Source organism: Ranitomeya imitator, chromosome 6, assembly GCF_032444005.1.
Source record: "Ranitomeya imitator isolate aRanImi1 chromosome 6, aRanImi1.pri, whole genome shotgun sequence".
In the NCBI taxonomy this organism is placed as follows: domain Eukaryota; kingdom Metazoa; phylum Chordata; class Amphibia; order Anura; family Dendrobatidae; genus Ranitomeya; species Ranitomeya imitator.
In genome coordinates, this window is record NC_091287.1 from 385,058,558 (window position 1) to 385,635,273 (window position 576,716).

At 44.3% G+C, this 576,716-nt stretch overlaps 2 protein-coding genes across 4 annotated transcripts in view; one reads left to right on the forward strand and one right to left on the reverse strand.

Moving 5' to 3' along the window:
* LAMA1 (laminin subunit alpha 1) overlaps positions 1-57,857 on the forward strand; it is a 219,718-nt gene extending 161,861 nt beyond the window's left edge. The window contains exons 40-63 of the mRNA XM_069731077.1: positions 149-287; positions 4,072-4,174; positions 5,763-5,879; positions 8,669-8,851; positions 9,945-10,099; positions 12,779-12,922; positions 21,042-21,175; positions 22,485-22,635; positions 23,739-23,863; positions 27,173-27,323; positions 29,431-29,575; positions 31,106-31,247; positions 31,570-31,684; positions 34,003-34,173; positions 37,170-37,321; positions 39,111-39,299; positions 39,384-39,573; positions 41,446-41,561; positions 44,286-44,475; positions 46,703-46,861; positions 48,704-48,857; positions 49,457-49,590; positions 52,009-52,231; positions 57,205-57,857. Coding sequence (XP_069587178.1) covers positions 149-287; positions 4,072-4,174; positions 5,763-5,879; positions 8,669-8,851; positions 9,945-10,099; positions 12,779-12,922; positions 21,042-21,175; positions 22,485-22,635; positions 23,739-23,863; positions 27,173-27,323; positions 29,431-29,575; positions 31,106-31,247; positions 31,570-31,684; positions 34,003-34,173; positions 37,170-37,321; positions 39,111-39,299; positions 39,384-39,573; positions 41,446-41,561; positions 44,286-44,475; positions 46,703-46,861; positions 48,704-48,857; positions 49,457-49,590; positions 52,009-52,231; positions 57,205-57,365 — 3,643 coding nt within the window. The 3' untranslated portion in view covers positions 57,366-57,857. The remainder of the gene's footprint in view (positions 1-148; positions 288-4,071; positions 4,175-5,762; positions 5,880-8,668; positions 8,852-9,944; positions 10,100-12,778; positions 12,923-21,041; positions 21,176-22,484; positions 22,636-23,738; positions 23,864-27,172; positions 27,324-29,430; positions 29,576-31,105; positions 31,248-31,569; positions 31,685-34,002; positions 34,174-37,169; positions 37,322-39,110; positions 39,300-39,383; positions 39,574-41,445; positions 41,562-44,285; positions 44,476-46,702; positions 46,862-48,703; positions 48,858-49,456; positions 49,591-52,008; positions 52,232-57,204) is intronic.
* A 33,007-nt stretch (positions 57,858-90,864) lies between these two features.
* On the reverse strand, positions 90,865-394,364 carry ARHGAP28 (Rho GTPase activating protein 28). Of its 3 annotated transcripts, none has more exons than XM_069731078.1 (15): positions 394,067-394,364; positions 188,206-188,402; positions 186,600-186,817; positions 179,877-179,964; positions 179,583-179,725; positions 161,922-162,087; positions 161,754-161,845; positions 161,273-161,350; positions 159,544-159,706; positions 155,621-155,703; positions 151,299-151,496; positions 149,021-149,164; positions 145,365-145,492; positions 141,111-141,169; positions 90,865-91,828 (listed from the first exon to the last, which is right to left on the reverse strand). In XM_069731078.1, exons 1-15 carry the CDS (start codon positions 394,195-394,197, stop codon positions 91,737-91,739), a joined length of 1,980 nt encoding a protein of 659 aa, XP_069587179.1. In that variant the 5' UTR covers positions 394,198-394,364; the 3' UTR covers positions 90,865-91,736. The 3 variants fall into 3 exon arrangements, with proteins under 3 accessions (XP_069587179.1, XP_069587180.1, XP_069587181.1); XM_069731079.1 differs by lacking the exon at positions 394,067-394,364 and adding an exon at positions 274,535-274,667; XM_069731080.1 differs by lacking the exon at positions 394,067-394,364 and adding an exon at positions 274,492-274,624 and having other exon boundaries at positions 91,599-91,828.
* Positions 394,365-576,716: the final 182,352 nt, after the last annotated feature.

Consider the following 576,716-nt stretch of genomic DNA (forward strand, 5'->3'; position numbering starts at 1 on the left):
AAATGTCAGTCTACTACATTGTGGTTTTCTGTGTGTAATTAATCATTTTATATATTTCTTTATTCTGTTACACTTTGATTCTTCATGTGTCAATGGTTTCTACTGTAGATCATAATTCTCCTGTTTATACCAAATTCCCGTGTTCTAGCTCTCTTTCAGATGTGAGAAATAATTCGTTAAATGCCACAAATGCTGTGCAGGCTCATTCAGGTATCAAAAGTAGGATTGAAGAGGCTGAGGCAGTGGTGGAGCAGGCCAACTTTACAGCATACGAGGCTCTGTCCATGGTAAGTACCACGTCTGGATTAGGCTTTGTTCACACCGGCGATTTTCAGTTTCTGTTCTCTACTCTCATGGTAACACAAGCCCCACTGCCAAGTAAATAAAACACACGTGACTACCAGATTAAGTTTGGAATAAAATGGCTGTGGCGTTTATTTTTGAGTTACTCAAATCAAAATTTTATTTAATCATAACCAATAAACCATTTAAAATTTCCATAAACTGAAGTAAATCACCACTAAACGTCCAAATCCACCCGGAAACCGGGCCATTTTTCCACAAAATAAACGACACGAGAAAGTGAAACAGAAAGGGAGGCAGGGCACTCCAAAACAGCAGATTTTATAGACAAATTTCCTCCTGCTCTTTTCCTGTCACCACCCAAAATTATCAAAAAAGAGCGGGAAGCCAGTCCAGGAAAAAAACAGTTAGAACCTGCTCGTGCATAGCACAGCTTACTCAAAATTTATTAACCCTTTCAAGTACCTGCAAATACATACAAAATACCATACACATTAATTACAATATGGGGCTGTGTTATCATGCGACCCCCCCTTATGTTCCACTAAGGGGAGGGCGTTCATTCTAAAAACAGAGAATTTTATCCGGTACATAAGGGATGCACACGGCACTAGAATAGCCCATTGGGATCCTTCTGGTCTCCATTATGGGGTCTAATATTTAATTGGAAAATGGAGCATTTTATGCGCAATTTTCCAGTAAAATGATGGACACCATAATGGAAACCATATCATAAACCAGACAAACAAACTTTACAGTTGGATCCTTCAGGTTTCCGCTTGCATCTGTTATGTTCAGGATCCGTCCTCTACATGAATTTTGTTTCATAGAAAGGAACAGACAAATAGAACTCAAAAAAATGCCCATGTGAACCGAGGGAACAAGTAAGGACACAAATGCAGCAAATGATTTAAAATCTTTACACTGTTCACACTTGTTAGTTTTTTCTCCCAGGCAACAGTCACCTTTTGAAGGTTAAAATAACATAACAAACTGCTGTGCGGTCAATTAAGAGAAAACATAAGATTATAGAGCAGACAAGCCTACAACCTGCAGTAACCACCGATCGACCAAACCGCTGCATGACCAGCTCTACCCTCACCTACTGTATTCTCACCCATCCCTTGTAGATTGTGAGCCTTCGCGGGCAGGGTCCTCATTCCTCCTGTACCAGTTATGACTTGTATTGTTTAAGATTATTGTACTTGTTTTTATTATGTATACCCCTCCTCACATCCTCACATGTAAAGCGCCATGGAATAAATGGCGCTATAACAATAAATAATAATAATAATAATAATAGAGCATGGTGGATCATAACGGATGTCTCATGGCTCCTGTGAAAAGAGAAATCACAATGCTAGAATGAACAATGCCATAAAGCCAAACCCTCTAAGTATGGTATACTATCGAGCACTCTTTTGAAAAGAAGGCACCCTATTTAGGAACCCCTCTTTTAGGTAGCCTTTTTAGAGCTGAATCAATTATGACGGACCACAGTGAAAGCCACCGACTTCCATAGAAAACAAGACACTTACATTTCTATGGACTCTTTGTAATGCTTTGTCTTTGGTTCATGGTGAAAATTAGGGAGTTCCTAGCAATTGGACCATGACACCTGCAGAAGAAACACCCGTTATCATAGCTGAAATTATACATTTTGTTTCTATTAACATACTTCACTTACCCAGAAAAAAAATCCAAAGGAATATCCGAATACTGAATATCAGACTGACATTGAGAAAAAAATGCAATTATGTTTAAATTCTTCTCTAAATTCTTCTCCTTCTCATATACAGCACCATGGAATTAATGGTGCTATATAAATAAATAATAATAATAATAATTAAATACAGAGACATTTATGATGTACAAATACATCCCAAAATAAAATGATGGACTTTTTTTTTCCACTGCCAAACAATTGACAGTACTTTTTCCACTGTCTGGTTCATATGACATAACTAAAAAAAAAATGTTTCTGTCACGTCTATTTTCTTTCATCTTAAAATGTTTGGAGACCAGAACGATGACTTCGTATCATGTTACAAAATGCAGGAAATGTCCATTTTCCTCTTGACAGTCGTCCCTATTCTATAGTTATATTTAGAAGTAATTAAACCTGCATTTTAGATAAGTGTTTGTATCCATTTTCTCCTTTCAGTTCTAGCCAGCGGGAAGGTAATTCATCTTTTGTAAGGAGAACAACAACCTGAATATGCCGCACTGTTTTTGTTCTTCATTTTCCATGAAAAGAACATTTTTCTAAGCATTTCACACATTATGGAGCAATTGTTTATTCTTCCTTCATGGGGATAATCCTCAAAAAAGACGTGTGAACGCCATTTTATGGTTGAAATAGCTTAGTGTCACCACAAATCGTTTGATCCCGTAAATATCTAGATGCGTTAGCAAATTCTAATTGCATGTTGTTTTCCTATAAATCCTCTGGACTGGAATTATACTAATCATTCAGCTGGTGTTATATCTTATTTGTGTTTTAATAAAATATGTATTTGGTCATTGCAAATAATGCCACTGTATGCCTATATAAGAGATGTGTATTTAGTGCAAAAAAGCGGGATAGGAAATCGTCAGGATAAAATGGGGACAACTTTACAAAAGAGTTAGTGAACATGTATTATGTATTAATGGATTATGTGTCAATAAGACAGCACCCATCTATATGCTCCTTTACTACAAGTGAACATCACAAAGGGTCAAATGACTGTTACTCTATTTATTAGTCACTGTTCCCTCTGTGTTTCTGTAGTGCGTTCCAGGGTCTCATCTAAATCCCTCTAAAACAGGATGGGATTCAGACGTACCCCATAATGTGATATAGACTGTATGGCCGGAGTCACACTAGCGTATGGCATCTGATGCGAAAGCACCGGAAGCAATATGCTAATAACCCAACGGCTCCTGTTCGGCTACGGGTGTGAGCCGAGTGTCATGCTCCTATCCTCTCGCACAGAGTGGATCAGAGCACAGCTGCAAAGAAGGCAAAGAAATTGATTTCTCCATCTCTGCCTGCGTCGGCATACATCGCACCACACTCAGATGATATCCAAGTGATGTGCATTATGTCACTTGTACCCATAGATTTATATATAGCGAGACAAGACTTGGCCGAATCTCTCTGCCAATCGCAGCATGCCGATTTGGCATGAGAAAATAATGACAGATGTGAGCTGCCCCATAGAGTAACACTGGGCCAAGTGCTATGCAATGTTTTTTACCGTATTATATGGTAATTGACTCCGGCCTAACGATAAAAATTTGTTCAAATGATCTCTATTTGTGTTTTTTTTATAACATGCCCATTTGTCATACAGGCAGAAAAACATAACCTGAACAAGGGAGTTAGACTAAAATAGGCCAAAGTAAAGTAACTCTTGCTCTGTGCATGAGAAGAATGGTCAGGTTATAACACCATATGGGAAATAGGATCTGTCACTGGTCCTCTCTCTTTTATACAAATTATAAAAAAAATTGGTTTAAATTTTATTTTGGAAAAATTTGAAAAAAAGACTGATAAACCACAAGCAGTAAAATAACATCCCTCTGCAAATTAGAAATATTTCTGCACTTGAGAGCTAGTATATCATTTCTCTCTTAAAGTTTGAAGAAAACTAGGATAACTGGGAATGTGTAATATGAAGATGATTACTATTGGAATGTTCTTTAAAGAATCAAGGTATTTTTTGTGTTTTTCCTATGCAGTACTAAGTTTTGACAAAAAAAAATTTTGTTACTTTCCAAAAGGTATCTGGACCTGTGGGATCAATAAGTTCTGCATCCAGAATTGCCCTAAATTTCAGCTCCAAACTTCTGGATGAATCAAAAAATTTAAGTAGAAACACACAAGGTAATTTGTTTTCTATTATTGCGTTCTTGCTGGTGCCTGTACATCTAGACCAATGTTTCCCAAACCCTGTCCTCACGGCCCCCAACACATCATGTTTTCTGGATTTCTATAGTATTGCACTATAAACTGTACTAATTCTTATCAGCTGGAATTGTAAATGTTTTGTGCATTGGATTCATTTTATATAGTGATAGTAGGAGCATATAAGTAGTAGACTTGTATGCATGTTGTCAGCAGTACCCCACATACTTTACCACTGTCTCTTTTAACTGTCCAGTGCTAATTTGTCACAAAAGACTCATTAACAGTGGTTAATAAACGCTCTTGACCTAACACCCCCGGTGGCTTCTTTAAGTATGTCATCAACCAGCCTAGGTAAGAGCAGGCCCACTTTTGCTACCTGATTGCATCTTTGACATTGTTCTATGTAGACAAGGAATGTGTTGGCAAATATCTGCCACTTATATGAGGTCCAAACCATTTTAATAATGATTGTTAGTCCCCATCTAGTTTGCACTGACGCCTTCTAAAAGACCTATCAAATAGCGCTGTACTTTCAACAAACTTTTCAAGAATCTATTTAATATAAGGCGAATATAAGAAACTTTGTGATATATCTTATTCGAGAAATCAGTTTCCCTCCCCATTTATCAATCACTTCTCCCCCTTGCTTCATGAGCTTGTTACCCACTTTGAAAAAAAACTGCTGAAATCCATCCTCAGACATGACTGACTGCTGGTTCACTCACTGTGGAATCATGTGACACAGTCCATTATACTCTATTGAGAGTGGAGAAGGAAGGATGAAGGAGGAGCAGGGAGAGGAAACAAGCAGAGACAACCATAGAAAGATAATGTTGAAATTTCTAATGAGTCTTTTACCTCACTCCGAGCTTATGTTGCTGTCAGTTGTCTCTGTGAGCTAAAAATGAGCAGGATTACCTCTGTGTACTATGGGAAATATAACAGCAGCTAGTCTCTTCCCTTCAGCTCCCTGTGGATTGCAAATTAGAGCTTTAGCAAGCAGAGGGAAAAAAATGGTGAAAATGCAGGATATAAGTCATATCTAGTGTCATTCCTCACCTTTGCATACTGGACTACTTATTCTGAAAAAAGTTAATTGATTAAAAGCAAAGCCACAAAAAGAGGAATTAAAACCCCCCCTTAAAATTCAAGAATTGACACAGACAAAACAAATGGCAATAGTATTTACCTGCCCAGATCTCAAAACGAATGCAGCAAACCCATATAATAAAAATGGCGGCAACACAAGTGCAAAATACTGATGAGAACCGCTCACAACTTACCAATTCATGGAGGGGGTGATATTGCTTGTCAGCACTATGGCATGGGGAGAAATCTGCTCATGTAAAAGAACTCTAATTGAAAACACTGTATTTTCTCTTGATTCAATTTTCTAAAGTCTACTTGTGTTATGGTTCCATTTATTGCTGTGGGTTATAAAGATTTTAAATCCCAATGATAATTTAGGTATTGAGTCATTTTCTTTTTTGTGTAGTCTTTTTCAATCTTTTTATAGGCAGAATTCTAAAGGCTGGCATCATATGTGTTTTTTTTTTCATTCCAGGCCTTGTGTTTCACTTGAAAGGTTTAAAGACAAAAGTGGATAATATACAAAAGCGTACGCATGCATTTACCGGACAGATAAACGAGCAGCTGCGAGCTCTGAGAACCCTACCGAATGGTGAGAAACATATCATTCATCCTTTTACTTGTAGCGCTGTGATAAAATAGTAATAGAAAGGCAAGTCTCCACGGACTGCAGACAGAGCAGAGAACATAGCCTCATTTATATCATGAAATGGACTTTTATCCTGGAGAGCCGTGCAGATATTCAGGTTCACCGTTTCCTTTCTGAAAGCCTTATGTAAAAGTGTAGAAAATGACTAATATATTCAAATAATAATAGTGTACACACCTACCAAAGTAAACAGAGCTTTGTCTAGTTTGGTGAAGATAGGCAAGTAGGAGAGCGTGCACTCTCCATCATTTTTATAACAATACTCTAATTTTTTTTTGCCTATCTGAATTTCACTTCCAGTTTGCCTGGAAGTTATTTTATTGAAAACAGTAGGTATAATAAAAAATGTAGTGATTATCATTGTGTACATTAAAAGAAAAAGAATTGTTTTGGGAAGATCACTTGTTCCAAATGTTTTTCAGCCTTTAGTGATAATTGCTTCAGTCATAGTGGTTGATTCACTCTAATTTGAAAGAAAAATGCATACATTAAATATTTTAAGAAATATCTGCAATGCTCAGCTATCTCAGGTACTCCTGTTAACATGGCCAATGCTCGATTCAGAATGGACACTTTTTAGAGCTCATATATCTGGATCAGTGGGGGTCCCACGTTTGGGACCCTAAGAGAACGGCAAGTTATGAATAGATGAAAACTTGATAAGATGGGTGAATCTGTAACTTAAAAGTGTATTTGAGGCCTAAACGTATTATAGAAAAAGATCAATAGGAAAAAAAAGAAAAAATAAGGTCTGCACACCTTTGTATTAAATTAATGTAGAGGTGCACAAATAATCTCCTGTATGTGGTCAATATAAACATATATGGAGCGCCCCAAGGGCTAGGGGTTACTCGGAGCCGAGTCCTTCGGTTCTCAGCGGGGATGTCACGGTAGCTGACCCGGTCCGTGGCCCTCGGGAGGTCTGTTGATGGTATTGGGGAAAGGTCTTTAAAGGGATAGTGTTCGTGACGCCACCTGTGGTATTCGGTCAGGGTGACCGACGCTGCTTAGGGGTCTGCTGGGGTGATGTTATTGCAGCTAGATGGTATACCTTCCCACAGGTGAAGTATGTCCCCAGGGCTTCCCAGTGTGTAGATGGTGAATGGTGGATGATGTGAGGCACAGTGAATAATGAGGACACAAGGTTGCAGTCTCTTTACCTTTACTGAAGGCTTCAGCATCTACAGTCCAGGGTAGGGACCACAGGGCAGGCAGAGTCCGGCCGGTCTGAAGGCAAATCTAGAGTCCCCTTATCCAGGTGGTATTCAATAGCCTTCCTCTAGCACCTGGGCGTTGTAGTACCTCCCTGCTGAGCAACTCGGTAAGGTCCTCACAACTATTGTAGATGTTAAGTCTCTTCTCTCTGTCCCCCTTACGGATAGGATAGGACAAACCCGTATGACTGATGGTCTGAGGCTTTTTACAGGGACCCTAGAGACGCCCCGGCCCCCACAAGTTGCCACCCTGACTCCTGGGTAAATAGTCGGGCAGCCGACGTGGAATCAACTGTCCTGCCAGTCTCTGAAGTAAAGCATAGAATCCTTACTTCCTCGGTGCTCTGGCTACCGGTAGTGCACTTCATAAGGAGGCAGCCTGCTTCTAGCTGGTCTCCCTCTGATGTTCCTCTCCTTTTGCTATGACTTTGTTGCTCACTCACTGCAAGACAATTCCTTTCGTGTCCTTTCTTAGGATGCTGCCGCATGGGATGCAGGCGCAGCTCCATGTACCTTCTCCTTCCACAGGCCACAGTCTGGAGCTGGCTGGAACCCACTCCAACCAGCCTCTGCCAAACTGGGGTGAAGGCCAGACAGCTTCTGCCTCACTTCCTAACCAACCCACCAGTTTTACCTAAGTGTGAGGAGTGCCCTAGTAGATAGAAGCATGGCTCCCCCTGGCGGACTGGAATGTGAAGTGTGTTATGTGGTTGTGATACCTGGACAGAAGATCTCCTTCATTGCATTCAGACGTAGCATCACTCCCCCTGGTGGAAGAATAACATTACTGCAACGACCAGGACTCTGGGGCGCTGCATATACATACAATGTGATTAATGAGTACATGAACTCAGCTACTGCTGTAAACGAGCCTAAAAATATAATAGGAATGATATTATAGTAGGCTCTTGTAATTGTAGAATGGATTCTAGTGCAATGAAATAAAATACCTACTGGAAATAAATTCAGTACATACGTCTAGGACTGGTGAATGAGCAGGAGGTCAGAGGACCATTCTGACGATCCCCTTTGAAAAGCATTGAGACCTTTATCTTCCAGCTGGAGGTCTATTTGACTACTTAGCACTGGCATTTGTAGGAGTGTAGTAATGACAACGCTATGACATTTATTACCCTTCTAACATCCGGAGATATATAAAAAAAGCATAATATATACATTTACACAGTGTTATTTTTTAATACAGATAGATGTGATTACTATGTTCAAGAAATGTAATGGAGCTGAAAAAATGCTTACATACTCAAAAAGGAGACAATTATCAAATCTCATGCTTTGCACTGAGGAAGGGAAATATCCAGAAACATGTGTCTGCAGATTGAGATTCTGGTTTGACATTTATCCTAAGTCATATGGCAAGGATCATTAAAGGGACAATATTGACATTTAAGATCGCTACTCCCAATAGGTGGCACTAGAGTTCAAGTCCTCTTCCTCTCTGAAGAGGCAATTTGCATATTTGACCATTTTAAAGACACTTTTTATTCTTGTACTTGTCAGATACAAGCTCTAAACTGCAGGATGCTAAGGAGCTAGCTCTTTCTGCCAATGCCTCTGCAGCGAGCACCTTGAGCCATATAACGAACTTCAGCCAGAAGCTGACAAATGCAAGTTCAATATTGTCAAGGGTTAATGACACATTGCAGAAAACAAAGGAACTTCTCATCCATTCGTCTAAAACAGGTATGGAGTTTACTATGTTACACAAATATTGGTATTGTCAATATCTAATATAATTTAGTAGTAATTGAGTATTATTTTGTATTATTTATTTAGTATTGAGCACCAAATCTTGGCACATTTTTCTCTTCTAAAGGCTATGTGCAAACACATAAGTAGATTCTGTTTTGTTATTTATAGGAGTCTGGTCACATTAGGGTCATGGCTTTTCTTTATTACAGACACCAGATCTGTACAGTGATCGCTTAAAGGTACCGTCACACATAACGATATCATTAACGATATCGTTGCTTTTTGTGACGTAGCAACTATATCGTTAAGGAAATCGTTATGTGTGACAGCGACCAATGATCAGGCCCCTGCTGAGAGATCGTTGGTCACTGAGGAAAGTCCAGAACTTTATTTCGTCGCTGGATATCCCGCTGACATCGCTGGATCGGCGTGTGTGACGCCGATCCAGCGATGTCTTCACTGGTAACCAGGGTAAACATCGGGTTACTAAGCGCAGGGCCGCGCTTAGTAACCCGATGTTTACCCTGGTTACCAGCGTAAACGTTAAAAAAACAAACACTACATACTTACCTTCAGCTGTCTGTCCCCGGCGCTCTGCTTCTCTGCACTCCTCCTGCATCCTGTGTCAGCGCCGGCCAGCAGGAAAGCACAGCGGTGACGTCACCGCTCTGCTTTCCGGCTGACCGGCGCTGACAGTGCAGAGGAAAGCAGAGCGCCGGAGGACAGACAGCTGAAGGTAAGTATGTAGTGTTTGTTTTTTTAACGTTTACGCTGGTAACCAGGGTAAACATCGGGTTAGTAAGCGCGGCCCTGCGCTTAGTAACCCGATGTTTACCCTGGTTACCGGGGACCTCGGGATCGTTGGTCGCTGGAGAGCTGTCTGTGTGACAGCTCTCCAGCGGCCAAACAGCGATGCTGCAGCGATCGACATCGTTGTCGGTATCGCTGCAGTGTCGCTTAGTGTGACGGTACCCTAACACCATTGACCTAAATTAGAGCCCATGTAAGTATCTATCCCTCAGCATTGATGGACAATGCAATCATTTGCTGTGTTGTGTAATTTTGTGTTTTTTTTATTGTATAGCTGTAACAGCTGAGAGCAGGATAAAGGAAGTGGAGAAACAAGCTAACATTTTACTGGATAGATTAAAACCTTTCAAATTGCTTGAAGAAAATCTGAGCCGGAATCTGTCAGAAATAAAAGAGCTGATCAATCAGGCAAGGAAACAAGCTGCATCGGTAAGTGAGATCCAGGCCATTACTTTACTATTAACCCAGCTATTGTTCTGCATTTACAGTAATTGTGAGATGGAACTGGATACACATTGTACATGGTAGAAAAACCCTGGCTGTATTATAGCATTTACCATAATTCAGCCAAGGATAGATTGCTTTATCTCAATGCAAAATATTAAATACAAATCACATTGTGAAATCGACTTATTAATTTATCTTCCAATGAGGAGGATGCATACAATTCAACCTGTTAAGTGCCTCATTTGGTACTTAACCCCTTACCGGCATCGGACGTACTATACCGTCCGATGCCGGCTCCCCTGCTTTGATGCAGGGCTCCGCGGTGAGCCCGCACCAAAGCCGGGACATGTCAGCTGTTTTGAACAGCTGACATGTGCCCGTAATAGGCGCGGGCAGAATCGCGATCTGCCCGCACCTATTAACTAGTTAAATGCCGCTGTCAAACGCAGACAGCGGCATTTAACTACCGCTTCCGGCCGGGCGGCCGGAAATGACGTCATCGCCGACCCCCGTCACATGTCCGGGGGTCGGCGATGCGTCTCCATTGTAGCCATAGAGGTCCTTGAGACCTCTATGGTTACTGATTGCCCGTCGCTGTGAGCGCCACCCTGTGGTCGGCGCTCACAGCACACGTGCAATTCTGCTACATAGCAGCGATCAGCAGATCGCTGCTATGTAGCAGAGCCGATCGTGCTGTGCCTGCTTCTAGCCTCCCATGGAGGCTATTGAAGCATGGCAAAAGTTAAAAAAAAAAGTTTAAAAAATGTGAAAAAAATAAAAAAAACATAAAAGTTTAAATCACCCCCCTTTCGCCCCAATCAAAATAAATCAATAAAAAAAATATCAAATCTACGCATATTTGGTATCGCTGCGCTCAGAATTGCCCGATCTATCAAATAAAAAAAAGTATTAACCTGATCGCTAAACAGCGTAGCGGGAAAAAAACTCGAAACGCCAGAATTACGTTTTTTTGGTCGCCGCGACATTGCATTAAAATGCAATAACGGGCGATCAAAAGAACGTATCTGCACCGAAATGCTATCATTAAAAACGTCATCTCGGCACACAAAAAATAAGCCCTCAACCGACCCCAGATCACGAAAAATGGAGACGCTACGAGTATCGGAAAATGGCGCAATTTTTTTTTTTTTTTTTTTTAGCAAAGTTTGGAATTTTTTTTCACCACTTAGATAAAAAATAACCTAGTCATGTTTGGTGTCTATGAACTCGTAATGACCTGGAGAATCATAATGGCAGGTCATTTTTAGCATTTAGTGAACCTAGCAAAAAAGCCAAACAAAAAACCAATGTGGGATTGCACTTTTTTTGCAATTTCACCGCACTTGGAATTTTTTTCCCGTTTTCTAGTACACGACATGCTAAAACCAATGATGTCGTTCAAAAGTACAACTCGTCCCGCAAAAAATAAGCCCTCACATGGCCAAATTGACGGAAAAATAAAAAAGTTATGGCTCTGGGAAGGAGGGGAGCGAAAAACGAACACGGAAAAACGAAAAATCCCCTGGTCATGAAGGGGTTAAAGAGTGATCATCATTTTCATTTTTATTTAATAAATTAATAGTACACCTGAAAATAAGCAGCTTTTCAGTATATCTAATCTCCTACTGGATTGATCTTTTACTCTCAATTCACGGATAAAATCTTTAACCCTTTTCTGGCATCAGACGTAATAATCCGTCCATGTGACCGGTGCCTAATTGACCAGTGACAGATTATTACATCTAGGCAATTGGACGGGCACACAGGCTGTGCACGTGCGATTGCCACCGGGTGTCAGCTGATTCAGACAGCTGACACTCGGGACTAACTTCCAGGAGCGGTCACACACCACTCCCGGCACCTTAACCAACTAAATGCTGCTATCAAATGCAATTGCAGCATTTCAGGAGCCGGCTGAGGGATGATAGCCCCTCTGCGTTTGGATCCGAGACCGCGCGGCATGATGCGGGGTCCCAATCGTTCCCAACAGTCATCCCCCAGAATAATATGTACCCCACAGTGTGATAGGTGACCAGTGTAATGTTTCCCTCAGCCAGCCTCTAGTACAATATATACCTCATAGTGTGATAGATAAGAAAAATAAAGGAAAACTTGTACTCACCTAATCGAGGCTCTCTGTACACTGAAGCCTTTGTCTCCTCTTCTATGATGTGCAGCAGTGGGCTCTGGATGGCGCAATAATGTCCCCTGCATGTGCCATCCCCTTCTATGCGCAGGCCGGAAGTGACCTGCGGTCTGATGGAGTCACCGGTGTATTTGATTACAGATGCTTTGCTCCTGTACTGAGTGGTGCTCACAGTAATTGCATTCATGTGTGATAGACGCTAACACAATGGAGTGCACGAAGGGAGTGACAGCCGGGGCGCAGACAAAGAGGGGTGAGCAGTGTCAGTGACTGACACTGCTCCCTTATGTGCCTGCACCCCAGCCGTCACTGGCAAGCATTCAGCAGTGTCAGATGGTATTTTTCCCCCAAAATGCTCCTCCTTTGGGGAGGCAGGAGGTAGCGCCCTCGTCCCAGCCCTGATAAACGTTATACATAACATTTGTACATATTGTATGCTACTATCCATCTGTAGAATTTGATAGATCGCATGTGTTTATCAGCTGCTAACTTTGATTTATGGTTATGTTTTATAGATAAAAGTTGCTGTTTCTGCAGACAGAGATTGTGTCCGCTCCTACCACCCCGAAATCCGCTCTGCAAATTTCAATACTCTTACACTAAATGTCAAAACTAATGAACCTGACAATCTTCTCTTTTACTTGGGCAGTAACACTAAGGTGAGTCTACAACTAAAATGTAATAAATATGTTTTATGGCACCGTATCAACAATGGATGAATGCATAATACTCCAAGGCCTCCTGGTTTACTGGGTTATGCCATTAAGCAGATTTTTTATATGAAATATTGTTTTACATGTTGTATCCCACCAAATCGTTATGCTTTTAAATTTGAGTCTTTTTGTCATATTTGCATATTTTTTAGATTGTTGTATGTGCTTGAATATATAAAGAACATATGTATCTGTATTGGTGTATATATATATATATATATATATATATATATATATATATTGTGAGGCAGTGACCGGTGTCATATGCGAGGGTCGCTATGTATCCCCCAGGATGTGCTTAGAAGCATATTAGATCCGCTGGAGTGCCCTGTGCTCACAGCAGGTTGCCTGTGAGACACAGGGAAGAATAAAAGTGAGTGTGAACTGGGTCAAATTATTTGTCCCAGAAATTATTCAGGAAAACCTGGTATGGGCTTTTATTTTGAAACGGACTGCAGGAAGGTAGTGGGGCCGGTCTGTTTCCTCCAGCCCAGATCTTATAGTGGCCCATGGCCATAGAATCTGGAGGATAGAAAAAAAAAACCTGCAAGAGAGTTTGGGTGTGTCAGTCTGGTCTGGGAGTCAGACCTAGCAGGAGGCTTATGAGGAGCTCCTTCCGTGTGGAGCAACACGGGTCAGGCAGAGCCTAAAAGCCTGACACCCCAGCGTACACAGTGGTGTAATACGTCCACGGCAACGGATTGTGGACTGTCTTTACTTTTCCCGGCTGCATACTGAAGGACTTGTTGCTTATGTTTTTGGTTTGTGAGTATGCTACAAAATAAACAAGACTTTATTTGAACTTTATATGGGTCACTGCCTATTCACTGCACAGCAAGGACATCGCTGCATCACATATGGTTGGAGAATGCGGAGCAGTGTGAATTAAGGCATACCCCAACGCCATTTGCATGGCTGTTATTAAGCCTGCTACATTGCAACTCAGGCCTACAGACAAAATGGAGGAGATCCTGAGGCAGCTGGTCCTCACACAGCAACAACAGCAACAAACTAATAACCTGTTCCTGCAGCAAATTACAGCCCTGCGTGAGGCACCTCCAGCACCGACCCCGGAACGTCGCGATGCCCGAGACAAGGTCCGCTCTGCTTTGAGGAAATTGAGTCCGGAAGATGACGTGGAAGCTTTCCTCACCGTCTATGAGCGCACGGCAGAGCGGGAGAATCTGCCAGCAGCACAGTGGGCTGAAGTTGTGGCTCCGTTCTGGAGGGGTGATGCGCTAAAGGCCTACTTTGACCTCAGTCGGGAGGATGCCCAGGACTATTCCAAGATAAAAGGTGAGATCCTTGCCCGACTGGGGGTTAATACTTATGTGAGAGCTCAACGGGTGTTTTCTTGGACTTTTGTGGAAGCCCAGCCTGCCCGGTCTCAGATTTTTGACTTATTGCAGCTTGTGAAACGGTGGCTCCAACCTGAGACTTTAACCACAAGTCAGATAGTGGAGAGGGTGGTGGTCGACCGACTGGTGAGGGCTCTGCCAGCAGCCATACAGCGTTGGGTGGGTCAAGGAGACCCAGGTACCCTAGACCAGGTTGTAGGTCTGATAGAGCGATATAAGGCCACCCAGGACTTTATACGGGACACTGCTCCACTTCGGCTGTCACGTAAGGCTCCGCCAGCTCAGGAGTCTGAGAAAAGTCCACGACCCTCCACTGGGACAAAACCAGACCGAGTCCGTGCTGAGGGGTTGTCTCGGAAAGAGAGTGACCACAGACCTGTGTCCCCTAAACTGGCTCCAAGGTTACCTCGTGCCACAGTCATTACGTGTTGGCGGTGCCAAGAACCTGGGCATGTGGTTGCTAATTGCTTCCTAACAACGGAACCCATGGACTGCGGGTATACCCGCCGCGTGTCTATGTATGCCCAGCCAGTCTGCATTGCCACTACAGACCCTGCCAGTACCGAACCTCAGCTGCGCAGAGTGCTCGTTAACGGGTACCAGACAGATGCTCTCTTGGACTCGGGGAGCTTGGTGACCCTGGTACACGGGTCCCTGGTTGCTGGGGACAGTCCTAATGGACGAAAGGTGGGGGTAGTGTGCATACATGGGGACCTCCGAGAGTACCCGACTGCGGAGGTCACGTTCTCCACTCCATGTGGAGAGATAAAACATGTGGTGGGAGTGGTAAAGACTCTTCCATATGGGACTGTGATGGGTGGAGACTTGCCGTTGTTCTGGTCCCTCTGGGAAACCAGAGTTAACCCTCTCAGGGTAAAAAGCATTCCGTGTGCAGAACCCGAAGATCCAGAGTCAGGGACACCTGCCATAGGGGTCGCCACGATAGGGACAGTGTGTAATCCCGATAGGTTTCCCCTAGAGGTGTTGGCAGGAGAAGTGGAAGAGAATCCACCAATTCCTGAGCTGGAGGTGTCACCTGGTAAGTTTGGGACTGCCCAGCTCCAGGATCCCACTCTGACCCGGGCAAGGGAAAGAGTAATCGAGGTGAATGGGGTGGCACAACAACCTGGTGCAGAAAAGGAGTTTCACCGGATGATGGTTAACCAGGAGTTACTGTACAGGGTTGATAAAATCCGGGATGAGGTGGTGGAACAACTGGTAGTGCCCCAACCCTATCGTCGGGCGGTGCTCGACATGGCTCACACTCACATGTTGGGGGGGCACTTGGGGGCCAAAAAGACGTTAGAGCGCATATTACAGAGGTTTTTTTGGCCTGGTGTCCACGCTGAGGTTACAAAGTACTGTGACACATGTCCTGAGTGTCAACTAACCTCACCCACCACGAACTACCGGAGTCCATTAGTGCCTCTGCCCATCATAGAAGTACCGTTTGAGTGGATAGCGATGGATCTGGTGGGACCGATAATAAAATCCGCCCGGGGCCACCAGCACATATTAGTAGTCGCAGTGGTTAGCACAGCAGCCTTGCAGCGCTGCAAACTCTTTGCAGATGTTGTCCAAGGTGGGATTAGAACCCAGGACGGGTTCTAATCCCACCTTGGACAACATCTGCAAAGAGTTTGTATGTTCTCTCCGTGTTTGCGTGGGTTTCCTCCGGGCACTCCGGTTTCCTCCCACATTCCAAAGACATACTGATAGGGAATTTAGATTGTGAGCCCCATCGGGGACAGCGATGATAATGTGTGCAAACTGTAAAGCGCTGCGTAATATGTTAGCGCTATATAAAAATAAAGATTATTATTATTAGTAGTCGTAGACTACACTACCCGGTATCCAGAGGTGATACCGCTCCGGCACACTTTGGCTAAACTAATAGCCCGTGAACTGTTTGCCATGTTTTGTCGCCTTGGGCTTCCCAAGGAGATCCTTACAGATCAGGGTACCCCTTTTATGTCTAAAGTGACGAGGGAGCTATGTAAATTGCTCCAAATTAAACAGTTGCGTATGTCAGTGTACCATCCACAAACCGACGGGTTGGTCGAGAGGTTTAACAAGACCCTCAAGGCCATGCTTAAAAAGGTGGTCGCCAAGGATGGGAAGAATTGGGATATGTTATTGCCATATTTAATGTTCGCCATACGCGAGGTACCGCATGCGTCCACGGGATTCTCCCCATTTGAGCTATTGTATGGCAGGCACCCGAGGGGACTGCTGGATGTAGCCAAAGAGACGTGGGAACAGGAGCCCACTCCACATAAGAGTGCATTGAATATGTGGCAAGTATGCAGGATCGGATTGCTGATGTGCAACCCATAGTAAAAGAGCATCTGTTGGATGCCCAGGCCGCTCAGAGCCGTACCTATAATAAAAGGGCCACGGTCAGGTCCTTTAAAGAAGGAGACCGGGTGTTGGTACTAGTACCCACCCCAGAGAGTAAACTCATGGCCAAGTGGCAAGGGCCTACTGAAAATGTAGGCCCCTTAAAAAATAGTGAGGAAAGAATGGTTGTAGATGACGAGGAAAAAGCTAACATATTAAACACCTTCTTCTCCATGGTATTCACGGTGGAAAATGAAATGCTAGGTGAAATCCCAAGAAACAATGAAAACCCTATATTAAGGGTCACCAATCTAACCCAAGAAGAGGTGCGAAACCGGCTAAATAAGATTAAAATAGATAAATCTCCGGGTCCGGATGGCATACACCCACGAGTACTAAGAGAACTAAGTAATGTAATAGATAAACCATTATTTCTTATTTTTAGTGACTCTATAGCGACAGGGTCTGTTCCGCAGGACTGGCGCATAGCAAATGTGGTGCCAATATTCAAAAAGGGCTCTAAAAGTGAACCTGGAAATTATAGGCCAGTAAGTCTAACCTCTATTGTTGGTAAAATATTTGAAGGGTTTCTGAGGGATGTTATTCTGGATTATCTCAATGAGAATAACTGTTTAACTCCATATCAGCATGGGTTTATGAGAAATCGCTCCTGTCAAACCAATCTAATCAGTTTTTATGAAGAGGTAAGCTATAGGCTGGACCACGGTGAGTCATTGGACGTGGTATATCTCGATTTTTCCAAAGCGTTTGATACCGTGCCGCACAAGAGGTTGGTACACAAAATGAGAATGCTTGGTCTTGGGGAAAATGTGTGTAAATGGGTTAGTAACTGGCTTAGTGATAGAAAGCAGAGAGTGGTTATAAATGGTATAGTCTCTAACTGGGTCGCTGTGACCAGTGGGGTACCGCAGGGGTCAGTATTGGGACCTGTTCTCTTCAACATATTCATTAATGATCTGGTAGAAGGTTTACACAGTAAAATATCGATATTTGTAGATGATACAAAACTATGTAAAGCAGTTAATACAAGAGAAGATAGTATTCTGCTACAGATGGATCTGGATAAGTTGGAAACTTGGGCTGAAAGGTGGCAGATGAGGTTTAACAATGATAAATGTAAGGTTATACACATGGGAAGAGGGAATCAATATCACCATTACACACTGAATGGGAAACCACTGGGTAAATCTGACAGGGAGAAGGACTTGGGGATCCTAGTTAATGATAAACTTACCTGGAGCAGCCAGTGCCAGGCAGCAGCTGCCAAGGCAAACAGGATCATGGGGTGCATTAAAAGAGGTCTGGATACACATGATGAGAGCATTATACTGCCTCTGTACAAATCCCTAGTTAGACCGCACATGGAGTACTGTGTCCAGTTTTGGGCACCGGTGCTCAGGAAAGATATAATGGAACTAGAGAGAGTACAAAGGAGGGCAACAAAATTAATAAAGGGGATGGGAGAACTACAATACCCAGATAGATTAGCGAAATTAGGATTATTTAGTCTAGAAAAAAGACGACTGAGGGGCGATCTAATAACCATGTATAAGTATATAAGGGGACAATACAAATATCTAGCTGAGGATCTGTTTATACCAAGGAAGGTGACGGGCACAAGGGGGCATTCTTTGCGTCTGGAGGAGAGAAGGTTTTTCCACCAACATAGAAGAGGATTCTTTACTGTTAGGGCAGTGAGAATCTGGAATTGCTTGCCTGAGGAGGTGGTGATGGCGAACTCAGTCGAGGGGTTCAAGAGAGGCCTGGATGTCTTCCTGGAGCAGAACAATATTGTATCATACAATTATTAGGTTCTGTAGAAGGACGTAGATCTGGGTATTTATTATAATGGAATATAGGCTGAACTGGATGGACAAATGTCTTTTTTCGGCCTTACTAACTATGTTACTATGTTACTATGTATGTTATGAGATACGGGGGAAGGTGGGGGAAGTGAATTACAAAGTGTACCAACCCGGGAAAAGAAAACCCGAGCAGTTGTATCATGTCAACTTGCTAAAGGCTTGGAAGGACCGAGAATGTTTGGTCACAGAAGAAACTACGGTCATACAATCGGAGGTTCCTCTGGCACTCACCAAGGACACAGCCGGCTGTGAGGTAAAAGTCAATGATGCCCTCACAAAACAGCAGCGGCGGGAGGCTCGAGCTTTGGTACAGCAGAATATGGATGTGTTCTCAGAGCTGCCGGGTGAACCTCGGTGACTCAGCATGATATTGTCACTGAGCCCCAGGTAAAGGTGCGGATGAAACCGTACCGAGTGCCAGAGGCCCGAAGGCAAGCCATCGCGGCCGAGGTAAAGCAAATGCTTCAGTTGGGAGTCATTGAGGAGTCCCGAAGTGAGTGGGCTAGCCCCATTGTTCTAATACCGAAACCAGATGGGTCATTACACTTCTGTAATGACTTTAGGAAATTAAATGAAGTGTCAAAATTTGACCTCTATCCCATGCCACGGGTGGACGAGCTAATTGAGAGACTGGGGAAGGCCCAGTACTTCACCACGCTGGATCTCACAAAAGGTTACTGGCAGGTTCCCTTAACAGAGTCAGCGAAGGAAAAGACTGCTTTTATAACCCCAGAGGGTCTCTTTCAATATGTTGTCTTACCTTTTGGGTTACATGGAGCTCCGGCCACATTTCAGAGGCTGATGGACATTGTGTTAGCGCCACATAGAGACTATGCGTCAGCCTATTTGGATGACATAGTCATCTTTAGTACCGACTGGGATACCCATCTGTCCCAGGTACAAGCAGTGCTGGAGTCTCTTAGAGCCGCAGGGTTAACAGCAAACCCAAAGAAATGCAAAATAGGTCTCACGGAAGCCCGGTACTTAGGATATGTGATCGGCCGGGGGGTTATCAAACCTCAAGTGAACAAAATTGAGGCCATTCAAAACTGGCCCAAGCCCTTAAATTCCAAACAATTGAGGGCATTCCTTGGCATCATTGGGTATTACCGTCGATTTATACCCAATTTTGCTGGTAAATCGGCTTCCCTAACAGACCTGTTAAAAGGGAAGAAAACGGTGATGGTCAAGTGGAATCCTCAAGCAGAGGAAGCGTTCCAGTCTCTGAAGTCGTCATTGTGTGGACAGCCGGTCCTCATCAGCCCCGACTTCAAGAAAACCTTTATTGTGCAAACCGATGCCTCAGAGGTAGGCTTAGAAGCGGTGTTGTCGCAAGAGGTGAACGGGGATGAGCATCCAGTCACCTATTTAAGCAGGAAACTGACCCCGGCAGAGAAAAATTATAGCATAGTGGAGAAGGAGTGCTTAGCGATCAAATGGGCCTTGGAGTCCCTACGCTACTATTTGCTCGGGCGTCAGTTTCGGTTGGTAACGGACCATTCACCCCTCGTCTGGATGAGAAATGCAAAGGAAAGGAATGCCCGAGTCACCAGATGGTTCTTGTCCCTACAAAATTTCAGGTTCTCTGTGGAACATCGGGCTGGGAAATCACAGGGAAATGCGGATGCCCTGTTACGGGCACCATGTATGCTGACAAGTGTTCAACCCCACAAGTGTGAACAGAGGGGGGGGGGGGTATGTGAGGCAGTGACCGGTGTCATATGCGAGGGTCGCTATGTATCGCCCAGGATGTGCTTAGAAGCATATTAGATCCGCTGGAGTGCCCTGTGCTCACAGCAGGTTGCCTGTGAGACACAGGGAAGAATAAAAGTGAGTGTGAACTGGGTCAAGTTATTTGTCCCAGAAATTATTCAGGAAAACCCGGTATGGGCTTTTATTTTGAAACGGACTGCAGGAAGGTAGTGGGGCCGGTCCGTTTCCTGCAGCCCAGATCTTATAGTGACCCATGGCCATAGAATCTGGAGGAAAGAAAAAAAAACCCTGCAAGAGAGTTTGGGTGTGTCAGTCTGGTCTGGGAGTCAGACTTGCAGGAGGCTTATGAGGAGCTCCTTCCGTGTGGAGCAACACGGGTCAGGCAGAGCCTAAAAGCCTGACACCCCAGCGTACACAGTGGTGTAATACGTCCACGGCAACGGATTGTGGACTGTCTTTACTTTTCCCGGATGCATACTGAAGGACTTGTTGCTTATGTTTTTGGTTTGTGAGTATGCTACAAAATAAACAAGACTTTATTTGAACTTTATATGGGTCACTGCCTATTCACTGCACAGCAAGGACATCGCTGCATCACAATATATATATATATATATATATATATATACATATAAGCTTGCTGTGGATTTAACATGCTTGTTAATTTTGACTGAGATTATCAATAATGTTTGTGTAAGCAGTTTCTTACTGGAATCTCCACAATGTGCATGTATACATTCATTATAATCGTTTTTTATTGCTGGATAGGCCGATTTCATGGCAGTTGAAATGAGGAAAGGTAAAGTTTCCTTCTTGTGGGACTTGGGCTCTGGGGCAACAAGAATTGAAGACCCTGATATCCAAATAGACAACAGCAAATGGCATAAAATTCATGCAACAAGGTACAAGTAATTTTTTTTTTGTTTATAAAAAATACTTGTAAATACATATATAAATTTATATACCATATATGTGTGTGTATAGTCCAAAAATAGCAGCACTTCTCAATTAAAGAGGTTGTCCGGTCAAAACCGATGAGTCTGCAGTCACTCTTTATGACTGCAGATTTATGAGTTTAAGACTGAGGAACAGAGGGTATGTATGAGTTATACATTCCTCTAGCCAGTGGGCGAGGCCTTGCTTCCATACACTTGTATTGAGCAGAGGCCGCAGCCCGACTAGTGACGGCCAGTGGCCATGGCCAACCAGAGGACATGGCCTTGCTCCATACAAGTGTTTAGAGAGCAAGGCCGCACCCACTGGCTGGGGGTATGTATAGCTCATATATACCCTCCGTTCTCCGGTCTGACACTGTCAAATCCCCGCAGTGCACAGTGCGTCCGCTGGGGGAATTCATAAGTCTGCAGTTACGCAGAGTAGTTTTGGTTTTGACAGGAGAACTTCTTTAAAGTGAAAAAAAATGAAATACCTTCATCAATGCATAGTCAAGTTCTATTTGAATATGCACTATTAAAGGCATTTCATTATGAAACTTTAACCCTTTCCGATCCAACGTCCAACATTGCGATATTCATGATCCGCCCCTATATCAGAAGATGTCAAACATATTATTATTGTTATTATTTGTTTTGATTAGCACTGAGTTTGGCCAGTAGATTGCAGGTGCACGTTGTCCTCTTTATGTTTATTGGCAGATCATGTTTTTTGAAAAACTGGAAAAAAAATCACATTGAATAGAGTTAATGGAGGAGTGCGGCCGTCTTTTAACTAAGTCTATTGTGAAGAATGTTGAGGTTGGATTAGATTTGTACCCCACAATTACATTGCTGTTGATTTTTCAGTACCCTATTAAGGCAATTCTGAATTACTAGTGGGTTCTTGCTTGGGATCTTCGTCAGTTAACCAGAGCGACGAGCGGTTATAATTAGGTTCCATCACTCTGAAGGACTTTGTGCACAGATGAGTTTGATGAGTCCAATGAGTTTGATGAGGGCCATGTGATATTCTATTTCTTCTATGATGGTGCAGGAGGGAAACTGAGCACTTAATGATCGCTTCTCCTCAAGATCCTAGCAGTAGGAAACTTTATGATTACTCCACTTTCAGAGGGCCTCTTCATTAGAAATGGATTTGTGAAACTGAATACTGCTTTAGTGTTCTCTCCTTATATATTTTTAAGAATTCATATATAAACCAACAAATTTTTATACCAAGAAATTCACTTATCAATACCACCATTCCTTTATACAGGTTTGGTAGATCAGGAACACTGAGTGTAGAAGAAGTCCTCTCGTCTCAGAAGACGTCAACTAAAACGCTGTCATCTCCAGGAACATCATCCATTCTCCATGTAGATAATTCTACTCAAGTGTTCGTTGGAGGCATTGGAAGCGGGTTTCAGGTATCTTTAACTCCTTAATGCAGCCAGCACTATGAGAATTATAGACAGAGTCTACAATCTGGTCTTCAGTAACAAAACATTGCCTGAAGAGATGCAGCAGCATCTGGATACCTTTACCATACTGATAAAGAATGGATTGCTTGTACTCACAAATTGAGGTTTTCCGTTACTTATTCACTACTGTTTAAGGGGTTGTCCGTCATACACTTGTATGGAGCGAGGCCATGCCCAAATAGACCATGCCCAATGTCTTTTACCATTGTAAAAGTAAAAAAAAACAAACAGTACATACTTACATTCCGGTGTCTGTCCCGCGCCGTCAGCTTCCCTGCACTGTGACAGCGCAGGCCAGCCGTAAAGCAGTGACGTCACCGCTGTGCTCTGCTTTGCGGCCGGCCGGCGCTGACAGTGCAAGGAAGCTGATGCCGGGGGACAGACACTGGAATGTAAGTATGTACTGTTTGTTTTTTTTAACATTTACAATGGTAACCAGGGTAAACATCGGGTTACTAAGCGCGGCCCTGCGCTTAGTAACCCGATGTTTACCCTGGTTACCAGTGAAGACATCGCTGGATCGACGTCACACACGCCGATTCAGCGATGTCAGCGGGTGATCAGTGACCAAAAAAAAGGTCCTGATCATTCCCAGCGACCAACGATCTCCCAGCAGGGGCCTGATCATTGGTCGCTGTCACGCATAACGATTTCGTTAACGATATCGTTGCTACGTCACAAAAAGCAACAATATCGTTAACAAAATCGTTATGTGTGAAGGTACCTTTAGATTCGGCATCTTTCATCAGTGCATTACTCAAAGCTATGTAAGATTAGCGCTGTCTAGATTTAGTCTGATCTGAAATCATTCTAAAGAGCAGCGGATGTTGGGAGGAGGTAGAGGAGCTGATTCTTTACCACAGCCGTTGTCCATGGACTCGGCTATAAGTAGAGAAATCATTAATCTATATCATGAAAACATTGGCATGTCTCAGCTGTTGCCTCCTTGTCACCCTCTGCTGTTTCATAGCTACATATTATCAATATACTAACATCCGTTATTACTTATAATATTATTGTTATTATATTATTGGTTGTTTCTCTTGTAGAAGTCAACAACAGTCCAAACATCAGACTTTAAGGGCTGCATGGGCGAAGCATTCCTGAATGGGAAATCTATTGGTTTATGGAACTACGTACAGAGAGAGGGCAAGTGTGCCGGATGCTATGGAAGGTAGTTACCAGATGTGACAAGAAGTAATGTGTGCATTAATTGAATGGTGAATTACACTTATCCATTTACGTAGAATAATTGCTGGCACATAAGAAGGCATCATCTGTCGGGAAGAGTTGACGCCCCACGTATATTAGATGGGCAGCTAGTCCTGATTCTCAGGTTCAACCAACATTTATCTATTGTGTATAGAGACCAGTATTATATATATATATCTTAGAGTCAAAATCTAAAAAAGAACAAATTATTATTGAAAACTTTAGTTTCATGAAAAGACATAAGATTAGATATGATAACATCTCATCTTACAGCCTTAAACTCTGTAGGAGACCACATCCAGTATCTACTTTATTAAAATTAGGAAAAATATTTCCACTAAAGCATATGAAATGTAAAATAGAAAGTCTCCAGGAAATGTCTGTCCCTGCTGCGCTGCCATTGCCTAATGTTCTCTAATGTGCTCCAGATGGTCGCAGACACAAATGCCTTTTTTCTTGAAGTTTAGCTTTTTTTCAGAATTGCTGGACCTCCTCAGGCAAAAGCTTAAGGAAAGCTGGTTTACAATGGCTGTAAGAAGGTCCATTATATCTCTTATTACTGCTGGAAAAACGGGAAAACAATATGTATGAGCCTTAAAAGTGACTCTCCATCCTTTTATAATCATACTCTTTTTAGGTCCACAATATTATGCTCATTAGTTTCCCAATCGCTTGGCACTGTAGCCATTTTTTATTTCTTTGCAGTTTTTTTTTCATGTTTCCCTTAAAGTGGACCTTTCACCAGCTTGAACTTGTTAAACTGGCCTCATCATGGATTAATGACTGAAGAGCCGTGTTAAACATAATTTTTATTTTGTAATTTCTCCTCTATGTTGCAGAGATATTATCTTGTAAAGTTTTCATGTTCTAGTTCAACTAGATATTACCAGATATTTGTCTTTTGGATAGAGATGAGCGAACACAAACTTAAAAGTTCAGTGTTCGTACCGGACCGTTACTGTTTCGGTACGAACACAAAATTCTCATGGGAGTCCGTTACAATGTTCAGCGTTCCTGGGGAAGTTCGTTGCAGAGAGAGAAAGAGAGAGAATTTTCCAGCTCAAAATTATTGGTCCCCATTGTTTTCAATGGGGTTCGGTTACAGTTCTGGTACCCAAACCAAAGTTTGGAATAAAGACGTCAACTTCTTCTTCTGCATGAGTTTGACCAATAATAAGCAGACAGTGTCATGCAGGGGAAGAAAGAACATGTCCTCCTCTCCTCTTTGATCTCTGCCTCTACTGTGTAAAGATACACCAGAGCTTAGTTACTTATTACAAATACTTCCAGATCTCATCTTACAGTGCTGTCAGCTCTCACCCTTCCCCCACACTGACTGCCAAGTGATAAGATCTGTTCATAATGATACATCACTCAACTGTTCTGTAGCTGCAGAGATCAGAGAGGAGAGGAGGACGTATTATTTCTTCCCCTGCTTTCTTATGATTGGTCAACCTCATACAGGGGAAGAAAGACACACACTCAGAGCCAAGTCTCTGGTAATGCCCAGTTGAACTATAAGATAAATTAGAAAGTAAACTTTACAAGCTAATATCTTCAACAGAGAGGACATTTAAAAAAAAATACTAAATAACATGTTTTACTCAGTTCTGCTTCCACTATTGTGTGATGTAGCCAGTTTATCATGCTCAAACTTGTGAAAGATCCCCTTTCAAAAATTGTTTTATAGAATTCACTCAGTACAAATGATGCTGACTTTTTTTAATAGATCAGTACAATGACACCAAATTTTTTTTTTTATGTTTTAGTACTAAAATACTAAATAAAAAGAACATTTTGAATATGTTTTCTGTCAGTGAATCTGTTTGAGGGTGAACAATAACTTTAACCGTTATTTTTAAAAAGTAGCGCATGTAATGATGGCCAAGCTCTAATCAGTTGTTATGGCATTTAGTTGTTTGACACTTGATGAATCCAAGGTTACCTTCATTCATAGGGTCTCATCCGAGAGAATCAGGCCGATTATGCTAATTACATTTGTTTGCTCAGAGTGTGATCACAGAATGATCCGATTTTGTTGGATGGAGAAAAGGTGGGGAAAAAAATTCTGCCTCTTCTCCATTCTATAAGTCCATAAAAATCAGGCTGTACTCAGATGTCATACAAATGCAGTCCGATGTTTTCTATGGTCTTGTTGACTTGCTTGGCTGAGCATGATCTGATAAGTGGACCAACTTGGGAATGTTGTGACTTTTTAATCAGACCATCCAGGAAAAAGATAGAACATATGCACTACCCCATAGAATAACATTGGTCTGAGCGCGATCCGATGTTTTGTCCGAAAATACGGTCACGTGCATGAGCCCTTAAATTGTACAATTAAATTTGCCATCTACTCCAGAACCTAATAGAATTTAAATCTACAATTCTCCGTTAATATCACACAAGATGGTGGAAAACAGGGACTTAAGTCCCAAGAACAAAAGCAATAATAGACGAGGACTTGTGAATTGACTTATAACAGTCTATAAGACTGTACCGTCCTAATCCATTTCATAAAAGAAAACATCTACGGTAATTCTGTTTGCCTTTCAAGGATTCAGTAACCTTGAAAACTTCCCAAATATTTTTAGTTCACACTTTCATGAGCCAGCCGTAATAAAACAAGAAGCATAGGATTCCTGATAAATTATACCCGTAATCTGGCTTCCAATGTAGAAGAAACTGATGCCAACTCGCAAGTCTCCTACTCTCGATAATCCTACTATTATCTACCTGGGCCATTATGTTCTGATGCTCTGCCAGAATTCTGTATATTTTTAGCAGAAATTCAAGGACGTCTTCTGCAATTAGCAGATTGGACCAGCAGAGGACGCTGTATCACAACATACTGGCCTAAGAATATAAATGGTAAGCCGGCACAGCGTGTAATCACCACTCCACACAACGTAGCTCATTTTCATGGCATATTATAAAAAATAGAGATTTTTAGCCTGCAACGTTTAAAATAATTTCACATTGACTCATCACAGCTGTGCATATATATCTAAATGTATGATGACGATGAGTAACCATGAATGGCTACTTAGCGCGTTTAACCATGTTTTTCAATATTAATACTCCTTTGCAATATAGATAATAAAAGCAATAAATGCATATACTATATATACGTTATTTATTGTGTTTTTTATATATATTTGAAAATGAGTATCCGTTACTGACAGTGCCAATTATTTCTGCCCTTATACTTATACAAAGGTTTATATTTCTTTGATTAAGCTTTGATTAAGGGCCTTATTTTTTTTTCTAGCCCCCAGGATGAAGATACTTCATTTTATTTTGATGGCAGTGGGTATTCCATTGTGGAAAAGACCCTACGATCTACTACGACTCAGATATTTATCCACTTCCGCACGTTTTCACCCAATGGGCTTCTACTTTACCTTGCCTCTAATGGAACAGTAAGTCTCATTAAAAGTCAGATCATAGTATTATTATTGTGCAGCTTTAAAATGTCTTTTTTAGCAGATGATGGTTTAGATAAGTACTTATGTAGTGAGGTTGGATTTGTCATTGATTTGGATTTGATTGTCTCCCAGTTCGGCAACTTAAAGGGCCACTGATTATACATCCTGTATCTGTTTAAACTAAGTATTATAAAAGAAGCTTCACTTTTGGGGGATCTCTTTTTGGCTGCAACTTCATATACCGTAGATTTGCCATAAATGCCTAATAGATATCACCTCTAGGGCCCTCATCTATCAGAAGAACAGGGATCTGCCAACTCTGTTATGATCAGGTGGCCTTGGAGCAGCATGAAATGACCTTCGCTGGAGCAGTGGTAACTTTACTGACGGCAAACCCTGATCCTATCACCGCAACTAGAAGTAGCCGTGGGGTGTGCCTAACCAGACCTAGACACCTCAACACAGCCTAAAGACTAAATATCCCTAAAGATGGAAATAGGAAAACTCTCTTGCCTCAGAGTAGACCCCCAAAGGATAGGTAGCCCCCCACAAATAATGACTGTGAGTAGGAGAGGAAAAGACACACGCAGACAGAAAACAGGGATAAGCAAAGGAGGCCACTTCTACCTAGATAGGAAAGGATAGTACAGGATACTATGCGGTCAGCATAAAACACTACAAAATATCCACAGCAGAAAAATACAAAAACTCCACCACCTAACGAAAGATGTGGAGAGTATATCTGCGACTCCAGCGAGTACAACTAGACTGAGAAAAACATCAGGCACAGTCTAGCAGGAACAAAATAGAAACTAGATCAGCACAGGAAATAAACACACAGCATTGTGTCTAAAAAATGAAGCAAACACTTATCTTTGCTGAATTGGCAGCAAGCAGGAGAGGCCAGGCAGAGGACCAACACTTCCAAAGGAACATTGACTACTGGCAAGGACTAATGAGTCCTGCACAGCTAAATACCCCAGTCAGAATTGCAATTAGCAGAAACACCTGTCCAAGACTGCTGCTCAGGAGTAACTGCATTACCATCAACAACCACCGGAGGGAGCCCAAGAGCAGAATTCACAACACAACTCCCTCTCACCGATTCAGAACTCCTGATTCTCCCCTCTTGTCATCAAAGGAGATGTGGCCATGCAGTCATGTACCTGCCTCTGGTGAAGTCTATGGGAGTTGCTAAAAGAGACAATTAGGGGACACTTGTCTCTGTAACTTCCATAGATTTCAGTGGAGAAACAGGTGAGGCTGTAAATGAAAAAATGATCATTGAGTATTATCAACCATGCATAAAACAGATATAAATTCACCATAAGAGCGAGATCAAAAATGCAAATAAAAACATAGTAAAGACAAAAAGCAAAATAAATAACTCCGAAAGCAAACGGCAGCACTAAGAGCAGACGTGTTGCAGCGCTTGGACTTTTTCTAACAAAGTCTTCAGTAATTGGTAATGTAAACATGGCTGTAACATTTGGTCCACATTTGTAGTTAATTTTATCCAGAGGCTAGTGTGGATTGTAATATAAGCCCCGGCATTCCACGGAGACCCCATCAGAGAAATCAGAGCTGACAAGTGAAATCCCCCAGGAACGTCACACCAGGCAGCTGCTGACTAAAAAGAAGGTGGTCAGGAATAAACCAAGGCAGGGTCAAGTCACTCCGGCTCAATTTACATGTCCCAGGACTCCTTACAATGTGGCAGACAATTCTACATGCAAATTGCAGACACACGTCAGAGATCCGAGCTGAGCGGTGAGAAGGAACTATGATCCATCATTGTGATCGCGGGAATGTACCAGTGCAATCGCACCATATAAATCGCTCATACAGTTAACGTTTGGTGGCGCACACTTTACTAGCAATTACGCTTTACAATCACAGACAGACTTATGATCATATAAAGATCGAGACATCTTGTGTCATACATGTATGTATAGGAGACGAAGAAGCATAATGTTGTCCATTAGTTGTACCTGTCTGATACAATGTTTGCAGTGTTTTCACCCCCCAGGCTGAACATGTCACTTGTTCATTAGATTGATAGGACTGTGCTCCTGAATGTGTTTTCTATTTCCTTCTTCAGACAGATTTTCTATCTCTGGAAATCGTGGATGGAAAGCTGCGACTTTCGGTAGAGTTGGGTTCAGGTCCTCTGGTACTGACCACGGATGGACGTTATAATGATGGCGCTTGGTATAAAGTTGCTTTCCAGCGGAATAAGAAGCAAGGTATAATGATTATCCTTATAGAGATATGTGACCACATGATTTCATTCTGGTAGGGTAGGTTCACACAACTGATTTCTCCACATCTGAGAAAAATGGTCCAATTATAGTGATCAGGGTGTGATCAGGGTGTGATCAGGGGGTGCTCAGGGTGTGATCAGATTGTGATCAGGGTGTAATCAATTTTTCTTTGATGTGATGAGAAAAAAAGTTACTCTACCTTCTCCATTCTGTCAATCTGTGAAAACTGAATCACACTCAGTTGTCATCCAAGTGCAGTTTGATTTTCTTCACAAACCCATTGACTTGCATTGCCAATTTTGATCTGACTTTTGGATCAACATTGGACATCTCTGATTTTTTAAGAAGATGACTGAGTCCAAGGAAAAAATCAGATGTTCACAGCCCCATAAACTACCATGGGCATGAGCGCTATCCTTGAAAACCACAGATAGCAGTTATCCAAGAAATTTGGTTGCATGCACGATCTCACACAGTGTGTAATGACATAATCATTATGGGTAGAGTTGGATTGTGGTTACTAAACTGTGAAATGGTGCTATTATTAAATACTTTAATAGTTTACTAAGGTATACACTGCATTCTACAAAATCATGTCTGTACATTTTATTTCTGCCGTTCTGGCACCAACAGCTGACGTTACTGCTTAGTCTATGAACAGTCAGGCATTTCCCCTGCGGCTGCTAGAGGAGAAATGTAGTATGAATGTGGAATGTGTCAACTGAAAATTACTTCTTGTTTAAATCAGATTTTTGTGTTAAATGTACAACTTTTTTTTATTTTTGGCAATGTCTATTTTCCAAATCACAATCTGCATTAAAAATTAAAAATAGAAATCATGCCGTTTACACACTTTCCACTACGGTAATTTTAGACTATAACTTGCAATTGTTCCAATAAATGCACATGTGCATTAACATCAATGAACCTATCTTTTGTATTGAAGCATCTAATCAGTGTGTGCATACGTTATTGTGAAGAGAGGGAGAACCAATGTGAAAATTGCTAAATTATTCATTTTGGTATTTAATAAAGATAAAAGAAAACATTGCCGAATGAAAAAAAAATGTGTAACACAATAATCTCATTTAAACAATAGGTCATATTCTGATGACACTTGTCCTTCAAACACTCCCCACATAGAGATATATGCTGGCTTGGCTGTTTCCTTTCCGAAGTGGGTAGTATGCCAATGCAAGGCTCTTCACGTGGTGGCTTATCTCTCGTGTCAACCAATTATCGGGCACATTGAAGTCATTCCTCCGCCATTTGTCATCAGGGAACATATACGATGGTCAGCTGGTCCCTCCAAAACCATTGGGTTCAACAGAGATATTCAACAGTTCAAGTCCACTAGAGATGCACGAAACCACTTTACATTCTGACTATAGGGGGTCCTGATCGGTGGACCCTTCATTATAAAGTCCATATGTACTCTACAGCTGTTGCCCTCGTGAGACAACCATTATAATTAATGAAGGACACTAATTATATATGATTATTTCTGAAAAGGTATTTTGGCTGTTATGGATTCCTACAATTCTACCCAGAAGGAGACAAAGCAAGGAGAAGCCCCTGGCACCGCGTCTGACCTTAACAGATCAGATAAAGATCCAATATATATCGGTGGCCTCCCTAGGTCCAGAGTTATCAGGTATGTTTCATTATGAGAGATGAGAGGCGTTAGTGAATCCTGCATTGAGCAGGGGGTTGGACACGATGACCCTGGAGGTCCCTTCAACTCTGACAATCTCTGATTCTTTGAGTCTACGATTTCTATGTATTTCTATATTAATCCTGAAAACAAAAAGAAGGAATAGCCTATGTAGTCCTCTCCAGCCATGACCTTGGTTGGTCGTAGAAATAAGACTTTTGTAGTGCTATTCAGTGTGAGATCATGCAATGATACGTATAGATTGTTTTATCTGTGTATCTACATTAGACAATATGCAATACTTTTTAATTTTCATGCCTAGACGTCCGCTAAGCAGTAGATCCTATGTTGGTTGCGTAAGGAATTTGGAGATTTCACGCTCAAACTTTGACTTGCTGAGAAATGCATATGGTGTGAGAAAAGGCTGCAAATTAGAGGTGAGAGGCGCTTTGGTTAATTTACCAGTATCGTTTTTATTTAGTTAGACATTTCAGCTTTTAATGAGGCTGTTTAGTAAAGACATTCTGTGCATGAAATTATTCACATCTAGATTAAAATGTTTTGCTACATGCTGTAGGAATATTTCCAGAAAATGTGTGCAGATGACGTGAACCCTAATTAAAATGAATCTATTCCCTTAAACACTCATTTTTAGGATTGGTGGGGGGGGGTCAACTGTCAAACCACCAGAGACTATATATTTATCACCCGTGTCTTTGACGCGAGAGCTACATAACGACTTTAGCTGCGACACCTGTAAGAGAATGGTGTCGCATTGCGACCCTAAGGGTACTGCAACCTTGACAAGCAAGTTGCAAAAACTGTCAGATTTTGTATGACTTTCTTGTTGCTGTCACAGTAGCTTTGAGATCGCAATGCGATGCCATTCACTTATATTGGTGATGTAGCAGCGACACGTAGCGACAGCAACACAATAGTTTACAAGTGATTTCACTTTCTGAACTTGCTCTCATTGAGAGGTACTTTAATACATAACTATGCACAATTGACCAGAATTTTAAGGAAAAGGCATCAAAAAGGTGTTGGATACAGCGTGAACAAAATATATTATGTTTTATATACTTTGTATCTTTTATGCCAGTTTTTAAAGGTAATCTGTCTGGAGGTTTTTGCTATGTACTGTAATCTCGGAGCAGCATGATGTAGGGGCAAAAAATCTGATTTCAGCAATGTGTCACTTACAGGGCTGTGCGTTATTATTTCATTGAAACATTTCTTTTCAGCAGGAGATTATAAGAGGACAAGGATGAGCGAGTGTGCTTGTTACTCGAGTTTTCCGAGCATGCTCAAGTGTTCTCCGAGTATCTGAGACGTGCTCGTAGATTATGTTTGTTTCCCCGCAACTGCATGAATTGTGGCTGTTAGGCTACTTTCACACTTGTGTCGGTACGGGTTCGTCGCACGTTGTGAAAATTATGTACAACGTGGGCAGCGGACGCAGTTTTTCGACGCATCCGCTGCCCATTCTAAAATCTGGGGAGGAGGGGGCGGAGTTCCAGCCGTGCATGCGCGGTAGAAAATGGCGGACGCCACATTTTTTCATGCCGACGGTCTGCCAAAGCACGACAGATCCAGTGCACGACGGACGCGACGTTTGGCCATACGTCGCGATCCATTGGCAATACAAGTCTATGGGAAAAAAACACATCCTGCAGGCACATTTGCAGGATCCGTTTTTTCCCCAGAATAACGGATTGCAACGTATGTCACACGACGCAAGTGTGAAAGAAGCCTTAGACAACCCTTACACAGTATTATGTCCTCACACAGCCCACTTACACAGTATTATGTCCCCACACAGCCCACTTACACAGTATTATGTCCCCACACAGCCCACTTACACAGTATTATGTCACCACACAGCCCACTTACACAGTATTATGTCCCCACACAGCCCACTTACACAGTATTATGTCCCCACACAGCCCACTTACACAGTATTATGTCACCACACAGCCCACTTACACAGTATTATGTCCCCACACAGCCCACTTACACAGTATTATGTCCCCACACAGCCCACTTACACAGTATTATGTCACCACACAGCCCACTTACACAGTATTATGTCCCCACACAGCCCACTTACACAGTTTTATGGCTCCACACAGCCCACCATTTAGAATGATATCCTCACACAGCTCCCTTACACAGTATTATGTCCCCACACAGCCCCTTATACAGTTATGTCCTCACACAGCCCACTTCCACAGTATTATGTCCCCACACAGCCCACTTACACAGTATTATGTCCCCACACAGCCCACTTACATAGTATTATATCCCCACACAGCCCACTTATACAGTATTATGTCCCCACACAGCCCACTTACACAGTATTATGTCCCCAAACAGCCCACTTACACAGCATTAAGAGAAAATTCTCCAGCGTAGATCTTCATTAAAATATCAATTTATTGGAGACATATTTTAAAACCAAAATTAGGTTATGTGCAACATGAAAATGGGGTCCCTGGTGGTCCAAACCGATGCGTTTCGACCATTCAAGTCTTATTCATGGTACCAAAATATTATTATTATTCCAGCCACAACGTGAAATCATCTCAAATATCAAGCATGTTGCTCCAAGTGTGTGTCATTTTATTTATTAAAATGGCAATATTGCTAATTTTTGAAAATTGGTTAATAATACAGTGCATGGAGTTCGCATTAAAAGTGAATTAAAAGTGATTGAGTTCTGTTGATGCTTCAGCAGTTTCTTTTTTCTTTCCAGCCTACTCGTAGCCTAACAGTTCTCAATGATGGCTATGTAGAGATGGTACCTGTCTCCCTGCCACCAGAATCTGAGGTCATGGTGTCATTTTCCACATTCAATGAGACAGGAATTATCATGGCTGGTTTTGGCAAGCAAGTAGAAAAAAGAATGCGCAGACAAGCCCAACTGGTGAGTAATACATTTTACTCTAAAGGTCAATGTAATGCTTAAATCAAGTTTCCACTGTAAAAATTATGTATAAAAAGAGAATCGAAGAGAATAAGAGAATAGATTATGCAACATGATGTATAAATTATTTTAAATTGCATCCATATATGTTACCTTGAAATAAATACAAATAGGTTGAAGGGGCACTTGGCTCTCGGCACTCGACACTCAGCTATTGACTATCGGCACTTGGACACTCGACACTCAGCACTAGACACTCAGCTATTGGCTATCGGCACTTGGCACTCGACACTCAGCACTAGACACTCAGCTATTGGCTATCGGCACTTGGCACTCGACACTCAGCACTAGACACTCAGCTATTGGCTATCGGCACTTGGCACTCGACACTCAGCACTCGGCTATTGGCATTGGCTATCGGCACTTGGCACTCGGCTATCGGCACTCGGCGCTCAACTTCTTTTAAAGTAAACTCAGTTTTTGACTACTACTGGCAATATAGTCAGCAAATATAAAATACAATATATTGATCATACATTTCATTTCCAATTTTGCTGTCTTTGCAAATCTTTTACCGAGTGTCCTCATGGTGCAATGCATAATAAATCTGTTGATACTGTACTTTAAAATGCAAAGATGTAAAATGTTGGTTTAGCATATAGCAAATTGGGCAAAGGAGCGATGTGACAAACGTTATTTACTGCAGACTTAGCCACATATTTACAGGAAATTTTGCCATGGACGTAGAAATGCAGTTTCTACAGAATATATTCTTTACATTGCAAATCCGCCACATTTTGAAAATGTAATACAGCAAATAATAGACTTTTTGTTTTTCTGCTACATACCGTAAATGTGTGAAAGGGGTTTTGAAATCTCCATTAGCACACATTAGACTTTGTTACACAGCTTTATTATATATTATTACACTTTGTTAACATGTAATGTAGACAAATCACATGTGTAATCTGCTTGAAAAACACAGCAAAAAATGCAGCATTTTTGTTGTTTATTTTTTGCTGCATTTTTTACTACCAAAAGTGAAGGTTTAGGCTACTCCAAAAAAAAAGAAAAGTGCAAAAAATGCCAGGCTGAACATTCCCTTAGGCTATGTTCACATGTTGCATTTTTGCAGTTTTTTTATGCAAATTAGAAGCTACTTTTTAGGGTATGTTTCCACAGCACATGTCCGCTCCGTCCAAAGCGCTGTCTGCTTTTGAACGCAAGTGATTCCGCGTGTGTTCACTGAACCATGCAAAATCACCGCATCCAATACATTGGATGGGAAATTTATCTTGCGGAGATGGAGGGTCTCCGCAGGAGATAAATTGACATGCTGCAGTCTTGAAAGACGCGCCTCATATCCGTCTCCGCAGGGAAGCCGCGGGCGCCGCTGCACGCATAGTGGAGATGGAATTTCTTGAAATCTCCTCCACTATGCTGTAACATCTGGCCACTGTGGGTTTGACGCTGCGGATGAACGCAGCGTCAAACCCGCAGCGTTTACTGACCATGGAAACATACCCTAAGGCTACCAGCAACAACTATGAGATTTTAGAAATCTTGTGCATACGATTGTTTTTTTTCGTGACTGAATTGGAAATCTGCAGCAGTTTTGAAAACTACAGCATGTTACTTCTTTCAGCGTTTTTGCAGCATTTTTTCACCATCGAAAGCAATGAGAGTGCAAAACCGCAACTGTGCATTTTTGCTGTTTTTGGTAAATAGAACTAACTTTATTAAACATGTACTGTAGACAAATGACACATATTATCTGCACCAAAAAAAAATACAGCAAAAATGCACCAAAACCTACTTTTTGTAAGCAGCTTCTCTATTGCCAAGAGAGCAAGTTTTGCCTGCAGGGAAAAAAACGCATCAAAAACGCAATGTCTGAACATAGCCTTGTTGCAAATTACATATGGTCTGCTCCATGTATAGACATGCAGTATGGAGCACTATGCCTCCACCGGTCTCTTAAACATTAATTGGAGCAGTAATGCACATGTGTGACCGATGCTCTGTTCATATGGGGATCATGAGGACTTTATTTCATGGCTTGGACCCCCCAGTGATCATACAGTTATCATCTATCCTGTGGACAGGTAATAGATGTTGTTCATGGACTTACCCATTTAATGCGGTCAGGTAAGTGCACCATCGAACGGGAGACGGGACACACCAACGATACCATTAAAGGGATCACTTATATGGGGTTGGATTCCTACCCAAAAGAAGGGAATACATCACTGCATGTTCCGCATGGGAAGCATGCTCCTAATATGAGTGTGATTTCACAGGAAAGCAGTGTTGTGTGAGAATTGCCGCTGTTTGACAAAGCCTCAGGCAGTTTGTGAAATTAGATTTTCAGACTTCAATAACCCAAGGCAGTGCCTAGAGCCCAATCACTCTGTATAATAAGGTCACAAAGCCATGAGCTTATTCTTTATTCAGGGTATCTATGGCGTATGTTTTGTGCTGCAAAAATCTTGAAATAGTAATTTCTACATGAATATTTTATAAAAATAAATAAATAAAAGGAATTACTTCTTTTCTTACTTCACCTGTATTATAAGAGCTTTACTTTCAGGCAGAGCTAGAAATACAAGATGAATATTATTCTACCTCATTTCAGATGTGGAATGGCTAATTTGTGTAATGGGTCTTAGCTATGTAGAATACATTTTCCAAAGGTGCTTTAGAATTTACTGGCGTCATAATGAAGTGAATATTGATTCCTTCTGTCGCCATTTGCATTTTACATATCATTAGGACTGTTAGGATGGTTCACTTTTGCAATAATTACTTTCTTTGAATATTGTTATAGGGGTTGCACCTGAAATATCTCAAAAATTCTGGTTACTTTGAAAAATAGTAAATTAATCACTGTCTTTTCAAATACCTTCCGCATATCCAATGCGCATTGCCAGGAATGATATGGTCACTGTTGCTAAGATGCCTTGTTAAGAGGTAATTATTGCTTTGTTTTTCTTTAGCCATTCTTTGCTATAATGCTGGTCAATGGACATATTGAATTGCATATCAATCCTATGGATGGAGCAAGCACAAGGAAGTTGGTGGTCAAATCAATAACTGGAACATACAGTGACGGTCAAGAACATTCCCTTATTCTTCATCGTAACAAGAGGTACAGTATGTGATCTAATAACTAAATCAACCCTTCTATCCTCAGCTTTTCTTACTGGTTTCAGGTCTCTGGACATGCCTGTCCTCTATTTTTTCCTACTTTACAAAGGACAAAACTTTTACACTAGATTAGGAACCAGACCCTTTTTACTTATTTACCATTTCCTGGGATCATTTACCCATGTCAACCATACATTTACCATAGGAAGAAGGGTCCATGAGGACTGGGCACCGGCACCAGCACCAGTGGGAAAATGTTAAAACCTAACTTTTACTATTCAATTACAATTTTTCACCATGTCTTTAATTGTACAGTAAAAATTATGTTTTAACATTTTTCCATTGATGCTGGAGTCAAGTCATCATGGACCCTTCTTCCTTTTCTGACCTGGATGTTTACCCACACTCCCTGAACCACACCATGATCTACCAAGGTCTACCTGTGTGAAAAGTGGTTTTCACACTGAATTGTCCTCTCTGGAAGGTGAGCGGATTACCTCTTTCCTTCCCTATATATTAATCATGCCTTGTAGCAAATCACTTTTAGGCTGCTGTCACACTAGCAGTATTTGGTCAGTATTTTACATCAGTATCTGTAAGCCAAAACCTGGAGTGGGTGATAAATGCAGAAGTGGTGCATATGTTTCTATTATACTTTTCCTCTTTTTGTTCCACTCCTGGTTTTGGCTACAAATACTGATATAAAATACTGTCCAAATACTGCTAGTGTGACGGCAGCCTTAAAATAGTTAATTCTGTAACATAGTTCCATAGCTCATTAGCTTTCCTACACGTCATACCACTTCTGCTCCCACTCCCATTTGTATCAGACCATACTACTCCACTTTTAGGCTTCTTTCACACTTCCGTCTTTCGGGGTGCATCATAATGCAGTGAAGTGACGTATCGTCGGATGTTGTGAAAATATTGGAAAACGTGTGCAACGCATCCAGTGTTATGACGGATGCGTCGAAGGAGTTCCTGCCTGCATTTTCAGGTATAAAAAAATCCTTCCGGGTATGCTCAGAATGAAAAAACGGGATACGTCGCTGGATTCCTGTGTTTGACGGTCAGCGATGGATCCTGCGTCCATAGGCTTCCATTGTAGCCAACGACAGACAGCGCAGGACCCGTCGTTGACCGATTTTCCGACGTGCAGAAAAAACGTTCCTCTGAACATTTTTTCCACACGACGGACCGCTATTTTCCGACGGATCCAGTGCACGATGGATGAAACGGATGACCATCCGTCACTAATACAAGTCTATGGGAAAAAAACAGGATTCTGCAGAAAAATTTGCAGGATCCTGTTTTTTCAAAACTCGACGGATTTCGACGGGAGGAAAAAGATGGAAGTGTGAAAGAAGCCTTATGTGCAATGCTTCTCTTACTCTAGCTCACCTATGTGCACAACCATGCCGACTCCAGCTGTCCTATGTGTCTGATCAGCTATTTTGGGTCACCCATGTGCCAGACCATTCCTACTCCAACTTCCTTTTTCTGCCAGACCATTCCTCCTCCAGCTCTTCAGTAAGCAAAACCAATCTTATTCCAGCTCTCCTATGTGTAAGACTAATTCTATGCAGCTCCCGTTTATGCCAAACCCTTGCTATGCCATCTCTCCTATACGAAGACCACTAATAGTCCATTTCCCCTATATACCACACCACTCTTTCTCTTGCTTTTTTTATAAACATTTTAATGCTGCATAACTATAACTACTTTTCTAGCTATTCTATGTATCATACTACTGCTTCTTTAGCGAAATTAAAATTATTTGTGTTTTACAGGATGGTGAGTGTACAGGTTGATGAAGGAAAGCCAGTTGAAGCCAGGCTAAATGGTCCATCTGTTGAATCAGTTCACATAAAAACATCCAACTTTTTCATTGGTGGAGTGCCTGCAAAAATGGCCGCAACGATGCTCAAAACAAGCCAGTCATTCTACGGATGTATCCAGAATTTAATTTTAAATATGGAGTAAGTTTTATAGGAAATGAAATGCCATTGGACATTGTATTAGGATGTATGAATTATGACTGTTTCCTATTTAATATTAATTAGGCAAATGGATTTCACCACTGTTGTAAAGTATGAAAATGTTCAGATGGACAGCTGTATGTTGAGAGAGAAGCCTATACCCATCATCAACAATGATGAGCAAGACCTGCCACCAACTCCAGTACCATCTGGACCTGTAACAGAAATAAAACCGCAGATAACAACTTCTGTACAGAGGTCACATGTCACAAAGGTAATCCATAGACTAGATCAAGTAGACTGCTTTTATATCAAGGGGATAATGAAAGATACTTTGTATTGGAATCAATAAAATAATAAAAAATAATTGTCTTTAAGGCAAAAGCTTCTCCTACGCCACTCACATGACTCTGTTTGTCTTTGAGCAGCTCTGCACCCAACCGCCAGTGCAATCCAGAATGAGGAAAATCCAAAGCACCAGAATTATTCCCCGCACACAAATCAAACAAGCATATTAGGCTACTTTCACACTTCGCAATGCGTCGGGCCGACGTACCAACGGACGTTGTGAAAATAACTGCACGACGTCGGCAGCGGATGCAGTTTTTCAACGCATCCGCTGCCCATTCTGCAATCCGCTGAGGGGCGGAGTTTCGCCCACGCATGTGCGGTCAAAAATGGCGGACGTGACGCACAAACAAACGTTACATGGAACTTTTTTGGTGCAGACGGTCCGCCAAAACACGACGCATCCGTCGCACGACGGATGCGACGTGTGGCCATGCGTCGCTAATGCAAGTCTATGGAGAAAAAACGCATCCTGCAGGCAACTTTGCAGGATGCGTTTTTTCTCCAAAACGACGCATTGCGACGTAGGCCAAACAACGGAAGTGTAAAAGTAGCCTAAAGTGACATTTTGGCCACAGGCATCCTTTGTAAAGACTGATTTTCACGTATTGGCTTGTGACTGTTTGTGGCCAACTTGTTGCTTTATGTACTGCTTTGATGTTTCTGATCGTCTGGTGGGAATAACTTTAGTGCCTTAAATTTTCCTCATTCTACACCCAACACTTTGCCAGAATGAAAACCAGAATTGCTATAAACAGCACTAAAGCCATTCTTCTCCTGCAGATTCTACCATCCATATCCCACACCCCCTCTTGTTACATGCCCCTATCTCTTCTTTTTTTTCTCCATTTCCATTCCTCATGCATAAAATAAGTTAATGCATTAATAAGTGTCTTATGACACTTCTGAGTTGAACTGTAGATTGTTAGTCCTCGTGGGCAGGGTCTTCTCTCCTCCTGTACCAGTCGTGACTTGTATTGTCTAAGATTACTGTACTTTTTTTTAATTATGTATACCCCTTCTCACATGTAAAGCGCCATGGAATAAATGGTGCTATAATAATAATAACAACTATTGTGATAATTCATTTTTAATGGTTGTGAAAGCAATTTACAGAAAGAGAGCTACTTTTCTTATCTGGGCTTATATAAGCCGAAAACGTGATGTTTGCATTGCACGCATATACCATATAATATGTAATTACTGAAAATATAGTACAACTTCTTACAGCAATTCAGCTAATTACTTAGATGTGTATTATGTAAATTGGTTCAAATTAATAAAGGAGTTGTCTAGGACTATTTTTTGTTTGTACTGTGGGCCTAAAAACCAACAGGTAGGTAGCTGCTAACAGAGGTCGATGCCACTGCTTCACATCGACAAAGCAGCTCTTCTTTTGGGCTCCTCAGTTGATAGAGCGTGACTGCCAACATCATGCTGATTGACAGCTGGCTCCCCGCAGTTAAGCTGAAGCCTCTACTCAGTTGACCTGACATCAGAGATCTGTGATCAGTCTGTGCAGGCTGAGATTGGCGCTGGGAACAACAGGCAGGTAGTTAGCAACTACCTACCTGTTAGTTTTCAGGCCCATAGTAAAAAATAAATAGTTCTTGATAACCCCTTTAAGATTACAACTGAAAAGTTAAGGTTAAAATGCAACAATAGTAATTCTGAGTCCGGATCGCCGTCATGTTGTTGGAAGCCATACTTTCTTATCCTGAAGATACGGCAGAATGTTTTCTAGTATTAAAATATCAAGGTTAATATTACTAATGCATTGTCTTTTGTGTTAATATAGCCATTACCATGTGCACAGGATATATTACCAGCTTATGTACCAGATGCCCACCAGTTTGGTCTTACTAGAGGAAGCCATATCATTTTGCCATTTGACCAATCTACCATCAGAAGACGGTAAGCACAAATCAATATGCCTTATTGTTTCACTATAAAAGGATGTATGTGCCAAGTATGCAGCCAATATTCATTCTAGTGGGTCAGTATACAGGAGGTGAAACTCAGTTAAGGTCCCTCATGGGTGGTGTTAGAGGCCAAGTCTGTTTTTACCAAACAGAAGCTCAATCTCCTACAGGGCATAATAATGGTGAGGCTTTAAATGCTAGGCCCAAGTATCTTATAATGATAGTCTGTGGTGTGACCCTTATTTTTTATTTTCCTTAAACTAAATCTATATACCTGGGCAGAGGTGTAGCTAGGGTTTTGGTTCGAGGAGGCCAAGCTTCTGAGTGGGCCCCTAGCCAGGAAAACCTCATTACAACTATGGTGGTGCACCCTAATAGTGGATGTAAGTGACCCTCAGCAGACTCGGCTGTTACTAAAAAATATCTCTGTACAAAGATCAACACTGATATTACTGCCATATGGTGACCATATAGTAGTAGATAGAACAAATAGGTGATTGCAGCACTGTTGTTGATGGTGACTTAAAGATGATGTTCTTTCTGAAAGAATCATTCACTTTTCCTGTCTTTTCCATCTGCCCAGACCGACATGACAACTTTTTCCAGCCAGGATTAAAACAAAGACACATTTGACTTCTCACATTTCCAGAACAGCCCCATCTATTTCCAACCTGCACAAAAAGCCTCATCCTACTGATACCCCAATGCTGAGCTGCTGCTGCTGCCGTATGTGTCCCTATTACTGCACCTACTTTATGGTCCTGTGGGTCCTCTAGATGGTAAAACAAACCTCTAGAATATATTAATGCCCTGTGAAAGTGCCCTAGAAGACAGTGCCCACATTTTGCCCCCTAGAAAGTAAGAATGTTCTCTGTGTGCCCCTTTGACAGTCATAATAACCTGAGTTCCCATATAGCATATAAGTGCCTGCCCAGTTAACATTGAATAATGCTCCTCTCTACACAGTATGATGCTTTCTTATGCACAGTATAATGTCCCCCACTGTATAATAACCCACACACAGTATACCCCTTAGTAGCCCTCAAATTGTTTGATGGCTCCAACACTGTATGATGACCCCTACACCATACAAAGACCTCACATTAGCTCCCACACTGTATGATGTCCCCCTCACTGTAATCCCCACACTGTATGATGGCTGCCTCACTGTTTGATAGCCCCCTAAATAGCCTTCATATAGTATAATGCACCCTATAGTATAATGTACTCATCATAGCCCTCTATATAGTATAATGCACTCCCTATAGGCTTCTATACTGTGTACTGCACTTCTCATAGGCCTCAACATATTATAATGCACTCCCCATGGTGCTTCAAATAGTATAATGCACTTCCTATAGTCCTTCATATAGTATAATACACTCCCCAAAGGCCTCTATATAGTACAATGCACTCCACAAAAGCCTCTATATAGTATTATGCACTCCCCATAGTAATCCATATAGTATAATGCACTCTCCATAGGCCTTTATATAGTATAATGCCCCCATAGTCCTCCATATAGTATAATGCACTCATAGGCCTATATATAGTATAATACACTCCCCATAGGCCTTCATATAGCATAATGCATTCCCCATAGGCCTCTATATAGCATAATGAACTCCCCATATGTCTCTATATATAGTATAATGCATATCCCATAGTCTTCTATATAGTATAATGCACTCCTCATAGGCTTATGTATAGTATAATAGTATAATGCACTCCACATAGACATATATATGGTATAATGCACAACCCATAGGCCTCTATGAAGTATGATGCTCTCCACATATGCCTATATATAGTATAATGCACTCCCCTTAGACCTTTTATAGTATAATGCACTCCCCATAGGCCTCTATAGTATTTTTCACTCCACCTAGGCCTCTATAGTATAATGCACTCTCCGTAGGCCTTTATGTAGTATAATACACTCCCCATAGGTCTTTATATAGTATAATGCACTTCCAATAGGTCTCAATATAGTATAATGTACTTCCCATATGCCTCCATACAGTATAATGTAATCCCCATAAAAAGGAAAATAATACAATATTCAGCTCTCCTCCTCATTCCACTGCTTCTCCGAGCACCCGCATATCTCAGCACATCAGGCGCCATGTAATGGCCAGCCGATACAGTTGAACTTGCGATGACAGGCCCCATAGCGTCCAGGTGGCAGTGCAGAGAGATCGAGTCTCCCTGCTCTGCCGCAGAGTTTAACTGTACGGATGCACTGCGCACGCTGATACAGTTAACAGTAACGTAGCTCCGGGTGGGCCCATCAGAGTGCAGGGCCCTGGGCAACTGCCCCTTCTGCCCTCCCAGTAGCTACACTACTGTACCTGGGTTTAAGGAATCTTTGAGGGTTCATTATGAGCAGTTATTATTTATTATTACTTCTTATGCTTTACTTAAATAGCGCTATCATAGTCCGCAGCGCTTAACATACATTATCATCACTGTCCCCATTGGGGCTCACAATTTCTTATCAGTATGTCTTTAGAATGTGGGAAGAAACCGGAGAACACGGAGGAAACCCACTCAAACACGGGGAGAACATACAAATTCCTTGCAGATGTTGTCCTTGGTGGGATTTGAACCCAGAACCCCAGCGCTCTAAGGCTGCAGTGCTAACCACTGAGCCATCATTACACTATTATCTCACATAAGACTTCAGTACTCATGATGTATGTTACTTTCTTTACAGACTGTCTGTTCAGTTGTCTCTGAGGACATTCGCCACCAGTGGCCTCATATACTACATGGCTCACCAAAATCAGGTTGACTATGCTGCTCTTCAGCTTTATGAAGGAAAACTTAATTTTGTGTTCGACATGGGAAAAGGACGGACAGAGACTACCCATTCTGCTGTTATCAATGATGGAAAATGGCACACAGTATGTAAAAAAATGATTTTGTTTTAATATGCGAGATGAACATTGATGGATTTTATGTAATAATTTGCACTAATTCATTTCAATATTTAGATTATTCCAATTCTACAGCTGGTATTCCCATTAAGCTTTTGCTATTACATTTTATGAGTAATTTTTACTGCATTAAGTGGTGGCGCATATATTTACTTACTTTCATTGCTAGGTTTGTAGATCAATACATTATCACCCTCATGCGTGAAACCACTGTGTTTAAAGGGAAATAAAAAGGAAATGCAAGCGTTAGGCCTTAACAATATTAAAACATGAATTAAATAATGAATATATACAGTCACAAGGTAAATCATGTTTCCTTCTTGGGCTTACAGCTTCATTTTGAAGGAGAATTGCATTTCTCTTCCGTGACTAAATATCAGGAGAGTGTGTGCACTCAAGCAGCATCGGCGTATAGACTATCCATAGAGCTGTATTTTTGTTTGAGATGCTGGTGCAGAAATGGTGCCACATATAACATATATCATATGAAATAAGTTTTGTACACCTCACCAATTCACCAAAGTAAATATATTTCTAAAGGTGCAATTTAACTGAAATTCTCACCAGATATAGGTAATAACTCATCCAATCCACACAAGCAAAGAATTCAAACCATAGCTGTCCAGTTATTAAGTTAAGTGTAATAATGAGAAATGACACAAGGAAAAAGTATTGAACATGCTTACTGAACTTTAATTAATACTTCATACAAAAGCCTTGGTTGGTGATAACAGTTTCAAGATGCCTTCTGTATGGAGAAACTAGTCGCATGGATTGCTCACTTGTGATTTTGGCCCATTCTTCCCCAGAAACACTCATCAAATCCTGAAGGTTCCATGGGCTCTTTCTATGAACTCTGAGCTTTTAGTTCCTTACATACATTTGCTGTTCGATTCGGGTCAGGGGATTGGCTGGGCCTTCTAGTAGCTTTCTTTCTCTGAAACCAATTAAGGGCTTCCTTGGCTATGTATTTGGAATCCTGCTGAAGTGTCCCTTCAGTGATATGAAGTTTGCCACTGCTGTATGCTGAAAATCAGCCTCACACCATGATGTTTCCATCTACAAACTTCACTGATGGTAGGGTGCTTTGGGGGTTATGTGCAGTGCTTTTTGGTCTTCAAACATGGTATATATTATGACATCAAAAGAGTTCAATTTTGGTCTCATCTGACAAGATCATATTCTTTCAGTGTTTCACAGGCTTGTCTAAATGTTGTTAAACAAACTTTAAACATGCTTGAACATGCTTTTTGTTCAGCAATGGAGACTTGCATGGTGAGTGTGCATATAGGACATGGAGATTGAGTACATTACTTATTGTTTTCTTTGAAAAAATTATAGCTGCTGATTCCACGTCTTTCTGTAGCTCTCAACAGCTGATTTTTGCCTCTTGGATAACTATTCTTTTCACTCCTCTGTCTGAAATCTTGTGGTTAGCTCCTGGTTGTGGTCAGTTTATGGTGACATTATTTTCTTTCCTCTTCCAGATTATGGTTCCAACAGTGCTCACTGGAATCTTCATTAGTTTAGAAATTCTTCTGTTACCAATGTCATCAGTATATTTTGCAACAATAAGGTTGTGAAGATCTTGAGACAGCTCACTGGTTTTACCCATCATGAGATGTTTCTCGTGAGACACCTTTTAATAGGCCATCAGTTAAACCAGCTGATATTATTTTTCACTAAGTGACAGGATTGCTTTCTAATTACTGATGGATTTCAGCTGGTGTCATGACTTTCAATTATTTTTTGCACCTCTCTTTCTTCATTTCTTCAATACTTTTTGCATGTGGCATTTCTCATTATACATAACTTAATTTATAGACTTCTGTTGTTTGATTTCTTTGCCTGTGTGGATTGAATGGGTTGTTACTGACATCTGGCGAAAATTTCATGTCCATAGCACCTTTAAAAATATATTTACTTAGAAAATTGGTGACGTTTTCAATACTTTTTTCACCAGCTGTATTTTTATTACCATGAGGTATACTGAGTCATTTACATTAAACCAAATCAGCATGCAAGCATTAAAACTAAGCCACCAATCAACCATATGTTGTGCATATAACATCTGAACGAACATAATTGCAGTAAATGGTCTATATACTGTAGTGATTTTTTCATATTTTTGATTATATAGTATGTAAAATGCCAGGTTTCTCCAAGATATTGAAACTTGATATAACTTTCACAGATATCAACTGAATACATTAAAAGAAAAAGTATCATTACTATTGATGGTCAAGAATCTACTTCAGTCGGCGCTCCAGGAGAGAGTAACACTCTGGATGTGGAAGGCAAACTGTACCTGGGTGGTCTGCCGCCAAGCTACATAGCTAAGAATATTGGAAATGTAAGGAAGGCTTTTTCTTAGTAATAATGAGTATTTATGACCAGTTATAATAGAAGGGGGCCTCATGTTTCACCAGTGATAATTTCAAAGTCTTCAATGAAATCTGCAGTTCCTCTGTAGCTAATAGCATTTGCCTGGGGCTTCCAAGAGCAAGACCTCCCTTTCAAATAACTCTTCTTATACTGTTTCTTGCCCCTCATTACTTGTGACCTGTATGCATATATAACCCATTTTTAATTATGACTGCATTAGAATTATTTAAAGGGGTTATTATTCCTTTTTCCTTTAGCATAGTCGGAAAGTTTACTTACGAGCAGAATCGACTGAGAACACATTTACTTTGGCATAAAAAGACATGGCTCAATTCATCATTCATTTCTAACGTGGTTTTTAGCTTGAACACCTTTCGATTAGTGACTCTCTGATTTGCCTCAAATTCAAACGATTTGCACCTTTTTTCAAGTTCTCTCTTGTGGTGTGGTTAGAGTTTAGTTTTTTTCATCAATCCGGCTTATCAGATGTCTTAGACACATCCATGAAATGTGACTTTAGAAAAAAGTCTCCAAATTTGGCACAACTCTAGTCTAGTCCCCTTGAACTGGTTTAAGATATGGTACACCAGTTATTTTAGCACATGTATTATGGCATTTTGTGAAATGTGTAAGTTTTCAAGCTAAAAATTCACAAAATCAGTTAAAGACAAAAAGACAATTTTGGCCTACATGCAAAGTTCATGAAATGCATGCGCACTTGGCTAAATGTAGATAGAAAACCAGAGAAAAAGTCAGCTTACTCTGGAAACATGGACTGCATGACCAGTGTTAGATGCTGCATAAGTCAATAAAAGATAATTGCCAGCATCCAACATAAGCTAAAACATAAATTCTTCATTCGTTCTTCTCGAAAAAGTAATAGAAAAAGTGTACAGAAGGGACAAATAGCCATATAGGCTTGAAATGCACAATTGGAAGGTTTCTCTTTGAAATCTCAATTTGATATAGCATGTTACTTTTTTGAAATGAACAAATAAATCTATTATTATCTTATTTTCAGCCAGGTCCCTGACTGCATACACACAAAAACTCCTCGCCGGAGGTGCCAGCATTCTAGGGGCTTATTTCAGCCGGGTCCCTGACCACACACACGACCACACTGGTGCTGAGCTCGTACATATTTGATACTAGCGCATGGCCGTGCGGTCATGAAAACCTTTTATAGCTGCAGCAACTTCAGGGCCTTCCTAGAAGGACCAATGGAAGGCTGCCACAGAACTTGATCAGGTACAGGGCCTTCCTAGAGGACCAATGGAAGTTGCTGCAGTACCTGAGCATGTGACCCTAGACCTCCACTGAGAGATCTTACCCTGGGCATGCTCAGTGTGTGCAAAGCAGGACTTAGTCCCAGAAAAGCCTGCTCGTCGCAGACCAGTGCAGGGTACAATACCAGAGCCTGGAGAGGCAGCAGTAACTCTTTGCACAGTATCAGATTCATTGAGACGCTGGGACCGATGTCTCCGCTGAGCAGGCTCCACCGCAGCCGATGCAGAATGGGAGACTGCACGAGACATGGCTCGAGATTCCCCCTGTGCAGCGGCGGGAACTCGACTCCTAACAAATAATATAGAATATACTGGAGCAGGAGCAAAAGACGACAGCATTTACATCGAGCAAGCAATTATGTATTTGTGGCAAGTCCTCTTTCAGGAGGAATTTGTGAAGACATCCCCCTTTCCCTTATACACTAACTTACAAATGGCAGCCATGACAAGACTTTATTGCACCAGCTTCAGTTGTTATGAGCTGAATAATGTAATTATGCCTCAAGCTGATTTTTTTTTGTTAGGTGACACATAGTATCCCAGCATGCATCAGCAGTGTCACCATTAATAGCAAACAGCTGGATAAGGACGGGGCCATCTCCATACATGCAGTCAATAAATGTTATGCCTCTGCGCAGGAGGGAACCTACTTTGATGGATCCGGATTTGCTGCTTTAGGTAAATATTATTTATTATTTATAGTAAAGTTTAGATATGTGACATTGTCGTGTGTACAAGACGTCTAAGTATAATGGATGAGTAAACGATGAAGGATAATTGACTCTTCATGATATTTCACTCCTCACTAACAAATATAACCACAGACATTCAGTGCTAGGGATTTACTTATTTTGTTAGAGTTGTCTAAGAGATTCTTCTATATTCCCTCATTATATTTTGGAGGGGTTGAAAGGAAAAATAAACTTTGCCTGTCCATGACCCACTGAATTTTAGAAACTAAGTATCATCCCTTGAGTTTGAAATATTTGCTAATCCTGGCATGGTAAAATGTAGAAATGGAGCAGAATTCATCATTGAATGAAACTTTTTTTGACCTTTACTTGTACAGTATGTCTGTCGAAGTGTAATACCGTATATATATTTGTATAAAACTCCTCTTTATATAAAAAACCCTCCTCTGTCTCTGTATGTGTATGTATATATATAACTCCTCTATTTGTATATGTATATATATAGACTCCGTCATGTAGGAGTAAATGTAAAGTTAGTATAATAATTAATGAGATAAATGTGTTTCCCTTTTCTTACTTTTGTAGTAAAGGAGGGTTACAAAGTGCGATCAGATGTGAACATATCACTAGAATTCCGTACCAGTGCAATGAATGGAGTTCTATTAGGAATCAGTAGTGCTAAGGTTGATGCCATTGGCCTGGAAATTGTAAACGGCAGGGTGAGTTTACATCTTTGCTGTAAAGTGTTCCACTTATGTGTAGAATGAGAGCAGGAAGATGAAAAGATGAGCAGGATTTAGGAGGAGACTGATTGGAAGAATAGGTTGCTTTACTTTGTTCTGACTGAAAAACAATTACAAGCCTTTCATGTTCAAAACTTGCTGGTGAAAGTGGTCATATATATGTAAGAACATCTCTGTTCTGACTTTTTCCATATAGTTAAATATCAAATTCTCTCGTCACAACAGATAGGATCATTCTTTCTATTATAGACTTTGAATATATCGCTAGATATGCTATATGATAATGATCCGAATCTTCACAATCATGTCCATGTGTGTCCTTGGTCCGTAACCATTGTTTTAATTTGCATAAATTAACAGTTCACATGAAAAATAGCAATCGTTGTAATATATCTTATCCGAGAGATGTTCTTCTTTCTCTTCCGGGACTGATCTCAACATTCTCAATGTAAGGGCAAAACCTGTTGTAAGAGCGCAGCTGGACAGATCCTGGGTGAGAAGAATGTGTCACCGAGGTGGTTAGCCTCGGTGATGTGAGTTCCAGTAATGATAGGTTGCTGCAAAGGTTTTTTAATGAGACCAGATTTTTGGGTCTGAGTATTAGGAGCGGCCAGAGGAGATGGATGGGACCAGCCACTCACATATTTCTACTCCAGGATTTGAAGGGTTTACTTAACACTAAAACTACCGCAGGTTTCATAATACCTATAACTACCATTAGGGGTCATTTTGACCCCCATTCCAAAGTACTGACTCTGAAGTAAAAATAACTTTTTTTGTTGCCAACAAATTAAAGAACATTTATTTTAACTTAGTAGGAACAGTGTTAAGATCAAGTACAGCACGCATTTTCCTTTTACATGGTCATAGCATGAAGCTGAAGAATGATCTCCCGTTTGCTAATTTTACTCCCAGTTGCTGTTTTATAGAGTATAGTTGCGTTTATAGCTGCTAAATCAAGTACATTACAAAACACCTGAACAGGCCATCAGTCGGCTTCCAGATTTTGTGGTGTACTTTCGAGCCATCTGGTCTACTGTGTCCACCCCAACCTTTGTTTTATTGTAAAATTGTACCGTTTCCGTTTTTTTTCTTGTCGTTTCCAACTGCTACATCTGGGTGAAGTCTACTGAGCAAAATGACATTCTTATTTGGCTTACCTTGGTAAACTGTAAGAGTGATGTCACCATTCTTCATCAGAGTAGTCTCATATGTATTTGTTATTAGGAGACTTGCCTACTACTACTTTTATGTATGGGGTCAAATTGACCCATTCAGTACTTATAGGTATGAACTGTAAAAATACGGGCCCCTGAAAAAGTTTAAATTCATTTTTGTGTCCTAAAATATACACTACCATGAATAAATAAAAGACACAAAAACTCAGAACTCATTTGTTAAAATTTTAGAAATTATAGGAAAAAGAAATAGCAAAAGGGTCAAAATGACCCCTCCGGTAGTTCTAGTGTTAAAGCAGCTGAGCTGCCTCTGTTGTGTACGTGTGTGGAGTTGGGGCTGGTGTGTATCCAGCAAATGAGAGCCCACTAAGCTTGAAGTAAGACCAGAACTGCTGTCTGTTAAAGACTCTGTGATTGTTTTGCCATCAGTGTGGAAAATCACTTTGTTTCTTCTGCTATTTTCGATTATGCCTGAGAAATACTATTTATTTCTTTAAAAAAAATGAAAATAATATAATAATAATAATCAATAAACTTTGCCTGTTTGACAAAGAAAAACTCAGGCCTATCTGGACTCTCAGCGGCTACCAAACCTACTCTTGGTTCAGTGAAAGCGGAATGTTACATAGCTGAGATAGAAAATGGCATTTATTGTTGAGTAGGTTCATTAAAGAAGTGAGGAAGGAGAAGCTCTGCCTCTAGGACCTCCTTTCTCTTCATACCTCCCTTCTACATAGAATCATGTAAATACCAACTGTCATCTCCTATCTCAGTAATGTAACAAGCTGTCTTCTCTGAATACAGATTTTACCCTTGCATTGAGAATTTTGAAAATGAAAGATTAGTCCTGGAGGAGAAAGAAGCAGATAAGATATATTATAATTTTTCGTATTTTTCTGCTTGCTAATAATAATTTCTGAAATGAAAATGATGATTGCTGTTTAAAGAGAACACTGAATGCCTTTCACTTGTTCCAAATCCAAATTTTCTTTTTGACAATTATCACACCCATGTGTCATCTATCCAGTGGGGACAAAGTGTCAGTGTTCTCACAATGAAAAGGACCTACAGATGTCAAAATAGTATAATATAAAGATGTTAGAAAAGTATCAACGTACAAAGTCACTAATTCAGTTGTATTGCTTGGTAAAATTATTCCATGATGGAGCGGTAGAGAGCAGTTGATTTCATTCTCAGTGTGTTTCGTGTGCGACAGGTTTTATTCCATGTAAACAATGGAGCTGCCAGAATAACAGCAGTTTACAAACGAGAAGACTCTGGCTCATTATGTGATGGAAAATGGCACCAAATTCAGGCCAATAAGGTTAAGCACAAAATCATCCTTACAGTTGATGGACACACAGTGCAGGTCGAGAGTCCTCATGTGCAGTCAACCTCTGCAGACACAAACAATCCCGTATATGTTGGAGGTTACCCAGGTAAGATATTTACCGAATGGATTTAACATTCACACAGCAGCAAGAGTTCATATCTGTTCACAGATAGCAGCTTATCTTCTGTTCTCTTAAGTTATATGATCTCAGAGTGTTATCATTGTGTGCACCCTTCTTGTTATGCTTACATGCACAGATCAGATCTGGAATATTCTGCAATCACAAGTGAGGGACATGACTTACTAATGACACATCTTTTTAGGGCATTGAGTCCCATCAGCCGCTATAGAGTTGAGTAGCCCATGACACTTACAGGTCCTTCTCAAAAAATTAGCATATAGTGTTAAATTTCATTATTTACCATAATGTAATGATTACAATTAAACTTTCATATATTATAGATTCATTATCCACCAACTGAAATTTGTCAGGTCTTTTATTGTTTTAATACTGATGATTTTGGCATACAACTCCTGATAACCCAAAAAACCTGTCTCAATAAATTAGCATATTTCACCCATCCAATCAAATAAAAGTGTTTTTTAATAACAAACAAAAAAACCATCAAATAATAATGTTCAGTTATGCACTCAATACTTGTTCGGGAATCCTTTGGCAGAAATGACTGCTTCAATGCGGCGTGGCATGGAGGCAATCAGCCTGTGACACTGCTGAGATGTTATGGAGGCCCAGGATGCTTCAATAGCGGCCTTAAGCTCATCCAGAGTGTTGGGTCTTGCGTCTCTCAACTTTCTCTTCACAATATCCCACAGATTCTCTATGGGGTTCAGGTCAGGAGAGTTGGCAGGCCAATTGAGCACAGTAATACCATGGTCAGTAAACCATTTACCAGTGGTTTTGGCACTGTGAGCAGGTGCCAGGTCGTGCTGAAAAATGAAATCTTCATCTCCATAAAGCATTTCAGCCGATGGAAACATGAAGTGCTCCAAAATCTCCTGATAGCTAGCTGCATTGACCCTGCCCTTGATGAAACACAGTGGACCAACACCAGCAGCTGACATGGCACCCCACACCATCACTGACTGTGGGTACTTGACACTGGACTTCAGGCATTTTGGCATTTCCTTCTCCCCAGTCTTCCTCCAGACTCTGGCACCTTGATTTCCGAATGACATGCAAAATTTGCTTTCATCAGAAAAAAGTACTTGGGACCACTTAGCAACAGTCCAGTGCTGCTTCTCTGTAGCTCAAAAGTGGCTTTACCTGGGGAATGCGGCACCTGTAGCCCATTTCCTGCACACGCCTGTGCACGGTGGCTCTGGATGTTTCCACACCAGACTCAGTCCACTGCTTCCTCAGGTTCCCCAAGGTCTGGAATCGGTCCTTCTCCACAATCTTCCTCAGGGTCCGGTCTCCTCTTCTCGTTGTACAGCGTTTTCTGCCACATTGTTTCCTTCCAACAGACTTACCATTGAGGTGACTTGATACAGCACTCTGGGAACAGCCTATTTGTTGAGAAATTTCTTTCTGGGTCTTACCCTCTTGCTTGAGGGTGTCAATGATGGCCTTCTTGACATCTGTCAGGTCGCTAGTCTTACCCATGATGGGGGTTTTGAGTAATGAACCAGGCAGGGAGTTTATAAAAGCCTCAGGTATCTTTTGCATGTGTTTAGAGTTAATTAGTTGATTCAGAAGATTAGGGTAATAGGTCGTTTAGAGAACCTTTTCTTGATATGCTAATTTATTGAGACAGGTTTTTTGGGTTATCAGGAGTTGTATGCCAAAATCATCAGTATTAAAACAATAAAAGACCTGACAAATTTAAGTTGGTGGATAATGAATCTATAATATATGAAAGTTTAATTGTAATCATTACATTATGGTAAATAATGAAATTTAACACTATATGCTAATTTTTTGAGAAGGACCTGTATTTAAATGTCATTGTTGTTCAATTAAGTTCACTCTGCTGGTCGATGAAAATTAAGAAAAGTTCACGTTGTGACTTTTTTTGCAACTCTAGACTATGCATTCATACTTCATGTACATGTAAGCTATTGTTGGAATATATAAACAAGGTAGAGTAGAGCATAAGGCTAACTTTTAGAGATTATCAAATCTTTTGAAATTCAAATTTGCCAGCTTTGATGAATGTTTTCTGAAAAATGGAATTTGCCAACAAATTGCAATACTGCAAAACCTCCAATTGCCTGGAAAAGATGTGTATGATTGTGCTGTCTCGTAGGAATGTATTAAAACCCTTTCAAGCTGTTTTACACAAACAGAGTCTTGGTAATGTTTAAGTGACCTCAATGGGTAAATGGATACTAATAGGAAGTAAAAAGTATATAAGAAAGAGCCAACTCGCCCATCTTAGAAGTTGAACGCACGGAGAACGGCAGTGCCACAGGAAACATGCAGGGAAGTAGAAAAAGTCCAGCATCCAGAACGTCTTAAAAATAATGTTTAATTAGTACAAATTAAAAATTTCCAAAAGATATCATGAGAGACAAAGAAAGTGCCCACCACTAGGAAACGGGGGTGCTACAGGAAAACTATGATTATGGAGTTCTTGCTGAAGCACGTTTTCTTGTAGCACCTCCCTTTTCTAGTGGTGGACACCTTTTTTGTCTCTCATGACATCCTCTTGACATTTTTAATTTGCACCAATTAAGCACTATTTTAAAACGTTCTGGGTGCTGGATTTTTTCTGCCTTCCTAATAATAGGAAGTAACCAACAGCTTGGCAATATCACACTGTAGAAGCTGCACAGTACAGAATATGATCGGACAGGCAAGGAGTTGTCCAGCACTGGCATCCCTGGCAGCAGCAGTAGAGTATAGCTGCAGAACCCAATGTTAGCTGCAGCAGCCCAGCAGCCATACAGTATAGAATTTGGGAGAACAGGGAAGGAGATATTTGATTGTTTATGGCGGTACTATAAACCCCAACAACAGCAGTTCAAACTTGGGCGTTTTTGCTACGTTTTTTATGCTAATTTTCAGGTGTGTTTTACAGTATCAGCTATGTCTATGATATTTCAGAAATCTCATGCACACAGCTTGTTTTTTTGTCATCAGTATTTTGTGCTTTGCATGTTTTTTGGACATAGAGCATGTCACTTTTTTCAGCATTTTTTCAGCATTTTTCATCCATTGAATTGAATGAAGAAAAAGCATGAAAACATTCACCAGAAACGCCGCAAAAAACATGGAAAAACCTGAGTTTTTGTTGCAGCTTCTTTCCTGCCAAGCACTCAGTTTTTGCTGAAGAAAAAAAATACAGCAAATACCGTATGTGAACTTATCCTTTAGCTATTGAATACATTGGACAGGCACGAAATCTGTGGATTTCTATTGGCAGAGATATAATACAGAATATGAAAGGACAGACAATGGGGTGTCTGGCTGTGTAGGGCCAGCACTGGCAGCAGCAGAAGTAGCACAGTATAGATATAACATGATGGAATGTATGGGATGAATGACTGTTTGAGGGCCTAAGTGCCACAACGAAACACAATGAATAGGCAGGCAGATGCTATGGCCAATCTAATAATTGGCATCAGTTGTAGGTGAATGAAAATGGGTACTTTTTCATTCTTGAATAATTTTGACAAATGTAAGGTTTTCCACACTTGTGGAACACAGTCTGGTCTACTTTGGGGTCACAAAGCCTCCTGCTGTCCAGAATACCCTCTTTGACAGTTTACTAGAGGACGGACAAGACAGTACATATGGCCAACTGAGACTGTTCTTGCCACTGGTCCAATTCGCTGATACAGATGTCCATAGATTGGGGCTTAAGGTATCTTCTGGAGATAAAACAGTGTCCAGGTTTGACTGAGCCTGTCTGTTCAGGCAGTGCATAACTCTTTGCTGATGTACATCAAATTGGCACAGCAGCTGATAATACTTTTGGACCGCTGGTATAGGAGATGAACTGCTGGCTGCACAGGTAGTGGAGGAAGGTATCTTGGTCAAATGTGCATCTGTTCTGTAAAAGCTTTACTAAACAGGGAACACAGCTTTTCCTCATAGTGCTTCAATTTTGACTGCCTTTCAGAAGACAAAAAAAAAAATCCCTCATTTTAATTTTAAAGCTGCGGTCTTAAAATGGCTATCCAATAGTCATCTCTTTTCTTAAAATTAACGATACACCTGATTGACCAAAGTTACATGATGCAGCTTCATGCTCGATTCCTTGTGACCTTGACCTCGAGGGTCCCCAACAGCCCCAGAGCATTGATGAACATGTAACAATTGCTGTTTTTTCTCCATCCCTTGTTGCATCCTTGTGAGCGTTTTTCCAATATAATTATAAGGGGATGACATCAGTGATGCCACAGTTCTCTCTACTGACATATTTAGCAGCTTCTTCAAAGGCCTTCAGTAGGTGACATGCATTGATTATCAGCTGCTGTTTCATCATTAGCTGCATATTCCAAAGTAACTCAAGCTCCAGTTTGCTCGCTGCAAAATTGCAATATAAGACAATGACTGACTGAAGCACTAATAAATGCAGCACTGAATTCCATCATGCCACATGAAAATTGTTTAAATGTCCAATCACATGACCATGGCCACCACCTTCTTCAAGTGGTTATATTTGTTGACGAAATTGCACAATTAATTTCAAGACGTTCGTCATGAGGGAGAGTGAGTTACTTTACCCATATGTTGTTCAACCACAAAGTTCCAAGCATTATCGCTTACATTAATGACCAGATGAAGTTGATGGGAAGCTATCCAGCATGAGATTTGCTGCTTTATGGAGAGAAGCAACTGATGACAGTTGTAATACACCTTGGTTTTATCTGTTTTAGCTCATCATATTTGATGTTTTGAGTTCAGGTTGTATCCCATTTGTTTTTGACTTGATATGATAGTTCCGTTCTCAGTAAATGTACAATGTTAGTTTTTACACAATAGCATCATTGCCCTATTGTATTAATCAATGGGGCAGGAAAGATCATATATAAGAGGGCATGGTGGTGCCTTGGTCATGGTCTGGAGCATAGATGCCATTGACAATTCATTATTTCTTTTCTCACTTGCAGCTGATGTGAAGCAGAACTGTCTAACCAGCCAGACTTCATTCCGTGGTTGCATAAAGAACATGAAACTGGTGAAGGGCACACTGACTGAGGCCAACGATTTCAGCAAATCATTTGAAATGCGAGGCGTATTCCCTCATTCATGCCCAGGAACAGAATTATAGAAAAGATGTATTGTTGACTTTAGACCACTGATATACACACAGGGCATATTAATCAAGCGAGCGATGTTATCTGATGTGAAATCATGTGATATTGTGCTATATGTCAGGCTAAGAGACTGGTAACTGAGACAAAGGGTTGTGCTTGACTGAGAAGCCCCATAAAGTACTGGCAGATCATTATGTGATGGCATCTCACAAGCAGATACTGAAATTGGTGCTATGAAGACATTCCAAGACCTCTACATCATATTTCCAACTCAGGAACAATGTTTTAGACAATTCTCCAATTCTTGCTTAACTAAAATTTGTGTGCAACACAAATACCTCCAGTAGCATATTAATAGGATTAATGAATGTTTTATTACTGTGTCTGTTCATATCTTTACTGCTGGATGATGATGAATTTTGCTGTTATTTCAGTGTTGATCATTATAAAACATTGCAAATCTGTCTTTTATATTTCAATAATAAGTGGCTGATTTGTATTCCTCACGTTGTGTTTTGTTTTATAGTTGGATAGCACTGATGTAGGAAATTCTCAATTAGGGCCTAAAACTACATTTATTTGTATGGCAACATTCACACATCTGTATGATACATCCGAGTTCTGACTGATTTTTTTCTCTTACTACACTCGGACCCATAGAGTAGAATGAATTTATTCACACATCCGTTATAATTAGTGATGAGCGAGTGTACACGTTGCTCAGGTTTCCCCAGCACACTAGGGTGATTTCCGAGTATTTATGACTGCTCGGAGATTTAGTTTTCCTTGCCGCAGATGCATGATTTATGGCTGCTAGACAGCTTGAATACATGTGGGGATTTCCTAGCAACCAGGTAACCCCCACATCTTCTCAGGCTGGCTAGCAGCCGTAAATCATGCATCTGTATCCACAAAAACAAAATCTTTAATCTCTGAGCACTCATAAATACTCGGAGACCATCCAGCGTGCTCGGGAAAACCCGAGCAACGAGTATACTCGCTCATCACTAGTTATAATCACAGATCGTAGTAATGATATCAGATATGATGGGCTGATTCCCATTGTCGCCTCAAGTTTAGGAAGACTAGAAGAGAAAGACCCATATTAAAACCATTTAGTGAATTAATATGACTATTTTTGTGCCAGAACACCAGTTGCTGAAATATATCTGTGCTGGCAGATCAATATTATCACAGGGACACTGCATCTTGTGCCAACAAAGCCCATTGTCTGCCTTCTAACCTGTAGTACAAAAAATGCTAAACACTTATAAAGTTAGATTGTGAAGCATAACTGGCAACTGCTGGATGGCCACTACTTTCCTCTGTGGTCAGAGCATATGGGTGCTGCACTCCTGGTTCTAGTCTTAGTGGCCATGCTTACAAAAAGAGAAGTTACACTTAATACAAATATATACTTGTTCATTGGCAATGTTATTCCCTGTGATGGTAATATTTGAACAACACCACATATGGGGGCACCAAAAAATGTTGGTCGGTTCACTACGATTTGTGTGTATACCAGTGTGCATGCTGATAAGGTACTCTCTCCACTTCCTCCCAGCATAGTCTTCACCATGTACACATGGTTCCTAGCGATGACTATGCAGAGAGGAAGTGGGAAGAGCATCTTATCGGCGTTCACACCAGAGGACACAATGACTCTCCGGCAGCTACGCAGAAGATCCTTGAATACAGGGCCCATAGAAAGGTTGAGGTATGTATTTTTGAGGGAGTGCAGGGTGCAGGCACAGGATTCCGGAGCCATAACTGACATGCATGGGAGGTGGGTAGAATTATAATGAGGACAGGAGGCAGGGATTTCTTCAAGGCACCACACTTCCCGGAGCCTGGAAGAAATTATTAGCATAAGGAAAGAATATAACATTTCTTCACAACAAGACTATTAATATGAGGCATACAGGTAGGACTAGTATAACATTTCTATTACCTGTATGCCCATATTAGTAAGACATATTCCTCCCAGGGGGATGACAGATTCCCTTTAATGATATGCCTTAGATGAAGATTAAGGGAAATGTAAGCACTCATTAAAGAGATCCAACTATGTATGTGAAGTTAGTTTCAATGCTCAAGCAAACTGTCTTTATTGCCTGATTTGCATCTATCACATCATATTTAGCCAACCAACACCTTTTTCTGTACTGATGAGTAGCAAAAACCTCAACACAGTGATGTCTACAGATGGGTCTATGATTTGTCTGGCATGAACTACTTTTCATGCTTCAATGGAGAACCAAACTTATATTCAGCACTATTATTAGTAGTATACTAGAACACCTTAAATGGGTATTCTTAATAATTGAAAATAGAGCAGTTGTCTATCATGTGCACTACTGCTCCATTCATTTTTAATGCGACCACTGGAGATAGCTGAGCACTGCTCTCAACTGATCTTCGACCCGCCCATAAGAATGACTAGAGTGGCAATGCACATGATCAACCACTGCTCCATTCACTCTGAGCCCTAGTTCTAGGGATAAGTTGAGGTCCCAGCAGTCGAACCCCAAGCAATCTGGAATTTATCCCCTACCCAATAGATAAGGAAAAATCTTCCAAACTTGAGAATACCACTTAAAATATCCTTACACTCTACTGTATTCTAGAAACAGAAAATCATACAAATATTGCATTCCATTTCAGAAATTTTGTAGTTTCTCATTTTCACAATGCAGATGCTTCACATAACGAGATGACTGCATTCATATTTGGAATTGGCAATCACATATACAGCGCTGATATATTTCCTCAATAGTATATATTGAGACAAAAATAATGTCAATTATTTATGAAGACTTATCATGCAGACCCAATAGATTTTATCCACCTATTCTCTGACACTAGAAAAAACACCACAGAAAAACAGGCAAAGGTGCTTACCTGTCTAGGCCTCAAATCAAATGCACTCTCATGGTGCAGTGGGCCCAAGTAAAGATGGCGACTACACAGGTGTGATAATATCAGATAAGACAGCCAGCCTACAATCAGGGAATGGCTGCTTGGCACACCAGTGCAAATAAGTAATCTGCAGCAGTGTTCACACAGAGTATGCACAGCAACTGGATCCTAGCCTATTAGTAACGCCATGTGGCGGGCTGACCAGCTGACCAATCTTGCCTTGCGCAGGCGTGTACTATGGAGGACAGAGAATGTACTTCAATCCAATATTGCAGCCAGCATGCAGCCAGTGGGTAAGGAAAGGGTGAATCAAACACCCAAAAACCCCGCCTCCATGGCTGAAAATTGTTCCCTCCAAATTCAAGTGACAGAGTCCCTTTAATGCAGGAAGACTTCCAAGATCTCAGAACTGAGCAGATTAACTTCTCCACTTCTAAAAGAAACCTGCACAGTTTAGTATGAAGGTGAAATGCTGAAGAGAACGACAGATGGATCCACAAACAAGTGCAAAATGCCCTCCAAAATTTGGAACTGAACTGCACCCCCCACTCAGAAGCAATATTGGTACGGATCCAATGTGATTTTATAATTTCACTGATGAAAATTTGCACCAAGTTCTTGGCATTAGGCAAGGCGGCTAGTGCAAAGAAATGTGACATTTTACTGAGTCTGTCCACCAACACCAAAATTACGGTATTACCTGCCGACACGTGTAGATCGGTGATAAAATCAACCAATAAATACCTCAAGGTCTACTGGAAATCGCCAATGATTGGAGAGACCCAGACAGACGAGTATGATAGGTTTTAGAATGCGCACAGACACTACATACTTCTGGACATCCTGATCTATCTGCTGACCACCAAAAACACTGAGCAAGAAGATCTGTGGTGGCTTTATTACCAGGATGTCCGGTCAAGACCAAATCATGATGTTCATTAAGAACTCTCAGATGGAGATTTACAGGTACAAACAGTTTACCTAACAGACAGGCAGCATGGGCCCTGAGCTTCAACAACTTCTTTCTTAAGAGCGGAGCATGTGGACGCAATAACCACCCCTTTTTCCAGTATAGGAACCAATTTACAATTATCTCCACCCGATCTTGTTGCTCAGGCTGGTTCAATCTGAATTGTATTTATTGGTTTCCCAAACTCAGCTCAATTATAAAAATAGTACAGTAATAGCTAAACCATTACTGTCTAATGTTCCATAAAAGCATAAAAAATCACCATATAATCAGACCAAGGATTTTGATAGACTTCTATGTTTTTAACGGAAAAGTCTGCAGTCGGCGCTGAGTTGCGCACATAGTACGGCTACACTGTGTATTGTGCTGAGATCTTGCACGTCCTTTGCATCACTGTAGCCTCATTGTCTTGATAGTGCTTAGCATAGTAAAAATAGAAGCTATAATCATCACATATTAAGTGCTAATTAGTAAAAAACCAATACAAAGTACATTACATTATGTACATAAGAGCTGAACAAGGCAGAATCACTGCTGAGCAAAAATATATATTAATCCAACAATAAAATGCTAGAAATTCAAAACACTTTCCTATCTATGACCTACAAAGATAAATCACATCTTCTGAGCATTTTCCTTGGCTCTAGAGAGGTGATTATGATACAGACAGTATGGCTTCCTATCTTTTCAAAGAAAGATAGCTTCTCTCCAGTAACTTAAGCTTCTCTTCTATGATCTGTAGTATTGAAAGCGAAAACGAAAGTTCATTAAAATTGGGACATCAAAGGCTTTTCAGTGATATCACGAAGCACAGATTACATGGATTTCAGTAAAAAAAATCCTTAGATCACTAATGGTAACATGGCCTAAGGCTAAATCCAAGTACAGGCCTTAATGCCACTAGTGGTAGTATTGGATCAGTCATTTTCAAGATGTAAATAAGATAAAGTAAACTGATGGTTGAACCTTCGATAGATTTCATTTTCTTAACACATTCATCTTGTACCATTTACAGATAGGATTTTACTTGACTCTTCTCCTTGCAACTCAAAGAGCATTTGTCAAAAGATTTCACAATGCAATTGGATTATGATTAAAGAGATCTCTTAAACCTGAGAAGACTGTTGTTTTTATTTTGGAAATCTATGTCTGAGTGGCTGTGCCTTTTTAGAAAGGTTTAAAGTCTGCGAAGAAAGCTGAAGTATTGCAATATACCAGCAATCAAAGTAATAAAAGTCAAATTTCTGTAGAGAGACTAAGTAAAAAAGTAAAACACAACAATGCAATTTAAAAATATTTTTTTTTAAATCACATAATACAAAAAAATGAAGAAAATAGGTATATTTATGTAAAAACAAAAATAAACAAACAAAAAAGTAAACATATTTGGTATTGCCGCGTCTGGAGCGACCTGCTCTATAAAACTGTCACCCTAGTAAACCCCTTCGGTAAACACCGTAAAAAAATAAATAAACTATGCTTTTTCACCATACCGTCGAAGTAAAGGTGGAATAAAGCACAATCAAAAAGTCAAACGTAAATAAAAATGAAAATACGATCATGTGCAGCAAAAAAAACAAGCTGTCATATAGCTCCATCAACATAAAACAAAAAAAAAAAGCTATAGCTCTCAGAATATAGCAATGCAAAAACAAATCTTTTTGTATACAAAATGTTTTACTGTGTAAAAGCAGTAAAACAAAAAAAAATATATAAATGTGTTATCACTGTAATCATTCTGACCCCAAAAATAAAAAAATGCCTTATCACTTTTACCATATGGTGAACGGCATTAAAAATAAAACTATTCCTGAATTTCTGGTGTTTGATCATTCTGCCTCTCAATAATCTGAATAGAAGGCGATCAAAAAATGTTGCTTGAAAATGGTACCAATAAAAACATAAAAAAATTATAGCTCTCAAGATATGGCGATGCAAAAACTTGATAGCAGCCAAACATAAAAAAGTATATAAATCGGATATTGCTGTAATAGCACCGACCCGAAGAATTAAGTCGTCTAATCACTTATGCCACACGAGAAACAGTGTAAAAAATACATAAAACCAATTTTTGATCTGCTGTTAATTTGTTAATTTTCCCTCCCAAAGATCACAGTAGGACTTAGCTGACATTTATCCTGTGTTCTACGCTAACACTGGGGTTTCCTAGTAAATCTCTGATAGACATGATTCAGATGGAACCACCAGCGGAAGATTCTCTATAATGATGCAAATGGAGACCTTGTAAACTCTGCCTGGTCTATGATCTGGCTGTGTCCCTATTTTTAAGTGTGCATAAAAGTACGATCAGCAACATTTATCTGCACCTCTGAAAATGACAACACTGAACAGAGGCCAAATGGAGTACAGAGTAACTCTGCTGCCTCATTATAGTGAATTAATCTCTCAAGGGATTAATCTGAATCACGTCATTCAGAGATTTAGATGGAAACTCCAATGTAAATGCTCAACATAGAGCACAGGATAAATGTGATCCAAAATGTTATGTAAAATATTCCAAACAAAAGTTTCAACTCGTATCACAGAAAAATCAAGTTTTCACTCAGGTCCATAATATTCCAGTTGAAATATAGTGGTCTTTCAATTTACTGGTAGCACAAAGTCACTGCAAAAAGTACTCTGGCAAAAGAAATCCACTGAATTTTGCGCTCCCAAATCTAAAAGCCCCCTTCCCTTCTGAGTCCCACAATGTACCTAAACCACATTTAGCATCCACATGTTTGGCATTCTGTAGCAATGAGAGCCCGCATAATTTACAGGGTTCATGTCTCTAGAAGCTTGAGCTGGGCACAGTAGCGTAGCTACTGGGGGGGCAGAGGGGGCCATTGCCCCGGGCCCAGTCACCTGAAGGGGCCCACTGGGAGATCCACTGCCGAGTGTGAGGTGTCAGGGAGAGAGCAGCACAGTGCGGGCTGCAGATCCTCCCTCCTGCAGAGTGCGATGTGGTCTCCCCAGAGGAGTCTCTTCCTGGCTGGCAGCTGCAGATGCAGTTACTTATGTTTGGTTTGGCTGAGGCACGCGGGGTCCTAGTGCCCTCCTGCATCAGTGCATCTATCTGGACACTTCCTGGTTCTCCTCACTGCCTGAAAACTTCATCAGTAAGTGGGGATGGAGTTTGTTAGAGTAATTCGATTTAGGCATATCATGGTCACTGTGGGGGTGATTGTGAGAGGATTGTGGTATTGTAGGGGCAGATGTGGGAGAGGAGGACAGGGCACTGTGGGGTAAATGTGAAACGATGGGGGTTATTGTTGGTGTGCAGGCGGACAGGGCACTGTGGGGTAAATGTGAAACGATGGGGGTTATTGTAGGTGTGCAGGGGGACAGGGCACTGTGGGGTAAATGTCAAACGATGGGGGTTATTGTTGGTGTGCAGGGGGACAGGGCACTGTGGGGTAAATGTGAAATGATGGGGGTTATTGTTGGTGTGTAGGGGGACAGGGCACTGTGGGGTAAATGTGAAACGATGGGGGTTATTGTAGGTGTGCAGGGGGACAGGGCACTGTGGGGTAAATGTGAAACGATGGGGGTTATTGTAGGTGTGCAGGGGGACAGGGCACTGTGGGGTAAATGTGAAACGATGGGGGTTATTGTTGGTGTGCAGGGGGACAGGGCACTGTGGGGTAAATGTGAAACGATGGGGGTTATTGTAGGTGTGCAGGGGGACAGGGCACTGTGGGGTAAATGTGAAACGATGGGGGTTATTGTAGGTGTGCAGGGGGACAGGGCACTGTGGGGTAAATGTGAAACGATGGGGGTTATTGTAGGTGTGCAGGGGGACAGGGCACTGTGGGGTAAATGTGAAACGATGGGGGTTATTGTGGGTGTGCAGGGGGACAGGGCACTGTGGGGTAAATGTGAACCGATGGGGGTTATTGTGGGTGTGCAGGGGGACAGGGCACTGTGGGGTAAATGTGAAACGATCATGGGGGTTATTGTGGGTGTGCAGGGGGACAGGACACTGTGGGGTAAATGTGAAACGATGGGGGTTATTGTGGGTGTGCAGGGGGACAGGGCACTGTGGGGTAAATGTGAAACGATGTGGGTTATTGTGGGTGTGCAGGGGGACGGCACTGTGGGGTAAATGTGAAACGATCATGGGGGTTATTGTGGGTGTGCAGGGGGACAGGACACTGTGGGGTAAATGTGAAACGATGGGGGTTATTGTGGGTGTGCAGGGGGACAGGGCACTGTGGGGTAAATATGAAACGATGGGGGTTATTGTGGGTGTGCAGGGGGACGGCACTGTGAGGTAAATGTGAAACGATGGGGGTTATTGTCGGTGTGCAGGGGACAGGGCACTGTGGGGTAAATGTGAAACGATCATGGGGGTTATTGTGGGTGTGCAGGGGGACAGGGCACTGTGGGGTAAAAGTGAGAGGATGGTGGTATTGTGGGAGGGAGACAGGGCACTGTGGGGGTAAATGAGAGAGGATGGTGGTATTCTGGGAGGGAGACAGGGCACTGTGGGGGTAAATGAGAGAGGATGGTGGTATTCTGGGAGGGAGACAGGGCACTGTGGGGGTGAAAGGGAGAGTTTGAGGGTATTATGAGGGCTGACGTGGGTGAGGGGGCACTGGGGAGCTGATTATTATTATACTGTTTAATGTTATGAGATATTCACTCCATCATATTTGAGGGTATGTGTCCTCGAGGTGTATTGGCAGCGCTTTGGACACAGCAGATACCCCGCTCTGCCTAAAGCGCTGCCCCCTGTTGTACGCACGGTGATTCCGCATATATTCATTGAACACAGGTGGAATCACCACATCCTATTCATAGACTGTTTTATTTATCTTGTGGAGACGGAGCATCTCCACAAGATCAATAGACATGCTGCTGTCTAGAAAAACGCGCCACATGTCCGGTTACGCAGGTCTGCCACCTGCGTCTATGTACGCATAGTGGAGATGGGATTTCATAAAATCCTCTCCACTATGCTGTAACATCTGGAAGCTGCAATTTCGATGCTGCGGATGTACACAGCGTCCAATCCCCAGCAAAAACCCAAGCAATACGCCCCTTGGAAACATACCCTAATAGTTGCTGTCTTGGGTGCTGGAGATGGGAGGGTCTTATTATTGCGAGCTGGGTCTTTTATAAGTATTAGTAAAACAAACATAGCAAAGAAGGTTAACTATAACAAGGATAAGTATTAACATAAGGGCGCAGACAGACACTGTATAACTCATGCGACGAGCGCATTGCAATCCTCGGACTGGCCCTGACACCTCTCCTGACATAAGCGTGACAGCGTGATAGATTACTATGCAACTGTCAGCCTCAGGTCAGGAGAGCCGACGGTCAGTCCGAGGATTGCAATGCGATCCTCACATGAGAAATACGTCCGTCTGTCTGCCCCCTAACAAGTATAACAATACAGTAATCACGGGCTGCATTCTATGTTATAAGAATAAATTGTTTATAATTAAATTATTAAAGGGAACCTGTCACCCCCCCCCCCAGGGCCTATTAAGGTAATACAGCCAGCCCCCTTCAGCACTAAAGGTACCGTCACACTAAGCGACGCTGCAGCGATACCGACAACGATCCGGATCGCTGCAGCGTCGCTGTTTGGTCGCTGGAGAGCTGTCACACAGACAGCTCTCCAGCGACCAACGATGCCGGTAACCAGGGTAAACATCGGGTTACTAAGCGCAGGGCCGCGCTTAGTAACCCGATGTTTACCCTGGTTACCATCGTTAAAGTAAAAAAAACAACCACTACATACTTACCTACCGTTGTCTGTCCCCGGCGCTGTGCTTCTCTGCTCTGGCTGTGAGCGCCGGTCAGCCGGAAAGCAGAGCGGTGACGTCACCGCTCTGCTTTCCGGCCGCTGTGCTCACATCCAGTACAGGAGGAGTGCAGAGAAGCAGAGCGCCGGGGACAGATAGCGGTAGGTAAGTATGTAGTGGTTGGTTTTTTACTTTAACGATGGTAACCAGGGTAAACATCGGGTTACTAAGCGCGGCCCTGCGCTTAGTAACCCGATGTTTACCCTGGTTACCAGCGAAGACATCGCTGAATCGGCGTCACACACGCCGATTCAGCGATGTCAGCGGGAGATCCAGCGACGAAACAAAAGTTCTGGACTTTCTTCCCCGACCAGCGACATCACAGCAGGGGCCTGATCGCTGCTGCGTGTTACACTGGACGATATCGCTAGCCAAGGCGCTGCAACGTCACGGATCGCTAGCGATATCGTCTAGTGTGACGGTACCTTTAGGCTGCATTCTGTGAAGGTGGCTCTTATGTTTTTGTTCCCTAATAACGCTGAAATATTCACTTTTATAAATTGCGTGCCATACCTGTATTGAGTCTGGGGGATATGTCTTTTGTCCCCGGACACAACCGCCTCCCAGCCGTCCATCATCCCACCGGGCGCCGATGCCTGGGCTCTCATTTTTCGGGCATGTGCCGTGTGCGCTGCCCTGGAACTCCCATCAGCTGATGTACTGATATCGCGCCTGCGTGTAGCGGAGGCCCGAGATCCCGCCTCGCAGTGTGTTATGATTTATTCACACTGCGGGGCTGGGAATCTGGTGCTATGCGCAGGTGCGATCTACTTACATCACTTGATATAAGTTCCAGGGCAGCGCGCACGGTGCATGACCGAGAAATAATTGCAGAGCGCCGGTGATGGCACAAGACAGAAAGGAGGCGGTGCTCGGTGGGATGATGAATGGCTGCGAGGCGGCTGAGTCAGGGGGAGAAAACGTACCCCCCGGACTCAATACAGGTATGGCGCACAATTTATAGAAGTGAGTATTTCAGCTTTATTATAAGGGATAAACATAAGAGCCACCTTCACAGAATGCAGCCTTAGTGCTGAAGAAGGTGGCTCTTTTACCTTAATAGGCCCTGGGGGGTGACAGGTTCCCTTTAAGTTATTAAAGGCTTGGGATAATTGTCTGCAGTCACTCTACAGACTGCCAAACCATGATGGGGTGCACCTGCCGTCATGAGACCCCAAGACCACTGGTGTAATCAGGCGCTCATGCCAAGACCCCTGGTGTGATCAGGCGGTCATGCGACCACATTTGCTATTTGCACATGTTCACTAGACAAGTTTGACTTCTCTCAATAGAAGAAAATCGTCACATGACCTCCTGCTCTCATCAGCGATGCTGGGGCCATTATTACTGGACATAGGGGGGCTCCTAAATATTAAGTAGGCACTTACGAAGCATTGAAGCCTAACTACTGGGTGGCAGGTAGTGCTGTACCGGCTGTCAGTCTGTCCCAGGGCATCAGTTACAGTCGCCACTCTCTATACACAGAGCGGTGACTGAAAAATGTTGAAGTAATAGTATACACAGATGGGAAAAGTGAATGGCTCCACCGGAAAGAACGTCCTCTGTAAGTCACCATCTATAACTGTACTGTGATCTCTCTATGTCATGCAGGACTGGTCTCTACCACTATATGTCACCATATGGCGGTAATATCAGAGCTGGTTATTGTATAGAGATTTATTTTCAATAACAGTGCGGTCATCTCCTGAGGTTCCCCTATTCCCGCCTTAGTTACAATCATGGTTATCTGGTTAAGGGCCACAGGTGGACACAGACAGAAAAGGGTCCATGTGCAAGAACAATATATGGGCCCTTTGCAGCCCAAGAACTTCTAAAAATACAAAATTGCACCTTATTTAGAGGTAGAAAAGGGCCCCCTTAACTCTTGGGCCCATGTGCTGCTGCATAGTTTGCACTAATGATATGTCCGCCTGTTAGGGGCCCACTCACATGTTTCGCCCCCCCTGAGCTGAACCCCTAGCTACGCCTCTGGCTGGGCACAATGTACTGGGCACTGCTAAGTACTGAGCACTACAATGTACTGTCACTGCAAAGGCAGATTTGTAGTTTTCACTTAGCAATATCCATTTGTTTCTGGAAAACACCAATGGAGCCAAAATCATCAGTACTCCTGTAGATAAATTCTGAGAGCAAAGTAATTCTAAAATTGGGTAAATTGATTAGTAGTGTTGAGCATTCCGATACCGCAAGTATCGGGTATCGGCCGATATTTGCGGTATCGGAATTCCGATACCGAGATCCGATATTTTTGTGATATCGGGTATCGGTATCGAATCAATAGGGATGTGGAAAATAAAGAATTAAAATAAAAAATATTGATATGCTCACCTCTCCGGCGGCCCCTGGACTTCACGCTGCTATCCGGGAGGCTTCTTTGTTTAAAAAGCGCGCCTTTCGGACCGGTGAATGACGTCCCAGCTTCTGATTGGTCGCGTGCCGCCCATGTGACCGGCACGCGACCAATCAGAGGCCGCGACGTCATTCGCAGGTCCTCAATTCCTAGAATTAGCAGTTTTGTGAATGAGAATGACGTCGCAGCTTCTGATTGGCCGCGTGCCGCCCATGTGACCGGCCGAAAGGCGCGCTTTTTAAACAAAGAAGCCTCCCGGTTAGCAGTGTGAAGTCCAGGGGCCGCCGGAGAGGTGAGCATATCAATATTTTTTATTTTAATTCTTTATTTTACACATCCCTATGGATCCCAGGGCCTGAAGGAGAGTTTCCTCTCCTTCAGACCCTGGGAACCATGAGAATACCTTCCGATACTTGATGTCCCATTGACTTGTATTGGTATCGGATATCGGTATCGGATATCGGTATCGGTGATATCCGATATTTTTCGGGTATCGGCCGATACTATCCGATACCGATACTTTCAAGTATCGGACGGTATCGCTCAACACTATTGATCGGTAATTCTGCTCTTTTGACACTTACAGACTCTGTATATGGAGTCCGCAAACTAATCTAGGAAAATGTGCTTCAAGAGTGAAATAGCGCTACGTTCCTCACGTGACTCGCCGTGTGACTAAACAGTACTGTACAGCCACATATGGGGTATTGCCATGTTCAGCAGAAATTGTGTGACAGATTTTGGTGCCATTTTACCAATTTCCCTGTGTGAAATGTAAAATCTGGGGCAAAAGCAACATTTTTGTGGCAAAAATGTAATTATTTTTACTGCATTTCCCAATGGTATAAAATTCTGTGACACGCCCATGGTGTCCAGTGGCGTATCTGGGGGGGCAGCCGGGGCATGTGCCCCGGGCGCAGCCGGCAGGGGGGCACAGTCGGGCCACCTAATTCGGCGGTCCGCAATGTCTCCCCCCGGCGGCTGCATTCTGCCGCCCCCCCGGATTGAGAGTCGGCTGTTCTCTGTGCTGACTGTCAAGCTGACAGTCGGCACAGAGAAGCTGCAGCGCGCCGGCTCCCAACATGTGCGGACATGCCACATGTGCAGCCTGTGCGGCTGCACCGGGGTCTGGCGGAGATGGAGGGGGGCCCCTGCAGTGTGGCTGCGGTGGGCAGGGAGAAATCCCTGCAGCTCTGCTGCCTACAAGAGAAAATAGCAGCGGAGCTGCATCGATGTCTTCCTGCCTGCGCTTCCTCTCACACAGGCAGCGCCACTGGATGACATCATCAGCAACCGGCTGTGTCAGAAGAAGGCGATGAGATGCTGTGGCAGAGCGTGTGGAGAGGTGAGAGGTTGTGTGTGTGTGTGTGTGTGTATATATAGAGGTGCTGTGTATGTTGTGTGTGTCTGTATAGCGAGGTGAGAGGTGCTGTGTGTGTATATATAGAGGTGAGAGGTGCTGTATGTGTGTGTATATATAGAGGTGAGAGGTTCAGTGTGTGTAGAGGTGCTGTATGTGTGTTGTGCGTGTGTGTATATAGGTGAGAGGTGCTGTGTGTGTGTTGTGTGTGTATAGAGGTGAGAGGTGCTGTGTGTTGTGTGTGTGTATAGGTGAGAGGTGCTGTGTGTGTTGTGTGTGTGTGTATAGAGGTGAGGGGTGCTGTGTGTGTGTGTTGTGCGTGTGTGTATATAGGTGAGAGGTGATGTGTGTGTGTGTGTGCATGCGTAGCGCTGTGTGTGAATTTGCAGAGAGGCAAATGGTTTTGTGTGTGTACGGGGAGGAGAGGCGAGGGCAATGATGGGGCTGACGGGAGGGCAATAATTGGGATGGAGGGGAGGAGGAAATGATGGATGTGGTGGAATGGGCAATAATGTGTCAATGATGGAGGTGGAATGGGCAATGATGGGGGTGGGGAGAGGAAATGATGGAGGTGGTGGAATGGGCAATGGTGGTGGGAGGAGAATGCAATGATGGTGGGGGAGGAGGAAATCATGGAGGTGGTGGAAAGGGCAATAATGAGGGGGGAAGAAATAATGGCGGTGGTAGAGTGGACAAGGATGGTGGTGGTGGAAAGCACACTGATGATATTGGAGGGGAGAAAATGATGGAGGTGGTGGAATGGGCAAGTATGGTGATGGTGGCGAAAAGGACAATGATGATGGTGTTGGAAAGGGCAATGATGGGGATGGTGGGGGAAGAGAAAATGATTGATGTGGAAAAGGCAAAGGAGGAATTGATGGAGGTGGTGGAATGGGCAATGATGGGAGTGCTGGGGAAGGAGGAAATGATGGAGGTTGTGGAATGGGAAATTATGGGGTGGTGGGGGAGAAAGCAATGATAGTGGTGGTGGAGAAGGCAATGATGGAGGTGGTGAAGAGAGCAATGATGGGGTGGGGTAGATGAAAATAATGGGCATATATGAGGAAACAGCACAGGAGAATGGGGGGCATGTATGAGGATATAGTATGGGGGAATTGGGGGCATGTATGGGGAAACAGTACTGGGGAATAGGGGGCATGTATGAGGAAACTACTGGGGAATGGGAGGCATATCTGAGGAAACAGTATGGGGGAATGGGGGGCATATCTGAGGAAACAGTATGGGGGAAGGGTGCAGACAGTATGAGGAGCGAATGGGGGAATGTATGTGGACACAGTATGAGTAGTAGTGATGTAAAAAATGTATGTGGAAAGAGTATGGGGAGTGAGGGTTGTTGTGAATTCTGTTTTCGGGCTCCCTCCTGTGGTCATGAATGGTACTTCGGCTGGTTCTGTCCATGGACTTTCTCTGATGCCTGTGGGTGTTTCTGAGTTTCCTTCTACAGGTGACGAGGCTAATTCGTTAGTGGGCTGCTCTATTTAACTCCACTTGGATCCTTGTCTGATGCCAGCTGTCAATGTTGTAGCATTGGTCTAGTTCGCTCCTGGATCTTCCTGGTTACCTGTTTCCTCCAGCAGAAGCTAAGTTTTGCTTTGCTTTTTTCTTGTTTGCTATTTTTTCTGTCCAGCATGCTTATGTGAATTTTGCCTTGCTTGCTGGAAGCTCTGGGACTCAGAGGGGCGCCTCCGCTCCGTTAGTCGGTGTGGAAGGTATTTTTCCCTGCACTCTCTGTGTGGCTTTTGTAGGGTCTTTTGCTGACTGCAAAGTGACCTTTCCTATCTTCTGTCTGTTTAGTAAGTCGGGCCTCTCTTTGCTAAATCTATTTCATCTCTGTGTTTGTGATTTCATCTTACTCACAGTCAATATATGTGGGGGGCTGCCTTTTCCTTTGGGGAATTTTCTCCTCTGAGGCAAGATAGGCTTATTTTTCCTATCTCTAGGGCTAGCTAGTTCTGAGGCTGTGACGAGGCGCCTAGGTCATGATAGGAGCGCTCCACGGCTATTTCTAGTGTGCGTGATAGGATTAGGGATTGCGGTCAGCAGAGGTTCCACTTCCCAGAGCTTGTCCTGTATTAATGTGCTATCAGGTCTTTTCTGGTGCTCTAACTACCAGGTCCACTATTTGTCCTAACCACCAGATCATAACAGTACAGCTGGCCAAAAGAATTGATGCATCTCAATAGAGGGATAAGTGAAGCTCTGAGACCATTTTTTTTTTCTTTGCAGCGTGTTCTGTCTCACTTTTCCCCTTTACCTCTGGGTGGTTCAGAACACAGGTGTGGACATGGACATTCAAGGTCTGTCCTCTTGGATGGATAATTTCACTACAAGGGTACAAAACATCCAAGATTTTGTGGTTCAGAATCCGATGTCAGAGCCTAAGATTCCAATTCCTGATTTATTTTTTGGTGATAGATCTAAGTTTTTGAATTTAAAAAATAATTGTAAATTGTTTCTAGCTTTGAAACCTCGCTCCTCAGGTGATCCTGCTCAACAAGTAAGGATCATTATTTCTTTGTTACGTAGTGACCCTCAAGACTGGGCATTTTCCCTTGCGCCAGGAGATCCGGCATTGCGTGATGTGGATGCGTTTTTCCTGGCGCTCGGATTGCTTTATGACGAACCTAATTCAGTGGATCAGGCAGAGAAAATCTTGCTGGCTCTGTGTCAGGGTCAGGATGAAGCAGAGATATATTGTCAGAAGTTTAGAAAGTGGTCTGTGCTCACTCAGTGGAATGAATGTGCCCTGGCAGCAATCTTCAGAAAGGGTCTCTCTGAAGCCCTTAAAGATGTCATGGTGGGATTTCCTATGCCTGCTGGTCCGAATGAGTCTATGTCTTTGGCTATTCAGATCGATCGGCGCTTGCGTGAGCGTAAAACTGTGCACCATTTGGCGGTACGATCTGAGCATGGGCCTGAGCCTATGCAGTGCGATAGGACTTTGACCAGAGCTGAACGGCAGGAACACAGACGTCGGAATGGGCTGTGTTTTTACTGTGGTGATTCCAATCATGCTATGTCCGATTGTCCTAAGCGCACTAAGCGGTTCGCTAGGTCTGCCACCATTGGTATGGTACAGTCAAAATTTCTATTGTCCGTTACTCTGATTTGTTCTTTGTCTTCCTACTCTGTTATGGCATTTGTGGATTCAGGCGCTGCCCTGAATTTGATGGACTTGGAGTATGCTAGGCGCTGTGGTTTTTTCTTGGAGCCCTTGCAGCATCCTATTCCATTGAGAGGAATTGATGCTACGCCTTTGGCCAAGAATAAGCCTCAGTACTGGACCCAATTGACCATGTGCATGGCTCCTGCACAACAGGAGGATATCCGTTTTTTGGTGTTACATAATCTGCATGATGTGGTCGTTTTAGGGTTACCATGGCTACAGGTTCATAATCCAGTATTGGACTGGAAATCTATGTCTGTGTCCAGTTGGGGTTGCCAGGGGGTACATGGTGATGTTCCATTTTTGTCAATTTCGTCTTCTACTCCTTCTGAGGTTCCGGAGTTTTTGTCGGATTATCAGGATGTATTTGATGAGCCCAAAGCCAGTGCCCTACCTCCTCATAGGGATTGCGATTGTGCAATTAATTTGATTCCTGGTAGTAAGTTTCCTAAGGGCCGATTGTTCAATTTATCTGTGCCAGAGCACGCCGCTATGCGGAGTTATATAAAGGAATCCTTGGAGAAAGGCCATATTCGCCCATCGTCATCACCGTTGGGAGCAGGGTTCTTTTTTGTGGCCAAGAAGGATGGTTCTTTGAGACCTTGTATTGATTACCGCCTTCTTAATAAAATTACTGTCAAATTTCAGTATCCTTTGCCGTTGCTGTCTGACTTGTTTGCTCGTATTAAAGGGGCTAGTTGGTTTACCAAGATAGACCTTCGAGGGGCGTATAATGTTGTGCGTATTAAACGGGGCGATGAATGGAAAACAGCATTTAATACGCCCGAGGGCCATTTTGAGTACCTGGTGATGCCATTCGGGCTTTCCAATGCTCCATCAGTATTTCAGTCCTTTATGCATGACATCTTCCGAGAGTACCTGGATAAATTCCTGATTGTGTATTTGGATGATATTTTGGTCTTTTCGGATGATTGGGAGTCTCATGTGAAGCAGGTCAGAATGGTGTTCCAGGTCCTTCATGCTAATTCCTTGTTTATGAAGGGGTCAAAGTGTCTCTTTGGAGTTCAGAAGGTTTCATTTTTGGGGTTCATTTTTTCCCCTTCTACTGTCGAGATGGACCCTGTTAAAGTCCAGGCCATTCATGATTGGACTCAGCCGACATCTGTGAAGAGCCTGCAAAAGTTCCTGGGCTTTGCTAATTTTTATCGTCGCTTCATCGCTAATTTTTCTAGTGTTGCTAAACCATTGACTGATTTGACTAAGAAGGGTGCTGATGTGGTCAATTGGTCTTCTGCGGCCGTGGATGCTTTTCAGGAATTGAAGTGTCATTTTTCTTCTGCCCCTGTGTTGTGCCAGCCAGATGTTTCGCTTCTGTTTCAGGTTGAGGTTGATGCCTCTGAGATTGGAGCAGGGGCTGTTTTGTCGCAAAGAAGTTCTGATGGCTCGGGAATAAAGTCATGTGCTTTCTTTTCTAGAAAGTTTTCGCCTGCTGAGCGCAATTATGATGTTGGTAATCGAGAATTGTTGGCCATGAAGTGGGCATTCGAGGAGTGGCGTCATTGGCTGGAAGGAGCCAAGCATCGCGTGGTGGTCTTGACAGATCACAAAAATTTGACTTATCTTGAGTCTGCCAAACGGTGGAATCCGAGACAGGCTCGATGGGCGTTATTTTTCTCCCGTTTTGATTTTGTGGTTTCGTAACTTCCGAGCTCTAAGAATGTGAAGGCTGATGCCCTGTCAAGGAGTTTTGTGCCTGACTCTCCGGGTGTTTCTGAGCCGGCAGGTATTCTCAAAGAGGGGATAATTTTGTCTGCCATCTCCCCTGATTTGCGGCGGGTGCTGCAAAAATTTCAGGCTGATAGACCTGACCGTTGCCCAGCAGAGAAACTGTTTGTCCCTGATAAATGGACTAGCAGAGTTATCTCTGAGCTTCATTGTTCGGTGTTGGCTGGGCATCCTGGAATCTTTGGTACCAGAGATTTGGTGGCTAGATCCTTTTGGTGGCCTTCTTTGTCACGGGATGTGCGTTCTTTTGTGCAGTCCTGTGGGACTTGTGCTCGGGCTAAGCCCTGCTGTTCTCGTGCTAGTGGGTTGCTTTTGCCCTTGCCGGTCCCAAAGAGGCCCTGGACGCATATTTCTATGGATTTTATTTCGGATCTCCCCGTCTCTCAAAAGATGTCGGTCATTTGGGTGGTTTGTGATCGCTTTTCTAAGATGGTCCATTTGGTACCCTTGTCTAAATTGCCTTCCTCCTCTGATTTGGTGCCATTGTTTTTCCAGCATGTGGTTCGTTTACATGGCATTCTGGAGAACATCGTTTCGGACAGAGGTTCTCAGTTTGTTTCGAGGTTGATCCTTTTGTGCTAGGATGGGCATTGATCTGTCTTTTTCCTCGGCTTTCCATCCTCAGACAAATGGCCAAACCGAACGAACTAATCAGACGTTGGAAACATATCTGAGATGCTTTGTTTCTGCTGATCAGGATGATTGGGTGTCCTTTTTGCCGTTGGCTGAGTTTGCCCTTAATAATCGGGCCAGCTCGGCTACTTTGGTTTCGCCGTTTTTCTGCAATTCTGGTTTCCATCCTCGTTTCTCTTCAGGGCAGGTTGAGTCTTCAGACTGTCCTGGTGTAGATACTGTGGTGAATAGGTTGCAGCAGATTTGGACTCATGTGGTGGACAATTTGACATTGTCCCAGGAGAAGGCTCAACGTTTCGCTAACCGCCGGCGCTGTGTGGGTCCCCGACTTCGTGTTGGGGATTTAGTTTGGTTGTCGTCTCGTTATGTTCCTATGAAGGTTTCCTCTCCTAAGTTTAAGCCTCGTTTCATTGGTCCGTATAAAATTTCTGAGGTTATCAATCTTGTGTCATTTCATTTGGTCCTTCCCGATTCTTTTGCCATCCATAATGTGTTCCATAGGTCGTTGTTGCGGAGATATGTGGCGCCTGTGGTTCCATCCGTTGACCCTCCTGCTCCGGTGTTGGTTGGGGGGAGTTGGAGTATGTGGTGGAGAAGATTTTCGATTCTCGTATTTCGAGACGGAAACTCCAGTACTTGATCAAGTGGAAGGGTTATGCTCAGGAGGATAATTCCTGGGTTTTTGCCTCTCATGTTCATGCGGCCGATCTGGTTCGTGCCTTTCATTTGGCTCATCCTGGTCGGCCTGGGGGTTGTCGTCAGGGTTCGGTGACCCCTCCTCAAGGGGGGGTACTGTTGTGAAATCTGTTTTCGGGCTCCCTCCTGTGGTCATGAATGGTACTTCGGCTGGTTCTGTCCATGGACTTTCTCTGATGCCTGTGGGTGTTTCTGAGTTTCCTTCTACAGGTGACAAGGCTAATTCGTTAGTGGGCTGCTCTATTTAACTCCACTTGGATCCTTGTCCGATGCCAGCTGTCAATGTTGTAGCATTGGTCTAGTTCGCTCCTGGATCTTCCTGGTTACCTGTTTCCTCCAGCAGAAGCTAAGTTTTGCTTTGCTTTTTTCTTGTTTGCTACTTTTTCTGTCCAGCATGCTTATGTGAATTTTGCCTTGCTTGCTGGAAGCTCTGGGACTCAGAGGGGCGCCTCCGCTCCGTTAGTCGGTGCAGAAGGTATTTTTCCCTGCACTCTCTGTGTGGCTTTTGTAGGGTCTTTTGCTGACTGCAAAGTGACCTTTCCTATCTTCTGTCTGTTTAGTAAGTCGGGCCTCTCTTTGCTAAATCTATTTCATCTCTGTGTTTGTGATTTCATCTTACTCACAGTCAATATATGTGGGGGGCTGCCTTTTCCTTTGGGGAATTTTCTCTGAGGCAAGATAGGCTTATTTTTCCTATCTCTAGGGCTAGCTAGTTCTGAGGCTGTGACGAGGCGCCAAGGTCATGATAGGAGCGCTCCACGGCTATTTCTAGTGTGCGTGATAGGATTAGGGATTGCGGTCAGCAGAGGTTCCACTTCCCAGAGCTTGTCCTGTATTAATGTGCTTTCAGGTCTTTTCTGGTGCTCTAACTACCAGGTCCACGATTTGTCCTAACCACCAGATTATAACAGAGGATGATGGGATGTGTGCAAAAACAGTATGGGGAGTCAGGTGAGCAGGCAGTGTAGAAATTGAGGGTAAATATATGAGGAGACAGTATGGTGAACAGGGGGATGTGAGAGGAGACAGTATGAGGAGGGAGGGGAATAGTGTGAGGAGACAGTATAGGGGGAGAAAAGTGATTGGGGAAAGAATAGAAACTGAGTAGTGGGGGTGTAGCATAGAGGGACAGTGTAAGGGCACAGCCAAAAGGGGACAGTATACCAAGGAGGGAGAGTGTGATGAGAGTACAGTATACAGTGCCTACAAGTAGTATTCAACCCCCTGCAGATTTAGCAGGTTTAATAAGATGCAAATAAGTTAGAGCCTTCAAACTTCAAACAAGAGCAGGATTTATTAACAGATGCATAAATCTTACAAACCAAAAAGTTTTGTTGCTCAGTTAAATTTTTATAAATTTTAAACATAAAAGTGTGGGTCAATTATTATTCAACCCCTAGGTTTAATATTTTGTGGAATAACCTTTGTTTGCAATTACAGCTAATAATCATCTTTTATAAGACCTGATCAGGCCGGCACAGGTCTCTGGAGTTATCTTGGCCCACTCCTCCATGCAGATCTTCTCCAAGTTATCTAGGTTCTTTGGGTGTCTCATGTGGACTTTAATCTTGAGCTCCTTCCACAGTTTTCAATTGGGTTAAGGTCAGGAGACTGACTAGGCCACTGCAACACCTTGATTTTTTGCCTCTTGAACCAGGCCTTGGTTTTCTTGGCTGTGTGCTTTGGGTCGTTGTCTTGTTGGAAGATGAAATGACGACCCATCTTAAGATCCTTGATGAAGGAGCGGAGGTTCTTGGCCAAAGTCTCCAGGTAGGCCGTGCTATCCATCTTCCCATGGATGCGGACCAGATGGCCAGGCCCCTTGGCTGAGAAACAGCCCCACAGCATGATGCTGCCACCACCATGCTTGACTGTAGGGATGGTATTCTTGGGGTCGTATGCAGTGCCATCCAGTCTCCAAACGTCACGTGTGTGGTTGGCACCAAAGATCTCAATCTTGGTCTCATCAGACCAGAGAACCTTGAACCAGTCAGTCTCAGAGTCCTCCAAGTGATCATAAGCAAACTGTAGACGAGCCTTGACATGACGCTTTGAAAGTAATGGTAGCTTACGGGCTCGTCTGGAACGGAGACCATTGCGGTGGAGTACGTTACTTATGGTATTGACTGAAACCAATGTCCCCACTGCCATGAGATCTTCCCGGAGCTCCTTCCTTGTTGTCCTTGGGTTAGCCTTGACTCTTCGGACAAGCCTGGCCTCGGCACGGGAGGAAACTTTCAAAGGCTGTCCAGGCCGTGGAAGGCTAACAGTAGTTCCATAAGCCTTCCACTTCCGGATGATGCTCCCAACAGTGGAGACAGGTAGGCCCAACTCCTTGGAAAGGGTTTTGTACCCCTTGCCAGCCTTGTGACCCTCCACGATCTTGTCTCTGATGGCCTTGGAATGCTCCTTTGTCTTTCCCATGTTGACCATGTATGAGTGCTGTTCACAAGTTTGGGGAGGGTCTTAAATAGTCAGAAAAGGCTGGAAAAAGAGATAATTAATCCAAACATGTGAAGCTCATTGTTCTTTGTGCCTGAACTACTTCTTAATACTTTAGGGGAACCAAACAGAATTCTGGTGGGTTGAGGGGTTGAATAATAAATGACCCTCTGAAAAGACTTTTCACAATTAAAAAAACAAACAAACAAAGAAATAACATTCTTTTTTGCTGCAGTGCATTTCACACTTCCAGGCTGATCTACAGTCCAAATGTCACAATGCCAAGTTAATTCCAAATGTGTAAACCTGCTAAATCTGCAGGGGGTTGAATACTACTTGTAGGCACTGTACATACTGAGCTCTATAGGGGGACACAGTATGAGAGGACAGTGTGAAGAGGGTGCTGATATGGAAAGGAGAGATCAGTGTGAAGAGCATGTACCATAAGAGGGACAGTGTGGGGGTCATATTTTGAGCAGACAATATAGTGAGGGGCAATTTTTTATTCAGGAGCATTATAATGACACTTATATCTTTAAGGGTATCGTGTGGAGATTTTCTGCAAATGAGCGGAGAAGATGAAGGTCTGCAGAGACGGCTGTGGATGAGAAAACTCATCATGGGGTCTGGACAAGATGAAGAAAAGGAGAACGGCTCCAGAGACGACATCATCTATAAGGTACCTGGATGTAAATGTTATTTGTGATACTAACTAATTCTCATGTTTTTATTTATGTTAGGAGCATTAAAGGGGATGTCCAAATTTGTAATGAGTCTGCAGTCATTCTTTGTGACTGCAGACTTTTGACTTCTCACAGTGCGCACTACACACTGTCAGGAATCTGTCATGCTGGCGATTTACATACATGTGGTCATGTGCTGACTAGACATGTGTGGCCTCACTCAATGAAAATGAACTGAGCGAGGCCGGGCACATCTAGTCGGAGTGTGGTGAAGTATACAAATCACATGCTTGTGCTGATATGACTGTCCACCGGCAAGGGAGAATCCTAAAAGTGTGCAGTGCATTAGTTGTGAGAATTCAGAAGCCGGCGGTGTCAGGATTCAGCTCTGCAGGTTCCAGTAGTTGTCACATGGACACGTCACTCATATGTAATTTTCATACTTATGGTCCTGTGACAACGAGCTTCTCTTCTGCTTCTCTCAGTTTTTCACTGAACATTGAGAGCATTAGGGAGAGCGGCTCGTCGGTACATGACTAAGTGTGCAAATCGCATATGTTCTTGGGAAGGGTGGGGCGCCAAAATGAATTCTTGCCCCGGGTGCCAGAAACCCTAGATACGCCTCTGATGGTGTCAATATGATCACTGCATAAGATGAATTCAGTGAGAGGTGTAGTTTATAAAATGGGGTCACTTATGGGGGGTTCTACTGTTCTGGTATCTCAGAAGATTTTCCAGTGGGTGATGGTACCTTCAAGCCATAACAGAAAAATCTGCACTATAATATGGTGCCTCTTCCTTTCTGAGCTTTCCGTTGTGCATGAAAAGTATTTACCGATTACATATAGGGTAGTGGTGCACTCAGGAGAAATTGCACAACATACTGTCATCCATTTTTTCCTATTAGCCCTTATAAAAATTAAAATATTGAGGCTATAACAACATTTTAGTGATGATAATGTAATTATTCTTTCTTCAGATTGATTAATTGGGGGTGTAGTTTGTGAAACGGGGTCACTTATGGAGGGGTTCCGCTGTTCTGACACTTCAGGGGTGCACCCTCAAACCATTCCAGCAAAATCTGAACCCCTATATGGTGCTATTTCCCTTCTGAGCGTTCCACTGTGCCTCAAGAGTAGATTTCGACCACATATAGCCTACAACCTGCAGTAACCACCAATCGACCAAACCGCTGCATGACCAGCTCTATCCTCACCTACTGTATTCTCACCCATCCCTTGTAGATTGTGAGCCTTCGCGGACAGGGTCCTCTCTCCTCATGTACCAGTTATGACTTCTATTGTTTAAGATTATTGTACTTGTTTTTATTATGTATACCCTTCCCCACATGTAAAGTGCCATGGAATAAATGGCGCTATAACAATTAATAATAATAATAATAATAATAATAATAATAATAATAACATATGGCATATTAACATGCTGAAGAGAAATTATGTAACAAATTTTAAGAAATTCATTTTCTCCTATTATCCCCTTTGAAAAATAAAAACTTGTGTCCGAAGCAACATTTTAGTGGAAATAATGGTAATTTTTCATTTACTCAGCTCAATGTTATACAATTCTGTGAATCAAGAGTTAGAAATGGTCACTACACCCCTAGATGACATCCTCATAAGGTGTAGTTTCCAAAAAGGGGGCATTTTTTAGAGGTTTCTGCTGTTTTAGCATGTCAGGAGCTCTTCAAATGTGATATGGCATCCACAATCTTTTCCAACAAAAATTGCTGTGAGTCCTGCCTTGTGCCCAAACAGTAATTTTCCACTGCATATGAGGATTTTGCATACTCGGATAAATTGAATAACAAATCGTATGGTCCATTTTCTTCTGTTAGCCTGTGAAAATGAACAATTTATTGCTGAAGAAACATTATTGGAAAAAAATATATATTTTTTTCTTTTTCATGTCTCAACATTATAAAATTCTATGAAGCACCTATGCATGACGTCTGCTGTCTATTCCAGCCACGTTTGCACTCCAAAGCCATATGCTGCTCCTTTCCTTCCAAGCACTGCCGTGCACCTAAACAGTAGTTTTCCACCAGATATTGGGTATCGGCGTACTCAAGAGAAATTGCACAACTTTTCGGGTCCATCTTCTCTTGTTGCCCTTGTGAAAATAAAAAAAATGGGGGCTAAAGTAACATTTTTGTGGGAAAAATGTGATTTTTTATTTTTCATATTGCTAAACCTTATAAAAGTTTGTGAAGCATCTGCGGGTTCAAAGTGCTGAACGTTTTCAATATCATATGGGGTAATTGCGTACTCAGGTGAAATTGCACAATAAATTGTATGGTCCATTGTATCCTGTTACCCTTGTGAAAATGCAAAATTTGGGGCTAAAGCAACATTTTTGTGGGAAAAAGCAAAAATTTAATTTTTTGGTTCCACATTGCGCTAATTCCTGTGAAGCACCTGAAGGGTTAAAAATTTTCTCGAATGTGGTTTTAAACACTTTGAGGGGTGCAATTTGTAAGGCTACGTGCACACATTGTGGAAAGTCTTGCAGATTTTTCCGGACTGATTTTGGTAAATCCGCAGGAAATCCACACTGCGGATTTAGTGCGGAATTACCACGGATTTACCACGTTTTTTGCATTTTTTGTGCGGATTTCACCTGCGGTTTTACACCTGCGGATTCCTATTATGGAACAGGTGTAAACCACTATGGAATCCGCACAAAGAATTGACACGCTGCGGAATAAACAACGCAGCGTTTCCGCTGTTTTTTTTCCGCAGCATGTGCACTGCGGATTTTGTTTTCCATAGGTTTACATGGTAATGTAAACGCATGGAAAACTGCTGCAAATCTGCAGTGGCCAATCCGCTGCGGATCTGAGGCAAAATCCGCAGCGTGTGCACATACCCTTAAATGGTTTCACTTTTAGGTATTTTTTGTCATATATGCCCCTCAAGGTCACTTCAAACATGATGTGGTCCCTAAATGTTGCAAAAATGAGAAATTGCTGATAAACTTTTAATCCTTCTAACTTCCTAACAAAAAAAATGTTTAAAAAAAGATGCTGATGTAAAGTAGACATTTATTTATTAACTATGTTGTGTGATATAACTATCTGGTTTAAGGGCAAAAAATAATGAAAAGTTTGAAATTTGCAAAATCTTCAAATTTTTTGCCAAAATTCAGATATTTTCACAAATAACAGCAAAAAAAAATTGACCAAAATTACCGCTAACATAAAGTACAATGTGTCTCAAAAAAACAATGTAAGAATAACTGGGATTTGTTGAAGCGTTCCAGAGTTATTACCACATAAAGTGACACTGGTCAGAATTGTAAAATTTGGCCTGTCAGGAAGGTGAAAACAGGCCCGGGTATGCTTTACACATAAGAGCAAAGTCAGTCTAACACACTGATTTCTGCTAGGCTGTTACATGTTTATGGATAGATAAGAATTAGGCATATTGAATTATATTTTGCCCTATCCATTGTTTTCAGTGGGGATAAAGGTACCGTTACACTAAACGATTTACCAATGATCACGACCAGCGATACGACCTGGCCGTGATCGTTGGTAAGTCATTGTGTGGTCGCTGAGAGCTGTCACACAGACAGCTCTCCAGCGACCAACGATGCCGAAGTCCCCGGGAAACCAGGGTAAACATATTACCCGATATTTACCCTGGTTACCATTGTAAATGTAAAAAAAAAACACTACATACTCACATTCCGGTGTCTGTCACGTCCCTCGCCGTCAGCTTCCCGCACTGACTGTGAGCGCTGGCCGTAAAGCAGAGCGGTGACGTCACCGCTGTGCTCTGCTTTACGGCCGGCCGGCGCTGACACATTCAGTGCAGGAAGCTGACGCCGGGGAACGTGACAGACAACGGAATGTGAGTATGTAGTGTTTTTTTTTTAACTTTTACAATGGTAACCAGGGTAAATATCGGGTTACTAAGCGCGGCCCTGCGCTTAGTAACCCAATATTTACCCTTGTTACCAGTGAACACATCGCTGGATCGGCGTCACACACGCCGATTCAGCGATGACTGCGGGTGATCAGCGACCAAAAAAAAGGTCCTGATCATTCCCAGCGACCAACGATCTCCCAGCAGGGGCCTGATCGTTGGTCGCTGTCACACATAACGATTTTGTTAACAATATCGTTGCTACGTCACAAAAAGCAACGATATCGTTAAAGAAATCGTTATGTGTGACGGTACCTTAAGCCACCACCAGATATGTCTGATAATGACACACTTCCCTCTCCCCACTAAGAATATATGGACTTTTAGGAGATTTAGGCAACCTGAGCCTGCATATATATGATGGTGTCAGGAAGAATAGCTGTCAGGTGAACAAGCACTTGACAGAATTTTATTGAAGACGTAAAAGCACCTTTCCCTTTGGCCTTGAGTCTATTTTTGTCCCTGTACAGTAGGAAACATATTGTGCTTTATAATCCAAGCGTTGAGGAAATTGATTTGCAGGCCCCTGGTCCAGGAGCCATGACTACAGTACTGTAAACCCCTACCACTTGCCGGCATCATGAGCACCTTGAATGATTACCAGGCACCTGCAACGCCATAACTATGTCATGATGTACATTGGGACCTTGTGGGCCTACTGATCACTAAAGGTGCCCAATATACCTACAGGTAGACGGCAGTTTACAGTGCTATGATCCGACTATAATGGTGTACTGACGTGGCCGCTGTACGAAGATCCTGTGAATTAACTCTAGTGTGATTTATAGTCCTTATCTCCAGACATATGGAAATAATTTGTGGAAAAGAATCTCCCTAGTCCACCCAAACTACTCTCTATATTACAGCTATTATCTTTAACTTTGCAAATACCAATAGACATAGAAAACTTGAAAAACATTAGTGGTGAATTTTCCCTCAGTTCTCTGTAATAAATAGATTTTGGTAAAATTGAAAAGGCTATTTTATTTACAGGGCACCAAAAGTAAAAGCGGATCAGCCTGTAACTTCATTTTCCACTTTGATTTTGAGCATCATTCCAACTCCAGACCTCCTCGGGATATTAGTTGTGATTGACGTTGATCATTTTTAGGTTTTATTGTTCTTAACACATTCCACTATGTAATGAATAAAGATTTACAACTGGAATATTTCATTCAGTGATATCTAGGATGTGGGATATTAGTGTTCCCTTTCTTTTTTGAGCAGTATATACACAGTATATATATATATATATATATATATATATATATATATATATATATATATATATATATATATATACCGTATATATATATATACACTAGCTATTGAACCCGTTCTACGCCCGGGTGGCGAGCATTTATATTGGTATATGGTCTCCATCCTGTCATGTGCTGCTCCATCCTGCGTCCCCATCCTGTCATGTGCTGCTCCATCCTGCCTCCCCATCCTGTCATGTGCTGCTCCATCCTGCGTCCCCATCCTGTCATGAGCTGCTCCATCCTGCGTCCCCATTCTGTCATGAGCTGCTCCATCCTGCGCCTCCATCCTGCGCCCCCATTCTGACATGTGCTGCTCCCATCCTGCGCCTCCATTCTGACATGTGCTGCTCCCATCCTCCGCCTCCATTCTGACATGTGCTGCACCCATCCTGCGCCCCCATCCTGTCATGTGCTGCTTCCATCCTGCGCCCCCGTTCTGACATGTGCTGCTCCCATCCTGTGCCTCCATTCTGACATGTGCTGCACCCATCCTCCGCCTCCATTCTGACATGTGCTGCACCCATCCTGCGCCCCCATCCTGTCATGTGCTGCTTCCATCCTGCGCCCCCGTTCTGTCATGTGCTGCTCCCATCCTGCGCCCTCATTCTGTCATGTGCTGCTGCCATCCTGCACCCCCGTTCTGTCATGTGTTGCCCTATTCTGTCATGTGCTGCTCCCATCCTGCGCCCCTGTTCTGTCATGTGCTGCTGCCATCCTGCACCCCGTTCTGTCATGTGTTGCCCTAATCTGTCATGTGCTGCTCCCATCCTGTGCCCCCATTCTGTAATTTGCTGCTCCCATCCATATGCCCCATACGCTGCTCCATAAAGGTTTATGGCCCCCATAAGATGCTCCATAGTATAAGCCCCGTACACTGCTCCATAAAGGTTTATGGCCCCCATAAGATGCTCCATAGTATATGCACCGTACACTGCTCCATAAAGGTTTATGGCCCCCATAAGATGCTCCATAGTATATGCACCGTACACTGCTCCATAAAGGTTTATGGCCTCCATAAGATGCTCCATAGTATATGCCCCCGTACACTGCTCCATAAAGGTTTATGGCCCCCATAACATGCTCCATAGTATTATATGCCCCCGTACACTGCTCCATAAAGGTTTATGGGCCCCATAAGATGCTCCATGGTATTATATGCCCTCGTACACTGCTCCATTATGGTTGATGGCCCCATAAGATGCTCCATGGTATTATATGCCCCCGTACACTGCTCCATTATGGTTGATGGCCCCATAAGATGCTCCATGGTATTATATGCCCCCGTACACTGCTCCATTATGGTTGATGGCCCCCATAAGATGCTCCATGGTATTATATGCCCCCGTACACTGCTCCATTATGGTTTATGGCCCCATAAGATGCTCCATGGTATTATATGCCCCCGTACACTGCTCCATTATGGTTGATGGCCCCATAAGATGCTCCATGGTATTATATGCCCCCGTACACTGCTCCATTATGGTTGATGGCCCCATAAGATGCTCCATGGTATTATATGCCCCCGTACACTGCTCCATTATGGTTGATGGCCCCATAAGATGCTCCATGGTATTATATGCCCCCGTACACTGCTCCATTATGATTGATGGCCCCATAAAATGCTCCATGGTATTATATGCCCCCGTACACTGCTTCATTATGGTTGATGGCCCCATAAGATGCTCCATGGTATTATATGCTCCATTATGGTTGATGACCCCATAAGATGCTCCATGGTATTATATGCCCCCGTACACTGCTCTATTATGGTTGATGGCCCCATAAGATGCTCCATGGTATTATATGCCCCCGTACACTGCTCCATTATGGTTGATGGCCCCATAAGATGCTCTATGGTATTATATGCCCCCGTACACTGCTCCATTATGGTTGATGGCCCCATAAGATGCTCCATGGTATTATATGCCCCCGTACACTGCTCCATTATGGTTGATGGCCCCCATAAGATGCTCCATGGTATTATATGCCCCCGTACACTGCTCCATTATGGTTGATGGCCCCATAAGATGCTCCATGGTATTATATGCCCCCGTACACTGCTCCATTATGGTTGATGGCCCCCATAAGATGCTCCATGGTATTATATGCCCCCGTACACTGCTTCATTATGGTTGATGGCCCCATAAGATGCTCCATGGTATTATATGCCCCCGTACACTGCTCCATTATGGTTGATGGCCCCATAAGATGCTCCATGGTATTATATGACCCAGTACACTGCTCTATTATGGTTGATGGCCCCATAAGATGCTCCATGGTATTATATGCCCCCGTACACTGCTCCATTATGGTTGATGGCCCCCATAAGATGCTCCATGGTATTATATGCCCCCGTACACTGCTCCATTATGGTTGATGGCCCCATAAGATGCTCCATGGTATTATATGCCCCCGTACACTGCTCCATTATGGTTGATGGCCCCATAAGATCCTCTATGGTATTATATGCCCCCGTACACTGCTCCATTATGGTTGATGGCCCCATAAGATGCTCCATGGTATTATATGCCCCCGTACACTGCTCCATTATGGTTGATGACCCCATAAGATGCTCTATGGTATTATATGCCCCCGTACACTGCTCCATTATGGTTGATGGCCCCATAAGATGCTCCATGGTATTATATGCCCCCGTACACTGCTCCATTATGGTTGATAGCCCCATAAGATGCTCCATGGTATTATATGCCCCCGTACACTGCTCCATTATGGTTGATGGCCCCATAAGATGCTCCATGGTATTATATGCCCCCGTACACTGCTCCATTATGGTTGATGGCCCCCATAAGATGCTCCATGGTATTATATGCCCCCGTACACTGCTCCATTATGGTTGATGGCCCCATAAGATGCTCCATGGTATTATATGCCCCCGTACACTGCTCCATTACGGTTGATGGCCCCCATAAGATGCTCCGTGGTATTATATGCCCCCGTACACTGCTCCATTATGGTTGATGGCCCCATAAGATGCTCCATGGTATTATATGCCCCCGTACACTGCTGCATTATGGTTGATGGCCCCATAAGATGCTCCATGGTATTATATGCCCCGTATGCTGCTGCGATATATAAAAAAAAATACCATACTCACCTATCATCGCTGGACGCCGAGTGCTGGGGAACCTGAGCAGGCGGGGACACCGGAGCGCTGTGGGGGTCAGGTGCCGGAGTCGCCGTTAGCTCAGGCCCCCGACACTTGCTATATTCACCTGGCCCTGATCCAGCGCTGCGTCCACTCCGTCTTCAGTCAGAGGGTGGCGCGCATTAAGCGCGTCATCGTGCCCTCTGAACTGTGAACGTCACAGGCAGAGGACCCGGGAGACGGAGCCGCACGCAGCGCTGGAACGGGGGACAGGTGAATATACTTACCCTCCTGGCGCATCCCTGCCTCTCCGGTGGAGATCGTGGTGTGCGTTCAGTGCTTACGCATACCGCGATCTCCTGGGAGCGTCACTCTGTGGGGTCCAGACTGCGCCGGCGCTTGTGCTTGCGCAGTCTATAAAGGCTTCGGACAGAGTGACGCTCCCAGCATTATATTATAGATAGATATCTTTTTTCCAGGGACTATACTTTAAAATCTACATCTACCCCTGGATATGCGAAGCTGTTGGTAAACATACCTATGCCAAAGTCTTCACTTATGTAGGATTCGAGTGAGAGAAAAATTAGAATTAGTTTTTTTTGCTATTTGTTCACAAAAAGTGGATATGCTGTTGATTTTCTGTGCTGGGTTTACAGGTGGAAAATCCTCAGTGTATGACAGTATTAGCTATGTGGATGAGATTTCACTATATACTACCAAATATCTAGTTTTTAAAAAAAAAGAAAAAAATAATATAATAACTATATGTTTGTGTTTACTTATTTTAAATAGATACCGACTAACAAAGTCAGTATTTATCTAAAAATCTTTGTTTTATGTGCCTCATTTTCAAAAGAAGTGTCCCACCGTCTTGTGGCTTCTCACTGATCCCTCTACACCACGCATGCTTCTAATGTGCAAGCGCAGGCGAAGAGACCGGAAGTGCTCTGCTCCTGGGTTTATAGTGCTACTTTATTAGAAGATTTCTTCCCCGCTGTTCTGTAGCGTCACTATTTATCATTGTCACACTGGTCTGAGTTCTAATTATTAGCCTTTTCCTTAATGATTTTTTAATTATTTATATTTAGAATTTGGTTTCTTTTTTTACCTATAACATATTAAAATAAAAAAAGAGAGGGACAATCTTTCACAAAAGATACTCTCTAAAAACTCATGGTAGAAGCACGGAAACTAAGCTACAGTATGGGTTTTAAATCTACATATAACTTATGCAGCTTTTGTAGAAAATCTTCAGCCGAGTGCAGATCACTTCCCATGTGGATGAACCCTAAAATGGGATGACCTGCAATGCCACAGTTTCATAGTTCAGAGAGTTTTTTCCACAATGAGCTTACATAACATTTTAACCACATTTTAATGAATATGAACCAACCGTTGGTTAGAAGGTGAAATCAGACTACCAGTAACAGAAGTCTTAAAGATCTAAGTGACAAACTTATTTCAGTTTTCATTGTTGGTCTATTGTCCCAGAGAAGAACAACCCATATTTCATCAATGTGATTTTCTTACATGTTTTTAGACATCTCAGTGGATCATATTCTCGTAGCCTGGGACTAACATACTGATGACTCATTTGTCGGATGGGTCATCAATATCAGATTGGTGGGAGTCCAACACCCCCACGGATGAACTATTATAAGCCCCGTGGTGGTTTAAAGGGAATATGTCAGCAGGTTTTTGTTATGGAATATGAGAACAGCATAATGTAGGGGCACAAAGGCTGGTTCCAGAGATGTATCAGTTACAGCACTCCTTGGTGAAGTTCTGACAGAATTCTGCTTAGGTCAGAATGTTGAGCTGTGTATAACCACTGATTGACATCTTACTGTGTACACTGTGCATTGTCGGCAAATTGCTAATCAGTGGTGGGGGCGGGGTTATACAGATCAGCTGGACTGGCTTGCAAGTGAGACCTAGTCAAGCAGTGATAAACTCCTGCTGATAAAATACTGATTGTATTGAAACTTTAGCACACAACCTAAGAAGTGACACATCACTGGAATCAGCCTTTCTGCGATTACATTATGCTGCTCTCAGATTAAATAGCAAAAAACTGCTGACAAATACCCTTTAATGTAAACAATGTAGGGAGACAGAATGGGGTGACATTGTTTAGTGGCTGCTTCTGGATATCACACCTTCTCTAACAGCTGTTGGGCTTTGGACACCATCGGATCTGATATGGATGACCTACCCTACATATTGGTTATCAATGTTAGGCCTGGACAAGTCTTTTGAATCCCTTTTATTATGTCAGCTGTAAGAAAATTGACCCATGTGCGATTCTAGAATGGTACTTTTTTTTCCCCTCGAGAAATAAGTGATTCTCTGCGTATTATAACAAAATGCAGCACTTTTCTATTGAACACTGAGTTTATATAAGTTATGCTTATACATGTGAACTCATTTTCATAGAAACCTGCAATAATAGAGCGTTCCACAATCAAAATAAACAAGTCACGCCAGAATCATTTCAACACTAAAGTCTAAAACATACATGCCAGTTGGCAAAATGCCTGGATAATGTACGACATATCCCCTGGCAGAAACACTCACGGCCTATGGAAGAGGCACCCATTATTGTGTCTGTAAAGAACATATTATAAAAAGTGAATACTGAAGTAATGACAGATGGTTTACAAATGTTAAATATGCGCACAGAGGAAATGTTTAAAAAAATACAAAAACCATTACGGAATATCTACAAATAGATATAAAAATGTAACTGTACAAGCTTAGTAGTTCCTATACAAAAGGACAAACAACAGCTACGGTCAAGGTTTCTTTTGAGATGCTGTGTAAAGCATTCACGTCACGCTTCAAAGAGCTTCTGGAGGCAACAATGCCACCGATGAAAGGGTTCAATATCCATCCAGCAGTAAAACGGCCAACATTACGTGTAAGCAATAATACTTGTAGAAAGAACAATCAATAACGGCCTAGGATCTGACACATTCTCAGCTCCCTGGTAGTGTTTTACCTATAAAAAGGAAAAAAAAAACTTTGTATAAATTATAATCCACCAAGAGCAAAAATAATATGCTCATTCACGGTCCACAGGTTTTCTCCACAGATGTAGTGTTGTCGTTCCAAAGTACCCATGTCTTCAGAGTCCATCATCTCAAGCAACGTCAGCAATAGTCCATAGCAGCCACACTGCCCTCAGTCCCATGCATTCCATCAGTGGGACTTGAAGGTGACGGATTTGCTGCACAATCCATTGTTCTCAGCTGTTCTTGGGCTTTAATATCCATTCTGCATGAGGGTTTACATGATATACATCCAGCATATAGGTGTCAGGGTCTAAGCAGTGTTCTCCTAGAAAAAAAGAGTCATGGAGGTGTCAGATGGAATAATACTGATGGCGATAGACCACAGTAATGGAAACAATTCTGCAACAATTACAGAAATCAAAATCATAAAATGTTTGACTTTAAAAACATTTATATACAAACCAAATGTGATAAAAGAATTAAGGGAACCCAAGAAAAATATTTAGAATTGAGAGTCCTCAGTGGTTGGACTCTCAATTTGAAATATTTTTCTATCTACCGGATAACACGGTACTAAGATATGTATCTTAAGGGAACCCGTCACTGGATTCCAAACCACGGGTAGCGTGAATCAGAAAAAATAGATGATCCAGTAGCTGCTTTGTTAGAAAAAAGTTATTGATGATGATTAAGAGCTTTTGTTCGAAACACGTAGACCCAATGCCCTGATGCTTATTCTCATGTTTTTATCTACATCCCAATTTTGAACCCATTAAATGTAAAATTTTGAAAATCTTTTTTCTAACACAGTGGCTGCTGGATTATCTATTTTTTCCTGCGTATTCCACCTCGGAACCGGTCTGGAGCGATCTGTGCACCGCACCTTTGTTGGAATTCTTCCTCCTCCGATGAGCTGATGATTTTCTTTCCCCGTTCCGTATAATATACTTTTTTGATCAGCATAAATCAGAGCCTTGCTGTACAAATGCAGCCAGATATATTTTTCTATGAAGCGCTCTAGTGATTGATAGGTCTTCCCTATGTGCACACATGAGTGAGACCTGTCAGTCATCTAGAGCAGTGTGTGGAGAAGTCAGCTGGGGAAGAAGAAGACTATTTTCATCTCTGGCTTTGGTCCCTTGTTGGATCTTTAAAGAATATTTCCTCTGAAACAACAGAGCATTTAAGAGAAAAATATACCTGTGGTTGCAATGGTGCAGTGAAGCTCTGATTAATGCCGCCTGTGGTTTGGGTAGCATGAATCAGCTGACAGGTTCCCTATAAAGTGTGACATGTTTACCAAACAGTGAACATTGCTCTCACAATTTTACATTTTTGGTAAAAATCTTGTTAATGTATATTCACACTATTTATATGATTATGCTAAAAACAGGAAATGCTTCGTCTTCTGATAGTGGCAACGGCTGGGTACTACACATCCACCTATTGATTTGAATAGGAGGCAGATGTGTAGTACCCGACCACTATCATAAGACGGAGCAGCTCCGCAATTGAGCCTTTCAGGCCGGCACCACTGTCGACAACAAAAACAGCTGATAGTTGGGAGTGCCGGGTGTCAGACTCCAACCAGTCAGACATTGATGTCCCATCACATGGATAGGTCATCAATAGGGATGAGTGAGTACACTCGATCATCACTAGTCATCAATGATAATGTAGTAGAAAACCTCTTTTGTTAAATTTAAATATATATACATGACTCAAAAAAAAGGGAACACTTAAACAACAGAATATAACTCAAAGTAAGTCAAACTTCTGTGAAATCAAACTGTCCACTTAGGAAGCAACACTGTTTGACAATCAATTTCACATGCTGTTGTGCAAATGGAATAGACAACAGATGGAAATTATTGGCAATTATCAAGACACACTCAATAAAGGAGTGGTTCTCCAGGTGGGGACCACAGACCACATCTCAGTACCAATGCTTTCTGGCCTATGTTTTGGTCACTTTTGAATGTTGGTTGTGCTTTCACATTCATGGTAGCATGAGACGGGCTTTACAACCCACACAAGTCGCTCAGGTAGTGCAGCTCATCCAGAATGGCACATCAATGCGAGCTGTGGCAAGAAGCTTTACTGTGTCTGTCAGTGTAGTGTCCAGAGGCTGGAGGTGCTACCAGGAGACAGGCCAGTACACCAGGAGATGTGGAGGGGGCTGTAGGAGGGCAACAACCCAGCAGCAGGACCACTACCTCAGCCTTTGTACAAGGAGGAACAAGAAGAGCAATGCCAGAGCCCTTCAAAATGACCTACAGCAGGCCACAAATGTGCATGCGTCTGCACAAACGGTTAGAAACCGACTCCATGAGGATGGTCCGAGTGCCCGACATCCACAGATGGGGGTTGTGCCCCAACACCGTGCAGGACGCTTGACATTTGCCACAGAACACCAGGATTGGCAAATTCACCACTGGCGCCCTGTGCTCTTTACAGATGAAAGCAGGTTCACACTGAGCACATGTGACAGACGTGACAGAGTCTGGAGATGTCGTGGAGAGCAATCTGCTGCCTGCAACATCCTTCAGCATGACCGGTTTGGCAGTGGGTCAGTAATGAAGTGGGGTCGCATTTCTTTGGAGGGCCCTCCCTGTGCTCCCCAGAGGTAGCCTGAATCCCATTAGGTACCTAGATTAGACCCATTGTGAGACCATATGCTGGTGCGGTTGGCACTGGGTTCCTCCTAATGCAGGACAATGCCAGACCTCATGTGGCTGGAGTGTGTCAGCAGTTCCTGCAAGATGAAGGCATTGTAGCTATGGACTGGCCCGCCCGTTTCCCAGACCTGAATCTGATTGAACACATCGGGGACATCATGTCTCGCACCATCCACCAATGTCACGTTGCACCACAGACTGTCCAGGAGTTGGCAGTTGCTTTAGTCCAGGTCTGGGAGGAGATCCCTCAGGAGACCATCCGCTGTCTCATTAGGAGCATGCCCAGGTTTTTTCCCGAGGTCATACAGGCACCTGGAGGCTGCACACACTACTGAGCATCAATTCCCTGTCTTGAGGCATTTTCACTGAAGTTGGATCAGCCTGTAATTTCATTTTCCAATTTGATTTTGAGCATCATTCCAACTCCAGACCTCCGTGGGATAGTAGTTGTGATTTACATTGATAATTTTTAGGTTTTATTGTTCTCAACACATTCCACTATGTAATGAATAAAGATTTACAACTGGATTTACAAATGGAACATTTCATTCAGTGATATCTAGTATGTGGGATTTTAGTGTTCCCTTCATTGTTTTGAGCAGTATATATATCTACTATATAAAGCTGAATGTGTGTGTGTGTGTGTGTGTGTGTATGTGTGTGTGTATGTCCGGGATTGGCATCTGCACCGTCGCAGCTACAGCCACAAAATTTTGCACAGTCACACGTCTGGACCCCGGGAGCGTCATAGGCTATGTTGTGAGGCGAAATTTTAACCCCGCGCGTTCCAATTCACCAAACAATTTTGCCCCTATCTACATAATGGGGAAAAAAGTGAAAGGAAAAGTGTTGGAAGCGTCGCAGCTACAGCCACAAAATTTTGCACAGTCACACGTCTGGACCCTGCGAGCGTCATAGGCTACGTTGTGAGGTGAAATTTTAACCCCGCGCTTTCCAATTCACCAAACAATTTTGCCCCTATCTACATAATGGGGAAAAAAGTGGTTTATGAGAAATCGCTCCTGTCAGACCAATCTAATCAGTTTTTATGAAGAGGTAAGCTATAGGCTGGACCACGGTGAGTCATTGGACGTGGTATATCTCGATTTTTCCAAAGCGTTTGATACTGTGCCGCACAAGAGGTTGGTACACAAAATGAGAATGCTTGGTCTGGGGGAAAATGTGTGTAAATGGGTTAGTAACTGGCTTAGTGATAGAAAGCAAAGGGTGGTTATAAATGGTATAGTCTCTAACTGGGTTGCTGTGACCAGTGGGGTACCGCAAGGGTCAGTATTGGGACCTGTTCTCTTCAACATATTCATTAATGATCTGGTAGAAGGTTTACAAAGTAAAATATCGATATTTGCAGATGATATAAAACTATGTAAAGCAGCTAATACAAGAGAAGATAGTATTCTGCTACAGATGGATCTGGATAAGTTGGAAACTTGGGCTGAAAGGTGGCAGATGAGGTTTAACAATGATAAATGTAAGGTTATACACATGGGAAGAAGGAATCAATATCACCATTACACACTGAATGGGAAACCACTGGGTAAATCTGACAGGGAGAAGGACTTGGGGATCCTAGTTAATGATAAACTTACCTGGAGCAGCCAGTGCCAGGCAGCAGCTGCCAAGGCAAACAGGATCATGGGGTGCATTAAAAGAGGTCTGGATACACATGATGAGAGCATTATACTGCCTCTGTACAAATCCCTAGTTAGACCGCACATGGAGTACTGTGTCCAGTTTTGGGCACCGGTGCTCAGGAAGGATATAATGGAACTAGAGAGAGTACAAAGGAGGGCAACAAAATTAATAAAGGGGATGGGAGAACTACAATACCCAGATAGATTAGCGAAATTAGGATTATTTAGTCTAGAAAAAAGACGACTGAGGGGCGATCTAATAACCATGTATAAGTATATAAGGGGACAATACAAATATCTCGCTGAGGATCTGTTTATACTAAGGAAGGTGACGGGCACAAGGGAGCATTCTTTGCGTCTGGAGGAGAGAAGGTTTTTCCACCAACATAGAAGAGGATTCTTTACTGTTAGGGCAGTGAGAATCTGGAATTGCTTGCCTGAGGAGGTGGTGATGGCGAACTCAGTCGAGGGGTTCAAGAGAGGCCTGGATGTCTTCCTGGAGCAGAACAATATTGTATCATACAATTATTAGGTTCTGTAGAAGGACGTAGATCTGGGGATTTATTATGATGGAATATAGGCTGAACTGGATGGACAAATGTCTTTTTTCGGCCTTACTAACTATGTTACTATGTTACTATGAAAAGTGTTGGAGGCTCCCCCGGAAGAAGGCACGCACGCCGAAACGCGCGTAGGGGTGTTGGCGCCGCAGGTCTGAGGTAACGTTGCCATTACTATTTATATTTCTCGTCCTGACAGTAGCTAGGTTGTGGTGCTGGATGAGTTTTTTTCACCAGCGTTATTATATTTACGCCATATATGGCATTGTACAGTACACCATGTTTGTCAATAGGATGTATGCTTGTTATTAAGGCTATATTGTCTCTCCTCTTACCTGCGGCCCTCGATGTAGTTGTCACCACTTTGAATTTCCCATCTGGTCTATGCAATATATTTTTAACATTATATATGTATTTAATAAAGATGTCTTTGATTAAGATCCTGTCTAGTGCAGTATTTTTGTATCGGTTTATCTATTATAACTGCATGGGATTTCTGTTTCAGTAATTCCCTGTATGGGCACAGTTGTATTAGTTTGACACGCTGTGTATTGTGATCTGTATTGGTTTAGAAACAAAATTATGCACAGTCACACGTCTGGACCCTGAGAACATCATAGGCTACGTTGTGAGGTGAAAATTTAATCCCGCGCTTTCCAATTCACCAAACCATTTTTCACCTATCTACATAATGGGGAAAAAGTGAAATGAAAAGTGTTGGAGGCGTCGCAGCTACAGCCACAAAATTTTGCACAGTCACACGTCTGGACCCTGAGAGCGTCATAGGCTATGTTGTGAGGTGAAATTTTAACTCCGCGCGTTCCAATTCACCAAACAATTTTGCCCCTATCTACATAATGGGGAAAAGTGAAAGGAAAAGTGTAGGAGGCAAATTGACAGCTGCCAGATGTGAACAAGGGGGACTTAAAGAATGAGAGCGATGGCGCCAAAGAGTATATACCGTATAGTTGCTAAGGTGGGGCCCCGACATGAGATACTCACCACACATGGGGATATGAACACACACACAAAATGCGCCACACACTACCACGTGCTTGAACACATATACCACCCTCAGCACACATTTCACCACACATACACCAACCTCGCCACATAAAAGTCGAAACACAAAAGTCGCCGCTCAAAATTTACCACGCGCAAAACTCGCCACATGCAAAAACTAGGCTCACGCAAAACGCGCCACAAGTGCAAAACTCACCTCATGGAAAACTCGCCACACGCAAAACTTGCACACGCGGAAAAATTGCCACATGCACAAAATTTGCAACACATGCAAAAGTTGCCTCACACAAAACTTGCACATACTCAAAAGGCACCAGACATAAAACTCACCACGCGCAAAACTCGCCATGCGCAAAACTTGCTGCACACAACTTGCTACCCTAACCTGTCACATGCAACTTGACACACAAAAAGTTGCTACACGCATGTTGCCACACAAAACTCATCTCACAAAAGTCGCTACTAGTGTTGAGCGATACCGTCCGATACTTGAAAGTATCGGTATCGGATAGTATCGGCCGATACCCGAAAAATATCGGATATCGCCGATACCGATATCCGATACCAATACAAGTCAATGGGACATCAAGTATCGGAAGGTATTCTCATGGTTCCCAGGGTCTGAAGGAGAGGAAACTCTCCTTCAGGCCCTGGGATCCATAGGGAGGTGTAAAATAAAGAATAAAAATAAAAAATATTGATATATTTACCTCTCCGGCGGCCCCTGAACTCAGCGCGGGTAACCGGCAGGCTTCTTTGTTCAAAATCAGCGCTTTTAGGACCTGAGAAACACGTCCCGGCTTCTGATTGGTCGCGGGCCGCCCATGTGACCGCCATGCGACCAATCACAAGCCGCGACGTCACCGCAAGCTATTAGCGCGCTCATTTTTAAAAATGAGCGCGTTAATGGCTTTCAAAGACGTAGCGGGTTGTGATTGGTCGCGGCCGCGACCAATCACAAGCCGCGACGTCACCGCAAGCTATTGACGCGCTCTGTTGTGAATTCTGTGGCTGAGTTCACTTCTGTGGTCACAAGTGGTATTGCAGTCTCTGGGCTTCCTCCCTCAGGTGTTTTGGTGAGCTCGTTGGCTGCCTTGCTATTTAGCTCCACCTGAGTCTGTCTTCCTTGCTCCTTGTCAATGTTCCAGTGTTGGATCTGAGCTACTGCATCTTTCCTTGGGCCTGCTGCTCTGCTAGATAAGTGCTTCTAGTTTGTTTTCTGTTTTTTCTGTCCAGCTTGCTATTAACTTTTGCTGGAAGCTCTGAGAAGCAAAGGGGTGCACCGCCGTGCTGTTAGTTCGGCACAGTGGGTCTTTTGCCCCTTTGCGTGGTTTTCGTTTTAGGGTTTTTTGTAGACTGCATAGTTCTCTTTGCTATCCTCGCTCTGTCTAGAATATCGGGCCTCACTTTGCTGAATCTATTTCATTCCTACGTTTGTCTTTTCATCTTGCTAACAGTCATTATATGTGGGGGCTGCCTATTCCTTTGGGGTATTTCTCTGAGGTAAGTCAGGCTTGTATTTCTATCTTCAGGCTAGTCAGCTCCTCAGGCAGTGCCGAGTTGCATAGGTAGTGGATAGGCGCAATCCACTGCTGCTTACAGTTGTGTGAGGATAGATCAGGTACTGCAGTCTACAGAGATTCCACGTCTCAGAGCTCGTCCTATTGTTTTGGGTTATTGCCAGATCTCTGTATGTGCGCTGATTACTGCACGCTGTGTTGCCTGATTGCCAGCCATAACAGTACAAGGAGCCCTTCAATGATTTCCAATAGAGGGAAAAAAGAAATCCTGACATCATTTTTTTTTCTTAGCTCTGTCTTCAGTCTTTTTTTTCCCCTAGACATTAGAGTGCTTCAGGACACAGCTGTGGACATGGATATTCAGGCTCTGTGCTCCTCAATGGATAATCTCGTTGTAAATGTACAAAAGATTCAAGATACTATTGATCAGAAATCGATGCTAGAACCAAGAATTCCGATTCCTGATTTGTTTTTTGGTGACAGAACTAAGTTTCTGAGCTTCAGAAATAATTGTAAGCTATTTTTGGCCTTGAAACCTCATTCTTCTGGTAATCCTATTCAACAGGTTTTGATTATTATTTCTTTTTTGCGCGGCGACCCACAGGACTGGGCGTTTTCTCTTGCACCAGGAGATTCTGCATTGAGTAATGTTGATGCATTTTTCCAGGCGCTGGGATTGCTTTACGATGAGCCTAATTCAGTGGATCAAGCTGAGAAAAATCTGCTGGCTTTATGCCAGGGTCAGGATGATGTAGAAGTATATTGTCAGAAATTTAGAAAATGGTCAGTACTCACTCTGTGGAATGAATCTGCACTAGCGGCTTTGTTCAGAAAGGGTCTCTCTGAAGCTCTTAAGGATGTAATGGTGGGATTTCCTATGCCTGCTGGTTTGAATGAGTCTATGTCCTTGGCCATTCAGATCGGTCGTCGCTTGCGCGAGCGTAAATCTGTGCACCATCTGGCGGTATTGTCTGGGAGTAGGCCTGAGCCTATGCAGTGCGACAGGACTATGACTAAAGTAGAACGGCACGAACACAGACGTCTGAACAGACTGTGTTTCTATTGTGGTGATTCTACTCATGCTATTTCTAATTGTCCTAAACGCACTAGGCGGTTCGATAGCTCTGCCGTTATTGGTACTGTACAGTCCAAATTCCTTTTGTCCATTACCTTAATGTGCTCTTTGTCATCATATTCTGTCATGGCGTTTGTGGATTCAGGCGCTGCCCTGAATCTGATGGATTTGGATTATGCTAAACGTTGTGGATTTTTCTTGGAGCCTTTGCGGTGTCCTATTCCGTTGAGAGGAATTGATGCTACACCTTTGGCCAAGAATAAGCCTCAGTACTGGACCCAGCTGACCATGTGCATGGCTCCTGCACATCAGGAAGTTATTCGCTTTTTGGTACTGCATAATTTGCATGATGTGGTCGTGTTGGGGTTGCCATGGCTACAAACCCATAATCCAGTATTGGATTGGAACTCTATGTCGGTAACCAGCTGGGGTTGTCAGGGAGTACATGGTGATGATCCATTTTTGTCTTTTTCGTCATCCATTCCTTCTGACATCCCAGAGTTCTTGTCGGACTTTCAGGATGTATTTGAAGAGTCCAAGTCTGATGCCCTACCTCCGCATAGGAATTGTGATTGTGCTATCGATTTGATTCCTGGTAGTAAATTCCCTAAGGGTCGTTTATTTAATTTGTCCGTACCTGAACACACCGCTATGCGCAGTTATGTGAAGGAGTCCCTGGAGAAGGGACATATTCGCCCATCGTCGTCACCATTGGGAGCAGGGTTCTTTTTTGTAGCCAAGAAGGATGGTTCGCTAAGACCGTGTATTGATTACCGCCTTCTTAATAAGATCACTGTTAAGTTTCAGTATCCCTTGCCATTGATTTCTGACTTGTTTGCTCGGATTAAGGGGGCTAGTTGGTTTACTAAGATTGATCTTCGTGGTGCGTATAATCTGGTGAGAATCAGGCAGGGAGATGAATGGAAAACGGCATTTAATACGCCCGAGGGTCATTTTGAGTATCTGGTGATGCCGTTCGGACTTGCCAATGCTCCATCTGTTTTTCAGTCTTTTATGCATGACATTTTCCGTGAGTATCTGGATAAATTCTTGATTGTTTACTTGGATGACATTTTGATCTTCTCAGATGATTGGGAGTCTCATGTGAAGCAAGTCAGAATGGTTTTCCAGGTACTGCGTGCTAATTCCTTGTTCGTGAAGGGATCAAAGTGTCTCTTCGGTGTGCAGAAAGTTTCATTTTTGGGGTTCATCTTTTCCCCTTCTACTATCGAGATGGATCCGGTTAAGGTTCAGGCCATCCAGGATTGGACTCAGCCGACATCTCTAAAAAGTTTGCAGAAATTCCTGGGCTTTGCTAATTTTTATCGTCGCTTCATCTGTAATTTTTCTAGCATTGCCAGACCATTGACCGATTTGACCAAGAAGGGTGCTGATTTGGTTAATTGGTCTTCTGCTGCCGTGGAAGCTTTTCAGGAGTTGAAGCGTCGTTTTTGCTGTGCCCCTGTGTTGTGTCAACCTGATGTTTCTCTTCCGTTCCAGGTCGAGGTTGATGCTTCTGAGATTGGTGCAGGGGCGGTTTTGTCACAGAGAGGTTCTGGTTGCTCAGTGTTCAAACCATGTGCTTTCTTTTCCAGGAAATTTTCTGCTGCTGAGCGTAATTATGATGTGGGCAACCGAGAGTTGCTGGCCATGAAGTGGGCATTCGAGGAGTGGCGTCATTGGCTTGAGGGTGCTAAGCATCGCATGGTGGTTTTGACTGATCATAAGAACCTTACTTATCTTGAGTCTGCCAAGCGCTTGAATCCTAGACAGGCCCGTTGGTCGTTATTTTTTGCTCGTTTTGATTTTGTGATTTCATACCTTCCGGGCTCTAAAAATGTGAAGGCGGATGCTCTGTCTAGGAGTTTTGTGCCCGACTCTCCGGGGTTATCTGAGCCGGCGAGTATCCTCAAGGAAGGAGTCATTGTGTCTGCCATCTCCCCTGATTTGCGGAGAGTGTTGCAGAAATTTCAGGCTAATAAACCTGATCGTTGTCCGGCCGAGAAACTGTTCGTCCCTGATAGGTGGACTAGTAAAGTTATCTCTAAACTTCATTGTTCGGTGCTGGCCGGTCATCCAGGAATCTTTGGTACCAGGGAGTTGGTTGCTAGATCCTTCTGGTGGCCATCTCTGTCACGGGATGTGCGTGCTTTTGTGCAGTCCTGTGGTATTTGTGCTAGGGCTAAGCCCTGCTGTTCACGTGCCAGTGGGTTGCTTTTGCCCTTGCCGGTCCCGAAGAGGCCTTGGACACATATTTCGATGGATTTCATTTCTGACCTTCCCGTTTCTCAAAAAATGTCTGTCATTTGGGTGGTCTGTGATCGCTTTTCTAAAATGGTCCATCTGGTGCCCTTGGTTAAATTGCCTTCCTCCTCTGATTTGGTGCCTTTGTTCTTCCAGCATGTGGTTCGTTTACATGGCATTCCTGAGAATATTGTTTCTGACAGAGGTTCCCAGTTTGTCTCGAGGTTCTGGCGAGCCTTTTGTGGTAGGATGGGCATTGACCTATCTTTTTCCTCGGCCTTCCATCCTCAGACTAATGGCCAGACCGAACGAACCAATCAGACCTTGGAAACATATCTGAGATGTTTTGTTTCCACTGACCAGGATGATTGGGTGTCATTTTTGCCGTTGGCTGAGTTCGCCCTTAATAATCGGGCCAGCTCGGCTACCTTGGTCTCTCCATTTTTCTGCAATTCTGGGTTCCATCCTCGTTTCTCTTCAGGACAGGTTGAGTCTTCGGACTGTCCTGGTGTGGATTATGTGGTGGACAGGTTGCAGCAGATCTGGACTCAGGTAGTGGACAATTTGACCTTGTCCCAGGAGAAGGCTCAGCTTTTCGCTAATCGCAGACGCCGTGTGGGACCCCGACTTCGTGTTGGGGATCTGGTTTGGTTATCTTCTCGTCATATACCTATGAAGGTTTCCTCTCCTAAATTTAAACCTCGTTTTATTGGTCCGTATAGGATTTCTGAGATTCTCAATCCGGTGTCTTTTCGTCTGACCCTCCCAGACTCCTTTTCCATACATAATGTATTCCATAGGTCGTTGTTGAGGAGATACGTGGCACCTATGGTTCCATCTGTGGAGCCTCCTGCCCCTGTTTTGGTGGAGGGGGAATTGGAGTATATTGTGGAGAAGATTTTGGATTCTCGTGTCTCTAGACGGAAACTCCAGTATCTGGTCAAATGGAAGGGTTATGCTCAGGAAGATAATTCCTGGGTTTTTGCCTCTGATGTCCATGCCCCAGATCTTGTTCGTGCCTTTCATGTGGCTCATCCTGGTCGGCCTGGGGGTTCTGGTGAGGGTTCGGTGACCCCTCCTCAAGGGGGGGGTACTGTTGTGAATTCTGTGGCTGAGTTCACTTCTGTGGTCACAAGTGGTATTGCAGTCTCTGGGCTTCCTCCCTCAGGTGTTTTGGTGAGCTCGTTGGCTGCCTTGCTATTTAGCTCCACCTGAGTCTGTCTTCCTTGCTCCTTGTCAATGTTCCAGTGTTGGATCTGAGCTACTGCATCTTTCCTTGGGCCTGCTGCTCTGCTAGATAAGTGCTTCTAGTTTGTTTTCTGTTTTTTCTGTCCAGCTTGCTATTAACTTTTGCTGGAAGCTCTGAGAAGCAAAGGGGTGCACCGCCGTGCTGTTAGTTCGGCACAGTGGGTCTTTTGCCCCTTTGCGTGGTTTTCGTTTTAGGGTTTTTTGTAGACTGCATAGTTCTCTTTGCTATCCTCGCTCTGTCTAGAATATCGGGCCTCACTTTGCTGAATCTATTTCATTCCTACGTTTGTCTTTTCATCTTGCTAACAGTCATTATATGTGGGGGCTGCCTATTCCTTTGGGGTATTTCTCTGAGGTAAGTCAGGCTTGTATTTCTATCTTCAGGCTAGTCAGCTCCTCAGGCAGTGCCGAGTTGCATAGGTAGTGGATAGGCGCAATCCACTGCTGCTTACAGTTGTGTGAGGATAGATCAGGTACTGCAGTCTACAGAGATTCCACGTCTCAGAGCTCGTCCTATTGTTTTGGGTTATTGCCAGATCTCTGTATGTGCGCTGATTACTGCACGCTGTGTTGCCTGATTGCCAGCCATAACAGCGCTCATTTTTAAAAATGAGCGCGTTAATGGCTTTGAAAGACATAGCGGTTGTGATTGGTCGCGTGGCCGCGACCAATCACAAGCCGCGACGTCACCGCAAGCTATTGACGCGCTCATTTTTAAAAATGAGCGCGTTAATGGCTTTGAAAGACATAGCGGCTTGTGATTGGTCGCGTGGCCGCGACCAATCACAAGCCGCGACGTCACCGCAAGCTATTGACGCGCTCATTTTTAAAAATGAGCGCGTTAATGGCTTTGAAAGACATAGCGGCTTGTGATTGGTCGCGTGGCCGCGACCAATCACAAGCCGCAACGTCACCGCAAGCTATTAGCGCGCTCATTTTTGAAAAATGAGCGCGTTAATGACTTTCAAAGACGTAGCGGCTTGTGATTGGTCGCGGCCACGCGACCAATCACAAGCCGCTATGTCTTTCAAAGCCATTAACGCGCTCATTTTTAAAAATGAGCGCGTCAATAGCTTGCGGTGACGTCGCGGCTTGTGATTGGTCGCGGCCGCGACCAATCACAACCCGCTACGTCTTTGAAAGCCATTAACGCGCTCATTTTTAAAAATGAGCGCGTTAATAGCTTGCGGTGACGTCGCGGCTTGTGATTGGTCGCGTGGCCGCGACCAATCACAAGCCGCAACGTCTTTGAAAGTCATTAACGCGCTCATTTTTGAAAAATGAGCGCGCTAATAGCTTGCGGTGACGTCGCGGCTTGTGATTGGTCGCGTGGCGGTCACATGGGCGGCCCGCGACCAATCAGAAGCCGGGACGTGTTTCTCAGGTCCTAAAAGCGCTGATTTTGAACAACGAAGCCTGCTGGTTACCCGCGGACTCACCAGGGGCCGCCGGAGAGGTAAATATATCAATATTTTTTATTTTAATTCTTTATTTTACACATCTCTATGTATCCGATACCGATACCCGATACCACAAAAGTATCGGATCTCGGTATCGGAATTCCGATACCGCAAGTATCGGCCGATACCCGATACTTGCGGTATCGGAATGCTCAACACTAGTCGCTACATGCATGTCGCCACACACAACTCAACACACACAACTTGACAAACGAAACTCGCCCTAAAACACACACAAGTCTGGTATTAGCCTTCAAAAATAAAATTCTGATTAATAAGCAGACAAACTACAAGAGCAACAAATGTACCATATAGGAAATACGGCAGCTGTCAGTCACATGACCTGTCTATTAAGTGTATGTGTGAGCTAATATATACTGCCAGGGGGAGGGCTTCCTGTTGGCTAGGGATTTATCAGGCTGCCAATTTATCTTACAAATACTGAGGTAAAAATACTGAGCAAATAACGTGTTAACGAGGTCTAATACAGGAGATCACACAGGTATATACTATATACAGGGGAGATGACACACAGATATATACTATATACAGGAGAGATGACACACAGGTATATACTATATAAAGGAGGAGATGACATACAGGTACATACTATATACAGGAGGAGATGACATACAGGTATATACTATATACAGGAGGAGATGACACACAGGTATATACTATATACAGGAGCAGATTACCTACAGGTATATACTATATACAGGAGGAGATGACATACAGGTATATGCTATATATAGAAGATGACATACAGGTATATACTATATACAGGAGGAGATGACACACAGATATATACTATATACAGGGGAGATGACACACAGGTATATACTATATACAGGAGGAGATGACATACAGGTATATACTATATATAGAAGGAGATGACATACAGGTATATACTATATATAGGAGGAGATGACATACAGGTATATACTATATATAGGAGGAGATGACATACAGGTATATACTATATATAGGAGGAGATGACATACAGGTATATACTATATACAGGGGAGATGACACACAGCAGGTATATACTATATACAGGGGAGATGACATACAGGTATATACTATATACAGGAGATGACATACAGGTGTATACTATATAGAAGGGAGATGACAAACATGTATATACTGAGGTGAAAATGAGAGGTGTGAGGTGAAAATGAAAAGGTGTGAGTGCAAAATGAGAGGAGTGAGGGAAAATAGTGTAGTGATCGGAAAAAGACAGATGTGAGGTCGAAATGACAAGTGTTAGGCGGGAATGAGAGGGGTGAGGGAGAAAATGAGAGGTGTGAGGGAGAAAATGAGAGATGTGAGGGGGAAAATTAAAGATGTGATTGGGAAAATGAGAGGCGTAATGGGAAAATAAGAGAAGTGACGTGCTATAACTAACCACAGATATTTACTATGCCCAGGCAACTCCGGGCTCTTCAGCTAGTATATATATATATATATATGTACTAAATTTATACTACAGAGGTTTTCCACTACTTTATCATTGGTGACCTTTTCATGGGATGGGTCATCAATGTCTGATTGATGGGGGTGCCGGGTGTCAGACCCTGACCAATCAGCGTTTTCATTGTCAATGGTGGTGGCCGGATCTGCTCAATTGTGGAGCTGCTCGGTCTTAGGCCGGGGTCACACTAGCATAGAATGCGGATGAGTGCTATGTGAGAAAACAATGCACAGCACTTGGCCCAGTTTTAATCTATGGGGCAGCTCCCATCACCCTTTTTCTTTTTTTCGGGCGTATTCAGCGTGCGAGTGAAATCACACGTATATTGTCCAAGTCTCGCCAATACAAGTCTATGGGTGAAAGAAAAATTTGGACACCTCACGGACCATCAGTGTGACTTGCGAGAAATACGCACATATTTTCCTCATTTCAGCCCACTGAGCCCTAAAATTCAATGGGGAAAAGCAGTGAGAAATGTAAAGCCATACGCTTATCATATGGATGTCATCATACTGATGTCATACGGATACATACAGTACAGACCAAAAGTTTGGACACACCTTCTCATTTAAAGATTTTTCTGTATTTTCATGACTATGAAAATTGTACATTCACACTGAAGGCATCAAAACTATGAATGAACACATGTGGAATTATATACTTAACAAAAAAGTGTGTCCCCAAGTGCAGTGGCAAAAACCATCAAGCGCTACAAAGAAACTGGCTCACATGAGGACCGCCCCAGGAAAGGAAGACCAAGAGTCACCTCTGCTTTTGAGGATAAGTTTATTGGAGTTACCAGTCTCAGAAATCGCAGGTTAACAGCAGCTCAGATTAGAGACCAGGTCAATGCCACACAGAGTTCTAGCAGCAGACACATCTCTACAACAACTGTTAAGAGGATATTTTGTGCAGCACGCCTTCATGGTAATATAGCTGCTAGGAAACCACTGCTAAGGACAGGCAACAAGCATAAAATACTTGTTTGGGCTAAAGAACACAAGGAATGGACATTAGACCAGTGGAAATCTGTGCTTTGGTCTGATGAGTCCAAATTTGAGATCTTTGGTTCCAACCACCGTGTTTTTGTGTGATGCAGAAAAGGTGAACGGATGGACTCTACATGCCTGGTTCCCACCGTGAAGCATGGAGGAGGAGGTGTGATGGTGTGGGGGTGCTTTGCTGGGGACACTGTTGGGGATTTATTCAAAATTGAAGGCATACTGGACCAACATGGCTACCACAGCATCTTGCAGCAGCATGCTATTACATCCGGTTTGTGTTTAGTTGGACCATCATTTATTTTTCAACAGGACAATGACCCCAAACACACCTCCAGGCTGTGTAATGGCTATTTGACCAAGAAAGAGAGTGATGGGGTGCTACGCCAGATGATCTGGCCTCCACAGTCACCAGACCTGAACCCAATCGAGATGCTTTGGAGTGAGCTGGACCGCAGTGTTAAGGCAAAAGGGCCAACAAGAGCTAAGCATCTCTGGGAACTCATTCAAGATTGTTGGAAGACCAATCCCGGTGACTACCTCTTGAAGCTCATCAAGAGAATGCCAAGAGTGTGCAAAGCAGTCATCAAAGCAAAAGATGTCTACTTTGTAGAACCTAGGATATAAGACATATTTTTTGTTAAGTATATAATTCCACATGTGTTCATTCATAGTTTTGATGCCTTCAGTGTGAACAGGGGCGGGCTGGGCCAGGTGGCAGGATGCCAGATGCCCCCCGGGCCGCTCCCCCAGCAGCAGTTTCAGGCCGCTGTCTGTTTGATGGGTAGAAGTCGGGTGCCGGCACTGTACCTTTAAATAATGTGTACAAGTGCCGGAAGCTGCATCCCAGCACAGCACACATGGCCACACTCTGTGTGTGCAGTCACAGTCAGTGTCAGCTAAACTCACCTCACCTCACTATCTGGCCGGAGAAGAGCGGAAGCAGGATAGAGATCATCGTGAGCCCCGGAGAAGCAGGAACTGAGGCAGATGAATGAGGAGGTAAAAGGAAGATGGTTATCTGCAGTCGGGCTGCCTGTAGCTTACGCTGAGTTATTGCAGCAACCTGAACTTTCACCCCATCTGTATAGAAGTTCAGTCTGCAGCAATAACTCACAGCCAGGGTCAGATAGAGACTGCAGGCCATGTGTACAGCACCCTGCTCTGACTGATCCGAGGCCTACAGGACATCATATAGTACAGTATTTGTATTACCATATATTATATCATGTGAGGTCCTGTAAGCTGAGGATCAGTCAGTGCATATTATATTGTATATCTGTTCACAGTAGAACACCCAATATTGTTCTATGCCCTCTGATGTCTGTAGGCCAGTACATTATATAGTAATCTATATGCTGGTTGTGCTGTACTTCGTGCACAGACGTCAGAGGGACAGTGGCATAACTAGAATCCTACTGACCTAGGTGCAAAATTTGGACTGATGCCCCTAATAGTATATTGGTTGGATCTATGGGCCCTGTAATAACATCCCCAGTCCAGTAATAAAGTCCCCCATCCTGAAATAACATCCACCGTCCAGTAATAACGTCCCCTGTCCTGTAATAATGTCCCCGACCTGTAATAACACCGCCCGACCTGTAATAACATCCCTCTCCTATAATAATGTCCCCAGTCCTGTAATAACGTCTCCCATCCCGTAATAACTTCCCCAACCTGTAATAACATCCCTCGTCCTGTAATAACATCCCCGTCCCATAACGTCCCCGTTCTGTAATAACATACCCCATCCTTTAATAACGTCCCTTGTCCTGTTATAACGTCTCCTGTTTTGCAATAACGTTCTTTGTCCTGTAATAACGTCCCCAGTCCACTAATAACGTGCCTTATCCTGTAATAACTTTCCCAGTCCTGTAATAACTTCCAGGGACTTGTAATAACATCCCTCAACCTGTAATAACGTCCCTTGTTATGTAATAACATCCTCCAATCTGTAATAACATCCCCTGTCCTGTAATAAAGTCCCTTGTCCTGTAATAACATCCCCTGTTCTGCAGAAATGTCCCCCGTCCTGTAATAACGTCTCCCATCCTGTAATAACATCCCCATCCCGTAATAACATCCCCGTTCTGTAATAACGTTTCCAGCTCCGTAATTACATGCCTTATCCTGTAATAACAGCCCCAGTCCTGTAATAACATCTCTCGACCTGTAATAACATCTCTCGACCTGTAATAACATCTCTCGACCTGTAATAACATCCCTCGACCTGTAATAACATCCCTCGACCTGTAATAACATCCTTCAATCTGTAATAACATCCCCTGTCCTGTAATAATATCCCCTGCTCTGCAATAATGTCCCTTGTCCTGTAATAACGTCCCCAGTCCTGTAATAATGTCCATTGTTCTGTAATAACATCCTCTGTCCTGTAATAAGTCTCCTGTCCTGTAGTACTGTTCCATGTCCTGTAATAACATCCCGACTGCTGTCACGTAATAAGTCTCCCATCCTGTAATAACATTTCCTTTCCTTTAATAACAGCCTCCCATCCTGTAATAACATCCCTCGTCCTGTAATAACTGTCTCCTGTCCTGTAATAAAGGTCTCCTGTCTTGTAAGCGGGATCACAAGGTCTCTTCCTCAGGAAGTCTGCAGCAGCAGAAGTGGGGCAATGCTGCGAGCCCTGAGCGCGAGGAGGGGATGTCTCAGCGGAGCAATGCTGCGGGCCTGGTGTTGGCGGTGAGCAAAGAGGAGTGCATTGCTTTCCTGGCGGCCATGTTCCTGAAACTTTTGGCCACCGAAGATTGGGATTTTGGTCCAGCTAATATCTCAGTCTGCTCATGTGTTACCTATGGCATCCATCTTCCTGAAGCCCTCCACCAGGAAAGCAATGCACTCCACTCTGCCTCACCGCCGACAGCGGGCCCGCAGCATCGCACCTATAGGACACCCCCTCCTCCCACTCAGGGCTGGCAGCATTGCACCGCTGGAACACCTCCTCCCACTCAGGGCTGGCAGCATCGCACCACTGGGACACCCCCTCCTCACACTCAGGGCTGGCAGCATCACATCGCTGGGACACCTCCTCCCACTCAGGGCTGGCAGCATCGCACTGCTGTGACACCCCCTCCTCACACTCAGGGTCGGCAGCATCGCACCACTGGGACACCCCCTCCTCACACTCAGGGCTGGCAGCATCGCATCGCTGGGACACCCCCTCCTCACACTCAGGGCCTGCAGCATCGCACCGATAGGACACCCCCTCCTCACACTCAGGGCTGGCAGCATTGCACCGCTGGAACACCTCCTCCCACTCAGGGCTGGCAGCATCGCACCGCTGGGACACCCCCTCCTCACACTCAGGGCTGGCAGCATCGCACCACTGGGACACCCCCTCCTCACACTCAGGGCTGGCAGCATCGCTTCGCTGGGACACCTCCTCCTCCCACTCAGGGCCGGCAGCATCGCACCGCTGGGACACCCCCTCCTCACACTCAGGGCAGCATCGCACCACTGGAACACCTTCTCCCACTCAGGGCCGGCAGCATCGCACCACTGGAACACCCCCTCCTCACACTCAGGGCCGGCAGCATCACATCGCTGGGACACCTCCTCTTCCCACTCAGGGCCGGCAGCATCGCACCGCTGGGACACCCCCTCCTCACACTCAGGGCCGGCAGCATCGCACCGCTGGGACACCCCCCTCCTCCCACTCTCGGCCTGCAGCATCGCACTGCTGGGACACCCCCTCCTCCCATTAAGAGCCGGCAGCATTGCACCGCTGGGACACCCCCTCTTCCCACTCAGAGGGTCGACAGCATCGCACCGCTGGGACACCCCTCCTCCCACTCAGGGCCTGCAGCATCGCACCGCTGGGACACCCCCTCCTCCTATTCAGAGCCGGCAGCATCGCACCACTGGGACATCCCCTCCTCCCACTCCCACGTACCTTTGTTTAACAGGGATATGGTGCCCACAATGCTATATGCTATGTGGCTGTGCTATATACTACATGGCTGTGCTATATACTACGTGGCTGTGCTATATAGTGCGTGGCTGTGTTATATACTGTGTGGGCTGTGCTATATACTACGTGGCTGTGCAATATATTATGTGGCTGTGTTATATACTACGTAGCTGTGCTATATACTACTTGGCTGTGCTATATACTACGTGGCTGTGCTATATACTACGTGGCTGTGCTATATACTACGTGGCTGTGCTATATACTACGTGGGCTGTTATATACTACGTGGGCTGTGTTATATACTATGTGGGCTGTGAGACTCTTTCGCTCGGGGCCCTCAAAAACCTGAAGCTGGCCCTGGCTTCACTGATTGGTTGCGCCCGGCCGGGCACGACCAATCAGCGACAGATGCAGTCCGACCGTGAATTGGCGCGGGATTTGAACCACGCTTGGCTAATTAGTTGCGCCGGCCGGCCCAATCCTGTGTATTAATTGCATTATTCTAAAATCTTCATAAATAAACTACATACATATTCTAGAATACCCGATGCGTTAGAATCTGGCCACCATCTAGTTTATTCTATAAACTTCTGACATGTCTCCGAATTTCCAAGCAATAAATTTTGTATTTTTTTATTTTCTGTATTTATGCTAATGATTTCTTCCAGGGCTTGGAGCATGCGGTGCTGTAAGAAATCCTTGCCTCCTCTCCTCATTACAATACTAACCCCTCCCATCAGTGTCAGTTATGGCCCTGGAATCCTGCGCCCTGCTCTCCCTCAGGCCGGCGTCACACACAGCGTAAAACAATACGGTCCGTATATTACGGCCGTAATACGCTGAAAAGTCCCGAAAATAGTGGTCCGTAGCTCCTCCGTAGGCAGGGTGTGTCAGCGTTTTTTGCGCATGGCATCCTCCGTATGTAATCCGTATGGCATCCGTACTACGTGTTTTTATCGCAGGCTTGCAAAACCAACATACGGCTATACAAGGGATCCATGTGTCCCAAAAAAAAAAATATATATATATATGTCAGTAGACACATATATGTATATATATTAATATTTTTTCCAGCGCTATACCGCTTGAAAGCCGGTAATTCAATTACCGGCTTTTTCTTTCTCCTTCCTAAACCCGACATGATTTGAGACATGGTTTACATACAGTAAACCATGTCTTCTCTCCATTTTTTTTGCAGATTCCAGGCTATTAATATCTGCCCTCAGTCACTGGCTTTACTACTCTGGCGGAGAAAATTGCGCGGGAGCCCACGCCAATTTTTTCTGCAATTTAACCCTTTAATTTAGTAGATAGAACGGCCAAATTTTGCAGATACACACTACTGACATTAGTAGTGTGGAATATGCAAAAAAAATTGGAGATAAGACAAGGTTTACTGTATGTAAACCATGTCTCATATCCAGTGGCCTAACTACAAAGTTATGGGCCCCGGTGCGAACTTTCAAATGGGGCCCCCCACCATGCCAAAATATTTTCCACCCAAATTCACATTTTCCCTATTAATATTGCACACTATAGCTTTATTGCAAAGTTGTATAGTGTGACCTCAGTTGCATAACTATCCTGTGCCCCATCCTGGCATATATTTGTCCCCCGTACTGCCATTGTTATGTAATGTATAAAAGAAAATAAACCATTATACTCATCAGGGGCTAACATAGAAGTCATGGGGATCCATATGAGAAGTATAATGCACCCCCATAGTACTCCTTATAGTATAATACACTCCCCATAGTCCCCCATATAGTATTGTACACTCCTCAGTCCTCCATATAGCATAATACACTCCTCCGTATATTAAAATACACTCCTCATAGTCCTCCATATAGCATAATACACTCTTCGTAGTGCTCCATATAGTATAATACACTGCTCAGTCCTCCATATAGTATAATACACCCCTCATAGTCCTCCATATAGTATAATACACTCCTCAGTCCTCCATTTAGTATTATACACTCCACATAGTCCTCCATATATTAAAATACACTGCTCAGTCCTCCATATAGTATAATACACTCCTCATAGTGCTCCATATAGTATAATGCACCGCCACCGTCATCCATGTTGTACAATTCACTTCCCATAGTATGATGGACCATAGTTCTTCATTTAGTATAATATATTCCCCATAGTCCTCGATTCAGTATAATGCAGCCCACATATAGTATAATACAGCCACCCCACAGAGTATACTGCAGCCCTGCCATACAATACAATGTAACCCCCATAGAATATAATGCAGCCCCCCTCACAGTATAATGCAGCCCCTCCATACAGGGGCAGTGAGAAAGACATGAGCAAATGGTGACTAGGGGGCAGGGGACAAGGACACAAGGGGAGTAGGGGAGACAGGCACAATGGTAACATAGGGGGGCTAGGGAGCAAGGAAGACAGGCACAAGGGGACACATGGGGGCTAGGAGGCAGGAGAGAAGGTTACAAGGGGACTAGTGGGCAAGGAAGACTGACACAAGGGGACAAGGGAGACTGGCACAAGGGGACACACAGGGACTAGTTGGCCAGGGAGACTGAGAAGGGGACACACAGGGACTAATGGGCAAGGAAGACTGGCACACGGGGACAAGGGACACAAGCATAAGGGGACAAGGGAGACAGGCGCAAGGGGACACACAGGGACTAGTGGGCAAGGGACACTGACACAAGGCTACACACGGGGACAAGGGATAGAAGCACAAGGGGACTCATAGGGACTAAGAGGAAGGGGAGAAGGGCACAATGGGACACACGGGGACTAGGGTGCAATGGAGACAGGCACAAGAGGACACAAGGGGACTCCGAGGGCAGAGTAGAAAGGGACGCAAGGGGACAGAGGAAGGTGGGGGGGGAGACTTGGAAGGAGGGAAGAAGGGGGCACAGGGATTACAAGGACAGGGTAGATGGAGAACACACGGTGAGAAAGGGGACAGGGGAGACTTGAGAGCAGGGCAGACGAGTCACATGGGGACAAGGGGCAGGGAATGCATGGGGGGTGCAGGAGGACTCAGGGCATGGGAGATGAGGAGCATTGGGAGACCAGGGGAGGAGGAACAAGGTGTGTACGGGGAGCCCAGAGGAGCACCATGACCTGAACCTGGGGACCTACTAGGACATGGGGCATGGGACAGCAGGGAGGAAACGGGGCTGGTGTCACAGGGGGCCAGGGACGCTGGGGGCCGAGACGGCGACACACGGGCAGGAGACACACCTCACTTCCGCTGGTCCTGTACACCTCGATGTTCATCCCCGGATCCTCCATATGGCTGAGCCGCTGCGGCATCCCCCTCCTGGGCGGCTTGGTCCACATGCCCCCCACTAGCTCCGGAACCACCTGTTCCCGGTCCCAGCAGCCGCCACAGGCTTTGCCAATATGGCGGCCACCATCACCTGTGCAGATGCTGCACTGCCTGGGCCCCACACACAGCGGGTGCGCGATGAAGTGATGTCATCATGCCCCCGCAGTGTCAGAGGCAGAGGGGAATGATGGGAGAGGGAGCATCAGCTGACGCTCTCTCCTCCATCATTGCTATGAACTGTACCGGCATCATAAACCCCGGTATAGTTCACTGCGGCGGCTGCGACGGGGGGAGTCGGGTGCCTCTGACCTATCGGGCCCCTGACTTGCCAGACTGTCGTAGTTACGCCCCTGCCTCACACACACTACAGATATCACACACACACTTCAGATATCAAACACACACACACACACACTACAGATATCTCTCACACACACACACTACAGATATCACACACACTACAGATGTCATACAAACACTACATATATAACACACGCACTACAGATATCACACAAACTACAGATATGACACACACTACAGATGACACACACTACAGATATCACACACACACGCACTACAGATATCACACACACACTACAGATATCACGCACTACTAGATATCAAGTCCACTTTAAGGGAGGATATCAGCGAAGGAAATGAGGATGTCGAGTCCATATGGGTCGAAATTCATGGAGGGAAAAATGGTAACAAAATTCTCATTGGGGTCTGTTACAAACCCCCAAATATAACAGAAACCATGGAAAGTCTACTTCTAAAGCAGATAGATGAAGCTGCAACCCATAATGAGGTCCTGGTTATGGGGGACTTTAACTACCCGGATATTAACTGGGAAACAGAAACCTGTGAAACCCATAAAGGCAACAGGTTTCTGCTAATAACCAAGAAAAATTATCTTTCACAATTGGTGCAGAATCCAACCAGAGGAGCAGCACTTTTAGACCTAATACTATCTAATAGACCTGACAGAATAACAAATCTGCAGGTGGTCGGGCATCTAGGAAATAGCGACCACAATATTGTACAGTTTCACCTGTCTTTCACTAGGGGGACTTGTCAGGGAGTCACAAAAACACTGAACTTTAGGAAGGCAAAGTTTGACCAGCTTAGAGATGCCCTTAATCTGGTAGACTGGGACAATATCCTCAGAAATAAGAATACAGATAATAAATGGGAAATGTTTAAGAACATCCTAAATAGGCAGTGTAAGCGGTTTATACCTTATGGGAATAAAAGGACTAGAAATAGGAAAAACCCAATGTGGCTAAACAAAGAAGTAAGACAGGCAATTAACAGTAAAAAGAAAGCATTTGCACTACTAAAGCAGGATGGCACCATTGAAGCTCTAAAAAACTATAGGGAGAAAAATACTTTATCTAAAAAACTAATTAAAGCTGCCAAAAAGGAAACAGAGAAGCACATTGCTAAGGAGAGTAAAACTAATCCCAAACTGTTCTTCAACTATATCAATAGTAAAAGAATAAAAACTGAAAATGTAGGCCCCTTAAAAAATAGTGAGGAAAGAATGGTTGTAGATGACGAGGAAAAAGCTAACATATTAAACACCTTCTTCTCCACGGTATTCACGGTGGAAAATGAAATGCTAGGTGAAATCCCAAGAAACAATGAAAACCCTATATTAAGGGTCACCAATCTAACCCAAGAAGAGGTGCGAAACCGGCTAAATAAGATTAAAATAGATAAATCTCCGGGTCCGGATGGCATACACCCACGAGTACTAAGAGAACTAAGTAATGTAATAGATAAACCATTATTTCTTATTTTTAGGGACTCTATAGCGACAGGGTCTGTTCCGCAGGATTGGCGCATAGCAAATGTGGTGCCAATATTCAAAAAGGGCTCTAAAAGTGAACCTGGAAATTATAGGCCAGTAAGTCTAACCTCTATTGTTGGTAAAATATTTGAAGGGTTTCTGAGGGATGTTATTCTGGATTATCTCAATGAGAATAACTGTTTAACTCCATATCAGCATGGGTTTATGAGAAATCGCTCCTGTCAAACCAATCTAATCAGTTTTTATGAAGAGGTAAGCTATAGGCTGGACCACGGTGAGTCATTGGACGTGGTATATCTCGATTTTTCCAAAGCGTTTGATACCGTGCCGCACAAGAGGTTGGTACACAAAATGAGAATGCTTGGTCTGGGGGAAAATGTGTGTAAATGGGTTAGTAACTGGCTTAGTGATAGAAAGCAGAGGGTGGTTATAAATGGTATAGTCTCTAACTGGGTCGCTGTCACCAGTGGGGTACCGCAGGGGTCAGTATTGGGACCTGTTCTCTTCAACATATTCATTAATGATCTGGTAGAAGGTTTACACAGTAAAATATCGATATTTGCAGATGATACAAAACTATGTAAAGCAGTTAATACAAGAGAAGATAGTATTCTGCTACAGATGGATCTGGATAAGTTGGAAACTTGGGCTGAAAGGTGGCAGATGAGGTTTAACAATGATAAATGTAAGGTTATACACATGGGAAGAAGGAATCAATATCACCATTACACACTGAATGGGAAACCACTGGTTAAATCTGACAGGGAGAAGGACTTGGGGATCCTAGTTAATGATAAACTTACCTGGAGCAGCCAGTGCCAGGCAGCAGCTGCCAAGGCAAACAGGATCATGGGGTGCATTAAAAGAGGTCTGGATACACATGATGAGAGCATTATACTGCCTCTGTACAAATCCCTAGTTAGACCGCACATGGAGTACTGTGTCCAGTTTTGGGCACCGGTGCTCAGGAAGGATATAATGGAACTAGAGAGAGTACAAAGGAGGGCAACAAAATTAATAAAGGGGATGGGAGAACTGCAATACCCAGATAGATTAGCAAAATTAGGATTATTTAGTATAGAAAAAAGACGACTGAGGGGCGATCTAATAACCATGTATAAGTATATAAGGGGACAATACAAATATCTCGCTGAGGATCTGTTTATACCAAGGAAGGTGACGGGCACAAGGGGGCATTCTTTGCGTCTGGAGGAGAGAAGGTTTTTCCACCAACATAGAAGAGGATTCTTTACTGTTAGGGCAGTGAGAATCTGGAATTGCTTGCCTGAGGAGGTGGTGATGGCGAACTCAGTCGAGGGGTTCAAGAGAGGCCTGGATGTCTTCCTGGAGCAGAACAATATTGTATCATACAATTAGGTTCTGTAGAAGGACGTAGATCTGGGGATTTATTATGATGGAATATAGGCTGAACTGGATGGACAAATGTCTTTTTTTGGCCTTACTAACTATGTTACTATGTTACTATGTTACAGATATCACACACACGCACTACAGATAACACACAAACACACACACACTATAGATATCACACAAACACACCAGCTCATACACACATCTCACACTCCTCTCTGGTAAAGGGGAGGCTGATATTAACCTGCAGCTCCTCAGCTTCTCCTGCTTGCACACCGCTATCATGTCCCGCCCCTCCCCCGCTCTCCCCTTCAGTCCCGGGGCTCAAAGCAGGAGACGCTGTCAGTCACTATCTCACAGTGCTGACTAGAGCCCCTAGATACGCCTCGGACTGTTGCCGTGCGGAGGGATCTCCTCCTGCACTGCAACATGGTGTCGGCCGGTGCCTCTGACCTGCCGGGCGGAGGGCCCCTGACCAGCCGGGCCCCGTCGCAATGGCGACCGCTGCGACCGCGGTAGTTACGCCACTGCTCATATCATGTCGGGTTTAGGAAGGAGAAAGAAAAAGCCTGTAATTGAATTACCGGCTTTCAAGCTGTATAGCGCTGGAATAAATATTAATATATATACATATATGTGTCTCACTGACATTATATATATATATATATATATATATATGGAAACAGGAACACATGGGCTACATGCACAGTGAACAAGTCTGTATGATCATGTTCACACACCACCAAGAAACCTGAAGACACAAAAGAGAATAGTAAAACCAAAAACACTCAGTTTGAAAAAATGTTGCAGTAATCCGCAAGTGCTAGTAAAAGATGTAAAAAACAGGGTATTTGGTTGATACGTTTTTTGCAAAAAATGTATACTAAGCTGCTCTACCAATCTTCACGGTATACCCTTATCAGAGCAGTCCTAACTAATGTATGCAATCCCTATCTGATGTATTTAAAAACCTGATCATCTGTATATAACCTGTGTGAACAGGGTTCAGAGAGGAAAAATCCATGTGTGCATACAGGGTAGAACAGCTTTTGTGCAGATAGCCCAAGAGGAGTGGTGGAACTCCCCAGTCTTGTAGACACAAGAGAACAATTATGGAAACAGGAACACATGGGCTACTTGCACAGTGAACAAGTCTGTATGATCATGTTCACACACCACCAAGAAACCTGAAGACACAAAAGAGAATAGTAAAACCAAAAACACTCAGTTTGAAAAAATGTTGCAGTAATCCGCAAGTGCTAGTAAAAGATGTAAAAAACAGGGTATTTGGTTGATACGTTTTTTGCAAAAAATGTATACTAAGCTGCTCTACCAATCTTCACGGTATACCCTTATCAGAGCAGTCCTAACTAATGTATGCAATCCCTATCTGATGTATTTAAAAACCTGATCATCTGTATATAACCTGTGTGAACAGGGTTCAGAGAGGAAAAATCCATGTGTGCATACAGGGTAGAACAGCTTTTGTGCAGATAGCCCAAGAGGAGTGGTGGAACTCCCCAGTCTTGTAGACACAAGAGAACAATTATGGAAACAGGAACACATGGGCTACTTGCACAGTGAACAAGTCTGTATGATCATGTTCACACACCACCAAGAAACCTGAAGACACAAAAGAGAATAGTAAAACCAAAAACACTCAGTTTGAAAAAATGTTGCAGTAATCCGCAAGTGCTAGTAAAAGATGTAAAAAACAGGGTATTTGGTTGATACGTTTTTTGCAAAAAATGTATACTAAGCTGCTCTACCAATCTTCACGGTATACCCTTATCAGAGCAGTCCTAACTAATGTATGCAATCCCTATCTGATGTATTTAAAAACCTGATCATTTGTATATAACCTGTGTGAACAGGGTTCAGAGAGGAAAAATCCATGTGTGCATACAGGGTAGAACAGCTTTTGTGCAGATAGCCCAAGAGGAGTGGTGGAACTCCCCAGTCTTGTAGACACAAGAGAACAATTATGGAAACAGGAACACATGGGCTACTTGCACAGTGAACAAGTCTGTATGATCATGTTCACACACCACCAAGAAACCTGAAGACACAAAAGAGAATAGTAACACCAAAAACACTCAGTTTGAAAAAATGTTGCAGTAATCCGCAAGTGCTAGTAAAAGATGTAAAAAACAGGGTATTTGGTTGATACGTTTTTTGCAAAAAATGTATACTAAGCTGCTCTACCAATCTTCACGGTATACCCTTATCAGAGCAGTCCTAACTAATGTATGCAATCCCTATCTGATGTATTTAAAAACCTGATCATCTGTATATAACCTGTGTGAACAGGGTTCAGAGAGGAAAAATCCATGTGTGCATACAGGGTAGAACAGCTTTTGTGCAGATAGCCCAAGAGGAGTGGTGGAACTCCCCAGTCTTGTAGACACAAGAGAACAATTATGGAAACAGGAACACATGGGCTACTTGCACAGTGAACAAGTCTGTATGATCATGTTCACACACCACCAAGAAACCTGAAGACACAAAAGAGAATAGTAAAACCAAAAACACTCAGTTTGAAAAAATGTTGCAGTAATCCGCAAGTGCTAGTAAAAGATGTAAAAAACAGGGTATTTGGTTGATACGTTTTTTGCAAAAAATGTATACTAAGCTGCTCTACCAATCTTCACGGTATACCCTTATCAGAGCAGTCCTAACTAATGTATGCAATCCCTATCTGATGTATTTAAAAACCTGATCATCTGTATATAACCTGTGTGAACAGGGTTCAGAGAGGAAAAATCCATGTGTGCATACAGGGTAGAACAGCTTTTGTGCAGATAGCCCAAGAGGAGTGGTGGAACTCCCCAGTCTTGTAGACACAAGAGAACAATTATGGAAACAGGAACACATGGGCTACTTGCACAGTGAACAAGTCTGTATGATCATGTTCACACACCACCAAGAAACCTGAAGACACAAAAGAGAATAGTAAAACCAAAAACACTCAGTTTGAAAAAATGTTGCAGTAATCCGCAAGTGCTAGTAAAAGATGTAAAAAACAGGGTATTTGGTTGATACGTTTTTTGCAAAAAGTGTATACTAAGCTGCTCTACCAATCTTCACGGTATACCCTTATCAGAGCAGTCCTAACTAATGTATGCAATCCCTATCTGATGTATTTAAAAACCTGATCATCTGTATATAACCTGTGTGAACAGGGTTCAGAGAGGAAAAATCCATGTGTGCATACAGGGTAGAACAGCTTTTGTGCAGATAGCCCAAGAGGAGTGGTGGAACTCCCCAGTCTTGTAGACACAAGAGAACAATTATGGAAACAGGAACACATGGGCTACTTGCACAGTGAACAAGTCTGTATGATCATGTTCACACACCACCAAGAAACCTGAAGACACAAAAGAGAATAGTAAAACCAAAAACACTCAGTTTGAAAAAATGTTGCAGTAATCCGCAAGTGCTAGTAAAAGATGTAAAAAACAGGGTATTTGGTTGATACGTTTTTTGCAAAAAATGTATACTAAGCTGCTCTACCAATCTTCACGGTATACCCTTATCAGAGCAGTCCTAACTAATGTATGCAATCCCTATCTGATGTATTAAAAACCTGATCATCTGTATATAACCTGTGTGAACAGGGTTCAGAGAGGAAAAATCCATGTGTGCATACAGGGTAGAACAGCTTTTGTGCAGATAGCCCAAGAGGAGTGGTGGAACTCCCCAGTCTTGTAGACACAAGAGAACAATTATGGAAACAGGAACACATGGGCTACTTGCACAGTGAACAAGTCTGTATGATCATGTTCACACACCACCAAGAAACCTGAAGACACAAAAGAGAATAGTAAAACCAAAAACACTCAGTTTGAAAAATGTGTTCCTGTTTCCATAATTGTTCTCTTGTGTCCACAAGACTGGGGAGTTCCACCACTCCTCTTGGGCTATCTGCACAAAAGCTGTTCTACCCTGTATGCACACATGGATTTTTCCTCTCTGAACCCTGTTCACACAGGTTATATACAGATGATCAGGTTTTTAAATACATCAGATAGGGATTGCATACATTAGTTAGGACTGCTCTGATAAGGGTATACCGTGAAGATTGGTAGAGCAGCTTAGTATACATTTTTTGCAAAAAACGTATCAACCAAATACCCTGTTTTTTACATCTTTTACTAGCACTTGCGGATTACTGCAACATTTTTTCAAACTGAGTGTTTTTGGTTTTACTATTCTCTTTTGTGTCTTCAGGTTTCTTGGTGGTGTGTGAACATGATCATACAGACTTGTTCACTGTGCAAGTAGCCCATGTGTTCCTGTTTCCATAATTGTTCTCTTGTGTCTACAAGACTGGGGAGTTCCACCACTCCTCTTGGGCTATCTGCACAAAAGCTGTTCTACCCTGTATGCACACATGGATTTTTCCTCTCTGAACCCTGTTCACACAGGTTATATACAGATGATCAGGTTTTTAAATACATCAGATAGGGATTGCATACATTAGTTAGGACTGCTCTGATAAGGGTATACCGTGAAGATTGGTAGAGCAGCTTAGTATACATTTTTTGCAAAAAACGTATCAACCAAATACCCTGTTTTTTACATCTTTTACTAGCACTTGCGGATTACTGCAACATTTTTTGAAACTGAGTGTTTTTGGTTTTACTATTCTCTTTTGTGTCTTCAGGTTTCTTGGTGGTGTGTGAACATGATCATACAGACTTGTTCACTGTGCAAGTAGCCCATGTGTTTCTGTTTCCATAATTGTTCTCTTGTGTCTACAAGACTGGGGAGTTCCACCACTCCTCTTGGGCTATCTGCACAAAAGCTGTTCTACCCTGTATGCACACATGGATTTTTCCTCTCTGAACCCTGTTCACACAGGTTATATACAGATGATCAGGTTTTTAAATACATCAGATAGGGATTGCATACATTAGTTAGGACTGCTCTGATAAGGGTATACCGTGAAGATTGGTAGAGCAGCTTAGTATACATTTTTTGCAAAAAACGTATCAACCAAATACCCTGTTTTTTACATCTTTTACTAGCACTTGCGGATTACTGCAACATTTTTTCAAACTGAGTGTTTTTGGTTTTACTATTCTCTTTTGTGTCTTCAGGTTTCTTGGTGGTGTGTGAACATGATCATACAGACTTGTTCACTGTGCAAGTAGCCCATGTGTTCCTGTTTCCATAATTGTTCTCTTGTGTCTACAAGACTGGGGAGTTCCACCACTCCTCTTGGGCTATCTGCACAAAAGCTGTTCTACCCTGTATGCACACATGGATTTTTCCTCTCTGAACCCTGTTCACACAGGTTATATACAGATGATCAGGTTTTTAAATACATCAGATAGGGATTGCATACATTAGTTAGGACTGCTCTGATAAGGGTATACCGTGAAGATTGGTAGAGCAGCTTAGTATACATTTTTTGCAAAAAACGTATCAACCAAATACCCTGTTTTTTACATCTTTTACTAGCACTTGCGGATTACTGCAACATTTTTTCAAACTGAGTGTTTTTGGTTTTACTATTCTCTTTTGTGTCTTCAGGTTTCTTGGTGGTGTGTGAACATGATCATACAGACTTGTTCACTGTGCAAGTAGCCCATGTGTTCCTGTTTCCATAATTGTTCTCTTGTGTCTACAAGACTAGGGAGTTCCACCACTCCTCTTGGGCTATCTGCACAAAAGCTGTTCTACCCTGTATGCACACATGGATTTTTCCTCTCTGAACCCTGTTCACACAGGTTATATACAGATGATCAGGTTTTTAAATACATCAGATAGGGATTGCATACATTAGTTAGGACTGCTCTGATAAGGGTATACCGTGAAGATTGGTAGAGCAGCTTAGTATACATTTTTTGCAAAAAACTTATCAACCAAATACCCTGTTTTTTACATCTTTTACTAGCACTTGCGGATTACTGCAACATTTTTTCAAACTGAGTGTTTTTGGTTTTACTATTCTCTTTTGTGTCTTCAGGTTTCTTGGTGGTGTGTGAACATGATCATACAGACTTGTTCACTGTGCAAGTAGCCCATGTGTTCCTGTTTCCATAATTGTTCTCTTGTGTCTACAAGACTGGGGAGTTCCACCACTCCTCTTGGGCTATCTGCACAAAAGCTGTTCTACCCTGTATGCACACATGGATTTTTCCTCTCTGAACCCTGTTCACACAGGTTATATACAGATGATCAGGTTTTTAAATACATCAGATAGGGATTGCATACATTAGTTAGGACTGCTCTGATAAGGGTATACCGTGAAGATTGGTAGAGCAGCTTAGTATACATTTTTTGCAAAAAACGTATCAACCAAATACCCTGTTTTTTACATCTTTTACTAGCACTTGCGGATTACTGCAACATTTTTTGAAACTGAGTGTTTTTGGTTTTACTATTCTCTTTTGTGTCTTCAGGTTTCTTGGTGGTGTGTGAACATGATCATACAGACTTGTTCACTGTGCAAGTAGCCCATGTGTTTCTGTTTCCATAATTGTTCTCTTGTGTCTACAAGACTGGGGAGTTCCACCACTCCTCTTGGGCTATCTGCACAAAAGCTGTTCTACCCTGTATGCACACATGGATTTTTCCTCTCTGAACCCTGTTCACACAGGTTATATACAGATGATCAGGTTTTTAAATACATCAGATAGGGATTGCATACATTAGTTAGGACTGCTCTGATAAGGGTATACCGTGAAGATTGGTAGAGCAGCTTAGTATACATTTTTTGCAAAAAACGTATCAACCAAATACCCTGTTTTTTACATCTTTTACTAGCACTTGTGGATTACTGCAACATTTTTTCAAACTGAGTGTTTTTGGTTTTACTATTCTGTTTTGTGTCTTCAGGTTTCTTGGTGGTGTGTGAACATGATCATACAGACTTGTTCACTGTGCAAGTAGCCTATGTGTTCCTGTTTCCATAATTGTTCTCTTGTGTCTACAAGACTGGGGAGTTCCACCACTCCTCTTGGGCTATCTGCACAAAAGCTGTTCTACCCTGTATGCACACATGGATTTTTCCTCTCTGAACCCTGTTCACACAGGTTATATACAGATGATCAGGTTTTTAAATACATCAGATAGGGATTGCATACATTAGTTAGGACTGCTCTGATAAGGGTATACCGTGAAGATTGGTAGAGCAGCTTAGTATACATTTTTTGCAAAAAACGTATCAACCAAATACCCTGTTTTTTACATCTTTTACTAGCACTTGCGGATTACTGCAACATTTTTTCAAACTGAGTGTTTTTGGTTTTACTATTCTCTTTTGTGTCTTCAGGTTTCTTGGTGGTGTGTGAACATGATCATACAGACTTGTTCACTGTGCAAGTAGCCCATGTGTTCCTGTTTCCATAATTGTTCTCTTGTGTCTACAAGACTGGGGAGTTCCACCACTCCTCTTGGGCTATCTGCACAAAAGCTGTTCTACCCTGTATGCACACATGGATTTTTCCTCTCTGAACCCTGTTCACACAGGTTATATACAGATGATCAGGTTTTTAAATACATCAGATAGGGATTGCATACATTAGTTAGGACTGCTCTGATAAGGGTATACCGTGAAGATTGGTAGAGCAGCTTAGTATACATTTTTTGCAAAAAACGTATCAACCAAATACCCTGTTTTTTACATCTTTTACTAGCACTTGCGGATTACTGCAACATTTTTTCAAACTGAGTGTTTTTGGTTTTACTATTCTCTTTTGTGTCTTCAGGTTTCTTGGTGGTGTGTGAACATGATCATACAGACTTGTTCACTGTGCAAGTAGCCCATGTGTTCCTGTTTCCATAATTGTTCTCTTGTGTCTACAAGACTGGGGAGTTCCACCACTCCTCTTGGGCTATCTGCACAAAAGCTGTTCTACCCTGTATGCACACATGGATTTTTCCTCTCTGAACCCTGTTCACACAGGTTATATACAGATGATCAGGTTTTTAAATACATCAGATAGGGATTGCATACATTAGTTAGGACTGCTCTGATAAGGGTATACCGTGAAGATTGGTAGAGCAGCTTAGTATACATTTTTTGCAAAAAACGTATCAACCAAATACCCTGTTTTTTACATCTTTTACTAGCACTTGCGGATTACTGCAACATTTTTTCAAACTGAGTGTTTTTGGTTTTACTATTCTCTTTTGTGTCTTCAGGTTTCTTGGTGGTGTGTGAACATGATCATACAGACTTGTTCACTGTGCAAGTAGCCCATGTGTTCCTGTTTCCATAATTGTTCTCTTGTGTCTACAAGACTGGGGAGTTCCACCACTCCTCTTGGGCTATCTGCACAAAAGCTGTTCTACCCTGTATGCACACATGGATTTTTCCTCTCTGAACCCTGTTCACACAGGTTATATACAGATGATCAGGTTTTTAAATACATCAGATAGGGATTGCATACATTAGTTAGGACTGCTCTGATAAGGGTATACCGTGAAGATTGGTAGAGCAGCTTAGTATACATTTTTTGCAAAAAACGTATCAACCAAATACCCTGTTTTTTACATCTTTTACTAGCACTTGCGGATTACTGCAACATTTTTTCAAACTGAGTGTTTTTGGTTTTACTATTCTCTTTTGTGTCTTCAGGTTTCTTGGTGGTGTGTGAACATGATCATACAGACTTGTTCACTGTGCAAGTAGCCCATGTGTTCCTGTTTCCATAATTGTTCTCTTGTGTCTACAAGACTGGGGAGTTCCACCACTCCTCTTGGGCTATCTGCACAAAAGCTGTTCTACCCTGTATGCACACATGGATTTTTCCTCTCTGAACCCTGTTCACACAGGTTATATACAGATGATCAGGTTTTTAAATACATCAGATAGGGATTGCATACATTAGTTAGGACTGCTCTGATAAGGGTATACCGTGAAGATTGGTAGAGCAGCTTAGTATACATTTTTTGCAAAAAACGTATCAACCAAATACCCTGTTTTTTACATCTTTTACTAGCACTTGCGGATTACTGCAACATTTTTTCAAACTGAGTGTTTTTGGTTTTACTATTCTCTTTTGTGTCTTCAGGTTTCTTGGTGGTGTGTGAACATGATCATACAGACTTGTTCACTGTGCAAGTAGCCCATGTGTTCCTGTTTCCATAATTGTTCTCTTGTGTCTACAAGACTGGGGAGTTCCACCACTCCTCTTGGGCTATCTGCACAAAAGCTGTTCTACCCTGTATGCACACATGGATTTTTCCTCTCTGAACCCTGTTCACACAGGTTATATACAGATGATCAGGTTTTTAAATACATCAGATAGGGATTGCATACATTAGTTAGGACTGCTCTGATAAGGGTATACCGTGAAGATTGGTAGAGCAGCTTAGTATACATTTTTTGCAAAAAACGTATCAACCAAATACCCTGTTTTTTACATCTTTTACTAGCACTTGCGGATTACTGCAACATTTTTTCAAACTGAGTGTTTTTGGTTTTACTATTCTCTTTTGTGTCTTCAGGTTTCTTGGTGGTGTGTGAACATGATCATACAGACTTGTTCACTGTGCAAGTAGCCCATGTGTTCCTGTTTCCATAATTGTTCTCTTGTGTCTACAAGACTAGGGAGTTCCACCACTCCTCTTGGGCTATCTGCACAAAAGCTGTTCTACCCTGTATGCACACATGGATTTTTCCTCTCTGAACCCTGTTCACACAGGTTATATACAGATGATCAGGTTTTTAAATACATCAGATAGGGATTGCATACATTAGTTAGGACTGCTCTGATAAGGGTATACCGTGAAGATTGGTAGAGCAGCTTAGTATACATTTTTTGCAAAAAACTTATCAACCAAATACCCTGTTTTTTACATCTTTTACTAGCACTTGCGGATTACTGCAACATTTTTTCAAACTGAGTGTTTTTGGTTTTACTATTCTCTTTTGTGTCTTCAGGTTTCTTGGTGGTGTGTGAACATGATCATACAGACTTGTTCACTGTGCAAGTAGCCCATGTGTTCCTGTTTCCATAATTGTTCTCTTGTGTCTACAAGACTGGGGAGTTCCACCACTCCTCTTGGGCTATCTGCACAAAAGCTGTTCTACCCTGTATGCACACATGGATTTTTCCTCTCTGAACCCTGTTCACACAGGTTACATACAGATGATCAGGTTTTTAAATACATCAGATAGGGATTGCATACATTAGTTAGGACTGCTCTGATAAGGGTATACCGTGAAGATTGGTAGAGCAGCTTAGTATACATTTTTTGCAAAAAACGTATCAACCAAATACCCTGTTTTTTACATCTTTTACTAGCACTTGCGGATTACTGCAACATTTTTTCAAACTGAGTGTTTTTGGTTTTACTATTCTCTTTTGTGTCTTCAGGTTTCTTGGTGGTGTGTGAACATGATCATACAGACTTGTTCACTGTGCAAGTAGCCCATGTGTTCCTGTTTCCATAATTGTTCTCTTGTGTCTACAAGACTGGGGAGTTCCACCACTCCTCTTGGGCTATCTGCACAAAAGCTGTTCTACCCTGTATGCACACATGGATTTTTCCTCTCTGAACCCTGTTCACACAGGTTATATACAGATGATCAGGTTTTTAAATACATCAGATAGGGATTGCATACATTAGTTAGGACTGCTCTGATAAGGGTATACCGTGAAGATTGGTAGAGCAGCTTAGTATACATTTTTTGCAAAAAACGTATCAACCAAATACCCTGTTTTTTACATCTTTTACTAGCACTTGCGGATTACTGCAACATTTTTTCAAACTGAGTGTTTTTGGTTTTACTATTCTCTTTTGTGTCTTCATATATATATATATACCTATTCTATGTGTACACATTTATTCTACCTATTGGACTGGAAGCTGTCAGTGTGATTTTACTGTACACCGCACTGAATTACCGGCTTTTCTCTCTAACACCGCTGCATATTTCTCGCAATTCACAATGCTTGTCCGTGTGTAATCCGTATTTTTCACGCTTCCATAGACTTTCATTGGCGTATTTCTTGCGCAGTACGGTGACAAACGCAGCATGCTGCGATTTTCTACGGCCGTAGAAAGCCATATAATACGGATCAGTTTAATACGGCAGATAGGAGCAGGGGCATAGAAAATAATTGTGCCGTATTTTTTGCGAGTTTTACGGACGTAGTTTATGCGCTCTTACGTCCGTAAAACTCGCAAGTGTGACGGCGGCCTCAGAAATCCATACCTCATCCTCCCTTCTATGGGTGCTGAATTCAGGGATCTTCTATGCAGGTGAGTCACTGTGACCTCTGGCATGTGCGCGCCTATAAGGTGCTCTCCCCACATTGTTGCTGCACAGTCATTGCTAGGAACCATGTGTACATGGCAATGACTATGCAGGGAGGGAGTGGGGGGGAGCACCTTATCGGCACACACTCCAGAGGACCGGAAGTCGCCGGCGCCTGCGCAGAGCATCCCTGAATGCAGCGCCCATAGAAGGGAGGTTGAGATATGTATTCCTGAGGGAGTGCAGGGCTGTAACTGACCCTGATGGGAGAGGTTAGTACTGTAATGAGGACAGGACGCAGGGATTTCTTTCAGGTACCGCACGCCCCGGAGCCTGGAAGAAATCATTAGCATAAAAATAGAATATAACATTTCTCCACAACAGGACCATTAATATGAGGCATACAGGTAGGACCAGTGTAATATTTCTATTACCTGTATGCCCATAATAATAGGTCACACACGTCCTGGGGGGTGGGGGGTGTACAGATTACCTTTAATGGAAGGCCTGTTAAAGTGGACTGTTTTGTCTTTTTTACTGTGGATAATGAAATGGTATATAGGAATGAATTTTATGAAGACAACTTGCCTCAAACTGTTTTTTTTTTCACTTTGCAAGTACCGTAACTATGCAGTATTGTTGCTTCAGTTACAATTACAATATTAGGCCTCTTTCACACGAGCGTATAACACAGCTCTCAGCGCTATGTGATAATTTATCGGATAGCACTCGGCTCATTGTTATACTATGAGGTAGTGTAGATCTGCGATTAATTTCTCATGACGTTACGTCAGCCTGCTGTGATTGGCAGCGAGATTCAGCTCACTCGCATCCAATGCAAGTCTATGGGTGCGTGTGAGACATCAGACTGCACTCGGATGTTATCCCACTGCAGCCCGGTATACGTCAAGACATGCAATGTGGGAGATGGAGAAATGACTATCTCAGTATCCTCCGCAGCTGTGCAGCTATGCTCTCATGCTGAGGATCGGAGCACCGGGCACTGACATTCGGACCACACTCGCAGCAAAGCTGGAGCCGAGGGTCATTAGCATATCGCATCGGATGTTATACTGTAGTGTGACACCGGCCTTACATATAGTATAGGACCGTCCTAATCTTGTCGTGGTGAGATGGCTTTTACGCTTTTTTGATCAAAAACAGTGTTTACAAATTATCCTCTGTTATTCCTATGCACCATTATCTTTTACTTACGGTACTTACGGCAGGGTAGCTGCTCATTTTGTTTCCCATCTTAGCTTTTGTCTGTTTAATGGCCGTTGTGAATATGCTCCTATACGTTGCTTGCATACTTATACTGTGGCTCATTTTTTTCAGTATCTGCAAGTAGTTGTAGTAAACTTGGTTGTTGTTGTACCTGTACAGTACACTTGGATCTGTCATTGCCTTTTTAGGTTAAAGGGGTTTTACGGGTTTTGTAGGCAAATTTCTGTAGTCCACCTGTCCCTGCAGATTTCTGAATCGCGATAGCGCGCTGTGCACACACTGTCACAATTCCTCTCCATTTCCAGCATAGTTAACACAATTGTACTCAGCTGCTTCTCTAGTCGGCATTTGACCGCAATTGTAAAAATCACATATCTGGGATCACTAGAACTCCCGCTCACGCTGGGAATAGACTGGAATCGTGACAGTGTATGAGTCATTGGTAATGTTTCTGAAAACCCCTTTATGGGTATGTGCACACAACATCTGGTCAACCAAGTTTTTCTAGGCAAAGATGCTTCAGAAAAAATGCCAGTACTCATTTTCCTAAAGCAGTTTCACTGGTGGCTCTGCCATAGTTTTCCGTGGTGGCCCCACCGCCGGAGTCTTTTCTCTTTATTTTACACAATAGTGGGAGAGTAACTTTAGCAAAAAAAATGGGCGCATCACTTCTTTCATCCTATTCAGTTTCTAAGCCCTGAAGCGGTGAAAAGAGGTAACCAAACACTAAACGTGCACAGCAATGTCGTTTATACATTGCTGTGCAGTATGTTCATTTTTTGTGGCGTTTTGCAGCTCTTTTTCAGGCGGAATCCACCCGAATAAGATATTACACTAAGTTTAGTTTTGACACCATATCTGTCGTAGGGTTTTGGTTTTTCAGGCTTCTATGTATGTGTATGTAGCCCCCTCAATGGTGAATTTCAGACTGTAAACACTATAAGGATGGGCCGCTGTTCATGGGCCACTGCTGTCTGCTTGCCCCCCAGGCCAAAATTTGCCAGCCAGCCCCTGAGTGTGAATGTACAATTTTCATAGTCATGAAAATACAGAAAAATCTTTAAATGAGAAGGTGTGTCCAAACTTTTGGTCTGTACTGTAGGTGCAAGAAAATCTCATAATCGCATTGCAAACACATTACACATGGATGACCATAAGGAGAACCTTTGTGCGACTCTCAGCAGGGAGACTTGGACTGATTTTCCATACGTTTAGTGTGACCCCGGCCTTATGATAGTGGTCACGGACGGATACTACACATCCACCTTCTATTCAAATCACATGGAGCCACTTGCCTATTTCCCATGTGATCTATAAAAGATTATGACATAAATGTAAGGAATAAAGTATTTAATAGAAAAAGTAAATGGTTACCATGGTTCACAGTGCTTCTTTTGTATGTTTAGTCTTTCGCTCTACTATATAATACATGGCCAATGATCTCCAGCATTGGAGCATGTCAACAGAACGGTAACTTGAATATCCCAAGCACTTTACCCCTCATATGAGGTAGAAGCAACTTTGGGCCCCCATCCGCCACCAGCAGCGGGGTAACCACAACCTACATATTTTCTCTCAGTGAGTACATTTTTCTCATGCTATTGTGCATAAGAGTAAGGGGAACCGCATACTCCCTATTGCATAGTGTTATCTTTGTACAGAAATTGATTTCTCTTTTGTTTTGACAAAATATAATTGACGCATCTATTAGTCTGTCTGGCCCTTTTAGGTTATTTCAGAATATTTATGCCTTTAATTATACATTGATAATTTTCTAGTAGATGTCTATTTGTTATTAGAGAGAACAGATATGTTAATCTAACCTCTCTACACTAGAAATCGTTTATTCTGATGAATCAATTGGCAGACGCAGTGAGTAGTGCTGATGTTGCACTAAACCTCAACAAAGGTTTTAAAATGAACCTGGTAATTACAGAATCATTTATCATCTCTGATTTACAGATGCTCCCAGCATTGGAAAATGTTGCTCACTGTGGTTTGTTTGGTTAAAATCCAAAATCGTGGCTATTATTAAGCCGCAAAACAGGAAAAAAGGCATCAGATGGAAAAATAAGTGTAAGGACCTGGACAGAACCTTAGAGGAACTCAGAATGATGTTCTAGTATAATAAAAATTGTTTTAAGTTCCCTCCCCTACCCACCCCCCATAACTACCCTTTCTAGTTGGAAAACCCAATAAAATCTTTGGAACAAAAATTGTTTTAAGTTACAAAGACCTCAGGTTACATTATATCCAATGGGCAACCATATTCAATTTCCAGGCCTGATAAAGTGCCGATCATAGTGCCGACATAGTGAACAAGGAGCAGCCAATGGCCGCTGCTGTTTGAGTGAAGTGCATGTACTGATTAGTAGCAGTATAATAGCGCTACTACATTGCAGTACATTGCAGCACTATGCGTACCGTACTGTTATCTAACTTCACAGTCGAAGTGACTGACACCTTCCAGCAGTTATTTTTCACCATTTATGCACATGCTACTTATTTTTCCATAAAGTGAACTTGTCAAGATGATTTTACTACTGAAACTAGCATGATTGGCTGTACCGATTCAAGTTGAAAAAGAAAAATGGTACTTTTTTTTGTAATAATTCAATATTTCAGTGCTGAGAAAAGCCCCAAGCAGCTTACCCTGGAAGCGCCTTAGGAGTACATGTACGCAACCCTAAAGCACTGGATGGATTACCTGGTCTTCTAATAAAAGTCTGCAGTCACTCTAAGTGACTGCAAACTTTTGAACCCTTACTGTGTGTGCATGGCACGCTGTCAGGATTCTCTGGTATTATAAAAACTTAATTTCAGCTCACCTAGTTGCTCTATGCTCATCCACCTGGGGCTCAGACACCGGCCTCGCCCTAGCCTCACATCAAGGATAATAGATAAAATTGAAATCCAGCTCAACAGAACTGGATTTTCCTTTTCTTTTTACTTTTCAAAAGAAATTATAATGCATACAAAAGAAAAATTTACATGGTCGACATGACCCAGTCGACGCGTTTCGACTGCACTAAGCAGTCTTACGCTGTGTGCACACGCTGCGGATTTTGCTGTGGATCCGCAGCAGTTTTCCCAAAGTTTACAGTACCATGTAAACCTAAGGGGAAAAAACCCGCTGTGCACATGCTGCAGAAAATGCAGCACAGAAACGCTGCGGATTATTTTCCGCAGCATGTCAATTGTTTGTGCGGATTCCGTAGCGGTTTTCAACCAGCACCAATAGGAAAGTGCTGGTGAAAAACCGCAGAAGAATCCGCAGAAGAAACTGCAAGAAAATCCGCAGTGAAAACCGCAGTGGTTTTGCACTGCGGATTTTCCAAATCCGCTGCGGAAAAATCCGCAGGAAAATCCGCAGCGTGGGCACATACCCTTACAGTGCAGTCGAAACGCGTCTACTGGGTCATGTCAAACATGTACATTTTTCTTTTGTATGCATTATAATATCTTTTGTAAAAAGAAAAGGAAAATCCAGTCCTGTTGAGTCAGACTCCAATTTTTTCTATTATCCTCTAGTATTGCTGACGGGAGTGGTTGGTCGTGTGGCCCCAAGTATGACATTTACATACTTCCATGTTATGAAAGGCAATTCAGTATCACAATGGACATGGAGGTCAGAGCACATACAGTGATCTGACAATAACCCAAAATAATAGAACAAGCTCTGAGACGTGGGAACTCTGCAGACCGCAATCCCTAATCCTCTCCAAACACAACTAGAGGCAGCCGTGGATTGCGCCTAACGCTCCCTATGCAACTCGGCACAGCCTGAGAAACTAACTAGCCTGAAGATAGAAAAAATAAGCCTACCTTGCCTCAGAGAAATACCCCAAAGGAAAAGGCAGCCCCCCACATATAATGACTGTGAGTAAGATGAAAAGACAAACGAAGGGATGAAATAGATTCAGCAAAGTGAGGCCCGATATTCTAGACAGAACGAGGATAGGAAAGATAACTTTGCGGTCTACACAAAACCCTAAAGAAAACCACGCAAAGGGGCAAAAAGACCCTCCGTACCGAACTAACGGCACGGAGGTACACCCTTTGCATCCCAGAGCTTCCAGCAAAACAAATAGACAAGCTGGACAGAAAAAATAGCAACAAATAGCAAAGAAGCACTTAGCTATGCAGAGCAGCAGGCCACAGGAATGATCCAGAGAAACACAAGTCCAACACTGGAACATTGACAGGAAGCATGAATCAAAGCATTAGGTGGGGTTAAGTAGAGAAGCACCTTACGACCTCACCAGATCACCTGAGGGAGGAAACTCAGAAGCAACAGTACCAGTTTCCTCCACAAACGGAAGCTCCCAGAGAGAATCAGCCGAAGTACCACTTGTGACCACAGGAGGGAGCTCTGCCACAGAATTCACAACAGTACCCCCCCTTGAGGAGGGGTCACCGAACCCTCACCAGAGCCCCCAGGCCGACCAGGATGAGCCACATGAAAGGCACGAACAAGATCGGGAGCATGGACATCAGAGGCAAAAACCCAGGAATTATCCTCCTGAGCATAACCCTTCCATTTAACCAGATACTGGAGTTTCCATCTTGAAACACGAGAATCCAAAATCTTCTCCACAATATACTCCGATTCCCCCTCCACCAAAACCGGGGCAGGAGGTTCAACAAATGGAACCATAGGTGCCACGTATCTCCGCAACAATGACCTATGGAAGACGTTATGTATGAAAAAAGAATCTGGGAGGGTCAGACGAAAAGACACAGGATTAATAACCCCAGAAATCCTATAAGGACCAATGAAACGAGGTTTAAACTTCGGAGAGGAAACCTTCATAGGAATATGACGAGAAGATAACCAAACCAGATCCCCAACACGAAGTCGGGGACCCACACGGCGTCTGCGATTAGCGAAACGTTGAGCCTTCTCCTGGGACAAGGTCAAATTGTCCAATACATGAGTCCAAATCTGCTGCAACCTGTCCACCACAGTATCCACACCAGGACAGTCCGAAGACTCAACCTGTCCTGAAGAGAAACGAGGATGGAACCCAGAATTGCAGAAAAATGGCGAAACCAAGGTAGCCGAGCTGGCCCGATTATTAAGGGCGAACTCAGCCAAAGGCAAAAAGGACACCCAGTCATCCTGATCGGCAGAAACAAAGCATCTCAGATAGGTTTCCAAGGTCTGATTGGTTCGTTCGGTCTGGCCATTAGTCTGAGGATGAAAAGCCGAGGAAAAAGACAAGTCAATGCCCATCCTACCACAAAAGGCTCGCCAAAACCTCGAAACAAACTGGGAACCTCTGTCAGAAACGATATTCTCTGGAATGCCATGCAAACGAACCACATGCTGGAAGAACAATGGCACCAAATCAGAGGAGGAAGGCAACTTGGACAAGGGTACCAGATGGACCATCTTAGAAAAGCGATCACAGACCACCCAAATGACTGACATCTTTTGAGAGACGGGAAGATCTGAAATAAAATCCATAGAGATATGTGTCCAAGGTCTCTTCGGGACCGGCAAGGGCAAAAGCAACCCACTGGCACGAGAACAGGAGGGCTTAGCCCGAGCACAAATCCCACAGGACTGCACAAAAGAACGCACATCCCGCGACAGAGATGGCCACCAAAAGGATCTAGCCTCTAACTCTCTGGTACCAGAGATTCCAGGATGACCAGCCAACACCGAACAATGAACCTCAGAGATCACTTTATTTGTCCACCTATCCGGGACAAACAGTTTCTCCGCTGGACAACGATCAGGTTTATTAGCCTGAAATTTTTGCAGCACCCGCCGCAAATCAGGGGAGATGGCAGACACAATTACTCCTTCCTTGAGGATACCCGCCGGCTCAGATAAACCCGGAGAGTCGGGCACAAAACTCCTAGACAGAGCATCCGCCTTCACATTTTTAGAGCCCGGAAGGTACGAAATCACAAAGTCAAAACGGGCAAAAAACAGCGACCAACGAGCCTGTCTAGGATTCAAACGCTTAGCAGACTCGAGATAAGTCAGGTTCTTATGATCAGTCAATACCACCACGCGATGCTTAGCTCCTTCAAGCCAATGACGCCACTCCTCGAATGCCCACTTCATGGCCAGCAACTCTCGGTTGCCCACATCATAATTCCGCTCAGCAGGCGAAAACTTCCTGGAAAAAAAAGCGCATGGTTTCATCACTGAACAATCAGAACCTCTCTGCGACAAAACAGCCCCTGCTCCAATCTCAGAAGCATCAACCTCGACCTGGAACGGAAGAGAAACATCAGGTTGACACAACACAGGAGCAGAAGAAAAACGACACTTCAACTCTTGAAAAGCTTCCACAGCAGCAGAAGACCAATTGACCAAATCAGCACCCTTCTTGGTCAATTCGGTCAATGGTTTGGCAATACTAGAAAAATTGCAGATGAAGCGACGATAAAAATTAGCAAAGCCCAGGAACTTTTGCAGACTTTTCAGAGATGTCGGCTGAGTCCAATCATGGATGGCTTGGACCTTAACAGGATCCATCTCGATAGTAGAAGGGGAAAAGATGAACCCCAAAAATGAAACCTTCTGCACACCAAAGAGACACTTTGATCCCTTCACAAACAAAGAGTTAGCACGCAGGACCTGAAAAACCGTTCTGACCTGTTCCACATGAGACTCCCAATCATCCGAGAAGATCAAAATGTCATCCAAGTACACAATCAGGAATTTATCCAGGTACTCTCGGAAGATGTCATGCATAAAGGACTGAAACACTGATGGAGCATTGGCAAGTCCGAATGGCATCACTAGATACTCAAAATGACCCTCGGGCGTATTAAATGCAGTTTTCCATTCATCGCCTCGCCTGATTCACACCAGATTATACGCACCACGAAGATCAATCTTGGTGAACCAACTAGCCCCCTTAATCCGAGCAAACAAATCAGATAACAAAGGCAAGGGGTACTGAAATTTAACAGTGATCTTATTAAGAAGGCGATAATCTATACAAGGCCTCAGCGAACCATCCTTTTTGGCTACAAAAAAGAACCCTGCTCCTAATGGCGACGATGACGGGCGAATATGCCCCTTCTCCAGGGATTCCTTCACATAACTGCGCATAGCGGTGTGCTCAGGCACGGATAAATTAAACAGTCGACCTTTTGGGAATTTACCACCAGGAATCAAATTGATAGCACAATCACAATGCGGAGGTAGGGCATCGGACTTGGGCTCATCAAATACATCCCGGTAATCAGACAAGAACTCTGGAACCTCAGAAGGGGTGAATGACGAAATTGACAAAAATGGAACATCACCATGTACCCCCTGACAACCCCAGCTGGACACCGACATGGATTTCCAATCCAATACTGGATTATGGGCTTGTAGCCATGGCAACCCCAACACGACCACATCATGCAGATTATGCAACACCAGAAAGCGAATATCCTCCTGATGTGCAGGAGCCATGCACATGGTCAGCTGGGTCCAGTATTGAGGCTTATTCTTGGCCAAAGGCGTAGCATCAATACCTCTCAATGGAATAGGACACTGCAAGGGCTCCAAGAAAAACCCACAACGCTTAGCATATTCCAAGTCCATCAAATTCAGAGCAGCGCCTGAATCCACAAACGCCATGACAGAATATGATGACAAAGAGCAGATCAAGGTAACGGACAGAAGAAATTTTGACTGTACCGTACCAATGGTGGCAGACCTAGCGAACCGCTTAGTGCGCTTAGGACAATCAGAGATAGCATGAGTGGAATCACCACAGTAGAAACACAGCCCATTCAGACGTCTGTGTTCTTGCCGTTCAACTCTGGTCAAAGTCCTATCGCACTGCATAGGCTCAGGTTTAAGCTCAGGTAATACCGCCAAATGGTGCACAGATTTACGCTCACGCAAGCGTCGACCGATCTGAATAGCCAAAGACATAGACTCATTCAAACCAGCTGGCATAGGAAATCCCACCATGACATCCTTAAGGGCTTCAGAGAGACCCTTTCTGAACATAGCTGCCAGCGCAGATTCATTCCATTGAGTGAGCACTGACCATTTTCTAAATTTCTGGCAATATACCTCTATCTCATCCTGACCCTGACAAAGAGCCAGCAAATTCTTTTCTGCCTGATCCACTGAATTAGGCTCATCGTACAGCAATCCGAGCGCCAGGAAAAACGCATTGATATTACTCAATGCAGGATCTCCTGGCGCAAGAGAAAATGCCCAGTCCTGAGGGTCGCCGCCCAAAAAAGAAATAATAATCAAAACCTGTTGAACTGGATCACCAGAGGAACGAGGTTTCAAGGCCAGAAATAACTTACAATTATTTTTGAAACTCAGAAACTTAGTTCTATCTCCAAAAAACAAATCAGGAATAGGAATTCTTGGTTCTAACATAGATTTCTGATCAATAGTGTCTTGAATCTTTTGTACTCTTGCCGAGAGCTGATCCACAAATGAAGACAGACTTCTAATGTCCATCGCTACACCTGTGTACTGAACCACCCAAATGTCTAGGGGAAAAAAAAGACAAAACACAAAGCCAAGAAAAAAAAATGGTCTAAGAACTTCTTTTTTCCCTCTATTGAGAATCATTAGTACTTTTGGCTTCCTGTACTGTTATGAAAGGCAATTCAGTATCACAATGGACATGGAGGTCAGAGCACATACAGTGATCTGACAATAACCCAAAATAATAGAACAAGCTCTGAGACGTGGGAACTCTGCAGACCGCAATCCCTAATCCTCTCCAAACACAACTAGAGGCAGCCGTGGATTGCGCCTAACGCTCCCTATGCAACTCGGCACAGTCTGAGAAACTAACTAGCCTGAAGATAGAAAAAATAAGCCTACCTTGCCTCAGAGAAATACCCCAAAGGAAAAGGCAGCCCCCCACATATAATGACTGTGAGTAAGATGAAAAGACAAACGTAGGGATGAAATAGATTCAGCAAAGTGAGGCCCGATATTCTAGACAGAACGAGGATAGGAAAGATAACTTTGCGGTCTACACAAAACCCTAAAGAAAACCACGCAAAGGGGCAAAAAGACCCTCCGTACCGAACTAACGGCACGGAGGTACACCCTTTGCGTCCCAGAGCTTCCAGCAAAACAAATAGACAAGCTGGACAGAAAAAATAGCAACAAATAGCAAAGAAGCACTTAGCTATGCAGAGCAGCAGGCCACAGGAATGATCCAGAGAAACACAAGTCCAACACTGGAACATTGACAGGAAGCATGAATCAAAGCATTAGGTGGGGTTAAGTAGAGAAGCACCTAACGACCTCACCAGATCACCTGAGGGAGGAAACTCAGAAGCAGCAGTACCAGTTTCCTCCACAAACGGAAGCTCCCAGAGAGAATCAGCCGAAGTACCACTTGTGACCACAGGAGGGAGCTCTGCCACAGAATTCACAACACTTCCAGCAAAATAACGACTAAACATGCTCGGCCTCTCTCAATGCAATTGTACTTCAATCGCATACTTTCAGTCACATGACAGCTCGATCTCGCCAGCAATCCTGACCACGTGCAGTGTGCACACTGTGAAGATTTAGTAGTTTGTGGTCACATGGAGTGCACACATTTATCAGAAGACCGGTCCGCTCCTTTAACTTAACTGTAAAATTTAGTACAGCAGAGGTTCTCATTACAGGGAACCTGATATATCCCCCATGCCCTCCAACCCATCAGCATTTGTATATTGTTTGCTAAATACCTTGCCTAACCAGCCCTTTATTGTGTTTGACACCTAAACATTTGTTTAAAAAAATGGAGTTAATGAAGACTTTTTTAATGTAAATTAGCCTTTTGACTAGTGGATGTTGGGCGTTGGCTTCCCCAGACTAGTCCTCCCACTCAGCATGTTATCAGGCCCCTGTAGGTGGGATAACATGATTTGCAAGAGGTGACATCATGGTCAGCTATCTGCAAATCTCGAGCATGTGCACGACTTTCTTTGCTCATGTGAATGCGCATGTCTGAAAGTGAATAAGCCATTGCGTTTAGGTGTCAAACACGATAAAGGGCTGGTTAGGCAGGGTATTTAGTAAGCACGAAGAAGAAAAAACCGAGACAAAGTCCAAAATAAAGTATAAATAACAATATTTATTAAAATATATAATATAATGGAACGGTGGGAAAAAATACCATAAAAAGCACAACACCAGGGACATATAAATGGCACAAAAGTAAATTAACTATATAACCACAGTGTGAAATCAGCATATATGTGCATACCTATGTCAGTAAACCATATATAGGTATAAGTAGCAGATATACCAAATCAATGTTATAAAGTGCGTGTGCAAACTAGATTAATTGGTGGCAAAAAGAGATCAAATAGAGTGCTGACATTAAACATTAGGGCAAACTACTGGCTCTAAGTCAGACCGATATGTGACATGTTGTACATGATGACCAGTGAAGTATAAAGCACCAAATGGGCAAAAAACAAAATAGAATGAAAAGTAATAGAGGTAAAAAAAGCCACCTGGTATTACCTGCTGTGTAGATTATAAGTCCCTGGGATGTGCAGAACCCCGACGCGCGTTTCGGCATCTGCCTTCGTCAGGGGGTATTTAGTAAGAAATATTCAAATGTTGGTGGGTTGGAGGGCAGGGGGACTTGTCAGGTTCCCATAAACTATAGCTGCCATATGACAGTATAAATGACATTCTAAGATATGCCACACAATGGTTGGGACTAAGTACTGTACCTTTTGGGGTAACAGCATTTAGCCTGGACTCTTACATTGTAGACAATAATTATGGCTCCGTCAACCAAGCTATGGCATCATACTCTATAAAATCAGCAGGAAATCATTCTTACCTATGTTTCCTCCAATTTCATATAAACTTTGGTTGAGTGATTTATCAGAAGTGCCATGGCTGAAAAATAAAACAACATTTTTTAGCTTTTGATTTGAAACATCTTTATGTAGTTTTCTTTCATTCTAAATATGTAAAACTGCCTATTGTTTGCGATTTCTTGGCCCCAGCTGTTGTTGCTGGCATGTCTATGATGTATTCTCTGGAGAGTACTACTAATTAGTTCCAGATTTCTAACCAGACATTCTGGCATAAAATTGTTGGTTCCCTTAATATTACTATAATGAATATGGCTTTCAAGAAAGATCCTCAGTTAATTAAATAAAAAGAGAAAGCCAGAAGTCACCAACAATCTCTGCACCGAGTTTACAGGCAAATAGACAAAATACTACATTAGTCTTTAGTAGAAATCTACCAAATATAACATCACCAACTGCAATGCAAATGCGATTTGGTCTGCCAATGATGTATATCTATATAAGATGTCAGTCTGCCAATCAATATTGTTGGCCTTCTACATTGTGGTGCATGAACTAGGTAAGGTATGACACTTATCTAGAAACAATTAAAACTTAGCACAAATAATAAAACAGGACCCCAAAAATAAATATAGTTGTGCAACACCAGTCACCATGGATGCTGCCAGTCCCTTTGTTAACAGTCCTTAAAGAGTAGCTAAACATAATATACAAATTATATATAATTAATAATTATTAGTGATGAGTAGTGTTGAGCATTCCGATACCGCAAGTATCGGGTATCGGTCGATATTTGCGGTATCGGAATTCCGATACCGAGTTCCGATATTTTTGTGATATCGGGAATCGGTATCGGGATTAAGATTAATGTGTAAAATAAAGAATAAAAATAAAAAATATTGATATACTCACCCTCTGACGCGCCCTGGTCGTCACCGCTGCAACCGCCTTGCTTTCGTTCCTAAGAATGAGCGCGTTAAGGACCTTCGATGACGTCGCGGCTTGTGATTGGTCGCGTGAGCGGTCACATGACCGCTCAGCGACCAATCACAAGCCGCGACGTCATCGAAGGCCCTTAACGCGCTCATTCTTCGGAACGAAAGCAAGGCGGTTGCAGCGGTGACGACCAGGGCGCGTCAGAGGGTGAGTATATCAATATTTTTTATTTTTATTCTTTATTTTACACTTAAATATGGATCCCGGGGCCTGAAAGAGAGTTTCCTCTGCTTCAGACCCTGGGATCCATTACAGGATACCTTCCGATATTTGTGTCCCATTGACTTGTATTGGTATCGGATATCGGTATCGGCGATATCCGATATTTTTCGGATATCGGCCGATACCATCCGATACCGATACTTTCAAATATCGGACGGTATCGCTCAACACTAGTGATGAGCGAATATACTCGTTGCTCGAGATTTCTCGAGCACGCTCGGGGGTCCTCCGAGTATGTTTTAGTGCTCGGAGATTTTGTTTTTAGCGCCGCAGCTGAATGATTTACATCTGTTAGCCAGCATAAGTATATGTGGGGATTCCCTAGCAACCAGGCAACCCCCACATGTACTTATGCCGTCTAACAGATGTAAATCATTCAGCTGCGGTGCTAAAATCTAAAACTCCGAGCACTAAAAAATACTTGGAGGACCCCCGAGCATGCTCGAGAAATCTCGAGTAACGAGTACATTCGCTCATCACTAACAATTATCTATCTATTTATATGCAGTATATAACTTTGTCCATAGAAAGTTATGAAGCTTTGTAAATCACATTATTAAGAGATTTATCTTCATGCCTGTAAAAAAAAGAACACACCAAAAACCGTATATAAGTGGCTTTCAGGCCCCTGCTTGTTACCCATCTCTCTGACCTGCCTTCAGCTGTTATGATATAAGAATGTGCTCATTTGGAGTACAGATGATTGCAGTGAAAGGGTCAGATCAGCACCCAGTCTCATTATCTCTGCAGATAAGCTACTGCAGTAGATTGTTCTCATACGGGCTCGCTCACATTAAGGTACCGTCACATTTAGCGACGCTGCAGCGATCTAGACAACGATGTCGATCGCTGCAGCGTCGCTGTGTGGTCGCTGGAGAGCTGTCACACAGACAGCTCTCCAGCGACCAACGATGCCGAAGTCCCCGGGTAACCAGGGTAAACATCGGGTTACTAAGCGCAGGGTCGCGCTTAGTAACCCAATGTTTACCCTGGTTACCAGTGTAAATGTAAAAAAAAAACAAACACTACATACTTACATTCCGGTGTCTGTCGCGTCCCCCGGCACTCTGCTTCTCTGCACTGTGTAAGCGCCAGCCGTAAAGCAGAGCGGTGATGTCACCGCTGTGCTCTGCTTTACAGCTGGCCGGCGCTGACACAGTGCAGGAAAGCAGAACGCCGGGGGACGTGACAGACACCGGAATGTATGTATGTAGTGCTTGTTTTTTTATACATTTACACTGGTAACCAGGGTAAACATCGGGTTACTAAGCGCGGCCCTGCGCTTAGTAACCCGATGTTTACCCTGGTTACCAGTGAAGACATCGCTGAATCGGCGTCACACACGCCGATTCAGCGATGTCTGCGGGAGATCCAGCGACGAAATAAAGTTCTGGCCTTTCTGCTCCAACCAACAATGTCACAGCAGGATCCAGATCGCTGCTGCATGTCAAACACAACAATATCGCTATCCAGGACGCTGCAACATCACGGATCGCTAGCGATATCATTGTTAAGTTGTTCAGTGTGAAGGTACCTTTAGCATATATTTTCTCATATGAGAGAATCGGGCAGATTAAACTAATGACACTCAGCTCAAACTCTGTCAGAGTGTGATCTGAGTGTCATTTGAGTGTGATCACATCACAGATGTGGAGAAGATGGGGAACTTTATTTCTCATCTTCTCCATTGTTTCGGTCAGCATAAACCAGACTGCACTTGGATGACAACACTCAGAGGAGGTGACAGGTGCTGACTCTTTCACTGCCATTATCGGTACTCCAAATGCATATGTTATCAATACAGATAAATGCAGGCAAATAGACTTAGTAGAAACAAAGGTTTGGAAGCCACTTACAAGCAATTTTATTACAGGAATGAAGGGAAATTGCCTAATAAAATAATTAGCAAAGTTTCATATCTTTCCATGCTGTACAAAAATGTAAAAAAAAGTGAACGTTTAGTTACTCCTTAAAGTTAATACTTTTTCCCTTTCCTTTGCTCTAATTCATCCAGTTCTTGTGTATAACTATTTCCCTTCGCTCCATGTTTGAAGTCAATGTCTGTGGTAACTGCTGAGTAAACCTCCTGGTATATTTATGTAGGGTGGTCGTAGACCTCCCACTCCGTGACTGCCCATTTTATGCAATGAAATAGTGGGCAGCCCCAGACTGGTGATTTGTCTAAATATAAGTTATTGTCAAAGGGGCTTAGAAGTAACTCTGAAGCCCCCAAACAGGGAGCAAAAGTTAGGTCCAAACTTCTGGGTTATGAAATGTTTGCATAGAAACTGTAGATAAATTGGTGAAAGATTTTTACCAAGACTTCTTTTGCAAGCTTGAAATGATTGACTACCCAGATGATTATTTGGGCAGACATCCTGCCTCCTCTGTAGCCTCTATCACTACTCCACATAATAAGCTGATTCTGGAAAAAATAAAACAATCCCCTTTTCTATTCCTGCCCGACCCTGTAAGGCTAAGTACATGGGTCATTTTTGCTGCATTTTTTCTGCTTGGCAGGAAAGAAGCTACAGCAAAAACGCAGGTTTTGCTGCGTTTTTGGTACATTTTTTCATGCGTTTTTGTCCTTTCGATTCAATGGGTGAAAACACTGAAAAAAATGCTTAAAGGAATGACATGCTCCATGTCCAAAAAACCAAGCAAAGCTCAAACTATTGATGACAAAAAAACATGTGTGCATGAGATTTCTGAAATCTCACAGACATAGCTGGTACTGTCAAATGCAGCTGAAAATTAGCATTAAAAACACATTAAAAAAATGCAGCAAAAACGCTCGGTGTGAACTTAGCCTTACTGCATGTAACCACAACATGCGGCATGAAAACCCTCAATGTTATGGGATTCTGTAATAGGTCCTCTGTCTAAGGCACCTTGTAGGTTCATGTGATATTGCTTTCATTCTTTAGTCATCATTTTTAACCAATTATATTATACTAAAAAGACAACATATCATCTTATGACATAAAAATGGCAAAATGACTGTGTAGTATAAAGGAAACATAAAAGGAAGGAAGCACAAGGACAGATCTCCACAGCACCTGTTTTCGCACTGAAACCGTGCCAGGATGTCTTTGGCTTTTGTCCGACTGTTCAGCTGGATTGCCATGGAAACCTTTGAGTGCAATGGAGCATAAACTCTTATCACTCCTTCAGGTACATCACAGTGCTGAAACATAAAGGCAGGACAGAGCTGTGATAACCACAACACAGGATGGCTTTTCTTTGGGGGCTTAGAGGTGATGATGGATGGAGTAAAAATTAAATCCAACAAGAAAATCTTGTAACACCCAAATACTGGCTTCCTTAGATCCCTGGTTTACTATGGGGATGATGGGACTTACGGTAAATGGAAACACAGGTGAATAAAAAAGGCAAAGTTTGATCAAAGCTGGGAATTTACCAAGATATATTACATTATCAATTCTAAAGCTTCTATAAAGAGAACCTGAGATGTGAAAAAATGCTATTAACCTACAGATATATATAGGGTTAATCTGTAGGTTAATAGTGTTCTGAACCTGACCCACACCGGCACTTAGAACCCACTGCTGGGAGGAAATGAACTTTATTCCTCTTGGTAGTGTTCTGGTTACAGTCACGGGTGGCATTGGCGCAGGTTCAGTCACCGCTGTGTGTATAGAGAGTGGCAGCTGTAACCGCACCGCCGGCACTGACTGACAGCAGCTCAGCATTAGGGTCGGCTTTGAGCCAGTGCCGGCGACGCTGTTACAGCCACCGCTCTCTCTGCATAGAGTATTGGCTGAAGGATAATTTCCTCCCGGCAGCGGGGGTCTAAGTGCAGGTGTCGGGCAGGTTTAGAATGATTTTATCTTGCAGATTAAGCCCATATCTCCAGGTGAATAGCATTTTTACAAGTGATAGTTTCCTTTTAAGGTCTTCACTAGTGATGAGCGAATGTGCTTGGATAAGGTGTTATCCCAGCATGCTCGTGTGCTAACCGAGAGTCTTCGGTGTGCTCAAAAAATATGTTTGAGTCTACGTGGCTGCATGTCTCACTGTTTGTTAGACAATCCCTGCATATGTTGCGGTTATCAAATAGCAGCGAGACATACAGACATGGGGACTCGAACATATTGTTCAAGCACACCAAAGACACTCAGTTAGCACCAGAACATGCTCAGATAACACCTTACCCCAGCACTTTCACTCATCACTAGTCTTCACTAAATATGCATGAGGAAAATGAATAAAAATCATGTTCAGCACCATGAAGAAGCACATACTTCTCAATGTACATTACATAAACTTAAACGGTTGCTGCATCTTCTGTTTTCAGGAGCACACCACTCCTCAGCCTCCTGACTTTCTGCTTCATAGCGATCAGTAGAGTACTCTCCTAATGATAAACAGTTCAGACTAGTTGCATGGCTGCCATACTGGCAAAACCTGTGCACTGCCTCATATTGTTAGCAGAGGAGGTTTTACCTCTACACACGTGGTCAAAATTGTTGGTACCCCTCGTTTAATGACAGAAAAACCCACTCCACAAGAGCATTTTGCTCTTGAGGAGTGGGCCAAAATACCTGTCGAGATGTGCAGAAGTCTCATTGACAGTTACAGGAATTGTTTGATTGCAGTATTTGCCTCAAAAGGTTGTGCAACAAAATATTAAGTTAAGGGCACCATCATTTCTGTCCAGGCCTAATTCATGAGATTTATTTTTTAAAACACTCTGTGGAAGCATGGTTGAAAAGCAATGTCTGAGTTTCACTTGTTCATTTTCATAGATTTTTTATTTATTATTGCTTTTGTCAGATTCAAGTTATTTCTGTAACCATTGTGGGTTTTTCTGTCATTAATGAGGGGTACCAACAATTTTGACCGCGTGTGTACTATCCAATCTAAATATCTTGTGACCACATTAGTTAAATGACCGTTCTATACAGTTACTAGCTGACATTATCTAACTTCCTGTTGCATTTTCCAGCTTAGTTCCATAGACTCTTTTGTTTAGTCTCTTGCATATTGTTATATAGATGGCTTCTCGTCAGTACTCTAAACATTTACATGGATATGTATACTTCCTTTAAACTAGCCCCTTGGTAATTCATACTCATACGTGACTGAGGTCCAACTGAAGGACCCCCATGCATACTATGTTACAGTTGGCTCCACCCAATGTCATTGGCACAACTGGTCAACATGTCTGATGTCTAAGGGGGCCTCTCGGCTCTTCCCTGATAGATAATGTTGGGGTAAAGAATAAATGGGCAATTTAACTTTGATACCCCAATTATTTTAGTCTAAGGGAAGATAAGCTGCCACAAGAACTGTCTGGCAGCAGTTTACTACCCTCTTCTCATTGAAATATAAACAATCTGCTAAACCGAGTATTCATGAGTATGGGGTGTGCCCATGTCATGGCTCTGATTAATATGTGATAATAAAACAGATAGCTGACATACTATAAAAATGTAATGCAAATGGGGTCCCTACAATCCTTGATAACAGATGTTGGGATAAATAATAATCGGATGTGTTGGATTTAAACAGAAAGTTTCACCAGTTTTAGCATTGCAACAGGCCACAACCTAGAATAGTGGCTACAGAGCTGACTAAAATGTCTTTTTTCATTTTTTAATTTCTCCTTCCCAAGATCTCAGCTTGTAAAATTGAGGTTATAATTTATAATTAGCCAAGGAGAGCATTACCAAAGATTTGGCTCTGGGGGCATGAATTTTTTTCCCCTGCATAATGTTGACCAATCATAAGCAGGAGGCATCATTCAGGGAAATAAAGAACAAGCCCCAAAACATCAGTAGGACATAATTTCTTTTGTGAGATGTAATGACGGACAGACCTGCTTTAAACCCAAATCTATGCAGCTACTGTGTATTGAGTACAGGCGAACTTAGTGTCATTATAAACTCCTCTATGTTTCATCTGAGGACAGTGTGGGAAAAGGTAGTACATCAGAGCTGAATGTCATTACAAACACCTCTGCATCTGCATCTCTCCTCTCAGCGCTGTCAGCTCTGTCCCTCACTCCACACTCACTGCCAGGAGAGGAGATCTGGAGGTGTTTGTAATGACAGTCAGCTCTGTTGTACTGTACACAATAGCTGCAGAGATCAGTGAGGAGAAAGAGCGGGGCTGTTTGTCAATACATGTCTCTCAATAGATATCATGTTCTTATGACCTTCTGGTGACATGTTCTTTTTTTCCCTGAATGATGCTTACTGCTTTGAATTGGCTAATGTCTTGCCTAAAATGTCATTCATAAAAAAATGTTGCACCGTTTGTCCTCTATTGCCTCTGTGTTGACATATTTATTGTTGACTTGAGAATGAGCTGAGAATCTGTCAGGTCTTTTAACGAGTCCTCCTATGGACAACCTTCTTAACTTTTTATGTAATGGATTGTAGTGTGCGTGTAAAATAGTTAATATCAAAGTAATCACTGTTAATCACAATGCCATACACTATAAGGGAGGTTGAACAACACTGATAAACATCAACTTACACTTACCCATGACAAAGGTTTTGAGCTTGCATATTTTGGCCAAAAAAGAATGAACGCTTGTGTGCATTTATAATACTAAGAATCCTCCATCCTCATGGATGATAGTTGCATGAATGACTCTTCAGTATTTCGCATCTATGCAGTTTCCTTCATATAAATGTGAGTTCACACAAATGTAATATTCTGTCAAAGGTCAGAAGATTCTCCTCACCTCTCTTCTTTCAGGTCTTTCACGCTCCATTGTCTTTCTCCTCAATAATTTCCTTACACTTTTATCAAAAATAAGCTGCTTCTTGGTATTGTTCAGTGCTGCCTCGTTCATTTTCCGCACTTGTGAAATAAGAAAGGCTGGAACCTATAAACACATAAAGTAAACATTAAGACATCTATAAAATAGATTGTACCATATCAGTTTTTTTACAGGCTTGATGTTTTACATAGAAGTAATAGGTTGCAGACTCGTTGTATAATTTAGTAGAAAGATGTCCTGGGCTCACACGTTGAATTTTTATACTTTTATATCAGAAACTCAAGGGCAAACTTGGTTTGCATTACAAATGTAGTTGCAGTTGTTGCCAAAAGGCATATAGTGGTGTGATGAATCTTAAAAGTTTGTTCCCAAAATTGTTATCCCCTATTCATAACTTGCTGATGACTAGGGGTCTGACCACAGGGATACCCAGCTATCCTGAGAATAGAGTTCTGGAACTAAGGAACTATTCATTCATTGTCTATGGGGCTGTTGGAGAAAGCCAAGTACAGACTTCGGCTATTTCTGGTAGATTCATAGAAAAGGAATGGACCGGAGATCGAGCATAAACACATCCACCAAAGACGGGGCTCAAGTGTCAGAGCTTCATTTTTGGGATGGCTTTAGGTTTCCAGTGGTTGGACCCTTAGTGAACAGCAAATTAACACTTATTTTATGGTGAAGTGATAACTTACGATTTTTGGAATAACCCATTAAGTATTGCTGGGAGACTATACACTTGAAGCAATAGGTAACATACGTTTTTTTGTTTCACTGCTGGAATGGTATCACTAATGTAAGTTCCTTGTCCCTAGTATTATACTTATCAGCCACAGTCTTCTTCTGTTCTCTGCACCACTTCGGTCGTCTTCTGCTGTTTGTTACTAACTTAATGGCCCCAGTGTTTGCTGGGTGAGCCAGCAACCATTTCTCAATGTAAATCTATGAGACCCAGAACCAGGCTCTCAGACTTGCATTGATGACTTGTGACTAGTGATGAGCGAGTGTACTCGTTGCTCGGGTTTTCCCGAGCATGCTTGGGTGGTCTCCGAGTATTTGTGACTGCTCGGAGATTTAGTTTTTGATGACTCAACTGCATGATTTACAGCTGCTAGCCAGCCTGAGTACATGTGGGGGTTGCCTGGTTGCTAGGGAATCCCCACATGTATTCAAGCTGTCTATCAGATGTAAATCTCCGAGCAGTTACAAATACTCGGAGATCACCAGAGCGTGCTCGGGAAAACCTGAGCAACGAGTATACTCGCTCATCACTACTTGTGACCATTACCTCTGATCAGTCAGAAGTTGCGGTCACAAGTAATGATGAGCGAGTATACTAGTTACTTGGCTTTCACCGAGCACGCTTGGGTGGTCTCCGAGTATTTTGGCGTGCTCAGAGATTTAGTTTTCGTCGCCGCAGCTGCATGATTTGCGGCTGCTAGACAGGCTGCATACATATGGGAATTCCCTAACAAACAGGCAACCCCCACATGTATTCAGGCTGTCTAGCAGTCACAAATCATGCAGCTGCGGCGACGAAAAATAAATCTCTGAGCACGCCAAAATACTCGGAGACCACCCGAGCATGCTCGGGGAAACCTGAGTAACGAGTACACTTGCTCATCACTAGTCACAAGAAGGCAGAGAGGGACTGGTGTGATACCGGGAAGAGCAGAAGATGGCAACTGGTAATTATATTACTAGAGCCAGGGAAAATGCATTATCAATATTACTCCAATGGTGTATTAAAAATAATGCTGGAGTGGTGCTTTATCAAAGTGTTGAATAACATAATTAAACTAAAGCCAACTTATAACATGAATAGATTACACATATCCTAACACCACTCAGTGCAAACTTTCCACTATGCTCCTGGTAAAATTATCTTTTGGAGCTGACCCGATTCTCTCAATACATGTACATGCTGAGCTTGGCTAAGAGGGCATGTGATGTTTATATAGAGTGAAGTAAGTCCCTAAAGAGCAATTTTAGGAGAAGCTTCCCTCCACTAATAAAAGTTACAGGTAATTGGATGTGTAAATTCAATATGTCTGATCCTTATGTCCACCGCTACCTGACAGACTGTTTTGATAAAGTAAATTTATAATTGGGTCTCAAACATCAGATCCGAACAATGGAAAATAAATTATGGTCATTGGCTTTTAGAATGTGAAATTCATGTTTTATTACATAAGAACCTCTTAGTTCTATAATCTTAACATGGAACTGTTTTTCTCACCGTCCATAAAATGTCCTGATACCTAATTAAAAGTCGAACAATGTGTGCCGTAGATGCTGCCGCCTTCATTTCTTCTTGGTTGGCACTTTTACCTTTGGAAATAAACAGGTTTGGTGCAAGAATCATAGATACATTCCACAAACTCATTTTGTTTTTTTCTTCATTCGACACAACTTTTTTTAGGAAGTGAAGTAAAGCCTAATAGAAAAAAAAGAGGATAATATATATTTTTTTAAATTATGAATCTTATTCTTTATCGGAAAGTTCAGTTTAAGCAACAAAACATAGACACCCAGCATCCCAAGGTACCCCCAACCAAAACGTCAAGTTGCAAATGCACATTTTGATTCCAATAAAATAACTAGGTTCATTGTAACAGTTCCTTTTGAAATATCAAAGATAATACATTCCTCGAAAAGAGAAATTGTCGATTTCCCTACAAAATTAACAAATGTGCACACTAATTACAATGGATAAAACATTTGAAAAGTCCTTTCGAGAACTTTTAGGGTTAGTAATAATCAGATAATATTTCAGTTACCAGTGAAAAATAGAATATAACAGGTCTTCTCTGTGTACAAATTACATATTTTCACAAAGTGACTCCCTCTAAACTAAGGAGAGGTTGTAGCTTTTGGTTATTTTTATGAAACCAAGTGATCAAATATATTACAGTCCTTTCTTTTGACGGCCCCCCAACAAAGCCCACACGAAACGCGCGTTGGGGCTGCATACATGGTGTCCCCAAGTGGTGATTATGGGTAAGAGCAGCTTTTAGTATTCATAAGTTCCCTTAAAGTGGTACACACGTGTGTCTTACTTGAATTAAATGTTACGTTTATGGTGAAAACTTTCCCTTCTTTTCCTCACTATCCCCCTACTGGGTACATACTCATTTGACCTATTACTTTTTTCATTATTCGGTAGGTAGCCTGTGGTGGTATATTTATACATATTTTTGGTTTTGTACTGAGGTTTTACACACTTTCTGGGAACAAATACCATTTACAAGCACTTGCACTTTTTACCTTGCTGCTATTTTCTGCTCCTGTCCACCACTATGTGTTACACCTGAAATGTCATGTATTCATCTTTATCCTTGACCTGTTTACTATTATATTTTTGTTGTGTCCTACGTGTCTTATTGAATAAAATTTGATACTACTTTTATTATGGGATGTTTTAGTGCTCCTTTTTCCCTCTTGGTTATGTCTTTCTTTAAAGAGATTGACCACTGCACGGACAACCCATGCTATGTTCCTCCTTATAAATTTATAACAGTTATACACATTTCTGGTGCGGTCACCGTTCCAGTTGTGTTAATGCCAGCTCTCACGGGGCTCACATGACATTATTGTTTCTTGCTATCCCTGCTGCCAAACAGCAATCACTTCACTCTCCCCTTCTACGAATGTAACTAATACCTAGAAGATGTGATAGAGCAACTGAGTCTCTCACTTCCTCCGGATGTCTGTTTTGTCCATAGGAGAGGAGAGTAAACTATAACAAGGACTGCACCGAAGGCGAGTATAGCTGTTATTATGAATGAGGGCTCGCTCATACTGCAAGAAAATTGGGCTAATTATGCAAATGACACTTATCTCAAACTCTGTCAAAGTTTGAGCTGAATGTCAGTGCACTGTTATTATTATTATTTATTGTTATAGCACCATTTATTCCATGGCGCTTTACATATGAGGAGGGGTATACATATTAAAAACACTGCTGGTGCGGAGGAGACAAAAGAAAGTAATTTCTCTATCTCTTCCAATGCCGAAGCCTGTGGTAATCGAACTGTCATCCATGTGCAATCTGATGATTCACATGCACCCATAGATTTGAATGGGTGAGCACAATCCAATTCTTGGATGCACTTGCAGCATTCTGTGATATTTTTCTCATTTATCTGCACTGCCCCATAGTATAACATTAGGCCGAGTGCTAGCTGATAAATTATTGGATAGCATTCAACCGTGTTATATGGCAGTGTGAGTGAGCCCTAAGAGTAGAGTTGAGTGAATTTGTTCGGATTTGGTAGCCGAATCTGAATTTGCCATATTTGAACCCTATTCATGATGAATGTATGTTTGATGATCGGTTCTGAACATATTCTCCAGAAATCTTTACTTTCTGCAAACAGAAAGTTCTAGTGTTAATATATTCTCCTACCAATATTTTGCAAAACAAAAGAAACTTGTGAACCTTGGACAGTTTTCCTTTTCCTTTATTGTATTTATAATATAGAAGTCCATGCAGTGGAGTAACCTAAAGCGCATAGGCCCCAATGCAAAATCTCCAAAGAGGCTCTCAACCCATAGTCATTAACACTAATAGTATTCATATTTTCATGTGAGCCAAACAAACCTTTGGGGACCCAGACTCCAGGTCCCAGTTGTGAATGCAACCCCTGCACCTATTATAGTTATGCCCTTGGGTCTATGTTAGATCTTCTGAAGGTTTACCAGATTATATATGCATAAAATGGATGGGGAACCTTTCTTATGGGTCTCATCGCAGTCTGATTGGTTACCACTATGGTATGGACACCACTGAATTTGTCCATATCATCTTGGTAGCAGATATGCAAATTGTCTCTTCAGAGAGGAAGAGGACTAGAACTCTAGTGCCATCTACTGGAAGTAGCAATCCTAAAAATCAATATCGATCCTTGTGACATGACTTAGGATAAAAGCCAAACCAGAATCTCAATTTGCAGACACTGTGTTTCAGGGTACTGCCCATCATCAGTGCAAAGTGTGAGATCTGGTTTAGCTGGATGAGAGGTGTCAGATCGGGATCCAAGTGGTAACATTTCTCCTAGTGGAGAGTGGCATGTCAAGCCTGGCATGCCAAGGTGAATAGACTTTTAAGCCTGGCAATGACCCTCTAGGACATTAAATCTGCAAATTGTCTCTTCAGAGAGGAAGATGACTAGAACTCTAGTGCCATCTATTGGAAGTAGCAATCCTAAAAATCAATATCGTCCCTTTATCGAGCCTTTCCACATGACTTAGGATAAAAGCCAAAAAAGTAAATATAGATGTTTATAATAATTGGTGCGTTCGCAGCCCGTGGTCCACCGTGCAGGAGGAACCTGCTGCTAGTGAATGGTGGCACTGTTTGGCGGTATAGACTTGCTCTCTTACTTCACAGAGTAGCCGTGAGAGGAAAGCACTGCGCCCTGTTAGCCTCACAGGAGCACAAGCTTACTGCCGAACTGATAGCAGTCAGTGGTTATGCACACACGCAATCTCCTCACCGAAGGTGCCGGTATTCTATGGGCTTATTTCAGCCGGGTCTCTGAATACATTCGTACATAACCACATTGGCGCAAAGCACATACTTGGATTGATACTAGCGCATGGCCGTGTGGCCATGCGAACCTTTTATAGCTGCAGCAAGTACAGGACCTTCCTAGAAGGACCAATGAGAGGCTACCACAGAGCCTGGGCAACTTCAGGACCTTCCTGGAGAACCAATAGGTTTTGCTGCAGTATCTAAGCATGTGACCCTTGATCTCCAATGAGAGATCTTACCCTGGGCATGCTCAGAAGAGGAGAAGCAGGACTTAGTCCCAAAAGCATCTGCTCACCGCTGCCCAGCACTGGCTTCAATGGCAGAAGCTGGAAAAGAAGCAGTAACCCTTTGCACAGAGTCAGACTGAGCGAGACGCTGGGACCAACGTCTCCGCCGAGCAGGCTCCACTGCGGCAGGAGAAGAATGGGAGACCGCAGCGGAGACGGCCCAAGATTCCCCCTGTGCAGAGGCAAGAACTCGACCCCTAACATCCTGTTTTTACTTAAATTTGACAGGATGATGTTTGAGAACAAAGTGCATAATAATCTTAATTCATTTTATGATCACCTTACCTAAATTTTTCAACAAAATATAAAATAACCCAATTTTTTAATTATTATATAGTAACACTTCTCAACCTTACTGAGGTCAGTCACAATGTGGATACACATCATTCAACCCTTACGTAAAGCTCTCAAGGCCATGAAGAAGGGGATTGGAATTGAACTTATTCTCCCACCCCATCCTATCACAAAGCTATTATTATTATAATGACATTGATACCTGTTGGAAGGATTCATATTTATCTTATCATTTTTATGATAAGATGCCATTATAAGATCTGCTTACACTGTAAATAATAAGGATTTATTATCATAAGCTGCCAAGTGCAATATCTGGCTTTTCTTTCTAGATAAACAATGCAAATATAGTCAACATGTGAAATGATTGCAGTGGACTTATGTCTTACTCCTGGAAGGAAATACATAGAAATATTTTGTGATACTGTTTCTAATTTAATTTACCTTGGCAGTATCTCTGTTGGCATCTGGCAGAAGCATGATTAATAGATGAAGAGCTTGCAGCTGCAATTTGATCTTGGAGATTTCTTAAGAAATAAAAATAACCGAAATAAGAATTCTTATATGAAAGTCTGAAATTTGATTACCATAGTTACTAAGAAGAGTCTTACTGTGTTCTCATGAGGATTTGTTTTATAAAACAACCCAGAGTTGAAAGATAATTCTGTCTTGGACATCACTCGATGACAAAAATTACACATTATCTACAGAAAAGTATTGGCACAATGGACTTATTTATTGTATGAGTGACCTACAAAGCTGCCACCGCCGGAACAATATCAGCAAACACTCACATGAAAAAGCTCAGAAACAAGCTTCCTGACTGAATTCTTTACAGTTATAAATTACCTATTGTCTGAGCTGGTGCTTGGTAAGGACATTTTTATCTCACTGGGAAGAAGTCTAGCGGTAGACAATCTGACAGAATTTGGTGGCTTTCTACAGAATGTGACTTCTAATTGTCACAAATGGCAACAGATTCTAATAAAACTATGCTTACAAGCAGAAATTGACTTAAAAGGATGTACCGTACATAGTGTTTAGTTTATGTCAGTATTCTGGCACCGATAGAAGTCTATTGAATCTTTGCATGCCTCGGTTATCATACAAAGACATTCAGGGTATTTAAAGGGGTTGTCCAGCACCTAAAATGTCCTTTCTAAATATTTATCTTTACATCATAACCACTTTTGCCATAAGCTATATTATGAAATATCCTACACGTCTCCCTATCTAGCTCATCCCTAAATGTGTTTTTTTTATTTCACCTCCTGTGATGTTTCGTTTGATAGGAGTCTCAAAAAGGATATCACAGGATATGGGTCCGCACTCACCTCTCTGCAGCATCTATCATCCGTCCACGAACAGGAAATCATCAGGGAACAATGTTACAGTTACTAAAGTTTCTTGCATTAATGCCCTCTAAAGATGTTCTTGATCCATGGTGACAGAAGCAGAGAGCAGCGCCAGCACTATGCTTCTATCTCCACTGCCGATTCTTCTAACTCTGAAATAAGACGTCGCCGGGGAATGGAGATAGAAGCAGTGAGTGACACCACCACCGCCTCATAGCTTCAGGCACCACCCTCAAATGAATCGTCATCTGGGGTCGGTGCTGGTATCACTTACTGCTTCTATCACAGTACACTGATAACGATTCATTTGAGGGGGGTGCTAGAAGCTCTGAGGCAGCGCTGGTGTCACTCACTACCTCTATCTCTGCCCCTGATGATGTCTTATTTCATAGTTAGAAGATGCGTTGGCAGAGACAGATGCAAAGTGGCGGCATTACGCTCACCTCTCCCACAGTTTCCATCACCATGACCATGGATTCAAAACATCTTCAGAGGGCAGCAAAGTAAGAAACTGTAGTAAGTAACTGCAGCGCTGCCCCTGATAATGTCCTGTTTCAGGAGGAGCTATAGACGATACAGGGAAATGAGTGCAGCCCCAGCCTCCTGTGACATCTTGTTTGAGACTCCTCTTAAGCGAAACATCACTGTAAGTGAAGTAAAAAAAAAACGTAGGGGTTAGATAGACAGGGAGAAACATATGGTATTTTATAATAAAGCTAATTACAAAAGAGGTTAGGGTATAAAGATAGATATATAGAAATTACATTTTAGGAAACGGACCACCCCTTTAAGTCAGACAGAATAAAAATGGCATTGTGTTATCTCGGATGCTGCATTCAAGCAGTATTTGTCTCCAAAAACATTGGTCCAGTAGGAAAATATTTAAATTATACCATGCATTGATGTGCAAGGGAACCATACTTAATCACCTGGATTGTGTTCAGGTCCTAAGGGACTTCCGGTGACATAATACAAGCACAGCCATGTGAATTACATGTTACACTGAAAAGGTCTAAAAATTAAACAATAGCTAATTATAAAATACACTTCCTAAAATGAGGACAATAAAAGTGTTACTTGTAGCTTTTATTACTTTGTTGCTTATATGGCCACAATTTGGTCTCTTGCTTCATGTACCAGAACCAAGTGTTTTTTTTAATAAACAAAAAGTCACATCTAGTAACATCATAGTTTTTCAATGTCCTGTAGTCTTTATATTACCCTAGTAATATAAGTGTTAGTGTTCTAACACTACATTTCTATAAAATGTCAAAGACAACTGTGTTTATGGTGTGCAGTTGTTTTTTCGGAGTTGTAGCTTTGCAACTTTTATGTAGTAAGCAGATTAAGAAAAATTGTTTGCTGCTTCAGTCAACAGATAATAAATACCAAATAGTACAATATATATATATATATATATATATATATATATATATTATTATTTTTAGTAAAATGTAAATTGCTCTTTTATTCTATAAACTACTGACAACATGTCTTCGAATTTCCAAGCAATAAATTTTGTATTTATTTTCAGAAAATGAGAAATGGTCAAAATAACAAAAAAATCCAGAGGTTTTCAATGGGGTTCAGGTCTGGAGATTGGGCTGGCCATGACAGGGATTTTATGTGGTGGTCCTTCATCCACACCCTGATTGACCTAGCTCTGTGGCATGACGCATTGTCCTGCTGGAAAAAACAGTCCTCAGAGTTGGGGAACATTGCCTGAGCAGAAGGAATCAACTGTTTTTCCAGGATAACCTTGTATGCGGCTTCATTCAGATGTCCTTCAGAAAGATTAACCTGCCCAATTCCAGCCTTGCTGAAGCATCCACAGATCATCACCGATCCTCCCCCAAATTTCACAGTGGGTGCAAGATACTGTGCCTTGTACGCCTCTCCAGGTCTCCGTCTAACCATTAAACGACCAGGTGTTGGGCAAAGCTTAAAATTAGACTCATCAGAGAAGATTACCTTACCCCAGTCCTTTATGGTCCAATCCTTATGGTCTTTGGCAAACTTCAGCCTGGCTCTCCTTTGCTTCTCATTGATGAAAGGCTTTTCTATAGCTTTACATGACTTGATTCCTGCCTCTAGGAGCCTGTTGTGAACTGTTCTTGCCATGCATGTCATCCCAGCTGCCATTTGCCATTCCTTTTGTAGGTCACTTGATGTCATCCTGCGGTTGCTGAGTGACATTCGAATAAGATGACGGTCATCCCGGTCAGTGGAGAGTTGTTTTCGCCCTCTGCCAGTCTGTAGCTTTGTTGTCCTCAATGTCTGCTGCTTGATCTTGTTGTAATGGACTGCCATCTTAGAAATTTTAAGGATGGAGGCAACATGACGCTCACTGTGTCCCTCTGCTAGTAAAGCCAGAATTGAGCCCTTCTTATCCTCACCCAAGACTTTTCTTTTCAACTCCTTTGGCATGGTTAAGAGTTATTTTTTCATTTCTATTACTTTTGGTATATTACTAGCACTTGTTTTGCCATCCAGCTTGTCCTATTACAAGAGGATTGTCAACTCCACAGCAGGGTTTTTTATACTTTCCTTCGTTAAATAAGATTTGGTTCAGGTGATCACCTAATCAGAAGCACATTAAGTAGAATGAGGTGTACTCTGGTTGGAATTCAACTGCCACCAGAATGGAAGGGCTGTCAGACGTGTAGAGAAGCTGATTTTATAAAACTGTGCAGTGGTCTCTTAATTTTTGCCAGAGCTGTATATATATATATACTTATAGCAACCCTTAAGTGACCACTCATAAGGCCCAGAACTCATACACTGCACTGTAAATGCAAGGAGTCCTGCATCTGTGCCCATGACGTGATCCGGACAGATTCATATCCGCATATCCACATTAAGCACACATTGAAGGTTACTATTAACAGCCGGCTGAAAATTGATACATGAAGTATATTGGAAAATTATAGCACTTTTCATTACACAAAGTATAACATTTATTTGCGGAAACTGGATTATCCCATTAATCCTTAGAACCTCGTGGTTACTTACTTTCCACTAAAGCAGTGAAGGCAGGGAGATACTCCATTGTAAACAAAGGCGTAGGCAGCTCCCTGATGAACATCTTTAGAAGACCGGCAGCATCGTTGTTTCGAACTTTATTCCAGTCAAACGTGTTATCATAAAATTTTAATTCCAATTCCTCACGGAGACTCTGTAAAAATTAAAAATCCACTGATTGAGCACCAGCTACTCACAATTCTGCACTAATGAATTGTTAATAGGATTTTCCCCTGGCACAGTTTGATGTAAAAAAACAAACTCTTCTTTCTTTACTCACCCTCCTCAGGTCCATTGCTGAATATTTGCCGCTACCCCGGTTTCTCTTGTTTGTCAGTAGTGCTATCAACATGATGTCAGCGCTGCATACAAAAAAACACAGAAACCTGGGCAGCTGCGGAGACTTAGCAATGGACCCGGGAAGAAAAGCGCAGGGATTTTTAATACATCAAATTGCACCTGGGGACAGAACTTTACGGAAACCAGAAAACCCCTTTAATATTGTCACAGTGGTGGGAGTTCAGTTCTGATTACTAAGCACAGGGTTAAGCCCATTATGGATGGATGACTGACAGCAGCTAGAAATGTTGCATCTGGATTTAGTGCACAGAATTAGCTATGAATATTCTCACACAGAGCAAGTTTAGAAGGGCAGTAGTGTTTTCTCATTTTGTAACTATGTGTGCTTCAACAATCCATATCTTACACTTCTCATAGCAGCTGCTTTTCAGGGCCATGGAGTCTGTGAGCCAATCCTTCATGTTTCCACACTCTGACTCCTACGTCTTCAGAAATGGCTCAGATATTAATAACTCACAACTAGTAATAACACATTTCCTGTTGCAAAATGGCAACATCTGACTTTTCATCCCCATCATATATTTTTAACAGTTAATATTTTTCGTTTTGAAGCCAAGTTGGTACCCAGAACTGAATCTGACTTCTCTCAGCTCCTACTAGTTGTATGGACGAGCAGATCTAACAAATTTTGCGTTTGCCAAAATTGCGCATATTTTACCAAGAAATTCGATATGCAGCTGCTAATCCCAAATTCCCTACAAATTGAATGCCCCTTATTATGCTCTATAACATAATAAATGTAAAATGTAAAAAAATAACTAAAAACAGTTAACACTCACCTCACCACTAATCTTCACTACTTATTGTCCCCATATGGTTCTCAGTGCCTCTTCCTATCTCCGCCATGTGCTGAATCTTCATGCTAGGCTGATATGTCTTTAAATGACTAGGCTCGGGACGTCCCTGCGCTAGGGTAGGAACATCCGGGGCCTAGTTGTGGCTGGAAGTCCCAGTTAGAGAGTGTGTCAAAAGGTCGAGGCCTAGTGTGAAGAGGTCCAGGGTTTCAGCCTGGGAACAGTAAGAAAATTAAAAAAGGCACTGAGGACTATGCGAAGGAAAGCAAGCAGCGAGGATGGATAAAAAAGTGAGCAGTGAGGCAAGTGCATTTTTTTTTGTTTGTTTTAACCTTTTGCTAGTCCTCAACATTAGCCGGGCACCATTTTGGTGAATTAGCGCAGAGTGAATTACCTAAATTTGTAGTATAAAGGTTGGTGCATTTTTTTCTGTTTCCTTCTTATGCTTTGTCAAATATAAAGACATTGATCTTTTATATACCCACTAAAGAGGACAGCATGACTTTTCCATTATACAATAAGTACTTACACTCTTGATTATTAGTGGTGTAAAATGGACTAATTACCTTAACACGAGAGGCAGACCCTGGGACTCGCAGTATTCCTTCAGTCTCTAAACCTGTTTCCTCAAGTCTCTGAAATAACTAATGAATAACATGCACATGTATCAGACAAAACAATCATTAGCATTAAGCATTAATATTAATTAGCATTAATCTGTCACTAGATTTCACAACACAAGCTGAATATATTACTAAATAGATCTCTCACACCTGATGAGGCGGATGTATTTACTTTGAATATACATGTCAGACTAGCTCTGTTATCCTTTAGAAAAGTTTAAATCAATCTCTGAGTTTACTGACAACTCTTCTATGTCTCTCCTGCAGCTGAGATCTCACAATGCTCAGTACAAGCTGCAGCTGTCAGTCAGACTGTGTGGATGGAGAAAATATATATGAGCTCATGAAGCATTTTGTTAAAAAGCACTTTTAAAATCACTGTTTTATTGAACATTCTACATTACTGCATTTGCTGCATCCTTACTTTCTGAAAGATCAACGGGACTTTTGTGCCAGGGACTTTCTTCTGATCAATTTCCAACAATGTTGTTAAAGGAACTCCAAAAAGGCCATTTTCTATTAAATAAAAACAAATCAGTAATACACTAGAACATTATCTTTAATACTACAATCTGATAATACCATATTTTACCTCTTCCTTTAACGCGTAGAATTCTATTCCTCTTTAATTCGATTCCCAAAGCATCATAAAAAGCTGTTAATTCAATTAGTGACAGATAACGGATTTTTTTCATGTCTTCAAGTGATAAATCTTCAACTTCTGTAAGCCCAAATCTGCTTTTCCACACAATGAATTTCTGAAAGATAACGACAGGAGTTTTCTGAATGGCTGCATTCCAGCCTAAAATTGAACCGTGTAAACTGAAGCAGAAGTTTTAAAATGCCATGTACAGATGCATTTCCTAGGTATAAATTGACATAGTTAAACCTTCAACATCAGAACAGAAAGAAAAACATCTCAGTGCTGAAATTTCCCGGCATTCATTATTTCTCTGGCCTGCACGGATTTCCCCTTGGAACTTTTCAACCTTTTCCCACATATCACGCTTCAAACATATAGATACCCAATGTAAATTTTTGGTGAAGAATCAACATCAAGTGGAACACAATTGTGAAGTTGAACGAAATTTATTGGTTATTTTACATTTTTGTGGAAATTCAAAAACCGAAAAGTGGGGCGTGCAAAATTATTCGGCCCCTTTAACTTAATATCTTGTTGCGCCACCTTTTGCTGCGATTACACTTGCAAGTCGCTTGGGGTATGTCTCTATCAGTTTTGTACATCGAGAGACTGAAATTCTTGCTCATTCTTCCTTGACAAACAGCTCGAGCTCAGTGAGGTTTGATGGAGATCTTTTGTGAACAGCAGTTTTCAGCTCTTTCCACAGATTCTCAGTTGGATTGAGGTCTGGACTTTAACTTGGCCATTCTAACACCATACTGTGTGGGGCATTAGACTTGGTGACCAAGAAAAGGGTATTGTAGTGGGCGAGAACAATAAGGGGTTTCAATGGGGGACAAATGATTGTATTAGTGACACAATATATGTTCCTCTACCTGTTTTAAAAGTTGGGAGCTATGCATATCTGTTACTACACCTGTGTGCGGTGACTAGGGTTGAGCGACCTTGACTTTTTTAGAGTCGAGTCGGGTTTCGCAAAACCCGACTATCTCAATAGTCGGGTCGAGTGAAATCGGCCGATTATGACGTAAAGTCGGGATCGACCGAAACACGAAACCCAATGCAAGTCAATGGGGCAGCATAGTCGGCAGTGAGTGGGGGCCAGGAAAACACCTAGAGTGCCCATTTTAATGCCAAAACCATGCACTCTTCTTAATGAAGCTTGTCAATCTTAATTTCCCTTACAATAATAGTTAAGGTAAGGTAAGTATTTAAACTTTGCAAGTGCTGTGATCCTGAGCAAGCAGGGGGGGCCCACTCGTTGGCATTGGCACTGGCACAGGGCCCCTCAAATTACGGCGGTGTGTTTGCACGGCGGGGGCGCCTCCCACCGGCAGCGACACTTTTGCGTACTATGAGGGGCCCTGTGCCAGTGACGTCGCCAACGAGTATTCCTCCCCCCACCTGATGAAGGAACCTGCACTTTCATCTGCACCTTCCTCTTTGTCCCCGTGTAAGGTGGTATGGTATGCGGGAAGAGGAACCTGACTTTCAGCAGGGTCACAATCTTGCTGTGTAGCGTGCACGGGGAATGTTGCGTTATGGGTCAAGGTACCAGCAGACTCATCTATCACTGGCTGGGCAATGGGCAAGATGAGGAGGAAACACAGATATAGACCCAAAGAATAAAGTGGGCTAAATGCAGTTCAAAATTGGTAACAGGACTAACCAGGGGGCATTGCTTTGTTCAGTGGAGGACAACTGTAATGAGAGGCTGACACAGAGAGTAGGCCCAAATCAGTAATTAGTCTAAATGCAGATTGAAATTGGCAGCAGTAGTAAACAGGCGACATAGCTTTGTTCAGTGGAGGAGAACAGCAAGGAGCGGCAGACACCAATAGTAGGCCCCAACCCAACTAGTAGGCCAAATGCAGTCTAACATTAACAACTACTTAACGAGAGCCTGAAAATGGAATTTCAGGACAGGAAACCAGGAGAACAGCAAGGAGCGGCAGACACTGTTAGTAGGCCCCAACCCAACTAGTAGGCCAAATGCAGTTGTTCCATTTAACAACTATTTAACAAGAGCCTCAAGATTGAAGCAATGGAGAGGCAACCTGGGGAACACCTTGGAGTGGAACACACAGTCTCTACACCCCTGACCCAACTTGTAGGCCGCATGCAGTGTTGTTTTCAACAACTACTAAATGAGAACCAGAAGATTGAAGCAATGGAGAGGCAACCTGGAGAACACCTTGGAGCGGCAGACACTGGTAGTAGGCCCCAACCCAAGTACTAGCCCCACTGCAGTTAGATTTACCAAAAAATACTAAACGAGAGCCTGAAGATCAAAGCTCAGAAAAGGCAACCCGGAGAACACCTTGGAGCGGCAGACACTGGTAGTAGGCCCCAACCCAAGTACTAGCGCCACTGCAGTTAGATTTACCAAAAAATACTAAACGAGAGCCTGAAGATCAAAGCTCAGAAAAGGCAACCCGGAGAACACCTTGGAGCGGCAGACACTGGTAGTAGGCCCCAACCCAAGTACTAGCCCCACTGCAGTTAAATTTAAAAAAAATACTAAACGAGAGCCTGAAGATCAAAGCTCAGAAAAGGCAACCCGGAGAACACCTTAGAGCGGCAGACACTGGTAGTAGGCTTTAAACCCAAAATTTTGGTCAATGGAGTTTATAAAATGTTCCAGGGGTACACAGGCAGCATTGGTGTGGTAAGCGGAGGACAATTTCTATTTGGGACTGCAGACAGACTTAGTAGGCTGTCCCCTGTGGACCATGCATCCACAACATTAACCCAGTGCGCCGTAATGGACATGTAACCTTTCGTGGACATGCCTACTGGTCCATGCATCTGTTGTCAGGTGCACCTTTCTACTATTAGATAGCCTGAGAGCATGGACAATGCGGATTTTTACATGATGGTGGAGGGCTGGGATGGCTTTTCTCGCAAAAGAAGTGACGACTGGGTAGCTCTTACCGTGGTACAGCATAGTCCATCTGGGCTTTATAATTATAAATAAAAGAAAAAAAGTAGGCTGTATGCACTTTGAAATAGGTTCCAGGGGTACACGGGCGGCAGTGGACTGGTCACTGGAGGACTAGTGGAAGGAGGGACCGCAGACAGGCTTCGAAGGCCTAACATAAAAAAATTGGGCTGTAGGCACTTTATAATTGGTTCCAGGGGTACACGGGCAGCATTGGTCTGGTCAGTGGAGTAGTAGTAGAAAGAAGGGACCGCAGACAGGCTTCGAAGGCCTAACATAATAAAATTGGGCTGTAGGCACTTTCTAATTGGTTCCAGGGGTACACGGGCAGCAGTAGACAGGTCAGTGGAGGCCTAGTGGAAGGAGAGACCGCAGACAGGCTTCGAAGGCCTAACATAAAAAAAATTGGGCTGTAGGCACTTTTAAATTGGTTCCAGGGGTACACGGGCAGCAGTGGTCTGATCAGTGGAGGATTAGTAGAAAGAACGGACCGCAGACAGGCTTCGAAGGCCTAACATAAAAAAAAATGGGCTGTAGGCACTTTTAAATTCGTTCCAGGGGTACACGGGCAGCAGTAGACAGGTCAGTGGAGTAGTAGTAGAAAGAAGGGACCGCAGACAGGCTTCGAAGGCCTAACATAATAAAATTGGGCTGTAGGTACTTTCTAATTGGTTCCAGGGGTACACGGGCAGCAGTAGACAGGTCAGTGGAGTAGTAGTAGAAAGAAGGGACCGCAGACAGGCTTCGAAGGCCTAACATAAAAAAAATTGGGCTGTAGGCACTTTTAAATTGGTTCCAGGGGTACACGGGCAGCAGTGGTCTGGTCAGTGGAGGAGTAGTAGAAAGAACGGACCGCAGACAGGCTTCGAAGGCCTAACATAAAAAAAATTGGGCTGTAGGCACTTTATAATTGGTTCCAGGGGTACACGGGCAGCATTGTTCTGGTCAGTGGAGTAGTAGTAGAAAGAAGGGACCGTAGACAGGCTTCGAAGGCCTAACATAATAAAATTGGGCTGTAGGCACTTTATAATTGGTTCCAGGGGTACACGGGCAGCAGTAGACAGGTCAGTGAAGGCCTAGAGGAAGGAGGGACCGCAGACAGGCTTCGAAGGCCTAACATAAAAAAAATTGGGCTGTAGGCACTTTTAAATTCGTTCCAGGGGTACACGGGCAGCAGTAGACAGGTCAGTGGAGGCCTAGTGGAAGGAGGGACCGCAGACAGGCTTCGAAGGCCTAACATAAAAAAATTGGGATGTAGGCACTTTCTAATTGGATCCAGGGGTACATGGGCAGCAGTAGACAGGTCAGTGGAGTAGTAGTAGAAAGAAGGGACCACAGACAGGCTTCGAAGGCCTAACATAATAAAATTGGGCTGTAGGCACTTTCTAATTGGTTCCAGGGGTACACGGGCAGCAGTAGACAGGTCAGTGGAGTAGTAGTAGAAAGAAGGGACCGCAGACAGGCTTCGAAGGCCTAACATAAAAAAATTGGGCTGTTGGCACTTTTAAATTGGTTCCAGGGGTACACGGGCAGCAGTGGTCTGGTCAGTGGAGGAGTAGTAGAAAGAACGGACCGCAGACAGGCTTCGAAGGCCTAACATAAAAAAAAATTGGGCTGTAGGCACTTTATAATTGGTTCCAGGGGTACACGGGCAGCAGTAGACAGGTCAGTGGAGGCCTAGTGGAAGGAGGGACCGCAGACAGGCTTCAAAGGCCTAATATAAAAAAAATTGGGCTGTAGGCACTTTATGATTGGTTCCAGGGATACACGGTCAGCATTGGTCTGGTCAGTGGAGTAGTAGTAGAAAGAAGGGACCGCAGACAGGCTTCGAAGGCCTAACATAATAAAATTGGGATGTAGGCACTTTATAATTGGTTCCAGGGGTACACGGGCAGCAGTAGACAGGTCAGTGGAGTAGTAGTAGAAAGAAGGTACCGCAGACAGGCTTCGAAGGCCTAACATAATAAAATTGGGCTGTAGGCACTTTCTAATTGGTTCCAGGGGTACACGGGCAGCAGTAGACAGGTCAGTGGAGTAGTAGTAGAAAGAAGGGACCGCAGACAGGCTTCGAAGGCCTAACATAAAAAAAATTGGGCTGTAGGCACTTTTAAATTGGTTCCAGGGGTACACGGTCAGCAGTGTCTGGTCAGTGGAGGAGTAGTAGAAAGAACGGACCGCAGACAGGCTTCGAAGGCCTAACATAAAAAAAAATTGGGCTGTAGGCACTTTATAATTGGTTCCAGGGGTACATGGGCAGCAGTAGACAGGTCAGTGGAGGCCTAGTGGAAGGAGGGACCGCAGACAGGTTTCGAAGGCCTAACATAAAAAAAATTGGGCTGTAGGCACTATATAATTGGTTCCAGCGGTACACGGGCAGCATTGGTCTGGTCAGTGGAGTAGTAGTAGAAAGCAGGGACCGCAGACATGCTTCGAAGGCCTAACATAATAAAATTGGGATGTAGGCACTTTATAATTGGTTCCAGGGGTAAACGGGTAGCAGTAGACAGGTCAGTGGAGGCCTAGTGGAAGGAGGGACCGCAGACAGGCTTCGAAGGCCTAACATAAAACAAATTGGGCTGTAGGCACTTTAAAATTCGTTCCAGGGGTACACGGGCAGCAGTAGACAGGTCAGTGGAGGCCTAGTGGAAGGAGGGACCGCAGACAGGCTTCGAAGGCCTAACATAAAAAAAATTGGGATGTAGGCACTTTCTAATTGGTTCCAGGGGTACACGGGCAGCAGTAGACAGGTCAGTGGAGTAGTAGTAGAAAGAAGGGACCACAGACAGGCTTCGAAGGCCTAACATAAAAAAAATTGGGATGTAGGCACTTTATAATTGGTTCCAGGGGTACACGGGCAGCAGTGGTCTGGTCAGTGGAGGAGTAGTAGAAAGAACGGACCGCAGACAGGCTTCGAAGGCCTAACATAAAAAAAATTGGGATGTAGACACTTTCTAATTGGTTCCAGGGGTACACGGGCACCAGTGGTCTGGTCAGTGGAGGAGTAGTAGAAAGAACGGACCGCAGACAGGCTTCGAAGGCCTAACATAAAAAAAATTGGGCTTTAGGCACTTTATAATTGGTTCCAGGGGTACACGGGCAGCAGTAGACAGGTCAGTGGAGGCCTAGTGGAAGGAGAGACCGCGGACAGGCTTCGAAGGCCTAACATAAAAAAAATTGGGCTGTAGGCACTTTATAATTGGTTCCAGGGGTACACGGGCAGCATTGGTCTGGTCAGTGGAGTAGTAGTAGAAAGAAGGGACCGCAGACAGGCTTCGAAAGCCTAACATAATAAAATTGGGATGTAGGCACTTTATAATTGGTTCCAGGGGTACACGGGCAGCAGTAGACAGGTCAGTGGAGGCCTAGTGGAAGGAGGGACCGCAGACAGGCTTCGAAGTCCTAACATAAAAAAAATTGGGTTGTAGGCACTTTTAAATTCGTTCCAGGGGTACACGGGCAGCAGTAGACAGGTCAGTGGAGGCCTAGTGGAAGGAGGGACCGCAGACAGGCTTCGAAGGCCTAACATAAAAAAATTGGGATGTAGGCACTTTCTAATTGGTTCCAGGGGTACACGGGCAGCAGTAGACAGGTCAGTGGAGTAGTAGTAGAAAGAAGGGACCGCAGACAGGCTTCGAAGGCCTAACATAAAATAAATTGGGATGTAGGCACTTTATAATTGGTTCCATGGGTACACGGGCAGCAGTGGTCTGGTCAGTGGAGGAGTAGTAGAAAGAACGGACCGCAGACAGGCTTCGAGGGCCTAACATAAAAAAAAATTGGGCTGTAGGCACTTTTAAATTCGTTCCAGAGTTACACGGGCAGCAGTAGACAGGTCAGTGGAGGCCTAGTGGAAGGAGGGACCGCAGACAGGCTTCGAAGGCCTAACATAAAACAAATTGGGCTGTAGGCACTTTATAATTGGTTCCAGGGGTACATGGGCAGCAGTAGACAGGTCAGTGGAGGCCTAGTGGAAGGAGGGACCGCAGACAGGTTTCGAAGGCCTAACATAAAAAAAATTGGGCTGTAGGCACTATATAATTGGTTCCAGCGGTACACGGGCAGCATTGGTCTGGTCAGTGGAGTAGTAGTAGAAAGCAGGGACCGCAGACATGCTTCGAAGGCCTAACATAATAAAATTGGGATGTAGGCACTTTATAATTGGTTCCAGGGGTAAACGGGTAGCAGTAGACAGGTCAGTGGAGGCCTAGTGGAAGGAGGGACCGCAGACAGGCTTCGAAGGCCTAACATAAAACAAATTGGGCTGTAGGCACTTTAAAATTCGTTCCAGGGGTACACGGGCAGCAGTAGACAGGTCAGTGGAGGCCTAGTGGAAGGAGGGACCGCAGACAGGCTTCGAAGGCCTAACATAAAAAAAATTGGGATGTAAGCACTTTCTAATTGGTTCCAGGGGTACACGGGCAGCAGTAGACAGGTCAGTGGAGTAGTAGTAGAAAGAAGGGACCACAGACAGGCTTCGAAGGCCTAACATAAAAAAAATTGGGATGTAGGCACTTTATAATTGGTTCCAGGGGTACACGGGCAGCAGTGGTCTGGTCAGTGGAGGAGTAGTAGAAAAAACGGACCGCAGACAGGCTTCGAAGGCCTAACATAAAAAAAATTGGGATGTAGACACTTTCTAATTGGTTCCAGGGGTACACGGGCACCAGTGGTCTGGTCAGTGGAGGAGTAGTAGAAAGAACGGACCGCAGACAGGCTTCGAAGGCCTAACATAAAAAAAATTGGGCTGTAGGCACTTTTAAATTGGTTCCAGGGGTACACGGGCAGCAGTGGTCTGGTCAGTGCAGGAGTAGTAGAAAGAACGGACCGCAGACAGGCTTCGAAGGCCTAACATAAAAAAAATTGGGCTGTAGGCACTTTATAATTGGTTCCAGGGGTACACGGGCAGCAGTAGACAGGTCAGTGGAGGCCTAGTGGAAGGAGAGACCGCGGACAGGCTTCAAAGGCCTAACATAAAAAAAATTGGGCTGTAGGCACTTTATAATTGGTTCCAGGGGTACACGGGCAGCATTGGTCTGGTCAGTGGAGTAGTAGTAGAAAGAAGGGACCGCAGACAGGCTTCGAAAGCCTAACATAATAAAATTGGGATGTAGGCACTTTATAATTGGTTCCAGGGGTACACGGGCAGCAGTAGACAGGTCAGTGGAGGCCTAGTGGAAGGAGGGACCGCAGACAGGCTTCGAAGTCCTAACATAAAAAAAATTGGGTTGTAGGCACTTTTAAATTCGTTCCAGGGGTACACGGGCAGCAGTAGACAGGTCAGTGGAGGCCTAGTGGAAGGAGGGACCGCAGACAGGCTTCGAAGGCCTAACATAAAAAAATTGGGATGTAGGCACTTTCTAATTGGTTCCAGGGGTACACTGGCAGCAGTAGACAGGTCAGTGGAGTAGTAGTAGAAAGAAGGGACCGCAGACAGGCTTCGAAGGCCTAACATAAAATAAATTGGGATGTAGGCACTTTATAATTGGTTCCATGGGTACACGGGCAGCAGTGGTCTGGTCAGTGGAGGAGTAGTAGAAAGAACGGACCGCAGACAGGCTTCGAGGGCCTAACATAAAAAAAATTGGGCTGTAGGCACTTTTAAATTCGTTCCAGAGTTACACGGGCAGCAGTAGACAGGTCAGTGGAGGCCTAGTGGAAGGAGGGACCGCAGACAGGCTTCGAAGGCCGAACATAAAACAAATTGGGCTGTAGGCACTTTAAAATTCGTTCCAGGGGTACACGGGCAGCAGTGGTCTGGTCAGTGGAGGAGTAGTAGAAAGAACAGACCGCAGACAGGCTTCGAAGGCCTAACATAAAAATAATTGGGCTGTAGGCACTTTTAAATTCATTCCAGGGGTACACGGGCAGCAGTAGACAGGTCAGTGGAGGCCTACTGGAAGGAGGGACCGCAGACAGGCTTCGAAGGCCTAACATAAAAAAAATTGGGCTGTAGGCACTTTATAATTGGTTCCAGGGGTACACGGGCAGCATTGGTCTGGTCAGTGGAGTAGTAGTAGAAAGAAGGGACCGCAGACAGGCTTCGAAGGCCTAACGTAATAAAATTGGGATGTAGGCACTTTATAATTGGTTCCAGGGGTACACGGGCAGCAGTAGACAGGTCAGTGGAGTAGTAGTAGAAAGAAGGGACCGCAGACAGGCTTCGAAGGCCTAACATAAAATAAATTGGGATGTAGGCACTTTATAATTGGTTCCATGGGTACACGGGCAGCAGTGGTCTGGTCAGTGGAGGAGTAGTAGAAAGAACGGACCGCAGACAGGCTTCGAGGGCCTAACATAAAAAAAATTGGGCTGTAGGCACTTTTAAATTCGTTCCAGAGTTACACGGGCAGCAGTAGACAGGTCAGTGGAGGCCTAGTGGAAGGAGGGACCGCAGACAAGCTTCGAAGGCCTAACATAAAACAAATTGGGCTGTAGGCACTTTAAAATTCGTTCCAGGGGTACACGGGCAGCAGTCGTCTGGTCAGTGGAGGAGTAGTAGAAAGAACAGACCGCAGACAGGCTTCGAAGGCCTAACATAAAAAAATTGGGCTGTAGGCACTTTTAAATTCATTCCAGGGGTACACGGGCAGCAGTAGACAGGTCAGTGGAGGCCTACTGGAAGGAGGGACCGCAGACAGGCTTCGAAGGCCTAACATAAAAAAAATTGGGCTGTAGGCACTTTATAATTGGTTCCAGGGGTACACGGGCAGCATTGGTCTGGTCAGTGGAGTAGTAGTAGAAAGAAGGGACCGCAGACAGGCTTCGAAGGCCTAACATAATAAAATTGGGATGTAGGCACTTTATAATTGGTTCCAGGGGTACACGGGCAGCAGTGGTCTGGTCAGTGGAGGAGTAGTAGAAAGAACGGACCGCAGACAGGCTTCGAAGTCCTAATATAAAAAAAATTGGGCTGTAGGCACTTTTAAATTCGTTCCAGGGGTACACGGGCAGCAGTAGACAGGTCAGTGGAGGCCTAGTGGAAGGAGGGACCGCAGACAGGCTTCGAAGGCCTAACATAAAAAAAATTGGGCTGTAGGCACTTTCTAATTGGTTCCAGGGGTACACGGGCAGCAGTAGACAGGTCAGTGGAGGCCTAGTGGAAGGAGGGACCGCAGACAGGCTTCGAAGGCCTAACATAATAAAATTGGGCTGTAGGCAATTTATAATTGGTTCCAGGGGTACACGGGCAGCATTCGTGTTGTCAGCGGAGGCCGATTGTAATGAGTGTCTGCCAGTCAGTAGTCCCAAACAATAAATACATGTTAATCTCTCGCATGACAACAAAACGAAACCACCAAAGGGTGCAATCATTCGGTACTGGGGTGGGCTCCTCTGCGTAGTTTCAGACCTAGTAATTTGGCACAAAGTATTTACTTGGGTAAATATAGGACACTGCCCCTGACTATGTTAAGTACCATCATACATGTCAACACAATGGTATTGTCAGTGGCAGGAATTTACGGATGTCAGCGCATAGACTAAACATTGGTGGAACTGTGAGAGATAATTGTGCAAGTGGTTTAGCAATGTTTGAGCTGGGGGTGGGGGAACTCTCTTGTGGCCGGCGGTACAGGCCCAGGGCCCCTCATGTTACAACAGTGTGTCTGACATTGGGTGCGCACCACCACTGCCAGAGACACTTTATTGTACTAGGAGGGACCCAGTGGCAGTGCCGTCGACCAAAAGCGGGCACACCCACCTCTTCAGACATACAGCACTCTCACGGGTGCTGGCGCCAAGTGGCAATACCACGGCCCCGTGTGGGGAGTTTGGCCATTTAGGGAGGTGTAAACATGTCGTATGCTGGACAATCAGGTGCTGCAAATTATGAGATTGGAAAAGTCATTCAGAATAGCCCACAGGCAAGACCTTTTCATAGGAAAGCTAGGTGTCGGCCGGGCAAGGTGGGGCAAAAGATTTCGAAATCCAGTTGTGGTTCATTTTAATGAAGGTTAGATCATCTTCATTTTGGGTAGCCAGACGAGTCCTTTTTTCGGTTAATATTGAACCTGCAGCACTGAATACTCTTTCGGATAGGACACTAGCTGCCGGGCAAGCAAGCTCCTGCAATGCATATTCTGCCAATTCTGGCCAGGTGTCTAATTTGGATGCCCAGTAATCAAATGGGAATGACGGTTGAGGGAGAACGTCGATAAGGGATGAAAAATACTGGACAAATGTTGTCTCCTGTCACTTTGAATTGATGCTGCAGTACCTGTCCTGTCTGCGGTCATAGCAAAATCACTCCACAACCTAGTCAGAAAACCCCTCTGTCCAACGCCACTTCTGATTTCTGCCCCTCTAACACCTCTGGTCTGCTGGCCCCTGCAGCTCGTGTGAGAACGATCATGGGCGCTGTGTGCTGGGAATGCCTTAAGCAAACGGTCAACAAGAGTTGATTGTTTGGTTGCTAATATTAGTTCCAAGTTCTCATGTGGCATTATATTTTGCAATTTGCCTTTATTGCGAGGATCAAGGAGGCAGGCCAACCAGTAATCCTCATCGCTCATCATTTTAGTAATGCGTGTGTCCCTTTTGAGGATACGTAAGGCATAATCCGCCATGTGGGCCAAAGTTACAGTTGTCAAATCTGTGGTTGTGCTTGGTTGAGGGGCAGTTTCAGGCAAATCTACGTCACTTGTGTCCCTCAAAAAACCCGAACCCGGCCTTGCCACGCCACCAATTTCCAGTGGCCCCGGAAAAGCTTCCTCATTAAAAATATTATCATCCCCATCATCCTCCTCGTCCTCCTCCTCCACTTCGCCCGCTACCTTGTCCTGTACACTGCCCTGGCCAGACAATGGCTGACTGTCATCAAGGCTTTCCTCTTCCTCTGCTGCAGACGCCTGATCCTTTATGTGCGTCAAACTTTGCATCAGCAGACGCATTAGGGGGATGCTCATGCTTATTATGGCGTTGTCTGCACTAACCAGCCGTGTGCATTCCTCAAAACACTGAAGGACTTGACACATGTCTTGTATCTTCGACCACTGCACACCTGACAACTCAATGTCTGCCATCCTACTGCCTGCCCGTGTATGTGTATCCTCCCACAAAAACATAACAGCCCGCCTCTGTTCGCACAGTCTCTGAAGCATGTGCAGTGTTGAGTTCCACCTTGTTGCAACGTCTATGATTAGGCGATGCTGGGGAAGGTTCAAAGACCGCTGATAGGTCTGCATACGGCTGGAGTGTACAGGCGAACGGCGGATATGTGAGCAAAGTCCACGCACTTTGAGGAGCAGGTCGGATAACCCCGGATAACTTTTCAGGAAGCACTGCACCACCAGGTTTAAGGTGTGAGCCAGGCAAGCAATGTGTTTCAGTTGGGAAAGGGAGATGGCAGCCATGAAATTCCTTCCGTTATCACTCACTACCTTGCCTGCCTCAAGATCTACAGTGCCCAGCCACTACTGCGTTTCTTTCTGCAAAAACTCGGACAGAACTTCCGCGATGTGTCTGTTGTCGCCCAAACACTTCATAGCCAATACAGCCTGCTGACACTTGCCAGTAGCTGCCCCATAATGGGAGACCTGGTGTGCAACAGTGGCAGCTGTGGATGGAGTGGTTGTGCGACTGCGGTCTGTGGACGAGCTCTCGCTTCTGCAGGAGGAGGAGGAGGAGGAGGAGGGGGTGCGAACGGCTACAGCCAACTGTTTCCTAGACCGTGGGCTAGGTAGAACTGTCCCAAAATTGCTGTCCCCTGTGGACCCTGCATCCACAACATTCACCCAGTGTGCCGTGATGGACACGTAACGTCCCTGGCCATGCCTACTGGTCCATGCATCTGTTGTCAGGTGCACCTTTGTGCTCACAGATTGCCTGAGTGCATGGACGATGCGCTCTTTAACATGCTGGTGGAGGGCTGGGATGGCTTTTCTGGAAAAGAAGTGTCGACTGGGTAGCTCGTAGCGTGGTACAGCGTAGTCCATCAGGGCTTTGAAAGCTTCGCTTTCAACTAACCGGTAGGGCATCATCTCTAACGAGATTAGTCTAGCTATGTGGGCGTTCAAACCCTGTGTACGCGGATGCGAGGCTAAGTACTTCCTTTTTCTAACCATAGTCCCATGTAGGGTGAGCTGGACTGGAGAGCTGGAGATCGTGGAACTAGCGGGGGTGCCGGTGGACATGGCAGACTGAGAGACGGTGTGAGATGGTATTGTTGCCGCCGGTGCCCTAGATGCAGTGTTTCCTACTACGAAACTGGTGATTCCCTGACCCTGACTGCTTTGGCCTGGCAAAGAAACCTGCACAGATACTGCAGGTGGTGCGGAAAATGGTGGCCCTACACTGCCGGAAGGGATGTTGCGTTGCTGACTAGATTCATTGGCCGAGGGTGCTACAACCTTAAGGGACGTTTGGTAGTTAGTCCAGGCTTGCAAATGCATGGTGGTTAAATGTCTATGCATGCAACTTGTATTGAGACTTTTCAGATTCTGACCTCTGCTTAAGGTAGTTGAACATTTTTGACAGATGACTTTGCGCTGATCAATTGGATGTTGTTTAAAAAAATGCCAGACTGCACTCTTTCTAGCATCGGATACCTTTTCGGGCATTGCAGACTGAGCTTTAACCGGATGGCCACGCTGTCCTCCAACAGGTTTTGACTTTGCCACGCGTTTTGGGCCAGATACGGGCCCGGTAGATGGAACCTGTTGCGATGTTGATGCCTGCTGCGGCCCCTCCTCCTCCGCTTCAGAACTACTGCCGCCTGCACCCTGTTCCCCCAATGGCTGCCAATCGGGGTCAACAACTGGGTCATCTATAACCTCCTCTTCTAGCTCGTGCGCAACTCCGTCTGTGTCACCGTGTAAGTCGGTGGTAGAGCGTTCGTGACAGGGCAACATAGGCTCATCAGGGTCTGATTCTGGATCAGTACCCTGCGAGGGCAATGTTGTGGTCTGAGTCAAAGGACCAGCATAGTAGTCTGGCTGTGGCTGTGCATCAGTGCACTCCATGTCAGATTCAACTTGTAATGGGCATGGCCTGTTAACTGCTTCACTTTCTAAGCCAGGGACGGTATGTGTAAAGAGCTCCATGGAGTAACCCGTTGTGTCGCCTGCTGCATCCTTCTCTGTTGTTGTTTTTGCTGAAGAGGACAAGGAACCGACTTGTCCCTGACCGTGAACATCCACTAACGACGCGCTGCTTTTACATTTACCAGTTTCAAAAGAGGAGGCAAAAGAGCTAGAGGCTGAGTCAGCAAGGTAAGCCAAAACTTGCTCTTGCTGCTCCGGCTTTAAAAGCGGTTTTCCTACTCCCAGAAAAGGGAGCGTTCGAGGCCTTGTGTAGCCAGACGACGAACCTGGCTCCACAGCTCCAGACTTAGGTGCAATATTTTTTTTCCCACGACCACCTGATGCTCCACCACTACCATTACCCTCATTACCAGCTGACAATGAACGCCCCCGGCCACGACCTCTTCCACCAGACTTCCTCATTGTTTTAAAAACGTAACCAAACTAACGGTATTTGTTGCTGTCAAACAACTTACACGGTGAGCTATAACTTCAGTATGATTTAGATACCCCTTTACAGGTGGGTGACACCGCAAGGAAAAGCAGGCACAATGTTACACACTCTGTTTTTGGTGGCACCAAATGAGAGAGATGCCACACACGCAGGACTGTCACTCAAGCACAAATGTCAATATTAATCTCCCACTGTTTGTTTTTATTTTTTCAGGGAGAATTTAGAAACCCCCCCCAAAAAATGATTTTTTTCAGGAAGAATTTAGAAAACAAATAAAAAAAAGTTGATTTTTTCAGAGAGAATTTAGAAACCAAATAAAAAAACAAAATAAAAAGGCTTTCTATGGCCCACTATCTGAGAGAGAGAGATGGCACACCCAGGAGTCAGGACTGGCACACAAGCAGAAAGGCCAATATTAATCTCCCACTGTTTTTTTTTATTTTTTCAGGTAAAATTTAGAAACCCCCCAAAAAAAATGATTTTTTAAGGAAGAATTTAGAAAACAAATTAAATAAAAGTGATTTTTTTTAGAGAGAATTTAGAAACAAAAAAAAAAAAAAAAATAGGCTTTCTATGGCCCACTATCTGGGAGAGAGAGATGGCACACCCAGGAGTCAGGACTGGCACACAAGCAGAAAGGCCAATATTAATCTCCCACTGTTTTTTTTTTTTTTTCAGGGAGAATTTAGAAACCCCCCAAAAAAATGATTTTTTAAGGAAGAATTTAGAAAACAAAATAAAAAAAGTGATTTTTTCAGAGAGAATTTAGAAACCAAACAAAAAACAAAAACAAATAGGCTTTCTATGGCCCACTATCTGAGAGAGAGAGATGGCACACCCAGGAGTCAGGACTGGCACACAAGCAGAAAGGCCAATATTAATCTCCCACTGTTTTTTTGTATTTTTTCAGGGAGAATTTAGAAACCCCCCCCCCAAAAAAAAAGATTTTTTAAGGAAGAATTTAGAAAACAAAATAAAAAAAAAATGATTTTTTTCAGAGAGAATTTAGAAACCAAACAAAAAAAAAAATAGGCATTCTATGGCCCACTATCTGAGAAAGAGAGATGGCACACCCAGGAGTCAGGACTGGCACACAAGCAGAAAGGCCAATATTAATCTCCCACAGTTTTTTTTTATTTTTTCAGGGAGAATTTAGAAACACAAAAAAAAAATGATTTTTTAAGGAAGAATTTAGAAAACAAATAAAAAAAAGTGATTTTTTCAGAGAGAATTTAGAGACCAAATAAAAAAAATAGGCTTTCTATGGCACACTATCTGAGAGAGAGAGATGGCACGCTCAGGACTGGCACACAAGCGCAAAGGGCAATATTAATCTCCCACTGTTTTTTTTTTTTCAGGGAGAATTTATAAAACCAATGAAAAAAAAATAAATAGGCTTTCTATGGCCCACTATTTGACAGAGAGATGGCACGCTCAGGACTGGCACACAAGCCCAAAGGGCAATATTAATCTCCCACTGTTTTTTTTTTAAGGGAGAATTTATAAAAAAAAAAAAAAAAAAAAAAGGCTTTCTATGGCCCACTATTTGACAGAGAGATGGCACGCTCAGGACTGGCACACAAGCCCAAAGGGCAATATTAATCTCCCACTGTTTTTTTTTTGTCAGGGAGAATTTATAAAACCAATAAAAAAAATAAATAGGCTTTCTATGGCCCACTATTTGAGAGAGAGATGGCACGCTCAGGACTGGCACACAAGCCCAAAGGCCAATATTAATCTCCCACTGTTTTTTTTTTTCAGGGAGAATTTAGAAACCCCACAAAAAAAAAAACAGAAAAAAAAATTAGGCTTTCTATGGCCCACTATGTGAGATGGCACACACAGGGATGGCACTCGAGCAAAAATGCCAATCTTAATCTCCCACAGCTTTTTTTTTTTGGGAGAATTTAAAAAAAAAAAACACAGGGACTGTCCTACAATTACTATCTCCCTGCAGTAATCTCAGCCAGGTATGGCAGGCAGCAATAAGGAGTGGACTGCTGCACAAATGAAATAAAAAGTGTGGACAAACAAACAAGATAGCTGTGCAGAAAGGAAGGAACAACAGGATTTGTGCTTTGAAAAAAGCAGTTGGTTTGCACAGCGGCGTACACACAGCAATGCAGCTATCAGGGAGCCTTCTAGGGCAGCCCAATGAGCTACAGTGCTGAGAAAAAAAATGTAGCTTCCACTGTCCCTGCAAACAAAGGTGGTGTTGGACAGTGGAAATCGCTACAGCACAAGCGGTTTGGTGGTTAATGGACCCTGCCTAACACTATCCCTGCTTCTGAAGAAGCGGCAGCAACCTCTCCCTACGCTCAGATCAGCAGCAGTAAGATGGCGGTCGGCGGGAACGCCCCTTTATAGCCCCTTACAAAGAGCAAAAGCTGACAGCACTCACAGTCCTGGGGCGCCCGTTCAACATCCAGGGAACCGTCCCGGATATAGTCAGACCAATAAATGTAGAATGAACAGCGCTCCATCCGGGTGTAGAAATCTTGAAAAAAAGCTTTATTGAGCCATGATACAGCAACGTTTCGACCGACACTCGGTCTTTATCAAGCTTGATAAAGACCGAGTGTCGGTCGAAACGTTGCTGTATCATGGCTCAATAAAACTTTTTTTCAAGATTTCTACACCCGGATGGAGCGCTGTTCATTCTACATTTATTGGCCTTTATAGCCCCTGTGACGCCGCAGACAGCAAGCCAATCACTGCAATGCCCTTCTCTAAGATGGTGGGGACCAGGACCTATGTCATCATGCTGCCCACACTCTGCGTCCACCTTCATTGGCTGAGAAATGGCGCTTTTCTCGTCATTGAAACGCGACTTTGGCGCGAAAGTCACGTACCGCATGGCCGACCCGGCACAGGGGTCGGGTCGGGTTTCATGAAACCCGACTTTGCCAAAAGTCGGCAACTTTTGAAAATGAACGATCCGTTTCGCTCAACCCTAGCGGTGACCCATCTTACTCCACCGGATTTTTCAAAATTGCCCATTGTCTTACATGGGAAATCGAAAAAATGTTTGTACCTAACCCTGAGCACAATGATACATACACACTTACTTCACATTTATACAAACAGTGACATCACAAATATTTATATCAGTGGGTTGGAAATACATCATCCAATATCGGCATCACATCTTCTTTCACTGAAATCTAACAGATAAAAACTATTCTATGGGCACTTACAGGTAAGATACAATCGTCCTTTTTAATTCTTTGGTTTGGCTGTTTCTCTTTATCATCTGTAACAATGGCTTCTGAAAAGGACACTTCAAAAGACAGTTCTTCTGCTACCGCAGGGTTAATTTTTTCCAAAGTGCAGCTGTTAGCTGAAACACAGAGACATTTTGAAAATTATGCAGAATTATCAGTCTTTGATGATAAAACTGATTATGATGAGCAACTATATAAACACCAATCTGCTGATGATGCTAAGAAGCATCAAAGGAGCGCAATCTAATACTATACGAGCAAACTTACGAGTGACAGGTTTCCTTAATGGTTTTTTCATGGGGATCGGAATTCCATTTGTTGCAAGAGGGGATACTGGTATGGGTTCAAATGTGGGCTGAAAAAAACAAGAAAAACAATTGTCATTTATAGGTTTAAAACATTGCAAGCACAAAGACCCTGATGCACCAATGCTGATGTTTTGTGTGTCTCTACGAAGAAGAATTTGGAGTGTGAAATTGCATACTCCTGATGAATTCAGTGCATCTTTCAGGTCCTGTGTGCCACCGCCAAAACATGTTAGCCAGACAGGGCGCAAATGATGGCAAATTCTTAGATTGTGTTCGGACATACCCCTACTGGGATAAGCTGTGACACTTTCTCAAAGTTGGTGAAACAGGCTGGGGCTAAAGCAAAAATACCAAAAAGTGGCAAAATATGTGCATAACTTCCAATTTTATGCCAAATTTCTGACAATTGTGTGATGATGACTCCGGGCCTAAAACTTCTTCTCATACATAAAATGAACCCTATGGTTTTTCTAAATTCTAATCTCTAGGAATTAATTCTTGATGAGTAAGGATGCAGTTTCACTGTAAATGGAACAGAACTAACTAGGGTTGGACCCCTCTCCACAAAAGACCCCCATAGCAGCTGGGGAAAACAAACGTGTGGATGAAAACATTTATTAAAAACAGCTACAGTATGTAGAGTAAAATAGAAGAATGTGTTTGATGTACAACGTATAACTACTGTAAGTTGAAAACAAGATTTTTAAATAAAAAAAAATCAATGTACATATTTTTACTAATATATTTTACTTTGTCATTCTTTGGGAATTTTATGTAGCAGGTAGAATCCAACATGATAGTTCTCTAAGGGTATGTTCACACGTTCCTGATTTCCATCCTTTTTTTTCAGGACTGTTTTTTTTAAAAACTGCAGCTCTTGGCAGAAAGCGCAGGTCCTTTTTTTGGTCCTTTTTTTTGTCCTTTTTTGATGCGTTTTTTGATGCGTTTTTTGATCCTTTTTTGATCCTTTTTTTTATGCAGTTTTCTATGCAGAGTCTGTGTGTTTTCTAGGAAGTTTTTTAGGGTAATGGCTGAAAATACCCTAACCCTAACCCTACCCCTAACCCTAACCCTACCCCTAACCCTACCCCTAACCCTAACCCTACCCCTAACCCTACCCCTAACCCTAACCCTACCCCTAACCCTATTCTAACCTTAGTGGGAAAAAAAAAAATTCTTAATTTTTTTTTATTGTCCCTACCTATGGGGGTGACAAAGGGGGGGGGGGTGTCATTTACTATTTTTTTTTATTTTGGTCACTGAGATAGATTATATCTCAGTGATCAAAATGCACTTTGGAACGAATCTGCCGGCCGTCAGATTCGGCGGGCGCACTGCGCATGCGCCCGCCATTTTGCAAGATGGCGGCACCCAGGGAGAAGACGGCCGGACGGACACCGGGACGCCGGGTAAGTATAAGGGGGGGAGATTAGGGCACGGGGGGGGCATCGGAGCACTGGGGGGGCATCGGAGCACGGGGCGGTGGGATTGGAGCACGGGGGGGCGGGATCGGAGCACGGGGGGCAGCCACACTCCGCCCACGCACTTCCGCCCGCTTCCCCGCACTTCCTGCTGCAGCAGTTCTGCACCACAAACCGCAGTAAAACCCGCAGATATTTTTTTCATCTGCGGGTTTTACTGCGGGTTTGACCTCACAATGGAGGTCAATGGGTGCAGAACCGCTGCGGCTCCGAAAAAAGAAGTGATATGGTACTTCTTTTTTCCCGCAGCTATTCAACGCGGCTTTTTTTTTGATTTTCCGCATTGTGGGCACAGCAGTTCCTGTTTTCCATAGGGTACAATGTAATGTACCCTGCATGGAAAACAGCTGCGGACCCGCAGCGGGAAAATCGCGGCAATTCCGCATGAAAAAAAGGATCGTGTGAACATGGCCTAAGGGCTCCAATACAGATTGGATGGAAGTCAGACTGATGAATTTCAACCGCTGACACATTTAGGCCACTGCACACATTGCGGAATGGTGTGCGGATTATTCCGCACTGATTTTGGTAAATTTGCAGGAAATCCGCACTGCGGATTTACTGCGGAATTACCGTGGATTTACCGCAGATTTTATGCATTTTTTTGTGCGGATTCCACCTGCGGTTTTACACCTGCGGATTCCTATTATGGAGCAGGAGCAAACCACTGCGGAATCCGCACAAAGAATTGACATGCTGCTGAATAAACAACGCTGCGTTTCCGCTCGTTTTTTCCGTAGCATGTGCTCTGCAGATTTTGTTTTCCATAGGTTTACATGGTACTGTACAGTGCATGGAAAACTGCCAATCCGCTGCAGATCTGCAGCAAAATCCGCAGCGTGTGCACATAGACTAAAGCTTGGCTGAGCCCATTCTTTTTGTATATATCAGAGTTGGGAGCGATGGTTCGGCCAACAGCTAATTAATGTGCATTGCCATCTTAAAGGGGTTATCAGGGAACAGAAAATAAATAATTAATTAAAACATTTTTATAAATAAACTTCTAAATATATTTAATTAGTAAATCACATTCTATTTGTCTAGGGAGATAATCACTATCAAGTTAAAATGGCTGCCATGCTATTACACTGACCTAAACCTGTTCTAGAATGTTAGTCCGGATGCCTCTGAGCTCTGCACATGCTCACCGGCATCTGGCTTAACATTCTAGGGCAGGTTTCTCTCAGTGTAACCCAGCAGCGGACATTTGAATTCTAAATTGACCATTTCCATAGACAAAACTATTGTGATTTGCTAATTAAATATATTTAGAAATTTATCTATAATTATATTTCCTCATGTTACTTTTTTTTTCTCTGTTCCTGGAACACCTTTGAATGGTTGTACAGCACAATTTGTTTAATATCGTTTTATCCAACAATTAAAGAGTGGTCCAAAACACAAATTAAATTTTCCTCCTAAATGCTCATCCATTTAATGCCACAATGTAATCTGTTTTCTGATGTACTTTAGTTAAAATTTCCCTACCATTCCCTCACTCTACTGCTTATTTTTTGCTTTTTTTACTTCTTTCTTTTGAGAATTTACTGTCACAGCCTCTGACCCCGCCCTGAAACAAAGCATCATCAGTGACGTCCGTTTGAGAAGCTGGACTAGTCACTGCTCTACTGCGCATGCGTCGGTTGTCAATTCTGACGGATGCTCAGTAGATTTTTGTCACTGTGCAATATGCACAGTGACAGTGCGCTCTCTTACCGGCTCTGCTCAGGAGTAACCAGCCAGCAAAGGAGCACACTGTCAGTGTGCACTGTATGAAGAATACCCAGCAGGCAGAGACCAGCACCATCCCGCAAATGACATCACTTGCAGGGGTAATGCTGGTCTCAGCAAGCGGGGTATTCTTACAATGCACACTGACAATGCGTTCTCCTGCTGGCTGGTTATTTCTGATTACAGCCAGTGAGAGAGCGCACTGTCACTGTGCACATTGCACAGTGATATGAATCTAATGGGCATCCTTTGGAACTGACAACCAATGTAGGCTCAGTAGACCAGGTGCTATCACAACCCCTGAAAAAAAATAAAGTAGTTAGTGCAGTGAGTGAATGGTAGGGAAGTTTTAATTGAAGTATAATAGAAAATAGATTAGATTATGACTTTTTAAAAATAGGCATTTAGGATGAATATTAAATTGTGGTTTAGACTACCCATTTAACACCCCTTATGCAGTTATTAAATACTGTATACTGTCCGTGTATCAATTCCTCACTATTACTAACACCTCTGCTTGTTGACCGTCAATCTGTTCTCATCATGTGATGACCACCCATGTGCACAGCTCAAAAGAACGGGAGATCTGACGACTGCCGAGTACATTTATGAGTCATGCACCTGTGTGATCATTACTGTGTGATCATCTACAGGAATGAAGGTTAAATCTTCAAATAAAGGTTCCCATACAAGCAGAGCTGTTGAGCAAGCATTGGATTGAGGCTAAAAGTATATTATAAAATTGTATAAATATTAATAAAAAAAAATCAGTATTTTAATATAATGAATAGTCACATTTTTAGACAAATTCTGAAACTTCTGTACTTAAAGCGATAAGGAAAAAGTGACATTTTCCATTGTTTTTTAATAAGGGTCTACTGTACTTGTGTATAAAAACCATTCCTACAGTAATACATAATTGCAAGTGCAAATGAGGGAAAACATAAAAAAATTGCATGCAAAGCAATCACAGTGTGTATTTCTCCCTGTAAGTGGGCTATGCCATGCCACATTTGCAGTTGCGTGAAGATTTCAATAAAACTCATGGATACATTTGTTTTTAGCGCTCCCTTCTCTGTCGTTCTGTGTCTAAAGAGAGCAAAGTTTCACCCTCAAGTGTCATTCCTCGGACTTCCTTTGCTTTATCAAGCTTTCCTGTTGCATTCACAAATATTTTTCTAAAGGAATTCCTGAGTGTTAGTGACCAAGTTAAGAAGCATGTTTGATATAATGTAATGTATAATGTGAAGTGGGAGATCGATTGTATCATTAATAAGCCGCATTTTCAAACTCTTGCCAGTATACGACTGAAACATCATTTCTAATTCAGAATAATTTAATAAGAGTAATAAGATTAAGATTTTCCATTCTGAAGCAGATGGCGTAATATAAGAAATGCTTGCTAGTAAGTCAAGGTTATAAGATTACATTTAGAAGATTTAGTTATCCCTTGATTAGGCTTTGATGACCCTGTTGTGGGACAGCTAACAAATGAGTAAAAAAAACGAATGCATATGACTTAAAGGGAATCTGTCACCGGGTTTTTGACACCTAATCTCAGAGCAGAAAAAATGTAAAAGACGTGGACCATGATTCCAGTGATGTGTCACTTACTGGGGTGATTGTTGTAATTTTGATAAAATTAATGACTTATCAGTAGGGGATTATCATTAGATGACTAGTCAACTTGCTGTAGTCCTGCATTATTCATCAGCTCTATATAACCCCACCCCCTCCCACTGATTGGCAGCTTTCTTCCCATGCAGAGAGCTGTCAATCAATGGTGTGGGTGGAGTTATATGGAGCTCAGCTTTCAGAGAACGTAGTAGATTTGTTAGATCTTGGTAGATTTCCCTTTAAATGATCCAAATTAATTCAATGGGAAAAAAAAAGCTAAAAGTATACTTTTGGTTGGGTCAATAGGCATTGTTTGCATCAGACAAGAAAACATGGCACGCAAAGTGTTCCTGCCCATAATACAAAGTGTTCACCAGCATAGTCCCAAAAAGTCAATTTTCTAAAAGGCAATGTACGGTATATGCCGGATTATTGATATAGCAGTGCAGATAAATGTGTCTAAGGCTAGGGTCACATTGCGTGTGAGCGCTAACGGACAGCGTTGCACGGCGAAATTAACGCCATTCAACGCGCCCGTTAGTGTTCCCATAGCCCGCAATGTAACCAGCGCATTGCTAGCGCGTGTCCTTTTCGGCACGCGCTAGCGATGTGCCGGTCTTTTGCAGCACGCCTCGGACGCTGCTTGCAGCGTCCGCGGCGCGCCCGAGGTCCGTTCCCCACTCTCGCAGATCGGGAATCTGCGAGAGCGGGGACGTTCACGAGACCCCGAAATGCGGCCCCTTAAAAACATTGCGTTAGCGCAATCCGCTAGCGCTAGCGCTAAACGGATTGCCCTAACGCAATGTGACCCTAGCCTAAGGCCCCGTATTCACACCTCCGATGTGCAGAAATACACACGTCACAGATACCTGAAGGTCGAGTAATGCAGGAAGCATAGGCATGAGTCGGGATCTTTTTCACAAACAGTATGATCTGAATGTCAGGCATTCAATGAACTAATTGAACATTTGTAAGAAATAGTCCAGACATGCCTTACCCATATAGATCTTTAGTACAATACCATTTCAATGATTTATTTCCTAATCTGATTTTCAGAGCAGAAACTTGTAAGAGAAAGTGAATTCTGCTCAGTGTCTCTCTCTCTATGAATTTGCATACTATTCAGGTCAGTCATAATAAAGAGAAAAATCTCAGCTATTTGACCCTGAAATCCGGATGCATCAATGGATTTTGGTGTGCACAGCTATTTACGGAGATGTGAAAGTACATACGCTATTAAAAGTGCACTGGACAAACGCTCGTGTGTAAAAAAAGAACCAGGCCATATGCTCTCTGATCCCTGTATGTCTTATAGTCTCAATTCTCTTACTAGATATTACAATTTAAAGGGGTTTAAAGGACTATAGGTTTTTTTTACTATGGGCTTAAAAACTAAGGCAGGCATTTGCTAACTACCTATCTGTTACACTCAGGGTGGGCACTGACAGCTCCTGTCAGCGATTCCACTGCTCCACGTCAACAGAGCAGCTCTTTTCTGCTCTGTTGAGGGGTGTGACTGCTGACGTCAAGCTGATTGACAGCTGGCTCACCGCAATAAGGCAGCGGGGAGCTGGCTATCAATTAGCATTATGTCGGCAGTTATGACCCATCAACAGAGCAGAACGGAGGAGAAGCAGCTGATCTGTTGATGGAATGTGAGCAAAAGCAGCTGAATCACAGACAGGAATCTTAGTGGGCACAACGGGCAGGGAGTAGCTACATGCCTATTAGTTTTATGCCCACAGTAGAAAAAAGTCATGGATAACCCCTTCAAGAAATGTAACATCGCAGTGTTACTAGCAACAGACCAAGCCGAAAAGAAAAACATTCTCTTAGCATCTCATCGTACTTACTGAAGATTCATTAATCCCAAAGATATCTCGTACATCCCTTACTGAATGTTTGTTCTTTTTCCTCATAGTCTGGGTGTAAGAATTGTATCTTTTCTGGACAGCAGCCGCCTGGGTTCGAGTTAATGTAGACAGCAAAGCCTGGCTGTCATGTTCCTGAGTACCAGAAATTAGGTTGGACAAGCCGGCTTCTTGGAGCCATTCTGCCTCCATCTCCCCATCTGGAACACAAGACATAAGTAGTAGTCTGGATGAAAGTGCGACTTATTATTAAATTATAAGACTAGAATAAAGTAAATGTAGGCATATTGTTCTATATGTATAAATGAAAAATAAGTGGTAACAAAACTGAATGAGATTTACCAAGCCAAATTCTGCAAAATTATGGAGAAATTTGCACTAAAAAAGAGAGTTTTTTTAAGACTCTCACCTTATATGTTATTGGGGGAATTTGTCACGCAGGGAATTTTTGAGGTCAGTTTTGTTTTTGGTGGCGCTGCCATTATAAGTGTCACGTCACGTGTTGTTTGACAAACTTGGCTCATCTTAAGGCATCACATTACTCACTACTAAAGTGAGTTTGTGACTTTTTGTTTGACATTTCAAAATGTCACACATCACAAATATGGCTAAATCTGGAAAACATTGCCCCCCCCCCAAAAAAAAAGAAAAGTGGCTTTAAAAAAGGCAAATGATAAATCGTGTTTTAATAATAATATATAGTCAATTAACCAAAAAATGAGGGGTATAAAAATTAGGACAATGTGAAACTATATACATGTTGCAGTACATGATGTGTCAATATACGACTAAGCAGTCTTCCTATATGGAAGTAAGGATATGCACTGCTATATGCTGCTATACTAGTCTTATACTGGCACATCATATAGAATATCCTTACTTCCATATATCAAGACTATTTGGCATTGTCGTTTCCAGCTACCCAGTGAACATTCTACATGTCTGTATTGTCCTCTCCTGCCGCTTATGGCCCTATTCCTTATTGTTGAGTTCATGTTTTACTGTGATCTACTTATATAATAAAGTTCATGTTTTTATAGAAACTGTATCTTTATTTGCCCTAATGCAGATTTCAGTTGATCAGGGTGTTTGCTGGATTTCCTGCGGATAGTTCATATATACTTCATGGATAACCCCTTTAAAAATGGAGTTTTATAAATGGGGGTGGCTTGGCAGAAAGGGGTGTGGTTCATGAAATGCTGTTTGTCAAAAATTCAGCAAAAATTTGGGTGCATATTACTGATACAAATTAAGACAACCAATATGTGGTGTCAAATTAGATTAGACCGTCTTAATATGTGGCAGATTTGTCAAACAGCATGAATCACTTTGATAAATCTGTAGTATTTTAAGACTGTCCAGTCTAAATTTGCCCTATAAATGAAGACAATACTGAGAAATATGTGCCAGTGCCTCAGTTCTTCCAATATGTCTGTGGAGCATTTTTATCTCATTCCTTTCCAGATTGCTCGGCTTAGAGGGTAGACTGCCTACCACACATACATTGGTCATTATGACTACTTTGAACTTTTTGTGACATAGCCATTTTCCTGCAGTCTACTGATGAAAAAAAGATTAACACCCATACCGTCCACAGGCTTTACATCCATCAGCAGACTGTCATCTGACCCATTCTCACTGTTCTCTTTGATGTTCTTGAGTTCACACCAGAAATCTTCCATTGATGAGTTGTCCATGGAAGTTTCGGAGACGGATCGGTTGAACACAGGGGTGTGTGCAGATTCATCAGAAAGCATCCTGTTGATTCTTCGGGAATTGCTTTTTCTGGAAGACAAAATTGCAAATGAGGAATGCAGTAATTCTGCTGGAACAACTTAATTACATCCATCCATTTCCTCTGAATCATGAGAAAGAAGAATAACACATCAACATTGCAATTACATTTCATATACCGTATATCTATCAGTATTTTTTCGTATTATTTTTCTGCCTACATGGCCATTTTTGTTGTACACATGGTGTAAAGGGGTTTTTGGAATATAACAATTATTTTCAAATGTTATTGATGATTAAAAATAAAAACACTAAAACATTTTGATGAAATTCTCACTTTATTTCAGAACTGGAATTTCAGGAATTTCAGTAGTTCTTGTGTTTTGACACAAGAGGAAACAGGTCCATGTCAAGATGTCATTTGATTATTTTCTTACTTTTACAGCACTGTGTTCCATGTCACCCCCTTCTGTCCTGAAATCTCAACATGATCAGTTTTTCCACAGCTTGCGTTTTACATCCCACTTCCTCTCCTTATGCTTAGCTAATGTCATCACAGAAGTAAGTAAGACCGTCCTCCTCGCATTATTCTGCAGCCACCCCCCTCCTAACTATTCCATGTGATCACATGGCCACAGCATTCTGGATACACAGAAGAGAGTCCAGTCATTTTGAGATCAGGTGACTGACAGCGCCCCCATCCTATTAGAGTTGAGTCATGACTTAGATAATAAGGAGGAACCAGCCGCCTCTGGGTGAAGTGGAAAGGCTTTATCCTATTAGTCCTAAATGCTGCAAAAGTGACAATACATGATGCACCTTTGGGGTCGAAAGCAAAAAATGTGGATGGCAGGAAGTGGGCAAATCCATTAGAATTTTTACTGAAAGTGAAATATAAAAACACTTATTGCTACTATTTGAAAAAAAAATATCTTCTGTAGGAAAGCCCTTAAATGAAGTGAACAGTTAACCAGACATTTAGATGAATACTTTTCTAACAATCCAAGCAAAAATATCCAGCCCCGTAACAACTTCTGGACAAATTTATAAGTAGCATAATATTTAAGTGGTCTCATTATATCTAAGCATTCCCAGAGGTTTGTCTGGAGAGTATCAATGCCAGGAAACAACCTCCGGGGGTCCAACTGCTCAGTAAGTCTTCCATTCGTTTGATCTGAAGAAGCTGATGCTTATTTCCCTATAGCCCCCTATTTACAAAGTATGTGTCTCTACAGTCCTCCTCCTAAAATCCTATACCAATTATGTTAGGATTATGTACAGCTTGAAGATAATTAAGAAAAACTGAATGTGGAGAACTAAATATAACAAGAGAGAACTTGTTTTCTAACCAAACGGAATGGTTTAGGATTCATTGAGCCAGAAGGAGAATGTGATACAAGAAATATTGAACATTTATAATGAATCCCTTTCCACCACTGTATCATCCATATCCCTGCCCGGATAGCTGTATCTCCACGAAGGAATAGCTCTGCCTCTCATTTCCTTATCCACTTTCTTATTTCCTTGCATAATCAAGAAGGAATGTAACCTCCAGAGCTTTTAAATACTAGGTAGAGCTATTCAACCATCTGTTTCCCATTAGTTTTATGTCGACATTAGGAAAACTAAAAACATGAGCTTTGTGAAAAATTGAGCAGACATAGAGGTATTTCAGCTACATGTCATTTAGGAACACCATTGCTAGTGGGCTAACTGGCTATATATGGTAATGTGCCCCGGAAGTAACAATACATCTAGCAGGCAATAGGGTCTACACTATAGCCTATCCACTACCAAAACTCACTTTATCAGTTTTAAGCATTATTAAAAATGGATCTGGCTGAGAACGAGTATTGGTTGTTCTGAAGCTAACAGCTTACACAGCATAATTTTTCCAACTATAACTGTCTAAAGTCTGATAATAAGACTTTCATGTTACCCATATAAAGGCTAATATTTTGGTCTAATGTCATAGTTAGTCAAATAATTAGTCCATTTATAATGAAATTGAAAATTGTGATTATTTCTTGTCATTATGTGACACTTGCAGTTTTATTGTTGTCCTTATTCCACAAATCATAAGAAACCATGGAAATCCAAACAAATGTGTTCATGGCCTGATATTTCTTTAATGTAAATGCTATCCAATACATACATGTGACGTTTTGGTTATAAAAACCTTCCTCAGACCACAGTGAAAATAAACTGATTTGCTATAATTTATATAATCAGTCTGGTCGAAAGAAGGCACTGGTGGACATAGACAGAAGAGGCCCATGTGCAAGGACAGTATATGAGTCCAATAGCTCACCATAATGCACAATTCCACTTGGTTTGGAAGTGGGCATGGGACCCCTTACCTCTTGGGCACCTGCATAAACCGTACCAATGATATGTGTGCACCTGGATGATGTTCTTTATTGTCATGATCCAGACTGGGTTTTGGGTCTTGTCTCTCCTTTCCCGGTCTGGTCATGTCAGGGGCTAACTTTCTCTGTCTTGCTCCAGTGTTGGGACTCCAATTCTCTGTGCTGCATCCTGCAGGCAGTGCCAGTTATATTTCCTGCCTACGGCGTGTGGAGTTGGCTCTGATGAGGCCCTCATTTGTCCTGCTGCATTTAGCTGTTTTTGCCCATGTCTCTTCATTCCTCTCTTACTGCCCCAACTCTGTGTGTCCCTGTGTGTTTGGATTCCCCAGTACTCGACTGCTTTGGCTCTGACCTGATTCTGTCTCTTGCTCCTGGTACTTCTGCTAAGGACTGGTACTGACCATTTGGCGTTCCTCTGACGCTGTGGAATTCACCTTGGTACTATGTTACTCTCTGGTATTGACCCGGCTTGTTTCACTATTCTGCTGCCACCTGGTGGTAGCTTCGCTGCAGTTCTGCTGGTCTGCTCTGAGCAAGATTTCAGCCCTCTCTCCACTCTGCTGCCATCTAGTGGAGTTTGCATGTAACTGCAGTGCTGCAGCGTGACATTTATGAGTGAAACACCACATGTATTTTTTTGGACTGCATTCACATTACAGGCATATCAGCTCTGATTCATCATTTGGATTTTTTAAGTCACTTTCTATTTTTGTTTTCTGGTATTAGTTCCCATTTTTTGAATCAAGTTTTTCAAAATGGTAAACATGATTCACAAATTTTGCACAAATTAAAACTGAGTGTTTTTTTCTGCCTTGAATTCTTTCTACCTCCTTCAGGTGCCAAAAGTTGCATGCTTTGTAAAAATGTAACCAAATACTGGAGTACTCAAAAATACACCAGGGAGGAACTTGATGAGAGTGGAGTTAGGAATAAGGCTAAAACATCTGCAATCACTAAAATCTGCCAACAAACTGGAACACAATAACAAAAAAACAGGTGAGCACATAAAAAAATGGACTAAAAAGGTGCAAATAGAATAATGAAATGGGTGCAAACAAAACAAAAGCACAAAACTGGACAAATAACAGGTCTAAGCCAATGGTGAATTGGGACCATATCAGCATCTGGAAGATATTTATGATTGTAAAGGAAGCTAGGGTGTTGATGCAGAAATGTGTTTTCAGTGATTTAACCACTTCATGACCAGAGGTATTTTCATTTTTGCATTTTCGTTTTTTGCTCCCATTCTTCCCAAAGCCATAACTTTTTTAATTTTTTGGTCAATATGAACATGTGAGGGCTTTTTTTTTGTTGCGGGACAAGTTGTACTTTTGAACAACATCATTGGTTTTAGCATATTATGTGCTGGAAAACAGGAAAACATTCCAAGTGTTGTGAAATTGAAAAAAAAAGTGCAATTCCACAGTTGTTTTTCTTTTTTTTTTTTTACCATATTCACTAAATGCTAAAATGACCTGCTATTATGATTCTCCAGGTTTTTATGAGTTCATAGGCACCAAACATGTCTAGGTTCTTTTATATTTAAGTGGTGAAAAAAAGTCCAAAGTTTGGTAAAAAAAAATGGTGCCATTTTCCGGGACCTCTAGAGTCTCCATTTTTCGTGATCTGTGGCTGGGCGAGGGATTATTTTTTTGTGTGTCGAGCTGCTGTTTTTATTGATAACATTGTGGTGTAGATATGATCTTTTGATAGTCCGTTATTGCATTTTATTGCTATGTAGCTGCGACCAAAAAAATGTAATTTTGAAGTTTTTAATTTTTTTTCTCATTTCGCCATTTAGCGATAGGATTAATTTTTTTCATATTGACAGATTGGGCGATTCTGAACGCGGCAATACCAAATATGTAGATATTTGATTTTTTGGTTTTATTTTAAATGTGGCAAAAGGGGGGTGATTTGAACTTTTATAAAAAAAGGTAAATATTTTTAAAACATTTTTTTTTTTACTTTTTGCATGCTTCAATACTCTCCATGGGAAACTCGAAGCTGCAGTATTTTGATCTTCTCTGGTACACACATGCGATGATCAGATGGTCTGTGTCTAGCAGAAATGCTCACTTGCTATGAGCGCCGACCACCGAGTAGCGCTCATAGCAATCTGGCAATAACAACCATAGAGGTCTGCTGGAGACCTCTGGTTGTAATGCAGACCTATTGGTGACCTACAATCATGTAACGGGGTCACCGATGGGCGGGATTTATGAAGCACTTCCGATAAGCGCGAGTTAAATGCCGCTGTCAGAAATTGACAGAGGCATTTAACTAGTTAACAGCCGCAGGTGGATCGCGATTCCACCTGTGGCTGTTGCGGGCACATGTCAGCTGTATATATCAGCTGACATATGCCCGGAAAGAGGTAAAGTCCGACATCGGCGTTCTATTACGCCCAATGTTGGAAAGGGTTAAGAAAAAATTTGTAGAAGAAAATTTTCATCTGACTAATGAGGGTTTTTACCTTTTTCTAGATCCACCTTACAGCATAATACTTTTCACTAGATAAACCTGGTCAGTTTTTCAACCTTTTTATACTACAATGCTTACTTTTTTACGATTGTTGGTCACTGTGGTCAAATTTCCATGTAATTATCAAAATAGGTAAATGGAAGATGACCAGATTCATGAATACTACAGCTGTAATGAACTGTTTAGCTATGTATCATCCCCTAGAAAGACAGCAGTGGGTGGTCCCAAGCATTAACTGCCTGCAATTCCTGACTCAATTCTTGACATTAGGACCTTTATATGTATTTTGTTTCCCCGTTGGTGTTCAAGAGAAATTAATAACATGCAGTAAAGCTTGTGCCACAATGTGTGTTTCATTATTTAATAAACCTCTTATGGAAAAAATTGCAGACTAACTGGGAATTCTTTGATAACTCAATGCACTTGAAGCTTCACAAACAGAAAAATCTTGGACCTCTTAACACTTTGTATGACTCACTGAATCACCAAATATGGAAGGAATGCTTTCATTTCTATGGCTAAGAAGCAAGATTTAAACTTTTCTTATATTGCACACACTTTATGCAGACATGCAATCTGAAATGTACATACAGTTGAAACTAGAAGTTTACATACACTATATAAAAAGACTCATATGCATATTTTTCTCAATATCTGACATGAAATCAGAATAAACTGTTCCCGTTTTAGGTGAAATAGGATTACCATAATTACTAATATTTGCCAAATGCCAGATTAATGAGAGATAATGTTTTAAGGCATTTTTATTAGTTACTGCAAAGTCAAAAGTTAACATACACTAAGAATGCTATGCCTTTAAACAATTTTGGACTGCCCATATGATGATATAATGTATTTGGAAGCTTCTGATTTTTGGGCAACATCTGAGTTAATTAGAGACACTTCTTCTTTGTGTAGAATCATGGGAAAGTTTAAAGAAATCAGCCAAGATATTTGGAAGAGAACTGAGGACTTGCACAAGTCTGGCTCATCCTTGGGTACCATTTCAAGATACCTGAAGGTGCCTCATTCATCTGTACAAACAATTATATGCAATTACAAACAAGATGGGAATGTCCAGCCATTATATCGCTCAAGAAGGAGATGGGTTTTGTGTCCCAGACATAAACATGCCTTGTGCATATCACCTCATGGGCAAAAGGAAAAGACTTTGTGAAGATGATGGCAGAAGCTGGAAAAATTGTGTCAATATCCACTTTGAAATGAATACTGTATCAACGTGGGCTTTACCAGAAAGAAGCCATTACTCCAAAAGAAACATAAAAAAAGCCTGATTAATATTTTCAAATGCACACAGGTTATGACTAAGGGACATATTTGGCCCTGAAACACGTAAAGCGGTGTCTGAGACCTCTGCTGTTTGTGCCATTTTTTCTATTGGTCGGTTGACTATATTTTTATAGGAAGATTTTGGAATAAAGCTTATTGGAGTGCAACCTCTTGGTTCTGGATTTTGTACTACACATCAGCAAATACCTTAATTTTTGGAGGCATGTCCTGTGGTCTGATAAAGCTAAAATTAAACTTTTTGGGCATAATGACTATCTTTACGATTGAAGGTAAAAAAGAGAAGCTTGGAAGCCTAAGAACACCATCCCAACTATGAAACACTGGGGTGTAAGGGTGTAAGCATCATGTTGTGGGTTTGCTTTGCTGCAGGAAGGACTTATGCACTTCACAAAATAGATGGCATCATGAGAAAAGAAGATTAGGTGGCAATACTGAAGCAACATCTCAAAACATCAACCAGGAAGTTAAAGCTTAGGCGGAATTGGGTCTTCCAAATGGACAATGACCTGAAACATACTGTTAGGACTGGCGGAACGCACCCAGAAAGATGATATAGATGCGTTCGCAGTCCGAGGTCCACCGTGCAGGTGAAAACCCGCTGCTAGTAAATTGCAGACTATATGGCGGTACACTAAAGTAAACACACGTGGGTTCAACCTCACCCAGCGTGAAGGAAGCAATCCTGTTGCGTCACAGGACCGCGGTACCGCACCTAAAGCGCGAGCAAGCAGTCAGCGTAGTTAACCCCAACTGGGATTGAAGTCCGATTAGACCCTTGCTGGCACTACACCGCAACTGGGTGTGTAAGGAAACTAATTAGAAATATATAAATGCACAGGAGTGCGAGCAATGCCGCACTGACGGACGCCACCAACCACACAGGCTTGTGTATGGAAAGCGCTAGGCAAGCGCACGGCGCCGTACAGGCGAACACAGCAAGAGGACGCTGTAATGTGTGTATCGTGCAGATGGTTAGTCGGGCGCTAGATAGCTACCAACATCCGCGAGCAGACAACAACTCTAGGGAGGGATATTTAGGAGCTTTCATCCATCGACATACATCCATCTACACACACACATATATAATTATGAGACAATACTAGCGCATGGCCATGCGGTCATGCGCAGTTTATATAGTTGCAGCACAGGAAGTGGCTACAGAACTTTTGCCCTTCCAAGACCTGCCAAGAGGACCAATGGGATGTGCCGCAGAGCCTGAGCACCTGACCCTTAATCTCCAACGGGAGATTTTGCCCTGGGCATGCTCAGTATGTGCAGACAAGGACTTAGCCCCAGAGAAGTCCGCTTGCTGCTGACCAGTACTGGCTTTAATGGCAGAAGCTGGAGAAGCAGCAGTAACTCTTAGAACAGAGTGAGATTGAGCAAGACGCTGGGACCGACGCCTTTGCTGAGCAGACTCCACTGCGGCTGGAACAGAATGGGAGACCGCAGTGGAGATGGCTCGAGATTCCCCCTGTGCAGAAGCGGGAACTCGACCTCTAACATTACCCCCCTCCTAGGGCCCCCCCCTCCTTGGGCCTCGCTACGTTCGAAGGCAGCAATAAGCTGCGGAGCCCGAATGTGCTCAGCAGGCTCCCAGGACCTATCCTCAGGGCCGTAACCCTTCCAGTCCACCAAAAAATATTTTTTGCCACGTACCACGTTGCACCCCAAGATAGCGTTCACCTCGAAATCGTCCGTAGACGAACCCGATGTCTCGGCAGATGACTCAGAAAACCGGGACATGTTTACGGGCTTAAGGAGAGACACATGAAAGGTGTCGGTGATACCAAGGCGTGGAGGAAGGGCCAGACGGTAGATCACAGGATTAACCTGTTCGAGGACCTTGAAGGGACCCAAGTAGCGAGGAGCAAATTTAGTGGACTCAACTCGCAGCCTGATGTTACGGGCGGAGAGCCACACCAAGTCGCCAGGAGCAAAGGTCGGAGCGGGGCGCCGATGAGCATCGGCGGAGGACCTCATTCTCTCCTTAGAGGCCCGAATGGCATCCTGAGTGCGGTCCCAAATATCCCGTGCCTCCACAGCCCAGTCTGCCACCCTGGAGTCTGCGGAAGACACGGGCATAGGCACAGGTACCCGTGGATGCTGACCATAGTTGAGGAGGAATGGAGTTTGTCCAGTGGAGTCGGCTACGGCGTTGTTCAGCGCAAACTCTGCCCATGATAGCAAGGATGCCCAGTCATCCTGCCTGGCTGAAACAAAATGTCGCAGGTATGTGACCAAGGTCTGGTTGGCTCTCTCTACCAACCCATTCGTCTCGGGATGATAAGCGGAAGAGAGATTCAACTCAATACTGAGTAGATGACAAAGCTCTCTCCAGAACCGAGACGCAAACTGGGGACCTCGGTCACTGACAATTTTGTCAGGCATACCATGTAGGCGGAAGATATGTTTAATGAACAACGCTGCCAAGGCCCGTGCAGAAGGTAACCGTGGTAGCGGCACCAAATGCACCATTTTTGAGAAATGATCGGTGATGACCCAAATAATGGTACAGCCGCGAGATTTGGGTAAACCCACGACAAAGTCCATGCCGACCATCTCCCAGGGCCTATCTGCACTGGCAAGGGATAGAGCAACCCAGCTGGCCTTTGACGCGGAGATTTATTTTTGGCGCAGGAGACACGCCAGGACATAATCCCTGACATCCCGGACCATATGCGGCCACCAGTACGTCCTCGCCAGTAGCTCAGATGTCCTTTTGGTCCCAAAGTGTCCACCCACCCTGGACGAATGAGCCCAAGAGAGAACCTCCGGTCGCAAATTAATGGGCACAAAAGTCTTGCCCGGAGGCACAGACTCCAGTGAAACCGGCGCTACGGTTCTCAGGCTCTCAGCAGGGACAATAAGCCGAGGCTCCTCTTCCTCCTCCTCAGTTGACATAAGGGAGCGAGAGAGAGCATCGGCACGAATATTCTTCTCCCCGGTGAGATAATGCAGAGTAAAATGGAACCGGGAGAAAAATAAGGACCATCTGGCCTGACGAGAATTCAGCCGCTGGGCTGTGTGTAAATACACCAAATTTTTGTGGTCCGTGAAGACCTGGAAAGGAAACCGTGCACCCTCCAGAAGATGTCTCCACTCCGAAAAAGCCAACTTCATCGCTAGCAACTCCCTATCCCCGATGGAGTAATTTCTCTCCGCTGAAGTAAAGGTCTTTGAGAAAAAGAAGCATGGATGCTTCCGACCTTGAGCATCCTTTTGATAGAGGACTGCTCCAGCACCAACGGATGAGGCATCCACCTCCATTAGGAATGGCTTATCAACATCGGGGCGACGTAAGATGGGAGCGCTAGCAAAGTGGGACTTAATAGAAGTGAAGGCCTTGGAGACCTCTTCCGACCACAATTTGGGATTTGCTCCCTTCTTGGTGAGGGCTACCAAGGGAGCTACCAGAGTTGAGAAGTGGGGAATGAACTGGCGGTAATAGTTAATGAACCCCATAAAGCGCTGCACCGCTTTAAGAGAATGGGGCTCTTGCCAGTCCATCACAGCCTGTAGTTTGGCAGGATCCATAGCCAATCCCTGGGCGGAGATGATATAGCCCAGGAACGGTAAAGACTCCTGCTCAAACATACACTTCTCCAACTTAGCATAAAGAGAGTTTGCCCGTAGGAGGTCGAAGACTCTGCCAACATCTCTCCGGTGGGAGTCCATATCTGGAGAAAAGATGAGAATATCATCCAGATAGACTACAACTGAGGTGGAAAGCATATCCCGGAAGATGTCGTTGACAAAGTCTTGGAAAACGGCTGGAGCATTACAGAGCCCGAAGGGCATCACCAGATACTCATAGTGCCCATCTCTGGTGTTAAACGCCGTTTTCCATTCGTCCCCCTCACGGATGCGAATCAGGTTATATGCACCCCGCAGATCTAATTTAGTAAACACTCTAGCTCCCCGAAGCCTATCGAAGAGCTCGGATATCAGGGGCAAAGGATACTTGTTCTTAACCGTGATAGCGTTAAGACCCCTGTAGTCTATGCATGGACGTAGTTCCCCATTCTTCTGCACGAAGAAGAACCCTGCCCCAGCAGGTGACACTGACTTCCTGATGAACCCTCTTGCCAGATTCTCTTGAATGTACTGAGACATGGCCTCCGTCTCCGGGAGAGATAATGGATAAACTCGACCCCGGGGAGGCTCCGCACCAGGCAAGAGATCGATAGGACAGTCATAGGGGCGATGGGGCGGAAGGGTCTCCGCCGCCTTTTTGGAGAACACGTCTGCATAAGATGCATAAGACCAATATTGCTTGGGGAGAGAGGATAGATCTGCGGGTACCTCTGTAGTAGCAACCTGAACGCACTCTCCGTGACACCTACCCCCACATGATTCACCCCATCCCAGAATTCTGCCAGAGGACCACTCGATGTGAGGAGAGTGGTACCGTAACCAAGGTATCCCCAACAGGATCTCATCAATCCCCTCAGGAATGATGAGCAGAGATATAAACTCCTGATGGGATGGTGACATGGACAAAGTAAAAGGGATGGTCTGATGTGTTATCTGTGCGGGGAGTGTCGACCCATTCACCACTCGTACCGTTACTGGTTGAGATAGCATAACCAGGGGTATTGCGTGACGTTGGGCGAAGGCAGAAGACATAAAATTGCCCTCCGCCCCAGAATCCACGCAGAGCTCTACCGAGTGGGAGGATGAGCCAAAAGTAATTGTCCCCTTGAAAGACAATTTGGAGGCAAATGTCGCAGTGTCTAGTGCACCTCCACCTACTACCACTAGACGCTGACGTTTCCTCGACCGCTGATGACATCTGGTGGCAAGATGTCCTGACTGTTGGCATACATGGCAAACCTGGAGTGCACGGGCGGTCCGGGACTTAGATCCCGCTCGTGACACCACCTTAGGTTCATGGGGCTCAGGAGCCTGGACTGGAAATTCTAAAGGTTTGGCGAAGGTGGGAGCCAACCGAAACCTCTGCCTACACTGGGCTCGCTCTAACCTCCGCTCGTGAAAACGGAGGTCAATACGAGTAGATATAGTTATTAATTTCTCCAGTGTGGCGGGAATCTCCCTAGTGGCCAGGGCGTCCTTAACGTGGTCAGCCAGCCCCCTCCAAAATATAGGGATAAGGGCTTTATCCGGCCACTCCAGCTCAGATGCTAGTGTGCGGAAGTGGACGGCAAAAAGGCTGACCAAGGACGAGCCCTGAGTCAATGCCAACAGTTGGAGCGCCGTATCATGGGTGACACGAGGTCCTAAAAAGACCTGTTTCAGAGTGCTCAAGAATAACGGAGCACTCTGCACCACAAGATCGTCACGCTCCCACAGCGGCGTAGCCCACTGCAACGCCCTGTCCGACAATAAGGAAATGATAAAGCCCACCTTAGCCCGCTCTGTAGGGAAACGAGAGGCCAGAAGCTCGAGATGTATTGAGCACTGACTCACGAAACCCCTACAGGACTTACTGTCACCAGAAAATTTCTCTGGTAGCGGGAGGCGAGATAGCGTCGGTACAGGGGCAGCAGTGGACAAGGTAGCTGCAGCCACACTTGCAGCCTGAACAGCGACAGCAGTAACATCCACAGCTGAAGTTGAACGCTCTAGAGCCGCCAACCTTCCCTCCAGCTGCTGGATGTACCGCTGTAAACGCTGATCGTCCGCCATTTACTAGCCAGACCTTGGCGCTAGTATTATGTTAGGACTGGCGGAACGCACCCAGAAAGATGATATAGATGCGTTCGCAGTCCGAGGTCCACCGTGCAGGTGAAAACCCGCTGCTAGTAAATTTCAGACTATATGGCGGTACACTAAAGTAAACACACGTGGGTTCAACCTCACCCAGCGTGAAGGAAGCAATCCTGTTGCGTCACAGGACCGCGGTACCGCACCTAAAGCGCGAGCAAGCAGTCAGCGTACTTAACCCCAACTGGGATTGAAGTCCGATTAGACCCTTGCTGGCACTACACCGCAACTGGGTGTGTAAGGAAACTAATTAGAAATATATAAATGCACAGGAGTGCGAGCAATGCCGCACTGACGGACGCCACCAACCACACAGGCTTGTGTATGGAAAGCGCTAGGCAAGCGCACGGCGCCGTACAGGCGAACACAGCAAGAGGACGCTGTAATGTGTGTATCGTGCAGATGGTTAGTCAGGCGCTAGATAGCTACCAACATCCGCGAGCAGACAACAACTCTAGGGAGGGATATTTAGGAGCTTTCATCCATCGACATACATCCATCTACACACACACATATATAATTATGAGACAATACTAGCACATGGCCGTGCGGTCATGTGCAGTTTATATAGTTGCAGCACAGGAAGTGGCTACAGAACTTTTGCCCTTCCAAGACCTGCCAAGAGGACCAATGGGATGTGCCGCAGAGCCTGAGCACCTGACCCTCGATCTCCAACGGGAGATCTTGCCCTGGGCATGCTCAGTATGTGCAGACAAGGACTTAGTCCCAGAGAAGTCCGCTTGCTGCTGACCAGTACTGGCTTTAATGGCAGAAGCTGGAGAAGCAGCAGTAACTCTTAGAACAGAGTGAGATTGAGCAAGACGCTGGGACCGACGCCTTTGCTGAGCAGACTCCACTGCGGCTGGAACAGAATGGGAGACCGCAGTGGAGATGGCTCGAGATTCCCCCTGTGCAGAAGCGGGAACTCGACCTCTAACACATACCTCCAAAATGGTAACAAAGTGGCTTCAGGATAACAAAGTCAATGTTTTGGAGTGACTATCACAAGGCCCTGATCTCAATCCTATTGAAAATTTATGGGCAAAGCTGAAAAGGCATGTGCGAGCAAGGCGACCTACAAACCTGGATCAGTTGCACCAGTTTTGTCAGGAGGAATGGGCCCATATTCTGACCAACTATGGTGAGAAGCTTGTGGAAGGATCTCCCAAGTCATTCAGTTTGCGGGCAATGGTACTAAATACTGATGAAATGTATGTAAAGTTTGGATTTGGCATTAAGTAATAAAAATGCCTTAAAGCATTCTCTATCTCTCATTATTCTGGCATTTGGCAAATATTAATAATTATGGTAATCCTAATTGACCTAAAATAAGAAAAGTATATTCTGATTTCATGTCAGATATTGAGAAAAATATGCATATGTGTCTTTTTATATAGAGTATGTAAACTTCTAATTTCAACAGTATACAGTGGCATGTAAAAGTTTGGGTACCCCTGGTCAAAATTATTGTTATTGTGAACAGTTAAGCAAGATGAAAATTAAATGATCTGTAAAAGGCCTCAAGTTATAGATGACATATTTTATTTGTATTTTAGGCCAAAAAATTATATATAGTCATTTTTTACATTTTAAAAATTACAAAAAGGAAAATGGCCTGTTGCCAAAGTTTGGGCACACTTGGAGATTTGTGTGCTCAGATAATTTTGACCAAGATTTCAGACCTTGATTAGCCTGTTAGTGTAATGGCTTGTTGACAGTCATTGTTAAGAAAGACGAGGTGATACAAAGTTCCCACCTTTATAAAAACACAGCCTCCTCTAATCTTGTGCCAAAAATAGCAGCCATTGGTTCTTCTAAACAGCTATATAGCACTCTGAAAATTAAGATGGTATATATTAGATGATAGCAAAGCATTTTCAAGTTGCCTTTTCTTCAATTCGAGATGAAATTAAAAAATGGCAGTTAGCAGGAACAGTGGAGGTCAAGATAAGATCTGGAAGACCAATCAAAATTTTAGTGAAAACTGCATGTAAGATTGCTAGAGAGGCAAATCAGAACCTCCATTTTATTGCAAAAGACCTTCAGAAAGATTTAGCAGACTCTGGAGTTGTGGTACATTGTTCTACTGTTCAGAGAGACCTGCACAAATATAGCCTTCATGGAAGAGTCATCAGAAGAAATCCTCATCCTCACTGTAACATTCACCTTCAGAAGTAAGCAAAAGAACATTTGAACAATTGTGATGCATCTTGGAAACAAGTCCTGTGGACCGATATCGATGAGGTAAAATAGAACTCTTTGGAGACAATGATCAAAGGTATGTGTGAAGAAAAAGACCAAAGAATTTCAGGAAGAGAACATCTCACCAATTCTTAAGCATAGTGGTGGATAAATCATGTTTTAGAGTTGTGTTGCAACTAATGGCACGAGGAACACTTCAAGGGTAAAGGGAAGAATGGTTTCAATGAAATCTCAGCAAATTATTGATGCAAACATAACACCATCTGTAAAAATGTTGAAGTTGAAAAGAGGATGGCTTCTACAAATGGATAATGATCCTAAACACACGTCAAAATCCACTATAGACTACCTCAAAAGGCATAAGGTTTTGCAATGGCCCTCACAGTCCTCTAATATGAACATCGTTGAAAATGTGTAAGTAGATATTAAAATAGCAGTATATGAAAGACGATTCAGGAATCTCTCAGAACTGGAAGAACTTTCCAAGGAAGAATGGATGAAAATGTCTCAAACAAGAAAAAGTGTTTACAAGCTGTGATACTTTCAAAAGGGTGTGCTACTAGCTACTAACCAGGGTTCCCAAAATGTTGCATTGGCCCATTTTCCTTTTTGTAATTTTTAAAATGTAAAAGATGAATATATATATTTATTTTGTCTAACACACAAAGGAAATGTGTCATCTTTAACTTAAGGTCTTTTAGGGATCATTTCATCTTCAGTTTGTTTAACTGTTCACAATAACAGTAATTTTGACCAGGGGTATTCAAACTTTTGCATGCCACTGTATATCACTTTGTTCTGTAGGGATACTGAACAACAATTGAGGAAAAAAAACATCTTCACTTAGAGGGTGTTCCCAAAAAGATTGATCACATGAAGGCACCCCTTAAAATGGTCTTATAGAACAAATCCACCATATATGTAAGATCCCTTATATGCACACGCTTATGATATATAAACTTCTCTGAATAATACTTTATGCATGGCTGAGTTACAAATACACTTATGTGTGAACTTTATGTATGACTGATTACTAGTCACAGTTTAGCACAAGGCCTAAATACGCTTTACGATACAAAATAGAAAACAAACATGGTGACTTCATGGCTATGATTTTGTAGAGCTCAGGAATCAGGAAGGCATTTCTGGAACTAATGAAGAAATGAATCATCAGTATAATTTATATGCTTGCATAAAAATCTCTACCTGAAAAGTAAATATTAACAGTTCCATCATCAAGATATGCCACCCCAGAAATCATTACATCATGTTTATGTGTATTGCTATTCCATGTCATGCTGTATACATTACATCAATAACAAGGAACTAAATATGTCCATCCATCCATCCACAAAATGGAAATATATCACTCTTTCTCTGCCTGACTGATTTTATTTGAAAATACAATGCTTATGCCGGTAACTTAGGCACACACGGCCAATGGATGACACAAAGCAGTCATTAAGTTACAGAACCTTATGTTCCTGTAGGATAATAGTTAAGGAACTCTTCTTTTAACCACTGAATCGTATGTCGTCCCCGACAGTTCATTTCCAGGTCCTGAGCAGAAACACTGTCTTTTCACATTGTGAAAATGTTTGCAAAAAAAAAACAGGAGAGTCCACTGGCATGAACAACAGGCCTATAGAATGAGGTCAGGGCTACTGCACATACTTTGGATCTGTCCTGTAGACCTGAGCAAAGATGAAAAAAAAGAGCTGCCATCCATGCATTGTGATGCGACCTATTTCAGTCCTAGTCTAAATGCACAGAAAAATGACAGACTGATGTAAGCATGTTTGCATGATATATCAAAGAAAAAGAGATCAGGTAGTTGCAAAAAATCCTTTTAAAACTAGTAATTTATCTGCAAAAAGGCCCCAATACAACTTAGATCTCTGTCAGGCAAACTTTGCTCAGTTAAGCATCCATCAATCAATTACCAACACAACTATCAACATCCATTATTCAGTAGCCATGTTGGCCTCCTCCCCCATACAGAAGATATTTCAGCTCAGCTTCACACTCATGTGTTTTCAAAGTAAAATGCAGAGAAAGTTGATGCCAGACTGTTTGGGGAATGACTGTTAGCTGATCATGGCCAAATTCAGACAACTTTGGTATAAAATATACAGGGTCTTAACATTGGGATGCTACCCTCCAATGCTAGAGAAGGAAGAAGTACTGGTAGATCAGTGATAATATCAGGAACCCAGCTGCAGACTTAGAGTCTGCGCACATGTTCCAAAAGGACCGAGAGTGTGTGCGGAGAGCTGCGGCAAGCTTAACAGCCGGTGTGCAGGACCTGAAACACGTGACCACCAGGGAGTGACCGGAGGCGGAGCCAGACACTGAGTGGCGGTGGTGGCTGTAGATGCCGGAAAGTAGTCAGAAAGTACTGAAGTAAAGTCGGGAGTACAGCGTAGTACAAAAGGGTGAGACATAAACGGTGGTCAGGATGTAGCAAGAGGTCAGACAACCGGAGATAGTGACGCAGTACAAACAGGGCAGACATGAAGAGAGAACACAAAGCCAAGATTTAGAGCCTGAAATGGGTAACAAGGACAAAGTCACTAGGCAACTGCACAGACAAGAAAACAGACCGGATCATACACTAAAGGGCAAACAGATGAAACAGTATGCAAGCACACCAAGGGTCAGACACACAGTCAAGAACGAATGTTTCACTGACAAGGATCCCAGAGAAGGCAGGTAAATATAGCCCTCCCCAAACCAAAAGGAGGCCATGCAAAATTAACCCTGAGAGGACAGGAAAGTGAATCCTGTCTGCAACCATGACAGTACCCCCCTCTTAACGGGAGGCCACTGGACCCCCAGGCTTCTCAGGATGCTCGGCATGAAAAGCTCGAACCAACTGATAGGCATGCACTGAAATGGCCGAGACCCAAAACCAATCCTCCGGACCATACCCCTTCCAATGCATCAAATACTGCAGTTTCCAGAATTCCTTGACAGTTTCCAATGGTTTCAAAAGAGACCTGTGGAAAACATTGGATATCTTGAAGGAGGCGGGAAGCTGCAACCTGTAGGTCATCGGATTGACAACCTCCATCTCTGGGCCAATGAACTTAGGACTCAGTTTGGCTGAAGGGTCTTTGAGCTTAAGATTGTGAGTGGATAACCATACCTTCTCGTCCACTAGGAACACAGGACCCGACCATCTTCTCTTGTCCACAAAAAATTTGTACCTTTCCTTGGCTTTGATGATGTTTCATTGAACCTCCCCACAACAGGGTCTTTAAGCATCACACCGTCACCTCCGCCACTGGACAACCTAAGTCCATGCGTGAAAACTCCCCAAAATGCGGGTAAAACCCATAGTTGACCAGGAAGGGAGACATTCCCGAGGACTGACTAACATGACCATTGAAAGCAAATTCTGCCACTGGCAATGCATCACACCAGTCATCCTGTCTGGAAGAAGCCAAACATCTGAAAATTTTCTCCAGGGACTGGTTCATACGCTCGGTTTGCCCATTAGAATCTGGCTGGTAAGGAAAAAGACAGTGTAATTCACAACTTTTTACAAAAGGTCTTCCAAAACTTGGCCACAAACTGCACACGTCTGTCAGACACCACATTCATAGGCACCCCATGCAGCTAAACCACATGCTGCATAAACAACCTGGCAGAGGTTTCCACAGACAGCAAAGCGGGCAGAAGTACAAAATGAGCCTGTTTGGAAAATCTATCTACAACCACCCACACCACGGAGTTACCCCTGGATGGAGGGAGATTAGTGATAAAGTCCATGGACAAATGTGTCCATGGTCTATCCGGAACTGGCAAAAGCACCAATTCCCTGGCCGGCCAGCAATGAGAACTCTTGGAATGGGCACAAACTCCACATGCAGACACAAACCTTTTAACATCCGCAACCAAAGAGTGCTACCAGAAAATCCTAGTAATTGCCTCCCGTGTGGCCAAAATCCCAGGATGAGCACTCATCACAGACTCATGAAACTCCCACAGGAGTATAAGATGGAAATGTCCTGGGACAAACAACTTACCATCAGGTTTATTACTGAGAGCCAGAGCTTGGGCCTCAAATATCTCTCTCAACAAATCAGAAGAGATTTCGGCCACCACCACCCCAGATTGAAGAATGGAGGATGGAGGTTCAGGAGGAGACACTGGATCAAAGCTTCGGGACAAAGCATCTGCTTTAACATTCTTTCACCCTGGATGGAAGGTGATGGAAAATTGAAATCAGGAAAAAAAAAGCAATAACCAGGCTTTCCTGGGGGTAAACCTTTTGGCAGACTCGATGTAAGCTAAGTTTTTGTGATCGGTGACCATGGTGATAGGATGAACAGCCCCTTCCAAAAAATGCTTCCATTCTTCAAAGGTCAAATTAATAGCCAGGAGCTCCCTATTACCCACATCATAATTTCTCTCAGCAAATGAGAACTTTCTGGAAAAGAAGGCTGTTGAGGTTGGTCAGAGTACAGGACCCTGAGACAATACTGCCCCCAGTCCCACCTCAAAATCATCCACCTCGATGATAAAAGGTCTTGATGAATCTGGCTGGACAAACACTGGGGCGGAAATAAAACAGTCTTTTAAAGTCAGAAAATAATTTTTCCCAGAAGCTGACCAATTCCTAACATCAGCCCCCTTGAGTGTGAGATCAGTCAAGGGCTTCACCACCTGTGAAAATCCCTTATTGAACTTCTGATAGTAGTTTGCAAAGCCTAGGAAGCATTGCAAACCCTTTAAATCATGAGGTTGAACCCAATCAGTAATAGCCTGGACCTTCTTAGGATCCATACGAAAAGCCTCACAAGAAACAATCAAAGCCAAAAAAGATAATTCCTGTACAAAAAATGAATACTTCTCCAATTTAGCATACAACTGGTTTTCTCTAAGTCCCAGAAGAACAGTACGCAGATGGTGCAAGTGGTTTTGATTATTAGAGGAGTATGCTAAAATGTCATCAAGATAAATGACAACAAAGCGCCCAATCAGGTCAGAAAAATGACATTAATAAAGTTTTGAAAAACAGCAGGAGCATTAGGCAGCCTGAAGGGCATGACCAGGTTCTGAAACAGTCCATCCGACGTGAGAAAAACAGTTTTCCACTCATCCCCTTCACAAACCCTTATCAGGTTATAGGCTCCCTGTAAATCAAGCTTGGAAAACCATTTGGCCCCAGAAAGTTCCTTACACAGATCTGGTATGAGGGGGAGTGGTTGCGTGTTTCTCACGGTAATCTTGTTGAGTTCCCAAAAGTCTAGGCACGACTGCAAACCACCATAATTTTTCTTAATGAAGAAAAACCCAGCAGCTACAGGTGAGACAGAAGGGCGAATATTCCTCTTGCGGAGACTCTCTGCAATATATTCCTTGATGGCTTGGCGTTCAGGCCCAGACAAATTAAACAAACAACACAGATACAGATTTTAAAGGGGTGGACAATGGCACAGAATTGCAACACAGACAGGAACAATTGGACCCTATTGGACAATTTCCCCAGATACCCAATCAATAACAGGGTTATGGTGTTGAAGCCAGGGCATACCTAAAACAAGACCCGCAGGCAAATTATTCAAAACAAAACAGCATATGTTTTCCACATGAGCAGAGCCCACTCTTATTGACAAGACCTCAGACACAAAACAGATTCCCACTCAAGCCTAACTGTCCTTATCTTATAAAGAGTCACAATATGAGAGTCAATTAAATTGATGGTAGATCCAGAGTCAACAATATCGGTAGTCAAAAATGGGCCACCAACAACCTCCAACTCCACCTGGAGAAGGATTTTAGCAAATGAGGAAAACTGTACCTGGGAGTCTGGGCAACCTCCTCAATCCTTACCGAGACATAGGCGTTTCCCGACATCTTAGATAGAGGAACAAGAAGGACAGTTTTTTTCCAGTGTCCTGAGTCTCTGCTGGTTATGTCTATGGCTTCTCCTCTCTCTCTCCTTGACCCACATGGCTCCCACCTCCATGGGTTCTGTAGTTGATGGGGTTTCCCCTGGGCTGAAGTATAAAGGGGTTTCCTGCTGCATCACCCCTTTGGCACAGAGCTTAGTGTTCATACGGCAGCCTGAGTCATAGCATCCTCCAGGGTATCCAGGGGAGGATGCAACACCAGTGCATCCTGCAAACAGTTGGACAGGCCCCTGCGGAACAACCCTCGTAGAGAGGCATCATTCCATGAAATCTCAGCTGCCCAGCATCTGAACTCGGAACAAAACCATTCCGCTGAGTGCTTTCCCTGTGTCACACTCATCACCAAAATCTCAGCCAGATGCACTCTATCAGGCTCATCATAAATATGCTCAAGAGCCTCAAAAAACAGATCCACAGACATACGTTCCAGAGCGGCAAGAGAGAGAAAGCCCAAGCCTGTGGAGCCCCCTTAATAAAGAAATAATAATCTCCACCCTCTGGCTTTCATTTCCAGAGGCGATGGTTGTAGAGAAAAAATAACAGTTTACACCCCTCTCTGAACATCCTAAATAATTTTTTATCCCCAGAAAAGGTGTTGGGTAAATTAAAGGTGGTTCGGGGGAACTAAGGAAACATCTGTGGCATCCTCATCCCGAGCCCCAGGAGAAAAAGACCCCTGAATGGCATCAGCAACTCTTTCCTGAATGGTTCTGAACCTGTTGATGTGATTGAACCAGGGTTCTCTGTTCCCTGGACAGTTTTTGCATCATTTGAGTGAGATTACTCACTTGCTCAGAAAGTGCATGCAACAGGTCCATAGCAAAACAAAAACCCGCACACCAGAGAAGGAAGAAGTACTGGTAGATATATCATGGGGCTCAGGAGCCTGGACTGGAAATTCTAAAGGTTTGGCGAAGGTGGGAGCCAACCGAAACCTCTGCCTACACTGGGCTCGCTCTAACCTCCGCTCGTGAAAACGGAGGTCAATACGAGTAGATATAGTTATTAATTCCTCCAGTGTGGCGGGAATCTCCCTAGTGGCCAGGCCGTCCTTAACGTGGTCAGCCAGCCCCCTCCAAAATATAGGGATAAGGGCTTTATCCGACCACTCCAGCTCAGATGCTAGAGTGCGGAAGTGGACGGCAAAAAGGCTGACCAAGGACGAGCCCTGAGTCAATGCCAACAGTTGGAGCGCCGTATCATGGGTGACACGAGGTCCTAAAAAGACCTGTTTCAGAGTGCTCAAGAATAACGGAGCACTCTGCACCACAAGATCGTCACGCTCCCACAGCGGCGTAGCCCACTGCAACGCCCTGTCCGACAATAAGGAAATGATAAAGCCCACCTTAGCCCGCTCTGTAGGGAAACGAGAGGCCAGAAGCTCGAGATGTATTGAGCACTGACTCACGAAACCCCTACAGGACTTACTGTCACCAGAAAATTTCTCTGGTAGCGGGAGGCGAGATAGCGTCGGTACAGGGGCAGCAGTGGACAAGGTAGCTGCAGCCACACTTGCAGCCTGAACAGCGACAGCAGTAACATACACAGCTGAAGTTGAACGCTCCAGAGCCGCCAACCTTCCCTCCAGCTGCTGGATGTACCGCTGTAAACGCTGATCGTCCGCCATTTACTAGCCAGACCTTGGCGCTAGTATTATGTTAGGACTGGCGGAACGCACCCAGAAAGATGATATAGATGCGTTCGCAGTCCGAGGTCCACCGTGCAGGTGAAAACCCGCTGCTAGTAAATTGCAGACTATATGGCGGTACACTAAAGTAAACACACGTGGGTTCAACCTCACCCAGCGTGAAGGAAGCAATCCTGTTGCGTCACAGGACCGCGGTACCGCACCTAAAGCGCGAGCAAGCAGTCAGCGTACTTAACCCCAACTGGGATTGAAGTCCGATTAGAACCTTGCTGGCACTACACCGCAACTGGGTGTGTAAGGAAACTAATTAGAAATATATAAATGCACAGGAGTGCGAGCAATGCCGCACTGACGGACGCCACCAACCACACAGGCTTGTGTATGGAAAGCGCTAGGCAAGCGCACGGCGCCGTACAGGCGAACACAGCAAGAGGACGCTGTAATGTGTGTATCGTGCAGATGGTTAGTCGGGCGCTAGATAGCTACCAACATCCGCGAGCAGACAACAACTCTAGGGAGGGATATTTAGGAGCTTTCATCCATCGACATACATCCATCTACACACACACATATATAATTATGAGACAATACTAGCACATGGCCGTGCGGTCATGCGCAGTTTATATAGTTGCAGCACAGGAAGTGGCTACAGAACTTTTGCCCTTCCAAGACCTGCCAAGAGGACCAATGGGATGTGCCGCAGAGCCTGAGCACCTGACCCTCGATCTCCAACGGGAGATTTTGCCCTGGGCATGCTCAGTATGTGCAGACAAGGACTTAGCCCCAGAGAAGTCCGCTTGCTGCTGACCAGTACTGGCTTTAATGGCAGAAGCTGGAGAAGCAGCAGTAACTCTTAGAACAGAGTGAGATTGAGCAAGACGCTGGGACCGATGCCTTTGCTGAGCAGACTCCACTGCGGCTGGAACAGAATGGGAGACCGCAGTGGAGATGGCTCGAGATTCCCCCTGTGCAGAAGCGGGAACTCGACCTCTAACACATACCTCCAAAATGGTAACAAAGTGGCTTCAGGATAACAAAGTCAATGTTTTGGAGTGACTATCACAAGGCCCTGATCTCAATCCTATTGAAAATTTATGGGCAAAGCTGAAAAAGCATGTGCGAGCAAGGCGACCTACAAACCTGGATCAGTTGCACCAGTTTTGTCAGGAGGAATGGGCCCATATTCTGACCAACTATGGTGAGAAGCTTGTGGAAGAATCTCCCAAGTCATTCAGTTTGCGGGCAATGGTACTAAATACTGATGAAATGTATGTAAAGTTTGGATTTGGCATTAAGTAATAAAAATGCCTTAAAGCATTCTCTATCTCTCATTATTCTGGCATTTGGCAAATATTAATAATTATGGTAATCCTAATTGACCTAAAATAAGAAAAGTATATTCTGATTTCATGTCAGATATTGAGAAAAATATGCATATGTGTCTTTTTATATAGAGTATGTAAACTTCTAATTTCAACAGTATACAGTGGCATGTAAAAGTTTGGGTACCCCTGGTCAAAATTATTGTTATTGTGAACAGTTAAGCAAGATGAAAATTAAATGATCTGTAAAAGGCCTCAAGTTATAGATGACATATTTTATTTGTATTTTAGGCCAAAAAATTATATATAGTCATTTTTTACATTTTAAAAATTACAAAAAGGAAAATGGCCTGTTGCCAAAGTTTGGGCACACTTGGAGATTTGTGTGCTCAGATAATTTTGACCAAGATTTCAGACCTTGATTAGCCTGTTAGTGTAATGGCTTGTTGACAGTCATTGTTAAGAAAGGCGAGGTGATACAAAGTTCCCACCTTTATAAAAACCCAGCCTCCTCTAATCTTGTGCCAAAAATAGCAGCCATTGGTTCTTCTAAACAGCTATATAGCACTCTGAAAATTAAGATGGTATATATTAGATGATAGCAAAGCATTTTCAAGTTGCCTTTTCTTCAATTCGAGATGAAATTAAAAAATGACAGTTAGCAGGAACAGTGGAGGTCAAGATAAGATCTGGAAGACCAATCAAAATTTTAGTGAAAACTGCATGTAAGATTGCTAGAGAGGCAAATCAGAACCTCCATTTTATTGCAAAAGACCTTCAGAAAGATTTAGCAGACTCTGGAGTTGTGGTACATTGTTCTACTGTTCAGAGAGACCTGCACAAATATAGCCTTCATGGAAGAGTCATCAGAAGAAATCCTCATCCTCACTGTAACATTCACCTTCAGAAGTAAGCAAAAAAACATTTAAACAATTCTGATGCATCTTGGAAACAAGTCCTGTGGACCGATATCGATGAGGTAAAATAGAACTCTTTGGAGACAATGATCAAAGGTATGTGTGAAGAAAAAGACCAAAGAATTTCAGGAAGAGAACATCTCACCAATTCTTAAGCATAGTGGTGGATAAATCATGTTTTAGAGTTGTGTTGCAACTAATGGCACGAGGAACACTTCAAGGGTAAAGGGAAGAATGGTTTCAATGAAATCTCAGCAAATTATTGATGCAAACATAACACCATCTGTAAAAAAGTTGAAGTTGAAAAGAGGATGGCTTCTACAAATGGATAATGATCCTAAACACACGTCAAAATCCACTATAGACTACCTCAAAAGGCATAAGGTTTTGCAATGGCCCTCACAGTCCTCTAATATGAACATCGTTGAAAATCTGTAAGTAGATATTAAAATAGCAGTATATGAAAGACGATTCAGGAATCTCTCAGAACTGGAAGAACTTTCCAAGGAAGAATGGATGAAAATGTCTCAAACAAGAAAAAGTGTTTACAAGCTGTGATACTTTCAAAAGGGTGTGCTACTAGCTACTAACCAGGGTTCCCAAAATGTTGCATTGGCCCATTTTCCTTTTTGTAATTTTTAAAATGTAAAAGATGAATATATATATTTATTTTGTCTAACACACAAAGGAAATGTGTCATCTTTAACTTAAGGTCTTTTAGGCTGGGGTCACATTGCGTTTTGGTCAGAGCGCTAACGGACAGCGTTGCACGGCGACATTAACGCCATGCAACGCGTCCGTTAGCGCTCCCATTGCCCGCAATGTACCAGCGCATTGCTAGCGCGTGTCATTTTCGGCACGCGCTAGCGACGCGCCGGTCCTTTGTAGCGCGCCTCGGACGCTGCTTGCAGCGTCCGCGGCGCGCCCGAGGTCCGTTCCCCGCTCTCGCAGATCGGGGATCTGCGAGAGCGGGGACGTTAACGCGACCCCGAAACGCGACCCTTTAAAAACATTGCGTTAGCGCAATCCGCTAGCGCTAAACGGATTGCACTAACGCAATGTGACCCTAGCCTTAGGGATCATTTCATCTTCAGTTTGTTTAACTGTTCACAATAACAGTAATTTTGACCAGGGGTATTCAAACTTTTGCATGCCACTGTATATCACTTTGTTCTGTAGGGATACTGAACAACAATTGAGGAAAAAAAACATCTTCACTTAGAGGGTGTTCCCAAAAAGATTGATCACATGAAGGCACCCCTTAAAATGGTCTTATAGAACAAATCCACCATATATGTAAGATCCCTTATATGCACACGCTTATGATATATAAACTTCTCTGAATAATACTTTATGCATGGCTGAGTTACAAATACACTTATGTGTGAACTTTATGTATGACTGATTACTAGTCACAGTTTAGCACAAGGCCTAAATACGCTTTACGATACAAAATAGAAAACAAACATGGTGACTTCATGGCTATGATTTTGTAGAGCTCAGGAATCAGGAAGGCATTTCTGGAACTAATGAAGAAATGAATCATCAGTATAATTTATATGCTTGCATAAAAATCTCTACCTGAAAAGTAAATATTAACAGTTCCATCATCAAGATATGCCACCCCAGAAATCATTACATCATGTTTATGTGTATTGCTATTCCATGTCATGCTGTATACATTACATCAATAACAAGGAACTAAATATGTCCATCCATCCATCCACAAAATGGAAATATATCACTCTTTCTCTGCCTGACTGATTTTATTTGAAAATACAATGCTTATGCCGGTAACTTAGGCACACACGGCCAATGGATGACACAAAGCAGTCATTAAGTTATAGAACCTTATGTTCCTGTAGGATAATAGTTAAGGAACTCTTCTTTTAACCACTGAATCGTATGTCGTCCCCGACAGTTCATTTCCAGGTCCTGAGCAGAAACACTGTCTTTTCACATTGTGAAAATGTTTGCAAAAAAAAACCAGGAGAGTCCACTGGCCTGAATACCTAACAACAGGCCTATAGAATGAGGTCAGGGCTACTGCACATACTTTGGATCTGTCCTGTAGACCTGAGCAAAGATGGAAAATGGGAGCTGCCATCCATGCATTGTGATGCGACCTATTTCAGTCCTAGTCTAAATGCACAGAAAAATGACAGACTGATGTAAGCATGTTTGCATGATATATCAAAGAAAAAGAGATCAGGTAGTTGCAAAAAATCCTTTTAAAACTAGTAATTTATCTGCAAAAAGGCCCCAATACAACTTAGATCTCTGTCAGGCAAACTTTGCTCAGTTAAGCATCCATCAATCAATTACCAACACAACTATCAACATCCATTATTCAGTAGCCATGTTGGCCTCCTCCCCCATACAGAAGATATTTCAGCTCAGCTTCACACTCATGTGTTTTCAAAGTAAAATGCAGAGAAAGTTGATGCCAGACTGTTTGGGGAATGACTGTTAGCTGATCATGGCCAAATTCAGACAACTTTGGTATAAAATATACAGGGTCTTAACATTGGGATGCTACCCTCCAATGCTAGAGAAGGAAGAAGTACTGGTAGATCAGTGATAATATCAGGAACCCAGCTGCAGACTTAGAGTCTGCGCACATGTTCCAAAAGGACCGAGAGTGTGTGCGGAGAGCTGCGGCAAGCTTAACAGCCGGTGTGCAGGACCTGAAACACGTGACCACCAGGGAGTGACCGGAGGCGGAGCCAGACACTGAGTGGCGGTGGTGGCTGTAGATGCCGGAAAGTAGTCAGAAAGTACTGAAGTAAAGTCGGGAGTACAGCGTAGTACAAAAGGGTGAGACATAAACGGTGGTCAGGATGTAGCAAGAGGTCAGACAACCGGAGATAGTGACGCAGTACAAACAGGGCAGACGTGAAGAGAGAACACAAAGCCAAGATTTAGAGCCTGAAATGGGTAACAAGGACAAAGTCACTAGGCAACTGCACAGACAAGAAAACAGACCGGATCATACACTAAAGGGCAAGCAGATGAAACAGTATGTAAGCACACCAAGGGTCAGACACACAGTCAAGAACGAATGTTTCACTGACAAGGATCCCAGAGAAGGCAGGTAAATATAGCCCTCCCCAAACCAAAAGGAGGCCATGCAAAATTAACCCTGAGAGGACAGGAAAGTGAATCCTGTCTGCAACCATGACAGTACCCCCCTCTTAACGGGAGGCCACTGGACCCCCTGGCTTCTCAGGATGCCCGGCATGAAAAGCTCGAACCAACTGATAGGCATGCACTGAAATGGCCGAGACCCAAAACCAATCTTCCGGACCATACCCCTTCCAATGCATCAAATACTGCAGTTTCCAGAATTCCTTGACCGTTTCCAATGGTTTCAAAAGAGACTTGTGGAAAACATTGGATATCTTGAAGGAGGCGGGAAGCTGCAACCTGTAGGTCATCGGATTGACAACCTCCACCTCTGGGCCAATGAACTTAGGACTCAGTTTGGCTGAAGGGTCTTTGAGCTTAAGATTGTGAGTGGATAACCATACCTTCTCGTCCACTAGGAACACAGGACCCGACCATCTTCTCTTGTCCACAAAAAATTTGTACCTTTCCTTGGCTTTGATGATGTTTCATTGAACCTCCCCACAACAGGGTCTTTAAGCATCACACCGTCACCTCCGCCACTGGACAACCTAAGTCCATGCGTGAAAACTCCCCAAAATGCGGGTAAAACCCATAGTTGACCAGGAAGGGAGACATTCCCGAGGACTGACTAACATGACCATTGAAAGCAAATTCTGCCACTGGCAATGCATCACACCAGTCATCCTGTCTGGAAGAAGCCAAACATCTGAAAATTTTCTCCAGGGACTGGTTCATACGCTCGGTTTGCCCATTAGAATCTGGCTGGTAAGGAAAAAGACAGTGTAATTCACAACTTTTTACAAAAGGTCTTCCAAAACTTGGCCACAAACTGCACTCGTCTGTCAGACACCACATTCATAGGCACCCCATGCAGCTAAACCACATGCTGCATAAACAACCTGGCAGAGGTTTCCACAGACAGCAAAGCGGGCAGAAGTACAAAATGAGCCTGTTTGGAAAATCTATCTACAACCACCCACACCACGGAGTTACCCCTGGATGGAGGGAGATTAGTGATAAAGTCCATGGACAAATGTGTCCATGGTCTATCCGGAACTGGCAAAAGCACCAATTCCCTGGCCGGCCAGCAATGAGAACTCTTGGAATGGGCACAAACTCCACATGCAGACACAAACCTTTTAACATCCGCAACCAAAGAGTGCTACCAGAAAATCCTAGTAATTGCCTCCCGTGTGGCCAAAATCCCAGGATGAGCACTCATCACAGACTCATGAAACTCCCACAGGAGTATAAGATGGAAATGTTCTGGGACAAACAACTTACCATCAGGTTTATTACTGAGAGCCAGAGCTTGGGCCTCAAATATCTCTCTCAACAAATCAGAGGAGATTTCGGCCACCACCACCCCAGATTGAAGAATGGAGGATGGAGGTTCAGGAGGAGACACTGGATCAAAGCTTCGGGACAAAGCATCTGCTTTAACATTTTTTCACCCTGGATGGAAGGTGATGGAAAATTGAAATCAGGAAAAAAAAAGCAATAACCAGGCTTTCCTGGGGGTAAACCTTTTGGCAGACTCGATGTAAGCTAAGTTTTTGTGATCGGTGACCATGGTGATAGGATGAACAGCTCCTTCCAAAAAATGCTTCCATTCTTCAAAGGTCAAATTAATAGCCAGGAGCTCCCTATTACCCACATCATAATTTCTCTCAGCAAATGAGAACTTTCTGGAAAAGAAGGCTGTTGAGGTTGGTCAGAGTACAGGACCCTGAGACAATACTGCCCCCAGTCCCACCTCAAAATCATCCACCTCGATGATAAAAGGTCTTGATGAATCTGGCTGGACAAACACTGGGGCGGAAATAAAACAGTCTTTTAAAGTCAGAAAATAATTTTTCCCAGAAGCTGACCAATTCCTAACATCAGCCCCCTTGAGTGTGAGATCAGTCAAGGGCTTCACCACCTGTGAAAATCCCTTATTGAACTTCTGATAGTAGTTTGCAAAGCCTAGGAAGCATTGCAAACCCTTTAAATCATGAGGTTGAACCCAATCAGTAATAGCCTGGACCTTCTTAGGATCCATACGAAAAGCCTCACAAGAAACAATCAAAGCCAAAAAAGATAATTCCTGTACAAAAAATGAATACTTCTCCAATTTAGCATACAACTGGTTTTCTCTAAGTCCCAGAAGAACAGTACGCAGATGGTGCAAGTGGTTTTGATTATTAGAGGAGTATGCTAAAATGTCATCAAGATAAATGACAACAAAGCACCCAATCAGGTCAGAAAAATGACATTAATAAAGTTTTGAAAAACAGCAGGAGCATTAGGCAGCCTGAAGGGCATGACCAGGTTCTGAAACAGTCCTTCCGACGTGAGAAAAACAGTTTTCCACTCATCCCCTTCACAAACCCTTATCAGGTTATAGGCTCCCTGTAAATCAAGCTTGGAAAACCATTTGGCCCCAGAAAGTTCCTTACACAGATCTGGTATGAGGGGGAGTGGTTGCGTGTTTCTCACGGTAATCTTGTTGAGTTCCCAAAAGTCTAGGCACGACTGCAAACCACCATAATTTTTCTTAATGAAGAAAAACCCAGCAGCTACAGGTGAGACAGAAGGGTGAATATTCCTCTTGCGGAGACTCTCTGCAATATATTCCTTGATGGCTTGGCGTTCAGGCCCAGACAAATTAAACAAACAACACAGATACAGATTTTAAAGGGGTGGACAATGGCACAGAATTGCAACACAGACAGGAACAATTGGACCCTATTGGACAATTTCCCCAGATACCCAATCAATAACAGGGTTATGGTGTTGAAGCCAGGGCATACCTAAAACAAGACCCGCAGGCAAATTATTCAAAACAAAACAGCATATGTTTTCCACATGAGCAGCGCCCACTCTTATTGACAAGACCTCAGACACAAAACAGATTCCCACTCAAGCCTAACTGTCCTTATCTTATAAAGAGTCACAATATGAGAGTCATAGTAACATAGTAACATAGTAACATAGTTAGTAAGGCCGAAAAAAGACATTTGTCCATCCAGTTCAGCCTATATTCCATCATAATAAATCCCCAGATCTACGTCCTTCTACAGAACCTAATAATTGTATGATACAATATTGTTCTGCTCCAGGAAGACATCCAGGCCTCTCTTGAACCCCTCGACTGAGTTCGCCATCACCACCTCCTCAGGCAAGCAATTCCAGATTCTCACTGCCCTAACAGTAAAGAATCCTCTTCTATGTTGGTGGAAAAACCTTCTCTCCTCCAGACGCAAAGAATGCCCCCTTGTGCCCGTCACCTTCCTTGGTATAAACAGATCCTCAGCGAGATATTTGTATTGTCCCCTTATATACTTATACATGGTTATTAGATCGCCCCTCAGTCGTCTTTTTTCTAGACTAAATAATCCTAATTTCGCTAATCTATCTGGGTATTGTAGTTCTCCCATCCCCTTTATTAATTTTGTTGCCCTCCTTTGTACTCTCTCTAGTTCCATTATATCCTTCCTGAGCACCGGTGCCCAAAACTGGACACAGTACTCCATGTGCGGTCTAACTAGGGATTTGTACAGAGGCAGTATAATGCTCTCATCATGTGTATCCAGACCTCTTTTAATGCACCCCATGATCCTGTTTGCCTTGGCAGCTGCTGCCTGGCACTGGCTGCTCCAGGTAAGTTTATCATTAACTAGGATCCCCAAGTCCTTCTCCCTGTCAGATTTACCCAGTGGTTTCCCGTTCAGTGTGTAATGGTGATATTGATTCCCTCTTCCCATGTGTATAACCTTACATTTATCATTGTTAAACCTCATCTGCCACCTTTCAGCCCAAGTTTCCAACTTATCCAGATCCATCTGTAGCAGAATACTATCTTCTCTTGTATTAACTGCTTTACATAGTTTTGTATCATCTGCAAATATCGATATTTTACTGTGTAAACCTTCTACCAGATCATTAATGAATATGTTGAAGAGAACAGGTCCCAATACTGACCCCTGCGGTACCCCACTGGTCACAGCGACCCAGTTAGAGACTATACCATTTATAACCACCCTCTGCTTTCTATCACTAAGCCAGTTACTAACCCATTTACACACATTTTCCCCCAGACCAAGCATTCTCATTTTGTGTACCAACCTCTTGTGCGGCACGGTATCAAACGCTTTGGAAAAATCGAGATATACCACGTCCAATGACTCACCGTGGTCCAGTCTATAGCTTACCTCTTCATAAAAACTGATTAGATTGGTTTGACAGGAGCGATTTCTCATAAACCCATGCTGATATGGAGTTACACAGTTATTCTCATTGAGATAATCCAGAATAACATCCCTCAGAAACCCTTCAAATATTTTACCAACAATAGAGGTTAGACTTACTGGCCTATAATTTCCAGGTTCACTTTTAGAGCCCTTTTTGAATATTGGCACCACATTTGCTATGCGCCAGTCCTGCGGAACAGACCCTGTTGCTATAGAGTCACTAAAAATAAGAAATAATGGTTTATCTATTACATTACTTAGTTCTCTTAGTACTCGTGGGTGTATGCCATCCGGACCCGGAGATTTATCTATTTTAATCTTATTTAGCCGGTTTCGCACCTCTTCTTGGGTTAGATTGGTGACCCTTAATATAGGGTTTTCATTGTTTCTTGGGATTTCACCTAGCATTTCATTTTCCACCGTGAATACCGTGGAGAAGAAGGTGTTTAATATGTTAGCTTTTTCCTCGTCATCTACAACCATTCTTTCCTCACTATTTTTTAAGGGGCCTACATTTTCAGTTTTTATTCTTTTACTATTGATATAGTTGAAGAACAGTTTGGGATTAGTTTTACTCTCCTTAGCAATGTGCTTCTCTGTTTCCTTTTTGGCAGCTTTAATTAGTTTTTTAGATAAAGTATTTTTCTCCCTATAGTTTTTTAGAGCTTCAATGGTGCCATCCTGCTTTAGTAGTGCAAATGCTTTCTTTTTACTGTTAATTGCCTGTCTTACTTCTTTGTTTAGCCACATTGGGTTTTTCCTATTTCTAGTCCTTTTATTCCCACAAGGTATAAACCGCTTACACTGCCTATTTAGGATGTTCTTAAACATTTCCCATTTATTATCTGTATTCTCATTTCTGAGGATATTGTCCCAGTCTACCAGATTAAGGGCATCTCTAAGCTGTTCAAACTTTGCCTTCCTAAAGTTCAATGTTTTTGTGACTCCCTGACAAGTCCCCCTAGTGAAAGACAGGTGAAACTGCACAATATTGTGGTCGCTATTTCCTAAATGCCCAACCACCTGCAGATTTGTTATTCTGTCAGGTCTATTAGATAGTATTAGGTCTAAAAGTGCTGCTCCTCTGGTTGGATTCTGCACCAATTGTGAAAGATAATTTTTCTTGGTTATTAGCAGAAACCTGTTGCCTTTATGGGTTTCACAGGTTTCTGTTTCCCAGTTAATATCCGGGTAGTTAAAGTCCCCCATAACCAGGACCTCATTATGGGTTGCAGCTTCATCTATCTGCTTTAGAAGTAGACTTTCCATGGTTTCTGTTATATTTGGGGGTTTGTAACAGACCCCAATGAGAATTTTGTTACCATTTTTCCCTCCATGAATTTCGACCCATATGGACTCGACATCCTCATTCCCTTCGCTAATATCCTCCCTTAAAGTGGACTTTAGACAAGACTTTACATAGAGACAAACCCCTCCTCCTCTCCGATTTTTACGATCCTTTCTAAACAGACTGTAACCCTGTAAGTTAACTGCCCAGTCATAGCTTTCATCTAACCATGTCTCGGTTATTCCCACTATGTCAAAGTTACCTGTAGATATTTCTGCTTCTAGTTCTTCCATCTTGTTTGTCAGGCTTCTGGCGTTTGCGAGCATGCAGTTTAGAGGATTTTGTTTTGTTCCAATCTCCTCACTGTGGATTGTTTTAGAAATGTTCTTACCTCCCTTCTGAGTATGTTTTCCTGGGTCGTCTTTGTTCGAGTCTAATGTTTTTCTTCCCGTCCCCTCTTCTTCTAGTTTAACGCCCTCCTGATGAGTGTAGCGAGTCTTCTGGCGAATGTGTGTTTCCCAGGTTTGTTGAGGTGTAGTCCGTCTCTGGCGAGGAGTCCATCATACCAGTAATTCACACCGTGGTCCAGGAATCCAAATCCTTGTTGTCTGCACCATCGTCTTAGCCAGTTGTTTGCATCAAGGATCCTGTTCCATCTCCTGGTGCCATGCCCGTCTACTGGAAGGATAGAAGAAAAAACTACCTGTGCATCCAGTTCCTTTACTTTCTTCCCCAACTCTTCAAAGTCCTTGCAGATTGTCGGTAGGTCCTTCCTTGCCGTGTCATTGGTGCCAACATGTATCAGAAGAAATGGGTGGACGTCCTTGGAGCTGAAGAGCTTTGGTATCCTATCGGTCACATCCTTGATCATCGCACCTGGAAGGCAGCATACTTCTCTTGCAGTTATGTCCGGTCTGCAGATGGCTGCTTCGGTGCCTCTCAGTAGTGAGTCTCCCACCACCACCACTCTTCGTTGCTTCTTGGCTGTACTTTTTGCTGTCACTTGTTGCTGTGTGCCCTTTTCTTTTTTGCTTGCTGGTATTGCTTCATTCTTAGGTGTGCCATCTTCATCCTCTACAAAGATTTGATATCGGTTCTTCAGTTGTGTGGTTGGTGATTTCTCCATGGTCTTCTTGCTTCTTTTGGTCACATGCTTCCACTCATCTGCTTTTGGAGGTTCTCTGACACTTTTTGCACCTTCTGAGTCAATTAAATTGATGGTAGATCCAGAGTCAACAATATCGGTAGTCAAAAATGGGCCAGCAACAACCTCCAACTCCACCTGGAGAAGGATTTTAGCAAATGAGGAAAACTGTACCTGGGAGTCTGGGCAACCTCCTCAATCCTTACCGAGACATAGGCGTTTCCCGACATCTTAGATAGAGGAACAAGAAGGACAGTTTTTTTCCAGTGTCCTGAGTCTCTGCTGGTTATGTCTATGGCTTCTCCTCTCTCTCTCCTTGACCCACATGGCTCCCACCTCCATGGGTTCTGTAGTTGATGGGGTTTCCCCTGGGCTGAAGTATAAAGGGGTTTCCTGCTGCATCACCCCTTTGGCACAGAGCTTAGTGTTCATACGGCAGCCTGAGTCATAGCATCCTCCAGGGTATCCAGGGGAGGATGCAACGCCAGTGCATCCTGCAAACAGTTGGACAGGCCCCTGCGGAACAACCCTCGTAGAGAGGCATCATTCCATGAAATCTCAGCTGCCCAGCATCTGAACTCGGAACAAAACCATTCCGCTGAGTGCTTTCCCTGTGTCACACTCATCACCAAAATCTCAGCCAGATGCACTCTATCAGGCTCATCATAAATATGCTCAAGAGCCTCAAAAAACAGATCCACAGACATACGTTCCAGAGCGGCAAGAGAGAGAAAGCCCAAGCCTGTGGAGCCCCCTTAATAAAGAAATAATAATCTCCACCCTCTGGCTTTCATTTCCAGAGGCGATGGTTGTAGAGAAAAAATAACAGTTTACACCCCTCTCTGAACATCCTAAATAATTTTTTATCCCCAGAAAAGGTGTTGGGTAAATTAAAGGTGGTTCGGGGGAACTAAGGAAACATCTGTGGCATCCTCATCCCGAGCCCCAGGAGAAAAAGACCCCTGAATGGCATCAGCAACTCTTTCCTGAACGGTTCTGAACCTGTTGATGTGATTGAACCAGGGTTCTCTGTTCCCTGGACAGTTTTTGCATCATTTGAGTGAGATTACTCACTTGCTCAGAAAGTGCATGCAACAGGTCCATAGCAAAACAAAAACCCGCACACCAGAGAAGGAAGAAGTACTGGTAGATATATCAGGAACCCAGCTGCAGACTTATAGCAGGAGTCTGTGCATGTGTTCCAAAAGGACAGAGAGTGTGTGAGGAGAGCTGCGGCAAGGTTACCTGCCAGCGTGCAGGACCTGAAACATGTGACCACCAAGGAGTGACTGGAGGCAGAGCCAGAAGCCGAGTACAAAATAAAGTACTAAAAAAAATCCTGGATGACAGCGCAGTACAAAAGGGTGAGACGTAAAGGGTGGTCAGGATGTACCAGGAGGTCAGACAGTCGGAGATAGTGACGCAGTACAGACGGAGCAGGCAGATGGGAAGAGAGAACACCAAGCCAAGAGTCAGAGCCAGAAATGGGTAGCAAGGACAGAATCACTAGACAAATGAACAGACAAGAAAACAGACCAGATTATACACTAAAAGGCAAATGGACGAAACAGTATGCAAGCACACCAGGAGTCAGACACACAGTCAAGAAGGAATGTATCACTGACAAGGATCCCAGACAGAGGCGAGTAAATATAGCCCTCCCCAAACCAAAAGGAGGTCATGCAAAATTGACCCTGAGATGACAGGAAAGGGAATTCTGTCTGTAACCATGACAGTTTTTTCATGAAAGAGCTTTGGTGAGCTTATTTATCTTAAAAGAGAGGCAAAGAGGTGAAGGCTGGTGTAAGTAACAGGAAACTTGTGGAAAACCTAGATAATGGAACACTTGGTGCACTTTTTGAGATCTATAAATAAGAGGTACCTTTGAGAAAGCATCTAGCAAGGTCTGGTGCAAAAGCTGACCCAACAGAGAATTGTTGCAATTTAAAATAATGGGCTGGAATATTCTAGTCACAAGAAGGGATAACATATAGGCATAGGTTAGGGTTTTTGTTGAAGCAGTGTAGGATTGATGTACTGTCAACCTTATGAGGAGTCAATTCTGGAGATTTTCCTTGAAGATATGATAGATATCAGTCTAGAAGAAAGACACTGTAGTTTGGGATGTTGAAATTCATTTATTTCCCCTAGTGAGGTTACCACTGGATCCTAGTAGGAGCTGTGTGCGATGTCAGCTTGGGAAGGAATCATGGCCATCGTGTAGCTGGAGATTGACTACCTCGAAGCAAATAAAGTGACCTGGACTATTTAGCCCTGTTGTTTTAGTTGACTAAACAGGAGGAGTAGGACGTGTCAGTTAAGAAAGGGTTCTTAACAATAAGGCCTAAATAACCCTCCTACTTTATATTTGTGTAAGTTAATATTGACCTGTACATTTATAGCATTGGTAAAGTTAAATCTAGAACATTCCAGTACTTAGCTATAAGTAGCAACAGTCAAGCCTTATAGTGCCATTGAGTATTACAATCATCCAGCTAGTCTAACCATAAGTGTAAGCCATGAACTAGTTGAAAAATTACAAGAAATAAAGTAATGTCTTCTGTATAACAGCTCTCATCTGCAATTGTATATTTAAAGCGGAATCCTCAACCACGATTTTAAATGTATCCTTCTGAACAAGATGGAACCTTACAGGAATTCATCAGATTGGGCACTGTTGTGTTATGTAAGACTTATTTTAATAGTAGTCAATCTTATGTAGTATTTTGCAACAACTTGATTTGTTTTAGTAGCCTGGATATAAGGATTTCCATATACACTGATAGAAAAGAACTCATAAAGTTAAACCCTAGCAGTATATTTTTCTGTGTATTCGTGATCTGGTTCTTGGGATTCAGACTCTCTTTATACACCTTCAAAATTTGCACATTTAATTTTCTAAATAAAACTATGTTTGGGAGTTTTACAATATGGATGTATAAAATGGCAAGTCAACAGTCTTCTACATGAAAAGGAAATGTACTTTAATTTAAAAAAAGGATGGAGAATGCATGCAATGTGTGGAAATTGTATATTAAAATACCACAAACATTAAATTTTATACATGTAGAAAAAGTAAAAATCTTTGCGTCGACTACCTGGAAAGACTAGGATCTGGTAGATATTTTTTGTCTTTTGACCTTGAAAAGTTAAAGTAAGTGACCAGAACGGTCTATTATCCTTTTTCTACCATAGAACCATTGCTAAGAGCAGCCAACACAGTTTGTTTAATGTAAATACACCAGATCTGATGCACCTCCCTTGTATATGTTTGTCATGTATATAATTTAGACAATAATGGTAATTACAGTATTTAAGCATTAAAGGAATGCTGTTGTGTCCTACTTGGCTATCTTGTTATATATGAACAGCCCACAAGGTCAAGTAGAGAAAGGGTTACATGTCCCTCTTCTAATTATTTTTTGTTCCCAAGCTTAGAGGTCCAAAAAGCTGGTCTGGATTTCTCTTCTTGTTCTGAACTCATTATAGTTACAAGCTTTCATCAGTTTTCACTTACTCCTGCTGAACGCAAGTATTGGAAATCTTAGGCTTCAATTACATTTTTGTACTATTAAGAAATTCATTGCTGAGTGATTAGCTAAACTTGATCTGCAAATGTACAATGGTTTCAACAATGTACAATAAGTTCAGCAGAAACTAAAGCAATTGGTGCTGTCGGAAAAATAATAAAGTAGTTATATAAGATTGGAAAACACCCTTGACACATACAGTTAGGTCCATATATATTTGGACAGAGACAACATTTTTCTAGTTTTGGTTATAGACATTACCACAATGAATTTTAAACAAAACAATTCAGATGCAGTTGAAGATCAGACTTTCAGCTTTCATTTGAGGGTATGCACATTAAAATTGGATGAAGGGTTTAGGAGTTTCAGCTCCTTAACATGTGCCACCCTGTTTTTAAAGGGACCAAAAGTAATTGGACAATTGACTCCAAGGCTATTTCATGGACAGGTGTGGGCAATCCCTTCGCTATGTCATTCTCAATTAAGCAGATAAAAGGCCTGGAGTTGATTTGAGGTGTGGTGCTTGCATTTGGAAGGTTTTGCAGAAAAGTAAACATGCGGTCAAAGGAGCTCTCCATGCATGTGAAACAAGCCATCCTTACGCTGCGAAAGAACAGAAAAAACCCTTCTGAGAAATTGCTACAATATTAGGAGTGGCAAAATCTACAGTTTGGTACATCCTGAGAAAGAAAGAAAGCACTGGGGAACTATTCAATGCAAAAAGACCTGGGTGCCCACGGAAGACAACAGTGGTGGATGATCGCAGAATAATCTCCATGGTGAAGAGAAACCCCTTCACAACAGCCAACCAAGTGACCAACACTCTCCAGAAGGTCGGCGTATCAATATCCAAATCTACCTTAAAGAGAAGACTGCATGAAAGTAAATACAGAGGGTTCACTGCATGGTGCAAGCCACTCATAAGCATCAAGAATAAAAAGACTAGACTGGACTTTGCTAAAAAAAATCTAAAAAAGCCAACACAGTTCTGGAAGAACATTCTTTGGACAGATGAAGCCAAGATCAACCTCTACCAGAATGATGGAAAGAGAAAAGTATGGTGAAGGCGTGGTACAGCTCATGATCCAAAGCATACCACATCATCTGTAAAACACGGCGGAGGCAGTGTGATGGCTTGGGCATGCATGGCTGCCAGTGGCAGTGGGTCACTAGTGTTTATTGATGATGTGACACAGGACCGAAGCAGCCAAATGAATTCTGAGGTATTCAGAGCCATACTGTGTGCTCAGATCCAGCCAAATGCAGCCAAACTGATTGGTCATCGTTTCATACTACAGATGGACAATGACCCAAAACATAAAGTCAAAGCAACCCAGGAGTTTATTAAAGCAAAGAAGTGGAATATTCTTGAATGGCCAAGTCAGTCACCTGATCTCAAACCAATTGAGCATGCATTTCACTTGTTAAAGACTAAACTTCAGACAGAAAGGCCCACAAACAAACAGCAACTGAAAACCACTGCAGTGAAGGCCTGGCAGAGCATCCAAAAGGAGGAAACACAGCGTCTGGTGATGTCCATGAGTTCAAGACTTCAGGCAGTCATTGCCAACAAAGGGTTTTCAACCAAGTACTAAAAATTAACATTTTATTTAAAATTATTGAATCTGTCCAATTACTTTTGGTCCTTTTAAAAACAGGGTGGCACATGTTAAGAAGCTAAACCCTTCATCATATTTTAATGTGGATACCCTCAAATGAAAGCTGAAAGTCTGAACTTCAACTGCACCGGAATTGTTTTGTTTAAAATTCATTGTGGTAATGTCTATAACCAAAATTAGAAAAATGTTGTCTCTGTCCAAATATATACGGACCTAACTGTAAGACCAGGCCTGCAATTAATTGTAATATTTGTATAATTGCATAATTGCATCAAGCAATATTGGAAATTACGGTTGACTTTTCATGGATAGAATAACATAATGGTTAAGTTTTGTAAGACAATTAGAAATCATAAAAATTAGCCCACTTGGATAGTACTAAATTTGGCAGGTGGTAATTGGGTAAAAGTGGCTTGTGCAAATAACTTTTCTAAAAAACATACAAAACACAATTACAGCATATTCATTTTTTCAATGTAATGCCAAGCCATTTTATGCTTTAGGAGAAAAGCTGAATGCGCTCATTAAAACCTATAATTAGAGTGTGGACACTCCTGTTCTTGTATACATGGCGGTCTTAGATGTTGAGAGCCTTCAAATCAGATATTTATCGTATGTAATGAATGTACTGTATTTCATGAGCTTTTGATTGCACACTACAGTATACCATGCAAACATTTACATATTTTACTAGCGTTGGGCAGAAAAACCTCATAGTACCTTTGCCAGTATCCAAATTGGTCGTTCTTGGCTGCCAGTTCAGAGCACTGCAAACTTCCTGCTACATGTGGTATCTCTGGTGCCTCTTCTGATATGAAGACATTTTGATAGCATTCATCTAATCAGAAGAGGAGCCAGGAATGCTGCATGTAGTTGTAGGTTCACAGTACTCTGGCCACATGTCCACGACCGACTAATGGATCAGGGTTCTGCAAATTTTTTTCAATTTTTTTCTCAGCTCTAAATTCAATTCACGCTTAAGAGCAATTAATAATATATTTGAGGTCAAAATACTAATTTTAGTTTTTAGTTGCAATGGGATCATGGTCATTGGTAATTCCTGCTCAAGTACATTCCTGTAATTCATTCTGTCAAGGTGTCATTCACTGAAGAGTAGAGTGAACGCAAGTGCAAAAGTGCAAGAAGTCACATCATTTGCTTGGTTCTTTTATTAATCAACTAAATATACCATGAAAGCTCTGCAGTTACCCTTGTGTTATTCAGTCTCTTGTATATCTGGACAAGTGACACAAAATCATATTGAAACAAAAATATACAATTTCCTGTAACCCAGTGCCAAGCGGGTATTGTTTTTCAAATGTCACTGGAGGGTAAGGAAACTTTTCCAAGATTACAACTTGATAACCTTTAAATGAAGAGCTAAGCACTTCTCTTCCAAACAACATAATACTATAAAACAAAGCCTGTTCTGCTCCTGAACACACGACACAGACACACATAAACCGACACTGTATATACATGGAAATAGACTATATTCACTCACGTTTTCCCTATATCTACTGGGACATTCATTTACTACAGTCAAATAAATAAGGCAGCACACTGCAACGCTAAAACATGCAAACATGAAAATTGAACTGCATTACTGCACTAGAAATATGAAAAAATGAGAGCATTTAGCGCATAAATTGGCCAATTCATGTGTACCTGGTAGCCACATTAGGGCATTTCTCGTATACCAGGTCCTACACTTTCCTTTCCTCGCTGAGAATAAACGTCTTCATCTGAATGGGTACCTGTGAAACCTCTTCTGAGACTAAATTTCTCTCTTTCTGTGGAGGGGTAATGGACCTGCTGCAATTAAAACACCTGTGGCTAAGAGGCGGAGTGCTCAGTCAGAAGGCTAGTGAATACAAATTTCAAAAAACTGACCGTCACATCCAAACATAGACTAAGTGTGAACAGGTGCTGACTAAGGTTCTATTTTCATGTTTCATGTTTGCATGTTTTAGCGCCGCAGTGTGCTGCCTTATTTATTTGACTGTATATGAGTTGGTGACTCTAGGTTCAGCACCTGTTCACACTTAGTCTATGTTTGGATGTGACGGTCAGTTTTTTGAAATTTGTATTCATTAGCCTTCTGACTGAGCAGTCTGCCTCTTAGCCACAGGTGTTTTAATCACAGCAGGTCCATTACCCCTCCACAGAGAGAGAGAAATTAAGTCTCAGAAGAGGTTTCACAGGTACCCATTCAGATGAAGATGTTTATTCTCAGCGAGGAAAGGAAAATGTAGGACCTGATATGCGAGAGATGCCCTAATGTAGCTACCAGGTACACATGAATTGGCCAATTTATGCGCTAAACGCTCTCATTTTTTCATATTTCTAGTGCAATAATGCAGTTCAATTTTCATGTTTCATGTTTGCATGTTTTAGCGCCGCAGTGTGCTGCCTTATTTATTTGACTGTATATGAGTTGGTGACTCTAGGTTCAACACCTGTTCACACTTAGTCTATGTTTGGATGTGACGGTCAGTTTTTGAAATTTGTATTCATTTACTACAGTCTTATCCAGACTCCTTCACATGCACTAATGCCATCTTTATAAGGAGCCAATTCATTTAGGGTTAGTAAAATGTTCTACCAGGTTATTTTTCCAATACCAGTGCCACTCCTGTTTTTGGGCTATGTAAAGTAAACAAACACTGTGTCTGCAAATTGAGATTTTGGTTTTGGCTTTTATCCTAAGTCATGTCACAAGGCCCGTTAGAGAGTCTATATTGATTTTTAGGATTGCTACTAGAGTTCTAGTCTTCTTCCTCTCTGGAGAAACAATTTATGTAATGCAGCTCACGTCACATTCATTTTAATACCTTATACAACAATTGTACAAGAGTGGCACAGTTTTTGGAAAAAACTGAACCATTTTTAAAAATTCGAAATAATCCTTTAAGAACATTTCGGACTATTTTAGAAATATGTAATAAACAGAAAAATAAGGAGAACTTGTTGACTTAAGAAGATAATTTCTTGACTCCTGGGAATGGCTCTACTGAAAGACATCAACTGTAATTATTACAATTATTATAAGTACCTTATTTTGTGGATTATAAGACGCACTGGATTATAAGACACATTCCAAATTTTGGAGAGAAAAGTAGGAATTTTTTTTTTAATAAAATGGTTGTGCTTCTTATAATCCGTGCATCTCATTGCTTACCATGGGTGGTGGCTGCTGTGAAGTGGGATGATGCAGCTGACCCCAGACTGTGAGGAAGGAGTATTCGGTGGTGCGATGCTGTGGGTATTCATTGGTGCTGGAGCTCCACCAACATTTTGTTAAAGCTTGGAGCCACCACACTTCCAAGGTTTCCATTGCAATGGACTCTGGCAAAATGGCCACTGGGGGTGGCGCATGCACAGATGGAGAACTCGGTGCTGAGATTAAGTCTCCCGAAATCTCAGCGCCAAGATCTCCATGTGCGCATGAGCTGTCCCTGGCAGCCATTTTCCCAGAGTCCACTACAATGTAAACCATGGAAGTGCAGGCAAGCCGGGCTTTAACAAAATGTCGGTGGAGCCCCTGTGCCACCCATCAACTGCGGCCATGCACCTCCAAATACCCCCTCCTCCCAGCCTGAGGCCCCACTCCTGCCTCCATCAGTAGCAACCCTGGGACCCCGTTGAACCACAGTCTGTAAAATATATTCGAATTATAAGACACATTCCCATTTTCCCCCCAGATTTGGAGGAAAAAAAAGTGCGTCTTATGTTCTGAAAAATATGGTTTATGTCAAATAAAAACCTTGATTTTTTACAAATGCGAAGGTAAGACGATAGGCAGTTGCAATTCTCCTTACTACATATCTTGAACGTTTATTTTAAGCTTTAAGCTTTTTTGTAAAATTTCATAAAGATGCTCCTTAAAGAGTTAGGTGGCATTTCCACAATTCGCCAAAAAAATAGAAAAAAAATTCTATTTGGATTCTGCAGGTTTCTTTTTAATGTCATAATTCAAACTTTATTTGTGAAAGCTACAAGTGTAAAAATGAGCTTTCTTTAATTGCAGAATAGTTGCACATTTCTATTATACTCATGCATGTACCAATATAAGCAATTTAAGCAAAAAATATAAATATGTATATATAAGACTCCGGACATTCTAAACTGTATGGAAATGCCAAACATGTTGTCAGAGTTGATGAATTAGTGCTGAAAAATGCAGACAATCAAGAATCAAGAGATAAAGAATGTAAACATAAAGGTAAAACTAATCTTATGTGCTGAGAATAGACATGTCAGACAACAGGTTTGTTGGGTATTTTTAGCAAATTGAAACATAAGTCAAAAAGGTGGAAAATCTCACAAAATTAATAACTTGGCAGCATTGTCCTTATTTTCTGTATTCAGTTATGCAATTTGCATCCCTATACAATTTGAATGAGTTTTATGGACGTTGACAAAAGCATGGCTTAGCTGTACTGCAATGCGCAGGTGCCGGGAAAGGTCAAAGAACCCCTGGTGCATGCACAATGCAGCACTTTACTCTGCCCTAGTCAGGAAAGAGAAGTACACTTGCACAGGAGCACAATGCCAGGGAACACTATGCGGATGACGTGGGGACGCTTCATCCACACGAATCAAGAAGGAGGATGGCAACGCAAAAAAGGAGAACCAAGACCATCCCCAGGTAAGTATAAAAAAGCTGTTTTTCTTATCTTTAAGGTCAGGTTGGGGGCTTATATACAGAATTACAGAGTCAGCCGTGAAAGGTGGTGGTCATATCTTCTAACAGTCAAATCCGAGACAGGTTCGCTTTAACTAAAGTATTGCAAAAGAAATGTAAAAACTCATTTTCTGTCGCTTGTGACTAGCAAGCACATCTTCTCTGCCTAAAACAGATTTCAGATTTTGTTTTTGTAAATAATATTGTGCAGGCATGCTGCAGCTTTCTAGTGCTTTAAAATTCAGAACAAAAAGCTTAAGTCAAACGCAGCAGGACAAATGCCAAGTACACCATATTACACTAAGTCTGGCACTGCTGCTGCTGGAGACTCTACTATCTGTCTCTCCCACTATTAATTGAATCTCTCTATTATTCACAGACTACAACACTCATCTTATTTAACCCCTTAGTGACGGAGCCAAATTTTTGAAACCTGACCAGTGTCACTTTATGTGGTAATAACTCTGGAACACTTCAACAAATCCCAGTGATTTGAGGATATTTTCTCATGACACATTACACTTTATATAATGGTAAACTTAGGTCAATATGTTTTGCGTTTATTTATAATAAACATCAAAAACTTGAGAAAAATGTTAAAAAATTAGCATTTTTCAAATTTTGAATGATTATCCCATTAATCCAGATAGTCATACCACAGCAAAACATTAATAAATAATATTTCCCACATGTCTGCTTTACATCAGCACCATTTGTGAAATGTTATTTTATTTTGTTAGCATTTTAGGAGGTTTAAAAATGTTGAAGTAATTTTTCATTTTTTCAAGGAAATTTACAAAATTTATTTTTTAGGGACCTATCCATGTTTGAAGTGCCTTTAGGGGTCCCATATATTGGGAAACCCCCAAAAGTAATACCATTTTAAAAACAGCACCCCCTGACATATTGAAAACTGCAGTCAGGTAGTTTATTAACCCTTCAGGTGCTTTTCAGGAATTAATGCAAAGTGGCATGACAGAAATGAAAATGTGTATTTTTACCACCTAAATGCCGCTAACTTCTAAACAGGCTAAAACAGCCGTCAGACTTTAAGGCCGCTATTTGGTCGTGAATTGCCATGGCAAACATTAGGACCACACAATCATGATCTGAGGGCACCAATTGGGATAAAGAGGAAGCCCCCACATTCTGTTAACCATTTATAATGATGTAGTCGAGATTGACATCAGCATCTAAGGGGTTAAACAGATATGGACGGTGTCAATACTGATCATGGCTAATGCAGCAAGTTGTCAGCTATAGTGTCCAGCCGACAGCTGCTGGATTGTCACCTGTATGGGGAGGCTATTCTCTTATATCTCAGGTCAGGTAAAAGAGGTATTGGCGGTCATTAAGGGTTTAATGCTGCAGCTGTACAACACGTTATTGTCTGGGGCATTTGTCCAGTATTTAGGGCTTTCTTTTTCTACCACTTTTGCCAAGCTGTGAGTTCTGGTGTCCTCGTTATGTTGAATCATCCTAAAATGTGAAGCGATAGCTGAAAGTCATTATGGGGTAGCCTGCATGTCTGCACCAGAGGCAGTGTGATCCTCCTGGGACTAATGCAATCTTCTACAATGTGCACAATGTTGGTGGACATTTTCTTGCTGCTTGAACTTGCAAGGACCTGCAAATTTGCTAAAATAAGACAAAAAATTGATTTGCATCAAATCGATTGGCTCATGTCTAAAAGGTGCTCTTTAAAAACTCTCATTTTTAGCTTTTTTATTGTGCATGCAAAATCTGGTGCTCTGGATTTATATTTCCAGTGAAACAGTTGAAAAATGAAAAATGTAACACCTGCACTGGGAACTGTCAGGGCAGCTACTGGTATACTGGGACTTACAGACACTAAGAAGAGCTTTGCAGCTGCTGTTAAACAGGGACCTACAGACATTAGCAGATTTTCCCCTGAGCTGCAGTGAACCACAATTCCCAGGGACCCTTGTTTCAGTCAGATGACACAGCCTGGATTGGATGAGGAGGGACTTGGAGGGAGGAACTGGGCAGAAAGTGAAAACAAATGTTGCAAGAAAGGAGAGAGCGTGGCAACTTGCTGTGAGAGACTGAGCATGGCGGATTTGCATCCCTCTACGCTGCAGAGTTGCTGTCCCCTCAGATATACCCGCGCTGCTGGAGAGAGCTCATCTTTCTTTTACCCTCTGAAGCAAGTTACATCAAGAACTTGGATTGTTCTGCCGGCACTCCCACCGTATAAAGGACTGAATCCGGCTGCCCACAGCTGGTGTCCAGAGAACCATCCCACCATTGGAGATGCGCAGTGAGTGCCCTTCTGAGACTTGTGGTTCTACCAGTGCTATTTACAGTGAGTACACTACAGCCCAGACTATCACCATTAATATTCATCTAAGTGCACCAACTGTTTTAATTTGCGCGCCAACATCCGCGGCAACTGGGCCCCAACGTTTGGACTGAGTTAAACGAGAAGAAACAAAAATCCTGCTACGTTAGACTTGCAGGGTTGAGGTAGAATTAGAGTGTGATGTGTATATGACTTTTACAGAGCACAGTTACTTGTATTGCATGTTATTCCTTTACATCCATCTCATTTATGCTGTCTAGCAATAAACCTGTTAAACTGTTTTACTCCTGATTCCTGTGAGTGTGTACTGAGTGTGGCAGGGGCTTCCCGAGTCAGCCCCTGGCAGAAGATAATAGTCCTTCTGCAGTCCCAGAGAAAAAGCTCCAATCAAGACTCGGTGGAGGCACTGCACCCTGGAGAGGTGAGACCCCCCATAACACCCAGTGTACCATGGTAGCCATAAAGGAGTGTTACACATATATTCAAGATTGTTTTGACCATCTCAATCTAGACCCTGCTCATGACCCAAGGTAACCTCAACCAAAAGGGTGCATATATAAGGGCACCTATCTTGCACAATTTCCTCCTGTTAATGCCAGATTACCCTATATAATTCCATTTTGTTTGAAAGGGAAATAAAGATTCCATCAAACTGATTATCTCACCTGAATAAAAATGTTTCCAATTGTGCTACTTTTATGACTGCAGTCATTTTGTGTAGATACTGATCTAACAGAAAACCTACAGGACTCACAGGATAAATCGTGGAATGATGGGAACATTTTTCCTATTTCCATTTCAGCAAAATATTCGAATGTCCTAATAGTCAATTTGACTTAGGTCTGGGGTTTTCCTAATTCCAATCACATACTTTGTTTCTGCGGTGATAAAATAAACTCCCAACAGAAAAGCTGGCAGATTAGCCACAGACATACTAGCCCTATTAAATAGGATTTCTCTTGCACAGATCTGATTGTACAACAGCAGCAGAAATTGACTTGTCAAAGATTTCTGCCACAGATTATGAAGTAATTAAAAGGTATCTCTCAATTGCCATGAATAAATAATTTATCACTTGGTTTAAATGCTGCTGTTCTCCTGAATCTGGCATTGTTTATTTTTTTGTTCATGAGCCTCTCTGTTCCTGAGATATGGACCCCTCTCCCACAGAGAAGAGTTTAGGACCTTGCCTGGTTAGCTATAATGACTAGATTTACTGTATATGCAAGGAAGATGGGCCATATCTCATGAACAGAAAAGCACAGAAAAAAATAAAGTAATGCTAAAATGAGACGTACAGCAGCATTTACCCAATTATTAAAATTACAAATTTAGTGACAGATTCTCTTCAAAGGGAACCTATCACCAGAAAAAAACAATTAGTCTGCAGATATAACGTATATACTTGAGTATAAGTCAAGTTTTTCACCACTTTATTTGCACTGAAAAAGCCCCCTCGGCTTATACTCGAGTGAGGGTCCCTGAAGATGGAGGGGGAGCAGCAGCGTCAGAGCAGTGGGTCACAGGAGGCAGGAGTCGGCTGCTGCGGCTAAAGCCTGTGGCCACTGCTAAAGAGAAATGAATATTCACTGCGCTGTCAGCTGCAGCCTATGGCTTCCTGCGAGGCCGGGAGGTCACGTGTGCCCACTACTTAACCCCTTCCCGACCTTTGACGCATACGCTGCGTCATGAAAGTCGGTGCCATTCCGACCCATGACGCAGCATATGCGTCATGGAAAGATCGCGTCCCTGCAGATCGGGTGAAAGGGTTAACTCCCATTTCACCCGATCTGCAGGGACAGGGGGAGTGGTAGTTTAGCCCAGGGGGGGTGGCTTCACCCCCTCGTGGCTACGATCGCTCTGATTGGCTGTTGAAAGTGAAACTGCCAATCAGAGCGATTTGTAATATTTCACCTAAAAAAATGGTGAAATATTACAATCCAGCCATGGCCGATGCTGCAATATCATCGGCCATGGCTGGACACACTAATGTGCACCCACCCCACCCCTCCGATCGCCCCCCCAGCCCCCCGATCTGTGGTCCGCTCCCCTCGGTCCTGTGCTCTGCTCCCCCGTCCTTCTGCCCGCTCCCCCGTGCTCCAATCACACCCCCCGTGCTCCAAACAAACCCCCCCGCACTCCGATCCCACCCCCCGCACAGCGATCCCCCCCGTGCTCCGATCCACCCGCCCGCACAGCGATCCCCCACTCCGTGCTCCAATCCACCCCCCCGTGTTCCGATCCACCCCCCGTGCTCCAACGCCCCCCCGTGCCCTGATCTCCCCCCTTATACTTACCTGGCCTCCCGGGGACCGTCCGTCTTCTTTCCTGGGCGCCGCCATCTTCCAAAATGGCGGGCGCATGTGCAGTGCGCCCGCCGAATCTGCCGGCCGGCAGATTCGTTCCAGAGTGAATTTTGATCACTGAGATAGGTTATATCTCAGTGATCAAAATAAAAAAGTAAATGACCCCCCATAGGTAGGGACAATAAAAAAAATATTTTTTTTTTTCCACTAAGGTTGGGGTAAGAACTAGGGTTAGGGTTAGGGGTAGGGTTAGGGTTAGGGGTAGGGTTAGAGTTAGGGGTAGGGTTAGGGGTAGGGGTAGGGTTAGGGGTAGGGTTAGGGGTAGGGTTAGGGTTAGGGGTAGGGTTAGGGTTTCGGTATGTGCACACGTATTCTGGTCCTCTGCGGATTTTTCCGCTGCGGATTTGATAAATCTGCAGTGCTAAACCGCTGCGGATTAATGGCGGATTTACCGCGTTTTTTCTGCGCATTTCAATGAGGTTTTACAACAGCGAGTTTCTATTTGAGCAGTTGTAAAACCGCTGCGGAATCCGCAGAAAGAAGCGACATGCTGCGGAATGTAAACCGCTGCGTTTCCGTGCAGTTTTTCTGCAGCATGTGTACAGCGATTTTTGTTTCCCATAGGTTTGCATTGAACTGTAAACTCATGGGAAACTGCTGCGCATCCGCAGCGTTTTCCGCAGCGTGTGCACATACCTTTAGAATTAGGCTATGTGCACACGGTGCGGATTGGCCGCTGCGGATCCGCAGCAGAGTTCCATCAGGTTTACAGTACCATGTAAACATATGGAAAGCCAAATCCGCTGTGCCCATGGTGCAGAAAATACCGCGCGGGAACGCTGCGTTGTATTTTCCGCAGCATGTCAATTCTTTGTGCGGATTCCGCAGCGTTTTACACCTGTTCCTCAATAGGAATCCGCAGGTGAAATTCGGACAAAAAACACTGGAAATCCGCAGGTAAAACGCAGTGCCTTTTACCTGTGGATTTTTCAAAAATGGTGCTGAAAAATCTCATACGAATCCGCAACGTGGCACATAGCCTTAGGGCTAGGGTTGGGTTGGAATTAGGGTTGTGGTTAGGGTTAGGGGTGTGTTGGGGTTACGGGTGTGTTGGTGTTAGGGTTGTGATTAGGGTTATGGCTACAGTTGGGATTAGAGTTAGGGGTGTGTTGGGGTTAGTGTTGGAGTTAGAATTGAGGGGTTTCCACTGTTTAGGCACATCAGGGGGTCTCCAAACGCAACATGGCGCCACCATTGATTCCAGCCAATCTCGTATTCAAAAAGTCAAATGGTGCTCCCTCACTTCCGAGCCCCGACATGTGCCCAAACAGTGGTTTACCCCCACATATGGGGTACCAGCATACTCAGGACAAACTGCGCAACAATTACTGGGGTCCAATTTCTCCTGTTACCCTTAAGAAAATAAAAAATTGCTTGCTAAAACATCATTTTTGAGGAAAGAAAAATGATTTTTTATTTTCACGGCTCTGCGTTGTAAACGTCTGTGAAGCACTTGGGGGTTGAAAGTGCTCACCACATATCTAGATAAGTTCCTTGGGGGGTCTAGTTTCCAAAATGGGGTCACTTGTGGGGGGTTTCTACTGTTTAGGCACACCAGGGGCTCTGCAAACGCAACATGACGTCCGCAGACCATTCCATCAAAGTCTGCATTTCAAAAGTCACTACTTCCCTTCTGAGCCCCGACGTGTGCCCAAACAGTGGTTTACCCCCACACATGGGGTATCAGCGTACTCAGGAGAAACTGGACAACAACTTTTGCGGTCCAATTTCTCCTGTAACCCTTGGGAAAATAAAAAATTCTGGGCTAAAAAATTATTTTTGAGGAAAGAAAACGTATTTATTATTTTCACGGCTCTGTGTTATAAACTTCTGTAAAGCACTTGGGGGTTGAAAGTGCTCACCACATATCTAGATAAGTTCCTTTGGGGGTCTAGTTTCCAAAATGGGGTCACTTGTGTGGGGTTTCTACTGTTTAGGCACACCAGGGGCTCTGCAAACGCAACATGACGTCCGCAGACCATTCCATCAAAGTCTGCATTTCAAAAGTCACTACTTCCCTTCTGAGCCCCGACGTGTGCCCAAACAGTGGTTTACCCCCACACATGGGGTATCAGCGTACTCAGGAGAAACTGGCCAACAACTTTTGGGGTCCAATTTCTCCTGTAACCCCTGGTAAAATAAAAAATTCTGGGCTAAAAATTATTTTTGAGGAAAGAAAACGTATTTATTATTTTCACGGCTCTGTGTTGTAAACTTCTGTAAAGCACTTGGGGGTTGAAAGTGCTCACCACATATCTAGATAAGTTCCTTTGGGGGTCTAGTTTCCAAAATGGGGTCTCTTGTGTGGGGTTTCTACTGTTTAGGCACACCAGGGGCTCTGCAAACGCAACGTGACGCCCGCAGACCATTCCATCAAAGTCTGCATTTCAAAAGTCACTACTTCCCTTCTGAGCCCCCACGTGTGCCCAAACAGTGGTTTACCCCCACACATGGGGTATCAGCTTACTCAGGAGAAACTGGACAACAACTTTTGGGGTCCAATTTCTCCTGTAACCCTTGGGAAAATAAAAAATTCTGGGCTAAAAAATTATTTTTCAGGAAAGAAAACGTATTTATTATTTTCACTGCTCTGTGTTATGAACTTCTGTGAAGCACTTGGGGGTTCAAAGTGCTCACCTCACATCTAGATAAGTTCCTTTCGGGGTCTAGTTTCCAAAATGGGGTCACTTGTGGGGGGTTTCTACTGTTTAGCCACATCAGGGGCTCTGCAAACGCAACGTGATGCCCGCAGAGCATCCCATCAAAGTCTGCATTTCAAAACGTCACTACTTCACTTCCGAGCCCCAGCATGTGCCTAAACAGTGGTTTACCCCCACATATTGGGTATCAGCGTACTCAGGAGAAACTGGACAACAACTTTTGGGGTCAAATTTCTCCTGTTACCCTTGGGAAAATAAAAAATTGCGGGCTAAAAAATCATTTTTGAGAAAAGAATTTTTTTTTTTTTATTTTCATGGCTCTGCGTTATAAACTTCTGTGAAGCACTTGAGGGATCAAAGTGCTCACCACACATCTAGATTAGTTCCTTTGGGGGTCTAGTTTCCAAAATGGGGTCATTTGTGGGGGATCTCTAATGTTTAGGCACACAGGGGCTCTCCAAACGCGACATGGTGTCCGCTAATGATTGGAGCTAATTTTCCATTTAAAAAGCCAAATGGCGTGCCTTCCCTTCTGAGCCCTGCCGTGCGCCCAAACAGTGGTTTACCCCCACATATGGGGTATCTGTGTACTCAGGACAAACTGGACAACAAAATTTGTGGTCCAGTTTCTCCTATTACCATTGGCAAAATAGGAAATTCCAGGCTAAAAAATCATTTTTGAGAAAAGAAAAATTATTTTTTATTTTCATGGCCCTGCATTATAAACTTCTGTGAAGCACCTGGGGGTTTAAAGTGCTCACTAGGCATCTAGATAAGTTCCTTGGGGGGTCCAGTTTCCAAAATGGGGTCACTTGTGGGGGAGCTCCAATGTTTAAGCACACAGGGTCTCTCCAAACGCGACATGGTGTCCGCTAACGATGGAGATAATTTTTCATTCAAAAAGTCAAATGGCGCTCCTTCCCTTCCGAGCCTTACCATGTGCCCAAACAGTGGTTTACCCCCACATGTGAGGTATCGGTGTGCTCAGGAGAAATTGCCAAACAAATTTTAGGATCCATTTTATCCTGTTGTCCATGTGAAAATGAAAAAATTGAGGCTAAAAGAATTTTTTTTGTGAAAAAATAGTACTTTTTCATTTTTACGGATCAATTTGTGAAGCAGCTGGGGGTTTAAAGGGCTCACTATGCATCTAGATAAGTTCCTTGGGGCGTCTAGTTTCCAAAATGGGGTCACTTGTGGGGGAGCTCCAATTTTTAGGCACACGGGGGCTCTCCAAACTTGACATGGTGTCCGCTAAAGAGTGCAGCCAATTTTTCATTCAAAAAGTCAAATGGCGCTCCTTCCCTTCCAAGCCCTGCCGTGCGCCCAAAAAGTAGTTTACCCCCACATATGAGGTATCAGCGTAATCAGGACAAATTGGACAACAACTTTCTTGGTTCAGTTTCTCCTTTTACCATTGGGAAAATACAAAAATTGTTGCTGAAAAATAATTTTTGTGACTAAAAAGTTAAATGTTCATTTTTTCCTTCCATGTTGCTTCTGCTGCTGTGAAGCACCTGAAGGGTTAATAAACTTCTGGAATGTGGTTTTGTGCACCTTGAGGGGTGCAGTTTTTATAATGGTGTCACTTTTGGGTATTTTCAGCCATATAGACCCCTCAAACTGACTTCAAATGTGAGGTGGTCCCTAAAAAAAATGGTTTTGTAAATTTCGTTGTAAAAATGAGAAATCGCTGGTCAAATTTTAACCCTTATAACTTCCTAGCAAAAAAAAATTTTGTTTCCAAAATTGTGCTGATGTAAAGTAGACATGTGGGAAATGTTATTTATTAACTATTTTGTGTCACATACCTCTCTGGTTTAACAGAATAAAAATTCAAAATGTGAAAATTGCGAAATTTTCAAAATTTTCGCCAAATTTCCGTTTTTATCACAAATAAACACAGAATTTATTGACCTAAATTTACCACTAACATGAAGCCCAATATGTCACGAAAAAACAATCTCAGAACCGCTAGGATCCATTGAAGCGTTCCTGAGTTATTACCTCATAAAGGGACACTGGTCAGAATTGCAAAAAACGGCAAGGTCTTTAAGGTCAAAATAGGCTGGGTCATGAAGGGGTTAAGGGAATGAATATTCCCTGCTCTCCACGCCCATAGGCATGGAGGGCAGTGAATATTCATTCACTTAAGTAGCGGGCACATGTGATTGCACCACCACTGCAGCTGCTGGCACTGGAACAAGATGCTGCGAGGGAGTGCAGGAATGGTAAGTAGGATGGTTTAGTTTTTTATCATTTTACTGATGTGAGTCATGCATACCAGGATAGGATGAGGAGCCATGCAGACCAGGTTAGGGATGAGGAGCCATGCATACCAGGATAGGAATGAGTAGCCATGCATACAAGGATAGAAATGAGGAGCCATGCATACCAGGATAGGAATGAGGAGCCATGCATACAAGGATAGGGTAAGGACCCATGCATACCAGGATAGGGAAGAGGAGCCATGCATACCAGGATAGCGATGAGAGGGCCATGCTTACCAGAACAGGGATGAGGAGGCTGTGCATACCAGGATAGGGATGAGGAGCCATGCATAAAAGGATAGGTATGAGGAGCCATGCATATCAGGATAGGGATGAGAGGGCCATGTATATAAGGATGGGGATGAGGCCATGCTTACCAGGAGAGGAATGAGGAGCCATGCAAACAAGGGTAGGGATGAGGAGACAATGCATACCAGGCTTATACTCCAGTCAATATGTTTTCCCAGTTTTTTGGTGGAAAGTTAGGGGCCTCGACTTATACTTGGGTCAGCTTATACTCAAGTATATACGGTAGGTTTAATCTGCAGGTTAATAAAGTTATTAACCTGCCCGAAGCCTGCTCGGAGTCTACACGTAGCCGAGTACTGTGGGGGAAAAATTAACTTTATTCCCCGACAGGTTCAGGTGCAGGGGCGGCACCAGCATTGATTCAATCACTGCTCTGAGAATACAGAGGGCGGCTGTAACCACCCCCCTGGCCCTGACTGACAGACCGTCCCAATACAGAGCCAATGTCAGTCAGGGCCAGAGGTGTTTTTCCATCTGCAGCTCTTTGTACTCAGAGCGGTGACTTTATACTCAGAGTGCAGCCCCCGAGACTGAAACAGAATACTGCCATGGAGAATAAGATTAATTTTCTACTCACAACATTTGAGTAAGTCAGTGTTCCCCAACTCTGGTCCTCAAGAGCCACCAACAGGTCATGTTTTCAGGATTTCCTTAGTATTGCACAGGTGATAACTGCATCACCTGGACAGGCAAGAATTCCATCACCTGTGCAATACTAAGGAAATCCTGAAACCATGACCTGTTGGTGGCTCTTGGGGACAGGAGTTGGGGAACACTGGACTAAGTGAAGTTGCCAGGCAGATTACTAACACAATTAACCTGCAGGTTAATAGCATTTTTTTCTCATCACAGGTTTCCTTTAAGTAACGGATTTGTAATAAACAAGTAAAAAATGTGAATATATCCTAACTGTTAAAGGGGTTTTACCAAGTGCAAAGTTAATTTTAATCAATAGATCTTGAAATATTATTAAGTTCCACAACTGGATGTGATTAAAAAAAATATTCCTGTGCTGAGATAATCTTATGAATGTGCCCCTGCTATGTACTGTGTTTAATGGCTGGGTCTCACCATGCAGGAATATGGACTGATGATACCACACCTCCTGGGCAGGGGAGGAAGCAAGAGAGTAGACAGACATTACAGCATGGGATGGGAAATTACTCTTTCTTTGAGATAAAACATTTAACAAAAACAGTGAAATGCTTTACCTTAAAAAAATAATCATCTGTGATCTGTCTCGATTCCACCTAATAGTGTGTCTGGTCGCAGTGAATGACTGTTCTGAAGTCCAATCTAGGGCAGGGGCATGCTGAGTTGTCAGTAAGGAGATGGACAGCTCAGCCATCCAAACTGGAGCTGAGTTGTGCTGAGCTGTCAGTGTCTTGAGTGACAGTTTAGCTGTCCAATTAGCGTAAAGTCGTGCCAGGGCTTCTTCAATGTGTCGCCTGTTTGAAGTTATTATCTGGCTATTTAGCTGGCTCTCTGCCTTAGATTTCTGCCAAATGTACCCTTGCTAAAGCGGCTTGTGTTTGCTCTGTGCCTCTAGCCTTGTATTTTGTTGTTTGACCTTGGATTTGCCTTTGACCATCCGTTTTCCTAGTCCTTTTGTCATGATCTGCTACCTTCTTGGAATTTTAACCCTAGACTGAGACCTGACTATGCCTTTGTCTCACCCCTCTGTCTATTACGTACCCTCCTGGTTTTTCACTTCGGACCTCTAGACTATCCAGCATCATGGCTTGTCCGTGAGCAGTGAATAGCATCACATGATCCCATGCTGTCCTATCTGTATACTCTACTGCATCCTTCCCAGCCCAGGAGCTGTGGTATGATGGAACCATGGTCCTATATGGCAAGACACAGCCACAAAGCACAAAGTACAAAGCAGGGGTAGATTTATAACATTATCTTAGCACAAGAACATTTTTCAATCACATTCAATTGTGGAACTTATTTTCATTCCAAGATCTATTGATTAAAATGAACTTTGTTCATAGGAAAATCCCTTTAATACAATTCAGCAGTTACTCTGAGGATGTAGTCAGACATTTTGTACTTGTTTCACCTACATATGGATACAAGATATACATGAACCACTCACACAAAAGTATAAAAGCAATAAAGTTTTATTAAACATTTTTTAAAAACATATTTCATACAGAAAGAGGACATATGTGTGAGGTTTTTAGCAAGGAGTGTACTTCAAGCAAAAAAATGGTGGTGAGTCAAATGTAATTTGAGGCATAAGTGCCACATCAGATTAAGATGATTATAGAGAATGATTGCCAAATGGACAATAAGTCTCAAGGGGAGAGAAAGCACCTGTTTGAAACGCACATCGGGGTAGCTGCGGTGAGGTCTAGGACTTGATAATCAGATCATGGGTTAGGGGGACAAAGAGACAGCGGGTACTTGCGTACCAGGTCCGGAACTTGAGAGGCTGCATCCACTCTTTGAGCTTGAGTCGGAGCTTCCACTTGACCAAGGGGGGGGGGGGGCGGGGAGAGCCAGAAAGGGCACGCAGCAGCAGAGAGATAAAAGGAAAAAGAGCGAGAAGCTGGTGAGTGTGGTGCCAGCGCAAAGCAGTGAGCAGCGCACTCTGCTTCTCTAACGGAAAGGACCAGTGCTGCGACAGGCCATGCTGCAGCAGACCTGAAGGATGGGGTCTGCTGCATTGAGGGACGTTTTGTGCCCAGCAGCAAGCAGGAGAGAGGGACTGCTGCAGAGCAGAGCTATGCAGAGCAGAGCTGTGTAGTGCAAAGCCATGCAGAGCAAAGCCTTGCAGAGCCCTGCACATCGAGCAGAGCCGTGCACATACAGCAGAGCTGTGCACACCAAGCAGACCAGAGGGACAGGGACTTCTGCGCTGAGGGGAGCTGCATATCTAGCAGAAGCCAGATAGAGAAGTGCTCCGTTCGAGAAGCACCAGCATCATGCAGGCCAGTGTCCGCCATCTCCTGCTGCCAGCAGCAGGGATTAGAAAAGGAGAGTGATGCGCAGTGTGTGCCTGATGACTATGAAGAGAGCAGCAGTGTACTGGTGACTACCAGAGAGCAAGGTGCCAAATGCACCATGTCTGTGAGTACAACACACATGCCCCATAAGGGTGACCTGGGACAGGACAGACCCTTGCACCCTGACTGTGCCATTATAGATTTGCCGAGCCACGTTGGGCTAGTACAGGACTGTGGCCCGTACCCTAGTCAGATGCTACATCAGAGACCAGTGAGCACTTCGGTCCCAGTGCATCCGTGCAGCATAGACCTGCGCCCAAACTCCGCCACCACTGACAGTCACTGTAATGAGAGTCGTGCCTGTGCCACGTGGGGCTCAGAAAGTGTCATGGCCCACGCTTCCCCAGCCACATCAGTATATGGACTAAGGCTCAGAGGAAGGTATCGGAGACAGACCGCTGCCACCAGAAGATGGGGCATTGATGCCCACAGGACCTTCCTGGAAAAGATACCGAGCCGGATCTTGTTGCTGCTATCCATTTCATGGACTTAGGAACCACTGACTTTCTTCAGAACTCCCGTTGTCTGAACCGTTGTCCTTCCACTCTCCATATCCTTTACCTTTTATTCTGTTTCAATTCCCTGTTTAATCCATTGCCTCCCTGTGTGGAGTATTCCCCTATTACATTAAAAGCTGTTATACTTGTTAACCCTTGCTCTGCCTCCTGCCGGTCACTGCATCCCGCGTTCCTGCTAGAACCTTACATAAGCATTAGCTTGACAATAGTTTCATCTATATAGCCCAGTTGGACTATGCAGAAATCCATTATAGATATACTCACTTAATGTCCATTTGGCATCGATTCTCTATGATCAATTTGATCTGATGTGGCACTTATGCCTCAAATTACATTTGACTCGCCACCATTTTTTGTACTTGAAGTATACTCCGTGCTAAAAACTTCACATATATCTTATGTCATCTTTCTATATGATATGTTTAGAAAAAAATGTTAAATAAAACTTTATTGATATTATACATTTCTGTGAGTGGTTCATAGATACCTTGTATCAATATATAGGTGATATATGATTTAATCCATTGCATATACAGTACAGACCAAAAGTTTGGACACACCTTCTCATTTAAAGATTTTTCTGTATTTTCATGACTATGGAAATTGTACATTCACACTGAAGGCATCAAAACTATGAATGAACACATGTGGAATTATATACTTAACAAAAAAGTGTGAAACAACTGAAATTATGTCTTATAGTCTAGGTTCTTCAAAGTAGCCACCTTTTGCTTTGATGACTGCTTTGCACATGAGCTTCAATAGGTAGTCACTGGGAATGGTTTTCACTTCACAGGTGTGCCCTGTCAGGTTTAATAAGTGCGATTTCTTGCGTTATAAATGGTGTTGGGACTTGGGACCATTAGTTGTGTTGTGCAGAAGTCTGGTGGATACACAGCTGATAGTCCTACTGAATAGACTGTTAGAATTTGCATTATGGCAAGAAAAAAGCAGCTAAGTAAAGAAAAAGAAGTGGCCCTCATTACTTTAAGAAATGAAGGTCAGTCAATCCCAAAAATTGGGCAAACTTTGAAAGTGTCCCCAAGTGCAGTGGCAAAAACCATCAAGCGCTACAAAGAAACTGGCTCACATGAGGAACGCCCCAGGAAAGGAAGATCAAGAGTCACCTCTGTTTCTGAAAATAAGTTTATCCGAGGCACCAGCCTCAGAAATCGCAGGTTAACAGCAGCTCAGATTAGAGACCAGGTCAATGCTACACAGAGTTCTAGCAGCAGACATATCTCTACAACAACTGTTAAGAGGAGACTTTGTCCAGCAGGCCTTCATGGTAAAATAGCTGCTAGGAAACCACAGCAGGACAGGCAACAAGCAGAAGAGACTTGTTTCGGCTAAAGAACACATGGAATGGACATTATACCAGTGGAAATCTGTGCTTTGGTCTGATGAGTCAAAATTTGAGGTCTTTGGTTCCAACCACCGTGTCTTTGTGCGACGCAGAAAAGGTGAATGGATGGACTCTACATGCCTGGTTCCCACCGTGAAGCATGGAGGAGGTGTGATGGTGTGGGGGTGATTTGCTGGTGACGCTGTTGGGGATTTATTCAAAATTTAAGGCATACTGAACCAGCATGGCTACCACAGCATCTTGCAGTGGCATGCTATTCCATCCGGTTTGCGTTTAGTTGGACCATCATTTATTTTTCAACAGGACAATGATCCCAAACACACCTCCAGGCTGTGTAAGAGCTATTTGACCAAGAAGGAGAGTGATGGGGTGCTACGCCAGATGACCTGGCCTCCACAGTCACCACACCTGAACCCAATCGAGATGGTTTGGGGTGAGCTGGAGCGCAGAGTGAAAGCAAAAGGGCCATCAAGTGCTTAGCATCTCTGGGAACTCCTTCAAGATTGTTGGAAGACCAATCCCGGTGACTACTTCTTAAGCTCATCAAGAGAATGCCAAGAGTGTGCAAAGCAGTCATCAAAGCAAAAGGTGGCTACTTTGAAGAACCTAGAATATAAGACATAATTTCAGCTGTTTCACACTTTTCTTGTTAAGCATATAATTCCACAAGTGTTAATTCATAGTTTTGATGCCTTCAGTGTGAATGTACAATTTTCTTAGCATGAAAATACAGAAAAATCTTTAAATGAGAAGGTGTGTCCAAACTTTTGGTCTGTACTGTACATATAAATAATCATTAATGGGGCGATGGGTACAGACATGTCTCTAGAAAGAACTAAAATTATATGTATTTTGAATATTTCTTTGATTATGTACTTGTTGCAGAACTTTGATTTCTACACTGAAAATCCTCAAACATGTACAATGTACTATATGTGGATGGTTAAGTCTGCAGCTAAATTACACACCAAGACAAAATATGCATGCAGATTTAATTGCAAATTTGATGAAGAAGTTTTATGTGAGTGTGAGTCCACTTTCCAGTATCAACAGTGTTTTGCATCATCAACGTGTCTATTTTTACTATCAGTGTTTTTCACAAATGGACAAAGAAATAATTGAATTTCAAAGGTTCTCGCAAACTTTGCAATGTTAAATACAGACAGCGCACTCATGCACACATACGTGTTTTTCAGCAATCTATAAACTTGTATAAGCCCTTGCTTATCTTATCTGTGCTGCTGGAAAAAATAATAGACAAGTGTTCATGTGTTTTTCTCAGACAAACTGCCAGTGAATGGTACTTATATCCGTGAAAAAAGGATACAACACGTATGTGCAAGATGGACACCTGAATGAGGCCTTAAGCTAAGTTCACAAAAAATTGCCCAATTTTCATCCACAAAAATGAACAACTTTTTCATCTGCATTGTCATCTGGATTCAGTCTGTATGCTATATGTACATATGTTTTTGACATCTGTGTGACAAATGTGAGACATCCACGCTACATGCTCCTATATACCACTGCTACCAGCCCCTATATACCACTGCTACCTGCTCCTATATACCACTGCTACCAGCCCCTATATACCACTGCTACCTGCCCCTATATACCACTGCTACCAGCCCCTATATACCACTGCTACCTGCTCCTATATACCACTGCTACCAGCCCCTATATACCACTGCTACCTGCCTCTATATACCACTGCTACCTGCCCCTATATACCACTGCTACCTGCCCCTATATACCACTGCTACCTGCCCCTATATACCACTGCTACCTGCCCCTATATACCACTGCTACCAGCCCCTATATACCACTGCTACCTGCTCCTATATACCACTGCTACCTGCCCCTATATACCACTGCTACCAGCCCCTATATACCACTGCTACCTGCCCCTATATAACACTGCTACCAGCCCCTATATACCACTGCTACCTGCTCCTATATACCACTGCTACCAGCCCCTATATACCACTGCTACCAGCCCCTATAAACCACTGCTACCTGCTCCTATATACCACTGCTACCAGCCCCTATATACCACTGCTATCTGCCCCTATATACCACTGCTACCTGCCCCTATATACCACTGCTACCTGCCCCTATATACCACTGCTACCTGCCCCTATATACCACTGCTACCTGCCCCTATATACCACTGCTGCCTGCCCCTATATACAACTGCTACCTGCCTCTATATACCATCTACCACTGCTGCCTGCCTCTATATACCAACTACCACTGCTGCCTGCCTCTATGTACCATCTACCACTACTGCCTGCCTCTATATACCATCTACCACTGCTGCCTGCCTCTATATACCATCTACCACTGCTGCCTGCCTCTATATACCATCTACCACTGCTGCCTGCCTCTATATACCATCTACCACTGCTGCCTGCCTCTATATACCATCTACCACTGCTACCTCTGTCCTGTGTAGCTAATCTAGTCCTGTGTAGCTAATCCTGTCCTGTGTACAGTATCACACAAGATAGGATTAGATACACGGCGCAGCACAGTATCACACAGGACAGGATTAGATACACGGCTCAGCAGTCATTATCTAATCCTCTCCTATGCACTCCTCTCCCCCTTGCGTGTCTTTCCCCATTGTGGTTTATTATTTTTGTTGTGGGAGATGAGGGAGTCTAGGATTATGCGTTCGGTATGGTTTAAAAAAGATTAATAAAGGACTTTATTCTGGCCGAGTATTTACAATACATGTGAGATCTATGTGGCGGCATTATGGGTGATCTATATGGCGGTATTATGTGAGAAGCATATGGTGGTATGTGAGAACACTGGCGGTATTATGTGTGATCTATATGGCGGTATGTGAGAACACTGGCGGTATTATGTGTGATCTATATGGCGGTATGTGAGAACACTGGGTATTATGTGTGATCTATATGGCGGTATGTGAGAACACTGGCGGTATTATGTGTGATCTATATGGTGGTATTATGTGAGAACTGTATGACAGTATTCTGTGATCTATTTGATAGTATTGTGTGTGATCTATATGGCGGTATTATTTGAGAACACTATGGCAGTATTATCTTCAGAAAGCGGACCCATTCTATGGTGGTTCTGGCTGAGCACCTGCATGCGGGTCTGGGGTAATAGAGGGGGCAGCATGACCTCCAGTTAGGTGTAGTCAGGGGAAGGCTGGTGAGGTAGCTGAAGAGAGGGGTCTCATTTTTATCGTTACTATATGGCTACATTTCCTTCCCAGCTTCACCCCAGACTGCGCCTATCGCCTCGCTTTCACACATTGCCAGGACAGGATGGAGAAGACAGGATCTGAGGAGGGGAATGGGGTCTGCATGCAAAGTCTGGATCAGAACAGGCCATCAATCCGCAGAAATGTTTCCTAGATTTCTGTGGAGCAGACAAGCAGATGGTCCATCCATGTATATAAAAGACAGCGCTCTATGTACAATCCCTGGCTGCTCCGCGCACCAAACAGGGGGCCCCTATAGACCAGCACACTGCTCTCCTGAAATACTCTGTGCTGCTGTCACCCTGCTCCCTCCACCACATATCTCCCAGAATCCTTGCTGCCTGCCATCCTCGGTGACTGTCTACTTGGCAGTATAAGGCTGCCTTCACACTATCAGTATTTGGTCAGTATTTTACATCAGTATTTGTAAGCCAAAACCAGGAGTGGGCGATAAATACAGAAGTGGTGAATATGTTTCTATTATACTTTTCCTCTAATTGTTTTACTCCTGGTTTTGGCTTACAAATACTGATGTAAAATACTGACCATACTCTGCAGTCACCAACAAAATGGCTGCTCACTGGGTTCCTGACTATCATCCTCTCTAATCCCTTAGCAAACACCCAGAAGGGGAGGAGAGGAGACATCACACAGGTCAGCAGACTTTGCCCATAATTACTGCAGTGCAGTAATGTGAGCTAGTTGTACACTAGGTTTTTCTGAAATTTCAGCAGCTGCTCCCCCTAGTGTCTAAAAGTGGAAATTCCAAAACTTTTCAAATTATTTTTCATATTTTACTGAATTATAAACAAATGATAATATTTTTTAAGAAAATGTAATCATTAATTCTTTACATTTTTACAATTTCTGAAAAAAATTTTTTTTTGATGGCATCTTCCCTTTAAGTAAAGGATTTGTAATAAACAAGTAAAAAATGTGAATATATCCTAACTGTTAAAGGGGTTTTACCAAGTGCAAAGTTAATTTTAATCAATAGATCTTGAAATAATATTAAGTTCCACAACTGGATGTGATTAAAAAAAAATATTCCTGTGCTGAGATAATCTTATGAATGTGCCCCTGCTATGTACTGTGTAATGGCTGGGTCTCACCATGCAGGAATATGGACTAATGATACCACACCTCCTGGGCAGGGAAGGAAGCAAGAGAGTAAACAGACATTACAGCATGGGATGGGAAATTACTCTTTCTTTGAGATAAAACATTTAAAAAAAACAGTGAAATGCTTTACCTTAAAAAAAATAATCATCTGTGACCTGTCTCGATTCCACCTAATAATGTGTCTGGTCGCAGTGAATGACTGTTCCGAAGTCCAATCTAGGGCAGGGGCATGCTGAGTTGTCAGTAAGGAGATGGACAGCTCAGCCATCCAAACTGGAGCTGAGTTGTGCTGAGCTGTCAGTGTCTTGAGTGACAGTTTAGCTGTCCAATTAGCGTAAAGTCGTGCCAGGGCTTCTTCAATGTGTCGCCTGTTTGAAGTTATTATCTGGCTATTTAGCTGGCTCTCTGCCTTAGATTTCTGCCAAAAAGGCCGTACTGGCCCCTCGGGCCATCAGGGGAGGTCGCCATGACAGGGTCACATGCAAAATCAGGGCCACAGGGGGTTAATGGGCATTGCAGGGTTAGGGCTGTGGGGAGTTTTTTTTTTTTCTTTTTTGAATTGGTGAGGGGGAGGGACCCAGAAGGGCGGAGTGAAGGAGCTTTGGGCTGAGAGACTGCAGGGCAGTTATTGGAAAACTGCCAAAGGACAAGTCAGCATTCGGCTGGAGCACTTAATTACCTGCGGTCTTCCAGCAAGCGAAGCTCCCACCCACCCTCCCTTATTTTCCAAAATCGGGATTTGATTTGTTATGTTTGTTAACGGTGTTTATGTTTTGCGTTAAATAGTGAATTTTAATTTTCTGTCATAGCAGTAAGGCGGGGGAGGGAGGTCCTCGAAGTTGGTGGAAAGGGCAATGGTGGATTGCAGGGGGGGGATCTCTATTGGTCCTGGACTCCCCCGGAGTAGTTTACGAGGAAATGTGGTCGATCAGTTGGTGGAATGGATAATTATGGGAATTGGTATTGGTTGGTTTTGGCCGGGCTGGTCATTAGCTGCCTCCGAGCTGGTGCTTTGCGGCTGGGGGTAAGACTAAGCCTGGAGGCCAAAAGGAATATCTATAATAGCAACATTGAAAATCCTTAATTTGTGGCTTCGAGAACCACTTCTTCCTAGTTTGGGTTTTTATTTAATTTTGTAATTGTTTGTTAATAAAAGGCTGCTGTGGCCATTTAATCCAAAACAGGTGTAATGTCATTTTTGGGTGTTACAACTGATGTTACTATAGGGTGGGGGTGGTATGGATAAGAATTTGAGAATAAGGGGATAGTATCAGAGGCGCTGGTGAGTCAAGTGTACCCCATACGTCAAGTGTACCCTTGATAAAGCGGCTTGCGTCTGCTCTGTGCCTCTAGCCTTGTATTCTGTTGTTTGACCTTGGATTTGCCTTTGACCATCCGTTTTCCTAGTCCTTTTGTCATGATCTGCTACCTTCTTGGAATTTTAACCCTAGCCTGAGACCTGACTATGCCTTTGTCTCACCCCTCTGTCTATTACGCACCCTCCTGGTTTTCACTTCGAACCTCTAGACTATCCAGCGTCATGGCTTGTCCGTGAGCAGTGAATAGCATCACATGGTCCCATGCTGTCCTATCTGTATACTCTACTGCATCCTTCCCAGCCCAGGAGCTGTGGTATGATGGAACCATGTTCCTATATGGTAAGACACAGCCACAAAGCACAGAGTACAAAGCAGGGGTAGATTTATAACATTATCTTAGCACAAGAACATTTTTTAATCACATTCAATTATGGAACTTATTTTGATTCCAAGATCTATTGATTAAAATGAACTTTGTTCATAGGAAAATCCCTCTAATACAATTCAGCAGTTACTCTGAGGATGTAGTCAGACATTTTGTACTTGTTTCACCTACATATGGATACAAGATATACATGAACCACTCACACAAAAGTATGAAAGCAATAAAGTTTTATTAAACATTTTTTAAAACCATATTTCATACAGAAAGATGACATATGTGTGAGGTTTTTAGCAAGGAGTGTACTTCAAGCAAAAAAATGGTGGTGAGTCAAATGTAATTTGAGGCATAAGTGCCACATCAGATTAAGATGATTATAGAGAACTAGATTGTGGCCCGATTCTAACGCATCGGGTATTCTAGAATATGCATGTCCCCGTAGTATATGGACAATGATGATTCCAGAATTCGCGGCAGACTGTGCCAGTCGCTGATTGGTCGAGGCAACCTTTATGACATCATCATCACCATGGCAACCATTATGACATCTACGTTGATACTGTGCCCGTCGCTGAATCAGAAACGTGGGATTTCTACGTCCTTTATGACATCATCGTCGCTGTGCCCGTCGCTGATTGGTCGAGGCCTGGCAGCCTCGACCAATCAGAGGCGTGGGATTTCTACGTTGATACCGTGCCCATCGCTGGCAGCCTCGACCAATCAGAGACGCGGGATTATGACATGATGATGTCATAAAGGTTGCCTCGACCAATCAGCGACGGGCACAGTCTGCCGCGAATTCTGGAATCATCATTGTCCATATACTACGGGGACATGCATATTCTAGATTGTGGCCCGATTCTAACGCATCGGGTATTCTAGAATATGCATGTCCCCGTAGTATATGGACAATGATGATTCCAGAATTTGCGGCAGACTGTGCCCGTTGCTGATTGATCGAGGCAACCTTTATGACATCATCGTCGCCATGGCAACCATTATGACATCATCGTCGCTGTGCCCGTTGCTGATTGGTCGAGGCCTGGCGGCCTCGACCAATCAGAGACGCGGGATGTCTACGTCCTTTATGACATCATCGTCGCTGTGCCCGTCGCTGATTGGTCGAGGCCTGGCGGCCTCGACCAATCAGAGACGCGGGATTTCCAGGACAGACAGACAGAAAGACAGACAGACAGACAGACGGAAAAAACTAAAACGCCATGTGCTTGCTGTGTTTCCAATTGATAAAATGAGGAATTCCTGAGCCCTGCTCAGGTGGGTAAGTTAAAGTCATTTAGCTTCCTATGAAGACACTTGTATCATGATGGGTCTAATGAAAGACCTGGAGTTTCATGATGGGTCTAAAGAAAGACCTGGAGTTCATGATGAGTCTAAAGAAAAACCTGGTGTCCATGATGGGTCTAAAGAAAGACCTGGAGTCCATGATGGGTCTAAAGAAAGACCTGGAGTCCATGATGGGTCTAAAGAAAGACCTAGAGTCCATGATAGGTCTAAAGAAAGACCTGGAGTCCATGATGGGTCTAAAGAAAGACCTGGAGTCCATGATGACTCTAAAGAAAGACCTGGAGTCCATGATGACTCTAAAGAAAGACCTGGAGTCCATGATGACTCTAAAGAAAGACCTGGAGTTAGTACTGAATTCTGGACAATGTATTAGGCTGCCGTCACACTAGCAGTATTTGGTCAGTATTTTACATCAGTATTTGTAATCCAAAACCAGGAGTGGGTGATAAATGCAGAAGTGGTGCATATGTTTCTATTATACTTTTCCTCTATTTGTTCCACTCGTGGTTTTGGCTTACAAATACTGATGTAAAATACTGACCAAATACTGCTGGTGTGACGGCAGCCTTAGTATAATGCATCATACTTCTTATAGATAAGTGACAATATGAAATATCACAGAAAATCCAGACAGCGCAGTTGTGACGCAGTCATGACATGACGAAAAGAAACCATGTGCGGTTTAGTGTATATGACTTTTTTTTAAACTGTATGCAGTTTTTCACAGTGTTCCATGTTTATGGAACTGGACTATTAGACCATGTTCCCACGTAGTGTAGAGACTTATTTTTTTTTTACTGCTGCGTCTTTTCTCCAGCTGTCCACCCCAAAATGTGCAAGAGTAATCTACTCTGGTTATTGTTTTTTTTACTGCAAAAACACTGAGATTCTGCACTATTAAAAGGAACTGTGTATTTTTAAAGAATTTCTTTGTGCTCCCATAAGAATTCTACATTGACAATCTGCACCATTCATGAGAATGACTTTTCATGAAGTCACAACCACTTTGCTTGAACTGTTAAATGGAGTTGATTTTTTGCACAAAAAAACACATCAGAAATAATGAATCTATTAGCTTTTTTTTAAAAAAAAAAACATGCATTTTTATTGCTTTTTTTTATGCTTGCAGATTTTGGCCCCGATTCATCCAAGCAATTATGCCTCTAACAAAATGCGTTGAAACGCCACCAAAGCTTTATGCAACGTGGAATTGCACAAAAATGTTGCGACTTTTGTTGTTTTTACAACAGTTTTGGCCTGGTGTGCTAAAATGGGTGGAACTTGAGTGGGATGGGGGTACCCTATGGGGGGTGACAACGGCCACTCTATAAATTCATGGTAAGCTGTGGCGTACCGTGCACAACAAACCTTACTCCAGTCTCTGAGATGCTGCGGAAATCGGACTGCAGGTCCGTTTCTGCAGCATAATAAAACAGCACAGTGGGCAAGCGATTTATAGGAATTCCATACACTTTACTGGAACTGTAAGATGCTGCATGTTTTAATCACAAAAATACTTAGTGGAAAAAACATTCCAAATATGTCAAAAAACACACTGTCAAAACATGTTTGCTTATGCAAAATGCATAATCAACTACATGTATTTTTTCTAACCACATTGGCCATATCATGACCACATCATCTGACCTTACCCACGTTGTTCAATATTAAAAAGGCACCAGTATACTGACATCATTTTATTATACAATCATCTATTCTGATGATTGGTATACAAGTGTTTACAAAACTTGTGACAGATCTGCTTGAAACAGAAGTGGCTGTTGCAATAGACAGAGAATAAATTGGTTTTTTTGCTCATCTGTGCCCAGCACACAGGAAGGACCTGTGACGTATCGGTAATGGCTTGGTGTTTGGCCTCTTGTGCTTCCTTGTGACTTCGCCCCTATGTGAATATAGCCAATATTTAGCACACGCCATACAATGTTATGATCTCATTGCTGTCCCGTTAATGTATCTCCTATGTGCTGCTAATCTGTGGATAGTAAGCGCCTATTCAAAATCTTACAACTCTGCTTTATGTAATTCCACTGTTATTCCTATTGGAACTATATTCATAATATAACAACTAGGTGTTGGTCTAGGTGCAGATGGCCATTGGTTCTCTCATTCGAGAGAATAGGGCAGATTGATCAAACTCTCATCAGTGCCATTTGCACAGAGTGAGCACAGCATGATCCGATTCGCTTAAATGAAGAGAAGATGGAGAAAAGAAAAAAAAATTCTCCATTTTGTAAGTGCGTGAAAATCAGACTGCACTCAAATATCATCCAAGTGCAGCCCGATGTTTTTCCACGCACCGATTGATCTGATATTCGGATTGAACTTGGGCATGTTGTGAGGAAAAATAAACAAAAATTAAATCGGGCTTGTGCATGGTCCATGTAATAACATGGGGACGAGTGCTCTCCATGAAAACGACAGATAGCACTCATCCAATTTTAACGCCCGTTGGTGCAAGCCCTTAGGGGTGTATCCATACTATGCCCAATCCATGCTGGCAGAGTTAGAATGTAGGGACATGCTCTTTGGCAATGGAAATGGTAACACCCAGTTGTCAGTTTATACATACATTTTTCAGGGGTGAATAACAATCTAACATACAGAAAACATTACTCAAAATTTTCCAATGATCACAGTTTCAATAATCCATAGTTTTTAAAGGTAGACACAAGTACATCGAGTTCACGCTATAGCTGAATACGGTATGTTGACCAGAAGGCAAAAACCCCATGGGGCACATGCCAAATTCCCCATTTTAGGGAGAATACAGATGGACATTTAAAATGCTTGAGGAGCACAACTCAATCCTCAGACTGGTTGCCCGCTCTCCTGACCTCAGCGGAACAGCTTCACCGAAATACTTGCTGTCGTGCTCATGTTAGGTCAGCCGACGGCCAGTAGCCGACGGCCAGTATGAGGATTGTGATGCGATCCTCGCACAGGTAATACAGACATCAGACTGTGCCCATAGACAAAAGACTTATTCCCAACTCCACATATAGCAATGAGACTGATCCAGGGAACTAATGTCCCATCACAGAATCTGGTACCCATAACCTGTAATATTAGATTTCTCAAGACAGACATGTAGGACCCTTCCTCAACTTTCTAATCTTTAAATAAATCAATAGTATAGGCAAATATATTGCAAAATTGTATTTAAATTAGAATATACTCTTTTCTAACCTTACGAGCTACCTCCTTCCATCCTGAAAAACAGTTCAAAGCCATCTTTGCCGAAGCAAAGCAGCCAGCTCAATGAAGTATCGGGGTGCAATAATTAAAACCCATGCAGAATTAGAAGCAGAGAGAGGCGCTGGCACAGTACAAGAAACAGATCCGTGCAGCATCGGGTATTCTAGAATATGCATGTCCCTGTAGTATATGGACAATGATGATTCCAGAATTCGCGGCAGACTGTGTCCGTCGCTGATTGATCGAGGCAACCTTTATGACATCATCGTCGCCAAGGCAACCATTATGACATCTTCGTCGCTGTGCCTGTCTCTGATTGGTCGAGGCCTGGCGGCCTCGACCAATCAGAGACGCGGAATTTCTACGTCGATACTGTGCCCGTCGCTGATTGGTCGAGGCCTGGCAGCATCGACCAATCAGGGACGTGGGATTTCCAGGACAGACAGACAGACAGACAGATGGAAAAACCCTTAGACAATTATATATATAGACTAGATTGTGGCCCGATTCTAACGCATCGGGTATTCTAGAATATGCATGTCCCCGTAGTATATGGACAATGATGATTCCAGAATTCGCGGCAGACTGTGCCAGTCGCTGATTGGTCGAGGCAACCTTTATGACATCATCGTCGCCATGGCAACCATTATGACATCATCGTCGCTGTGCCCGTTGCTGATTGGTCAAGGCCACCAGGCGCGGGATGTCTACAGAGACGCGGGATGTCTACGTCCTTTATGACATCATCGTCGCTGTGCCGGTCGCTGATTGGCGGCCTCGACCAATCAGAGACGCGGGATTTTTACGTCGATGCTGTGCCTGGCGGCCTCGACCAATCAGAAACGTGGGATTTCCAGGACAGACAGACAGACAGAAAGACAGACAGACAGACAGAAAGACAGACAGACGGAAAAATCCTTAGGCAATTATATATAGATGATTGCTAAATGGACATTAAGTCTCAAGCACATCGGGGTAGCTGCGGTGATGTCTAGGACTTGATAATCAGATCATGGGTAAGGGGGACAAAGAGACAGCGGGTACTTGCGTACCAGGTCCGGAACTTGAGAGGCTGCATCTACTGTTTGAGCTTGAGTGGGACGGAGCTTCCACTTGACCAAGGAAGGGGGAGAGCCAGAAAGGGCACGCAGCAGCAGAGAGATAAAAGGAAAAAGCGCGAGAAGCAGGTGAGTGTGGTGCCAGTGCAGAGCAGTGAGCAGTGCATTCTGCTTCCCCTTACAGAAAGTGCCAGGACTTCGACAGGCCATGCTGCAGCAGACCTGAAGGATGGGGACTGCTGCGTTGAGGGACGTTTTGTGCCCAGCAGCAAGCAGGAGAGAGGGACCGCTGCAGAGCAGAGCCATGCAGAGCAGAGCTGTGTAGCGCAAAGCCGTGCAGAGCAAAGCCTTGCAGAGCCCTGCACACAGAGCAGAGCCGTGCACTTACAGCACAGCTGTGCACACCAAGCAGACCGGAAGGACAGGGACTTCTGCGCTGAGGGGAGCTGCATATCTAGCAGCATCCAGATAGAGAAGTGCTCTGTTCGAGAAGCACCAGCATCATGCAGGCCAGTGTCCGCCATCTCCTGCTGCCAGCAGCAGGGATTAGAAAGGGAGAGTGATGCGCAGTGTGTGCCTGATGACTACGAAGAGAGGAGCAGTGTACTGGTGACTACCAGAGAGCAAGGTGCCAAATGCACCATGTCTGTGAGTACAACAACACATGCCCCATAAGGGTGACCTGGGACAGGACAGACCCTTGCACCCTGACTGTGCCATTATAGATTTGCCGAGCCACGTTGGGCTAGTACAGGACTGTGGCCCGTACCCTAGTCAGATGCTACAGCAGGGACCAGTGAGCACTTCGGTCCCAGAGCATCCGTGCAGCATAGACCTGCGCCCAAACTCCGCCACCACTGACAGTCACTGTAATGAGAGTCGTGCCTGTGCCACGTGGGGCTCAGAAAGTGTCATGGCCCACGCTTCCCCAGCCACATCAGTATATGGACTAAGGCTCAGAGGAAGGTATCGGAGACAGACCGCTGCCACCAGAAGATGGGGCATTGATGCCCACAGGACCTTCCTGGAAAAGATACCGAGCCGGATCTTGTTGCTGCTATCCATTTCATGGACTTAGGAACCACTGACTTTCTTCAGAACTCCCGTTGTCTGAACCGTTGTCCTTCCACTCTCCATATCCTTTACCTTTTATTTTGTTTCAATTCCCTGTTTAATCCATTGCCTCCCTGCGTGGAGTATTCCCCTATTACATTAAAAGCTAGTAACATAGTAACATAGTTAGTAAGGCCGAAAAAAGACATTTGTCCATCCAGTTCAGCCTATATTCCATCATAATAAATACCCAGATCTACGTCCTTCTACAGAACCTAATAATTGTATGATACAATATTGTTCTGCTCCAGGAAGACATCCAGGCCTCTCTTGAACCCCTCGACTGAGTTCGCCATCACCACCTCCTCAGGCAAGCAATTCCAGATTCTCACTGCCCTAACAGTAAAGAATCCTCTTCTATGTTGGTGGAAAAACCTTCTCTCCTCCAGACGCAAAGAATGCCCCCTTGTGCCCGTCACCTTCCTTGGTATAAACAGATCCTCAGCGAGATATTTGTATTGTCCCCTTATATACTTATACATGGTTATTAAATCGCCCCTCAGTCGTCTTTTTTCTAGACTAAATAATCCTAATTTCGCTAATCTATCTGGGTATTGTAGTTCTCCCATCCCCTTTATTAATTTTGTTGCCCTCCTTTGTACTCTCTCTAGTTCCATTATATCCTTCCTGAGCACCGGTGCCCAAAACTGGACACAGTACTCCATGTGCGGTCTAACTAGGGATTTGTACAGAGGCAGTATAATGCTCTCATCATGTGTATCCAGACCTCTTTTAATGCACCCCATGATCCTGTTTGCCTTGGCAGCTGCTGCCTGGCACTGGCTGCTCCAGGTAAGTTTATCATTAACTAGGATCCCCAAGTCCTTCTCCCTGTCAGATTTACCCAGTGGTTTCCCGTTCAGTGTGTAATGGTGATATTGATTCCCTCTTCCCATGTGTATAACCTTACATTTATCATTGTTAAACCTCATCTGCCACCTTTCAGCCCAAGTTTCCAACTTATCCAGATCCATCTGTAGCAGAATACTATCTTCTCTTGTATTAACTGCTTTACATAGTTTTGTATCATCTGCAAATATCGATATTTTACTGTGTAAACCTTCTACCAGATCATTAATGAATATGTTGAAGAGAACAGGTCCCAATACTGACCCCTGCGGTACCCCACTGGTCACAGCGACCCAGTTAGAGACTATACCATTTATAACCACCCTCTGCTTTCTATCACTAAGCCAGTTACTAACCCATTTACACACATTTTCCCCCAGACCAAGCATTCTCATTTTGTGTACCAACCTCTTGTGCGGCACGGTATCAAACGCTTTGGAAAAATCGAGATATACCACGTCCAATGACTCACCGTGGTCCAGTCTATAGCTTACCTCTTCATAAAAACTGATTAGATTGGTTTGACAGGAGCGATTTCTCATAAACCCATGCTGATATGGAGTTAAACAGTTATTCTCATTGAGATAATCCAGAATAACATCCCTCAGAAACCCTTCAAATATTTTACCAACAATAGAGGTTAGACTTACTGGCCTATAATTTCCAGGTTCACTTTTAGAGCCCTTTTTGAATATTGGCACCACATTTGCTATGCGCCAGTCCTGCGGAACAGACCCTGTTGCTATAGAGTCACTAAAAATAAGAAATAATGGTTTATCTATTACATTACTTAGTTCTCTTAGTACTCGTGGGTGTATGCCATCCGGTCCCGGAGATTTATCTATTTTAATCTTATTTAGCCGGTTTCGCACCTCTTCTTGGGTTAGATTGGTGACCCTTAATATAGGGTTTTCATTGTTTCTTGGGATTTCACCTAGCATTTCATTTTCCACCGTGAATACCGTGAAGAAGAAGGTGTTTAATATGTTAGCTTTTTCCTCGTCATCTACAACCATTCTTTCCTCACTATTTTTTAAGGGGCCTACATTTTCAGTTTTTATTCTTTTACTATTGATATAGTTGAAGAACAGTTTGGGATTAGTTTTACTCTCCTTAGCAATGTGCTTCTCTGTTTCCTTTTTGGCAGCTTTAATTAGTTTTTTAGATAAAGTATTTTTCTCCCTATAGTTTTTTAGAGCTTCAATGGTGCCATCCTGCTTTAGTAGTGCAAATGCTTTCTTTTTACTGTTAATTGCCTGTCTTACTTCTTTGTTTAGCCACATTGGGTTTTTCCTATTTCTAGTCCTTTTATTCCCACAAGGTATAAACCGCTTACACTGCCTATTTAGGATGTTCTTAAACATTTCCCATTTATTATCTGTATTCTCATTTCTGAGGATATTGTCCCAGTCTACCAGATTAAGGGCATCTCTAAGCTGTTCAAACTTTGCCTTCCTAAAGTTCAATGTTTTTGTGACTCCCTGACAAGTCCCCCTAGTGAAAGACAGGTGAAACTGCACAATATTGTGGTCGCTATTTCCTAAATGCCCAACCACCTGCAGATTTGTTATTCTGTCAGGTCTATTAGATAGTATTAGGTCTAAAAGTGCTGCTCCTCTGGTTGGATTCTGCACCAATTGTGAAAGATAATTTTTCTTGGTCATTAGCAGAAACCTGTTGCCTTTATGGGTTTCACAGGTTTCTGTTTCCCAGTTAATATCCGGGTAGTTAAAGTCCCCCATAACCAGGACCTCATTATGGGTTGCAGCTTCATCTATCTGCTTTAGAAGTAGACTTTCCATGCTTTCTGTTATATTTGGGGGTTTGTAACAGACCCCAGTGAGAATTTTGTTACCATTTTTCCCTCCATGAATTTCAACCCATATGGACTCGACATCCTCATTCCCTTCGCTAATATCCTCCCTTAAAGTGGACTTTAGACAAGACTTTACATAGAGACAAACCCCTCCTCCTCTCCGATTTTTACGATCCTTTCTAAACAGACTGTAACCCTGTAAGTTAACTGCCCAGTCATAGCTTTCATCTAACCATGTCTCGGTTATTGCCACTATGTCAAAGTTACCTGTAGATATTTCTGCTTCTAGTTCTTCCATCTTGTTTGTCAGGCTTCTGGCGTTTGCGAGCATGCAGTTTAGAGGATTTTGTTTTGTTCCAATCTCCTCACTGTGGATTGTTTTAGAAATGTTCTTACCTCCCTTCTGAGTATGTTTTCCTGGGTCGTCTTTGTTCGAGTCTAATGTTTTTCTTCCCGTCCCCTCTTCTTCTAGTTTAACGCCCTCCTGATGAGTGTAGCGAGTGTAGCTGTTATACTTGTTAACCCTTGCTCTGCCTCCTGCCGGTCACTGCATCCCGCGTTCCTGCTAGAACCTTACATAAGCATTAGCTTGACAATAGTTTCATCTATATAGCCCAGTTGGACTATGCAGAAATCCATTATAGATATACTCACTTAATGTCCATTTGGCATCAATTCTCTATGATCAATTTGATCTGATGTGGCACTTATGCCTCAAATTACATTTGACTCGCCACCATTTTTTGTACTTGAAGTATACTCCGTGCTAAAAACTTCACATATATCGTATGTCATCTTTCTATATGATATGTTTAGAAAAAAATGTTAAATAAAACTTTATTGATATTATACATTTCTGTGAGTGGTTCATAGATACCTTGTATCAATATATAGGTGATATATGATTTAATCCATTGCATATACAGTACAGACCAAAAGTTTGGACACACCTTCTCATTTAAAGATTTTTCTGTATTTTCATGACTATGGAAATTGTACATTCACACTGAAGGCATCAAAACTATGAATGTACACATGTGGAATTATATACTTAACAAAAAAGTGTGAAACAACTGAAATTATGTCTTATAGTCTAGGTTCTTCAAAGTAGCCACCTTTTGCTTTGATGACTGCTTTGCACACTCTTGGCATTCTCTTGATGAGCTTCAATAGGTAGTCACTGGGAATGGTTTTCACTTCACAGGTGTGCCCTGTCAGGTTTAATAAGTGCGATTTCTTGCCTTATAAATGGTGTTGGGACTTGGGACCATTAGTTGTGTTGTGCAGAAGTCTGGTGGATACACAGCTGATAGTCCTACTGAATAGACTGTTAGTATTTGCATTATGGCAAGAAAAAAGCAGCTAAGTAAAGAAAAACGAATGGCCATCATTACTTTAAGAAATGAAGGTCAGTCAATCCCAAAAATTGGGCAAACTTTGAAAGTGTCCCCAAGTGCAGTGGCAAAAACCATCAAGCGCTACAAAGAAACTGGCTCACATGAGGACTACCCCAAGAAAGGAAGACCAAGAGTCACCTCTGCTTCTGAAAATAAGTTTATCCGAGTCACCAGCCTCAGAAATCGCAGGTTAACAGCAGCTCAGATTAGTGACCAGGTCAATGCCACATAGAGTTCTAGCAGCAGACATATCTCTACAACAACTGTTAAGAGGAGACTTTGTCCAGCAGGCCTTCATGGTAAAATAGCTGCTAGGAAACCACAGCAGGACAGGCAACAAGCAGAAGAGACTTGTTTCGGCTAAAGAACACATGGAATGGACATTATGCCAATGGAAATCTGTGCTTTGGTCAGATGAGTCAAAATTTGAGATCTTTGGTTCCAACCACCGTGTCTTTGTGCGACGCAGAAAAGGTGAATGGATGGACTCTACATGCCTGGTTCCCACCGTGAAGCATGGAGGAGGAGGTGTGATGGTGTGGGGGTGATTTGCTGGTGACGCTGTTGGGGATTTATTCAAAACTAGCTGAAGAGCCCGGCGTTGCCTGGGCATAGTAAATATCTGTGGTTAGTTATAGCACGTCACTTCTCTTATTTTCCCATCCCGCCTCTCAATTTCCCAATCACATCTCTCATTTTCTCCCTCACATCTCTCATTTTCTCCCTCACTCCTCTCATTCCCCCCTAACACTTGTCATTTCAACCTCACATCTGTCATTTTCTGATCACTCCATTATTTTTCCTCACTCCTCTCATTTTGCACTCACACCTTTTCATTTTCACCTCACACCTCTCATTTTCACCTCATCACCTCAGTATATACATGTTTGTCATCTCCCTTATATATAGTATACATCTGTATGTCATCTCCTGTATATAGTATATACCTGTATGTCATCTCCCCTGTATATATTATATACCTGCTGTGTGTCATCTCCCCTATATATAGTATATACCTGAATGTCATCTCCTTCTATATATAGTATATACCTGTATGTCATCTCCTCCTGTATATAGTATATACCTGTGTGTCATCTCCCCTGTATATAGTATATATCTGTGTGTCATCTCCTCCTGTATATAGTATATACCTGCATGTCATCTTCTATATATAGCATATACCTGTATGTCATCTCCTCCTGTATATAGTATATACCTGTAGGTCATCTGCTCCTGTATATAGTATATACCTGTGTGTCATCTCCTCCTGTATATAGTATATACCTGTATGTCATCTCCTCCTGTATATATATGTACCTGTATGTCATCTCCTCCTCTATATAGTATATACCTGTGTGTCATCTCTCCTGTATATAGTATATACCTGTGTGTCATCTCCTCCTGTATTAGACCTCGTTCACACGTTATTTGCTCAGTATTTTTACCTCAGTATTTGTAAGCTAAATTGGCAGCCTGATAAATCCCCAGCCAGCAGGAAGCCCTCCCCCTGGCAGTATATATTAGCTCACACATACACATAATAGACAGGTCATGTGACTGACAGCTGCCGTATTTCCTTTATGGTACATTTGTTGTAGTTTGTCTGCTTATTAATCAGATTTTTATTTTTGAAGGATAAGACCAGACTTGTGTGTGTTTTAGGGCGAGTTTCATTTGTCAAGTTGTGTGTGTTGAGTTGCGTGTGGCGACATGTATGTAGCGACTTTTGTGAGATGAGTTGCGTGTGGCAACATGCGTGTAGCAACTTTTTGTGTGTCGAGTTGCATGTGACAGATTAGTGTAGCAACTTGTGTGCAGCAAGTTTTGCGCATGGCGAGTTTTGCACGTGGCGAGTTTTGTGTGGTGCCTTTTGAGTATGTGCAAGTTTTGTGTGAAGAAATTTTGCATGTGTTGCAACTTTTGTGCATGTGGCAATTTTTCCGCATGTGCAAGTTTTGCGTGTGGCGAGTTTTCCATGAGGTGAGTTTTGCACTTGTGGCGAGTTTTGCAAGAGCCTAGTTTTTGCATGTGGCGAGTTCTGCGCGTGGCGAGTTTTGAGCGGCGACTTTTGTGTTTCGACTTTTATGTGGCGAGGTTGGAGAATGTGTGGTGAAATGTGTGCTGAGGGTGATATGTGTTCAAGCACGTGGAAGTGTGTGGTGCATTTTGTGTGTGTGTTCATATAATAATAATAATAATTTTTATTTATATAGCGCCAACATATTCCGCAGCGCTTTACAAATTATAGAGGGGACTTGTACAGACAATAGACATTACAGCATAACAGAAATACAGTTCAAAACAGATACCAGGAGGAGTGAGGGCCCTGCTCGCAAGCTTACAAACTATGGGGAAAAGGGGAGACACGAGAGGTGGATGGTAACAATTGCTTTAGTTATTCGGACCAGCTATAGTGTAAGGCTCAGGTGTTCATGTAAAGCTGCATGAACCAGTTACCTGCCTAAGTATGTAGCAGTACAGACACAGAGGGCTAATACTGCATAAAGTGTATGAGAACATGATGCGAGGAACCTTTTTTTTTTATTTTTTTTTTTTTATTATAAATAGGCCACACAGGGATCGTTAGGTTAATGCATTGAGGCGGTAGGCCAGTCTGAGCAAATGAGTTTTTAGGGCACGCTTAAAACTGTGGGGATTGGGGATTAATCGTATTAACCTAGGTAGTGCATTCCAAAGAATCGGCGCAGCACGTGTAAAGTCTTGGAGACGGGAGTGGGAGGTTCTGATTATTGAGGATGCTAACCTGAGGTCATTAGCGGAGCGGAGGGCACGGGTAGGGTGGTAGACTGATACCAGGGAGGAGATGTAGGGTGGTGCTGAGCCATGGAGTGCTTTGTGGATGAGGGTAGTAGTTTTGTACTGGATTCTGGAGTGGATGGGTAGCCAGTGTAATGACTGGCACAGGGTAGAGGCATCGGTGTAACGGTTGGTGAGGAATATGATCCTGGCTGCAGCATTCAGGACAGATTGGAGCGGGGAGAGTTTTGCAAGAGGGAGACCGATTAGTAGAGAGTTACAATAGTCCAGACGAGAATGAATAAGTGAAACAGTAAGAGTTTTTGCAGAGTCGAAAGTAAGAAAAGGGCGAATTCTAGAAATGTTTTTGAGATGCAGGTAAGAAGAGCGAGCCAGTGATCGGATGTAGGGGGTGAATGAAAGGTCAGAATCAAGGATGACCCCAAGGCAGCGGGCATGTTGCTTTGGAGTAATGGTGGAACCGCACACGGAGATGGCAATGTCAGGCAAAGGTAGGTTAGTAGAGGGAGAGAACACGAGGAGTTCAGTTTTTGACAGGTTTAGTTTCAGATAGAGGGAGGACATGATGTTAGAGACAGCGGTAAGACAGTCACTGGTGTTTTCTAAAAAGGTCGGTGTGATATCGGGAGCAGAAGTGTATAATTGGGTGTCGTCAGCATAGAGATGATACTGGAAACCAAATCTACTGATTGTTTGTCCAATAGGGGCAGTATACAACGAGAAGAGTAGGGGGCCTAGGACTGATCCTTGAGGAACCCCAACAGTAAGGGGAAGGTGAGAGGAGGAGGAACCAGCAAAACATACAGTGAAGGATCGGTCAGAGAGATAGGAGGAGAACCAGGAGAGAACGGTGTCCTTGAGGCCGATGGAGCGGAGCATAGTGAGGAGGAGCTGATGATCCACAGTGTCGAATGCTGCAGAGAGATCCAAGAGAATTAGCATGGAGTAGTGACCATTAGATTTAGCTGTTAGTAGGTCATTAGAGACTTTAATGAGGGCAGTTTCAGTAGAGTGTAAAGAGCGGAAGCCAGATTGAAGAGGGTCGAGAAGAGAGTTATCTGAGAGATAGCGGGTAAGACGGGAGTGGACCAGGCGTTCGTGTGTGTGGTGAGTATCTCATGTCGGGGCCCCACCTTAGCAACTGTACGGTATATACTCTTTGGCGCCATCGCTCTCACTCTCTACGTCCCCCTTGTTCACATCTGGCAGCTGTCAATTTGCCTCCAACACTTTTCCTTTCATTTTTTCCCATTATGTAGATAGGGGCAAAATTGTTTGGTGAATTGGAATGCGCGGGGTTAAAATTTCACCTCACAACATAGCCTATGACGCTCTCGGGGTCCAGACGTGTGACTGTGCAAAATGTTGTGGCTGTAGCTTCAACGCCTCCAACACTTTTCCTTTCACTTTTTTCCCCATTATGTAGATAGGGGCAAAATTGTTTGGTGAATTGGAACGCGCGGGGTTAAAATTTCACCTCACAATATAGCCTATGACGCTCTCGGGGTCCAGACGTGTGACTGTGCAAAATTTTGTGGCTGTAGCTGCGACGGTGCAGATGCCAATCCCGGACATACATACACACATACACACATACACACATTCAGCTTTATATAGTAGATTTAAGGCATACTGAACCAGCATGGCTACCACAGCATCTTGCAGTGGCATGCTATTCCATCCGGTTTGTGTTTGGTTGGACCATCATTTATTTTTCAACAGCACAATGATCCCAAACACACCTCCAGGCTGTGTAAGAGCTATTTGACCAAGAAGGAGAGTGATGGGGTGCTACGCCAGATGACCTGGCCTCCACAGTCACCAGACCTGAACCCAATTGAGATGGTTTGGGGTGAGCTGGAGCGCAGAGTGAAGGCAAAAGGGCCAACAAGTGCTAAGCATCTCTGGGAACTCCTTCAAGATTGTTGGAAGACCAATCCCGGTGACTACCTCTTAAGCTCATCAAGAGAATGCCAAGAGTGTGCAAAGCAGTCATCAAAGCAAAAGGTGGCTACTTTGAAGAACCTAGAATATAAGACATAATTTCAGCTGTTTCACACTTTTTTGTTAAGCATATAATTCCACAAGTGTTAACTCATAGTTTTGATGCCTTCAGTGTGAATGTGCAATTTTCTTAGCATGAAAATACAGAAAAATCTTTAAATGAGAAGGTGTGTCCAAACTTTTGGTCTGTACTGTACATATAAATAATCATTAATGGGGAGATGGGTACAGACATGTCTCTAGAAAGAACTAACATTATATGTATTTTGAATATTTCTTTGATTATGTACTTGTTGCAGAACTTTGATTTCTACACTGAAAATCCTCAAACATGTACAATGTACTATATGTGGATGGTTAAGTCTGCAGCTAAAGTACACACCAAGACAAAATATGCATGCAGATTTAATTGCAAATTTGATGAAGAAGTTTTATGTGAGTGTGAGTCCACTTTCCAGTATCAACAGTGTTTTGCGTCATCAACGTGTCTATTTTTACTATCAGTGTTTTTCACAGATGGACAAAGAAATAATTGAATTTCAAAGGTTCTCGCAAACTTTGCAATGTTAAATACAGACAGCGCACTCATGCACACATACGTGTTTTTCAGCAATCTATAAACTTGTATAAGCCCTTGCTTATCTTATCTGTGCTGCTGGAAAAAATAATAGACAAGTTTTCATGTGTTTTTCTCAGACAAACTGCCAGTGAATGGTACTTATATCCGTGAAAAAAGGATACAACACGTATGTGCAAGATGGACACCTGAATGAGGCCTTAAGCTAAGTTCACAAAAAATTGCCCAATTTTCATCCACAAAAATGAACAACTTTTTCATCTGCGTTGTCATCTGGATTCAGTCTGTATGCTATATGTACATATGTTTTTGACATCTGTGTGACAAATGTGAGACATCCATTTTTATACAAATTATAAATTGTACAAAGCAAGCTACAGTAAAACTATTGTAAATGTTTTAATTGGAACAGCCAAAAATGGTTGCTAAATAGATGATGTACGTATCACATATGGGTTTTTTTGCTCACTCATTGAAGTGTGTAGGCTTGTCTCTTCCAAAAAAATGGATCAGACCAGTGCATACTGTTATTTTTATTTTCGCAGACTGTGGGTCCGTGTGTAAAATAATTTATGTGAATGTGCACATTTTCTAACTTTGGGTCTTGTGCTAACCTTGTGAGGTCTGTTTTCTATATGAACCTTTAGATAGGTCAGTGTTACTTGCTTGTTAAGATATAATTAACACAACACAAATTTATTTCAGACATTTATGCAACTGATCCATATATCTTCCAAACATAAACTGTAGGACCAACTCCATCTAGACATGTAGAACTTTGCCCCCAAAACTGATGTGTGAGAATTTACCATTACCATCCACACAAAACACCCGACACTGCAATGGGCAAAATCTTCAAAAGGTTACAGAAGTTGTTCACTACTTGGACAACTTCTTGTCATACTCCTCGCTTAGCCCCAATAAAATAATAAAGCCTATTCTCACCTCCCGTGCCGGCGGCATTCCCACGATGTGGAAGCCAGTGATCAGATGTAGCCCGGACTTCCTCTCCATGTTTGATTTGTCTGAAGGAGACAGTGATGCTAGCGCTGACTGGGCACTAGCGTCACGTGTCACATCACCACACGAGAGTCTTGGGGAGAGCAAGTGCCGACACCACTGGAACTGCGCCGGCATGGGAGACGAGTACAAGCTTTATTATTTTATTTGGGCCCAAAAATTTTAATCAAGAAGGGGTTGTCCTAGTAGTGGACAACCACTTTAATTCAAGGCTTCTCAGACTTTTTCTGCTGCTCTCTCACCAGGCAGACCAAGATGTTGCATACGCCTCAACATATATGGTGAAATTCCATGGCATAATTAAAAATATTTCTCAATTTACCTTTCATTTATCTCAAACTCCATATAACATCACAATTAGTACAAAATATAAACTCTGTAGAGAAACCAGGGATTTCAGCAGCCACCTAAAGGAAAGTGTTCTGTAAAAAGCACTCCATAGCTGTGCCAACAACTAGGAAGCATCTCATACTTTGAAATGAACTTGTCTAATTCATACTGATATGGATAAAGGATAGTATCATGTACTATATTACCATAACGCCTTAACCCATGATCTTAAAATGTAATTTTACTGTACATTACCAGTTTTTTCTAAAATTATTAATATGTGAAAAATGGTCCAAGGTCTTTTTAGTTCTTTTCCGTGTGCCGGACCCCTTTTCGGCCCTTGAGCCAGTGTTTACAATCATTATTGCATACAATTTTCTTGCATGTAAAAAAAAAAAGATTTATAACTTCCCTGACCCACTAAACAGTACAATACAGACAGCAAGGTAGAGAATGTCTCTTTTTGGTAGACTTTCAGTCCTCGAAAAAAAAAAAGATAAATGAAAAGGCACATTGATGGTGTTAGCTATCTTTAAGAATAACGGATGGCACATGTACCAAAAAAGCTGACGTGTGAAATCGGCTTTAGTAAGAATTTCCCTCAAAGATGTCACTGGAATTACAGATATCCTGTGAAAACGGAAGGCAGGTCAGCTCCACATACTGTAAAGCATAGCAACTTGAGGACGTGATAAGCATGTAACTGAGATAACACAAGTGTAAGGATTTACACTTATCTCTAGACGTATTCTGCCTACTACAAATATACATTGTTTTATTTCCTAGACTAAACGTACCGTCACATTTAGCGACGCTGCAGCGATCTAGACAAGGATGCCGATCGCTGCAGCATCCCTGTGTGGTTGCTGGAGAGCTGCCACACAGACAGCTCTCCAGCGACCAATTATGCGAAGTCCCCGGGTAACCAGGGTAAACATCGGGTTACTAAGCGCAGGGCCGCGCTTAGTAACCCGATGTTTACCCTGGTTACCAGTGTAAATGTAAAAAATACCAAACACTACATACTTACATTTCCGGTGTCTGTCGTGTCCCCCGGCGCTCTGCTTTCCTGCACTGACTGTGAGCGCCGGCCGTAAAGCAGAGTGGTGACGTCACCGCTGTGCTCTGCTTTACGGCCAGCCGAAGCTGACAGTGCAGGGAAGCAGAACGCCGAGGGACGCGTCAGACACCGGAATGTAAGTATGTAGTGTTTTTTTTTTTACATTTACACTGGTAACCAGGGTAAATATCGGGTTACTAGGCGTGGCCCTGCGCTTAGTAACCCAATGTTTACCCTGGTTACCAGTGAAGACATCGCTGAATCGGAGTCACACACGCCGATTCAGCGATGTCTGCGAGAGATCCAGCGACGAAATAAAGTTCTGGACTTTCTGCTCCAACCAAAGATGTCACAGCAGAATCCAGATCGCTGCTGCGTGTCAAACACAACGATATCGCTATCCAGGACGCTGCAACATCACGGATCGCTAGCGATATCGTTGTTAAATTGTTCAGTGTGAAGGTACCTTAAGGGAAATAATCACTTTTGGGGTTTTTACAGAGACATTTTGACCCTAAAGAGTCTTTATGTACTTAGGGAAATCACCAATGATCACAGTGCCCAGACACAGACAGATAACTGCTCTAAGCGGTGGGGTTCATAGCACAAAACTCTTCCAGGTATGAGCTCTATACCCGATTCTTGCCTGAAAGGAATGACACAACAACAAGACCATTAGTGCTTGTTTAGCTTCACTTATATTGAGCGATCAATGACACTGCGCAATATGTATGTACTGTATTGCTACCATAGCTCATCCTAGAAATTTGGCACTATTATCAGAAGCACATCCCATTTACATCAGGGGATGTGCTACCTACCAGCAATAAATGTTTTTTTATGCCCATATAAAAGATGCCACCAGACAATTTTTGCTTGTCATCTGATCATTGGGCATGTTTACACGGGAAATGAATGGGAACAAGCATTCTGCTAATCATTGGCCTTATTTGTTATTATATATATATATATTTACAAAAACTAGACAGATACACTCCATTGTTTTAAATAATTATGCACCAATGGCATCAAGAGTGATCTGAAAATACAGAGGGGCAAATACAAAAGTGAAGAGAGAACTTAAAGGGAGAAAGAAAGAAAGAAAGAAAGAAAGAAAGAAAGAAAGAAAGAAAAAGAAAGAAAGAGAGAAAGGGAGAAAGAAAGAAAGAAAGAAAGAAAGAAAGAAAGAAAGAAAGAAAGAAAGAAAGAAAGAAAGAAAGAAAGAAAGAAAGAAGGAAAAAAAGGGAGAAAGAAAGACAGGAAGTAGAAAAAAGAAATAGAAATAAAGAAAGAAAGAAGGAAAGAAAAAAATAAAAGGAAAAAAGGGAGAAACAAAGAAAAATAAAGAAAGGAAACAAAAACAAAGTAGGAAGGGAGAAAGGAAAGAAATAAGGAAAAGATGTCATTATAAATCAAGGGAGGTAATCACCTTAATTTATTAAAATGGCCGCTATCTTGTCTCACTGACAGAAACCTGTCCAGAGCGTTGCTATGTACATTTGCTTAGTAAAATTTCTGTACCATTTCTGCAGCTTTTGGCTTTTGCTTGCTGATTTTTCCCCGCGTGTTTGTGTGATTTCCCTTGCATTTTTCACCATTAACTTCACTCAAATCAGTCTAAAACGCAAGGCAGAGGATTGACCTGCAGCAGATTATTTTATGCACCATATCGGCAAGTCAAAAATAAGCAACATCTGCATGATACTTGCTGGCATTAGGACTGCTTCAGATTTATCTAGAAAATCTGCAAGGAAAAAAATCACCAAAAATGCACCACATCTGCAAAGTGTGCACACGGCCGTAATACGTCAGGTGCCTGTGAAGGTGTGCAGGAGGAAGCTCTGCTGCTGTGACCTGCTGATAGCCTGACAGTACATGGTAATGGGTTATCTTCAGGTCACAGCAGCTATTATTCCCACTGAGTACAAAGCATTTATAGCAGAAATACACGTTATTTACTCGGCTTACATGTACAAATGTTTGGGATCTTCCAAATCTGTGCTGAGGTAATTATCAGCACAAGGGACTTCCTGGTCTCCAGGACAATAAGCCTGCGGGTAGTGACGTGCCGGTGTCTAATGAGAACCCAGATAAAACAGGCAGTGGAAATTCACCACAGGATTTGAAGGAGAATTCCCCTTAGTTTGCTTAGTGCAGTCAGATGCACTACGTTTTCATCGAATACATCTACAGTAAAATAGTGTTAAAATTCTAAATTAAGTCAATAATATTAAAACTATCATGATCAACTAAATTTAAAAAGACCATTCACTTAAACGTAATTTGTAGCGAGAGTATTGAGGGCAACATGAGGTAGGGGCAGAGACCCTGATTCTATAGCTGCGTCACTTACTTGGCTGCTTGCTGTAATTTTAATACAATCACTGATTTCTCTGCTGCGGATCTAGCAGTCCTCTGAATGCTGAGCCCTGTATAACACCGCCTAACCAATGATTGGCAGTTTTCTGAATGAACACAGAATAACCAAAAGACAGGTTGCGGGACGACGTAATAGGTGAACTTTAAAATTTATTTATTTATTTTTTTTAAACCAAGGAGTTCTTGTAAAGCAAAAGTATTATAGCAGATGAAAAGGCAAGAATGGAAAACCAAGTAGAAAACAGCAATGGACTGAAAGTATTGTTGTAATCAGTTTAGCAAATTTTAGCTATTCATCTAATGCCAAAAATACCCAAACTAATCATACCCAATGTTATATATTGCACATCAAGTAGTAGAAAAAGTAGTCCAACATGTTCGAAATCCTGTGTCCTAAGGATAGTCAATACTTTTTATGGGACCATGAAACACCCTACAGTATCTCGTAGTGATAGTGAACCCACATTCACATGCTCCGATACTCTGAAATCTCAGACCCGATCAGTTAATAATGTATCTTTATATAATCCAGGCAGTGAGGGTATAGAAGTTAAAGTCCAAAGGAACATGGGGTGGAAGTTATGTACAGCATTACTCCAGCCTTGAAGAACAATGAGAACTTCACCGCCTGGGAAACAATACTAATGTCCCTCGTCTACTATTTAAGGAGTTCCAGACAGTAACACAGCTGTAGTATTTTCCTGTTTGTGACAAAACTAAAGCTTTTATCCACTTCCTAAAAGTCTAATTAGCAAGTAACAGTCCATCTTGTTCATCAGAGTCTAAAGAATTAAAAAAAAATAAGAAGCATATACCTTCAGTCTACGAGAGCACAACAAAGAAACATATCACCACTACCTTCAGCGGAGCGTCCTAGCCTCCACTTGTCCGGGTCACAATCACTGTGTAGTAAGTGACGGAGAATCTACTCCGCACAGTGACGATCCTGATCTGGCTGCAAAGCAATGGAGAACAACATCTCTGTACTTTTTTTTTTCTTGCTCGAGGGGAGTTTACGTGGATGGCAGCCAACAGAGAAGACATTTACAAAATTACTGTACTCCAAAGTAAATTTGAGTAATGTAATACAACACCACAGCAATGCAAAATACCACAGTACAGTATGTATTTCATTGGTTCTCAGAAATAAAAGGGCTGAATGTTGCTTACCAATTGTTAAAAGCACTTTCACATGTTGATAATATGGCCAGTATGTTGCGTCAGTAGGTGTATGCCAAAACCAAGAGTGGGAACCTACGTAGAGAAAACCTATATAATGGCACTTACTAATGTACATTTATTGTCTTCTTTAAAGTGAACCTGTCACCAGGTTTGGCCGAGGATGGAGGACTGGGATCGTAATTAGATAGGAGGCACCGGACCGGACTGCCCAGCAGGTGAGTATAATAAAAGTTATTTTTCTTCTCTTACAGGTCAGATCAGGTGGTTGTATACAGCTATATACTGTAGAATGCTGCAGATAAGCCCTGAATGGAGGTGGCCATAACTCATATCGGCCAAACCTGGTGAGAGGTTCCCTTCAAAGAAGCACTCCCACTAACTTCTTTTATTGGTTAAATGTGTGTATATGTACATGCAATGTAGTGTGAGTGTATTAATATAGTCATCTACCGCTGCTCTCGTCATTGTGTTAACAATTCAGCCTAATTCTAAGTATAGATGAGAATGAGTTGTAGAACTTTTAAAATTTCAACATTGCATCCACATTGTATTATATATATATATATATATATATATATATATATATATATATATATGTGTGTGTATATATATTAAAATTAAGTTAAAGAAGGACTCCAACCACCAAAATTGTTATCCTCTTAATCCACTGCTCAAAAAAATAAAGGGAACACTTACACAACAGAATATAACTCCAAGTAAATCAAACTTCTATGAAATCAAACTGTCCACTTAGGAAGCAACACTGTTTGACAATCAGTTTTACATGATGTTGTGCAAACAGAATAGACAACGGATGGAAATTATTAACAATTATCGAGACACACTCAATAAAAGAGTGGATCTGCAGGTGGGGACCACAGACCACATCTCAGTACCAATGTATTCTGGCTGATGTTTTGATCACTTTTGAATGTTGGTTGTGATTTCACACTCGTGGTAGCATGAGACGGACTTTACAACCCACACAAGTGGCTCAGGTAGTGCAGCTAATCCAGGATGGCACATCAATGCGAGCTGTTGCAGGAAGGTTTGCTGTGTCTGTCAGCGTAGTGTCCAGAGGCTGGAGGAGTGGGACGTTGGAGGGCAACAACCCAGCAGCAGGACAGCTACCTCAGCCTTTGTGCAAGGAGGAACAGGAGGTGCACTGTAAGAGCCCTGCAAAATGGCCACCAGCAGGCTATAAATGTGCATGTGTCTGCACAAATGGTTAGAAAATGACTCCATGAGGATAGTTTGAGTGCCTGACGTCCACAGATGGGGGTTGTGCCCACAGCCCAACACCATGCAGGATGCTTGGCATTTGCCACAGAACACCAGGATTGGCAAATTCGCCACTGAAGCCCTGTGCTCTTCACAGATGAAACCAGGTTCACACTGAGCACATGTTACAGACGTGACAGAGTCTGGAGATGCCGTGGAGAGTGATTTGCTGCCTGCAGCATCCTTCAGCATGACCGGTTTGGCAGTGTGTCAGTAATGGTGTGGGGTGGCATTTCTTTGGAGGGCTGCACAGCCCTCCATATGCTCGCCAGAGATAGCCTGACTGCTATTAGGTACCGTGATGAGATCCTCAGACCCCTTGTGAGACCATATGCTGGTTCGGTTGGCCCTGGGTTCCTCCTAATGCAGGACAATGCCAGACCTCATGTGGTTGGAGTGTGTCAGCAGTTTCTGCAAGATGAAGGCACTGAAGCTATGAATTGGCCCGCACATTTCTCAGACCTGAATCTGATTGAACACATCTGGGACATCATGTCTCGCTCCATCCCCCGTCACGTTGCACCACAGGCGGTCCAGGAGTTGGGAGATGCTTTAGTCCAGGTCTGAGAGGAGATCCCTCAGGAGACCATCCGGCGCCTCATCAGGAGCATGCCCAGGCGTTGTAGGGAGAACATACAAGCACGTGGAGGCCACACAAACTACTGAGCATCATTTCCTTGTCTTGAGGCATTACCACTGAAGATGGATCAGCCTGTAACTTCATTTTCCAGTTTGATTTTGAGCATCATTCCAACTCCAGACCTCCGTGGGATATTAGTTGTGATTTACGTTGATCATTTTTAAGTTTTATTGTTCTCAACACATTCCACTATGTAATGAATAAAGATTTACAACTGGAATATTTCATTCAGTGATATCTAGGATGTGGGATTTTAGTGTTCCCTTTATTTTTTTGAGCAGCAGCATATATTACAATCATCATATTATATAGCACTGTGTCCTTACAATTGCTCATTTTGCCTTCCTACCCAGATAATTCTTCTCTTTTCCATTAGTTCTATGAAATCATGTACCGTATATACTCGAGTATAAGCCAACCCGAGTATAAGCCGACCCACCTAATTTTGCCACAAAAAACTGGGAAAACTTATTGACTCGAGTATAAGCCTAGGGTGGAAAATGGAGCAGCTACCGGTTACTGTCAAAAATAAAATTAGATACCAATAAAAGTAAAATTAATTGAGACATCAGTAGGTTAAGTGTTTTTGAATATCCATATTGAATCAGGAGCCCCATATAATGCTCCATACAGTTCATTATTACCCCATAGATGCTCCATATAAAGCTGTGCCCCATATACAATGCTCTGCACCATTCATTCTTGTCCCATAGCTGTGCCATATAGTGCTCTGCACCGTTCATTATTGTCCCATAGCTGTGCCATATAGTGCTCTGCACCGTTCATTTTTGTCCCATAGCTGTGCCATATAGTGCTCTGCACCGTTCATTATTGCCCCATAGCTGTGCCATATAATGCACTGCACCATTCATTCTTGCCCCATAGCTCTGCCATATAGTGCTCTGCACCGTTCATTCTTGCCCCATAGCTGTGCCATATAGTGCTCTGCACCGTTCATTCTTGTCCCATAGCTGTGCCATATAGTGCTCTGCACCGTTCATTATTGTCCCATAGCTGTGCCATATAGTGCTCTGCACCGTTCATTATTGTCCCATAGCTGTGCCATATAGTGCCCTGCACCGTTCATTATTGCCCCATAGCTGTGCCATATAGTGCTCTGCACCGTTCATTATTGCCCCATTGATGTACCATAGAAAGCTGTGCCATTGCTGCTGCTGCTGCAATAAAAAAAAACACATACTCACCTCTCTTGCTTGCAGTTCCCGGCGTCCGGTCCCGGCGTCTCTCTGCACTGACTGATCAGGCAGAGGGCGCCACGCACACTATATGCGTCATCGCGCCCTCTGACCTGCACCGTCAGAGCAGAGAGACACCGGGAAGATGGAGCGACGCCGGGAAGATGGAGCGACGCCCGGCGTGTGGAACGGGGATTGGTAAATATCACATACTTACCTGCTCCCGGCGTCCCGCTCCTTCTCCCAAACAGCTGGTCTTCGGTGCCGCAGCCTCTTCCTCTATCAGCGGTCACCGTTACCGCTGATTACAGAAATGAATATGCGGCTCCACCCCTATGGGAGTGGAGTCCATATTCATTTTTCTAATGAGCGGTCACACGTGACCGCTGAAGAGGGGAAGAGCTGCAGCACTCGAAGACCGTGGGACGGGCAGGGGGAGCGCCAGGATCACCGGGACTAGGTAAGTATGCCTCAGCACCCTCTTCCCCTCACCCGCCGACCCCACCGCTAACGTGACTCGAGTATAAGCCGAGAGGGGCACTTTCAGCCCAAAAATTTGGGCTGAAAATCTCGGCTTATACACGAGTATATACGGTAATTGAAAACAAACTAGCTGAATCTTCCTAAATTCTATGTAGAAACAGGAGGTCAGTTTTCCCCGTCAGAGTCATAAGTAACTGCAAAAGTCCTTGGCAGGGGGGAGGAGCAGAGCAGCTGGGCCAGGACTTAAAAAGGTGAATGATAAATGCAGGGACAAGAGACTTCTTGTTTCAACATAGCACTGAGAAAAGAGAAGAATTAGCTGGTTAGAAAGGCAAAATGAGCAATAGTAAATACTCAGTGTTATATAATATGATGTTCGCTATATATTAAGAGGATAAAAACTTTGATGGAAGGAGAGCTTCTTGAAGTAAAGCTCTCATACACATTAGAATGAGGTTGGACCAATCTGCCAATCTAATGTGTTTAGGGGCCTGTATCTCCTCCAACAGATGTCATGGGAGGGAAGAAATGGTCATGGTAAATTAAAATGCTCAATAATTTTGCTTCCCTGGAAGAGGACCCGCTACTGGAAGGGTCCGTCAGGGACTTACTCTCCTTTGCTCAATGAAAACACATGTACACTGAGCCAAACTGAATGTGTATGTACATGGGTAAGTCAGAAGAGATAGTCACCATTCTCTGTCCAAAGTATCTTAAAGGTCATCTGGAAGAAACCTAACTTAGTAAGCTTAATTTCCAGATAAAATTGGAGCTCCCCAGGAGCCTGTTACTCTAATTTTGGCATATCATGAGTTATAGGAAGCAATGATAGAAAAGATAATAAACACTAGAAAAATCATTCACTACAAGGACTTAATGGCAAGTTTACAAACATATTAAAAAACCAGATAACCTTGCTGGAATGACACATCTGAAGTGGAAGATATTTACCATAAGTATACACGGACTGTACGGTACAAACTGAACACTGCACTATACACAAACAGCACTCTCTATACCAGAAAGTCAGCATTGTTCTAAAATGGAGCATTCAACCAGACCTAAGGTAGTATCAAACACTACAATCTCTTTTATGGTCCCTAGAATATACCTGTACACAACTTCACGCTTGTTTATAGCTTTACACAGATAACACAATGACTTTATTGTTATGGTAAGGTTAGATTCCCTTCTATTGTGCGATTTATTCAGTGATATGTGTCTGTAAGGCTATGTGCACACGTTCAGTAATTACAAACAAACAACATATGCAAAAAATATTTTTTTCCATGTTAACGGTGTCTATAGCCTTTATAACCTTCAAATCTTCACAATACCAAATTATAGTCTATGGGACTTGTAGAAAAGTTTTGATCACAATATCTACTATATAATTGTCTAAGGGTCACTTCCGTCTTTCTGTCCTTCTGTCTGTCTGTCTGTCACGGATATTCATTGGTCGCGGCCTCTGTCTGTCATGGAATCCAAGTGTGAGGGGTCGAGTTCCCGCCTCTGCACAGGGGGAATCTCAGGCCATCTCCGCTGCGGTCTCCCATTCTTCTCCTGCCGCAGTGGAGCCTGCTCAGCGGAGACGTCAGTCCCAGCGTCTCGCTCAGTCTGACTTTGTACAAAGAGTTACTGCTGCTTTTCCAGCTTCTGCCATTGAAGTCAGTGCTGGGCAGCGGCGAGCACACGCTTCTGGGACTAATCCTGCTTTTCTCGTTCTGAGCATGCCCAGAGTAAGATCTCTCAGTGGAGATCGAGGGTCACATGTTCAGATACTGCAGCTAAAGCCATTGGTCCTTCAGGAAGGTCCTGTAGGTGCTCAGGCTCTGTGGCAGCCTCTCATTGGTCCTTCTAGGAAGGTCCTGTACGTGCTGCAACTATTTAAGGCTCGCATGGCCGCACGGCCATGCGCTAGTATCTTTCTATGTTATGTACTTTGCGCCAGTGTGCTCATGTAAGTTTGTGTTCAGGGACCCAGCTGAAATAAACCCCTAGAATGCTGGCACCTCCGGCGAGGTGATTGCGTGTGTATGTATTCAGGGACCTGGCTGAAATAAGCCCCTAGAATGCTGGCACCTCCGGCGAGGAGTTTTGTGTGCATGCATGACCACTGACTGCTCTCAGTTGGGTAGTTAGCTTGTGCCTCTGTGAAGTCTAACAGGGCACAGTGCTTTGCTTTCACGGCTACTCTGTGAAATAACAGAGTTAGTTCATACCGCCATATAGTTTCACCGTTTGCTAGCAGCAGGTTCTCCTGCACGGTGGACCCCGGGCTGCGAACGCATCAATTTCAATAAAACATCTATATTTACTTGGTGCGTTCCGCTAGCCCTAACACCATGTCACTGATTGGTCTCGCCAGCTGCCTGTCATGGCTGCCGCGACCAATCAGCGACGGCCACAGTCCGATTAGTCCCTCCCCTGCAGTCACTGTCCGGTGCCTGCTCCATACTCCCCGCAGTCACCGCTCACACAGGGTTAATGCCAGCGGTAACGGACCGCGTTATGCCACGGGTAACTCACTCTGTTACCACCGCTATTAACCCAATGTGACCAAGTTTTTACTATTGACGCTGCCTAAGCAGCGTCAATAGTAAAAACATCTAACGTTAAAAATGATTTAAAAAAAAAAATCATTATATGCTCACCTTTCGCGACGCTCTGGCAGGTTCTGGTGCCAAGGATTGCATGGGAGAAGGACCTGCCATGATGTCACGGTCATGTGACCGTGACATCATCACAGGCCCTTCACGCCTGCGCGAGAAGGACCTGCCATGACGTCATGGTCATGTGACCGCGACATCATGGCAGGTCCTTCTTGCGCAGGCGCGTAGAGCCTGTGATGACGTCGCGGTCACATGACTGTGACATCATGGCAGGTCCTTCTCGCACAGTGCCTGTGATGACGTTGCGGTAATGTGATCATCACAGGTCCTACGCGCCTGCACGAGAAGGACCTGCCATGACATCACGGTCATGTGACCGAACTACAAGGGGCCCTCGGAAGGTCAGTATATGTTAAGTTTTTATTTTTTAACCTGTGACATACGTGGCTGGGCAATATACTACTACTACGTGGGCTGTGCAATATACTACGTGGCTGTGCAATATACTACGTGGCTGTGCAATATACTACGTGGCTGGGCAATATACTATGTGACTGGGTAATATACTACGTGGCTGGGCAATATACTACGTGGCTGGGCAATATACTACATGGGCTGTGCAATATACTACGTGGGCTGTGCAATATACTACGTGGCTGTGCAATATACTACGTGGCTGGGCAATATACTACGTGACTGGGCAATATACCACGTGGCTGGGCAATATACTACGTGGCTGGGCAATATACTACATGGGCTGTGCAATATACTACGTGGGCTGTGCAATATACTACGTGGCTGTGCAATATACTATGTGGCTGGGCAATATACTATGTGGGCTGTGCAATATACTACGTGGGCTGTGCAATATACTACGTGGCTGTGCAATATACTACGTGGCTGGGCAATATACTACGTGACTGGGCAATATACTACGTGACTGGGCAATATACTACGTGACTGGGCAATATACTACGTGGCTGTGCAATATACTACGTGGCTGGACAATATACTACGTGGCTGGGCAATATACTACGTGACTGGGCAATATACTACGTGACTGGGCAATATACTACGTGGCTGGGCAATATACTACGTGGCTGTGCAATATACTATGTGGACATGTATATTCTAGAATACCTGATGCGTTAGAATCGGGCCACCATCTAGTATAATATAATGATGCAATATAATATACAATATTGCAATATACTTATGCAAGAAAGAAGTTTAAAGGAAAGAGACTAGTTTTGTCTCCAGCTATGGCCATATCGCTAAACTATATTCTCTATGAAAAGCAAAAGCATTTACGGCAGTATAAATCAGATGATAGGTTCCCCTCTGCCCTGCATTAGTATATTGAATTATTGTGATCAAAATCTTTCAACAAGGGCGGCCACATACACATAGTTATTGTGTGACCTGAACAATTTGGGTTCTGTTGAAAAGTTTGTGTATAACCAGCATAAAAGAAGTTTGTAAAATCTAATAGAATTTACTTTAGTTTCAGGATAATATCATGCAAAATAATATATTCATGTAATTGGAACTTGGTTATGGGTGCCTGGGATCCATGATTTAGGGTGGAAACAGTAATATTTCACTATGTAAAAATGTTCGCCCAACAATCCCCAGATAGAATTATTTCATGCTTGTAACATGCTCATCAACCTACACCCTGAAGTTAATGTTAAAACTTGAAATACATTATTATTTTGCTTTTACAGGATTACAGGATCTGAGAGGTATGTCTCTTCAGATATCAAAATCCTGCATTCCCTGTTTCTATCTTAAAATTAAGTTTAAAAAGTAGGAATTTTAATTTATAAAAGTTATAAACTTAAGGCAATAATTTTCGAATATAAAAATTAAAATGTTTCTGGATCACAATTTTTCCTTGACATACAGTCCAATGCCAATGTGTTGTTGATTGTAATGTGAGCAAGTCATTGTCTAGTATAAAAAAGCAAAATGTTGACTATTCAGTATTGACAATTTATTCTTTGGGTAAGAGCTTAGCAGAACACATAAACCTCCTCTTACAATTTAAAGATAATAAAGTTCTTCAGAAAAGAATGAAATTCTTCAAAAGGTATAGACTGAATGATATATCTACAAAAAGTTAGCAATGGTTGACACTGCAGCTCTATTCAAGAAATAGCCAAGGGAAAATCTAAGGTGAAAAGGTATGTCTCATGATTGTTAATAAGACACTCCCTTCACTAATAGCTCATTGAGCTAGGTTTTAGGTTAGAGGGCAACAACCTTAGGCCTAATACAGATGTCAATAATTTTCACGTAGACAAAAGAAAAATGGTACGTGTGTTGGATCAGTGTGTCATCAGTGTTGGGTTTGGGTGTCCGTTTTTACCATCAGTGTCATCAGTGTTTTTTACAAATGGAAAATAAATTACAAAGCTTCCCTTATCCTTTGCAAAATAAAGCATGAACAGCACACAGATCACACACTGATACCAGCCATGTGCTGGGCGTGTTTTTCACAGACCCATAGAGTTGTATTGGCACTTTTCACTTGTGATACCAGAATAAAACAGACATGTCTCCGTGAGCTTTCCAAGGACACACAGTCTGTGAAAAAACACAAGCATGTGAACAGCCCCATAAACTATAATGGGCTTGAGTTGTATCCGTGAAATAAAGGGTAGAACACGCACATGCAACACAGACATCTGAATGAGGCGTTAGTCTTTGTCTTAGATGAAGACAAGCCTACCATCCACTCTCAGAATACCTTATAGACTTAATTTATCATTTGATACATTAGCCATGAACATGGTCTGAAAATGTAATCAGTAGAAAATGGCTTTGCCTCTAAAAAGTCAAACATGATCCTCTTACCTAGTTTCACTATATAAACTAGGCCATAGCAATTGTTAAAAAAAATACTGAAAGTAGAGATATTGGCTGATAAAGTAGAATTTTCTGATTTGATTTGTGTTCACAAGGAGCAAATGGGTAAAATTTGTAACGTTAGAGATCGAACATAGTAACATAGTAACATAGTAACATAGTTAGTAAGGCCGAAAAAAGACATTTGTCCATCCAGTTCAGCCTATATTCCATCATAATAAATACCCAGATCTACGTCCTTCTACAGAACCTAATAATTGTATGATACAATATTGTTCTGCTCCAGGAAGACATCCAGGCCTCTCTTGAACCCCTCGACTGAGTTCGCCATCACCACCTCCTCAGGCAAGCAATTCCAGATTCTCACTGCCCTAACAGTAAAGAATCCTCTTCTATGTTGGTGGAAAAACCTTCTCTCCTCCAGACGCAAAGAATGCCCCCTTGTGCCCGTCACCTTCCTTGGTATAAACAGATCCTCAGCGAGATATTTGTATTGTCCCCTTATATACTTATACATGGTTATTAGATCGCCCCTCATTCGTCTTTTTTCTAGACTAAATAATCCTAATTTCGCTAATCTATCTGGGTATTGTAGTTCTCCCATCCCCTTTATTAATTTTGTTGCCCTCCTTTGTACTCTCTCTAGTTCCATTATATCCTTCATGAGCACCGGTGCCCAAAACTGGACACAGTACTCCATGTGCGGTCGAACTAGGGATTTGTACAGAGGCAGTATAATGCTCTCATCATGTGTATCCAGACCTCTTTTAATGCACCCCATGATCCTGTTTGCCTTGGCAGCTGCTGCCTGGCACTGGCTGCTCCAGGTAAGTTTATCATTAACTAGGATCCCCAAGTCCTTCTCCCTGTCAGATTTACCCAGTGGTTTCCCGTTCAGTGTGTAATGGTGATATTGATTCCCTCTTCCCATGTGTATAACCTTACATTTATCATTGTTAAACCTCATCTGCCACCTTTCAGCCCAAGTTTCCAACTTATCCAGATCCATCTGTAGCAGAATACTATCTTCTCTTGTATTAACTGCTTTACATAGTTTTGTATCATCTGCAAATATCGATATTTTACTGTGTAAACCTTCTACCAGATCATTAATGAATATGTTGAAGAGAACAGGTCCCAATACTGACCCCTGCGGTACCCCACTGGTCACAGCGACCCAGTTAGAGACTATACCATTTATAACCACCCTCTGCTTTCTATCACTAAGCCAGTTACTAACCCATTTACACACATTTTCCCCCAGACCAAGCATTCTCATTTTGAACAATATGTAATTTTTGAGTAACAGAAATCTAATAGAGATCTAGACAAGCGGTAAACAATAAAAGTATCAAATACTACACAAAGGAATAAAAGAAACAATGGGAAATAGAGGATTTACACTGTTCGACTTTTACTTCATTTTAGGCCAACAAATCAGGGCATGTATGTGTATAATTACGGTAGCTTTTATCTATTTTCTGCAATCATACTGTGTAAGTAGAATTCCATCAAATTCATAAACAAATTGCAGAAATGATGGCATTTTAACAGAATTTTTAACAACATTTAATTTGCATTTACAAAGTCCAATGCATTAGCTGACATTTCTAAATTTTTCCCATTCAGTGGTATAAAGACACCTTGGATTCTGCAATGGCTGGTTAAATATTAACTAACTTCAGCTATTTGTAGCACAATGTGATAAGAATAGAAATTAGTGGCTGTTAACCTATTACATTCACAAATCTGCTAATCTGTGAAAATCATCATACTTCCATAGATAGGAAATAAGATTAAAATTAGTTTCTAACCATTGTCTGGATGAATCATTAACCAGAGAAATGGTGAAATAGCTATATCTAAAGCGGATTTGTTACCGGATTTCATAAGACAAACTGAATACATTACTTAAAGGGGATGTCCACCACTAAGACAACCTCTTCTTAAACCCCACACGTGGCCCTGATAAAAATAAAACTTTTATACTCATGTCCCGTGACAGTGCCGTTCTGGCGGTGTCTGCACTCGCTCTCGTGCGATTGTTGTCACATGTAACCCCAGCGCCCATTCAGCGCTGACGTCACTGTCCCCATCATTGGTGAAACCAGCTCTGATTGGGCACCAGGGCCACGTGTTGCAACAAATCCACAAGAGCCCCATGGAGAGCGAGTGCCGACTCCGCGGGAACAGCGCCAGCATGTGCGGTGGGTATAAGAGGTTTTATATTATTGAGGCCAAGCGTGGGGTATGACAAAGAGTTGTCCAAGTAGAGGACAAGATCTTTAATATATCTCTTAGACCTGATAAGAATTCTTTATTTACTTTAAAGATTTGTTAGAATGGCTGTATAATTAACCCCTTAAGCCCCGAGGGTGGTTTGCACGTTAATGACCGGGCCAATTTTTACAATTCTGACCACTGTCCCTTTATGAGGTTATAACTCTGGAACGCTTCAACGGATCTTGGCGATTCTGACATTGTTTTCTCGTGACATATTGTACTTCATTTTAGTAGTAACATTTATTCGATATAACTTGCGTTTATTTGTGAAAAAAACGGAAATTTGGTGAAAATTTTGAAAATTTCGCAATTTTCCAACTTTAAATTTTTATGCCCTTAAATCACAGAGATATGTCACGCAAAATACTTAATAAGTAACATTTCCCACATGTCTCCTTTACATCAGCACAATTTTGGAACCAAAATTTTTTTTTGTTAGGGAGTTATAAGGGTTCAAAGTTGACCAGCAATTTCTCATTTTTACAACACCATTTTTTTTTAGGGACCACATCTCATTTGATGTCATTTTGAGGGGTCTATATGATAGAAAATACCCAAGTGTGACACCATTCTAAAAACTGCACCCCTCAAGGTGCTCAAAACCACATTCAAGAAGTTTATTAACCCTTCAGGGGTTTCACAGGAATTTTTGGAATGTTTAAATAAAAATGAATATTTAACTTTTTTTCACACAAAATTTATTTCAGCTCCAATTTGTTTTATTTTACCAAGGGTAACAGGATAAAATGGACCCCAAACATTGTTGTACAATCTGTACTGAGTACGCTGATACCCCATATGTGGGGGTAAACCACTGTTTGGGCGCATGGCAGAGCTCGGAAGGGAAGGAGCGCCATTTGACTTTTAAATGCAAAATTGACAGGAATTGAGATGGGACACCATGTTGCGTTTGGAGAGCCACTGATGTGCCTAAACATTGAAACCCCCCACAAGTGACACCATTTTGGAAAGTAGACACCCTAAGGAACTTATCTAGATGTGTGGTGACCACTTTGACCCACCAATTGCTTCACAGAAGTTTATAATGCAGAGCCGTAAAAATAAAAAATCATATTTTTTCACAAAAATGATCTTTTCGCCCCCAATTTTTTATTTTCCCAAGAGTAAGAGAAGAAATTGAACCTCAAAAATTGTTGGCCAATTTGTCCTGAGTACGCTGATACCCCGTATATGGGTGTAAACCATTGTTTGGGCGTATGGCAGAGCTCGGAAGGGAAGGAGCGCCATTTTACTTTTCAATGCAAAATTGACTGGAATTGAGATGGGATGCCATGTTGCGTTTGGAGAGCCCCTGATGTGCCTAAACATTGAAATCCCCACAAGTGACACCATTTTGGAAAGTAGACCCCTTAAGGAACTTATCTAGAGGTGTGGTGAGCACTTTGACCCAACAAGTGCTTCACAGAAGTTTATAATGCAGAGCCGTAAAAATAAAAAATCATATTTTTTCACAAAAATAATCTTTTCGCCACCAATTTTTTATTTTCCCAAGGGTAAGAGAAGAAATTAGACCACAAAAGTTGTTGTGCAATTTGTCCTGAGTGCGACGATACCCCATATGTGGGGGTAAACCACTGTTTGGGCGCATGGCAGAGCTCGGAAGGAAAGGAGCGCCATTTGACTTTTCAATGCAAAATTGACTGGAATTGAGATGGGACGCCATGTTGCGTTTGGAGAGCCCCTGATGTGCCTAAACATTGGAACCCCTCACAAGTGACACCATTTTGAAAAGTAGACCCCTTAAGGAACTTATCTAGATGTGTGGTGAGCACTTTGACCCAACAAGTGCTTCACAGAAGTTTATAATGCAGAGCCGTAAAAATAAAAAATCTTATTTTTTCACAAAAATGATCTTTTCGCCCCCAATTTTTTATTTTCCCAAGGGTAAGAGAAGAAATTAGACCACAAAAGTTGTTGTGCAATTTGTCCTGAGTGCGACGATACCCCATATGTGGGGGTAAACCACTTTTTGGGTGCATAGCAGAGCTCGGAAGGGAAGGAGCGCCATTTGACTTTTCAATGCAAAATTGACTGGAATTAAGATGGGACGCCATGTTGGTTTGGAGAGCCCCTGATGTGCCTAAACATTAAAAACCCCCACAAGTGACACCATTTTGGAAACTAGACCCTCTAAGGAACTTATCTAGATGTGTTTTGAGAGCTTTGAACCCCCAAGTGTTTCACTACAGTTTATAACGCAGAGCCGTTAAAATAAATTTATTTTTTTTTCGCAAAAATTTTTTAGCCCCCAGTTTTGTATTTTCACAAGGGTAACATAATAAATTGGACCCCAAAAGTTGTTGTCCAATTTGTCCTGAGTACGCTGATACCCCATATGTGGGGGGGAACCACTGTTTGGGCGCATGGCAGAGCTCGGAAGGGAAGGAGCGCCATTTGGAATGCAGACTTAGATGGATTGGTCTGCAGGAGTCACGTTGCATTTGCAGAGCCCCTGATGTACCCAAACAGTACAAACCCCCCACAAGTGACCCCATATTAGAAACTAGACCTCCCATGGAACTTATCTAGATGTGTTGTGAGAACTTTGAACCCCTAAGTGTTTCACTACAGTTTATAACGCAGACCCGTGAAAATAAAAATTCTTTTTTTTTTCACAAAAATGATTTTTTAGCCCCCAGCTTTGTATTTTTACAAGGGTAACAGAATAAATTGGACCCCAAAAGTTGTTGTTCAATTTGTCCTGAGTACGCTGATACCCCATATGTGGGGGGGAACCACTGTTTGGGCTCATGGCAGAGCTCGGAAGGGAAGGAGCGCCATTTGGAATGCAGACTTAGATGGATTGGTCTGCAGGCGTCACGTTGCATTTGCAGAGCCCCTGATGTACCCAAACAATAGAAACCACCCACAAGTGACCCCATATTGGAAACTAGACCTCCCATGGAACTTATCTAGATGTGTTGTGAAAACTTTGAACCCCCAAGTGTTTCACTACAGTTTACAACGCAGAGCCGTGAAAATAAAAATCCTTTTTTTTCCCACAAAAATGATTTTTAGCCCCCCAAATTTTTATTTTCCCAAGGATAACAAGAGAACTTGGACCCAAAAAGTTGTTGTCCAATTTGTCTCGAGTACGCTGATACCCCATATGTTGGGGTAAACCCCTGTTTGGGCGCACGGGAGAGCTCGGAAGTGAAGGAGCACTGTTTTACTTTTTCAATGCAGAATTGGCTGGAATTGAGATCGGACGCCATGTCGCGTTTGGAGAGCCCCTGATGTGCCTGAACAGTGGAAACCCCCCAATTATAAATGAAACCCTAATCCAAACGCACCACTAACCCTAATCCCAACTGTAACCCTAACCACACACCTAACCCAGACACACCCCTAATTCTAATCCCAACCCTAATCCCAACCGTAAATGTAATCCAAACCCTAACCCTAGCCCCAACCCTAGCCCTAACCCTAACCCTAACCCTAACCGGAAAATGGAAATAAATACATTTTTTTTTAATTTTATTATTTTTCCCTAAGGCTAGGTTCACATTGCGTTAGGGAAATCCGTTTAGCACTAGCGGATTGCGCTAACACAATGTCTTTTTAGGTGTCGTGTTTAGTGGTCGCGTTAACGTCCCCGCTCTGGAAGATCGGGGATCGGACCTCGGGCGCGCCGCGGACGCTGCAAGCAGCGTCTGAGGCGCGCCACAAAAGAATGGCACCTTGCTAGCGCGAGCCGAAAATGGCACGCTCTAGCGATGCGCTACACCTGAAAATCACATTGCTGTCAATGGTTGTGCTAACGGACCCGTTGCACGGCGTTAATTGTGACATTTTCGCCGTGCAACGCTGTCCGTTAGCGTTAACCCATTAACGCAATGTGAACCTAGCCTAACTAAGGGGGTGATGAAGGGGGGTTTGATTTACTTTTATAGCGAGTTTTTTAGCGGATTTTTATGATTGGCAGCCGTCACACACTAAAAGACGCTTTTTATAGCAAAAAAGTTTTTGCGTCTCCACATTTTGAGACCTATAATTTTTCCATATTTTGGTCCACAGAGTCATGTGAGGTCTTGTTTTTTGCGGGACGAGTTGACGTTTTTATCGGTTACATTTTCGGACACGTGACAGTTTTTGATCGCTTTTTATTCCGATTTTTTTGTGAGGCAGAATGACCAAAAACCAGCTATTCATGAATTTCTTTTGGGGGAGGCGTTTATACCGTTCCGCGTTTGGTAAAATTGATGAAGCAGTTTTATTCTTCGGGTCAGTACGATTACAGCGATACCTCATTTATATCATTTTTTTTATGTTTTGGCGCTTTTATACGATAAAAGCTATTTTATAGAAAAAATAATTATTTTGGCATCGCTTTATTCTGCGGACTATAACTTTTTTATTTTTTTGGTTATGATGCTATATGGCGGCTCGTTTTTTGCGGGACAAGATGACGTTTTCAGAGGTACCATGGTTATTTATATCCGTCTTTTTGATCGCGTGTTATTCCACTTTTTGTTCAGCGTTATGATAATAAAGCGTTGTTTTTTGGCTCGTTTTTTTTTTTTTTTTTCTTATGGTGTTCACTGAAGGGGTTAACTAGTGGGCCAGTTTTATAGGTCGGGTCGTTACGGACGCGGCGATACTAAATATGTGTACTTTTATTGTTTTTTTGTTTTTTTTTTATGTAAAGAAATGTATTTATGGGAATAATATTTTTTTTTTTCTGCTTTATTTAGGAATTTTTTTTTTATTTTTTTTTTTACAAGTGTGGAAATTTTTTTTTTCACTTTTTCACTTTGTCCCAGGGGGGGACATCACAGATCACCGATCTGACAGTGTGCACAGCACTCTATCAGATCGGTGATCTGACATACAGCCGGGCAGGATTAGAGCTGCAGCTGCAGCCTGATCCTGACCCGGAAGTGCTCCCTGCAGGACCCGGATGCAGCCCGGCGGCCATTTTGGATCCGGGGACTGCAGGGAGAAGACGCTCGGTACACGGTGAGCACATCACCGTGTACCGATCGTCTCAGGGAAGCCCGCAGGGAGCCCCCTCCCTGCGCGATGCTTCCCTGCACCGCCGGCACACCGCGATCATCTTTGATCGCGGTGTGCCGGGGGTTAATGTGCCGGGAGCGGTCCGTGACCGCTCCTGGCACATAGTGCCGGATGTCAGCTGCGATAGGCAGCTGACACCCGGCCGCGATCGGCCGCGCTCCCCCCGTGAGCGCGGCCGATCGCATATGACGTACTATCCCGTCCATGGGAATTAAGTCCCAGGTCACCTGGACGGGATAGTACGTCATATGGGATTAAGGGGTTAATTAGGAAACAAGATCTCTGCACATCTAGCCTGATTGACAGTTCCTCACTGTCCCTCTTGGTGCTGCTGAAATCTCCCACTGCTCAGCACAAGCTGCATCTGTCAGTCATGCAGGTTGGGTGGAGACTGAATACACTTACTCATGAGGTATTTTGTTCAATAGCTTGACTCATAACATGATCATCATCATATCAAGATTTCAGAGCCATTCTGATTTTCAAAAGAAGTTCACCAGTCTCTTCACTTCTAAGAGTAATGGTAAAGCATACCATTTGTAATGAGAAATCTGGTGACTGACATGGGCAACATGGTGGCTCAATGGTTAGCTCTGTATTGCTTGGGTCCTGGATTAAAATCCCACCAAGGATAACACCTGTAAAGAGTTTGTATGTCCTCCCCGTGTTTGCGTAGGTTTCCTCTGGGTTCTCCGGCTTCCTCCCACATTCCAAAGACATACTGATAGGGAATTCAGATTGTAAGCCCCATTGGGAACAGTGATGATAACATTTGTAAAGCGCTGTGAAATGTGTTGGAACTACACAAGTCTAATAATAATAATGATAATAATAATAATAATATCTGTTTTCAGCACAATTGATGTCAGGTCAGTCCAGATAATCAGAAGAGGAGCTGCAGTTGCCGTCAGGCAAGCGGCAATTTGCATGGCTCCCATAATCAATATAAATAAGACTGTCATGGAGTTACCACAACAGAGAGGAGCCAGAAGACCACAGCATCTGATTGCTCCTACTCCTATGCTAAAAAGAAGCACTTCTTTTTAAATGGTTTATTTCTTTTGGAAGGAAATTGGTTAATCGGCTATGTTGGTAACTCTGGGAGTGCGAGCTCTCAGCTGAGCTCAGTTAGCCACTCCCATCACTTTTTTAATCTGGGTCCTGATTCAAACCCATGTTAGGGCTAGCTTATGCTGCATGGCTTGGAGGAGAGGTGTTTTCTATTAGGAGTTTTGGAGGAGTTATATGTGACTGTTCTGTGGTATGTAAGTGTGATAATTCCCTTCCCTCCTCTTACTTTGGTTTTTCCCTCATCCTCCACTCCCTGATGCATTCCTCTGTTATATGTGAGGGAATATCAGTGTGCTTGGTATTTTCAGTTTACTCTTGTTTGTGTTGCCTTGTTCGTTGGGTTGGTGTACTGCGGTGCACAGTAGCACCCCTCGTCCCTGGGAGGGGGAAGAGAACAAAAAGAGGGCTGATTCAGGAGATATGGCAAGGGGGGCGGCCCCAGCATCTTCACCTTCAAAAGTATCCCAGTAAATAGGGCACCCCCTAGTGGTAGGGACAGGGAAGGGGTCCCTGGTCCTGGGTCACCCGACAGCTGAGTTGTGACAGAAAAGTACTACCACTTTATAATATACTTTGGGGTTAATATTTTAAGTTAGTTTTTCCTGTGACTTCATTGCCTTTATTTGCATCAATTTATCAAGATGTTTAAAAATGTCTTTACAAGATGTTTTTATGTCTTTACAATCCCTATATATAACACTAGAGCAGTTTTTCTACTTTTTTATGCCATGTTCCCCTAACTGGAGAAGGTTTGTCAACTTTTTAAAAAAGTTACAGTTCAGAAATCTGACAACCTTATTTCCATAGCTAACAATATCCACTTTCCCACCCATATTTTAAGAGCAGTAAGGCTTCTTTCACACTAGCGTTGGAATCTCCCCGTCGCAATGCGTCGGGGAGAGATTCCGACGCTAGCGTTTGCTGCATTGCACAATGGAGGCAGCGGATGCATTTTTCCGGCGCATCCGCTGCCCCATTGTAAGGTGCGGGGAGGTGGGGGCGGTCCGTCGGGAGAAAAAAACGTTACATGTAGGGTTTTTTTCTCCCGACGGTCCGCCAAAGCACGACGCATTCGTCGCAAGACGGATGCGAAGTGTGCAAATCCGTCGCAAATGCGTCGTCAATAGAAGTGTATGGGGAAAAAACGCATCCTGCAAGCACTTTTGCAGGATGCGTTTTTTCTGAAAAACGACGCATTGTGACGGATTTAAAAAAAACGCTAGTGTGAAAGTAGCCTAAGAGCGATATGAAATCTCAAAATGTCTCAGATTTTTGCACAAAACTACATGCGACAAAGCTGCAACTTATTTATGCAAAAAAATCGGTGGTAGAACCATGTATGTCCCATTTTTATCCTATTAATATATTTTAATGATATTGCAATCATATCATATTACTCTTTTTTTCTCTTTTCTATTGGGTCTATGACATCACATGATTAAAATCTGACTAGCTGAATCCTACTAAGCACTATGTAGAAACAGGAAGTCTCTTCTGGGCATGAGTCATCACTGCAAAAGTCCCTAGCTGCCCAGTTCCACCTCCTCTTAAACAGCTGACCCAGATCCTATGCCAGTGTTCCCCAAGTCCGGTCCTCAAGAGCCAACAACAGGTCATGTTTTCAGGATTTCCTTAGTATTGCACAGGTGATGGAATTATTGCCTGTGCAGGTGATGCAATTATCACCTGTGCAATACTAAGGAAATACTAAAAATACGACCTGTTGGTGGCTCTTGAGGACCGGACTTGGGGAACACTGTCCTATGCTCACTCTCTCCCCTCTTTTAGGGATTTTTCAGTGAGTAGAATTGTAGTTCTAATGATGACTCATGCAGAGAAAAGAGTCTTCTTGTTTCTACATACAGATTATAAGAAATCAGAAATTTAATTGTGATATTACTGCCAACTACTGGCTAAATAAAACCAGTAACCACAGCAATAAATGTACTACTTGTATAGCAATCATAAATGGTACTAACTAATTTGAGGATATACTCATTTCTCACAGAAAGCAACAATACATCTTTAATCATCCTTATGTGGAACTGAATCATCCATTGAAACTGAAGCAGAGTATACACAGGTCAGCCATACCATTAAAACCACAGACAGGAGAACGGAATAACATTTATTATTTTTTAATAATGGCACATTGTCAATACAACAAAAGAGCTACAGTGCAACAAAAGGAATTGAGCATGACTTGCAATTTCTTCCTTCTAACTCATGGACATTCTGAGTGAACGGTGGTTCTACTGACAGCTCTAGAGGTATTCACACTTATACAAGCAATGGGGGGTGAGATTCATCAATATTATCTAATTTTTTAGACAATGCAAATTTGGCAGTATCTAAATTGTCAGAGGGGTCAAAATTATCTTAGTTGTTTATGATGTTGGATAAATCCTGTGGATCTTTAGACTGTTTAGCTAGGCTTACACCATCTATTATTAGTTTCCTTAATTTTGTGCTAAACCTATGGTGCTTACTTTAGCACATTTTGCTGTGTATTAGGCTAGGTTCAGATTGCGTTAGTGCAATCCGTTTAGCGCCTAGCGCTAGCGGATTGCGCTAACGCAATGTGTTGTAAAGAGGTCGCGTTAAACGTCCCCGCTCTCGCAGATCTCTGATCTGCGAGAGCGGGGAACGGACCGCGGGCACGCCTCGGACGCTGCAAGCAGCGTCCGCGGCGCGCCACAAAACACCGGCACATCGCTAGCGCGTGCCGAAAATGGCACGCGCTAGTGATGCGCGTCCCCATTGCTGTTAATGGGCGCGCTAACGGACGCGTTGCACGGTGTTAATTTTGCTGTGCAACGCTGTCCGTTAGCGCCGTCCCATTAACGCAATGGGAACCTAGCCTTAGGCCACATTTCTTTGTAATCAAAGCCAAACCCCTTTGTAAGACAAGGAGAAGTAAATCTAGAACATTTTGCAATTTTCAAACGTTCAATTTTTATATCCATAAACCAGTAAGCCACGCTGTAAAAAATAATTTATAAATAATATTTCCCATATGTCTACTTTACATCTGCATCATTTTAGAAAGCTTTTTTTTTGTTAGGAGGTTAGAAGGGTTAACATTTGATCAGCAATTTCTAATTTTTCCAACAAAATTTACAAAACCCTTTTTTTAGGGACCACATCACGTTTGGAGTAACTATGAGCCTACATGACAAAAAATACCCAAAAGTGAAACCATTTTAAAAACTGCACCACTCAAAGTGCTCAAAACCACATTCAAGAAGTTTATTAACACTTTAAGTGGTTCAAAGAAATTAAGCAATGTGGAAGGAAAAAAACGAACATTTAAATTTTTCCAAAAATTGTACTAACATTTTTCAAACAAGTTCTGCTAGTGTGGCAATACCCAACATGTGGCTGTACTGTTCTGCCCAGCCACACTGTGTGATTCAGAATTGAAGGAGCGTTATTTGACCCTTAGAGACCAAATTATCGTAGAATAGTTTCATGACTCCATATACAGAACCACTAAGTGCCAGAAGAGTAGAATTCCCCCTTAAGTGATCCCATTTTGGAGATTACACCCCCCATGGGAATTTTGACTCCATGGGTATTTGCAATGAGAATTTTGACTCCAAGGGTGTTTACCAAAAACAAGCAGCAATGAATCCTGCTGAGTGAAAATTGCAAAGCTGCCATAGTAGTGGCCTTATATTATAGTGCCCGTATGTTTTAGTGCCCGTTCTTTATAGTGACCATACATTGTGCTCAGCTCATGCTTCTGGAGACATGGCCCCGTAAATCAAGTGGGCTCCATTCACTACAGAAATGAAAAAATTTTGATGATAACTGCTATTTAGACACACTTTGGGAAACAGAAGGGAGGAGGGCATTTGGATTTGGGAGCACAAAATTTCCAGAGCCTTTGTACTACCAGTAGAGTGAAAGCCCTATACATTTCCAAAGACAGATAATGGACCTGAGTGGGGACTTGCTTTTTTGGTGGACTGACTTGAAGCTTTTATTATTATTATTATTATTTATTTTATTCACCATTGACAGCAGCATCAGGGGAGTTAAATGCCAACGATTGGCACTAGCACCAATTGTGAGCATTGCCCCAAAGTGTCAGCACTCATATAGCGCTGACACCTGCTTTGATCACACTGGTGCTCAGAGTGAATGATCATCATGCCGTTTTTGTACAGTGGTTTGTGGGAATGCACCTCTCACAGCTCTGTACAAGTACGGCGAATGTTGTGAATGGGTTAAAAAAACTCTTAAATGAGCCGTGCTGCTGAAAGCATGCTGCAGTTACCTATTCTTTTCCCTCCTTCTGAAACATGCCATGACCGAAATGCTGTAAGTCTTTTCCTGTGCCATCAGCCCTGAGACATAACTAGTGAAAATCATCAAATCTTATTAAATTTTAATTTTGTCAGGGTCGGCAAATTTTCACAAAAATTCTATTTTCGGCAATTACTTTTGAATTGCAGGTGCTCCAATTGCCCTTAAAAGATGTGTACAACATTTTGATAGACTTTTCATGCTGATTTTTAAATAAAAAAATATCACTCATAATAATTTATGATCAGGCAGACCATTCTTTGCAGAACACTGAAGCAAACTGACGGTGTCATTGTCCGAGGTAATATCACCCTGCTGTGACTGAGATGAGTAATGTGTCATTTTTTCTGGAAACAAACTGTGGCTTGCATTCAGAAGTACGATCCCTCGGATGGCAGATGCCAGTAGTAGTGGTGGTGCTTCTGCTGCTAGTGGTGCTTCCAAGTGTGCTAGCTATGGTATGTTTCTTTTTATTTCTATACTTCCATTGGCAGTGCCACTTTTACTTTTACCATACAATTTGTACAACACTATAATTACCTTTTATTATTATTTTCAACCCAAATTATTCAACCCTTGCCAAAAAGGATGTAAAAAGTAAAACATAAGCTTCATTTTACAGCTCTGAATTCATGTACCAATCAGATATTAAAAAAAAAATATCCATTCAAATTGAAAGAAACATTTCTTTAACCCCTTACTGACATCGGACTGTATAGTACGTCCGATGTCAGCTCCCCTGCTTTGATGCAGGGCTGCGCGGTGAGCCCGCATCAAAGCCGGGACATGTCAGCTGTTTTGAACAGCTGACATGTGCCCACAATAGCGGCGGGTGAAATCGCGATTCACCCGCTGCTATTAACTAGTTAAATGCCGCTGTCAAACGCAGACAGCGGCATTTAACTACCGCATCCGGCTGGGCGGCCGGAAATGACGTCATCGCCGATCCCCGTCACATGATCGGGGGTCGGAGATGCTTCTCCATTGTAACTTGAGGTCCTTGAGACCTCTATGGTTACTGATCGCCGGTAGCTGTGAGCACCACCCTGTGGACGGCGCTCACAGCACACCTGAAATTCTGCTACATAGCAGCGAACAGCAGATCGCTGCTATGTAGCAGAGGCGATCGTGCTGTGCCTGCTTCTAGCCTCCCATGGAGGCTATTGAAGCATGGCAAAAGTTAAAAAAAAAAAGTTAAAAAAATTTGAAAAAAATAAAAAAAATATAAAAGTTTAAATCACCCCCACCCCCCCTTTCGCCCCAATCAAAATAAATCAATAAAAAAAAAATCAAATCTACACATATTAGGTATCGCCACGTTCAGAATCGCCCGATCTATCAAGAAAAAAAAAGCATTAACCTGATCGCTAAACGGCGTAACGAGAAAAATATTCGAAACGCCTGAATTACGTTTTTTTGGTCGCGGCGACATTGCATTAAAATGCAATAACGGGCGATCAAAAGCACGTATCTGCACTGAATTGAAATCATTAAAAACGCCAGCTCGGCACGCAAAAAATAAGCCCTCAACCGACCCCAGATCATGAAAAATGGAGACGCTACAAGTATTGGAAAATGGCGCAATTTTTTTTTTTTTTAGCAAAGTTTGGAATTTTTTTTCACCACTTAGGTAAAAAATAACCTAGTCATGTTAGGTGTCTATGAACTCGTAATGACCTGGAGAATCATAATGACCAGTCAGTTTTAGCATTTAGTGAACCTAGCAAAAAAGCCAAGCAAAAAACAAGTGTGGGATTGCACTTTGTTTGCAATTTCACCGCACTTGGAATTTTTTTCTTGTTTTCTAGTACATGACATGGTAAAACCAATGATGTCGTTCAAAAGTACAACTTGTCCCGCAAAAAATAAGCCCTCACATGGCCAAATTGACGGAAAAATAAAAAAGTTATGGCTCTGGGAAAGAGGGGAGTGAAAAACGAACACGAAAAAACTAAAAATCCCACGGTCATGAAGGGGTTACAGGGAACCTGTCACCTGATTCATGATTTCAAAACCAAAGGCAGAATAAATCAGAGCCTGGCTGCTCGATTGCAGCCAAATATATTTTTCTTTGAATTATTTGAAGATCTGGCTGAGTGCCATAAGGAGAAACCTGACTAGTCCGTCCGATGCCACACTTGGCTGGCTTTTCCCAGTGTGGATCCAGGAGAATGAAATGTCTCTTCTGATGTACTCTCATGAAAGAGACCGGTCAATCAGCTAGAGCAATGCTGGGAGTATCCAGCCTAGGGCCGCACCAGACTAGTTTGGTCTCCGTCTATGGTCCCTGGCTGGATCTTCAAACTATAAATTCTCTAAAATGCTGGAGCATTTCAGAAAAACATATACCTGGTGCTAATTCATGTTGTCCATGTCTTGGGCAGGTTAACTTTAGAAATGGTAAATCCAGGAAATGTTAATGCTGCCACATTTTAGGTTCCCAATGTATTTTTTGCACTGCAGTTATGAGACATTTGTGAAGTACAGATTATTTGTGATAGATACTCATTTCAGGAAAACAGTTCTGATAAAAGACTCAAACAGTATATTCATAGACAGACTATTTATAATGAATGCGCATCAGATAAATACTATACAATATTGTGTAGTCTTATGTCTTATATTTTTTCCTTCAGAAGACGTTCACATATTGTTTTCTGATAGTTATTTCTCTTGAAGTCACTACTGTACTTGTGTAAAATCAAATTATTTGGAAAGAAACGTGTGAACAGAAATTCTACCGGCCAGTAGTCATTGAGTGATATTGGAATTTAACACAAATCAGTCTAAAGCCCCCGTCACATACAGCGAGATCGCTAGCGAGATCGCTGCTGAGTCACAAGTTTTGTGACGCAACATTGATCTCAGTAGCGATCTCGCTATGTGTGACACGTAGCAGCGATCAGGCCCCTGCTGTGAGATCGCTGGTCATGTCGGAATGGCCTGGGCCATTTTTTGATCGTTGAGGTCCCGCTGGGTAGCACACATCGCTGTGTTTGACACCTTACCAACGACCTCGCTGACAGGACGTCCCATTGAATCGTCATGAAATAGCATCGTTCTACAGATCGCTACAGGTCGCTACAGTTCGCCGCATCGCTGCTGCGTCGTTGGGGAGATCGCACTGTGTGACATCTCACCAACGACCACATAGCGACGCTTGAGCGATCCCTGACAGGTCGTATCGTTGTCGGAATCGCTCAAGCGTCGCTATGTGTGACGGGGCCTTAAGGACTCTTATATTTCCTGATGTACTTTCAGATGTTAATTAATGTCAGACAATCTGAACCACATTGGTGTTAAAAAGGAAGTATACCACAAGTATCGACATGAGATGATGTTATGTGAATTTGCAGCACATCCAACTCCTTTTAATAGAAATATTCCTTATTGCATTAAATCTGTTCTCTGCTTTTCACTGCCATTTCACATTGTAATAATTTACTAAATATCCACGATTAAATTAGTGCTCCAAAATTGGAAAACCTGGTGGGAATTGGCTTCATTTCTAGCGTATACTTTAAAAATTCCAGCACTAATATGAATTAACTGCTATTCAAATCTCAAACTTAACAGCCAATAATATGGTTATTGTAGATTCTGGGATATAATATGAATTATTTCATAAAGTACTGGCACCCTTTAATAGATTATAATTTATGCTGTATGGTTTTCATTTCCTACATGTTATCCATCATTTTTTTACATTTATATTTTTATTTGTACTTTGTATTATTAACCCCTTCACCCCAAAGCCTGTTTTCACCTTACTGACCAGGCCAAATTTTAGAATTCTGACCAGTATCACTTTATGTGGTGATAACTCTGGAACAATTCAACGCATCCCACCAATTTTGAGACTGTTTTATTGTGACATATGGTACTTCATGACAGTGGTAAAATATGTTTTATATGATTTGTATACACTTGTAAAAATATTGTAAATTTGGGAAATTTTATAATTTTTGAACTTTAAATTTACTTGCCCTAAAAATCCAAGAGGTATGTTACACAAAATAGTCAATAAATAACATTTCCCACATGTCTACTTTACATCAGCACAATTTTTGAAACATAATTTTTTTTTGTTATGAAGTTAGAGGGATAAAAGTTGACCAGGGATTTCTTAATTTTACAAACAGAAAATACCCCAAAGTGTCACCATTCTAAAAACTGCACCCCTCAAGGTACTAAAAACAACATTCAAGAAGTTTATTAACCCTTCAGGTGCTTCACAGGAATTAATGGAATGTGGAAGGAAAAAATTAACATTTAACTTTTTTTCACAAAAATTTTATTTGGACCAATTTTTTTATGGTTGCAAGGGTGCCAGGAAAAAATGGACTCCAAAATTTGTTGTGCAATTTCTCCTGAGTATGTCGATACCCCACATGTGGGGGAAAAACCACTGTTCGGTCAAACAGTAGTGTTCAGAAGGGAAGGAGTGCCATTTGACTTTTGAATGTAAATTTACTGGAATAATTAGCAGACTCTATGTCGCTTTTGGAAAGCCCCTGATGTGCCTAAACAGTGGAAACTGCTCAAAAGTGACATCATTTTGGAAACTAGACCCCTCAGGGAACTTATCTAGGTGTGTGGTGAGCACCGTGAACCTCCATTTGCTTCACAGAAGTTTAGAACGTTGAGACATGTGAATTAAAAAAAAAATCAGTTTCCCCACAAAAATTATTTTAGACCCTTTTTTTATTTTCACAAGGGTAAGAGGAGAAAATGGACCAAAAAATTTGTGTGCAATTTCTCCTGAGTACACCAATGCCCCAGATGTGAAGGAAAACTACTATTTGGGAGCACGTGATGGTTTGGGGAGCCATGACATCTGCTGGTGTAGTTACACTGTGTTTTATCAAGACCAAAGTCAGCACAGCCGTTTATCAGGAAATTTTAGAGCACTTCACTCTTCCCTCAAGCTTTTTGGAGATGGAAATTTCATTCTCCAGCACGACTTGGCACCTGTCCACACTGCCAAAAGTACCAATACCTGGGTTAAAAACAACAGTATCACTGTGCTTGATTGGCCAGCAAACTCACCTAAACTTAACCCCATAGAAAATCTATGGAGTATTGTCAAGAGGAAGATGAGAGACACAAGACCCAACAATGCAAACAAGTTGAAGGCTCCTATCAAAGCAACCTGGGCTTCCATAACACCTCAGAAGTGCCACAGGATGATCGTCTCCACGCTATACCACATTGATGCAGGAAGTGATGCAAAAGGAGCCCTGACCAAGAATCGAGTGCATTTACTGAACATTTCAGTAGGCCAACATTTCGGATTTTAAAATAATTTTACAAACTGGGGTTATAAAGTATTCTAATTTATGATAATGACTTTTGGGTTATCATTGGCTGCAAGCCATAAACATCAACATGAAAAAAAACCTTGAAAAAGATCACTCTGTTTGAAATGACTCTATATAATATACTAGTTTCACTTGTTGTATTGAAGAACTGAAATAAATTAACTTTTTGATGGTATTGCAATTTTGTGAGAAGCACCTGTATATGTGTGGTAAGTACATTGAACTCCCAGGTGATTCAAAGAAGTTTACAAAGTTGAGCCATTAAAATAAAAAAATCACATTTTCCCCACAAAAAATGTTGTTTTATATTTTCACAAGGATAACATAAGAAAATGGACCCAAAAATTTTTGTGCAATTTCTCCTGAGTACGCCAATACCCCATATGCTGTCCAAAATACTTTTGAGGCTCAGTGCAAAGCTCAGAAGGGAAGGAGCGCCATATGGGGGTTAAGATTTTGCTGGACTAGTTTGAGGGTGCCATGTCACATTGGTAGAGACCCTGAAGTGCCACAAGTGGCACTATTAGTGATTCCATTTCACAAACTACACATCTCAATGAATTTATCTAAGGGTGCAGTGATCATATTGACATCACATGGGTGTCACAGAATTTATACCATTGGGCAGTGAAGAAAAAATAATAACTTTTTACCACAAAAAAACATATTTAGGCCGTTTCACACGTCCAGATAATTCCAGTACCGTATAAAATCGGTGCTGGAGTTATCCGTGTCCGTGTGTCCATGTGCTCACGTGGCACATCAGGGTGGCACACGTGTGGCACACATGTGCCGCCCGTGTGCCCACTGGGTACCACACGCACCGTGCAGGAGACAGCGCTAAAGTTTAGCGCTGTCCCCTGCATCGTGCTGAATCCGCGATTCATATCTTCCCTGCAGCAGCGTTTGCTGCATAGAAGATATGAATAATAGTGTTTAAAATAAAGATCTATGTGCCCCCCGCCCTCCCACCCCCTGTGCGCTCCCCCCCCTGTGCGCTCCCCCCCCCCGCTGTTCTGAAAATACTCACCCGCCTCCCTCGTTGGCTGTCGCTGCTTCCTGTTTGGGACGCATCTTCTCCTGTAGGCAGCGACAGATTTAACAGAAATGTGTGCCAAATTCAGGTGACAGGTTCCCTTTAAAATTAACTTTGTTCACAGGTAACCCCCTTTATATAATTTCATTATCCACATTTATTTCAAGGTCACTTGTCCTGCTCTTACCCCCATTTTGCTTCCTTTTCCAACCCCCTAGCCCTTAGTACAACCGTTTTACAGCACCAAAGTTCAGGTCACCATTGACTTCTATGGGATTTGAGTTCAAGTTCAGGTAGAGTTCTGGTACTTGAACTGAACTTTGGACTGCCGTTCGGTCGAACCCGATGAACCCGAACATCCAAGAGGCCGCTCATCCTTTCTTTTCTATGTAATTAGCATGTCCTTTTTTCACAATGTATTTTATATTTTAATTCATGAAAATTGTACACGTGAAGCTATAAGTTCATTTAGACTTGATGCACTTTTTGGCCCTTTAGACAATCGTTAATATTGAGAAACATATGCCGAATATGTCAGATGAACTAGGGACAAATTTTATTTTATCATTCATATGCAACCCATTTTTTACAGCATAAATCATTTACAGAACCATTTACAGTTTCCTATGTTACAGAATTACAATGTGTCCGTAAAATTGTCTATACTGTGTCTCAGTATGGCATCTGATATTTTTACGCACCCATAGACTTGAATAGGTGAGTTTCATCTGATTTACAGAAGAATCTGGTGCACGCTGCGATTTTTTCACACAGATTTCAGTCAGTGAAAAAATAATTGCTCATCTGCGCTGCCCCATTGAATAACATTGGTCCGAGTGTGTTTTTTTCATGGATGTGAAAGAGTGCAAATAGTGTCCAGATTATGAAAAAGCGTTAATGAGTATCTAGTACATCTACAGTCGCCAGGTAATTCAAAAAATATATTACATTATTATATTACATACACAATAAACATATTGAAACATAAAACATGAATCAACACTGTGAAAGAATACCAGATGCTCATGTGCAAAGAACACTATGAAAGTATCCATAATCTATAAACAACCTATAAAATAGTGGAGTGCCGCCATTTGTAAAAACGCTATACATAAAGTTACAGTGGAGATCGGCATTTGAACATTACAAGACTTTATTCCATCATGATAAAAAACTAAACACCAGATAAGAAAAGCAAAAGGTTAAATCATTTAAAGGACATAGAGCTAATCATAAGGTCGATATATTGGTTTAATTTAAACTATATCAATAAATGAAACTTTGACATGTACAGCATAAATTCAGTCCCCTGTTATAACCATATAATATCAGGGGTTAAATCAAAGGCAAAGCACTCACAAAAGTTTTTTAGGCGACTAAATAATCCCTATGTATAATAGGATAACAAAGCTATAAATAGTGTGACATCCAAAAGCCGTGCATTGATACTTAGTGCCGTGGCAGGGTGGAATGGTGAAGATCTATGCGCCCATTGGCTTGAGTCACCACGCATATCACTGCCATATGGCAGACTCCTCAGGATCCATAGCCTTGACATTTATGATGATCACCATGTATAAGTATATAAGGGGACAATACAAATATCTCGCTGAGGATCTGTTTATACCAAGGAAGGTGACGGGCACAAGGGGGCATTCTTTGCGTCTGGAGGAGAGAAGGTTTTTCCACCAACATAGAAGAGGATTCTTTACTGTTAGGGCAGTGAGAATCTGGAATTGCTTGCCTGAGGAGGTGGTGATGGCGAACTCAGTCGAGGGGTTCAAGAGAGGCCTGGATGTCTTCCTGGAGCAGAACAATATTGTATCATACAATTATTAGGTTCTGTAGAAGGACGTAGATCTGGGGATTTATTATGATGGAATATAGGCTGAACTGGATGGACAAATGTCTTTTTTCGGCCTTACTAACTATGTTACTATGTTACATCTGGACACTCTTGGCTTTCAGGGTTTAATTTAATAAATGCATCTACATCCGTGTCACTACATCCCGTGTACAAATTGCCCATTCCCGGCTTATTTTAGGATTAACTCGAGCAGTTTATTGAATTGTGGCCCAGGCCTACAAAATATTGTCAATCCCATTAATACGGTCAAGCATATTCCCCCAGGGAGCAGCAGGCAGCAAGACACAAAGCAGTTGATGTAGACACAGTATAATGCCCTCATTACCCCGGGGACATTAAATGCTTCCTCAATCAATAAAGACTAATTGGTTGCACACATCTTAGTATTTTCGAACAGTAAACAGCACTGTGGCAGCAGGTTAGTAAAGGAAGAGGAACGGGGAAATCAGTGACCAGAGCTTGTCCTTAAGTTATTTATGAAGCAGAATACAGATGCTTCCTTATCACTCACTTCCTTGTTTTTCTTCTTCCTTTGAATTACGGTACTCTTTTGTGACCTAGACAAACATTATCGTGGCAAGCACAGTTATTTGCTGCAATAAACGTTATTAAAAAAGAAGCATCAGCCGGACTCGACTGTGCAGAACAGACCGAGAACTAAAAATTCTGTTGACCTAGCTTTCCTCCACTGAAAAGTATCACCACCATTGATTTAGGCTGTGTTCACACAGTGGTTTTTTTCTGTAGCCAAAACCTGCTCTCTTGGCTGTAAAAAGCAATGTGTTTAAAACACCAATTTTTAAGCATTTTTGTTATATATTTTTGCATCCTTTTTTTCGGGTGCGGATTACATGTGTGCTTTGTCTACAGTATATTTTTAGAACACCAACATGAGAAAATACAAGCCAATAAAATCAATATAGACTTTATTAATAAAAAGTAAAACCACATATACTGAAAGACGCATATGAGAATGGAGAACACATGTATTGAAAAAACGGGGGGGGGGGGGGGATCACCACAAGCCAAATAAATGAATAATTGACTGCATAATTGGCATCTAGCTGGATAAATATATACAACAGGGGGAATATACACAAAAAAAAAAATATATATATATATTTATATATATATGTATATATATATCAGCTGTGTGCTATGGGTTGGTAGATAAATAGGTTATAATAATAGATATAATAAATCCCCACTACTGCTGGATGTAAGGTACTGCTGCAGAGTAAGCAAATGCAGCATCCTATAATAAAACAACAACCAGGTCTATATAATAATGTGCTGTATATGATAGTCAATGGCCCTAAAGAGTAAAATATACAGGTGTATATGAACTCAATAGCCCCAATCAACTGTGAATAAACCAACACACATGCCCCCCAAAAAGGTACACAGTAACATGGAATAATGAATAAATAAATCAACCATGCCCCGACAGAGTAGAAATAATATTAACACACCAAAGTGAAGGGTGATATCCCGCCACACCAGATGCACATTTTGCAATAGCAACTTCGTTGAGGGAATGGTCACAGACACCTTTTTTGGGGGCATGTGTGTTGGTTTATTCACAGTTGAATGGGGCTGTTGAGCCCATATACACTTGTATATTTTACTCATTAGGGCCATTGATTAACTTACTGCATATTATTATATAGACCTGGTTGTTTTAATTTCGGATGCTGCATTTACTTCTCTGTAGCAGTACCTCACAACAAGCAGTAGCTGCGGGATTTATTATAACTAGTGTTGAGCATTCCGATACCGCAAGTATTGGGTATCGGCCGATATTTGCGGTATCGGAATTCCGATACCGAATTCCGATACTTCCCGCGTATCGGATACCGGAATCGGAAGTTCCCAGAATTCAAACTGAACGCAGCAGCCAATGAGGAATGATTGGAAGTGTGGGCACATCCTGTTTAGCATGGTGGGCATGTAAGTACTGGCAAGGCTTGGATTGGCTGCTGAAATGATGTCACTCTGCACTATAAAAAACGCTGCCGCCATTTTGCGCTCACTCTGCTGTGATTTCAGTTAGGGACAGGACGCTGTGTTCTAATTGAGGGCCAGTCGAGCTAGCTAATTGCTTTATTTTCCTTTCCAAAGGCTAATTTAGCAAAACGCTGTGTGTTCTTCACTGTTCACCTTGCTCTTGCCTTGCAGCGCTGTTTTAACAGCGTTCTGCAAGGTCTCTGTGTGTGTGTGTGTGTGTGCAGCTCACTCTGTAGTCTGTGTGCAGCCATATACCCGGTTGTATTCAGCTCAGGGGGGGTTCACACTGCCTCACACAGTTGTCCTTTTTTGCTCTTAGTGCAGCCTGCTGCACATTTTTTCTCAAATTTCCTATTAGTGTTTTTCCACCAGTCTCCAGCTCTATTGTGGAAAAACACTACATAGGATAACCTAGAGGGGGGTTTTTGGGCCTTGCAGCGCCGTTTACGGCTGTCTGCACGGTCTCCGTGTGAGCCCAGCTCGCCCTGTAGTCTGTGTGCAGCCATAGCCGGTTGGATTCAGCTCAGGGTTCGTTACTGGCTCATACCTTGAGAAAAATTTTACTTTTTTTCAAATAGTGCAGCCTGTTTAAAATTTGAAAAAAAAAAATTCCTATTAGTGTCTTTCCACTCGTATTCAGCTAAATAGTGGAAAAACACTATATAGGATAACCTAGAGGAGGGTTTTTTGGCCTTGCAGCGCCGTTTACGGCTGTCTGCACGGTCTCCGTGTGAGCCCAGCTCGCCCTGTAGTCTGTGTGCAGCCATAGCCGGTTGGATTCAGCTCAGGGTTCGTTACTGGCTCATACCTAGAGAAAAATTTTACTTTTTTTCAAATAGTGCAGCCTGTTTAAAATTTGAAAAACAAAAATTCCTATTAGTGTCTTTCCACTCGTATCCAGCTAAATAGTGGAAAAACACTATATAGGATAACCTAGAGGAGGTTTTTTTGGCCTTGCAGCGCCGTTTACGGCTGTCTGCACGGTCTCCGTGTGAGCCCAGCTCGCCCTGTAGTCTGTGTGCAGCCATAGCCGGTTGGATTCAGCTCAGGGTTCGTTACTGCCTCATACCTTGAGAAAAATTTTACTTTTTTTCAAATAGTGCAGCCTGTTTAAAATTTGAAAAAAAAAATTCCTATTAGTGTCTTTCAACTCGTATCCAGCTAAATAGTGGAAAAACACTATATAGGATAACCTAGAGGAGGGTTTGTTGGCCTTGCAGCGCCGTTTACGGCTGTCTGCACGGTCTCTGTGTGAGCGCAGCTCGCCCTGTAGTCTGTGTGCAGCCATAGCCGGTTGGATTCAGCTCAGGGTGCGTTACTGCCTCATACCTTGAAAAACAATTTCCTTTTTTTCAAATAGTGCAGCCAGTTTAAAATTTGAAAAAAAAAATTCCTATTAGTGTCTTTCCACTCGTATCCAGCTAAATAGTGGAAAAACACTATATAGGATAACCGAGAGGAGGGTTTTTTGGCCTTGCAGCGCCGTTTACGGCTGTCTACACGGTCTCCGTGTGATTTAAACTAGCTCTGTAGCCCGATCTGCACCAAAAAAAAAGTTAAGTTCACCAAACACAACTTAACACTTGTGTAGGCCACATTTGAAAAATAATAAAGTTTAGTCCACAATTTACAACATTAGTGTTTCTTACACCTGTTAGGAGGAGCATTTCAGGAATAAGCACACTAAGGCCTTAGTACTTTTCTGCTTATCTTTATCTGTCAACCAAGATGAAGAGGGCAGGGAGTAAGGCACGTGGGCGTGGGCGCGGAGCAGGGAGAGGAGCAGGGAGAGGACGTGGTGATTCTGTGCCTGCTGCGGGCGCTGGTGACTCGTCGTCACTCAGTTTCAGCAGGGAACAGTCCTTCATGCGCAGCTTTGTCGGAGAGCGCCGTGCACCGCTGCTACGTGAAGACCAAATTGAAGCCGTTGTCGGGTGGATGGCAGCTAACGCCTCGGCATCGACTTCAGTTAGTGCCACATCCTCTCAGGCACAGAGCACTGGAGAGCAGCCATCTGTCTCTTCACCACCTGCCAAATTGGCCAGGCAGTCAGAGAGCCCAGGACAGGAGCCGTCTCTACTTCTGTTCTCTGAATCTCTTGGCTTGGAAACAGGGGGCCAGCCAAGCAGCATTGGAGAAATGGAAGAAGAGGCAGTGTGCAGTGATGCCCAACACCTTTTTCTCTCTGACTCTGAAGAGGCAGGTGGGCCAGTGCCTCCGGTGACCACAGCGCAGTACGCATCTGATGATGAAACTCAGGTGCCGCTTTCTGATGCGTACTGTGCTGCCGAGACTACCCAGGAGGAGCAGTTGGTGGCAGAGGGTAGTGGAGATGATGAGGTCCTTGACCCATCGTGGCGTGAGGAACAGGAAGGTGGTGGGAGCAGCTCTGAGGAAGAGCTTCCCCTTACGGGCCAAAGAGGGAGAGGGAGGGGGAAGACTGCGGAGCCTGTAGCCTCCACTTTGGCACCCGTTAGGAGCCTGTCTCTTTCCAAAGCCAAAAAGGGCGCTCCCAAGACTTGCAGTGCCTGGTCCTTTTTTGACACAGTTGCAGATGACATTTGTTTTGTCAAATGCAAGCTGTGTCATCAGAAAGTAAAAAGAGGTAAAAGTGTCAGCAACCTCAATACCACAAATATGTGGAAACATGTGCGGAACAGGCACGCGGTGGAGTTACAGAAACACAGTGAAGACGTAGGCCAACCAACAGCGGCAGCTACCACCTCTTCATCTCGTGTTGCCTCTTCCTCCACTGTTGTCCAGAGACCTAGTGTAATTCCACCCACAGCACCACCTTCCCAGTCATCCTCACACTCCCAGTCTACTCTACAGCCATCGGTAGTCCAGGCATGGGAGAAAAGGCGGGCATTCTCGGCCAACCACCCCCGAGCACAGGCTCTGAATGCAGGCATTGCCAAACTGTTGTCCCTGGAAATGCTCTCGTTCAGGCTGGTGGAGACTGACAGCTTCCGTGACTTGATGACATTGGCAGTCCCACAGTACAAGGTGCCCAGCCGCTTTTACTTCAGCAGGCAGGCTGTCCCTGCCCTGCACAGGCATGTTGAGGCAAACATAAAACATGCGCTACTGAACGCCGTCAGTAGCAAGGTCCACCTCACCACCGATGCGTGGACCAGTCAGCATGGACAGGGGCGATATGTTTCCCTCACTGCCCATTGGGTTAATGTTGTTGAGCCAGGTACAGATCGTGCGAGTGGCGCAGGACGTGTCCTGCCCACTCCAAGGATTGCAGGAATCCAGTCTGTACGCATCGACTCCTCCTCTTACACCAGTTCTTCTGATTCCTCTCTGCAGGATCCGTCACAGTCCACCTCCACATGGACCCGTGAACGTTTACCTATGACCGACATGAGCACAGCCGTGGCCAAACGTCAGCAGGCCGTCTTGAAACTAGTTTCATTGGGGCATCGAAGCCACACAGCGCAGGAGCTCTGGAATGCCATCAAGCAGGAGAGCGATGTGTGGTTACTGCCAGCGAATCTCCAGCCAGGCATGGTAGTGTGTGACAATGGCCGAAATCTGGTGGCAGCTTTGGCCCTTGGCAACCTCACTCACATCCCATGTCTGGCACATGTGCTCAATTTGGTTGTGCAGAGTTTTCTGAGGGACTATCCGGATCTTGATGCCCTGCTGCACAAGGTCCGCCTAGAGTGTGCTCACTTGCGGCGTTCCAGCTTGGCCAGATCCCGCATTGCTGCTCTGCAGCGCCGATTCCGCCTTCCGGAACACCGCATCATATGTGACCTACCTACCCGGTGGAATTCCACGTTACATATGTTGGAGCGGTTGTGTGAGCAGCAGCAAGCAGTTATGGAGTACCAGCTGCATCAGGCGCAAAGAAGTCGCAGTCAGCGCCGATCAGACTTCACAACCACAGAGTGGGCCACTATGAAGGACGTCTGCCAGGTTTTGCGTCCTTTTGATTATTCCACGCGGATGGCAAGTGCAGATGATGCACTAGTCAGCATGACTGTCCCCCTTATCTGCCTGCTTCAGCAAACTTTGCAAGGGTTAAGGGATGATGTGGTGGAAGAGGTGGAGGATGAGGAGTCACCTTTTCCATCAGCTTCTGGAGAGTCAGCGCCACGTGGTTCCTCACAAAGGGGTACGCAGGGGCCAATTTGTGAGGAGGATGAGGAGGAGTCAATGGAGGAGGAAGAGCTCCGTCCAGAGGAGGGAGCGACACAATTGTCCAGTGGTCAGTGTGTACAGCGAGGGTGGGGTGATGACGAGCGGGCAGAGATCATGTCTCAAGCAGGGGACAGCGTTTCTGGGCCAGTTGGCACTCTGCAGCACATGGTGGATTTCATGCTGCAGTGCCTGAGAAACGACCGCCGCATCGACCACATTCTCAACATGCCTGATTATTGGGTGTTCACCCTCCTCGATCCTCGCTACCGGGACAACGTCCAAAACCTCATCCCTGCGTTGACCCGGGAGCGTAAATTGCGGGAGTACCACGACACACTGGTGAATTCCATCATCTTCTCCTGTCCAACTGAGAGGAGTGCTGCTAGTGCTTTACAAAGCAGCTCAGTGCGTCGAGGCAGTGGGGGAGGCTCTGCCCAAAGAGGGAGCAGAAGCAGTGCCTCTGCCCAAGGCAAGCCCAGTATGGCACAACTCTGGCACACTTTTGTGTGCCCGCCCCAAATGTCTACACCATCACCGGCGGCTCCAGTCAGCAGGAGGCAACGGTTCCGTCAGATGGTGACAGACTACATGGCTTGCCCTCTTACTGTACTCCCAGACGGCTCTTCCCCGTTCAAGTTTTGGGTCTCTAAGCTGGATACATGGCCAGAGCTAAGCCAGTATGCATTGGAGGTGCTGGCTTGCCCTGCGGCTAGTGTCTTATCGGAACGTGTCTTTAGTGCCGCAGGTGGTGTACTAACAGACCGTCGCATGCGACTATCCTCCGATAACGTTGACCGGCTTACTTTCCTGAAAATGAACCAGGCCTGGATCTCGCAGGAATTTGCCACTCCTCTGCCTGATTAAGTAATTGGGTGTCATCCAGGTCTCCTGCTGTGTTCATCTTTCTACCACCTGAACTGCTATTCCTGGGCTCCAACACCGCCAGTTGCGGCTCAGAAGTGCAGGCTGCACAGTAAAAACATATGACCCAGTGTTATTGGGTTTCAGTAACGTCAGCTGATCCCCAGCTGTGTAGCCGGCAATGTGTCCTGCGACCGCCACGCTGGCACAACAACCTAAATGTAAGGGAACCTGTCCCCCCCCCCCCCCGTCGTTTGTTACTGAAAGAGCCATCTTGTGCAGCAGTAATGCTGCACAAGGAAAAGGTAGCTCTTTTTTTTTAGCTCTTTGCACACGCAGAACTTAACACTTATAAAATGTGTTCACTGATACCGTTATACCGTCCCGGAGCTGGGACTTTCCTTCGTAATGTGACGCAGCACAGCCGTCATTCCTACCCCCTTGGTGCCATGCGCTGCCTCCTCAGCGTTGTTTTAAGCTGTCACGGAGCCTGCGCTGTTCTGTTATCCCTTGGGCATGCCCTATTTGCGCTGCCTGTCTTCTGACATAATTTGGTGTCAGGCTGGCTGCGCCTGTGCGGCCGCGCTGCCCGAGATCCCGCCTCGCAGTGTCTTCTGATTGAGTCACACTGCGGGCCTGGGATCCATGGGCATGCGCAGTGCATATCTTCCCCTCGGGCTCTCGCTCATTTCCCTCTGCCTTCTTTAGACTGTGCGCCGTCAGCTGATCCCTAGCATGCCACGGCCGTGACACCGCACAGTCTGAAGAAGAGGGAAGGAGGGGAGTGAGAGTCGAGGTTATGCACTGTGCATGCCCATGGTTCCAAGGCCCGCAGTGGGATTACGTTAGACGAGACTGCGAGGTGGGATCTGGAGCAGCGTGGACGCACAGGCACTGACAGCCTGACACCAAATTATGTCAGAAGACAGGCAGCGCTAATTGGGCATGGTATATGCACTGCGCATGCCCATGGATCCCTGGCCCGCAGTGGGACTACATTAGATGACACTGCAAGGTTGGATCTCGGGCAGCTTGGACGCACAGGCACTGCCAGCCTGACACCTATATGATGTCAGAAGACGGGCACCGCTAACTGTGCATGGCCAAGGGATAACATTACAGCGCGGGCTCCGTGACAGAACCAAACAACGTTGAGGAGGTGGCGCCCGGCACCAAGGGGGTTGGAATGACGGCTGTGCTGTGTCACATTACAAAGGAAAGTCCCACTTCCGGGATGGTTTGACGGTGTGAGGGGACACATTATATGAGTGTGTACTTCAGCGTTTGCAAGGAGCATAATTTTCGGAGCCACCATTTTCCATGTGCAGTATTACTGCTGTACAAGATGGCTCTTTCAGCAACAAATGCCTGGGGGGGGGGGTTTAAAGGTTCCCTTTCAACTTGCTCCACTGCAGGCTTCGGCTTACACTCTGCTCCTCTTTGATTCCCTGGGTTTCAACACTGTCAGTTGCCACCTGGAAGTGTTGTCTACACAGAAAAAACACTAGGTGATGTGTCAGTGGGGTTCAGCACCGCCAGCTGTTCCCCTGCTGTGTAGTCGGCAACGTGTCCAGCACAAGCCACGCTGGCACAACTGACCAAAAGCTGCCACCAGTGCAGGCTTCGGCCTACACTCTGCTCCTCTCCTCCTCCTGCTGACCCTGGGCTCAAACACCGCTAGTTTTTGCCCGGAAGTGCTAGCTTCACAGAGAAAAACACCAGCCAATGTGTTAGTGGGGTTCAGCAACGCCAGCTGTTCCCCTGCTGTGTAGCCGGCAACGTGACCTGCAAACGCCACGCAGGCACATGAACTGAAATTAAAGGGAACCTGGCCCCACCCCCCCAGGTGTTTCTATGTATAACAGCCACCTAGTACAGCAGTACTGCTGCATTTGTACAAGGTGGCTGACTTTTTCTCCTTGCCCACGTGGAACTCAACACGTACAAAATGTGTCTCATTGAGACCATTCCACTGTCCCTGAGGTGTGACTTTCCTTTCTAATGATACGCAGCACCCCCCTAGGTAGCGTTTCCCGTCTTTTGTCATCATGGTTAGCTGGCTGCGCCTGTGCATCCGCCCTGCTAGAAACAACGCCCCTCGTTGTCATATTTATTTTGTCAGCGAGGGTGTGGTTTATGGGCACGAGCAGTGCATATGTTCGCCTGTCTTAACTCATCTCCTTCCGCCTTCTTCAGACTGTGCGGCCTCCTGGCCGTGGTAGGCGATAAGGGATCAGCTGAGGCCGCCCAGTCTGGAGCAGGTGTAAGGACATGTGTAAGCGGCAAACCTATTTACTGCACAAGGCCACGAATCCCAGCCACGCAGTGTGATTTTTTGAAAACACACTGTGGGTCTGGGATTCATGTCCATCGCTAACCGCAACGGCCGAAATGAAATGAGGTCAGAAGACAGGAAGCGCTCACAGCGCATGGCCAAGGGATCACAATAGCGCAGACTCCTGTACAGCAAATAACAACGCTCAGGAATCTGCGCCCAGTACCAAGGTGCAAATTTTGACACCTGTGCTGCGTCTCCTTAAAAAGACAAGTCACGCCTCCACAACTGTTTGACAGTATAATGGGCTAAATAGTGTACGTGTTTTAGTCAGCGTGTGCAAGGAGCAAAACAAATAGAGCAACCTTTTACTTGTGCAGCATTAATGCTGCACAAGGTGTGGCTCTTGTACCTTGCAACACCTGAGGGGAGTTAAAGGTAACCTTTGAAATTGGTTCAACTAGGCTTCGGCCTACACTCTGCTCCTCTCCTGCTGACCCTGGGCTCAAACACCGCTAGTTTTTGCCCGGAACTGCTAGCTGCACAGAGAAAAACACCAGTCAATGTGTTAGTGAGGTTGAGCACCGCCAGCTGTTCCCCTGCTGTGTAGTCGGCATCGTGTCCAGCACAAGCCACGCTGGCACAACTGACCAAAAGCTGCCACCAGTGCAGGCTTCGGCCTACACTCTGCTCCTCTCCTCCTCCTGTTGACCCTGGGCTCAAACACCGCCAGTTTCTGCCCGGAAGTGCTAGCTGCACAGAGAAAAACACCAGCCAATGTGTTAGTGGGGTTCAGCACCACCAGCTGTTCCCCCGCTGTGTAGCCGGCATCGTGTCCAGCACAAGCCACGCTGGCACAACTGACCAAAAGCTGCCACCAGTGCAGGCTTCGGCCTACACTCTGCTCCTCTCCTCCTCCTGCTGACCCTGGGCTCTAACACCGCCAGTTTTTGCCCGGACATGCGAGCTGCACAGAGAAATACACCAGTCAATGTGTCAGTGGGGTTCAGCACCGCCAGCTGTTCCCCTGCTGTGTAGCTTGCAACGTGACCTGCAAACGACACGCAGGCACATGAACTGAAATTGAAGGGAGCCTGCCCCCCACCCCCAGGTGTTTCTATGTAAAACAGCCACCTTGTACAGCAGTACTGCTGCATTTGTACAAGGTGGCTGACTTTTTCTCCTTGCCCACGTGGAACTCAACACGTACAAAATGTGTCTCATTGAGACCATTCCACTGTCCCTGAGGTGTGACTTTCCTTTCTAATGATACGCAGCACCACCCTTGTTAGCGCTGCCCGTCTTTTGACATCATTGGTTAGCTGGCTGCGCCTGTGCGTCTGCCCTGCTCGAAACAACGCCCCTCGGTGTCTTATTTTTTTGAACAGCGAGGGTGTGATTGATGGGCATGTGCAGTGCATATGTTTGCCTGTGTTCACTCATCTCCTTCCGCCTTCTTCAGACTGGGTGTCCTCATGGCCGCGGCAGGCGATAAGGGATCAGATGAGGCCACCCAGTCTGAAGCAGGTGTAAGGACATGTGTGAGCGTCAAACATATTTACTGAACAAGGCCACGAACCCCAGCCACGCAGTGTGATTTTTTGAAAACACACTGTGGGTCTGGGATTCATGTCCATCGCTAACCGTAACGGCCGACATTAAATGAGGTCAGAAGACAGGAAGCGCTCACAGCGCATGGCCAAGGGATCCCAATAGCGCAGACTCCTGTACGGCAAATAACAACGCTCAGGAATCTGCGCACAGCAGCTAGGTGTAAATTTTGACACCTGTGCTGCATCTCCTTAAAAAGACTAGTAGTCACGCCTCCACTACTGTTTGACAGTATAATGGGCTAAATAGTGTACGTGTTTTATTCAGCGTGTGCAAGGAGCAAAATTAAATAGAGCAACCTTTGACTTGTGCATCATTAATGCTGTTCAAGGTGTGGCTCTTGTACCTTGCAACACCTGAGGGGGGGGTTAAAGGTAACCTTTGAAATTGGTTCAACTAGGCTTCGGCCTACACTCTGCTCCTCTTCTCCTCCTGCTGACCCTGGGCTCAAACAACGCCAGTTTCTGCCCGGACATGCTAGCTGCACAGAGAAAAACACCAGTCAATGTGTTAGTGGGGTTCAGCACCGCCAGCTGTTCCCCTGCTGAGTAGTCGGCATCGTGTCCAGCACAAGCCACGCTGGCACAACTGACCAAAAGCTGCCACCAGTGCAGGCTTCGGCCTACACTTTGCTCCTCTCCTCCTCCTGCTGACCCTGGGCTCAAACAACGCCAGTTTCTGCCCGGACATGCTAGCTGCACAGAGAAAAACACCAGCCAATGTGTTAGTGGGGTTCAGCACCGCCAGCTGTTCCCCTGCTGTGTAGTCGGCATCGTGTCCAGCACAAGCCACGCTGGCACAACTGACCAAAAGCTGCCACCAGTGCAGGCTTCGGCCTACACTTTGCTCCTCTCCTCCTCCTGCTGACCCTGGGCTCAAACAACGCCAGTTTCTGCCTGGACATGCTAGCTGCACAGAGAAAAACACCAGCCAATGTGTTAGTGGGGTTCAGCACCGCCAGCTGTTCCCCTGCTGTGTAGCTGGCAACGTGTCCTGCAAACGCCACGCAGGCACATGAACTGAAATTGAAGGGAGCCTGCCCCCCACCCCCCCAGGTGTTTCTGTGTATAACAGCCACCTTGTACAGCAGTACTGCTGCATTTGTACAAGGTGGCTGACTTTTTCTCCTTGCACACGTGGAACTCAACAAGTACAAAATGTGTCTCATTGAGACCATTCCACTGTCCCTGAGGTGTGACTTTCCTTTCTAATGATACGCAGCACCACCCTTGTTAGCGCTGCCCGTCTTTTGACATCATTGGTTAGCTGGCTGCGCCTGTGCGTCTGCCCTGCTCGAAACAACGCCCCTCGGTGTCTTATTTTTTTGAACAGCGAGGGTGTGATTGATGGGCATGTGCAGTGCATATGTTTGCCTGTGTTCACTCATCTCCTTCCGCCTTCTTCAGACTGGGTGTCCTCATGGCCGCGGCAGGCGATAAGGGATCAGATGAGGCCGCCCAGTCTGAAGCAGGTGTAAGGACATGTGTGAGCGTCAAACATATTTACTGAACAAGGCCACGAATCCCAGCCACGCAGTGTGATTTTTTGAAAACACACTGTGGGTCTGGGATTCATGTCCATCGCTAACCGTAACGGCCGACATTAAATGAGGTCAGAAGACAGGAAGCGCTCACAGCGCATGGCCAAGGGATCCCAATAGCGCAGACTCCTGTACAGCAAAAAACAACGCTCAGGAATCTGCGCACAGCAGCTAGGTGTAAATTTTGACACCTGTGCTGCATCTCCTTAAAAAGACTAGTAGTCACGCCTCCACTACTGTTTGACAGTATAATGGGCTAAATAGTGTACGTGTTTTATTCAGCGTGTGCAAGGAGCAAAATTAAATAGAGCAACCTTTGACTTGTGCATCATTAATGCTGTTCAAGGTGTGGCTCTTGTACCTTGCAACACCTGAGGGGGGGGTTAAAGGTAACCTTTGAAATTGGTTCAACTAGGCTTCGGCCTACACTCTGCTCCTCTCCTCCTCCTGCTGACCCTGGGCTCAAACAACGCCAGTTTCTGCCCGGACATGCTAGCTGCACAGAGAAAAACACCAGCCAATGTGTTAGTGGGGTTCAGCACCGCCAGCTGTTCCCTTGCTGTGTAGTCGGCATCGTGTCCAGCACAAGCCACGCTGGCACAACTGACCAAAAGCTGCCACCAGTGCAGGCTTCGGCCTACACTTTGCTCCTCTCCTCCTCCTGCTGACCCTGGGCTCAAACAACGCCAGTTTCTGCCCGGACATGCTAGCTGCACAGAGAAAAACACCAGCCAATGTGTTAGTGGGGTTCAGCACCGCCAGCTGTTCCCCTGCTGTGTAGTCGGCATCGTGTCCAGCACAAGCCACGCTGGCACAACTGACCAAAAGCTGCCACCAGTGCAGGCTTCGGCCTACACTTTGCTCCTCTCCTCCTCCTGCTGACCCTGGGCTCAAACAACGCCAGTTTCTGCCCGGACATGCTAGCTGCACAGAGAAAAACACCAGCCAATGTGTTAGTGGGGTTCAGCACCGCCAGCTGTTCCCCTGCTGTGTAGCTGGCAACGTGTCCTGCAAACGACACGCAGGCACATGAACTGAAATTGAAGGGAACCTGCCCCCCACCCCCCCAGGTGTTTCTATGTATAACAGCCACCTTGTACAGCAGTACTGCTGCATTTGTACAAGGTGGCTGACTTTTTCTCCTTGCACACGTGGAACTCAACAAGTACAAAATGTGTCTCATTACAGACCATTACAATGTCTCTGAGGTGTGACTTTCCTTTTTAATGACACGCAGCACCCCCATTGTTAGCGCTGCCCGTCTCCTGACATCATTGGTTGGCTGGCTGTGCCTGTGCGTCCCCCCTGCCCGACACAACGCCCCCCGTTGTCTCATATATTTTGACTGCGAGGGTGTGATTGATGGGCACGAGCAGTGCATATGTTCCCCTGTCTTCACTCCCCTCCTTCCGCCTTCTTCTGACTGTGCGGCCTCATGGCCGCGGCATGCGATAAGGGATCAGCTGAGGCCGCCCAGTCTGAAGCAGGTGTAAGGACATGTGTGAGCGGCGAACATATTTACTGCACAAGGCCACGAATCCCAGCACCGCAGTGTGACTTTAGGAAAAGCCACTGTGGGTCTGGGATTTATGGCCATCGTTAACCGCAACGGCCAACATGAAATGAGGTCATGAGACGGCCTGCACTAACAGGGTATTGCCAAGGGATAACACAAGAGCGCAGTTTCCTGTACTGCAAATAACAACGGTAAGGAATCTGCGCACAGCACCTAGGTGTAAATTTGTACACCTGTGCTGCGTCTCCTTAAAAAGACTAGTAGTCACGCCTCCACTACTGTTTGACAGTATAATGGGCTAAATAGTGTACGTGTTTAATTCAGCGTGTGCAAGGAGCAAAATTAAATAGAGCAACCTTTGACTTGTGCATCATTAATGCTGTTCAAGGTGTGGCTCTTGTACCTTGCAACACCTGAGGGGGGGGTTGAAGGTAACCTTTGAAATTGGTTCAACTAGGCTTCGGCCTACACTCTGCTCCTCTCCTCCTCCTGCTGACCCTGGGCTCAAACACCGCTAGTTTCTGCCCGGAACTGCTAGCTGCACAGAGAAAAACACCAGTCAATGTGTTCGTGGGGTTCAGCACCGCCAACTGTTCCCCTGCTGTGTAGTTGGCATCGTGTCCAGCACAAGCCACGCTGGCACAACCGACCAAAAGCTGCCACCAGTGCAGGCTTCGGCCTACACTCTGCTCCTCTCCTCCTCCTGCTGACCCCGGGCTCAAACACCGCCAGTTTCTGCCCGGACATGCTAGCTGCACAGAGAAAAACACCAGTCAATTTGTTAGTGGGGTTCAGCACCGCCAGCTGTTCCCCTGCTGTGTAGTCGGCATCGTGTCCAGCACAAGCCACGCTGGCACAACTGACCAAAAGCTGCCACAAGTGCAGGCTTCGGCCTACACTTTGCTCCTCTCCTCCTCCTGCTGACCCTGGGCTCAAACAACGCCAGTTTCTGCCCGGACATGCTAGCTGCACAGAGAAAAACACCAGCCAATGTGTTAGTGGGGTTCAGCACCGCCAGCTGTTCCCCTGCTGTGTAGCTGGCAACGTGTCCTGCAAACGACACGCAGGCACATGAACTGAAATTGAAGGGAGCCTGCCCCCCACCCCCCCAGGTGTTTCTATGTATAACAGCCACCTTGTACAGCAGTACTGCTGCATTTGTACAAGGTGGCTGACTTTTTCTCCTTGCACACGTGGAACTCAACAAGTACAAAATGTGTCTCATTACAGACCATTACAATGTCCCTGAGGTGTGACTTTCCTTTTTAATGACACGCAGCACCCCCATTGTTAGCGCTGCCCGTCTCCTGACATCATTGGTTGGCTGGCTGTGCCTGTGCGTCCCCCCTGCCCGACACAACGCCCCCCGTTGTCTCATATATTTTGACTGCGAGGGTGTGATTGATGGGCACGAGCAGTGCATATGTTCCCCTGTCTTCACTCCCCTCCTTCCGCCTTCTTCTGACTGTGCGGCCTCATGGCCGCGGCATGCGATAAGGGATCAGCTGAGGCCGCCCAGTCTGAAGCAGGTGTAAGGACATGTGTGAGCGGCGAACATATTTACTGCACAAGGCCACGAATCCCAGCACCGCAGTGTGACTTTAGGAAAAGCCACTGTGGGTCTGGGATTTATGGCCATCGTTAACCGCAACGGCCAACATGAAATGAGGTCATGAGACGGCCTGCACTAACAGGGTATTGCCAAGGGATAACACAAGAGCGCAGTTTCCTGTACTGCAAATAACAACGGTAAGGAATCTGCGCACAGCACCTAGGTGTAAATTTGTACACCTGTGCTGCGTCTCCTTAAAAAGACTAGTAGACTAGTCACGCCTCCACTACTGTTTGACAGTATAATGGGCTAAATAGTGTACGTGTTTAATTCAGCGTGTGCAAGGAGCAAAATTAAATAGAGCAACCTTTGACTTGTGCATCATTAATGCTGTTCAAGGTGTGGCTCTTGTACCTTGCAACACCTGAGGGGGGGGTTAAAGGTAACCTTTGAAATTGGTTCAACTAGGTTTCGGCCTACACTCTGCTCCTCTACTCCTCGTGCTGACCCTGGGCTCAAGCACCGCTAGTTTTTGCCCGGAACTGCTAGCTGCACAGAGAAAAACACCAGTCAATGTGTTAGTGGGGTTCAGCAACGCCAGCTGTTCCCCTGCTGTGTAGTCGGCAACGTGTCCAGCACAAGCCACGCTGGCACAACAGAACAAAAGCTGCCACCAGTGCAGGCTTCGGCCTACACTTTGCTCCTCTCCTCCTCCTGCTGACCCTGGGCTCAAACAACGCCAGTTTCTGCCCGGACATGCTAGCTGCACAGAGAAATACACCAGCCAATGTGTTAGTGGGGTTCAGCACCGCCAGCTGTTCCCCTGCTGTGTAGTCGGCATCGTGTCCAGCACAAGCCACGCTGGCACAACTGAACAAAAGCTGCCACCAGTGCAGGCTTCGGCCTACACTTTGCTCCTCTCCTCCTCCTGCTGACCCTGGGCTCAAACAACGCCAGTTTCTGCCCGGACATGCTAGCTGCACAGAGAAAAACACCAGCCAATGTGTTAGTGGGGTTCAGCACCGCCAGCTGTTCCCCTGCTGTGTAGCTGGCAACGTGTCCTGCAAACGCCACGCAGGCACATGAACTGAAATTGAAGGGAGCCTGCCCCCCACCCCCAGGTGTTTCTATATATAACAGCCACCTTGTACAGCAGTACTGCTGCATTTGTACAAGGTGGCTGACTTTTTGTCCTTGCCCACGTGGAACTCAAAACGTACAAAATGTGTCTCATTGAGACCATTCCACTGTCCCTGAGGTGTGACTTTCCTTTCTAATGATATGCAGCACCCCCCTTGGTAGCGCTTCCCGTCTTCTGACATCATTGGTTGGCTTGTTGCGCCTGTGCGTCCGCCCTGCCTGAAACAATGCTCCTCGTTGTCTTATTTTGACTGCGAGGGTGTGATTGATGGGCACGAGCAGTGCATATCTTCACCTGTCTTAACTCGTCTCCTTCCGCCTTCTTCAGACTGTGCAGCCTCATGGCCGCGACATGCGAGAAGGGATCAGCAGAGGCCGCCCAGTCTGAAGCAGGTGTAAGGACGTGTGTGAGCGGCCAAAATATTTACTGCTCAAGGCCACGAATCACAGCACCGCAGTGTGACTTTATGAAAAGGCACTGTGGGTCTGGGATTTATGGCCATCGTTAACCGCACCGGCCAACATGAAATGAGGTCATAAGACGGGCAGCTCTAACAGGGCATTGCCAAGGGATAACACAAGAGCGCAGACTCCTGTACAGCAAATAACAACGCTCAGGAAGCTGCGCCAAGCACCAAGGCGTTATTTGGGACACCTGTGCTGCGTCTCCTTAAAAAGCCAAGTCACGCATCCACTACAGTTTGACTGTAGAATGGGCTAAATTGTGTACGTCTTTCATTCAGCGTGTGCAAGTAGACAAATTAATAGAGCAACCTTTCACTTGTGCAGCATTAATACTGCACAAGGTGTGTCTCTTGTACTTTGTAACACCTGAGGGGGGGTTAAAGGTTTCCTTTGAAATTGGTTCAAATAGGCTTCGGCCTACACTCTGCTCCTCTCCTCCTCCTCCTGCTTCAACACGGGCTCTAACATCGCTAGTTTTTGACCGCAAGTGCTAGCTGCACAGAGAAAAACACACGCCATTGTGTTAGTGGGGTTCAGCAATGCCAGCTGTTCCCCCACTGTGTAGCCGGCAAAGTGTCCTGCAAACGCAACGCAGACACAAAGCTGCCTCCAGTGCAGGCTTCGGCCTACACTCTGCTCCCCCTGCATACCCTTAGCTCCAACACCGCTAGTTGGGGCTCTAGGAAGACAATCTTTAATAGGCAACGCATCTGGGTTCCAGCACCGCCAGCTGGTTCTCGGCAGTGTTCTTGTCACAGGTACTCCCTCGTGCCAAGCCTGGTTTCAGCACCGTCAGCTGTTTCCGGGTTGTGTCAAGCTCACTGAGACGCCTATGCTTGCCCCGTCGTGGTGCGGTCGGGTTAGCCAACTCCAGGGTGCCTCCAGTTTAGGAGCTTCCTATGTGGGCTGCGTGAACTGGTAGTCAAGGCTGGTTCTGTAGTGCCAGTAGGCCCAGCTCCCCCTGTAGGACTGTTGGGGTTCGGTAACTGCGGCTGCCTCGCGGCCTAGCTGTTCTCTCCTCTCCTGTGGGCCTTGGGGTCCACCACCTGGTTCCAGCACCGTCAGCTGGTTCCAGGCCGAGCCTTTGGCTTAGGTGCCTCCTCCTGGGTATCCGAGTTCCGCCAACGTCAGGCGGTCCGTGGTAGTGCTTTTAAGCGCGGGCACCTACAGCTTAGTAACCGGGTTCCAGCACCGCCAGCTGGTCCTCGGTCGTGCCATTGGCTCTTGCACACTGGGGCAACGCATCTGGGTTCCAGCACCGCCAGCTGGTTCTCGGCAGTGTTCTTGTCACAGGTACTCCCTCGTGCCAAGCCTGGTTTCAGCACCGTCAGCTGTTTCCGGGTTGTGTCAAGCTCACTGAGACGCCTATGCTTGCCCCGTCGTGGTGCGGTCGGGTTAGCCAACTCCAGGGTGCCTCCAGTTTAGGAGCTTCCTATGTGGGCTGCGTGAACTGGTAGTCAAGGCTGGTTCTGTAGTGCCAGTAGGCCCAGCTCCCCCTGTAGGACTGTTGGGGTTCGGTAACTGCGGCTGCCTCGCGGCCTAGCTGTTCTCTCCTCTCCTGTGGGCCTTGGGGTCCACCACCTGGTTCCAGCACTGTCAACTGGTTCCGGGCCGAGCCTTTGGCTTAGGTGCCTCCTCCTGGGTATCCGAGTTCCGCCAACGTCAGGCGGTCCTTGGTAGTGCTTTTAAGTGCGGGCACCTACAGCTTAGTAACCGGGTTCCAGCACCGCCAGCTGGTCCTCGGTCGTGCCATTGGCTCTTGCACACTGGGGCAACGCATCTGGGTTCCAGCACCGCCAGCTGGTTCTCGGCAGTGTTCTTGTCACAGGTACTCCCTCGTGCCAAGCCTGGTTTCAGCACCGTCAGCTGTTTCCGGGTTGTGTCAAGCTCACTGAGACGCCTATGCTTGCCCCGTCGTGGTGCGGTCGGGTTAGCCAACTCCAGGGTGCCTCCAGTTTAGGAGCTTCCTATGTGGGCTGCATGAACTGGTAGTCAAGGCTGGTTCTGTAGTGCCAGTAGGCCCAGCTCCCCCTGTAGGACTGTTGGGGTTCGGTAACTGCGGCTGCCTCGCGGCCTAGCTGTTCTCTCCTCTCCTGTGGGCCTTGGGGTCCACCACCTGGTTCCAGCACCGTCAGCTGGTTCCGGGCCGAGCCTTTGGCTTAGGTGCCTCCTCCTGGGTATCCGAGTTCCGCCAACGTCAGGCGGTCCTTGGTAGTGCTTTTAAGCGCGGGCACCTACAGCTTAGTAACCGTGTTCCAGCACCGCCAGCTGGTCCTCGGTCGTGCCATTGGCTCTTGCACACTGGGGCAACGCATCTGGGTTCCAGCATCGCCAGCTGGTTCTCGGCAGTGTTTTTGTCACAGGTACTCCCTCGTGCCAAACCTGGTTTCAGCACCGTCAGCTGTTTCCGGGGTGTGTCAAACTCGCTGAGACGCCTATGTTTGCCCCGTCGTGTTGCAGTCGGGTTAGCCAACTCCAGGGTGCCTCCAGTTTAGGAGCTTCCTATGTGGGCTGCGTGAACTGGTAGTCAAGGCTGGTTCTGTAGTGCCAGTAGGCCCAGCTCCCCCTGTAGGACTGTTGGGGTTCGGTAACTGCGGCTGCCTCGCGGCCTAGCTGTTCTCTCCTCTCCTGTGGGCCTTGGGGTCCACCACCTGGTTCCAGCACCGTCAGCTGGTTCCGGGCCGAGCCTTTGGCTTAGGTGCCTCCTCCTGGGTATCCGAGTTCCGCCAACGTCAGGCGGTCCTTGGTAGTGCTTTTAAGCGCGGGCACCTACAGCTTAGTAACCGTGTTCCAGCACCGCCAGCTGGTCCTCGGTCGTGCCATTGGCTCTTGCACACTGGGGCAACGCATCTGGGTTCCAGCACCGCCAGCTGGTTCTCGGCAGTGTTTTTGTCACAGGTACTCCCTCGTGCCAAACCTGGTTTCAGCACCGTCAGCTGTTTCCGGGGTGTGTCAAACTCGCTGAGACGCCTATGTTTGCCCCGTCGTGTTGCAGTCGGGTTAGCCAACTCCAGGGTGCCTCCAGTTTAGGAGCTTCCTATGTGGGCTGCGTGAACTGGTAGTCAAGGCTGGTTCTGTAGTGCCAGTAGGCCCAGCTCCCCCTGTAGGACTGTTGGGGTTCGGTAACTGCGGCTGCCTCGCGGCCTAGCTGTTCTCTCCTCTCCTGTGGGCCTTGGGGTCCACCACCTGGTTCCAGCACCGTCAGCTGGTTCCGGGCCGAGCCTTTGGCTTAGGTGCCTCCTCCTGGGTATCCGAGTTCCGCCAACGTCAGGCGGTCCTTGGAAGTGCTTTTAAGCGCGGGCACCTACAGCTTAGTAACCGTGTTCCAGCACCGCCAGCTGGTCCTCGGTCGTGCCATTGGCTCTTGCACACTGGGGCAACGCATCTGGGTTCCAGCACCGCCAGCTGGTTCTCGGCAGTGTTTTTGTCACAGGTACTCCCTCGTGCCAAACCTGGTTTCAGCACCGTCAGCTGTTTCCGGGTTGTGTCAAGCTCACTGAGACGCCTATGCTTGCCCCGTCGTGGTGCGGTCGGGTTAGCCAACTCCAGGGTGCCTCCAGTTTAGGAGCTTCCTATGTGGGCTGCGTGAACTGGTAGTCAAGGCTGGTTCTGTAGTGCCAGTAGGCCCAGCTCCCCCTGTAGGACTGTTGGGGTTCGGTAACTGCGGCTGCCTCGCGGCCTAGCTGTTCTCTCCTCTCCTGTGGGCCTTGGGGTCCACCACCTGGTTCCAGCACCGTCAGCTGGTTCCGGGCCGAGCCTTTGTCTTAGGTGCCTCCTGGGTATCCGAGTTCCGCCAACGTCAGGCGGTCCTTGGTAGTGCTTTTAAGTGCGGGCACCTACAGCTTAGTAACCGGGTTCCAGCACCGCCAGCTGGTCCTCGGTCGTGCCATTGGCTCTTGCACACTGGGGCAACGCATCTGGGTTCCAGCACCGCCAGCTGGTTCTCGGCAGTGTTCTTGTCACAGGTACTCCCTCGTGCCAAGCCTGGTTTCAGCACCGTCAGCTGTTTCCGGGTTGTGTCAAGCTCACTGAGACGCCTATGCTTGCCCCGTCGTGGTGCGGTCGGGTTAGCCAACTCCAGGGTGCCTCCAGTTTAGGAGCTTCCTATGTGGGCTGCGTGAACTGGTAGTCAAGGCTGGTTCTGTAGTGCCAGTAGGCCCAGCTCCCCCTGTAGGACTGTTGGGGTTCGGTAACTGCGGCTGCCTCGCGGCCTAGCTGTTCTCTCCTCTCCTGTGGGCCTTGGGGTCCACCACCTGGTTCCAGCACCGTCAGCTGGTTCCGGGCCGAGCCTTTGGCTTAGGTGCCTCCTCCTGGGTATCCGAGTTCCGCCAACGTCAGGCGGTCCTTGGTAGTGCTTTTAAGCGCGGGCACCTACAGCTTAGTAACCGTGTTCCAGCACCGTCAGCTGGTCCTCGGTCGTGCCATTGGCTCTTGCACACTGGGGCAACGCATCTGGGTTCCAGCACCGCCAGCTGGTTCTCGGCAGTGTTTTTGTCACAGGTACTCCCTCGTGCCAAACCTGGTTTCAGCACCGTCAGCTGTTTCCGGGGTGTGTCAAACTCGCTGAGACGCCTATGTTTGCCCCGTCGTGTTGCAGTCGGGTTAGCCAACTCCAGGGTGCCTCCAGTTTAGGAGCTTCCTATGTGGGCTGCGTGAACTGGTAGTCAAGGCTGGTTCTGTAGTGCCAGTAGGCCCAGCTCCCCCTGTAGGACTGTTGGGGTTCGGTAACTGCGGCTGCCTCGCGGCCTAGCTGTTCTCTCCTCTCCTGTGGGCCTTGGGGTCCACCACCTGGTTCCAGCACCGTCAGCTGGTTCCGGGCCGAGCCTTTGGCTTAGGTGCCTCCTCCTGGGTATCCGAGTTCCGCCAACGTCAGGCGGTCCTTGGTAGTGCTTTTAAGCGCGGGCACCTACAGCTTAGTAACCGTGTTCCAGCACCGTCAGCTGGTCCTCGGTCGTGCCATTGGCTCTTGCACACTGGGGCAACGCATCTGGGTTCCAGCACCGCCAGCTGGTTCTCGGCAGTGTTCTTGACACAGGTACTCCCTCGTGCCAAGCCTGGTTTCAGCACCGCCAGCTGTTTCCGGGTTGTGTCAAGCTCACTGAGACGGCTATGCTTGCCCCGTCGTGGTGCGGTCGGGTTAGCCAACTCCAGGGTGCCTCCAGTTTAGGAGCTTCCTATGTGGGCTGCGTGAACTGGTAGTCAAGGCTGGTTCTGTAGTGCCAGTAGGCCCAGCTCCCCCTGTAGGACTGTTGGGGTTCGGTAACTGCGGCTGCCTCGCGGCCTAGCTGTTCTCTCCTCTCCTTTGGACCTTCAGGTCCACCACCTGGTTCCAGCACCGTCAGCTGGTTCTCGGCAGTGTCTTTTGCTCTTGTACCTTCTGCTCCTCATCCTGGTTCCAGTACCGTCAGCTGGTTCCGGGCAGAGCCTTTGGCTTAGGTGCCTCCTTCTGGGTATCCAAGTTCCACCAACGTCAGGTGGTCCTTGGTAGTGCTTTCGGGCACGGGTACCTCCTGCTTAGTAACCGGGTTCCAGTAACGTCAGCTGGTCCTCGGTAGTTCCATTGGCTCTTGGACCTTCGGCTACCCATCCGGGTTCCAGTACCGTCAGCTGGTTCTCGGCAGTGTCTTTTGCTCTTGTACCTTCTGCTCCCCATCCTGGTTCCAGTACCGTCAGCTGGTTCCGGGCAGAGCCTTTGGCTTAGGTGCCTCCTTCTGGGTATCCGAGTTCCGCCAACGTCAGGCGGTCCTTGTTAGTGCTTTTTAGCACGGGTACCTCCTGCTTAGTAACCGGGTTCCAGTAACGTCAGCTGGTCCTCGGTAGTTCCATAGGCTCTTGAACCTTCGGGTAGCCATCCGAGTTCCAGTTCCATCAGCTGGTTCTTGGCATTTTCTCAGCCTTCTTGTACCTTCTGCTACATTTCCAAGTTGAAGACCGTAAAGTCGACGACCCGGAAGACCACCCCGATGACGACGACGACGACCCGGAAGACCACCCCGATGACGACGACGACGACGGCGGAGACGACGACGGCTGAGACGACGACGGCGGAGATGACGACACTGGAGACGACGACCCTGGAGACGACGACATGGAAGACCGAGAAGCAGAAGAACAAGAGGCTGCAGAACAAAGAGCAGAAGAACATTAAGCATAAGACTTAATATCAGAGCAAAAGATATTATCTAAATTATATGCAGAAGAAGACTAAGCAGTGTATGGGGGTGAGTCCGTTCCTCCTCGTGGTGCCCCTGGATAAAGCCTGATGCTGCAGGCCAAACTGAACGCGGACAAATGTAACTTTTGTGACTGGCAGAACGGAAGGTGTAATCTTCCAACTTTTATAGATAACAAATGACACAAATGAGAATATGATGAAGAAGTAGAATAGGAAGAATAATAACAGTGGAATAAAAAGAATATGTAGAATAGGAAGAATAATAATAGTTGAATAAAATTAATATGAAGAATATAATAAAAAAAAAAAATAGGTAGAAGATGAAGAAGAAGATGAATAAGGTGAAGAAGAAGTTGATGTCAAAGATGATGATGATGATGAAGATGAAAGTGTGGGAAAAGTAAAAAAAAAAAAGAAAAAAAAAGAAGGGGAAGGGCGTGGAATAGTGAAACATCAATATCTGACAAAATAAAAAAAAATTTACATACTCAATATCTTTTTCACTCCGAACATCTTAAAAAAAAAACAAAAACATGCTATTCTATTTGATTGGGCTAAACCTCATTGCCTTTAATGTCTCCGCCACCTCCCACAATACATCCTACATTATTCTTAGTTGTTTTCCTTCATGTAGAATGAACCTACAAGGCAAGAAAGGGTTTATTTTAATTCCGATATTTTGGTCCCATTGACTTGCATTGGGATCGGGTATCGGTATCGGCGATATCCGATATTTTTTGAATATCGGTCGATCCTATCCGATACCGATACTTTCCGATATCGGAAGGTATCGCTCAACACTAATTATAACCAACATACCAATTTTACTTTGTTCCTTTAATTATTTATTATCAGGGGCTGGCTGCCGGCAAATTTTGGCCTGGGGGGCAAGCAGACAGCAGTGGCCCATGAACAGCGGCCCATCCTTATAGTGTTTACAGTCTGAAATTCACCATTGAGTGGGCTACATACACATACATAGAAGCACTGAAAAACCAAAACCCTAATACACAGATATGGTGTCAAAACCAAACTTAGTGTAATATCTTATTCGGGTGGATTCCGCCTGAAAAAGAGCTGCAAAACGCCACAAAAAATGAACATACTGCACAGCAATGTATAAACGACATTGCTGTGCACGTTTAGTGTTTGGTTACCTCTTTTCACAGCTTCAGGGCTTAGAAACTGTGAATAGGTTAAAAGAAGTGATGTGCTCATTTTTTTTGCTAAAGTTACTGTCCCACTATTGTGTAAAATAAAGAGAAAAGACTCCGGCGGCGGGGCCACCACGGAAAACTATGACAAAGCCACTAGTGAAACTGCTTTAGGAAAATGAGCACTGGCATTTTTCTGAAGCATCTTTGCCTAGAAAAACTTGGTTGACCAGATGTTGTGTGCACATACCCATAAAGGGGTTTTCGGAAACATTACCAATGACTCATACACTGTCACGATTCCAGTCTATTCCCAGCGTGAGCGGGAGTTCTAGTGATCCCAGATATGCGATTTTTACAATTGCGGTCAAATGCCAACTAGAGAAGCAGCGGAGACTCCAGTCGGTATTTAACCACAACTATGCGAATTGTACAATTGTGTTAACTATGCTGGAAATGGAGAGGAATCGTGACAGTGTGTGCACAGCGCGGTATTGCGATTCAGCAATCAGCAGGGACAGGTGGACAACAGAAATTTGCCTATAAAACCGGTAAAACCCCTTTAACCTAAAAAGGCAATAACAGATCCAAGTGTACTGTACAGGTACAACAACAACCAAGTTTACTACAACTACTTGCAGATACTGAAAAAAATGAGCCACAGTATAAGTATGCAAGCAACGTATAGGAGCATATTCACAACGGCCATTAAACAGACAAAACCTAAGATGGGAAACAAAATGAGCAGCTACCCTGCCGTAAGTAAAACATAATGGTGTATAGGAATAACATAGGATAATTTGTAAACACTGTTTTTGATCAAAAAAGCGAAAAAGCTATCTCACCACGACAAGATGTTCTCAAATTGGGATGGTCCTATACTATATGTAAGGCCGGTGTCACACTACAGTATAACATTCAAAGCGAGATGCTAATGACCCTCGGCTCCAGCTTTGCTGCGAGTGTGATCCGAGTGTCAGAGCCCTGTGCTCCGATCCTCAGCATGAGAGCATAGCTGCACAGCTGCAGAGGATACTGAGATAGTCATTTCTCCATCTCGCACATTGCATGTCTTGGCATATACCAGACTGCAGTGGGATCACATCCGAGTGCAGTCCGATGTCTCACACGCACCCATAGACTTGCATGGGAATGCGAGTGAGCTGAATCTCGCTGCCAATCGCAGCATGCTGACATAACATCATGAGAAATTATTCGAAGATCTACACTGGCTCATTGTATAACAATGAGCTGAGTGCTATCCGATAAATTATCACATAGCGGTCAGCTGTGTTTTATGCTCGTGTGAACGAGGCCTAATTTTGTAATTGTAACTGAAGCAAAATACTGCAAAGTTACTTGCAAAGTGAAAAAAAACAGTTTGTGACAAGTTGTCTTCATAGAATTCATTCCTATATACCATTTCATTATCCACAGTGAAAAGGACAAAACAGTCCACTTTAAGAGGCCTTCCATTAAAGTTAATCTGTCCACCCCCAAGGGACATGTATGACCTTTTATTATGGGCATACAGGTAATAGAAATATTACACTGGTCCTACCTGTATGCCTCATATTAATGGTCCTGTTGTAGAGAAATGTTATATTCTATATTTATGCTAATGATTTCTTCCAGGCTCTGGGGCGTGCGGTACCTGAAAGAAATCCCTGCCTCCTGTCCTCATTACGGTACTAACCCCACCTATCAGCGTCAGTTACAGTCCTGCACTCCCTCAGGAATACATACCTCAACCTCCCTTCTATGGGCGCTGCATTCAGGGATGTTCTGCGCAGGCGCCTTCTGGTCCTCTGGAGTGTGTGCCGATAAGTAGTGTTGAGCATTCCGATACCGCAAGTATCGGGTATCGGCCGATATTTGCGGTATCGGAATTCCGATACTGAATTCCGATACTTCCCGCGTATCGGATACCGGAATCGGAAGTTCCCAGAATTCAAATTGAACGCAGCAGCCAATGAGGAATGAATGAAAGTGTGGGCACATCCTGTTTAGCATGGTGGGCATGTAAGTACTGGCAAGGCTGGGATTGGCTGCTGAAATGATGTCACTCTGCACTATAAAAAAGCGCTGCCGCCATTTTGCGCTCACTCTGCTGTGATTTCAGTTAGGGACAGGACGCTGTGTTCTAACTGAGGGCCAGTCGAGCTAGCTAATTGCTTTATTTTCCTTTCCAAAGGCTAATTTAGCAAAACGCTGTGTGTTCTTCACTGTTCACCTTGCTCTTGCCTTGCAGCGCTGTTTTAACAGCGTTCTGCAAGGTCTCTGTGTGTGTGTGTGTGTGCAGCTCACTCTGTAGTCTGTGTGCAGCCATATACCCGGTTGTATTCAGCTCAGGGGGGGTTCACACTGCCTCACACAGTTGTTCTTTTTTGCTCTTAGTGCAGCCTGCTGCACATTTTTTCTCAAATTTCCTATTAGTGTTTTTCCACCAGTCTCCAGCTCTATTGTGGAAAAACACTACATAGGATAACCTAGAGGGGGGTTTTTGGGCCTTGCAGCGCCGTTTACGGCTGTCTGCACGGTCTCCGTGTGAGCCCAGCTCGCCCTGTAGTCTGTGTGCAGCCATAGCCGGTTGGATTCAGCTCAGGGTTCGTTACTGGCTCATACCTTGAGAAAAATTTTCCTTTTTTTCAAATAGTGCAGCCTGTTTAAAATCTGAAAAAAAAAATTCCTATTAGTGTCTTTCCACTCGTATCCAGCTAAATAGTGGAAAAACACTATATAGGATAACCGAGAGGAGGGTTTTTTGGCCTTGCAGCGCCGTTTACGGCTGTCTGCACGGTCTCCGTGTGAGCCCAGCTCGCCCTGTAGTCTGTGTGCAGCCATAGCCGGTTGGATTCAGCTCAGGGTTCGTTACTGGCTCATACCTTGAGAAAAATTTTCCTTTTTTTCAAATAGTGCAGCCTGTTTAAAATTTGAAAAAAAAAATTCCTATTAGTGTCTTTCCACTCGTATCCAGCTAAATAGTGGAAAAACACTATATAGGATAACCTAGAGGAGGGTTTTTTGGCCTTGCAGCGCCGTTTACGGCTGTCTGCACGGTCTCTGTGTGAGCGCAGCTCGCCCTGTAGTCTGTGTGCAGCCATAGCCGGTTGGATTCAGCTCAGGGTGCGTTACTGCCTCATACCTTGAAAAACAATTTCCTTTTTTTCAAATAGTGCAGCCAGTTTAAAATTTGAAAAAAAAAATTCCTATTAGTGTCTTTCCACTCGTATCCAGCTAAATAGTGGAAAAACACTATATAGGATAACCGAGAGGAGGGTTTCTTGGCCTTGCAGCGCCGTTTACGGCTGTCTGCACGGTCTCCGTGTGATTTAAACTAGCTCTGTAGCCCGATCTGCACCAAAAAAAAGGTTAAGTTCACCAAACACAACTTACACTTGTGTAGGCCACATTTGCAAAATAATAAAGTTTAGTCCACAATTTACAACATTAGTGTTTCTTACACCTGTTAGGAGGAGCATTACAGGAATAAGCACACTAAGGCCTTAGTACTTTTCTGCTTATCTTTATCTGTCAACCAAGATGAAGAGGGCAGGGAGTAAGGCACGTGGGCGTGGGCGCGGAGCAGGGAGAGGAGCAGGGAGAGGACGTGGTGATTCTGTGCCTGCTGCGGGCGCCGGTGACTCGTCGTCACTCAGTTTCAGCAGGGAACAGTCCTTCATGCGCAGCTTTGTCGGAGAGCGCCGTGCACCGCTGCTGCGTGAAGACCAAATTGAAGCCGTTGTCGGGTGGATGGCAGCTAACGCCTCGGCATCGACTTCAGTTAGTGCCACATCCTCTCAGGCACAGAGCACTGGAGAGCAGCCATCTGTCTCTTCACCACCTGCCAAATTGGCCAGGCAGTCAGAGAGCCCAGGACAGGAGCCGTCTCTACTTCTGTTCTCTGAATCTCTTGGCTTGGAAACAGGGGGCCAGCCAAGCAGCATTGGAGAAATGGAAGAAGAGGCAGTGTGCAGTGATGCCCAACACCTTTTTCTCTCTGACTCTGAAGAGGCAGGTGGGCCAGTGCCTCCGGTGACCACAGCGCAGTACGCATCTGATGATGAAACTCAGGTGCCGCTTTCTCGTGCGTACTGTGCTGCTGAGACTACCCAGGAGGAGCAGTTGGTGGCAGAGGGTAGTGGAGATGATGAGGTCCTTGACCCATCGTGGCGTGAGGAACAGGAAGGTGGTGGGAGCAGCTCAGAGGAAGAGCTTCCTCTTACGGGCCAAAGAGGGAGAGGGAGGGGGAAGACTGCGGAGCCTGTAGCCTCCACTTTGGCACCCGTTAGGAGCCTGTCTCTTTCCAAAGCCAAAAAGGGCGCTCCCAAGACTTGCAGTGCCTGGTCCTTTTTTGACACAGTTGCAGATGACATTTGTTTTGTCAAATGCAAGCTGTGTCATCATAAAGTAAAAAGAGGGAAAAATGTCAGCAACCTCAATACCACAAATATGTGGAAACATGTGCGGACCAGGCACGCGGTGGAGTTACAGAAACACACTGAAGATGTAGGCCAACCAACAGCGGCAGCTACCACCTCTTCAGCTCGTGTTGCCTCTTCCTCCAGCTCACGCACAGCTGGTTTGGCTTCCTCCCAGAGACCTTGTGTAATTCCACCCACAGCACCACCTTCCCAGTCATCCTCACACTCCCAGTCTACTCTACAGCCATCGGTAGTACAGGCATGGGAGAAAAGGCGGGCATTCTCGGCCAACCACCCCCGAGCACAGGCTCTGAATGCAGGCATTGCCAAACTGTTGTCCCTGGAAATGCTCTCGTTCAGGCTGGTGGAGACTGACAGCTTCCGTGACTTGATGGCATTGGCAGTCCCACAGTACAAGGTGCCCAGCCGCTTTTACTTCAGCAGGCAGGCTGTCCCTGCCCTGCACAGGCATGTTGAGGCAAACATAAAACATGCGCTACTGAACGCCGTCAGTAGCAAGGTCCACCTCACCACCGATGCGTGGACCAGTCAGCATGGACAGGGGCGATATGTTTCCCTCACTGCCCATTGGGTTAATGTTGTTGAGCCAGGTACAGATCGTGCGAGTGGCGCAGGACGTGTCCTGCCCACTCCAAGGATTGCAGGAATCCAGTCTGTACGCATCGACTCCTCCTCTTACACCAGTTCCTCTGATTCCTCTCTGCAGGATCCGTCACAGTCCACCCCCACATGGACCCGTGAACGTTTACCTATGACCGACATGAGCACAGCCGTGGCCAAACGTCAGCAGGCCGTCTTGAAACTAGTTTCATTGGGGCATCGAAGCCACACAGCGCAGGAGCTCTGGAATGCTATAAAGCAGGAGAGCGATGTGTGGTTACTGCCAGCGAATCTCCAGCCAGGCATGGTAGTGTGTGACAATGGCCGAAATCTGGTGGCAGCTTTGGCCCTTGGCAACCTCACTCACATCCCATGTCTGGCACATGTGCTCAATTTGGTTGTGCAGAGTTTTCTGAGGGACTATCCGGATCTTGATGCCCTGCTGCACAAGGTCCGCCTAGAGTGTGCTCACTTGCGGCGTTCCAGCTTGGCCAGATCCCGCATTGCTGCTCTGCAGCGCCGATTCCGCCTTCCGGAACACCGCATCATATGTGACCTACCTACCCGGTGGAATTCCACGTTACATATGTTGGAGCGGTTGTGTGAGCAGCAGCAAGCAGTTATGGAGTACCAGCTGCATCAGGCGCAAAGAAGTCGCAGTCAGCGCCGATCAGACTTCACAACCACAGAGTGGGCCACTATGAAGGACGTCTGCCAGGTTTTGCGTCCTTTTGATTATTCCACGCGGATGGCAAGTGCAGATGATGCACTAGTCAGCATGACTGTCCCCCTTATCTGCCTGCTTCAGCAAACTTTGCAAGGGTTAAGGGATGATGTGGTGGAAGAGGTGGAGGATGAGGAGTCACCTTTTCCATCAGCTTCTGGAGAGTCAGCGCCACGTGGTTCCTCACAAAGGGGTACGCAGGGGCCAATTTGTGAGGAGGATGAGGAGGAGTCAATGGAGGAGGAAGAGCTCCGTCCAGAGGAGGGAGCGACACAATTGTCCAGTGGTCAGTGTGTACAGCGAGGGTGGGGTGATGACGAGCGGGCAGAGATCATGTCTCAAGCAGGGGACAGCGTTTCTGGGCCGGTTGGCACTCTGCAGCACATGGTGGATTTCATGCTGCAGTGCCTGAGAAACGACCGCCGCATCGACCACATTCTCAACATGCCTGATTATTGGGTGTTCACCCTCCTCGATCCTCGCTACCGGGACAACGTCCAAAACCTCATCCCTGCGTTGACCCGGGAGCGTAAATTGCGGGAGTACCACGACACACTGGTGAATTCCATCATCTTCTCCTGTCCAACTGAGAGGAGTGCTGCTAGTGCTTTACAAAGCAGCTCAGTGCGTCGAGGCAGTGGGGGAGGCTCTGCCCAAAGAGGGAGCAGAAGCAGTGCCTCTGCCCAAGGCAAGCCCAGTATGGCACAACTCTGGCACACTTTTGTGTGCCCGCCCCAAATGTCTACACCATCACCGGCGGCTCCAGTCAGCAGGAGGCAACGGTTCCGTCAGATGGTGACAGACTACATGGCTTGCCCTCTTACTGTACTCCCAGACGGCTCTTCCCCGTTCAAGTTTTGGGTCTCTAAGCTGGATACATGGCCAGAGCTAAGCCAGTATGCATTGGAGGTGCTGGCTTGCCCTGCGGCTAGTGTCTTATCGGAACGTGTCTTTAGTGCCGCAGGTGGTGTACTAACAGACCGTCGCATGCGACTATCCTCCGATAACGTTGACCGGCTTACTTTCCTGAAAATGAACCAGGCCTGGATCTCGCAGGAATTTGCCACTCCTCTGCCTGATTAAGTAATTGGGTGTCATCCAGGTCTCCTGCTGTGTTCATCTTTCTACCACCTGAACTGCTATTCCTGGGCTCCAACACCGCCAGTTGCGGCTCAGAAGTGCAGGCTGCACAGTAAAAACATACGACCCAGTGTTATTGGGTTTCAGTAACGTCAGCTGATCCCCAGCTGTGTAGCCGGCAATGTGTCCTGCGACCGCCACGCTGGCACAACAACCTAAATGTAAGGGAACCTGTCCCCCCCCCCCCCCCGTCGTTTGTTACTGAAAGAGCCATCTTGTGCAGCAGTAATGCTGCACAAGGAAAAGGTAGCTCTTTTTTTTTAGCTCTTTGCACACGCAGAACTTAACACTTATAAAATGTGTTCACTGATACCGTTATACCGTCCCGGAGCTGGGACTTTCCTTCGTAATGTGACGCAGCACAGCCGTCATTCCTACCCCCTTGGTGCCATGCGCTGCCTCCTCAGCGTTGTTTTAAGCTGTCACGGAGCCTGCGCTGTTCTGTTATCCCTTGGGCATGCCCTATTTGCGCTGCCTGTCTTCTGACATAATTTGGTGTCAGGCTGGCTGCGCCTGTGCGGCCGCGGTGCCCGAGATCCCGCCTCGCAGTGTCTTCTGATTGAGTCACACTGCGGGCCTGGGATCCATGGGCATGCGCAGTGCATATCTTCCCCTCGGGCTCTCGCTCATTTCCCTCCGCCTTCTTTAGACTGTGCGCCGTCAGCTGATCCCTAGCATGCCACGGCCGTGACACCGCACAGTCTGAAGAAGAGGGAAGGAGGGGAGTGAGAGTCGAGGTTATGCACTGTGCATGCCCATGGTTCCAAGGCCCGCAGTGGGATTACGTTAGATGAGACTGCGAGGTGGGATCTGGAGCAGCGTGGACGCACAGGCACTGACAGCCTGACACCAAATTATGTCAGAAGACAGGCAGCGCTAATTGGGCATGGCCAAGGGCTAACAGAACAGCGCAGGCTCCGTGGCAGCTTAAAACAACGCTGAGGAGGCAGCGCACGGCATCAAGGGGATAGGAATGACAGCTGTGCTGTGTCCCATTACGAAGGAAATTCGCACCTCCGGAACGGTTTAACGGTATAAAGGGACACATTTTTAGTGTTTACTTCGGTGTTTGCAAGGAGCATAATTAAAAGAGCAACCTTTTCCTTTTGCATCCTTAGTGCTGCACAACATGGCTCTTTCAGCTACAAACGTCTTGGGGGGGGGGGTTAAAGATTTCCTTTCAACTTGCTCCAATCAGGCTTCGGCCTACACTCTGTTCCTCTGCTCCTCCTGCTGTCCCTGGGCTCTAACACCGCCAGTTGGTGCCTGGAAGTGCTGTGTGCACAGTCAACAGTCGCTCCTCTGTTATTGGGGTTCAGTAACGTCAGCTGATCCCCAGCTGTGTGTGCGGCAATACCTCCAATCTGCTCCTCCTGCTGTCCCTGGGCTCTAACACCGCCAGTTGGTGCCTGGAAGTGCTGTGTGCACAGTCAACAGTCGCTCCTCTGTTATTGGGGTTCAGTAACGTCAGCTGATCCCCAGCTGTGTGTGCGGCAATACCTCCAATCTGCTCCTCCTGCTGTCCCTGGGCTCTAACACCGCCAGTTGGTGCCTGGAAGTGCTGTGTGCACAGTCAACAGTCGCTCCTCTGTTATTGGGGTTCAGTAACGTCAGCTGATCCCCAGCTGTGTATCCGGCAACGTGTCATGCGACCGCCACGCTGGCACAACTAAAATGTAAGGGGACCTGTCCCCCCCCCCCCCCTAGGCGTTTGTTACTGAAAGAGCCACCATGTGCAGCACTAATACTGCACAAGGGAAAGGTCGCTCTTGAAATTATGCTCCTTGCAAACGCTGAACTACACACTCATGTAATGTGTCCCCTCACACCGTCCAACCGTCCTGGAGGTGGGACTTTCCTTTGTAATGTGACGCAGCACAGCCGTCATTGCTACCCCCTTGGCACCGTGCGCTGCCTCCTTAGCGTTGTTTGATTCCGTCATGGACCCTGCGCTGTTATGTTATCCCTTGGCCATGCACAGTTTGCGCTGCCCGTCCTCTGACATCATTTGTTGTCGTCCTGGCTGCGCCTGTGCGTCCACGCTGCCCGAAATCACACCTCGCAGTGTCGTCTAATGTGATCCCACAGTGGGCCTGGTATCCATGGCCATGCGCAGTGCATATACTAGCCTCTCACTCCCCTTCTTCACGCTTCTTCAGACTAGGCGGCGTCAGCTGATCCCTAATAGCATGCCACGGCCGTGACGCCGCACAGTCTGAAGAAGCAGGAAGGAGGTGAGTGAGAGGCGATGATATGCACTGCGCATGCCCATGGATCCCTGGCCCGCAGTGGGACTACATTAGATGACACTGCAAGGTTGGATCTCGGGCAGCTTGGACGCACAGGCACTGCCAGCCTGACACCTACATGATGTCAGAAGACGGGCACCGCTAACTGTGCATGGCCAAGGGATAACATTACAGTGCGGGCTCCGTGACAGAACCAAACAACGTTGAGGAGGTGGTGCCCGGCACCAAGGGGGTTGGAATGACGGCTGTGCTGTGTCACATTACAAAGGAAAGTCCCACTTCCGGGATGGTTTGACGGTGTGAGGGGACACATTATATGAGTGTGTACTTCAGCGTTTGCAAGGAGCATAATTTTCGGAGCCACCATTTTCCATGTGCAGTATTACTGCTGTACAAGATGGCTCTTTCAGCAACAAATGCCTGGGGGGGGGGGGTTAAAGGTTCCCTTTCAACTTGCTCCACTGCAGGCTTCGGCCTACACTCTGCTCCTCTTTGATTCCCTGGGTTTCAACACTGTCAGTTGCCACCTGGAAGTGTTGTCTACACAGAAAAAAACACTAGGTGATGTGTCAGTGGGGTTCAGCACCGCCAGCTGTTCCCCTGCTGTGTAGTCGGCAACGTGTCCAGCACAAGCCACGCTGGCACAACAGAACAAAAGCTGCCACCAGTGCAGGCTTCGGCCTACACTCTGCTCCTCTCCTCCTCCTGCTGACCCTGGGCTCAAACACCGCTAGTTTTTGCCCGGAAGTGCTAGCTGCACAGAGAAAAACACCAGCCAATGTGTTAGTGGGGTTCAGCAACGCCAGCTGTTCCCCTGCTGTGTAGCCGGCAACGTGACCTGCAAACGCCATGCAGGCACAGGAACTGAAATTAAAAGGGAACCTGGCCCCACCCCCCCAGGTGTTTCTATGTATAACAGCCACCTAGTACAGCAGTACTGCTGCATTTGTACAAGGTGGCTGACTTTTTCTCCTTGCCCACGTGGAACTCAACACGTACAAAATGTGTCTCATTGAGACCATTCCACTGTCCCTGAGGTGTGACTTTCCTTTGTAATGATACGCAGCACCCCCCTTGGTAGCGTTTCCCGTCTTTTGTCATCATGGTTAGCTGGCTGCGCCTGTGCATCCGCCCTGCTAGAAACAACGCCCCTCGTTGTCATATTTATTTTGTCAGCGAGGGTGTGGTTTATGGGCACGAGCAGTGCATATGTTCGCCTGTCTTAACTCATCTCCTTCCGCCTTCTTCAGACTGTGCGGCCTCCTGGCCGTGGTAGGCGATAAGGGATCAGCTGAGGCCGCCCAGTCTGGAGCAGGTGTAAGGACATGTGTAAGCGGCAAACCTATTTACTGCACAAGGCCACGAATCCCAGCCACGCAGTGTGATTTTTTGAAAACACACTGTGGGTCTGGGATTCATGTCCATCGCTAACCGCAACGGCCGACATGAAATGAGGTCAGAAGACAGGAAGCGCTCACAGCGCATGGCCAAGGGATCACAATAGCGCAGACTCCTGTACAGCAAATAACAACGCTCAGGAATCTGCGCCCAGTACCTAGGTGCAAATTTTGACACCTGTGCTGCGTCTCGTTAAAAAGACAAGTCACGCCTCCACAACTGTTTGACAGTATAATGGGCTAAATAGTGTACGTGTTTTAGTCAGCGTGTGCAAGGAGCAAAACAAATAGAGCAACCTTTTACTTGTGCAGCATTAATGCTGCACAAGGTGTGGCTCTTGTACCTTGCAACACCTGAGGGGGGGGTTAAAGGTAACCTTTGAAATTGGTTCAACTAGGCTTCGGCCTACACTCTGCTCCTCTCCTCCTCCTGCTGACCCTGGGCTCAAACACCGCTAGTTTTTGCCCGGAAATGCTAGCTGCACAGAGAAAAACACCAGCCAATGTGTTAGTGGGGTTCAGCACCGCCAGCTGTTCCCCTGCTGTGTAGTCGGCAACGTGTCCAGCACAAGCCACGCTGGCACAACCGACCAAAAGCTGCCACCAGTGCAGGCTTCGGCCTACACTTTGCTCCTCTCCTCCTCCTGCTGACCCTGGGCTCAAACAACGCCAGTTTCTGCCCGGACATGCTAGCTGCACAGAGAAAAACACCAGCCAATGTGTTAGTGGGGTTCAGCACCGCCTGCTGTTCCCCCGCTGTGTAGCCGGCATCGTGTCCAGCACAAGCCACGCTGGCACAACCGACCAAAAGCTGCCACCAGTGCAGGCTTCGGCCTACACTTTGCTCCTCTCCTCCTCCTCCTGCTGACCCTGGGCTCTAACACCGCTAGTTTTTGCCCGGACATGCAATCTGCACAGAGAAAAACACCAGTCAATGTGTCAGTGGGGTTCAGCAACGCCAGCTGTTCCCCTGCTGTGTAGCTTGCAACGTGACCTGCAAACGCCACGCAGGCACATGAACTGAAATTGAAGGGAGCCTGCCCCCCACCCACAGGTGTTTCTATGTATATCAGCCACCTTGTACAGCAGTACTGCTGCATTTGTACGAGGTGGCTGACTTTTTCTCCTTGCCCACGTGGAACTCAACACGTACAAAATGTGTCTCATTAGAGACCATTACAATGTCCCTGAGGTGTGACTTTCCTTTGTAATGACACGCAGCACCACCCTTGTTAGCGCTGCCCGTCTTTTGACATCATTGGTTAGCTGGCTGCGCCTGTGCATCTCCCCTGCTCGAAACAACGGCCCTCGGTGTCTTATTTTTTTGGACAGCGAGGGTGTGATTGATGGGCATGTGCAGTGCATATGTTTGCCTGTGTTCACTCATCTCCTTCCGCCTTCTTCAGACTGGGTGTCCTCATGGCCGCGGCAGGCGATAAGGGATCAGATGAGGCCGCCCAGTCTGAAGCAGGTGTAAGGACATGTGTGAGCGGCAAACATATTTAGTGCACCAGGGCACGAATCCCAGCACCGCAGTGTGATTTTTTAAAAACACACTGTGGGTCTGGGATTCATGTCCATCGCTAACCGCAACGGCCGACATGAAATGAGGTCAGAAGACAGGAAGCGCTCACAGCGCATGGCCAAGGGATCACAATAGCGCAGACTCCTGTACAGCAAATAACAACGCTCAGGAATCTGCGCCCAGTACCTAGGTGCAAATTTTGACACCTGTGCTGCGTCTCGTTAAAAAGACAAGTCACGCCTCCACAACTGTTTGACAGTATAATGGGCTAAATAGTGTACGTGTTTTAGTCAGCGTGTGCAAGGAGCAAAACAAATAGAGCAACCTTTTACTTGTGCAGCATTAATGCTGCACAAGGTGTGGCTCTTGTACCTTGCAACACCTGAGGGGGGGGTTAAAGGTAACCTTTGAAATTGGTTCAACTAGGCTTCGGCCTACACTCTGCTCCTCTACTCCTCCTGCTGACCCTGGGCTCAAACACCGCTAGTTTTTGCCCGGAAATGCTAGCTGCACAGAGAAAAACACCAGCCAATGTGTTAGTGGGGTTCAGCACCGCCAGCTGTTCCCCTGCTGTGTAGTCGGCAACGTGTCCAGCACAAGCCACGCTGGCACAACCGACCAAAAGCTGCCACCAGTGCAGGCTTCGGCCTACACTTTGCTCCTCTCCTCCTCCTGCTGACCCTGGGCTCAAACAACGCCAGTTTCTGCCCGGACATGCTAGCTGCACAGAGAAAAACACCAGCCAATGTGTTAGTGGGGTTCAGCACCGCCTGCTGTTCCCCCGCTGTGTAGCCGGCATCGTGTCCAGCACAAGCCACGCTGGCACAACCGACCAAAAGCTGCCACCAGTGCAGGCTTCGGCCTACACTTTGCTCCTCTCCTCCTCCTGCTGACCCTGGGCTCAAACAACGCCAGTTTCTGCCCGGACATGCTAGCTGCACAGAGAAAAACACCAGCCAATGTGTTAGTGGGGTTCAGCAACGCCAGCTGTTCCCCTGCTGTGTAGCTTGCAACGTGACCTGCAAACGCCACGCAGGCACATGAACTGAAATTGAAGGGAGCCTGCCCCCCACCCACAGGTGTTTCTATGTATATCAGCCACCTTGTACAGCAGTACTGCTGCATTTGTACGAGGTGGCTGACTTTTTCTCCTTGCCCACGTGGAACTCAACACGTACAAAATGTGTCTCATTAGAGACCATTACAATGTCCCTGAGGTGTGACTTTCCTTTGTAATGACACGCAGCACCCCCATTGTTAGCGCTGCCCGTCTCCTGACATCATTGGTTGGCTGGCTGTGCCTGTGCGTCCCCCCTGCCCGACACAACGCCCCCCGTTGTCTCATATATTTTGACTGCGAGGGTGTGATTGATGGGCACGAGCAGTGCATATGTTCCCCTGTTTTCACTCCCCTCCTTCCGCCTTCTTCTGACTGTGCGGCCTCATGGCCGCGGCATGCGATAAGGGATCAGCTGAGGCCGCCCAGTCTGAAGCAGGTGTAAGGACATGTGTGAGCGGCGAACATATTTACTGCACAAGGCCACGAATCCCAGCACCGCAGTGTGACTTTAGGAAAAGCCACTGTGGGTCTGGGATTTATGGCCATCGTTAACCGCACCGGCCAACATGAAATGAGGTCATGAGACGGCCTGCACTAACAGGGTATTGCCAAGGGATAACACAAGAGCGCAGACTCCTGTACAGCAAATAACAACGCTCAGGAATCTGCGCCCAGTACCTAGGTGCAAATTTTGACACCTGTGCTGCGTCTCGTTAAAAAGACAAGTCACGCCTCCACAACTGTTTGACAGTATAATGGGCTAAATAGTGTACGTGTTTAATTCAGCGTGTGCAAGGAGCAAAATTAAATAGAGCAACCTTTGACTTGTGCATCAATAATGCTGTTCAAGGTGTGGCTCTTGTACCTTGCAACACCTGAGGGGGGGGTTAAAGGTAACCTTTGAAATTGGTTCAACTAGGCTTCGGCCTACACTCTGCTCCTCTACTCCTCCTGCTGACCCTGGGCTCAAACACCGCTAGTTTTTGCCCGGAAATGCTAGCTGCACAGAGAAAAACACCAGCCAATGTGTTAGTGGGGTTCAGCACCGCCAGCTGTTCCCCTGCTGTGTAGTCGGCAACGTGTCCAGCACAAGCCACGCTGGCACAACAGAACAAAAGCTGCCACCAGTGCAGGCTTCGGCCTACACTTTGCTCCTCTCCTCCTCCTGCTGACCCTGGGCTCAAACAACGCCAGTTTCTGCCCGGACATGCTAGCTGCACAGAGAAAAACACCAGCCAATGTGTTAGTGTGGTTCAGCACCGCCAGCTGTTCCCCCGCTGTGTAGCCGGCATCGTGTCCAGCACAAGCCACGCTGGCACAACCGACCAAAAGCTGCCACCAGTGCAGGCTTCGGCCTACACTTTGCTCCTCTCCTCCTCCTCCTGCTGACCCTGGGCTCTAACACCGCTAGTTTTTGCCCGGACATGCAATCTGCACAGAGAAAAACACCAGTCAATGTGTCAGTGGGGTTCAGCAACGCCAGCTGTTCCCCTGCTGTGTAGCTTGCAACGTGACCTGCAAACGCCACGCAGGCACATGAACTGAAATTGAAGGGAGCCTGCCCCCCACCCCCCCAGGTGTTTCTATGTATAACAGCCACCTTGTACAGCAGTACTGCTGCATTTGTACAAGGTGGCTGACTTTTTCTCCTTGCACACGTGGAACTCAACAAGTACAAAATGTGTCTCATTACAGACCATTACAATGTCCCTGAGGTGTGACTTTCCTTTTTAATGACACGCAGCACCCCCATTGTTAGCGCTGCCCGTCTCCTGACATCATTGGTTGGCTGGCTGTGCCTGTGCGTCCCCCCTGCCCGACACAACGCCCCCCGTTGTCTCATATATTTTGACTGCGAGGGTGTGATTGATGGGCACGAGCAGTGCATATGTTCCCCTGTTTTCACTCCCCTCCTTCCGCCTTCTTCTGACTGTGCGGCCTCATGGCCGCGGCATGCGATAAGGGATCAGCTGAGGCCGCCCAGTCTGAAGCAGGTGTAAGGACATGTGTGAGCGGCGAACATATTTACTGCACAAGGCCACGAATCCCAGCACCGCAGTGTGACTTTAGGAAAAGCCACTGTGGGTCTGGGATTTATGGCCATCGTTAACCGCACCGGCCAACATGAAATGAGGTCATGAGACGGCCTGCACTAACAGGGTATTGCCAAGGGATAACACAAGAGCGCAGTTTCCTGTACTGCAAATAACAACGGTAAGGAATCTGCGCACAGCACCTAGGTGTAAATTTGTACACCTGTGCTGCGTCTCCTTAAAAAGACTAGTAGTCACGCCTCCACTACTGTTTGACAGTATAATGGGCTAAATAGTGTACGTGTTTAATTCAGCGTGTGCAAGGAGCAAAATTAAATAGAGCAACCTTTGACTTGTGCATCAATAATGCTGTTCAAGGTGTGGCTCTTGTACCTTGCAACACCTGAGGGGGGGGTTAAAGGTAACCTTTGAAATTGGTTCAACTAGGCTTTGGCCAACACTCTGCTCCTCTACTCCTCCTGCTGACCCTGGGCTCAAACACCGCTAGTTTTTGCCCGGAAATGCTAGCTGCACAGAGAAAAACACCAGCCAATGTGTTAGTGGGGTTCAGCACCGCCAGCTGTTCCCCTGCTGTGTAGTCGGCAACGTGTCCAGCACAAGCCACGCTGGCACAACAGAACAAAAGCTGCCACCAGTGCAGGCTTCGGCCTACACTTTGCTCCTCTCCTCCTCCTGCTGACCCTGGGCTCAAACAACGCCAGTTTCTGCCCGGACATGCTAGCTGCACAGAGAAAAACACCAGCCAATGTGTTAGTGGGGTTCAGCACCGCCAGCTGTTCCCCTGCTGTGCAGCTTGCAACGTGACCTGCAAACGCCACGCAGGCACATGAACTGAAATTGAAGGGAGCCTGCCCCCCACCCACAGGTGTTTCTATGTATATCAGCCACCTTGTACAGCAGTACTGCTGCATTTGTACGAGGTGGCTGACTTTTTCTCCTTGCCCACGTGGAACTCAACACGTACAAAATGTGTCTCATTAGAGACCATTACAATGTCCCTGAGGTGTGACTTTCCTTTGTAATGACACGCAGCACCCCCATTGTTAGCGCTGCCCGTCTCCTGACATCATTGGTTGGCTGGCTGTGCCTGTGCGTCCCCCCTGCCCGACACAACGCCCCCCGTTGTCTCATATATTTTGACTGCGAGGGTGTGATTGATGGGCACGAGCAGTGCATATGTTCCCCTGTTTTCACTCCCCTCCTTCCGCCTTCTTCTGACTGTGCGGCCTCATGGCCGCGGCATGCGATAAGGGATCAGCTGAGGCCGCCCAGTCTGAAGCAGGTGTAAGGACATGTGTGAGCGGCGAACATATTTACTGCACAAGGCCACGAATCCCAGCACCGCAGTGTGACTTTAGGAAAAGCCACTGTGGGTCTGGGATTTATGGCCATCGTTAACCGCACCGGCCAACATGAAATGAGGTCATGAGACGGCCTGCACTAACAGGGTATTGCCAAGGGATAACACAAGAGCGCAGACTCCTGTACAGCAAATAACAACGCTCAGGAATCTGCGCCCAGTACCTAGGTGCAAATTTTGATACCTGTGCTGCGTCTCGTTAAAAAGACAAGTCACGCCTCCACAACTGTTTGACAGTATAATGGGCTAAATAGTGTACGTGTTTAATTCAGCGTGTGCAAGGAGCAAAATTAAATAGAGCAACCTTTGACTTGTGCATCATTAATGCTGTTCAAGGTGTGGCTCTTGTACCTTGCAACACCTGAGGGGGGGGTTAAAGGTAACCTTTGAAATTGGTTCAACTAGGCTTCGGCCTACACTCTGCTCCTCTACTCCTCCTGCTGACCCTGGGCTCAAACACCGCTAGTTTTTGCCCGGAAATGCTAGCTGCACAGAGAAAAACACCAGCCAATGTGTTAGTGGGGTTCAGCACCGCCAGCTGTTCCCCTGCTGTGTAGTCGGCAACGTGTCCAGCACAAGCCACGCTGGCACAACAGAACAAAAGCTGCCACCAGTGCAGGCTTCGGCCTACACTTTGCTCCTCTCCTCCTCCTGCTGACCCTGGGCTCAAACAACGCCAGTTTCTGCCCGGACATGCTAGCTGCACAGAGAAAAACACCAGCCAATGTGTTAGTGTGGTTCAGCACCGCCAGCTGTTCCCCCGCTGTGTAGCCGGCATCGTGTCCAGCACAAGCCACGCTGGCACAACCGACCAAAAGCTGCCACCAGTGCAGGCTTCGGCCTACACTTTGCTCCTCTCCTCCTCCTCCTGCTGACCCTGGGCTCTAACACCGCTAGTTTTTGCCCGGACATGCAATCTGCACAGAGAAAAACACCAGTCAATGTGTCAGTGGGGTTCAGCAACGCCAGCTGTTCCCCTGCTGTGTAGCTTGCAACGTGACCTGCAAACGCCACGCAGGCACATGAACTGAAATTGAAGGGAGCCTGGCCACCACCCCCAGGTGTTTCTATGTATAACAGCCACCTTGTACAGCAGTACTGCTGCATTTGTACAAGGTGGCTGACGTTTTCTCCTTGCCCACGTGGAACTCAACACGTACAAAATGTGTCTCTTTGAGACCATTCCACTGTCCCTGAGGTGTGACTTTCCTTTCTAATGATACGCAGCACCCCCCTTGGTAGCGCTTCCCGTCTTCTGACATCATTGGTTGGCTACTTGCGCCTGTTCGTCCGCCCTGCCTGAATAAAATGCTCCTCGTTGTCTTAATTATTTTGACTGCGAGGGTGTGATTGATGGGCACGAGCAGTGCATATCTTCGCCTGTCTTAACTCATCTCCTTCCGCCTTCTTCAGACTGTGCAGCCTCATGGCCGCGGCATGCGAGAAGGGATCAGCAGAGGCCGCCCAGTCTGAAGCAGGTGTAAGGACGTGTGTGAGCGGCCAAAATATTTACTGCTCAAGGCCACGAATCCCAGCACCGCAGTGTGGCTTTATGAAAAGACACTGTGGGTCTGGGATTTATGGCCATCGTTAACCGCACCGGCCAACATGAAATGAGGTCATAAGATGGGCAGCGCTAACAGGGCATTGCCAAGGGATAACACAAGAGCGCAGACTCCTGTACAGCAAATAACAACGCTCAGGAAGCTGCGCCAAGCACCAAGGCGTTATTTTGGACACCTGTGCTGCGTCTCATCAAAAAACCAAGTCACGCATCCACTACAGTTTTACTGTAGAATGGGGTAAATTGTGTATGTCTTTCATTCAGCGTGTGCAAGTAGACAAATTAATAGAGCAACCTTTCACTTGTGCAGCATTAATACTGCACAAGGTGTGTCTCTTGTACTTTGTAACACCTGAGGGGGGGGTTAAAGGTTTCCTTTGAAATTGGTTCAACTAGGCTTCGGCCTACACTCTGCTCCTCTCCTCCTCCTCCTGCTTCAACACGGGCTCTAACATCGCAAGTTTTTGCCCGCAAGTGCTAGCTGCACAGATAAAAACACACGCCATTGTGTTAGTGGGGTTCAGCAACGCCAGCTGTTCCCCCAGTGTGTAGCCGGCAAAGTGTCCTGCAAACGCAACGCAGACACAAAGCTGCCTCCAGTGCAGGCTTCGGCCTACACTCATCTCCCCCTGCTTACCCTTTGCTCCAACACCGCTAGTTGGGGCTCTAGGAAGACAATCTTTAATAGGCAAGGCAACGCATCCGGGTTCCAGCACCGCCAGCTGGTTCTCGGCAGTGTTCTTGTCACAGGTACTCCCTCGTGCCAAGCCTGGTTTCAGCACCGTCAGCTGTTTCCGGGTTGTGTCAACTTCACTGAGACGCCTATGCTTGCCCCGTCGTGGGGCGGTCGAGTTAGCCAACTCCAGGGTGCCTCCAGTTTAGGAGCTTCCTATGTGGGCTGCGTGAACTGGTAGTCAAGGCTGGTTCTGTAGTGCCAGTAGGCCCAGCTCCCCCTGTAGGACTGTTGGGGTTCGGTAACTGCGGCTGCCTCGCGGCCTAGCTGTTCTCTCCTCTCCTGTGGGCCTTGGGGTCCACCACCTGGTTCCAGCACCGTCAGCTGGTTCCGGGCCGAGACTTTGGCTAAGGTGCCTCCTCCTGGGTATCCGAGTTCCGCCAACGCCAGGCGGTCCTTGGTAGTGCTTTTAAGCGCGGGCACCTACAGCTTAGTAACCGGGTTCCAGCACCGTCAGCTGGTCCTCGGTCGTGCCATTGGCTCTTGCACACTGGGGCAACGCATCCGGGTTCCAGCACCGCCAGCTGGTTCTCGGCAGTGTTCTTGTCACAGGTACTCCCTCGTGCCAAGCCTGGTTTCAGCACCGTCAGCTGTTTCCGGGTTGTGTCAACTTCACTGAGACGCCTATGCTTGCCCCGTCGTGGGGCGGTCGAGTTAGCCAACTCCAGGGTGCCTCCAGTTTAGGAGCTTCCTATGTGGGCTGCGTGAACTGGTAGTCAAGGCTGGTTCTGTAGTGCCAGTAGGCCCAGCTCCCCCTGTAGGACTGTTGGGGTTCGGTAACTGCGGCTGCCTCGCGGCCTAGCTGTTCTCTCCTCTCCTGTGGGCCTTGGGGTCCACCACCTGGTTCCAGCACCGTCAGCTGGTTCCGGGCCGAGCCTTTGGCTAAGGTGCCTCCTCCTGGGTATCCGAGTTCCGCCAACGCCAGGCGGTCCTTGGTAGTGCTTTTAAGCGCGGGCACCTACAGCTTAGTAACCGGGTTCCAGCACCGTCAGCTGGTCCTCGGTCGTGCCATTGGCTCTTGCACACTGGGGCAACGCATCCGGGTTCCAGCACCGCCAGCTGGTTCTCGGCAGTGTTCTTGTCACAGGTACTCCCTCGTGCCAAGCCTGGTTTCAGCACCGTCAGCTGTTTCCGGGTTGTGTCAACTTCACTGAGACGCCTATGCTTGCCCCGTCGTGGGGCGGTCGAGTTAGCCAACTCCAGGGTGCCTCCAGTTTAGGAGCTTCCTATGTGGGCTGCGTGAACTGGTAGTCAAGGCTGGTTCTGTAGTGCCAGTAGGCCCAGCTCCCCCTGTAGGACTGTTGGGGTTCGGTAACTGCGGCTGCCTCGCGGCCTAGCTGTTCTCTCCTCTCCTGTGGGCCTTGGGGTCCACCACCTGGTTCCAGCACCGTCAGCTGGTTCCGGGCCGAGCCTTTGGCTAAGGTGCCTCCTCCTGGGTATCCGAGTTCCGCCAACGCCAGGCGGTCCTTGGTAGTGCTTTTAAGCGCGGGCACCTACAGCTTAGTAACCGGGTTCCAGCACCGTCAGCTGGTCCTCGGTCGTGCCATTGGCTCTTGCACACTGGGGCAACGCATCCGGGTTCCAGCACCGCCAGCTGGTTCTCGGCAGTGTTCTTGTCACAGGTACTCCCTCGTGCCAAGCCTGGTTTCAGCACCGTCAGCTGTTTCCGGGTTGTGTCAACTTCACTGAGACGCCTATGCTTGCCCCGTCGTGGGGCGGTCGAGTTAGCCAACTCCAGGGTGCCTCCAGTTTAGGAGCTTCCTATGTGGGCTGCGTGAACTGGTAGTCAAGGCTGGTTCTGTAGTGCCAGTAGGCCCAGCTCCCCCTGTAGGACTGTTGGGGTTCGGTAACTGCGGCTGCCTCGCGGCCTAGCTGTTCTCTCCTCTCCTGTGGGCCTTGGGGTCCACCACCTGGTTCCAGCACCGTCAGCTGGTTCCGGGCCGAGCCTTTGGCTAAGGTGCCTCCTCCTGGGTATCCGAGTTCCGCCAACGCCAGGCGGTCCTTGGTAGTGCTTTTAAGCGCGGGCACCTACAGCTTAGTAACCGGGTTCCAGCACCGTCAGCTGGTCCTCGGTCGTGCCATTGGCTCTTGCACACTGGGGCAACGCATCCGGGTTCCAGCACCGCCAGCTGGTTCTCGGCAGTGTTCTTGTCACAGGTACTCCCTCGTGCCAAGCCTGGTTTCAGCACCGTCAGCTGTTTCCGGGTTGTGTCAACTTCACTGAGACGCCTATGCTTGCCCCGTCGTGGGGCGGTCGAGTTAGCCAACTCCAGGGTGCCTCCAGTTTAGGAGCTTCCTATGTGGGCTGCGTGAACTGGTAGTCAAGGCTGGTTCTGTAGTGCCAGTAGGCCCAGCTCCCCCTGTAGGACTGTTGGGGTTCGGTAACTGCGGCTGCCTCGCGGCCTAGCTGTTCTCTCCTCTCCTGTGGGCCTTCGGGTCCACCACCTGGTTCCAGCACCGTCAGCTGGTTCCGGGCCGAGCCTTTGGCTTAGGTGCCTCCTCCTGGGTATCCGAGTTCCGCCAACGCCAGGCGGTCCTTGGTAGTGCTTTTAAGCGCGGGCACCTACAGCTTAGTAACCGGGTTCCAGCACCGTCAGCTGGTCCTCGGTCGTGCCATTGGCTCTTGCACACTGGGGCAACGCATCCGGGTTCCAGCACCGCCAGCTGGTTCTCGGCAGTGTTCTTGTCACAGGTACTCCCTCGTGCCAAGCCTGGTTTCAGCACCGTCAGCTGTTTCCGGGTTGTGTCAACTTCACTGAGACGCCTATGCTTGCCCCGTCGTGGGGCGGTCGAGTTAGCCAACTCCAGGGTGCCTCCAGTTTAGGAGCTTCCTATGTGGGCTGCGTGAACTGGTAGTCAAGGCTGGTTCTGTAGTGCCAGTAGGCCCAGCTCCCCCTGTAGGACTGTTGGGGTTCGGTAACTGCGGCTGCCTCGCGGCCTAGCTGTTCTCTCCTCTCCTGTGGGCCTTCGGGTCCACCACCTGGTTCCAGCACCGTCAGCTGGTTCTCGGCAGTGTCTTTTGCTCTTGTACCTTCTGCTCCCCATCCTGGTTCCAGTACCGTCAGCTGGTTCCGGGCAGAGCCTTTGGCTTAGGTGCCTCCTTCTGGGTATCCAAGTTCCACCAATGTCAGGTGGTCCTTGGTAGTGCTTTCAGGCACGGGTACCTCCTGCTTAGTAACCGGGTTCCAGTAACGTCAGCTGGTCCTTGGTAGTTCCATTGGCTCTTGGACATTCGGCTACCCATCCGGGTTCCAGTACCGTCAGCTGGTTCTCGGCAGTGTCTTTTGCTCTTGTACCTTCTGCTCCCCATCCTGGTTCCAGTAACGTCATCTGGTTCCGGGCAGAGCCTTTGGCTTAGGTGCCTCCTTCTGGGTATCCGAGTTCCGCCAACGTCAGGCGGTCCTTGGTAGTGCTTTTTAGCACGGGTACCTCCTGCTTAGTAACCGGGTTCCAGTAACGTCAGCTGGTCCTCGGTAGTTCCATAGGCTCTTGAACCTTCGGGTAGCCATCCGAGTTCCAGTTCCATCAGCTGGTTCTTGGCATTTTCTCAGCCTTCTTGTACCTTCTGCTACATTTCCAAGTTGAAGACCCTAACGTCGACAACCCGGAAGACCACCCCGATGACGACGACCCGGAAGACCACCCCGATGACGACGACGACGACGACGGCGGAGACGACGACGGCTGAGACGACGACGGCGGAGATGACGACACTGGAGACGAAGACCCTGGAGACGACAACATGGAAGACCGAGAAGCAGAAGAACAAGAGGCTGCAGAACAAAGAGCAGAAGAACATTAAGCATAAGACTTAATATCAGAGCAAAAGATATTATCTAAATTATATGCAGAAGAAGACTAAGCAGTGTATGGGGGTGAGTCCGTTCCTCCTCGTGGTGCCCCTGGATAAAGCCTGATGCTGCAGGCCAAACTGAACGCGGACAAATGTAACTTTTGTGACTGGCAGAACGGAAGGTGTAATCTTCCAACTTTTATAGATAACAACTACGGGAATGCCTGTCACAAATGAGAATATGATGAAGAAGTAGAATAGGAAGAATAATAACAGTGGAATAAAAAGAATATGTAGAATAGGAAGAATAATAATAGTTGAAGAAAATGAATATGAAGAATGTAATAAAAAAAAAAATAGGTAGAAGATGAAGAAGAAGATGAATAAGGTGAAGAAGTTGATGTCAAGGATGCTGATGATGATGAAGATGAAAGTGTGGGAAAAGAAAAAAAAAAAAAAGAAAAAAAAGAAGGGGAAGGGCGTGGAATAGTGAAACATCAATATCTGACAAAATAAAAAAAATTTACATACTCAATATCTTTTTCAATCCGAACTTCTTTAAAAAAAAAAAAAAAACATGCTATTCTATTTGATTGGACTAATCCTCATTGCCTTTAATGTCTCCGCCACCTCCCCCATACATCCTACATTATTCTTAGTTGTTTTCCTTCAGGTAGAATGAACCTACAAGGAAAGAAAGGGTTTATTTTAATTCCGATATTTTGGTCCCATTGACTTGCATTGGGATCGGGTATCGGTATCGGCGATATCCGATATTTTTTGAATATCGGCCGATCCAAACCGATACCGATACTTTCCGATATCGGAAGGTATCGCTCAACACTACCGATAAGGTGCTCCCTCCACTTCCTCCCTGCATAGTCATCACCATCTACACATGGTTCCTAGCAATGACTGTGCAGCAACGATGTGGGGAGACCACCTTATAGGCGCGCACATGCCAGAGGTCACAGTGACTCGCCTGCGCAGAAGATCCCTGAATGCAGCACCCATAGAAGGGAGGATGAGGTATGGATTTCTGAGGGAGAGCAGGGCGCAGGATTCCAGGGCCATAACTGACACTGATGGGAGGGGTTAGTATTGTAATGAGGAGAGGAGGCAGGGATTTCTTACAGCACCGCATGATCCGACCCTAATAGTTTTTTGGATAGTACCTTGGTTACTCTAAAAAAAATAAAGATAGAAGGCTGTAGTATTGAACATGCCTCCCAACCATTTTGGACCCTGTATGACAGTCCTAGATTGCAAGTGCTTTCATGTCACCTCAATTTGACCAGTGGTATAACTTGAAGCTTGTGAGCCCCAATGTAAACTCTCCCTGTGCCCTGTATAGTGCTGTCCGATATTCATGGATTGACTATGAAAAAGATGGAGAAACTTTTTTTTCTCTCCTCCTCTGAGAAACTCTGATCAAACTCTGATCACCAAAATTAGACCTTTTTTTCTCGGATGGAGAAAATACGGTCGTCTGCACCAGCCCTGAGGTTGTCTTTTTGTATTGCTTCTACAAGACAGGTAAAAGCCTTTACATTTGCAATCATATTACTGCTCTCTGATAGGAGAGTAAGTTGAGTTTCTGTTCATTTACTTTCACATTACAGTCAATAGAAATACAGTCATCACTTAAATTTTACTTTCTATAATGTTAGACTTGATAGAAAAATAATTGGGGCTATAGACCCAATGCTGAGATGAATTGAAAATGAATTTAAAAAATGGATCTGCTACACAACCAGTGTAAATATATAAATATGGTAGAATCGTTAACAGCTAAGAAAGAACTCTATAAAAGTAATAGGTATTTTAATGATATTACCACATGTGGTCCATGAGATCCCTGCAGAACAACCCAACTGTGAACGTCAGGGTTTAACACATCCTAATAAATCACTACTCACAGACTGGGGACAGTTTACAAAGTGCAGAATGTGTTTCTACAGCACGACATATGGTTGCACTTAAATGTTTTCCTCTGACTTCATCTCTAAGAAATACTAATTACATAAAACATTCCGTGATAAACTCTATCGCGCGAGGCAGATTCGTGATCAAATTGCTTGTCTTGTAATCATTCTTCTTGCTGGCAGCACAAGACTTTAATCTGATCCATATTGAAAGCATGGGGCCAGCTCTTCCCCTGTCTCTGAAGTGTAGCAGAAAAGGCGAACAAAGCTGGAAGACTGCCAGCTAAAACCTATGTCAGGGACCTTGCTTTTGTTCCAGTTGAGTATTTTATCTGAAAAAGCCATGCAAACAAGAAAGGAAGATATCTAATAGTTGCAAAGATTACATACTGTACATATTGGTTTACAATGACTCACGCATACTTCAGATCCTCATATAAATTATTGCGCCTTCATATCAATAGCTACAGCTTGGCGCTGCATGCAGAATTAATAACACTAATAGTGGCAATTGACCTCCTCTGGTGAAAAAAAATGGTCATTATGGCTTCCTATAATGACAATTGCTATTTATATCAGATCACATGTGGTCTGTGTAGATTTCATGCACTTTGTACTGAACCACGCAATGTGGTTTTTCGACTTTTTATAAGTAGGCTAACCACCTTTGAGTTGAGCAGAGAGGTGCCCATTGAAAAGGCTTGTTCCCTTTTGTTGCTTTCCACTTGAGCTGTAATTAAGTGATTATTGGTCTTTCAGAATAGAAATGAGTTAAAACAGGTTATTGAGAGGTGAATAGTTAGAAGTGTAAGCTTTAGAATGTTATTTGTCGATATGGAAAATGCATCAGCAATTCCATTGGGATCTAGGAAAATGTACTTAACTGTATGTACTCGAATATAAGCCGAGATTTTCAGCCTATTTTTTAGGCTGAAATTGCCCCTCTCGGCTTATACTCGAGTCATACTCAGAGGTTGGCAGGGGAGGGGAAGCGGAGCTGTGTAATAATACTCACCTGCTCCTGGCGCGGTCCCTGCACGTTCCTGGTTCCCCGGCAGCTTGTTCCTGTAGTGAGCGGTCACATGATACCGCTCATTACAGTAATGAATATGGACCCAACTCCACTCCCATAGAGGTGGAGCCGCATATTCATTACTGTAATGAGCAGTACCATGTGACCGCTCACTACAGGAAGAAGCTGCCGGCGCCAGGGAAGCAGGGACTGCGCCAGGAGCAGGTGAGTGTAAGCAGTGCGCTATATTCACCTGCTCTCCGTTCCACCGTCGCCAGCCACTGCTGCATCTTCTGCATCCTCTGCACTGAGGAGGGCGCAGTGACGCGATTAGTGTGCGCCGTCCTCTGCCTGAGCAGTCAGTGCAGTGGATGGGGAGCGTAGCGGTGGCGGAACGCAGAGCAGGTGTATATAGCAAGTGCCGGGGGCCTGAATGACGAGAGGTGAGTATGTGATTTTTTTTTTTATCGTAGCAACAGCATATAGGGCAAATGACTGTATGGAGCATCTTATGGGGCCATAATCAGCATTTATGGAGCATTACATGGGGCAAATGACTGTATGGAGCATCTTATCGGGCCATAATCAGCATTTATGGAGCATTACATGGGGCAAATGACTGTATGGAGCATCTTATGGGGCCATAATCAGCATTTATGGACCATTACATGGGGCAAATGACTGTATGGAGCATCTTATGGGGCCATAATCAGCATTTATGGAGCATTACATGGGGCAAATGACTGTATGGAGCATCTTATGGCGCCATAATCAGCATTTATGGAGCATTACATGGGGCAAATGACTGTATGGAGCATCTTATGGGGCCATAATCAGCATTTATGGAGCATTACATGGGGCAAATGACTGTATGGAGCATCTTATGGGGCCATAATCAGCATTTATGGAGCATTACATGGGGCAAATGACTGTATGGAGCATCTTATGGGGCCATAATCAGCATTTATGGAGCATTACATGGGGCAAATGACTGTATGGATCATCTTATGGGGCCATAAACAGAATTTATGGAGCATTACATGGGGCAAATGACTGTATGGAGCATCTTATGGGGCCATAATCAGCATTTGTGGAGCATTACATGGGGCAAATGACTGTGTGGAGCATCTTATGGGGCCTTAATCAGAATTTATGGAGCATTACATGGGGCAAATGACTGTATGGAGCATCTTATGGGGCCTTAATCAGCATTTGTGGAGCATTACATGGGGCAAATGACTGCATGGAGCATCTTATGAGGCCATAATCAGCATTTGTGGAGCATTATATGGGGCAAATGTCTATATGGAGCATCTTATGGGGCCCATCATGAACTGTATGGAGCATTATATGGGGCTCCTGATTCAATATGGATATTCAAAAACACTTAAACTACTGATGTCTCAATTAATTTTACGTTTATTGGTTTCTATTTTTATTTTTGACATTTACCGGTAGCTGCTGCATTTTCCACCCTAGGCTTATACTCGAGTCATTAAGTTTTCCCAGTTTTTTGTGCCAAATTAGGGGTCTTGGCTTATACTCGGGTTGGTTTATACTCAAGTATATATGGTAGTTAGTGTTTTTAGAAAGCATATACAGGTCCACACAAGGCCTTCTTTTTTGCTGTTGTGTTGTTTGCTGTTCACACATAGTGTATTGTCCTCTTACATTGGATCTCACTACCCCAACCAATCAGACTCTCTTTCACTTTTGAAACCTTCAAATAAAACCTAAACGTTTAGGAAATTCTACAAACTATGATAAACCTGCTGCAACCATACCATCATGGAACCAGCTTCTATCCTCCACTACAATCTTATTTGCCCTTTTTTTGATAGATTGTATGCCATCACAGGCAGGGTCCTCTTTGCCTCTGTTCCAATCTGTTGCTCACTTAGTTGTGTTTATTTGTACTTGTTTTGTACCTTATTTGATAAAATTACGTTTTTTATTGTTAAATAAATGTTATGCAATGTGAATTCTGTGTGAAAAAAACAATACTAATAATACTACAATAAATATATTGATCAATTATATATATTTTCCTGTAGCCTTAGGCCTAAGTTCACAAGATGTGTATTTGGTGAGTTTTTCATGTTGCAGATTTTCTAAATTTATAAACTTCTGATCCTATTAGCTAAATTGGGCTATTTGCGTCTTTTCTTTGCTTTTTTGAGTGCGCCTTTTTCCAAACATCTTCATTGTATTTTTTTCAACTGCCTTTTTGTTTCTGTTTGATATGTTAAATGTACTTTATTTTGGAGACTTTTTGTTACTTAGCTGTGTAAAGCGTTAATGGTAAAGTCATGTGCAGATTACATGGAATTTTAGTGCATTTTCCTCATCTCATTCAAGTATAAAGGAAAAATCCACAAATAAAATGCATATTTATGTTGGAATTTCAAAACTGCATCACATGCCAGTTTGCGCTGCGTGAAAAAAAGTACAGTGGGCCTAAGATTTCTATAACTGCCATCCACTTTGCCGACACTGAAGAGACACTGTAGTCTTTGCATATCAAAAATATGTAGCAACCAAAACACACAAAATACTTATCATGGGTGCATAACCTAAAAATCTTGTCCCGGGGTTATACTAAGATAAAAAGTGCAGAAAAAAGTTTCTACAGACTTAGCAACAAGTAAAACAATAAGTAAAAACAAATTGTATATCCTATAGAAAAACAGAAAATTACCAAACCTAACATTTGGAACACCTACATGTATTACTGTACATTTCTGAGGTAATAAGTAATATTTCAAAACATACAATTTAAACAGCACCCTAACAGGATAATAATATACATAGTGCATATGAGTTGATGGACTATATATGTGGCTCATTACATTGATTTTACAGAGCTCATTCTGATATCTCTTCCTCCCTCCCAATATATATATATATATATATACAGTGGGGCAAAAAAGTATTTAGTCAGTCAGCAATAGTGCAAGTTCCACCACTTAAAAAGATGAGAGGCGTCTGTAATTTACATCATAGGTAGACCTCAACTATGGGAGACAAACTGAGAAAAAAAAATCCAGAAAATCACATTGTCTGTTTTTTTATCATTTCATTTGCATATTATGGTGGAAAATAAGTATTTGGTCAGAAACAAAATTTCATCTCAATACTTTTTAATATATCCTTTGTTGGCAATGACAGAGGTCAAACGTTTTCTGTAAGTCTTCACAAGGTTGCCACACACTGTTGTTGGTATGTTGGCCCATTCCTCCATGCAGATCTCCACTAGAGCAGTGATGTTTTTGGCTTTTTGCTTGGCAACACGGACTTTCAACTCCCTCCAAAGGTTTTCTATAGGGTTGAGATCTGGAGACTGGCTAGGCCACTCCAGGACCTTGAAATGCTTCTTATGAAGCCACTCCTTCGTTGCCCTGGTGGTGTGCTTTGGATCATTGTCATGTTAAAAGACCCAGCCACGTTTCATCTTCAATGCCCTTGCTGATGGAAGGAGGTTTGCACTCAAAATCTCACGATACATGGCCCCATTCATTCTTTCATGTACCCGGATCAGTCGTCCTGGCCCCTTTGCAGAGAAACAGCCCCAAAGCATGATGTTTCCACCACCATGCTTTACAGTAGGTATGGTGTTTGATGGATGCAACTCAGTATTCTTTTTCCTCCAAACACGACAAGTTGTGTTTCTACCAAACAGTTCCAGTTTGGTTTCATCAGACCATAGGACATTCTCCCAAAACTCCTCTGGATCATCCAAATGCTCTCTAGCAAACTTCAGACGGGCCCGGACATGTACTGGCTTAAGCAGTGGGACACGTCTGGCACTGCAGGATCTGAGTCCATGGTGGCGTAGTGTGTTACTTATGGTAGGCCTTGTTACATTGGTCCCAGCTCTCAGAAGGTCATTCACTAGGTCCCCCCGCGTGGTTCTGGGATTTTTGCTCACCGTTCTTGTGATCATTCTGACCCCACGGGGTGGGATTTTGCGTGGAGCCCCAGATCGAGGGAGATTATCAGTGGTCTTGTATGTCTTCCATTTTCTAATTATTGCTCCCACTGTTGATTTCTTCACTCCAAGCTGGTTGGCTATTGCAGATTCAGTCTTCCCAGCCTGGTGCAGGGCTACAATTTTGTTTCTGGTGTCCTTTGACAGCTCTTTGGTCTTCACCATAGTGGAGTTTGGAGTCAGACTGTTTGAGGGTGTGCACAGGTGTCTTTTTATACTGACAACAAGTTTAAACAGGTGCCATTACTACAGGTAATGAGTGGAGGAAAGAGGAGACTCTTAAAGAAGAAGTTACAGGTCTGTGAGAGCCAGAAATCTTGATTGTTTGTTTCTGACCAAATACTTATTTTCCACCATAATATGCAAAAAAAATGATAAAAAAACAGACAATGTGATTTTCTGGATTTTTTTTTCTCAGTTTGTCTCCCATAGTTGAGGTCTACCTATGATGTAAATTACAGACGCCTCTCATCTTTTTAAGTGGTGGAACTTGCACTATTGCTGACTGACTAAATACTTTTTTGCCCCACTGTATATATATATATATATATATATCCAGCGGACCAAGAGAGGAAATCACAGAGCAGCACAGCCCGGGTGCACGGACAAGCTGTGGTGCATACTTCAGCAGCTGATTACCCGACTGCTGATCACGGGTGCACGCATGAAGAGTAGAATTGAATAGCAGACAAGTCACAGAAAAATGTGGCAGCACTCACCGATCTTGAAAGAAAGTCCTTTGGACCCGTAGAAGTGCTACACACAGCGCAAAACGGCCGTCGTCGTTCCCTGCTCACCTCCGCCGCCACCACACCCCCCCGTGCTGCCCGTGCTGTGAAGAGGTCTTTGCACATGCTTGAATAAAGGACTTTCTTTCACTCCAAGATCGGTGAGTGCCGCCAAATTTTTCTGTGACTTGTTATATATATATATATATATATATATATATATATTGTGGTGCAGTGACAAGTGTTGCAGCCAGGGGGCGCTGCATGTGCACTTCGGGATGCACATGGAGACATAATTGGGTTGAAACAGCAACTGGTCATGTGATTGATGGACGCTATGTATCACAGAGGTAGGTGGCCCTGTGATGGAAGCCTGGGTATGTTTTGCTCAAGCAGATCTACTACTGAGGGATTTATTTACATTGGGAAGGCTTCCAGGTGATTGGAGAGATGGGTGGGTCTAGTCACCTACAAACCCACCCAAAGAGGCGTGTCTGAATACGTAAGTTGGTTTTGTGTTGAAGGACCTGTGGTGATGTCACACTCACCTGACTAGCCATGTGACAGGTACCTGGGTGTGGTTACACCTATGAAAAGTAGGTGTGTGTAGCACACGGTGGGAGTGTTTGGGAGACTGCAACTGTGGACAGACTTCCATGTGTCCTGGCTGGACACTACAGAGTGGCCTGGGTGCTGCAAGGTCCTGGACGGTCGGTGTTGGAGGCTCCTAGGAGTGGAGTCCTCCTGGAAGCACCTGGAGACCGTAGACCTGGATGGTCTGTGTTGAGGACCTGGGACTGACGTGAAGTCAGTGTGAGGAGTGAACTCCTGAAAGGTAACCCCGGACTGGGGGAATTGTAATATACAGCAGAGAAGCCTATCTGCTACATGAACTGTCTGATGTCCTTTAATTTTCCGTGGCTGTATTGCAATGGACTGTACATAATATGGTTTATGCAGTTTAATAAACCAGACTCATGTGAGGTACCGTGCCTGAGTGCTTGAATCTTGTGCCAAGCGAGAGTCCCCCAACACACTCAGGTAGCGTATCCTCACAATATATATATATATATATAATATATATATTTTACAAATATGTGTGTGTGTGTCCTTTCAGGTACAATTCAAGAGTAGGCAGCTTTTGCAGCAATGTCCTAATTAAAAGAAATAGGGAACAGCAGCAAAGACTAGGGTGCAGCCTACATTTTGGTGTCCAATTTTGTTACCCTGAAAAAAAAGTCTTTGCTATACCCCCTCCATACCTTGTACTTTATTATTTTACATGGGTAATTGTAATTTATTTGTATTGTATAGAAAAGTCTGTCATAGAACAAATTATTACTGTTTAACAAGGGATGGTATCAAAAATGGCTGCATTCTGCCAAGCATTCCATATCGGTCTGTATAGTACACTCACTATAAGCACAAACATATTGGGACACACCACTTAATCATTGAATGCAGGTTTTTTATTTGGTTCTATTTCCACAAGTGTAAAACACCCCGCCCTTCGCCATGTAGTCTGCCTTTATCAATGCTTGTGAAGGAATAGGTCTCTCTAAAGAAGTTACTGAATTTGAGCCACCATTGCAACAGGTTAGTCAAATTTCTTCCCTCCTAAATATTCCACAATCAACTGTGAGTGATGCTATTGAAAAGTGGAAGCATTTGGGAACCAATACAACTCACGAAGTAGCAGACCATATAAAATTATTGAATGATGTCACGAAATGCTGAGGTGTATAACGCATTCAAGTTGCCAAGACTCTTCTAACTCCATAACTAAAGAGTCCAAAACTCTTCTGGCATTAACATAAGAAGAAAAACTCTGTGTCGGGAGCTTCCTGCCATGAAGTGATGAATCACACTGCTCTAACTTGTATTCTTAAGAATGCATCTGGTTTTGGCAAATGCCCTAAGAATGTTACCTTCCTCAGTGCATATCAAGACATTTTGGACAGTTGTATGTTTCTTACTCTGTGGGAGCAGTTTGGTAAAGACCCTTTTCTGTTCCAACATGACTGTGCCAGAGTGCATAAAGAATGGTCCATAAAGGTATGGTTGGGTGAATTTAGTGTTGGAGAAGATGATCGGCCACACAGAGCCTAGACTTCAATTCCATCAAACATCTTTGGGATGAACTAGAACATATATTACCTCTAGCCAATATCAGTGTCTGACCTCCTAAATGCTCTTCTGGATGAATAGGCAAACATTCTCACAGTATGCAAGCTGTTTTAGCTGCAAAGTGGAAACCAACTCCATAATAAAGAATACTAATGGGTGTCATAAATCATACACAAGGTGTAATGTCTCCCAATACTTTTGTCCATATATTATATGTTCTGCATTATTTCTTGCTGGTGATATTTACTGGACAAAAAAATAATCAAAAAGTTGCAATGGTGTTTGTGCATCAAATTTTGGTGAAACACAGTCTATAGAAAGAGATTATGTAATAGATTAAACTAGATTCACTCGATTACAAAACCAAATTAAGACAACTAGCACAATGCTATTGTGAAGAGTTCTCATATATAAGCTTACCCCCTTTTGGCAAGACCTCACTTCTTTTTTGTGCCAAGTCAAATATTCAGTTCCTGCTCTTCTAGCTTAATAACATAGTTCTCTACTAAGTGTCTAAAGCTCAGATGATTTTATTCATAAAACCATTATTATGAAGTTGATTGTCATAACGGCCACTAAAACAGACACCAATAATGAGCTAGGAAATGTGCACCAAGACCTCTTTAGGCTGTGTGCACATCTTGGTGCGTTTTTGTCGTGTTTTGTTCTGCGCGTATTTGTGACAAGACCAGAGGCAAATAAAGAAAAGAACCTAGCACTCAACTTGATGCTTTAGTGCAAATTTTATTGTAGTACCCAATAAACGTATTGGTCCCTCATACAGACCTTCGTCAGTAAACGTACTAAATTGTGGTGAATGAGACCATGGGGTCACAGGGCACTAAAGGGAGCGGCGTCTTAGAAGTAAGCAGGACCGGAGTTACACTGAGAGTAGAAACTAGAATGGGAGAAGAGTAGTGCCGCTGTCAGACGCGGTATCCAAGTGCCAGAATAGGCGCATCTTCCAGATGTGCCTTTTCTGGGGTGGCTGGGGGCAGGTATTTTTAGCCAGGGGGGGGCCAATAACCGTGGACCCTCTCCAGGCTATTAATATCTGCCCTCAGTCACTGGCTTTACTGCTCTGGCGGAGAAAATTGCGCGGGAGCCCACGCCAATTTTTTCCGCCATTTAACCCTTAAATATAATAGCTAGAATGGCCAAATTTTGCATATACACACTACTGACATTAGTAGTGTGGAATATGCAAAAAAAATGGTGATATGAGATGGTTTACTGTATGTAAACCAGGTCTCATATCATGTCGGGTTTAGGAAGGAGAAAGCAAAAGCCGGTAATTGAATTACCAGCTTTAAAGCTCTCTCACGCTGCATTAAATATAAATATATATATATAGGTGTCTCCCTGACATATATATATATATATATATATATATATCTATATGTATATATACCTATTCTATGTGTATATATGTACTCTAATCTAACATGTCAGTGTGATTTTACTGTACTCTCCGCTGAATTGCCGGCTTTTCTAAGGACACGGGTGCGTAAAAATCGGACAGCACTCGCATGGTGCGAGTGCTGTGCGTTTTTTTTCTCACACCCATTGACTTGCATTGGCGAGTCTCGTCCGAGAATCTCAGCAATACGCAGCATGCTGCAATTTTTTTCTCAGCCGACACAGATTTTTCTCAGTCCGATTTCGGCTGGGAAAAAAATTGCTAATGGAATGTCACCTATTGAAAAACATTGGTCCGAGTGCAATCCGATTTTTTATCGTATTGCACTCGTCTGTTTTTCTCACAAGTGGAAAGGGGCGCTAAGGGTATGTGCACATGTAGTTCTTTTGCAGAGTGTTTGGAGCAGAAACTCAAACTTTTTGAGGTTTTTGGGGATTTGGTGGAGGATTCAGAGAGTTTCATCTCAGTTTCTGCTACAAAATCTCCTAGCAAAACTCAGTGAACACATACCTCAGGGGTATCTGCACACAGTGTGTTACAGCAAATTCCAGCAACTTTTTATGCCACATTCCAGCAAACATTCAAGAATGGGGACTGTTAAGACATAAGGTAATGTTTCTGGTCACTGAGGGCAAAAGACAAAAGATTAACACAAAAATATAATAAAAACAACCATCAAATCACTTATAAGTTGTAGATGACGTGTTATTATTAGAGTTGAGCGAATTAGCTCGGGTTCCCTCTTATTCGGCAAGCTATGGCGCATGCCTAATAAGCTGCAGAGGGATCCCGGCTTCATGGATCATGCCGGGCTATCAGCTGATTGACGCCGCAGCTGCCCAACACACAGGCTCTCCATGCATGTACTGTGACAATGACACAGCTGCGACACATACAGCTGCGGCGTCGATCAGCTGATCAGCCGACGCAATCCAGGAAGCCGGGTTCTCTCTGCATCCTATTCAGCAAGCGCTATAGCTTGCCGAATAAGAGAGAACCCAAGCAAATTTGCTCAACTCTAGTTATTATTCAATTTTCATTGTATTAAGAAAGAACAGGAGCATATGATTGGGGGAAGGGGATAGGTGGACAATTTTAAAGGGAATCTGTTAGCAGGTTTTTAAACATTGCACTAACATAAAACATCTGAAATAATAACTTTCTCAATTTATTTGTTTTTTATATCGTTTTTTCCGTTTTCTAGATATTCATTGGCACATGTGTATTCAAAAGCGCAGGGAGCTTGTTCTGCACATGCAGCTCCCCCCCCCCTCTTTCTCCTACTAGTGTGGCCTCCTAACAGTGACTGACTTTCTTCCATGCCCGTGATCTGGCATTGGGTCGTCATTCCTGAGGGTGGTGCATGCACATTAAGGTCCTGATAATATTACGAGAGCCAGTCTATCGATCGGCAGATTCCCTGCCTCCAGGATAGATGGTACTTGTGTGGGAGGGCAGATCACAGAAAAGAATGACTGGTCAGTCATTGACAGGAGGCCAATGACGGGAAGAGAAAGAGGGAGAGGAGTCAGTGCAGGCCAAGCTCTTGCATTTCAGAGCTTATTGGCATATACATTCACTTATGAATTTCTAGAAAACAAACAAAACAACTTATCATACTAAGGTAGGGAGATAATCAACATTTCAGATGCTTTACATAGGTGATATTAGTTTAGGGTCTAAAAACATACTGACAAGTTCCCTTTAACCTTCGTCAGGCTGCATAATTTTACAATGTTAACAGGCTGCAGAGGTACAATTGTACCTTCATATATATTTTATTGAAATTTGGCCAATATATTCTGGACCAAAACTGCAGAGATGTCACGAAATTTCAGCCCTCTACGGCTTTTCGAAAAAAAAAAAAAATTATTGCAATTTTAAAACGGAATAGTTACAATTGTACCTACTCAGCCGGACGAAGGTTAAAGAAATTATGTATGCTTATTGGATAATTTACTAGTAGTTTCCAACTCCCTCTAGCACAAATTTTACCCATCCCATTGGCTAACATACATCAACTACATGTAATATGCTAGGATCTGTATATGAGTTCACTTAAAATGTTTTGCAGGCCATAACATTTGTATTATATGTTGTTAGGTTCTATCCAGACCAGAATAATGTTATTATATCTTGTAAATTGCTGAGATTCTTTAAGGAAGGGCAGAGGCCTCTTTTCCTAATGTGTGCATTTTTGTGGGTAACTCCAACCTTCATTTAATCAGAAATAGCTGAGTCTGTTATGATAGACAAGGCAGCTGGCCAATTATTCACTGACAAAAGGGATCAAAGAATACACTGACATTTTCCATCGTCCCTGCATGTGTGTGTATCACAGAGATCAGGAGAGAAATGGGAGAACCCACCTCCGGTTTCTACGAAAACACAGATGACTACATGTTTAACTAGTATAAAATTCCCAGCAGAGATGCCATGTGTGCAGCAGGACTGTGGAAAAATGATAACATACAACTCTTGCTAAAAAGTTCTGCAAAGGGTTTAGAGGGATACTATTTTGCATTTGTGCAGACCCATTACAAAGAGGGCTGGATCTACATATACACACATTTAAAAAAAACATAGATCTGAAAATCCAGTTGAAAAGTATGTCCACGCACTTTTTTTTCAGGCAAATTCCGCTTAGAATATGCCACACACCTCCACAAAATATCAACATAATGCACAGAAACGTAAAAATGACATTGCTGTGCACATTTTCAGTCTTTTGCTACTCTAACCACTTCAGGGTTTGGAAACGATGAAGCATTTAAAAGAAATAACACGCTTATTCTATAGATGGCATGTTTTAGTTAAAAGCATAAAGGAAAGAGGTTGCAAAAAAGGTTGACATAACCTCCTACAAAGCCAGTTCAGGAAAAACACCTCCAGTTTTTCCCTGAAGCTGCTTTGCTTAGGAGAATCTTATCTTATAGAATTAATGTGCCTATGTAATGCACTCACTACTATGCCATAGGTCACGTACCATGTAATATGCGCATGTTATGATGTTTTTGTCCCTGCTATGGCAGGGACAAAAAAAGAAAAGAAAGTTTGTGACGCCATGGGGCATTTAATTAACCTCGGTTTCCTGATGTAATGTGGCGCACTCCAAATAGTCCAGAAAACAGGGAAGGCAGAGGTGCTGTTGATAGCTGTTACTTGTTGAGCCAATACACAGGTACATCCACCTAAGCAATCCACCCCTTCTTCATTCACATTAGCATAGAGGACGCAAAGAGACAAATATTTCAGGTTCGGGTCATGCATTGTAAAAAGTTTTCCAACATACAGCTTCCTCAGTTTTAGCGGCCTTTTATAAAGTTTATCCTTTATAGAACATTATTAATTGAATTTTTTTCCCATTCATCAATAAATGCTTAATGCAGTGCTTCACCACTAATTTATAGAATGTGAGGTTGAGCAAGAGATGATTCCAGATGCCTGAGGCTAAAATCACAAGATCATATGAGAAAAATTGTCTGATTTTAAACTAGAAAAAAACAGATGATTTGGTGGTCCACATGCAGTCCATGTGAAATCTGTATGGCATCTGTTTTTTTCACATCAGTTATTAACACTTGCAAGACCAAATACCAGTTCCTATGTTAAGAATTCCTATGTGTCCGTATAAATCTGATGCTGTACAATTGATTTGTACTGCATCTGATTTTTTTGATCAACCACATATTTTAACAGGCGATTCCCATCCAACATAAAGCAGAGACTGCAATATTTTTCATGTCATTTTTCATGTCTAGATTTGGTCTATGAAGAAAAAAAGTGCCCATCTGAGTAAGGCTACGTTCAGACTAGCGTTGTGCGCCGCTGTGTCGGCGACGCAACGCACAACGCACGCAAAAACGCGGCAAAACGCACGCAAAAACGCTGCGTTTTGCGACGCGTGCGGCGTTTTTTGCCGAAAATCGGACGCAAGAAAAATGCAACTTGTTGCGTTTTCTTGGTCCGACGCTTGCGGCAAAAAAGACGCATGCGTCGCAAAACGCAACAAACAAAAACGCATGCGTCCCCCATGTTAAACATAGGGGCGCATGACGCGTGCGTCGCCGCTGCGTCGCCCGACGCACACTAGCACAACGCTAGTCTGAACGTAGCCTAACCCTACTGAATAAAATTGGTCTGAGTACTGTTTTTTTTCACTGACAGCACTTGTACTGAAAATATGGTGGCGTGACCTAGCCTGAGGAAGATAGATTGAAATACCTAAAGATGCAGTTTTCCAATTCAGGAAAACAAAAACATGGTGTGTGCATGAGATTTCTGAAATATCATAGCTTTTACTTGTACTACGCAGCTTAAGATTTGCAGAAAAAAAGCAGCAATTTTTGTGGTGTAACAACTGGAAAAACACATGACAGTTTATTGTTATACTCTGGAACTCTCTACCCCAACACATCAGACTCGCGCCTACCATAGAAACCTTCAAAAAGAACCTGAAGACTGACCTCTTCTGACAAGTCTACAGCCTGCAGTGATCCTGAACTTACTGAACAGCCGCACAACCTGCCCTACCCTCTCCTAGTGTATCCTCACCCATCCCCTGCAGACTGTGAGCCCTCGCGGGCAGGGTCCTCCCTCCTTATGTACCTGTGTGCCTTGTTATTTGATCATGTTTAATGTATTTGTCAATATTTGCCCTGTATTCACATGTAAAGCGCCATGGAATAAATGGCGCTATACAGTAAAAATGTATAATAATAATTGTTCAACAAAATATAAGGAAGAAACATATTAGTTAAAATGTTGCTCTCAAGTCACAGTTATTAGGATGTGTAAGGTCTTCCAATAAATTAAAGCCACGAAGAATGGAAACCACACATTGCTGTTGCCTGATAAGGCATATTAACCAACAATAGGGTCTATCATAGAGATGAGCGAATATTTTTACTTTCAAATTTGCCTGATTTGACAAAATAAAAAAAAATGTCTTGGGTCTCTTAAGACTGTTTTAAACCAATGTTGAGCTCTTTAATGCAAATACAGTATGAGACTTCATCCATATGTTCATGTTTAAACACGTACGTGAAAAAATGGTACTAGTATCAACAGTATGTCATCACTGCATTCGTTTTTGCCATCAGTGTGTCATCAGTGTTTTTCACGGATAGATAAAGAAATAAATTACAAAGCTTCTCCTATACTTTGTAATGTTAAACACGAATGGCACATGGATGGCACATGGACGCCCGTGTCATCCGTATTACCAGAAAAAAACGGACATGTCTCTGTATGTTTTGAACAAACACATGGTCCGTGAAAAACATGAACATGTGAATAGCACCATAAATTATAATGCGCACATGTGTCCATGAAAAAAACAGATACAAACACATGCAACACTGGCGTCCGAATGGGGCCTTAGTAATGTTCAAATGACCTCGACATATCTGGCTAGGAGAAAAAGATGGAACAAGAAAATCCAGGTAGCATTGTGTCCCAAAAAACAGTATTTGCAACAGGCCACAGATTTTGGGTTTTGTGCACAGGTCTCACATTAGACTATCACAAGGAAATGTACAAGAAAAAGTTCCTTTTTTCACATAGATGCGCACATTTTGAAGTAAAATAGGTTACATTCGAATTTCTCAAATTAAATTATAATTGTTTTAATTTTTTCTTAATAACCTTTACAAAAAATAATGTAAAAGAAATGCAAAAATATATCACTTATGCTCGTCTCATAAGCTGGGAAGCACACTTTTGTCTGACACACAAGCATTTTTTTCAAGATTTGTCTTCAGTAGCAAAATTAGGACACAGCTATTAAGCTGCCCTCGTTTTGTGGTAAGTCAAGAATAAAAAAAAATGGTGTTATTAAGATGCTGTACTGCAGTATATCATAGATCAATCAATTCACAGTTACACAGACTCTGCAGGTCCATCATCTCCCTGTCACTTGAATCTTTGTATTATTATTCACAGACTCAGACTGCCACTCTCATTTTCAATGCGCTCAGCACTGCAGTAGATTTAGGCCTTTCTACACCTATCTGTAATAATCAGTTTATCGCTCTGACCTCCTATACCTATTCTGAACTATACTAAAATGGTGGCTGCTTTCCCTGCCCTCATTTTTTTGTCATTATCATAGTTTCCCTTGTTGCGCCAGACCATGTGATAGCTGCAAAGCATTATGGACACACCTGACATCATGAGCCCACTCTCTGGTTGTTGAAATCTTCAGTAGTGTGTGAAATAGTGCCTTACATTATTTTTGTCATCAAATGGCAAACTCTTTGAATTTGCCATCACCTGCGAATTTCAGGAAATATGACTCAAAGTTGATTTAAAGTGGATCGATCCATTCATATCTAGTATATTGGGAGAAAAAAATTCTGCCATACTAAAAAGAATAGAATCTGCAAAATAACCTTTATTCAGATGTGAACATAGCCTAAGACAGAATTCACATAACCGTGTGTTACCAGCCAAGAGGAATGGACTGATTTTTTGCTCATGTGTCATCCTTGTTGCTTCCTAGTTGACTCCTTTTGTATCATCCTGATAAAAGGAACTGAGAACTATTATTTATCCAATGGATCAGTGAAATACTGATGAAGCACAAATGGAATTCTGTAGTACAAATTATGTGTTCAGTTTTTCATCCATGTCCACAAGATCCCCATAGACATTAATGACCGAGTCTTATCCGCAAACTGGATGAGAATTTCACATGTTCTGAGCCTCATAGAACTGTAACTCGGATGAGTTTTTAAAACAGATCTGTGCATGGATTATTGAAACTTTTTGGTTTGTGTGCTGTCAGAGAAAAAAATGGATGTGTGAATGCAGTCTAAGTTGTGCCTCGAAGTTCAAGGTTGTCTCTGGCCTGAGCCTTACTATGGAGGAAGCAGCATTAGATCAGAAAATAGGTCTACAACAAGTCAAATACCGTCCTGTATTTGGTTCTGAAATGACCTCTGAAAACGTCATTCAGATATCTGATCTTACACTTTTCAGTTTCAGTGAGCACAAAAGTATATAGCTTGATTTATCAAAATACTCAACTGATAACACATGGGACATAATAAATACCGTACTTTAGATAATTAAGTTTCATTACAAGCAATCTTGGACATTGAACCATTTAATCATCAGGTTACTAAATATTCATGTTAATTTTTTTATCTTTACCACCTAACAATGCCAGTGAGGAGCAGATAACAGGATTCAATAAATGTATAAATGACAGGACATAATAAATATTACTGTTCTCTGCTAAGAAGTAAGAAGTATGGTCAGACTTCTTCATGTGATCTTTAAAGTGGTGCCAATCAAGGCCACGAAAGAGACATTTGTAAATGGTTTGTCCCTATTAGCACACCATAATTTGCAAAAAGCACTGGCACATGTGCATTGGGAATGCCTTGATATAGACAAATGCATGTAGAGGAGCTGCAGAGACACCATCACGTGTTTCTCAACGCAGGCAGTGAATAGCCAGGCCTTTCCCCGTGAAGGAACAACCAAGGGAAGGGCAGCATCCAATAAAGGAAAACATCCAATAAAGGAAAACCACCTATGCCAAGCATGGTATCCATCCACAGACAGCTGTTTCGGGATTTTTGCCCCTCATCAGTGTGGAGTAGGAAACTGGCTATCAGGAGCAGTGCCTAGTAGAAAGTCTATAAAAGTATGGATGATTGACCTCGTCGAGACCAAAACATCCAACACCGCGGAGACACCATCACGTGTTTCTCAACGCAGTGATCCAGAAAACTGCCCCCAAATATGCATTTGTTATGGACAAAGACTTCCCTTGGAGAAGAGCATGGATGAGACATCATCTAGTCAATAAAGGAAAGGTGTGATGAATTAAATGCTGGATAATTCCAAGCATTGTATATGGCCGGCAGACACTTTAGCTCTCATTTACAAACCACGTGGTATATTTTAAAACTTCTGTTTGTAAATTATGTGGCTCAAAAGAGGACAAACGGCAATGATCCAGAAAGGTATTTCCAAGACCAAGAGTGTGGTGAGACCATGTTAGGAGTAGAACCCAACGGTAGGTATCCTTTAAAGGAATTTTTTTTCGACATGTCAAAAAAAGAATATGATCTATCAATGAAAAATTAGTGCATGCAAAGATCTTAGTATAACCTCTTTTGCGCTACATATCCAGTGACAGTTTTCAACTCAGAAAGACAAATGGGACTTTAGAAAGACAAGTGTGGGTGCTGCATCTGGTCAATGAAAGGGTAATTCATTTATACATGCGAATAAGCTCTTAGACAAATATCTACGTAGCAATATTCATGTAAAAATTAAGGCTGTACGGTAGTCTAGTTGACAATACATAAACAAAATATTTTTATTGACCTTACCATATAATAATGAACTTAATCATTACAAATTACAAATATAATGGAACTAGAGAGAGTACAAAGGAGGGCAACAAAATTAATAAAGGGGATGGGAGAACTACAATACCCAGATAGATTAGCGAAATTAGGATTATTTAGTCTAGAAAAAAGACGACTGAGGGGCGATCTAATAACCATGTATAAGTATATAAGGGGACAATACAAATATCTCGCTGAGGATCTGTTTATACCAAGGAAGGTGACGGGCACAAGGGGGCATTCATTGCGTCTGGAGGAGAGAAGGTTTTTCCACCAACATAGAAGAGGATTCTTTACTGTTAGGGCAGTGAGAATCTGGAATTGCTTGCCTGAGGAGGTGGTGATGGCGAACTCAGTCGAGGGGTTCAAGAGAGGCCTGGATGTCTTCCTGGAGCAGAACAATATTGTATCATACAATTATTAGGTTCTGTAGAAGGACGTAGATCTGGGGATTTATTATGATGGAATATAGGCTGAACTGGATGGACAAATGTCTTTTTTCGGCCTTACTAACTATGTTACTATGTTACTATGTTACTATGTTACAATCATCAAGTGATGAAATACTTACGCTATGTGAAGAGAAAGCTACAATTTTATAAATATGTTAGATGGAAGTCCTAAAAGTTTAGATTATTTTAAAGATTATACTCCCTTCCTTTTTTTTTCCTTGGCTTGACATCTACTATGTAATTGTCTAAGGGTCACTTCCGTCTTTCTGTCTGTCCTTCTGTCTTTCCTTCTTTCTGTCACAGATATTCATTGGTCGCAGCCTCTGTCTGTCATGGAAATCCAAGTCGCTGATTGGTCATGGCAAAAAGCCCACGACCATTGCCACGACCAATCAGCGAGGGGCGCAGTCCTGCGGCAACATGGCCGCTCATTCCTCCCCGCAGTCAGTGCCCGCTCCGTACTCCCCTCCAGTCAGTGCTCACACAGGGTTAATGGCAGCGCTAATGGACCACGTTATGCTGCGGTGTAACACACTCCATTAACGCTGCTATTAACCCTGTGTAGCCAACTTTTTTACTATTGATGCTGCCTATGTAGCCTCAATAGTAAAAAGATCTAATGTTAAAAATAATAAAAAAAATAAAAAATCATCATATACTCACCTTCCGGCGCCTTTCCTGCTCCTCGTGATGCTCCGGTGACCGCTCCATGTAAGCGGCAGGTTCCGGTGGCAAGGATGGTATGCGACAAGGACCTGCCATGACATCACGGTCATGTAACCGCGACGTCATCACAGGTCCTGCGAGAAAGACCTGCCATGACATCACGGTCATGTGACTGCGACGTCATCACAGGTCCTGCGCCAATACCAACCCTGGGACTGAAAGCTGCCGCATGCACCGCACACAGGGCCAGGACTTCAATGGAGGGTGAGTATATGTTTATTTTTATTTTAAGTCTGTATACTACATGGCTCTGTGCAGTATGCTCCGTCGCTGTGCAATATACTACATTGCTGGGCAATATACTACGTGACTGGGCAATATACTACATGGCTGGGCAATATACTACATGGCTGGGCAATATACTACGTGGCTGGGCAATATACTACGTGGCTGGGCAATATACTACGTGGCTGGGCAATATACTACGTGGCTGGGCAATATACTACGTGGCTGGGCAATATACTACATGACTGGGCAATATACTATGTAGCTGGGCAATATACTACGTGGCTGGGCAATATACTACGTGGCTGGGCAATATACTACGAGGCTGGGCAATATACTAGGTGGACATGCATATTCTAGAATACCCGATGCGTTAGAATCGGGCCACCATCTAGTACAGTAGATATATTAGTAATATGAGATGACCAGCCTTGAAAAAAGAAAACATGATTTTGAGAAGTTCTGTCTGCAGATGTGAATAGGATGTGTCAATATCTAAGCAAATGCATCAAATTAATGGAGAATTTAGAGTGGGCAAGCTTGTAATTGATTGAATAAAAACATAACTCCACACTTTCTGATGTTGGTCCTGTATGGGAAGTAAAAGTAATATGCAGGTTTATTTTACCTGGATGACATCAGTGGGTGATATAAGATTATGGGTTAAAGAGGTGGACCATTCAACAAATCTCGGTCTACTGCTTCTCCCATGTGTTAAACTATTTTACATTTTTCTCAAGGTTTAGCTTTTATATCATGCCCTCTCACGTTAGAGAGAGTGATCTTGTTGCTAAGACCCCTGACATACAGTACATGGACCAGTACAAAAATATAGGATTTATAAGAAAACTACTTTATAACAAAAAGAGCCTACACACTTTATAGCGGTATACACACACATTTATGGCACCTATGTTACAATAATACACACACCCGTTCTGCGTATCATACTTTAGATATCTTCTGTACCAAAATTACAACCACAACGCAAAATTCATCTTTGTGCTGCCATAACAATACATTCCCATAAACTTCATTTAGTAGAGTTTTGGATTGTGGGATATCAAAGGAAAACAATGAGATGTCCTTTGCTTCAATCACATTTCTAGTCACTTCTTTTGGAAAAAATGACAATCTATATAGGCTGGGTCTGGGAAATTCTTGTCCTTATACCCAGACAAACCTCACAACCAGAGATCTGTTTCAGTCCCTCTGATCTGTAACATCTCATACTGTATAAATAGGATATGTAGACTCAGAGATAATATTCTGATAATATGATCAACTACACTAATAATGTGTACCTGTACTTATATATCAGGGGATTGTGCAAAAACAAGAGAGCTAAAATCTTGTTTGTCGGGGGATTGTATCATTTCTAGCGGTGTAAAAATGATAGTTATCGTCAGTACATCACCCTTTGTGAACAAGGGATATCCTACCATTAACTCTTGTACCCACAGTATTAGATTTTGGTTTTGGGAAACAAAAGGATCCTATATGTAAATGCTGTAATTCTCTGTATTTTAATGGAATACGCGAGTAGTCTGACAATTTTCTTTTATACTTGCATTCATGTATGTAAATTGTAGTAAACGAATGATAATACCTATGATGAATGTTAGGCTATGTGCACACGTTGCAGATTTTGCTGCGGATCCGCAGCGGATTTGACGCTGCGGATCTGCAGCTGTTTTCCAATGCGTTGTACAGTACCATGTAAACCTATGGAAAACAAAATCCGCAGTGCACATGCTGCGGAAAAAAACACGCGGAAACGCAGCGGTGTTTTTTCCACAGCATGTTAATTCTTTGTGCGGATTCTGCAGCGGTTTACGCCTGCTCCTCAATAGGAATCCGCTGGTCTAAAACCGCAGGTGGAACCCGTACAAAAACCACAGTAAATCCGCGGTAAATCAGCAATGCGGTTTATCTGCGGATTTTGCAAAAACAGTGATGGAAAATCCACACACAATCCCAACGTGTGCACATAGCCTCAATATGAAACGGTTTTTATTTGGTTTGCAAAGCTGTATGTGTTCTTTCATTTTTTTTGTTTGTGTGTTTGTGTTATTTAGTTTTGATTGTTTCTAAAAATAAAATGTGAATATATCTTGATATTTTTCACAATAAAAAATGATCTGATTGAAAAACAAATATGATAGTTATCGTCAGTACATCACCCTATGTGAACAAGGGATGTTCTACCATTAACATGACACTGGATGACGATAAAACGTAATCATATTTGTGAATATTCTATTCTCATGTTCAGTTTTTGCCGACCTGCGTCTTTCGGTGGTCTTTAATGGTCCAAAGTCATCCTAGCCAAATGGATCATTTCAGTCTACACTAATGCCATAGAGTGGAGAAATCAAAAATATGTACATTTTCCTGCAGATTTCTACTGTCCCATGGGCAGATATGGCTTATTTTTATACAGTTTGCATCTCCTATTTTTACAGGTACAATAGAAGAATTAAGATGATCCTGTTAATAAAAATGGAATTTAAAGGGATTCTGAAACACATTTAGCCATGTGCAGCTGCCCCCGACCATTGAATTAAACCTGTCCTTGCATATATAGTTTTCAATTTGCCAGAACATCCCCATGTACCTCTCATATATAAGTAAAAACATCTCTAAACCGGGGAGTCATATTTTCCTCTATAAAGATCAGAAGATGCTTAATATCAGCATGGACCATCACATACTGCCTGGTATGATCAAATACAATCAAAGCCGAATACAATTGATTGGTCAGCACAACGAACAACAAGTGTAACAGCACAGATGGAGAGCAATGGAATCATTGTAGAGGCGAGAGGTCCATATCCAGGAAACACTTTTAATTATTAAAGACCAGTTTTTTGGATAGAATGATAATTGAGATTTCTAAAAAGAGCAGACCTGATAAATACTATATAACAGGGATCAATGACTCAAAATAGTCAAATACCAACTAAACCACAACATAATCCTAATCCTAAAATCAGACATTATGCAATTATATGACAACACAAATCATATATAACCACAAACAATTTCCTGAAATAAGGACATGGCTTGGATACAATCATGGACCTAAATTGCAAAATTATAAACACACAGTAATGGCCAAAAGTTTTGAGCGTGACACAAATTTTGGTTTTCACAAGGTTTGCTGCTTAATTTTATAAAGTAGCAATTTGCATTAACTGAAGAATTGCAAAGGTATTCCTTGCAATGAAAATTAAGTTAATCACAGAAAAACATTTTCCACTTCATTTCAACCCTGCCACAAAATGAACTTTTAATATAATTTCAGTGATCTTTTGTTAGCTGTCATGCTGATTGAATTATAAAAGCAGACTGGTCGCATTAAAAAGGGGCTGATTGTCATTATCCATTCCAGGGTTTAATCCTGTCTGCCCTTTTTCCGGGCGGATCATGTCAAATGTTAACTTTGCTCTGCCTCATTCTGGGTTCAGGTTTGCTATTTAGCTCTGATGCGTCCTGCTGGCGGTGTCAGCTATAGTTCTGCCTTTGGCGTGTGAACCTGACTCTTGCAGCTCTTGAGCTATCCTGCTGTGATCCCTGACTTGCCCCGTGTCTGTTGACTCCCTCTGTCTGCCCTTTTCCCAGTGTTTCCCTGTTTGTTGGTTTGATTCTCTGGTTTTTGACTTGGCTCATATTCGGACTCACTTGTGCCTTCTGTCTTTGTCTTATCCCCTTCTGACCGTTGATGAAACCCCTGGCTTGTTCCTGACCACGTTTACTGCTGCTACTATGGGTACTTCTACTTCTGACGTTTTTTTGACTCGACTTGTCTGACCACTCTCTCGCATCTTGGTGGTGTCTGTGCTGCTGCTCTGTGTGTGCAGTCTCACTTCCCTCTCAAGCTCCCCCTGGTGGTGGTTGCGCTATACTACACTGCAGCAGCATGACACTGATGCTTGATATCATTGTCTTCTTTTGCTAACATGATTATTGCCAACAAAGCAAGTGTAGCAATTATTACTTTGCATCAAAAGAGCTTCACAAGCAAGGACAACTATCAACTATTTATAGGATCATCAAGAATTTCAAAGAGAGGTGCAATTGGTGTGAAGAATGGCAGCTTGGCTGGTGTCAAGAAAGGCAACAAAGAAGCCTCTATTTTAAAGGAGAGACTGAAATTCTGCAGAAAATATATAGACTTGATAAATAGGAGAGGGGGGAAGTTATTTTTCCCTATAAACACCTCTTCAGACTGTTTAGGACATTTGATTTTTCGGGGAACACATGTCCTGTGTCATTCTACAGTACAGCATCCTGAGATCATTCATATGTGTGTTTGATTTTTATCCTAGGTAGTGGGATCACTTCAAGTTTTGTCTAAGAACACTGCCATGAATAAAGAATTGTATTCTCCAAGAGCAATTTCTCCCAACCATCTATATGCAACTTGATGAGGAACAATGCTTTTTCAGCATGATGGAGCGCCATGTCACAATGCAAAAGTGATAACTAATTTGGTGAACAAAATAATGACATTTTAGGCCCATGACCGGGAAATTCCCCCAAAGCTTAATGCAATTGAGAACCTTTGGCCAATTCTCAAAAAAGAGGGCAGACAGACAAAATCACCAAAATTGTGATAAACTCCAAGCACTAATTAGACAAGGATGGGTTGTCATCAGTCAGTATTAATCCTAGAAGCTCTTATCCAGATGCCATGGCGTTTGCAGTCGCCTCGTGTTCAAAAATATTGCATTTGTCAATAGAATTTTAAAACTTAGGAAACACTTCAATAACATTAGAAGCATCTGACTAAGACCATGTTCACACTATCAATATTTGGTCAATATTTTACATCATTATTTGTAAGCCAAAACCAGAAGTGGGTGATAGATGCAGAAGTGGTGACGTGTTTCTATTATATTTTTCCTTTCATTGTTCCACTCCTGGTTTTGAATTATAAATACTAATGTAAAATACTGAGCATGTGTAAAAAACACTGATAAAGCAAACTTTGTAAAGAAAAAAAATTTATGTCAGTCTCAAAACTTTTGGTCATGACTAGGGTTGAGCGGAGCCATGGAAATTTTGTTCTGGTACCCCATCCAAACTTCATTCCAAAGTTGGGTTTGGGTACTAGAACTGTACCCAAACTTGAACCAGAAGACAAGCCCCATTGAAAAAAATGGGAACTCAGACTTTTGAATCAGAAAATTCTCTCTCTCTCTCTGCAACAGACTTCCCACAGAACTCCGAACATTGCAATGAACTTCTGGATACAGTCCGTGTTCAGTGTTTAGCACAAGATAGTAACTGTACGAATGCCAAACTTTTAAGTTTAGTTCCACTCATCCCTAGTCTATGAGTGGATGTGTGGATGTTTGGCTTCTGGTACCTTACCCAAACTTTATTACAAAGTTCGGTTCTAGCACCAGAACTTTATCCATTCTTGACCCAGAACTCGAACCGCATTGAAAACAATGAAGACCCAAACTTTTGAGCCAAAAAAATCTCTCTCTCTTCCCCTGAAACTTCCAACATTGCAACGGACTTCCCAGAAACGTTCTTGTTCAGCATTTACCACCTTACACTAAGTGTCCCGTACAAACCATGAACTTTTAAGGTTGGATTTCCTCATCTCTAGTCATAGGAATTGTGTCTGCATATATAAATTCACTGCCTATCAGTCCCTGTATTACAGTACAAACATAAACAGATCTTTAGAAAAAGTATTTCTAAAGTCTATTTATGACCTGTAAATGAGGGCTTTGACTAGTTGAGAGGGCATTAGTTCCCCAGATTTGTTGGCCCACTTAGCATGTTGTCACACCCTTGTGCGCTTGATAACATTTCTTACAAGCGCTGAGGTCATCGCAAGCACTATGCTTACCTCGTGCATGCATGCGGCATCCCTTCTCATCATTGATCCTCTGAAGCCAGGTATATGTGTCCTGGCTTCAGAGAAGCGCACTGCGCAAGATCGGAAAGCACCTGATTCTATTTAAATAAATATCTATTAATTTAAGGAAACTAGTTGGGTTTTTCAGGAGCTAATGTGTAGTTTTTTTTTGCCAATATAGTAATCTACTTACATTCTGCAGATATTTCACATATTCACAGGATGACATTGCTTTCTATTTCACTAACCTGCTCTTATCAGTTTGACGTGATTGCAATCATAGGCACATATGAGGCATTTGCAATGCACTGATATAGGTTATGTTAATCAACACTGCAATTGTGTAAAAAGTAAAATAATATAGATTACATAAAAAAGATAAACATACACTCACAAAGGAAACTATTTTAGCCATGATAGTAGGGACAATTAGAGGCAGCATGATAAAAAGGGACAGTCTACATTAAGGGTACCGTCACACTATACGATTTACCTACGATCACGACCAGCGATATGACCTGGCCGTGATCGTAGGTAAATCGTAGTGTGGTCGCTGGGGAGCTGTCACACAGACAGCTCTCCAGCGACCAACGATGCCGAGGTCCCTGGGTAACCAGTGTAAACATCAGGTAACTAAGCGCAGGACCGCGCTTAGTTACCCGCTGTTTACCCTGGTTACAAGCGTTAAACTAAAAAATAACAAACAGCACATACTTACATTCTGGTGTCCGTCAGGTCCCTTGCAGTCTGCTTCCCGCACTCAGTGACTGCCGGCCGTAAAGTGAAAGTGAAAGCACAGCCGCTGTGCTCTGCTTTCACTTTACGGCCGGCAGTCACAGTGCGGGAAGCAGAGACGGCAAGGGACCTGACGGACACCAGAATGTAAGTATGTGCTGTTTTTTTTTTTTTAGTTTAACGCTTGTAACCAGGGTAAACATCGGGTAACTAAGCGCGGTCCTGCGCTTAGTTACCCGATGTTTACCCTGGTTACAAGCGAACGCATCGCTGGATCGCATCGCTAGATCGCTAGATCGGTGTCACACACACCGATCTAGCGATGACAGCGGGAGATCCAGCGATGAAAGAAAGTTCCATACGATCTGCTACGACGTACGATTCTTAGCAGGATCCCTGATCGCTGCTGCGTGTCAGACACAGCGATATCGTAACGATATCGCTGGAACGTCACGAATCGTCCCGTCGTAGCGATCGAAATGTTATAGTGTGACGGTACCCTTACTCTACGATTCATTCACATTGGATACATGTAATGGAGGTTATTGATCTTGGACTTGTAAAAGCTTCTGTTGTAAACACTAATTATTTTCAGTCATCAGCTTTGTGATTCATCAAGGTCTCTTCTTGACAACTGGTTTACTATAGATTTTTTTGTCAGATACGTCTCTCATGAGCGCATAACATTGGCTTTTCTTTTTAGTGCAGTATCACCAGTAAGAGTCTTCTAATAGTAATGCAGGACAGCTGCGAGGAGGTCATATTTTAGAACAGTCTTTGTCTTCGGTACCAAACCACTGCACCCCTGCAGGGCAATTATGGGGAATTTTGTTTTCTAGGCTCTGTATGCACATCACTCTAATAAGACCATTCTTATTTGTGAGCTAAAGTAGGAAGATAATGAATGTCTACTTATATAAAGAAGTTCCGTATTTTTCAGTGCTGATTATATACAATAGGTCTATGATCAATAAAGACCTCGTCATTCAGAGAAAAACAGCAGAATGGAGCTGGGCTGCGATATAGGACAGAGCACTTGGATGAGAGTGATACATAAGAAGAGACTGAAAGCGCACTCACCGGTATATGAACAATCAAAGCAGTTTACTCACATGAGATCATGCGGTGCAAGGAGGGTATGTGAATACAAAAGAGGATGACAGCTGTTTCGTGCTAGGTGAGCACTTCAACAGATCCATCCACTTGGATGAGAGTATCTCTGGTTGAAGTAGGTAGAGCGCCATGTTTACTTTGTTCTTGTGATCAGTGAAGTTTCCATTGAGGACACCATGATGGAATATCACACTAACTCTTTTTTTAAAGAATGCTGTGAAATATTAAAAATGGAGTATACTCACTTTACTCTTCCTCTACCGCTCCTCTTCTAAGACTGCCCTGGTCATCACTGCATACAATGATTGGCTGCAGCAGTGACATGTCCATCCTGAGCAAACAGGAAGTATGGAGACTGGTGGGGGAATTAAACAGCTTTAAAAAGAGGAGGGGCAGGAGATCAGTAACATGAATATACTTTTTTTTTTTTTTTTTATTTTACAGCATACTTAATGTTTTTTGCTCTTTTTTTAAAATTTGTGGGTCTAGAAACCTTAAATATCTAAACCGGCCATTACACAACCACCAAACAGCTTTCATGTAGCTGATTGGCAGTTATTTAAAGGGCACTGTCAATCTGTCTAAATGGGATCTTAAGAAATCTGGCTGAACATAAAGTGGACTGCACAGCCATAGTGCATCCAGACAAGGAATTGAGGAGGCAATTAAACATGGAAGGCATATGATATGGGACAAGTCAATACAATAGAGATGTTTCCTTGTTATTCTCAGCGGAACTGTCTATTCTGAGATTTCTAAATCGGAGCTCACAAGTATTGATTTTTACACTGATCTAACCAAGTACCATAGCAATAAACACTAGATATAAATGGTTGTAATGATGATATTGATCAGACCATATCATTGACTTCAAATCACTGATAGTAGCTCATTACAGAGCTGTAGGTCTTTATTTTGCTCGGATGAGCTTAATTTTCACTGTTCACCGTCATAACAAAATAGCTTTATTTGTAGAGCCAAGTTAGATAATGGTTTCTCAATCCATTTTGCTTGGGAAGGATAGATGAGAATTCAACCTGACATACTGCACATATCCTGTAAGTATTGTGTTTCACTACCTGCTATACTAGGTATTTAACCATGGAAACAGGCATAATAAATGTACAAAGAGAATGTTTAGAGAGAATGTTTGAAGGGCCTTTTTTGATAAACAACCTCTTGAAATTATAAAGTCTCTGTGCTAGAGATGTCCTTGGGTCTTCAGATAATGGGGCAAATTGCCTCTTCGGAAAGGAAGTGGACAAGAGATCTAGTCAGCAAATTGAGAATTTGGTTTGACTATTATCACAAGTAATGTGGAAAGAATCGTTAAAGGGTCGATATTGACTTTTAGGATTGCTACTTCCAATAGGTGGCACTAGTGTTCATGTCCTCTTCCTCTCTGAAGAGGCAATTGGCATCTTTAGTTTTCCAAACCAAGCATGGCTATAAGTCTCCTCAATCTGACATGCCAGTCACTTTCCACAAGAAGAAATGTTACCTCTTTGATCCAAAGCAGGGAGTACAAAAATGTCCTGTCGGTGCTTTGAAAGGCTCAGTCAGCATCTCTGCACTGTGTGTTGAATGGTGATGTTGTGGGGGACTTTAGCTGATATACTCAAGGGGAAAGAGAGAAGGGAGAGCACATTGCAGGCTCGATGCAGAACAAGCCATTTTTTCAATGGTGCTACACCACATTAAAATAAAATAAATAACTACATGACTTATTGCTCCCCTACAGTACACTAAGCCTGCCAGTGTCAGCAACTGTAACATTAATGACATTGGGAGAGTGTCAGGACAGTGCAAACAAGGTGAAGTGGGAGAAATATTAAGGACAAATTGTAAGCAGCAAATTATCCATCTTGAGCCTATATAAAAGTCTCTAGTTGGTGCTTTGTAACTGTGGGCCACAATGAGTTCTGCATATGAAAATAAAAATAACAAATCACAAGAATGACTGCTGAGGGCTGAAGAGGAGTTAGAAATAACATATTGGGGTGGTTGGGAACTCATTACAAAGACAGTCAGATAACTTTTTATTGTTTTATTTTGTGCCCACAAAACCCCTTCTAAGTCTTAAAAGTTCTGCTGACAATTACTTTTTGACTCAAGTAGTTAAACCATAATTATTATTTCATAAAGGTTTTTTTTATCTCTTATAGGGACTGCTATATGCTGCTAATAAGAGTTTATCTTGGTTCTACCAATCAGTCAAAACAGTGAAATGCACTAGGGATGAGCGGACCTGTGAATGTTCAGGTTCAACAGAACTTTAAACTAAAGCTCGGTTCAGATGCCAGAACTCTACCCAAACTTGATCCTGAACTCAAACCTCATAAAAATCAAAGGGGACCCGAACTTTGGAGCTGGGGAATCTCTCTCTCCCTCTCTCCTCCCTGAACTCCCGAACTGTAAAACTGACTTCTGGATGAAGTCCGTGTTCGGAGTTCAGCACCGGACATTGGGTGTCCAGTACGAATCCCGAACTTTATGGTTCAGGTTCCCTTATCTCTATATTGCATCACTATCAGCAAAGAATGTATTGACTGGATAATGCTCTGTACATGCATCTCATGCAGTAGCTGTGCACGTCAGGGAAGCGTTTTGACTAATACGCGTAGAAATCATCTACAGCACTATTTTTATCATGCAAAAACATATCACATGGTATTCCTTGGTATTTGTTCACAATTGGTTTGTGAAAGCTCCAATGACCCTGTTAAGAATGTGTTTCATCTATTAAAGCCAAAGAAACTTAGTAACTACCAGTTATTAATTTTCAATGTAATCTACATTAACACATAATAGACAAGCATTTATTTAGAAAAATTAACATGGGATACTGAGGTTATATTTACAATAATTCTGCAATGGAAGTGTTAATTACACAAGCTCCTCACTAACAAGAATTATAACAATTGTGGTGACAAGTGCACTGGAAGCTTTCTATACCCACAAAATACCACACAATCATGTCAATGACCTGCTCTCGAGTAAAGGTACCGTCACACATAGCGACGCTGCAGCGATACCGACAACGATCCGGATCGCTGCAGCGTCGCTGTTTGGTCGCTGGAGAGCTGTCACACAGACAGCTCTCCAGCGACCAACGATCCCGAGGTCCCCGGTAACCAGGGTAAACATCGGGTAACTAAGCGCAGGGCCGCGCTTAGTAACCCGATGTTTACCCTGGTTACCATCCTAAAAAGTAAAAAAACAAACGCTACATACTTACCTATCGCTGTCTGTCCTCGGCGCTCTGCTTCTCTGGTCTGGCTGTGAGCGCCGGGCAGCCAGAAAGCAGAGCGGTGACGTCACCGCTCTGCTTTCCGGCTGACCGACGCTCACAGCCAGTACAGGAGGAGTGCAGAGCACAGCGCTGGAGGACAGACGGCTGTAGGTAAGTATGTACTGTTTGTTTTTTTACTTTTTAGGATGGTAACCAGGGTAAACATCGGGTTACTAAGCGCGGCCCTGCGCTTAGTTACCCGATGTTTACCCTGGTTACCAGCAAAGACATCGCTGAATCGGTGTCACACACGCCGATTCAGCGATGTCTACGGGGAGTCCAGCGACGAAATAAAGTTCTGGACTTTCTTCCCCGACCAGCGATCTCCCAGCAGGGGCCTGATCGCTGCTGCCTGTCACACTGGACGATATCGCTAGCGAGGACGCTGCAACGTCACGGATCGCTAGCGATATCGTCTAGTGTGACAGTACCTTAACTGCTACTCACTACAAAAAGGGACCAATCTCCATTAATGTAAAAGATACACTCATTCTCCACTAAAATAAGAATGCCTGCATTTATTTATACACTGTTCAAAAAAATAAAGGGAACACTAAAATCCCACATCCTGACATCTCAGAATTAAATATTCCAGTTGGAAATTTTTATTCATTGCATAGTGGAATGTGTTCAGAACAATAAAACATAATTATCAACATAAATCAAAATTAATATCTCATTGAGGCCTGGATTTGGAATGATACTCAAAATCCAAGTGGAAAATCAAATTACAGGTGGATCCAACTTCAGTGGAAATGCCTCAAGACAAGGAAAAGATGCTCAGTATTGGGTGTGGCTTCCATGTGCCTGTATGACCTCCCTACTGTACAACGCCTGGGCATGCTCCTGATGAGGCGGCAGATGGTCTCCTGAGGGATCTCCTCCCAGACCTGGACTAAAGCATCCGCCAACTCCTGGACAGTCTGTGGTGCAACGTGATGTTGGTGGATGGAGCGAGACATGACGTCCCAGATGTGCTCAATCGGATTCAGGTCTGGGGAACGGGCGAGCCAATACATAGCTTCAATGTATTCATCTTGCAGGAACTGCTGACACATTCCAAACACATGAGGTCTGGCATTGTTCTGCATTAGGAGGAACTCAGGGCCAACCTCACCAGCATATGGTCTCACAAGGGGTCTGAGGATCTCATCTCAGTACCTAATGGCAGTCAGGCTACCTCTGGCGAGCAAATGGAGGGCTGTTCGGCTCTTAAAAGAAATGCCACCTCACAACATTACTGACCCACTGCTAAACTGGTCATGCTAAGGGATGTTGCAGGCAGCAGATCACTCTCCACGGCATCTCCAGACTCTGTCACTTCTGTCACATGTGCTCAGTGTGAACCTGCTTTCATCTGTGAAGAGCACAGGGCGCCAGTGGTGAATTTGCCAGTCCTGGTGTTCTGTGGCAAATGCCAAGCATCCTGCACGGTGTTGGGCTGTGAGCACAACCCCCATCTTTGGACATCGGGCACTCAGACCATCCTCATGGAGTCAGTTTCTAACCATTTGTGCAGACACATGCACATTTGTTGCCTGCTGGAGGTCATTTTGCAGGGCTTTGGCAGTGCTCCTCCTGTTCCTCCTTGCACAAAGGCAGAGGTAGCGGTCCTGCTGCTGGGTTGATGCCCTCCTACGGCCCCCTCCACATCTCCTGGTGTACTGGCCTGTCTCCTGGTAGCACCTCCAGCCTCTAGACACTACGCTGACAGACACAGCAAACCTTATTGCTACAGCTCACATTGATGTGCCATCCTGGATGAGCTGCACTACCTGAGCCACTTGTGTGGGTTGTAGAGTCTGGTTCATTCTACCACGAGAGTGAAATCACAACGGACATTCAAAAGTGACCAAAACATCAGCCAGAAAGCATTGGTACTGAGATGTTGTCTGTGGTCCCCACCTACAGAACCACTCCTTTATTGAGGGTGTCTTGACAATTGCCAATAATTTCCATCTGTTGTCTATTCTATTTGCACAACAGCATGTGAAATTGATTGTCAAACAGTGTTGCTTCCTAAGTGGACAGTTTTATTTCACAGAAGTTTGATTTACTTGGAGTTATATTCTGTTGTTTAAGTGTTCCCTTTATTTTTTTGAGCAGTGTAAATCTGTAACCTCATGGGTTATTGGTTCAACAGGCAAAAAAATAAAGGAATAAAAATAGAAAAAATGTTAAGCTGCTACAGCAAAGCAAATCTCAATATTACTTTTGAAATAATTGCATTATATAAAATCGTATCAAATAATGTGTACAATCCTGGTGCTGGAAATGTAACAAAGTTCACTCTGGACCATGTATCAGAATATCCTATATAAGCTACTGATTTGTATTATTAAATGGCCAAAAGAAGACATTCTTAAATCTCCTAGACCAGGACTGAAGGCTACAAACAGCAAAATAGTAAAGTTAATATGGGAGTGATATGTTTGCAAATCTGAGAAAAAGGGACGGGTCCCTCGAACCGCATTGGGATTGGCACTTGTGAGTGTCTGTCAACACGGGCACGCTCCTCGCTCATTACGCTACTACACGGCACCGCCATCGGCCGAGACTGACTGCTGATCACCACAGCTATGAGCTTGCGGGGGATTCTTACCCACGGGAGGGCGCTCCCTCATTTTGGACTGCAGGCGCCATCTTTTTCTTCAGCGGCACGGACTGCACAATTGCAACAGGAACAACCACTCTGGGCACCTGTTAGTGTCACTTCTGACACATCAGCCACATCACATGGAAGTATTTAAATACTCATCTTTCAGTACCAGTTTCCATCTACTACCTAGCTCGACATCTTAATTGGGTTTTTTATGTTTGTAAATCTAATGTTAAGAATGTAGTATTCGAATGTTTTTTTTAAGGTGCCCAAAAACAGAAAATGTGAACTTTGTCCTAAATTATTATTATTATTATACATTTTTATAGCGCCATTTATTCCATGGCGCTTTACATGTGAATACGGGGCAAATATAGACAAATACATTAAACATGAGCAGATAACAAGGCACACGAGTACATAAGGAGGGAGGACCCTGCCCGCGAGGGCTCACAGTCTGGAGGGGGTGGGTGAGGATACACTAGGAGAGGGAAGAGCTGGCTGTGCGGCTGTTCAGTAGGTTGAGGATCACTGCAGGCTGTAGGCTTGTCGGAAGAGATGAGTCTTCAGGTTCTTTTTGAAGGTTTCTATGGTAGGCGCAAGTCTGATGTGTTGGGGTAGAGAGTTCCAGAGTATGGGGGAAGCACGGGAGAAGTCTTGGATGCGGTTATGGGAAGAAGAGATGAGAGGGGAGTAGAGAAGGAGGTCTTGGGAGGACCGGAGGTCGCGTGTAGGTAGGTACCGGGAGACCATGTCACAGATGTATGGAGGAGACAGGTTGTGGATGGCTTTGTATGTCAGTGTGAGGGTTCTGAACTGGAGTCTCTGGGCGATAGGAAGCCAGATCTAAATCTGATCTAGATCTAAATCTGGGTGAACAAAATAATTAGTACAAATGAGCAGAATATTTAGGCCCTTAGGTTCTGTATTCTGACTTTTGACAGATGTCAGTTTTATTTTAGCAAATTGTTGCGTATTAGTTTGTTTGCTTATTATGCTCATAGGTTGCATTTACACTGGCGGACAATCAGGAACAAGAGTGCCTGGGAATACTATTTCCTGATCATTTAACTTAAACGACACTTATTTGTCAAGTAAAGTGATATATATATATATATGGAAGCTTAAAATCCCCAGTAGCACATCATCCCATGTAAAAAGGATGTGCTGCCAAGAACAATGTTGCTCTATGGTCTATGCGCATACAATGAACGTATTAACGATAGTCCAGTGTCCATGAAAGTGTGGTCTGTCTAAACAAGTTATTAAAGCTTATATGTAGCTCTGTGACCAAGCTGTTCAGGTACAGCCTTAAGGTACCTTCACACATAACGATATCGTTAACGATATCGTTGCTTTTTGTGACGTAGCAACGATATCGTTAATGAAATCGTTCTGTGTGACAGCGACCAACGATCAGGCCCCTGCTGGGAGATCGTTGGTCGCTGAGGAAAGTCCAGAACTTTATTTAGTCGCTGGACTCCCTGCAGACATCGCTGGATCGGCGTGTGTGACACCGATCCAGCGATGTCTTCACTGGTAACCAGGGTAAACATCGGATTACTAAGCGCAGGGCCGCGCTTAGTAACCCGATGTTTACCCTGGTTACCAGCGTAAAAGTAAAAAAAACAAACACTACATACTTACCTACCGCTGTCTGTCCTCGGCGCTCTGCTTCTCTGCTCTGGCTGTGAGCGTCGGTCAGCCGGAAAGCAGAGCGGTGACGTCACCGCTCTGCTTTCCGGCCGCTGTGCTCACAGTCAGTGCAGGAGGAGTGCAGAGAAGCTGAGCGCCGGGGACAGACAGCGGTAGGTAAGTATGTAATGTTTGTTTTTTTTACTTTTACGCTGGTAACCAGGGTAAACATCGGGTTACTAAGCGCGGCCCTGCGCTTAGTAACGCGATGTTTACCCTGGTTACCCGGGTACCTCAGGATCGTTGGTCGCTGGAGAGCTGTCTGTGTGACAGCTCCCCAGCGACCAAACAGCGACGCTGCAGCGATCGACATCGTTGTCGGTATCGCTGCAGCGTCGCTGAGTGTGAAGGTACCTTTAGCTGTCCAATGTCAGAGATCCCTAAATTACCTGATGATGGGACAAGTAAGGATAATAGTGACATTTCTATGTAAATGTAGTGTAATAAGCCACACATAACATAAAAGTGCTCTATAAATGTAAAGGTGTCTGTTAAATGCATTTTACTCTGTCCAAAGTCTGGCAGTGAGAATTAGCTTCTATTTACATAGGATTGAAAAGGTTTCACGGAAAGAAGCTCAGCTCATCTTAGGGTATGTTCACATGCCGCAGACTTTGAGCCTTGTAAAAATCTGCTATAAAAAACCATGAACAAATCTGTAATAGAATATAATATTTTTTTTTTCTTCAGCAACTTAACCCTAAATCTGAACAGATTTCTCTACTGTCTGTGAATGGGATTTTCTACAAGTTATTGGTACAGAATGCCATCTGTGAATATGGTCTGATCAAAAGCAAGCTCCTTCTCCCCTGCAGAATGTCATCTGTTTTCCAACCAAGTTTCTCCTAAATGAAATCTGTGCACCCCACTGGTGTAGAATGTCCTGACAGCTGCTTCTTTCTCCTAACGTTTCCAAGTCATATCAGCAATTTAGTGGATAGAGAATATTATGCACTGGAAATGGCTTTAAGCTTACTGTAAATGTTTTGATCCAATCGTAGAATTTATTCTTAGTTTTTTGATTGGGAAGCTATTACCCAATACTGTGTGGCAGGTCCATGATATAATACTTATTGATATAATAAAACCCTTAGTTTTCTGCTGCAGTGCTGGAGTCCTCAAATTCATGAATTCTAGCTCCCCTCACCCACTCAGGGTTGATTGACACATTTTATACTGTGCAAGAGGGGAATTGCAGCTCATGAGTGACAGGTTAAACATCTAAGATGGCAGAAAGAGATGAACTGTATCAAGAACCTACTAATAACAAATAATTGAATCCAAAATTTCATTGATTACTCAAGAAATCTAACTTAGACCGGGGTGACACTTGCGAGTGCAATGCAAGAAACTCGCGGGAGTCTCTCGCCTCAATACCCGGCACTGCCGTCGGCACTTGCAACCGGAGCATGCGACTGCATATATTTCTATGCAGCTGAACGCTCCGGTCCTGAGTGCCGGCGGCAGTGACGGGTATTGAGGCAAGAGACTCCCGCGAGTTGCTTGCATTGACCTCGCAAGTGTCACCCCGGCCTTAAAGTGGATGGCCACTATTGTTATATTGATGGTCATCAATATTTGATTGTAAGGAGTGCAACACCCGACACCTCAGTTGATTAGCTATTACTGGCGGTGGACGGAAGTTCTCTTATGCTGCTGGAATACAGCAGCTCAGTCAAAACTGCTTTACCCAGCTGTGGCCACTATAGAAATGGTGGAGCTGCGTTGTTCTGGTAGTATCTGAGAACTTCGACTGCTGGTAACAGCTGATTGGGGGAGGGGTGCCGGGTGTTGATCCTAATGATAGGCCATGAATATAAAAGTGGTGTCCAACCCCTTTAAGATGAGGATGACTCATTTCGATTCAAAGGGAACCTGTCGTGTCAGATAATGCATTTTAACCTGCAGACATAGAATTAATCCACAGGTTAATAGCATTAGGAAGGTGCCCAGCTGCCATACAGAAAGTATAGTGTATCAGTACTTCCCAATGAGTAAGTGCAATGCCAGCTGTCAGCGTTGGAGAGTGCCTGTAGCAAAGTGCTACGAGCGGTGAATGTAGCCTCTGCGGCATGACTGTATGACTGAAAGTCGGCAGTTCACAGTAGAAATAAGGTTCCTTTTCTCCCGCTTGCTGCACTTTCAGTATGATTGATGGGCACTTTCCAAATGTTATTAACCTGAAGATTAACTCTATATCTGCAGGGTAATAGCATTGCTTGATGTGACAGCTGCCCTTTAATGGAGTTTTCCCATGAATTACAGCATTGGGGACAAATCATTAGGTATAGAGCTGGGGAAAAGGATTTGCAGTAACTTGGTCCAGGTGCACTTCATGGCCACTGGACCATATCACTATGAACCTCATCCTTCCTGACACATCCCTGGTGCTTCTACTGATTTGAAGGCTACAGCAATCTCATGCATGCATCGTGCGGGAAAGTAATTACTCCACATGGCCTTCTAATCATAAGGGAATGTGGCAGGTGGTGGTGGTAGGTTTGTAGGGTTCTGCTGCTGGTCCAGGGTAGAATCTTCTTCATCAACTCTAATGAGGCATATTAAAGTCCAACATGCCCAATAACTCTTTCAACAGACATCTGAGGTTGGCAAAAGTTGGGAGGACTCAATAAAAAAGGGTCGCTACTCGCCAGCTAATCTCTCAGACAATGGCAGGTGTAGTTAGCTTTAGTCAGCACATCAAGGGAGGCCACTAGTTTACAGCATTGTCGCTTGCTTATACGTCAAATGTGGAAACATCACCAAGTAAAAAAGGTATTTATTTCAGCCAAAACCATTTTTTGCATATACCATACTATCTCATCTCTCATGCCGCACTCTATGGACATGAAATATGATGTAATAATCAGGCTAAGGTCATTCTATTCTCATAACCCAAAATCGTATTCATTTAGGTCCTTCAAAAATTAGATCTTTCCCGTTTCCTCTCTGACATGGCAGTGCCTACCTGGAGTGGTGTCGTGAATAACTTGGTACTTTGTACAGAGAAATGCCTATACAGCAGCTAGCATAGAATGTCACGTCTACATACATAGGGCGGCGAATCTATTCTAAAGCTAAAAAAGGAGTTTTGTTCCATCAGCGGCATACCCTGCAAGATAACCTTTGAATAATGTCTCAAATACATACTCCTCAAAAACTGAAGTTTCATGCAAATCATTTTTCTAGGCCTTATTACTGACATGTATTAGTGCATTGATTTCTTAGATTACAGTTATATGTACCTAACCGTTTCCAGCCAATCCTACTTGCTCTTCCTTATCATTTACCCATTTGTATTTGATTTCAAGGTCCAAAAAAATAAAACTTCATCTGGAGCCAATGGATCAAAGCCTTACATTATTTTCTTTAGTTTAATTCTAAGAACATTTGATGAAATATAGTGTAATTCCCTTTGTATGTTTCACATTCCAGGAGGCCACAAGCTGAGCTAATAAACCCTCTATGGAACATGGATGCTGATCCCTAGCAGCACATATGGCAAGTTCCAGCCATGACTTCAGGACAGCTGGTATGTGTTAAGATTAGAAATTGGAGACAGTTTTGTGGTCACTCCTCAATAGTCATCTTTTTTTTTTTCTTTTTTAAACTAATGTCAAAAGCTTGCTAAATATGTTCTTCATCAAAACATCAATATGCCAATCCCCTGACTCACAATTACTTTTTTATTCAGAACCAAAAATATGTTTCTATATATACTGTATGTATATGTATGAGTACAAACTTACTGGCATGACACAAACAAATCTTTTAGTCATAGGAGAACAAACTCATGACTTCTATCCTGTAAACAGAAGTCAAAAGAGGGGGCTTTGTGTTCCTCAGACGGCCACTTAGGTTTCCTGTTTGAAACTATGGTAATTGTCTGCCTGGCTCATGTTGTGCCTGGACACATACTGTATGTACAAGATATATGTATGTGTATATATATATATATATATATATATATATATAAACACACAAACATATATTTATATGTTAAGGTAATTTACCTGAAATAGTTACGCAGACAAAAATTGCTCTACATTATTCTGATTAATATTATGCATCACTTATATAACGCCACATATTCCCCCGTGCCTTACAGAAATGATCATCACTGTCATCATTGGGGCTCACAATCTAAATTCCCTATCATGAAGTGTGGCTCTCCTCATCCACTCTGGGTTGATTGACAGATTTTATACTGCTCATGATTGACAGATTAACATGTAACATGGCATAAAGAGATGAACTGTATCAAGAACCTACTAATAAAAAACAACTGAATGCATTTCATTGACTTTCTTGTTATGCCAAAGAAATCAAACTTAAAGAGGTTGTCCAATAGTTTTGTATTGAGTGGGAGTGCAACACCGGGCAACCCCACTGATCAGCTATTACTGGCGGCGGCCGGACATTCTCTTATGCTGCTGGAAAACAGCAGCTCTGTCAAATCTGCTGGAATAGGAGGAGGATCTACAGTATCCAACTGTGGCCACCATGGAAATAGTGGAGCAGCAGTGGTCTGGTAGCATCAGAGAACTTCCTCCGCACTAACAGCGGATTGGGGGGTGGCCAGGTGTTGGTCCTAAGGATAGGCCATCAATATGTTTTTAAAATGTGGGAGGAAACTGGAGAAACTAAAGAAAACTCACGCAAACACAGGAGGAACATACAAACTCCTTGCAGATGTTGTCCTTGGAAGTACTTGGACCCAGGACCCCGAACTACAAACCAACTATGTTAGCCACCGAGCTGCCCTACATTGTCACATAATGCAAATAAATGGGATCAAATTGTGATCTCTTGGGCAACATGACAATGACAGGCAAGTCCAAAACAGTTCAACCGGTTATGACTTTTCTTTCGATTTGCTTGGTGTGGTTATGGCTTGCTAGAGGTCTCGGTACCCTAAAGTTTGCAATGCAACCCTATTCACTTGCATTATGCTGTGATGTAACTGCCACACAGAGCAATCTTTGGCCGCACAATTTCTGTTGTAGCCAAAGTCAATGTGTAGACTCAATATAAAAGTAGATCTATGCACTGAATCACATTGCATGCATGTGGCTCTAAATATTTGCATATGAATATGGTGAATGAAGGCACCTCTTCTGCTTCATTGACCCAGGATTGCTGAATTCTTTCTCTTACAATTATATACATCTTATATATTAAATTATCTAGCACGCTGAATTCCACAGCGCTTTATAGACATCAATATATCTGTCCCCATTGGGACTCCCAACCTGAATTCCCTATCAGCTATCAGGATGTCTTTGGAGTCCGGGAGGAAACCGGAGAACCCAAAGGAAACCCACACAAACACGGGGAGAACATACAAACTCCTTGCAGACATTGTCCTTGGTGGGATTTGAACCCAAGAACCCAGTATATATATATATATATATATATATATATATATAATATCAACATTCTGCGTCCAAACTGTTACAAAACGTTTCCAACTCTAAACATGACTTGTTCCCCAAACAAAACATTTGTAACAATACAAGCAGTTCCAAACTCCCTTCCTTGCTGAAGACCCACCCCGGCATAATAATGGTAGCATACGTCTCACCGTTGTATGCACACAGATATTAGAAGATGTCCAAAGAAACCTAAAAGTTCTATGTAAAATCCTTGTACCTAAACATCAGTGTGCTCTCCCCCATGTAAGGTACATGGTGGTGACAGCTCGCCTCAGGCTGCAGGGAACTTTTCTGTAGTGCAAGGATCAGTATATTCTATAAACTGCAGATCAATGTGAGATTTACCATCTGATTGCATTAGTTACTAGATAAAGAAAGCAGCGCTGGTTACCTGATGGTGAGAGGGGACCGGCTTCCTGGCATTGCCACTGGCGCTGTGCTCTCCTCCGCTCGCGGTGTCCTGGAGGTGGTATATGAATGGTATCCTGTCAGGACCACGCTGCCAGAGTCCTTTATCTCCATTATAGGGGCAGATGCATGTCCTCCCAGCACAGTAGTGACCGCTGCCTGTCACAGACACATGGCAGCCCTGGGTGCCCTCTGCCTGCCTTTGTCATGAGAGAGCCAGAGAATGGGGTGAGGGCAGGACAGGACACTGCCTAATGCTGGACCAAGACTTGCTGCTGTTCAAAAACACCGCCCCCACTGCTAGGAAGTGCTGTGTCTAGGAAACAGCCCTTTGTGTTCTCCACATACTGTGCTGTGGCCGCACCACTATTGTGCTGTCACCCACTGGTGATGAGAATGCACTACAACATGGGACAGGAGAAAACTTCCCCATCACTTCTCAACTCAGTTTCCTATTCATTAAAAACTACAATGGAATTATCTATAGATGTGGTGAGATTGCAGAGAACATCATTATGGGCATTCACCCACCATTTATAAATGTTTGTAGATTGTGAGCCCACGCGGGCAGGGTTCTCTCTCCTCCTGTACCAGTTGTCACTTGTATTGTTCAAGATTATTGTACCTGTTTTTATTATGTATACCCCTCCTCACATGTAAAGCGCCATGGAATAAATGGCACTATAATAATAATAATAATCATAATAATAATAATGTTATATTAGAACCACTGATGATATGGTTGGACTACAAAAAAAGGGCCTACAAACAATTATTAGCTATGTGATTATGTAAAATTATGTCTTCAAATGGTAAAAGGTCTGGTACCACTGATTTTACTGTTATCGTCTCTGAATAAAAGGCTGTTTTAGTTCTAGCTGGTATTTTAGTGGGCAGATCACATGCCAGATAAGTAATAGAATTTGATAAAAGAGTTAAAAGAATTTATCCACTGATTTTTTACTTGATTTACACAAGACGGGCATCTTTAGGCTACCAGCGTGCATCCCGTTATCCGAGAGAATCGCGTCGAATATGCTAATTACACTTTGATCAGAGTGTGATCTGATTTTCTTGGATGAAGAGAAGGTGGAGAAAAAAAAATGTCTCCATCTTTCCCGTTCTGTCAGTCCGGGAAAATATGATTGCACTCAGATGTCATCAGAGTGCAGCTCAATGGTTTTTACTGACTCGTTGATTCACCTAGCCGTGTGAGATCTGATAATCAGTCATGTGAATAGTCCCTTAGAATAACATTGGTCCTATACTTATACGATGAAACGCGGTCGTCTTCACGACCTTTGATAGTATGCAGTTAAGAATACCTGAATCAAAGTGGTGCCATATATGAAAAATGGGCAGAACAGATATTTGGAGTGTTTTTTAAAGGGTAAAGACCTTAAGCTGCTGAGTTTACAATAAATATAATTTTAATACAGGAGTCTAAATTTGAAGGCATTTGTCATAATCTTTCAGTAAAATATGTATTAACGAATGCCATGCCATTTTAACAAGGGAGCCTATAGGAGGCGGATGGCTGATTTACTGTATAGCTGATGTTGGCAGAAGATGGGCTGCCGGAAAATGAATGTTGAATGTAGTCTGGTCCAATATCTTCCCTTTTTAATTATTACCGGTATTTTATTTTTACTTAATAGTTTTACTTATTACAATGAATGGTAATATATCTACATGTAAAAACATATTGTATTTGTATAAATTGGATTGAAATAATTTAAATGACAAAAAAAAGCATTTTGGTTCACAAAAGTGTCTGCTACATTTAAAGATCTGGTAGCTGAGCTATTTTTCGCACCACTGCTATGCTTGGAAAAATAGAGCTTGTACTATTAGCAATTTCTTGCCCAGATCACAATATCCAAGTCTGGAAATGTGAGTTTGCAGAAGTGGCCAAAATTAATTGGAAAGCATGTGAGATGTAATTCTTCATTAGTTATATGTACCGGTACTTTCTTCTACATTTTATATATGTTTGCTTTATTATCTACTAGCTGAAGAGCCCGGCGTTGCCTGGGCATAGTAAATATCTGTGGTTAGTTATAGCACGTCACTTCTCTTATTTTCCCATCACCCCTCTCATTTTCCCAATCACATCTTTCATTTTCCCCCTCACATCTCTCATTTTCTCCCTCACATCTCTCATTTTCTCCCTCACCCCTCTCATTCCCCCCTAACACTTGTCATTTTGACCTCACATCTGTCATTTTCTGATCACTCCACTATTTTCCCTCACTCCTCTCATTTTGCACTCACACCTTTTCATTTTCACCTCACACCTCTCATTTTCACCTCAGTATATACATGTTTGTCATCTCTCGTATATATAGTATACACCTGTATGTCATCTCCTGTATATAGTATATACCTGTATGTCATCTCCCCTGTATATAGTATATACCTGCTGTGTGTCATCTCCCCTGTATATAGTATATACCTGTATGTTATCATCTCCTATATATAGTATATACCTGTATGTCATCTCCTTCTATATATAGTATATACCTGTATGTCATCTCCTCCTGTATATAGTATATACCTGTGTGTCATCTCCCCTGTATATAGTATATATCTGTGTGTAATCTCCTCCTGTATATAGTATATACCTGTATGTCATCTTCTCCTGTATATAGTATATACCTGTATGTCATCTTCTCCTGTATATAGTATATACCTGTATGTCATCTCCTCCTGTATATAGTACATACCTGTGTGTCATCTCTCCTGTATATAGTATATATCTGTGTGTCATCTCCCCTGTATATAGTATATACCAGTGTGTCATCTCCCCTGTATATAGTATATATGTGTGTGTCATCTCCTCCTGCATATAGTATATACCTGTGTGTCATATCTCCTGTATATAGTATATATCTGTGTGTCATCTCCCCTGTATATAGTATATATCTGTATGTCATCTCCTCCTGTATTAGACCGCGTTCACACGTTATTTGCTCAGTATTTTTACCTCAGTATTTGTAAGCTAAATTGGCAGCCTGATAAATCCCCAGCCAACAGGAAGCCCTCCCCCTGGCAGTATATATTAGCTCACACATACACATAATAGACAGGTCATGTGACTGACAGCTGCTGTATTTCCTATATGGTACATTTGTTGCTCTTGTAGTTTGTCTGCTTATTAATCAGATTTTTATTTTTGAAGGATAATACCAGACTTGTGTGTGTTTTAGGGCCAGTTTCGTGTGTCAAGTTGTGTGTGTTGAGTTGCGTGTGGCGACATGCATGTAGCGACTTTTGTGAGATGAGTTTTGTGTGGGGACATGCGTGTAGCAACTTTTTGTGTGTCGAGTTGCATGTGACAGGTTAGTGTAGCAAGTTGTGTGCAGCAAGTTTTGCGCATGCCAAGTTTTGCATGTGGCGAGTTTTATGTGTGGTGCCTTTTGAGTATGTGCAAGTTTTGTGTGAGGCAACTTTTGCATGTGTTGCAACTTTTGTGCATGTGGCAATTTTTCCGCGTGTGCAAGTTTTGCGTGTGGCGAGTTTTCCATGAGGTGAGTTTTGCACTTGTGGCGAGTTTTGCGTGAGCCTAGTTTTTGCATGTGGCGAGTTTTGCGCGTGGTGAGTTTTGAGTGGCGACTTTTGTGTTTCGACTTTTATGTGGCGAGGTTGGTGTATGTGTGGTGAAATGTGCGCTGAGGGTAATATGTGTTCAAGCACGTGGTAGTGTGTGGCGCATTTTGTGTGTGTGTTCATATCCCCGTGTGTGGTGAGTATCCCATGTCGGGGTCCCACCTTAGCAACTGTACGGTATATACTCTTTGGCGCCATCGCTCTCACTCTTTAAGTCCCCCTTGTTCACATCTGGCAGCTGTCAATTTGCCTCATACACTTTTCCTTTCACTTTTCCCCATTATGTAAATAGGGGCAAAATTGTTTGGTGAATTGGAAAGCGCGGGGTTAAAATTTCACCTCACAACATAGCCTATGACGCTCTCGGGGTCCAGACGTGTGACTGTGCAAAATTTTGTGGCTGTAGCTGCGACGCCTCCAACACTTTTCCTTTCACTTTTTCCCCATTTTGTAGATAGGGGCAAAATTGTTTGGTGAATTGGAAAGCACGGGGTTAAAATTTCACCTCACAACAAAGCCTATGACGCTCTCAGGGTCCAGACGTGTGACTGTGCAAAATTTTGTGGCTGTAGCTGCGACGGTGCAGATGCCAATCCCAGACATACACACATACACACACACACACACACACACACACACACACACACACACACACACACACACACACACACACACACACACACACACACACACACACACACACACACACACACATTCAGCTTTATATAGTAGATTTCGACAGAACTTTCCATGGTGCTTGTCAGCTTAGTGATTATTCCTTTTTGTTGCCTTTGGAGTTGTTAGTGCAATGAACAGACCAATAAAGCTGAATATTCATTTGCTTAGCCAGAGGGCACCATCATCTGACTTTGAGTTAGAAGAACAATGAACTATCAGGGGATTTAGTGCCCTTGTGACTTCTCTTATACACTGTGAAAAAAAAATCTTATGTGCATTTATTTCTCCTCTCTGGTTATCAGTTCTTCTCAGGCAACTGAAAAGAGCTCCAGCTGCAAAATGAATTCCACATTTTTTTATATATTTTTTCAGGACTGCTGCCATATACAGTATGTTCTCATACTGCATGTAAATCCCCTGCTTGTTGGCTCATGTGTCAAATCTAACACTATTTTGTCAATTCAGAGCGTCCTGACACTAATTGTATCTATCAATTCTAAAATATGAAAAATAAGTAGAAATCTTACCTCTATAATGGAAGAAGCAATACTTGTTGATCCCGTCAGCCATACAACAACAAAAAGGTTAACAGCCAAAAATGTAACACATTTTCATGTTTATCCAATTATTGTAAAAAATGATTCAAAATACATAATTGACAGATTATTTTAAGTCCTCTTGGGCCTAGCCCCCACTCCTCTGTACCAGTTTGTCACACATTTAATTATGTTTAGGCCATGTTCACACGATCCTTTTTTTCATGCGGAATTGCCGCGATTTTCCCGCTGCGGGTCCGCAGCTGTTTTCCATGCAGGGTACATTACATTGTACCCTATGGAAAACAGGAACTGCTGTGCCCACAATGCGGAAAATCAAAAAAAAAGCCGCGCTGAATAGCTGCGGGAAAAAAGAAGTACCATGTCACTTCTTTTTTCGGAGCCGCAGCGGTTCTGCACCCATTGACCTCCATTGTGAGGTCAAACCCGCAGTAAAACCCGCAGATGAAAAAAATATCTGCGGGTTTTACTGCGGTTTGTGGTGCAGAACCGCTGCAGCAGGAAGTGCGGGGAAGCGGGCGGAAGTGCGTGGGCGGAGTGTGGCTGCCCCCCCGTGCTCCGATCCCCCCCCCGTGCTCCAATCCCACCGCCCCGTGCTCCGATGCCCCCCCCAGTGCTCCGATGCCCCCTTGTGCCCTAATCTCCCCCCCTTATACTTACCCGGCGTCCCGGTGTCCGTCCGGCCGTCTTCTCCCTGGGCGCCGCCATCTTGCAAAATGGCGGGCGCATGCGCAGTGCGCCCGCCGCATCTGCCGGCCGGCAGATTCGTTCCAAAGTGCATTTTGATCACTGAGATATAATTTATCTCAGTGATCAAAATAAAAAAAAATAGTAAATGTCACCCCCCCCCTTTGTCACCCCCATAGGTAGGGACAATAAAAAAAATTAAGAATTTTTTTTTTTCCCACTAAGGTTAGAATAGGGTTAGGGGTAGGGTTAGGGGTAGGGTTAGGGTTAGGGTTAGGGGTAGGGTTAGGGTTAGGGGTAGGGTTAGGGGTAGGGTTAGGGTTAGGGGTAGGGTTAGGGTTAGGGGTAGGGTTAGGGGTAGGGAATAGGGTTAGGGGCAGGGTTAGGGTATTTTCAGCCATTTTAACCCTAAAAAACTTCCTAGAAAACACACAGACTCTGCATAGAAAACTGCATAAAATAAGGATCAAAAAAAGGATCAAAAAACGCATCAAAAAAGTACAAAAAAAGGACCAAAAAAAGGACCTGCGTTTTCTGCCAAGAGCTGCAGTTTTTTAAAAAACAGTCCTGAAAAAAAAAGGATGGAAATCAGGAACGTGTGAACATACCCTTAATGTATTTGTTTTTTTCCCCATATATTATAAATGATGATGATTGAATAATTGAATATGCCAACATTTAAATTCAGTAATTTGCTTGGATTTGTCCAGGAAATTCTATTTGCATTGAAATTATTTGTTGTAAATTGAATGTTCTTAATGAAGCTCTTGATTCTCTCTAGATCCCAGAGCATAATTAAAGCAGGTTGGAAAAAAAAATCATCATTTTAAAGCTCGCCTGATCCGTCACCACATACTCCCATCCAGTCATGCATTCAAATGGCGTCGAGCGCAAGATGTCCTCTTCATGATGACAAAGGCCTAATCGGCACCTGAAGTTCCAGCAGCAAAAGAGCTGATGAGGCCGTCGTGCATGCAGTAGATGGGAATGGGGAGTAACAGGATATGTGAGCGGTGAGGAGAGTATTTTTTTTACCAATTTTTCCAGCCCTCTACAAATCAGCAAAAGATTCTGATTCAGGAGAATTTTTTGCAAAAAAACCCAACACATTCAGTCATCTATAGTTATTAGTGACTAGATGGTGGCCCGATTCTAACGCATCGGGTATTCTAGAATATGCATGTCCACGTAGTATATTGCCTAACCACGTAGTATATTGCCCAGCCCACGTAGTATATTGCCCAGTCACGTAGAATATTGCCCAGCAACGTAGTATATTGCCCAGGGACGTAGTATATTGCCCAGCCACGTAGTATATTGGCCAGCCACGTAGAATATTGGCCAGCCACGTAGTATATTGCCCAGTCACGTATTATATTGCCCAGCAACGTAGTATATTGCCCAGGTACGTAGTATATTGCCCAGCCACATAGTATATTGCCCAGCCACATAGTATATTGCCCAGCCACGTAGTATATTGCCCAGCCACGTAGTATATTGCCCAGCCACGTAGTATATTGCCCAGCCACGTAGTATATTGCCCAGCCACATAGTATATTTCCCAGTTACGTAGTATATTGCCCAGCCACATAGTATATTTCCCAGTTACGTAGTATATTGCCTAGTGACGTAGCATATTGTGCAGCCACGTAGTATATTGCCCAGTGACATAGTATATTGCCCAGTGACATAGTATATTGCCCAGTGACATAGTATACAGCACAGAGCCATGTAGTATATTGCCCAGTTACGTAGTATATTGCACAACGACGTAGCATACAGCACAGAGCCACGTAGTATATTGCCCATTTACGTAGTATATTGCACAGCGATGTACTATACAGCACAGAGCTACGTAGTATATTGCACAGCGACGTAGTATACAGCACAGAGCCATGTAGTATATTCGCCAGTCATGTAGTATATTGTCCAGTGACGTAGTATATTGCCCAGCCAGGTTTGTCACAGTTTAAAAAATAAAAAATAAACATATACTCAGCTTTCCGAGGGCCTCTTGTAGTCCACGGCAGCTTCCGGTCCCAGGGTTGGTATGAGCGCAGGACCCGTGATGACGTTGCAGTCACATGACCATGACGTCATGGCAGGTCTTTCTAGTGCAGGCGCGCAGGGCCTGTGATGATGTCGCGGTCACATGACCGTGACGTCATGGCAGGTCCTTCTCACACAGACGCGTAGGGCCTGTGATGACGTCGCGGTCACATGACCATGATGTCATGGCAGGTCCTTCTCCCATATCATCTTTACCAACGGAAGATGGCGGCTGGCGCGAGCAACTACGGAGGGTGAGTATAGCAGGATTTTTTTTTTTTAATTATTTTTAACATTACATTTTTTACTATTGATGCCACATAGGCAGCATCAATAGTAAAAAGTTGGGGACACACAGGGTTAATAGTGGCGGTAACGGAGTGCGTTACCCATGGCATAATGCGGTCCGTTACTGCAGGCATTAACCCTGTGTTAGCGGTGACCGGAGGGGAGTATGTGGGCAACAGGCACTGACTGCGGGGAGTAAGGAGCGGCCATTTTCTTCCGGACTGTGCCCGTCGCTGATTGGTCACGGCAGCCATGACAGGCAGCTGGCGAGACCAATCAGCGAATTAATAACCGTGACAGACAGGCAGAAGGACAGACGGAAGTGACCCTTAGACAATATTATAGTAGATGAGCGAGTGTACTCGTTACTCGGGTTTCTCTGAGCATGCTCGGGTGGTCTCCGAGTATTTGTAACTGCTCGGAGATTTAGTTTTCATTGCCTCAGCTGCATGATTTGCGACTGCTAGCCAGCCTGAATACATGTGGATGTTGCCTGTTTGTTAGGGAATTCCCACATGTATTCAGCCACAAATCATCCAGCTGCGTTGATGAAAACTAAATCTCCGAGCACGCCAAAATACTCGGAGGACACCCGAGCGTGCTCGGGAAAACCCGAGTAACGAGTATACTCGCTCATCACGAATAGTTATAACGTAGACTTATGTTCAGTTTTTTGTTATACTTATATGTATGATTTGTACTGAATCTCTGTTTGCCCCATTTTCAAATGAGCAGCACCAGATATGATATGATTGACTTTTGCAATTGGTAAACAGATGGCAACTGTTCTTTACTGCTGTTTTCTCATACACTATCTGTACAGTAGATTCAGGGTTTTTTTGTCTTATCTACCTATTTTTGTTGCTAATCTGAGAGGAGTAACATTGTCTCACTAAACAGAATTGAAATTGAAATGGCTGCAACTCTGCATTCCCTGCCTTGGCTTTTATTCAGTCTTTGAAAGGCTAGGCTATACTATGTGATGCTCCATATGATATGGCTGTGTTTTACTGCATGATGTGCTATAATATGGGATGGCTGTGCTATACAATGTAATGTTCTATACTATGTGATGAATGTGTTATAGTATATGATGTGATAGCTGCAAGGCAGTATTAGAAAGCCTGGCGGGTCATGCCTGAGGTCATGATGTGAGCCTTCTCTAGCTGAAGTAATCTTCTGCACTGTGTAAAATAATGGCTGGAATTTTTGACAAATCATGCAAAATGAATCACAAATTGTTCAAATTTGCCAGGTCCGGAGAATTTAAAAAATAATTGATATGAATTTTTATTGTATCAAATCAACTTGCTTTTCTCTATACAACACCTAACCACACTTTAAAATAAATTAAAAAAATATTTTATCTTGAAAGAACAGAGCAAATGACAATGTTACCAAAGTCTTTCCTTGATAAATAAAACCTATGGTCCCCATCATTCCATAAAAAAGTCCTTCTGAAAACCTTAGTCCTCCATTCGGATTCTTCCTTGGTACAATATTTACAATTAATGGAAACATACCCTGAGAACTGTGCTAGGCGCTTTTAGGATATTGGGTTGGAAAAAGATGAAAATGACCAAGTGAAGTGCACTCAGACATTAATTTAGCCAAACTGCCCAACTGTTCTTTTTTTTTGCCGAATTATCCCATCAAATGAACTCCAAAGAGGCAGAGCAGATAGAAATACACCCAAACACGAGTGTTTCAGAGAAATTTGTTTCATTGCATTCAGAAGTAGATTCAGGGCAGAGTTTTAAAGAGCATCTGTAAGAATGATCATTCCCCCAAGCCATATGGTCATGCATGTCATAAAAAGTTGAATAAAATTATACCTTGATATCTGTGATCTGATATCTTATTCCAGAAAAAGCCATGCTTTTCTTTCATATGTAAATGAGCATTTAAGATCTATGGGTGGGACATAGAGCTCCCTGATAATCTGCTTCCATAGCTTATTTTAAATTAAGGGGGCACCACCAGTGTGAGACATGGAACTCACTAGAGCAGACTGTCAGTCATTACATGACTCACAAGTGTCATGCCCCTTTCATTTTTTACTCAGCTCTGGAGGCAGATTCTCAGTTAGATCTATTCTGCCCCATAGATCTTAACAACTAATTTCCATATTAAGAAAAAAGTGGATTTCTCAGGAATAAAACATTGGATTGCAGATATCAAAGGTATCATTTTATTTAACCTGCATGCCCATACAGACGGCTTAGGAGGGTTGATCCCACTGACAGATTGCTTTTAAGCTGAATTTACACTAAGAGATTATAGTGAATGAACATTCTTGATAATGCTCGTTTCATTATAATTTTTCAGTACAAGAACAATAGAACAAAAGTCAAGAAATCTAAAAAGAAAAAGTGATAAATATTAAAACTTCACATTTCATAAAAAAATCATTAAAACATATTGGAGAAAAATTAGAATAGAGGAAAGAGCAAATTAGAGAAAATATGATGCGTTTCGAACCAACACGGTTCTTACTCATAGTCTTTTTTGCTTTTTCAAACTTTTAAAGAGCTGTGGAATTAATGGCACCATATAAGTGTGCAATATAAATCAATAAAAAAATAAATGTGAGTGGAACGCCCGCCGTGGGGTACTCTGTACCGGGTCCGGTACTTAAGGGGATGTGTCACGGCGGTGACCCGGTCCATGGCCCTGTTAAAGGGATATTGATTAAAGTTTATGTTCGTGACGCCACCTGTGGTATTCGGTCAGTAGGGACAGACGCTGCTTAAAGGGGTCTGCTGGGGGGATGTTATGGCAGCTAGATGGTATAACTTCCTACAGGTAAAGTATGTCCACAGGGATCCCGGTGAGTAAGTGAAGATGGTGATAAGTGCAGTGAAGAACGAGGACACAGCTTTTCAGTCTCTTTACCTGGTTTACTGAAGCTTCAGGCAACCGCAGTCCAGAGCACCAGATCACAGGACAGGCAGGGTCTGTCCGGCTTGGAAGCGAATCCAGAGTCCCCTTCACCAGGTGGAGATGAAAGCCTTCCTCAAAGCGCGGTGGTGTTGTAGTTCCTTACTGCCTATGGCTTCTGATAAGGTCCTCAAAGTTCCTCTCTGTCCCCCATAAAGGTTAGGACACAACCCATATGACAGATGAAGCAGGCCTTTTTATAGGGTCTCTATCACGACCCGGGCCCTATAAGTATCACTGTGTCTCCTGCGTGTAAAGGTCGACCGGTAACTTGAAGTTCAGCTGTCCTGCCGGTTTCAGCTATGCCACGGTCTTCCGGCTACCGGAATCTGCGCCAGCCAGGGAGGTAGCTAATTCATTGCTCTGCTCCGCTGGTATCACTCTCCTGTGCCTTTTTTCTCCTGCACACTTTCCACAAATTGTTCGTTCTTTCTAAGTTCTCTTTTCTCCAGGAGCTGTAGTACCTCAGACTACATGGCCCCTTCAGACCTTCTGACACTCTATGTCTGTCTGCTCTCTTCTCTGTCCTCTGACAGTCTGCACTGTCTGTTGTCTAGGGTTGAACTGTCTGCCTTCCCTCCAAAACCAGAATATATTTATAGGGGAGTTCACCCTAAACCAGGTTTAGAGCTCCCCCGTCTGGCCTGGAGTGTGAACGTGTTGTATGTATGTGATTACCTGGTGAAATACATCCTTCATCGCTTCTAAGCGTGACATCACTCTCCCTTTGAGGAGAGCAATGCTACTGTGATGACCAGGACCCTGGGGCGTCACATGAGCATACTGAGATCTTTGATTTAAATGTTCTTAATATTTGCCATGGCACATCTCATCCACCATCATTTAATACCCGTGTGCATAGTTTATATTTTCAATCTTATTTGCAAATTAATATTATTTTAATCTAGTGGATGTGTGCAGTATGGGATAAAGGGAGTAACTGGAATGTTCTCGTGCACATCATGTAATCCCATGTGCCAAGGCCATTCCTCACAGTGCACTACTTTTTCTGGTGTCCAGTGTATAGGAAAGTGTACAGTTTTAAATAAGGTATATTCATGCATAAAAGCCATTATGATGATTATCGATATGATGAGGACCCATTGATACAACCAGCAAAGCTCTCGGTGAAACCAGTTCTGAAATAACAATAGGAAACAAAAGAACTGATTTCCATTGTTCTATTTGGAGCTGTTTAGCAGTAAACTCAGTAAGATGTCCTAGCATGAACCCAGCTTCAGCTTTAATATATAGATAAAGCTACTATAGAGATTCCACAGCACTGCTTACTAAAACTGTATTATATCAAGTAAAATAAATGTGACATATCAAATGTGGACTTAATGTGGAGTTAATGCTTATTATCTAATAACTAGAGTTGAGCGACCTTGACCTTTTTAGAGTCGAGCCGGGTTTTGCGAAACCCGACTATGTCCAAAGTCGGGTCGAGTGAAATCGGCCGATTATGACGTAAAGTCGGGATCGACCGAAACACGAAACCCAATGCAAGTCAATGGGGCAGCATAGTCGGCAGTGAGTGGGGGCCAGGAAAACACCTAGAGTGGCCATTTTAATGTCAAAACCATCCATTCTTCTTAATGAAGCTTGTCAAGCGTAATTTACCTTATAATAATTGGAAGGCATTTGAAATTGGGGGTCATTTGGCTAAAGTTGTGGGGGGTAGGGCTGGTTCAAGTAATTAGTGGGCCCAGGAAATCTGGACCACGTCACGGCAGTGGAGCAGGGAGAGGTAAGTATTTCAACTTTGCAAGTGCTGTGAACCTGAGCAAGCAGGGGGGGCCCACTCGTTGGCATTGGCACTGGCACAGGGCCCCTCAAAGTACAGCGGTGTGTTTGCACGGCGGGGGCGCCTCCCACCGGCAGCAACACTTTTGCGTACTATGAGAGGCCCTGTGCCAGTGACGTCGCCAACTAGTATTCCTCCCCCCACCTGATGAAGGAACCTGCACTTTCATCTGCACCTTCCTCTTTGTCCCCGTGTAAGGTGGTATGGTATGCGGGAAGAGCAACCTGACTTTCAGCAGGGTCACAATGTTGTTGTGTAGCGTGCACGGGGAATGTTGCGTTATGGGTCAATGTACCAGCAGACTCATCTATCACTGGCTGGGCAATGGGCACGATGAAGTGGAAACACAGATATAGGCCCAAAGAAGAAAGTGGGCTAAATGCAGTTCAAAATTGGTAACACAGGAATAACCAGGGGGCATTGCAGTGGAGGACAACTGGAATGAGAGGCTGACACAGAGAGTAGGGCCAAATCAGTAAGTAGTCGAAATGCAGTTCAAAATTGGCAACCGTAGTAAACAGGCGGCACAGCTTTGTTCAGTGGAGGAGAACAGCAAGGAGTGGCAGACACCGATAGTAGGCCCCAAACCAACTAGTACGCCAAATGCAGTTGTTCCATTTAACCACAATTTAATGAGAGCCTGAAGATAGAAGCTCAGGAAAGGCAACCTGGGGAACACCTTGGAGTGTAACACACCATCTCTCTCCACCCCATACCCATTTTGTATGGCCTAATGCAGTGTACTTTTCTACAACTACTAAACGAGAGTCGGAAGACCGAAGCAATGGCAAGGAAACCTGGGGAACACCTTAGAGTGTAACACACCCTCTCTCTACACCCCATACCCAATTTGAAGGCCTAATGCAGTGTAGTTTCCAAGAACTACTAAACGAGAGCCGGAAGATCGAAGCTCAGGAAAGGCAACCTGGGGAACACCTTGGAGTGTAACACACCCTCTCGCTACACCCCATACCCAATTTGAAGGCCTAATGCAGCGTAGTTTCCAACAACTACTAAACGAGAGCCGGAAGATCGAAGCTCAGGAAAGGCAACCTGGGGAACACCTTGGAGTGGAACACACCATCTCTCTACACCCCATACCCAATTTGAAGGCCTAATGCAGAGTAGTTTCCAAGAACTACTAAACGAGAGCCGGAAGATCGAAGCTCAGGAAAGGCAACCTGGGGAACACCTTGGAGTGTAACACAACGTCTCTCTACACGACGGAAGGGCTGATTCTTAGGAAGGAAGGCTGTTGGAAATAAGCATTGCGCGTCCGAGGGTGATTATATTCTTATTAGGTATATACTCACCCTCGGACGCGCCCTGCTTCTTTATTTGGAATGAATGTTTATTTGCAATGTGGTGTTGACTTTCTCTATTATTTTGGTAATTAATGATTTTATTATTTTCATTATTTTGCATCTTCTCGGCAATAATATAAAGAAGACGCGACAGGACAACACTCGGTGGATGCCATATGTGTGTTTTCAATTTAAAAAAACTTTCAGTTAACTACTTGCAGGAGAAAGTAATTGTAGCTGGTGGCCATTTTTAGTACTGTACCAGATTAGAGTTGTGTGTTTGTTTTTAATGTTAAAATGTCTGCATTTGATATCTCACCAGTATTTTCTTTTTTATAAGCAAAATACTTATTTTTATATTTTCTGATGTTGGTTCCAGGGGTACACGGCCAGCAGTGCCCTGGTCAGTGTAGTAGTAGTTGAAAGAATGGACCGCAGACAGGCATCGAAGGCCTAAAATAATAACACATGGCTGTAGGCAATTTTAAATTGGTTCCAGGGGTACACGGACAGCAGTGGTGTGGTCAGTGGAGGCCTAGTGGAAGGAGTGACCGCAGACAGGCATCGAAGGCCTAAAATAATAACACATGGCTGTAGGCAATTTTAAATTGGTTCCAGGGGTACACGGACAGCAGTGGTGTGGTCAGTGGAGGCCTAGTGGAAGGAGTGACCGCAGACAGGCATCGAAGGCCTAAAATAATAACACATGGCTGTAGGCAATTTTAAATTGGTTCCAGGGGTACACGGGCAGCAGTGACCTGGTCAGTGTAGTAGTAGTTGAAAGAATGGACCGCAGACAGGCATCGAAGGCCTAAAATAAAAAAATTGGGCTGGCTGTAGGCAATTTTAAATTGGTTCCAGGGGTACACGGGCAGCAGTGACCTGGTCAGTGTAGTAGTAGTTGAAAGAATGGACCGCAGACAGGCATCGAAGGCCTAAAATAAAAAAATTGGGCTGGCTGTAGGCAATTTTAAATTGGTTCCAGGGGTACACGGGCAGCAGTGGTGTGGTCAGTGGAGGCCTAGTGGAAGGAGTGACCGCAGACAGGCATCGAAGGCCTAACATAACAAACTTGGGCTGGCTGTAGGCACTTTTAAATTGGTTCCAGGGGTACACGGGCAGCAGTGGTCTGGTCAGTGGAAGTCTAGTGGAAGGAGTGACCGCAGACAGGCATCGAAGGCCTAAAATAATAACACATGGCTGTAGGCAATTTTAAATTGGTTCCAGGGGTACACGGACAGCAGTGGTGTGGTCAGTGGAGGCCTAGTGGAAGGAGTGACCGCAGACAGGCATCGAAGGCCTAAAATAATAACACATGGCTGTAGGCAATTTTAAATTGGTTCCAGGGGTACACGGGCAGCAGTGACCTGGTCAGTGTAGTAGTAGTTGAAAGAATGGACCGCAGACAGGCATCGAAGGCCTAAAATAAAAAAATTGGGCTGGCTGTAGGCAATTTTAAATTGGTTCCAGGGGTACACGGGCAGCAGTGACCTGGTCAGTGTAGTAGTAGTTGAAAGAATGGACCGCAGACAGGCATCGAAGGCCTAAAATAAAAAAATTGGGCTGGCTGTAGGCAATTTTAAATTGGTTCCAGGGGTACACGGGCAGCAGTGACCTGGTCAGTGTAGTAGTAGTTGAAAGAATGGACCGCAGACAGGCATCGAAGGCCTAAAATAAAAAAATTGGGCTGGCTGTAGGCAATTTTAAATTGGTTCCAGGGGTACACGGGCAGCAGTGACCTGGTCAGTGTAGTAGTAGTTGAAAGAATGGACCGCAGACAGGCATCGAAGGCCTAAAATAAAAAAATTGGGCTGGCTGTAGGCAATTTTAAATTGGTTCCAGGGGTACACGGGCAGCAGTGGTGTGGTCAGTGGAGGCCTAGTGGAAGGAGTGACCGCAGACAGGCATCGAAGGCCTAAAATAATAACACATGGCTGTAGGCACTTTTAAATTGGTTCCAGGGGTACACGGGCAGCAGTGGTCTGGTCAGTGGAAGTCTAGTGGAAGGAGTGACCGCAGACAGGCTTCGAAGGCCTAACATAACAAAATTGGGCTGGCTGTAGGCACTTTAAATTGGTTCCAGGGGTACATGGGCAGCAGTGTATGGTCAGTGGAAGTCTAGTGGAAGGAGTGACGGCAGACAGTCTTCGAAGGCCTAACATAACAAAATTGGGCTGACTGTAGGCACTTTTAAATTGGTTCCAGGGTAACACGGCCAGCAGTGGCCTGGTCAGTGTAGTAGTTGTAGAAAGAAGGGACCGCAGACAGGCTTCGAAGGCCTAACATAACAAAAATGTCAAAACAATGGTATTGTCAGTGCCAGGCATTGAAGGATGTCAGCGGCTAGACTACACATTGGTGAAGCTGTGAGAGATAATTTTGCTAGTGGTAGAGCACTGTTTGAGCTGGGGGGGGGAACTGTCTTGTGGCCGGCGGTACAGGCACAGGGCCCCTCATATTACAACGGTGTGTCTGACGTTGGGTGCGCACCACCACCGCCAGAGACACTTTATTGTACTATGAGGGACCCAGTGGCAGTGCCGTCGACCAAAAGCGGCCACACCCACCTCTTCAGACAAACAGCACTCTCAAGGGTCCAAGCGCAAAGTGGCGATAGCACGGCCCCGTGTGGGGAGTTTGGCCATTTCGTGAGGTGGAAACATGTCGTATGCTGGACAATCAGGTGAAGAAAATTACGAGATTGGAAAAGTCATTCAGAATAGTCCACAGGCAAGACCTTTTCATAGGAAAGCTAGGTGTCAGCCGGGCAGGGTGGGGCAAAAGATTTTGAAATCCAGTTGTGGTTCATTTTAATGAAGGTTAGATCATCTACATTTTGGGTAGCCAGACGAGTCCTTTTTTCTGTTAGTATTGAACCTGCAGCACTGAATACTCTTTCTGATAGGACACTAGCTGCCGGGCAAGCAAGCTCCTGCAATGCATATTCTGCCAATTCTGGCCAGGTGTCTAATTTGGATGCCCAGTAATCAAATGGGAATGACGGTTGAGGGAGAACGTCGATAAGGGATGAAAAATAGTTTGTAACCATACTGGACAAATGTTGTCTCCTGTCACTTTGAATTGATGCTGCAGTACCTGTCCTGTCTGCGGTCATAGAAAAATCACTCCACAACCTGGTCAGAAAACCCCTCTGTCCAACGCCACTTCTGATTTCTGCCCCTCTAACACCTCTGGTCTGCTGGCCCCTGGAGCTCGTGTGAGAACGATCACGGGCGCTGTGTGCAGGGAATGCCAGAAGCAAACGGTCAACAAGAGTTGATTGTTTTGTTGCTAATATTAGTTCCAAGTTCTCATGTGGCATAATATTTTGCAATTTGCCTTTATAGCGAGGATCAAGGAGGCAGGCCAACCAGTAATCGTCATCGTTCATCATTTTTGTAATGCGTGTGTCCCTTTTGAGGATACGCAAGGCATAATCCGCCATGTGGGCCAAAGTTCCCGTTGTCAAATCTGCGGTTGTGCTTGGTTGAGGGGCAGTTGCAGGCAAATCTACGTCACTTGTGTCCCTCAAAAAACCAGAACCCGGCCTTGCCACGCCACCAATTTCCCGTGCCCCCGGGAAAGCTTCCTCATTAAAAATATACTCATCCCCATCATCCTCCTCATCCTCCACCTCCTCTTCGCCCGGTACCTCGTCATGTACACTGCCCTGACCAGACAATCGCTGACTGTCATCAAGGCTTTCCTCTTCCTCTGGTGCAGACGCCTGATCCTTTATGTGCGTCAAACTTTGCATCAGCAGACGCATTAGGGGGATGCTCATGCTTATTATGGCGTTGTCTGCACTAACCAGCCGTGTGCATTCCTCAAAACACTGAAGGACTTGACACATGTCTTGAATCTTCGACCACTGCACACCTGACAACTCCATGTCTGCCATCCTACTGCCTGCCCGTGTATGTGTATCCTCCCACAAAAACATAACAGCCCGCCTCTGTTCGCACAGTCTCTGAAGCATGTGCAGTGTTGAGTTCCACCTTGTTGCAACGTCTATGATTAGGCGATGCTGGGGAAGGTTCAAAGAACGCTGATAGGTCTGCATACGGCTGGAGTGTACAGGCGAACGGCGGATATGTGCGCAAAGTCCACGCACTTTGAGGAGCAGGTCGGATAACCCCGGATAACTTTTCAGGAAGCACTGCACCACCAGGTTTAAGGTGTGAGCCAGGCAAGGAATGTGTTTCAGTTGGGAAAGGGAGATGGCAGCCATGAAATTCCTTCCGTTATCACTCACTACCTTGCCTGCCTCAAGATCTACAGTGCCCAGCCACGACTGCGTTTCTTGCTGCAAGAACTCGGACAGAACTTCCGCGGTGTGTCTATTGTCGCCCAAACACTTCATAGCCAATACAGCCTGCTGACGTATGCCAGTAGCTGCCCCATAATGGGAGACCTGGTGTGCAACAGTGGCAGGTGCGGATGGAGTGTTTGTGCGACTGCGGTCTGTGGACGAGCTCTTGCTTCTGCAGGAGGACGAGGAGGAGGAGGAGGAGGGGGTGCGAACGGCTACAGACAACTGTTTACTAGACCGTGGGCTAGGCAGAACTGTCCCAAACTTGCTGTCCCCTGTGGACCCTGAATCCACCACATTTACCCAGTGTGCCGTGATGGACACGTAACGTCCCTGGCCATGCCTACTGGTCCATGCATCTGTTGTCAGGTGCACCTTTGTGCTCACAGATTGCCTGAGTGCATGGACGATGCGCTCTTTAACATGCTGGTGGAGGGCTGGGATGGCTTTTCTGGAAAAAAAGTGTCGACTGGGTAGCTCGTAGCGTGGTACAGCGTAGTCCATCAGGTCTTTGAAAGCTTCGCTTTCAACTAACCGGTAGGGCATCATCTCTAACGAGATTAGTCTAGCTATGTGGGCGTTCAAACCCTGTGTACGCGGATGCGAGGCTAAGTATTTCCTTTTTCTAACCATAGTCTCATGTAGGGTGAGCTGGACTGGAGAGCTGGAGATCGTGGAACTAGCGGGGGTGCCGGTGGACATGGCAGACTGAGAGACGGTGGGAGATGGTATTGTTGCCGCCGGTGCCCTAGATGCAGTGTTTCCTACTACGAAACTGGTGATTCCCTGACCCTGACTGCTTTGGCCTGGCAAAGATACCTGCACAGATACAGCAGGTGGTGCGCTAAATGGTGGTCCTACACTGCCGGAAGGGATGTTGCGTTGATGACTAGCTTCATTGGCCGAGGGTGCAACAACCTTAAGGGACGTTTGGTAGTTAGTCCAAGCTTTCAAATGCATGGTGGTTAAATGTCTATGCATGCAACTAGTATTGAGACTTTTCAGATTCTGACCTCTGCTTAAGGAAGTAGAACATTTTTGACAGATGACTTTGCGCTGATCAATTGGATGTTGTTTAAAAAAATGCCAGACTGCACTCTTTCTAGCATCGGATACCTTTTCAGGCATTGCAGACTGAGCTTTAACCGGATGGCCACGCTGTCCTCCACCAGGTTTTGGCTTTGCCACGCGTTTTGGGCAAGATACGGGCCCGGCAGATGGAACCTGTGGCGATGTTGATGCCTGCTGCGGCCCCTCCTCCTCCTCTGCTTCAGAACTGCTGCCGCCTGCACCCTGTTCCCCCAATGGCTGCCAATCGGGGTCAAGAACTGGGTCATCTAATAACTCTTCTTGTACCTCCTGCGCAACTTCGTCTGTGTCACCGTGTCGTTCGGTGGTATAGCGTTCGTGATGGGGCAACATAGTCTCATCAGGGTCTGATTCTTGATCAGCACCCTGCGAGGGCAATGTTGTGGTCTGAGTCAAAGGACCAGCATAGTAGTCTGGCTGTGGCTGTGCGTCAGTGCACTCCATGTCAGATTCAATTTGTAATGGGCATGGACTGTTAACTGCTTCACTTTCTAAGCCAGGGACGGTATGTGTAAAGAGCTCCATGGAGTAACCCGTTGTGTCGCCTGCTGCATTCTTCTCTGTTGTTGTTTTTGCTGAAGAGGACAAGGAAGTGACTTGTCCCTGACCGTGAACATCCACTAACGACGCGCTGCTTTTACTTTTACCAGTTTCACGAGATGAGGCAAAAGAGCTAGAGGCTGAGTCAGCAAGATAAGCCAAAACTTGCTCTTGCTGCTCCGGCTTTAAAAGCGGTTTTCCTAATCCCAGAAAAGGGAGCGTTCGAGGCCTTGTGTAGCCGGACGACGAACCTGGCTCCACAGCTCCAGACTTAGGTGCAATATTTTTTCCCCCACGACCACCTGATGCTCCACCACTACCACTACCCTCATTACCAGCTGACAATGAACGCCCCCGGCCACGACCTCTTCCACTAGACTTCCTCATTGTTTTAAAAACGTAACCAAACTAACGTTATTTGTTGCAGTCACACAACTTACACGGTGAGCTATAACTTCTGTATGATTTAGCTACCCCTTTACAGGTTGGTGAGACCACAGCGAAAATCAGGCCCAATGTTACACACTCTTTTTTTGGTGGCTGCAAATTAGAGAGATGCCCCACACGCAGGACTGTCACTGAAGCACAAATGTTAATATTAATGTCACACTATTATTTTTTTTTTATTTTTATTTTTTTCAGGAACACTTTAGAAACCCCCCAAAAAAAAAAAAATAGATTTTTGCAGGGAGAATTTAGAAAACAAATGTAACAAACTATATGCTTTCTATGGGCCACTGAGTGAGAGATGACGCACACAGGAATCAGGAGTGGCACACAAGCCCAGAGGCCAATATTTTTCTACCAATGATTGATGGAGTTATTTTCTCTGGTAGATTTTGGAACCCAAATCAAGGAAAAAAAATGTAGGCTTTCTATGGACCACAATTGGAGAGAGAGAGAGAGAGAGATGGCACACCCAGGAGTCAAGACTGGCACACAAGCAGAAAGGCCAATATTAATCTCCCACTGTTTTTTTTGGTTGTTTTTTTTTTTTTTTTTTTTAGGGAGACTTTAGAAAAAAAAATAATAAAAAAAATATGATTTTATCAGGAAGAATTTAGAAACCAAATAAAATAAAATGATTTTTTCAGGGAGAATTTAGAAAACAAATAAAACCAAAAATAGGCGTTCTATGGCCCACTGACTGAGAGATGACGCACCCAGGAGTCAAGACTGGCACACAAGCAGAAAGGCCAATATTAATCTCCCACTGTTTTTTTTGGTTGTTTTTTTTTTTTTTTTTTTCAGGGAGACTTTAGAAAAAAAAATAATAAAAAAAATATGATTTTATCAGGAAGAATTTAGAAACCAAATAAAATAAAATGATTTTTTCAGGGAGAATTTAGAAAACAAATAAAACCAAAAATAGGCGTTCTATGGCCCACTGACTGAGAGATGACGCACCCAGGAGTCAAGACTGGCACACAAGCAGAAAGGCCAATATTAATCTCCCACTGTTTTTTTTGGTTGTTTTTTTTTTTTTTTTTTCAGGGAGACTTTAGAAAAAAAAATAATAAAAAAAATATGATTTTATCAGGAAGAATTTAGAAACCAAATAAAATAAAATGATTTTTTCAGGGAGAATTTATAAAACAAATAAAACCAAAAATAGGCGTTCTATGGCCCACTGACTGAGAGATGACGCACCCAGGAGTCAAGACTGGCACACAAGCAGAAAGGCCAATATTAATCTCCCACTGTTTTTTTTTTTTTTTTTCAGGGAGACTTTAGAAAAAAAAATAATAAAAAAAATATGATTTTATCAGGAAGAATTTAGAAACCAAATAAAATAAAATAATTTTTTCAGGGAGAATTTAGAAAACAAATAAAACCAAAAATAGGCGTTCTATGGCCCACTGACTGAGAGATGACGCACACAGGAGTCAGGAGTGGCACACAAACCCAGAGGCCAATATTTTTCTACCAATGATTGATGTAGTTATTTTCTCTGGTAGATTTTAGAACCCAAATCAAGGAAAAAAAATATAGGCTTTCTATGGACCACAATTGGAGAGAGAGAGAGAGAGAGAGAGAGAGAGAGAGAGAGAGAGAGAGATGGCACACCCAGGAGTCAAGACTGGCACACAAGCAGAAAGGCCAATATTAATCTCCCACTGTTTTTTTGGTTGTTTTTTTTTTTTTTTTTTTTCAGGGAGACTTTAGAAATAAAAATAATAAAAAAAATATGATTTTATCAGGAAGAATTTAGAAACCAAATAAAATAAAATGATTTTTTCAGGGAGAATTTAGAAAACAAATAAAACCAAAAATATGCGTTCTATGGCCCACTGACTGAGAGAGAGAGAGAGATGGAACGCTTAGTACTGGCACACAAGCCCAAAGGGCAATATTAATCTCCCTTTTTTTTTCCAGGGAGAATTTCTGAAACCCAAAAAAAAAATAAAATAGGCTTTCTATGGCCCACTATTTGTGAGAGAGATGGGACGCTCAGGACTGGCACAGATGGCACGCTCAGGACTGGCACAGAAGCCCAGAGGCCAATATTAATCTCCCTTTTTTTCTGGGAGAATTTATAAAACCAAAAAAATATTTAAATAGGCTTTCTATGGCCCACTATTTGTGAGAGAGATGGCACGCTCAGGACTGGCACAGATGGCACGCTCACAACTGGCACAGAAGCCCAGAGGCCAATATTAATCTCCCTTTTTTTCTGGGAGAATTTATAAAACCAAAAAAATATTTAAATAGGCTTTCTATGGCCCACTATTTGTGAGAGAGATGGCACGCTCAGGACTGGCACAGATGGCACGCTCACAACTGGCACACAAGCCCAGAGGCCAATATTAATCTCCCTTTTTTCAGGGAAAATTTATAAAACCAAAAAAAAAATTAAATAGGCTTTCTATGGCCCACTATTTGTGAGAGAGATGGCACGCTCAGGACTGGCACAGATGGCACGCTCACAACTGGCACACAAGCCCAGAGGCCAATATTAATCTCCCTTTTTTCAGGGAAAATTTATAAAACCAAAAAAAAAATTAAATAGGCTTTCTATGGCCCACTATTTGTGAGAGAGATGGGACGCTCAGGACTGGCACAGATGGCACGCTCAGGACTGGCACAGAAGCCCAGAGGCCAATATTAATCTCCCTTTTTTTCAGGGAGAATTTATAAAACCCAAAAAAAAATAAAATAGGCTTTCTATGGCCCACTATTTGTGAGAGAGATGGCACACTCAGGACTGGCACACAAGCCCAAAGGCCAATATTAATCTCCCACTGTATTTTTATCAGGGAGAATTTATACACCCCACAAAAAAAAATACAGAAAAATGAAAAGGCTTTCTATGGCCCACTATGTGAGAGAGATGGCACACACAGGGATGGCACTCTAGCAGAAATGCCAAATTGCCAATCTTAATCTCCCACCAAAAAAAAAAAAAAAAAAAAAACAGGGAATGTCCTACAATTACTATCTCCCTGCCTGCAGTAATCTCAGCCAGGTATGGCAGGCAGCTACTATCTCCCTGCCTGCAGTAATCTCAGCCAGGTATGGCAGGCAGCAATAAGGAGTGGACTGATGCACAAATGAAATAAAAAGTGTGGACAAACAAAAAAGATAGCTGTGCAGAAAGGAAGGAACAAGAGGATTTGTGCTTTGAAAAAAGCAGTTGGTTTGCACAGCGGCGTACACACAGCAATGCAGCTATCAGGGAGCCTTCTAGGGCAGCCCAATGAGCTACAGCGCTGAGGGGAAAAAAAAAAAAAAAAAAAATTCCACTGTCCCTGCACACCGAGGGTGGTGTTGGACAGTGCAAATCGCTGCAGCACAAGCGGTTTTGTGGTTAATGGACCCTGCCTAACGCTATCCCTGCTTCTGACAAAGCGGCAGCAACCTCTCCCTAAGCTCAGATCAGCAGCAGTAAGATGGCGGTCGGCGGGAACGCCTCTTTATAGCCCCTGTGACGTCGCAGACAGCAAGCCAATCACTGCAATGCCCTTCTCTAAGATGGTGGGGACCAGGACCTATGTCATCACGCTGCCCACACTCTGCGTTTACCTTCATTGGCTGAGAAATGGCGCTTTTCGCGTCATTGAAACGCGACTTTGGCGCGAAAGTCGCGTACCGCATGGCCGACCCCGCACAGGGGTCGGATCGGGTTTCATGAAACCCCGACTTAGCCAAAAGTCGGCGACTTTTGAAAATGTTCGACCCGTTTCGCTCAACCCTACTAATAACATGTTAACCAAAGCCAAGCAAAATATGTCATTTATGCCAAATATCATTGTCATCTATCTGGCTTATTATCCCTATAACCAAAGCTTAAACCATGTATAAATGAAATCATTCCGATTGTGAAATCTGATGTGTTCTGTCTGTTTGATTTTTTTGACTATCTTTGAATTCACAACCTCTTAGGTTGGTGTCACACATCTGGCATTCACGTTCTGAGTATGGACTGGCTGAGGGTCTCCTCACCAAAATTCAAGAGCCTCGTATGCAGGGGCGGATTAAGGATAGCAAAGGACCCCATTTTCAGTTACTCTCCAATGTCCTCGCCCCCCACTCACCCCCAATTCATTATACTTTCATGTGATCCTGTACTTTCATGAAGTCATCACGCCAGATGAGTCATAAAGAAAGTTTTTGAAAATGACGCAAGACAGTTACTTTTGACAATTAGTGCAGGACCCAACAAGAGGGAGGTACTTCTAGACCTAATTTTAACCAACAGGTAAGACAGAATGTTAAATGAATCGGGACTTAGATAAAAGTGGTCTTAAAATAATAAGTTTTCACTTATCCTTTAATAAGTTGTTCAGTAAAGGGGTGACAAAAATAAACTTCTGGAAGGCTAGTTTCCATCGACTTAACAGATGATCGTAAACTCTGACAATATCGCTAAAAATAAAAGTACACAAAAGAAGTAAAAAACTTTTATAAGCATCCAGATTAGGTCCTGTGCACAATATGCATCCTATGGGAATAAACAAGATAGAAATAGGAGAAGATCATTAAGACTAAATAAAGCTGTAGAAATGAGAAATGGCAAAATGAAAGTGGTTTAAAAATTATAGCAACAGGGGAGTGGTGAGGCATTAAATAATCATAGAGAAAAAATAAAGGGGCCACCTTATTAACTCTGGCACGTCTTATGCCTGTCTAAATGAAGGGATCACTGGGGTAAGATGTGCAAAATTCATTAAGAGATGCCACTTAAAGGGACACTGTCACCTGAATTTGGAGGGAACAATCTTCAGCCATGGAGGCGCGGTTTTCGGGTGTTTGATTCACCCTTTCCTTACCCGCTGGCTGCATGCTGGCTGCAATATTGAATTGAAGTTCATTCTCTGTCCTCTGTAGTACACGCCAGTGCAAGGCAAGTGCAGGCGTGTACTATGGAGGACAGAGAATGAACTTCAATCCAATATTGCAGCCAGCATGCAGCCAGCGGGTAAGGAAAGGGTGAATCAAACACCCGAAAACCCCGACCCTATGGCTGAAAATTGTTCCCTCCAAATTCAGGTGACAGAGTCCCTTTAATGAATGTGAGGCATCTTCTCAGTGGTGTATGCCTGCATTGCGTCTCACCAGAAATGCTACTTCAGTCCAGAACTGGAGCTAGAGAACCTTTGCAATTTTACAGAATAAGATGGGTAAGTGTAGTCATGTCTCGTCCTGCTACCGCTCCTCCTCAGCTCAGCCCTTTTTGGCAGTGCTGTTTCAAACATTCTTGCATTGCGCAAGAACTTTGCAACCTTTCAAAGCATTATACACTATTTTTCTCATAAAAAAGCTTTTATGTATCACCTCCTATGTGTGAAAACCCCCCAAATCAAAGCAGCAAAGAAAGAGAGATGCTCATTCCCAAAGAAATTAAGAATAATTTAAAAAATATCCATACGAGACTCAAAAATGATCTGAGGAAGCTGATGAGGGCCATGTTTAGAGACACCATAAATTCTCCATTACAGGGAAACTGTCAGGATATATTTGTTATGTAATCTGAGGATAGCATTATGTAGTGGCTGAGACACTGAATTCAGAGATGTGTTACTTATTCGGCTGTGTGCTCTTGTTTACATATAATGAGTGCCTGCTAGCCCAAATACACCCCCAGCACTGATTAGATTACTATCAATAGAAAATGTACCCAGAAAGCTGTGTGGGTAATGTTAGCTTTTGAGCACTGCTACATTCTACATCTAAATCTCTGATTTTGTCACAACTGCTGCACCCAATAAACTAAGTGATACATAAACGGATTCATGGTCTCTTTTCCTATACTATGCTGTTCTTAGACGTGGTGGTAGAGATGAGCGAACTTGATTGGAAAAGGCTCACCATTCTCAAATTCGGCATGAACGTAGATCATTCGGATTCGTGTTCGAGTTCCCAACCATTTTCCCTCAGTTGGCAAAATTCAGGCACAGCTCCGTAAATGATCGCATTTCCACTAATGTTTTTGTTAGGACTTTGGTTAGGATAGTGGTGCTGTATGATGAGCGAGGGACATGTTGATGAAGGGAGAGGGGTGGAGAGAGGTCAGAGGAGCGGTGGACTGTTGTTCTTAATGTGTGGAACAATGTCCAGACACAAGGGCTTCTATCATTGACTGCCTAATGGGGATGCATTATACTATACAGGCTGCCTAATGGGGGTGCATTATAATATACAGGCTGCCTAATGGGGGTGCATTATACTATACAAGATTATAGGGAGTGCGTTATACTATACAGGCCTATGGGGAGTGCATTATACTATACAGGCCTATGGTGAGTGCATTATACCATACAGGCCTATTGGGAGTGCATTATACTATGCAGGCCTATGGGAAATGCATTATATATACAGCCCTATGTGGAATGTATTATACTATATTGAAGAATATTTGGCACATTACTGTATGGAGGCTATCTAGGGGGCCATCATACAGTGTGGGGATTACAGTGAAGGGGCCATCGCACAGTGTTGGGGCCATCAAGGAGTATGGGGGCTACTAAGGGGTCAGTATACAGTGTGGGGGTACATTACAGTGAGGAGGCATCATGTTATGTGTTATGATCAGGTGACCTTGGAGCAGCATGAAAACGTTCTCTGGAGTAGGTGGTAACTATACTGACCGCAAACCCTGATCTTACCACCGCACCTAGAAGTAGCCGTGGGGTGTGCCTAACAAAACCTAGACACCTCGACACAGCCGGCGGACTAAATACCCCTATAGATGGAAAAAGGAATTTCTACCTTGCCTCAGAGCAGAACAACAAAGGATAGGCAGCCCCCCACAAATATTGACTGTGAGTAGTAGAGGAAAAGACACACATAGGCAGGAAACAGGAATTAGCAAATGAGGCACACACTAGCTAAATAGGAAAGGATAGGACAGGATACTAAGCGGTCAGTATTAAAAATCCTTCCAAAAATATCCACAGCAGAAAATACAAAAACTCCACCATCTAACTAAAGATGTGGAGCGTATATCTGCATCTCCAGAGAATCCAACAAGACCGAGAAAACACTGACACAGTCTAAGCTGGACAAGAGAAAAACAAATGACTAGCACAGAATATAAGCACACTGCATGTGTGCCACAGAAACAAAAACCAGACACTTATCTTTGCTGAATTGACAGCTGAGCAGGAGAAGCCAGAAAGTGATCCAACACTTCAGAAGAAACATTGACAACTGGCAAGGACTAATGAATCCTGCACACCTAAATATCCCAGTCAGAGCTGCAATCAGCAGATACACCTGGCCAGGACTGTGACTCAGAGACAACTGCATTCCCACCTACAACCACTGGAGGGAACCCAAGAGCAGAATTCACAACAGTTATGTATAAGAGAGCATCATGCTGTGTATAGGGGAGCTGTACAGGGGGGAGACTCAGGACATTATTCAATGTTAAGTGGGCACTTAATGTTATGGGGAACTCAGGTTACCGTGACTATCAAATGGACACACAGGACAATATTACTTTCTAGGGAGCAAAATGTGGGCCCTGTTTTCTAGGGCACTTGCACCCGGCAATACTATATTCTAGAGGGTTGCTTTAGAATTTAGAGGGCACAGAGAACCACACAGCAGGTGCAGTAATAGGGGCACATGCGGCAGCATTGGGTTACTAGTAGGATGATGAGCTGTGCAGGTTGGGAATTGATGGTGAAATGCTGAAATTATGTGAAGTGAAATGTGTCTGTTGTATTCTCTGCAGACAAGTCCTGGGTGGAAGAAGTTGTGTCGGTCTGGGCCAGATGGAAAAGACCAGAAAAGTGGACGCCATCAGAAAGAATGTCAGCGGTAAGTCACCATCTGTAACTGTGCTGTGATCGCTTTTATGTTCTGCAGGGCTGGTATTTACCACTGACCATATGGCAGCAATATCAATGTTGCGCTTTGTATAGAGATTATTTTCAGCAACAGCGCGGTCATCTGCTGAGGTTCTCCTCCACTATTAGGGTGCGTCATCCAGTTGTAATCAAGATTACCTGGTTAGGGACCCACTCAGAAGCTTAGACCCCCTTGAACCAAAACCCTAGCTAGGCCTCTGCAGGGCCGAATCCGGCGGATCTGCATAACTGGACATGCGGCTCCTCTTTCCAGATCTCAGCATGTCTATTTACCTTGCGATGATGCTCTGTCTCTGCAAGATAAATAACCCAGTCTATGAATACGATGCGGTGATCCCCCATGTGTTCAATGAACATATGCGGAATCACCATGCATACAACAGAGGGTGGCGCTTTGGGCGGAGCAGTCCAAAGCGCTGGGTTTCCTGAATGTGGAAACATACCCTTATTGTAACTCATTCTCTTTTGGATGTTTCAATAAGGTGGGCCCATGGTAACCTGTATCTCCCCTCCACACAGTGTCATATGTGGGTTCGCAAGGTTCCCACTGATCTCTAGATTAGGAGTCCTCATACACAGGGCAGCCCATGGGGAAGAGTGATTAGTTACCTCCTTCAGTCCCATAGACATTGGTATAGCGGTAGCGCACAAGAGACCACCGCTTCATTCCAATCAACATCGGACTGGTCATCTGGAAATACTAGCAAATGCCAGATAGGTGGTCTGGCGGTGGGCCGCATCGGTCCACAACACTCATAATATTATATGGAGGACTATGGGGGTGCATTATACTTCTTATATGGATCCCCATGACTTCTATGTAAACCCCTGATGAGTATAATGGTTTATTTTCTTTTTTACATTACAGAACAACTGCAGTACGGGAGACAAAAACATACCAGGATGGGACACCGGATAGTTACGTCACTGAGGTCAGACTATACAATATTGCAACAAAGCTATAGTGTTCAAAATGAATAGGGAAAATGTGAATTTGGATGGAAAATATTGTGGCATGGGGGGCCCCATTTGAAAGTTCGCCCCGGGGCCCATAACTTTGTGGTTACGCCACTACCAGATAAGGTAGTAAAATGTTGAAATTACATTTACCGCTTACTACCAATGGGTGTAGTTTTATTTCCCCCTCTAATATGTCATCTACTGTAGTCATAGGCAATGAGAAAATACGGTGAGAGATGGTCTGGCTTTTAAGGAGTGGAGGAGTCAGTTTTTTTTCCTCTTTTTAATTTTGCCTTATGTACAAGTCATTATACAGGAAATAATGTTTCCTGGCATTTTTTTTACTGCAAAATCCATTTCATCTTTTGTTTTGTATGTTTTATTGTCAGTCTGTAGAAGTGGACAACAATGTTCCAAGCAGCAACCTGAGAGTTAGAGATGAGTCCAGGTGTCTTCTCTATGCTATTCCCATTCCATTTTAGCACCGTTTCAATCCATTTCTGCAATATTCCAAGTCTTCCAGAAAAATGCTTCAGTTTCCCATTGACTTCAATTATATTCATTACTTGAGTTGAGCCCATCTGAGCATCGGATCTGCTCGATTCAAGTACCAAGCACACAAGCATTTTAGTGCTCGCTCATCACTAGTGTTGATATTCAACATGGGGTCAAAAATTAATCCTGAAAACTATTGGACTGTGAGTAGTGTTGAGCATTCCGATACCGCAAGTATCGGGTATCGGCCGATATTTGCGGTATCGGAATTCCGATACCGAATTCCGATACTTCCCGCGTATCGGATACCGGAATCGGAAGTTCCCAGAATTCAAACTGAACGCAGCAGCCAATGAGGAATGATTGGAAGTGTGGGCACATCCTGTTTAGCATGGTGGGCATGTAAGTACTGGCAAGGCTTGGATTGGCTGATGAAATGATGTCACTCTGCACTATAAAAAACGCTGCCGCCATTTTGCGCTCACTCTGCTGTGATTTCAGTTAGGGACAGGACGCTGTGTTCTAACTGAGGGCCAGTCGAGCTAGCTAATTGCTTTATTTTCCTTTCCAAAGGCTAATTTAGCAAAACGCTGTGTGTTCTTCACTGTTCACCTTGCTCTTGCCTTGCAGCGCTGTTTTAACAGCGTTCTGCAAGGTCTCTGTGTGTGTGTGTGTGTGCAGCTCACTCTGTAGTCTGTGTGCAGCCATATACCCGGTTGTATTCAGCTCAGGGGGGGTTCACACTGCCTCACACAGTTGTCCTTTTTTGCTCTTAGTGCAGCCTGCTGCACATTTTTTCTCAAATTTCCTATTAGTGTTTTTCCACCAGTCTCCAGCTCTATTGTGGAAAAGCACTACATAGGATAACCTAGAGGGGGGTTTTTGGGCCTTGCAGCGCCGTTTACGGCTGTCTGCACGGTCTCCGTGTGAGCCCAGCTCGCCCTGTAGTCTGTGTGCAGCCATAGCCGGTTGGATTCAGCTCAGGGTTCGTTACTGGCTCATACCTTGAGAAAAATTTTACTTTTTTTCAAATAGTGCAGCCTGTTTAAAATTTCAAAAAAAAAAAAATTCCTATTAGTGTCTTTCCACTCGTATCCAGCTAAATAGTGGAAAAACACTATATAGGATAACCTAGAGGAGGGTTTTTTGGCCTTGCAGCGCCGTTTACGGCTGTCTGCACGGTCTCCGTGTGAGCCCAGCTCGCCCTGTAGTCTGTGTGCAGCCATAGCCGGTTGGATTCAGCTCAGGGTTCGTTACTGGCTCATACCTAGAGAAAAATTTTACTTTTTTTCAAATAGTGCAGCCTGTTTAAAATTTGAAAAACAAAAATTCCTATTAGTGTCTTTCCACTCGTATCCAGCTAAATAGTGGAAAAACACTATATAGGATAACCTAGAGGAGGGTTTTTTGGCCTTGCAGCGCCGTTTACGGCTGTCTGCACGGTCTCTGTGTGAGCGCAGCTCGCCCTGTAGTCTGTGTGCAGCCATAGCCGGTTGGATTCAGCTCAGGGTGCGTTACTGCCTCATACCTTGAAAAACAATTTCCTTTTTTTCAAATAGTGCAGCCAGTTTAAAATTTGAAAAAAAAATTCCTATTAGTGTCTTTCCACTCGTATCCAGCTAAATAGTGGAAAAACACTATATAGGGTAACCTAGAGGAGGTTTTTTTGGCCTTGCAGCGCCGTTTACGGCTGTCTGCACGGTCTCCGTGTGAGCCCAGCTCGCCCTGTAGTCTGTGTGCAGCCATAGCCGGTTGGATTCAGCTCAGGGTTCGTTACTGCCTCATACCTTGAGAAAAATTTTACTTTTTTTCAAATAGTGCAGCCTGTTTAAAATTTGAAAAAAAAAATTCCTATTAGTGTCTTTCCACTCGTATCCAGCTAAATAGTGGAAAAACACTATATAGGATAACCTAGAGGAGGGTTTGTTGGCCTTGCAGCGCCGTTTACGGCTGTCTGCACGGTCTCTGTGTGAGCGCAGCTCGCCCTGTAGTCTGTGTGCAGCCATAGCCGGTTGGATTCAGCTCAGGGTGCGTTACTGCCTCATACCTTGAAAAACAATTTCCTTTTTTTCAAATAGTGCAGCCAGTTTAAAATTTGAAAAAAAAAATTCCTATTAGTGTCTTTCCACTCGTATCCAGCTAAATAGTGGAAAAACACTATATAGGATAACCGAGAGGAGGGTTTGTTGGCCTTGCAGCGCCGTTTACGGCTGTCTACACGGTCTCCGTGTGATTTAAACTAGCTCTGTAGCCCGATCTGCACCAAAAAAAAAGTTAAGTTCACCAAACACAACTTAACACTTGTGTAGGCCACATTTGAAAAATAATAAAGTTTAGTCCACAATTTACAACATTAGTATTTCTTACACCTGTTAGGAGGAGCATTTCAGGAATAAGCACACTAAGGCCTTAGTACTTTTCTGCTTATCTTTATCTGTCAACCAAGATGAAGAGGGCAGGGAGTAAGGCACGTGGGCGTGAGCGCGGAGCAGGGAGAGGAGCAGGGAGAGGACGTGGTGATTCTGTGCCTGCTGCGGGCGCCGGTGACTCGTCGTCACTCAGTTTCAGCAGGGAATAGTCCTTCATGCGCAGCTTTGTCGGAGAGCGCCGTGCACCGCTGCTACGTGAAGACCAAATTGAAGCCGTTGTCGGGTGGATGGCAGCTAACGCCTCGGCATCGACTTCAGTTAGTGCCACATCCTCTCAGGCACAGAGCACTGGAGAGCAGCCATCTGTCTCTTCACCACCTGCCAAATTGGCCAGGCAGTCAGAGAGCCCAGGACAGGAGCCGTCTCTACTTCTGTTCTCTGAATCTCTTGGCTTGGAAACAGGGGGCCAGCCAAGCAGCATTGGAGAAATGGAAGAAGAGGCAGTGTGCAGTGATGCCCAAAAGCTTTATCTCTCTGACTCTGAAGAGGCAGGTGGGCCAGTGCCTCCGGTGACCACAGCGCAGTACGCATCTGATGATGAAACTCAGGTGCCGCTTTCTGATGCGTACTGTGCTGCCGAGACTACCCAGGAGGAGCAGTTGGTGGCAGAGGGTAGTGGAGATGATGAGGTCCTTGACCCATCGTGGCGTGAGGAACAGGAAGGTGGTGGGAGCAGCTCTGAGGAAGAGCTTCCCCTTACGGGCCAAAGAGGGAGAGGGAGGGGGAAGACTGCGGAGCCTGTAGCCTCCACTTTGGCACCCGTTAGGAGCCTGTCTCTTTCCAAAGCCAAAAAGGGCGCTCCCAAGACTTGCAGTGCCTGGTCCTTTTTTGACACAGTTGCAGATGACATTTGTTTTGTCAAATGCAAGCTGTGTCATCAGAAAGTAAAAAGAGGTAAAAGTGTCAGCAACCTCAATACCACAAATATGTGGAAACATGTGCGGAACAGGCACGCGGTGGAGTTACAGAAACACAGTGAAGACGTAGGCCAACAAACAGCGGCAGCTACCACCTCTTCATCTCGTGTTGCCTCTTCCTCCACTGTTGTCCAGAGACCTAGTGTAATTCCACCCACAGCACCACCTTCCCAGTCATCCTCACACTCCCAGTCTACTCTACAGCCATCGGTAGTCCAGGCATGGGAGAAAAGGCGGGCATTCTCGGCCAACCACCCCCGAGCACAGGCTCTGAATGCAGGCATTGCCAAACTGTTGTCCCTGGAAATGCTTTCGTTCAGGCTGGTGGAGACTGACAGCTTCCGTGACTTGATGGCATTGGCAGTCCCACAGTACAAGGTGCCCAGCCGCTTTTACTTCAGCAGGCAGGCTGTCCCTGCCCTGCACAGGCATGTTGAGGCAAACATAAAACATGCGCTACTGAACGCCGTCAGTAGCAAGGTCCACCTCACCACCGATGCGTGGACCAGTCAGCATGGACAGGGGCGATATGTTTCCCTCACTGCCCATTGGGTTAATGTTGTTGAGCCAGGTACAGATCGTGCGAGTGGCGCAGGACGTGTCCTGCCCACTCCAAGGATTGCAGGAATCCAGTCTGTACGCATCGACTCCTCCTCTTACACCAGTTCCTCTGATTCCTCTCTGCAGGATCCGTCACAGTCCACCTCCACATGGACCCGTGAACGTTTACCTATGACCGACATGAGCACAGCCGTGGCCAAACGTCAGCAGGCCGTCTTGAAACTAGTTTCATTGGGGCATCGAAGCCACACAGCGCAGGAGCTCTGGAATGCCATCAAGCAGGAGAGCGATGTGTGGTTACTGCGAATCTCCAGCCAGGCATGGTAGTGTGTGACAATGGCCGAAATCTGGTCGCAGCTTTGGCCCTTGGCAACCTCACTCACATCCCATGTCTGGCACATGTGCTCAATTTGGTTGTGCAGAGTTTTCTGAGGGACTATCCGGATCTTGATGCCCTGCTGCACAAGGTCCGCCTAGAGTGTGCTCACTTGCGGCGTTCCAGCTTGGCCAGATCCCGCATTGCTGCTCTGCAGCGCCGATTCCGCCTTCCGGAACACCGCATCATATGTGACCTACCTACCTGGTGGAATTCCACGTTACATATGTTGGAGCGGTTGTGTGAGCAGCAGCAAGCAGTTATGGAGTACCAGCTGCATCAGGCGCAAAGAAGTCGCAGTCAGCGCCGATCAGACTTCACAACCACAGAGTGGGCCACTATGAAGGACGTCTGCCAGGTTTTGCGTCCTTTTGATTATTCCACGCGGATGGCAAGTGCAGATGATGCACTAGTCAGCATGACTGTCCCCCTTATCTGCCTGCTTCAGCAAACTTTGCAAGGGTTAAGGGATGATGTGGTGGAAGAGGTGGAGGATGAGGAGTCACCTTTTCCATCAGCTTCTGGAGAGTCAGTGCCACGTGGTTCCTCACAAAGGGGTACGCAGGGGCCAATTTGTGAGGAGGATGAGGAGGAGTCAATGGAGGAGGAAGAGCTCCGTCCAGAGGAGGGAGCGACACAATTGTCCAGTGGTCAGTGTGTACAGCGAGGGTGGGGTGATGACGAGCGGGCAGAGATCATGTCTCAAGCAGGGAACAGCGTTTCTGGGCCAGTTGGCACTCTGCAGCACATGGTGGATTTCATGCTGCAGTGCCTGAGAAACGACCGCCGCATCGACCACATTCTCAACATGCCTGATTATTGGGTGTTCACCCTCCTCGATCCTCGCTACCGGGACAACGTCCAAAACCTCATCCCTGCGTTGACCCGGGAGCGTAAATTGCGGGAGTACCACGACACACTGGTGAATTCCATCATCTTCTCCTGTCCAACTGAGAGGAGTGCTGCTAGTGCTTTACAAAGCAGCTCAGTGCGTCGAGGCAGTGGGGGAGGCTCTGCCCAAAGAGGGAGCAGAAGCAGTGCCTCTGCCCAAGGCAAGCCCAGTATGGCACAACTCTGGCACACTTTTGTGTGCCCGCCCCAAATGTCTACACCATCACCGGCGGCTCCAGTCAGCAGGAGGCAACGGTTCCGTCAGATGGTGACAGACTACATGGCTTGCCCTCTTACTGTACTCCCAGACGGCTCTTCCCCGTTCAAGTTTTGGGTCTCTAAGCTGGATACATGGCCAGAGCTAAGCCAGTATGCATTGGAGGTGCTGGCTTGCCCTGCGGCTAGTGTCTTATCGGAACGTGTCTTTAGTGCCGCAGGTGGTGTACTAACAGACCGTCGCATGCGACTATCCTCCGATAACGTTGACCGGCTTACTTTCCTGAAAATGAACCAGGCCTGGATCTCGCAGGAATTTGCCACTCCTCTGCCTGATTAAGTAATTGGGTGTCATCCAGGTCTCCTGCTGTGTTCATCTTTCTACCACCTGAACTGCTATTCCTGGGCTCCAACACCGCCAGTTGCGGCTCAGAAGTGCAGGCTGCACAGTAAAAACATACGACCCAGTGTTATTGGGTTTCAGCAACGTCAGCTGATCCCCAGCTGTGTAGCCGGCAATGTGTCCTGCAACCGCCACGCTGGCACAACAACCTAAATGTAAGGGAACCTGTCCCCCCCCCCGTCGTTTGTTACTGAAAGAGCCATCTTGTGCAGCAGTAATGCTGCACAAGGAAAAGGTAGCTCTTTTTTTTTAGCTCTTTGCACACGCAGAACTTAACACTTATAAAATGTGTTCACTGATACCGTTATACCGTCCCGGAGCTGGGACTTTCCTTCGTAATGTGACGCAGCACAGCCGTCATTCCTACCCCCTTGGTGCCATGCGCTGCCTCCTCAGCGTTGTTTTAAGCTGTCACGGAGCCTGCGCTGTTCTGTTATCCCTTGGGCATGCCCTATTTGCGCTGCCTGTCTTCTGACATAATTTGGTGTCAGGCTGGCTGCGCCTGTGCGGCCGCGCTGCCCGAGATCCCGCCTCGCAGTGTCTTCTGATTGAGTCACACTGCGGGCCTGGGATCCATGGGCATGCGCAGTGCATATCTTCCCCTCGGGCTCTCGCTCATTTCCCTCCGCCTTCTTTAGACTGTGCGCCGTCAGCTGATCCCTAGCATGCCACGGCCGTGACACCGCACAGTCTGAAGAAGAGGGAAGGAGGGGAGTGAGAGTCGAGGTTATGCACTGTGCATGCCCATGGTTCCAAGGCCCGCAGTGGGATTACGTTAGACGAGACTGCGAGGTGGGATCTGGAGCAGCGTGGACGCACAGGCACTGACAGCCTGACACCAAATTATGTCAGAAGACAGGCAGCGCTAATTGGGCATGGCCAAGGGCTAACAGAACAGCGCAGGCTCCGTGACAGCTTAAAACAACGCTGAGGAGGCAGCGCACGGCATCAAGGGGATAGGAATGACAGCTGTGCTGTGTCCCATTACGAAGGAAATTCGCACCTCCGGAACGGTTTAACGGTATAAAGGGACACATTTTTAGTGTTTACTTCGGTGTTTGCAAGGAGCATAATTAAAAGAGCAACCTTTTCCTTTTGCATCCTTAGTGCTGCACAAGATGGCTCTTTCAGCTACAAACGTCTTGTGGGGGGGGGTTAAAGGTTTCCTTTCAACTTGCTCCAATCAGGCTTCGGCCTACACTCTGTTCCTCTGCTCCTCCTGCTGTCCCTGGGCTCTAACACCGCCAGTTGGTGCCTGGAAGTGCTGTGTGCACAGTCAACAGTCGCTCCTCTGTTATTGGGGTTCAGTAACGTCAGCTGATCCCCAGCTGTGTGTGCGGCAATACCTCCAATCTGCTCCTCCTGCTGTCCCTGGGCTCTAACACCGCCAGTTGGTGCCTGGAAGTGCTGTGTGCACAGTCAACAGTCGCTCCTCTGTTATTGGGGTTCAGTAACGTCAGCTGATCCCCAGCTGTGTGTGCGGCAATACCTCCAATCTGCTCCTCCTGCTGTCCCTGGGCTCCAACACCGCCAGTTGGTGCCTGGAAGTGCTGTGTGCACAGTCAACAGTCGCTCCTCTGTTATTGGGGTTCAGTAACGTCAGCTGATCCCCAGCTGTGTGTGTGGCAATACCTCCAATCTGCTCCTCCTGCTGTCCCTGGGCTCTAACACCGCCAGTTGGTGCCTGGAAGTGCTGTGTGCACAGTCAACAGTCGCCCCTCTGTTATTGGGGTTCAGTAATGTCAGCTGATCCCCAGCTGTGTGCGGCAATACCTCCAATCTGCTCCTCCTGCTGTCCCTGGGCTCTAACACCGCCAGTTGGTGCCTGGAAGTGCTGTGTGCACAGTCAACAGTCGCTCCTCTGTTATTGGGGTTCAGTAACGTCAGCTGATCCCCAGCTGTGTATCCGGCAACGTGTCATGCGACCGCCACGCTGGCACAACTAAAATGTAAGGGGACCTGTCCCCCCCCCCCCCCTAGGCGTTTGTTACTGAAAGAGCCACCATGTGCAGCACTAATACTGCACAAGGGAAAGGTCGCTCTTGAAATTATGCTCCTTGCAAACGCTGAACTACACACTCATGTAATGTGTCCCCTCACACCGTCCAACCGTCCTGGAGGTGGGACTTTCCTTTGTAATGTGACGCAGCACAGCCGTCATTGCTACCCCCTTGGCACCGTGCGCTGCCTCCTTAGTGTTGTTTGATTCCGTCATGGACCCTGCGCTGTTATGTTATCCCTTGGCCATGCACAGTTTGCGCTGCCCGTCCTCTGACATCATTTGTTGTCGTCCTGGCTGCGCCTGTGCGTCCACGCTGCCCGAAATCACACCTCGCAGTGTCGTCTAATGTGATCCCACAGTGGGCCTGGTATCCATGGCCATGCGCAGTGCATATACTAGCCTCTCACTCCCCTTCTTCACGCTTCTTCAGACTAGGCGGCGTCAGCTGATCCCTAATAGCATGCCACGGCCGTGACACCGCACAGTCTGAAGAAGCAGGAAGGAGGTGAGTGAGAGGCGATGATATGCACTGCGCATGCCCATGGATCCCTGGCCCACAGTGGGACTACATTAGATGACACTGCAAGGTTGGATCTCGGGCAGCTTGGACGCACAGGCACTGCCAGCCTGACACCTACATGATGTCAGAAGACGGGCACCGCTAACTGTGCATGGCCAAGGGATAACATTACAGCGCGGGCTCCGTGACAGAACCAAACAACGTTGAGGAGGTGGCGCCCGGCACCAAGGGGGTTGGAATGACGGCTGTGCTGTGTCACATTACAAAGGAAAGTCCCACTTCCGGGATGGTTTGACGGTGTGAGGGAACACATTATATGAGTGTGTACTTCAGCGTTTGCAAGGAGCATAATTTTCGGAGCCACCATTTTCCATGTGCAGTATTACTGCTGTACAAGATGGCTCTTTCAGCAACAAATGCCTGGGGGGGGGGGTTAAAGGTTCGCTTTCAACTTGCTCCACTGCAGGCTTCGGCCTACACTCTGCTCCTCTTTGATTCCCTGGGTTTCAACACTGTCAGTTGCCACCTGGAAGTGTTGTCTACACAGAAAAAACACTAGGTGATGTGTCAGTGGGGTTCAGCACCGCCAGCTGTTCCCCTGCTGTGTAGTCGGCAACGTGTCCAGCACAAGCCACGCTGGCACAACAGAACAAAAGCTGCCACCAGTGCAGGCTTCGGCCTACACTCTGCTCCTCTCCTCCTCCTGCTGACCCTGGGCTCAAACACCGCTAGTTTTTGCCCGGAAGTGCTAGCTGCACAGAGAAAAACACCAGCCAATGTGTTAGTGGGGTTCAGCAACGCCAGCTGTTCCCCTGCTGTGTAGCCGGCAACGTGACCTGCAAACGCCACGCAGGCACATGAACTGAAATTAAAGGGAACCTGGCCCCACCCCCCCAGGTGTTTCTATGTATAACAGCCACCTAGTACAGCAGTACTGCTGCATTTGTACAAGGTGGCTGACTTTTTCTCCTTGCCCACGTGGAACTCAACACGTACAAAATGTGTCTCATTGAGACCATTCCACTGTCCCTGAGGTGTGACTTTCCTTTCTAATGATACACAGCACCCCCCTTGGTAGCGTTTCCCGTCTTTTGTCATCATGGTTAGCTGGCTGCGCCTGTGCATCCGCCCTGCTAGAAACAACGCCCCTCGTTGTCATATTTATTTTGTCAGCGAGGGTGTGGTTTATGGGCACGAGCAGTGCATATGTTCGCCTGTCTTAACTCATCTCCTTCCGCCTTCTTCAGACTGTGCGGCCTCCTGGCCGTGGTAGGCGATAAGGGATCAGCTGAGGCCGCCCAGTCTGGAGCAGGTGTAAGGACATGTGTAAGCGGCAAACCTATTTACTGCACAAGGCCACGAATCCCAGCCACGCAGTGTGATTTTTTGAAAACACACTGTGGGTCTGGGATTCATGTCCATCGCTAACCGCAACGGCCGAAATGAAATGAGGTCAGAAGACAGGAAGCGCTCACAGCGCATGGCCAAGGGATCACAATAGCGCAGACTCCTGTACAGCAAATAACAACGCTCAGGAATCTGCGCCCAGTACCTAGGTGCAAATTTTGACACCTGTGCTGCGTCTCCTTAAAAAGACAAGTCACGCCTCCACAACTGTTTGACAGTATAATGGGCTAAATAGTGTAAGTGTTTTAGTCAGCGTGTGCAAGGAGCAAAACAAATAGAGCAACCTTTTACTTGTGCAGCGTTAATGCTGCACAAGGTGTGGCTCTTGTACCTTGCAACACCTGAGGGGCGTTAAAGGTAACCTTTGAAATTGGTTCAACTAGGCTTCGGCCTACACTCTGCTCCTCTCCTGCTGACCCTGGGCTCAAACACCGCTAGTTTTTGCCCGGAACTGCTAGCTGCACAGAGAAAAACACCAGTCAATGTGTTAGTGAGGTTCAGCACCGCCAGCTGTTCCCCTGCTGTGTAGTCGGCATCGTGTCCAGCACAAGCCACGCTGGCACAACTGACCAAAAGCTGCCACCAGTGCAGGCTTCGGCCTACACTCTGCTCCTCTCCTCCTCCTGCTGACCCTGGGCTCAAACACCGCCAGATTCTGCCCGGAAGTGCTAGCTGCACAGAGAAAAACACCAGCCAATGTGTTAGTGGGGTTCAGCACCGCCAGCTGTTCCCCTGCTGTGTAGCTTGCAACGTGACCTGCAAATGCCACGCAGGCACATGAACTGAAATTGAAGGGAGCCTGCCCCCCACCCCCAGGTGTTTCTATGTAAAACAGCCACCTTGTACAGCAGTACTGCTGCATTTGTACAAGGTGGCTGACTTTTTCTCCTTGCCCACGTGGAACTCAACACGTACAAAATGTGTCTCATTGAGACCATTCCACTGTCCCTGAGGTGTGACTTTCCTTTCTAATGATACGCAGCTCCACCCTTGTTAGCGCTGCCCGTCTTTTGACATCATTGGTTAGCTGGCTGCGCCTGTGCGTCTGCCCTGCTCGAAACAACGCCCCTCGGTGTCTTATTTTTTTGAACAGCGAGGGTGTGATTGATGGGCATGTGCAGTGCATATGTTTGCCTGTGTTCACTCATCTCCTTCCGCCTTCTTCAGACTGGGTGTCCTCATGGCCGCGGCAGGCGATAAGGGATCAGATGAGGCCGCCCAGTCTGAAGCAGGTGTAAGGACATGTGTGAGCGTCAAACATATTTACTGAACAAGGCCACGAATCCCAGCCACGCAGTGTGATTTTTTGAAAACACACTGTGGGTCTGGGATTCATGTCCATCGCTAACCGTAACGGCCGACATTAAATGAGGTCAGAAGACAGGAAGCGCTCACAGCGCATGGCCAAGGGATCCCAATAGCGCAGACTCCTGTACAGCAAATAACAACGCTCAGGAATCTGCGCACAGCAGCTAGGTGTAAATTTTGACACCTGTGCTGCATCTCCTTAAAAAGACTAGTAGTCACGCCTCCACTACTGTTTGACAGTATAATGGGCTAAATAGTGTACGTGTTTTATTCAGCGTGTGCAAGGAGCAAAATTAAATAGAGCAACCTTTGACTTGTGCATCATTAATGCTGTTCAAGGTGTGGCTCTTGTACCTTGCAACACCTGAGGGGGGGTTAAAGGTAACCTTTGAAATTGGTTCAACTAGGCTTCGGCCTACACTCTGCTCCTCTCCTCCTCCTGCTGACCCTGGGCTCAAACAACGCCAGTTTCTGCCCGGACATGCTAGCTGCACAGAGAAAAACACCAGCCAATGTGTTAGTGGGGTTCAGCACCGCCAGCTGTTCCCCTGCTGTGTAGTCGGCATCGTGTCCAGCACAAGCCACGCTGGCACAACTGACCAAAAGCTGCCACCAGTGCAGGCTTCGGCCTACACTTTGCTCCTCTCCTCCTCCTGCTGACTCTGGGCTCAAACAACGCCAGTTTCTGCCCGGACATGCTAGCTGCACAGAGAAAAACACCAGCCAATGTGTTAGTGGGGTTCAGCACCGCCAGCTGTTCCCCTGCTGTGTAGTCGGCATCGTGTCCAGCACAAGCCACGCTGGCACAACTTACCAAAAGCTGCCACCAGTGCAGGCTTCGGCCTACACTTTGCTCCTCTCCTCCTCCTGCTGACCCTGGGCTCAAACAACGCCAGTTTCTGCCCGGACATGTTAGCTGCACAGAGAAAATCACCAGCCAATGTGTTAGTGGGGTTCAGCACCGCCAGCTGTTCCCCTGCTGTGTAGCTGGCAACGTGTCCTGCAAACGCCACGCAGGCACATGAACTGAAATTGAAGGGAGCCTGCCCCCACCCCCCCAGGTGTTTCTATGTATAACAGCCACCTTGTATAGCAGTACTGCTGCATTTGTACAAGGTGGCTGACTTTTTCTCCTTGCACACGTGGAACTCAACAAGTACAAAATGTGTCTCATTACAGACCATTACAATGTCCCTGAGGTGTGACTTTCCTTTTTAATGACACGCAGCACCCCCATTGTTAGCGCTGCCCGTCTCCTGACATCATTGGTTGGCTGGCTGTGCCTGTGCGTCCCCCCTGCCCGACACAACGCCCCCCGTTGTCTCATATATTTTGACTGCGAGGGTGTGATTGATGGGCACGAGCAGTGCATATGTTCCCCTGTCTTCACTCCCCTCCTTCCGCATTCTTCTGACTGTGCGGCCTCATGGCCGCGGCATGCGATAAGGGATCAGCTGAGGCCGCCCAGTCTGAAGCAGGTGTAAGGACATGTGTGAGCGGCGAACATATTTACTGCACAAGGCCACGAATCCCAGCACCGCATTGTGACTTTAGGAAAAGCCACTGTGGATCTGGGATTTATGGCCATCGTTAACCGCAACGGCCAACATGAAATGAGGTCATGAGACGGCCTGCACTAACAGGGTATTGCCAAGGGATAACACAAGGGCGCAGTTTCCTGTACTGCAAATAACAACGGTAAGGAATCTGCGCACAGCACCTAGGTGTAAATTTGTACACCTGTGCTGCGTCTCCTTAAAAAGACTAGTAGACTAGTCACGCCTCCACTACTGTTTGACAGTATAATGGGCTAAATAGTGTACGTGTTTAATTCAGCGTGTGCAAGGAGCAAAATTAAATAGAGCAACCTTTGACTTGTGCATCATTAATGCTGTTCAAGGTGTGGCTCTTGTACCTTGCAACACCTGAGGGGGGGGTTAAAGGTAACCTTTGAAATTGGTTCAACTAGGCTTCGGCCTAGACTCTGCTCCTCTACTCCTCCTGCTGACCCTGGGCTCAAACACCGCTAGTTTTTGCCCGGAACTGCTAGCTGCACAGAGAAAAACACCAGTCAATGTGTTAGTGGGGTTCAGCAACGCCAGCTGTTCCCCTGCTGTGTAGTCGGCAACGTGTCCAGCACAAGCCACGCTGGCACAACAGAACAAAAGCTGCCACCAGTGCAGGCTTCGGCCTGCACTTTGCTCCTCTCCTCCTCCTGCTGACCCTGGGCTTAAACAACGCCAGTTTCTGCCCGGACATGCTAGCTGCACAGAGAAAAACACCAGCCAATGTGTTTGTGGGGTTCAGCACCGCCAGCTGTTCGCCTGCTGTGTAGTCGGCATCGTGTCCAGCACAAGCCACGCTGGCACAACTGAACAAAAGCTGCCACCAGTGCAGGCTTCGGCCTACACTTTGCTCCTCTCCTCCTCCTGCTGACCCTGGGCTCAAACAACGCCAGTTTCTGCCCTGACATGCTAGCTGCACAGAGAAAAACACCAGCCAATGTGTTAGTGGGGTTCAGCACCGCCAGCTGTTCCCCTGCTGTGTAGCTGGCAATGTGTCCTGCAAACGCCACGCAGGCACATGAACTGAAATTGAAGGGAGCCTGCCCCCCACCCCCAGGTGTTTCTATGTATAACAGCCACCTTGTACAGCAGTACTGCTGCATTTGTACAAGGTGGCTGACTTTTTGTCCTTGCCCACGTGGAACTCAAAACGTACAAAATGTGTCTCATTGAGACCATTCCACTGTCCCTGAGGTGTGACTTTCCTTTCTAATGATACGCAGCACCCCCCTTGGTAGCGCTTCCCGTCTTCTGACATCATTGGTTGGCTTGTTGCGCCTGTGCGTCCGCCCTGCCTGAAACAATGCTCCTCGTTGTCTTATTTTGACTGCGAGGGTGTGATTGATGGGCACGAGCAGTGCATATCTTCACCTGTCTTAACTCATCTCCTTCCGCCTTCTTCAGACTGTGCAGCCTCATGGCCGCGGTATGCGAGAAGGGATCAGCAGAGGCCGCCCAGTCTGAAGCAGGTGTAAGGACGTGTGTGAGCGGCCAAAATATTTACTGCTCAAGGCCACGAATCACAGCACCGCAGTGTGACTTTATGAAAAGGCACTGTGGGTCTGGGATTTATGGCCATCGTTAACCGCACCGGCCAACATGAAATGAGGTCATAAGACGGGCAGCTCTAACAGGGCATTGCCAAGGGATAACACAAGAGCGCAGACTCCTGTACAGCAAATAACAACGCTCAGGAAGCTGCGCCAAGCACCAAGGCGTTATTTGGGACACCTGTGCTGCGTCTCCTTAAAAAGCCAAGTCACGCATCCACTACAGTTTGACTGTAGAATGGGCTAAATTGTGTACGTCTTTCATTCAGCGTGTGCAAGTAGACAAATTAATAGAGCAACCTTTCACTTGTGCAGCATTAATACTGCACAAGGTGTGTCTCTTGTACTTTGTAACACCTGAGGGGGGGTTAAAGGTTTCCTTTGAAATTGGTTCAAATAGGCTTCGGCCTACACTCTGCTCCTCTCCTCCTCCTCCTGCTTCAACACGGGCTCAAACATCGCTAGTTTTTGACCGCAAGTGCTAGCTGCACAGAGAAAAACACACGCCATTGTGTTAGTGGGGTTCAGCAACGCCAGCTGTTCCCCCACTGTGTAGCCGGCAAAGTGTCCTGCAAACGCAACACAGACACAAAGCTGCCTCCAGTGCAGGCTTCGGCCTACACTCTGCTCCCCTTGCTTACCCTTAGCTCCAACACCGCTAGTTGGGGCTCTAGGAAGACAATCTTTAATAGGCAACGCATCTGGGTTCCAGCACCGCCAGCTGGTTCTCGGCAGTGTTCTTGTCACAGGTACTCCCTCGTGCCAAGCCTGGTTTCAGCACCGTCAGCTGTTTCCGGGTTGTGTCAAGCTCACTGAGATGCCTATGCTTGCCCCGTCGTGGTGCGGTCGGGTTAGCCAACTCCAGGGTGCCTCCAGTTTAGGAGCTTCCTATGTGGGCTGCGTGAACTGGTAGTCAAGGCTGGTTCTGTAGTGCCAGTAGGCCCAGCTGCCCCTGTAGGACTGTTGGGGTTCGGTAACTGCGGCTGCCTCGCGGCCTAGCTGTTCTCTCCTCTCCTGTGGGCCTTGGGGTCCACCACCTGGTTCCAGCACCGTCAGCTGGTTCCAGGCCGAGTCTTTGGCTTAGGTGCCTCCTCCTGGGTATCCGAGTTCCGCCAACGTCAGGCGGTCCTTGGTAGTGCTTTTAAGCGCGGGCACCTACAGCTTAGTAACCGGGTTCCAGCACCGCCAGCTGGTCCTCGGTCGTGCCATTGGCTCTTGCACACTGGGGCAACGCATCTGGGTTCCAGCAAAGCCAGCTGGTTCTCGGCAGTGTTTTTGACACAGGTACTCCCTCGTGCCAAGCCTGGTTTCAGCACCGTCAGCTGTTTCCGGGTTGTGTCAAGCTCACTGAGACGCCTATGCTTGCCCCGTCGTGGTGCGGTCGGGTTAGCCAACTCCAGGGTGCCTCCAGTTTAGGAGCTTCCTATGTGGGCTGCGTGAACTGGTAGTCAAGGCTGGTTCTGTAGTGCCAGTAGGCCCAGCTGCCCCTGTAGGACTGTTGGGGTTCGGTAACTGCGGCTGCCTCGCGGCCTAGCTGTTCTCTCCTCTCCTGTGGGCCTTGGGGTCCACCACCTGGTTCCAGCACCGTCAGCTGGTTCCAGGCCGAGTCTTTGGCTTAGGTGCCTCCTCCTGGGTATCCGAGTTCCGCCAACGTCAGGCGGTCCTTGGTAGTGCTTTTAAGCGCGGGCACCTACAGCTTAGTAACCGGGTTCCAGCACCGCCAGCTGGTCCTCGGTCGTGCCATTGGCTCTTGCACACTGGGGCAACGCATCTGGGTTCCAGCACCGCCAGCTGGTTCTCGGCAGTGTTTTTGTCACAGGTACTCCCTCGTGCCAAACCTGGTTTCAGCACCGTCAGCTGTTTCCGGGGTGTGTCAAACTCGCTGAGACGCCTATGTTTGCCCCGTCGTGTTGCAGTCGGGTTAGCCAACTCCAGGGTGCCTCCAGTTTAGGAGCTTCCTATGTGGGCTGCGTGAACTGGTAGTCAAGGCTGGTTCTGTAGTGCCAGTAGGCCCAGCTCCCCCTGTAGGACTGTTTGGGTTCGGTAACTGCGGCTGCCTCATGGCCTAGCTGTTCTCTCCTCTCCTGTGGGCCTTGGGGTCCACCACCTGGTTCCAGCACCGTCAGCTGGTTCCAGGCCGAGCCTTTGGCTTAGGTGCCTCCTCCTGGGTATCCGAGTTCCGCCAACGTCAGGCGGTCCTTGGTAGTGCTTTTAAGCGCGGGCACCTACAGCTTAGTAACCGGGTTCCAGCACCGCCAGCTGGTCCTCGGTCGTGCCATTGGCTCTTGCACACTGGGGCAACGCATCTGGGTTCCAGCACCGCCAGCTGGTTCTCGGCAGTGTTCTTGTCACAGGTACTCCCTCGTGCCAAGCCTGGTTTCAGCACCGTCAGCTGTTTCCGGGTTGTGTCAAGCTCGCTGAGACGCCTATGCTTGCCCCGTCGTGGTGCGGTCGGGTTAGCCAACTCCAGGGTGCCTCCAGTTTAGGAGCTTCCTATGTGGGCTGCGTGAACTGGTAGTCAAGGCTGGTTCTGTAGTGCCAGTAGGCCCAGCTCCCCCTGTAGGACTGTTGGGGTTCGGTAACTGCGGCTGCCTCGCGGCCTAGCTGTTCTCTCCTCTCCTGTGGGCCTTGGGGTCCACCACCTGGTTCCAGCACCGTCAGCTGGTTCCGGGCCGAGCCTTTGGCTTAGGTGCCTCCTCCTGGGTATCCGAGTTCCGCCAACGTCAGGCGGTCCTTGGTAGTGCTTTTAAGCGCGGGCACCTACAGCTTAGTAACTGGGTTCCAGCACCGTCAGCTGGTTCTCGGCAGTGTCTTTTGCTCTTGTACCTTCTGCTCCCCATCCTGGTTCCAGTACCGTCAGCTGGTTCCGGGCAGAGCCTTTGGCTTAGGTGCCTCCTTCTGGGTATCCAAGTTCCACCAACGTCAGGTGGTCCTTGGCAGTGCTTTCGGGCACGGGTACCTCCTGCTTAGTAACCGGGTGCCAGTAACGTCAGCTGGTCCTCGGTAGTTCCATTGGCTCTTGGACCTTCGGCTACCCATCCGGGTTCCAGTACCGTCAGCTGGTTCTCGGCAGTGTCTTTTGCTCTTGCACCTTCTGCTCCCCATCCTGGTTCCAGTACCGTCAGCTGGTTCCGGGCAGAGCCTTTGGCTTAGGTGCCTCCTTCTGGGTATCCGAGTTCCGCCAACGTCAGGCGGTCCTTGGTAGTGCTTTTTAGCACGGGTACCTCCTGCTTAGTAACCGGGTTCCAGTAACGTCAGCTGGTCCTCGGTAGTTCCATAGGCTCTTGAATCTTCGGGTAGCCATCCGAGTTCCAGTTCCATCAGCTGGTTCTTGGCATTTTCTCAGCCTTCTTGTACCTTCTGCTACATTTCCAAGTTGAAGACCCTAAAGTCGACGACCCGGAAGACCACCCCGATGACGACGACGACGACCCGGAAGACCACCCCGATGACGACGACGACGTCGGAGACGACGACGGCTGAGACGACGACGGCGGAGATGACGACACTGGAGACGACGACCCTGGAGACGACGACATGGAAGACCGAGAAGCAGAAGAACAAGAGGCTGCAGAACAAAGAGCAGAAGAACATTAAGCATAAGACTTAATATCAGAGCAAAAGATATTATCTAAATTATATGCAGAAGAAGACTAAGCAGTGTATGGGGGTGAGTCCGTTCCTCCTCGTGGTGCCCCTGGATAAAGCCTGATGCTGCAGGCCAAACTGAACGCGGACAAATGTAACTTTTGTGACTGGCAGAACGGAAGGTGTAATCTTCCAACTTTTATAGATAACAACTACGGGAATGCCTGTCACAAATGAGAATATGATGAAGAAGTAGAATAGGAAGAATAATAACAGTGGAATAAAAAGAATATGTAGAATAGGAAGAATAATAATAGTTGAATAAAATGAATATGAAGAATGTAATAAAAAAAAAAAATAGGTAGAAGATGAAGAAGAAGATGAATAAGGTGAAGAAGAAGTTGATGTCAAAGATGCTGATGATGATGAAGATGAAAGTGTGGGAAAAGTAAAAAAAAAAAAGAAAAAAAAAGAAGGGGAAGGGCGTGGAATAGTGAAACATCAATATCTGACAAAATAAAAAAAAATTTACATACTCAATATCTTTTTCACTCCGAACGTCTTAAAAAAAGAAAAAAACATGCTATTCTATTTGATTGGGCTAAACCTCATTGCCTTTAATGTCTCCGCCACCTCCCACAATACATCCTACATTATTCTTAGTTGTTTTCCTTCATGTAGAATGAACCTACAAGGCAAGAAAGGGTTTATTTTAATTCCGATATTTTGGTCCCATTGACTTGCATTGGGATCGGGTATCGGTATCGGCGATATCCGATATTTTTTGAATATCGGCCAATCCTATCCGATACCGATACTTTCCGATATCGGAAGGTATCGCTCAACACTAACTGTGAGTTAAACCTGTGCTGTGGGCAACATCTTGTTCTCTAAGGGATGGTAAGCTGGAGTTAAAAAAAAATAACATCATAACAAAGCATCAACAAGGCTTTATGAAGGATTGATCCTTTCAAACTAATAGTTTCCTATTAGTTTGAAAGGATCAATCCTTCATAAAGCCTTGCTTCCCAGAGGAGAAAAGTTACAGACTGAATCAGGATAAGGCATTTGATGTTGTCTATTTAGACTTTTGAAAGGAATTTGACATGGTACCACATGAAAGGTTAGTACATTAAATGAGAAGAGTTGTCAGTGGGTTACCACAGGGGTCAGTATTGAGCCATCTACTTCAGTACATTTTTTAACCCCTTTCCGACATCGGGCTTAATAGTACGTTGATGTCAGACTCCCTCACTTTGATGTGGGCTCTGGCGGTGAGCCCACATTGTCCTGGCACATGTCAGCTGTTTTGAACAGCTGACATGTGCCCGCCATAGCCGCGGGTGGAATCACGAATCACCCACAGCTAATAACCAGTTAAATGCCGCTGTCAAATGCTGATAGCAGCATTTAACAAGAGGTTCTGGCAATCGCGCCGGAAATCCACCCACCGGTGACCTGCATCATGTGATCGTGGGTCACCGGTGTGTTGGCATGACAACCTGGAGACCTCTATGTTTGTCAGTGCCAGCTTGCTGTGAGCGCTACCCAGTGGTCGGTGCACATAGCAAGTGAGTAATTCTGCTATATAGAGGAGATCTGATCATCGCCTCTATGTAGCAGAGCAGATCAGCTTATGGCAGCTTCTAGTCTCCCGTGGAGACTATTGAAACATGCCAAAAGTAAAAAAAAGTTTTTAAAAATATAAAAAAATAAAAAAATATATAAAAGTTCAAATCACCCCTCTTTCGCCCCATTCAAAACAAAACAATAAAAAAATCAAACATACACATATTTGGTTCAGAATCGCCTGATCTATCAATAAAAAAAGGATTAACCTGATCACTAAATGGCGTAGCAAGAAAAAAAGTCAAAAATCCAGAATTACGTTTTTTTGGTCGCCACAACATTGCATTAAAATACAATAATGGGAGATCAAAAGATCATATCTGCACCAAAATGGTATAATTGAAAATGTCAGCTCGGCACGCAAAAAATAAGCCCACACCCAACCCCAGATCACGAAAATTGGAGATACTACAGGTAGGGTTGAGCGACTTTTACTTTTATAGGATCGGGTCGGGTTTCACGAAACCCGACTTTTTCAAAAGTCGGGTCAAGTGAAATTGGCCGATCCTATAAAAAAGTCGGGGTCGGGGTTGGCCGAAACTCGAAACCATTGGGTTTCCAATGGTTCCCAGGGTCTGAAGGAGCGGAAACTCTCCTTCAGGCCCTGGGATCCATATTTAAGTGTAAAATAAAGAATTAAAATAAAAAATATCGCTATACTTACCCTCTGACGCGCCCTGGTACTAACCGGGAACCTTCCTTCCTTCGAATCAGCGCTTCCAGGACCTTGCGGTGACGTCGCGGTGACGTCGCGGCTTGTGATTGGTCGCGCGGCCACCCATGTGACCGCTCGCGCGACCAATCACAAGCCGCGACGTCACCACGACGTCACGCAAGGTCCTGCAAGCGCTGTTTCTTAGGAAGGAAGGCTGCCGGAAAGAAGCAGGGCGCGTCCGAGGGTGAGTATATTCCTAAGAATCACCGCAACGTCACCGCAAGGTCCTGGAAGCGCTGATTCGAAGGAAGGAAGGTTCCCGGTTAGTACCAGGGCGCGTCAGAGGGTAAGAATAGCGATTTTTTTAATTTTAATTCTTTATTTTACATTAAATATGGATTCCGATATCGATTTCCGATATTGCAAACATATCGGAAATCGGGATCGGAATTCCGATACCACATTCAGAAGATCGCCGACTTCATGGCCGACCCCACACAGGGGTCGGGTTGGGTTTCATGAAACCCGACTTTGCCAAAAGTCGGCGACTTCTGAAAGTGGCCGACCCGTTTCGCTCAACCCTAAAACAGGTATCGGAAAATGGCACAATTTTTTTTTTAACAGTCTGGAATTTTTTTTCACCACTTAGAAAAAAAAGAACTTAGACATGTCTGGTGTCTATTAATTTGTAATGACCTGGATAATCATAATAGCAGGTCAGTTTTAGCATTTAGTGAACCTAGTAAAAAAGCCAAACAGAAAACAAGTGTGGGATTGCACTTTTTTTCGCAATTTCACCGCAGTTGGATTTTTTTCCTGTTTTCTAGTACATGACATGGTAAAACCAATGGTGTCATTCAAAAGTACAACTCATCCTCCAAAAAACAAGCCCACACAGGGCCATATTTGATGGAAAATTTAAAAAGTTATGGCTCTGAGAAGAAGGGGAGCAAAAAATAAAACGCAAAACCGAAAAAAGCTCTGAGGGTTAAGGGATTAATGACTTTGTAGATCAAGTACAGAATATAATTTCAACATTTGCAAATGATGCTAAGATCTATAAGACCTTTTTCACACGGCCCTGTCTCAAGTACGTGTGGTAACTAGTGTTGAGCGATACCGTCCGAAAGTATTGGTATCGGATAGTATCGGCCGATACCCGAAAAGTATCGGATATCGCCGATACCGATACCCGATACCAATACAAGTCAATGGGACACCAAGTATCGGAAGGTATCCTGATGGTTCCCAAGGCCTGAAGGAGAGGAAACTCTCCTTCAGGCACTGGGATCCATATTAATGTGTAAAATAAAGAATTAAAATAAAAAATATTGATATAATTACCTCTCCGGAGGCCCCTGGACATCACCGCTGGTAACCGGCAGCCTTCTTTGCTTAAAATGAGCGCGTTTAGGACCTGAGAATGACGTTGCGGCTTCTGATTGGTCGCGTGCTGCTCATGTGACCGCCACGTGACCAATCAGAAGCCGCGACGTCATTCTCAGGTCCTAAATTCCTAGAATGAGGAGTTTAGGACCTGAGAATGACGTCGCGGCTTCTGATTGGTCGCGTGGCGGTCACATGAGCGGCACGCGACCAATCAGAAGCTGTGACGTCATGGAAGTCCCTAAACGCGCTCATTTTAACCAAAGAAGGCTGCCGGTTACCAGCGGTGATGTCCAGGGGCCTCCGGAGAGGTGAGTATATCAATATTTTTTATTTTAATTCTTTATTTTACACATTCATATGGATCCGATACCGATTCCCGATACCACAAAAGTATCGGAACTCGGTATCGGAATTCCGATACCGCAAGTATCGGCCGATACCCGATACTTGCGGTATCGGAATGCTCAACACTAGTGGTAACAGTTTTCACACACATCGGAGACACTGACACACTTAGACCCATTCAAATGAATAAGACACCTCTTCATTACTAATCCTATAGTTATATGTTAAATAAAGAAACAACACAAATAAAATCTTTTAATTGAAAAAAATGACACAGACTCCTTTATTAATCACAATTAAACCGTACTTACTGCAACGTCTAATTCCACTGAAGCCATCAATCTCCTGTAATAAAAGTAAAATAAAAAAATAAACTCTGATCATTCTCCTCTTCTCTCGAAGATCACTGGCAGAGCAGAGGAGAATGATGAGAGCTGTCTTCAGCACCTGCAGCTGGGGAACAGCGCTTACTGTAGCCGTCCGTGTGGTAGTGATACGGCACACGGTTGCCACATGTGTGCCGCAAGTATTACATTCACAACACATGGACACACAGACACGGATATCTCTGGTACTGGAAATAAAAGAACGTGTGAAACCGGCCTAAGGTATATCTATCTATCTTCTATCTATCATCTATCTCTCTCATCCCTTCTATCTACCTATTATCTATCTATCTATCTATCTATCTATCTATCTATCTATCTATCTATCTATCTATCTATCTCATTCCTTCTATCTATCTATCTATCTATCTATCTATCTATCTATCTATCTATCTATCTATCTATCTATCTATAGACATATAGAGAGAAGGAATGGGATAGATAGATAGATAGATAGATAGATAGATAGATAGATAGATAGATCTATAGATAGATATATGAATAGATCTATCTATGGATAGATGTAGATAGATATATGGATAGATATATCTATGTATCATATATCTATCTAACTATCCATATATCTATCTACATCTATCCATAGATATATCTATAGATAGATATATGAATAGACATCTATCTCATTCCTTCTATCTATCCCATATCTATCTATCTATCTATCTATCTATCTATCTATCTATCTATCTATCTATCTATCTATCCCATTCCTTCCATCTATCTATAGATATATAGAAGGAATTAGATAGATAGATAGATAGATAGATAGATAGATCTACAAATAGATAGATCTATAGATAGATATAGATTCTTGGATCACTCCTCCCATTTGGCTCAGGTGATTTTAATTAGCAGGAGACTGCAAAGTAAGGGGTCTAGCCCATTTTGGCTCTCACTGAAGAGCTGTAGGAAGGTGAGTTTAAGTGCTCCTTTCATTTTGGTGTTGGTGCTGTGTGGCGGCCATTGTTGCTGTGGCTTTGTGCTGGTGGGGCGGCGCGGTCTGGAGTCTTGGGGACTCAGTCTTGCAGCATGGGTGCTGTGGGGCAACAGGCCGTCCGTCCTGCTGGTGCATGGCCGCTGTGGCGGTGGGCGCCACACGGCTCCGCTCCATTAGGGCGATAGGACCCACTACGAGGTTTGCCGTGAAGGGGCAGTGGGCTTCATTCAGTCTGATCAGAATGTTAAACTGAAAACCTCATATTCAGTTATATTAATTTTTGCCTAGCGGCTTTAGATCAACGTATGATTTTGGGATGTGCGGTTCATGCTCTTTTTTTTCTTTTTTGCAAAACATACATCTATCTATTCATATATCTGTAAAGATGCAGGAAAAATTGGCAGCACTCACCAGTCTTCATAAAGAAGACCCATTGAAGCGACAGATGGGTGCGAAATGGCCGTCGTTCGGCTGCTACGTTCTTTATACACACCCCTGTGCCATGAAGATATGTCACAATAAAGTACCTGTTTTATGAAGACTGGTGAGTGCTGCCAATTTTTCCTGCATCTTTACATCGTTGATGGTCGTGTTTCCGGCTTTAGCACCCGAGGTCTGCCGGCTGGCTGAAGTTTGTGAGTCAGACGTGTTCCCGGTCTGTGGAGCGGTGGTGCGGTCAGCTGTTCTCTACCCTATGCTTACTATTCATATATCTATCTATAGATACATGTATGAATAGATATATCTATGGATAGATGTAGATAGATATATGGATAGTCAAATAGATATATGGATAGATATATCTATACATCTATAGATATATCTATCTATCTATAAATATATCTATAGATAGATTATCCATAAAAAAATGGTGTGGGCTCCCGTGCAATTTTGTGCGCCAGAGGGAGAAAGACACTGGCCAAGGGCCAATATTTGTAGCATGGGAAAGGGGGTAATACCCATGGCCCCTTCCCAGGCTATGAATATCAGCCTGCAGCTGTCTGCGTAGCCTTTACTGGCTATTAAAATTGGGGGACCCCCCCAAAAAATGTCGTGAGGTCCCCCTATATTTTATAGTCAGAAAGGCTACGCAGACAGCTGCGGGCTGATATTCATAGCCTAGAGAGGGGCCATGGATATTTGCCCCCCCAGCTACAAATACCAGCCCCCAGCCACCCCAGAAATGGCACATCTGTAAGATGCGCCAATTTCGGCACTCAGCCCCTCTCTTCCCACTCCCCTGTAGCGGTGGGATATGAGGTAATAAAGGGTTTATGCCACCTTGTAACGTGACATTAAGCCCGGTTAATAATGGAGAGGCGTCAATAAGACGCCTATCCATTATTAAGCCTATAGTAGTGAAAGAGTTAAAAAAATAAAGACACAGCCAGAAAAAAGTATTTTAATATTCTTAATTTCACCATACTTACAAGCACGCCTAATTCCTGCGACGCCTTCAGCCGCCTGCAGAAAATTAAAAATAATAAACCAACCATATACTCCCTTTCTGCCGTAGTCCAATTGATTACGAGTGTCCCATGATGATCTCCCCTATAGAACAGTGACATCAGGAGACGTCACTGCTCTATAGGGCCTCCAGTGACACACTGACAGGAGACAATGGCTCCTGCAGTGCATCACTGAAGAGGTTACCTGAGTTCATAGTCTCACTTTATGACAAAGCTGCGTGGGAATTTTCCCACACAGCAGTGCCACAAGTGAGAGTAGGAACTATTTCTCACAGCGGCGGAGGGATACAGGATACCTTCTGTCATTGTATTGCCGTAGCCCCTGGAGAACGGTCACATCAGCTGATGTGGCAGCTCTCCACGGGAGATCGTTGTGGGACACTCGTTTAAATTGGATATCTGCAGGTCAGGGAGTATATTGTTTGTTTATTATTTTCATATTTTTTACAGTTGAGCAATGGCTTCGGGGATCGGGGTGATGGTGAGTATGTACTCTATGTTGAATGTACTGTATGTGTTGTGAATATGTACTGTATGACTATATGCATGTATTGTATGTACTGTATGTAACATGTACTGTATGTTGCATGTTGTATGTTACACATTGTATATACTGTATGTTGTATGTACTGTATATTGCATGTTGTATGTTACATGTTGTATGTACTGTATATTGCATGTTGTATGTACTGCATATTGCATGTTGTATATTACATGTTGTATGTACTGTATGTTGCATGTACTGTATGTTGCATGTTGCATGCTGCATGTTGTATGTACTGTATGTTGCATGTTGTATGTTGCATGTTGTATGTTGCATGGTGTATGTTGTATGTTGTATGTACTGCATGATTCATGTTGTATGTACTGTATGTCGCATGTTGTATGTTCGATGTTGTATGTTGCACGTTGCATGGTGTATGTTGCATGTTGCATGTTGTATGTACTGTATGTTGCATGGTGTATGTTGCATGTTGTATGCTGCATAGTGTATGATGCATGTTGCATGTTGTATGTACTGCATGTTGCATGGTGCATCTTGCATGGTGTATGTTAAATGTACTGTATGTTGCTTGTTGTATGTTGTATGTTGCATGTTGTATATACTGTATGTTATATGTTTTATGTTGTATGTACTGTATGTTATATGTTGTATGTTGCATGTTGCATGTACTGTATGTTGTATGTTCTGTATGTTATATGTTGTATGTTATATGTACTGTATGTTGCATGTTGTATGTGCTGTATGTTGTTTGTTATGTATGTTGTATGTACTATATGTCTATATGTATGTACTGTATATGTGTTTTTTTTAAATCAACACATTAGCCGGATGATGGGACTTCTAGTGTCCCATCATTGGCTAATGTGTCAATCACTATCACTGTAGCAGGCATAGCCCGATGGGACGATGCCTGCACACACACACACAACCCCCCGCACACACCTGGACAGCGCCGCACACACCCAGACAGCGCCGCACACACCCGGACAGCCCCGCACACACATGGACAGCCCTGCACACACCCGGACAGCCCCGCACATACACGGACAGCCCTGCACACGCCCGGACAGCCCCGCACACACCCAGACAGTGCCGCACACACACGGACAGCTCTGCACACACCCGGACAGCCCCGGCCACACTGGGACAGACCCGCACAGCGTCGCACACCACCGCATAGCTCTGGACAGCACGCAGATCCCCAGGACAGCCCTGCAGATGTCCCGGCAGACCCTCAGACAGCCTGCAGACCTCGCCCACACACACATACACGTACGCAGTCACAGCCCACACTCCGCCCACACACTTCGCTCCTCCCAAACTGCAGTGTTTCTCGCACCCACATCCGCAGCAAAACTGAAGATCTTTTTAACATCTGCGGTTTTGCTGCGGATGTGCCTGACTCAATGAAAGTCTATGGGTGCAGAAACGCTGCAGTTCTGCACAAAAGAAGTGACATGCTGCGGAAAAAAAAAGCTGCGTTTCGGTGCGGATTTACCGCAGCATGTGCACATCAAGTCTGCGGTTCCCATAGACTTACATTGGTTGTGCACTACAATGCAGATTTGATGCAATTCCGAGCGGCAAAAAACGCTGCGGATCCGCAATCAAATCTGCAACGTGCGCACACAGCCTTAGGCTGAGTAATGGCAGTTGAAGTTTAACACTCAGAAATGTGAGGTCTTGCACTTGGGCAGAGGAAACAATCTTATTTAATAAATAGTAAAAGTCTATAGCCAATAAAATCATTAGATGGAATAAAGAGGCATAGAAATTCATTACAAGAACATAGTTTTTCCTCAATACAAGTCGCTAGTCAGGACACACTTAGCATATGGTATACAATATTGGACTCCAGTGCATAAGAAACATATAGCTCAGCTAGAGAGGGTGCAGAGAAGATCAGAGTTATTTATCGAATGGGGGCCTGCAAGGCAGGTTATCAAACTTGCGGTTATTACGTTTGGGAAGAAAAAGGCTTAGAGATGATCCTATTACAATGTACAAATATATTAAATAAAAAGTACAAAGATCTTTTTAATGATCTTAAACATATGAATGGAGAGTACAAATGTATTTCTATTGATCTCTTTACAGCTACAATAGGCATGCAGTGATGGTAAGAGGGCATCCTCGACGCCTACAGGCCAGAAGACTTAATCATCATCACAGTTGGCTATTCTTTGTAAGAGCAGTGAGATTTTGGAATTGTCTGCCACAACATATTGTAATGGTTGATTCACCAGACAAGTGCAAGGAAGGCCTGGATGCCTTTTGTTGATAATTGTAATGTTACAAATTGAAATGTTAATCCAGAAAGCAGCCATTTGTGGAGTTGGGAAGAATTTTATCTCCTAATATGGGTAATTAACATCTGCCTCATGAGATTTTTGCCTTGTTCTGAATAAACATGTTAGCTTATAGACTAAACTGTACAAAAACAACACATATTTGCATTTGCAGTGACCCATACTACAAAACTAAATGAGTATTTCTCCTCCTTTATCCTCATTGTTTCATAGCATTTAAGGCTGAAGGTAAAAATAAATCCATTGAGTTCAATCTATATTGAAAAGCATTAAAAAATGTTAAAAATTATGCCATCATTTCTGTTTTTACCAATCTTGCCTAGAAAAATAAAAAGTGATCAAAAAGTCGTATGGATCACAAAATAGTAGCAATAATACTACAGATCAATACACAAAAAACAAACCCTCACACAGCTCTGCAAACAAAAGATGAAATGAAGATCAATCAGATTTGTTTTTTTTTAATTATTTTTCTTCTGTAAATGTAGTAAAATACAAGAAAGACATACATTGGGCATCAGCATAAATTATATCAACAAGCAGAAGAAAGTCAATGTCAATTAAACTGTAGTGTGACTTCTGTAAAACATACAGTTAAAAAACAATTGCAGTTTTGGATGTTTTGTTTATGCATTCCAGCAAAAAAAAAAGAAAAAAATTAAAATGAGAAAAAATCAAAAAATGAAACAGAGAAAAGTAGTACTTGTTCTGCAAAAAAAACCTCATAAGCTTCCATAAGAAAGTTATGGGTATTATAATATAGTGCAAAAATTTATGATTTTTTCCAACCATAATGTTTGGTTTTAAAGTAGTAAATAATATAAATTAGGTATTGTCATGACAATTGACTATGCTCACAAACAAAGTTTTTGCAGTGCTTTTGCACTGTTTATTTTTTCTGCAGAAAAGAAGCTTAGTTTAACAGTACCAGCAAAAGCTATGAGATTTCACAAATCTCATGCACACATTTGTTTTTTTTTATCCTGACATTTTTCACCCATAGAAAGCAATGAGAATGTGCAAAAAAAAAATGAAAAAAATTTTGCTGCTGTTTTATAGCAGCATTTTTTGCTGCGTTTTTGGTGACTAAGCCTAACTTTATTAAATGTACAATGTAGACAATTTACACAAGTAATCTGCACAGAAAAGGCAGGAAAAACTCACCAAAAAATAAGCAAAAACTGCATTTTGAATGCAGCATTTTTACTGGGAAGAATGTAGGTTTTGGTTGTACAAAAAATTGATTGCTGCATGTGAACATAGCCTTACAGCCGTTTAAAAAAACAAAAAAACCTTTTACTATATATCACAGTTTGGAATATCTCACATCTTTTTCTCATGTATCAATATACCAGTTTGTGCCTCTGTAAAAAATTGGAGGTATTTAACCCCTTCCCGACATTTGACGCATACGCTGCGTCATGAAAGTCGGTGCCATTCCGACCCATGACGCAGCACATGCGTCATGGAAAGATCGAGTCCCTGCAGATCGGGTGAAAGGGTTAGCTCCCATTTCACCCGATCTGCAGGGACAGGGGGAGTGGTAGTTTAGCCCAGGGGGGGTGGCTTCACCCCCTCGTGGCTACGATCGCTCTGATTGGCTGTTGAAAGTGAAACTGCCAATCAGAGCGATTTGTAATATTTCACCTAAAAAAATGGTGAAATATTACAATCCAGCCATGGCCGATGCTGCAATATCATCGGCCATGGCTGGACACACTAATGTGCACCCACCCCACTCCTCCGATCGCCCCTCCAGCCCCCCGATCTGTGGTCTGCTCCCCTCGGTCCTGTGCTCCGCTCCCCCGTCCTCCTGCCCGCTCCCCCCGTGCTCCAATCACACCCCCCGTGCTCCAATCAAACCCCCCCGCACAGCGATCCCCCCCTGCACAGTGATCCCCCCCGCACAGCGATTCCCCCCCGCACAGCGATTCCCCCCCCGTGCCCCGATCCACCCGCCCGCACAGCGATCCCCCACTCCGTGCTCCAATCCACCCCCCCGTTTTCCGATCCACCCCCCCGTGCTCCGACGCCCCTCCCCCGTGCCCTGATCTCCCCCCCTTATACTTACCTGGCCTCCCGGGGACCGTCCGTCTTCTTTCCTGGGCGCCGCCATCTTCCAAAATGGCGGGCGCATGTGCAGTGCGCCCGCCGAATCTGCCGGCCGGCAGATTCGTTCCAGAGTGAATTTTGATCACTGAGATAGGTTATATCTCAGTGATCAAAATAAAAAAAAAAAGTAAATGACCCCCCCCCTTTGTCACCCCCATAGGTAGGGACAATAAAAAAAATAAAAAAAATTTTTTCCCACTAAGGTTGGGGTAAGAACTAGGGTTAGGGTTAGGGTTAGGGGTAGGGTTAGGGGTAGGGTTAGGGTTAGGGGTAGGGTTAGGGGTAGGGTTAGGGGTAGGGTTAGGGTTAGGGGTAGGGTTAGGGTTAGGGTTAGGGGTAGGGTTAGGGGTAGGGTTAGGGTTAGGGTTAGGGTTTCGGTATGTGCACATGTATTCTGGTCCTCTGTGGATTTTTCCGCTGCGGATTTGATAAATCCGCAGTGCTAAACCGCTGCGGATTTATGGCGGATTTACCATGTTTTTTCTGCGCATTTCAATGCGGTTTTACAACAGCGATTTTCTATTTGAGCAGTTGTAAAACCGCTGCGGAATCCGCAGAAAGAAGTGACATGCTGCGGAATGTAAACCGCTGCGTTTCCGTGCAGTTTTTCTGCAGCATGTGTACAGCGATTTTTGTTTTCCATAGGTTTGCATTGAACTGTAAACTCATGGGAAACTGCTGCGGATCCGCAGCGTTTTCCGCAGCGTGTGCACATACCTTTAGAATTAGGCTATGTGCACACGGTGCGGATTGGCCGCTGCGGATCCGCAGCAGAGTTCCATCAGGTTTACAGTACCATGTAAACATATGGAAAGCCAAATCCGCTGTGCCCATGGTGCGGAAAATACCGCGCGGGAACGCTGCGTTGTATTTTCCGCAGCATGTCAATTCTTTGTGCGGATTCCGCAGCGTTTTACACCTGTTCCTCAATAGGAATCCGCAGGTGAAATCCGGACAAAAAACACTGGAAATCCACGGTAAATCCGCAGGTAAAACGCAGTGCCTTTTACCCGCGGATTTTTCAAAAATGGTGCTGAAAAATCTCATACGAATCCGCAACGTTGGCACATAGCCTTAGGGTTAGGGTTGGGTTGGAATTAGGGTTGTGGTTAGGGTTAGGGGTGTGTTGGGGTTACGGGTGTGTTGGGGTTAGGGTTGTGATTAGGGTTACAGCTACAGTTGGGATAAGGGTTAGGGGTGTGTTGGAGTTAGAATTGAGGGGTTTCCACTGTTTAGGCACATCAGGGGGTCTCCAAACGCAACATGGCGCCACCATTGATTCCAGCCAATCTTGTATTCAAACAGTCAAATGGTGCTCCCTCACTTCCGAGCCCTGACGTGCACCCAAACAGTGGTTTACCCCCACATATGGGGTACCAGCATACTCAGGACAAACTGCGCAACAATTACTGGGGTCCAATTTCTCCTGTTTCCCTTGTGAAAATAAAGAAATGCTTGCTAAAACATCATTTTTGAGGAAAGAAAAATTATTTTTTATTTTCACGGCTCTGCGTTGTAAACGTCTGTGAAGCACTTGGGGGTTCAAAGTGCTCACCACATATCTAGATAAGTTCCTTGGGGGGTCTAGTTTCCAAAATGGGGTCACTTGTGGGGGGTTTCTACTGTTTAGGCACATCAGGGGCTCTGCAAACGCAACATGACGCCCGCAGAGCATTCCATCAAAGTCTGCATTTCAAAACGTCACTACTTCAATTCCGAGCCCCGGCATGTGCCCAAACAGTAGTTTACCCCCACATATGGGGTATCACCGTACTCAGGAGAAACTGGACAACAAATATTGGGGTCAAATTTCTCCTGTTACCCTTGGGAAAATTAAAAAATTCTGGGCTAAATAATTATTTTTGAGGAAAGAAAACGTATTTATTATTTTCACGGCTCTGCATTATAAACTTCTGTGAAGCACTTGGGGGTTCAAAGTGCTCACCACACATCTAGATAAGTTCCTTTCGGGGTCTAGTTACCAAAATGGGGTCACTTGTGGGGGGTTTCTACTGTTAAGCCACATCAGGGGCTCTGCAAACGCAACGTGACGCCCACAGAGCATTCCATCAAAGTCTGCATTTCAAAATGTCACTACTTCACTTCCGAGCCCCGGCATGTGCCCAAACAGTGGTTTACCCCCACATATGGGGTATCAGCGTACTCAGGAGAAACTGGACAACAACTTTTGGGGTCAAATTTCTCCTGTTACCCTTTGTAAAATTAAAAATTGCAGGCTAAAAGATCATTTTTGAGAAAATAATTTTTTTTTATTTTCATGGCTCTGCGTTATAAACTTCTGTGAAGCACTTGGGGGTTCAAAGTCCTCACCACACATCTAGATTAGTTCCTTTGGGGGTCTAGTTTCCAAAATGGGGTCATTTCTGGGGGATCTCCAATGTTTAGGCACACAGGGGCTCTCCAAACGTGACATGGTGTCCGCTAATGATTGGAGCTAATTTTCCATTTAAAAAGCCAAATGGCGTGCCATCCCTTCCGAGCCCTGCCGTGCGCCCAAACAGTGGTTTACCCCCACATATGGGGTATCAGCGTACTCAGGACAAACTGGACAACAATATTTGGGGTCCAATTTCTCCTATTATCCTTGGCAAAATAGGAAATTCCAGGCTAAAAAATCATTTTTGAGGAAAGAAAAATTATTTTTTATTTTCATGGCTCTGCGTTATAAACTTCTGTGAAGCACCTGGGGGTTTAAAGTGCTCAATATGCATCTAGATAAGTTCCTTGGGGGGTCTAGTTTCCAAAATGGGGTCACTTGTGGGGGAGCACCAATGCATAGGCACACAGGGGCTCTCCAAACGCGACATGGTGTCCGCTAACAATTGGAGCTAATTTTCCATTCAAAAAGTCAAATGGCGCGCCTTCCCTTCCGAGCCCTGCCGTGTGCCCAAACAGTGGTTTACCCCCACATATGAGGTATCAGCGTACTCGGGAGAAATTGCCCAACAAATTTTATGATCCATTTTATCCTACTGCCCATGTGAAAATGAAAAAATTGAGGCGAAAATAATTTTTTTGTGAAAAAAAAGTACTTTTTCATTTTTACAGATCAATTTGTGAAGCACCTGAGGGTTTAAAGTGCTCACTAGGCATCTAAATAAGTTCCTTGGGGGGTCTAGTTTCCAAAATGGGGTCACTTGTGGGGGAGCGCCAATGTTTAGGCACACAGGAGCTCTCCAAACGCGACATGGTGTCCGCTAACGATGGAAATAATTTTTCATTCAAAAAGTCAAATGGCGCTCCTTCCCTTCCGAGCCTTACCATGTGCCCAAACAGTGGTTTACCCCCACATATGAGGTATCGGCGTACTCAGGAGAAATTGCCCAACACATTTTAGGATCCATTTATCCTGTTGCCCATGTGAAAATGAAAAAATTGAGGCTAAAAGAATTTTTTTGTGAAAAAAAAGTACTTTTTCATTTTTACGGATCAATTTGTGAAGCACCTGGGGGTTCAAAGTGCTCACTATGCATCTAAATAAGTTCCTTGGGGCGTCTAGTTTCCAAAATGGGGTCACTTGTGGGGGAGCTCCAATTTTTAGGCACACGGGGGCTCTCCAAACGTGACATGGTGTCTGCTAAAGAGTGGAGCCAATTTTTGATTCAAAAAGTCAAATGGCGCTCCTTCCCTTCCAAGCCCTGCCGTGCGCCCAAACAGTGGTTTACCCCCACATATGAGGTATCAGCGTACTCAGGACAAATTGTACAACAACTTTCATGGTTCAGTTTCTCCTTTTACCATTGGGAAAATAAAAAAAATTGTTGCTAAAAGATAATTTTTGTGACTAAAAAGTTAAATGTTCATTTTTTCCTTCCATGTTGCTTCTGCTGCTGTGAAGCACCTGAAGGGTTAATAAACTTCTTGAATGTGGTTTTGAGTACCTTGATGGGTGCAGTTTTTAGAATGGTGTCACTTTTGGGTATTTTCAGCCATATAGACCCCTCAAACTGACTTCAAATGTGAGGTGGTCCCTAAAAAAAATGGTTTTGTAAATTTCGTTGTAAAAATGACAAATCGCTGGTCAAATTTTAACCCTTATAACTTCCTAACAAAAAAAAATTTTGTTTCCAAAATTGTGCTGATGTAAAGTAAACATGTGGGAAATGTTATTTATTAACTATTTTGTGTCACATATCTCTCTGGTTTAACAGAATAAAAATTCAAAATGTGAAAATTGCGAAATTTTCAAAATTTTCGCCAAATTTCCGTTTTTATCACAAATAAACGCAGAATTTATTGACCTAAATTTACCACTAACATGAAGCCCAATATGTCACGAAAAAACAATCTCAGAACCACTAGGATCCGTTGAAGCGTTCCTGAGTTATTACCTCATAAAGGGACACTGGTCAGAATTGCAAAAAACGGCAAGGTCTTTAAGGTCAAAATAGGCTGGGTCATGAAGGGGTTAAAGGTAGAATATGGGCTTTATCAGTCTAGAGGTGTGGTATTACGAATCCCTAAAACATAGCACAATGGACATTTGAATATACAGTATATGTGTATCCATATCAACCCATGCTAAAAGGGCTCATACTCACTTGCGGGAAATACGTCCGAGTCTCGCAGGTTAAAACCCTGCTCTGGCGCCGGCACTCCAGAGCGGATCGTGCAGCTCCATGTGTTGCTGTGCGGCCGCACGGTCCGCTCTGGAGTGCCGGCGCCAGAGCAGGGTTTTAACCTGCGAGACTCGGACGTATTTCTCGCAAGGGAGTATGAGCCCTAAAACTTTATTAGTAATTATTCTACTTAATGAATGGTGTTCAAGAAAAATATGAAAAACTGCCATAATCGCTATTTTTCTTAATCTCATCTGAAAAAATAAATACCGTAATTAAAAGTGCATGAAAGTAAATGTAGACTTACCAATGAATGCAATAACTGGAGAAAGAAGTCATAACCACATTTCCAGAATCCTCGCTGACATCAACTTAATTTCTTCTCTTCTATTAAATTCTGCTTGCACTGCCAAAAGGGGTTTATCCAGATTTATGCAAACAGCAAGATGTTATATCACGATGGACAGTAATGCCTGGAAACTATTTTCTTGACTGTCGTAATTTTAATCCTTGTGGATATAACTATTTCAGCTATTAGATTTATGGCATATTTCCAGCGATGTGATAATTTTCATCAGTGCATTACATTTCCCTCGTTTCTGCTACATGACCTTAATGCTGACAATTTTCCTTTCTTTGACTTTTGGCCACCACTCTCTTGTTTCAGTTGATGTCTGGGTTTGACTGACTACTGAGCTGCTTAGATATAATCAACATTTTTACACCATGGGTTATTCATTATCAAGAAATCTAGCTCTGGTTAATATGTGTTTAGTTTAACAGCTACAAAAACACAGATCCGAAGGCTTTGTGCCTGTAAATTGTGCAGAATGTTACGTATTGTAGAAAAGAAATCCTTCACTTCAGCACGGAATAAGAAATAGAAGTCTAGTTGAACAACATCTAGTATGTATGTAAGTAACCTCCCACGTAAGACAAATATAATAAATGTCTGTCTTATATAAAGCTCACCCTATTTCATGGCACAATGCCATGTGTATTATACTATTTTCTCTACAATTTTAAAGCAATGATCTTTATCCAGGTGTCTACAAATGTTGGATAATACTTGAGATGAGAAGTCAAGGCTCATACTTATTTGTAAGAAATACAGATGAGTGTAATCTGATAAAAAAAAATCTGATTGTATTCTAGCCAGTGTTAATCTATGAGTGCCTGCTCATCAGTGAATTTTTTTCTCAGCTCAGATCGGGGTGAGTAAAAAAAAATTACAGCATGCTGTTATTGTTCCCCTGCTGACACGTAGCTTGCCTGAAAAATGTCTTGCTTTTGGCCTCCTCTTACTGGCTGCTCCAATCCCTCTATTTGCAGCTGCTGAATGTCCACCATAGGCCATTTTTATACCTCCATAAATGGGCTGACTCCCCCCACAAGGCCGTGGTCACCACCTGGCGCTAGCACCCGTGCGAGTGCCCTTTGCCTGGACAGGTGGGTGCGCCCACTCTTGGGCGACGGCACTGGCACAGGGTCCCTCATAGTACAATGAAGTGTCTCTGATGGTGGTGGTGCACAACCAACGTCAGACACACTGTCGTAATATGAAGGGCCCTGTGCCAGTACCGCCGCCCACGAGAGAGTGTTCCCCCCCCAGCTCGAACAGTGCTCTACCACTTGCAAAACTTACCTCTCCCTGCTCCACCACTGTGTAGTCTGTGCTGTTAAATCCTTTAATGGCAATGCCAATACAAATTTGTTGAAATTATAGAAGATAGTAAAAATATACAGTGGCTCTGGACTCCATTTAGACCAGTTAATACTTTGTGCCAACTACCACAGTCTGCTACTCAGCAGAGGAGCCCACCTCTGTACCTAGCTATGCCACCAGTTTATGATCAATTTTTTGGCAGACATTTAGCCCACTTTATTATTTTGGCCTACTAACTCTGTCAGCCACTCATTACAGCTGAACAAAGCAATGCCGCCTGTGTACTCCTATTACCAATTTTGAACTGCATTTAGCCTACTTTTTTATTTTAGGCCTACTAAGTCTGTCTGAGCCACTTATTACAGTTGTCCTCCACTGAACAAAGCAATGCTGCCTGTGTACTCCTGTTACCAATTTTGAACTGCATTTAGCCTATGTTTTTATTTTAGGCATACTAAGTCTTTCTGAGCCACTTATTACAGTTGTCCTCCACTGAACAAAGCAATGCCACCTGTGTACTCCTGTTACCAATTTTGAACTGCTTTTAGCCTACTTTTTTATTTTGGGCCTATATCTTTGTTTCCTCCTCATGCTGCCCATTGCCCAGCCACTGATAGATGAGTCTGCTGGTACATTTACCCAGACCACTACATTCCCCTTGCACTCTACACAGCCACAATCTGACCCTGCTGATAGTCAGGTTCCCCTTCCCGCATACTATACCACCTTACACGGGGACAAAGAGGAAGGTGCAGATGAAAGTACAGGTTCCTTCATCAGGTGGGGGGGCATACTCGTTGGCACTGGCACAGTGCCCCTCATAGTACGCAAAAGTGTCTCTGCCAGTGGGAGGCGCCGCCCGCCATCAAACACACCGCTGTACTATGAAGGGCCCTGTGCCAGTGCCAACTAGTGGGCCCCCCCTGCTTGCACAGGATCACAGCACTTGCAAAGTTGAAATACTTACCTTTCCCTGCTCCACCGTCGTGACGTATTCAGCATTTCCTGGGCCCACGAAAATCTTGAGCCAGCCTTACCCCCCCACAACTTTAGCCAAATGGCCCCCTGTTTTCAATGCCTAACTATTATTATAAAGTAAATTAAGATTGACAAGCTTCAGTAATACGAATTGATGTTTTTGGCATTAAAATGGGCACTGTAGTTTTACTGTCCTCCACTCACTGCCGACTTTGATTCCCCATTGACTTGCATTGGGTTTCGTGTTTCAGTCGGCCCCCGACTTTTCACAATAATCGGCCGATTTCACCTGACCCGACTTTTGACAAAGTCGGATTTCGCGAAACCCGACTCGATCCTAAAAAAGTAAAAGTCGCTCAACTCTAGTGCCTAATATCAACCCATTTTGTAAGTGTCACAGCTTATAAACACTTTTTGTAGCCAGATAAGAGTCTTTCAATTCTTGTTTGAGGGATTTTCATCCATTCTTCCTAGGAAAATTCTTCTAGTTCTGTGAGATTCCCAAATAGTCTTGCATGCAGTGCTATTTTGAGGTCTAGCCACAGATTTTCAATGATGTTCAGATCAGGGGACGGTGAGGGCCATTGTAAAACCTTCAGCTTGTGCCTTTTGAGGTAGTCTATTGTGTATTTTGATGTGTGCTTAGGATCATTATCCATTTGTTGAAGCCATCCTATTTTCAACTTCAGCTTTTTTTAAGATGGTATAATGTTGATGTAATGATGGCGTAATGTTTGCATCAAGAATTTGTTGACATTTCATTGAATTCATTCTTCCCTCTTCCCGTGAAATGTTCCATGTGCCATTGGTTGCAACAAAACCCCAAAGCATGATTGATCAACCCCCATGCTTAATGGTTGGCGAGATGTTTGTTTCCTGAATTCTGCACCCTTTTTCTCGACCACACTTAGCTTCGATCATTGTCGCCAAAGAGTTTTATTTCAACCTCATCAGTCCACAGGACTTGTTCGAAAAATGCATCAGGTTTCTTTAGATGTTCATTTTCATACTTCTGATGCTAAATTTTATGTTGAGGGCACAGGAGAGATTTTCCTTTGATGATTCTTCCATTTGTATTGTTGTTTCTGAAAAGTAAAACAATGTACCTCAACTCCAGAGTGTGCTAAATCTTTCTGAAGGTCTTTTGCGGTAAAGCGGTTGCTCTGATTTACCTCTCTAGCAATCCTACAAGCAGCTCTCAGTGAAATTTTGCTCGGTCTTCCAAGCCTTATCTTTACCTCCACTGTTCTTGTTAGCTGCCATTTCTTAATTAAATTTAGAACTGAGGAAAGGGCAATTTGAAACCGCTTCACTATCTTACAGGCTTCTCCTGCCTTGTTGGCCTCCACCATTTTTATTTTCAGGGTGATAAGCAGCTGCTTAGAAGAACCGATGGCTGCTGTTACTTGGCACAAGGTTAGAGGAGGCTGACATTTTATAAGGCTGTGTGAAATTTGCATCATCTGGCCTTTCCTAATGATGATAGTGAACAAGGTATAACCCTAACAGACTAAATAAGGTCTAAAACCTTGGTCAAAGTTATCTGAGCACACAAATCTCTAAGGGTGCTCTAAATTTTACATCGGCCTATTTTGCTTTTTGTCATTTTTAAAATGTAAAAGAGGACTACCATACAAAGGAAATACAGTGGGCTCGGAAAGTATTCAGACCCCTTTAAATTTTCACTCTTTGTTTCATTGCAGCCATTTGGTAAATTCAAAAAAGTTCATTTTTTTTCTCATTAATATACACTCTGCACCCCATCTTGACTGAAAAAAATAACAGAATTGTAGAAAATTTTGAAAATTTAAAAAAAAATTAAACTGAAATTTCAGATGGTTATAAGTATTCTGACCCTTTGCTCAGAAACTTTTAAGTCACATGTTGTCCACTTTGTTGTGATCTTCCTTGAGATGGTTCTACGCCTTCATTGAAGTTCAGCTGTGTTAAATTAAACTGATAGGACTTGATTTGTAAAGGCACACACCTGTCTATATAAGACCTCACCGCTCACAGTGCATGTCAGACCAAATGAGAATCATGAGGTCAAAGGAACTGGTCAAGATGCTCAGAGACAGAATTGTGGCCAAGCACAGATCTGGCCAAGGTTACAAAAGAATTTCTGCAGTACTCAAGGTTCCTAAGAACACAGCGGCCTCCAAAATCCTTAAATGGAAGAAGTTTGGACCACCAGAAGTCTTCCTAGACTTGGCCGTCCAGCCAAACTGAGCAATCGTGGCAGAAGAGCCTTGGTGAAAGAGGTAGGGAGATGGTAGAAAGTTCCACATAGTCAACTATCACTGCAGCCCTCCACCAGTCGGGTCTTTATGGCAGAGTGGCCAGACGGAAGCCTCTCCTCAGTGCAAGATATATGAAAGCCCACATAGAGTTTGCTAAAAAACACATGAAGGACTCTCAGATTGTGATAAATAAGATTATCTGGTTTGATGAGACGAAGAAAGAACTTTTTGGTGATAATTCTAAGCAGTATGTGTGGAGAAAACCAGGCACTGCTCATCACCTGCCCAATAAAACCGCAACAGTGAAACATGGTGGTGGCAGCATCAAGCTATGGGAGGGTTTTTCAGCTGCATGGACATGGATGACTGGTTGCAATTGAAAGGAACATGAATGCGGCCAAATACAGAGATATCCTGAATGAAAACCTCTTCCAGAGTGCTCTGGACCTCAGACATGGCCGAAGGTTCACCTTCCAACAAGACATTGACACAGCTAAAATAACAAAGTAGTGGCTTCAGAACAACTCTTTGACCATTCTTGACTGGCCCAGCCAGAGCCTTGACCTAACCCAATTGAGTATCTCTGGAGTGACCTGAAAATGGCTGTCCACCAACATTCACCATCCAACCCGACGGAACTGGAGAGGATCTGCAAGGAAGAATGGCAGAAGATCCCCAAATCCAGGTGTGAAAAACTTGTTGCATTATTTCCAAGAAGGCTCATGGTTGTACTAGCTCAAAAGGGTGCTTCTACTCAATACTGAGCAATACTTATGACCATGTGATATTTCATTTTTTCTTTTTTTAAAATTTGGAAAAATTTCTACATTTCTGTTTTTTTAGGTCAAGATGGGGTGCAGAATGTAAATTTATGAAATAAGAACTTTTTTGAATTTTCCAAATGGCTGCAATGAAAAAGAGTGAAAAATTTAAATGGGTCTTAATACTTTCCGTACCCAATGTATGTCATCTTTAGCTTTATACCTTTTAGAGATCATTATATCTTCAACATGTCAAAATAACAGTAATTTTTACCAGGGGTGCACAAACTTTTACATATCACTGTGTACAAGATTGGACTGTTAATTTTAGACTATAATAAATAAATATGGAACAATCTCATTATAGTTTTTGTTCAAAACAGGAGAGGAGATCCTTACACCGTCAAACCTTTCTTGCCCAGTTGTGCTCTATGTGACACTAGATGGCCCTAAGCCCAGATGACACTCGCTCTTATGTAAGAGGCAGGATCGGGACAGTAGTCATGGTCGAGCACTACAGTGTATCTGTACTTTGGCCTCCCATTACATGCAATCATTGTCCATCACTTTGCGTACCTGTATCTCTACTTTCTGTGTCATCAGGGACACCTCTGTTTTGCTGTGGGCTCCCATCAGTCAGTGTTATAAAGATTGAGATACCGTCATGTTCAACTTTCAAATAAACAACTTTACTGTTTCTCAGCACATCCATATTCTTCACAGCATTATTAGTAGGGCTCGTATTACACGTCTCCTTCTTTCCCTGCACTTTCCTTTCTGTCACACAGCACACCCCCGGGTTGGACCATACCACACGGTTTCTCAGAGTCCTCCCAATTCAGCTCTGCAACGGTTAGTCCTCCCTTGGCCTGTTTCGCACTAGACAAGGGAATTCCTGTCTCCAAAGCTAATTGCCACTTGGCGAGTGACCTGCCTCTGGTACTGTGTTTTGTGGTGACCCGATGTACTCCTGTTTCACACTCACTGCATCTGGGATTTCCCTGAGTGGCCGCTTCACCACGGTACTTAAGGCATCTGCCCAAGCTATAAGTTGCTACATCATGGAGCTATATGTGCCCCGTTCTGTTGCTGCTTTTGTCTTGCTTCTCCTTTCCTGCTACTGTATTGACCTTTGCTGCTCTGGCCCGATGCTGTGGATGGCTGGGCTTCTCTCTTAATATACGTTGCTGGGTTGTTGCTATTGTCCTTGGCAATCAAGCCTGTATTGACTGTTTGGGCACCTGTCCCTTCTAACTCCAATGAGGAAATTACCCCTCTCTTAACTGCACCTGACCCCTCCTACATTAACTAGTACCTATCCATGTGGAACTCCTTTCTAGTACTATGTACACTGTTCTAAGGTACTCCATCTGGTGGGCAAACTTTATTACTATGCTTTCAATATGTAACAAGCAAACCAAATAGCATTATATATATTTAGCAGATTAAAGGATAAGAAAGACAATATAACATTATACATATCGGGAACAAGGCATGGTACACCTAATCGTGTAGCAGTACCATTATATAACAGTGGTAATACGCTAAATCATGTAGCAATACCATCATATGCTATATAATACCCCTGCATTTCCCCTTCCCTTTAATTTGGTCGTCCTCGACTAAGTACCGCCTAAACCTTTATTTTTACAATTTATACTCCTTGCAGGAAGGCAACACGAGGTAGTCCTAATGTTAATAGAAGTGACTCATCATGAGTCAAGTCCACAAGAAAATTGACGCAGCACAGTCTGTGTTTGAAGAACATAATACTGGTTCACAGTCATCTACTTCCATTCCCTGCGGGCATTGCCCTTTAATGTCAGATGCACTGCCTGTTCCAGAAACAGTCCATCGCTGCAGTCACACAAAAAGTCAAAGCTCAGTCCCAAGGCAAGTTTCCTGCTGTCAAGCAAAAGGGGCACAACTGGTGCAATAAAACACAAGAAATAAACTCAAGGTGGGGGTTCCCCACTTAACAATGTCAGAACTTTGGGACTTACCGGCCTTCGTGCACCACTGTTCTGGTGCTGCAGGGTTGCTTTGCCCATCGGGATGCAAAACAGGCCCCCATATCGAGTGCAACCAGCACTAACTATGCATATTTTTAAAAATTTGCTGGAGTCCATTTTTTTTCAGGGGCACCCATCATGTGTCGCATGGTCTCCATTACAGTCAGGTGCTCGTGCTTGAGCTGATGTTGACTCTGCAGCTGCAGTCGTCAGAAGCAGCCATTGTCTGGCCGGGGCATCCCTAGGCTGCACATTGGTCGGATGATCAGGTTCTGTGTTGGCCGACTTAACACGTGCACACAGTCCCGGTTCTTCTTCCTCCTGTTGAGTTACGGCAACCGCAAAGAATCCCCAGGGGCCATCTTCCCAATTAAAAGTGACCCAGTCATCTACTTTTAAGGTCCGACTGAATTTGACCAAGGCAGAGTTCACATACACCTTCACACTGGTGTTATCCTCCTGGATAAATCCTTATCCGCATTTCATGTCTGTGTAGATCAACTGCCCGCTGGTGCGCCGTCTGGCAATAGCGCCTCCTCCCGGTTGTCTCAACTCTGCTCACACCTCCTTTTCCCATTGTTTCTTGCAGAGGATGACCTCCTCGATCCTGGCAGCCTGGGGGATGGGAAAGGGACTTCTGACGGAGGTTTAGCACGGGAAAATCCCCTGGTTATGATATTACTGAGCGCGGACCTGTCCTTGATGGTCTGGGGCTGCAGGTTAGTCACCACCTCCCATGGCCAGACTGCATACATCCCGTAGCTGTTAGGCTTCACCACTGTGGCAGCTGCGCACTCCTTCTCCTTCACTTTCAGCGGGGCTCCTCTGAGGTGGTCACAACTTTCGGTTCTCCGACTTCCATCTCTCAACTTAGATGTTCTGGACCTGGATGATGAAGCTCTGGCTCCAGCAGCCACCGGCACTGCTCTTCTGCTGGACTGGGAAAACGGTGAGTACAGAATTCATCCACGATCCCTTTCTGTTGCCTGGGCTGAGTCTTTTCCTCCTCTTGTATCCAAATCCACTCAATTTGGCCTACACCTCCGCAACTCCGCATACATGAGTGCTCCATTGCTGCCGGTCTCGTAGCTTGTGATGGGGCCGCACAGCTGCACGCGAGTTTTTCTTCTGGGCCACACTGGCCACTCCATATTTTTCTAGCAATCTGTGAAAAGGGGCCAGTACTACTCTTCTTCAGACACTCCCACCAGGGGCGGAAGCCAAACTTAGACCACTGACTCTGCGGTCTAAGGTAATTTTTGTGCCACTCCTTGGTCAGGATGCTCACGAAGGGTGGAGTCAAAGTTGTTGTTCTTTGTTTTGGAACCATTCTCTGCCATTTTTATGATCGCCATCTTGGAATCAGTCACAATCTGTCCATTAGTAATATCAGCAATTTCTTCATTTTTTTCGGCATCACAATTCTTACTATTCCTGGACACATTCAAGTCATCAGCATCTTCCCCTATCACATCAATATCATCTCTCACAACGTTTCCTCGATGCACTGTTTCAGCACCCAGCCACACTACACCAAGTGCAAGAGGCAGGACAGGGCAGCAGTCATGGCCGAACACTCCGGTGTATCTGTGCCCTGGCCTCCCATTGCATGCAAACATTGTCTGTCATTTTGCGTAATTGTATCTCCACTTTCTGCTCTGTCAGGGTCACCTCTGTTTTGCTGTGGGCTCCCATCAGTCGGTATTATAAAGATTGAGACACAGTCCTGTTCAACTTTCAAATAAACAACTTTACTGTTTCTCAGCACATCTATATTTTTCACAACATTATCAGTAGGGTTCGTATTACACGTCTCCTTCTTTCCCTGCACTTTCCTTTCTGTCACACAGCACACCCCTAGGTTGGACCATACCGTACGGATGCTCAGAGTCCTCCCAATTCAGCTTTGCAATGTTTAGTTCCCCCTGGCTTGTTTCACCCCAGACAAGGGAATTCCTGTCTCCGAAGAAAATTGCCACTTGTCGAGTGACCTGCCCTGCAGTATTGTGTTTTGTGTTGACCTGATTTACTCCTGTTCCACGCTCACTGCATGTGGGAGTTCCCTCAGTGGCCGCTGCGCCCCGGTACTGAGGGCATCTGACCAAGCTATAAGCTACCACATCATGGAGCTATATGTACCCCCGTCCTGTTGCTGCTTCTGTCTTGCTTCTCCTTTCCCGCTACTGTGGTGGCCTCTGCTGCTCCGGCCCGATGCTGTGGATGGCTTGGCTTCTCTCTTAATATACGTTGCTGGGTTGTTGCTATTGTCCTGGGCACTCAAGCCCGTATGTACTGTTTGGGCGCCAAGCTCTTCTAACTCCAATGAGGAAATTCCCCCTCTGTTAACCGCAGCTGATTCCTCCTACATTAACTAGTACCTAACTATGTGGAACTCCTTTCTAGTACTATATACATTAATCTAAGGTACTCCATCTAGTGGGTAAACTTCAGTACTACACGTTCCCTATGTAACAATCACACCAAATAGCATTATATACATTTAGCAGATTAAAGGATAAGAAAGACAATATAACATTATATATATATATATATATATATATATATATATATATATATATACGGGGGAAAAGACATGGTAATACACCTGATCGTGTAGCAGTACCATTATATAACAGTGGTAATACACTAAATCATGTAGCAATACCATCATATGTTAACCAATACGCAAACGCCGTTAACATACAGCATCGAGATGAGAGAGAGAGAAAGGCAAAAGGTATAAACATATTATATCATACCCCCTACACTTACAAGGGCACTCCAAGTCCACAGCCCCCCCTGATGTGAACATGCCCTAGTCTAGCCCTGCATGCCTCCAGAGGCTTTTCTGTCTTGTTTTGTCTTCAGACAAGGACATATGCATGCTCAATAACCATGTGTGGGCTCAGTGTCACATTAGTATCTATGTAAGCTAGAAGATCGTTGGGTACAGCCGGGACCAGCTGCTTCGAAAGCATCACCAAACCAGGGATTCAAGCTTCAGGAGGCTAATTTGCATATTCCAGGTGCCTTCTGGGAGAAGCGAAGTCTCCCTAAGCTAGAAGATCGTTGGGTACAGCCGGGACCAGCTGCTTCGAAAGCATCACCAAACCGCGCGCCGTACCTGTAGGACATTATTGCAAGAGAGCTTGGCTGAGTAGATTACACAAGAAGGAAAACACACAGCAAGTCAGCAGGATCTAGGAGCAACATGGCAGATGTGACAACCTACATGGTGAGCTGCAGCATGTGCTACATGTTCACAGATCGACCAGAAGAAGAATTAAATTTCACCTGTCAGAAGTGTAGACTAGTGGCCCTTTTAGAAGAAAAGGTGCGGGGTCTGGAAGAAAGAATAGCAACTTTGAAACTCATCAAAGAGAATGAAGACTTTCTAGACAGAACAGAAGCATCTCTACTGGTCACAGAAGGTGCAAAAAGTGTCAGAGAACCTCCAAAAGCAGATGAGTGGAAGCATGTGACCAAAAGAAGCAAGAAGACCATGGAGAAATCACCAACCACACAACTGAAGAACCGATATCAAATCTTTGTAGAGGATGAAGATGGCACACCTAAGAATGAAGCAATACCAGCAAGCAAAAAAGAAAAGGGCACACAGCAACAAGTGACAGCAAAAAGTACAGCCAAGAAGCAACGAAGAGTGGTGGTGGTGGGAGACTCACTACTGAGAGGCACCGAAGCAGCCATCTGCAGACCGGACATAACTGCAAGAGAAGTATGCTGCCTTCCAGGTGCGATGATCAAGGATGTGACCGATAGGATACCAAAGCTCTTCAGCTCCAAGGACGTCCACCCATTTCTTCTGATACATGTTGGCACCAATGACACGGCAAGGAAGGACCTACCGACAATCTGCAAGGACTTTGAAGAGTTGGGGAAGAAAGTAAAGGAACTGGATGCACAGGTAGTTTTTTCTTCTATCCTTCCAGTAGACGGGCATGGCACCAGGAGATGGAACAGGATCCTTGATGCAAACAACTGGCTAAGGCGATGGTGCAGACAACAAGGATTTGGATTCCTGGACCACGGTGTGAATTACTGGTATGATGGACTCCTCGCCAGAGACGGACTACACCTCAGCAAACCTGGGAAACACACATTCGCCAGAAGACTCGCTACACTCATCAGGAGGGCGTTAAACTAGAAGAAGAGGGGACGGGAAGAAAAACATTAGACTCGAACAAAGACGACCCAGGAAAACATACTCAGAAGGGAGGTAAGAACATTTCTAAAACAATCCACAGTGAGGAGATTGGAACAAAACAAAATCCTCTAAACTGCATGCTCGCAAACGCCAGAAGCCTGACAAACAAGATGGAAGAACTAGAAGCAGAAATATCTACAGGTAACTTTGACATAGTGGGAATAACCGAGACATGGTTAGATGAAAGCTATGACTGGGCAGTTAGCTTACAGGGTTACAGTCTGTTTAGAAAGGATCGTAAAAATCGGAGAGGAGGAGGGGTTTGTCTCTATGTAAAGTCTTGTCTAAAGTCCACTTTAAGGGAGGATATTAGCGAAGGGAATGAGGATGTCGAGTCCATATGGGTTGAAATTCATGGAGGGAAAAATGGTAACAAAATTCTCATTGGGGTCTGTTACAAACCCCCAAATATAACAGAAAGCATGGAAAGTCTACTTCTAAAGCAGATAGATGAAGCTGCAACCCATAATGAGGTCCTGGTTATGGGGGACTTTAACTACCCGGATATTAACTGGGAAACAGAAACCTGTGAAACCCATAAAGGCAACAGGTTTCTGCTAATAACCAAGAAAAATTATCTTTCACAATTGGTGCAGAATCCAACCAGAGGAGCAGCACTTTTAGACCTAATACTATCTAATAGACCTGACAGAATAACAAATCTGCAGGTGGTCGGGCATCTAGGAAATAGCGACCACAATATTGTGCAGTTTCACCTGTCTTTCACTAGGGGGACTTGTCAGGGAGTCACAAAAACATTGAACTTTAGGAAGGCAAAGTTTGAACAGCTTAGAGATGCCCTTAATCTGGTAGACTGGGACAATATCCTCAGAAATGAGAATACAGATAATAAATGGGAAATGTTTAAGAACATCCTAAATAGGCAGTGTAAGCGGTTTATACCTTGTGGGAATAAAAGGACTAGAAATAGGAAAAACCCAATGTGGCTAAACAAAGAAGTAAGACAGGCAATTAACAGTAAAAAGAAAGCATTTGCACTACTAAAGCAGGATGGCACCATTGAAGCTCTAAAAAACTATAGGGAGAAAAATACTTTATCTAAAAAACTAATTAAAGCTGCCAAAAAGGAAACAGAGAAGCACATTGCTAAGGAGAGTAAAACTAATCCCAAACTGTTCTTCAACTATATCAATAGTAAAAGAATAAAAACTGAAAATGTAGGCCCCTTAAAAAATAGTGAGGAAAGAATGGTTGTAGATGACGAGGAAAAAGCTAACATATTAAACACCTTCTTCTCCACGGTATTCACGGTGGAAAATGAAATGCTAGGTGAAATCCCAAGAAACAATGAAAACCCTATATTAAGGGTCACCAATCTAACCCAAGAAGAGGTGCGAAACCGGCTAAATAAGATTAAAATAGATAAATCTCCGGGTCCGGATGGCATACACCCACGAGTACTAAGAGAACTAAGTAATGTAATAGATAAACCATTATTTCTTATTTTTAGTGACTCTATAGAGACAGGGTCTGTTCCGCAGGATTGGCGCATAGCAAATGTGGTGCCAATATTCAAAAAGGGCTCTAAAAGTGAACCTGGAAATTATAGGCCAGTAAGTCTAACCTCTATTGTTGGTAAAATATTTGAAGGGTTTCTGAGGGATGTTATTCTGGATTATCTCAATGAGAATAACTGTTTAACTCCATATCAGCATGGGTTTATGAGAAATCGCTCCTGTCAAACCAATCTAATCAGTTTTTATGAAGAGGTAAGCTATAGACTGGACCACGGTGAGTCATTGGACGTGGTATATCTCGATTTTTCCAAAGCGTTTGATACCGTGCCGCACAAGAGGTTGGTACACAAAATGAGAATGCTTGGTCTGGGGGAAAATGTGTGTAAATGGGTTAGTAACTGGCTTAGTGATAGAAAGCAGAGGGTGGTTATAAATGGTATAGTCTCTAACTGGGTCGCTGTGACCAGTGGGGTACCGCAGGGGTCAGTGTTGGGACCTGTTCTCTTCAACATATTCATTAATGATCTGGTAGAAGGTTTACACAGTAAAATATCGATATTTGCAGATGATACAAAACTATGTAAAGCAGTTAATACAAGAGAAGATAGTATTCTGCTACAGATGGATCTGGATAAGTTGGAAACTTGGGCTGAAAGGTGGCAGATGAGGTTTAACAATGATAAATGTAAGGTTATACACATGGGAAGAGGGAATCAATATCACCATTACACACTGAACGGGAAACCACTGGGTAAATCTGACAGGGAGAAGGACTTGGGGATCCTAGTTAATGATAAACTTACCTGGAGCAGCCAGTGCCAGGCAGCAGCTGCCAAGGCAAACAGGATCATGGGGTGCATTAAAAGAGGTCTGGATACACATGATGAGAGCATTATACTGCCTCTGTACAAATCCCTAGTTAGACCGCACATGGAGTACTGTGTCCAGTTTTGGGCACCGGTGCTCAGGAAGGATATAATGGAACTAGAGAGAGTACAAAGGAGGGCAACAAAATTAATAAAGGGGATGGGAGAACTACAATACCCAGATAGATTAGCGAAATTAGGATTATTTAGTCTAGAAAAAAGACGACTGAGGGGCGATCTAATAACCATGTATAAGTATATAAGGGGACAATACAAATATCTCGCTGAGGATCTGTTTATACCAAGGAAGGTGACGGGCACAAGGGGGCATTCTTTGCGTCTGGAGGAGAGAAGGTTTTTCCACCAACATAGAAGAGGATTCTTTACTGTTAGGGCAGTGAGAATCTGGAATTGCTTGCCTGAGGAGGTGGTGATGGCGAACTCAGTCGAGGGGTTCAAGAGAGGCCTGGATGTCTTCCTGGAGCAGAACAATATTGTATCATACAATTATTAGGTTCTGTAGAAGGACGTAGATCTGGGTATTTATTATGATGGAATATAGGCTGAACTGGATGGACAAATGTCTTTTTTCGGCCTTACTAACTATGTTACTATGTTACTATGTTACTATGTTACATCTGTTGCATAGATACTATGCATCCGGAAGCATGCAGGGCCATTATTACAGGATGGGGGACATTGTTACAGGATGGAGGATATTATTACAGGATGATGATCAGCACAGGGGACTTTATTTTGAGGATGAGCCAGGATGGGAGCCATTATTGCAGGATAGGGGACATTATTACAAGACGGGTGATATCATTATAGGATAGAGGACATTATTAGAGGATGGGCACACTATTACTGGAAGAGGGTGACCAACATTCCAGTCAATGTCCTAGTATAAATTTTGAACCAAATCCTACAGAAATCTACTTACACTACTGCTTTGTTGCATAATAATTTTGCAAACTAATATTTGCTCAATAATTATGTACACAGATATTCACCCAAGAAAGAGAAAACCTACCCTTTACTTATTTAACCCCTTCACCCCAAAGCATGTTTTCACCTAAGTGACAGGGCCAATTTTTACAATTCTGATCACTGTCAATTTATGAGGTCATAACTCTGAAACGCTTCAACGGATCCTGGTGATTCTGACATTGTTTTCTCGTGACATATTGTACCTCATGATAGTGGTAAAACTTCTTCGATATGACTTGCATTTATTTCTGAAAAAAACAAAAATTTGTCGGAAATTATGAAAATTTAGCAATTTTCAAACTCTTAGTTTATATGCCCTTAAATTAGAGAGTTATATCACATAATATAGTTAATAAACAACATTTCCCACATGTCTGCTTTACATCAGCACAATTTTGGAAACATAATTTTTTTTTGTTAGGACGTTATAAGGGTTAAAAGTTGACCGGCGATTTCTCATTTTTGCAACAAAATTTGCAAAACCATTTTTTTACGGACCACCTCACACTTGAAGTGACTTTGAGGGGTCTATATGACAGAAAATGCCCAAAAGTGACACCATTCTAAAAACTGCACCCCTCAAGGTACTCAAAACCACATTCAAAAAGTTTATTAACCCTTCAGGTGTTTCACAGGAATTTTTTGAATGTTTAAAAAAATTGAACATTTAACTTTTTTTTCACAAAATTTTTACTTCAGGTCCTATTTGTTTCATTTTACCAAGGGTAACAGGAGAAATTGGACCACAAAAGTCGTTGTACAATTTGTCCTGAGTACGCCGATACCCCATATGTGGGGGTAAACCACTGTTTGGGCACATGGCAGAGCTCGGAAGGGAAGGAGCGCCATTTGACTTTTCAATGCAAGATTTGCTGGAATTGAGATCGGAGCCCATGTCACGATTGGAGAGCCCCTGATGTGCCTAAACAGTGGAAACCCCCACAAGTGACACCATTTTGGAAAGTAGACCCCCTAAGGAACTAATCTAGATGTGTGGTGAGCACTTTGAACCTCCAAGTGCTTCACAGAAGTTTATAATGTAGAGCCGTAAAAAAAAAATTTATATTAATTTTCACAAAAAATGATCTTTTTGCCCCAAATTTTTTATTTTCCCAAGGGTAAAAGGATAAATTGGACCCCAAAAGTTGTTGTGCAATTTGTCCTGAGTACGTCGATACTTCATATATGGGGATAAACCACTGTTTGAGCGCATGGCAGAGCTCGGAAGGGAAGGAGTGCCATTTGACTTTTCAATGCAAAATTGGCTGGAATTGAGATCGGACGCCATGTCGCATTTGGAGAGCCCCTGACGTGCCTTAACAGTGGAAACCCCCCACAAGTGACCCCATTTTGGAAAGAAGACCCCCTAAGGAACTTATCTAGATGTGTGGTGAGCACTTTTAACCCCCAATTGTTTCACTAAAGTTTAGAATGTAGCATTGTGAAAATTAAAAAATAATTTTTTCTTTCCACAAAATGATGTTTTAGCCCGCAATTTTTTTTTCCCAAGGGTAACAGGAGAAATTGGACCACAAATGTTATTGTCCAATTTGTTCTGAGTACGCTGATACCCCACATGTGGGGGGGAACCACCGTTTGAGTGCATGGCAGAGCTCGGAAGGGAAGGAGCGCCATTTGAAATGCAGACTTAGATGGATTGGTCTGCAGGCGTCATGTTGCATTTGCAGAGCCCCTGATGTACCTAAACAGTAGAAACCCCCCACAAGTGACCCCATATTGGAAACTAGACCCCCCAAGGAACTTATCTAGATGTGTTGTGAGAGCTTTGAACCAACAAGTGTTTCACTACAGTTTATAACGCAGAGCCGTGAAAATAAAAAAATATTTTTTTTCCACGAAAATGATATTTTATCCCCTATGTTTTTATTTTCCCAAGGGTAACAGGACAAATTGGACCCCAAAAGTTGTTGTCCAACTTGTCCTGAGAACGCTGATACCCCATATGTTGGGGGGAACCACTGTTTGGGTGCACGGCAGAGCTCGGAAGGGAAGGAGCGCCATTTGAAATGCAGACTTAGATGGATTGGTCTGCAGGCGTCATGTTGCATTTGCAGAGCCCCTGATGTACCTAAACAGTAGAAACCCCCCACAAGTGACCCCATATTGGAAACTAGACCCCCCAAGGAACTTATCTAGATGTGTTGTGAGAGCTTTGAACCAACAAGTGTTTCACTACAGTTTATAACGCAGAGCCGTGAAAATAAAAAATATTTTTTTTTCCACGAAAATGATATTTTATCCCCTATGTTTTTATTTTCCCAAGGGTAACAGGACAAATTGGACCCCAAAAGTTGTTGTCCAACTTGTCCTGAGAACGCTGATACCCCATATGTTGGGGGGAACCACTGTTTGGGCACACAGGAGAACTCGGAAGGGAAGGAGCCCTGTTTTACTTTTTCAAAGCAGAATTGGCTGGAATTGAGATCGGACGCCATGTCGCGTTTGGAGAGCCCCTGATGTGCCTAAACAGTGGAAACCCCCAATTATAACTGAAACCCTAACCCCAACCCTAACCCTAGCCCTAACCCTAACCCTAGCCCTAGCCCTAGCCCTAACCCTAGCCCTAACCCTAGCCCTAAGCCTAGCCCTAACCCTAGCCCTAATGGGAAAATGGAAATAAATACATTTTTTTACATTTTATTATTTTTCCCTAACTAAGGGGGTGATGAAGGGGGGTTTGATTTACTTTTATAGCGGGTTTTTTAGCGGATTTTTTGGGTTGGCAGCTGTCACACACTAAAAGACGCTTTTTATTGCAAAAAATAGTTTTTGCATCACCACATTTTGAGAGCTATAATTTATCCATATTTTGGCCCACAGAGTCATATGAGGTCTTGTTTTTTGCGGGACGAGTTGACGTTTTTATTGGTAACATTTTCGGGCAGATGACATTTTTTGATCGCTTTTTATTCCGATTTTTGGGAGGCGGAATGAACAAAAACCAGCTATTCATGAATTTCTTTTAGGGGGGGCGTTTATACCGTTCCACGTGTGGTAAAATGGATAAAGCAGTTTTATTCTTCGGGTCAGTACGATTACAGCGATACCTCATTTATGTAATTTTTTTTATGTTTTGGCACTTTTACACAAAAAAACTATTTTATATAAAAAAATAATTGTTTTTGCATCGCATTATTCTGAGAGCTATAACTTTTTTATTTTTCTGCAGATGATGCTGTATGGTGGCTTTTTTTTTGCGGGACAAGATGACGTTTTCAGCGGTACCATGGTTATTTATATCCGTCGTTTTGATCGCGTGTTATTCCACTTTATGTTCGCCTGTATGATAATAAAGCGTTGTTTTTTGCCTTGGTTTTTTTTTTTTTTTTTGCGGTGTTCACTGAAGGGGTTAACTAGTGAGATAGCTTTATAGAGCGGGTCGTTACAGACGCGGCGATACCAAATATGTGTACATTTATTGTTTTTTTTTTACATAAATAGATGGATTTATTGGGAAATGTTTTTTTTTTATTTGGGGATTTTTTTTTATTTTTTTTTTACACATTCTATTTTTTTTTTTTTTACTTTCTAACATTGTCCCAGGGTGGGACATCTCTGTATTAGATCAGATCGTTGATCTGACACTGTGCATAGCACACTGTCAGATCAACGATCTGACAGGCAGTTTAGCTGGCTCTCCAGCGCCTGCTCTCAGCAGGCGCCGGCTAGCCAGGTCACTTCATGACCCGGAAGGAGTCCGGCGGCCATCTTCGATCCGGGGACTCCTTCCGGGTCACCGGAGCAACGCGATCTCATTGCGTTGCTCCGGTGGGAGAGCGCAGGGAGCCCCCGTCCCTGCGCGATCCCCCTCTATGCCGCTGTCACTACTGACAGCGGCATCAGAGGGGTTAAATGCCCGCGATCAGCGATAGCGCCGATCGTGGGCATTGCTGCGGGGTGTCAGCTGTCATATACAGCTGACACCCGCACCCGATCACCGCGGCGCTCAGCGCGAGACCGCGGTGATCGGTGCGCCGTACTAGTACTGCTGCTGGCACTAATGCAGTGCCGGCAGCGCAGTACTAGTACGGCGCATGTCACGAAGGGGTTAAATATTCAGGTTTCAGATTTATGAGCCATTTGGATTGCTTGACTGTCGTTGTCGTTGTTCAATACTATAATTGATAATTAAAACATTGCCTAATAATTGTGCACACAGTGTAAACTCACACGTTCCATATTTGGTGTAGACTTTCAGTTCAGAATTGTGTGCAAAAAGTTTGCAGCAATATGTAGCACTAATTAATTACAGGAAATATCAACAAATTTCATCTATGCATTTCTGAAAATATCTTCACAGAAACGCTCAGTGGTGCGAATTTTAAAATTTGCAGCATGTCAAACACTGTTTGCAGTGGAAAGAGTAAACTCTTCACCAAATCCACAACAAAATCTGAATGTATCATGTTTGGATTTTTGCTGAAGTTAACCCCTTTACCTAGGGCCAACTTTTTTGTATTTGTATCAATATAGCTGTATGAGAGATTGTTTTTTTGTGGGATACGTTGGACTTTTAAATAACAACATAGATTTCACCATATGATGGAATCACTGTGATGGAATTACTGACTGGGTGGATCAGGGAATCACCATTTGAAAAAGTATCTCATACTATCCTTATTGAAAAAATGACCAAATATGGGATTGACAAGACTACGGTTAGGTGGATTCATAACTGGTTCAGTGATCGTACTCGAAGAGTGGTAATAAATAGTTGCACATCCAATTGGAAGAGTTTCAAGTGGGGTGCCACAAGGCTCTGTCCTGGTCCCAGTGTTGTTCAACATTTTTATAAATGATCTATATAAGGGAACTGAAGGTAACCTAGTCAAATTTGCAGATGATTCAAAGCTAGGAGGGATAGCTAATCCTAGAGAAGACAGAGAAAGGATACAGAAGGATATAGATAAGCTTGAACAATGGGCAGTGACTAATAGAATGGTATTTAACAGGGAGAAATGAAAAATTCTACATTTCTCTGAAATTTACATCTTTAGAATGGAAGGAATAGAACTAAGTAAGCATGTGTGAAAAGATTTGGGTAGACTAAAAGATCACAGACTGCACATGAGTCAACTGTGTGATTCAGCAGCAAAAAAGGCAAACACAGTTCTAAGATGTATTAAGAGAAGCATAGAGTCTAGATCACGTGAAGTAATTATCCCCCTCTACTCCTCCTTGGTCAGGCCTCATCTCCAATACTGTGTCCAGTTCTGGGCACAACATTTTAAAAACGACATTAAAAAACTGGAGCAAATTCAGAGAAAAGCTATCAGGATGGTAAGCAGACTGCAAAGTATGTCCTAGGAGGAACGGTTGAAGGATCTAGGAATTTTTCACTTGCAAAAAAGAAGGTTAAGAGGAGACTTAATAGCTGTCTACAAATTTCTGAAGGGATGTATCATGGTCATGGACGGGATTTCACTGTCCGTCCTCTTAGGGTTAATTCTGTGTTGCCTCCCTTTGAATTTGGGTGAACTATATGTACCTGCCTCTGAGTTGAGCTCCTCGTCAGTGATACTTCCATTCTCGGCTGAGCAACTGACCCCGTATATCTGTGTGTACTGCATGTTCCCGTGTGCTTGATTGTGTATGACCTGGTCTGGTACCCATTTGATATCTGCCTTCTGATCCTGTACCTCCTGTGTCTCTCCTGGTTTGACCTTAGCTACGTTCCCTGACTTTCCACTGGTTTATCCCTCTGATACCACGTTGCTCTCTCTGGCTTCTGACCCCGGCTCGCTTCTTACTACACTATTTGTCTTTCCCTCCAGTTACTGCACCATTCTCTGGGTGACCTTGGCTTGCCTGACACTCCTCTCATCTCTGCTGGCCCACATTAGCATCCTCGGGAGTTCAGGGCATGACTCTGCCTCCAGCCACTTCCCCAGTGGTCACGTGCCACAGGTCCTGCTCACCTACAGTGCACTCACAGCTGTGGCCACATGGCACAGTAGGAATCCACGAACATCCCCAGACACTTACAAGGGCTCACGTGGTGTGTCTAATGCGTTGTTTGTGACGTTATCCCTGACCTCAAACTTTTTCCCGTCTTGTGTGTTGGGCTTTCTGTGGCGTATATTATGGATCCTCTGCACCCTCTCTCGGAGCAGGTTAACAGTCTCACCCAGATGATGCAAAAATTGTCTGTTGAGCAGAGAGCCCTGGCTCAGTCTCAGCAGCAAGTTCAGAGGGAGGTGGTAGATGCTGTACAAGGTGCTTTTACCTCTGGGGCGCGGGGGGGGGGGGGGGTGCCAGTGATGTTTCCCTTGTCTCTCATGAACCGCCGGTTAAGTTACCCGACATCTTCTCTGGGGACAAAAAGAAGTTAAGAGCTTTTAGAGAGTGGTGTAAGCTTTTTTTTCTGCCACAACCCCGTTCTTCGGGGAATGAGAGTCAGAGGGTGGGAGTCATAATTTCTTTGTTAAGAGAGGCTCCGCAGGCTTGGACTTTCTCTCTCTCTCCCACTGCCTCTGAAAGAATGTCAGTGGATGGATTTTTTGAGGCCCTATGGCATATTTATGATGAGTCTGATCATGTGCGTCTGGCTTAGGCTAGTTTCACACTAGCGTTCCCCTGATGTGCGGCGGGCTGCGGACTTCCTCCGTGAAGCCTCGCCCTCGGCCGCACCTCCCCGCATGCAACCAGCGTACCTATATTTAACATTAGGTACTCAGGTCGTGCGGCTGTATGCGGATGGTGCCGCATGCGTTGTTTTGACGATGCAGTGACCAGCGGAGATGCAGCCATGTAGCATTTTTTTTTCCGCATCGTCAAAACGATGCATGCGGCACCATCCGCATACAGCCGCACGACCTGCGTACCTAATGTTAAATATAGGTACGCAGGTCGCATGCGGGCCGCATACAGATGTAGGCGGAGATAACAGCGGAGGTGCGGCCAAGGGTGGGGCTTCACGGAGGAAGTCCGCAGCCCGCCGTACATCAGGGGAACGCAAGTGTGAAACCGGCCTTAGGACATGGTTATGAGTGCTGCGAAGGGGAAGCACTCAGCCGAGTGGTTTTGTTCAGAATTCAGGCATTGGGCTGCTAAGATATCCTGGAATGATGCTGCTCTCAGGGGTTTGTTCCACAGAGGTCTGTCTGAGCACTTGAAAGACGCATTGGTATTACATCCCCCACGAACTCCCTTGAGGACGCTATGACACAGGCTGTCCACATGGACCGTAGGCGTAGGCTTCATGCTAGAGGGGTGATGCAGCTGGAGACTCCTTTGTATTCCAGTAAAAGTGATAAGTCATCAACTGATGAACCTATGGAGGTGGTGGCCATTTCGTTCAATGAGAAGGAAAGAAGACGCCGCAGGAATAATCAACTGTGTTTTTATTGCAAAGCGTCAGGACAATGGAAAAAAGACTGTCCTTCCTGTCCTTCATCAGCCAAGATCTCGGGAAACATCTAGGTCTGGGTAAGGTTGAGGAAGTTACCCTGACACTCAGGTACAATTTTTCTCATTTTCTAAACTTCTACTTCAAGTGGAGCTGAAGGTAGATGGTTGTCTATCCCTTACCATGGCCTTTGTTGTTTGTCGCTCTACTATCAATTTGATGACTCACGGCAAGATAGGGGCAGTTAGGCTGGAGACTCCGGTTAAAGTTGTAGCCATTGACTCCTCTCCTCTCACCAAAAAGGGATCTTCTTTGTCTCGGAGGTCTCCTACTTAAAGGGAACCTGTCACCTGAATTTGGCGGGACAGGTTTTGGGTCATATGGGCGGAGTTTTCGGGTTTTTGATTCACCCTTTCCTTACCCGCTGGCTGCATGCTGGCCGCAATATTGGATGGAAGTTCATTCTCTGTCCTCCATAGTACACGCCTGCGCAAGGCAATCTTGCCTTGCGCAGGCGTGTACTATGGAGGACAGAGAATGAACTTCCATCCAATATTGCGGCCAGCATGCAGCAGGCGGGTAAGGAAAGGGTGAATCAAACACCTGAAAACTCCGCCCATATGACCCAAAACCAGTCCCACCAAATTCAGGTGACAGGTTCCCTTTAAGATGGGCCCTGCGCATGTTGAAAGCATAAGTTGGATAAGTTTGGATAATCTACCTGCGGGGTTGGTTTTGGGAATACCTTGGTTACAATGTCATAACCTGCTTATCAACTGGGTAACCAGGGAAATTGTTCAATGTGGGTCAAACTGTACCAATCTATGTTGCAAATCTGTGTACTTGTCTAAACCCTTGAAATCTGTATCTGTGTCGTCTGTCGGTCTGGAGGGTATTCTGGAGTACCTGAAGGACTTTGAAGATGTGTTTTTGGAAAGCAAGACTGAGGTTTTACCGCCACATCGATCTTTACATTGTGCCATTGAGTTAATTCCTGGGGCTAAATTGCCCAAAGCCCGTTTATTTAATCTGTCTGGTCCTGAATGCCTGGCAATGAAGGAGTATATTACCGAGAGTCTTCGTAAGAGGCATATCCGCCCCTCGGTTTCTCCTGTGGCAGCTGGTTTTTTCATTGTTAAAAAAAGATGGTGGCTTGCATCTGGTATAGAACGGTTAATGTTTTACCTTTAATTGCCTTTTGCCTTTAATTGCTAGAATTGCTAAAATTTATTCTTATGACGCCGTAGTCTGGTTGTCTCCTTTTCAAGGAGACTATACTTCTTATGATATATGTTCTCAATAGTCAGCCACAACATGATCTGGGTACATAGGAAATAAAGGTCAGCATGACCCGGTGTAACGGGGGGAGGGCTACATGAATTACATTAAGAGTTACATTTGTTGTAAATGGTATAAAATACTGCCTTTTGCTCCATTAGATCAGATAAAGTGACTTTGCTCACAGCATGTGTGCAGTTTCCTTTTTATCCAAACGTGCTTGTCAATGAAGGGCATAACCTCCTGATTTGGCCTCACTGGTGATCTGGCATATCTGACATTGGGTCAGAACGCAAACAGCTATGACACATCCTTGCCTTGACTTTTGGGAACTCAACAAAATTACTGTGAAAAACATGTGCCCACTCCCTCTTATTCCTGATTTATGTAACCAATTTTCCAGGGCTAAATGGTTTTTGAAATTAGATTTACGGGGAGCCTACAAATTGATAAAGGGTCGGGAAGGGGACGAGTGGAAGACAACATTTGTCACGTCTGAGGGGTTTTTTGAAAACCTGGTTATGCCCTTCGTGCTGACTAATTCCCCAGCCATTTTTCAAAATTTTATTAATGTGGTGTTTTCAGACCTGATCGGTCGTTTTGTGGTTATCTAACTCGACGCCATCTTGGTTTACTCCTCAGTTAGTCAAACCCATTTGCAACATCTGCGTACTGTCCTTCAGAGACTCAGGGAAAACCAACTTTTTGTAAAATTGGAAAAATGTTCATTTTTTGCACAGGAGTTGTCATTTTTGGGATTGATTGCTTGTAGTCAGGGGTTTTGCATGGATCCCAAGAAGGTGCAGGCTATTGTTGATTGGGTTCAACCCCATGACTTGAAAGGGTTGCAATGCTTTTTGGGATCTGCAAACTACTATCGAAAGTTCATCAAGGGTTTTTCACAGGTGGTTAAGCCTCTTACTGACCTCACACCAAAGGGTGCGGATGCCAAAATTGGTCTACGTCTGCCATGGAATCTTTTTTGAGGTTGAAAAGATGTTTAATGACCGTCCCGGTATTGGTGCAGCTGGATCCGTCTAAACCTTTTATTGTGGAGGTAGATGCTTCCGAGGTGAGTGTGGGAGTGGTTTTGTCTCAGGGACCCGCCACTTTGACCAATCACAAACCATGTGCCTTCTTTTTCAAGAAGTTCTCATCAGCAGAGAGAAATTATGATGTGTCAATAGAGAACTTCTTGCGATGAAGCTGCCGTTTGAAGAATGGAGGCATTTTTTGGAGGGGGCGACCCACCCTATCACTGTGGTTACTGATCATAAGAATTTAGCCTACATCAAGTCTGCCAAAAGATTGACTCCCAGGCAGGCCTGGTGGTTTCTTTTTTTTCTTGGTTTCAATATTCCATTACCTTTTGCCCCTGATCTAAAAATGTTAAAGCCGATGCATTATCCTGAAGCTTTGATCCAGAGTCTCCTCCCAAGCCTCCATCCTCCATTCTTCAACCCATGGTGGTTGTTGCCGATATCTCATCTGAGTTGGAACAAGAGATTTTTGAGGCCCAGTCTCTTCCTCCTAATTCTAAGCCAGTTGATAAATTGTTTGTCCCTGAATGTCTTCGTCTTAGGCTCCTCCGGGAGTTCCACGAATCTGTGTTGTGTGCTCATCCGGGGATTTTGGCCACTTGGGAGGCTGTGGCAAGGGTTTTTTGGTGACCTTCACTGGTTACTGATGTTAAAAAATTTGTGTTTGCATGTGGGGTTTGTGCTCAGTCCAAGAGCTCTCATGGCTGGCGACTGGGGAATTGGTGCCTTTGCCAGTTCCAGATAGAATATGGACTCATCTGTCCATGGATTTTATTACCAATCTCCCTACTTCCAGGGGCAACACCGTGGTGTGGGTGGTGGTTGACAGATTTTGTAAACAATCTCATTTTGTACCTTTGTCTGCATTACCCTGAGTGGAAACCTTGTTAAGGCTGTTTGTTCAACATGTGGTGCATCTGCATGGGGTGCCTGTGAATGTGGTGTCTGACAGAGGTGTTCAGTTCGTGGCCAAGTTTTGGAGGGCGTTCTGCAAAAAATTGGGGGTTTCTTTGTTCTTTTCTTTTGCTTATCACCCTAAGTCTAATGGGCAATCCGAACATACTAATCAGTCCCTGGAGCAGATTTTGCGGTGTTTGGCCTCTACCAGGCAAGTGGATTGGTGTGATGCTTTAAGGCCCCTTCACATTTAGCGACGCTGCAGCGATACCGACAACGATCCGGATCGCTGCAGCGTCGCTGTTTGGTCGCCGGAGAGCTGTCACACAGACCGCTCTCCAGCGACCAACGATGCCGGTAACCAGGGTAAACATCGGGTAACTAAGCGCAGGGCCGCGCTTAGTAACCCGATGTTTACCCTGGTTACCATGCTAAAAGTAAAAAAAAACAAACACTAGATACTTACCTACAGCCGTCTGTCCTCCAGCGCTGCGCTCTGCTTCTCTGCACTCCTCCTGTACTGTCTGTGAGCCGGAAAGCAGAGCGGTGACGTCACCGCTCTGCTTTCCGGCTCACAGACAGTACAGGAGGAGTGCAGAGCACAGCGCTGGAGGACAGACAGCGTTAGGTAAGTATCTAGTGTTTGTTTTTTTTTACTTTTAGCATGGTAACCAGGGTAAACATCGGGTTACTAAGCGCGGCCCTGCGCTTAGTTACCCGATGTTTACCCTGGTTACCAGTGAAGACATCGCTGGATCGGTGTCACACACGCCGATCCAGCGATGTCTTCAGGGAGTCCAGCGACGAAATAAAGTTCTGGACTTTATTCAGCGACCAACGATCTCCCAGCAGGGGCCTGATCGTTGGTCGCTGTCACACATAACGATTTCATTAACGATATCGTTGCTACGTCACAAATAGCAACGATATCATTAACAATATCGTTATGTGTGAAGGTACCTTATCCTTTGGCTGAGTTTGCTTTCAACAATCTTGTGAGTCAAACCACTGGTATGTCCCCCTTCCTGGTCAACTATGGATTTAATCCACATTTTGAGGAGTTTTCATGCTTGGATTCTAGTTGTCCTGGGGCTAAAGGTTCTGTGCAGCGTTTGAAGGTTCTGTAGGCTGAGGTTCTTCGAAACATCACCAAGGCTCAGAGGAGATACAAGCTTTTTGCAGATAGGAAAAGGGTGTCAGGTCCTACTTTCCTGATAGGGCAGAAGGTATAGTTGTCCACCCGTAATTTAAAGCTCAAAGGTCCCTCTGCTAAGCTAGGTCTAAAATTCATTGGCCTGTATAAAATTGTGGAAAATATTAACCCAGTGGCATGTAGGTCACGTTTCCCGGCTTATTTTAAAATTTCCAACATTTTCCACACATCCCTTTTGAAACCTTTGGGTAAGGTTGAGGTGACTTTGGGGTCCTCTATTCCCCCGGTATTGGTAGAAGGTCACATGGAATACGAGGTGAGATGCATTTTTGACTCCCGGTAGGTGCGCCGTACCTTGCAGTATTTGGTACACTGGAGAGGGTATGGTCCTGAGGATCAGTCAAGGGTCCCAGCCCGATCTGTACATGCTGATCATCTGGTTTAAGCATTTCATGCCAGACATCCAGAGAAGCCTGGGGGTCCAGTGGCCCCCCATTAAGAGGGGGTTACTGTCATGGTCATGGACAGGATTCCGTTGTCCGTCCTCTTAGGGTTAATTCTGTGTGACCTCCCTTTGAATTTGGGTGGACTATATGTACCCGCCTCTATGTTGAGATCCTCGTCAGTGATACTTCCATTCTCGGATGAGCAACAGACCCCGTATATCTGTGTGTACTGCCTGTTCCCGTGTGCTTGCTTGTGTATGACCCGGTCTGTTTCCCATTTGATTTCTGCCTTCTGATCCTATACCTCCTGTTTCTCTCCTGGTTTGACCTCGACTACGTCCCCTGACTTTCCACTAGTTTGTCCCTCTGATACCACGTTGCTTTCTCTGGCTTCTGACCCAGGCTAGCTTCTTACTACGCTATTTGTCTTTCCCTCTAGTTACTGCTCCTCTGGTCTGACCTTGGCTTTCCTGACACTCCTCTCATCTCTGCCAGCCCACGTTAGCGTCCTTGAGGGTTCGGGGCATGACTCCACCTCCAGCCGGTGGTCATATGCTGCAGGTCCTGCTCAGCTATGGTGCACTCACAGCCGCTGTCATACAGCATGGTAGGAATCCACGAGCACCCCCCAGCACGTCCCCAGACACGCACACGAGCTCACATGGTGAATCCGATGCAGTGTCCGTGACAGGATGTCACAGTGTAGAGGAAACATCATTATTCTGATTTGCACATGGGAACATGAGAATCAATGGAATTACACTGAAAGGGAGAAGATACAGATTAGATATTAGAAAAACTTTTTGATAGTGAGAGTGATCAATGAGTGGAACAGGCTGCCATGAGACGTTATGAGTTCTCCTTCAATGGAAGTCTTAAAACAAAGGATGGACAGACATCTGTCTGAGATGGTTTAGTACATCCTGCATTGAAAGGGGTTGGACACGATGTGTTACTCACCCGTGAATCACACTGCAATCCCCGGAATGCCAGTCTGCTATACTGACCTGAGAGTGACAGCTGCAAAGAATTGCATACTGTCACGCTCATGCCAAGATAGCCGACGGCCAGTCGGAGGATTACGTTGCGACTATTGGGCAAATAACACAGCAGTCTGACTGCATCCAATCAGTGGGAGAGGTGGGTGGGATTAATGGCTGGGGAAGTGGTGAACATTCAATTGACATTTACAAATGCTTGACTTGATAGCACGCATGTAAATGCAAAATGAATATTCACCCCTGCCACTGCTCATAATTCTGCCCACCCCTTAATGTAGGCATCACTGATTCAGTCAGACTGCTGAGTTACTCGATGTCTGCTCTCTTCACCGGAGTGTGACAGCATGTATATCTATGCAGCTGTCACTCTCAGGTCAGGAGAGCAGATGGCCAGTCCGAGGATTGCTATGCGATACTCTGGCATAGTGCCGGCTCCAGAGTTTTGTGGACCCTGGGTGAAAGAGTCTTAGTGGGCCAATTTAACACTTACCATGATTCACAATGCACTGATATGGAGTATAAAAAAGGTATACAACACAGGGCCCAGCCTGCCCCCTTATCCTTCACATATGCAGACATGCACACATACAGTACGCAGATGTGAGCAGGTAGTGGGATGCAGTCCCAGACAGAAGGCAGAGCAAGGGTTAACAAGTTTAATAACAGGGGAATACTCCAAGCAGGGAGGCAATGGGTTAAACGAGAAGTCAATGGTGCCGGCAAAAGCTGATGCGGTATCTTTTCCTATGGAGTACTATGGGCAACAGTGCCCCGTCTTCTGGTGGCAGCGGTCAGTGTCCGGTGCCTTCCACTGTGCCTAGTCCATATGCTATAGTGGCTGATGAGAGTGCAAGCCACAAAACTGTGCGAGTCCAACATGGCTCAGCAAATATACACTGGCAAAGTCAGAGTCTCCTGCGAGCAGGAAAGTATGAGCTGATAATGTGGGTTACACGAGTCTATCCAGCACTCGGTTCTCTCTTTGCGGCACATGCGCTGTACTCATGGCCATGAAGCACACGGCACCTCGATCTTTGCCAGCTAACAGGTGCGCTGCACTCTTATCTCTATTATATGCGCTGCCTGCTCCTGCCAAGACTGAAGCGCCGACAACCACTGGTGTGTTGCTTCTCTGGTGGGGAACTGCACCCGATCTCTCTCTGGCAGCACGCTCTCAGTACTCTCACCCAGAACGTTTCACACCTTGCTCCGTGGTGACCAATAGGCACCCTGCATGTCTCTCCTCACAGTCTGTCAGCGGCAGACACAAACAAACACAATACGCAGACATACACACGATATGCAGGTATGCACAGATACAAAACGCAAACACACATACAAATACACACTCCTGGGTCTTGAAGGCAAGTGGGCCCTTGTTTGTCCTGGACTTCATCACTTGCCCAGGTGCACCGGGTAGTGACACTGGCCCTGCTCAGGCATAGTAATAATAATAATAATAATTTTATTTCTATAGCGCCAACATATTCCGCAGCACTTTATATTTTAGAGGGGACTTTTATAGACAATAAAAGACATTACAGCATAACAATAATCACATAAATAAACAGATACCAAGAAGAATGAGAGCCCTGCTTGCAAGCTTACAATCTATGAGGAGACACAAAAGGTGGATGGTAACGACCCCTTGTATCGTATGGACCAGCCATAATGTAAGAAATCGGGTGTTCATGTAAAGCTGCATGAAGCGGTTATCAGCCAGAATACGTAAAAGTACAGACACAGGCAGCTATTAAATGCAAAAAGCATGAGAGGATATGATACAAAAACCTGGTTATGGTGAATATTTGGAATGGGCATCGCAGGTAGTTAAATCAATGTGTTGAGGTGATAGGCCAGTCTGAACAATTGCGTTTTTAGGGCACGCTCAAAGTTGTAGGTATTGGAAATTAATCTAATTATCCTGGGTAGAGCATTCGAAAGAATTGGCACAGCACATTATAAATCTTGGAGATGGGAGTGGGAGGTTCTGATTATTGTGGATGTTAATCTCAGGTCATTAGCAGAGTGGAGGGTACGGGGAAGGTGGTAGACTGAGACGAGGAAGGAGATGTAGGGTGGTGCTGAACCATGGTGCGCTTTGTGGGTGAGAGTGATAAGATTATATTGAATTCTGGAGTGGATGGGTAACCAATGCAATGACTGGTACAAGGTAGAGGCATCAGTGTAACGGTTGGCGAGGAATATGATCCTGGTTCCAGCATTCAAGACAGATTTGAGAGGGGCGAGTTTGGTAAGAGGGAGACGGATTAATAGAGTTACAATAGTCCAGATGAGAATGAATAAGAGCAACAGTAGGAGTTTTTGCAGAGACAAAAGTAAGAAAAGGTATAATTCTAGAAATGTTTTTGAGGAGCAGATAACAAGAGCAAGTCAGTGATCAGATGTGGGGGGTGAATGAAAGGTCTGAATCAAGTATGACCCCAAGACAGCAGGCATGTTGATGGGGAGTAATGGTAGAACCACACATGAAAATGGCAATGCCGGGTACAGGTAGGTTAGTAGAGGGAGGAAACACAAGCAGTTCGGTTTTTGACAGGTTCTATTTCAGATAGAGGGAGGACATGATGTTGGAGACAGAGGTAAGACAATCACTTTTGCAGGGGTGATGTCAAGAGTAGAGGTGTATAATTGGGTGTGGTCAGCATAGAGATTGTACTGGAAACCAAATCTACTGATTATTTGTCCAATAGGGACAGTATACAAAGAGAAGAGAAGGAGGCCTAGGACTGATCCTTGCGGAACCCCAACAGTGAAGGGAAGAAGAGAGAAAGAGGAGTCAGCAAAAGAAACAGTTAAAGAGTGGTCAGAGATAGAGTTGAGCATTCCGATACTGCAAATATCGGGAATCGGCAGATATTCACGGTATCGGAATTCCGATACTGAGTTCCGATACTTTCACAATATCGGATACTGGAATCGGAAGTTCCCATAATTCAATGAGCCAGTTTGATTTAATTCAGCCAATGAAGAATCCTAAGAAGTGTGGGCACATCCTGTTATGCATGTTAGTCATGTAACTACTGGCATGGCTGTGATTGGCTGCTGAAATGATGTCATGATGCACTATAAAAGTCGCCGCCGCCATTTTGGGTTCACTCTGCTGTGAATTCAATTAGGGACAGGAAGCTGTGTTCTGACTGAGGGCCAGTTTGAGATAGCGATTTGCTTCATTGTGCTTTACCCAGGCTAATTTAGCAACCGCTGTGTGAGAACCTTGTTTTTGCCTTGCAGCGCTGTTCACGGCTGTCTGCAAGGTCTCTGTGTGAGTGCAGCTCACTCTGTAGTCTGATCTGCAGTCACAGCTGATTGCAGTCAGCTCAGCGTGCGTCACTGCCTCATACTGTTCCATTGTCCTTTTTTCAATAAGTGCTGCCTGCTGCACATTTTTCCAGATTTATCCTATTAGTGGGTTTCCATCCATATCCTGCTAGATTGTGGAAAAACACTATATAGGAGTACATAGAGGAGCTTTTTTTGGCCTTGCAGCGCCGTTCTCGGCTGTCTGCAAGGTCTCTGTGTGAGTGCAGCTCACGCTGTAGTCTGTTCTACAGCCACAGCCGGTTGTAGTCAGCTCAGCGTGCGTCACTGCCTCATACTGTTTCATTGTCCTTTTTTCAATTAGTGCTGCCTGCTGCACATTTTTCCAGATTTATCCTATTAGTTGGTTTCCATCCGTATTCTGCTAAATTTGTGGAAAAACATTATATAGGAGTACATAGAGGAGGTTTTTTGGCCTGGCAGCACCGTTCACGGCTGTCTGCAAGGTCTCTGTGTGAGTGCAGCTCACGCTGTAGTCTGTTCTGCAGCCACAGCTGGTTGTGGTCAGCTCAGCGTGCGTCACTGCCTCATACTGTTCCATTTTCCTTTTTTCAATTAGTGCTGCCTGCTGCACATTTTTCCAGATTTATTCTATTAGTGGGTTTCCATCCGTATCCTGCTAGATTGCGGAAAAACACTATATAGGAGTACATAGAGGAGCCTTTCTGCAGCCTTGTGCCCTGCAGCCCCAGCCAGATTAGTATTAGCCTATTCTTTGGAGCTTCATCCATTGCATTGTAGGTTACCTTCCTGCATTGTAATCGCTCCAAAAAGTTTGTGATACTATCGGTTTTACATCTTTGGGCACATCCAGTGTCTTTTTGTGAAATAAACAAAAAGTTAATAAAGTTCACCAAACACTCCACTTTACAGTTGTGTAGGCCACATTAGCTCATATTAAAGTCTAGTCCACACTTTATAAAATTAGTGTTTCTTATACCTGTTAGCAGCTGTTCAGGAATAAGCACAATAAGCCCTTAGTACTTTTCTGCCTATCTTTTTCAGTCTACCAAGATGAAGAAGGCAGGGAGTAAGGCACGTGGTCGTGGGTGTGGAGTTTCTGCAGGGAGAGGATGTGGGGATTCTGTGCCTGCTGCAGGCACCGGTGACTCATCATCCCTCAGTTTTAGCAGGGAACAGTCCTTCATGCGCAGCTTTGTAGGAGCTCGCCGTACCCCACTGCTGCGGGACAAACAAATAGAAGCCATTGTCGGATGGATGGCAGCTAATACATCGACTTCAATTAGTGCCACATCCTCTCAGGCACCGAGCACTGAAGAGCACTCATCTGTCTCTTCACCACCTGCCAAATTGCCCAGAGAGCCGAGGACAGGAGCCACCTCTACTTCTGTTCTCTGAATCTCTTAGCTTGGAAAGAGGGGGCCAGCCAAGCAGCATTCGAGAAATTGAAGAAGAGGCAGTATGCAGTGATGCAAAACTTCTTTGTCTCTCTGAATCTGAAGAGGCGCACCTCAGGAGCACACCTCAGTATGCATCTGATGATGAGACTCAGGTGCCACTTTCTGGTGCGTACTGTGCTGCCGAGACTACCCAGGAGAAGCAGTTGTTGGAAGAGGGTAGTTTAGATGATGAGGTCCTCGACCCATCATGGCGTGAGGTACAGGAAGGTGTTGGGAGCAGCTCTTAGGAACAGATTCCCCAAATGGCCCAAAAAGGAGGGAGAGGGAGGGGGAAGACTGCATTACCTGTAGCCTCCACTTCGGCACCCATTAGGAGCATGCCTCTTCCAAAACCCAAAACTGGCGCTCCCAAGACTTGCAGTGCCTGGTCCTTTTATGACACAGTTGCAGATGACATTTGCTTTGTCAAATGCAATCAAAAAGTCAACAGAGGGAAAAGTGTCAGCAACCTCAATACCACAAATATGTGGAAACATGTGCGGACCAAGCACGTGGTGGAGTTACAAAACCACACTGAAGACCTAGGCCAAACTACAGCGGCACCTACAACCTCTTCAGCTTGTGTAATAGCCTCTTCCTCCAGCTCACACACAGCTGGTTCGGCTTCCTCACAGGATCGCCATGGAAGAACCTCTGGCTCTCTTGTACAGAGACCCAGTGTAATTCCACCCACAGCACCACGTTCCCTGTCATCCTCACACTCCCAGTCCAGTCTACAGCCATCGGTAGCACAGGCATGGGAGAAAAGGCAGCCATTCTCGGCCAACCACCCCCGAGCACAGGCTCTGAATGCTGGCATTGCAAAACTACTGTCCCTTGAAATGCTCTCATTCAGCCTGGTGGAGACTGACACCTTCCGTAACTTCATGGCATTGGCAGTCCCACAATACAAAGTGCCCAGCAGCTTTTATTTCAGCAGGCAAGCCGTCCCTGCCCTGTAAAAGCATGTGGAGGGAAACATTAAACATGCACTACCAAACGCCATCAGTAGCAAGGTCCACCTCACCACCGATGCGTGGACCAGTCACCATGGACAGGGACGATACCTTTCCCTCACTGCCCATTGGGTAAATGTTGTGGAGCCGGGTACAGATCTTGAGAGTGGTGCTGTACGTGTTCTGCCAACTACAAGGATTGCATGAATCCAGTCTGTACACATTGACTCCTCCTCATACTTCAGTTCCTCTGAATCAGCGCTGCAGGAGCCGTCACAGTCTACCTCCACATGGACCCGTGAATGCTTACCTGTTACGACCGATATGAGCACAGCCGTGGCCAAACATCAACAGGCTGTATTGAAATTAATTTCTTTGGGGAATCGAAGCCACACAGCGGAGGAGCTCTGGAATGCCATCAAGCAGGAGAACGACGTGTGGTTTGTGCCAGCGAATCTCCAGCCAGGCATGGTAGTATGTGACAATGGCCAAAATCTGGTGGCAGCTCTGGGCCTACGCAACCTCACTCACATCCCATGTCTGGCACATGTGCTCAACTTGGTCGTGCAGTGTTTTTTGAAGGACTATCTGGATCTTGATGCACTGCTGCACAAGATCCGCCTAGAGTGTGCTCACTTGTGGCGTTCCAGCATGGCAAGATCGCGCATTGCAGCTCTTAAGCGCCGATTCCGTCTTCCGGAAAATCGCAACATATGTGACCTACCCACCTGGTGGAATTCAACGTTATATATGTTGGAGCAGTTGTGTGAGCAGCAGGCAGCAGTAATGGAGTACCAGCTGCATCAGGCACAAAAAAGTCGCACTGCGCACCGTTCAGACTTCACAACCACTGAGTGGGCCACTATGAAGGACATCTGCCAGGTTTTGCATGCCTTCGATGATTCCATGCGGATGGTGAGTGCAGATGATGTACTAGTCAGCATGACTATCCCCCTTATCTGCCTGCCTGAAAAAACACTGCAAGTGCTTAAGGAGGAGGTTGTGGAAGAGGTGGAGGATGAGGAGTCACAAATGCCATCTGCTTCTGGACAGTCTGCACAATGTGGTTCCCCACAAAGGCCTAGGCAGGAGACACTTTGTGAGGAGGATGAGAAGGAGTCAATGGAGGAGGAAGACATCTGTCCAGAGGAGGGAGTTACACAATGCTCTAGTAGTCAGTATATAGAGCGAGGGTGGGGTGATGCAGAGCAGGCAGAGATCACGCCTCAGCAGGGGACAGCGTTTTTTGTCCAGTTGGCAGTCTGCAGCACATGGTTGATTTCATGCTGCAGTGCCTGAGAAACAACCGCCGCATCGCCCACATTCTCAACACGGCTGATTATTGGGTGTACACCCTCCTAGATCCTCGCTACCGGGACAACTTACAAAGCCTCATAACACCGCTGAACCAGGAGCGTAAAATTCGGGAGTACCAAGACACACTGGTGCATTCCATCATGTTCTCCATTCCAACCGAGAGCAGTGCTGCCAGTGCTTTATAAAGCAGCTCAGTGCGTCAAGGCAGAGGAGGAAGCTCTGCACAACGAGGGAGCAAAAGTAGTGCCTCAGCACAAGACAAGACCATTATGGCCCAACTGTGGCAAAGTTTTGTGTGCCCACCACAAATGTCTACACCACCACAGACGGCTCCAGTCAGCAGGAGGCAACGTTTCCATCAGATGGTGATAGACTACATGTCTTGCCCTCTCAGTGTACTCCCAGATGGCTCTTCCCCCTTCAAGTTTTGGGTCTCTAAGCTGGATACATGGCCAGAGCTTAACCAGTATGCATTGGAGGTGCTGGCTACCCTGCTGCTAGTGTGTTATCGGAATGCGTCTTTAGTGCCGCGGGTCGTATACTAATAGACCGTCGCATGCGACTGTCCTCTGATAACGTTGACCGGCTTACTTTTCTGAAAATGACCAAGGCCTGGATCTTGCAAGAATTTGCCACTCCTCTTCCAGATTAAATAACTGGTTGGCAACAGTATCCAGGCCTCCTGTTGGGTTCATGTTTCTACCACCTGAACTGTAATCCCTGGGCTCCAACACCACCAGTTGCTGCTCAGAAGTGCCGTCTGCACAGTCAACACTTGGTGCCATGTTATTGGGGTTCAGTAACGCCAGCTGATAACCTGCTGTGTATCCGGCAATTTCTCCTGCTTCGTCCACAGTCACACTACAAAAGACATTAAACTTGCTCAAATTAGGCCTCTGCCTACACTCTGTTTCTCCTGGATTCCCTGGGCTCCAACACCACCAGTTGCTGCTCAGAAGTGCCATCTGCACAGTCAAAACTTGCTGCCGTGTTATTGAGGTTCAGTAACATCAGCTGTCCCCCTGCTGTGTGCGCGGCAATTTCTCCTGCTCTCTCCACACTAATACTACAAGAGATATTAAACTAGCTCCAATTAGGCATCGGCCTACACTCTGCTTCTAGAATTCACCCTGGGCTCCAACACAACCAGTTGCTGCTCGGAAGTGCCGTCTGCACAGTCAACAGTTGCTCCTCTGTTATTAGGGTTCAGTAACGCCAGCTGCTCCCCTGCTGCGTGGGCGGCAATTTCTCCTGCTCCCTCCACACTAAGACTACAATAGATATTAAACAAACTCCAATTAGACCTCGGCCTACACTCTGCTTCCAGCATTGACCCTGGGCTCCAACATCGCCAGTTGCTGCTCGGAAGTGCCGTCTGCACAGTCAACAGTTGCTCCTCTGTTATTGGGGTTCAGTAACGCCAGCTGCTCCCCTGCTGTGTGTGCAGCAATTTCTCCTGCTCCCTCCACATTCACACTACAATAGATATTAAACTTGCTCCAAGTAGGCCTTGGCCTACACTCTGCTTCTCCTGGATTCCCTGGGCTCCAACACCGCCAGTTGCTGCTCAGAAGTGCCGTCTGCACAGTCAACAGTTGCTCCTCTGTTATTGGGGTTCAGTAACACCAGCTGCTCCCCTGCTGTGTGTGCAGCTATTTCTCCACTCTGTTTCTAGCTTTGACCATGGGCTCCAACACCGCCAGTTGCTGCTCAGAAGGGCTATCTGCACAGTCAACACTTGCTGCCCTGTTATTGGGTTTCAGTAATGTCAGCTGATCCCCTGCTGTGTGTGCGGCAATTTCTCCATTCTGTTTCTAGCATTGACCCTGGGCTCCAACACTGCCAGTTGCTGCTCGGAAGTGCCGTCTGCACAGTCAACAGTTGCTCCTCTGTTATTGGGGTTCAGTAACACCAGCTGCTCCCCTGCTGTGTGTGCAGCTATTTCTCCACTCTGTTTCTAGCATTGACCATGGGCTCCAACACCGCCAGTTGCTGCTCAGAAGGGCTATCTGCACAGTCAACACATGCTCCAGTGTTTTTGGGGTTCAGTAACGTCAGCTGATCCCCAGCTGTGTGTGCGGCAATTTCTCCTGCTCCCTCCACATTGACACCACTACAGATTTTAAACTTACTCCAATTAGGCCTCAGCCTACACTCTGTTTCTCCTGTAATCCCTGGGCTCCAACACCGCCAGTTGCTGCTCGGAAGTGCCGTCTGCACAGTCAACAGTTGCTCCTCTGTTACTGGGGTCCAGTAATGTCAGCTGATCCCCTGCCGTGTATCCGGCAATTTCTCCTGCTCCCTCCACACTAAGACTATAACACATATTCTCATGTAATCCCTGGGCTCCAACACGGCCAGTTGCTGCTCAGAAGTGTCTTTGGCACGGGTACTCCCTCTTGCCCAGCATGGTTCCAGCACACCAGCTGTTTCCAGGTAGTGTCAAGGTCACTTTGCCTCCAATACATTGTCCTGTCGGGTTGTGGTCGTGTTAGCCAACTCTATGGTGCCTGCAGTTTAGGTGCTTCCTATGTGGGCTGCAGGAACTGGCAATCAAGGCTGGTTCTGAAGTGCCAATAGGACAAGCTCTCCCTGCAGGACTGTGGGTTTTTGGTAACTCCGGCCGGTTCGCGGCCTAGCAATTTTTTTTTCATGTGGACCTTCTGCTGCCTATCTGTGTTCCAGCACCATTAGCTGGTTCTTTGGAAGTCAATCTTGAATAGGTCCCCCTGGTTCCAGGCAGAGCCTTTGGCTTATGTGCCTCTTTTTCGGTATCTGAGATCCACCAATGCCTGGTGGTCCTTGGTAGTGCTTTCTGGCATGGGTACCTCCTGCTTAGTAACTGGGATCCAGTACCATCAGTTGGTCCTCGGTAGTTCCATTGGCTCTTGTACCTTCTGCTACCTATCCAGGTTCCAGTACTGTCAGCTGGTTCCAAGCAGAGCCTTTGGCTTAGGTGCCTCCTTCTCGGTATCCGAGTTCCACCAATGTCTGGTGGTCCTTGGTAGTGCTTTCTGGCACGGGTACCTCCTGCTTAGTAACCGGGTTCCAGTACCGTCAGCTGGTCCTCAGTAGTTCCATTGGCTCTTGTACCTTCTGCTACCAATCCAGGTTCCAGTACCATCAACTGGTTCTCGGCAGTGTCTTTGGCTCTTTTACCTTCTGCTACCCATCCTGGTTCCAGTACCGTCAGCTGGTTCCAGGCAGAGCTTTTGGCTTAGGTGCCTCCTTCTCGGTATCTGAGTTCCACCAACATCTGGTGGTCCTTGGTAGTGCTTTCTGGCACGGGTACCTTCTGCTTAGTAGCCGGGTTCCAGTACCGTCAGCTGGTCCGCGGTAGTTCCATTGGCTCTTGTACCTTCTGCTCCCCATCCTGGTTCCAGTACCGTCAGCTGGTTCCAGGCAGAGCCTTTGGCTTAGGTGCCTCCTTCACGGTATCCGAGTTCCACCAAAGTCTGGTGGTCTTTGGTAGTGCTTTCTGGCACGGGTACCTCCTGCTTAGTAACCGGGTTCCAGTACCATCAGCTGGTCCTTGGTAGTTCCATTGGCTCTTTTACCTTCTGCTACATTTCCAAGTTCAAGCTTTTGGAAATGGTTTTTGCTAATTACTCTGGATCTCCCTGATGACGACCCTAAAGACGACAACCCTAAAGACCACCCAGAAGAAGACGACGACCCCGGAGACGAGGACCCCGAAGACGAGGACCCTGGAGAAGACCACCCTGAAGACCACCCCGAAGAAGACGATGACCCCGGAGACGACGACCCGGGAGACAACGACCCTGAAGCCCACCCCGAAGAAGACCAAGAAGCAGAAGAACAAGAAGCTGCAGAACAAAAAGCAGAAGTACATTAAGCATAAGACTAAAAATCAGAGTAAAAGATATTATCAAAATTATAAGCAGAAGAAGACTAAGCAGTGTATGGGTGTGAGTCCGTTCCTCCTAGTGGTGCCCCTGGAAAAAACCTGCTGCTGCAGGCCAAACTGAATGCGAACAAATCCTGTTGTAAATCTTTTGTGACAGGCAGAACGGAAGGTGTAATCTTCAAACTTTTATAGATATCAACTACAGGAATGCCTGTCACAAATAAGAATATGATGAAGAAGAAGAATATGATGAAGATGAAGAAGTAGAATCTGAAGAAGAAGAATAGTTGAATAAGACGAATATGAAGAATGTAAAAAAAAGAATAATAGGAAGAAGGTGAAGAAGAAGAAGATGAATAAGGTGAAGAAGTTGATGAAAAAGATGCTGCTGCTGAGGATGATGAAGAAGAAAGTGTGAAGAAGTAAAAAAGAAGGTGAAGAGCATGGAAGTAGTGAAACATAAATATCTGTCAAAATATAAAAAATCTAAACATAGTCAATATCTTTGTAACTCCGAACGTCTTAAAAAAAATAATTCCTGCTATTCCATTTGATTGGGCTAAACCTCTATGCCTTTATTGTCTCCTCCACCTCCCCCAATACATTCTACATTATTCTTAGTTGTTTTCCTTCATGTAGAATTAACCTACAAGGAAAGAAAGGGTTTATTTTAATTCCAATATTTTTTTTCCATTGACTTGCATTGGTTTCCGGTATCGGTATCGGCAATATCCGATATTTTTTGGATATAGGCCGATCCAATCCGATACCGATATTTTCGGATATCGGAAGGTATCGCTCAACACTAGTCAGAGAGGTAGGAGGAGAACCAGGAGAGAACGGTGTCCTTGAGGCCGATGGAGGGGAGCATAGTGAGGAGGAGCTGATGATCCACAGTGTCGAATGCTGCAGAGAGATCCAGGAGAATTATAATGGAGTAGTGACCATTAGATTTAGCTGTTAGTAGATCTTTAGAGTCTTTAGTGAGGGCAGTTTCAGTAGAGTGTAAAGAGCGGTAACCGGATTGAAGATGGTCGAGAAGAGAGTAATCTGAGACATAGTGGATTAGACAGGAGTAGACCAAGTGTTCCAGGAGTTTAGAGATGAAGGGGAGATTAGAGACAGGTCCTTAGTTAGCAGCACAGTTTTGGTTGAGGGAAAGTTTTTTTTAAGTAATGGATGTATAATGGCATGCTTACATGTAGAGGGAAAGATGCCGGAAGAGAGCGAGAGGTTGAGTATTTTTGTTAGATGAGGGGTGACAGCAAGGGAAAGGGACTGGAGGAGATGTGACGGAATAGGGTCACTGGTGCAAGTATTAGGGCAAAAAGATGCAAGGAGCCTGATCACTTCTTCTTCTGTGACTGGTTCAAAGTCAGAGAGTGAACTAGATGCAGTGAGGGAGGGAGGCCAGTGCATGATATGTGGGAATTGGGCAAAAAATTCCTGCGGATATGGTCAATTTTTTCTTTAAAATAATTGGCCAGATCGTAAGAGCAGAGATCCGTGGCTGAGGCCTGCATTTTTGGGTTGAGTAGGGAATGAAAAGTGTCAAAGAGACGCTTTGTATTATTGGATAGTGAGGTAATGAGGGTGTTGAAATAGGTTTGTTTGGAGATGTGAAGGGACAGAGTTGTATGTTTTAAGCATAAACTTATAATTGATGAAATCTTCAGTCAAATTGGATTATCTCCACAGACGTTCAGTGAACCTGGAGCACCGCTGTTGAAAACATGTTTGCAATGTGTGCCACGTTGTCGCGTTCTGTGCCAAGTTGTTCTATGTATAGGAAGTGCAGCTTCATCCAGGGCACGTTGCAGTGCAGAGTCAGTACATGAGAAGGAGGAGATTGGGGCCAATGATGACTGTTAAATTCTGCTAGTTAATGGCCTTTCCTGGTTGGGATGACAGTTCTTGACAGAGAATAAAAGAAGGTTAAGGTCAGAGAGCGGGAGAGAGGAGTTGGTAAAATTATACACTGAGCAAGATCAGGTTGAGGGAGTTTCCAACTTCATGCATAGGAGAGTTAGTAAGCGGAGAAAGGCCGAAGGTGGAGGTTAGAGATAAAAGGTGAGTGGCAGATGGGGAGAGGGGAAAAGCAATGGGGATGTTAAAGTCTCCCATGATGAGGGTGGGGATGTCATTAGAGAGTAAATGTGGAAGCCAGGTGGCAAAGTGATGCAGGAACTGATGGGAGATGCCAGAGGACGATTCACAATCGCCACTCGCATGGAGAAGGGGATGTAGAGTCTGACAGCATGGACCTCAAAAGAAGGGAAGACAAGTGAGGGTACCTGGGGGATAACCTGAATGGTACATTTGAGTGATAGGAGCAGACCAATGGATCTGTGCAGTTTAGCAATGTGAAAAGAGCGTGAGTGCTGTACATAGGAGAGTAGAGGACAGAGGGGCTGATGAAGATGGAGTGTAAAGAGTTAGTGCAAGAACGGTGGATGTAAGTGAATGCAGTAGCCAGGATATAAATTATACAAATGCATATGGTGAATATTTGTTGCAATCCAAATGTACTGGAAATAGGTTTTTTTAAATGTTGTACCTGTCTCTTGCCCTGTCTAACTGCAATGATTACCTACAAGGTACTTTGAAAAAATTTACCTAAATGCCCCCTACATAAATGTATCCTCAAAGCTATGTCTGAATATATAGGAGGTTTGCTCTTAGACATATCACTAATTTGACTCGTTAGCAATCAATCAACTAAGTTAAGACAACAGGAGACAATAAATGTAGAGATAAACAAGTTTGCAGGCCCACATGGATCATAAACCTCTTTGAGAAAGTGACATGACCTTACAACTTAAGGGACAAGCTCAGTAAGAAGAATTAACCATTTTGCTGAGATGGAATGGAGGTTACAGGAAACATGCAGGATATATGCAGCAGATGAATGAACTATATCAGGGGTGGGAAATTAATTTTCCAGAGAGGCCGCATGAGAGACCATGTCTGTTGTGGGGGGCCAAACCAATAGGCCGAAATTAATTCTGCTCAATATTAATATTGATATATTATAATTAGTATATTATTGATAATGAGCCTCATACAGTCTCCTCCATATGCAGCATAAGCCCCACACAACCTTCTCCATATGCTGCATGAGCCCCACACAGCCTCTCCCATATGCGGCATGAGCCCCACACAGCCTCCCTATAAACACTGCATGAGCCCCACACAGCCACCCCATAAACTGCATGAGCCCCACACAGCCTCCATATGTACACTGCATGAGCCCCACACAGCCTCCGTATGTAGACTGCAAGAGCCCCACAACACAGCTTCTGTATATATACTGCAAGAGCCCCAGACATTTTCCCACACTCAAGAGTTCACCGTGGGTCAGTCTGTGAGGGAGCGCAGCTTCTGTGACGGCACCGCTAGTCACTGATGCTGCCGCTGGCAGCTTCTCATTCATTCATCAGTGGTTTACAGCCAGGACAGTCGCATTAGCACCGCTCCTGGTTGTAAACTGTATATCCCCTAGATATGGATTACGGCGTGGGACTGAATTCCGGACAGGTATGGCTATATTGTTGTTTGTTATTTTTTCTTTATTACAGGAGATCAAGGGTGTCACATGGATTAGCTAATAAAGATGGCAAACTGTGTTTAGTGTTTTATTTAATTGAAATACTTTATTCTGGCTATAGGATTAGTAATGGATAGGTGTCTTATTGACACCTCTCCATTACTAAGCCGGCTTGATATCACCTTACAATACAAAGGTGATCTCAACACCCCAACTATTACCCCATACAGTATGTCACTGCTACAGGGCAGTGGGAAGAGAGAGGCTAAGTGCCGGAATTGGCGCACCTTACCATTTCTGGGGCAGCTGTGAGCTGGTGTTTGTAGCTGAGGGGGGGGGAGGCAAAACCATGGTCCCTTCCTAGGCAATTAATTATAGGGGGATCCCACTTATTTTTTGGGGGAAGCCCCTATATTTTAATAGCCAGTAAAGGTTAAATGTACAGCTGTGGGCTAATATTCATAGCCTGGGAAGATCCTTGGGTATTAATCCCTTCCTAAGCTATAATCATCAGCCCCCAGTCGCTGGCTTTCCTTCTCTGGTGCCGAAAATTGTGCAGGAGACCATGCCATTTTTTTTCCAGAAAATAATCTTTTATTAAATACATACATGTCCCCTAATTTGCACACACACCATACTAATTGTATTGATCACACACATCTATATATCTAACTTTTCTGCATGGATTTACTGTATGTAAACCATGTCTCCTATCCTGTCTGGCCTGCATTGATGACAAATGAATTAACGGCTAATATTCTATCTATATCTCTATGCAATATAAAGATATATATATGTGTGTGTGTCACTGACAGAGTGTTCAGTGCAAAATCGCGCTTACATGTCCATTTGAGTGTCGGATCAAAACGGCAATACAAGTCTATGGGTCAGTGAAAAATCTTTTCCCTAGACTGTTAAATGGTAAAAGAATAGAGTTTTTTTCACATACAAGAAAAGCTGATAAAACTAGGATGAAGCTCGGTCAGTTTTTTTCATACATGAAAAAAGTGACTTCTGAATGAGGCCTAGGGCAGAGTATTATTAACCCCTTCCCGACCTTTGACGCCACGTAGGCGTCATGAAAGTCGGTGCCATTCCGACCCATGACGCCTATGCGGCGTCATGGAAAGATCGCGTCCCTGCAGATCGGGTGAAAGGGTTAACTCCCATTTCACCCGATCTGCAGGGACAGGGGGAGTGGTAGTTTAGCCCAGGGGGGGTGGCTTCACCCCCTCGTGGCTACGATCGCTCTGATTGGCTGTTGAAAGTGAAACTGCCAATCAGAGCGATTTGTAATATTTCACCCATTATAACGGGTTAAATATTACAATCCAGACATGGCCGATGCTGAAATATCATCGGCCATGGCTGGAAATACTAATGTGCCCCCACCCCACCCCTCCGATCGCCCCCCCAGCCCTCCGATCTGGCCGGTACACTGCTCCGGCTCCCCTCCGTCCAGTGCTCTGCTCCCCCCCGTGCTCTTGTCCGCTCCCCCCGTGCTCCAATCACCCCCCCGTGCTCCAATCACCCCCCCTGCACTCCGATCCACCCCCCCCGGTGCTCCGTTCCACCCCCCCGTGCTCCATTCCAGCCCCCCCGTGCTCCGTTCCACGCCCCCCGTGCTCCGTTCCACCCCTCCCGCGCTCCGATTCCCCCCCCCGTGCTCCGATCCCCCCCCCCCGTGGTCCCCCCCCACCCCATCATACTTACCGATCCAGCCGGGGTCCCGTCCGTCTTCTCCCTGGGCGCCGCCATCTTCCAAAATGGCGGGCGCATGCGCAGTGCGCCCACCGAATCTGCCGGCCGGCAGATTCGTTCCAAAGTGCATTTTGATCACTGAGATATAATCTATCTCAGTGATCAAAATAAAAAAAATAATAAATGACCCCCCCCCCCCCCTTTGTCACCCCCATAGGTAGGGACAATAAAAAAATAAAGAAATTTTTTTTTTTCCACTAATGTTAGAATAGGGTTAGGGTTAGGGTTAGGGGTAGGGTTAGGGCTAGGGGTAGGGATAGGGTTAGGGCTAGGGGTAGGGGTAGGGTTAGGGGTAGGGGTAGGGTTAGGGTTAGGGCTAGGGTTTCGGTATGTGCACACGTATTCTGGTCCTCTGCGGATTTTTCCGCTGCGGATTTGATAAATCCGCAGTGCTAAACCGCTGCGGATTTATGGCGGATTTACCGCGGTTTTTCTGCGCATTTCACTGCGGTTTTACAACTGCGATTTTCTATTTGAGCAGTTGTAAAACCGCTGCGGAATCCGCACAAAGAAGTGACATGCTGCGGAATGTAAACCGCTGCGTTTCCGTGCAGTTTTTCCGCAGCATGGGCACAGCGATTTTTGTTTCCCGTAGGTTTACATTGAACTGTAAACTCATGGGAAACTGCTGCGGATCCGCAGCGTTTTCCGCAGCGTGTGCACATACCTTTAGAATTAGGCTATGTGCACACGGTGCGGATTTGGCTGCGGATTCGCAGCAGTGTTCCATCAGGTTTACAGTACCATGTAAACATATGGAAACCAAATCCGCTGTGCCCATGGTGCAGAAAATACCACGCGGAAACGCTGCGTTGTATTTTCTGCAGCATGTCAATTCTTTGTGCGGATTCCGCAGCGTTTTACACCTGTTCCTCAATAGGAATCCGCAGGTGAAATCCGCACAAAAAACACTGGAAATCCGCGGAAAATCCGCAGGTAAAACGCAGTGCCTTTTACCCGCGGATTTTTCAAAAATGGTGCGAAAATATCTCACACGAATCCGCAACGTGGGCACATAGCCTTAGGGTTAGGGTTGGAATTAGGGTTGTGGTTATGGTTAGGGGTGTGTTGGGGTTAGGGTTGTGGTTAGGGGTGTGTTGCGGTTAGGGTTGTGTTTAGGGTTATGGCTACAGTTGGGATTAGGGTTAGGGGTGTGTTGGGGTTAGTGTTGGAGGTAGAATTGAGGGGTTACCACTGTTTAGGCACATCAGGGGTCTCCAAACGCAACATGGCGCCACCATTGATTCCAGCCAATCTCGTATTCAAAAAGTCAAATGGTGCTCCCTCACTTCCGAGCCCTGACGTGTGCCCAAACAGTGGTTTACCCCCACATATGGGGTACCAGCATACTCAGGACAAACTGCGCAACAATTACTGGGGTCCAATTTCTCCTGTTACCCTTGTGAATCAAAAAAAATGCTTGCTAAAACATAATTTTTGAGGAAAGAAAAATGATTTTTTATTTTCACGGCTCTACGTTGTAAACGTCTGTGAAGCACTTGGGGGTTCAAAGTGCTCACCACATATCTAGATAAGTTCCTTGGGGGGTCTAATTTCTAAAATGGGGTCACTTGTGGGGGTTTCTACTGTTTAGGCACACCAGGGGCTCTGCAAACGCAACGTGACACCCGCAGACCATTCCATCAAAGTCTGCATTTCAAAAGTCACTACTTCCCTTCTGAGCCCCGACGTGTGCCCAAACAGTGGTTTACCCCCACTCATGGGGTATCAGCGTACTCAGGAGAAACTGGACAACAACTTTTGGGGTCCAATTTCTCCTGTAACCCTTGGGAAAATAAAAAATTCTGGGCTAAATAATTATTTTTGAGGAAAGAAAACGTATTTATTATTTTCACGGCTCTGCATTATAAACTTCTATGAAGCACTTGGGGGTTCAAAGTGCTCACCACACATCTAGATAAGTTCCTTTCGGGGTCTAGTTTCCAAAATGGGGTCACTTGTGGGGGGTTTCTACTGTTTAGGCACATCAGGGGCTCTGCAAACGCAACGTGACGCCCGCAGAGCATTCCATCAAAGTCTGCATTTCAAAACGTCACTACTTCAATTCCAAGCCCCGGCATGTGCCCAAACAGTAGTTTACCCCCACATATGGGGTATCACCATACTCAGGAGAAACTGGACAACAAATATTGGGGTCAAATTTCTCCTGTTACCCTTGGGAAAATTAAAAAATTCTGGGCTAAATAATTATTTTTGAGGAAAGAAAACGTATTTATTATTTTCACGGCTCTGCATTATAAACTTCTGTGAAGCACTTGGGGGTTCAAAGTGCTCACCACACATCTAGATAAGTTCCTTTCGGGGTCTAGTTACCAAAATGGGGTCACTTGTGGGGGGTTTCTACTGTTAAGCCACATCAGGGGCTCTGCAAACGCAACGTGACGCCCACAGAGCATTCCATCAAAGTCTGCATTTCAAAACGTCACTACTTCACTTCCGAGCCTCGGCATGTGCCCAAACAGTGGTTTACCCCCACATATGGGGTATCAGCGTACTCAGGAGAAACTGGACAACAACTTTTGGGGTCCAGTTTCTTCTGTAACCCTTGGGAAAATAAAAAATTCTGGGCTAAATAATTATTTTTGAGGAAAGAAAACGTATTTATTATTTTCACGGCTCTGCATTATAAACTTCTATGAAGCACTTGGGGGTTCAAAGTGCTCACCACACATCTAGATAAGTTCCTTTGGGGGTCTAGTTTCCAAAATGGTGTCATTTCTGGGGGATCTCCAATGTTTAGGCACACAGGGGCTCTCCAAACGTGACATGGTGTCCGCTAATGATTGGAGCTAATTTTCCATTTAAAATGCCAAATGGCGTGCCATCCCTTCCGAGCCCTGCCGTGCGCCCAAACAGTGGTTTACCCCCACATATTGGGTATCTGCGTACTCAGGACAAACAGGACAATAATATTTGGGGTCCAATTTCTCCTATTATCCTTGGCAAAATAGGAAATTCCAGGCTAAAAAATCATTTTTGAGGAAAGAAAAATTATTTTTTATTTTCATGGCTCTGCGTTATAAACTTCTGTGAAGCACCTGGGGGTTTAAAGTGCTCAATATGCATCTAGATAAGTTCCTTGGGGGGTCTAGTTTCCAAAATGGGGTCACTTGTGGGGGAGCTCCAATGTTTAGGCACACAGGGGCTCTCCAAACGCGACATGGTGTCCGCTAACAATTGGAGCTAATTTTCCATTCAAAAAGTCAAATGGCGCGCCTTCCATTCCGAGCCCTGCCGAGTGCCCAAACAGTGGTTTACCCCCACATATGAGGTATCGACGTACTCGGGAGAAATTGCCCAACAAATTTTATGATCCATTTTACCCTACTGCCCATGTGAAAATGAAAAAATTGAGGCGAAAAGAATTTTTTTGTGAAAAAAAAGTACTTTTTCATTTTTACAGATCAATTTGTGAAGCACCTGAGGGTTTAAAGTGCTCACTAGGCATCTAAATAAGTTCCTTGGGGGGTCTAGTTTCCAAAATGGGGTCACTTGTGGGGGAGCGCCAATGTTTAGGCACACAGGAGCTCTCCAAACGCGACATGGTGTCCGCTAACGATGGAAATAATTTTTCATTCAAAAAGTCAAATGGCGCTCCTTCCCTTCCGAGCCTTACCATGTGCCCAAACAGTGGTTTACCCCCACATGTGAGGTATTGGTGTACTCAGGAGAAATTGCCCAACACATTTTAGGATCCATTTTATCCTGTTGCCCATGTGAAAATGAAAAAATTGAGGCTAAAAGAATTTTTTTTGTGAAAAAAAAGTACTTTTTCATTTTTACGGATTAATTTGTGAAGCACCTGGGGGTTCAAAGTGCTCACTATGCATCTAGATAAGTTCCTTGGGGCGTCTAGTTTCCAAAATGGGGTCACTTGTGGGGGAGCTCCAATTTTTAGGCACACGGGGGCTCTCCAAACGTGACATGGTGTCCGCTAAAGAGTGGAGCCAATTTTTGATTCAAAAAGTCAAATGGCGCTCCTTCCCTTCCAAGCCCTGCCGTGCGCCCAAACAGTGGTTTACCCCCACATATGAGGTATCAGCGTACTCAGGACAAATTGGACAACAACTTTCATGGTTCAGTTTCTCCTTTTACCATTGGGAAAATAAAAAAATTGTTGCTAAAAGATAATTTTTGTGACTAAAAAGTTAAATGTTCATTTTTTCCTTCCATGTTGCTTCTGCTGCTGTGAAGCACCTGAAGGGTTAATAAACTTCTTGAATGTGGTTTTGAGTACCTTGAGGGGTGCAGTTTTTAGAATGGTGTCACTTTTGGGTTTTTTCAGCCATATAGACCCCTCAAACTGACTTCAAATGTGAGGTGGTCCCTAAAAAAAATGGTTTTGTAAATTTCGTTGTAAAAATGACAAATCGCTGGTCAAATTTTAACCCTTATAACTTCCTAACAAAAAAAAATTTTGTTTCCAAAATTGTGCTGATGTAAAGGAAACATGTGGGAAATGTTATTTATTAACTATTTTGTGTCACATATCTCTCTGGTTTAACAGAATAAAAATTCAAAATGTGAAAATTGCGAAATTTTCAAAATTTTCGCCAAATTTCCGTTTTTATCACAAATAAACGCAGAATTTATTGACCTAAATTTACCACTAACATGAAGCCCAATATGTCACGAAAAAACAATCTCAGAACCGCTAGGATCCGTTGAAGCGTTCCTGAGTTATTACCTCATAAAGGGACACTGGTCAGAATTGCAAAAAACGGCAAGGTCTTTAAGGTCAAAATAGGCTGGGTCATGAAGGGGTTAAATAAAAAGATCCTATTTATTGTTTAATATGTTATCTTTTGGCTATTTTTTATCAGTTTACTTTAGTGTCACTAGACGTTTTATTGAACAGTTTGGGATTGCAAAGATCACTTGCACATACGTAATAAAACATCATGCTGGTCTATGCAATTCACTTTCCGGTCCACATGTCCCTATAATATCTATTTAGTGCAAGTTATTTATGGGTGTGCCAGCTTTATTGACCAGAACACTCTGCAAATGGAGGCAGGTACTGTGCTTCTCAGTTAATATAGTTAATGGAGAAATCAATACACATTTCCAAGCTAACTGCCAGACTGAAGACAAGTAGCCCTTCTGTCATATATGCTCTTGTAATCCCTTCTCACAGGACTAAGGTATTTCTGCATCTCGTAATCTGATTATTCCTCACATAGTTCCTTAAAATGGATTGTTGACTTTTCGAACTTGCTCATCATCTACAGTAGTTGCTTCTGTGAAATACAACCTGCATCATCCCATAATAAGTTATCTTTTATATAAACCTAGATGGAGGCCAGATGCTATCGCATCGGCAGGGTGGTAAAGTCACGATGGGGGCAGGCAAGCGGTGCTGTTGTTGACTAATAGCGTCCTGTGATAATCTAATGACTTTTGCATCAGGGGACTCATGTGCTTGACGCCTACGCTTACATGCATTGTTTTGTTCCAGCGATGCTGTTGCTCTTCAAGAGTCTCATTTGTGCTTTGTTGTCTTCGATGTTGTGCCTTTGCTGCTTTCCTTTCATTGTCATTGGCATACTTTTATCAGGAGTCATGTTGGTGTTGATATTTGCTTTTTAAAGGGGTTTTCCCACGAACATAAGTTCATTTTAAAAATTGTCTGTGTCTTATCGTGTAATGAACATACCACAGCTCCTGCAGGGGAGGAAGCAAAAGACAATACTGGCATTACAGCAGGAGATCGCAGAGGATACATTATGTGAGGTAAAATATTTTTTAAAAGTGTTCAGTAAAATATTTTACCTCACAAAATGAATCCATTGCGGTAATGTCAGTATTATCTTTTGCTTCCTCCCCTGCCCAGGAGATGTGTTATGCTCCGTACACGGTCAGACACAGCCAATTTGTAAAATGAACTATTGTTCAAGGGAAAACCCCTTTAATGTGACCGGCTTCCTCTGCCTTTAGACACATCGCGCATCTGCCGCCGAGATCAGGTGCAGTAAATCAGACCGCCGTCTTTGTGCAGACAGATAGCGGCGGTCACATTAAAACTGCGCATGCACTCCTCCTGTACAAAGATGGCGGCAGTAAGTGAATAATTCGGCTGATCCCGGCGGTGGCGTGTTTAAGACAGTATTCCAAACACTGTGAGTGTGAGGCCGGAGTCACACTAGAGAGTTTTATGGACATATGAGAGGCGCAAAAACTAAGCATTGCACACTCACCAATGATTCTCTATGGGGCAGCTCCTATCTGCCGTATGTTTCGCAGCTTTATTTTACGTGCGTAGAAAATCACAGCATGCTGCGTTTGTCAGCGTATTGTGCAAAAAATCCACCAATGAAAGTCTATGGGGGCGAGAAAAATATGGATTACACATGGACCATCAGTGTGACTTGCAAGAAATACGCAGCGGTGTTCTATAGAAAAGCCGATAATTCAACACGGTGTACCGTAAAATAACACTGACAGGTTAGAATAGAATAGATCAAATAAATATCTACACATAGTATAGGTATATATATATATATATATATATACAGTGGGGCAAAAAAGTATTTAGTCAGTCAGCAATAGTGCAAGTTCCACCACTTAAAAAGATGAGAGGCGTCTGTAATTTACATCATAGGTAGACCTCAACTATGGGAGGCAAACTGAGAAAAAAAAATCCAGAAAATCATATTGTCTGTTTTTTTAACATTTTTTTTGCATATTATGGTGGAAAATAAGTATTTGGTCAGAAACAAACAATCAATATTTCTGGCTCTCACAGACCTGTAACTTCTTCTTTAAGAGTCTCCTCTTTCCTCCACTCATTACCTGTAGTAATGGCACCTGTTTAAACTTGTTATCAATATAAAAAGACACCTGTGCACACCCTCAAACAGTCTGACTCCAAACTCCACTATGGTGAAGACCAAAGAGCTGTCAAAGGACACCAGAAACAAAATTGTAGCCCTGCACCAGGCTGGGAAGACTGAATCTGCAATAGCCAACCAGCTTGGAGTGAAGAAATCAACAGTGGGAGCAATAATTAGAAAATGGAAGACATACAAGACCACTGATAATCTCCCTCGATCTGGGGCTCCACGCAAAATCCCACCCCGTGGGGTCAGAATGATCACAAGAACGGTGAGCAAAAATTCCAGAACCACGCGGGGGGACCTAGTGAATGAACTGCAGAGAGCTGGGACCAATGTAACAAGGCCTACCATAAGTAACACACTACGCCACCATGGACTCAGATCCTGCAGTGCCAGACGTGTCCCACTGCTTAAGCCAGTACGTGTCCGGGCCCGTCTGAAGTTTGCTAGAGAGCATTTGGATGATCCAGAGGAGTTTTGGGAGAATGTCCTATGGTCTGATGAAACCAAACTGGAACTGTTTGGTAGAAACACAACTTGTCGTGTTTGGAGGAAAAAGAATACTGAGTTGCATCCATCAAACACCATACCTACTGTAAAGCATGGTGGTGGAAACATCATGCTTTGGGGCTGTTTCTCTGCAAAGGGGCCAGGACGACTGATCCGGGTACATGAAAGAATGAATGGGGCCATGTATCGTGAGATTTTGAGTGCAAACCTCCTTCCTTCAGCAAGGGCATTGAAGATGAAACGTGGCTGGGTCTTTCAACATGACAATGATCCAAAGCACACAGCCAGGGCAACGAAGGAGTGGCTTCGTAAGAAGCATTTCAAGGTCCTGGAGTGGCCTAGCCAGTCTCCAGATCTCAACCCTATAGAAAACCTTTGGAGGGAGTTGAAAGTCCGTGTTGCCAAGCGAAAAGCCAAAAACATCACTGCTCTAGAGGAGATCTGCATAGAGGAATTGGCCAACATACCAACAACAGTGTGTGGCAACCTTGTGAAGACTTACAGAAAACGTTTGACCTCTGTCATTGCCAACAAAGGATATATTACAAAGTATTGAGATGAAATTTTGTTTCTGACCAAATACTTATTTTCCACCATAATATGCAAATAAAATGTTAAAAAAACAGACAATGTGATTTTCTGGATTTTTTTTTCTCAGTTTCTCTCCCATAGTTGAGGTCTACCTATGATGTAAATTACAGACGCCTCTCATCTTTTTAAGTGGTGGAACTTGCACTATTGCTGACTGACTAAATACTTTTTTGCCCCACTGTATATATATATATATATATATATATATATATATATATATATATATATATATGCATTGAGACACACATATATATATACAATGCCTACAAGTAGTATTCAACCCCCTGCAGATTTAGCAGGTTTAATAAGATGCAAATAAGTTAGAGCCTTCAAACTTCAAACAAGAGCAGGATTTATTAACAGATGCATAAATCTTACAAACCAAAAAGTTTTGTTGCTCAGTTAAATTTTTATAAATTTTAAACATAAAAGTGTGGGTCAATTATTATTCAACCCCTAGGTTTAATATTTTGTGGAATAACCTTTGTTTGCAATTACAGCTAATAATTGTCTTTTATAAGACCTGATCAGGCCAGCACAGGTCTCTGGAGTTATCTTGGCCCACTCCTCCATGCAGATCTTCTCCAAGTTATCTAGGTTCTTTGGGTGTCTCATGTGGACTTTAATCTTGAGCTCCTTCCACAAGTTTTCAATTGGGTTAAGGTGAGCAAAATGTAGACGAGCCTTGACATGACGCTTTGAAAGTAAAGGTAGCTTACGGGCTCGTCTGGAACGGAGACCATTGCGGTGGAGTACGTTACTTATGGTATTGACTGAAACCAATGTCCCCACTGCCATGAGATCTTCCCGGAGCTCCTTCCTTGTTGTCCTTGGGTTAGCCTTGACTCTTCGGACAAGCCTGGCCTTGGCACGGGAGGAAACTTTCAAAGGCTGTCCAGGCCGTGGAAGGCTAACAGTAGTTCCATAAGCCTTCCACTTCCGGATGATGCTCCCAACAGTGGAGACAGGTAGGCCTAACTCCTTGGAAAGGGTTTGTACCCCTTGCCAGCCTTGTGACCCTCCACGATCTTGTCTCTGATGGCCTTGGAATGCTCCTTTGTCTTTCCCATGTTGACCATGTATGAGTGCTGTTCACAAGTTTGGGGAGGGTCTTAAATAGTCAGAAAAGGCTGGAAAAAGAGATAATTAATCCAAACATGTGAAGCTCATTGTTCTTTGTGCCTGAACTACTTCTTAATACTTTAGGGGAACCAAACAATTCTGGTGGGTTGAGGGGTTGAATAATAAATGACCCTCTGAAAAGACTTTTCACAATTTAAAAAAAAAATAAACAAAGAAATAACATTCTTTTTTGCTGCAGTGCATTTCACACTTCCAGGCTGATCTACAGTCCAAATGTCACAATGCCAAGTTAATTCCAAATGTGTAAACCTGCTAAATCTGCAGAGGGTTGAATACTACTTGTAGGCACTGTATTTATATTTAATACAGAGCTAGATAGCAGAAAAGCCGGTAATTCAATTGCCGGTTTTTGCTATCTCCTTATCAAACCCGACAGGATATGAGACATGCTTTACATACAGTAAACCATTTCATATCCCATATTTTTTTGCATATTCCTCACTAATAATGTTAGTAGAGTGTGTGTGAACAATTTGGGGGCTCTAGCTGTTAAAATAAAGGGTTAAATCATGGAAAAAACTGGTGTGGCCTCCCGCACAATTTTCTCCACCGGAGTGGGAAAGCCAGTGACTGAGGGCAGATATTAATAGCCAAGAGAGGGACCATGGATATTGGCCCCCTGGCTTAAAACATCTGCCCCCAGTCACCCCAGAAAAGGCACATCTGTAAAATGCGCCTATTCTGTCACTTAACCTCTCTCTTCCCACTCCCCTGTAGCAGTGGGATATGGGGTGATAAAGGGTTAATGTCACCTTGTATATTGTAAGGTGACATTAATCCTGGTTAATAATGGAGAGGTGTCAATGAGACACCTATCCATTAATCCAATAGTAGTAAAGGGTTAATAATACACACATTAAGAATAAAGTATTTTATTGAAATAAATACACACATGGGGTTGTAAAATCTTTATTATACACTTAATCCACCTGAAGACCCCAAAGCAACTATGTCCCATACCTTTCCGGTGCTCAGTCACGTCCCATGCTGTAAATTCCTCTGAAGGGGTTAAATAATTTTACAAGCTGGAGCCTGCTAATGCAGCTGTGCTCCTGGCTGTAAAATCTGGGGAATTAATTGAAGGCAGGGGAACGTAGCATCGTAGACTTGCGGCACTGCGCCCCTTTGTGAAGGAACACGGTTCCTCCCACGTCACCAATCCGTAACGTCACTACACAGGCACAGCTCTCCGGCGCCCCATTTGTCTCTCAGGTCAATAAGGCAACTGCACCTACAGCAAATGACTGCCGGTGAGACTGCCCTGTTACCCACGCTGGGTATTCTAAGATTCGCATTCAGAGTAAAAGGATCAGCTCAAAATTAATTTATGATTTAATTGCCTTAAGAGTGAACTAGGTAATTACAAGAAATATACAGTCAAAATATATCAAGAGTTACAGTCAGAGTAAAATATAAAAATCATAAGGCAGGGCTTAAAGGTATGAAGCTGGAGTTCAATTTACCAGGTTGAAGGTCGCTTGTGGAAGCCAGGGGGCTCAGCGTTCCGCAGGTCCAAGACTTAGTTGCCGGGCAGCCCCCAGAAAGCGTGTGCTTGCTCCCCTCTGGCTGGCATACCCTCCTTTAGTTCCTTAGTTAGTCATCTTCCTCTGTTCTGTCTGACTCTCCAAGGGTCCCAGCTCTTAACCCTGCTGTGTCCCTCCCCTCTGTACCTGGGCGGGTTAAATAAATAAAATAAATAAATAAATCTTTATTTTTATATAGCGCTAACATATTCCGCAGCGCTTTACAGTTTGCACACATTATCATCGCTGTCCCCAATGGGGCTCACAATCTAAATTCCCTATCAGTATGTCTTTGGAATGTGGGAGGAAACCGGAGTACCCGGAGGAAACCCACGCAAACACGGAGAGAAAATACAAACTCTTTGCAGATGTTGTCCTGGGTCCCATGACTCCAGCGCTGCAAGGCTGCAGTGCTAACCACTGCGCCACCGTGCTGCCCCACGGTATATGCCCCACGGGTTAAGAATCTCCACCCCTCAGCTTCCCTGCAAGATTTATTCCCAATACCTAATAAATGGAATAACTTCTCTCAGGATGATCGGATCAGTACACGGGCAGTACCAGCACATGTGGTTTGTTCTGACAGTTGTACAGGGATCAAACCTGGACCCATTAGGTTGCTGTGGGAGGCTGAGCCACGACCGCTGTGCCCACGGGTAGCGTCTGCTTCCCCTGTCTCCTGACCAAGTCGCCGGGTCAGGCAGACTTCCCTGCACTCCTGACATTCTGGGTGTGGGGAACTCCTGCCCTGGGGTCTTAAATGATGGCTCCTCTCCTAGAACGCCCCCTCCCCCATGGCCTGGTTCTCTTCCTGCAGGGGCCCTAGACTCAGCAGGCTGGATTCACTTAGGGGCTCTACATTGCCCATAGCAGCCCCTCCCTCCACCTCTGAGCTCTGCGCTACAGTCTCCTCACCTGTCCTCCCTGGGAGCCCTGTGTGTGTGGTGTCAGTGCATGGATTACCCTCAGGTTTCACTCCCTCCTCCACTGTTGGAGGCACATTCAACACATTAACATTCACAGTAGAGTCATGACATTATTAGGGAGCTGAACTTGGGGGTTCAGTGGCCACATGCTGAGACACTAGCCACCCCAAATCGGTCCCAAGTAATACATTGGCAGGAATATTTGACGTTACTCCCACCTCGCGCATTCCCCTCCCGGCGCCCCAGTCCAAAAACACCTTTGTGACAGGTAGCGCCGGTTCCACGCCTCCAATTCCGGAGATGGAAAGGGTTTTCCCCGATACCAAGTTTTGAGGGGACACCACCTCAGGACGTACCAGGGTTCGTTCAGCGCCTGTTTCCCGCAGTCCCATGACTGCAGAGCGGCCGATGGTGATGGGTTGGTAATTGTCCAGGGGCCTCCCAACACCCCCTCCCACACATAGAACAGTGGACGGTTTCAGGTACAGGGATGGGGCCTTTAGACACTGGGGACATACAGCCTTGAAGTGTCCCAGCTGGTTGCAGTGATGACAACGTCTGGGTTACGCGCCTGGCCTGGAGAGGGCAGCAGGGGCGTACACCCCTTGCACTCTGGGGGCTGGGGAAACAGGGGCAGGATTGGGCTCACCCCCCCTCCAGGTGCTGCTGGCAGGCTTCTTCGGCTCAGGCACCCTGTTATTGGCATACTCATCTGCCAGGGCGGCGGTAGCAGAAGCCCCCTTCGGTTTCTGGTCACGGAGGAACTGCTGGAGGTCCTCTGGGCCAGGGGTGTCAAACTGCATTCCTTGAGGGCTGCAAACAGGTCAGGTTTTCAGGATTTCCTTGTATTGCACAGGTGATAATTTAATCACCTACACAAATAATGAGTTGGTGATTAAATTATCACCTGTGCAGTACAAGGAAATCCTGTAAACATGACCTGTTTGCAGCCCTCGAGGAATGCAGTTTGATACCCCTGCTCTGGGCAGTTCCACAAGAACTGCTCTGTGACTAACAAATCCTGGACCTCCTGGTGGGTGGTGAGCGCTAGACCCGAGGTCCAGTGCTCTGCAGCTCTCAGCAACGCCCGCATGTGGTCGGTCCAGGTGTCCTTTGGGCCCCGCTGCAGGCTCCGGAACTTCTTGCAGTAGGACTCTGGGGTGAGGTTGTAGTGATGGATCAGGGCCCGCCTGATGCTGCTGTAGTCTTGCTCCGCCCCGGCAGGTAAGTCCCCCAAAACTTTCAGGGACTTACCCCTCAAACGGGGGGTCAGATATCTTGCCCACTGATCCGGGGCCAGATGGAGTTGAAGGTAGGTCCTTTCAAAGGCCAGCAAGAAGGAATCCAGGTGTCCGTCCTTCTCAAGCAGAGGAAAGTCCTCGGGCCAGACTTTGCAAGCCCTGGACTCTGGTGGTGCTGGGGCATCCAGCGGGAGCCCGTGTTAAGCCATCTCCAATCGGTGCTGGCCCTCCGCTGCTCTCTCTGCCCGCTCTGCAGCTTCATGGTGTTCTGCACGCTCAGCCTCCGCTGCTTTCTCTGCAGCTGCCATGAGTCTCACATAGGTGTCTTCATTACCCGCCTCGAGACATGCCACTGCCGCTGCAACAAGGGTCGCTGATGTGGACAGGCTGGGGTGGGTAGGTGATGGGTAGTCCCTTGCAGGACTAAGCATGGGTGGCTGGCTCCTTGGGGAGTCCTGGCTGAGCTCCTCCTTGCCTTGAACGGTACTGTCCACCACCACCTCCTCATAGACCATTGCACTGGCCTGCACCCTCACCGCACTCCTGGTGCCATCTGCCATCTTTGGAACCTCTGGTTACTGACACAGCTGTAACCCCAACCTTGCACACAACTTATTATATCTACACTCTGACCGTCTAGTGCTGGGCTGACCTTAAGACCCCAGCAGTGAAAGTTACTGCTGGCAGTCTTTAGTGTCTGGGAGTAGGGGTCTCACGCACACTATTACTCTGATCCCACAAGCTGCCACCAAGGTGAAGGAAACCCGGTTCCTCCCACGTTAACAATCCATGACATCACTACACAGGCACAGCTCTCCGGCGCCCCCTTTGTCTCTCAGGTCAATAAGGGAACTGCACCTTCAGCAAATGACCGCCGGTGAGACTGCCCTGTTACCCACGCTGGGTATTCTAAGATTCGCAATCAGAGTAAAAGGATCAGCCCAAAATTAATTTATGATTTAATTGCCTTAAGGGCGCACTAGGTAATTACAAGAAATATACAGTCAAAATATATCAAGAGTTACAGTCAGAGTAAAATATAAAAATCATAAGACAAGGCTTAAAAGTATAAAGCTGGAGGTCAATTTACCAGGTTGAAGGTCGCTTGTGGAAGCCGGGGGGCTCAGCGTTCCGCAGGTCCAAGACTTAGTTGCCGGGCAGCCCCCAGAAAGCGTGTACTTGCTCCCCTCTGGCTGGCATACCCTCCCTTAGTTCCTTAGTTAGTCATCTTCCTCTGTTCTGTCTGACTCTCTAAGGGTCCCAGCTCTTAACCCTGCTGTGTCCCTCCCCTCTGTACCTGGGCGAGCTAATAATCTCCACCCCTCAGCTTCCCTGCAAAATTTATTCCCAATACCTAATAAATGGAATAACTTCTCTCAGAATGATCGGATCAGTACACGGGCAGTACCAGCGCACGTGGCTTGTTCTGCCAGTCATACAGAGATCAAACCTGGACCCATTAGGTGGCTGTGGGAGGCTGATCTCTATATCTCAGGTTCCAGAACTGCCACGGACCCAGGAGTCACGCTGTCAGGTGTGCAATTTCTTTAGGGCGAGGGGGATATTTTTTATGAGCCCGTACCTCGGACGATGCATCCATAATTCATGATTTCATGTTGGAGACGATTCGACTGGAAGGCCATAATAGACGTGTATCCTGTGGCCACTTGACATGTGTGCTTTAATTAAGCCCCCAGGCACCTTCTTGTCCCCTGCTGGTGTGGCTTCCTCATTGAGCTTTGAAGTACCTTCTGCCTGCTAAACTGAGCTTAATTCTATTACCATGTTAAAAGGAACTTTATTCATGAGAGAAGGTGGGGGCCAGGAGCACTCATCTCTGCAAACCTGTGACCAGGAGACAAAATGGAGTCACGCAAATCTCTGTTAGTATGCCCGTATCCAAGATGGCGGCTGTTCCCTCATCACACCCCTGCTGGTATAAACTCATACGAACTCTAGCGTGAGAAAATAGTCAGAAAAATTCCCACGCTAGAGTTCATATGAGTTTATACCAGCAGGGGGCACAGCACCGCAAGTCTAGGTAGCTACGCTCCCCTGTATTCAATTAATTCCCCAGATTTGACAGCCAGGAGCACAGCTGCATTAGCAGGCTCCTGCTTGTAAAATTATTTAACACTTCAGATGGATTTACAGCTTGGGACGTGACTGAGCGCCGGAATGGTATGTGTTATGATGTGGTGGTTTAGGAGCAACATGGAACGAGCTCTGAAGGAAGTGGTAACTGTACTGACCGCAGTCCCTAAGCTCAACACAACACTAGAAGTAGCCGTGTGGTGCTCCTAACTCTCCCTAGGCACCTCGTCACCGCCTAAGAGCTAACTACCCCTAAAGATAGAAGCAGGAAAACTATCTTGCCTCAGAGAAAATCCCCAAAGGATAGATTAGCCCCCCACAAATAATGACTGTGAGTGGAGAGGGAAAAGACATACACAGAATGAAACCAGGATGAGCACAGGAGGCCAGTCTAACTTGATAGATAGGACAGGATGGAATACTGTGCGGTCAGTATAAAACACTACAAAAATCCACGCAGAGTTTACTAAAAATCTCCACACCTGACTAAAGGTGTGGAGGGTAAATCTGCTTCCCAGAGCTTCCAGCAAGACAGAATTAATTCATACTGATAACGCTGGACAAACATAGAAGCACAGAACGGATAAGTCCACAAACTGTGAACAGAAAAGAGCAAGCAAAAACTTAGCTTAGCTGAACTGGTCAGGATAACAGGGAACTCCAAAGAGATGTGAATTCAACCAGGAACCATTTACAAGTGGCACTGGCTGAAGGACAGAGCCAGGCATAAATAGCCGAGCAGAAAAGACGATCAGTGGAAGCAGCTGAAGACAGCTAACTCCAAGGAGCAGCCATACCACTAGAAACCACAAGAGGGAGCCTAAGAGCAGAACTCACAAAAGTGCCACTTACAACCACCGGAGGGAGCCCAAGAGCGGAATTCAAAACAGGTATGGGATATTGTTGCTTTTTTCTTTTTTTTCTTTTACAGAACAAGGGTCTTCAGGTGGATTAAGTGTATAATAAAGATTTTACAGCCCCATGTGTGTATTTATTTCAATAAAATACTTTATTCTTAATGTGTGTGTATTTTTATCCCTTTACTACTATTGGATTAAGAATGGTTAGGATTGTCATATTGACACCTCTTCATTATTAACCAGGCTTAGTTTCACCTTACAACAGCAGAGTGAAATTAACCCTTTATTACCCCATATCCCACCACTACTCGGGAGTGGGAAGAGAGTGGCTAAGTGCCAGAATAGGCGCATCTTACAGATGTGCCTTTTCTGGGGTGGCTGGGGGCAGATGTTTTTAGCTGGGGGGGCCAATATCCATGGTCCCTCACTAGGCTATTAATATCTGACCTCAGTCACTGGCTTTCCCACTCTGGTGGAGAAAATTGAGCGGGAGGCCACGGCAGTTTTATCCGTGATTTAACCCTTTATTTTAACAGCTAGAGCCACCAAAATTTTCACACACACTCTACTAACGTTATTAGGGAGGAACATGAAAAAAATATGGGATATGAAATGGTTTATCTGTACGTAAACCATGTCTCATATCCTGTCAGGTTTGATAAGGAGATAGCAAAAGCCGGCAATTGAATTACCAGCTTTTCTGCTATCTAGCACTGTATGAAATATAAATATATATATATACTGTATGTGTGTCTCACTGACACTGTATAAATGTAAAGAGGTGAAGCACAAGAAGAGTCAGGGGGCGGTTACCTTCTCGGCTCTGTGCCTGGAACCATTGAGCTGTGCTACAGGTTCCCCAGGGGGCAGACTTAGAGACTGGGACAGGAAAGAAGTCAGGCAGAGAGCGGGAAAGGCACGCGTGCATGGAACAGAGCAGCATGAGCAGCATGAGCAGTGTGAGCAGTGGTCAGAGAAGGGTGCAGCTGCGCTCCGGGAGAGAGAGAGAACTTCTGGTCAGAGGACAAATACAGGGAGATTGCCCAGAAAGACTGCATCTTGTGAGTACATGAAAGCGGACTCTGCTGTGACTGGAGAGGGGTGCTTTGAGACCCGTGTAGAGACATTGGCCAGAGAGTAGAGAGACTGTGACCCCTGGTACCCACGGTATCAGTGCATAGCCCCTGATTCCTGGTGAGAGACTTAACAGTGCAGAGCCCTTGATTCCTGGTGAGAGACTTAATAATAGACTCACCATTGTTTTCCCAGGATAGGCTGTGCTGTAAAAGCTAAAGACTCAGAGCCTGTGCATTTCACATTAACTCCCAAAACCCCAGGCAGCGGGCTCCTAGAGACTACTTAGCCCACGGAAAGCAGATGGACGACAAGTGCCGCTGTTTCTCGGCACCTACGTTGGAGAAGACGACCCTTCAAGCAAGTCTTCATCAGACTGATAAGTGTTCTTTTCTCAAGAAATCCTGCTTACTTCTGTTACACTGTTTGACTCCCATATTTTTGCACTGTTTTATTGCTAGTTATATTCCATTGCTTCCTCCCTGCAAGGAGAACCTGATTCCTGTTATTAAACCCCTCAACTGTTGGTCTGTCTGTTCCATGGTGACATACTCAGTACCTGCATACTATTACATATATATAGACTGTATATAGACGTCCATCTTGAACTGTCCTCCCATCTATCTTCCGGCTCCCTTTTGACCACTTACAATCAGGCTTCCGGTCACAACACTCCACTGAAACTGCCCTAACTAAGGTCACCAATGACCTATTAACCGCCAAGAGCAAGCAACACTACTCTATCCTCCATCTCCTGGATCTGTCCTCTGCCTTTGACACAGTGGACCATTCCCTATTACTATAGACCCTCTCATCCCTTGGCATCACAGACTTGGCCCTATCCTTGATCTCGTCATGCCTAACTGACCAAACATTCAGCGTCTCCCATTCACACACCACCTCCTCACTTCGCCCCCTATCTGTCGGAGTCCCGCAAGGTTCAGTTCTAGGGCCCCTGCACTTTTGGACTGGGAAAGCTCATAGAATCTCACGGTTTTCAGTATCATCTCTATGCTGATGACACACAGATCTACATCTCTGGACCAGATATCACCACCCTACTAACCAGAATCTCTCAATGTCTATCCGCTATTTCATCCTTTAGAAATCGCTAGATTTCTAAAACTTAACATGGACAAAACAGAATTCATTATCTTTCCTCCATCTCACGCGACCCCCCCCCAACGAACCTATCAATTACAGTAAACGGCTGCCACTCTCCCCAGTCCCACAAGCTCGCTGTCTCTGGGTAATCCTTGACACTGATCTCTTCTTCAAACCGCATGTCCAAGCCCTTTCCACTTCCTGCCACCTTCAACTCAAAAATATTTCACAGATCCGTACATTCCTAAGCCAAGAATCTGCAAAAACCCTAGTCCATGCTTTCATCATCTCCCGCCTCGACTACTGTAACCTCCTGCTCTGTGGCCTCCCCTCGAACACTCTCACACCCATCCAATCTATTCTAAACTCAGCTGCCCGACTAATCTACCTGTCCCCCCGCTATTTCCCGGCCTCTCCCCTCTGTCAATCCCTTTACTGGCTCCCCATTACCCAAAGACTCCAGTACAAAAGCCTAACCATGACATACAAAGCCATCCACAACCTGTCTCCTCCATACCTCTGTGACCTCGTCTCCTGGTAATTTCCTGCACGCAACCTCCGATCCTTACAAGATCTCTTTCTCTGCTCCACTCTTTTCTCCTCTTCCCACAATCGCATGCAAGATTTCTCTCACGCATCACCCCTACTCTGGAACTCTCTACCACAACATATCAGACTCTCACCTACCATCAAAACCTTCAAAAAGAACCTGAAGACCCACCTCTTCTGGCAAGCCTTCAACCTGCAGCAATCACCATTCGACCAAACCACTGCATGACCAGCTCTCTCCTTACCTACTGTATCCTCACCCATCCCTTGTAGATTGTGAGCCCTCACGAGCAGGGTCCTCTCTCCTCCTGTACCAGTTGGGACTTGTATTGTTCAAGATTATTGTATCTGTTTTCATTATGTATACCCCTTCTCACATGTAAAGCGCCATGGAATAAATGGTGCTATAATAATAAATAATAATAATAATATATGTTTTCAGGAATAGTTGAGCCCATGGATCCATTATATGTCCATTTTGCAAGGTTGCGAGAAAAAAACACAGTACGGATGCCATACGGATTACATGCGGAGGGTGACATGTGTAAAATACGCAGCCACACCCTGCCTACGGATGACATACGGATCACTGTTTTGGGATCATTTCTGCGTATTACGCCTGTAAAAAACAGACCGTATTTCCCAATGGTGAGTGTGACCCCGGCCTGAGTGTGAGTGTGTGTGAGTGTGAGAGTGTGATGGTTAGTGTGAGTGTGTGGATGTGAATGTGAGTGTTTGAGTGTGAGTGTGTGTGAATGTGAGAGTGTGTGAGGGTGTAAATGTGAGTGTGTGAGTGAGTGTGTGAGTGAGTGTGTGAGTGTTAGTGTGAGTGTTAGTGTGAGTGTGTGTGAGTGTGTGAGAGTGTGTGAGAGTGTGTGAGAGTGTGTGAGTGTGTGTGTGTGTGTGTGTGAGTGTGTGTGGTGAATACAGCGTAAAGAGTGTGTGTGTGATGCGACGGTGTTCCGCTGGTGGTACCGCGCAATAGGTTGGTACCAGCAGCAGTTTCCAAATAGAGACACCCATCACTTGGGTGTCCCAATATGGCGGTCAGTGAACTTCCTCTGCTTGGAATTCTGGGATATGGTGACATCTGGACAGAACAGGAAATGAAAACATTACAAGGCAATTATATAAATAGATAAATGACATATACCCAGAGTTGCAACTTGGGCTTTAGCTCGGGTGAGGGGGAAGCGAAACATCTGAGTGGGCCCCTAAAGGGTGAAACACTGATATTACCCCATATGATGACATATAGTGGTAGATACCTGTCCTGCAGCATGATAACTTCTTCCAGTCAGGACTCATCTGTAGAAAATACAACCAAAACACATTTGACTTCTCACATTTCCAGCACATCCCCATTTATTTCCAACCTGCACAAAAACACCTCGTTTTGCTGATACCCCGATACTGAGTCACTGCTGCCATATGTGTCCATTTTACTGCACCTGCTGTTTGCATAATAACAGCACTCCACTTAGTGCCCCATATAATAATGCCCACCACTGTTCCCCTTCAATAATAATAATGCCTCCCTTGTGCCCTCTAGATGGTAAAATTACCCCTTAGAAAATATTATTGCCTTTTGCAAATGGCCTAGAAAAGTGTCCATATTTTGCCCCTTTGAAGGGCACAATATTCTGAGCGTCCCTATAACAATGCTTCTTAAATGCCCAGTTAACATTTAATAATGTCCACTGAGGCCCCTAATGTACAGCACCTCTATGCACAGTATGGTGAGTTCAGAGGTCCTTTACACAGAGTATGATGCTCCTACAGCTATACACAGTATGGTGGGCCCACAGCTCCACTATACACCGTATGATACCCCCACAACTCCTTTATACATAGTATGATGCCCCTACTGCTCCCACAAAACACAGTATAATGACCCCCACATAAGCCCTCACACTGTATGATGGCCCTCACTTTAGAACTCACACTATATAATGGCCCCCACACTGTATAATGGCCCCCACAGTAGTCCCCACACTAGCCCTCAAACTGTACAATGGCTGTACAATGTAAATTGGCTCCCACACTGTATAATGGCCACCAGAGTAAGTCCCAAACTGTATAATGGCTCTCACATTGGCCCCCAAACTGTATAATTATCCCCGCATTAGCCCCAACTGTATAATGATCACTTAATTAAAGATAACCTGTCATTAGGGTTGTACAAATTAAACTAATGGCGCTGGTATACTGATTTAATACATGCTTTCAGTGAAGAAATTTGTAGTTTGATTTTCATAAAATCATCATTAGAAGTTTTGGTCTCTGGGCATTAGTGCGGGACTGAGGGTAGGGTCTTCGGCTCTACCATGGACCCTCTGCTGTCTAGCTTCTTCCTTATTTAAATTCTGCATTGGTGCTGTCCTAGGCTCGAGCGGCGCTTGAACAGATTGATCACTCAATGGACTTAAATAAAATGGCGCTCAATGATGAGCCGAGATCTCAATCAGCAGATGCGGCACCACTGGCACCACTTCCCAAAAACTGCCAGAAGATCAATTTGTGCATGCGCCATTACGGCACGATTTTATTGAAGCCCATCGAAAGATCTATCTGTTCAAGCACCGCACAGACCCTCCACGATGTACGGAGATCACTTCTAATGATGATTTTATAAAAACCAGGCTATGGATTTTTTAACTTTAAATATGTATTAAATCAGTATACCAGCGCCATTAAAGCAATGCCTTTAGTTTAATAGGTATAACCCTGATGATGTTCTCTTTAACCTCCAAACTACATTCTGGCCCCTGCATTAGCTTCCACGCTGTATAATGGATTCTAATTTATTTCCTATACTGTATAATGGACCCCATGTTAGCCACATAACTAAATAATAGGCCCTACACTTTAAAAGGGCCCAACAGCCCAACAGTACTCCCTATATGAGGGCCAACCACTGTTTCAGGGTCCCCAATTGTTTATGATGCCTCCAGAAGCTTTAATTAAAATTTAAAAAAATATATACTCACCTATTCCAGATTCCTGAGAACTCCACCAGCGAGGCTTGGGCTGATCATGGAGCTGTCATAGGGCCATCGCACGCACGGGACATCAGAGTCCCGGCTCTTCGCCATGATCTCACACCATCTCTGCACCATGATCTTGCTATGCAAGTGATTTGGCACCTCGGCCATTCTGTATAGTACAGGTTCAAAGCGAACTGTGGTCTTCAAAAGAGAGAGCGGTAGCGCAGAGACACTGTAGGACTTAAAGTGAACCTGTCAGGAGGATTATCCTGAGTAAACCACAGGCACTGTCATGTTGGCATGGTTGACCTGATTAAAATGATACCTAGGTTGATGAAATCCGTCATGTGGTTGCTGTTTAATCTTTATTTGCAGTTTTCAGTTAGTGAGATTCTCAGTCTTAGGGGCAGGAGTGTTGGGGGGTCTTTATGTGGTGCTCTTTTAGACATTCATCCTTATGGTTTATGAAAGGTCACTGATCCCTCAGTAATCTGCCCCCTATTTTACATACTGAATATACGGTTTGAAAAAAAAAATTGTATTCATCAGGCAGGCAGTGGCGCCTGCGATGTAGCATGATACGGTTTATAATATGCATATTTTCGTTTATTTAGATATATAGATTTGTTTAAGAATTTTTTTTAAACAAAATGGCGCTAGTGGCCAGTCCTGTGCTGTAGCATCTATTGCGTTCCGATAGATGCCACTGTGCAGGTGCTGCCACTGGCGCCATTTTGGCTGAGGAAAAAAAAAGTTAGGCTTCATCAAGATGGCGTTGGCGGCACCTGCACAGTAGCATCTTTCAGAACGCGATAGATGCTCTTGCGCAGGCGCCACCGGCACCATTTTGCTAGAGAAAAAAATAGGCGCCATCAAAATGGTGCTGGCGGCACCTGCCTAGTAGCATCATTCTGATAGACAGTCACCGCCGGCGCAATCTTGGTGAAGCCTATTTTTTCTCTGCCAAAATGTCGCTGGTGGTGGCGCCTGTGCAGTAGCATCTATCGGAACGCGATAAATGCTACTGTGCAAGTGTCAGCGCCATATTGTTTGAAAAAAAGAATCTTAACCAAAATAAACAAATTTGCATATTATCCACCGCATCATGCTACAGGCCAGCGCCTGCATGATGAATGTGGTTTTTTTTAAACCTTATTATATTTAGTATGTAAAATAGGGGGGCAGTTCACTGAGGGATCAGTGACCTATCATAAGTCATAAGGAAAAATAACTAAGCAAAGCTCCACAGGCCCACTCCGAAGCACAAGAATCTCATTAACTGAAAACTGCAAATAAAGATTAAAGAGCAAACATAAGACAGATTTCATCAACCAAGGTATCATTTTAATTAGTATAGTGGGGCCAACTTGACAGTGTCTGTAGTTTACTCAGCAGCACCATCCTGCTGACAGGTTCACTTTCACTTTAACTGTAAGGATAACATTTATGGTAGCATACCTCTGGGTGGGCCCTTGTAAGAGTGGGGCCCTTGTAAGAGTGGGGCCCAGGGAGACTGCACTTTTTGCTTCCTTGGCAGCTATACTGCTGCTGTTAACATGTTAATAAAGATCATTCAGTTGTTCTTGTTAACAATTCTATTCTGTCAAAATGGCTAACGTAACGGCTCTGACTAGAAATATCACTCAGTTTGGTGCCAGAATGGCATGTCTTTTTAGTTATGAAGTGACACATCACCTGCTTCTGTAATACCACATACCTAGACAGATCAGCATTCCAAATTCTGAAAGAGCTGAGTGACATCTCTGTATGAGCTGTAACACAAACCACATTGATTTTACACTGTTGTCCCAGAAACTAACATAACAAAGAATTACAGAGACTTTGAGATTCTGAAAGAAAAATATTTTTTCTTATACATATACTTGGGCTTAAATGTATGTGTCTGTATTTATCACATTACCCTTTTTCAAAAATATATTAAAGGAGTTGTTCCCTTTCAGCTCCTGCAATTATAGGTTGCTGTTACATAGTGTTATGAAATTCCAAAATTTAAAACATTAGCGCTGGCGAAGTAAGGCAGTGGTTCAACACACAGAAAAAACCTTAGAGAAAAACAAAATGAGCAAATATCCTGCAGTAAGTAGATGAATATCAAGAGTGCGTGAAAATAACATAGGGTACTTAGCTAACATTGATTTGATAAAAAAATAAAAAAATGTAAAAGCCATCGCACCGCGTCAAGGTGACAGTAAGGTTTTAATATCAGAGGTTAGGACCATCCCGAGTAGGGTTACCTTGATATGGTGGGAAGGGTTTTAAGATTTTTTGATCAAAACAATAATTAAATACTGTTATTTGCAGGCACTATTGTTATTTACTTACGGTAGGGTATTTGTTACTTTTGTTTTTATATTAGTTTGACTATATTTACAAAGCAGCACCTTTATTTTGCTATTTGTTTTTATTATCTTTAATTTTTAATTTCATACAACAAAGGTGCATGTGCCCAACTGTCCGAATGTGAGCAGCAGCAGCTGATATTTTATTGATAAAGCCATGAAAGAGAATGTGCACACTAAAGGGCTGATTCATCAATACTAGCATAGCGCACAATCGTGCTACTCCAGTCTTTCTTTAATAGAAGGAGCAGAATTCATTAAGAGGCACATGCAACTCCAAGACTGGAGTACCATTTCTCTCATAAAAAGCGCCAGCATTTTTGATGAATCTGATGAGCAGGCATTGTCATTCCCCCATCCTGCCTTGACTTTGCCCAAAGTCTGCCCATGTTGGTGGAGCTCAGTCAAACTGGTTAAAAATGCCAAAAGTCACCAAAAGTTTGGATACACCTGCTCATGCAGTAGTTTTCCTTGTTCTTATTTGAGTGTGAACCCTGTAAGTAGATTCAGACTGAAGGAAGCAAACACGGGAAGGAACACATGTAGAAACAAAGAGTAAAGAAATGCATCTGAAACAAGCCGGAATATGTGTAAAACCTTAATTTCTCAAAGTAACGCCCTTTAAACACCCTTAGAATTCTCGCAAGCAGGTTCATCAGGCAGTCACCTAGAAAGACTAAGGCTACGTTCACATTAGCATTGTGCGGCGCAGTGTCGGGCGCAGACGCGGCGACGCATGCGTGATGAGCCCCTATATTTAACATGGGGGGGCACATGGACTTGCGTTGTCTTGTGTTTTGTGACGCATGCATCATTTTGGCGCAACTGTCAGGGCGCAGAGGAAGCTGCATGATGCAGTTTTTTCTGCACCAAAAATCATACAAAACATGTACGGATGCGTCACAAAACCCTGCGTTTTGCATGCGTTTTGCATGCGTTTTGCATGCGTTGTGCGCTGCGTCGCTGACGCTGCGCCGCACAACGCTAATGTGAACGTAGCCTTACTGTACAATAAACGGGTATGCTGAGCTATGTTACACAACTATTCTAAGCCATAATATGGCAAGAAACATTCAATGAAGTAAAGAGAAATGACAGTCCAATATTACTTTAAGACTTGAAGATCGGTGAATCTGGAAAATTATTAGAACTTTCCTCAAGTGCAGTCATGAAAACCATCGATCACAATTATGAAACTAGCCCTCATGGTGACCGACCCAGGAAAGGAAGCCTAATAATTACTTCTGCTGCAGAGGATAAGATAATCACAGTTACCAGCCTTAGAAACCGAATATAGACTATAAACCGCACTTCAGATAACAATCTTCAGCAATGATGCACAGAAATCAATCTGTCATCAGAGTAAAAGTGGGAGGGGATATACTAAGGTTCAACAAATATTCTGTTTTTCTTTATACAGTACAGACAAAAAGTTTGGACACACCTTCTCATTCAAAGATATTTCTGTATTTTCATGACTATAAAAATTGTACATTCACACAGAAGGCATCCAAAATATGAATTAACACATGTTGAATTATATAATTAACAAAACTGAAAATATGTCTTATATTCTAGGTTCTTCAAAGTATCCACCTTGCGTTTTGATTACTGCTTTGCACACTCTTGGCATTCTCTTGATGAGCTTCAAGAGGTAATCACCAGGAATGGTTTTCACTTCACAGGTGTGCCCTGTCAGGTTTAATAAGTGGGATTTCTTGCCTTAAAAATGGGGTTGGAACCATCAGTTGTGTTGTGCAGAAGTTTGGTGGATACACAGCTGATAGTCCTACTGAATAGACTGTTAGAATTTGTATTATGGCAAGAAAAAAGCATAAGCAGCAGCTTATCCGCTGCTTCTGAGGATAAGTTTATCCAAGTCAGAAATTACAGGTTAACAGCAGCTCAGATTAGAGACCAGGTCAATGCCACACAGAGTTCTAGCAGCACACACATCTCTACAACAACTGTTAAGAGGAGACTTTGTGCAGCAGACCTTCATGGTAAAATAGCTGCTAGGAAACCACTGCTAAGGACAGGCAACAAGCAGAAGAGGCTTGTTTGTGCTAAAGAACACAAAGAATGGACATTAGACCAGTGGAAATCTGTGCTTTGGTCAGATGAGTCCAAATTTGAGATCTTTGGCTCCAACGACCGTGTCTTTGTGCGACGCAGAAAAGGTGAACAGATGGACTCTACATGCCTGGTTACCACCGTGAAGCATGGAGGAGGAGGTGTGATGGTGTGGGGGTGCTTTTATGGTGACACTGTTGAGTTTTTATTCAAAATTGAAAGCATACTGAACCAGCATGGCTACCACAGCATCTTGCAGAGGCATTCTATTCCATCCAAATTGCATTTAGTTGGACCATCATTTATTATTCAACAGGACAATGACCTCAAACACACCTCCAGGCTGTGTTAGGGCTATCTGACCAAGAAGGAGAGTGATGTGGTGCTACGCCAGATGACCTGGCCTCCACAGTCACCAGACCTGAACCTAATCGAGATGGTTTGGGGTGAGCTGGACCGCAGAGTGAAGGCAAAAGGGCCAACAAGTGCTAAGCATCTCTGGGAACTCCTTCAAGATTGTTGGAAGACCATTCCCGGGGACTACCTCTTGAAGCTCATCAAGAGAATGCCAAGAGTGTGCAAAGCAGTCATCAAAGCAAAAGGTGGCTACTTTGAAGAACCTAGGATATAAGACATAATTTCAGTTGTTTCACACTTGTTTTGATGCCTTCCGTGTGAATGTATAATTTTCATAGTCATGAAAATACAGAAAAATCTTTGAATGAGAAGGTGTGTCCAAACTTTTGGTCTGTACTGTATATGTTTGCCTATCTATCTATTCTTTTATTTGTTGATTTGAATTAAACATTTCGGTGTAATATTATTAGATTTAGAATTTCAATGGACATGCAGAAGAATGCACAGCTGCCTTTCCATTATCAAGGACACTTGCATATCACTGTTAGTGAATGTTTGTATTCTCCATACATCTCACTATTTTCAAGGCAGAGATTGCCACAAATATCACAACATTGCAGTTAGATTGTTCTGACATTGATAGGGCCACAGCTGTTGAAGACCAGCCACGTGACTCTAAAAATATGTCTCACTGACTAATCATTTCACTCTAAAATAATAATTGGCAAAAAATTTACATAGAAATAATCATTATTATTACTATTAGAATTGTCAATAAATTTGATTATCATACTCAGCAAAAAAATTACACAATGTTGGCAACTTGTGAGGAAGAAAACAGAAGTTGTATTGTTTGGAAGCGTTTCCATAGATTTCATTGCATTAACCCTTGTCAGGCTGCATAATTTTACAGCCTTAACAGGCTGCATAGGTACAATTGTACCTTCACATATACCTCCACTGTGGGAAGACTTTACTTGGTTTCAGAAACTAAAGTTCATTCAGCTACAAATGTTATGCTGATATCTATTGTTCAGTGTTGTTACTGGTCACTTATGTTGCTGTCAATTAAGTTAATTCAAACTGGGAGTGGCTTCTACTTGTCTTCCTGCCTCCCTCCTCTCATTAGCCATTTTGCTGTTCATCTCATTGCTGTGAGCACACATTTCTAGGCTTGTGAAGTCTTCAATTTCTTGGAAACGAAGGTAGGAAAGTCTCACAGCATCTAACAGCCAGTTATACCTTTATTCTCATTATGTGGGGACAGAACAGTCAAATTGTCTTTCAGCCTGGACTTGGCTTACATATATTTTGTATGAAACTTATCACTATAGGTATAATTTTTATACGAAAAATGGATAATAATTAGTATCTACATATTGTTTTACGATGTTTTATTTATATTTAGCACAAAATACGAAGCCAAAATTCATCTAGCAAGTCATCATGAGTGATAGTAATGCTGGATCTAGTTTCCGCCATAATCCAAGAAAACGTGTTTGCAGGTTAGTATAATTTTGTGAAAAGCCAATAATGTAGTATTTCGGAAAATTATTTATTTTACATTTTTTCATATTTACAGATTTACGTCTGACGAAATAATGCGAATGCTAGAAGAATCTGATTCTGAGCATGAGGATGAACCATATGTTCCATCTGATGATGAAAACTATGTACCACAAGTGGATGTTACTGAAGAAGATTCAGACATTGAACAAGAAATGGTCATAGAGCATGAAAATGAATACGAATCAGACGAAAGTGTTGAGGATGATTCTGTGCCTCAAAGTGCAGGCGACATTTGGACTGCTAAGGATGAAACTCAATGGTGCAGTAATCCACTGCCAAATGCACAAACAAAATCTCGTAATGTCCTACGACAAAGAGGTGGCCCTGCAGCAATCAGCAACCTATATACAGCAAAAGAGCTATTCAAGTCCATCATGACTCCCGAGATGTGTGACATCATATTACGGGAAACGAATCGAAAGGCCAAGAGAGTTTGTGATGCTTACAACAACGAACTGGTACAACGTTTTCCTGATTCTTCCAAACGGCCACCACAAAAAACATTCAAGCAATTTACTGAAACTGAACTTCATGCATTTTTGGGCATACTGATTGCTGCTGGTGTGCACAGAGCCAACAAAGAGAATCTGGAGGAAATGTGGAATGTTGCTGCTCTGCCTCTTATACGTGCAGCCATGTCTCGTGACCGCTTCAAGATGATACTCAGATTTATCAGGTTTGACAACGAAAATACACGTGCAGAACGTGTGCAAACAGATAAAGCTGCACCAATACAGGACATCTGGACAATGCTGAACAGTAATCTGGAGAGAGCCTACAAGCCATATCATTGTATCACCGTCGACGAGCAATTATTTCCATTTAGAGGTCATACTAAATTTACCCAGTATATACCTTCAAAACCAGCTAAATATGGCATAAAGATTTTCTGGGCTTGTGACTCATCAAATGCCTACCCTTTACAAGGTCAGCTCTACACTGGGAAACCAACTGATGGTCCTCGACAAGTAAACATTGGAGAACGAACAGTATTGGACCTAGTGAGCTCGTATAAAGGCTCTGGAAGAAATGTCACCACCGATAACTTCTTTACAACCATGGAACTAGCTAAGGTATTGAACTCCTGGAACATGACACTAGTTGGTACAGTGAGAAAAAACAAAAGGTTCCTACCTAACAACATGCAGCCTGCCAAAGAAAGGCCTGTATACTCGACAAATTTTGCCTACAATCATGATGCAACAGTCTGTTCATATGTACCAAAGAAGAACAAATCAGTCGTGCTTCTATCATCTATGCACATGACGGGAGAAGTTGAAGAGACACTAGCAGCCAAGCCAGAGATAATAAAATACTACAACATAACAAAAGGTGGCGTTGATGTTATGGATAAAATGTTGGGAGAGTACACTGTGAAACGACGAACATCACGTTGGACTTTGGCATTTTTCTACAATATGATTGATGTCAGTGGGTTAGCATCCTACATCATCTACAGAGAACACAATCCAAGCTTCAGGGCAAAGGATCAACGAAGAAAGTTCCTGAAAGATCTCGCAAATCAGCTGTGTATGATTGCAATTGAAGATCGTAGTACAAACAAAATGATAATGAGAAACCATTTTCTTCGAGGTGCAGTAGAAATGGTGCTTGGACGATGCATTGTGGTAGCATCGCAGCCAGCAGCTGGCCCCAAAATACCTCATGGTAGTCGTGGACCCTCCCCTGTTGTTGGTAGTTGCTATGTCTGCAGAGACCTGAGGCGAAAACAACGCAAGACTAGAAAGTCTTGTGTGGTTTGTGTGAAACCCATTTGCGATGAACACTCTGTAGCAAAGCCAACATGCATTACTTGCAAAGAAAATCAATAAAAAAAAGTTTCTTACATTTTCTTTTATAATGTAAATGAACAGTTTTTTACTTGTTTATAATAGTTAAATAGCATTATCATTAAAAAAAAATTTATGCTTTTTCCCTTGCATTATCTTCATTCAAAATATATGAGGTACATTTGTACCTATGCAGCTTGTTATGGATGCAAAAAGATCTCGACCCCTTATCTCGGAAGCGGGTGGAGATATTTTATTGAAATTTGGCCAATATATTCTGGACCAAAAATGTAGAGATGTCACGAAATTTCAGCCCTCTACGTCTTTTCAAAAAAAAGTTATTGCAATTTTAAAACGGAATAGTTACAATTGTACCTATTCAGCCGGATAAGGGTTAAGGGTATGTGCACGCCTTGCGGAAATTTGTGGTCCGCAGCAGTCCGGGTATGTGCACACATTGCGGTCCGTAGCAGTCTCCCTTGAGTTTACAGTACAATGTAATCCTAGGGGAAACCGAAAACGCTGTGCCCATGCTGCGGAAAAAATGCGCGGAACCGCAGTGGTTTACATTCCACAGCATGTCAATTCTTTGTGCGGGTTCCGCAGCGGTTTTACACCTGCTCCATAATAGAAAACCGCAGGCGTAAAACCGCAGGGGAATCCGCACTAAAACCACGGTAAATCCGCAATAAATCTGCAGGAAAAACGTGGTGTTTTTGCCCTGCGGATTTATCAAATCCGCTGCGGAAAAATCCACAGAGGACCATTCTACGTGTGCACATAGCCTAAATCATGCCTTTGTTAGGTTTGGATTCCTGTTAGTTTTGATAGATTTTTATTTATTTATGCTAGTTACTTTTTATTTGTGCTGTTTCATATTGAAACATAAGACAACTGGAATCATTTTTCTGCTCTTTAACTTTTTGTACAAAAATGTCAATTTGTGGCAAACACAAACAATTAATATGAAATAAAATAATGGAAAACATTCGCAAGTAACTTTGTTTAATTCTTCACATGATTTCTTTTCTTCAATATTACACATTTGTTTTAATCTAAATTTGAAAGTAAAGCTCCGTTCACATCAGCATAGATTTGGCAATGCAAAATGAAAACAAATGTGATTTGGTTTGATTTTTTTTTACAGATATCAATGAACTGGGCTCATTAGAAGAATATTGTAGAGTTGACTCTTATTTCCTAGATATCAAAAAATTGCCATGTTCATCAAAGGCAATGTTTCCAACATTTTTGCAGATATTAAAATTACATGTTGTTCAGACGCTCTGCAATAGAATATGAAACCTTTTATTATTATGACACATTTTCTTCCATTACACATAATCTCTATTTTTTCCTTACTATGATTTGCTTTTATGGTTTTGATTCAAATATAAAAAAAACTGCAATATAAATGACTGATCAAAACACAATACAGCTTAATAATTCGATGCACCTCAAGAGAACCTTTAGGAAAATTTTGCTTACCAATTAAATAGTTTAAAAAAATTGCTTTTACATACATGACATGAGGAACCACAAATATGAATAGAGAACGAGAAGTTTTGTTTTGGCTGTAATGAGAATGATGGAAGGCATTGTTGAATATTAGATGCATTACTACTTTTGCTGCGCTTTGCCTCCAGTCTACAGCGCTATCAACCTCATTGTTAAAGTAATGAAGTAGTAGAAGAGAACAGATGTTACTCCATTAATGCACCTTCTGATAGCATTACACTGTGCTGTCAGGCATGGGTTTTATGTCACTGAATTCTTAGAAGATGAATGTGCTAGTTTAGGAAAGCAGTGACCTGTACCATGTTGGTGTTAGTGAAGATAAAGCTGCATTTAAGGAGCAGAGTGAGGATACGAGAGGAGAATTATGGATACCAAGGAAGAAATGAGGAAGGTTGGGCTTTCGAGACCTCAGAGAAATCATGTTAAGCTTTTGTCAAACTAATGGAATCTATGTGTCACCAAAGTCAACTTATCCTGGAATGAAACGTCTGTTGTGCCTTCACTTTTAATGTGTGTTGTTAAATGTTTATTACACACTTTCTGTGTTTTTATAGCCAAGTTCTGCCACTAAAGTTATATTTGACCAATTGCTTAAGTTGTATTCAATCCCCTAGTTGAGGACTTGTCTTTGAGGACTCAGAGCCCAAACATCTTTGGCGTCTGTCATGAGATGGACTGCTCCATGAATTTGCTTTTAAATACTGTTTTTTCACTTTTGTCAGTATAATAAATACCTTTTCACTACGAATCCAGTCTAGTAGAGCTACACTATATTCAGTTTTTTTCGGTTTAGGTACCTTTTCATCTAGTTTCGTCCACTTCATCTGAATTGTGATGTTTGCAGCGATACCTGTTGTTTCACTACATTTTCTACTAGACAATTATTATTTGGAAACCAAGGACTATATTTACATTATACCTTATCTGTATTGGATGTTGAAAGCTCTGCCATTTCAAACCAATGTTGTAGTGTAGTGGGTTTTTACAATTTTACGTTATCATAGCCAGAATGATCTATTTCAATAATTTGTGCTACAGTTGGTCTTTTGTGTGATCAAACCTGACAGACTAGCCTTGTATTTACCGTCTTGCCTAGGGCTTACATGACCTTGTCACTGGTTCACTAGTTGTCCTCCTTTGGATCATTTTTGCTAGTTACTACTCACTACATACCAGGAACAACTGAATAAAGCTGTCATTTTGGAGTTGCTCTGACTCAGTCATTTAGCCTTCACAATTAACAAAGTCATTCATATTCTTATTTCATTTTTCTATAAATGAGCTGATAAGTCAAAATTCGAATTTGCCTTACAATTTGCCAGTCGTAACGCTAATCATTGAATAAAAGCTCACCGGTGTGTCGGTGAGCTTTTATTCAATGTTTAGGGTTAGGACTGGCAAATTGTAAGGACCCTTGACGTGGGTTGCCAGCTTACGTATTGAGGCCCCAATATAAACTAATACCTTACATACATTGATATGTGGTTTTCTTTTTGCACTTTATCTCGCAGGGCACAGTCGGACTGAGATGGCTCTGTAAACTATTGGCTCCTGTTCACACAGCATGCATTTTGTAGCACTGGGCAGCCTGCCTGTATGTGCGTTACTAATAGGCTATAAACCAGATGCTCTGCATTGTTTGTGTGAATTATGCCATATACAGACTAGTATCTTTTATCTTTTTGTGCACTAATGCCAAACAGCCAACACTGGATTGAAAGTGGTTGTTTCATCGGTATTTTTTGCACCTGTGTGTTTGCCATCATTTATCGGGTCCGCTGCGCCCTGCTGGTGCATTTGTTTGGAGGCTTCAGCAGGTAAAACATCTCTGCTTTTTTTCTGTGACTTTTTTGAATTTTTGGAGGATTTTTAAGTCCTCTTTTTGTGTCGGTGAGCTGGTATGAGTTGGGGTTGCTGCTCTGTATGTGCACTGGTGTGATGGTGCCCTCTTGTATATAGTGAACCATATGGAGAATCGACACAGCTCTACCTGATAGGCTATATTTGAGGTGCTGCGATGGACCTGGAGGAGATATGCAATTTGTCTGAATTGTCAAAAAAATACTAGCCATTTCTATACACATTGCAGAAGATTGCATTAGTCACAAAAGACAGACATGACCTCAGGTGCTACTACGCTGGCTTCCCCAAAATGCCTTTGCAGCTATCACATCACAGTAAGGCTTTGATTACATGAAAGAGACTGAATGGGTAGGATATAGACCTACGGTAGGAAAATTCAGAGTTTAACACTCTTTATAGGGCAATTGGAGTGCATGCAATCCATGACCACAAATATTTTTTATTTGGGAAAATGCTATGAACCCAACTACAAAGTGAAAAATGTAGAGGCCTAGGGAAAACAAGTAGGCAAAGGGAATCTCTTTGAGATTGGACACAGTGACTGGTAAAGGGTCGTGTTTCTCTCCATTCTTGTGAGAGACCAAGTAAGGAACAACAAAGTTCCCACCCATTTTAGAGAGTGAGGCCTACGAAAATATACCAGAATAATCAAATTGTAGAAAATATGATACACAGCACTAAATATGTCCATTCAGCTTCCTTTACTCATGGACAGCAGGCTCATGGAAGTAGAGTATCTCAAAGGTCTTATGAAAATATATTCTCTCAAGAAACGGCCGTAGATCTCCTTTTGGATACTATATTGTCATGTGCCTGCCAACCATGAATAATGGAAGCTGAATGGAAATTGGGAGAGTGCCATGCTTAATATTTTCTGAAATTGGATTATTCTTTGCTTCTGCTTTGTATTTTTGAGCACCACTGAGAGTTTCTAACCCAGTCATAAGTAAAGATTCCTAATTATGGCTATTACCGGGTGTTTCCTTGAATGTGATTACTGCAAGTGGATGGTGCTGGTGAAATTCATTTTGTTTGCTACCCAACAGTACACACGAGTAGAGATGACTGCATATAAATGATTGTATGTTGGTCATTACACTGGAGCACCTCACCTATACTGATCTTACCTGGAGGACCTAGTGAGCTGTTCATATGTATGAAACTGTGAATGATTTAAAAACCATAATAAACTTTAAAGGGGAAGTCAACACAACAGAGCTTACTGGTTTTGCAGTTTTTTAACTTTAAGTATTGTTTGCTGTCTTTAAACAACTTTTCTCTGATGATGGGCTAGAATAGAAGCTGCTGTTTTACTCGAGTTACCAGATTGTAAATATATATTCAGGTAGGTTCACCAATGATATCACAATTTTACATCCATAAGTACTGGTATGGCTAGTCATTTGTCTGTAGAGATCCAATAGGCAATTCATGAGAAATTTATCATAAAAGCCATATGCAAATCAAGCTAATTGTGGTCTTCTTCATTTGAGTGCATTAACATTTGACATGAATTCCTTATTGGATCTCTACAGAAAATGTCAAATCCCAATTCATCCATAACACTACTTTCAGATTTAAAACAATGCTGAAAGTTGAGATGAAGAGATGGGCGGATTAATCTGCGCATTGATGACAATCAAGTTTCCTGAAATTCTGTGGTCTCTGCAAATTGAAACAATTTGTGATTCAATTTTACACACTGAACCTCCTCAGGATCCTACTCAACAAGTACGACTCTATCCTTAATATCCATTGGTCATACCCTTGATTCCACACTGACCTCTTTCTTTTTGCTCATGCTAGGTTTTGCAGCTTGAGAGCATTGGGAACAAATGAACAAAAGTTTTACAGTGGATGAGTTGCTGCTGTGCATCAAATGGCAGATTTTACGCTGGCTGGTCACCTGTCAACTGAAACTGGGACATTTTGTGACTGTCAATGCCAGAAACATCCTGGCTGCTTTAAGGTCAGGCAAAATAACTCACGTTTCATGCATGGCATACATCCTTTCTTTCAGAAATCTATCCACTTGAGAAAGTTGGTGGTTATGGAAGGGAAACTGTCAATTCATTTCAACAGTTATTTCATAGCATGGCTTTCCTGGCTTTGCAATAGAGAAACAGTGTTCTAGAGAGCCGCCTGGAATTTGACGCTGTGTATGTTAGTGCATCTGAATGAGCAGAGTAAAGCTGTGAAAGACTGTATCATGATGTAGTCAAAATGGAGGGTGGGTTACATTGAAAACAGCCATTGACAACTGATGAGGGATTCATGCTGCCTACTGAAGCTCTTCAAAGACGTGACAAAATTTGTCAGAAGGACAAGTATGGAATCAGTGATGTCATTCACCTCATATTTATTATGGAAAAAACACTCAACAGAATGTGAGATAGGATTGAGGAAGAACAGCATCTTGCACATATTCATCGCCATACTGTGTCTGTTGGGGACCCTCAAGGTCCATGATATATGATGCAGGATTTTGAAGAAAGTGAGGAGGATGAGCAGCAGGTGGATGTGGAGGGGGACATATAATTGGCATAGGCAGGGGACAAGACTGTCAGAGTGAAAACTACGATGATGGATCTGGCCATGACAACCAACCATTGAGGTTGGGAGACGGTTGGTTTGTTGGGGCCATCAGTTGTGCTGGCCAGGAGGGAAAACTGAATGCTGGAATGCTTGTGGGGTGACAGGCATATTTTACCATCAAGAAAAGAGATGATCATGCTTTTAAACCTTTGCTATAAAAGAAAAATGTGGGAATTTTTACAAATTCTGAAATGGAGTCCAAATTTAATTATTACCAGGTTAAACTGTGTTACCAATCTGTGAAGCCTTCACCAAGCAAACGCCTGACAACTGGTCAGAAGACCTCTTGGCAATCCCACCAGACCCAATACTCCCCGCCTGTGCCATTGATAGGGCTACAACATGTAGACAAAGCTGCAACAGTTACAGTATATTTGATATACTAGACAAGTTGTTTTATCTGCCATTAAGATAACCTGGTGCACTTCAGCAAACAGAGATGCAATGACTGAACAGTCAAGTTTAATAATCATACCTAGACAAACTCCTTTCTCAGGCAGATATCCAGAACTCTGATTCCCTGGACTTCTGGGCCAGCAGATTGGACCAGTGGAAAGAAGTTGCCCTGTTTCCAATGGGCATATTGTCATATCCTGCCTACAGTGTAAAGTCAGAGAGGGTATTAGGCACAGTCGGTGGCTTTGTCACACCCAAGAGCCCCAGATTATTTACCACAAGAAGGAAAAGACAAACAGTTGTCAAAATGAATCAGGCATGGATGGGTATCTTTTTTTATTCACATATGTCTAATTTCAGTGATTAAATTGGCCATACCTACCTGACTTGCCTCATTGTCTGAAGCTGTGGCCATGGCATACAGTATGTCTGTTCTTGCATAAATATCCTTGACTGCAACAAGGATTTATATAAATATACAACAAGCTTATATAAAAAGTCCTAGATTAAATAAACAGAATCTTGAAAGTTGTGATTGACTATGATCAGCTCCTTCCAAAACTGACACTAAAGATAGATTTCAACCTTGTTCTACCATATTTTTTTGCAAGCAAAAGTTTGAAATATATCCTGCCTTGGCGGAAGACTCTTCACAGCATCTGTCTCGTCTATAATTAGCTCCAACCGGTTTTTAAGAAATTACAGGTTCTTCTAGTCAAACATTCATTTCATATTCTGCTGGCAAGATGACCTCAACACTAACTCATTGGCAATCTACATGAACACTGCAGGCTTGTTTCAAAGGCATCAGTTTCATTAATACACATTGAACTAATTGGTTTCAACACATTGTTTTATTGGATAAAAGAACACAGCTTTATATGTCAAGTCCCTGAAGGTTATAAAGGAAACCAGAAATGTTGTTGCTGCAAATAGAATCTGTTTTCAGTAAAAACATTGGAGCCTGTGAGATAAATGAATCATTCTCCCTGATTATTGTACACCAGACTGGGGAGAATACAATCCGCAGGAGACAAAGATGCTACTTTATGTTTTTATGTGATATGATGCTTGCATTTGTGAGACAGAATGGTGTATAGATTTGTAGAATGCATTTATCTGGAAGATACCAATAAACAACTATAGCTGCCTTTAAACGCAAGCCATAATACAGTAGATTTTCTGTAGATAGAATATCCACCAATGAATAAATGTGAAATAATTCTATTACAGTGCTACATTTCACAATGCTGCATGTAATTAGTCTAAATGTGTTGTGACATCCTATAGGAATTCTGGAAGCAGAGCAGCCGAGGGAATATAGTGACAATGGAGTCACAAGGTTAAGATTGACGCTATTCCAAAGAGTTTACATGATGTGAGAGGAAGGAATGTCCTTTTTTCCCTTTTTTCCCTTGTGGTCACAGAAGTGAATAATACTAAGGGCTCATTCACAATCATGAGCCGAGTGTCAATTTACTGTGATCCAATCCTCTTGTGCGAATCCTGTCCCAAGTGCGGAGGGGACAGAAAACTTTATTTCTCCATTTTCTCTATTCTGTGAGTCGGCGTATTCGGGACTGCACAGTTCAATGTTTTGCATGCACTCATAGACTCGTATGGGTGCACACCATCTGACATAAACTGCCAATCTCAGCATTTAATATATTTTTATCATTCCAACTTGGCGTGAGAAAAAAACTCTAGTTGGCACTGCCCCATAGTATAACATTGGCGTAAGTGCTATCCGATGAAACATCGTCCGAGTTATACACTGACTAGCCAGTGTGAGCGAACTCTACGCTTAACTTAGCAGACTCATAACAATGGACATTAGGTTTTAAGCTATGTGCATTGGGTAAGTGAACTTTGAAATTCTGCTAACAGCCCCATATGGCTGCTGGACATGACCCTTGAATAATTAATCAAGGGTCCCTCGTCCGATGTCAATGGCTAAAGTATTTGATTATATGAGACCATCAAGCTGATTAATTAATACTTTAGGTAACAGTTGAAAATAGATGCAGATGTCTCTACAAGGGTTTGCCCACTTTTTCTCATAAAAAACAGTGACCGCGATGTCGTCCCAGGTCCTTTGCGCAATGCATCCATGGGAACGGAAGCCGCCGCGTGCACCGCTGAGAGGTGGGAGGACTCCGGGGGCCATCGGAAGGTAAGTATATCCCTATTTTTTATTTTAATTTTTTTTTTAACAGGTATATGGTGCCCAGTCCGTGGAGGAGATTCTCCTCTCCTCCACCCTGGGTACCAACCGCACATGGTCTGCTTACTTCCCGCATGGTGGGCATAGCCCCATGCGGAAAGTAAGTGGATCAATGCATTCTTATGTGTGCGGAATCGCCGCGATTCCGCAAAATTAATGAACATGTTGCGTATGTTTCCGGAATGCGTTTCCGCTCAGGAAAAAAATGCAGCATTTGCACAAAAAATGCGGAATGCATTCTAATAATAGGATGCTTAATGTAAGTGTTTTTTTAGCTATTTTATAGTGCTTTTATAGCGGAAAACCGCCGAAAAAACACGAACAATCCTGAACGTATACACACAGCCTAATAGGGAATCTACTTATCACAGGGATAACATTTTAGATACATTCTATCTTTCAACATTTTGTAAAATGCTAGAAAACTAAAGTATTGTTTCTGTCTAGCTGCAAGTTTTTCTGCACATTCAGGAAATAAACTGTCTAGCAGACATCTTGTAGAGACCATCAGATCTGCTTTCCACCTGATCCCCTTCGTTTTTCTATCATAGACTGCTATAATGGGAGGGCTAAGATGAAGGGTTGGGCTTAGTGCCATAGGCTTTTATTTCACACATTTATTTATGGGACAGTGTGTGGTGCAGAAAATGATTGATGTTCTTAGGTATACATGGCTTGATTAATCATTTGCAATTTCTTGAATTCCCTTCTGTGTTAATGTCTTGTTGAATTTGGAGATTTTTTTAATCAAATTCTTCTAAGTGGTGCAGGTGGTTTATGAATTTGCAACAAAATAAAAAATGTTGTGTATTTTTGCTTTTAATCATTTTTTCGTCTATGCGCCAACATGAAAACTCCATCTAAAACCTTACTCCAGGAGTGAGATGTGCCAAAAAAAATCAACATTTTGTAAAAATTGCCTTTTCATGAGTCTGTAAAACATTTGGATAAGCAAAATTGTCAAAAAAAGAATAACACAAAAACATAAAAAAAGGACAGCTTAAAAATGAGTGCAAAACATATAGAAAGAAATACTAAAGCCACTAAAAAGGAGCAAATTTATTGAGAAAACTGGTGAAACAACAATGATGAGTTCAGAACTGCAATTTTCAGAGGAGACAGAATATAATCAAGGAAGACGGGGTACTAAGGGAGGATTTGTGTTTTCTTTATTTAGCGTTCCTTTAATGGTTCATATGTAAGCAGTTAAAACTTTTATCATTTTTTGTTTGCCATCCTTGTATTTGAAGTCTTGTGTGCCTCATCTCTCACTATGCTTCCTGTTTGGATTTTCTGAAAGGATGTTGCCTTATGTTTAACTTGACAGGAAACACAAAAGCATCTCATAAAGGCTTTACAGAAAAGGTTTTGTAAGCTGTGGAACGTATGGACAAGAAGAGACTGTGCTGCTGCATTGTGCTTTTGAGAAGTCACTGCATCATGGGACATGAAAAATAAACACTTCTTAAAGAATATACATATACCAAATATCTACAAAGCCCAGTGCTACTAAACTGCTACCCCAAATTCTCTCCATTAAAGCGAACCTGTCACCAGGTTTGGCCAATGTAAGTCACCACTCACCGCCTTTCAGGGCTGGTATACAGTACTCTATAATGCTTAAAAAAAACCAAAAAAACACAATATAGGAGTTCAAAAAAACAATATAAATATATAATAAGACAATATATACGAAATTAGTACAATAAAATATGCCTTTATTACATATTATTGGCAAACAATGGCACAAACAATGTGCACGTACTTGGAAGTAGCAAATACCACAAAAATTTAAAAATACATATGTGTTATAAAATATAAATGGAAATAATAACAAAAAAGGGGACAGAAAAGGTGAATAAAATATACATCATAAAAGATGTTCTACAACCATCTGAAAAAATAGGACAATGGCGTGCGCATATAATCAGTCCCACAAAAAATATATACTGAATATAGATACAACAGTGTATGTGTAGTAAACACTAATCAACATTTGCTAAGTGTAATGTAAAAAGACAGTGCATGTGCAATAAAATATATATATATATGTTAAAAAGAATCAAAAGATGATGACAATATAGTCAAGAAAGTGCAAAGAACCAAAGTGAGGGTAGCATAATATATATACATATATTTCCTATATCTATATTCAGTGCGTACACCAAGGTTGTGCATAAAATTCAGAGATGGTATATACCTTTAATGTCCGACTTTCCAAGTTTAGTGCACCCCGACGCTCGTTTCAGATAATCCCTCGTCAGGAAAGCACTGCAGTGTGCAGGCGCCGGGAAAGGTCAGAGAGGCCTAGCGCCTGCACACTGCAGTACTTTGCTCTGCCCTCAGAGAAGAGAAGTACGCCTGTGCAGAAGCATGATGTCGGGGAGCCATGAAGCAAGCAGAAGGGTGGCATCGCATGAAGATGGGAGGTGCAGGACCCGGACCTGCAACACCCATCTGACTAATAGAATGCTGGAGATAAGCCATGAAAGGCTTTGGCCGTATCTTATATCAGCCAAACTTTGTGACAGGTCCCTTTAATATTCAAAGGGGTTGTCCAGAATTGGAAAAAACATGGCTATTTATTGCCAAAAACTTCATAAACCCCACCCTCCCACAAGTAAAAGACCAGGCACCCAAATAGACTGCCATGGGGAACCACCCAACCTAATAACATCAACCTAAATATAGACAATATCTACCTATGGGAGTTGAAGGTCACCCTTTTCCTATTGCCAAGTGCTCCTTCACATAGCACTCTAGGGGGAGTTCAGTCACTTCAATTCAGCTGGGTTGCAATACCAGACATGTACAGATGTGGAGCTGCTTTATCTATTCCTGGACAACCTTTTACTGTCTATACGATGAAGCCTTCTCATTGATGCTGGGAACCTTGCCACCAGCTTGTCTCTAGGTTGCCCTTTGATCAATCCTTTTTTTCCCAACCTCTCCTATTATTCTTTTTAGTGCACTTTGTCTCTGCATCCTTTTTTCACATGATATTGAAAGGTTTCAAGTGCAAACATGAAATCGAGGCTTCCTTTATTTTTATACCGTTTAAAACTTGTGTATTATTTACTATGACTTCTGTACATGCTTGACTTTATGATCTGGCCTTGTAGAAAGTCTATAAAAAATATTATAAGGAAGGCATTTGCGTTAGAGAGAAATCTTTTCTTTAAGACAAGTTTTTTATTATTTTTTTTTAAGATGTAAGATTCTTTCAGTGTTGTTACACTGGAAGCCATTTCTTTAATTTTGAAAAATATAGATAAAATCCAACAGATTAACCAAACCAGCTGGACCTTGTAATACTACATTCTATCAGTATAAACAGAGGATGAAGATGAACCCTACTGGTAGGAATGATTCATTTTTACCTTATTAATATATATATATATTAAATTAAATATATTATTGGAATAAAAAGTAATGGCAAACTGTACACAGTGCAGTGTAAACAGTTGTCTGGAAATCTTGATGAGCTTATAACAAATCATATAACGGACCCCAAAAGGAAATGCTTGAAAGGTATGCAAATTAATTAGGTTAGAATGGGGCTGGCAAACTGCCCACCCAGGATTAGTGTAGAAGAACTCGGACTGTCCATACATTACTTGAACAGTTTATTCATTTTAGAGGCCATCATGTAATGCATCTCTTCCATTTGGGCAATGCAGGTGAATTGATTTTTTGCCACCAGGTTCCCCCACAAATTACTTGCTATTGCTGTACTGATGCCTACATTCATAATAGAACTATTTGGGTGTTTTTGCTTTAGGTAGTATTTGCTATAGCTGTGACTTTGATAACAATCAGATTAAATTAAATATATTGTCAACACAGAATCTAGTAAATTCCAATTGGACAAAGCCAGTTTTCTTTTTCTTTGGGGAGCCCTAATTTGCATACTTTATTTCTCAAAAAAACATTGCCTGGCCTATACGTTTTTTCTGCGTCAGTTCGCATTCTCAGTACCCCCAAAGATCTTCATTCAGTGAAAAGAATAAATCTGCTGCATCTACAGGACGTAGGGCGCATGCTTCCCCTGGCTTCGCCCCTGCACTTTGAAATACAAGTGACAAATAATAATAGGTCTGTTGAGGAAATGTGACTCATTCATATCTGTCATCTTATGTAATTGCTGCCCTGCAGAAGAAATGCATCCCTTTCATCTACTGTACACTTTACAAATATGAGCACAATTAGTCTGTAGTGGTTGCTTCAAACGGAAAGTAACACCTTCTTCTAAATAGTACTCTTCATTTTACTGATTCACAAAGCAATCTGAACTACAAAATGATCCTAAAATGCAAAATGAATTTAATATGGCTTTATTATATGCTTACTCATTTTCAGAAATAGGAGAGATGAGTTTGTGAATTAGGAGAGCTCCGATTAATTTCTCTTAACTCATTGTGATAATACAATACATTATCTGTATCCAATCTGTCCTGAATGCTGCAGCGAGGATCATATTCCTCACCAACCGTTACACCGATGCCTCTACCCTGTGCCAGTCATTACACTAGCTACCCATCCACTCCAGAATCCAGTACAAAACTACTACCCTCATCCACAAAGCACTCCATGGCTCTGCACCACCCTACATCTCCTCTCTGGTCTCAGTCTACCACCCTACCCGTGCCCTCCGCTCCGCTAGTGACCTCAGGTTAGCATCCTCAATAATCAGAACCTCCCACTCCCGTCTCCAAGACTTTACACATGCTGCGCCGATTCTTTGGAATGCACTACCTAGGTTAATACGATTAATCCCCAATCCCCACAGTTTTAAGCGTACCCTAAAAACTCACTTGTTCAGACTGGCCTACCGCCTCAATGTATTAACCTAACGACCCCTGTGTGGCCTATTTTTGTATATATGTGTATGTATATGTATGTATATGTGTGTGTGTATGTATGTATATATATATATATATATATGTATATGTGTATGTGTGTGTATATATATATATATGTATGTGTATATATATATATGTATATGTGTATATGTATATATATATATATATATATATATATATATATATATATATATATGTATATATGTGTATATATATGTATATATATATATTAAAAAAAAAAAAACAGGTTCCTCGCATCATGTTCTAATTCACTTTATGCAGTTAATAGCCCTCTGTGTCTGTACTGCTACATACTTAGGCAGTTAACTGGTTCATGCAGCTTTACATGAACACCTGAGCCTTACACTATGGCCGGTCCGAATAACTAAAGCAATTGTTACCATCCACCTCTCGTGTCTCCCCTTTTCCTCATAGTCTGTAAGCTTGCGAGCAGGGCCCTCATTCCTCCTGGTATCTGTTTTGAACTGTATTTCTGTTATGCTGTAATGTCTATTGTCTGTACAAGTCCCCTCTATAATTTGTAAAGCGCTGCGGAATATGTTGGCGCTATATAAATAAAAATTATTATTATTATTATTATTATTATATCTGTGCTTCAACCTGTACTTACAGAATTCTAAGTTACTGAAGTGCGAAAACGAAGTTTTTAAAAGGGACATGCCTATCACTATGAAGAAGTACATTCTCAGTGATGCTGAAATGTCAACATAACCTTGAACACGTCATACCTTTCTTCTTTTTTCTTGCTCTAGCACATTGCGCACATCCACGAATTAGTAGCGCCCTTGAATGGCACTCAGAGATGACCTTGCAGATGTGGTTGCTGTGGTCCAGCGAATTAAAGGAAAAACATATGAATGTAAACTTCCTTTTCAAGCAGGGAAAACTAAGGAGAAATAAGAAAGGAGGTTAAAGGCAACTGTTTATCGTCCACATGGATACATTAATGCTTTTTCTTTTCCTTTCTCGCAGTTGATTTGGAATATCCTTAAAATTTTAAACTAATGAATCCCTCAGTGCGTGCCTTCAGCTTCACATCTGGGATTATAGTTTACTTTTTAGCTAAGTGCTTCAATAAATTACTTCATGTAGATAGTTTACAGGAAACATTTCACACGTAAACATTTTTCATTAAAGTTCAAAAATGAATGTAGAATTTAGTGTCACAGCAGAAAGCTCCGGGGCTCTTGTGCTCGTTGATATGAGAATCTCAATTGTCTACTAATGGTCCAATTCTACACAAATATTGGCTTAGCATTCTATAACTTGCTTCGACGCCTTCATCTTATCTATTCTTTTTTCTTACAACTAGCTTTGTGACAATAACAATGCCCATCTTAGCTATTGGCACTCCACCTCTTTTCTTTCTATTGCTCCTATGACATCTTTTCTTTACATAATGTACACATCCATTTTCTTTTGAATCATTTTAACATCTTTGCAACTCACTCAGTTTGTCTATGTTCAAGTTTCCCTAGAAGATCTGGTTACAAATCTGGTTTTCGAGCATTCAAACAGAATTCCTTTCTTATGTCACCATTAGTGTTGAGCATTCCGATACCGCAAGTATCAGGTATCGGCCGATATTTGCGGTATCGGAATTCCGATACTTCCCACGTATCGGATACCGGAATCGGAAGTTCCCAGAATTCAAACAGAACGCAGCAGCCAATGAGGAATGATTGGAAGTGTGGGCACATCCTGTTTAGCATGGTGGGCATGTAAGTACTGGCAAGGCTGTGATTGGCTGCTGAAATGATGTCACTCTGCACTATAAAAAACGCTGCCGCCATTTTGCGCTCACTCTGCTGTGATTTCAGTTAGGGACAGGACGCTGTGTTCTAACTGAGGGCCAGTTGAGCTAGCTAATTGCTTTATTTTCCTTTCCAAAGGCTAATTTAGCAAAACGCTGTGTGTTCTTCACTGTTCACCTTGCTCTTGCCTTGCAGCGCTGTTTTAACAGCGTTCTGCAAGGTCTCTGTGTGTGTGTGTGTGCAGCTCACTCTGTAGTCTGTGTGCAGCCATATATCCGATTGTATTCAGCTCAGGGGGGTTCACACTGCCTCACACAGTTGTCCTTTTTTGCTCATAGTGCAGCCTGCTGCACATTTTTTCTCAAATTTCCTATTAGTGTTTTTCCACCCGTCTCCAGCTAAATTGTGGAAAAACACTACATAGGATAACCTAGAGGGGGGTTTTTGGGCCTTGCAGCGCCGTTTACGGCTGTCTGCACGGTCTCCGTGTGAGCCCAGCTCGCCCTGTAGTCTGTGTGCAGCCATAGCCGGTTGGATTCAGCTCAGGGTTCGTTACTGGCTCATACCTTGAGAAAAATTTTCCTTTCTTTCAAATAGTGCAGCCTGTTTAAAAATTAAAAAAAAAATTCCCTATTAGTGTTTTTCCACCCGTCTCCAGCTAAATTGTGGAAAAACACTACATAGGATAACCTAGAGGGGGTTTTTTGGGCCTTGCAGCGCCGTTTACGGCTGTCTGCACGGTCTCCGTGTGAGCCCAGCTCGCCCTTTAGTCTGTGTGCAGCCATAGCCGGTTGGATTCAGCTCAGGGTTCGTTACTGGCTCATACCTTGAGAAAAATTTTCCTTTTTTTCAAATAGTGCACCCTGTTTAAAAATTTTTTTAAAAATTCCCTATTAGTGTTTTTCCACCCGTCTCCAGCTAAATAGTGGAAAAACACTACATAGGATAACCTAGAGGGGGTTTATTGGGCCTTGCAGCGCCGTTTACGGCTGTCTGCACGGTCTCTGTGTGAGCGCAGCTCGCCCTGTAGTCTGTGTGCAGCTATAGCCGGTTGGATTCAGCTCAGGGTGCGTTACTGCCTCATACCTTGAAAAACAATTTCCTTTTTTTCAAATAGTGCAGCCTGTTTAAAATTTAAACAAAAAAATTCCTATTAGTGTCTTTCCACTCGTCTCCAGCTAAATAGTGGAAAAACACTACATAGGATAACCTAGAGGAGGGTTTTTTGGCCTTGCAGCGCCGTTTACGGCTGTCTGCACGGTCTCTGTGTGAGCACAGCTCGCCCTGTAGTCTGTGTGCAGCTGTAGCCGGTTGGATTCAGCTCAGGGTGCATTACTGCCTCATACCTTGAAAAACAATTTCCTTTTTTTCAAATAGTGCAGCCTGTTTAAAATTTAAACAAAAAAATTCCTATTAGTGTCTTTCCACCCGTCTCCAGCTAAATAGTGGAAAAACACTACATAGGATAACCTAGAGGAGGGTTTTTTGGCCTTGCAGCGCCGTTTACGGCTGTCTGCACGGTCTCCGTGTGATTTAAACTAGCTCTGTAGCCCGATCTGCACAAAAAAAAAAGTAAAGTTCACCAAACACAACTTAACACTTGTGTAGGCCACATTTGAAAAATAATAAAGTTTAGTCCACACTTTACAACATTAGTGTTTCTTACACCTGTTAGGAGGAGCATTTCAGGAATAAGCACGCTAAGGCCTTAGTACTTTTCTGCTTATCTTTATATGTCAACCAAGATGAAGAGGGCAGGGAGTAAGGCACGTGGGCGTGGGCACGGAGCAGGGAGAGGAGTAGGGAGAGGACGTGGTGATTCTGTGCCTGCTGCGGGCGCCGGTGACTCGTCGTCACTCAGTTTCAGCAGGGAACAGTCCTTCATGCGCAGCTTTGTCGGAGAGCGCCGTGCACCGCTGCTGCGTGAAGACCAAATTGAAGCCGTTGTCGGGTGGATGGCAGCTAACGCCTCGGCATCGACTTCAGTTAGTGCCACATCCTCTCAGGCACAGAGCACTGGAGAGCAGCCGTCTGTCTCTTCACCACCTGCCAAATTGGCCAGGCAGTCAGAGAGCCCAGGACAGGAGCCGTCTCTACTTCTGTTCTCTGAATCTCTTGGCTTGGAAACAGGGGGCCAGCCAAGCAGCATTGGAGAAATGGAAGAAGAGGCAGTGTGCAGTGATGCCCAACAGCTTTTTCTCTCTGACTCTGAAGAGGCAGGTGGGCCAGTGCCTCCGGTGACCACAGCGCAGTACGCATCTGATGATGAATTTCAGGTGCCGCTTTCTGATGCGTACTGTGCTGCCGAGACTACCCAGGAGGAGCAGTTGGTGGCAGAGGGTAGTGGAGATGATGAGGTCCTTGACCCATCGTGGTGTGAGGAACAGGAAGGTGGTGGGAGCAGCTCTGAGGAAGAGCTTCCCCTTACGGGCCAAAGAGGGAGAGGGAGGGGGAAGACTGCGGAGCCTGTAGCCTCCACTTTGGCACCCGTTAGGAGCCTGTCTCTTTCCAAAGCCAAAAAGGGCGCTCCCAAGACTTGCAGTGCCTGGTCCTTTTTTGACACAGTTGCAGATGACATTTGTTTTGTCAAATGCAAGCTGTGTCATCAGAAAGTAAAAAGAGGTAAAAGTGTCAGCAACCTCAATACCACAAATATGTGGAAACATGTGCGGACCAGGCACGCGGTGGAGTTACAGAAACACAGTGAAGACGTAGGCCAACCAACAGAGGCAGCTACCACCTCTTCATCTCGTGTTGCCTCTTCCTCCACTGTTGTCCAGAGACCTAGTGTAATTCCACCCACAGCACCACCTTCCCAGTCATCCTCACACTCCCAGTCTACTCTACAGCCATCGGTAGTACAGGCATGGGAGAAAAGGCGGGCATTCTCGGCCAACCACCCCCGAGCACAGGCTCTGAATGCAGGCATTGCCAAACTGTTGTCCCTGGAAATGCTCTCGTTCAGGCTGGTGGAGACTGACAGCTTCCGTGACTTGATGGCATTGGCAGTCCCACAGTACAAGGTGCCCAGCCGCTTTTACTTCAGCAGGCAGGCTGTCCCTGCCCTGCACAGGCATATTGAGGCAAACATAAAACATGCGCTACTGAACGCCGTCAGTAGCAAGGTCCACCTCACCACCGATGCGTGGACCAGTCAGCATGGACAGGGGCGATATGTTTCCCTCACTGCCCATTGGGTTAATGTTGTTGAGCCAGGTACAGATCGTGCGAGTGGCGCAGGACGTGTCCTGCCCACTCCAAGGATTGCAGGAATCCAGTCTGTACACATCGACTCCTCCTCTTACACCAGTTCCTCAGATTCCTCTCTGCAGGATCCGTCACAGTCCACCTCCACATGGACCCGTGAACGTTTACCTATGACCGACATGAGCACAGCCGTGGCCAAACGTCAGCAGGCCGTCTTGAAACTAGTTTCATTGGGGCATCGAAGCCACACAGTGCAGGAGCTCTGGAATGCCATCAAGCAGGAGAGCGATGTGTGGTTACTGCCAGCGAATCTCCAGCCAGGCATGGTAGTGTGTGACAATGGCCGAAATCTGGTGGCAGCTTTGGCCCTTGGCAACCTCACTCACATCCCATGTCTGGCACATGTGCTCAATTTGGTTGTGCAGAGTATTCTGAGGGACTATCCGGATCTTGATGCCCTGCTGCACAAGGTCCGCCTAGAGTGTGCTCACTTGCGGCGTTCCAGCTTGGCCAGATCCCGCATTGCTGCTCTGCAGCGCCGATTCCGCCTTCCGGAACACCGCATCATATGTGACCTACCTACCCGGTGGAATTCCACGTTACATATGTTGGAGCGGTTGTGTGAGCAGCAGCAAGCAGTTATGGAGTACCAGCTGCATCAGGCGCAAAGAAGTCGCAGTCAGCGCCGATCAGACTTCACAACCACAGAGTGGGCCACTATGAAGGACGTCTGCCAGGTTTTGCGTCCTTTTGATTATTCCACGCGGATGGCAAGTGCAGATGATGCACTAGTCAGCATGACTGTCCCCCTTATCTGCCTGCTTCAGCAAACTTTGCAAGGGTTAAGGGATGATGTTGTGGAAGAGGTGGAGGATGAGGAGTCACCTTTTCCATCAGCTTCTGGAGAGTCGGCGCCACGTGGTTCCTCACAAAGGGGTACGCAGGGGCCAATTTGTGAGGAGGATGAGGAGGAGTCAATGGAGGAGGAAGAGCTCCGTCCAGAGGAGGGAGCGACACAATTGTACAGTGGTCAGTGTGTACAGCGAGGGTGGGGTGATGACGAGCGGGCAGAGATCATGTCTCAAGCAGGGGACAGCGTTTCTGGGCCAGTTGGCACTCTGCAGCACATGGTGGATTTCATGCTGCAGTGCCTGAGAAACGACCGCCGCATCGACCACATTCTCAACATGCCTGATTATTTGGTGTTCACCCTCCTCGATCCTCACTACCGGGACAACGTCCAAAACCTCATCCCTGCGTTGACCCGGGAGCGTAAATTGCGGGAGTACCACGACACACTGGTGAATTCCATCATCTTCTCCTGTCCAACTGAGAGGAGTGCTGCTAGTGCTTTACAAAGCAGCTCAGTGCGTCGAGGCAGTGGGGGAGGCTCTGCCCAAAGAGGGAGCAGAAGCAGTGCCTCTGCCCAAGGCAAGCCCAGTATGGCACAACTCTGGCACACTTTTGTGTGCCCGCCCCAAATGTCTACACCATCACCGGCGGCTCCAGTCAGCAGGAGGCAACGGTTCCGTCAGATGGTGACAGACTACATGGCTTGCCCTCTTACTGTACTCCCAGACGGCTCTTCCCCGTTCAAGTTTTGGGTCTCTAAGCTGGATACATGGCCAGAGCTAAGCCAGTATGCATTGGAGGTGCTAGCTTGCCCTGCGGCTAGTGTCTTATCGGAACGTGTCTTTAGTGCCGCAGGTGGTGTACTAACAGACCGTCGCATGCGACTATCCTCCGATAACGTTGACCGGCTTACTTTCCTGAAAATGAACCAGGCCTGGATCTCGCAGGAATTTGCCACTCCTCTGCCTGATTAAGTAATTGGGTGTCATCCAGGTCTCCTGCTGTGTTCATCTTTCTACCACCTGAACTGCTATTCCTGGGCTCCAACACCGCCAGTTGCGGCTCAGAAGTGCAGGCTGCACAGTAAAAACATACGACCCAGTGTTATTGGGTTTCAGTAACGTCAGCTGATCCCCAGCTGTGTAGCCGGCAATGTGTCCTGCGACCGCCACGCTGGCACAACAACCTAAATGTAAGGGAACCTGTCCCCCCCCCCCCCGTCGTTTGTTACTGAAAGAGCCATCTTGTGCAGCAGTAATGCTGCACAAGGAAAAGGTAGCTCTTTTTTTTTAGCTCCTTGCACACGCAGAACTTAACACTTATAAAATGTGTTCACTGATACCGTTATACTGTCCCGGAGCTGGGACTTTCCTTCGCAATGTGACGCAGCACAGCCGTCATTCCTACCCCCTTGGTGCCATGCGCTGCCTCCTCAGCGTTGTTTTAAGCTGTCACGGAGCCTGCGCTGTTCTGTTATCCCTTGGGCATGCCCTATTTGCGCTGCCTGTCTTCTGACATAATTTGGTGTCAGGCTGGCTGCGCCTGTGCGGCCGCGCTGCCCGAGATCCCGCCTCGCTGTGTCTTCTGATTGAGTCACACTGCGGGCCTGGGATCCATGGGCATGCGCAGTGCATATCTTCCCCTCGGGCTCTCGCTCATTTCCCTCCGCCTTCTTTAGACTGTGCGCCGTCAGCTGATCCCTAATAGCATGCCACGGCCGTGACACCGCACAGTCTGAAGAAGAGGGAAGGAGGGGAGTGAGAGTCGAGGATATGCACTGTGCATGTCCATGGTTCCAAAGCCCGCAGTGGGATTACGTTGGACGAGACTGCGAGGTGGGATCTGGAGCAGCGTGGACGCACAGGCAGTGACAGCCTGACACCAAATTATGTCAGAAGACAGGCAGCGCTAATTGGGCATGGCCAAGGGCTAACAGAACAGCGCAGGCTCCGTGACAGCTTAAAACAACGCTGAGGAGGGAGCGCACGGCACCAAGGGGATAGGAATGACAGCTGTGCTGTGTCCCTTTACGAAGGAAATTCGCACCTCCGGGATGGTTTAACGGTATAAGGGGACACATTTTTAGTGTTTACTTCGGTGTTTGCAAGGAGCATAATTAAAAGAACCACCTTTTCCTTTTGCATCGTTAGTGCTGCACAAGATGGCTCTTTCAGCTACAAACGTCTTGGGGGGTGGTTAAAGGTTCCCTTTCAACTTGCTCCAATCAGGCTTCGGCCTACACTCTGTTCCTCCTGCTGTCCCTGGGCTCTAACACCGCCAGTTGGTGCCTGGAAGTGCTGTGTGCACAGTCAACAGTCGCTCCTCTGTTATTGGGGTTCAGTAACGTCAGCTGATCCCCAGCTGTGTGTGCGGCAATACCTCCAATCTGCTCCTCCTGCTGTCCCTGGGCTCTAACACCGCCAGTTGGTGCCTGGAAGTGCTGTGTGCACAGTCAACAGTCGCTCCTCTGTTATTGGGGTTCAGTAACGTCAGCTGATCCCCAGCTGTGTGTGCGGCAATACCTCCAATCTGCTCCTCCTGCTGTCCCTGGGCTCTAACACCGCCAGTTGGTGCCTGGAAGTGCTGTGTGCACAGTCAACAGTCGCTCCTCTGTTATTGGGGTTCAGTAACGTCAGCTGATCCCCAGCTGTGTGTGCGGCAATACCTCCAATCTGCTCCTCCTGCTGTCCCTGGGCTCTAACACCGCCAGTTGGTGCCTGGAAGTGCTGTGTGCACAGTCAACAGTCGCTCCTCTGTTATTGGGGTTCAGTAACATCAGCTGATCCCCAGCTGTGTATCCGGCAACGTGTCATGCGACCGCCACGCTGGCACAACTAAAATGTAAGGGGACCTGTCCCCCCCAGGCGTTTGTTACTGAAAGAGCCACCATGTGCAGCACTAATACTGCACAAGGGAAAGGTCGCTCTTGAAATTATGCTCCTTGCAAACGCTGAACTACACACTCATGTAATGTGTCCCCTCACACCGTCCAACCGTCCCGGAGGTGGGACTTTCCTTTGTAATGTGACGCAGCACAGCCGTCATTGCTACCCCCTTGGCACCGTGCGCTGCCTCCTTAGCGTTGTTTGATTCCGTCATGGACCCTGCGCTGTTATGTTATCCCTTGGCCATGCACAGTTTGCGCTGCCCGTCCTCTGACATCATTTGTTGTCGTCCTGGCTGCGCCTGTGCGTCCACGCTGCCCGAAATCACACCTCGCAGTGTCGTCTAATGTGATCCCACAGTGGGCCTGGTATCCATGGCCATGCGCAGTGCATATACTAGCCTCTCACTCCCCTTCTTCACGCTTCTTCAGACTAGGCGGCGTCAGCTGATCCCTAATAGCATGCCACGGCCGTGACGCCGCACAGTCTGAAGAAGCAGGAAGGAGGTGAGTGAGAGGCGATGATATGCACTGCACATGCCCATGGATCCCTGGCCCGCAGTGGGACTACATTAGATGACACTGCAAGGTTGGATCTCGGGCAGCTTGGACGCACAGGCACTGCCAGCCTGACACCTACATGATGTCAGAAGACGGGCACCGCTAACTGTGCATGGCCAAGGGATAACATTACAGCGCGGGCTCCGTGACAGAACCAAACAACGTTGAGGAGGTGGCGCCCGGCACCAAGGGGGTTGGAATGACGGCTGTGCTGTGTCACATTACAAAGGAAAGTCCCACTTCCGGGATGGTTTGACGGTGTGAGGGGACACATTATATGAGTGTGTACTTCAGCGTTTGCAAGGAGCATAATTTTCGGAGCCACCATTTTCCATGTGCAGTATTACTGCTGTACAAGATGGCTCTTTCAGCAATAAATGCCTGGGGGGGGGGGGGTTAAAGGTTCCCTTTCAACTTGCTCCACTGCAGGCTTCGGCCTACACTCTGCTCCTCTTTGATTCCCTGGGTTTCAACACTGTCAGTTGCCACCTGGAAGTGTTGTCTACACAGAAAAAACACTAGGTGATGTGTCAGTGGGGTTCAGCACCGCCAGCTGTTCCCCTGCTGTGTAGTCGGCAACGTGTCCAGCACAAGCCACGCTGGCACAACAGAACAAAAGCTGCCACCAGTGCAGGCTTCGGCCTACACTCTGCTCCTCTCCTCCTCCTGCTGACCCTGGGCTCAAACACCTCCAGTTTCTGCCCGGAAGTGCTAGCTGCACAGAGAAAAACACCAGCCAATGTGTTAGTGGGGTTCAGCAACGCCAGCTGTTCCCCTGCTGTGTAGCCGGCAACGTCACCTGCAAACGCCACGCAGGCACATGAACTGAAATTAAAGGGAACCTGGCCCCACCCCCCCAGGTGTTTCTATGTATAACAGCCACCTAGTACAGCAGTACTGCTGCATTTGTACAAGGTGGCTGACTTTTTCTCCTTGCCCACGTGGAACTCAACACGTACAAAATGTGTCTCATTGAGACCATTCCACTGTCCCTGAGGTGTGACTTTCCTTTCTAATGATACGCAGCACCCCCCTTGGTAGCGTTTCCCGTCTTTTGTCATCATGGTTAGCTGGCTGCGCCTGTGCATCCGCCCTGCTAGAAACAACGCCCCTCGTTGTCATATTTATTTTGTCAGCGAGGGTGTGGTTTATGGGCACGAGCAGTGCATATGTTCGCCTGTCTTAACTTATCTCCTTCCGCCTTCTTCAGACTGTGCGGCCTCCTGGCCGTGGTAGGCGATAAGGGATCAGCTGAGGCCGCCCAGTCTGAAGCAGGTGTAAGGACATGTGTGAGCGGCAAACCTATTTACTGCACAAGGCCACGAATCCCAGCCACGCAGTGCGATTTTTTGAAAACACACTGTGGGTCTGGGATTCATGTCCATCGCTAACCGCAACGGCCGACATGAAATGAGGTCAGAAGACAGGAAGCGCTCACAGCGCATGGCCAAGGGATCACAATAGCGCAGACTCCTGTACAGCAAATAGCAACGCTCAGGAATTTGCGCCCAGTACCTAGGTGCAAATTTTGACACCTGTGCTGCGTCTCCTTAAAAAGACAAGTCACGCCTCCACTATTGTTTGACAGTATAATGGGCTAAATAGTGTACGTGTTTTATTCAGCGTGTGCAAGGAGCAAACTAAATAGAGCAACCTTTTACTTGTGCAGCATTAATGCTGCACAAGGTGTGGCTCTTGTACCTTGCAACACCTGAGGGGGGGTTAAAGGTAACCTTTGAAATTGGTTCAACTAGGCTTCGGCCTACACTCTGCTCCTCTCCTCCTCCTGCTGACCCTGGGCTCTAACACCGCCAGTTTTTGCCCGGACATGCGATCCGCACAGAGAAAAACACCAGTCAATGTGTCAGTGGGGTTCAGCAACGCCAGCTGTTCCCCTGCTGTGTAGCTTGCATCGTGTCCAGCACAAGCCACGCTGGCACAACCGACCAAAAGCTGCCACCAGTGCAGGCTTCGGCCTACACATTGCTCCTCTCCTCCTCCTGCTGACCCTGGGCTCTAACACCGCTAGTTTTTGCCCGGACATGCGAGCTGCACAGAGAAAAACACCAGTCAATGTGTCAGTGGGGTTCAGCAATGCCAGCTGTTCCCCTGCTGTGTAGCTTGCATCGTGTCCAGCACAAGCCACGCTGGCACAACCGACCAAAAGCTGCCACCAGTGCAGGCTTCGGCCTACACATTGCTCCTCTCCTCCTCCTGCTGACCCTGGGCTCTAACACCGCCAGTTTTTGCCCGGACATGCGAGCTGCACAGAGAAAAACACCAGTCAATGTGTCAGTGGGGTTCAGCAACGCCAGCTGTTCCCCTGCTGTGTAGCTTGTAACGTGACCTGCAAACGCCACGCAGGCACATGAACTGAAATTGAAGGGAGCCTGCCCCCCACCCCCAGGTGTTTCTATGTATAACAGCCACCTTGTACAGCAGTACTGCTGCATTTGTACAAGGTGGCTGACTTTTTCTCCTTGCCCAAGTGGAACTCAACACGTACAAAATGTGTCTCATTGAGACCATTCCACTGTCCCTGAGGTGTGACTTTCCTTTCTAATGATACGCAGCACCACCCTTGTTAGCGCTGCCCGTCTTTTGACATCATTGGTTAGCTGGCTGCGCCTGTGCGTCTGCCCTGCTCGAAACAACGCCCCTCGGTGTCTTATTTTTTTGGACAGCGAGGGTGTGATTGATGGGCATGTGCAGTGCATATGTTTGCCTGTGTTCACTCATCTCCTTCCGCCTTCTTCAGACTGGGTGTCCTCATGGCCGCGGCAGGCGATAAGGGATCAGATGAGGCCGCCCAGTCTGAAGCAGGTGTAAGGACATGTGTGAGTGTCAAACATATTTACTGCACAAGGCCACGAATCCCAGCCACGCAGTGTGATTTTTTGAAAACACACTGTGGGTCTGGGATTCATGTCCATCGCTAACCGCAACGGCCGACATGAAATGAGGTCAGAAGACAGGAAGCGCTCACAGCGCATGACCAAGGGATCACAATAGCGCAGACTCCTGTACAGCAAATAACAACGCTCAGGAATCTGCGCCCAGCAGCTAGGTGTAAATTTTGACACCTGTGCTGCATCTCCTTAAAAAGACAAGTCACGCCTCCACTACTGTTTGACAGTATAGTGGGCTAAATAGTGTACGTGTTTTATTCAGCGTGTGCAAGGAGCAAATTAAATAGAGCAACCTTTTACTTGTGCAGCATTAATGCTGCACAAGGTGTGGCTCTTGTACCTTGCAACACCTGAGGGGGGGTTAAAGGTAACCTTTGAAATTGGTTCAGCTAGGCTTCGGCCTACACTCTGCTCCTCTCCTGCTGACCCTGGGCTCAAACACCGCTAGTTTTTGCCCGGAACTGCTAGCTGCACAGAGAAAAACACCAGTCAATGTGTTAGTGGGGTTCAGCACCGCCAGCTGTTCCCCTGCTGTGTAGTCGGCATCGTGTCAAGCACAAGCCACGCTGGCACAACTGACCAAAAGCTGCCACCAGTGCAGGCTTCGGCCTACACTCTGCTCCTCTCCTCCTCCTGCTGACCCTGGGCTCAAACACCTCCAGTTTCTGCCCGGAAGTGCTAGCTGCACAGAGAAAAACACCAGCCAATGTGTTAGTGGGGTTCAGCACCGCCAGCTGTTCCCCTGCTGTGTAGCCGGCAACGTGTCCTGCAAACGCCACGCAGGCACATGAACTGAAATTGAAGGGAGCCTGCCCCCCACCCCCAGGTGTTTCTATGTATAACAGCCACCTTGTACAGCAGTACTGCTGCATTTGTACAAGGTGGCTGACTTTTTCTCCTTGCCCATGTGTAACTCAACTCGTACAAAATGTGTCTCATTAGAGACCATTCCACTGTCCCTGAGGTGTGACTTTCCTTTCTAATGACACGCAGCACCCCCATTGTTAGTGCTGCCCGTCTTCTGACATCATTGGTTGGCTGGCTGTGCCTGTGCGTCCGCCCTGCCCGACACAACGCCCCTCGTTGTCTCATATATTTTGACTGCGAGGGTGTGATTGATGGGCCCGAGCAGTGCATATGTTCCCCTGTCTTCACTCCCCTCCTTCCGCCTTCTTCTGACTGTGCGGCCTCATGGCCGCGGCATGCGATAAGGGATCAGCTGAGGCCGCCCAGTCTGAAGCAGGTGTAAGGACATGTGTGAGCGGCGAACATATTTACTGCACAAGGCCACGAATCCCAGCACCGCAGTGTGACTTTAGGAAAAGGCACTGTGGGTCTGGGATTTATGGCCATCGTTAACCGCACCGGCCAACATGAAATGAGGTCATGAGACGGCCTGCACTAACAGGGTATTGCCAAGGGATAACACAAGAGCGCAGTTTCCTGTACTGCAAATAACAACGGTAAGGAATCTGCGCCCAGCACCTAGGTGTAAATTTGTACACCTGTGCTGCGTCTCCTTAAAAAGACAAGTCACGCCTCCACTACTGTTTGACAGTATAATGGGCTAAATAGTGTACGTGTTTTATTCAGCGTGTGCAAGGAGCAAAATTAAGAGAGCAACCTTTGACTTGTGCATCATTAATGCAGTTCAAGGTGTGGCTCTTGTACCTTGCAACACCTGAGGGGGGGTTAAAGGTTACCTTTGAAATTGGTTCAACTAGGCTTCGGCCTACACTCTGCTCCTCTCCTCGTCCTGCTGACTCTGGGCTATAACACTGCCAGTTGTAGCCTGGAAGTGCTAGCTGCACAGAGAAAAACACCAGCCAATGTGTTAGTGGGGTTCAGCACCGCCAGCTGTTCCCCTGCTGTGTAGCTTGCAACGTGACCTGCAAACGCCACGCAGGCACATGAACTGAAATTAAAGGGAACCTGGCCCCACCCTCCCAGGTGTTTCTATGTATAACAGCCACCTTGTACAGCAGTACTGCTGCATTTGTACAAGGTGGCTGACTTTTTCTCCTTGCCCACGTGGAACTCAACACGTACAAAATGTGTCTCATTAGAGACCATTCCACTGTCCCTGAGGTGTGACTTTCCTTTCTAATGACACGCAGCACCCCCATTGTTAGCGCTGCCCGTCTTCTGACATCATTGGTTGGCTGGCTGTGCCTGTGCGTCCGCCCTGCCCGACACAACGCCCCTCGTTGTCTCATATATTTTGACTGCGAGGGTGTGATTGATGGGCACGAGCAGTGCATATGTTCCCCTGTCTTCACTCCCCTCCTTCCGCCTTCTTCTGACTGTGCGGCCTCATGGCCGCGGCATGCGATAAGGGATCAGCTGAGGCCGCCCAGTCTGAAGCAGGTGTAAGGACATGTGTGAGCGGCGAACATATTTACTGCACAAGGCCACGAATCCCAGCACCGCAGTGTGACTTTAGGAAAAGGCACTGTGGGTCTGGGATTTATGGCCATCGTTAACCACAGCGGCCAACATGAAATGAGGTCATGAGACGGCCTGCACTAACAGGGTATTGCCAAGGGATAACACAAGAGCGCAGTTTCCTGTACTGCAAATAACAACGGTAAGGAATCTGCGCCCAGCACCTAGGTGTAAATTTGTACACCTGTGCTGCGTCTCCTTAAAAAGACAAGTCACGCCTCCACTACTGTTTGACAGTATAATGGGCTAAATAGTGTACGTGTTTTATTCAGCGTGTGCAAGGAGCAAAATTAAGAGAGCAACCTTTGACTTGTGCATCATTAATGCAGTTCAAGGTGTGGCTCTTGTACCTTGCAACACCTGAGGGGGGGTTAAAGGTTACCTTTGAAATTGGTTCAACTAGGCTTCGGCCTACACTCTGCTCCTCTCCTGCTGACCCTGGGCTCAAACACCGCTAGTTTTTGCCCGGAACTGCTAGCTGCACAGAGAAAAACACCAGTCAATGTGTTAGTGGGGTTCAGCACCGCCAGCTGTTCCCCTGCTGTGTAGCCGGCATCGTGTCCAGCACAAGCCACGCTGGCACAACCGACCAAAAGCTGCCACCAGTGCAGGCTTCGGCCTACACTCTGCTCCTCTCCTCCTTCTGCTGACCCTGGGCTCAAACACCGCCAGTTTCTGCCCGGACATGCTAGCTGCACAGAGAAAAACACCCACCATTGTGTCAGTGGGGTTCAGCACCGCCAGCTGTTCCCCCGCTGTGTAGCCGACATCGTGTCCAGCACAAGCCACGCTGGCACAACTGACCAAAAGCTGCCACCAGTGCAGGCTTCGGCCTACACTCTGCTCCTCTCCTCCTCCTGCTGACCCTGGGCTCAAACACCTCCAGTTTCTGCCCGGAAGTGCTAGCTGCACAGAGAAAAACACCAGCCAATGTGTTAGTGGGGTTCAGCACCGCCAGCTGTTCCCCTGCTGTGTAGCCGGCAATGTGACCTGCAAACGCCACGCAGGCACATGAACTGAAATTAAAGGGAACCTGGCCCCACCCCCCCAGGTGTTTCTATGTATAACAGCCACCTTGTACAGCAGTACTGCTGCATTTGTACAAGGTGGCTGACTTTTTCTCCTTGCCCACGTGGAACTCAACACGTACAAAATGTGTCTCATTAGAGACCATTCCACTGTCCCTGAGGTGTAACTTTCCTTTCTAATGATACGCAGCACCCCCCTTGGTAGCGCTGCCCGTCTTCTGACATCATTGGTTGGCTTGTTGCGCCTGTGCGTCCGCCCTGCCTGAAACAATGCTCCTCGTTGTCTTACTTATTTTGACTGCGAGGGTGTGATTGATGGGCACGAGCAGTGCATATTTTCGCCTGTCTTAACTCATCTCCTTCCGCCTTCTTCAGACTGTGCAGCCTCATGGCCGCGGCATGCGATAAGGGATCAGCAGAGGCCGCCCAGTCTGAAGCAGGTGTAAGGACGTGTGTGAGAGGCCAAAATATTTACTGCTCAAGGCCACGAATCCCAGCACCGCAGTGTGACTTTATGAAAAAGCACTGTGGGTCTGGGATTTAGGGCCATCGTTAACCGCACCGGCCAACATGAAATGAGGTCATAAGACGGGCAGCTCTAACAGGGCATTTCCAAGGGATAACACAAGAGTGCAGACTCCTGTACAGCAAATAACAACGCTTAGGAAGCTGCGCCAAGCACCAAGGCGTTATTTGGGACACCTGTGCTGCGTCTCCTTAAAAAGCCAAGTCACGCATCCACTACAGTTTGACTGTAGAATGGGCTAAATTGTGTACGTCTTTTATTCAGCGTGTGCAAGTAGACAAATTAATAGAGCAACCTTTCACTTGTGCAGCATTAATACTGCACAAGGTGTGTCTCTTGTACTTTGGAACACCTGAGGGGGGGTTAAAGGTTTCCTTTGAAATTGGTTCAACTAGGCTTCGGCCTACACTCTGCTCCTCTCCTCCTCCTCCTGCTTCACCACGGGCTCTAACATCGCAAGTTTTTGCCCGCAAGTGCTAGCTGCACAGAGAAAAACACCCGCCATTGTGTTAGTGGGGTTCAGCAACGCCAGCTGTTCCCACACTGTGTAGCCGGCAAAGTGTCCTGCAAACGCAACGCTGACACAAAGCTGCCTCCAGTGCAGGCTTCGGCCTACACTCTGCTCCCCCTGCTTACCCTTTGCTCCAGCACCGCTAGTTGGGGCTCTAGGAAGACAATCTTTAATAGGCAACGCATCTGGGTTCCAGCACCGCCAGCTGGTTCTCGGCAGTGTATTTGTCACAGGTACTCCCTCGTGCCAAACCTGGTTCCAGCACCGTCAGCTGTTTCCGGGTTGTGTCAAGCTCACTGAGACGCCTATGCTTGCCCCGTCGTGGTGTGGTTGGGTTAGCCAACTCCAGGGTGCCTCCAGTTTAGGAGCTTCCTATGTGGGCTGCGTGAACTGGTAGTCAAGGCTGGTTCTGTAGTGCCAGTAGGCCCAGCTCCCCCTGTAGGACTGTTGGGGTTCGGTAACTGCGGCTGCCTCGCGGCCTAGCTGTTCTCTCCTCTCCTGTGGGCCTTGGGGTCCACCACCTGGTTCCAGCACCGTCAGCTGGTTCCAGGCCGAGCCTTTGGCTTAGGTGCCTCCTCCTGGGTATCCGAGTTCCGCCAACGTCAGGCGGTCCTTGGTAGTGCTTTTAAGCGCGGGCACCTACAGCATAGTAACCGGGTTCCAGCACCGCCAGCTGGTCCTCGGTCGTGCCATTGGCTCTTGCACACTGGGGCAACGCATCTGGGTTCCAGCACCGCCAGCTGGTTCTAGGCAGTGTTCTTGACACAGGTACTCCCTCGTGCCAAGCCTGGTTTCAGCACCGTCAGCTGTTTCCGGGTTGTGTCAAGCTCACTGAGACGCCTATGCTTGCCCCGTCGTGGTGCGGTCGGGTTAGCCAACTCCAGGGTGCCTCCAGTTTAGGAGCTTCCTATGTGGGCTGCTTGAACTGGTAGTCAAGGCTGGTTCTGTAGTGCCAGTAGGCCCAGCTCCCCCTGTAGGACTGTTGGGGTTCGGTAACTGCGGCTGCCTCGCGGCCTAGCTGTTCTCTCCTCTCCTGTGGGCCTTGGGGTCCACCACCTGGTTCCAGCACCGTCAGCTGGTTCCAGGCCGAGCCTTTGGCTTAGGTGCCTCCTCCTGGGTATCCGAGTTCCGCCAACGTCAGGCGGTCCTTGGTAGTGCTTTTAAGCGCGGGCACCTACAGCTTAGTAACCGGGTTCCAGCACCGCCAGCTGGTCCTCGGTCGTGCCATTGGCTCTTGCACACTGGGGCAACGCATCTGGGTTCCAGCACCGCCAGCTGGTTCTCGGCAGTGTTCTTGACACAGGTACTCCCTCGTGCCAAGCCTGGTTCCAGCACCGTCAGCTGTTTCCGGGTTGTGTCAAGCTCACTGAGACGCCTATGCTTGCCCCGTCGTAGTGCGGTCAGGTTAGCCAACTCCAGGGTGCCTCCAGTTTAGGAGCTTCCTATGTGGGCTGCGTGAACTGGTAGTCAAGGCTGGTTCTGTAGTGCCAGTAGGCCCAGCTCCCCCTGTAGGACTGTTGGGGTTCGGTAACTGCGGCTGCCTCGCGGCCTAGCTGTTCTCTCCTCTCCTGTGGGCCTTGGGGTCCACCCCCTGGTTCCAGCACCGTCAGCTGGTTCCAGGCCGAGCCTTTGGCTTAGGTGCCTCCTCCTGGGTATCCAAGTTCCGCCAACGTCAGGCGGTCCTTGGTAGTGCTTTTAAGCGCGGGCACCTACAGCTTAGTAACCGGGTTCCAGCACCGCCAGCTGGTCCTCGGTCGTGCCATTGGCTCTTGCACACTGGGGCAACGCATCTGGATTCCAGCACCGCCAGCTGGTTCTCGGCAGTGTTCTTGACACAGGTACTCCCTCGTGCCAAACCTGGTTCCAGCACCGTCAGCTGTTTCTGGGTTGTGTCAAGCTCACTGAGACGCCTATGCTTGCCCCGTCGTGGTGCGGTCGGGTTAGCCAACTCCAGGGTGCCTCCAGTTTAGGAGTTTCCTATGTGGGCTGCGTGAACTGGTAGTCAAGGCTGGTTCTGTAGTGCCAGTAGGCCCAGCTCCCCCTGTAGGACTGTTGGGGTTCGGTAACTGCGGCTGCCTCGTGGCCTAGCTGTTCTCTCCTCTCCTGTGGGCCTTGGGGTCCACCACCTGGTTCCAGCACCGTCAGCTGGTTCCAGGCCGAGCCTTTGGCTTAGGTGCCACCTCCTGGGTATCCGAGTTCCGCCAACGTCAGGCGGTCCTTGGTAGTGCTTTTAAGCGCGGGCACCTACAGCTTAGTAACCGGGTTCCAGCACCGCCAGCTGGTCCTCGGTCGTGCCATTGGCTCTTGCACACTGGGGCAACGCATCTGGGTTCCAGCACCGCCAGCTGGTTCTCGGCAGTGTTCTTGACACAGGTACTCCCTCATGCCAAACCTGGTTCCAGCACCGTCAGCTGTTTCCGGGTTGTGTCAAGCTCACTGAGACGCCTATGCTTGCCCCGTCGTGGTGCGGTCGGGTTAGCCAACTCCAGGGTGCCTCCAGTTTAGGAGCTTCCTATGTGGGCTGCGTGAACTGGTAGTCAAGGCTGGTTCTGTAGTGCCAGTAGGCCCAGCTCCCCCTGTAGGACTGTTGGGGTTCGGTAACTGCGGCTGCCTCGCGGCCTAGCTGTTCTCTCCTCTCCTGTGGGCCTTGGGGTCCACCACCTGGTTCCAGCACCGTCAGCTGGTTCCAGGCCGAGCCTTTGGCTTAGGTGCCTCCTCCTGGGTATCCGAGTTCCGCCAACGTCAGGCGGTCCTTGGTAGTGCTTTTAAGCGCGGGCACCTACAGCTTAGTAACCGGGTTCCAGCACCGCCAGCTGGTCCTCGGTCGTGCCATTGGCTCTTGCACACTGGGGCAACGCATCTGGGTTCCAGCACCGCCAGCTGGTTCTCGGCAGTGTTTTTGACACAGGTACTCCCTCGTGCCAAGCCTGGTTTCAGCACCGTCAGCTGTTTCCGGGTTGTGTCAAGCTCACTGAGACGCCTATGCTTGCCCCGTCGTGGTGCGGTCGGGTTAGCCAACTCCAGGGTGCCTCCAGTTTAGGAGCTTCCTATGTGGGCTGCGTGAATTGGTAGTCAAGGCTGGTTCTGTAGTGCCAGTAGGCCCAGCCCCCCCTGTAACACTGTTGGGGTTCGGTAACTGCGGCTGCCTCGCGGCCTAGCTTTTCTCTCCTCTCCTGTGGACCTTCAGGTCCACCACCTGGTTCCAGCACCGTCAGCTGGTTCTCGGCAGTGTCTTTTGCTCTTGTACCTTCTGCTCCCCATCCTGGTTCCAGTACCGTCAGCTGGTTCCGGGCAGAGCCTTTGGCTTAGGTGCCTCCTTCTGGGTATCCAAGTTCCACCAACGTCAGGTGGTCCTTGGTAGTGCTTTCGGGCACGGGTACCTCCTGCTTAGTAACCGGGTTCCAGTAATGTCAGCTGGTCCTCGGTAGTTCCATAGGCTCTTGAACCTTCGGGTAGCCATCCGAGTTCCAGTTCCATCAGCTGATTCTTGGCATTTTCTCAGCCTTCTTGTACCTTCTGCTACATTTCCAAGTTGAAGACCCTAAAGTCGACGACCCGGAAGACCACCCCGATGACGACGACGACGACCCGGAAGACCACCCCGGTGACGACGACGACGACGGCGGAGACGACGACGGCGGCTGAGACGACGACACTGGAGACGACGACCCTGGAGACGACGACATGGAAGACCGAGAAGCAGAAGAACAAGAGGCTGCAGAACAAAGAGCAGAAGAACATTAAGCATAAGACTTAATATCAGAGCAAAAGATATTATCTAAATTATATGCAGAAGAAGACTAAGCAGTGTATGGGGGTGAGTCCGTTCCTCCTCGTGGTGCCCCTGGATAAAGCCTGATGCTGCAGGCCAAACTGAACGCAGACAAATGTAACTTTTGTGACTGGCAGAACGGAAGGTGCAATCTTCCAACTTTTATAGATAACAACTACGGGAATGCCTGTCACAAATGAGAATATGATGAAGAAGTAGAATAGGAAGAATAATAACAGTGGAATAAAAAGAATATGTAGAATAGGAAGAATAATAATAGTTGAATAAAATGAATATGAAGAATGTAATAAAAAAAAAAAAAAAAAGGTAAAGGATGAAGAAGAAGATGAATAAGGTGAAGAAGAAGTTGATGTCAAAGATGCTGATGATGATGAAGATGAAAGTGTGGGAAAAGAAAAAAAAAAAGAAAAAAAAGAAGGGGAAGGGCGTGGAATAGTGAAACATCAATATCTGACAAAATAAAAAAAAAAATTTACATAGTCAATATCTTTGTCACTCCGAACGTCTTAAAAAAAAACAAAAAACATGCTATTCTATTTGATTGGGATAAACCTCTATGACTTTAATGTCTCCGCCACCTCCCCAAATACATCCGGCATTATTCTTAGTTGTTTTCCTTCATGTAGAATGAACCTACAAGGCAAGAAAGGGTTTATTTTAATTCCGATATTTTGGTCCCATTGACTTGCATTGGGATCGGGTATCGGTATCGGCGATATCCGATATTTTTTGAATATCGGCCGATCCTATCCGATACCGATACTTTCCGATATCGGAAGGTATCGCTCAACACTAGTCACCATCGCATGACTCTGATTCCGCGTTGCCTGCTAATTTTTAGTTTTTCTGTTCCTGATTATGTTAGTACTGCTGTTGGTGACTGTGGTTCAAGTTATTGAAAGTTAACCCTCAAAGTATCATGTCACTTATAAAGGCGTTATCTGGTTAAGATAGAAAATCCCTTTACAAACATATTAGTTAAGGGGTTGTTCAGCCTTCTGATAAAATTGTGCTGTCGCTCTATGTGACTGCAGACTTCTAATCCTCACAGCCTACAGTCATGGCCAAAAGTATTCACACCCCTGCAATTCTGTCAGATAATACTCCGTTTCTTCCTGGAAATGATTGCAAACACAAATTATTTGGTATTATTATCTTCATTTAATTTGTCTTAAGTGAAAAAACACAAAAAGAATTGTCCTAGAGCCAAATTGGATATAATTCCACACTAAATATAAAAAATGGGGGTGGACAAAAGTATTCACACTGTTCGAAAAATCATGTGATGCTTCTCTAATTTGTGTAATTAACAGCACCTGTAACTTACCTGTGGCACCTAACAGGTGTTGCAATAAATAAATCACACTTGCAGCCAGTTGACATGGATTAAAGTTGACTCAACCTCTGTCCTGTGTCCTTGTGTGTACCACATTGAGCATGGAGAAAAGAAAGAAGACCAAAGAAATGTCTGAGGACTTGAGAAACCAAATTGTGAGGAAGCATGAGCAATCTCAAGGCTACAAGTCCATCTCCAAAGACCTGAATGTTCCTGTGTCTACCATGTGCAGTGTCATCATGGCACTGTGGCTAACCTCCCTAGATGTGGACGGTAAAGAAAAATTGACAAGAGATTTCAACGCAAGATTGTGCGGATGTTGAATAAAGAACCCCGACTAACATCCAAAGAAGTTCAAGCTGCCCTGCAGTCCAAGGGTACAACAGTGTCAACCTGTATTATCCATCAGCATCTAAATGACAAGGGACTGTAAGGTAGGAGACTCAGGAAGACCCCACTTCTTACCCCGAGACATAAAAAAGCCAGGCTGGAGTTTGCCAAAACTTACCTGAAAAGGCCTAAAACGTTTTGGAAGAATGTTCTCTGGTCAGATGAGACAAAAGTAGAGCTTTTTGGACAAAGGCATCAACATAGAGTTTACAGGAGAAAAAAAGAGGCATTCAAAGAAAAGAACAGGGTCCCTACAGTCAAACATGGCGGAGTTTCCCTGATGTTTTGGGGTTGCTTTGCTTTGTCTGGCACTGGACTGCTTGACCGTGTGCATGGTATTATGAAGTCTGAAGACTACCAACAAATTTTGCAGCATAATGTAGGGCCCAGTGTGAGAAAGCTGGGTGTCCCTCAGAGGTCATGGGTCTTCCAGCAGGACAATGACCCAAAACACACTTCAAAAAGCACTAGAAAATGGTTTGAGAGAAAGCACTGGAGACTTCTAAGGTGGCCAGCAATGAGTCAAGACCTGAATCCCATAGAACACCTGTGGAGAGATCTAAAAATGGCAGTTTGGAGAAGGCACCCTTCAAATATCAGGGACCTGGAGCAGTTTGCCAAAGAAGAATGGTCTAAAATTCCAGCAGAGCATTGTAAGAAACTCATTGATGGTTACCGGAAGTGGTTGGTCACAGTTATTTTGGCTAAAGGTTGTGCAACCAAGTATTAGGCTGAGGGTGCCAATACTTTTGTCTGGCCCATTTTTAGAGTTTTGTGTGAAATGATCAATGTTTTGCTTTTTGCTTCATTCTCTTTTGTGTTTTTTCATGTAAGACAAATTAAATGAAGATAATAATACCAAAGAATTTGTGTTTGCAATCATTTTCAGGAAGAAAATGAGTATTATCTGACAGAAGTGCAGGGGTGTGAATACTTTTGGCCATGACTGTATGCACTGCATGCTTTCAAGATTCTCCAGTATTGCTTGTGAAAGTGAATGGTCATGTGACCGCAAGTATCCGATGTGCATATTTCCAGCTACATTCTAACAAGAACACAGGAACACATGGGCTACTTGCACAGTGAACAAGTCTGTATGATCATGTTCACACACCACCAAGAAACCTGAAGACACAAAAGAGAATAGTAAAACCAAAAACACTCAGTTTGAAAAAATGTTGCAGTAATCCGCAAGTGCTAGTAAAAGATGTAAAAAACAGGGTATTTGGTTAATACGTTTTTTGCAAAAAATGTATACTAAGCTGCTCTACCAATCTTCACGGTATACCCTTATCAGAGCAGTCCTAACTAATGTATGCAATCCCTATCTGATGTATTTAAAAACCTGATCATCTGTATATAACCTGTGTGAACAGGGTTCAGAGAGGAAAAATCCATGTGTGCATACAGGGTAGAACAGCTATTGTGCAGATAGCCCAAGAGGAGTGGTGGAACTCCCCAGTCTTGTAGACACAAGAGAACAATTATGGAAACAGGAACACATGGGCTACTTGCACAGTGAACAAGTCTGTATGATCATGTTCACACACCACCAAGAAACCTGAAGACACAAAAGAGAATAGTAAAACCAAAAACACTCAGTTTGAAAAAATGTTGCAGTAATCCGCAAGTGCTAGTAAAAGATGTAAAAAACAGGGTATTTGGTTGATACATTTTTTGCAAAAAATATATACTAAGCTGCTCTACCAATCTTCACGGTATACCCTTATCAGAGCAGTCCTAACTAATGTATGCAATCCCTATCTGATGTATTTAAAAACCTGATCATCTGTATATAACCTGTGTGAACAGGGTTCAGAGAGGAAAAATCCATGTGTGCATACAGGGTAGAACAGCTATTGTGCAGATAGCCCAAGAGGAGTGGTGGAACTCCCCAGTCTTGTAGACACAAGAGAACAATTATGGAAACAGGAACACATGGGCTACTTGCACAGTGAACAAGTCTGTATGATCATGTTCACACACCACCAAGAAACCTGAAGACACAAAAGAGAATAGTAAAACCAAAAACACTCAGTTTGAAAAAATGTTGCAGTAATCCGCAAGTGCTAGTAAAAGATGTAAAAAACAGGGTATTTGGTTGATACGTTTTTTGCAAAAAATGTATACTAAGCTGCTCTACCAATCTTCACGGTATACCCTTATCAGAGCAGTCCTAACTAATGTATGCAATCCCTATCTGATGTATTTAAAAACCTGATCATCTGTATATAACCTGTGTGAACAGGGTTCAGAGAGGAAAAATCCATGTGTGCATACAGGGTAGAACAGCTATTGTGCAGATAGCCCAAGAGGAGTGGTGGAACTCCCCAGTCTTGTAGACACAAGAGAACAATTATGGAAACAGGAACACATGGGCTACTTGCACAGTGAACAAGTCTGTATGATCATGTTCACACACCACCAAGAAACCTGAAGACACAAAAGAGAATAGTAAAACCAAAAACACTCAGTTTGAAAAAATGTTGCAGTAATCCGCAAGTGCTAGTAAAAGATGTAAAAAACAGGGTATTTGGTTGATACGTTTTTTGCAAAAAATGTATACTAAGCTGCTCTACCAATCTTCACGGTATACCCTTATCAGAGCAGTCCTAACTAATGTATGCAATCCCTATCTGATGTATTTAAAAACCTGATCATCTGTATATAACCTGTGTGAACAGGGTTCAGAGAGGAAAAATCCATGTGTGCATACAGGGTAGAACAGCTATTGTGCAGATAGCCCAAGAGGAGTGGTGGAACTCCCCAGTCTTGTAGACACAAGAGAACAATTATGGAAACAGGAACACATGGGCTACTTGCACAGTGAACAAGTCTGTATGATCATGTTCACACACCACCAAGAAACCTGAAGACACAAAAGAGAATAGTAAAACCAAAAACACTCAGTTTGAAAAAATGTTGCAGTAATCCGCAAGTGCTAGTAAAAGATGTAAAAAACAGGGTATTTGGTTGATACGTTTTTTGCAAAAAATGTATACTAAGCTGCTCTACCAATCTTCACGGTATACCCTTATCAGAGCAGTCCTAACTAATGTATGCAATCCCTATCTGATGTATTTAAAAACCTGATCATCTGTATATAACCTGTGTGAACAGGGTTCAGAGAGGAAAAATCCATGTGTGCATACAGGGTAGAACAGCTATTGTGCAGATAGCCCAAGAGGAGTGGTGGAACTCCCCAGTCTTGTAGACACAAGAGAACAATTATGGAAACAGGAACACATGGGCTACTTGCACAGTGAACAAGTCTGTATGATCATGTTCACACACCACCAAGAAACCTGAAGACACAAAAGAGAATAGTAAAACCAAAAACACTCAGTTTGAAAAAATGTTGCAGTAATCCGCAAGTGCTAGTAAAAGATGTAAAAAACAGGGTATTTGGTTGATACGTTTTTTGCAAAAAATGTATACTAAGCTGCTCTACCAATCTTCACGGTATACCCTTATCAGAGCAGTCCTAACTAATGTATGCAATCCCTATCTGATGTATTTAAAAACCTGATCATCTGTATATAACCTGTGTGAACAGGGTTCAGAGAGGAAAAATCCATGTGTGCATACAGGGTAGAACAGCTATTGTGCAGATAGCCCAAGAAGAGTGGTGGAACTCCCCAGTCTTGTAGACACAAGAGAACAATTATGGAAACAGGAACACATGGGCTACTTGCACAGTGAACAAGTCTGTATGATCATGTTCACACACCACCAAGAAACCTGAAGACACAAAAGAGAATAGTAAAACCAAACACACTCAGTTTGAAAAAATGTTGCAGTAATCCGCAAGTGCTAGTAAAAGATGTAAAAAACAGGGTATTTGGTTGATACGTTTTTTGCAAAAAATGTATACTAAGCTGCTCTACCAATCTTCACGGTATACCCTTATCAGAGCAGTCCTAACTAATGTATGCAATCCCTATCTGATGTATTTAAAAACCTGATCATCTGTATATAACCTGTGTGAACAGGGTTCAGAGAGGAAAAATCCATGTGTGCATACAGGGTAGAACAGCTATTGTGCAGATAGCCCAAGAGGAGTGGTGGAACTCCCCAGTCTTGTAGACACAAGAGAACAATTATGGAAACAGGAACACATGGGCTACTTGCACAGTGAACAAGTCTGTATGATCATGTTCACACACCACCAAGAAACCTGAAGACACAAAAGAGAATAGTAAAACCAAAAACACTCAGTTTGAAAAAATGTTGCAGTAATCCGCAAGTGCTAGTAAAAGATGTAAAAAACAGGGTATTTGGTTGATACGTTTTTTGCAAAAAATGTATACTAAGCTGCTCTACCAATCTTCACGGTATACCCTTATCAGAGCAGTCCTAACTAATGTATGCAATCCCTATCTGATGTATTTAAAAACCTGATCATCTGTATATAACCTGTGTGAACAGGGTTCAGAGAGGAAAAATCCATGTGTGCATACAGGGTAGAACAGCTATTGTGCAGATAGCCCAAGAGGAGTGGTGGAACTCCCCAGTCTTGTAGACACAAGAGAACAATTATGGAAACAGGAACACATGGGCTACTTGCACAGTGAACAAGTCTGTATGATCATGTTCACACACCACCAAGAAACCTGAAGACACAAAAGAGAATAGTAAAACCAAAAACACTCAGTTTGAAAAAATGTTGCAGTAATCCGCAAGTGCTAGTAAAAGATGTAAAAAACAGTTACATTCTAACAAGACATGCTCAGCAATACATGTGAATTGAAGCCTAGAACATCTAGTTTCATTGTGGCCGGAAGTATGCAAATCGCATATCTGCTGTCATGTGATCGCCCTCTGTGGCCTGCAATACCCCTCAAAGTACTTAAAACCACATTCAAGAAGTTTATTAACCCTTCAGATGCTTCACAGGAACTAAGCAATATAGAAGAAAAACATGAACCATTAACTTTTTTTCACAAAAATTGTAGTTTAGTCCTAATTTTTTTATTTTCACAAGGATAACAGGAGAAAATGGACCTCAAGATTTGTTATGCAATTTCTCATGACTGAGTACACTGATATTCCAAATATTGGGGAAATCCACTGTTTGGGCGTATGGCACTGTTTGACTTTTTGAATGCAAAAATGGTTGGAATCGAGATTGGACACCATGTCGCGTTTGGAGCCTGATGTGCCTAAACAGTGAAAACTCTAAACATGTGACCCCATTTTGGAAACTAGACCCCTCAAGGAATGTATCTAGATTAAAGATGAGCGAGCACTAAAATGCTTGGGTGCTCATTGCTCGAACCAAGCAATTCCTAATACTCGCATGCTTGTTTTGAGTAACGAGTATAAAGGGAGTCAATGGAAAAGCTGAGCTTTTTTTCCAGCAGACCCTACAAAGAGGTCAGGGGCAGTGAAAATGTTCATATGGATGGAAAAAGTGCTGAAAGGAAGGAGAACAGCATGGTGATGACCCCTGGAAACATCTCTGACTACCAGATCTCTGCTGGGAACAATGGTGTCACATTTTTACTCCACTTGCATTTTACAGGAAGCAAAATGTTAAACATTTTTAAAAGGATTTAAAAAAAAATATATAATTTAAGCAAATCAAAACTGATGTTTTTTATATGAAAAAATAGGGCATTTCAGTGTAATTTATGAAGTAAGCAAGAATTGCCAAAAGTGATTCAGATACACCCTGCATTAGACATAAAGGATAAAGGAAGGCCTCATACATATTCTGTTCAAATTGTAACGTATTGGTACTCCTAGACTCATAATAAAGGCTATGCGCTTTTGAGGGTTATATTCCAGTGAAATGTACTCAAGACCATGGAATAATCTATGGGTGAGCAATTTAATACCGATATGGGTATGTGCACGCGTTGAGTAAAGTTTCTGCACCATTTCTGCATTTCTTGGCAGGAAATACACAGCTGCAAAAATGAGCGTTTTGGGTGAGTTTTGCCACGTTTTCCTGCATTTTTGCCTGCATTTTTTATGTGAAGTCAGTGGCGAAAAACGCAGGGCAAAAAACACACAGAGAATTGATAAGCAGCAGATTATTTTCTGCACCAAATCTGCAAGTCAAAATTACTCAAAGTGTGCATGACACGTCAGGTTTCTCATTCACTTTACTGTCATCAGGTCTTTGTTGACAAAAGCGCACCAAATCTGCAATGTGTGGACACAGCCTAAATTTTTGAAGACATTTTTTGAGGGTTATATACCAACTAAATGGGCTCCAGATCATGGAATAGCCTATGGGTAAGCAATATAATACCGATAAATTTTGAACAAGTTTTTTGATGGTTATATACAGACTACGGAATAATCTATAGGGGACCAATATAAATACAATACATTTTAAACTAGTTTTTTGAGGATTATATACCACCAAAATGTACACAAGAACATGTAATACTGTATGGCAGAGAAATGTAACCCAGCAAAATTTTTAAACTTTTTTTAGTGTTATATATCACAAAAATGTACCCCGGAACAGAAAATAATGTATGGGTAAGAAATTTAAACAAACAAGCAAAATTTTCAAACATGTTTTTGTACTGTTATACACCACCAAAATGTGAAAGAAAGCATGTAATATTCTATGGATGAAGTTTTACACACCACCGTAATTCTACAATAACCATATGTTAGAGCTAGCGGAATGCACCAAATAATTAGATAGATAGGGTCAGGTGCGTTCGCAGCCTGGGGTCCACCTTGCAGAGATGGAACCTGCTGCTAAGTAATGACGGACTGTGTGAAGGAAGTGAACCCTGTTGCGCCAAAGGGCCGCGATACCGCACCAAGAGCGCAAGCAAGGAGTCTCAGAACTCAATCCCAAGATATAGGATTAGAGTTTGTCTAGACCTCTTGCCCTCGACACCGCAACTGGGGTGTCAGAGCAACTGCAAAAATAACTTAAATGCACAAGAGTGCATGCAGTGCCGCACTGGTGGACGCCACTAACCACCCAGACTTGGGATAGGAAAGCGCTCTAATAGCGCACAGCGCCGCACTGGTGGTCACAGCAATTAGACTCTGTTTCGTGTGTTTATTGCTGATGGCTCAGCCGGGCGCTAGATAGCAGACATCCACCTTACACAAGCAGTCATATACAAGGGAGGGGATGATTAATGAACGACTTTCACTCATCAACACACACACGATTTCAAGAGTACACTAGCGCATGGCTGAGCGGCCATGCGAACCTTTTATAGCGGCAGTGCTACAAGACCTTCCAGATGGACCAATAGGAGCCGCAACAGGACCTGAGCATGTGACCTCCAACCTCCAATTGGAGGTCATCCCGTGGGCATGCTCAGTAAGGGAAAAGCAGGACTTAGTCCCAGAAAGACATGCTCGCTGCTGAACATTGCTAGCTGCAAGGACAGAGCCTTGAAGGGCAGTAGTAACCAGTCGTCCAGTATCAGCCTGAGCTAGACACTGGGACCGATGTCTCCGCTGAGCAAACTCCACTGCGGCTGGGAGACAGCAGAGGAGATGGTTCGAGATTCCCCCTGTGCAGAGGCGGGAGCTTGACACCTAACACCATATTAAGAATGGACGAGTCATTGAAGCCTTGGAAAAATTTTGAACAAAAATATTTTGAAAGTGTAGTTGATGTACTTATACAGTCAAAAAGTCTTTGCAAAAAGTGCAAAGCCAGACATAAATTATGAGGAGGGCCATCCATAGACCCTTTAAGGGCAACAACTGGTGTACCTCATAAAGATATTAAATATTACAAACACTATATATGCTTCTGTCATCTGGTGGTGTGGAAAAGTGTGGGCTAATCCAGGCATTGTTCATTTTTATGAGAGTGAGCCTGTCTGCATTCTCTGTTCACAGGCAAAAGTGTCTGTCTGTTATGACCCTCCCCCCCCCCCCCGTGGCACTAAAATCCTGCTCAGACAAGACTCTAGTGGCAGGGCAGCACAACGCCACCAAGGCAAAGAAGGACAGCTCATGCCAGGTGTCCAGCTTCAAGACCCAATAGTTGAAAGTCACCGAGGAATTAGGAAGTATGCTGGTTTGGTAAGCCAGGTATTCCTTGACCATCTTTAAAAACATTTCCCTTCTTGTCAAAAATACCTGTTCATCTGACACTGGGCGCTGGGCTGATGTCATGAAATTGGCCCAGACATTTGACAGTGTATTCCTGCCTCTGCTGTGTATCTCTGTTATGATCTGGTGGCCTAGGAGCAGCATGAGACGGACTCTGGAGAAGGTGGTCCCTGTACTGACCGCAAACCCTGAACTTAGCAGCGCAACTAGAAGTAGCCGTGGGGGTACCTAACACTCCCTAGACCCCTCGGCACAGCCTAAGATCTAACTACCCCTAAAGACAGAAACAGGAAACCTATCTTGCCTCAGAGAAAATCCCCAAAGGATAGATAGCCCCCCACAAATATTGACTGTGAGAGGAGAGGGAAATAACATACGCAGATATGAAATCAGATTTTAGCATAGGAGGCCATACTAGCTAAAAAGAAAGAATAGAACAGAGTACTATGCGGTCAGTATAAAAACACTAGAAAATATCCACCGCAGAAAATACGGATCATCACATCTGACTAAAGACATGGGAGGTATATCTGCATCTCCAGAGAAATATCTAGGCTGCAAAAAATCCTTCACAGACTAAGCTGGACAAAACAAAAACATGAAAATGCACAGAACTATAAAGTCCACTGCAGGTGGACAGCAAAAACCAAGCAGGACTTATCTTTGAAGAAAAGCACAGCAAACTGGAGAGACCAGCAGGGAAGTGAATCCTTCCAGAACAATTGACAACTGGCACTGACTAAAGGATCGTGCAAAGCTATATACCCCAGTCAGTTTTGCAATTAGTAGATACACCTGTCCACTCCTGCAGTCCAAGCACAACTGCATTACCCTCTACAACCACCGGAGGGAGCCAAAAAGATGAATTCACAACATATCTCCCTGGCTTCTTCTTGGCCTCTCCTCCTTGTTGAAATATAATTAAATCAATTCTTCCCTCTACCTGTGAAATGTTCTCCATGCCATTGGTTGCAACACAACTGCAGAGCATGATTAATTGATCCCAATGT

Bases quoted from the DNA above. Each gene is read 5' to 3' on its own strand.
- ARHGAP28 (XM_069731078.1), bottom strand. From the start codon at position 394,197: ATGGAGATAAAGGACTCTGGCAGCGTGGTCCTGACAGGATACCATTCA. The intron at 179,726-179,876 runs GTAAGTTTGCTC...TCTGTGTTTCAG, and splicing joins ATTAAGGAAACCTGTCACTC to CTAACAGCTGCACTTTGGAA. The intron at 91,829-141,110 runs GTAAGAATGATT...CTTTTTTTCTAG, and splicing joins TGAAATTGGAGGAAACATAG to GAGAACACTGCTTAGACCCT.